Source organism: Paramisgurnus dabryanus, chromosome 22 (assembly GCF_030506205.2).
Source record: "Paramisgurnus dabryanus chromosome 22, PD_genome_1.1, whole genome shotgun sequence".
In the NCBI taxonomy this organism is placed as follows: domain Eukaryota; kingdom Metazoa; phylum Chordata; class Actinopteri; order Cypriniformes; family Cobitidae; genus Paramisgurnus; species Paramisgurnus dabryanus.
In genome coordinates this window covers 24479005-24989004 of record NC_133358.1, presented here as the reverse complement: position 1 = coordinate 24989004, position 510000 = coordinate 24479005, and the positions used below count along the sequence as shown (strand labels likewise).

At 37.8% G+C, this 510000-nt stretch overlaps 11 protein-coding genes and 2 long non-coding RNA genes across 20 annotated transcripts in view; 9 read left to right on the top strand and 4 right to left on the bottom strand.

Moving 5' to 3' along the window:
• col11a1a (collagen, type XI, alpha 1a) overlaps positions 1-18254 on the top strand; it is an 83101-nt gene extending 64847 nt beyond the window's left edge. The window contains exons 47-67 of the mRNA XM_065258485.1: positions 765-818; positions 1506-1559; positions 1658-1711; positions 2285-2338; positions 3306-3413; positions 3815-3868; positions 3987-4040; positions 5450-5503; positions 7843-7896; positions 9034-9141; positions 9911-9964; positions 10057-10110; positions 10541-10648; positions 12370-12423; positions 13678-13713; positions 13806-13859; positions 13953-14199; positions 14617-14729; positions 16763-16831; positions 17250-17483; positions 17561-18254. Of these exons, the coding sequence (XP_065114557.1) occupies positions 765-818; positions 1506-1559; positions 1658-1711; positions 2285-2338; positions 3306-3413; positions 3815-3868; positions 3987-4040; positions 5450-5503; positions 7843-7896; positions 9034-9141; positions 9911-9964; positions 10057-10110; positions 10541-10648; positions 12370-12423; positions 13678-13713; positions 13806-13859; positions 13953-14199; positions 14617-14729; positions 16763-16831; positions 17250-17483; positions 17561-17707 (1818 nt within the window). The 3' untranslated portion in view covers positions 17708-18254. The remainder of the gene's footprint in view (positions 1-764; positions 819-1505; positions 1560-1657; positions 1712-2284; positions 2339-3305; positions 3414-3814; positions 3869-3986; positions 4041-5449; positions 5504-7842; positions 7897-9033; positions 9142-9910; positions 9965-10056; positions 10111-10540; positions 10649-12369; positions 12424-13677; positions 13714-13805; positions 13860-13952; positions 14200-14616; positions 14730-16762; positions 16832-17249; positions 17484-17560) is intronic.
• Positions 18255-46651: 28397 nt separating this feature from the next.
• On the top strand, positions 46652-107082 carry olfm3a (olfactomedin 3a). The gene is made up of 6 exons (XM_065258484.1): positions 46652-47258; positions 56133-56276; positions 103019-103174; positions 103336-103555; positions 105694-105800; positions 105944-107082. The coding sequence occupies exons 1-6, from the start codon at positions 47190-47192 to the stop codon at positions 106619-106621; spliced, it is 1374 nt and encodes a 457-aa protein (XP_065114556.1). The 5' UTR covers positions 46652-47189; the 3' UTR covers positions 106622-107082.
• A 19669-nt stretch (positions 107083-126751) lies between these two features.
• On the top strand, positions 126752-135429 carry tecrl2a (trans-2,3-enoyl-CoA reductase-like 2a). The gene is made up of 13 exons (XM_065258482.2): positions 126752-126913; positions 129825-129875; positions 129969-130020; positions 130140-130184; positions 131634-131737; positions 132101-132216; positions 132482-132587; positions 133162-133234; positions 133313-133356; positions 133928-133985; positions 134451-134539; positions 134618-134663; positions 134901-135429. Exons 1-13 carry the CDS (start codon positions 126890-126892, stop codon positions 135026-135028), a joined length of 936 nt encoding a protein of 311 aa, XP_065114554.1. The 5' UTR covers positions 126752-126889; the 3' UTR covers positions 135029-135429.
• A 201-nt stretch (positions 135430-135630) lies between these two features.
• Positions 135631-168758, bottom strand: abca4a (ATP-binding cassette, sub-family A (ABC1), member 4a). The gene is made up of 49 exons (XM_073813129.1): positions 168693-168758; positions 168142-168235; positions 167901-168042; positions 167359-167498; positions 166429-166556; positions 163245-163442; positions 161065-161154; positions 159581-159821; positions 159355-159494; positions 158197-158313; positions 157875-158072; positions 155126-155331; positions 154870-155046; positions 153283-153505; positions 152308-152529; positions 151976-152180; positions 151816-151896; positions 151528-151740; positions 150064-150241; positions 149183-149314; positions 148945-149084; positions 148656-148793; positions 147140-147345; positions 146982-147087; positions 146378-146583; positions 146036-146090; positions 144012-144187; positions 142974-143098; positions 142609-142707; positions 142325-142514; positions 142156-142250; positions 142040-142072; positions 141800-141905; positions 141528-141602; positions 141279-141448; positions 141000-141177; positions 140606-140721; positions 140340-140487; positions 140120-140243; positions 139630-139759; positions 138930-139050; positions 138777-138839; positions 138580-138686; positions 137260-137401; positions 137035-137169; positions 136846-136949; positions 136661-136753; positions 136306-136555; positions 135631-136015 (listed from the first exon to the last, which is right to left on the bottom strand). The coding sequence occupies exons 1-49, from the start codon at positions 168756-168758 to the stop codon at positions 135899-135901; spliced, it is 6939 nt and encodes a 2312-aa protein (XP_073669230.1). The 3' UTR covers positions 135631-135898.
• A 2437-nt stretch (positions 168759-171195) lies between these two features.
• On the bottom strand, positions 171196-218637 carry arhgap29a (Rho GTPase activating protein 29a). 2 transcript variants are annotated; one of them, XM_065258479.1, is made up of 23 exons: positions 218485-218637; positions 216926-217298; positions 194231-194374; positions 188658-188754; positions 186335-186407; positions 185921-185981; positions 185380-185526; positions 184024-184088; positions 183745-183855; positions 183582-183662; positions 182266-182436; positions 180642-180779; positions 179976-180160; positions 178165-178337; positions 177645-177773; positions 176346-176444; positions 175956-176119; positions 175400-175588; positions 175178-175315; positions 174163-174386; positions 173507-173822; positions 173228-173339; positions 171196-173149 (listed from the first exon to the last, which is right to left on the bottom strand). In XM_065258479.1, exons 2-23 carry the CDS (start codon positions 217206-217208, stop codon positions 172218-172220), a joined length of 4032 nt encoding a protein of 1343 aa, XP_065114551.1. In that variant the 5' UTR covers positions 217209-217298; positions 218485-218637; the 3' UTR covers positions 171196-172217. The 2 variants fall into 2 exon arrangements, with proteins under 2 accessions (XP_065114551.1, XP_065114552.1); XM_065258480.2 differs by lacking the exons at positions 194231-194374; positions 216926-217298; positions 218485-218637 and adding an exon at positions 189773-190017.
• Positions 218638-220127: 1490 nt separating this feature from the next.
• fbxo45 (F-box protein 45) lies at positions 220128-224224 on the top strand. The gene is made up of 3 exons (XM_065258481.2): positions 220128-220674; positions 221351-221707; positions 223367-224224. The coding sequence occupies exons 1-3, from the start codon at positions 220336-220338 to the stop codon at positions 223550-223552; spliced, it is 882 nt and encodes a 293-aa protein (XP_065114553.1). The 5' UTR covers positions 220128-220335; the 3' UTR covers positions 223553-224224.
• A 2158-nt stretch (positions 224225-226382) lies between these two features.
• Positions 226383-233649, top strand: nrros (negative regulator of reactive oxygen species). Its single transcript, XM_065258478.2, has 3 exons — positions 226383-227264; positions 228961-229078; positions 231544-233649. The coding sequence occupies exons 2-3, from the start codon at positions 228974-228976 to the stop codon at positions 233494-233496; spliced, it is 2058 nt and encodes a 685-aa protein (XP_065114550.1). The 5' UTR covers positions 226383-227264; positions 228961-228973; the 3' UTR covers positions 233497-233649.
• Positions 233650-242104: 8455 nt separating this feature from the next.
• Positions 242105-251082, bottom strand: sh3glb1a (SH3-domain GRB2-like endophilin B1a). The gene is made up of 9 exons (XM_065258477.2): positions 250859-251082; positions 249522-249663; positions 248493-248621; positions 247137-247270; positions 246819-246911; positions 244114-244203; positions 243920-244020; positions 243467-243689; positions 242105-243349 (listed from the first exon to the last, which is right to left on the bottom strand). Exons 1-9 carry the CDS (start codon positions 250919-250921, stop codon positions 243242-243244), a joined length of 1083 nt encoding a protein of 360 aa, XP_065114549.1. The 5' UTR covers positions 250922-251082; the 3' UTR covers positions 242105-243241.
• Positions 251083-251776: 694 nt separating this feature from the next.
• prkag2a (protein kinase, AMP-activated, gamma 2 non-catalytic subunit a) lies at positions 251777-321864 on the top strand. 4 transcript variants are annotated; one of them, XM_065258473.2, is made up of 16 exons: positions 251777-252285; positions 259052-259123; positions 269092-269365; positions 290855-291051; positions 298759-298810; positions 302871-302980; positions 304704-304785; positions 311035-311093; positions 312462-312507; positions 312583-312637; positions 314096-314222; positions 314318-314483; positions 317651-317688; positions 317772-317918; positions 318127-318220; positions 320550-321864. In XM_065258473.2, the coding sequence occupies exons 1-16, from the start codon at positions 252202-252204 to the stop codon at positions 320585-320587; spliced, it is 1641 nt and encodes a 546-aa protein (XP_065114545.1). In that variant the 5' UTR covers positions 251777-252201; the 3' UTR covers positions 320588-321864. The 4 variants fall into 4 exon arrangements, 3 of the variants coding, with proteins under 3 accessions (XP_065114545.1, XP_065114548.1, XP_065114546.1); XR_010529163.2 differs by having other exon boundaries at positions 251779-252285; positions 318127-318296; XM_065258476.2 differs by lacking the exon at positions 251777-252285 and adding an exon at positions 254445-254590.
• On the top strand, positions 294426-296147 carry LOC135740269 (uncharacterized). Its single transcript, XR_010529164.2, has 3 exons — positions 294426-295088; positions 295215-295362; positions 296080-296147. It is a non-coding gene; the product is annotated as an uncharacterized lncRNA (long non-coding RNA).
• Positions 321865-324165: 2301 nt separating the features above from the next.
• cox4i1l (cytochrome c oxidase subunit 4I1, like) lies at positions 324166-332061 on the top strand. The gene is made up of 5 exons (XM_065258472.1): positions 324166-324316; positions 325434-325527; positions 325700-325861; positions 328416-328547; positions 331820-332061. Exons 2-5 carry the CDS (start codon positions 325434-325436, stop codon positions 331951-331953), a joined length of 522 nt encoding a protein of 173 aa, XP_065114544.1. The 5' UTR covers positions 324166-324316; the 3' UTR covers positions 331954-332061.
• A 2367-nt stretch (positions 332062-334428) lies between these two features.
• Positions 334429-388882, top strand: bcl2a (BCL2 apoptosis regulator a). The gene is made up of 2 exons (XM_065258471.2): positions 334429-335709; positions 386102-388882. Exons 1-2 carry the CDS (start codon positions 335158-335160, stop codon positions 386234-386236), a joined length of 687 nt encoding a protein of 228 aa, XP_065114543.1. The 5' UTR covers positions 334429-335157; the 3' UTR covers positions 386237-388882.
• Positions 388883-400460: 11578 nt separating this feature from the next.
• Positions 400461-402489, bottom strand: LOC135740573 (uncharacterized). 4 transcript variants are annotated; one of them, XR_012335758.1, is made up of 4 exons: positions 402437-402489; positions 401590-401629; positions 401312-401491; positions 400461-400771 (listed from the first exon to the last, which is right to left on the bottom strand). It is a non-coding gene; the product is annotated as an uncharacterized lncRNA (long non-coding RNA). The 4 variants fall into 4 exon arrangements; XR_010529210.2 differs by having other exon boundaries at positions 401334-401491; positions 402437-402488; XR_010529212.2 differs by having other exon boundaries at positions 401347-401491; positions 402437-402488.
• Positions 402490-510000: the final 107511 nt, after the last annotated feature.

The window sequence follows — 510000 nt, the reverse complement described above, 5'->3', positions numbered from 1 at the left end:
ATTGTTCACCTTATTTGTAAGTCGCTTTGGATTACAGCTTTTGCTAAATGTAAATCTTCAGTTGCAATCTTCAACTTGCATGTTTCTGGGATGAACCTGGAGTACACTGACATACAAACTCCATTCGAAGCTCGAACCAGGGATCTTCTTTCTGTGAGGTGCTACCCACTGTGCCACCGCTGAATTTTGTTTAAGATATTTTTTTTGGCTGTGTTTGCACTCTTAATTGATTTGCATAATTCTCCTCCAGCATTAGCGGATGTGATTTATTCTTAGTGAAGTCTTCTATTAATTGGCCATTAGTTAATCTGAAAAACGACATGCGTTTTTTTAATAGTTTCTTAGTGGAGAGCGAGTGTCGCACACCACTGGCCATCCTCAGGGGTTGTTTAAACCGAGAAAAATACATTGTGCATCAATTATAAGTTTCTGCGCTGAGTAAATAAGCTTTTATATCGTGCTTAGGGCTGAAACTACCCAACATGTGAAAAAATAACAAACAATAAACATTGAGCTAAAAATGAAACAGGATATTAGGTGCTCTCTTATATTTCAACATACAGACTCCACCTTTGTCTGCTCTATTTGCCAGTTTGGAAATGAAACATTATTGCTGTCCTCTGCCAACAGCATCTGAGACAGATTATTTCATATTTTCATCAAAATGTCCATTGTGTTGTCTTGAAGCAGCGATGCATCTTTGCCCATTAATGTAACGAGGAAAATAAAATAAGAATAAATAAAAATGTGCCTATTTTTAACAGGGTCTACCTGGACCATCGGGTGAGAAAGGAGAAAATGGAGACGTCGGTCCAATGGTAAGATGTTTTAAGAAAATATACTTTTAAATTTATAACAAAATTTTAGTATAGTAAAAAACTCTCCAATAATAATAATTGCTGCTTACAAAATGTTACCTGTCTCCAAATAATACCTGTTTGTGTCTATCCCTGCAAAAAATGACTTTCTTACTTAGTATTTTTGTCTTGTTTTCAGTAGAAATATCTAAAAATTCTTAAATTAAGATGCTTTTTCTTGATGAGCAAAATGACCTAAGTAAATAAGTCTAGTTTTAAGACAAATAATATACAATTTAAGTGAAATTGTCCTTAAAACAAGCAAAAATATCTGGCAATGGGGTGAGAAAAAAATTTGTGAAATAAGATATCTTTTTTCTTAAACACTTAATTCAAGTAAAATTTTCTCACCCCATTGGCAGATATTTTTGCTTGTTTTAAGCACAAATTCACTTAAATTGTATATTTTTTGTCTAAAAACTAGTATTATTTCTTTAGGTCATTTTGCTCATCAGGAAAATACATCTTGATTTAAGAATTATTAGATATTTCTACTGAAAACAAGACAAAAATACTAAGTAAGAATGTCATTTTTTGCAGCGAAAAAGTTGCACATTATATTTCGCTAAATTACCAAAAAGATAATCAGTTTGAATGAATCCGTAACTACTTGTGAAATCTCATTTGACTCTCTTATTTTTACCTCAGGGTCCCCCTGGCCCACCCGGTCCCAGAGGTCCTCAGGGTCCCTCTGGTGCTGATGTAAGATCATTTACTGTATCTCAGCTGATTTACACCACTTTGTTTAACTAAATAGCTTTACATTTCAAAGCCTAACATATTGATTTCTGTTATCGAAGGGTCCACAAGGTCCTCCTGGTGGAATAGGAGGGATGGGATCTGTCGGTGAAAAGGTGAGTATATTCCCAGCTTTATGTTTATTTCTGCTTTAAAAAAAATACAGCACTTGCTGTTATAGACTTCATTTAAAATTTGCCTAGATTAGTGCTAAAACACGATCAGTGCACAGTTCACTGGAGATCTGACAATATTTCAAAAACTTCACCACTATTTGGCAGACCCACCGGCCATTAATATTTAATGCTCTGGCTGCTGAGAGGAATCTAGAATATGTAACAGGTCACTGTTATGTTACGTCCATTAGGAGCTGGAAGTACTTTTATCCACTTCAGCTCTCTTAGATAAAAAATTTAATCTATCTTTATAACACGGCTCTCGGGAATACTTAATTCTGATCGATTCAATTACAACATTCGGATTTTTGTATTAAGAGCAGCCGATTCCCTGGCAACCAATTTTATACACAACTAGTTTCACGTCTTTTCAATATTTCATATTTATTTATATATTATGTAGCCAATAAATGGAACAATGTATTATGTTTGCTGACACGTAGCGATCATGAGTAATAGCATTTTACACTACTGTACCGTATTTCTGTGCTTAACCTGTATTATTCTTCACAGGGTGAGCAAGGAGAAGCTGGCAACCCCGGACCACCTGGAGAGCCTGGACCTGGGGTGAGTAAAGTTTTATTTGTTTAGCAAATCATTAAGCTTTTTTTATTGTTTTAAATTAAGTAGCCATACTGCAAATGTATTGCATACCTGTCATACAAACAACAGTTTAATATCAAGTTCAGAAGAAAATATAACTCTTTATTGTCAAGAACCTCAAGGTCAACCTGAAACACTTTTTAACAACCTAGGGCAGATTTCACTGGAAATCGATTCGATTATGAGAAATCTATATGCCAGGTAGTTGAAGAAGGGGTTAAAAGCATATCAACCATAAAGGAACGTTGTTTGAGAGATGGTTTCTTAGATTTTGATGAAAGATTACAAAGACAGATGGGTTTAACATGCGGCAATGAATCATGTGAACGGGGTGTGACATAAAAGTCACAGGGATCAGAAAAAATGGCATGTTAAACTGTACGGTTCATATAGAAGGAAATGGTCCTGACAAAACTTTGATAAGGTGACATTTGGGAATGAAAATAATCATGTTTTAAGCTTATTTTTCTTACATCACTGGCAGATGATGTTAAGGTATGTAAATAAAGTTACATATGATACATTTGTGTTACCAATAAATAATATTGTGAAAACATTACTCTTGCAAACCCCAGCCACCTAAAGAGTTCATATCTGTACCTTTTTAAAGGGTTCTGCCCTAGTGACCGCTAGGAACCATTTTTTAGCCATCAATGATGCTTTTCATGGTCATTCAGATGACTCCAAAAGTTTTTCAGATGTTAACTTTGCTATAATATATTGATGAATATTCTGCCATATCTGCAGTTGGGAATTCAGCCAATCGCAAGCCTAGCTTGTCAATACTGACATGAATAGCTGATGAAGTCTTTTGAATTTTCACATCAGAATGTTGAACATGTCTGCACTCATTGTTCTCCGGGTGCTTCAGTTCATAAAGTGCCTCGGGGCTCTGCATTCGACCCTTTCATCTTTGTGATATATGCTGCAGGGCCCGAAAGGTGAGAGAGGAGAGAAGGGAGAATCTGGTCCCTCTGGCGCTGCCGGACCCGCAGGACCCAAAGGACCCCCTGGAGATGATGGCCCCAAGGGTAACCCTGTAAGTGATATACTGTAAAACCGTTCTCTTGTTATTCATTTATCTATAAGATGTTTCAATACACCACAACAGTGAGGTGAGAAGAAAGGTCAAACAAATAAATACACTCTTTAATGATTTCCTAGAGCCAATGAGCCTTGCTGTAATAGGAAATGGTACTTTAGATTGATATTGCTAATAAAATATGAAATTTCCTCCACTAATTGAAAATAATTTTAGTTGTTTATGTGATCAAGATAAATAAGACAAGATCATTCGAATGAAATTATCCAACCGTGTGATGCTTACATTGCATTTTTCTTTTTTTAAGAAGTATTTATTAATTATTTATTATTGGAATTTAGGTTTTAAGTTATTGACATCCCTTCTGCTTAACTTGTGTTTTCAATTTGTTACTCTAGGGCCCTGTTGGTTTTCCTGGAGACCCCGGTCCACCTGGTGAGCCAGGTGTTGCTGTAAGTGCCAAAATCTATCAGTCAAACTATTTGATGTTGACATTTACAGTGTAAACGGATGACTTTGTCAGTCAATTACACCCTGTCTGTAATACTTCGTACTATTATTTTCTTTCAGGGAATAGATGGATCCTCAGGAGAAAAAGGAGAAGATGGAGAAGCCGGTCAACCTGTGAGTATATCTAATAAATTAAAGTGCAGTACATTTGTGCTGTATGTAAGGTTTATGTTGAAATGAGTCACTTACATCAGTAGCATTGATGTCCACGATTGTTTATAAATATTAAGGCTGTCAAAAGATTAATCACGATTAATCGCATACAAAATAAAAGTGTGTGTTTGCATAATATAGTTGTGTGTTTATTGGGTGTAATTATTATGTATATGCATAATTTTTTAACATTTATATATATAAATAAATATGTATATATACACATACATATTTATTTATATATATAATTTACATTTTTAATAATTTTTATTTTTTTAATAATTTTTAATTATTTATATATTTTATATGTATATATAAAAATGTTAAATAATTATGCATATACATAATAATTATATGTAAATATTATATATATATTATATATAAATTAAAAAAAATAATCGGGATCTTTTGACAGCCCTAATAAATTACAAATTATGCTTCCCTTATGATTTTCTGCCAATACAATAGTCAATACATGCAATGAAATAAATTGACATTTATTTAGGAGAACATTATTTTCTTGCACAAATGTATGTACAGTTCAGTCCAAACCATTTATTATTATATTAACTAAATTTGGATAATACACAAAAAGTCAATTTAGGGAAGTCACACGCCATGTTTGCGACGCCTCATGCATGACTAAAGTCCTATCTACTTGAATAGGGAGAGACGGATACCTCTAAAATCCAAAATTAAACAACATATTTCTGATCAACAAATAAACCTGACATCAACCATAATTTCGTTTCTTAGGCTTAAATTGTCGTTTAAAAAAAATCGTCAGTCTTTATTGATTAATGATTGGTTCTTTAAACTGGAAGGTGGGACTTCCATCGCCAAAGTGGCCATATTGTGCGTTGCATTATCCCCTATTTATAGTAATACGAGTACTCAATCTTGTTATATCCAATATCTTTGGTAGAGCCCATACAGGCAGCCCATAAATTTGAGTTTTTATTAACAATTTGGGTTTGCCAGTGCAAGAAAATGAGTCATTTACTGTTCAATTTAATATATTAAGATCTTTGCTCTAGATATTTGAAAGTTTAGCGTAAGACTTACAGAAATACATACAGCTTCCTTATTTCCGTTAAAAGATCATCATTTTAGAAATCAATCCATCACAGAGCTGAATAATTGTGCAATTTTTTATCCACCTTATGCTTGTGTGTTTATGAAACTCAAGAGTTTCTCTTAATTGCATTCAATTAATTACCCTAAAATTGCCTAAGCAAGGCAAAGAAAAAGTTTGTTTATGAAAACATTTTTAATAAATTAAAGTTATTTATTTCCCATCTGCTGGTTTAGATAAGTTCCCCCTCTGTTAATCTAAGCTGTTCATATTCATTTTATTTCACATTGTTTAGGGACCCCCTGGTCCATCTGGAGAAGCGGGACCACCAGGACCTCCTGGCAAGCGCGTAAGTAAATTCTTCATCATTAATATGAATTTTTTTAAAGCTGTAACTGCATATTTATTCCACATGCTTTTATGAGATCAGTATTTTTGGGTTTCAAGGTACTACTACAATCACTATTGATTTATTTGGCCATTTATAAAGATTCAGACCTGTGATAAATAAGTCACCTTTTTAGTTTAGATATGCATCCTAATCAGCACAGATGATTGGTTGTTTCTGGCCCTGCTTAACAGCAAAATAAAAAAACAAAGACCTTCCCGGGATGATGAATAGCGCATAATAAATCATCGCCCCGAAATCGAAAAACACAGCTTAAATGGCGTCGGAGCCAGAACTCATTTCCTCCTCTGAGGTCCTACATCTCTCTCAGGATGAGAGAAGAAAATCAGTTCAGACACTGTATTGATCTCGGCCACTTTGATTGACAGCGATGAGGGGACAGCGGCGGGAAGGATTTTACAGAGGAAGAGGAAATATAACTGTCACGTTTGTGATGGGAACCCAAGCTCCTTCTCACGCCGCCACATCAAAAGAAATTTGTTCTGCAATGTGACAACTCACCGCCTCGCGGAAATAGCGTTGTTTCATCAGTCAGCAAAATAGTGCATCATTTTTAACACAGAAAAGTAAACTTTTTCAATTTATATAGTTTTGAGATGCATTCAGGCCTGGAATATAATTTATTTATTTGCTTTTGACTTTAAACACTATTTTTCTCTACTTTTTACAGTTTATGTACAGCTGTCTCTGCGTTTTGTGCCGCCTGCATCTGTATAGCTGTTATTAACTTTTGCCATTCAATTGACTTTTAGATTTGTGCACTATGCACAATAGAAACGGGGCAAGGCCGTTGCAATACAAAAAAAAAAATAGTTTGCTTCTCTCAAATCAATGGAGAAAACAGCAATGTCGACATGTCTTCAGTTGTAAGATCCCCTGTTTTTATTTTTATCCTGGGATTCCTTAGGTTCGGTTTGGGTTTAAACACATCTGTGAAAAGCAGGGTAAAGTCTTATTTAGAGCGTCAAAGTTTAATTTCAATCATTGATTTTAGTCTTTGATATGACCTTACTCAGTCAACATTAAATAAATCAAGGTTATATATGTTATTTACATTATGTAGGATGATTTTATGTAGAAAACAAAAATGACTTCAACTGGGTTTTCACAGACTGGGTCACATATATCAAGATGAAATATTATAGGTGCATTTATACTAGATGTGCACCATACAGTTTTACAAGCCCTGTTTGGGTTTCATGTCATTTTTCGACAAAGCAAACAGTTCTGCTTGAAATTTAATAGGCGGTTCAGGCAAAACTCTCCTATTCCATCATTCCTCCATAAAGCTTTATGGCAATCCTATCTGCATACGAATGCATTATTCATGCAAAACGTACAGAAAACACAACTTGCTTTTCCAGTTTACTTGGTGGCAATCTCCCTGGAAAAATTATACATCCTATCAGCATACTTTATGCGCACAGCAGGGGCTCACGGGCTTCGAATTGAGAATCGCCAATGGTGCTTTAATCCTAGACGGAAAAGACGGTCGGGGGGAAAACTGATCTTGGCCAGTCTCGTAATATTAACTTTCCTGCATCAATAATTTCGTGCTAGAGCTTGTTTTGCATGAAACACAGAGATGTTTTGCTGTCTCAGCATTTTAGCAGGTGCGTTTGAAATGAATATGGAAATCGCTCCACTATTTTCGTACTTATTCTTTTATTCTTGTCAGGCGGTCCCTAGACTATTAGCTCTCTTGAAGTATTGAAAAATATATAATTTCCTTAACTGTCAATAGTAGTGTACACCGAGGCAGGTTGTCACAAATGTCAAAATGTGTCACATTTTCATTGGGGCAACTTGTCACAATTTTAAATTAGTATAAACGTATACTACCTTTTCCTATTTCCATTAATGTAGCAACATGCCGCTATTGGGGTTTTCTGTTAGGAAAGGTCAACGTGTATTTAATAAGCTGTAACTTTTCTCCTAGGCAATAACTGAAAATGTTCAATAGCTTTTTGGTGAGGAGACTTTGAAATATGTTTCTATGCAAAAATTGACTTTCAAGAATAAACCTACCATGAGAAATATTCACTAAAGAGTCAAAAACTCGCCCCCTATTCAAGAACATTACCCCAGCGCAAAGAAAGAAAAATGTGTACGCCCATACAAGAGAGATTACACTTTGTGAATCCATTCGCCCATAAATACCCATCACCCAAAATCCCCCAAGTGCCACTGTGATGTCTCCCCATGACCTTTTTACCATTTGTTTTATAGCCCAGCACAGACAAATGCTCAAATACACCGTCCTTTTCTTCTGTCCTCAGGGAGGCCCGGGGGCTGCTGGAGCTGAAGGCAGACAAGGAGAGAAGGGCGCCAAGGTAACGCATCATCCAAATCAATTCAGCCCGGGCACATACTGCAGTCTCCCCTGCCATAATTAAAGCACAGGCAGCCAAGAGAGTTGTGACCGAGTGACTCACTGTTAATGTGTGTGGAAAGTCCTGTCGTTTTGGAAGCAATGGGTTCGAGATAGACGTGTGTAGGTTGTGTCCTATTTTGCTTATGTTAGAAAAGGGATTCCCAGTATTTTTCTCAGTCTTTTTCTTAAAATTTTTCCTGTTACTTCTCAATAGGTTCAAAGCTTCAATTCATAACTTTTTTTGGTTAAAAATTAATACATCTGTTTATTGAGGCAATAGGTAAACAATTTGTGTCTCTGTACCATCCCTTGATACCCAACGGTAAGCTTATAATAATGATTTATAAGTTGAGCTGTGAGGTCGATTTTGCAGGAAATGTCAGTTGTTTTTAAACGTAAAAATAAGTATATAAGGTAAACTGCAGTTTTATGTTTTAAACAGAGATGGCGATAGAGAGGCATAGGATTGCAGCTTTAAATGGGACATTTTACAAGACTTTTTTTAGATGTCAAATAAATCTTTGGTGTCCCCAGAGTACGTATGTTAAGTTTTAGCTCAAAATACCATATAGATAATTTAATAAAACATGTTAAAATTGGCACTGTGTAGGTGTAAGCAAAATGTGCCGTTTTTGGGTGTGTCCTTTTAAATGCAAATGAGCTGATAAAAATGCGAACCATGATGGTTGTTTGTTGATTTTAAAAGTCAGTCGTGCTGTCAATTATTTTCTCTCTCTCTCTCTCTCTCTCTCTCTCTCTCTGCACTAAATGGCAGTGCCATGGTTGAATAATGCAGATTAAGGGACGGTATTATTATAATAAGATCCCCTTTTGACATCACAAAGGGGCAAAATTTCAATTACCTATTTTTTCACATGCTTGCAGAGATTGGTTTACCAAAACTAAGTTACTGGGTTGTCCTTTTTACATTTTCTAGGTAAATAAAAGCACTGGGGACCCAATTATGCACTTAAAAATGTAAAAAGTCAGATTCGCATAAATAGTAGTTTATTTAATTCTATATTTAAGATCAGGAAAAACTTAATTTTTTTATTTGTTTTATTAACATTATAAAATAATTTTCTTGTTTCCTTAGGGTGAGGCAGGACCCGAGGGTCCACCGGGTAAAACTGGACCAGTTGGCCCTCAGGGGCCTGCTGGAAAGCCTGGTCCTGAAGGACTTAGAGGAATTCCTGGCCCTGTGGTGAGTCCCCATTTTACTCTTTACCTCAACAATAGATAATATATCACATCTATTAGACATCAGCTTAGCTCATAATCAATAACTGTGTGACATTCTTCCAGAGGTTTTAATGCCAAAAAAATGTTTCTTAATTTTTTAATCAATCAATCAATTGATCACAAAACACATTAAAATCAACAGTTGTTGACCAAAGTGCTGTACAATGAATAAAAGTTATAAATTAAGAGATAATAAATGAAATAAATACAAATCATGCAGATATATTGACATTAAAGGAACAGTTTACTCAAGATGGAAAATTCTGTCATTGTTCACTCGCCATTAAGTTTTTCCAAGCCTGCATTACTTAGATTTTTGTAATTGACTTCTATAGTGGGAAAAATACTATCACGTCAATGGTGCTCCAAAACTGTTTGGTTACAACTGTGCTCAATTTGTGATCAGCAGAACAAAGACATTTATACAGGTTGGATAAACTTGTGACAGAATTTTGCATTTTGGGTGAACTATCCCTTTAAGTGTCCAAATGCTTTTTAGGGCCACTACTTTAGTATATACTGAAAAAAATGCCATAACCAGACAGAAAACCTCAATGAAAATAAATCGCCTCTCTTTGCTTTTACAGTCTGTATCTTTTTCTTGTTTATTTGAACACACTTTTTGTAGTTTCTGGCCCATTAATCATTGTCCCGCTCGCAGTAAATCAATGGCAGACGGTAAGCAAAGCAGGTTGCAGTAATGGTTGTTGTAATTGGATGGATTTTCACAGGGTGAACAAGGGCTTCCTGGTGCTCCTGGACAAGATGGCCCACCTGGACCGATGGTGAGAGAATTTTCCTTTTTTTCCGCCCGTCTCGCTTTTTCTGTGTGTATACGAGCAAATTGAATTCTCACTCTTGGTTCTTTGTTATTTAGGGACCTCCTGGCCTCCCTGGCCTGAAAGGAGACCCTGGCTCTAAGGGTGAAAAGGTCAGTGACATAAAATTCGGTCATTTTTATGAATTTGCTGTCTTACATTTGAAAAGGCTCAAGGTTAAAGCTAAAGACTGTGACTCCTCACATAGTGTCATTCGATGGAAGCCAGGGCAAACTTTAGAAGTTACACAATTGTTTTGAACACAAACTATATATTTTTCAATATTTTTTATTTCTATATCTATCTATTCTTCTGTATCTATCTATCTATCAATCTAAACATACAGAAAATCTATAGTCTAAATGCACTGCTTTGAATGACATGTAAATTTAGTACATATACATTATTACATCTTTGGCTCATTGGCTTTGGGCTTTTTACGCATAGGCAAATGCAAATTGCATACTGTATATGTAGTATGTAAATGACCCATCATCATGCCCGATCTGTCGATCAGTGACATCTGTTGTGTTTTTTCTTCAGGGTCACCCCGGTTTAATTGGTCTCATCGGACCTCCAGGTGAACAGGGAGAGAAGGGAGATCGGGGTTTGCCTGGTCCTCAGGGTCTTCCTGGCAGCAAGGGTGATGGTGTAAGTTGCTTACGATTTATTTGTCCTTTCCATCTTACCAATCGTATCCCGTACGCCCGATCAACAGAAATTACAAGGACTCTGACCGTAAATGGCGTTTGCAAACGAAAGGACGAACACCTGAAACAATAATGTCTGCACTTATTGCATCTGCGTACATCATCATAATCTTGTTATGGATGAAGCCGCCGTGAAAGGCGGATATCAGTAAGCAGGCTGTAATTACACAAGACGTTTACATCACGTTTTCAAAGAAGCGGTTTGTTTCACTTTAAAGCTGTAATGTATGTTTCTGTCTAACCCTATAGCTGAAGCAGCATGTAACATATATATCTAATGCAATGAAAAGCAAATAGCGACATAAACACTTCACATTACTTTCTAATCCTATAGAAAACACAAAATTATGAATGACTTTTATTGTTTCTATCAGACAGCACTGAGAATTGGGAATACTTTAATCTAATGCCATATGAAATACTAAAGACAAAAATTATTAGAATAAAAATATCTTAAAATATTTAGACCTTGCATCCACTGTATTAGACATCCAGCCTGATCTCATGAGAATTCGTACATATTTTATGAATAGGCTAATTCGTATAGTTAATCGTGCAAAAGCATACATTTATCATAAAAAAACAATAACGAACCCCAACCCCAACATCACAGGGGTCAAGGAAAATCATACAAAAATGTACGAATGTGGTGCCAATTAACTCTTTCCTCGCCATTGATGAGTTAAGAGAAAACACTTCCCTGCCAATGATGAGTATTTCCGGCTCTCCGCAACACCGCCATTATCCAGGTGGCGCTCTTCCACAACTTGTAAAACCCGGAAGTATCGCCCTAGGGCAAACATTAAACTTTGTGAAAATCCTGAAAAATGATGCCGCTGGCTGGCAACTTTTAAAGAATACGCTGGCAAGGAAAGAGTTAATACGAATTAGCCACCTTGTAAAATACGTACAAATTGCGATGAGATAGCATTGGGACATCACATTTTTGGTGGTTAAAACCAATAAAAATGCGTGTTTTTATAATATTGATAATGTTTGGTCACTGGTTTCTGATTAATCAATTAAAATGAAGACGACCCTTCACGAGAAAACTTGATTTTTCATGTTAGAATGCAATCATATTAACTTCAGATGAAGAAACACAGTTAAGTGTTATTACTGTTAACTTTAAATAAAATTGAGCAAATAGATGGTTAGAAATTACTACAGCCCTCTATGGACACGCTCAGTTATTTAAAGCAATGCAACTTAAAGCGTATTCAGATTAGGCTTAATGAAATTGTATTATCCCCTTCTGTGAGTTTGAGAAAAAAAGATAAAACCATCTCATCTGACTAACATTTCCCATTAGACAGATGTGCGGTCTGTTGCTGCATTAGTAACAGAGTCTGAATTTCTCCCCATAGAACGACTTAAAAAGTCCTTGACTTTTAATGAATTGGGATGATCAGTGCGTAATACACACCAGAGGATTATACAATTAGCAAGAGTCATTTTCATTTCTGTGAACAAAGCATTGTCGTTTTTTTGGCAGAGTACTCTTGGAGAGCTTATCCAAGCTTATATTGACACTTATTCACACAGCTGTTTGAATTGCAATGGATCATTCAACCAACTTTAGATTTTTTGATATCTACAGGTCAATTCACAAATAAGATGCAAAAACTGCTTTCTAATCACCATTTGCTCTCAAATTTTTAGGGTGTTGGTGGAGCTTCTGGTCCGATTGGGCCACCTGGTCCTCCTGGATTGCCTGTGAGTATTTTTTCATTATGTTCTGTTATTGATCAACTAAACATGACATCTATGAAAAGGGTATACTCTAAAAAAAGTTGTAATTTAACATATACTGTGTTGTTTTAAAGCATTTTTGAGTTAAATATAAACATTTTATAGGTGGATTTACCCCTATGGTGGGGTTTGTCCCTTTTTTACCCAAAAAATAACCCAGCATTTTTTGTAGTGTATAAATAGGTATCCTATTCATTTTAAAATAATATCAAAATTAGAAATTCAAAAATCTTTTAAAAATTGTTTTAAAAGCATGCATCAGGTTTATATCAGTGCACATCATTTATTTATGTTGATTTTATGCAATAAAAAATTGCATTTGCACAATTTTTGTGAAAGTTAAGACTGAATGGACCTGAAAATTTGCGCCAAAGAATGAGAAATATTAAATATCATTTTATTAGTTATTTCTAAACGTACATTTTAATGCATTTGTGTAATATTTGTCATGACATATGATAAAAACAGCTCTGTTTTCTAAATTATATTTGACAAATGATATAAAAATGTATGTAAAAAAAAATCATATTACACACAACTAGATGATTATATTTTATTTCCCTTTTTTTACTATATTTTTTATTAAAAAAATACTAGTTACAACAATTGACAGACCGGTTACACAACATTGACATTTTTGCAGTTATCCCCCAAATATTTTTTTCAAAGTGAAATAAACCCAGAAATTTTAGACTTGGTCCTAAAAAAAAAGAACGTATGCATGTAATCTGCTAATTTATTTTGAAATGTTAACCCTTTTACATTAAATTAAACCATACGGAAAAAAATAAGTTCATGTCATTGACCCATATAACAAAAATAAAAATCACAAAATATGGAGATACAAGATTTTGGAAGGACAGCAATGCCATTTTAGCCTTTACCGTCCAGAAGACTTGATATTTTTGGCTGTATCCAACAATTAAAATCATGTGTCCAGTTTAATTTGAAAAATAATTGTGATTATTAAGTGGTTTGAAAATGATCAAACACCATGATTTACCCTAAAAATAGGACATTTCCATAAAATAATTACATCTAGAAAAGATATCATAATTTCTTCATCATGGCATGACAAGTAATTATTCTCAATTTAATTTTATAAAAATGCATTAAAGTTGCATTTTAAAGAATTTTATGACCTATTTTCTTGAAATGTGCATTGAACACTGAAGACATGAAGACACTGAATTTGATACATAATTTCCTTTTTCTTAGGGTCCACAAGGACCAAAGGGATCCAAGGGTTCGACTGTAAGTTTAACTTTTATCTCTGTTCAATTTGCGAAAAAATTTACACCGAGATTAATATTTTAGCTCATGGTTTTTAAATTGCCATCCTACAGGGTTCCGCAGGTCAGAAGGGAGACACCGGCACGGTTGGACCTCCAGGTCCCCCTGTAAGTAAAACTTCTGTTTCGAGATCTGCGTGAACTTCATTATAAAACATTCAGGACATTCTCGGGCTATACACTCTTTCTCTTATTCTTTAGGGTCCACCCGGTGAGATAATCCAGCCTCTGCCCATACGAGATCCCAAGAGGTCCCGCCGTTCAGTTGACATGCAGGCTGATGAGGCAGGCACCGTACTGGACTACGGAGAGGGCATGGAGGACATCTTCAGCTCTTTGAATAATCTCAAACAGGACATTGAACGTATGAAGTACCCTATGGGCACACAGGGCAACCCGGCGAGAAGCTGCAAAGATCTCCAGCTCGCTCATCCAGAATTCCAAGATGGTAAGTAAAAAGGGATGCGGATAAATAGAACATGCCACGTTTGCTGGTTTTTAAAGTACTACTTTGTGAGCTGTGGTTAAAGAAATATGTATGATGTAAATAAGATTGGAAGGTAAAAGCATGATTGTGAAAATGTTTTGCATTCGGCAGACTTGGGCGTCAGCTGACCTCTCTTCCAAATCATGGCTCACAAAATGCCAGCTCTTAGACTGACCTTTCAGAGCTGCTTTTACTATGCTCACATTAGCCCGTTTTTCTATTTACACGAGCCAACGACTGTGGTATTTTTTAGCCTCTGTAAAGAGTCGGGGGAATAACTTTTCATGTGATCATAATGAAAGTAGCTCTGCCTGTTTTGAATGTCATATCTGTGAATGTTCTCGACTCAGAGCGTACGTGTATGATTGTCCTTCACAGGTGAATACTACATTGATCCCAACCAGGGATGCTCAGGGGACTCTTTTAAAGTGTACTGCAACTTTACAGCGGGAGGAGAGACCTGCATCTTCCCTGATAAAAAGTCAAACGGAGTAAGTGACATTCTGAAATCCCCCTTAAGAACCAGGCAATAACAGTCAGATAGGACTGGGGCATCTTATCTGTCACTGTATACAAAGGACTTTTCCTATTCAACGACTATGAAAAGAAAAACGACTTTTGGTTACTGCAAGTATAATCCATATTTTCCACTAAAGTCAAGAAAAAATATTTTCAACCCAGCTTTGGGTCAAACGGGGACGAACCGAGCCGCTGGGTAAATTAACCCAGAAAATGTTTATAGACGGTTTCAGCAGTAACAACATAAACAAGCGGCTTTCGTGGAAAACACGTAACTTTTGGTAAACTTCGCTAAAAATAAATAACAACAAAGTCCTTTTAAAGTAGTTTATATAACAACCCAGCAGGAATATGACTGACCTTCAACGTTGAAATAAGGTCAGTTGTTTATTCAAGGTTGAAACAACGTTGAGACAACGGTGAATGGTAAACGGTTGCAAACGGTTAATAAAGTGCTTAAAAATCAACATTGAAATTTGATTGAAATAATGTCAGTTGTTGTTAACGTTGAATAAATTTGCAAAATTAAAATGTAATTCAACGTTGATTCAACCTTGTCTTTGATTCAACAAAAAGCCTGCTGGGAAGCAAATAAACAACACATAGATTACCTAGGAAACCAAAACATTTGTTATTTTTAACGAGGTATTTGTTCAGGAGTTCAGTTTAGCAACTAGTAAACAAACAGAAACCGGAAGTAAAGTTCCGACCAGATGCGTATATATATATACATACATATGTATATGTACATATATATAAATATATATACATATACACATATATATATATATATATATATATATATATATATATATATATATATATATATATATATATGTGTGTGTGTATATATATATATATATATATATATATATATATATATATATATATATATATATATATATATATATATATATATATATATATATATATATATATATATATATATATATATATATATATATATATATATATATATATATATATACACACACACACATATATATATATATATATATATATATATATATATATATATATATATATATACATAAATATATATATATATATACATACATATATATATATATATATATATATATATATATATATATATATATATATATATATATATATATATATATATATATATACATATATACATGTAGTTAAATTACAACCTAACAAGTTGGGTTTGTCCCTTTTTGACCCAACACTGGGTTGTAAATAACAAGCTTACTTTAATGTCTACTTTTATCAATATTTTGGTATATAACTCTTTCTCAATTCTTATTACTTTGAATATTTTAAAAGGTTGTTTGTAATTCTTATAATGCTCGATGATGATTCACATTACTGTTAAACTGTTAGTACTGTAAATGATTTCCAAATTAAGCATATATTAAATGCAGTACAACAAATACTATCACAATGTAAACATATTTAAATTGATTATATTTCGCCCTCCGTGTTTAAAACAGCTGAACCATTTTGTCTATTTTAAATTAGAAATGTTTAAGATAAATTTGCACCCAAACATAAACATAAATTTTTTCATCAACATGTTGTTCGTAACCTGTATGAATTTCTTTTTCTGAAGAAGATATTTTGAAAAACACAGCTGTAACCATTGACTTCCATAGTAGAAAAAAATATGATGGAATAAAATGGGTACCATCAACTATGTGTTTACCATCATCTATAAAAAATATGATGGAATAAAATGGGTACCATCAACTATGTGTTTACCATCATCTATAAAAATATTTTCTTCATCATTTATCACAATACTTCCATAATATTTGTTTTCCTACTATGGAAGTCAATGCGTACGGCAGCTGTGTGCTTACCATTATTTATCAAAATATCTTCTTTTGTGTTCATCAAAATAAAAAACTCATGAGGGTGACATAATTTTCATTTTTGGGTGAACTGTCCGTTCACGTTGTATTGAATAAACTTGCTGTTTGTGCAAATCTTTAAACATACTTTCTTCTTTTTGCAGGTGAGGATATCTTCATGGCCCAAAGAGGTTCCAGGCTCTTGGTTTAGTGAATTTAAGCGTGGTAAAATAGTAAGTGCACTCTCTCATACTGCTTTCATCTTCTCTCTTTATGAAAAACATCATCTTGTCCTTCTCCAAGCTAAAAGGATCGGAGTGGTCTGCATCCTCTTTATACTTTACCCAACCATTGGACACGCACCAATAAAAGCTCGGCTTTTTAAAGATGCCGTCAGTGTAGCCTTGGATCCATCAACAAGCTGAGCACACCCACGATCATTCATACAGAACGCACACACACGCACACACATCACATTTATATTTAATGGAGTATAGAGGCGACACTGCACCTCTGAGAAACAGGACATACCTGTGTCTATTCTAGCTGTTTTTCACTTTGTTAAAAACATAACAGTTTTGCTTTTATTGATGGTTCCATTATAATGTTTACATGTGCGAAAACCATTCTGTGTTTGTTTATACTCTAAAGTTTTCATACGTGGACGCAGAGGGCAACCCAATAGATATGGTCCAAATGACATTCCTCAAACTACTGACTGCCTCTGCCAGGCAAAACCTGACCTACAGCTGCCACCAATCAGTAGCCTGGCACGACGCCACCACAGACAACTACGACAAGGCACTCCGCTTCCTGGGCTCCAATGATGAAGAGATGTCCTACGACAACAATCCCTTTATCAAGGCCGTGTCAGACAGTTGTGCCGTAAGTTCGCTCTTTACAAAGTATACAATGACGTAAATATGCAAACACGCCCTAATCATATTTTTCCCATCCTACAGACGAGGAAAGGCTACGGAAAGACTGTTCTGGAGATTAACACTCTCAAAATCGATCAGGTTCCGATTGTCGATGTGATGTTCACTGACTTTGGGGATCCCAACCAGAAGTTTGGATTCGAAGTCGGTCCGGTGTGCTTCCTTGGCTAAACAACAGATGACGAAAATACATAACAATAACTTGACAGGGTAGGACGGGGTCGGCACACGAGTCAAGAGAAAACAACGAGTCCCGTACCTGCCACATGCAAGTTTTGAAAAAATGGGGTAGCGAACACGTCTTGCCATGTATGTATGTATTACCCAGGAAAATACTTGTTGCCCTTGTAGGGCAAGGATCACATGACATGAAACCTGTTATGGAACGAAAGGTGAAGGACAACGTCGAGCCAAGGCAAACCGTGAGGGGTCCACAAGTTGGAGAAAGAACGGAAGGACCTCTTTTACGGTGCAGCCCAAAAAAAAACAAAAAAAAAAAAAAAAAAATCACACGACAACAATGGTGCTTGTTCAAAATACAAAAATGAGGTGCTATAAGAAAGAGGATGTATTTTAATAAAACTGTAATTATTATTTTGTACATTATTGTTATTTCTGGATCCACTTTCAAAACTTGCATGTGCATCACAATTGCATCTGGCTCTTAAATTGAACGTTTATAAGTTATAGAACTGAATAAATAAAGAATTAAATGATATTTTGTGGATGAATACTGTGTACTTATTAAGCAAATAAAAGACAGCATTCAAACAGTTCCCTTTTATTAATTGTAATGTAAGTCCTTTGTATATAATGACCATCCGGAAGTTAATGCGGTTCGGCCATGGGCGTCGGAAGCAAATGAAAAGTGGGTGGGTCCCCGCATAACCCCCCCCCCCCCGAAAAATACATTTACTGCAATAGATGACATTTTCATGTTTCCTTTTAATTAGCCTGAACATTTGCGTTTATTAAATTAAAGACAGTAGCCTATTACGGTCGAAATTCTGGTAATAGCCCTTTAAATATTTTGCAAATAATGACAGATGTCATGTTTCATTTATCTTTCTCTGTGTCATTTTTTTTTCTCTACTCTGCTGACAGTAGGCTACAATGTTTATTTTTTATTTTGAGGAATTAAAAGGTAAGAAAAACGATACAACTTTTGTATACCTTTTTTATTTGTTATACCCATTCTCTCATTCTCTCTCTTAGAGAAATATAAATGTGAGATTCTGGAAAAGAGATCACTTTATTTTATGGTATCAGTCGGGAAACTATGCTGTCATAAGAGTTTGAGCATGTGTACTTCTTAAACACAATCGATTAAACAGAGGTATGACTATGAATTATCTGCAAATGTACCTCGCAAATAATAACAACACGTGAAGACGTTCAACGCTGTGATATCGCAAATAAAAAGTAATTGGCTTCCGTAAAAAAACTTGAAAATTATCCAGCGATCGTGCCATAATCAAAATAAACTATTTTACAGCAGTAATAATATTTTAACAAGTAGACTATACTTTTAACGTTTGAAAGGAACCACATTTAGTGCTGTGTTAATTATCATTAAAAGCAAAACGGGAGTCTCTGTGCCTCCGCGACAGACGCAATTCTTCTGGCATCTCTCCTCATCATCTCCTCCTTTTTTTCTTCTGTGTCTTGAACTTGGGGCTCGAGTCCGACCTAAGGTTTGAGCTGCCTTTAAGAACACCAAGCTAAGTTCGTTTACCGTTAATTATTAAGACTAAATGGGCAGGCAAACTCGTGAAACAATGAAAGTAAAATAATCCGCTATAATATGGTTTTACACGTCTAAAGAAAATATACTATAAATAAAGCAGTTATTAATTTCCCTAATGCATGGTTGTTTGACATTGACTTCTGTTTAAAACGTTAGGCCTATACATTTGGCAAATGAGGTTTTTCAGCACTATATTCGAACAGCAACTCAGCGTCCACTCACCCCCGCGAATTATGTTTAAAAGCTGAAACGGGTCCTCGGTGTAAAAAAAAGCAAAGGTTAGGGATCCCTGCTCTAGTGGAATGGATTTGGACTAACAGCGCTTTGATAAGTGAACAGACAAATGCGCTAAATTAGAGAAAAAGTGGGTGGGTCCATTATCATTGGTCTTAAAAAGTGGGTGGGTCCTGTCCCACCCACGTATAATGGTTCCGACGCCCATGGGTTCGGCCCACCGGACTCCACGCAAGCAACGTTTCACTAACGTTGTGCTTTATTTCAACAATCGTGCCATTCATTCACTTTAATTTAAGTTGTTTTTGTTTGTTATTTGTCTGTTTTACGTTTTTATTTTTCAGCTGTAGTTCAGTCGTATACCTCAATCTATCTTGAAAACCATACCGATGCAAGAACGGTGTGCCCTGTATATACCTTGGTTATACAGTTAAGTTTATATATTTTGGGTTGGGTTTTATTTTTTAATGGGAGAAATACATATCTGTAAGGCCTCTTTTGTTCAAAACGTCTGTGAATGCAATAAGGCCTTTTCGGTGCCCATTTTTGTAACTAAAAGGAGAAATTGTTTTAATGTGCTTTCTATGGTTCATTTCATTATTAAAAACTGGATTCCAACCAACCATGAAACTGAGGTGTGGGTTGTTTGTTTGTCATCACACATTATTTTACATTTACGCATTTGGCAGACGCTTTTATCCAAAGCAACTTGCAGTGCATCGTTTTTTAATCACCCTATGTTCAAACCCATGACCTTTTGTGCTGCTAACCAACAGATTATCAGCACATTATCATGCCTTAGGTTTTTAATAAGATGTTTATTTTATTTGCTTAATGGATGTCAAAAGCACCAAATTCTTTTTTTTTAAGAATTCCAGAAAGTGAGCTGTAATATCTTAAAATGAGGCACTGTTTAAAATAAATGCTTGCTAAGTCATGCATAGCACGTTGGTAAATTAATTACTTCCTCGTATCATTTATCATGCATTACAGCTTATTAGCAGGTGTCTAGTTTGTCTGAGCAAGATGAGGACAACATGTTGCTTTTGAAAAACTTCAATGCGTCTATCATTGGTCTCTCTGGTATGCTTCTAATAGCGCACTGGAAGCCAAAGATTTTGGATTTGCTCATGCGTACCTGTGGCGTCTCATTAGACACATCTTCAATATAGTTGGAATAAGACCTCTTTTATTCTGCTATTGATTTATCCTCAACTGATTTATGATCACTACTGAATTCTCTGAATTATTGGATCTCTTTATTCAGGCTATCAAACGAATGTCAATTTGATATTTTTCTTAAGGCAAAGACTTTGAGTCTGCCATTTCACCATGCCTTTGTGACAGGCGTTCATCCGCTTAGCATTTAAAAAGACTTTCAAGGGATCGGACTCACTGTGGATAGAGTCCATTGTTTTGACATTTCGATCTCTCCAACATGAAAGTGTTTTTAACTATTGCTTGTTTATATATTACAAAAAATAAGGTGTTGGTGACTATAACAGAAAAATGTAAGGATATACAGAAAGAACAAGTTGCTGGGAAGCTGCTTAAAGCCAAAATAAAAGCAATTTTTTTGCTGCACGTTTTGTGAAATTCAAAATCCCAAAGCTGATGAAACAGTTGCTTTGGCTAACTTCCTTTCATTGTTCCAACTTATTCATTTACTTACTTATTCATTCAGCTGACGCTTTTATCCAAAGCGACTTACAATTGCTGTATATCTCAGAGGTCGCACGCCTCTGGAGCAACTAGGGGTTAAGTGTCTTGCTCAGGGACACAATGGTGTGTCACAGTGGATTCGAACCCGGGTCTCTCACACCAAAGGCGAGTGTCTTATCCACTGCGCCATCACCTTCCTACTGCTCTCTCTAAAAAAATGCTAGGTAATTTTAAGCGATTGTGGGGTAAAATATGAACAAACTCAACCGTTGGGTTAAACTTATCTAAATAAAGTCCAAATCTGACCCAAATATATCTAAAAACAACCCAGCATTGGGTTATACTTTGAACCCAATATTTTGAACCCAATTGTTTGGTTTCTGTGTATATTTATAGTTATAGGGTAAAGCACACACAAATTTTGACTATGTCATCTTAAAAAAAAACTTATTTCAAAACATATTTTCAAAACATATAAACACTATTTAAGTCAGCATTTATCAACTTTTCATTTTAAAAAGTCATGACAATTGTTGTTTTTGCTGCTCGGCTTGTAACATTTTGGTAACGTTCGGTATGATATGTTAGGACAAAATTTAATATGTTACGTTAGGGTAATGTTTGGTATGTTACATTAGGACAATGTTTGGAATGTTACTTTAAGATAATGTTTGGTATGATACATTACAGCAATGTTTGGTATGTTACGTTTGGTATGTTACGTTAGGGTAACATTTGGTATGACACAATATGCCGACGCTTGGCATGACACGTTAGGGCAACGTATGGTATTGGTTTGGCTAGTGTAGGGTGACCGTAAATGCCATTTTTCCAGGACGCGTCCAGGCCAGGATTTCAGGGTGCATCTTCCGTAACTAAAGAAATAATTACTCAAGTAGAAGTTTAAGTCACACACACACATTCACACACACATTGACCTTTAATTATGTTTCAACATATACATACTTTACATACAAAGAACAACAACCTTAAATGCTGACTTATGCGTGTTGTCCCCAGATCAGAAAAAATCTATCAAACTGATACTACACATTCTCTGCTTTTCATGTGTGAACAATTAATGCATCAGGACACAGCTCCTCCCACCTACCCACCACTGGTCAAAACCCAACGTTGATCCGATGTCAGGATCCAACGTTGATCCGATGTCAATATCCAACGTTGATCCGACAACAGAAGCCAATGTTGATCAGACGTCAGGATTCGACGTTGAGACAACGTCAAAATTTGATGTTGATACGACATCAAAATCCGAAGTTGATACAACGTCAAAATCCGACGTTGATCTGACGTCAGAATCCGACTTTGATCCAACGTTAGAATTCGACTTTGATGCAACGTTAGAATTCGACTTTGATGCAACGTTAGAATCCTACATTTATCCGACGTCAAAATCCAGTGTCAGTATTTGACGTTGATCTGACATCAAAATCTGACGTTGATACGACATCAAAATCCGACGTTGATCCGGAGTCAAAATCCGACGTTGATCCGATTTCAGAATCTGATGTCACGATCCAACGTTGATCTGAGATCAGGATCCGACGTTGATCCAACGTCAGAATCCGACGTTAATCCAACGTCACAATCCGACGCTGATCCGACATCATGATCCAACGCTGATCTGATGTGAAGACCCAATATTATGGTCTGAAGTCAAGACCCATTACATTATAGCAACATTTGGTATGTTACATTAGGCTACAGTTTGGTATGTTACGTTACATTACGTTACATTACGTTACGTTACGTTGTTTTGTTTTTTGTTATATGTTATGTTATGTTATGTTATGTTATGTAATGTTATGTTATGTTATGTTATGAATTTAAAGAATTTAAAGATCTGTAGCTTAAAAAACTTAAGTAAAAAAAAAAACTTTGGACTGTGGTTGGTTACTTTATGTGTCAGTCAGACAGTCAGTTTATTTCTAAGTAGGCAGTTCTTGGTAGCTGTAATGCAGACCAGACTTCATGTCATTAATCACAAGTCCGTCTATCTGAGAATCGTCCGACACTGATGGATTACTTGACGGTTTGAAACGCTCTCCTGAGTTCTGACTGAACTCTGTCTGATTGACAAATCTGTCTTCCAATCACATGAGGATGTGTCTCAAGTCTCACCACCTCATCACCCCATTGCTCAGTTGGGTGGAAAGTTGAAAGATGCCGGTTGTTTCATTTGTTCCAAAACATAAACCATAACAAAGGTGTTTGTCTTTGTTTTTCTCCTCACTCCAGCGTTAATTACCTGAGAAGTCCAGCACTGAAAAAGTTCAATGAATTCTCTCCTTTCCACCATCTATTGCAGTGTCACAGCAAAAAAGCGAAAAACACCCACACATCGCCTTTCTTCAGGAGCCGTTCGGGACCGTCCTCTCTCTTTTTGATCTCCACAAAGGCAGATGAACCTAGATCAAACAGAACCTGGCCAATGGCATTAACTTTGAATATTTTAAGCAGCATCGGTACAGAGCGATGCTACGTAACTGCCTGGCAGTCCATAATTCCCTCAAAAGGAACGTTAAGCCGCAAATCATAAAACAGCCAAGCATTTTATGAGAAATAAAAGCTGGACTTTCTTTGGTTGTCAAGGCAAACCTCAAAGAGACAAGTCAAAGAAAGAGTGTTAGATCTTCTGAATTGCGAAACTAAAAAGGTGGCGTACACTAAAGCTAAGCTTACTTGAGGTTGAATTCAGCATAACTGGAATGTTTTATGTTTTTGGCTGTAAAGCTCTGTGCAGGTAATTAAAGTGGCTATTAGAAAAATGAAAAAGGGGACAGGTATTGTAAGGAACACTGATTATGATGGGAAGAACAGCAGGTGGTGTATGGATTTGCTATCATTTACAGAAATGAGCATTTAACGCCTGGTGGGCAGTTATAATTATACACCTACTGTAACCTTCAGACATTTATGGGCAATAATTCTCTTCCACATAAAAGACAACAACTCAGTCTGTCTAATGTGATTTGGATTCAAGTACTGACACCTTTAGATATTATTTAACACTGGATAAAAATTAGTTTGGATTTATAATGTGTTTAGATTTCACAGGCAATTTACAAATCCGAATCCAGATCAGATTGATTATCAGAACTTCAATGAAAGTGTTCGTTTGGCAACATAGACTGCAAAAAATGACTTTTTTTATTTAGTGTTGTTGTCTTGTTATCAGTAAAAATACCAAAACAATTCTTAAAGGGGACATTTAATAAGACTTTTTTAAGATGTCAAATAAATCTTTGGTGTCCCCAGAGCACATATGTGAAGTTTTAGGTAAAAATACGATATAAATAATTTATAACATGTTAAAATTGCCACTTTGTAGGTGTGTGCAAAAATCTGCCGTTTTGGGTGTGTCCTTAAAAATGCAAATGAGCGGATGAAGTGCAAACACTGATCACAATGATGGTGGTTTGTTGAAATTGAAACTCGGTTGTGCTGTCAATTATTTTTTCTCTCTCTCTCTTTCTCTCTGCACTAAATGGCAGTGCTGTGGTTGGATAGCGCAGATTAAGGGGTGGTATTATTATAATAAGAGCTCCTTATGACATCATAAGGAGAGCTAAATTTCAATGAACTATTTTTTCACGTGCTTGTAGAGAATGCATTACCAAAACTAAGTTACTGGGTTTATCTTTTATACATTTTCTAGGTTGATAGAAGCACTGGGGACCCAATAGCGCTTAAACATGGAAAAAGTCAGATTTTCATGCCATGGCCACTTTAAATTAAGATGTATTTTCTTGATGAGCAAAATGACCTAGAAAAATAAGTCTAGTTTTAAGACAAAAAAAATATAAACTTTAAGTAAATTAGTGCTTTAAACAAGCAAAAAAAATATTTTTTGCCAATGGAAAAAAAGTTTTCTTGAAATAAGTTTAATTTTTCATAGACACTTAATTCAAGGAAATGTATTTTTTAAGATTTTTTTTTAAGATTTTTTTTTTTTGCTTGTTTTAAGCACAAATTTGCTTAAATTGTATTTTTTTCCTAGGTCTTTTTGCTCATCAAGAAAATGCATATTAATTTAAGAATTTTTAGATATTTGTACTGAAAACAAGACAAAAACACTAAGTAAGAAAGTAATTTTTATGCAGTGTAGTCTTCGGTTTACATTTATGCATTTAGCAAATGCTTTTATCCAAAGCAACCTGGACTGAAGTTATACATGCTCTATCGTATATTATTAAAACAATTATATCCAAAATGTACTTTCCTTTAAAATAATTTTGTGCACATACTGCAAAAAATTACTTTCTTACTTAGCATCTTTGTATTGATTTAAGTAATAATATCCAAAAAAAAAAAATCCTTAAATTAAGATGTATTTTCTTGATGAGCAAAATGACCTAGAAAAATAAAAAATATCAAATTTAACAATTCTTGAATTAAGTGTTTATGAAAAATGTAAACTTTTTTCAAGAATTTTTTTTATTCTATTTTTGCTTGTTTTAACACTAATTTACTTAAAGTTTATATATTTTGTCTAAAAACTAGACTTATTTTCAAGAAAATACAACATAAAAAAAGTAAGAAAGTCAAATTTTTTTGCAGTGCATTGCCTCCACTTCACTGCAAAAAATGATTTTCAAGATAAAAAATCTGTTGTTGACAAGGATTTTTGTCTTGTTTTCAATAAAAATATCTGAAAATTCTTAAATTAAGATGCTTTTACTTGATGAACAAAATGACCCAAGAAAATAAGTCTAGTTTTTAAACCAAAAATAAGAAAAAAATTAAGTGATTTTGTGCATAAAACAAGCAAAAAAAATCTACCAATGGGGTAAGCCAAAAAATCTTGAACATTTTTCTTAAACACTAAATTCAAGAAAAATTCAAGAAAACTTTGCTTACCCCATTGGCAGATTTTTTTCTTGTTTTATGTACAAAATCACTTAAATTTGATATTTTAGGTCTTAAAACTAAACTTATTTTCTTGGGTTGTTTTGCTCATCAAGAAAAAAAATCTTAATTTAAGAATTTTTAGATATTTTTACTGAAAAAAAGACAAAAATACTAAGAATTTTTTTCTTGAAAATCATTTTTTGCCGTGTTGGATCTCAAAGTCTCTCAACTACCTGTACCAGTTTTAAACAAAGTACGAAAGACGCTGCCACTCCAATGTGAAACCCCCAGAAAATGATCCCACATCACACGTTTGTCTTGCGGAGCGCACAGGGGGACTTCAAGGGCGAAGCCGAGATACGAGGAGAAGTGATCAGAGTAAAAGTAAAGTGATGTTGAACAGGGCCTGAGGCGCTCTGCAAGGTCTCCCTCTCTCACAGACCTGAGAGACTGTCAACACGAAACCCCGCTGGGCTGCCCGACAAAGCTTTCCATCTACCCTCTTCAAAGACACCCCGGCATTTAAATAAGTTCAATCAGGTCCTGCTGCCATGGACCGTAACGTGATGCAGCAGAGTGTCATAGAAAATTTCGCTCAACCCCCTCGGCTCATCCACCTTAGTGATAGTGGCTCTCAGAAGATGCCGGTCAGCGGTGGGATCGTAAGAGGACGAGCTCTGGTCTTGCGCAGGACAGGCGAACTGATTGCAAGAAAAGGTGTGCTAGTTAGACAGAAAATCAAAAGGGAGATTTTAAAACATACACTGCAAAAAAATTACTTTATTGTTCATAGTAAAAATATCTAAAAATTCTTAAATTGAGATATATTTTTCTTGCTTATCAATTTTTTTAATTTTTTTAAGACAAAAAATATAAACGTTATGTTAAATAGTGCTTAAAACAAACAAACAAACAAACAAAATCTGCCAATGGAAAAAGAAATATTTTCTTGAAATAAGTTTACTTTTTTCATAAACACTTAATTCAAGAATTTTTTTCTTATTCCATTGGCAGATTTTTTTGCTTGTTTTAAGCACAAATTCACTTAAATTTTATATTTTTTGTCTACAATCTAGACTTATTTTCCTATGTCATTTTGCTCATCAAGAAAATACATCTTAATTTAAGAATTTTTTGATATTTTTACTAATAAACAAGACAAATATAGACGGTTTCATCGGATGCACGTGCGCTGACGCGATACACGTCTGGATCTGAACTTTACTTCGGTTTAGTTTTTTAAATGGTCTGACTAGTTGCTAAACTGATCTCTTGAACAAATGCCTCGTCGAAAATAACAAATGTTTTGGTTTCCTAGATAATCCATGTGTTGTTTTTTTGCTTGTTATATAAATAAACTAAGAACTTTGTTGTTATTTATTCTTAGCGAAGTTTACCAGAAGTTACGTGCGGACCACGACAGCCGCTTGTTTATGTTGTTGTTGCTGCTGAAACCGTCTATACTAAGTACACTGCAAAAAATGATTTTCAAGAAAAAAAATCTTTGTATTCTTTTCTTGTTTTCAGTAAAAATATCTAACAATTCTTAAATTAAGATGCTTTTTTAAAGAGTAAAATCACCCAAGAAAATAAGTCTAGTTTTTAGAAGAAAAATATTAAATTTAAGTGATTTTGTGCATTAAACAAGCAAAAAAATCTACCAATGGGGTAAGCAAAAAAATCTTGAACATTTTTTTCAAAACACTAAATTCAAGAAAAATCAAGAAAAATTTATTTTCCCCATTGGCAGATTTTTTTGCTTGTTTTATGCACAAAAACACTTAAATTTGATATGTTTGGTCTAAAAACTTATTTTCTTGGGTCGTTTTGCTCATCAAGAAAAAGCATCTTAATTTAAACATTTTTAGATACAGTATTTTTACTAGAAAAACAAGACAAAAATATTTTTCTGTAAAAAAATTTTTTTGCAGTGTAAAATTATGTTTTATAAAGGATGTCTTGTGGTGACTTTTATTTTATCAATTTTTTACATACAATATCTATTTTTTTATGTTTCAGGAACCTTATTATAGTTTGGATCCTATTTCAATATACAGTAACTCCAAAGCACAATGTGGTTGAAAACCAGTAGATGAAAATTGGCTTCTGGGCTTCAGCCAGTAGTCGATACATAACTTATTAAAGTTGCATTATACTCATATAAATGGTCTACCGATAAATCCATGGCTAGTTTTGAATTGTCTGACTGATTAAGTTAAATTACATTTTAAAACAAAAGCACGTTGGGACGCAATGTGACGTGATGTAGTGAAGCTACTGCACTGTCATAAAAATCTTGATGTTATTCGACTCCGGGAGCTGTGCTCCTGACATCCATCTAAATCTTGTGCCAAACCCTGCTGCTGTCCAAGTGCTGCGGGAATTGATTGCTTGCATTATTGATGACCGTGAAATGCTGTGTTTAGATGGCTTAGTAATTACTGCTATCTATATTAAGAATTAAACATGTCTCCGCTCATACAGTTGGGCATAATTGTTCTTTAGAAGTCGGATACTTCAGAGTAAGCAATGAAGTGCTATTTAAAGTATGATAAACATGATGTATTCTGGCATTTGAAATTCATTTTACTTTCATATTTTGGGATTTTCCAAATGCAACTCATCCACAATAAGACCTGGAACACAAATTTAGAGTTAATCTCATGAAAAAGACAAAACCAGACCTCACATTAAATTTACCCTGAATATGTGAAAAGTATTATGCACAGAATGCCAAGAACTGCGTATGCATATTTATGTAAATGCACACGTGTACATGAAAGATGCTAACCGTAGCACCCACATAAGGACTCGGTGGGGACCTGTTGTTTTCAGCTTTAAACACATCGCTCATCTGTTACCCTGTTGTGAAGCAGATTAGATACTGAAGGTATGATGAAAACATCCTGAACCCCAGACAGTATGGAGACAAACAACATATGAAAAAATCAATGGGCTGCATGTTTGAGTTGATTCACGTCTGGAATATTTTATGAGGTTTGAATGGCTCACGCAGGCTCAAACATAACATGGCAGCGAGCGAGCACTTCTAATATAATCAACAAAGCTGTCTATGTCATATGCTTGCTGTGTAGACAGCTTTGTTGATTATAATAGGACAGATACTGTATACTGTATAGCCCGTGTCCCATCTCGCACACATATACAGTGCACTAAAATGTATAAATACTTACAGGTAATAGGCACATACTGTACTTATATGGCAAGAATGGATTGGGCGTTCCCAAGGATTCGGACATACAGTGCACATTTCAAGTCAAGTATTGTCATTTCATATAGCATAATAAAATTAGACACTGTTTCTCCTGGATCTCGTGACCAGTTTTGGACTTGAGAAAGGAACGCAAAACTTTTGCAAATATTCCAGAGGGCCAAAAACTCAAAGATTCATATCATATAGTGAGTGCTGCTGACAATGATGGTTACAGGCTAATTGCCTCAGACTTCAAACCATTTACACAATCTTTCTTCACTGAGGAACGCAGAAGTCCTCATCACTGCCATCATCAATTAAACGCTGAATCAAATGGAGAGTCGATCTACAAATGGCATCCCGGAAGCCAAAACCCAACACAACAACTGTTCAATAAATTGAAAGGCAGTCAGCAGGCTTCTGTCTCTCATTAAACTTGCAACCATGCGGAGCTCCTTTTTCACAAAACAAATGACAATTAAATATCATCTGTGGAAAATCTCTCACACCTGCACGTACACAATCCGCGTATGACTGATACGGCCTAAAACATTTTGTACATTTTAATGTAGCATTCATCTCGAAGGAGATAAACAGAATAAATAATTCATTTACATCCATGCATTTGGCAGGTGCTTAATCCAAAGTGCATTAAGTCCATATATGTTCTATCATTATGTGTGTTCTCTGGGGATCGAACCCATGATCAGTTGATCTACCATGCACAGAATAAAAGTAAGAATTTTTGTGATGTATTAGTGGTGCAAAATTCTCTACCATATTGCATGTTGTAGTTGGTTACTAGGGCATTGCTATGCAATTGGTAGGGATGCGGTTGCTATGGTATTCTTGGGATTTGCTATTGCGTTGCATAAAGTATATAAAGTATATTCTTTAAAATATTCTGGTGCCTGGATACTAACTCAGAAAACACCATTAATAAATGTTAACCTATTTTTTCAGATCAGCTGATGCAATTGAAATCTGTATTAAAAACGGCCAATATGCCATTGATACACACCAAAACATATTTTGCATCATATATTCAAATATTGTTTCATTGATTTATCATAGACATCCATTGTTTTCATATAGTAGGCTACACCTGATGACATTAGAATATTTGATGTAAACCATAATTTTTTTTTTCAAGTTACGTTTTGGGTAGTTTGTATGGACAAAACCAACCGTTGAGTTTAAATTAACCTATGCTGGGTTGTTTCAATCAATTATTAGGTCATATATGGACATTTACCACGTATTTAAAGGGGGGGGGGGGGGGGTAAATGTTTTCATGCATTCTGACTTATTAACAAAGTTTGCGTGAGCCTCATGCTAAACATAAGCAAAGTGTCAAAAAAGCAGTTGGACGTGTTACAGAGTAATTCTGTGCCGAATGGACTTCGCCAGGGTTCTTTCAAGTTTCGAAAAGTTTTTTTTTTTAATACAGATCCAGCTGACGTATCGAGGGTAAGACATACATCATTTCTTTTTATGGGCATTTCTCCGGAAAAACACGGCCGCACGTCAATCAGCGGGAGAGAGAGAACGGAGGACGCTAAGTCACAGGCATCACTTCACGCGAAAGCTTTGTTTTATATCAAGACTCAACACTGGCACGAAATAAGAAGTGTGTTTTTGGGTGTAAGGAAAAGAAAGCCAGTATTATGGAAACAATGGATATAGTTTGTTTATTCGAGTTTTGCATGTGTGTTTGTTAAACGCTGGATTTCGGTGAAAAGTCCCAACCGGGTCATGAGTTGCATGCGGTAAGTAAGACTTCTGTGTTATGTTTCAATCATATAGTAAATCATAAGTTATCCAGTGTTGAATACAGTGTTGCATGACTCGTGACTCGCTCCTCCCGCAGCTCGTAACTCCTTCCGAATGTTTTTGTCGCTAGAGCTGATCTGTTTTTTATAAATCTGATAAAACTAAAGACTCTTCAGAGATATGAAGGATGTAGTCCTACTCTATAGGTATTCAAGATTAACATCAGATATGCAAAAACAGCGTGTGTTATGGGAGCTTTAACCCAGCAGGTGGGTTTGTCCAAATTTCATCCAATTATAAAGGTTAAAACAACCCAGCATTTTTAAGAGTGATACTCAATAAAACATATAGGCAGAGATGGGACCAAGTCACACATGTGCAAGTCTCAAGTAAGTCTCAAGTCTGAACCTTCAAGTCTCAAGTAACTCCCAAGTATTTTTTTTCTTGGGCAAGTCAAGTCAAGTCGAGTCACAGGCTATGTCAAGTCAAGTTAAGTCAAGTCCAAGTCAAGTCACCTTATTATTGTAATTTTACCTGCAGAATCTGATCTTAATAAAGTGACAAGATACAGTAAGTAACTATCAGTAAATTACAATAATTTGGATTTGCATTGTAAATACTCATGTTCAATAAAATACATAATGGAATCAAACAAAATTGTAACTTCATAAATTATTTATTTTTCACTTCTGCCAACCGTGTTTGAAATTTTCCACATTGAGTCCATACTGTAAAACAAATAACAGCTTAACATCCAACAGACCCCTCTCTGAACACCTCCCTTTCTCTCAAACACAGTTTACGTACAACATTAAACTTTGTTACATTTCTCTCTCTCTCTCTCTCTCTCTCTCTCCCTCTCTCTCTCCCTCTCTCTCTCTCTCTCTCTCTCTCTCTCTCTCAAACATGCGCCCAGAAAAAACGAGCGCGTCGCACCTCTTTCGTTCGCGTGCCTAAATTTGAAATAACGAACTTGAGCGCGCCAAAGACGCGACATGTGAACCGCCCCTAACATTGTAGAATCAAGTAATTTTTCTCTGTATGTGTGTTCAGGTGGCAAACTTGAAAAAGAAGTATTAAAAAATAAAAATAAGTATTTTAAAAAATAAATCAAAATTATTTTGCCCACATTTGTCCCCCACACGGTATGATGAGGGCTACATTAGCTATTATTACATTAGCGAACTACCAACTAACCAGATATTAACAAATTGACAAGCACTTACTGGGCATAATGGCTCTTTAAATGACGAACGAAATTAGTGGTTGTCGTCTGGCTGCCCGTAATTTTAATGTTGCATGTCTTGCAACGCACTGTTCGTCTGTGTGTTTGTTAAACGCTGGATTTCGGTGAAAAGTCCCAGCCGGGTCATGAGTTGCATGCGGTAAGTAAGACTTCTGTGTTTTGTTTAAATCATATAGTAAATCATAAGTTATCCAGTGTTGAATACAGTGTTGCATGACTCGTGACTCGCCCCTCCCGCAGCTCGTGACTCCTTCCGAATGTTTTTGTCGCTAGAGCTGATCTGTTTTTTATAAATCTGATAAAACTAAAGACTCTTCAGAGATATGAAGGATGTATTCCTACTCTATAGGTATTCAAGATTAACATCAGATATGCAGAAACAGCGTGTGTTATGGGAGCTTTAACCCAGCAGGTGGGTTTGTCCAAATTTCATCCAATTATAAAGGTTAAAACAACCCAGCATTTTTAAGAGTGATACTCAATAAAACATATAGGGCCGGTTTCTCAGACAGGGCTTAACTGTAGTCCCTGACTAAAATGATTGCTTGAGCTGTCTTAACCGAACTCTTTGTTTTGTCTCAAAATGCACATTACTTTTTGTAAGCTATGTTTATAAAAACTACTTAAATTTGATTAATCTACAGTAAGCCATGTCTGGGAAACTTCCCCATAGTGTAATAGCTTTTATATTTTAAAACATAACCCACAGCTCCAAAAAAATCTTCCCTTTAGGTATAATGGCTAATAAAATATACATGAATGACTACCCTGTGAAAAATAAGTAGAAGGAATCTTGTTTTTCATCTTCATCTATGCCTTATGTTCATCCGCTGGGCAGAATCCTGTCAGGTTCGACCGCAACAGCAGGACACAACAGTGGTGTTGACTTGTGTTAGCAGCAGTACATCAATGACAGCTCCTGTGGTTTTAAGACTCATGTGCATATTGCAAGTCAATTAAACCTTGCTATTTCCTCTTGTGTGGAAAGTATTTTCAAACTTTGACAGGTTCTGACAACTTGGAAGGTATTGGGATTACTGTACTATATATGAACTCCATAACTCCCCTGCACTGAGCATAACTCATTAAATGTTTCATGCTAAAATCACCTCAGGTCTTGCATGTCGAACCAAAGATGTAGCACAAAGAACTCACATTTGTGAATTCATGCAAAATGATTTAATGTGTATCATTAGATTGCAAAATGGTCCTTTTGGAGAGTTATAGTATGCCTTCATTTTATTTTCAAAATCTTTTTCAAAAGATGAAGGATAACTGTTTTTCATTATATGAGACACCCCTTCATCTCTCTCTCTGTCTTTCTTTTATTATGGCTCATATCCAGTTTAAAATATGTGCGACAGCAGTCTAGCTTAAATCCCAATTAATTCTACTTAACTAAGCTTCCTTAAAGATGTCTATTACACGGTCCGAACTGCCATTCCCATCACTTTGGGCCCTATCTTGCACCCAGCGCAATTGACTTTGTCAGTGACGCATTTTCCCTCCACAGACGCACGTCGGAAAACTAGGGAATGAACTTGCGCTCCCTGGGCGGTTCAGCGCAAAAAAGGAGGCGTGTTGCGGCGCAAACCATCCCTGATGCTATTTTGCAGTTTCAAAAAACAACTGCGCCACTGACCAAAAAAAACTAGTCTAAAGTCAGTGGCGCGTTGCGCGTGGTTCATTATGCTATTTTAAGAGCGCATGCTTGACCATAATGTATAGCGTGCGCAACGCGCACACACTTTGCATCTACAATAATCTACACAGATGCAACAGTTATTTTTGCAAATCATAAATTGTTACAATAAAAAATATTAACACATGAGATAAGGGAAATCATTGTGGTGAGGATTGTGGTGATAGTTTTTATTTATTGTGTGGCTGCGTTAAAAAATTCTCATGCAAATAACGATTAAAATATACATATATAAAGTTTGTTGTGTGGCTGTATTACGTTTATTTTATGTAAATAATAATTAAAATGTTTTCATAAGAAACCTTAATGTATATGAACTTGATTTGTAAGAGTACTTTGGGGTTGGACCTTGCTTGCGTTTCTTGGGTCCGATTTCAAAGCCCCCAAACTCTTTCAGCGGTGAGGGTGGACGCAGCGATGTCTTCTGCTGGCGTCAGGTTCTGTGTAGAGGCAGATCCCCCTTCCCGTTACACGGCGTGCCCGATTTATGCTGGCAAGCTTGGGATTCCCCCAGCTCCTGACATCATTGTAGCGTTTGGCGCAACGATAGGGATGCCAGCTGATGAGACAATTGTGGCTATTTCCTCTCACGCCTGTTTAACCTACGCTGATTTGGGCGGGTTTCTCCAATCCCCATACAAAACAACTTCTCTGTCTTTGACTGCTCTTACAAGAACGTCGGTCTCCTCGGCTGTGAACCGCTCCTGGCGTGCGCCTGGTAAATCCGCCATAATAATAGCAACCCGCCAACTTGCGCCCTTGCGTTTAAAGGGAATGTTGGATAGCGTTCTGATTGGTTTATTTGACGTTACGCCCAAACCACACCTATGAATAATGAACCTACTTCAGACCAACCCCTTATTGATTTGCGCCTGGCGCAAGAGTTATTTCTCCCGCCGGGAAAATAGCAACAGCGCCCAAGATCCGCCCACAAAGTCACTTGCGCTTCGCACTTGCGTTTCAGATCGTTAAAATAGGGCCCTTTGAGTGTCAGATCAAAAGTATTATCCAGCTGTATTCATACAGTCACACATTTACAATCTTAACCCAACCCAAATCTTTTATGATAGCCTCCTGCCCAGAATTGGACTTTCTGTAGGGAAGCCTTGACCGGTGAAAGTTAAGACGGGAGGGGGTTGGAGCAAAAAAGAAAATTTAAGAAGTCTAAAAAACTTCCTTTACTTCCATTTCTTATTGCACCATGCCTTACGTAACATCAAAGTGACCTTTTTCACTTACAACAGAGTCAGACTTGGGCCCAGAGGGTCAGCAAATGAAAGATAAAGCAAGACTTTTTTTAAAAAGTTTGAGAAGATTCTTCCGTCTCAACTTGATTCCACTTGGGGTGAAAGAGAAGAGGGAACAGACAGAACAAAAGGAAAGAAATCTGGAACAAGGGGATTCGCAGAATCCCAAAGCATCCGTGATCCAGCACCTTGGCAATAAAAAGGATGCCTTGGTCTGATGGGTCGTGAGACAGATCCTTTCTTTGTGCAGGGAGCTGTGAACAGACACAAAAGTTTCTTGCATTCAACACAGGGCGTGAGGTGGCTCAACCATATCTTCTGTCTGTGTTCCCACAGGCAGACAGACAGTTATGTAAAGAAGCATTTGGATGCATCGTGCCACACAGGGGTTTAAATGAAAGAACCCCAGAGAGCCGCTTTTCTCGCAGACACTTTGTCTAAACTAATCAGTGCGGGGTAATGACAGGAATGATTGAGATGTGCATCATGGGACGAAGTGACCGAAAGCCGATGTGGAATAAGCTGTCATTTTCTGCAGAGGTGAGAGGGTGCAAGAGAGAGAGAGAGAGAGAATAATTTTAAAACCTCGCTGGCTGCTGGCTGCATTACAATTTGTACGCGTTTACCATGCTTAAAAAGAATAAAGGATCCATTGTTGGCAATAGGGGTAATTGCTGCAATTTAACTCAACAGGTCATTTTCCAGGGTAGGAGTATTTTTAAAGGCATGTTTTGTATTGACACATGCAGTAGGCTGCAAAAAACTAGTGAACACATTGTAAAACGCAGCTTATTAAACTCTATTGCGACAACATGCCCCGCTATTGTGATGTGAAGTACTCATAATGGTAACCTGCCCTTAAGCAGCAACAGCCTTTATAGACTTTATAGATAGAGATATTTAACCAGTGAAACAATTTTGAAACACAGAACTATTTTATGAAACTGCAAATATAAGCTAAACTATAAAATGATGTTAAAGGGGACAGAGAATGAAAAACCATTTTTACCTTGTCTTTGTTGAATAATGGTAGTCTACCCGCATTCACAAACATACAAAAAGTGCTAGACATGCTAAACATCTCAGTCTCATAGAAATTCCTCTTTTAGAAATATCAGCCAGAAAACGGCCCAATCTGAAAAACTGATGCTTATGACATCACAGGCATCTCACTGCCCCTCCACTTTAAAATAATTGGCTACATTTTTTGAGCGGCAGCAAAGTCAGCCAATCAGTAATGAGATTGCAAGTTAAGCCAGTAGGGGGAGCCAAATAGGTGCAAAACCACTTGTTTAAAATCCCCACCCTAATAGAGCTAACTGAGAGAGGTTTTTAGGAAGCTTCTAAGGCATTACAGACCCAAACAAAAAAAAAATTGTCTACATGTCACATCACAGAACAAGGATAAATACTACGTTCAATCACTCTATGTCACCTTTAAATATGATCCAAAAATGGTCACTGCCCACTGGACGACATGAACATGCAGACCATGTCTATAGAGACTGTCCTCCAAAATATAACGACCTCATAAGTCGTTTGTGCGAGCACCTTATTACGACATAAAGTGACGTATTAAGGGATTAGTGTCCTCTAGCGGCAGTAGCTTATAAATACAACCTGTTGTCACGTTTTAATTTTTTTTATACATTAGGTTAGCCATTTAATTTTGTGAATTTGTAAATGTAGAAATGGTTTCATAAACATTTATGGTTTTGATTATGTTGGAGCATCTAACCGCACCCTCACCCTTACCATAAACCCAACCACTTCTCAACCATATAAAACACAACACGTAAGTAAAAGTACAGTCAGGTATTTATTGCATAAAACTGTATAAAAGTATTACAAACTATTCGCGTTGCAAACCTTGCGAACCAAAGCCATATGATTACTTTATATGAAGAACTCTGTGATCTCATTTAAACATAAACCAGCATGACGTAGTCGGTCACAAGAGCCAATAGCGCTTCACATTCTTAGATGACGTAATGATGCAATCGGTCACGACAAGACACACGAAAGCCAATGCCCTTTTCACAGCAACGCTTCTTCTGGCGGCAGTTTTTAAATCAGTCTTCACCGGATCTGATATTTTCAGCGGATTATCATCACTTTTGCATCTTTTCTTCAAATAAATCGATCGTTTGACCTCGGTATACTTGGTATATTTTAAGTACATTTTTGAAAACTTGTGAATTTTTTGTATGCTGTGTTTATATCATATAATTAATAAATGGGTATGTCATTTGCCCTAAATGCCTGAATATTGTAATGTGTAATAAAATGCAATTAATCATGGCGATTTAAATTAAAAATGTTATCCCTGTACATTTCATCATAGCAAAATGATACCCCAAAATATCATTTTATACCCTAATATATATTAAGTTTTACCTGCTGCCGGTAGAGGTGCTAATTTAGTAAATGCATCTATTGGTCGTATTTGGTGAAATGGACAAACTACCAAAGCAATCCTATGGGTTGGAGGATATGTTGGTATATTGTGTCTGTAAGTCCAAGACCAAATCTGAATGTCTACACAATGTGCAAGCTAGGTCCACTATTTGGACGTCTAACCATGACCCCAGTTAGATGTCAATATGCAGTTCAACATTTGAACGCCTGAGGTAACTTTTTTTGACGTCTTAGAAATGTCAACATTAAATGCTGTAATGGACAACTGGTGACTACTCGCATCCAGGGTTCTAAATTAACTTTTTTGACCACCAGCCAAAGTGGCTGGTAACTTTTTAAAGTTACCAGCCAATCAGTATTTCCACTAGCCAAATTTTTTGAGATTTACACATGGGCACAAAATATTTACACCGGAACACATGCCCCACCCACCCCTGTGTCTCTGTCTATCCTCCCTGCTCTGCCCGTTCGTTCTCCTTCATCCTTTAGTTTTCTGGTGGACGCGGTCAGTTCGTTTCCATGGTTTCTCGCGCTGGTTTCGCTGCAAACTGCGCACAGGCAATTGGCGTATTAAACATCATCACGTAGCATTACGGCACAGTGTTCATGTAGGAAGTACTGCCAGAGGGTAAATGACCGAGAACAGAGCTTTATGTATCATGCATGCAATGCCTCATGCATCACCGGCCAAACTGGCTAGTAAGTTTTTATTAACACCCGCCAAAATGAATTTTAACCCGCATTTGGCTAATTGTTAATTTAGAACCCTGCTCGCATCCCTTACGAAAATTAACCAAGGTTTTATTTTGGTAAAAGTGTATGTTTTCTTTTTTTGGTGTATTGATTACTATCAACAAAACTATGGTTTTACTACACTAACCATGGTTTTAACTATGGTTTTTGAAAATGGGTTAAACATTATTTGTTATTTAAAGGAACAGTATGTAAGAAATTTATATCAATGAATCATAAAATGGCCCTGATATATCACTAGACATTAAGAAATCATTTTCATTTCAAATACTTATATCACTGACAACAGATGTCTGGCCAGGATATTGTCATTTAAAAAGTGGAGTTGCAGCCCTCAACTGATGTTTATGTTGTCATTTTTTGTATTGGCCACCAGTTGTGTGATTGCAGTACCAGTTTTAGCCACAAGTTTTGTGATTGCAATACCAGTTTTGGCCACAATCCTACATACTGTTCCTTTAATTATTTATGTATTTTTACATTTTCCTATTTTTCCTCTTACTGCTTCATTTTAAGTATCTCTGCTTCTCTGTCTCGATTTTGTTTAATGTGGTACATGTTATCAATGCAAATCCATCCATTCAAGCATTTCATCTGCTGTTGTTACAAAGAAAGCTATAGGAAAATGTACTTGAACAATATGCCACCTTCTGAAATATAAAAGTAGTATAAAAACGTCGAAATGTCTAAAATTTGTTTAAATTTGATATAGAAAAGAAATCCACAACAACCACATTTGGACTACAATATGCTAAAGAGGTCCTATAGTATACGCTGGAATAAAGACCTTTTTTCAACGTCAATTTGTGAAGTGGGAGATCAAATTTGATATAGAAAAGACATCCACAACAATAACATTTGGACTACAATTAGCCCCTATACAGAGGTCCAATGAATGTCAATACTGGATGTTCAGTAGACGTTGGAAAAAAAGACGTTGTCTGGTGTCACAGTCTGCACCTGCAGGGGACCAAAATTGGATGTGCAAAAAAGACATCCAAAAGACGCTGTTTCGACATCGTATTGCTCAGTGGGTGGGGAAGCCCCCTATAAAAAAGGTCATAATATGTACCATTTAGCTACTGACATGTATACATTAGGTATTAATATGTATCTATGAGATAATAATATGAACTCTTTAGGTATAAAGGTGTACTGTTGTAGAGCCCCAGTGAAAGCTGGGGCCATATTTGGACATTTTTTCAAACAGTGAATAAAATGACGGCTCTGTAGTCAAAGATACTTTTATAAAGAAATTTGTATCATACATTTTCCAAAATTTATGAACTTAATACACAGAGTCTTTTATTTATATACAGTATACAGTACTCTTACTGTATGTTACGCTCTTCTCTCAGATTGAATACATCGCTCATGTTCAGTTTCTATCTGTGGATCTCTCTCACTATAGCTTTCTCTGATACTGTTTTTCTGTTTCTCATTCCTGTTCTCCAGACAAACCAGACAGTTGTGATAACAGCAGAAATTGATCATTATAGAACATCGACTGTATCTGAAGTCCCCTGTTGTTTCAAGCGTATGTAATATGGAGCTGCTATTTGTTTGACTGTGATAGAAAATAGGTTTTCAGTGATTTATGTACGTGCTTTCATTTTCAGTTTTTTGTGGTTTGTATCATTGTTTTGATCAGCGTGCAACTACGCTCAAAAAATGCTGGTTTTTTTTCAACCCAGCGTTTGGTCAAAAAGGGACGAGCCCAGCAGCTGGGTTGAAATTAACCCAGAAAATTTTTATAATTGACCCAACACAGCAGTTTGGGTTAAAACAGCCTAGCATGGGTTAAATTACAACTCACACTGCAAAAAATGATTTTCAAGAAAAAAGTTTTAGTATTTTTTTCTTGTTTTCAGTAAAAATATCAAAAAATTCTTAAATTAAGATGCCTTTTTTTGATGAGCAAAACGACCAAGGAAAAAAAGTCTAGTTTTAAGACCAAAAATACCAGTGATTTTTTGCATAAAACAAGCAAATCTGCCAATGGGGTAAGCATTTTTTTCCTGAAATTTTCTTGAATTTAGTTTTTAAGAAAAAATTTCAATATTTTTTGCTTACCCCATTGGCTTTTTTCTTGTTTTATGCACAAAATCACTTAAAGTTGATATTTTTGGTCTAAAAACTAGACTTGTTTTCTAATAAGTCGTTTTGCTCCTCAAGAAAAATCATCTTAATTTAAGAATTTTTATATATATTTACACTGAAAACAAGATTTTTTTTTCTTGAAAATCATTTTTTGCAGTGCAGCGACCAGGGATCGTCCCTTTTTGACAAAAGGTTTGAAAAATCCAGCATTTTTTGGAATGTAGAGATAATGGTAAATTCAAAAGATTTCATCTAAACCAGTAATCTCTCAATCTTGTTCAGGACAACACACCAAAAATGTACTGTATAATTCACCAACAAAAACATATTATGGGCAGTACAAACCAAGTTTGTTACGTAGTTGGGTAATTCTCACGAAGTCCAGATTTAGAAGGAATTTAGAAGAAGCCACATTCTTTTGAACATATAAGATTAAGGTCTGAACTTACTGCAACCATTATTTTTAGAGAATTAAAAAATATTTCCTATAGAATTATTTAAATTTTTTAGATTATCATTATCAAAAATGATCATTACCGCAACATGATATACATTAAATATATGCATTTACAAACTCATGTTTCGGTAATGAGAACTAAAAAGTTGTCTAGGTACTATGACAAACAAAATTTCAACTTTTATCTGGAGAGAAAAAATAAGAACTGCTTACCTGGTAGTCATCTTGTGTGTCACAGTCAATTATGTCCCTTCCAATAATTTTTTTTTCAAATGTTAGTTCCTTGAGGGCTTAAACAATGATTGAAAATTGTTGCGGAGGATGAGAAAATTGGTCTTGGACACATTTATATTCATTATTATTGTCTCTACATTACCAATGATCACCAAATACCACATGTTTCTTTACTGTTAATGTTTTTATTAAAAAATAAATTACATATATTAGACTTTTTAATTAGAAATATTTCCATGTCAAAGAACCCAAATCCAGTCATGGACACGTTGCGGTAATGACAATGTTCCCCTTAATTGTGGAAAAAACTACAAAATTGGTTTGTATGATGTCATTTGAAATCATGTGCAAAATAGTACATGAAGAGATGTTTGTAACTGTATGCTTCTTATTTTGATACTCTTACATTGCATTTACTTTTTTAACAAAATGTTTGATGATACCTCATAAGTCTAATTTCGCGAGAATCACCCAGTTGCATTCAATGTCATACTTACATTAATCCACAAAGTGCCTTTCTTATTAAATGTTGGTACAGTCTCTGAAAAAAGTAAAAAATCTGTTACTGGGGTAATACCCTATCAAAAAGTACACCTTTTGTACCTTAAAGGTACATCTGTACCTAAATGGTACGTAATAGGACTTTTTAAGAGGTACCATTCCAGTGCCAGCTTTTGTACCATTTTATTCTAACAGTGTATATCGCTATATGCCATATTTGCATTTTATTATTTGCATTTAGCACTGTTTTTACCTTTCTTCACTATCCACGATACAGACCCACAGCACTTTTAAGTTACAAAACACTAGAGATTCAAAAGAAGTGCCATTTAAATATAAAAAACATGCGGCTTTGTGTACACACTCACACACTGAGAGCTCCTTAAGTATCTCCACTATTCAAACCAGCAGTGCCATTTCTCCATCACACATTTTTTACAGATATTTAGCCGTATAAATGCTTGCACAAAAACACACAGTTTTGCGGTACTGTAAAAAATCAATGTAAAGACAAGCACAAGCTCGCATTTAAAATCCATAATAATTTTGGAAGTGCCGGTCTGAATAACAGTGTGTTAGTAAGTCACTTACGGCTGGACAAACTGCTCTCCTGTGACGTGTAACTGGACTATGACTCAGCCCCGAAAACTGATACTCTTGCTTAATGCAGCATTACAATCCTCCTGCGACTAACTGAAACTGCTGTAATTAGTGTTGTGTTTACCACAGTTATTACAGTCCTGCAACTTGTTTTGCATTTTTAAAATGCCACCCCTCAAGCATTGCACTGTTTTTTCCAATTTTCAGCTTTGGCTAAAAATGCACTCACGTTTATTAATTTGGCAGATGCTTTTATTCAAAGGGTGACCAAAAGTGATGTCCAACTCTGAATTGACATGTTTGCTCTTTGATTTAAATATTTTTGCATATGCATTAATTTAAGTGCATGTTGCATTTGGTGTATTTGTAGTTTAAACTGAAGCTTAAGGAGGTTTGGGAAAAAAATACACATGCGCAGGGCAATGACTACAAAATATTAAAACAAAAGAGGATCAGCAAATATAACAGATACAACTTTGGTCAATGTATGCTTTATTACCTGATCATTTTTGTATATTGTAATGAAACCCAGATTCCCTAATATGCTATGGTCTGCCTTTTGCCAAATTATTTTGTCTAATAAATACCTTACGTTTAGTGTTTTATCCATACCCTACATCTCATATTTTAATGGTTTATTCTAACCTGGGGGGCATTAGAAGCAAATATTGTACAAATGTACCTTCACATACATATCACTTTTGGCCATTACTTTATATTTCATCAGTATGTGTGTTCCCATAACATTTTGTGCTGCTAACAGAATTGGCCCAATTAAGCTACAGGAACACTGCAAGTTTTGTGGTGTTGCCAAGCTATGAATAGATAAAATGCAAGAATAATTCATGTGCATTGAAAAAATATCAATTTTGTGTGTATATGGGGGGCGGGGCGCTGGGTTGGATGTAACATGTCCCAACAGCCACGAATATCATGATGTCTTGCTTAATTCAGCTGGATGGTGCATTAGGTTTCTCCTGAAACCTGCAGTAATTAAACATCAAAGTCACCATGAGGGCCGAGAGTTTGTGAGGGTGCACTTTAATGGATGGCACACATAGCAAACTCTGACATTGGGAGAACAATAATGGATTGTCATAATGAACCAAGAGCGAGTAGCAATACTGTGCATTTTACAAAAGCGAGCTTTTCAGTAAAACAAAATGTCCAAACGCACAAAGTGCTCAGGCTAAGTTTTGGAACCAATGAAAATCATCACCAGGTGTTGCTGAGCAACAAGAGAAACATAATAATGAATGAGAAAGATGGAGCCAAGTGTGATGGCGAGAGGGCGAGAGAGAGAGAGAGAGAGAGAGAGAGAGAGAGAGAGAGAGAGAGAGAGAGAGAGAGAGAGAGAGAAAGAGAGAGATATCAATGTGATTTTGTGGTGCTGTATGAAGCTCAGGGATTTTCCGAACATTCACAGCATTTCGGCAGCTCACAATCTGCTCATTAACGCTGGACCAGACTACACACACATCTGCATTCTTTAAGAGTTCCCAAACCCTGCAGACAAACAACTAAAACTCTTGTCAATCCTCACTTGTGTGCTTGTCTGTGTTAGAAAGTTTGCATAATGGACAGGTGCAGCAGAAGAATCTGTAAGCAACAATACCGTCTGTTGGTCATTAGCGAAAGTAAACAGTTTTATAGACCCCTCTGAAAGCCTCATGAATTATGCAAGTGAAATCTGAAAGGGCAAATTACAATAAGTTTAACATAAACATGCAGAGATTCAACAAAAGCTCATTTTCAAACACTTGACTTTGTTTTCTCGCAGAAGGCAGTGTGTGCTAATAAATCTGAAATGAGAATTTCTTCAATTTGCCATCCTCAAACAAGAAGCCCTGCGAGCTATGAACTCAAATTGTTTGCTGAGCATAATTTGCCTGTGATGAGGATTTACTGCGTGTGAAGGAAATCTTCCAACATTCGTTAATGTTTATGAAGAAGTTTGATAACTTTGTAGGATTCAGCTGAGAATAAAAACCTGAAAGCAAACAAAGTTTCTTCACGCAGAACTTCTGTCAGCTCTGTGTAAGGGTTAATTATACTGGTGCTTGTGTGATTTACTGATGGGTCTAATTTGCAAAAAGTGACTGAAATGGAGATGATCTTAAAAAAAAAACTTGATATGGCCAGATCTTTAGAGAATTGCCACTGGAGAGTTTCACTGCAATATTATCTGGCCAGAAGGTTGCTGTGGTGAGCTTCCAACCTTTTGGATCAAGCAAAACTTTATCGGGTGTTGACGAAAGGTAAAATGTATTTTGTTTGTATAAATCATTGACACTTAAAAATACTTTATGTCAATATGTCCGATTTCAATGAAAGGTATGTACTGTAATATAGCTAAAAATATGTATTATATCTATTTTCAGTGTTTTCAGTTTTCATTTAGTCAGTGTTGATTCTGTTACCAACAAACTCTGTTACCAAGGTGCCAACAGTATGTAAAATAGCTGGCAGTTATACAGTTATCTCTCTCTCTCTCTCTCTCTCTCTCTCTCTCTCTCTCTCTCTCTCTCTCTCTCTCTCTCTCTCTCTCTCTTTCTCTCTCAATTTCAATTTCAATTTCAATTCAATTTCAATTTAAAGAACTTTATTGGCATGATTGTGTCACTTACAATATTGCCAAAGCATTATACATAAAACGAGAAACATACAATAACACAATATTAACAAACATTAAGGTGCAATTAAGCTAAGGTGCTGGGTGATGGATGAAGTACTACTGCAAAATAAAATAAAATAGAATCAGAGGATATTTACAATATAAAGTTGACTTTGAAATATAAACATATGAAGTATACAAATGTACATTTATGGAGGCACATGAGAGGTAAAATAAAAGTACTGTACAAGATCAGGGCTGTGGATTATTTCTGATGGTGTGTAACTGATAAATGAATTTAGCAGCAACTGATGGGTGTCTGTCTTCCCCCAGTAACATCTTCATTTGATCTGAATCTGAAGAGCTATGAAACTCTGGTATGAGCTTTGAGATTTTGTCAAAGTGTTTTTCTCTAAGCTCTTTATATTTACCACAGTAAAGGAGAAAGTGTGTCTCTGTCTCGATCTCGCCACTGTCACAATGGACACAGATTCGCTCATCTTTTGGGAGCCATGTTTGTCTATGTCGGCCTTTCTCTATTGCCAGACTGTGATCACTGAGTCTGTATTTAGTGAGGATTCGTCTCTGCTTTACATCTCTAACTGTGGAGAGATATTCTGACAGACTGTATTTTCTGTTTAGTGCCCGATAACATTCTAGTTTGCTTTGGTTTTTACTTTCATTATCCCAATGATCCAAATATAAAGTTTGACTTTCTTTAATGATTTGGTTTATTGTGGTTTGTTTGCGTTCATTAGTGCTGGTCTGGAGTTTTAGAGCCAGTTGACAGATGGGACTGGTTTTAGGTCTCTTCTCTTGGGTTTTAAGGGCTTCATATTGAAGTGTGTTCGGGGGACTTGAGTTTAAGTGTGACCAGAATTTAAGGGAGCGTTTTTGGATGTGTATTATTAGGGGATATCTGCCTAATTCAGCCCTGCATGCATTAGTAGGTGTTCTTCTCTGAACTCTTAAAATATTTCTACAGAATTCAGCATGCAGGGATTCCATTGGATGTTTGTCCCATTTGGAGTAATCTGTTAGGCATTGTGGACCCCAAACCTCACAACCATACAGAGCTATGGGCATTATTACACTATCAAATATTTTACACCAAACTGTAGCAAGAATGTCTGTTTGTTTAAATTTGCCTTTGATTGCATAGAATGCTCGTCTAGCTTTCTCTTTAAGTGCGTTTACCGCGAGACCAAAACCGCCTGATGCGCTGATTTTTAACCCGAGATAGTCGTAGTGTAAGGTGTGTTCTAGTGCAGTGTTTCCCAGAGTAAATGTGTATCTGTTATCCTGTAATCTTGCTTTTTTCTGGAAAATCATAATTTTAGTTTTTTTCAGATTGACCGTCAGGGCCCAGTTTTGACAGTATTTCTCCAGCAGGTGCAGGTGTTGCTGTAAACCTTGTGCAGTGTCTGACAATAGCACCAGATCATCTGCATACAGAAGAGCTTTAATCTCTGAGTTGTTTAGGATGAGACCGGGTGTGCTGGATTGTTCAATTAACACTGCTAACTCATTAATATATAAGTTAAATAGAGTTGGACTCAAGTTACAGCCCTGTCTCACCCCACGCCGTTGACTGAAAAATTCTGTTCTTTTGTCACCGATTTTAACTCCGCACTTTAACTCTCTCTCTCTCTCTCTCTCTCTCTCACACACACACACGCACGCACGCACGCACGCACGCGCGCGCGCGCACGCACACAAACACATGCATGCATGACTCTGAGAGTTTGACAGTAACAGACCTTACTCTGCTGACTAATTTGGACAACTAATTTGTGATTTTCAGCTATATAAGATACTTTGACATATTTAAATGACTATAATTAAATTTTCCATATTCATGCCGCTTTTTAACATCGTATATATTTGTTATAACATCTGGATGTTTACATTTTCAGTGTAGGTGGTGGAACTTTCTGCATCATTAGTGTTGCGTTGTAGACATTTGGGCGCGTATCGCGCAAACGTTCAACAAGTTATCCAAATCTTTTTTGGCACCATATCATTCAATGATGTCACATCCGTTCTGAAAGACTCGATCTCACGTCGGTTTGTCAGTATCAGCTGGATGCTGAATCCTCACGCGCGTGCGGTCGTAACTTTGGGTAGCGCGCGCTCGATATTGGCTGCACGCGGGAGCTGGCGCAGCGGAGTATCAGGGTAATGATTGTGGATCTATCCGCCCTGTTCGGTTCGGGCACCACCTCCCACACCGAGAACGTGATATTAAGGGCAGAAAAGTGCAACGGAAACGGGACAGAATGCATTCTCTTTTCGGTCTACTGAATCCTCTGCTTTTCCTAATTCTCTCCGGACTGTATCCGTCAATGGTAAGTTGTGCTTATGAGCTGCAACCATTAAGATGTAGCCTAAAGATTGTGATTTTCTATGCGATGTATACCATAAAACATGAATTTCATTTGATAGGGGTGCGCAAGCTGGTGCTTTTGAATATAATATATATATATATATATATATATATATATATATATATATATATATATATATATATATATATATATATATATATTTTGTTTTGAGAGAGACTAAATTATAAATATTTAACATTGCAAACGTGTTGCAGAGAAATAAAACGAGTGCACTTGAGGTTCCGTTAATAAACTTAAAAACTTGACAAACCACTTTTTCAGCAAATCAATGTTTAGATGTGTAGATTCATGACGCAGTATTTATGTTATTAATTTATCATGCAGTCGTTATAAAAATTATGTATTGCTGTAATTCCACATCCGTTTATAGTAAATGGGCAAAACATTGCAGTTATTATTTATTATTATTGTTCTGTTCTGAAAGCTCCGTAATTTTATTTTCGAGCACTCGAAATAGAGCTAAAATATGTCACTACTTGTCATTTCAGTAAGCACAAATTTTAAGCATATAATGATATTCTAGAGAATTGTGTGCTTTTAATTTTATAGCAACAGTTTGCAGCGCACCTTTTTTAATCCAAAATGACAATGCACCTTTGTACAAAGCAAGGTTTAAAAAAATGTATTGATTCAGTCTGGTGTGGAAGTACTTGACTGGTCTGCATAAAGCCCCCAGACCTAAACCGAGCTGAACACCTATGACTTGCAGGCTCTGAGCCAAACACTCATCACCCAAACCCATCAATGATTTGTACAAAGTCATTTCAGCAAAGAAAAGTATTTTCCAAAAGTGTTGGAACAAAGATTAATATTCTTTGAAATGGAATTGTGTGGAATAACATTAATATTTGTTTTGATGGAATAACTGGAATATATAAATATGATTATTTATGCTTAACACCATTTCAGCATCTATATAGCATGGCTGTATTCGTGGTTATTTGCCATGTTAAAAATGCAGGTTAGGTGAATTGCAGATATCCCTCAGTGTGTGTATAGTTCAACATGTGTATAGTTTTTGGACCGTAAAAGAAAATATAATGTAGTAACCACAGTAAATCAATGCGGACACACAGAAGGACCTCCCGACCCATGGAGGGCTTAAACCAGGGACCTTCTTGCTGTGAGACAACAGTGTTTTGTTTGGGGTGGACACTATGCCGCCCCAAAATCTTTATTAGAGGTGCATTAGTATACACTTTTGTCTATAAAGTGTAAGTACAGTAGCTTATCATATTGAGAGAGGAGCTGTCCACACGATCGTGGTGCTGAAGTGAACTGATTACAGAGAAGTCGATTATGCATGTTGTTGTTTGTGTGAACTAGATGTCATTATGCCGTTGAAAAACATAGAGAGTACTTGTATGCAATGCACATTTTGGCTTTCCAGACCACTTGAAGTTTTTAACTGATTTTGTGTATTGTTTCTGTGATCCTTTAATTCGCAGTGCCATTTTAGGCACATTAAATTAGCACAGATAAAATTATATAGGTTATGATATACATTACAGTACACTAATCCTATACCACAGGAAGCATAGTGACTATATAAAAAAACTATACCATAATAGGTAATAATGACTATACAATTCTTAGAGATGTATGGATTGTTGTTTTTCTGCTGTCTGAATGAATGCCAGCATGATGGGCTTCTAATTGTTCGTGGGATGAGTGATTCATGAAGATTAATTTGACATGCTGAAATGCGCTTTTTATAGTGACAAATTGCATTACACACCTAGGGGACCCTGCTTTCGAAAGTCAGTGGAGAGAATCTAATTCCAGCCACCGTATAAACCAACAACACATTCAGCATTCGGTAATTAGTTTTCCCTCAATAAACATAGTTTTCGGTGTACGTAGAAGGCAGGGTAGTGCTGATATTGGTCCTAATAGTGTTAAAATATCTAGACAGTCTAGCTTACTTGTTTAAACCTTATTAAAACTTATTTTGCTGACTATCTGACTTTCTAGCCCAAACATTTTAAACTATGATAATGAAAAATGTAGTTTAGTTTTTCAATATCTGCCTAATTTGTTGCTGCGTTTACAAAGCCAATAGCAGCAATCAGGTATTTAAAACTCAATGCACATCAATTTTGCCCAACTCAATGCACAAAATATATCATTAAAATAAATAATACACCGTCCAGGAAATTTTTATTTTGTCCTTGTGCAATATTCGTGCTGATTATAGGGGTATGCATGCACATTGTGGTTACAATTCATATCATGCTTACACAACATAACCAATTTCAAAACCTACCAAGCTGATTACTCTACAGATTTATTTCAAAGACAAATTGCCGGCAGCTATAAAGTAGTCTTATTCTCTCTTGCCGTCTTTCAGAAGTGCACTCACATATGGAGATATGGTCTAGAGGTCAGAATACTGATTAAATGTGGGACTGCAACCAGTTTCTGTCTAATAAACCTGAAAGAGCCCAATTCTGATATCTCTACTTCTACCTGTTCAACTACACAATGCCTAGATTACAGATATATATAATTTGGTGTGGTAAGATATTTGTATTAGCAACATATGTACTGTCAACCCAATCTCAAGGCAAGTTATGTTATAGTGACAAAATATTTGATTCATTTATTTGTGTTCATGGACACGATTTTCAGGTTTTTTTGTGTGTTTTCCTATTTTTTTACCATTGTCGCTTAGGGTTGGGGTTAGACTGACTTTCTGTTACATTTCAGACATCCTAAGCCCAACCCCAAGCGAAAATTGTTTTAAAATCGGAAGAAAAACATGTAGAAACCAATACATAAAAATACATCCTAATCCAAACCCTAAATCGACAATGATTTAAAAATATGAAAAAACAACGAGAAAACAAAATATAAAATGACACGAAAAAGAAAGTCGTGCCACAGACACGAAAAAAATATTTATAGAAATTGACTCAAAAAAGACAAAAAGCGGAAAATCGTGTCCATGAACACGCATAAATTATTCAAATATTTTGTAACACGACTTGCCTTGAGATTGTGTTGGTACTGTAAGGCTCCACTCTTTACTAGGGCTGGGTATCGATTCAGATGTTCCAGATCGTTTCGATTTCGATTCACAAGCTATCAAATCGATTCGATCTCGATTCAACTTTCGATTCCGATTCGTGGTCGCTTTTTATACTCGATTCTCGATTCAACTTAATGAATATTAATAATAGATTTAATACAAATACTATATTTATAAAAAAGAACAGTAAACAGAAGTTTACAAGTGGGTTATTAATAAAAAGAAATTAAAAGCCACAACACTATCATCGTCGTCTTGCTTGCGAAATCTAAAATGCTTCCATACCTCAGACTTTTTATATGAAGGTGGCATCAAGTCGACAAAGCACCTGAAACCACCATTTTAAGCACTGAATGAATGAATGACAGGCTCGCCTCTCGATCCTTGGTAACATCATGCATGGCAAAAAAAAAAGGGAAACATCCAGTGGAGAAGACTAGTAATTAGGTTAACGTTAATCTTATGTTCAATGTTTGCGTAAATAAATATGAAGAAAAAAAATCGATTCGTGGCCTTTGAGAATCGATTTTGAATCGACCACGTAAAAAAACCGATTATTCGAAAAATGGATTTTATTGCCCAGGCCTACTCTTTACCCTTATTAGAACGCTCGAGGCTGAAAACGTAAAAATATTTTATCGGTTGTGTCTTTCGTTCACACGTCGACAGCGTTTTTGGGGCTTAAAAACGCAAAAAAGTGAAACCACCCTCCAGAGTGGAAATCTTAAAAACACTCTACCATCGCATTACCGTCTAAAGGGTAAAAACGCAAAAGTCTGCTCACGGTGACTCTCGTCGCATACGCGTTTACGTCACAGGCATGCGCCAGTTCAGGAAAATAATAACAAACATGTCAGATTATTTCCATATGTCGGACCTTTAAGTTGCCATAGCAGCTCTGATAAATATACAAGAGTCTTTCCAGCAGTTGTACGAAATATTCACAGCTATTATTACTGATCAGAGTTGGCACATTAAAGGCGCTCTACACGAATCTGTGAGACGTCACTTTTTGTAGATGTTTGAACTGTTTTCAAACAAACGGAGCGTAGCTAACTCCTCCCCCTCCCTTCGGTGCTTTCATGAACACGCCCAACCTACAGTACACCCCCAAATCCTGCTTGTCGTTTATTGGTTGGAACTCTTTGTTTTGTTTTCGTGGTGCTAGGTTTGGCCACTGTGTTTTAATTGAAGTTTGTAGAGCCTGGGCTGTCTACAGATATCGCGTTTTTTTACAGTTTGATCAGCGGACAGGCAGCAAGCAGATAGTGAGGAGATGTTTGCTATATGTAACAAAAAATGTTTTATGGTCTAAAACGCGTGAATTCACTTAGAGCACCTTTAATTACCTCTATCAAATTGTTGATGCGCCAATTCATTGGAGGCAAACCAGGCGGCTTTGGACGAGACCTGGGAGAACAAGGAAGAAGGTTGTACGCAAGCGCGTGGACTTGGTGTTGTTGTGTGTCAGTGCTTCACATTGCCACCTAGCTGCCTGGAGTGCATACTATATAGAATATCACACACTTTTGCGTCACCATATGCACGCAGATTTCCCCCTTGAAACGCTTGTATAAACGCCAAATAAAAAGTGAATACGCAACGCCCCTTTTGCGTTTTCTTTTCAGATCGTTTCCATGTAAACGTAGCCTTAGTTTGTTAATCTTGATTGGTGTATTTACCATGCATCTGTCTACAGACAGACAGACAGAAATATGCAAATGACTTTGCAAGTCTTTTCTTCTCTTGCATCAATGCATTTCACAACCCTCAGTGCCACCACATAAATAGCCAACTTACTGGTATAATAAATAACACACGCAGCATGCAAAGGCTTTAAAATCCTAAACAGGTGTTGTTTATTTCAGCGTTTAACTGCACCAAATACTGGTGGTGAGAGCAGAAGATTGGGGACCGTGTTGTTTCAATCACAGTACAACTATCACATAAGAGCCCCTGCATTTAGTATTGTGTGAGCACACCCACTAACAACCAGATGCGTGCAACTGCTTGTCCAAACATAAGTGGTTTAAAATGTTTCAGTTTAGTCATCACAGACAATGCCATTTCCTTCCATCAAGAACAAAATGTGATTCTGTTTAAAAAAACATAATTATCAGTACCTGTACGTCATGTTTTATTTTCAGACCTCTGGCTTGATGATTTGTTTTCGTACAAAATATACATAATGGGGTCTGAGACCACTGGAGAACGTCATTCTGATTTACATTTTTCTAATTTGTGGTCCTGCCTGTGAAAACCCAGATAAAGTCATTTAAATGTGATTTACATAAAATGGACATAATAAAAAGAACATTATGTGAAAATATAACCTTGATATATTCGACATCGAATGAGAAAGGCCATGGCAAAGATTGAAATCATCAAACTTAAATCTTAAGTCTTTAGTTTTGCGCCAAATGATCCATCATGATATCCCAGAATGATTTGGGAATGTTACAAAGAGGAACATCTTGTGTGCCTCCAAATAAATAAATGTACACATACTTTAACACATGTATACACTTCATGTAAAGAGCATGGCAGAAATGTTAAAAAAGCGAGATAAAGTGTGAATGTGTGAAAGCAGTCGAAAGAAGGCAGTCATGGATGATGTCAGTAAATTCAGTTTGTGCGTCTATCCACGTATGACATGGAACGCCTCTATCCCCAGCTGAAAAGCTTATCAGTTTGTCCTCTCACGTGAATCCTCTGAAACATCCTTCTCTATCCTTTCAATCCCTACCCCGAACCTTCCTTCTTTTATGTTTTGGTTTGTTTGTTTTAAGTCTTATTTGTTTGTCGTTTCTTGCTCATCGTGCATACCAGCTCAAAGACTCGACTGTACAAATTATACGTTGAAGCCTTGGAATTGGATCAGTTTCAGCACAAGTGGACAAGAACCAGGAAACATCAGCATTATGCTGACTGGCATTGACATGCCCACCTTTATGATGTCACTGGGTACTCAAGTCTACCAGCAGACAGATTTCCAATAGATAAAAGTGGTTGTACAGTGTGGCCCTTTTGACTTTCAGTCAACCTAAGCGATTTACTTCATTCATCTTACAAGAAACTGCTGTCTGGGGTGTAATAGCAGTCTGTTATTGCCTGTAGAAGCATGCCTTTAAATGATAGGAAGGCCCAGCACATCCTTCATACAAAAAAGTAACATTGAATTTTTGGTTAATGGTGTTCCCAAGGCTGCATATGAGAAAGGATTTATATTTTTCCCTTAGTGGATAAAGCATATGCATCATATTCCTTAACACAGCATACAGTCAGCTAAGTAAAAGGGGGGCTTAGATATCAATTTGTATGGGGTACAGTATGCAAGAATATTTTTACACCTTTTTTATTTACATACTACTGTATGAATATACCAACAGTGATTATATGGACGGTTAAGAATAAATTTTGCTTTCATATTACTGGAGCTCCAACTAAAACATAAGGAGGCGGTTTCTCTGACATGGTTGGATTAATACAGGACTAGGACTAGTTATTTAATGACATTTTAGTAGTTTTTACAAACAAATCTTACACAAAAAAACAATACAGGTGTGCATCTTGAGACAAAACAATTGCACTGATATATGTTGAGATATATCAGGTGTTTTTCATTAAGCTCAAACATGCATTTTAGTCTGAGACTAGGACAGGCCCGGCTCCAGATATGAGATGAAATGTGGGCCAAGTGATATTTCAGGTGGGCCGTTCAGATTGGGGGGATTTCTTTAATGCTTTAATCTCGCATGTCTATAGTTTTAATATCATATATTTAAGACAATTGTTAGAGTTGTTTGTTATTGTTGTGTTTTCTTCATTTTTTATTTTTTTTACATATTTTGGAACTATTTAGTAACTTAAAATAAATGTAAATGGTTAACATGTTTATTTTTACATTCTTTCTTTTTGCCTTTATAATATTTTTTTAACCCCTTAACAGATCTTGTATCCATTAAAGGTGCAGTGTGTAAATTTTAGTGGCATCTAGTGGTAAGGTTGCGAATTGCAACCAACGGCTCAGTCCACTGCTCACCCCTTGCTTTTGAAATGCATAGAGAAGCTACGGTAGCTGCCACCGGAAAAACATGTCATCGTCGGAGACAACTTAGTAAAAAACGTTTGTCCGTTAAGGGTTTCTGTAGAAATATGGTGGCACAAAATTGCGACTTCCACGTAAGGGGACCCTCAGTGTATGTAGATAAAAACGTCTCATTCTCAGGTAATAAAAACACAACGGTTCATTATAAAAAAGTCTTTATACACCCCTGAAAATATAGTTTTGTATATCATTTTGCATTTCTGTCAAGAGATCCTTCTAAATATTACACACTGCACCTTTAAGTAACTTTAGATTTGATAAAAGGGGCAGTTCTTTTAAAATAACTATTTACATCAACTAAAACAAATCTGTTACTTAAGTGAAGCATGAACTGTAAGAATTGGGTTTATTCTTGTAATGTTTTGTTAAAAATGAAAAGGGGCAGTTCTTTTAAAATAACTATTTACATCAACTAAAACAAAGTTGTTACAAACTTAAAATTTTAATTTTATCTGACATGCTGTTTTTCTTAAGAATTATTCTCATGTTTATTAATATAGTATAACATTACACATTTTTGGCCAAAAGATTGGCTGTTATTTGGTGTGGGGCCAGGGTGGGCCAAGCCTCTGATTGGGTGGGCCAGGCCCACTCTGCACCCCCCTCCCCCCGTGGGGCCAGGCCTAGACTAGGATAAGTTCATGTTTTATTAGTTTAAAATGACAATTTAAAAACTCTTCCCTTCCCATTTCTAGTAATTTGATGCAATGTATTGATAGTTATTTTGTATTTCCAGTTGCTTTAAGTGTTGCGAATGCACTCAAGAAGCCATAATGTTCATACAATATTAACAAATGTATTTGCTAAAGTTACAATGTATGACTTTTTTTCATACAGTACTAAAGCCATTTAGCAATAACCACTAATGTCCAAGATAGCACACACATTTTAAGCACAGATGTTCTCTCAACAGAGTTACGATGAGTTATTGTGTTTTGTAAATATAAGGAAACTTCACGCACAGAACAATGCAACAGCATGTACATCAGTTCCCACGGTGTTTCAGCACACACAAAACACTTTTAGATAAATGTATATAAAGGCATTAAAAATTAACATAAACATTTACATTTAGGCATTTAGCAGATGCTTTTATGCAAAGCGACTTACAAAAGTGAGGATAACAACAAAGTGCTTTGTCTTAGGCAGCCAATTACATGAGAAGTGCTATACAAATTTACTTTAAGCTTACAAAGAGAGATACAACCTGTTTAGAGAGAGAGAGAAAAAAGGGAAAAATTTAAAGTTGTATATATATGTATTCAACAAGTTCCTCTCAGATATGGAAAATAAGTTTATGGCGCGGTTTCCCGGACAGGGAGTAGTCCTAGACTTAAATAAATGTAAGAGCTGTCCAAACTGAAAACAACTTGCACTGACATATCTTAATATACATCACTGCCCTTTGTTTTGCCTCAAAATGCACACAAGTAATGTTTTTAGTAAGGCATGTTTGTTAAAACTAGTTATGTTTCTTAATTAAACTAAGGTCTAGTCCTGTCTTAAGATAATCCCTGTCTCAGAAACCACCCCATAAGCAACATTTGCTGTCTATTATTATTATTATAATTGTTTAAAAACACACTTTTGTCATTTGTGGCCTTTAAAATGTTTTCAAAGACCATTTATTTATTTTTGCACCCCTGCAGATATTAAAGTGTTTGTGTCTCTGCAGACGATCGGTCCAAAGGAGGGATGGCAGGTGTACAGTTCAGCACAGGATGCAGACGGGCGCTGCATCTGCACTGTGGTTGCACCCGAACAAAACCTCTGCTCCAGGGACGCCAAGAGCAGACAGCTTCGACAGCTACTGGAGAAGGTGTCCTGCATAAACACACATACACCCTCTCTCTCTCTCCCCCTTTGTCTGTCTCTCTATTAGGGGTGTGCGATATTGTAAAAAAAATATATATATGGATAACACCTATGATTTTTTTCCGCTAATAATAACAGATCATATTTTGGATCTTTCAAAAATACGTTTGTGAAAATCTTTTGTTCTAGCTACTTCCTAAAACATATTAATATGATTAAGGTTAATGTTGGTGTTATTAATCAAACAGAAATGTCTTTATGATAAGCATTCAAGCAAACAGTACTAAACAAAAATAACATATAGAGTAAGTCAGAAAATGAAACTTCTTTTTACATGTCACTGCTGCTTTCTGTGCGTGTGTGTGTTCACACGCATCCCCGCTCGTGACAGACATGAGAAAAAAGCACGGCTGGCCCATGCACGTCCTCCGGTCGTGACAGAAATTGCAAAGAGCGCAATCGCTAAAGTATTAAAAATTAATATGAAGTTGATTTTTATAAGCAATTCACACGCCGCAATCAAATGTGCTGCTGCATCACGCACTATAAAAACACATGCAAATTGAATTTGTGGGCACTGAGGCTGGTTTTTGAAAAGCAAGATACATTCGATAATATCATTTTGCACATCGTTAAAGCAATAACAACAATATTATCGCAAACAATATATCATGCACTTTCTTAATTTCAATATTCTGCAGCAATATTTCTTTACAAAAAGACAATTTTCCACTACAAAGAATATTTTGTGAAACCAGTTCAGATATTAAAATCCTTATGAAACTGCCAATACTAATTTTGTAAAGGAATATTGCAGTGTTCATAATAATAAAATATCCTTCTGGATCATAATATTTTTATTTTTGTGCCCTTATTAACTTGAATCATAACCTGAAAATGTACTTCCCTTTTGTGGCGATCCTTTTCTGATGACATTGGCTTGGGTGGAGCATCCATTAAAGGAATATTCCATTTTCTTAAAAGAAAAATCCAGATAATTTACTCACCACCATGTCATCCAAAATGTTGATGTCTTTCTTTGATCAGTCGAGAAGAAATAATGTTTTTTGAGGAAAACATTGCAGGATTTTTCTCATTTAAATGGACTTTAATGGACACCACCACTTAACACTTAACTCAACACTTAACATTTTTTTTCAACGGAGTTTCAAAGGACTCTAAACGATCCCAAACGAGCAGGGGCGAAAATTTCATCTAAATGTTGGGGGGGACAATAAACATAAAATTTTTCAAGAACAATTTTTGAAGGGGACACCAATAATACGGGCAAAGGAAATGTGTACAGATAGAAAACGTTTCTCTTTCTCTATGAACGGATGCAAATTTAATTTTAATACACATGAATGCAGAGGTGAAAAGAGTAATAAAATATTCTACTTAAGTAAAAGTAAAGTTACTTTAATAATATTTTACTTAAGTAAAAGTAAAGTTACTGGTCTAAAAATCTACTCAAGTAAAAAGTAAGTCATTTTAAAGCTACTTTTTTACAGCGGGGAGAGGTTTCTAGTATAGTTCAAAAAGGAAGGATATATACATCTCAAACTATGTTTTTAATTGTTAACATCTTTACAATTAAAGTGCAATAACAAAAAGTTAATAAAATAAAAAGCTTTTTTATAACTAAGAAACATTTATGGAATTATTTAACGATTTTTACAGGTGAGTTATGCACTTTTGAAGCAAAAATAATATGAGGTCAGCAGCTAGTAAATACAATCATTATAGTAAGGTTGTAATTGATGTATTGCTGGTAACATACATTAAGTTATTAAACTATATACATAAATGAACATATAATGAGATGAGTGCCATGGCTATACACTATACATCCTTTATACGTTTATTTTATTCTAGTTTCCCAGACCTGTGTACCTGATGTCTTTCAATCTCTCTCTCTCGCTCTCTCTCTCTCTCTCTCTCTGCAATGTCTAATGACATGCGCATTCTCGAGGACGTTCTTAAGTTGTTTGACTTGACGCGAAGCTGCTAGACCTCGGAAGATAATGCGCATGTATTAAAAACGCGTCGTGCAAATTAGCGGTTAAAACCCGGTCGGCAATTCTCAAACTCCGTACTCAAGAGCATGAACCCTACCTGAATGAAACAATCGCTTTGCGTCAATGGCCAGGGGTTTCTTTCATAAGAATTGAATTGAGGGTCTGCATTAGCCCGCGCCTGTCTCGTCCCTCTCCATGGTTCTTTTTGCGCGTTCCCCCGCCCATCAATCAATCATCCGTGGCGCGTCTTTATCACCTTACTTTTTTATTTATTTTTACTCAGTAACGGATATGATTTAACATGTTGCGAAGTAGTCTTCAATACTTTAAACATACTTAAGTAAAAGTAAAGTACAGATTTTAAAAACTACTCAAAGTAAAAGTACACAAAAAAACCTCAGTTACACCAAGGTGAGTAAATGTAATTTGTTACTTTCACCTCTGCATGAATACATAAAATGTTTTCTTGATCGTTTATCTGTTTCTGTTCTCAGAAAACGAAATGTGTTCATGTTTATATGTCAAAATAGTCCAGTTTTAAAACATATGAGGATAAACTGATAAGTGATGGGAAACGTTGTATTCGCGTCGGCTCCGTACACTTCTCTACCACCGGACTGTGTGTCGGTGGTGAGGTAAAAGGGGCGCGGGCAGTGGACCAAACCACTGTGAGGCAAGGGAGGGGGAATCAAAATGTTTAAAACGTTTTTTTGTTGTTGCTCCGTTTGCATTTGTATTGTTTCACTTCGTACACAACTATTTTAAGTGTTATAAATCATTAAATTATTTTCAATACACATATTTTAATGATATTTTAGGGGGGACAACCCTTAGATAGGGGGGGTCCTGTCCCCCCCGACCCCCCCGGGATTTCCGCCCATGCAAACGAAGCATAAGGGTCTTATCTAGCAAAACGATTTTCATTTTTGACAATAAAAATAACAAATATCCACTTTTAAAGCACAACTTCTCGTTTAAATCCGGTCGTCATGCACAAGCGTGACCCGACGCAATACGTCATGACGTCAAGAGGTCACAGAGGACGAACGCGAAACTCCGCCCCAGTGTTTACAAATGTAGTGAAAGAGGACCGTTCCTACGTTGTTGTATGTCAACTGATACTAATTAATGTCTTTGTGTCAGTTTATTGTTTAAAATAGTCAGCAAACGTGAGTTTTATATTTGTAACACGTGACCTCCCTACGTCACTACGCATTTACGTTAGGTCGCGCTGGACCGGACCTAAACGAAAAGTTGTGCTTTAAAAGTGTATATTTGTTATTTTTCTTGTCAAAAATGACAATCGTTTTGCTAGATAAGACCCTTTTGCCTCGTTTGGGATCGTTTTTAGTCCTTTGAAACTCCGTTGAAAAAAAATGTTAAGTGTTGAATTAAGTGTTAATTGTTGGTGTCTATTAAAGTCCATTAAAATGAGAAAAATCCTGCAATGTTTTCCTCAAAAAACATAATTTCATCTCGACTGAACAAAGAAAGACATCAACATTTTGGATGACATTGTGGTGAGTAAATTATCTGGATTTTTCTTTTAAGAAAATGGAATATTCCTTTAACCCCAACCCCTCAACTGTCAGTCTGCTGCAAGCTTTATTTTCAAATCCCTACTGTTCTATATCCAATTAATTCACAGTGGAAACCACAAGCCACACCCACTATTTTCCTCATGTGATATTTCGTTTTACTCAAAAATACGTCACAATACAGACATAAGCGGAGTTTCGCATTTGTGCTTGGGTGGCACCTATCGGTAAACAAGGGTACTTCAATACTTTGAGATAGTGAGAGAGTGTGACTTCATGGTTTTTAAATATGGTTTACATTTATTAAAACTATTTTAGCCTTACCGTGGGTTCACACCAGCCGTGTTTGAGGCGGCAAATTCGCGTGTACCGCGTCTAGTGTGCCGCTTGAACATTTTGGGCCCTATTTTAACGATCTGAAACGCAAGTGCGAAGCGCAACGCGCAAGTAAGTTTGTGAGCGGATCTTGGGCGCTGTTGCTATTTTCCCGGCGGGAGAAATAACTCTTGCGCCGGGCGTAAATCAATAAGGGGTTGGTCTGAAGTAGGTTCATTATTCATAGGTGTGGTTTGGGCGTAACGTCAAATAAACCAATCAGAACGTCATCCAACATTCCCTTTAAACGCAAGGGCGCAAGTTCCATGGCGGGTTGCTATTATTATGACAGATTTACCAGGCGCACGCCAGGAGCGGTTCACAGCCGAGGAGACCGACGTTCTTGTAAGAGCAGTCAAAGACAGAGAAGTTGTTTTGTATGGGGATAGGAGAAACCCGCCCAAATCAGTGTAGGTTAAACAGGCGTGAGAGGAAATAGCCACAGTCTCATCAGCTGGCATCCCCGTCATTGCGCCAAGCGCTACAATGATGTCAGGAGACGGGGGAATCCCAAGCTTGCCAGCATAAATCGGGCACACCGTGTAACGGGAGGTGGATCTGCCTACACATGACCTGACGCCAGCAGAGGACATCGGTGCGTCCACCCTCACCGCTGAAAGGGTTTGGGGGCTTTGAAATCGGACCCAAGAAACGCAAGCAAGGTCCAACCCCAAAGTACTCTTACAAATCAAGTTCATATACATTAAGGTTTCTTATGAAAACATTTAAATTATTATTTACATAAAATAAACTTAATACAGCCACACAACAAACTTTATATATGTATATTTTAATCGTTATTTAAATATTTTTTAACGAATTTTTTAACGCAGCCACACAATAAATAAAAACTATCACCACAATGCTCACCACTATGATTCCCCTTATCTCGTGTTTTAATATTTTTAAGTGTAACAATTTATGATTTGCAACAATAACTGTTGCATCTGTGTAGATTAGATGCAAAGTGTATGCGCGTTGTGCACGCTATACATTATGGTCAAGCATGCGCCCTTAAAATAGCATAATGAACAACGCGCAACGCGCCACTGACTTTAAACGTTTTTTTTTCTGGTCAGTGGCGCAATTGTTTTTTGAAACTGCAAAATATCATCAGGGATGGTTCGCGCTGCCACACGCCTTCTTTTTTGCGCTGAACCGCCCAGGGAGCGCAAGTTCATTCCCTAGTTGGCCGACGTGCGTCTGTGGAGGGAAAAACCCGCTGTGCGCCGGTGCAAAATACAAATGATACATGCGTCACTGACAAAGTGATACGAAAATACGAATCATACGAAAGTAAAGTTGATTGACTTTCTGTTTACCAAGAAGTTTTTTATGAAACCATACAGCCATAAACAGTTATTTTATGGCAGTGTGTAGCACATTTATTTATTTTTTAAGTTAAAACAGTAGAATTCCAGTGAAAATAATGAATTGCACTGGTTGTACAGTACACATGGGCAATTGTACACATGGGCTTTCTTTAAATTTTAATTTTAAAGAGACTCCATTAAAACATCTCTGTCTTTATGCTCTTATACTCATGAGTGAGAAGGAGAGGATGAGTAACTAGCCTCCTGAGATGGTATTTAGGAAACTTAATGGGCAAATAAAAAGCACATTAAAATCATTACAATCTTCACAGAGTTGCTTAATAGTACATTGCCAGAAAAAGCAAGAGTGAATATAGCTGCAAGCAGCAATGGCGGGCCCTCGCACGTTTTTTTTACCGCTACACGGTGCGTCCGAGAAAACGATGCACGGTGGGCAAGGGCATCAAGTGGGTTAATATCAGTGGGCTATTTAATGTTGTTACTGAGCCATTTGGGGACTGTAGCTAAAAGAAACCCCAGACTTTAGACAAAAGGGGGCGCTAGTGAGCCACCTAAGAGACACGCCTATGTCTGACCTTTTTGTGCACACTTAACAGCCGAAAACTCTGATGTGTGTGTCAACTTTAATGTTAATCTAAACGAGTCAAGAGCCTTAAATATGCCTGAAATAAAAGTGAAGTTTGCAGCATTGCCATTGGAACGGCGTTTGAGATATCAAAAATCCCTTCGCAATTTATCATCTACAATGTCTCGGCATCATGTTGACCACTTCTCGTCTCAATCGCATGAAAATCCTAGAAGGAGTATTTAAAAGAACATCGCATGGAACTGACAAAAAAATTCACCTTTGTGACCTACACACTTCCTGGCGCCTGGTGGTGGCGCTATTCCCGGGAGTCACAATAGGCACATCGCTGCGATCGGAATCTTCAGATGAACAAACAACCCGCGTGTCATCACAATAAGACATTTTTTGCCTTAGATATTAGACACTTCCTGTTTCTCTGAATTCGCCATAAATTTGTCGCCTCACCATGGCAGAACCGTTCGAGATATCAAAAATCCCTTCGCAATTTATCATCTACAAGGTCTCGGCATCATGTTCACCACGTTAGGTGTCATTCGCATGAATCCTCTATGAGGAGTATTTAAAAGTTCACCGCATGCATTTTTGAAACAATCCAAAATAGCTGACTTCCTGTTGGGCGGAGCTAAAATGTTTGAGGGTGAAAGTTGTTTGGGTCGATGCGATCTATATGCGTACCAACTCTCGTACATGTGCGTACATGTTTGCTTGATCTGTGCCCCAATGTTTGTTTTTGCATTACAGGGGGCGCTACAGAGCTCCCTTGCCACGCCCATATTCCAGCCTTTGCATGAGCCTAGTGGCACGTGACTTTGACATCTGTGCCAAATGTCCGTTGTTTTCGAGCATGTTAAGGCACCCAAAGTGCACGCCAAGAGCTTAAATATGCCTGAAAATGAAAGTAAAGTTTGACGTGTTGCCATGGGAACAGCGTTCAAGATATCAAAAATCCCTTCACAATTTATCATCTACAATGTCTCAGCATCATGTTGACCACTTTTGGTGTCAATCGCAAGAAAATCCTAGGAGGAGTATTTAAAAGTTCACCACATGCAACTGTCAAGAAATCCACCTTTTGTGACTGCCACACTTCCTGGTGCCTGTTGGTGGCGTTATACTCGAGACTCAAAATAGGCACATCGATGCGATCGGAATCTTTGGCCGAACATACACACTGCGTTTCATCCCAATAAGACATTTTTTGCTTTAGATATTAAACACTTCCTGTTAATCTGAATTCGCCTTAGATTTGTCGCCTCGCCATGGCAACATCGTTCGAGATATCAAAAATCCCTTCGCAATTTAGCAAGTCCAATGTCTCAGCATCATGTTCACCACGTTTGGTGTCAATCGTATGAATTCCCTAGGAGAAGTATTTAAAAGTTCATGACTGACACACTTCCTGGCGCCTGGTGGTGGCGCTATACCCGGGAGTCACAATAGGCACATTGATGCGATCGGAATCTTCAGACGAACAAACGCCCCGCATGGCATTACAATAAGACATTTTTTACCTTAGATATTAGACACTTCCTGTTTCTCTGATTTCGCCACAACTTTGTCGCTTCACCATGGCAGAACCGTTCGAGATATCAAAAATCCCTTCGCAATTTAGCAAGTACAATGTCTCGACATCATGATCACCACGTTTGGTGTCAATCCCATGAATCCACTAGGAGGAGTATTTAAAAGTTCAACGAATGCATTTTTTAAACAATCCAAAATAGCCGACTTCCTGTTGGGCGGAGCTTAAATGTTAGAGGGCGAAAGTTGTTCGGGTCGATGAGATCTATATGCGTACCAACTCTCGTACATGTGCGTAAATTTTTGCCCGATCTGTGCATCAATGTTTTTTTTTGCATTACAGGGGGCGCTATAGAGCCCCCGTGCCACGCCCGTGTTCCAGCCTTTGGATTTCTGCGATGACGGACGACTCTGACATCTGTGCCAAATTTCAAGAGTTTTCGAGTATGTTAAGGCCCCCAAAAAGTCCAAAAGTGTTAAAAAAAAAAAAAAAAAAAAAAAAAAAAAAAAAAATATAGCTGCAAGCAGCAATGGCGGGCCCTCGCACGTTTTTTTACCGCTACACGGTGCGTCCGAGAAAACGATGCACGGTGGGCAAGGGCATCGAGTGGGTAAATATCAGTGTGCCATTTAATGTTGTTACTGAGACATTTGGGGACTGTAGGTAAAAGAAACCCCACACTTTAGACAAACGGGGGCGCTAGTGAGCCACTTAAGAGACACGCCTATGTGTGACCTGTTTGTGCACACTTAACAGCCGACAACTCTGATGTGAGTGCCAACTTTTAGGTTAATCTAAGCACGCCAAGAGTCCTAAATATGCCTGAAATAAATGTACGTTTGGGGCGTTGCCATGGGAACAGCGTTCGAGATATCAAAAATCCCTTCGCAATTTATCATCTACTATGTCTCGGCATCATGTTGACCACTTCTGGTGTCAATCTCATGAATATTCTAGAAGGAGTATTTAAAAGAACATCGGCGTCAACTTAAAGGCTTAAATAAGCCTTTAAAATGAAAGTAAAGTTTGACGCGTTGCCATGGGAACAGCGTTTGAGATATCAAAAATCCCTTCGCAATTTATCATCTACAATGTCTCGGCATCATGTTGACCACTTCTGGTGTCAATCTCATGAATATTCTAGAAGGAGTATTTAAAAGAACATTGGCGTCAACTGAAAGGCTTAAATATGCCTTTAAAATGAAAGTAAAGTTTGACGCGTTGCCATGGGAACAGCGTTCGAGATATCAAAAATCCCTTCGCAATTTATCATCTACAATGTCTTGGCATCATGTTGACCACTTCTGGTGTCAATCTCATGAAAATCCTAGAAGGAGTATTTAAAAGTTTCCTGCATGCAACAGAAAGGCTTAAATATGCCTTTAAAATGAAAGTAAAGTTTGACGCGTTGCCATGGGAACAGCGTTAGAGATATCAAAAATCCCTTCGCAATTTATCATCTACAATGTCTCGGCATCATGTTGACCACTTCTGGTGTCAATCTCATGAAAATCCTAGAAGGAGTATTTAAAAGAACATTGCATGGAACTGTCAAAAAAATCCAGCTTTGTGACTAACACACTTCCTGGCGCCTGGTGGTGGCGCTATACCCGGGAGTCACAATAGGCACATCGATGCGATCAGAATCTTCAGACGAACAAACACCCCGCATGGCATCACAATAAGACATTTTTTGCCCTAGATATTAGACACTTCCTGTTTCTCTGATTTCGCCACAACTTTGTCGCCTCGCCATGGCAGAACCGTTCGAGATATCAAAAATCCCTTCGCAATTTAGCAAGTCCAATGTCTCGACATCATGTTCACCACGTTTGGTGTCAATCGCATGAATCCCCTGGGAGGAGTATATAAAAGTTCAACGCATGCATTTTTTTAAACAATCCAAAATAGCCGACTTCCTGTTGGGCGGAGCTTAAATGTTAGAGGGCAAAAGTTGTTCGGGTCCATGAGGTCTATAAGCGTACCAAGTCTCGTACATGTGCGTACATTTTTGCCCGATCTGTGCATCAATGTTTTTTTTTGCATTACAGGGGGCGCTACAGAGCCCCTGTGCCACGCCCGTGTTCCAGCCTTTGGATTTCTGCGATGACGGACGACTCTGACGTCTGTGCCAATTTTCAAGAGTTTTCGAGTATGTTAAGGCCCCCAAAAAGTCCAAAAGTGTTAAAAAAAAAAAAAAAAAAAAAAAAAAAAAATAATAAATATAGCTGCAAGCAGCAATGGCGGGCCCTCGCACGTTTTTTTACCGCTACACGATGCGTCCGAGAAAACGATGCCCGGTGGGCAAGGGCATCAAGTGGGTAAACATCAGTGGGCTATTTAATGTTGTTACTGAGCCATTTGGGGACTGTAGGTAAAAGAAAAACGCCACATTTTAGACAAATGGGGGCGCTAGTGAGCCACTAAAGAGACACGCCTTTGCCTGACCTATTTGTCCACTCTGAACAGCCGACAACTCTGATGTGTGTGCCAACGTTTAGGTTAATCTAAGCACGCCAAGAGTCCTAAATATGCCTGAAATAAAAGTAAAGTTTGTGGCGTTGCCATGGGAACAGCGTTCAAGATATCAAAAATCCGTTCACAATTTATCATCTACAATGTCTCGGCATCATGTTGACCACTTTTGGTGTCAATTGCATGATTATTCTAGAAGGAGTATTTAAAAGAAAATCGGCGTCAACTTAAAGGCTTAAATAAGCCTTTAAAATGAAAGTAAAGTTTGACGCGTTGCCATGGGAACAGCGTTCGAGATATCAAAAATCCCTTCACAATTTATCATCTACAATGTCTTGGCATCATGTTGACCACTTCTGGTGTCAATCGCATGAATATTCTAGAAGGAGTATTTAAAAGAACATCGGCGTGAACTTAAAGGCTTAATTAAACCTTTAAAATGAAAGTAAAATTTGACGCGTTGTCATGGGAACAGCGTTCGAGATATCAAAAATCCCTTCGCAATTTATCATCTACAATGTCTCGACATCATGTTGACCACTTCTGGTGTCAATCTCATGAATATTCTAGAAGGAGTATTTAAAAGAACATCGGCGTCAACTTAAAGGCTTAAATAAGCCTTTAAAATGAAAGTAAAGTTTGACGCGTTGCCATGGGAACAGCGTTTGAGATATCAAAAATCCCTTTGCAATTTATCATCTACTATGTCTCCGCATCATGTTGACCACTTCTGGTGTCAATCGCATGAATATTCTAGAAGGAGTATTTAAAAGAACATCGGCGTGAATTTAAAGGCTTAAATAAGCCTTTAAAATGAAAGTAAAGTTTGATGCGTTGCCATGTGAACAGCGTTTGAGATATCAAAAATCCCTTCACAATTTATCATCTACAATGTCTCAGCATTATGTTGACCACTTCTGGAGTCAATCACATTATTTCCCCAGGAGGAGTATTTAAAAGTTTACCACATGCAGCTGTAAGGTTTAAATATGCCTTAAAAATGAAAGTAAAGTTTGACAGGTTGCCATGGGAACAGCGTTCGAGATATCAAAAATCCCTTCGCAATTTATCATCTACAATGTCTTGGCATCATGTTGACCACTTTTGGTGTCAATCGCATAAACATTGTAGGAGGAGTATTTAAAAGAACATCGCATGGAACTGTCAAAAAAATCCACCTTTGTGACTGACACACTTCCTGGCGCCTGGTGGTGGCGCTATACCCGGGAGTCACAATAGGCACATCGATGCGATCGGAATCTTCAGACGAACAAACACACCGCGTGTCATCACAATAAGACATTTTTTGCCTTTGATATTAGACACTTCCTGTTTCTCTGATGTCGCCATAAATTTGTCGCCTCGCCATGGCAACACCGTTCGAGATATCAAAAATCCCTTCGCAATTTAGCAAGTCCAATGTCTCGACATCATGTTCACCACGTTTGGTGTCAATCGCATGCATCCTCTAGGAGGAGTATTTAAAAGTTCAACGCTTGCATTTTTTAAACAATCCAAAATAGCCGACTTCCTGTTGGGCGGAGCTTAAATGTTAGAGGGCGAAAGTTGTTCGGGTCGATGAGATCTATATGCGTACCAACTCTCGTACATGTGCGTACATGTTTGCCCGATCTGCGCAACAATGTTTGTTTTTGCATTACAGGGGGCGCTACAGAGCCCCCGTGCCACGCCCGTGTTCCAGCCTTTGCCAGGTCGCAATGACGGACGACTTTGACGTGTGTGCCAAATTGCAAGAGTTTTCGAGTATGTTTAGGCACCCAAAAGGGCCAAAAGTGTTAAAAAAAAAAAAAAAAAAAAAAAAAATTATCAAATATCCCTTCGCAATTTATCATCTACAATGTCTCAGCATCATGTTGACAACTTCTGGAGTCAATCGCATGAAAATCCTAGAAGGAGTATATAAAAGAGCATCGCATGGAACTGTAAGGCTTAAATATGCCTTTAAAATGAAAGTAAAGTTTGACAGGTTGCCATGGAAACAGCGTTCGAGATATCAAAAATCCCTTCGCAATTTATCATCTACAATGTCTTGGCATCATGTTGACCACTTCTTGTGTCAATCGCATGAAAATCCTAGAAGGAGTATTTAAAAGAACATCGCATGGAACTGTCAAAAAAATCCAGCTTTGTGACTGACACACTTCCTGGCGCCTGGTGGTGGCGCTATACCCGGGAGTCACAATAGGCACATCGATGCGATCGGAATCTTCAGAGGAACAAACACCCCGCATGGCATCACAATAAGATATTTTTTGCCTTAGATATTAGACACTTCCTGTTTCTCTGATGTCGCCATAAATTTGTCGGCTCGCCATGGCAGAACCGTTCGAGATATCAAAAATCCCTTCGCAATTTAGCAAGTCCAATGTCTCGACATCATGTTCACCACGTTTGGTGTCAATCCCATGAATCCACTAGGAGGAGTATTTAAAAGTTCAACGCATTCATTTTTTAAACAATCCAAAATAGCCGACTTCCTGTTGGGCGGAGCTTAAATCTTAAAGTGCGAAAGTTGTTCGGGTCGATGAGATCTATATGCGTACCAACTCCCGTACATGTGCGTACATTTTTGCCCGATCTGTGCATCAATGTTATTTTTTTGCATTACAGGGGGCGCTACAGAGCTCCCTTGCCACGCCCATATTCCAGCCTTTGCATGAGCCTAGTGGCACGTGACTTTGACATCTGTGCCAAATTTCCGTTGTTTTCGAGCATGTTAAGGCACCCAAAGTGCACGCCAAGAGCTTAAATATGCCTGAAAATTAAAGTAAAGTTTGACGTGTTGCCATGGGAACAGCGTTCGAGATATCAAAAATCCCTTCGCAATTTATCATCTACAATGTCTCTGCATCGTGTTGACCGCTTTTGGTGTCAATCGCATGAAAATCCTAGGAGGAGTATTTAAAAGTTCACCATATGCAACTGTCAAGAAATCCACCTTTTGTGACTGCCACACTTCCTGGTGCCTGTTGGTGGCGCTATACCCGAGACTCAAAATAGGCACATCGATGCGATCGGAATCCTTGGCCGAACATACACACTGCGTTTCATCCCAATAAGACATTTTTTGCTTTAGATATTAGACACTTCCTGTTTCATTGAATTCGCCATAAATTTGTCGCCTCGTCATGGCAACACCGTTTGAGATATCAAAAATCCCTTCGCAATTTAGCAAGTCCAATGTCTCAGCATCATGTTCACCACGTTTGGTGTCAATCGTATGAATTCCCTAGGAGAAGTATTTAAAAGTTCATGACTTACACACTTCCTGGCGCCTGGTGGTGGCGCTATACCCGGGAGTCACAATAGGCACATCGATGCGATCGGAATCTTCAGACGAACAAACACCCCTCATGGCATCACAATAAGACATTTTTTACCTTAGATATTAAACACTTCCTGTTTCTCTGATTTTGCCACAACTTTGTCGCCTCGCCATGGCAGAACCGTTCGAGATATCAAAAATCCCTTCGCAATTTAGCAAGTACAATGTCTCGACATCATGATCACCACATTTGGTGTCATTCGCATGAATCCCCTAGGAGGAGTATTTAAAAGTTCAACACATGCATTTTTTAAACAGTCCAAAATAGCCGACTTCCTGTTGGGCGGAGCTTAAATGTTAGAGGGCGAAAGTTGTTCGAGTCGATGAGATCTATAAGCGTACCAATTCTCGTACATGTGCGTACATTTTTGCCCGATCTGTGCATCAATGTTTTTTTTTGCATTACAGGGGGCGCTACAGAGCCCCCGTGCCACGCCCGTGTTCCAGCCTTTGGATTTCTGCGATGACGGACGACTCTGACGTCTGTGCCAAATTTCAAGAGTTTTCGAGTATGTTAAGGCCCCCAAAAAGTCCAAAAGTGTTAAAAAAAATAAAAATAAAAAAAATAAAAACAAAAAAAAAAAAAATATAGCTGCAAGCAGCAATGGCGGGCCCTCGCACGTTTTTTTTACCGCTACACGGTGCGTCCGAGAAAACGATGCACGGTGGGCAAGGGCATCAAGTGGGTAAATATCAGTGGGCTATTTAATGTTGTTACTGAGCCATTTGGGGACTGTAGCTAAAAGAAACCCCAGACTTTAGACAAAAGGGGGGCGCTAGTGAGCCACTTAAGAGACACGCCTATGTCTGACCTTTTTGTGCACACTTAACAGCCGAAAACTCTGATGTGTGTGTCAACATTAATGTTAATCTAAACGAGTCAAGAGCCTTAAATATGCCTGAAATAAAAGTGAAGTTTGCAGCATTGCCATTGGAACGGCGTTTGAGATATCAAAAATCCCTTCGCAATTTATCATCTACAATGTCTCGGCATCATGTTGACCACTTCTCGTCTCAATCGCATGAAAATCCTAGAAGGAGTATTTAAAAGAACATCGCATGGAACTGACAAAAAAATTCACCTTTGTGACCTACACACTTCCTGGCGCCTGGTGGTGGCGCTATTCCCGGGAGTCACAATAGGCACATCGCTGCGATCGGAATCTTCAGATGAACAAACACCCCGCGTGTCATCACAATAAGACATTTTTTGCCTTAGATATTAGACACTTCCTGTTTCTCTGAATTCGCCATAAATTTGTCGCCTCACCATGGCAGATCCGTTCGAGATATCAAAAATCCCTTCGCAATTTATCATCTACAAGGTCTCGGCATCATGTTCACCACGTTAGGTGTCATTCGCATGAATCCTCTATGAGGAGTATTTAAAAGTTCACCGCATGCATTTTTGAAACAATCCAAAATAGCCGACTTCCTGTTGGGCGGAGCTAAAATGTTTGAGTGCAAAAGTTGTTTGGGTCGATGAGATCTATATGCATACCAACTCTCGTACATGTGCGTACATGTTTGCTCGATCTGTGCCCCAATGTTTGTTTTTGCATTACAGGAGGCGCTACAGAGCTCCCTTGCCACGCCCATATTCCAGCCTTTGCATGAGCCTAGTGGCACGTGACTTTTACATCTGTGCCAAATTCCCGGTGTTTTCGAGCATGTTAAGGCACCCAAAGTGCACGCCAAGAGCTTAAATATGCCTGAAAATGAAAGTAAAGTTTGACGTGTTGCCATGGGAACAGCGTTAGAGATATCAAAAATCCCTTCGCAATTTATCATCTACAATGTCTCAGCATCATGTTGACCACTTTTGGTGTCAATCGCATGAAAATCCTAGGAGGAGTATTTAAAAGTTCACCACATGCAACTGTCAAGAAATCCACCTTTTGTGACTGCCACACTTCCTGGTGCCTGTTGGTGGCGCTATACCCGAGACTCAAAATAGGCAGATCGATGGGATCGGAATCCTTGGCCGAACATACACACTGCGTTTCATCCCAATAAGACATTTTTTGCTTTAGATATTAGACACTTCCTGTTTCATTGAATTCGCCATAAATTTGTCGCCTCGCCATGGCAACACCGTTTGAGATATCAAAAATCCCTTCGCAATTTAGCAAGTCCAATGTCTCAGCATCATGTTCACCACGTTTGGTGTCAATCGTATGAATTCCCTAGGAGAAGTATTTAAAAGTTCATGACTTACACACTTCCTGGCGCCTGGTGGTGGCGCTATACCCGGGAGTCACAATAGGCACATCGATGCGATCGGAATCTTCAGACGAACAAACACCCCTCATGGCATCACAATAAGACATTTTTTACCTTAGATATTAAACACTTCCTGTTTCTCTGATTTTGCCACAACTTTGTCGCCTCGCCATGGCAGAACCGTTCGAGATATCAAAAATCCCTTCGCAATTTAGCAAGTACAATGTCTCGACATCATGATCACCACATTTGGTGTCATTCGCATGAATCCCCTAGGAGGAGTATTTAAAAGTTCAACACATGCATTTTTTAAACAGTCCAAAATAGCCGACTTCCTGTTGGGCGGAGCTTAAATGTTAGAGGGCGAAAGTTGTTCGAGTCGATGAGATCTATAAGCGTACCAATTCTCGTACATTTGCGTACATTTTTGCCCGATCTGTGCATCAATGTTTTTTTTTGCATTACAGGGGGCGCTACAGAGCCCCCGTGCCACGCCCGTGTTCCAGCCTTTGGATTTCTGCGATGACGGACGACTCTGACGTCTGTGCCAAATTTCAAGAGTTTTCGAGTATGTTAAGGCCCCCAAAAAGTCCAAAAGTGTTAAAAAAAATAAAAATAAAAAAAATAAAAACAAAAAAAAAAAAAAATATAGCTGCAAGCAGCAATGGCGGGCCCTCGCACGTTTTTTTACCGCTACACGGTGCCTCCGAGAAAACGATGCACGGTGGGCAAGGGCATCAAGTGGGTAAATATGAGTGGACTATTTCATGTTGCTACTGACCCATTTAGGTACAGTAGGTAAAAGAAACACCATATTTTAGACAAACGGGGGCGCTAGTCAGCCACTAAATAGACACGCCTTTATCTGACGTTTTTGTCAACACTTAACAGCCGAAAACTCTGATGTGTGTGCCAAATTTAAAGTTCAACTAAGCACGCCAAGAGCCTTAAACATGCCTGAAATTAAAGTAACATTTGACGCGTTGCCATGGGAACAGCGTTCGAGATGTCAAAAATTCCTTCACAATTTATCATCTACAATGTCTCAGCATCATGTTGACCACTTCTGGTGTCAATCGCATGAATCCCATACGAGGAGTATTTAAAGGTTCACAGCATGTAACTGTCAGCCTTAAATATGCTGGAAAATGAAAGCAAAGTTTGATGCGTTGCCATGGGAACAGCGTTTGAGATATAAAAAATCCCTTCGCAATTTTTCATCTACAATGTCTCGGCATCATGTACACCACTTCTGGAGTCAATCGCATGAATATTCTAGAAGGAGTATTTAAAGGAATATCGGCGTCAACTGAAAGGCTTAAATATGCCTTTAAAATGAAAGTAAATTTGACGCGTTGCCATGGGAACAGCGTTTGAGATATCAAAAATCCCTTCGCAATTTATCATCTACAATATCTCGGCTTCATGTTGAACACTTTTGGTGTCAATTGCATGATTATTCTAGAAGGAGTATATAAAAGTTCACTGCATGCAACTGTAAGGCTTAAATATGCCTTTAAAATGAACGTAAAGTTTGACACGTTGCCATGGGAACAGCGTTTGAGATATCAAAAATCCCTTCACAATTTATCATCTACTATGCCTCAGCATCATGTTGACCACTTCTGGTGTTAATCGCATGAATATTCTAGAAGGAGTATTTAAAAGAACATTGGCGTCAACTGAAAGGCTTAAATATGCCTTTAAAATGAAAGTAAAATCTGACGCGTTGCCATGGGAACAGCGTTCGAGATATCAAAAATCCCTTCGCAATTTATCATCTACAATGTCTCAGCATTATGTTGACCACTTCTGGAGTCAATCACATTATTTCTCCAGGAGGAGTATTTAAAAGTTTACCGCATGCAGCTGTAAGGTTTAAATATTCCTTAAAAATGAAAGTAAAGTTTGACAGGTTGCCATGGGAACAGCGTTCGAGATATCAAAAATCCCTTCGCAATTTATCATCTACAATGTCTTGGCATCATGTTGACCACTTTTGGTGTCAATCGCATAAACATTGTAGGAGGAGTATTTAAAAGAACATCGCATGGAACTGTCAAAAAAAATCCACCTTTGTGACTGACACACTTCCTGGCGCCTGGTGGTGGCGCTATACCCGGGAGTCACAATAGGCACATCGATGCGATCGGAATCTTCAGACGAACAAACACACCGCGTGTCATCACAATAAGACATTTTTTGCCTTTGATATTAGACACTTCCTGTTTCTCTGATGTCGCCATAAATTTGTCGCCTCGCCATGGCAACACCGTTCAAGATATCAAAAATCCCTTCGCAATTTAGCAAGTCCAATGTCTCGACATCATGTTCACCACGTTTGGTGTCAATCGCATGCATCCTCTAGGAGGAGTATTTAAAAGTTCAACGCATGCATTTTTTAAACAATCCAAAATAGCCGACTTCCTGTTGGGCGGAGCTTAAATGTTAGAGGGCGAAAGTTGTTCGGGTCGATGAGATCTATATGCGTACCAACTCTCGTACATGTGCGTACATGTTTGCCCGAACTGCGCAACAATGTTTGTTTTTGCATTACAGGGGGCGCTACAGAGCCCCCGTGCCACGCCCGTGTTCCAGCCTTTGCCCGGTCGCAATGACGGACGACTTTTACGTGTGTGCCAAATTGCAAGAGTTTTCGAGTATGTTTAGGCACCCAAAATGGCCAAAAGTGTTAAAAAAAATAAAAATAAAAATAAAAAAAAAAAAAAAAAAAATAATAATCCGAGCAAAAACAATAGGGCTTCGCACCATTCGGTGCAGGCCATTCTGGCCTGCTCCTCGGTGCTCGGGCCCTAATAATAAATTCTAACAAAACCAATAGGGCTTCGCACCTTTCGGTGCAGGCCATTCTGGCCTGCTCCTCGGTGCTCGAGCCCTAATAATAAATTCTAACAAAACCAATAGGGCTTCGCACCTTTCGGTGCAGGCCATTCTGGCCTGCTCCTCGGTGCTCGAGCCCTAATAAATATAGCTGCAAGCAGCAATGGCGGGCCCTCGCACGTTTTTTTACCGCTACACGGTGCGTCCGAGAAAACGATGCACGGTGGGCAAGGGCATCAAGTGGGTAAATATCAGTGGGCTATTTAATGTTGTTACTGACCCATTTGGGGACTGTAGGTAAAAGAAACCCCACATTTTAGACAAACAGGGGCACTAGTGAGCCACTTAAGAGACACGCCTATGTCTGACCTTTTTGTGCACACTTAACAGCCGACAACTCTGATGTGTGTGCCAACTTTAAGGTTAATCTAAGCACGTCAAGAGCCTTAAATATGCCTGAAATAAAAGTAAAGTTTGCGGCGTTGCCATGGGAACAGCGTTCGAGATATCAAAAATCCCTTTGCAATTTATCATCTACTATGCCTCAGCATCATGGTGACCACTTTTGGTGTCAATTGCATGATTATTCTAGAAGGAGTATTTAAAGGAACATTGATGCAACTGAAAGGCTTAAATATGCCTTTAAAATGAAAGTAAAGTTTGACACGTTGCCATGGGAACAGCATTCGAGATATCAAAAATCCCTTTGCAATTTATCATCTACAATGTCTCAGCATTATGTTGACCACTTCTGGAGTCAATCACATTATTTCCCCAGGAGGAGTATTTAAAAGTTTACCGCATGCAGCTGTAAGGTTTAAATATGCCTTAAAAATGAAAGTAAAGTTTGACAGGTTGCCATGGGAACAGCGTTCGAGATATCAAAAATCCCTTCGCAATTTATCATCTACAATGTCTTGGCATCATGTTGACCACTTTTAGTGTCAATCGCATGTATATCCTAGAAGGAGTATTTAAAGGAACATTGGCGTCAACTGAAAGGCTTAAATATGCCTTTAAAATGAAAGTATAATTTGACGCGTTGCCATGGGAACAGCGTTTGAGATATCAAAAATCCCTTTGCAATTTATCATCTACTATGCCTCAGCATCATGTTGACCACTTTTGGTGTCAATCGCATGAATATCCTAGATGGAGTATTTAAAGGAACATCGGCGTCAACTGAAAGGCTTAAATATGCCTTTAAAATGAAAGTAAAATTTGACGCGTTGCCATGGGAACAGCGTTTGAGATATCAAAAATCCCTTCGCAATTTATCATCTACAATCTCTCGGCTTCATGTTGACCACTTTTGGTGTCAATTGCATGATTTTTCTAGAAGGAGTATTTAAAAGAACATAACATGGAACTGTCAAAAAAAATCCAGCTTTGTGACTGACGCACTTCCTGGCGCCTGGTGGTGGCGCTATACCCGGGAGTCACAATAGGCACATCAATGCGATCGGAATCTTCAGATGAACAAAAACCCCGCATGGCATCACAATAAGATATTTTTTGCCTTAGATATTAGACACTTCCTGTTTCTCTGAATTCGCCATAAATTCCTCGCCTCGCCATGACAGAACCGTTCGAGATATCAAAAATCCCTTCGCAATTTAAACAGTACAATGTCCCGGCATCATGATCACCACATTTGGTGTCAATCCCATGAATCCACTAGGAGGAGTATTTAAAAGTTCAACGCATGCATTGTTTAAACAATCCAAAATAGCCGACTTCCTGTTGGGCGGAGCTTAAATGTTAGAGGGCGAAAGTTGTTCGGGTCGATGAGATCTATATGCGTACCAATTCTCGTACATGTGCGCTCATTTTTGTCCGATCTGTGCATCAAAGTTTTTTTTTGCATTACAGGGGGCGCTATAGAGCCCCCGTGCCACGCCCGTGTTCCAGCCTTTGGATTTCTGCGATGACGGACGACTCTGACGTCTGTGCCAATTTTCAAGAGTTTTCGAGTATGTTAAGGCCCCCAAAAAGTCCAAAAGTGTTAAAAAAAATAAAAAAAATAAAAAATAAAAAAAAAATAATAATAATAAATATAGCTGCAAGCAGCAATGGCGGGCCCTCGCACGTTTTTTTACCGCTACACGGTGCGTCCGAGAAAACGATGCACGGTGGGCAAGGGCATCAAGTGGGTAAATATCAGTGGACTATTTAATGTTGTTACTGAGCCATTTGGGGACTGTAGTTAAAAGAAACCCCACATTTTAGACAAACAGGGGCACAAGTGAGCCACTTTAGAGACATGCCTATGTCTGACCTTTTTGTGCACACTTAACAGCAGACAACTTTGATGTGTGTGCCAACTTTGTGTGCACGTCAAGAGCCTTAAATATGCCAGAAATAAAAGTAAAGTTTGCGGCGTTGCCATGGGAACAGCGTTCGGGATATCAAAAATCCCTTCGCAATTTATCATCTACTATGTCTCCGCATCATGTTGACCACTTCTGGTGTCAATCTCATGAATATTCTAGAAGGAGTATTTAAAAGAACATCGGCGTGAACTTAAAGGCTTAAATAAGCCTTTAAAATGAAAGTAAAGTTTGACGCGTTGCCATGGGAACAGCGTTCGAGATATCAAAAATCCCTTCGCAATTTATCATCTACAATGTCTCGGCATCATGTAGACCACTTCTGGAGTCAATCGCATGAATATTCTAGAAGGAGTATTTAAAAGAACATCGACGTCAACTGAAAGGCTTAAAAATGCCTTTAAAATGAAAGTAAACTCTGAAGCGTTGCCATGGGAACAGCGTTTGAGATATCAAAAATCCCTTCGCAATTTATCATCTACAATGTCTCAGCATCCTGTTGACCACTTTTGGTGTGAACCGCATGAATATCCTAGAAGGAGTATTTAAAAGAACATCGGATGGAACTGTCAAAAAAATCCACCTTTGTGACTGACAAACTTCCTGGCGCCTCGTGGTGGCGCTATACCCGAGACGCACAATAGGCACATCGATGCGATCGGAATCTTCAGGCGAACAAACACCCCGCTTGGCATCGCAATAAGATATTTTTTGCCTTAGATATTAGACACTTCCTGTTTCTCTGATTTCGCCATAAATTTGTCGCTTCGCCATGGCAGAACCGTTCGAGATATCAAAAATCCCTTCGCAATTTAGCAAGTGCAATGTCTCGACATCATGTTCACCACGTTTGGTGTCAATCCCATGAATCCACTAGGAGGAGTATTTAAAAGTTCAACGCATTCATTTTTTAAACGATCCAAAATAGCCGACTTCCTGTTGGGCGGAGCTTAAATCTTAGAGTGCGAAAGTTGTTCGGGTCGATGAGATCTATATGCGTACCAACTCCCGTACATGTGCGTACATTTTTGCCCGATCTGTGCATCAATGTTATTTTTTTGCATTACAGGGGGCGCTACAGAGCTCCCTTGCCACGCCCATATTCCAGCCTTTGCATGAGCCTAGTGGCACGTGACTTTGACATCTGTGCCAAATTTCCGTTGTTTTGCGAGCATGTTAAGGCACCCAAAGTGCACGCCAAGAGCTTAAATATGCCTGAAAATGAAAGTAAAGTTTGACGTGTTGCCATGGAAACAGCGTTCGAGATATCAAAAATCCCTTCGCAATTTATCATCTACAATGTCTCAGCATCGTGTTGACCGCTTTTGGTGTCAATCGCATGAAAATCCTAGGAGGAGTATTTAAAAGTTCACCATATGCAACTGTCAAGAAATTCACCTTTTGTGACTGCCACACTTCCTGGTGCCTGTTGGTGGCGCTATACCCGAGACTCAAAATAGGCACATCGATGCGATCGGAATCCTTGGCCGAACATACACACTGCGTTTCATCCCAATAAGACATTTTTTGCTTTAGATATTAGACACTTCCTGTTTTATTGAATTCGCCATAAATTTGTCGCCTCGTCATGGCAACACCGTTTGAGATATCAAAAATCCCTTCGCAATTTAGCAAGTCCAATGTCTCAGCATCATGTTCACCACGTTTGGTGTCAATCGTATGAATTCCCTAGGAGAAGTATTTAAAAGTTCATGACTGACACACTTCCTGGCGCCTGGTGGTGGCGCTATACCCGGGAGTCACAATAGGCATATCGATGCAATCGGAATCTTCAGACGAACAAACACCCCGCATGGCATCACAATAAGACATTTTTTACCTTACATATTAAACACTTCCTGTTTCTCTGATTTCACCACAACTTTGTCGCCTCGCCATGGCAGAACCGTTCGAGATATCAAAAATCCCTTCGCAATTTAGCAAGTACAATGTCTCGACATCATGATCACCACGTTTGGTGTCAATCCCATGAATCCACTAGGAGGAGTATTTAAAAGTTCAACGAATGCATTTTTTAAACAATCCAAAATAGCCGACTTCCTGTTGGGCGGAGCTTAAATGTTAGAGGGCGAAAGTTGTTCGGGTCGATGAGATCTATATGCGTACCAACTCTCGTACATGTGCGTAAATTTTTGCTCGATCTGTGCATCAATGTTTTTTTTTGCATTACAGGGGGCGCTATAGAGCCCCCGTGCCACGCCCGTGTTCCAGCCTTTGGATTTCTGCGATGACGGACGACTCTGACATCTGTGCCAAATTTCAAGAGTTTTCGAGTATGTTAAGGCCCCCAAAAAGTCCAAAAGTGTTAAAAAAAATAAAAAAAAATAAAAAAATAAAAATAATAATCCGAGCAAAAACAATAGGGCTTCGCACCTACGGTGCAGGCCATTCTGGCCTGCTCCTCGGTGCTCGGGCCCTAAAAAATATAGCTGCAAGCAGCAATGGCGGGCCCTCGCACGTTTTTTTACCGCTACATGATGCGTCCGAGAAAACGATGCACGGTGGGCAAGGGCATCAAGTGGGTAAACATCAGTGGGCTATTTAATGTTGTTACTGAGCCATTTGGGGACTGTAGGTAAAAGAAACCCCACATTTTAGACAAACGGGGGCGCTAGTGAGCCACTTAAGAGACACGCTTTTGTCTGACCTATTTGTCCACTCTGAACAGCCGACAACTCTGATGTGTGTGCCAACGTTTAGGTTAATCTAAGCACGCCAAGAGTCCTAAATATGCCTGAAATAAAAGTAAAGTTTGGGGCGTTGCCATGGGAACAGCGTTCGAGATATAAAAAATCCCTTCGCAATGTATCATCTACAATGTCTCGGCATCATGTTGACCACTTCTGGTGTCAATCGCATGAATATTCTAGAAGGAGTATTTAAAAGAACATTGGCGTCAACTGAAAGGCTTAAATATGCCTTTAAAATGAAAGTAAAGTTTGACGCGTTGCCATGGGAACAGCGTTTGAGATATCAAAAATCCCTTTGCAATTTATCATCTACAATATCTCGGCTTCATGTTGAACACTTTTGGTGTCAATTGCATGATTATTCTAGAAGGAGTATATAAAAGTTCACTGCATGCAACTGTAAGGCTTAAATATGCCTTTAAAATGAAAGTAAAGTTTGACACGTTGCCATGGGAACAGCGTTTGAGATATCAAAAATCCCTTCACAATTTATCATCTACTATGCCTCAGCATCATGTTGACCACTTTGTTGTTAATCGCATGAATATTCTAGAAGGAGTATTTAAAAGAACATCGGCGTCAACTGAAAGGCTTAAATATGCCTTTAAAATGAAAGTAAAGTTTGACGCGTTGCCATGGGAACAGCGTTCAACATATCAAAAATCCCTTCGCAATTTATCATCTACAATGTCTCCGCATCATGTTGACCACTTTTGGTGTCAATCGCATGAAAATCCTAGAAGGAGTATTTAAAAGAACATCGCATGGAACTGTAAGGCTTAAATATGCCTTTAAAATGAAAGTAAAGTTTGACAGGTTGCCATGGGAACAGCGTTCGAGATATCAAAAATCCCTTCGCAATTTATCATCTACAATGTCTCGGCATCATGTTGACCACTTCTTGTGTCAATCGCATGAAAATCCTAGAAGGAGTATTTAAAAGAACATCGCATGGAACTGTCAAAAAAATCCAGCTTTGTGACTGACACACTTCCTGGCGCCTGGTGGTGGCGCTATACCCGGGAGTCACAATAGGCACATCGATGCGATCGGAATCTTCAGACGAACAAACACCCTGCATGGCATCACAATAAGATATTTTTTGCCTTAGATATTAGACACTTCCTGTTTCTCTGAATTCGCCATAAATTCGTTGCCTCGCCATGGCAGAACCGTTCGAGATATCAAAAATCCCTTCGCAATTTAGCAAGTACAATGTCTCGACATCAAGTTTACCACGTTTGGTGTCAATCGCATGCATCCTCTAGGAGGAGTATTTAAAAGTTCAAGGCATGCATTTTTTAAACAATCCAAAATAGCCGACTTCCTGTTGGGCGGAGCTTAAATGTTAGAGGGTGAAAGTTGTTCGGGTCGATGAGATCTATATGCGTACCAACTCTCGTACATGTGTGTAAATTTTTGCCCGATCTGTGCCCCAATGTTTGTTTTTGCATTACAGGGGGCGCTACAGAGCTCCCTTACCACGCCCGAATTCCAGCCTTTGCCGGGTCCTAATGGCCGACGACTCTGACATCTCTGCCAATTTTCAAGAGTTTTTGAGTATGTTAAGGCCCCCAAATTGCCCTGAAACGTAAAAAAAAAATAAAAAAAAAAAAAAAAAAAATAATAAATCCGAGCAAAAACAATAGGGCTTCGCACCATTCGGTGCAGGCCATTCTGGCCTGCTCCTCGGTGCTCGGGCCCTAATAAAAAATATAGCTGCAAGCAGCAATGGCGGGCCCTCGCACGTTTTTTTACCGCTACACGGTGCGTCCGAGAAAACGATGCACGGTGGGCAAGGGCATCAAGTGGGTAAATATCAGTGGGCTATTTAATGTTGTTACTGAGCCATTTGGGGACTGTAGCTAAAAGAAACCCCACATTTTAGACAAACAGGGGCACTAGTGAGCCACTTAAGAGACACGCCTATATCTGACCTTTTTGTGCACACTTAACAGCCGACAACTCTGATGTGTGTGCCAACTTTTAGGTTAATCTAATCACGCCAAGAGCCTTAAATATGCCTGAAATAAAAGTAAAGTTTGCTGCGTTGCCATGGGAACAGCGTTCAAGATATCAAAAATCCCTTCGCAATTTATCATCTACAATGTCTCAGCATCATGTACATCACTTCTGGAGTCAATCGCATAAATATTCTAGAAGGAGTATTTAAAAGAACATCGGCGACAACTAAAAGGCTTAAATATGCCTTTAAAATGAAAATAAAGTTTGACAGGTTGCCATGGGAACAGCGTTTGAGATATCAAAAATCCCTTCGCAATTTATCATCTACAATGTATTGGCATCATGTTGACCACTTCTCGTGTCAATCGCATGAAAATCCTAGGAGGAGTATTTAAAAGAACATCGCATGATACTGTCAAAAAAATCCACCTTTATGACTGACACACTTCCTGGCGCCTGGTGGTGGCGCTATACACGAGACTCACAATAGGCACATCGATGCGATCGGAATCTTCAGACGAACAAACACCCCGCGTGTCATCACAATAAGACATTTTTTGCCTTAGATATTAGACACTTCCTGTTTCTCTGAATTCGCCATAAATTTGTCGCCTCGCCATGGCAGAACCGTTCGAGATATCAAAAATCCCTTCGCAATTTAGCAAGTCCAATGTCTTGACATCATGTTCACCACGTTTGGTGTCAATCCCATGAATCCACTAGGAGGAGTATTTAAAAGTTCAATGCATGCATTTTTTAAACAAACCAAAATAGCCGACTTCCTGTTGGGCGGAGCTTAAATGTTAGAGGGCGAAAGTTGTTCGGGTCGATGAGATCTATATGCGTACCAACTCTCGTACATGTGCGCACATTTTTGCCCGATCTGTGCATCAATGTTTTTTTTTGCAATACAGGGGGCGCTATAGAGCCCCCGTGCCACGCCCGTGTTCCAGCCTTTGGATTTCTGCGATGACGGACGACTCTGACGTCTGTGCCAAATTACAAGAGTTTTCGAGTATGTTAAGGCACCCAAAAAGTCCAAAAGTGTTAAAAAAAAAAAAAAAAAAAATAATAATAATAAAATATAGCTGCAAGCAGCAATGGCGGGCCCTCGCACGTTTTTTTTACCGCTACACGGTGCGTCCGAGAAAACGATGCACGGTGGGCAAGGGCATCAAGTGGGTAAATATCAGTGGGCTATTTAAAGTTGTCACTGAGCCATTTGGGGACTGCAGCTAAAAGAAACCCCAGACTTTAGACAAAAGGGGGCGCTAGTGAGCCACTTAAGAGACACGCCTATGTCTGACCTTTTTGTGCACACTTAACAGCCGAAAACTCTGATGTGTGTGTCAACATTAATGTTAATCTAAACGAGTCAAGAGCCTTAAATATGCCTGAAATAAAAGTGAAGTTTGCAGCATTGCCATTGGAACGGCGTTTGAGATATCAAAAATCCCTTCGCAATTTATCATCTACAATGTCTCGGCATCATGTTGACCACTTCTCGTCTCAATCGCATGAAAATCCTAGAAGGAGTATTTAAAAGAACATCGCATGGAACTGACAAAAAAATTCACCTTTGTGACCTACACACTTCCTGGCGCCTGGTGGTGGCGCTATTCCCGGGAGTCACAATAGGCACATCGCTGCGATCGGAATCTTCAGATGAACAAACACCCCGCGTGTCATCACAATAAGACATTTTTTGCCTTAGATATTAGACACTTCCTGTTTCTCTGAATTCGCCATAAATTTGTCGCCTCACCATGGCAGAACCGTTCGAGATATCAAAAATCCCTTCGCAATTTATCATCTACAAGGTCTCGGCATCATGTTCACCACGTTAGGTGTCATTCGCATGAATCCTCTATGAGGAGTATTTAAAAGTTCACCGCATGCATTTTTGAAACAATCCAAAATAGCCGACTTCCTGTTGGGCGGAGCTAAAATGTTTGAGTGCAAAAGTTGTTTGGGTCGATGAGATCTATATGCATACCAACTCTCGTACATGTGCGTACATGTTTGCTCGATCTGTGCCCCAATGTTTGTTTTTGCATTACAGGAGGCGCTACAGAGCTCCCTTGCCACGCCCATATTCCAGCCTTTGCATGAGCCTAGTGGCACGTGACTTTTACATCTGTGCCAAATTCCCGGTGTTTTCGAGCATGTTAAGGCACCCAAAGTGCACGCCAAGAGCTTAAATATGCCTGAAAATGAAAGTAAAGTTTGACGTGTTGCCATGGGAACAGCGTTAGAGATATCAAAAATCCCTTCGCAATTTATCATCTACAATGTCTCGGCATCATGTTGACCACTTTTGGTGTCAATCGCATGAAAATCCTAGGAGGAGTATTTAAAAGTTCACCACATGCAACTGTCAAGAAATCCACCTTTTGTGACTGCCACACTTCCTGGTGCCTGTTGGTGGCGCTATACCCGAGACTCAAAATAGGCACATCGATGGGATCGGAATCCTTGGCCGAACATACACACTGCGTTTCATCCCAATAAGACATTTTTTGCTTTAGATATTAGACACTTCCTGTTTCATTGAATTCGCCATAAATTTGTCGCCTCGCCATGGCAACACCGTTTGAGATATCAAAAATCCCTTCGCAATTTAGCAAGTCCAATGTCTCAGCATCATGTTCACCACGTTTGGTGTCAATCGTATGAATTCCCTAGGAGAAGTATTTAAAAGTTCATGACTGACATACTTCCTGGCGCCTGGTGGTGGCGCTATACCCGGGAGTCACAATAGGCACATCGATGCGATCGGAATCTTCAGACGAACAAACTACCCGTATGGCATTACAATAAGATATTTTTTGCCTTAGATATTAGACACTTCCTGTTTCTCTGATTTCGCCATGAATTTGTCGCCTCGCCATGGCAGAATCGTTCGAGATATCAAAAATCCCTTCGCAATTTAGCAAGTACAATGTCTCGGCATCATGATCACCACGTTTGGTGTCATTTGCATGTATCCCCTAGGAGGAGTATTTAAAAGTTCACCGCATGCATTGTTGAAACAATACAAAATAGCCGACTTCCTGTTGGGCGGAGCTTAAATGTTAGAGGGCGAAAGTTGTTCGGGTCGATGAGATCTATAAGCGTACAAAGTCCCGTACATGTGCGTACATTTTTGCCCGATCTGTGCATCAATGTTTTTTTTTGCATTACAGGGGGCGCTACAGAGCCCCTGTGCCACGCCCGTGTTCCAGCCTTTGGATTTCTGCGATGACGGACGACTCTGACGTCTGTGCCAAATTTCAAGAGTTTTCGAGTATGTTAAGGCCCCCAAAAAGTCCAAAAGTGTTAAAAAAAATAAAAATAAAAAAAAAAAAAAAAAAAAAAAAAAAAATAATAAATTCGAGCAAAAACAATAGGGCTTCGCACCTTTCGGTGCAGGCCATTCTGGCCTGCTCCTCGGTGCTCGGGCCCTAAATATAGCTGCAAGCAGCAATGGCGGGCCCTCGCACGTTTTTTTTACCGCTACACGGTGCGTCCGAGAAAACGATGCACGGTGGGCAAGGCATCAAGTGGGTAAATATCAGTGGGCTATTTAATGTTATCACTGAGCCATTTGGGCACTGTAGCCAAAAGAAACCCCACATTTTAGACAAACGGGGGCACTAGTGAGCCACTTAAGAGACAAGCCTATGTCTGCCATTTTTGTGCACACTTAACAGCCGACAACTCTGATGTGTGTGCCTACTTTAAGGTTAATCTAAGAACGTCAAGAGCCTTAAATATGCTTGAAATAAAAGTAAAGTTTGCAGCGTTGCCATGGGAACAGCGTTCGAGATATAAAAAATCCCTTCGCAATTTATCATCTACAATGTCTTGGCATCATGTTGACCACTTTTGGTGTCAATCGCTTGAAAATCCTAGGAGGAGTATTTAAAAGAACATCGCATGGAACTGTCAAAAAAATCCAGCTTTGTGACTGACACACTTCCTGGCGCCTGGAGGTGGTGCTATACCCGGGAGTCACAATAGGCACATCAATGCGATCGGAATCTTCAGACGAACAAACACCCCTCGTGTCATCACAAGAAGACATTTTTTGCCTTAGATATAAGACACTTCCTGTTTTTCTGATTTCGCCACAATTTTGTCGCCATGCCATGGCAGAACCGTTCGAGATATCAAAAATCCCTTCGCAATTTATCATCTACAAGGTCTCTGCATCATGTTCACCACGTTAGGTGTCATTCGCACGAAACCCCTAGGAGGAGTATTTAAAAGTTCACCGCATGCATTTTTTAAACAATCCAAAATAGCCGACTTCCTGTTTGGCGGAGCTAAAATGTTTGAGTGTGAAAGTTGTTTGGGTCGATGCGATCTATATGCGTACCAACTATCGTACATGTGCATACATGTTTGCTTGATCTGTGCCCCAATGTTTGTTTTTGCATTACAGGGGGCGCTACAGAGCTCCCTTGCCACGCCCATATTCCAGCCTTTGCATGAGCCTAGTGGCACGTGACTTTGACATCTGTGCCAAATGTCTGTTGTTTTCGAGCATGTTAAGGCACCCAAAGTGCACGCCAAGAGCTTAAATATGCCTGAAAATGAAAGTAAAGTTTGACGTGTTGCCATGGGAACAGCGTTCGAGATATCAAAAATCCCTTCGCAATTTATCATCTACAATGTCTCAGCATCATGTTGACCACTTTTGGTGTCAATCGCATGAAAATCCTAGGAGGAGTATTTAAAAGTTCACCACATGCAACTGTCAAGAAATCCACCTTTTGTGACTGCCACACTTCCTGGAGCCTGTTGGTGGCGTTATACTCGAGACTCAAAATAGGCACATCGATGCGATCGGAATCTTTGGCCGAACATACACACTGCGTTTCATCCCAATAAGACATTTTTTGCTTTAGATATTAAACACTTCCTGTTAATCTGAATTCGCCTTAGATTTGTCGCCTCGCCATGGCAACATCGTTCGAGATATCAAAAATCCCTTCGCAATTTAGCAAGTCCAATGTCTCAGCATCATGTTCACCACGTTTGGTGTCAATCGTATGAATTCCCTAGGAGAAGTATTTAAAAGTTCATGACTGACACACTTCCTGGCGCCTGGTGGTGGCGCTATACCCGGGAGTCACAATAGGCACATTGATGGGATCGGAATCTTCAGACGAACAAACGCCCCGCATGGCATTACAATAAGACATTTTTTACCTTAGATATTAGACACTTCCTGATTCTCTGATTTCGCCACAACTTTGTCGCTTCACCATGTCAGAACCGTTCGAGATATCAAAAATCCCTTCGCAATTTAGCAAGTACAATGTCTCGACATCATGATCACCACGTTTGGTGTCAATCCCATGAATCCACTAGGAGGAGTATTTAAAAGTTCAACGAATGCATTTTTTAAACAATCCAAAATAGCCGACTTCCTGTTGGGCGGAGCTTAAATGTTAGAGGGCGAAAGTTGTTCGGGTCGATGAGATCTATATGCGTACCAACTCTCGTACATGTGCGTAAATTTTTGCCCGATCTGTGCATCAATGTTTTTTTTTGCATTACAGGGGGCGCTATAGAGCCCCCGTGCCACGCCCGTGTTCCAGCCTTTGGATTTCTGCGATGACGGACGACTCTGACATCTGTGCCAAATTTCAAGAGTTTTCGAGTATGTTAAGGCCCCCAAAAAGTCCAAAAGTGTTAAAAAAAATAAAAAAAAAAAAAAAAATAAAAATAAATATAGCTGCAAGCAGCAATGGCGGGCCCTCGCACGTTTTTTTACCGCTACACGGTGCCTCCGAGAAAACGATGCACGGTGGGCAAGGGCATCAAGTGGGTAAATATGAGTGGACTATTTCATGTTGCTACTGACCCATTTAGGTACAGTAGGTAAAAGAAACACCATATTTTAGACAAACGGGGGCGCTAGTCAGCCACTAAATAGACACGCCTTTATCTGACGTTTTTGTCAACACTTAACAGCCGAAAACTCTGATGTGTGTGCCAAATTTAAAGTTCAACTAAGCACGCCAAGAGCCTTAAACATGCCTGAAATTAAAGTAACATTTGACGCGTTGCCATGGGAACAGCGTTCGAGATGTCAAAAATTCCTTCACAATTTATCATCTACAATGTCTCAGCATCATGTTGACCACTTCTGGTGTCAATCGCATGAATCCCATACGAGGAGTATTTAAAGGTTCACAGCATGTAACTGTCAGCCTTAAATATGGTGGAAAATGAAAGCAAAGTTTGATGCGTTGCCATGGGAACAGCGTTTGAGATATAAAAAATCCCTTCGCAATTTATCATCTACAATGTCTCGGCATCATGTACACCACTTCTGGAGTCAATCGCATGAATATTCTAGAAGGAGTATTTAAAAGAACATCGGCGTCAACTGAAAGGCTTAAATATGCCTTTAAATTGAAAGTAAAGTCTGACGCATTGCCATGGGAACAGCGTTTGAGATATCAAAAATTCCTTCACAATTTAGCGTCTACAATGTCTCAGCATCATGTACACCACTTCTGGAGTCAATCGCATGAATCCCATACAAGGAGTATTTAAAGGTTCACAGCATGTAACTGTCAGCCTTAAATATGGTGGAAAATGAAAGCAAAGTTTGATGCGTTGCCATGGGAACAGCGTTTGAGATATAAAAAATCCCTTCGCAATTTATCATCTACAATGTCTCGGCATCATGTACACCACTTCTGGAGTCAATCGCATGAATATTCTAGAAGGAGTATTTAAAAGAACATCGGCGTCAACTGAAAGGCTTAAATATGCCTTTAAATTGAAAGTAAAGTCTGACGCATTGCCATGGGAACAGCGTTTGAGATATCAAAAATTCCTTCACAATTTATCATCTACAATGTCTCAGCATCATGTTGACAACTTCTGGTGTGAATCGCATTATTTCCCTAGAAGGAGTATTTAAAAGAACATGCATGCAACTGTCAGGATTAAATAAGCCTTTAAAATTAAAGTAAAAAGTTTGACGCATTGCCATAGGAACAACGTTCGAGATATCAAAAATCCCTTCGCAATTTATCATCTACAATGTCTCAGCATCATGTTGACCACTTTTGGTGTCAATCGCATGAATATCCTAGAAGGAGTATTTAAAAGAACATCGGATGGAACTGTCAAAAAAATCCACCTTTGTGACTGACAAACTTCCTGGCGCCTCGTGGTGGCGCTATACCCGAGACTCACAATAGGCACATCGATGCGATCGGAATCTTCAGGCGAACAAACACCCTGCTTGGCATAGCAATAAGAAATTTTTGGCCTTAGATATTAGACACTTCCTGTTTCTCTGATTTCGCCATAAATTTGTTGCCTCGCCATGGCAGAACCGTTCGAGATATCAAAAATCCCTTCGCAATTTAGCAAGTCCAATGTCTCGACATCATGTTCACCACGTTTGGTGTCAATCCCATGAATCCACTAGGAGGAGTATTTAAAAGTTCAACGCATTCGTTTTTTAAACAATCCAAAATAGCCGACTTCCTGTTGGGCGGAGCTTAAATCTTAGAGTGTGAAAGTTGTTCGGGTCGATGAGATCTATATGCGTACCAACTCTCGTACATGTGCGTACATTTTTGCCCGATCTGTGCATCAATGTTATTTTTTTGCATTACAGGGGGCGCTACAGAGCTCCCTTGCCACGCCCATATTCCAGCCTTTGCATGAGCCTAGTGGCACGTGACTTTGACATCTGTGCCAAATTTCCGTTGTTTTCGAGCATGTTAAGGCACCCAAAGTGCACGCCAAGAGCTTAAATATGCCTGAAAATGAAAGTAAAGTTTGACGTGTTGCCATGGGAACAGCGTTCGAGATATCAAAAATCCCTTCGCAATTTATCATCTACAATGTCTCAGCATCGTGTTGACCGCTTTTGGTGTCAATCGCATGAAAATCCTAGGAGGAGTATTTAAAAGTTCACCATATGCAACTGTCAAGAAATCCACCTTTTGTGACTGCCACACTTCCTGGTGCCTGTTGGTGGCGCTATACCCGAGACTCAAAATAGGCACATCGATGCGATCGGAATCCTTGGCCGAACATACACACTGCGTTTCATCCCAATAAGACATTTTTTGCTTTAGATATTAGACACTTCCTGTTTCATTGAATTCGCCATAAATTTGTCGCCTCGTCATGGCAACACCGTTTGAGATATCAAAAATCCCTTCGCAATTTAGCAAGTCCAATGTCTCAGCATCATGTTCACCACGTTTGGTGTCAATCGTATGAATTCCCTAGGAGAAGTATTTAAAAGTTCATGACTGACACACTTCCTGGCGCCTGGTGGTGGCGCTATACCCGGGAGTCACAATAGGCACATCGATGCGATCGGAATCTTCAGACGAACAAACACCCCGCATGGCATCACAATAAGACATTTTTTACCTTAGATATTAAACACTTCCTGTTTCTCTGATATCGCCACAACTTTGTCGCCTCGCCATGGCAGAACCGTTCGAGATATCAAAAATCCCTTCGCAATTTAGCAAGTACAATGTCTCGGCATCATGATCACCACGTTTGGTGTCATTTGCATGTATCCTCTAGGAGGAGTATTTAAAAGTTCACCGCATGCATTTTTGAAACAATACAAAATAGCCGACTTCCTGTTGGGCGGAGCTTAAATGTTAGAGGGCGAAAGTTGTTCGGGTCGATGAGATCTATAAGCGTACCAAGTCTCGTACATGTGCGTACATTTTTGCCCGATCTGTGCATCAATGTTTTTTTTTGCATTACAGGGGGCGCTACAGAGCCCCTGTGCCACGCCCGTGTTCCAGCCTTTGGATTTCTGCGATGACGGACGACTCTGACGTCTGTGCCAATTTTCAAGAGTTTTCGAGTATGTTAAGGCCCCCAAAAAGTCCAAAAGTGTTAAAAAAAATAAAAATAAAAAAAATAAAAAAAAAAAAAAAAATAATAATAAATTCGAGCAAAAACAATAGGGCTTCGCACCTTTCGGTGCAGGCCATTCTGGCCTGCTCCTCGGTGCTCGGGCCCTAATAATCCGAGCAAAAACAATAGGGCTTCGCACCTACGGTGCAGGCCATTCTGGCCTGCTCCTCGGTGCTCGGGCCCTAAAAATATAGCTGCAAGCAGCAATGGCGGGCCCTCGCACGTTTTTTACCGCTACACGGTGCGTCCGAGAAAACGATGCACGGTGGGCAAGGGCATCAAGTGGGTAAATATCAGTGGGCTATTTAATGTTGTTACTGAGCCATTTGGGGACTGTAGGTAAAAGAAACCCCACATTTTAGACAAACAGGGGCACTAGTGAACCACTTAAGAGACACGCCTATGTGTGACCTGTTTGTGCACACTTAACAGCCGACAACTCTGATGTGTGTGCCAACTTTAAGGTTAATCTAAGCACGTCAAGAGCCTTAAAAATGTCTGAAATAAAAGTAAAGTTTGACGCGTTGCCATGGGAACAGCGTTCGAGATGTCAAAAATCCCTTCGCAATTTATCATCTACAATGTCTCGGCATCATGTTGACCACTTCTCTTCTCAATCGCATGAAAATCCTAGAAGGAGTATTTAAAAGAACATCGCATGGAACTGACAAAAAAATTCACCTTTGTGACCTACACACTTCCTGGCGCCTGGTGGTGGCGCTATTCCCGGGAGTCACAATAGGCACATCGCTGCGATCGGAATCTTCAGATGAACAAACACCCCGCGTGTCATCACAATAAGACATTTTTTGCCTTAGATATTAGACACTTCCTGTTTCTCTGAATTCGCCATAAATTTGTCGCCTCACCATGGCAGAACCGTTCGAGATATCAAAAATCCCTTCGCAATTTATCATCTACAAGGTCTCGGCATCATGTTCACCACGTTAGGTGTCATTCGCATGAATCCTCTAGGAGGAGTATTTAAAAGTTCACCGCATGCATTTTTGAAACAATCCAAAATAGCCGACTTCCTGTTGGGCAGAGCTAAAATGTTTGAGTGCGAAAGTTGTTTGGGTCGATGAGATCTATATGCATACCAACTCTCGTACATGTGCGTACATGTTTGCTCGATCTGTGCCCCAATGTTTGTTTTTGCATTACAGGGGGCGCTACAGAGCTCCCTTGCCACGCCCATATTCCAGCCTTTGCATGAGCCTAGTGGCACGTGACTTTGACATTTGTGCCAAATTTCCGTTGTTTTCGAGCATGTTAAGGCACCCAAAGTGCACGCCAAGAGCTTAAATATGCCTGAAAATGAAAGTAAAGTTTGACGTGTTGCCATGGGAACAGCGTTAGAGATATCAAAAATCCCTTCGCAATTTATCATCTACAATGTCTCAGCATCATGTTGACCACTTTTGGTGTCAATTGCATGAAAATCCTAGGAGGAGTATTTAAAAGTTCACCACATGCAACTGTCAAGAAATCCACCTTTTGTGACTGCCACACTTCCTGGTGCCTGTTGGTGGCGCTATACCCGAGACTCAAAATAGGCACATCAATGCGATCGGAATCCTTGGCCGAACATACACACTGCTTTTCATCCCAATAAGACATTTTTTGCTTTAGATATTAGACACTTCCTGTTTCATTGAATTCGCCATTAATTTGTCGCCTCGCCATGGCAACACCGTTTGAGATATCAAAAATCCCTTCGCAATTTAGCAAGTCCAATGTCTCAGCATCATGTTCACCACGTTTGGTGTCAATCGTATGAATTCCCTAGGAGAAGTATTTAAAAGTTCATGACTGACATACTTTCTGGCGCCTGGTGGTGGCGCTATACCCGGGAGTCACAATAGGCACATCGATGCGATCAGAATCTTCAGACGAACAAACTACCCGCATGGCATCACAATAAGATATTTTTTGCCTTAGATATTAAACACTTCCTGTTTCTCTGATTTTGCCACAACTTTGTCGCCTCGCCATGGCAGAACCGTTCGAGATATCAAAAATCCCTTCGCAATTTAGCAAGTACAATGTCTCGACATCATGATCACCACGTTTGGTGTCATTCGCACGAATCCCCTAGGAGGAGTATTTAAAAGTTCAATGCATGCATTTTTTAAACAGTCCAAAATAGCCGACTTCCTGTTGGGCGGAGCTTAAATGTTAGAGGGCGAAAGTTGTTCGGGTCGATGAGATCTATATGCGTACCAACTCTCGTACATGTGCGTACATTTTTGCCCGATCTGTGCATCAATGTTTTTTCTTGCATTACAGGGGGCGCTATAGAGCCCCCGTGCCACGCCCGTGTTCCAGCCTTTGGATTTCTGCGATGACGAGCGACTCTGACGTCTGTGCCAAATTTCAAGAGTTTTCGAGTATGTTAAGGCTCCCAAAAAGTCCAAAAGTGTTAAAAAAAATAAAAATAAAAAAAATAAAAACAAAAAACAAAAAAAAATATAGCTGCAAGCAGCAATGGCGGGCCCTCGCACGTTTTTTTACCGCTACACGGTGCGTCCGAGAAAACGATGCACGGTGGGCAAGCGCATCAAGTGGGTAAATATCAGTGGGCTATTTAATGTTGTTACAGAGCCATTTGGGGACTGTAGGTAAAAGAAACACCACATTTTAGACAAACAGGGGCGCTAGTGAGCCACTTAAGAGACACGCCTATATCTGACCTTTTTGTGCACACTTAACAGCTGACAACTTTGATGTGTGTGCCAACTTTAAGGTTAATCTACTCACGCCAAGAGCCTTAAATATGCCTGAAATAAAAGGAAAGTTTGTGGCGTTGCCATGGGAACAACGTTCGTGATATCAAAAATCCCTTCGCATTTTATCATCTACAATGTCTCAGCATCATGTTGACCACTTCTGGTGTTAATCGCATGAATATCCTAGAAGGAGTATTTAAAGGGACATCGGCGTCAACTGAAAGGCTTAAATATGCCTTTAAAATGAAAGTAAAGTTTGACAGGTTGCCATGGGAACAGCGTTCGAGATATCAAAAATCCCTTCGCAATTTATCATCTACAATGTCTCGGCATCATGTTGACTACTTCTTGGGTCAAACGCATGAAAATCCTAGAAGGAGTATTTAAAAGAACATCGCATGGAACTGTCAAAAAAATCCAGCTTTGTGACTGACACACTTCCTGGCGCCTGGTGGTGGCGCTATACCCGGGAGTCACAATAGGCACATCGATGCGATCGGAATCTATAGGCGAACAAACACCCCGCTTGGCATCGCAATAAGAAATTTTTTGCCTTAGATATTAGACACTTCCTGTTTCTCTGATTTCGCCATAAATTTGTCGCCTTGCCATGGCAGAACCGTTCGAGATATCAAAAATCCCTTCGCAATTTAGCAAGTCCAATGTCTCGACATCATGTTCACCACGTTTGGTGTCAATCCCATGAATCCACTAGGAGGAGTATTTAAAAGTTCAACAAATGCATTTTTTAAACAATCCAAAATAGCGGACTTCCTGTTGGGCGGAGCTAAAATGTTTGACTGCGAAAGTTGTTTGGGTCGATGAGATCTATATGCATACCAACTCTCGTACATGTGCGTACATGTTTTCTCGATCTGTGCCCCAATGTTTGTGTTTGCATTACAGGGGGCGCTACAGAACTCCCTTGCCACGCCCATATTCCAGCCTTTGCATGAGCCTAGTGGCACGTGACTTTGACATCTGTGCCAAATTTCCGTTGTTTTCGAGCATGTTAAGGCACCCAAAGTGCACGCCAAGAGCTTAAATATGCCTGAAAATGAAAGTAAAGTTTGACGTGTTGCCATGGGAACAGCGTTCGAGATATCAAAAATCCCTTCGCAATTTATCATCTACAATGTCTCAGCATCGTGTTGACTGCTTTTGGTGTCAATCGCATGAAAATCCTAGGAGGAGTATTTAAAAGTTCACCATATGCAACTGTCAAGAAATCCACCTTTTGTGACTGCCACACTTCCTGGTGCCTGTTGGTGGCGCTATACCCGAGACTCAAAATAGGCACATCGATGCGATCGGAATCCTTGGCCGAACATACACACTGCGTTTCATCCCAATAAGACATTTTTTGCTTTAGATATTAGACACTTCCTGTTTCATTGAATTCGCCATAAATTTGTCGCCTCGTCATGGCAACACCGTTTGAGATATCAAAAATCCCTTCGCAATTTAGCAAGTCCAATGTCTCAGCATCATGTTCACCACGTTTGGTGTCAATCGTATGAATTCCCTAGGAGAAGTATTTAAAAGTTCATGACTGACACACTTCCTGGCGCCTGGTGGTGGCGCTATACCCGGGAGTCACAATAGGCACATCGATGCGATCGGAATCTTCAGACGAACAAACACCCCGCATGGCATCACAATAAGACATTTTTTACCTTAGATATTAAACACTTCCTGTTTCTCTGATTTCGCCACAACTTTGTCGCCTCGCCATGGCAGAACCGTTCGAGATATCAAAAATCCCTTCGCAATTTAGCAAGTACAATGTCTCGACATCATGATCACCACATTTGGTGTCATTCGCACGAATCCCCTAGGAGGAGTATTTAAAAGTTCAACGCATGCATTTTTTAAACAGTCCAAAATAGCCGACTTCCTGTTGGGCGGAGCTTAAATGTTAGAGGGCGAAAGTTGTTCGGGTCGATGAGATCTATAAGCGTACCAAGTCTCGTACATGTGCGTACATTTTTGCCCGATCTGTGCATCAATGTTTTTTTTTGCATTACAGGGGGCGCTACAGAGCCCCTGTGCCACGCCCGTGTTCCAGCCTTTGGATTTCTGCGATGACGGACGACTCTGACGTCTGTGCCAATTTTCAAGAGTTTTCGAGTATGTTAAGGCCCCCAAAAAGTCCAAAAGTGTTAAAAAAAATAAAAATAAAAAAAATAAAAAAAAAAAAAAAAATAATAAATATAGCTGCAAGCAGCTATGGCGGGCCCTCGCACGTTTTTTTTACCGCTACACGATGCGTCCGAGAAAACGATGCCCGGTGGGCAAGGGCATCAAGTGGGTAAACATCAGTGGGCTATTTTTTATGTTTTTACTGAGCCATTTGGGGACTGTAGGTAAAACAAAAACCCCACATTTTAGACAAACATGGGCGCTAGTGAGCCACTTAAGAGACACGCCTATATCTGACCTTTTTGTGCACACTTAACAGCTGACAACTCTGATGTGTGTGCCAACTTTAAGGTTAATCTAATCACGCCAAGAGCCTTAAATATGCCTGAAATAAAAGTAGTTTGCGGCGTTGCCTTGGGAACAGCGTTCGAGATATCAAAAATCCCTTCGCAATTTATCATCTACAATGTCTCGGCATCATGTTGACCACTTCTGGTGTTAATCGCATGAATATCCTAGAAGGAGTATTTAAAGGAACATCGGCATCAACTGAAAGGCTTAAAAATGCCTTTAAAATGAAAGTAAAGTTTGACGCGTTGCCATGGGAACAGCGTTTGAGATATCAAAAATCCCTTCGCAATTTATCATCTACTATGCCTCAGCATCATGTTGACCACTTTTGGTGTTAATCGCATGAATATCCTAGAAGGAGTATTTAAAGGAACATCGGCATCAACTGAAAGGCTTAAAAATGCCTTTAAAATGAAAGTAAAGTTTGACGCGTTGCCATGGGAACAGCGTTTGAGATATCAAAAATCCCTTCGCAATTTATCATCTACAATGTCTTGGCATCATAATCGCCACGTTTGGTGTCAATCGCTTGAATATCCTAGAAGGAGTATTTAAAGGAACATCGGCATCAACTGAAAGGCTTAAATATGGCTTCAAAATGAAAGTAAAAAGTTTGACACGTTGCCATGGGAACAGCGTTTGAGATATCAAAAATCCCTTTGCAATTTATCATCTACAATGTCTCGGCACCATGTTGACCACTTCTGGTGTCAATCTCATGAATATTCTAGAAGGAGTATTTAAAAGAACATCGGCATCAACTTAAAGGCTTAAATAAGCCTTTAAAATGAAAGTAAAGTTTGACGCGTTGCCATGAGAACAGCGTTTGAGATATCAAAAATCCCTTCGCAATTTATCATCTACAATGTCTCGGCATCATGTTGACCACTTCTGGCGTCAATCGCATGAATATTCTAGAAGGAGTATTTAAAAGAACATTGGCGTCAACTGAAAGGCTTAAATATGCCTTTAAAATGAAAGTAAAATCTGACGCGTTGCCATGGGAACAGCGTTCGAGATATCAAAAATCCCTTCGCAATTTATCATCTACAATGTCTCAGCATTATGTTGACCACTTCTGGAGTCAATCACATTATTTCTCCAGGAGGAGTATTTAAAAGTTTACCGCATGCAGCTGTAAGGTTTAAATATTCCTTAAAAATGAAAGTAAAGTTTGACAGGTTGCCATGGGAACAGCGTTCGAGATATCAAAAATCCCTTCGCAATTTATCATCTACAATGTCTTGGCATCATGTTGACCACTTTTGGTGTCAATCGCATAAACATTGTAGGAGGAGTATTTAAAAGAACATCGCATGGAACTGTCAAAAAAAATCCACCTTTGTGACTGACACACTTCCTGGCGCCTGGTGGTGGCGCTATACCCGGGAGTCACAATGGACACATCGATGCGATCGGAATCTTCAGACGAACAAACACCCTGCATGGCATCACAATAAGATATTTTTTGCCTTAGATATTAGACACTTCCTGTTTCTCTGAATTCGCCATAAATTCGTCGCCTCGCCATGGCAGAACCGTTCGAGATATCAAAAATCCCTTCGCAATTTAGCAAGTACAATGTCTCAGCATCATGTTTACCACGTTTGGTGTCAATCGCATGCATCCTCTAGGAGGAGTATTTAAAAGTTCAATGCATGCATTTTTTAAACAATCCAAAATAGCCGACTTCCTGTTGGGCGGAGCTTAAATGTTAGAGGGTGAAAGTTGTTCGGGTCGATGAGATCTATATGCGTACCAAGTCTCGTACATGTGCGTAAATTTTTGCCCGATCTGTGCCTCAATGTTTGTTTTTGCATTACAGGGGGCGCTACAGAGCTCCCTTACCACGCCCGAATTCCAGCCTTTGCCGGGTCCTAATGGCCGACGACTCTGACATCTCTGCCAATTTTCAAGAGTTTTTGAGTATGTTAAGGCCCCCAAATTGCCCTGAAACGTAAAAAAAAAATAAAAAAAAAAAAAAAAAAAAAAAAAAAAAATAATAAATCCGAGCAAAAACAATAGGGCTTCGCACCTTTCGGTGCAGGCCATTCTGGCCTGCTCCTCGGTGCTCGAGCCCTAAATATAGCTGCAAGCAGCAATGGCGGGCCCTCGCACGTTTTTTTACCGCTACACGGTGCGTCCGAGAAAACGATGCACGGTGGACAAGGGCATAAAGTGGGTAAATATCAGTGGGCTATTTAATGTTGTTACTGAGCCATTTGGGGACTGTAGGTAACAGAAACCCCAAATTTTAAACAAACGGGGGCGCTAGTGAGCCACTTAAGAGACACGCCTATTTGTGACCTGTTTGTGCACACTAAACAGCCGAAAACTCTGATGTTTGTGCTGACTTTTAGGTTAATCTAAGCACGGCAAGAGTCCTAAATATGCCTGAAATAAATGTAAAGTTTGGGACGTTGCCATGGGAACAGCGTTCGAGATATCAAAAATCCCTTCGGAATTTATCATCTACTATGTCTCGGCATCATGTTGACCACTTTTGGTGTCAATCTCATTAATATTCTAGAAGGAGAATTTAAAAGAACATCGGTGTCAACTGAAAGGCTTAAATAAGCTTTTAAAATGAAAGTAAAGTTTGGCACGTTGCCATGGGAACAGCGTTCGAGATATCAAAAATCCCTTCGCAATTTATCATCTACAATGTCTCAGCATTATGTTGACCACTTCTGGTGTTAACCGCATGAATATCCTAGAAGGAGTATTTAAAGGAACATCGGCCTCAACTGAAAGGCTTAAATAAGCCTTTAAAATGAAAGTAAAGTTTGGTGCGTTGCCATGGGAACAGCGTTCGAGATATCAAAAATCCCTTCGCAATTTATCATCTACAATGTCTCAGCATTATGTTGACCACTTCTGGTGTTAACCTCATGAATATCCTAGAAGGAGTATTTAAAGGAACATCGGCGTCAACTTAAAGGCTTAAATAAGCCTTTAAAATGAAACTAAAGTTTGGTGCGTTGCCATGGGAACAGCGTTCGAGATATCAAAAATCCCTTCACAATTTATCATCTACAATGTCTCAGCATTATGTTGACCACTTCTGGTGTTAACCGCATGAATATCCTAGAAGGAGTATTTAAAGGAACATCGGCCTCAACTGAAAGGCTTAAATAAGCCTTTAATATGAAAGTAAAGTTTGACGCTTTGCCATGGGAACAGCGTTTGAGATATCAAAAATCCCTTCGCAATTTATCATCTACAATGTCTCGGCATCATGTTGACCACTTCTGGCGTCAATCGCATGAATATTCTAGAAGGAGTATTTAAAAGAACATTGGCGTCAACTGAAAGGCTTAAATATGCCTTTAAAATGAAAGTAAAATCTGACGCGTTGCCATGGAAACAGCGTTTGAGATATCAAAAATCCCTTCATAATTTATCATCTACAATGTCTCAGCATTATGTTGACCACTTCTGGAGTCAATCACATTATTTCCCCAGGAGGAGTATTTAAAAGTTTACCGCATGCAGCTGTAAGGTTTAAACATGCCTTAAAAGTGAAAGTAAAGTTTGACAGGTTGCCATGGGAACAGCGTTCGAGATATCAAAAATCCCTTCGCAATTTATCATCTACAATGTCTTGGCATCATGTTGACCACTTTTGGTGTCAATCGCATAAACATTGTAGGAGGAGTATTTAAAAGAACATCGCATGGAACTGTCAAAAAAAATCCACCTTTGTGACTGACACACTTCCTGGCGCCTGGTGGTGGCGCTATACCCGGGAGTCACAATAGGCACATCGATGCGATCGGAATCTTCAGACGAACAAACACACCACGTGTCATCACAATAAGACATTTTTTGCCTTTGATATTAGACACTTCCTGTTTCTCTGATGTCGCCATAAATTTGTCGCCTCGCCATGGCAACACCGTTCGAGATATCAAAAATCCCTTCGCAATTTAGCAAGTCCAATGTCTCGACATCATGATCACCACGTTTGGTGTCAATCGCATGCATCCTCTAGGAGGAGTATTTAAAAGTTCAACGCATGCATTTTTTAAACAATCCAAAATAGCCGACTTCCTGTTGGGCGGAGCTTAAATGTTAGAGGGCGAAAGTTGTTCGGGTCGATGAGATCTATAAGCGTACCAAGTCTCGTACATGTGCGTACATGTTTGCCCGATCTGCGCAACAATGTTTGTTTTTGCATTACAGGGGGCGCTACAGAGCCCCCGTGCCACGCCCGTGTTCCAGCCTTTGCCCGGTCGCAATGACGGACGACTTTGACGTGTGTGCCAAATTGCAAGAGTTTTCGAGTATGTTTAGGCACCCAAAATGGCCAAAAGTGTTAAAAAAAATAAAAATAAAAATAAAAAAAAAAAAAAAATAAATAAATATAGCTGCAAGCAGCGATGGCGGGCCCTCGCACGTTTATTTACCGCTACCCGGTGCCTCCGAGAAAACGATGCACGGTGGGCATGTGCATCAAGTGGGTATATATCAGTGTACTATTTCATGTTACTACTGACCCATTCAGGTACAGTAGGTTAAAGAAACCCCATATTTTAGACAAACGGGGGCGCTAGTGAGCCACTAAAGAGACACGCCTTTGTCTGACCTATTTGTCCACTCTGAACAGCCGACAACTCTGATGTTTGTGCCGACTTTTAGGTTAATCTAAGCACGCCAAGAGTCCTAAATATGCCTGAAATAAATGTACGTTTGGGGCGTTGCCATGGGAACAGCGTTCGAGATATCAAAAATCCCTTCGCAATTTATCATCTACAATGTCTCGACATCATGTTGACCACTTCTGGTGTCAATCTCATGAATATTCTAGAAGGAGTATTTAAAAGAACATCGGCGTCAACTTAAAGGCTTAAATAAGCCTTTAAAATGAAAGTAAAGTTTGACGCGTTGCCATGGGAACAGCGTTTGAGATATCAAAAATCCCTTCGCAATTTATCATCTACAATGTCTTGGCATCATGTTGACCACTTCTGGTGTCAATCTCATGAATATTCTAGAAGAAGTATTTAAAAGAACATTGGCGTCAACTGAAAGGCTTAAATATGCCTTTAAAATGAAAGTAAAGTTTGACGCGTTGCCATGGGAACAGCGTTCGAGATATCAAAAATCCCTTCGCAATTTATCATCTACAATGTCTTGGCATCATGTTGACCACTTCTGGTGTCAATCTCATGAAAATCCTAGAAGGAGTATTTAAAAGTTTCCTGCATGCAACAGAAAGGCTTAAATATGCCTTTAAAATGAAAGTAAAGTTTGACGCGTTGCCATGGGAACAGCGTTCGAGATATCAAAAATCCCTTCGCAATTTATCATCTACAATGTCTCGGCATCATGTTGACCACTTCTGGTGTCAATCTCATGAAAATCCTAGAAGGAGTATTTCAAAGAACATTGCATGGAACTGTCAAAAAAATCCAGCTTTGTGACTGACACACTTCCTGGCGCCTGGTGGTGGCGCTATACCCGGGAGTCACAATAGGCACATCGATGCGATCGGAATCTTCAGACGAACAAACACCCCGCATGTCATCACAATAAGACATTTTTTGCCCTAGATATTAGACACTTCCTGTTTCTCTGATTTCGCCACAACTTTGTCGCCTCGCCATGGCAGAACCGTTCGAGATATCAAAAATCCCTTCGCAATTTAGCAAGTCCAATGTCTCGACATCATGTTCACCACGTTTGGTGTCAATCGCATGAATCTCCTGGGAGGAGTATATAAAAGTTCAACGCATGCATTTTTTAAACAATCCAAAATAGCCGACTTCCTGTTGGGCGGAGCTTAAATGTTAGAGGGCGAAAGTTGTTCGGGTCGATGAGATCTATAAGCGTACCAAGTCTCGTACATGTGCGTACATTTTTGCCCGATCTGTGCATCAATGTTTTTTTTTGCATTACAGGGGGCGCTACAGAGCCCCTGTGCCACGCCCGTGTTCCAGCCTTTGGATTTCTGCGATGACGGACGACTCTGACGTCTGTGCCAATTTTCAAGAGTTTTCGAGTATGTTAAGGCCCCCAAAAAGTCCAAAAGTGTTAAAAAAAATAAAAAAAAAAAAAAAAAAAAATAAAAATAATAATCCGAGCAAAAACAATAGGGCTTCGCACCTACGGTGCAGGCCATTCTGGCCTGCTCCTCGGTGCTCGAGCCCTAATAAATTCTAACAAAACCAATAGGGCTTCGCACCATTCGGTGCAGGCCATTCTGGCCTGCTCCTCGGTGCTCGAGCCCTAATAATAAATTCGAGCAAAAACAATAGGGCTTCGCACCTTTCGGTGCAGGCCATTCTGGCCTGCTCCTCGGTGCTCGAGCCCTAATAATAATCCGAGCAAAAACAATAGGGCTTCGCACCTTTCGGTGCAGGCCATTCTGGCCTGCTCCTCGGTGCTCGAGCCCTAATAAAAATAATAAATCCGAGCAAAAACAATAGGGCTTCGCACCTACGGTGCAGGCCATTCTGGCCTGCTCCTCGGTGCTCGAGCCCTAATAATAATCCGAGCAAAAACAATAGGGCTTCGCACCTACGGTGCAGGCCATTCTGGCCTGCTCCTCGGTGCTCGGGCCCTAAATATATTATGATATTATAAATATGCAATATATCAGCAGTCCCCGCTGTACACTGACAGATATAACTCTCTCTCTCTCTCTCTCTCTCTCTCTCTCTTTATTCTGTGTGTCACACACACACATAAACCCACCATTTGGTGTACATATATTGTGTTCAACTAATGTACTGTTTTACCTGAGGGCAACTGGAGCCCAACACTAATACAGTATCTCTCTCTATCTCCTCTTTTATCACTATCATTCTTATTTAGGAATAAAAAAACGCTGATGGTGCCTCCACTATGTTAGGGAGAGGTTGATTTTATGCAGGGTCATTAATACCTGATTTTATGATAAATGATACATGCCTGAATTCAGCAGAAGCCTGACTGCCATTAATATTGATATGTACATTGATTAACGCCTCTTTTTTTTCTAAGCCTTGGAAAGGCCGGGCCCACAGAGAATAAATCTCATTTATGATTTATAGATGCTTTCTTGACTGTCAAGGTAGCTAATCGGACCATTTGACAGCAATAAACATTCCGAGATTAACGCAACCATTTTTTATCAACCCCTTTTTAAAAATTAATTAACTGGAGTCAATATATTTATACGGGTCAGTGATGTGATTTCAGAAATAGTGTACCTCATACCATGACATGTTATGGTTAAAGCAGTTGTTTACAATTAATACTTCACTCATTGACATCATCTAACACATTTTTTTCACAATGGTACATAAGCAGTCCATGCAATTTGTGCACAATAAATGCTTCGAATGTCGTTGTGTGACACAGGTGCAGAACATGTCGCAATCTATTGAAGTTCTGAATCTCCGGACACAGCGAGATTTCCAGTATGTCATGAAAATGGAAAATCAGATGAAAGGGTTACGGACCAAATTCCGGCAAATCGAAGAGGACAGGAAAACCATAATGGCTAGAAACTTTAAGGTAGGATTTTATTCTGTAATGCGAGGTTGTGTGGATCTGCTGATGGAAATGCAAATGTGAAAAACATCAAAGGTTAAATATACGATTTCACAATAGCTGCATAATGGAATGTGTATTACAAATCGCACTGCGCATCAGTATGTGTGTGCGTGTGACTACAGGAGCTGAAGGACCACATGGATGAACTCCAGCCATTGATTCCAGTGCTAGAGCAGTACAAAACAGACGCCAAACTGATCTTGCAGTTCAAAGAGGAAATCAGAAATCTGTCTGTGGTGCTAACAGGCATCCAGGAGGAGTTGGGTGCCTACGACTATGAGCAGCTCTACCAGAGAGTCATCAGTCTGGACAGCCGCCTGCGAAATTGCATGAGCAAACTCAGTAAGAACAACAAGCAATGATTTCTTTTGATCACTTTGAAAGCATCAAAAACTATTATTCATTTTTTTTTATAAATTATATACAAGTGATAATTAAAACACAACAGTAGGTGGATAAACCTAAATGAAAGCTGTCATTTGTGGTTTAAATTATGCTAATTATCATGCAAATTGACTAAATGTCTCAGTTTTAGAAAAATATATACCATTTATAGTTTTTTACAGATGCTAGGACACGTTTCTCAATACTTAGGTCACTTTTGCAAAACTCTTCACACAGTTTTCCTAACAAACTTTCAACTTGGCAAAGTAGTTCATTTCACATTCAAAATGCACTACAATACCAAAACACTTTATTCAGGTCTCAAATCAACTCATTCTTCCAGAACACTAGCAAAGGTTGACAGCCGACAAACACACTTTGTCACCCAAAAAACAATGACATAAAAAACACTAACAACATGTAGCATTATACAATATTTCTCTGTTTATAATTCCCTGAAATATATGTTACTGGAATGAATGAGACATGATGCAGAATTCTTCAAAATTTTATGTAGTTTATTTTTATATATATATATATATATATATATATATATATAAAGTTTTTTTTTTTTTTTTTTTTTTTGCAGTAATAGAATAGAGTAATTCCAAAATACAAGAATTTTTATACACACCATCCACTGATACAGATACAATAGGAATGCTAATCTACTCGGTCTTCTCCATTTGGCCAATTGTTTTTATCGCATTTATTTTTAAGATTTAAAATATATTTCATTAAAATATTACTGTAGAAATGTAGCAAATTGCTGTCTTATTCAGTTTTGTATTATGTTATTGTTTTGAACATAAGTTAAACAGTTTTGAAAACAGTATGTAAGCATGTGCAAATTGGCTTGTATGTATACAGAGTTTTGGCAGTTGTTGTGTCGGAGCAAGAAAAGAAGTCATGAAATTTGATAGATGTTGTTATTGAATGCATTTTGTGCCAAAGCAATGATAATTGATCCTCAGTTTAGCCCACATAGACTTGTAGAGTTTTGCAAAAGTGACATAAGTATTGAGAAATGTGTCTTAGCATCTGTAAAAAACTGTAAATAAAATATTCATTCTAGTAACATATATTGCAGTGAATTATAACAGAGATGTGTTCTTGTTTTACACAAGAAAACATTAGCTGTTTCTCAATGTCAAGGAAGGATCCTCAGAAGCCCGAAGGACTGTTCCAATGTCGAGGGTCCACGGAATTGCAACCAAGGACTGAGTCCTTCATTCTAAAAAAATCCCATATACAGGAAAGGATGCATATGTGTATCCTTCGCGCTCTTTGCGCTCTCAAATCACCCACAATCCTATGTGCACAGCGCCGAAAGCACACCTTTTTACTGACGCAATGACGTGAACTTGCTAGCCTGTTCCAATGACGTGTTCTCCAAAATATTCTAAAGAGGAGCCTTGCCTCTGAAGGAAGTGACTTGGAAAGACGAGTCCTGCCAAGGAAGTATCCTTAACATTGAGAAACAGCCTTTGTATGATGCTACATGTTGTTAATGTTTTTATGTCATTGTTTTGTGGGTGACAAAGTGTGTTTGTCGGCTGTCAACCTTTGCTTGTGTTTGAAAGAATGAGTTTAGTTGAGACCTAAATAAAGTGTTTGGTAGTTGTAGTGCATTTTGAATGTGAAATGTGAATGTTACTGCGCGCCAAGGTTGAAGTGCTGCAAACTAGGTGCTCTTCCCCCATACAATATAGTACTCATTTTTATCTGCTCGTGTAACTACTCCTGTAACTACTCCTGTAACAGTCTTTAAATAGGGAAAATATGGAAGTGTTTGGTGGCTTCTAAATTCATCCTTGTTTGGATCCTAAGGAATGAATGGGGCTAGGCTAAATGCTAACACATTCACGACGCTCTGTAAAAAGATTAAGTGCACGCATTGAAAAAATATAGGTATGTATTATTTGTCTAAGTTGAGGTAAGAACATAGTAAAATATTGAAAAACTGAGGTGTTTTCCTTTTAAGAGTCAACTCTTTTCAGTAAGCAATAGAATTGCTTTTTATGACTGTTTTAGATGCAAAGGATGACCATTATGATGCCAAATAATACAATTATTCATTGCTTGTTTATTTCCAGCATGTGGAAAATTAATGAAAATCACCGGCCCTGTAACCATCAAGACATCCGGCACCCGATTTGGCGCATGGATGACTGACCCACTTGCTTCATCGCGAAACAACAGGGTGAGTTTTATAGGGGGTGGACTTCATCTACATCTGACTAATGAATGTATCTGAATTGATTTCTTCATTTTAAGAGGTCATTTGCATCCAGTGTAAAACAATTCAGGTTGTTTAGTTTAATCTCTATTTGTAATTCTATGCAGGTTTGGTACATGGACACCTACACAAACAGCAAAGTGGTCAGGGAGTACAAAAACAGTGATGATTTTGTCTCCGGGTTGGAGTCGCGAACCTATTACCTTCCCTTCAAATGGGCTGGAACCAACCACGTGGTGTACAACGGTTCCTTATATTACAACAAAGAACAGAGCAACATCATCGTCAAGTACAGCTTCGAGACCGGACGGGTTCTCGCTCAACGCGCCCTGGAATACGCCGGCTTCCATAACGTCTACCCCTACACCTGGGGCGGCTTCTCGGACATCGATCTGATGGCCGACGAGCTGGGTTTGTGGGCCGTGTACGCCACTAATCAGAATGCGGGGAATATTGTCATTTCTCAGCTGGAACCCGAAACGCTCGAGGTTCTCCAGACGTGGAACACGGAATACTCCAAAAGGAACGCCGGTGAGTCCTTCATGATCTGCGGAACGCTTTACATCACCAACTCCCACCTGACTGGAGCCAAGGTGTATTATTCTTACAATACAAAGACCTCCACGTATGAGTACATAGACATACCGTTTCACAATCAGTACTTTCACATCTCCATGCTTGATTACAACGCTCGAGAGCGAGCACTGTACGCTTGGAACAATGGACACCAAGTCATATTCAACGTTACGCTTTTTCACGTCATCAAAACCGAAGATGATTCATAATGGACTGTTTAAATTTATGCTATTTTGTACTCATTAATGGATCTTCTCTAAAAGCAATTGAAACATGGATTTTACTAATCGTAACTTTGTCACAGACATGAGCATCACTCGGCGACTTGATGATGAATTTTCATCACAATTCGAACAATTGTGAACGTTCTCATAACTGCTCTTACTAGGCCTTACTTGCAATATTTCACTACATCAGCCACAGACCGATTGCTCTTCTGCATGAATGTCTGTTTGTTATAAAGTTACAATATGTGGTCTTTGTTCCTTTTGGTTTTATTGGTTTAGTGACGTAAAGAATTTAGATTTTCCAGCCCCGTCTGATAATCTCGCACTTTGTCATGTTTAGTTGTACGAACCGTAGAGATCTGAATATGAATCTGTGTAAACAACTGTAACCTTCATTGTCACTGTGAGAAGATATGTTTTATATTAAATCTAGAACAAAACAATCCATCAACGAACATGCGTAGATGTTAATAATACGAGGGAAAAGCCATGTGCGACACCGAGGAATTTCAGCGGGATTCGGCATCAAATCACAGAGGTTATAATGAGGTCTGATGATTGTGACAAAGCCGAGCACGGTTGCGTTCTCATTCACTTACGGGTTGCCCTTGATGACTCTGAATGCTGTCCTCTGGCACTTTCAATCAAGATCAAGGGCATGAGAGCGAAGGGAGGGGGAAGCACGATTCCAAATCCTCTGCAATTTCCTCTCCCTTCATGTCCGCGTCAGGTCTCCCTGTCTAGGGCACGGGGAATTTAAATGCACCACCGCTGTTTGCTCCTATCTTGATCTATATAAATAGTTGCCTTGCAACATACAGTACTGTACGGTATCTTACTTCCAGAATTTCTTTTCCGACCGATACATTTACAATTAAATTAGTCATTTTAAAATAATAGTGCGACAGAAAATTACATTTCGATAATTGTTTACATTGGTTACTCGCAATGTCTTGCGAAACCTGTATGGCTTTCTTTTGTGAAACACGAAGGGAGTTATTTCTAACAGAATGTCAATGTTTTTCTTTCATGAAATGAAAGTGAGTGATGACCGCAGCTGGCAAGCAAGATTTATTATAAGTAATGACCTAAATATCAGTGAAATATAGGGAAGGGTATGGTCTAGATATTTTACTAAACATATTCTTTGATGTTAAATGGGCAGAAGGACGTCAAATGGGATTGAAATGACAAACAGATGAGTACATTTCCATTTTGGGTAAAGTTTCCCTTTGCACTTGATATTTTTTGCCTTTTATTTGCCTCAATATTAAGCATTTTTACCTTGTCTTTGTTGAATAATGGTAGTCTGCCCACATTCACAAACACAAAAAGTGTTAAACATGCTAAACATCTCAGTCTCATAGAAATTCCTCTTTTAGAAATGTCAGCCAGAAAACGGCCCAATCTGAAAAACTGATGCTTATGACATCACAGGCATCCCACTGCCCCTCCACTTTAAAATAATTGGCTAAATTTTTTGAGTGGCAGCAAAGTCAGCCAATCAGTAATGAGATTGCAAGTTAAGCCAGTAGGGGGAGCCAAATAGGTGCAAAACCACTTGTTTAAAATCCCCCACCCTAATAGAGCTATCTGAGAGAGGTTTTTAGGAAGCTTATAAGGCATTACAGACCCAAACAAAAAATCTTTGTCTACATGTCACATCACAGAACAAGGATAAATACCCCGTTCAATCATTCTATGTCACCTTTAAATATTTACTCATGTGTGAAGAAGCCAAAGAACTGTCTGTAAAACTCTATTTTTTATTATTCATTTATTTTTGTGCACCAAAGTGGCAACATTGCAACATGATCTCACGGAAAGTTGTGTTATAGTCACGCAAAATTTGATTGATTTATTTGTGTCCGTGGCACGAAATTCAGCTTTTTTTGTGCCTTGAGCATGAATGTCTTTTTCGTGAGACCTGCACACATTTCTATCAATAGTTTTTCGTGTCGGTAGCACGACTTTCTTTTTCTTGTCATTTTATGTAGTTTTCTAATTTTTTACTTTTTTTAATCATTGTCGCTTGGGGTTAGATTTGGGGTTTGTGTTAGAATGTACATTTATGTATTGGTTTCAACATGTTTTTCTTCCGCTTTTAAAACTATAGAGAGAAACTGGAGCTGGCGTTAGAGTTGGGGTTTGGGTTAGGATGTCTAAAAATGTAACAGAAAGTGTTTTTCTGACCTCAACCCCAAGCGACAATGGTAAGAAAATAGAAACAATGAGAAAACAATACATAAAATGTAACGAAAAAGAAAGTCGTGCAATGGACACGAAAAACTATTTATAAAAATTTGTGCGAGTGACACGAAAAAGACATTCATGCTCAAGGCATAAAAAAGCTGAATTTCGTGCCATGGACACGAATAAATGAATCAAATTTTGCGTGAGTATAACACGACTTTCCATGAGATCAGTCTGCAACATTAATATAAACGTACATTTCCAATGTAAATGCATTATTATACACATCGCAACTCATTTTAAATTCAAGATGGATACAAAAAGCTTGCTATAGTATTTCTGTTCTCCATGCCTTACAGCTTTATAGACCTATTTTTACTTTTCTGTAACTTACTAAGAAAAAATTGCCAGTGGAGGACATAAATTTCATAAATGACATGAAACATGGGGGCTCTACTTTAGCAGATTTATGTTCATGACCAATACTTTAAAATATAATAAAATATATATTAGACCCTGCGGTTCACTATTTTCAGGCCTTATATTTATCAGGCTTAGTACCTCAACAAATTGTGAAACTTATTCTGATCCTACAAAAGTAATTCAGTACAAAATTAAACTTTCAGTATCAATAAAAATCAACAGCGCAGGATTCCCTTTGGATGAAATGCAATCATAGGCCTACCACTCTTTTCTCCAACCATGTTATTTGGTGGAGCTGCCTCACCACTGCCGGTCCAAAAACTGAACGAAGAAATGTCATCAGGGAGGTACAATAACCTAATAAGGAAAATGACTTTTCACATCTCAAAGCATTGTAGAAACTTGATTTAGATTTTGTAGTTTTCTCAGCTAGACACTCAAGAGTCAAAAATAACAGGAAACAACGCAAATCTGACTTTCAGACATCTGGTTTAACAATTGAGCTGTCAGCATCTGTTCATAATGCTGAATTAAAGCAAGATCATTACTTATGCAAATTAAGATAATGAAGTACCCTGAATTAAATTGAATAATTAATAAAATTAGCAATAATTAGCCATAATAACACATAATGGGGTGCACGATACTTATACACTCACCTAAAGGATTTTTAGGAACACCATACTACTACCCCCTTTCGCCTTCATGTGTTGGCCCATATTGATACTGTAGGATAGCATCTTGCAGTTGATGGAGATTTGTGGGATACACATCCAGGGCACGAAGTTCCCATTCCACCACATCCCAAAGATGCTCTATTGGGTTGACATCTGGTTACTATGGGGGCCATTTTAGTACAGGGAACTCATTGTCATGTTCAATAAACCAATTTGAAATGATTCGAGCTTTGTGACATGGTGCATTATCCTATAGCCATCAGAGGATGGGTTCATGGTGGTCATAAAGGGATGGACATGGTCAGAAACAATGCTCAGGTAGGCAGTGGCATTTAAACGATGCCCAATTGGCACTAAGGGGCCTAAAGTGTGCCAAGAAAACACCCCCCACACAATTACACCATTGCATTAATGAGAAATTGAACATGTGTTCCTAATAATCCTTTAGGTGAGTGTATTCGTTGACTTTGAAAAACATATAAATATAAACCGATAGATAGCGATAGTTTTGCCTTTTACTTCTTGTTTCAAAGTTTTATGTCCATTGAAATCCATTGGCCGACGTCCGACAGTGGGGATTTTTTTTTTACAATTATAGTAATATAGTCTATACTTGTTTGCTTTTATGTCAAGCTTCTTAAAGCTTAACAGAGAATTCAATATCCAAACAAGAAATTGATAAACATCCTTCAAATGTAATGCCAACTCAATTTGACCTACAAGATTAAAGCCAAGCCTCAGTATTTCACAGCATTACGAATGCAAAGCAGCATTTACTGAACAACCGTTGATTATTTCCTCTCACAGCCGTAATATTCAGACCTCAACAGATTCAAAAGCCGTTTCATTTCACACAAAAAAAAAAACGTTAAAAACACAACTGATTTCAATATCAATCATGTTAACCTGTTATTAATCTGTTCATGTACCTGTGCATATAGTGTATGTGGTTTCAAATGTTTCCCCTGGGGCGGTTTTATTGGTATGCTTTATATGATACCTTTATTGTCAGCGTGCCATGTCTGGAAATGTAAAATGTTGTGGTTTTCCCCCCTGACAAAGGCGCATCAAATCTTTGTGAAGAATCTTTGAAATGGAGAGAGGTAAGCACCTGGGGGAAAGGTTTTCCACCTTCATGAATTTCAATAAAGATGGGAAAACGCTGTGAAATCAGCAATTCAACATGTCCATTTCTGGCTAATCAGGTCGAGTCGCATTAAGATTAATTGTGCCAGATTAATATTCTGTCCCTCGATGTTCAATTACTGCATATTTTATAAAATATTACAATTATAATTCTTATCATTGCAGTCTCTTATCTGTCACTACACAGCGTTTTTCACCCTTGAGGTTGAGATAACTTTCTCAGACCTTAAAAAATAAGATGATTGACATCGTTGAGGGCCGTGAAATAGACGTGAATCAAGATGTTGGATGGCATATGGATCATTTGTGGTCATTCGTGGGTGAAAAGCCAAGCGTAAAATCAATTTGGCCACCTCAAGTGTACTGTGTGCATACAAAGGCAGTTTCATAAGTGAAAAGAACCATAAACAAAAGCTAAGAAAATCAATTTCTCGATCGATAGTTATATAATACAATCAACACGATGAACCCAGTCCTGAAGGGGATGAAATTGATGGAAGTCATTTTGAAGGTTCCCTTTGACATTATGATGTCTCGGGTATATTTTTATGCTTGCAAAGTGAATTAACCAAAACAAGGGCTGTATACATTTTGGGGTGAACTGTCCTTTTAAAAGGAGACATAAGTTAGTATAATCCAAGTATTCTTAGCATTATGTAAGTAAGGAATCGCAAAGTTTAGTGCCACCTCAGGTGTGCATTAATTTCAAATAATTAACTCATTCCTCGCCATTTTTTTAAAAGTTGCCCCCCAGCATTTTTTCTGATTTTCACAAAAGTTTCACAAAAGGCCTTTTCCAGGAAAATTTTCTTCTAACAATATATAAACATACAAATATATCAAATGAAAGAACAGACCCTCTGCTTTCAAACAAACCAACAAAAACTGGAAAAAACCTTTCATTCTTTTTACACTCACCTAAAGGATTATTAGGAACACCTGTTCAATTTCTCATTAGGGATGCACCGATACTGGTATCGGGTATCGGCCTCGATACCACATTTTCTAAAGTACTCGTTAAAAGTCCCCCGATACCTGGAATCGATACCACGGTCTGAGAAATGTCTATGTTTCAGCTGCGTGTAAGGGGTTAATGCCTCTTGTGTTGTCCAAAGAGGCAGAGTTTACAACAAACTGGAAAACTAGTCCTTTGTTTTTTTTTGTAAAATTATATGACTAAAGCTGTAACCTATAAATTTAAATCATGTTTTTTATTAAGTACTCCGTATCGGTATCGGCAAGTACTGAAATGCAAGTACTCATACTCATACTCGTATTCCAAAAAAGTGGTATCGGTGCATCCCTATTTCTCATTAATGCAATTATCTAATCAACCAATCACATGGCAGTTGCTTTAATGCATTTAGGGGTGTGGTCTCCTGAACTCCAAACTGAATGTCAGAATGGGAAAGAAAGGTGATTTAAGCAAATTTTGGCATGACATGGTTGTTGGTGCCAGACGGGCCGGTCTGAGTATTTCACAATCTGCTCAGTTACTGGGATTTTCATGCACAACCATTTCTAGGGTTTACAAAGAAAGATGTGAAAAGGGAAAAACATCCAGTATGCGGGTGAAAATGCCTTGTTGATGCTAGAGGTCAGAGAAGAAAGGACCGACTGATTCAAGCTTATAGAAGAGCCACTTTGACTGAAATAACCACTCGTTACAACCGAGGTATGCAGCAAAGCATTTGTGAAGCCACAACACGCACAACCTCAAGGCGGATGGACTACAACAGCAGAAGACCCCCCCCCCCCCCCCCCCGGGTACCACTAATCTCCACTACAAATAGGAAAAAGAGTTCAAATTTGTTTCTTGAACATGACAATGAGTTCACTCTACTAAAATGGCCCCCACAGTCACCAGATCTCAACCCAATAGAGCGTCTTTGGGATGTGGTGGAACGGGAGCTTCGTGCCCTGGATGTGCATCCCACAAATCTCCATCATCTGCAAGATGCTATCCTATCAATATGAGCCAACATTTCTAAAGAATGCTTTCAGCCCCAATTGTACTGAATGAGGGCATTTTTTAAAAAGTTCTTATCTCTGTGATATGCAGTATCTATAGATGAAGTTGTTAATGGGCTTTGTTTCTATTGATTTCTCATCTCTGGGGCATTGGAGGGTGTTTAGGGGGTTTCTGGATACATTTTTATCCTGCCTAAATGATTGGTCAGCTAAAAGCGATACTAGATGCTGAACATGTTAGTATGCCCGGACTGAGAAACACTTTAAATGCAAATGTAGGGAACAATGTAAATATCATCACATTTGCATCAATAGAGCTCTGCACTTAATTGGAAATTTAATAGATTCCACATGATCAGCTTCAATGAAAGAGACACAATTGCATCAAGTGTTCATTCAAAGGATGCCCGTTGTTTCTGCCATGAAAATCTGCTTGCATAGATCAAAAGTTAACTGGCCACTGGCCGAGAGTGTGCTAAGTTATGCAGTTACTGTATGCAGACCCCTTAAATGCTTTGTGTTTTGTTCACAATTCTTCATCTTAATACTGAAAAGATTAAAAATAAGATTCAATTATCCAACACCCATTTGACTTTAGCACATAGTAAAGGCAACAAGGGAAAAGTCTCTTGGTTTGTGCAGAATTGTCTCTACATATACAGTACTGGTGCTGGATGGACAGTATGAGATCCGGGATCTAGCAGAGTCTCATAAAACCAGCAGTTGAACCTTGTTGGCTGACTGCACACTATTCCCTGATCATCTCTTTGGCACTGACTTAAAATGGCAGACAGCTATAAAGGGATGCCTTTAAATGTCATTCAAAATAATGAGAGCCAAGCTTCTGTCTCTGCCATCCAGGTCTACAGCCAATAAGTGTGTATCTCTCCAGATTCACCTCTCCCATATTGATAGCTATACTGGTTGCATAAGACTCACTTGACTCAAAGCTGAATGTGCCATCGTTTGAGACCTCAACAAGGTCCCAGTGGGAAAAAACTGAATGCTTGAAGAAAGAGACTCAATAATTGTTGCAGCTTCAGCCAAGCCAGTTAATCTGATCATGCACTTGCAGATATGCAGTATATTATCTGATCCGTGTGCATTTGCAATGCATGGGCTCTTCTGTTACTCTGTGATTATACCCAGAGGTGAGGAAATTGTTTGATCCCAGATAGATGCAGGGGAGTCCAAAGCAACAGGAAATTGAAAAGTTTTATTTGCTTGCCTGCTAAAGTCAAATTAAATGACAACGGTGTTCTCCAATAAGATCATCCGTGTTTGTCCTGACCCTTTATCTTGTGCCAACATAAAGAGAATAAACGTGAATGTTTGTGTGTGTGTGCATAAAGATTATCTCTTTACGTTCGTGTTAACGTACAAGTGGTATCCAAGGTCACATTTGCACATGGCATTTTGGAAATGCTCATCAGTCTGAGCCATGTGAGGGATTGTGAACCCCTAGTGGTTTGCAGGTGAATTGCAGGGGGTTCATGAGTTGAAGAAAAAATATAATCAATAATTTAATCATAAAATGTTAATAAATAATTTAAGAATAAATCTAAATAAAACAACATACCTTTTTGTCGCTGGGGTGGTACCCCAAGGTACCGTTTTGTACCTTTACAGGTATATAAACATATGTACATTACTGTTCCTTATCTATTTTGTACCTTTAAATGTACAGTTAACTGTTTTGTACCCCTTAAATTTAACTGGTACAAAATTGTTCCATAAGGTACACAATAGGTCCTTAGGGTATAATATTGTACCCCATAAGGTACAACATTTCAATGTGTTTTATACCCATTAAGGTACAAATGGGGTACCCTATGGACAGAGAAAGGAACAACTTTGTCGCTTTATACTACTGTTAAAAACTGATGAAAAATAAATTTTTAATTAAAGTTAAACATGAAAATGTGCTATTAAACTATTGATTTACTTACAATCTCACAGGTACTTCAAGTAAATAATTTAGGTCAAGGGGGTTCGGCTGACAAAAAGCTTTGAAAACTCCTGGCCTAGGAGATAGAAAACACATCAGACAGATAAAAGGATTGATACTTTAAAAGATAGTCTGGCCAAATATTAATATTACTCATGATTTACTCACCCTCAAGCCATCCAAGATGCATATGTCTATTATTTTTCAAATGATCACATGCAGTTGTTTTTTTTTTTAGAAAATGTCCTAGCTCTTCCAATTTTTATAATGTATGAATGCACCTCCTTCAAGCCCAAAGATTGTGCATCCATCCTTCACAAAAGTAATTCAAAGTGCTCCAGGGGGATAAACAAAGGCCTTCTAATGGTAATTCGTCCTTTTTTGTCATAAAAATATCCATATTTAAAACTTTACAAACGAAAATAACTAGCTTCCGGTAAAGCAGCCATCTAAAACGCCTCTGCATTCAAGTGTATACACTTTTCTTAGTGGGTGTGCACACCAAAGCTTTAAAACGCGGCCAAAAACGCCCGGCGGACGCCGACTGCCAGCTTTCTTCAGCTGAGCACTTTGGTTGCTGTGATATTTCTGCTTTGTTTATCAGTCATTTTACAATGCGCCGATTGGTTGTTGTGATATTTTTCCCGCCCCGCATCCACTGTGATTGGACAGCTGTGTGAAAACTGATATTGACAAGCTGAGCTTTTCACCCAAAGTTGAATATTGTTCAACTCTCTGCATTCGCGTAAAACCTTTGGTGTGAATGCTACTTTAGTGACGTATGACAAATGGGAAAGGGCGGAGCATCAGCAAAGAAACCTCCGCAAAGTGCATACACTCTCATCAGAATACCCCATAAAAAATTTGAAATGTGATCTTCAGAAAAATTATGGACATATGCTTCTCGGATGAGTAAATCGTAGGTTTATTATCATTTTTGGCCGAACTACCCTTCTGTAGTGCAAATGTTTATTCCCAACAAATAAAAATGGCACCTTATCTGAAAAAGTTTCACTTCTTGTGTTCTCTCTAAACTGTTAAAGGGGTGGTTCAATGGTATTTCAAGCATTCTGACTGATTAACACAGTTATAGAGTTGTTTCCTCATGCTAAACGTAGGAAAAGTGTCAAAAAAGCAGTTGGGGGTGTTACAGAGTATTTCTGTGCCGAATGCACTTCGCCAGGGTTCGTACAAGTTCGAAATGTTTTCTTCGATTACAGGTCCAGCTGACGTTTCAGGGGTTTCTATACATTTCACTTCTTTTTATGGGCACTTCCCTCGGAAAACCCCGCCCACCCGTCAATCAGCGGGAGACGCTAGAACTTACAAACATCACATCGCGCAACAGCTTTGTTTAATTTCAAAACTCAACAATGGCACGAAAGAAGAAGTGTGTTTTTGGATGTAAGGAGAAGAAAGCGAGCCTTATGGAAACAATGGATATAACTTCTTATCCTGGGTAGCAGCAGAGTTTTGCGTGTGTTTGATGTGCTGGATTTCATTGAAAAGTTCCAAGCGGGTCATGAGTTGCATGCGGTAAGTAAGACTTCTGTGTTATGTTGGAAATAGGCGTGTGCATCTTATATAAATGACACGAACATGTAGTAAATCATAAGTTAGACAGTGTTGTATAAAGTGTTGCACGACTCGTACTCGCTCCTCCCGCAGTAGTAACTCCTCCTTCTTCATTTTTTTGTATGTTATCGGAAAGAATCGGTAAAGCTAATCTTTCTTTTATAAATCTGATTAACTCTTTCACCGCCATTGACGAGATATCTCGTCAATTATGAGAAAACGCTTCCCCGCCAATGACGAGATTTTCCGTCTTTCCGCAATACCACTATTATCCACCATCCGCAACTTTTTAAACCCGGAAGCATTGCCCTATGGCAAGCTGCTGCATGTCCGTGTCTGTTTTAAAGATCGCTCTGAATGGGATCTCTATGAAAAGTCCGTCACAAAAATGGAATTATCTCTGCTTTTTGCTCAAATTGTGGTGTTTTTGCAGAAACCTACCCATATTCAAAAGCTGATTACAAAAGAACCACTGAAGGTAGAATGAAACAGGTTTTTTTTTTGAAAGCAGAGGGTCTGTTCTTTCATTTGGTATGTATGTTTATATATTTAAAGAAGAACATTTTCTGGAAGGCATTAAACTTTGGTGAAAATCATGAAAAACGCTGGCGTTGGCTGGCAACTTTTTTTAAAAACGCTGGCGGTGAAAGAGTTAAAGACTCTTTGGAGATATAAAGGATGTAATACTACTCTATAGGTACTCCAGATTAACATCAGAAATGCAGAAACGGCCTGTGTTATGTGAGCTTTAAAAGGTTCCCAAAACATTTTTGTTGGGGCTTTATGTTCCCTAAAAAACATTTAACATCCACAGAACCTTTCTGCAAGGGTTCTTCACAGTGATGCCATAGGAGAACAGTTTTTGGTTCCCTAAATCATTTTTTCTCGATGAAGTCAATGGAATGCTAAGAAAGAAATTGTTCTTTTAAGAGAAGGTTTTTGTGGAACCAAAATTGTTTTTGTCTATGGCATTGCTTTAAAAAAAACTTTAAACCCTTTAATTTTAAAAAATGGTCAAAAGTATGAAAGTAGAAAGCATTGTTGCTCTCAGTCAGTCCTACATAACTTTTGTCTAAAGCTAAATGACAAAAAAATAAATAAAACAAAGACTGCTGGCAGCACACCGAGTTCAGACTGAAAAGGTCTGGCGAAAACACATTTTTATGTATTTAAATTTGCATAGTAAATAATAGAAAGAATAGAAAGTGCTGTGAATAAAAAAACAGCATGACACAAGCACTTATCAACTCTCACATTAAAACAACACCCTTTATATATAGGCCTATTTAGGCCTAATTTAAAACTGAAACCAGCTAGACTTTACAAGCAATAAAAACTATTTTAAGTGAAAAAACAACAACATAAAAAGAAGTCAATTAAACTTGGAAACCAGGACGTTTTGCACACGGACGGACTTTAAATCACTAATCTAAACGTGTTAATTCAGTCTTGAAAATTAATTACCTGCCTGTTTTTTTTCACTCTGTATGGCACGAAAATGTTTTTCACCTCGGTAATTAGTTTCCCACTATGCGTAGACTTTAAACGAATTAAGTTTTTGTTCAATGGTGAAAAACAACATGCAAATGTGTCACCAGCCGTATGGTTCAGCGCTCACCTTTCTTTGTAAATAACATCATGCAATCATGTTCCCGACCGAGAGAAACGTGTAGCATGAAAGATGAAGCTCGGTGATGAAAGATTTTTAATCATATAAGGTGCTTTTAACACCTGAAACACTAAATTGCATTTCATGGACCAGATGCTCATTCTGTGTAAAGATGAATAAACCTCATCTGAGGTCTATTCAGCTAAAGCAAAATGAATCCGGATGCAGGAGCCCGGTTGTTTGGTCTTCTTTGTTTTTATCATTTTACCTCTCATCAGATGCTCCTGTGGGATTATGGCGTACAGAGAAAGGGTCTTTGGGTCTGGACTGACCTAACGCAGTAGCACCATGGTAACCGCCGGCTGGTGTGTGATGAAGGGCTTGCCGAAAGCTACAGGCAGGTTTTTCTTGAAAGAAAACACACAGTGCATCAGTGCAAATCAAGCTGTTAAGCCGTCCTCCGTCCCCTTAATGTAGCCTCCTGTTTTTACTGGCTTACTCTCACACTGTGAGCTGTGCTATAATGCGTCCATACACCTTTTGGGGCCACTTATTACAAACACTTTCTGAGGTACCTTACTAATGTTTAGCTGCAGTATAATGCTTTTTTCAATGTACAATGCCGACTTATATGCAGTTGTGTTTAATTTCCCCACATAAAAAATACCATAGTAAACTTTAGTATATAATATAAACAGTTTTGTAAAATTCCCGTACAACAGTGTTTTGAACACTACAGTAGTAAATATTAAAGTAAACTACAGAAATTATAAAAGGTTTATCAATTGACTAGATAATACTACTGAATACTACACACAAGTGTATACAGTAGGTGTGCACCGATAAATACCTACACACTATTAATTCGTGGCCCTTAACTATTCTGTATCACACAGCCGATATTATTAAAGGGATAGTTCACTTTAAAATGAAAATTCTGCCATCATTTACTCATTATATTTTCTTAGTCATTTATCACAATACTTCCAAAATATTTTATTCCTACTATGGAAGTCAATAGTCACTTACTGCTGTGTGTTTACCATCATTTATCAAAAAATATTTTTTTTATGTTCATCAGAAAAACAATTCATACCGGTTTAGAACAACATGAGGATGAGTAAATGATGACAGAATTTTCATTTTAAAGTGAACTATCCCTTTACCAGCTATTGATGGGCAATTTCGAAGCACGCTTAATGAGGCTTCGAAACATTTACGAATCATTTGTTTCAAACTGGCCAAAGTCACGTGATTTTAGCAAACGAGGCTTCATTGCGTCATAACTGTTTCGAAAAGTTTAGAAAATCCAACGATTCACCATTAGGGGGAGTTGATCACAAATGACCAGTGTAGGTACAGAGTTTACCTACCGGTGTAGGTAAACTCGGGTCAGTTTTATTATAAAAGTTCATAAAACATTCATCCTTCTGACTAATAACACTACCATTTTGTCTACTTTTTGTTTATAGACAGATTTAATGACAAAAATTTGCATAATTAAAAAGGGAGTTCGTACTTCGAAAAGCTTCATTTCTCCCATCACTACGTCAAACATAATCATTATACATATTCTTTATTATCATGAAAATACCTTAAAAGGTTTGAAGAACAGCAATAAAAATATATCCTTAAGACATTTCCTGGAGCTGCGTGTCATCATAGCTGCGTGTGTATAGTTCTTCGTCTGAAGCGCATATTGAGTTTCTGCACGAGAGCGCCCTCTGGCTTTTGGATGTAACGGCATTTCACCGTAATTCATTGAGAAGCATAGCAAGCATTATCAGCAGATATATCGGCGCACCCCTACAGAATATTTTTATTTGGGTAACTTTGCTTTCATCTGCCAACCTAAATTAGAACACTTAAGTAATTACTATAGTAAACTGAGTAAAATTCAAATGAGTACAATTCAGAGATACATGTACTATAATGTTTTGAACTTTTATAACAATATCTACAGTATTTACTATAGTTGATCAATTCACTAGATTATACTGCATATTACAGTATACATTAAGTATATAGCCTACAGTATACATACTAAAGTTTATTTTGAAGTATACTACAATATTTTGGATAATCTTGCTTTCCTCTGCCAACCCACATAAAAAATAATGTAGAATAATTACTATGGTAAACTAGAGTAAAATTCATAGATATAAAAATTGTTTTGAATGTTACCATAAAGATATACTACAGTATTTACTACAGTTTATCAATTCAGTAATTAATACCATCGAAAACTATAGTATTCACAAAGTGTAGTAATTATACAATCTACTAGAGTTTACTATAAAGTACAGTATTTTTTCATTTGGGTAACCTTGTTTTTATTAGACCTATGCTACATTTGCATAACATACTGACTTTAATATTATTTACTGCATACTGTAACATTTACTGGAGTAAGTTCAAAAACATAGCATCTAAGAATTTTACTATAGTAAACAAAGTATCAAGTGTACTACAGTAATTTGTCATGTGAAAAGGGAAGTGGCATATGTTTTTATGAGGTTGTTTGCTTTTATCTCTCTCTCAGAGTTCTGGTTCTTCACATCCACAGAGCTGTGAGACTGGAGCTCATCCAGACTTTCAATATGCCAAGAGCAATGATGTACTGAGACAATGCAGGTGTAGAGGAGCTACGAGAATCTTGCATTGGAGGAGAGGAATCCTGCTGGTAATAGGAGCCCGACTGCCATGCTTGACCAGGCTGGAACAAGCAATGATTTCATAAAAGAAAAAGAAAATAGGCCAGAAGAAAACAGAATATGATGCATTCAGTCCTCGCTATAAAAAGCTATAAATGAAAGCAGAAACAGTAAACATCAGTGGGAATAATAAGCATGCACTCGTTTTAAGGGCATATATATCACATGGCTTCCTTATTCAATAAGATAACCTAGGGAAACATTCTGGTTTAGATAAATGTTCAATAAAAGCTACAAAAGACTATTCAGTTTTGAAGAGTAACTAACTCAATACAATTAACAATGTTATTTACTTAAAGGAATACTCCACTTTCATAAAAAACTCTTGATAATTTACTCACCCCCATGTCATCCAAGATCTTTATGGCTTTGTTTGTTCAGTTGAAAAGAAATTAAGTTTTTTGAGGATTTTTCTCAATTTAAAGACTTTATTGGACCTCAACAGTTCACAGTTTCAATAGTTTAAAATTGCCGTTTCAACGCTGCTTTAAAGGGCTCTAAACAATCCCTACCAAGGGATAAGGGTCTTATCTAGCGAAACGATTTTCATTTTCGGCAAGAAAAATAAACTTTAGTTAAACCACTTCTCGTTTGACGCGCCAGCGTGACCTTACATATTGCGTAATAACGTTGATGTGATATTACATACATTATATAAAGTAGTTATGTAGTGTGACAAAAAAATGTGTTATATCTTTCAAAGGTGCTTTGTTTAGATTTAAGAAGCTTCTAGCAGTGAATTGCAACCATATGAAAAGCATAGAGAAGCTTCGGTAGCTGCCACAGGACAATTCAAAATTCAACAATTCAAAAGTTTGTTCATGTGATTTATACATATTATACATGTTGTAAAATTAATGAATCCATAATAATTGTACAATCTTTATTATTTCTCAGATTATAATTGTTGCATTAGTTACAAAACACAAAATGGTGACATCCATGTGAGACCCTCAAAGTATAGATAAAAACGGCTCATTTTAAGGTAATAAAAACAATGCAGTTCATTATGTAAGGTCTTTATGCAACACTTATAACATATATATTATATTGAATATCTGTGAAAAGATCTTTCAGCACCTTTTAAAATGTAGACCCCAATAAATAAGTCGTTTTATAGTCACGAAAAACTTGATTATTCTTGTCAATGCATGAAATTCAGCTTTTTTCGTGCCTCAAGGACAAATGTCTTTTTCATGTCACAAATTTCTATTATAGTTTTTTGTGTCCGTGGCACGACTTTCTTTTTCGTGTCATTTTATGTATTGTTTTCTCTTTTTTTATCCTATTTATAAATCATTGTCGCTTGGGGTTAGATGTGGGGTTTGGGTTAGGATGTACTTTTATGTATTGGTTTCTACATGTTTTTTTCTGCTTTTAAAACTATTCTCATCTGGAGTTGAGGTTTGGGTGCAAAAATATTATTATCAAGAAAAAAAATTCTGAGTCTTGTTTTCAGTAAAAATATCTAAAACAAATTAAATTAAGATGCTTTTTCTTGATGAGCAAAACGACCCAAGAAAAAAAGTCTAGTTTTTAGACCAAAAATATCAAATTTAAGTGATTTTGTGCATAAAAATCTGTCAATGGGGTAGGTAAAAAAATCTTTTTTAAACACTAAATTCAAGAAAAAATTGCTTACCCCATTGGCAGATTTTTTTGCTTGTTTTATGCACAAAATCACTTAAATTTGATATTTTTGGTCTAAAAACTAGATTTATTTTCTTGGGTCATTTTGCTCATCAAGACAAAGCATCTTAATTTAAGAATTTTTAGATATTTTTATTGAAAACAAGACAAAAATACTAATAATTTTTTTCTTGAAAATCATTTTTTGCAGTGTAGGATGTCTAAAAATTTAACATAAAGTGTTTCTAACCCCAACTCTAAGCGACAATGGTAAGAAAATAGGAAAAAACGATAAGAACACAATACATAAAATGACACAAAAAACAAAGTCGTGCCACCAACACAAAAAACTATTTATAGAAATTTGTGCAAGTGACACAAAAAAGACATTCGTACTCGAGGCACGAAAAAGCTTAATTTTGTGCCATGGACACAAATAAATTAATAAAAAATTTTGTGACTATAACATGACTTTCTGTGAGCTCAGTCTGCTATATATAGCAGCAAGATTAAGTCAGTAAAAGCTCACTTGGATGTCATGGGTTTAAGCTAAATTTTCGTGCATGACTTTCACAGTAGATCAATAATGTTTAGTCATTGCTTTAATTCTGAATTTCCACAGGTTTTTCCATGCATTAACCCATTTATCACTAGCAAGGTCAATGTATTCTCAGCAGTTCTGATGATCGAAGGCTTGAAGTTGCTAAATATTTGCTGTAGGCAGAAGTCCTATTGCCCTACTGACAAGGCATCTTACTGAATCAGCTGTGTGAAATATGATGTCTCTTTTAACCAGAGATGTACATCACAAAATCTCTTTTGCTTCGAGACACATTCTGAATAAAAAACTGGAGTATTTCTAAGTTTCGTTGCCATTTTGTACCCTTGTCATGGGGGCTGTATGCCTGAAATGTAAATGCTAATGGCCATTGGCCACACAGTGCCCTCAGCTGTCACCCACCCCTGCTGTATCGTACGGTGATTCAAATGCCTCCGGTCATGAATCTGAGCGCCACCAAAACACCAGCAGCGCTCTACACATCTCACAGCGCTGGATGTCGTGAGCAGTCGCGCTTTGCATGCAAATGCAGGTGCACAAAAGCAGGTGGGGCGTCCGAGTTTTCCATTGCTCAGCGTGCACACAATGGACCACCATGTAGCAGAAACTCCTAAGAGCAATCGTGCGAGGATATAATGGAATGATGGGAAAGATTCAGGGGTTTAAACTCAAGGTGTGAAGTCAGAGTAATTAGGTAATAAATCACTTCATATCTGGCTGATGCAAGTTACTGAAATGTTAACAGTGCTGTTGACAACACCGAGTTGAGTAGAAGTGCCAAAATGAATTGTAAAGTTGTCAAATCGATTTTATTTGACTGTTCTGTCAAACATCCAGAAATGAAAAGGAGGCCAAGTTGGAGGTGCTGAAACTGAGGTGTGACATTATTTCCCAATAAAAAAAAAATCATGCATTAGCACAAAAAAATGAAATATTCAAATAGCAGCAGTAGCCGTGAACCTCATGCATACATTCAGATCCCAGGTGCACAACGTGTGCCACAAACCACCACAAAATGCACCCAATAAAAGCCCCTAAAAACAGTAAGACTGGAGAGTTACCGCACGGCTTACTACGCGGCCCGCTAACGTTCATTTACAAATTAAATTAAATCTCCTGTAATGATGAAGGAAACCAACAGGAGCCTCACTGATTCCTTTAAGTGCCGTATCAGCTCTTTCTATTCACGTTGGTCCTGGTGACATTAAGATGAGACAGCAATTAGCTCTCCTCAGCTCCTGTATGAAAATTTAATTTAGTGCTCCATCCGCTCGAGCCAAAACGCACTTTTCAGGAACACTTGCCTGCAGGTCTATGGATTCTCTCAAACAACCCATCTTATACAACACAAAGGAAAACCAGACAAATGGGACAAACGAGTGAACAGGTGTTGGATACTCATATAAATACTGGAGGGATATGAAAGATTTACTTCACAAACTTTTTGATTCAAAACCAGGAAAGCCATCAGTCCTATTAAGTGGGATTTCATTTAAAGCAACACAAACGCTTATTGGATAAGTTACAAAGGCAGTCAAAAACAATTAAATGACCCCAGAGCAGAACTTGAAAAATAGCTTTTTTTAATTGATGTCCAGCCTTGAATGCAGAACATTACAGATGGCCCTTTTCAAATATTTTGCTTTGTTTTTGAGGTTACATGGCAAATCCAGTAGAAAATAAAAACCTGCAGTTGAATTGATCACAAGATTGTAACTTCATGGCCTGTGTTTCACGTTTAAAAAACATTTTAACAGTAAGATTACAGCACCCCCTTGTGGCAAACTCCAATAAACACCCCAACCATTTTATCAAGTTAGAGGTTGTGATCATTTCTCTGCTTTCCTCTCTCGTGTATTGTACCCTAATCACTAATACCTTTATACTTGCTATACATGTATGTCTGTAAGCCACACTTTTTTCACAGTCCCATTACAATCAAAGGCTGATTGGCTGATTGATTACTGTGTGCTTGTTTTGCCCTTGGAAGTATAAGAGAAACTCCCCGTGAGCCCTCATCCTTTCCGCTGTCCCTGAAGTGGCCCAGGTGCCGTCGGCAATTCAGAGAGTCTCTTCATCTGAATTTCACATCTCTATGGCAGCTGGGTCAGGGATTCTGTGGGGGAGGCTGAACTATGACAGACGTGATGGAGATGAGAAATAGAGGATGATTTCGTCTTGATAGGGGAGCCAATAAACCTTAGTGTGACCTTGAGGGGGATCTTAGAGCTGTCACCAGAACATCTGAGGAATGAAAATGAATCATGGTGCTTCTGAGACAGGAGACGTCCATGGCAAGGTCGGTATATTTATTTGTCTCTCTATCTATCTGTTTGTTTGTCTCTCTATCTAACTGTTTGTTTGTCCATCTGTCTGTCTACTCTCTCTGTTCACTCTGTCTTTCTGTCTGCCTGTCTACTCTGTCAATCAACTCTCTCTTCCTGTCTGTCTACTCTATCTGTCTGACTGTCTGTCTACTCTGTCTGTCCACTCTGTCTGTCTGTCTGTCTAGTCGGTCTGTCTGCTCTGTCGTGTCTGTCTGTCTGTCTGTCTTTGTATGTATGTCTACTCTGTCTGTCTGTCTGTCTATCTAGTCTGTCCACTCTGTTTTTTGTCTGTCTACTCTGTCTGTCTGTCTGTCTGCCTGTCTACTCTGTCTGTCCACGCTGTCTTTTTCTCTGTTTGTCTGACTGTATGTCTACACTGTCTGTCTGTCTACTCTATCTGTCTGTCTGTCTGTCTGTCTGTTTATCTGTCTGTCTGTCTGTCTGTCTACTCTATCTGTCTGTCTGCCTGTCTGTCTACTCTGTCTTTACACTCTTTTTTTCTGTGTGTCTACTCTGTCTGTACGTCTGTCTACTCTATCTGTCTGTCTATCTGCCTGCCTGTCTACTCTGTCGTTCTGTGTGTCTACTCTGTCTGTCTGTCTATCTAGTCTGTGTCTGTGTGTCAACTCTGACTTTCTGTCTGTCTACTCCGTCTGTCTGTCTACTCTGTCTACTCTGTCTGTCTGTCTGCCTCTCTCTCTCTCTCTCTCTCTCTCTCTCTCTCTACTCCTTCTTTCTGTCTGTCTGTCTGTCTCTGTATGTTTGCCTCTCTCTCTCTCTGTCTGTCTGTCTGTCTGTCTGTCTGTCTGTCTGTCTGTCTATCTAGTCTGTCCGCTCTGTCTTTTTGTCTGTCTACTTTGTCTGTCTAGTCTGTGTCTGTCTGTCTGTTTAGTTGGACTGTCTGCTCTGTCGTGTCTGTCTGTCTGTCTTTGTCTGTATGTCTACTCTGACTGTCTGTGTCTGTCTAGATGGTCAGATTGTTTATGTTAAAAAGTATCAATATGAGATGCTTAAATAGTACTTAAAACCCAAACTGATATGGTGTAGGACAGCAGTACTGTACATATTCTATTGTGTGGTACATTTTAGAGATGAAAACAGATCATAAAAGAGCATTAGGAGCAGGAGAAATTTAAAGACCAGATGGTCTTAAGGAGATGCCTCTCTGTTACATTTTAGTCAAGAAGCCGAAAGCACATTCATGACCATAACTCAGAGGTTATTTTCTATTTTTACCCTCATCAGACAGTGGAGGGCTTTCCTGATGACTCCCCACACAGTAACATTGGCTATAAGATAGCAAACCAGAGTGTCAGGTTTCAAGAACACCCTTATTGGAAGGGAGAGAGAGAGCGAGAGAAAGAGAGAGAGAGATAGGAATGGAGAATTCTCACTGGCAGTGATACATGAAGGTGCAGTGCAGCCTGTAAGAGTCCAGTTCAGGGGACTCTTATATTACGTCAGACAAAAAAACACAAAATGAGCAGAACAACATTTTTTGAGGTAAGACATTAAGTTCAATTTCAAGAGTTTGCACTTTTTGTAACACCTTTAACTTTGGAACTTGAGGGTTGTGAATGCTTGTTTACTTCAGTAAGTCTTAAAGGAGAGGTTTGCTTTTTACATATTGTTCTTTCGTAAATGTCGTCTTATTCTGTATCCCTGCCTTATTATCTTTAATAAAACCTAAAACTGCATAATATGATGTTTTATAAACAATGTATCAGAATAATTCTAGTATTAGAATTGTCTTTTTCAAGTGATGATTACAAATACTGTGGGAAAAAAACCATCGCTTGAATTTATATATTTTTACATTTTTAAAAGGATGTCACTCGCCAGCTAAATGTATTGCTTGTATGCTTGTATTATGTCGTGGATGGTTGCCAGGGAGTTGCTATGCGAATGCTTAGGTGTTCTGAGTGTTGTTAGGACGTTGCTATGCAGTAAATAGAGTACTGTGGGTGGTTGCTAGGATGTTAGTCCAACCTTAAGCTTCTAGTGTTTTAAGATTCAGATTTTTTCATAAGCTTAAAGTAGTTTTAGAAAAATTTAGTGATGAAAACAGTCTGTAGTTAAACTGAGGGGTTTAGAGGATTGTTCAAATTCTTAACCTTAAAGGTATTACGGAGGCTTTTCTTTTTCCGGGTGGATCATCAAGACAATTGGTCCTCCTAGTTGTCAATCAGGAGTGTTGCGCAATTGCATTTTTTAAAAAAGTGGAGAAGGCGGTTCTTTTCTAAAATTCGAGAAAATCCTTCGCTACACCTTTAAGTATGATGAAGTAATAATGATCTTTGTCTTTAGCAAGCAGTGTTTAAATATGAGTATAACCCTCAGATGTTCTGTTAAGCTCATTCTGAACAGCACAGCATTTTTTACACGGTCAGAAAAAAATGGTCCTGTCACTGGGACAGTACACTTTTTTAAAAGGTCCCATTGGCGGCTGGTGACTGCTCATCCGAGGGGCGCAAATTCAAAATATGTGTTCGGAGTGTCACTTGTGTTTCTTGTGTATTCATAATATGTGTTGGTTGCGTCATGTAAACCATGTGCATCACGTGTTTTGTCAAAATAAGTTCCTGCTGCACACGCGCCAAAACCATTTATGATAAAAGAGACGCTCACGTTCACAAAATACACATAAGACACTCCCTTAACAGTAAACTCTGATTGCATGAGATTATGCGAGTATCTGGCAAACGCGAGCGTCTCTTTTATCATAAACCCTTTAGACGCGTCTGCATTAGGAACTTATTTTGAAAAGACACGTGATGCACACAGGATCACTCGACGCACAGAACACACATTTTGAAATAACGAACCACACACACGACGGGCTACATACATTTTGTGATGAACTTCGCATCGAGCGCCCTCAAAAAAAGAAGTCACCGGCCGCCACTAAAAAAGGTCCTAATATGTACCATCTCTTAAAGCAACACTATGTAGTTTTTTTTACCTTTAAATAATGTCTCTAAAATAATTTCTGTGATAGAACAACTTTTAACTAGACAAATTGTACTGTTGCTGCAACCTGATCAGCCTCCTAGCTGCTACAAGCACACTCTGAAAGTGGCGGTGGAGGGTAGGAAACACAGCCCCGCCCCTCCCCCTGCCTGCAGAAGAGTGTCTGATACCAGGCACTGTTGCGCTTTTCAACCACATGGGGGAGCTGTAAGTCATTTTTACATAAAAACTACATAGTGTTGCTTTAAGGTGTACTTTTGGATACTTTTCTGTATGCGTGTTTCCTTCCATTACAATTCAGTATTGACAAACAAGCCTGTCTCCTAAAGAGAATTAATAACCCTCTCTAGTATTTCAACCACAATTGATCTGTCCACTCTCTCTTTTATTACCTTAATAAGCCATTACAGTAAATGTACAGAAGTCATACAATAACGTAACAATTTTTTGTCAACAGGAAGAAAATAGATTGAACAAATAAAGTCACTTAAAGAAAAACAAGAGTGTATAGTGGATACAGAATTATTTAAACGATTTTAATCATTTTAATTATATTTACTCTTATGTCAATAGTCAAATCCACAGAGTGCTTTTATTGACCATTTTGTCTGATTGACAGGACAGGTTTATATTGCTGCGAGGGTGTCCATTTTGTGTATGTATGTATGTTTTGTGTATGTATGTACACTTGAAGGTCACATTCCAGACATCCAATACAATATATGACTTCAAAAGGAAGCCCATTTAAGACTTAACTCCCTGCGGAATATCAAGACAGGTGGATCAACATCCGGTTTTAACTTGAACCACTTCGCGGGGACACTTGCTTTAAGTTGAGTGTCAGGCAACTCCTTTGTGTCCATTAGAAGATTATTACGCCATCCAATAAAAGAGCAATTTCAGCGTGGCAAGTCTGCTGAGCTCCACAGTACAGTAGTGCTTTCAATGCAAATTGAGCAGCCTCTGGGCTCACTAAACGCTCTGTAGATCAACGCTGACACCTTTTAATTAATATTAAAAACATCCCAACACTGCACCAGATGCATCCCAGGAATGCCGAGCTCAGATCGGAGATGGAGTTTATATTTTAGGATGATTTATGCATGTAAGGAATACACTGAGCTAAACTGGGAGACATGAAAAATGAAGTTCAGATTAATTGCTTAACCAGTCCCTAAAGTGTGTGCCTATGTGACTATGTGGGGCAATAGCAGCATGCGATTTCATATTATAAGGCAAAGATGTTAAAAAAGTACTTGGAAAGTTGTGTGTGTTATCTTGAAAAAGAGAATTCTGTGATAAAAAGAGATATACGGCTTTTGGCCGGGCTTAAAATGAACCACTAAATGAACTCGATTTATGTTGATTGAATTAAAAAGCTAGTTTGTTCTGCAGTGTCTGTGCTATGCAGATATTGACGGGATTGAAATTATGACTCTTTCAGGTCGAAATCCTGGACTGGAAAACAAAAGAACAGCTCTGTTTTCTGGACAAGGTAAGCACATAATAATAACATTAGATGACTATGACCATTGCACATTTAATGAAAAATTAAAGATTGTTTATCTTGTCTGTGTATTTAATTCAGGTGGAACCTCACTCGAGCATTGCTGAAATTAAGAGTTTGTTTCATAAGTCATGTAAGTTTTATTTTAAAGTGGATTTGTGTCATTGTAAAAACTGTGCATAGGTTTCCTTGATGAACTTTTTTATAACCTTTTAATTTAAGTACTTCATGATTTTTCTTGCTCGCTTTTAGATCCTAAATGGCATCCTGCTAGACAGTCCCTGAGATTAGAGCCCAGTGAGTATGAAAATGTTTTTAAAAATATTTTATAGATACACTGTAACTGATTTGTGTAATTTCAACAGTATTTTACTGTAAAAAGTACCGTAAACAACTGTAAAACATGTATACAGTATTATACTGTAAATAGCAAAGGATTATTATGATTAAAAATTATGGTCAGTACTGTAATCACTCTCTACTGTTATTGAACTGACAGTACTGTCATTAATTGTTGTAAATTGAACAGTATTTTACTTTAAAAAGTACAGTATACAACTGTAAAACATGTTTACAGTATTAAACTGTAATTAGCAAAGGATTATGGGAAAATTTATGTTCAGTACTGTAATCACTTTCTACTGTCATTTAACTTACAGTACTTTCATTGATTGTTGTAAATTGAACAGTATTTTACTGCAAAAAGTACAGTATACAACTGCGAAACATGTTTACAGTATTAAACTGTAATTAGCAAAGGATTATGGAAAAATTTATGTTCAGTACTGTAATCACTTTCTACTGTCATTTAAGTTACAGTACTTTCATTGATTGTTGTAAATTGAACAGTATTTTACTGTAAAAAGTACAGTATACAACTGCGAAACATGTTTACAGTATTAAACTGTAATTAGCAAAGGATTATGAGAAAATTTATGTTCAGTACTGTAATCACTTTCTACTGTCATTTAACTTACAGTACTTTCATTGTTGTAAATTGAACAGTATTTTACTGTAAAAAGTACAGTATACAACTGTAAAACATGTATACAGTATTATACTGGGTAAATAGCAAATGGGAAAGCTTATGCTCTGTACTGTAATCACTCTCTACCGTTATTTAACGTACAGTATTGAACAGTATTTCACTGTAAAAGCACAGTAACCATTGTAAAACATGCAAACAGTGTCATACTGTACATAGCAAAGAATTATGGAAATATTTGTGCTCATTACTGTCAAAGAATGTATACTGACAAGAAGCGAAACTCAATAGAACGTTCAACTTCAACAGCAGCAACCAGCAGCAAACCTATGCTTCCGCCATTTTGAGGCGATTCGGCAGTCCAGTACCACTAGATAACGCTAGTTTTGTTTTTCCTATTTTTTTATTATAAATTAATCATATGCCGTTTTTAAACAATCAGCCAATGACCAATAGTGGGGAAAAAAGTTTTTATCTGACGATACCAATTATAGGTCGATATATCGATGCATCCCTATTTTATAGCAATTTCATAATATTTATTACCTATACATTATAAATCACTGTATGATTTGTATTGCATCCATGACTGTAACATCAAAGAAAATAAAAATGTTATTCTTATTACTTTAAATATTTTAAAATAAATACAATTTTCCAACCTTTGTAAATCAGGTTAACCAGTGTCAAGTCATGACAGAAGCTGCATTTTCAATAGAGCTATATACATCAATGTATATTTCATTTTTCGGTATTTTCAGAGGGAAAAGCACTGAATGATGATGACATACTACAGAATCTGCCTGTCGGGACCACAGCAAGCTTATATTTTAAAGATCTTGGCCCACAGCTTGGCTGGACAATGGTAAGTGGATTTTGCAGGATGCATTGCCAAACTTCTGCCTTAATTTTAAACAAACAATCTTTAATAATCATAAACCTTCAGGACTTTAATAACAGTCCTATAGTCTTAAGTGGCATGCAGCCATATGTTTGCAGAATGACCCCACACACTGTCAGAAAAAAATGAAAAACGGTCACTGGGGCGCTACCCTTTAAAAACATAGATATGTTAGTACCTTAGAGGTACCTGTCGGTGCCAAAAAGTGCATATTAGTACTTCAAATGTATATTTGAACCATACATATACAGTACTGTATGTACCTACATGGTACACATTTTTTTAAAGGGTACTGCCCCTGTGACATACAAATCTTTGTTTCTTCAGGTTTTTCTGGTGGAGTACATGGGTCCTCTATTGATTTATCTTCTCTTTTACCTTCGGGTCCCCTACATCTACAGCAAGAAATACACTTTCACCTCCAGCACTCATCATGTGGTCAGGTATTGCAATAGTTTAGCCAAACACCACCTCCATCAAAAAGTAGTAATAATATTACACGAATGCTTTGTTCATCAAATACCTTTGCTTCAAATCTGCTTAATCCTGGCCTCAGGCCATTCAGAAATACTGGTGTGTTGGCAGAATCTATTAAGAGTCAGATTAAACATGCATATTTATAAGAAAGCATGTCTGACACAGCTCTTCAATTATTATAAGACAATACATGTTAATGTCACCATGTATCTTTCTGTTGTTTCTCTTTAGCTTGGCTTGTGTTTGTCACTCATTCCATTACATCAAAAGACTTATCGAAACTATTTTTGTGCACCGGTTTTCTCATGGCACGATGCCTCTCAGAACTACTGTAAAGGTGAGTGTCAGACTGGTTTGAATACAAATAGCAACTCCAGAAAGACTTAAAGTTAAACGATCAAAATAAAAACCTAACAATTAGGCTGTATGTTAACATTGGATCTATACCTGTACAGCATTTATTGGTCTTGGTTCATTTCTACATGTCATTTTCGAAATGTCATTGAACACTCTTAAAAATAAAGGTGCTTCACGATGACATAGAAGAACCTTTTCTGTCTAAATGATTCTTTAAAGCTAACATCTATAAAACCTTTCTGTTTCACAAAAGATGAAAAAAGGATGAAAATTGTTATTTGAGGAACCAAAAAGGTTCTTCTATGGCATTGCTGTGAAGAACCTATCTAGCACCTTTATTTTTAAAAGTGAATGCTAAATGAAATAATTAAAATAAACTAACAATGATCATTAGAAAATATAATTTAAAATGAATTGTGATTAAAAATTGTCGATTAATGATACTTATTGCTATTTTACTAACACATACAGAACATTTTTGCAAATGTTACCCAATTATATTACAATTTGTTTCTTTCACAAATGTTAAATGCTGTTTGCTGTTCTCTTTACAGAACTGTGCATATTACTGGGGTTTCGCGGCATGGTTAGCATATTACATCAACCATCCTCTCTACACACCACCATGTGAGTACCGAACCTACACAGAATCATATTTCGAATGTGTTAAATGTGTTAGATTAAACTTGTTATAATGTTTTACAGCTTATGGACAGAAACAGATCAACTATGCACTAATTATCTTTGTGGTACGTAGGATTCCTGGTTTATTAAACAATGGTGTCCAACCATCTGGACCAGTGGTTCTCAAACTTTTTCAGTGTGGAGCCCCCCGTGTACGATGCATCCCTTTGTGGCCACCCAAAGATCATTTATGACATAAAAGATTCCAAAACTTAAAATTTGAATTCAACAAAATATATTAAACTAGTGATGTTGGTTGGTAGCCTTATTTTTCTGAATTTTAATTACACAGAATTTATGATAAATTAATGTTTTTTATGAAATGTCATTAAATGGGGCCATTTCAGGGGCCCAAGGGGGCCAATTTTAAGATTTTCACATTGTAACAGTGAAACAACAAATCATCAAATTTTGTATTAATTTGTTAATCCAAGTCAAGCCTGACGCATGATGACATTTGAACAAGTCATGCTAATTTTTCATTTAAAGTTTTTGGTCAATTAGTTTAGCTTATGAAAAGATTTTCTAACGAAAAATCTAATTATATTAGAAATACTGAATTTTTCTACTGAATTTAGACTTTTATACCTTACTGTACATAAGAGATAAGTTACCAGCATGATGTTTTTCTTTCAGTTATGCGAGGCTGGCAATTTTTCTATCCATTGGTCACTGAACAGTTTAAAATGTGAAGGTAGGTGCACTGTATTTAATGTCTGTGTGAGAATGGCTCAGAGTCAGTGTTGCCAGGTCCAGTTATTATAAGCAACTTTGGTTATGTTTTTCCACCTACAGTACACGCAAAAAAATGCTGGGTTATTTTCAACCCAGCGTTGGGTCAAAAAGGGTCAAGCACAGCTGTTGGGCTAAACACTGTAATGTTTATATTTGACCTAAACAACCCAGCATAGGTTTAATTACAAACCAAACGGCTAGATTCATCCCTGTTTAAAAATAATCCAGCATAAAAAGTGTAATGAGACACTTTAGAAAGTTTATGAAGGGGGAAGGTAGTGGTCATGGTTATTGATATATTTGTTTATTTTAAAAAAGACAGGACTTTATTTTTTTTAGTTTTGATATTTGTAACAACATCTGGCAACATTGCTCAGAGTACGCCTGTGATTCACAGCTCTTTTAAATGTTTTCATGTTAAAAGGTTCCAAATGTCGGAGGTTTCCACGCCCATCTAAAAACCCATTCACGTGGCTATTTTTCTTTGTATCCTGTCCGAACTACACATATGAGGTAACCGAAACATAATTACACCGAGTCTGAATAACACACAATCCTGTGACTGACCCATTCTCCTCTTTGCTTTATCAGGTAGGAGCTTGGGTGGGCCTGTCGATCATGACCCAGTGTGTTCCAGGTAATCTACTGCCATTAAATGAGCATTTTAACAGGATGAGTTTGATATTTAATACATGTCTACAGTATAATGTCTTTCATAATTATACAGTGTGCTTGTAGCTCAATTGGTGAAGCAGTGCAAACTGAAAAATATATGGATTAAACTAAACCCTGTCCAGGAAACCGTCGCATTGTGTGTCAAAAACATGAAATGTTATTTTGTACATTAATAGAAATCACATGGTTTGTTTTGCAGTGGCTCTCTTCACTCTGGTGGGCTTCGCACAAATGACGATCTGGGCCAGAGGAAAACACAAAGCATACATCAGAGAGTTCAAAGACTATCCAAACCTCCGCATGCCCATCTTACCTTTAATCCTCTGAGCAAGTTTAGATGTTTCTGATCTGAGATCAAAATATCCAGAGATATGATGATCCTGAATAACAGTGACAGAGGTGAACAGCTGCATTTAAATGTGAATTAGATTAGTGGGAATGTTCCAGATTACATACAGTATTTGTGTTGGTTAACTCGTTACAATAACCACCTAATATGCAATTTTGATATCTACCTCTGTGCAATGACAAATGTGATGAATTACTTCAGCAATAAAGAAAGAAAGTTTTTCATTAACAGATGAAGACACTAAAACACATTTATATTAAAATATTGATCTTTAACATTTTAAACGAGAATCGCAACTAATATTTATTCCAAACAAAAAGAGGGATTATTATGATTAAAAAAAGTGCCATTAATAGTACTACTGTAAAGCATTTTTATACAAAAATATTAAATAACTTAATGCAAAATTTTGTGTCAATATTGTGATGTGGACTTTTATTTTTCAAACATTTTTAGTAAACAAATTATATAACTGGATATTCAATGTCAATTATTCAGTTTGATTGCAGTTTAACACATTATTATCATTATTATTAATATTAATTATTAAGTTGACATGCAATATGAATAAAAACAGCAATAAGTCCATGCAATAAATTCTATTGCAACATTAAATTTGTTTTTATAATAATACAAATTTTGTAAAAAAATATATACAGATATAATAAAGTGCTAAAGTTTTCATAATCCTACTTCAGTCTAGTTTTGTTTGTATTTTATGTAGATTTCTAAACAAGGCCAGGCAAAGAAGGTGTGCAAAGCAGATTTGTGTCTTACCGCAAGACTGAATTTTTAAATATCTTCCTTATTTTTCTTCAGCACTGTAACAGTTCGACATCTCCATATTTTTATGCTTTCGTTTTTGCAGGAGAGACTCTCACGTCTCGTCGGGCACCGGCTGCCCTCGGGTGCAACACAATAGTCTCATCCTCTCCGGACTGCTGTTTGGCAAAATTCACAAATACCTTGAGAGGAAAGAAACCAAGACATCAAGACTGTCAGAAGCCGAACAGAAGTAAATTTGTCACATGCAGTCTTTGAAACTATAATAGCAGTTTCTGAGTCTAAACTGGACTGTTGTATTCTGCATTCGTCTGGTTCGGGACACCCATACACCTTCTGTATTATGAATTGCTCTGTCTTGGACTATATTAAGGGCATCACATATTTCTCAGGCTTATAGCACACCAAGAACACAAAATAAGAGTAGACTGTCTTTTAATTAAAATACTAAGAACTAGATCATTAAAAATACCTGATCCAGGGTCGTCTGGGAAACCGAGTAATCTTCGATATTCAGCCTTTCCTTATTGGCCAAGACTAGCTGGAAGATTTTGGCCAAAGATGAGGAAGAGATCTCATATTGTAAAATATTAAAGTGCTTTTCTCGCTGAATGCAGCCTGGAAATGTGCTCTCCATAAACGCTTCAGCCGGATTCAGATCTGGTACCAGGCCTGCTTTGGCTGCCCTGATTTTCATAGTGACCACATATCCATCACCAAATCTGAGTAGTTTACAAAAAGAAAATTCAAGCAACATATCAAGATGACAACAAAGAAAATCCAGGTATGATACACACTAATAATTTTGGTAGAAGGTGGATTCGTACTTGTATTTTAAGTGCTGGATGGAGCCGAGACACTTAAAGGTTCCATTCACCATGATGGCCAGTCGTGTACATAGAGCTTCACATTCCTCCATGCTGTTGGTAAAAACACAATTAATGGAATTTATTTTTTTTGTTTACATAGAATTTAGTGTTATTTATTACATATTTGTTATATTTATTCTTGCCTGTGTGAGGTAAGGACTACAGCCCTCCCATCCTGAATAACGCTCATGATGGAGTTCCAGAGGAACCTGCGAGACTGGGGATCCATTCCTGTGGTTGGTTCATCCTGTTACAGGAGGAGAACACATCTGTTCAGCCAATAAAAATCTGCTTATCATGTTTTGAGAGAAACATCACAGAAAGTCACTTACCAGTAGCAGAAGAGCAGGACAACCAATCATTGCAATAGCTGTGGAGAGTTTACGCTTGTTTCCTCCGCTGTAAGTGCCTGCACTAGAGCCAGCATACTCACATAAACCCAACTTCTGGATTCCCCATTCAGCCACCTGCATCCAAAAGAAATCAAGATATTTAGCAAGAATCCACACACACACACAGAGAGAGAGAGAGAAATAATGGATTAGAGAAAGTCTGACTCTGTTGATCTCTGATTCTGGGACTCCTCTGAGCCGTGCATACAGATGTAGATGTTCCCTGCCTGTCAAAAGGTCATCTATAGCATCATACTGAGGACAGTAGCCCATGTTCTGGTGCACATCCAGGATGTTGGTCAGAATGCTGAAAAATCGCAAAAACAATGAAAATAATGAATGAAGACGAAGCAAACAGGACTATAATAACATTGGGTCTCATTCATTAATAATTGCATATGTTTTTCATATTTATACGCCCACTTAAACTTCTCACAAAAACTTTACGCCTAATTCACAACACGTGCGTATGAATTTGTTCTTATATTTGTTCTTACGTTAGTGAATTTGGAGTGTTTAACATGAGCGGTCGCGTGCTCGAGGTTGGTAATTTGCATAAAGGAGTGTAACTACTGTCGCATGTAAATAATGCACATAATACTCATTGCGGCCGTGTGGTGCGTGTGCCCGCTCGCGCTGTGAAGCATGTCCGCACTATTCTCTGAGATGCACTTGATGGCCTTTGTGCAGTGAATTTTTATTTATTTTTTTGACTACCTAGTTAAGGCGGTATGGTTACACAGCTTAGGTGGGCCACTTGAACTGCAAAGTGCTGCAGGAAACCCTGAGGTATTTTGCGGACAAACTGATAGTTTTGCTACAAACTCTTCACTGATCACTGTTCAAACAAAAAGTTCACTCTCAGAAATAAAAAAAGATACAAAAGCTGTCAGAGGGGTGGCACCCTTTCAAAAAGTACACCTTAGTTCCTGAAGGGGGCATACAGGTAACTCAAAGTAGAGGTCTTCTTGGGTCTAAAGAAATGTAACCAACCCGAAATTACTGAATCACTTTATACCTAAACCTGACATGCATAAATATTTTTTTTTAAAGAAAGACCCAACCCAAGACAAACCTGAGAAAATTATACCCCAGTCCGACTCGACTCAGTGACAGTTTTGTTTTAAAGTGACTGGACCCCCACGTAAACAGCACCAATGTGTCTGCAGCCCCCCATGCACGAGTCAGACAGAAGAAACCCCGCTGTTCTCACAACCAATTTGGCCCACTGCTCTATTTCTTTTCATTTGTTATCTGACACCAAGGTAACTGCTGAAATGTGCATTCAAAATTGATTGACAGGTCTGGCTGAACGAAAATTAATTTACCGTCAGCCACACAATGTCACAAGCGCTCTTGACAAACAAAGGGGGGTTAAAACCTTTTATAAAGGGTACCATCCCAGTTATAGCCCTATATGTACCTTTTGTTTCTGACAGTGCTGAAATACCATACAAGACCAATACAAGAGCAATGTTTTCATACCTGTAACCAGTTACAGCAGCTTCCCCTGAAGTAACATCTATATCCCCTGTCAGCATTTTAAACGTGGTAGTTTTTCCAGCACCATTTACACCCAAAAGTCCAAAGCACTGTGGGAGAAATTAAGCTTATGCAATGCGTGTAGACTGTGCTTATATCTAATGTATTCATTTTTAATGCATTGCACCTTCATTGGTTACCTCTCCTGGAGACACTCCCACACATATCCGATCCACTGCTGGTCTCAAAGTTCCAGAATACATCTGCAATTTGAGAAAACACATTCAAGATTTGTGCTGAAATTGTGTGAAAGCATTACCCACAATGCATCAGTGTGAAGTGGGTAGACATGCCTTTGATAGGTCTTTAATCTGAAGGATGTCACTGGAAGTCTTGCCTTTATAAATCCTCTCTCTCTCCTTGGCCACATCCACATCTTCATCAGTTATGGGCGGCTTTATATAATCTGACATCCTGTTAGAAAGAAGCACACCACGATAGTGTTTCAGTAGCTCAATTGTTAGAGGTTATGGGTTTGATTCCCAGGGAACACATATACTGATAAAATGTATACTTTGAATTCGCTGTCACTTTGCATAAATGTAAATATTTTACTGTGTACATTGATGTATGGTTTGTTAGGATAGGACAATATTTGGCCGAGATATTTAAAATCTGAGGGTGCAAAAAAATCTAAATATTGAGAAAATTGCCTTTAAAGTTGTCCAAACACATATTACTAAAGATAAATACATTTTTCATATATTTTAGTAAGAAAATTAAAAATATATATTCATGGAACGTGATCTACTTAATATCCTAATGATTTTTTCCATAAATTTTTTTACCAATACAATGTATTTTTGACTATTGCTACAAATATACACGTGCAATGTTTGACTGGTTTTGTGGTCCAGGGTCATTGTAGCACTTATATATATATATATATATATATATATATATATATAGCACCATAATAGAAATAAAAATGCAATATGCAGTAAAATCCTAAAAAAAATCCTTAATGAACAATGTGAATGGATTTCGTCTCACCAGTGCTCCAGGAAGAATCTGTGCTGTATTATGATGTTTAGGGTGAAATACACAAACCCCTCTATTGCCATAAAGGTCACATTTTTCCCCACAAAGTCCCAGCTGAATGGATCCAAGCTGAAGTCCTCACCTGAGACAAACAGGTGTTTAAATAAAGCTTAATAAGTAAGGATTTAAGAAATCGGTTTACCAAACCCATCCATCATTCATTCTTCTAAATAACATAAAAGATGTTAGGCAGATAGTAAAGTCTGTGTCACTGTTTATTTAAAATGATCATGATCCTTGAATTGGCTTTATCTGCAATGTGAATCTCTCCTTTAGAGACGGTCATCAAATGTGTGGTGTTATATTTCAATCACGTTGACAGAGAGAATAAAGCACCAGTGGTCACTGGGGCCAAACCTGGCCAAGGGCCGGGCTTGGGTTGCTTGCGGCAGCTTTTGAACAAGCACCTGAAATGCGAGGTGAGTAAAGGAGTTGGACTCACCAAAGCGCGCATACACGTCCGTCACGGCCTGGTTTATTGCCATGTCAATGAGCCCACGGCCCAAACAGAAATGAGGAAAGACGAGGAGGGCTTTCTTTAAAACTTGGTTACACATATACAGAGCCTGTGAAATAAAGTACATAAGATTTTTTGAGTATTTGTAAGTCAATTTTAGATAATATTATGATCAATAGTCATGGTGATGCTTGTAATTGTTTACCTCTGTATTATCAAACAAGTCCAGGATGAATGTGATGGCACTGCTGTTGATGCCGATGAAGAGGTTGATGCAGGACAGAGATACATAAGCTGTGCTAGGCACATTAAACACATATGACATTGGATACATCAGGGGTGTCACGGACCAACTGCATCATGGAGAAAGAAAAAAACGGATCAGGGCAAATCTGTCTGTATTTTAACACCTGATAGGACAGATTTTAATATGCTTTTGCCATTAGAATGTACATAGTCACATTTTATTACCCATAAAGCATCAACAGAGCTATCAAAGCTTGTAGGTTCTCCGGCGAGGTGTAGCATTTCTTGTCAAATGCAATAAAAATCCCCACGACCATCGCCACGCTGACAGCATAGTTTACCTAAGGTGAGAGAACAAGAGCACATACGCATAAAAGGGGAAATAGTGTCAATGGGTACAGCATTGTGCTAGCAGTGCAAGGGTCATGGGTTCGATACCCAGAAAACACACATACTGATAAAATGTATATCATGAGTAAATTAGTAGTATGGAGGCTATAGTAGTACTTTTCCTAATGACGTTATATCCATAATACTTACAACATGTTTATTGTTGTATATCTGTGTGTGTATATGAGGAGGGTTTTGGATAGAGTAGATAAATATGGTGCCAACTCACCATATCCCAGAAGAAGTTAGCAGTCCAGTAGACCAGAGGACCGACGCCACTCACAAACTGCAAGTGTTTGGCTTGCGTCACTCTCTCTTGGATCAAATAGAGCACAAAACTGGCCGGTACGAAGGACATGGCAAAGATCACGCAGATGGCAACTACGGCATCCACTGAGGTGGTCAGTCTGACAGAACAAAAAAGTGAAAAATATACTGTGCAGGATAGTCTTTAAACATTTACACTTTAAAATATATTTTCTGAATACTTTTGGGGTTTAACACTCACACTGTCACCTCTGACAGCTGTTCCTTGGTTAGGTTCAGTGGATGATTGATGGCTGTAATGCCAAACTCATTTAAGTTGGCACCGGGAGGCAGGTTGGCACGAAGGATGGCGTTATTTGCTACGTTCATGAAAGCCACCATGGCATGCCAGCCCTTGTTGTTGAACCACACCTGTGAAGGTAGCAGATGGGTTATTTATCTATTCAACAAGCCGAGTTTACCATACTGTGACGTGAATTAAAGTTCTCACCTTGACATTGTTTTCAGTCTCCATATACTTTAAGAAAGTACCAAACTCCTTTAGAGAAAGTCTTGAGTATCTACCCTGTGTAAACAATACATAGAAACACTGTATAACTGGAACATAACCCATCTTTAACTTTTCCTATTTTGCTTTGCTTCTGTCTCATTAATATGTAAAACAAAGCTTGAATTTACAATAAAACATGATAAAAATAAACAATTACACCTAATGCATGCATGAATTGTGCGTGTATTGGGTGCGCTCACACCACAACTGACCCCTGTGACATTAAGCAAACGTCCTAACTGAGACGCAACATTGTGGATGGTTTTAGGATCCAAATCCAGAACAGGAAGTCTTCCCCCAACTGAGATGCCTCCATATCTGAAAGAAATAATCCATAGAGTCAAGATTTTACATTTGCAGGGCACTTATGTACACATGTATGTTCAACAAGACACCACAAGAGGGAGCACTTGTATTTTCTACTTCAAAATGTAAAATTTGGGCACCAATACCTTTGTTCATTTACCCAGTACTTGCTTTTCAAGCTGTAAAACAACAACACAAATAAGGTTCATGTTAAAGTACATGTAAAACAGAACTGTGGTAGTTGATAATATGAGCACAATACCTTGTCCTTATTAAGCTTGGGTAAGTCTTTACCAAATAATCAGAAATATTTCTGCCAGTCAGGTCCAGCAAAACATCCCCAGTGGATTGAATTCTCTGAAATCCAGATACATGTTTTATTATACACATCAGCACATTATAAAAGTTTGATCTATAGCTGAGAGGCAGACCTGAGGAGGTGGAAGACCCCCGGCACCCTCCGGGCACACAGGTAACATGGTGAGTTTGCCGCGCATGCTGCACTGGCAGCTGGGTGATGGATTGACGTAAGTCCACTTTGGGTCGGCCAACATGTCTATGAGGGCGGGGTTTACCAGGGGCATCTCCCACTCTGTGGTTATGTTATTACATGGATAGTCTCTGTGAGGAAGAACAGACAGTGTTAGTAGGTAAATGGGACACCTTAGTTTTATCTATGGATTATTAATTGTAATTATAACGTATAGATGCATACTCTAAAGGTTCATCCGCCATACAGCGAGTTCCAAATCCAGGTCTGTTTAGAAGCACCTCACCAAAATACCTCATTTCTGGGCTTTGCATCTGTTCGTTACTAAAAGTAATGTGAAAATTAGGGCTGTCATTTGATTAAAATGTTTAACTGAAGTAATGATATGATATACTGATTCATTAGTCTAAAAATGTAGATATCAGTGACAATTAGGCAAAACATCAAACACGTTTTATATGAACAGCTCAATAGATTAACCATGCGCGCTTTTGTAAGTAAGCTTATTATAAAATGTCCATACATATCAGTTCCTATCACAATTTATTAACATAAACACAACTAAATCCTGATTCGTCTCAGTGAAATACCTGAAGAATGTGAACTGTCTGCCGTACATCCAAGGGCTCAAGGTCAGGCTGGGATATTCTCCAAACGGAGGAACAATAAGAGTGAACATTAAAGAAACCAGGACAAAACTAGCCGGCAACACAATCTGAGGAAGAAGAGTGAATTAGGTTAAAGGAATATTCCATTTTCTTAAAAGAAAAATCCAGATAATTTTCTCACCACCATGTCATCCAAAATGTTGATGTCTTTCTTTGTTCAGTCGAGAAGAAATTATGTTTTTTGAGAAAAACATTGCAGGATTTTTCTCATTTTAATGGACTTTAATAGAGCCCAACATTTAATACTTAACTCAACACTTAACAGTTTTTTTCAACCGAGTTTCAAAGGACTCTAAACGATCCCAAACGAGGCATAAGGGTCTTATCTAGCAAAACGATTGTCATTTTTGACAATAAAAATAACAAATATACACTTTTAAGGCACAACTTCTCGTCTAGATCCGGTTGTGATGCGCCAGCGTGACCCCACGCAATACGTCATGACGTCAAGAGGTCACAGAGGACGAACGCGAAACTCCGCCCCAGTGTTTACAAGTGTGTGGAGAAAGAGGACCGTTCCTACGTTGTTGTATGTCAACTGATACTAATTAATGTCTTTGTGTCAGTTTATTGTTTACAATGGTCCACAAATGTGCGTTTTATATATGTAACACGTGACCTCCCTACGTCACTACGCATTTACGTTAGGTCGCGCTGGACCGGACCTAGACGAAAAGTTGTGGTTTAAAAGAGCATATTTTTTATTTTTCTTGTCAAAAAAATGTCCACTAAAGTCCATTAAAATGAGAAAAATCCTGCAATGTTTTCCTCAAAAAACATAATTTCTTCTCGACTGAACAAAGAAAGACATCAACATTTTGGATGACATGGTGGTGAGTAAATTATCTGAATTTTCCTTTTAAAAAAATGGAATATTCCTTTAATAAACACAGTCTATAAACCAAAACCCCCAGACCTCATAATTGCATTTTTAATTAAGCTACAAGTTGTTATTCTGACCTGGGCTAGAAAGTCTTTTCCAGACCGTGTGCTGTGATGAAATCTCTTGATGAGCAAAGCAAAAAGCTGTTTGAGGACCAAAAAGAATCCTTTCACCTGTCTGGATCCTCTGCCCTCTTTGCTGAATGAACTTCCAGGGTTCGACTGACCGTTAGTGTACACAGACCCGTCTCCATCTGCACACAAGACCAAATACAGTAAGGAGGAAGTATATAACTAAATTACATTAAACATTTAGGTTTCCCAGACAGGGCTTGAGTCTAGTCCAATAATTAAATGCTTGTCTGAGTTGTCTTAACTGAAAAGATTCATACGTAACAATATAGGGATGCATAACGATTAATCATGATTAATCTATAGCAGAATAAAAGTTTTGTTTACATCATATATGTGTGTGAACTGTGTATAATAACTTACTATAGATAAATGCACAAACATGCATGTATATATTAAATTTTTTTTTATATGTGTATAGACCGTTTCAGCAGTAACAATATAAACAAGCGGACGTCACGTTCCGCACGTAACTTCCGGTAAACTCCGCTAAGAATAAATAACAACAAAGTTCTTTAAACGTAGTTTATTTATATAACAAGCAAAAAAAACAACACATAGATTACCTAGGAAACCAAAACATTTGTTATTTTTGACGAGGCATTCGTTCAAGAGATCAGTTTAGTAACTAGTCAGACCATTAAAAAAACGAAACCGGAAGTAAGGTTCGGATCCAGACGTGTATCACGTGCGTCCAATGAAACCGTCTATATACATTTGTATATTTATGTCTAATTTATATTATATATAAATGCTTAATATATAAATACTTTTTTTTCTTAAAATTATACATGCATGCATGTGTGCATATTTATATATAAATAATTATTTTACATAAATCTTTAAGCATCCCCAATCTTGCTTTATTTTTTTATGTGCAATTTCAGTGCAGGAAGTACAGTGGAAGTCCTTATATGGGCACTTTAACCGGAATAGCGCACACACACACACCAAGCAAGAGCTGACACGAAATCAACATCACCAAAGAAGTTTGCTGTTTTTGTGAGAGAAGTTTAAGTTTGTTCACCTTCCCAAAGAACCCAGCATTATGGGAACCAATGGATGTAGTTGTTTATCTGGGATAGCGACGGAGTTGTGCGTGTGTTTGTTTAACGTTGTGTTTTGTTGGCAATCGGCGCGTAAGTGCATGTAATGTAAACAACACAAACATCTAGTGAATCATAAGTTATCCAGAGATTGTGGGATAATGTTTTGTGTGTGTTGACTCGCTCCTCCAAGTTACGGCTCCAGGAGGTCGGATTTACACTGCAAAAAATTTATTTCTTACTTAGTATTTTTGTCTTGTTTTTAGTAAAATATCTAAAAATTCTTAAATTAAGTTGTATTTTCTTGATAATCAAAATTACCCAGCGCATAAGTATTGTTTTTAGGCAAAAAATATAAAATTCAAGCAAATTTGTGCCTAAAACAAGCTAAAAAATGTGCCAATGAATTAAGAAAAATTTTCTTGAATTAAGTGTTTATGAAAAAAGTATATATACACGGCAAAATATTATTTTCACGAAAAAAAAATCTTAGTATTAAGATGTTTTTTCTTGATGAGCAAAACGACCCAAGAAAATAAGTCTAGTTTTTAGACCAAAAATATCAAATTTAAGTGATTTTGTGCATAAAACAAACAAAAGAATCTGCCAATGGGGTAAGCACATTTTTCTTGAATTTTTCTTGAATTTAGTGTTTTTTTGCTTACCCCATTGGCAATTTTTTTTGCCTGTTTAATGCACAAAATCACTTAAATTTAATGTTTTTGGTCTATTAACTAGACTTATTTTCTTGGGTCATTTTGCTCATTAAGAAAAAGCATCTTAATTTAAGATTTTTTTGATATTTTTACTGAAAACAAGACCAAAATACTAATAATTTTTTTCTTGAAAATTATTTTTTGCAGTGCATACACATATACAGACACACATAGGTTGATTGACTGACTGATCAACAGGTAATCTTACCTGATACAGCACTGCTGTCAGAAGTCTCTCCATCAGATGTGACTTTCAGAAAGACCTGTAGATAAATGGCATTGACACCAAGGGGATGATGCTTTTTAAACATTTTTTGGTTTTGAATATAATATTAAGAAGTTTTGCATTTCTTAAAAGGCAGCCAAAAGGTGCTAAAAGGAGATTTTCAAACTTTAACCTTGAAGTTTAAACACAAAAAATAAACAAGGCACCTAAAACTGAATTTTTTTGTACGTCATGCAATTTAAGCTCACATTATTGTACAAAACTGAGTAGGAGGAATATTGCTGCCAACAATGATGGAGAATAAGCCTGTGCGTGTGATCACACCTCCTCCAGAGATGAGTCTGAAACTCCAAAACTGCTTAACCCGATGTCCGTAAGTGTCTCCTCTAGTTCTCTGAACAGACTGGCGTAAGAGCGATGTCTAAAGCCTCTGCTGGGCAGCAAGAAGGTCAGTTCTTGACCTATGACTTCAATCAGCCTGGCGTCTGGAGCATGATGGTGCACGAGGTCCGTGATGCTCTTAATGTCCCCTAGGACAGATAATCAGAAAACAAATAAACAAGTGTGATGCATTCTCAGTTAATCAGTGCAGGTTATTAAACAAAAATTAAAAATAGGCACAATCCTGTTTTCCTGTTGCTCAACTGGTTTGATTTCAAGGGAAGACACAGATGAAATGTATACCTTCAATGTGCTATGTGTCGTTTTACTAAACATTATTTTTGTCAATCTATAAAATATTTTCAAATTAAACATCTTAAAGGTTAGTATGCAAGATGTCAGGTTGAATATATCATGGTGGCTGAGGCTGAATTAATTGTAAAAAAAATCAAGTATGCAGAAGAAGAATAAAGATTTAAAATACGTCAGCCACCTTGTCATTTCTGCTGAGTGAATATTATTTCGATATCTTAATGACACACTTTACCTTCCATCTGTCTTCCTGTCATTTTAGGCAGCTTTTTGCTCTTCTCTTTAAACTTGGTACAAAGTGAACACGTACAAGTGCAGTCCTCTGAACAGTCACACTGACCCTATGAAAAAGCACATAAATATAACCGGTTTGTAAACTCTCTATTTGAACACCGTCAAATGTCTCACCTCTCTCCTATCACAGGGTGATTCCTCTTTAATGCGCCGCACCAGAGTGAGGTAGAACCCAGCACCCAGACAGTTCTTCAGGAAGAGAGGAGACCCACAACAGTGCAGTCGACCCCGAGAGATGACGGCCACGCGGTCGCTCAGCAGGTCCGCTTCATCCATGTGGTGTGTGGACAGGATCACTGTACGACCTGTGCAATACACGCACAGAAACAATAAACCAACATTTCACACCTGTACTCAAAGTATAAAGATATAATACAATGTGTAAGGTGATGGTGGAGGTTATAAGATATACAAACAGACAGAAATAGAGAGACAGACGATTGAAAAACGATATATAGATAGATAAACAGACAGAAATAGAAAGACAGACAGAAATAAATAGAAATAGAATAAGGGAGAAATAGACAGAAATTGAGAGACAGACAAACAGACAGACAGACAAAAATAGACAGACAGAAATAGAGAGAGAGAGAGAGACAGACAGACAGACAGACAGACAGATAGATAGACAGATAGAAATAGAGAGACAGACGACTGACAAACGATATATAGACAGACAGAAATATAGAGAAATAGAAAGAAATAGAGAGACAGACGATAGACAAATAATAACAGAAATATAGAGAAATAGAAAGAATTAGAAAGACAAACGATAGATAAATAGACAGACAAACAGACAGAAAAAGAGAGAAACAGACAGAAATAGAGAGACAGTTTATAGACAGACAGATAGACAAACAGAAACAGACAAACAGACAGAAATAGAGAAACAGAAGATAAACAGATAGACAAATAGAGAGACAGACGATAGATAGACAAACAGACAGACAGACAGACAGACAGATAGACAGACAGACAGATAGAAATAAAGAGACAGATGATAGATAGGTAGATAAATTCATAGATAGAGACAGACAGACAGAAAGATAAATAAATAGAGACAGACAGACAGACAGAAATAGACAAACAGACAAAAAAGATAAAAATAGACAGAAATAGAGAGACAGATGATAGACAGACAGATAGAAATAAACAGACAGATGATAGGTAGGTAGATAGACAGACAGACAGATAGACAGACAGACGGAAAGAAATAGAGAGAAATAGACAGAAAAAAGAAACCGACAATAGACAGACAGATAGACAAATAGAGACAGACAGACAGACAGAAATAGACAGAAATAAAAAGACAGATGATAAACAGATAGAGAGACAGAGAGAGAGACAGACAGACAGACAAATAGAGAGATAGATAGACAGACAGACAGAAAAAGATAGAAATAGACAGAAAAAAATAAACAGACGATAGACAGACAGATAGGGAGATAGAGAGACAGACAGACAGATAGATATAAATAGAGAGAAATAAAGAGACAGACGACAGACAGACAGACAAAACGATAGATAGAATGATAGATAGACAGACAGAAAGTATGATATGGATGGATGTATAGACAAAGACTTTTTGATATGTCCAGGAATATTTCCCAGGTACCAGCACGGAATTTCAGTAGCAAGTCCCAGATGGATCGTCTGGAATATGGATCCACTCCTGATGTGGGTTCATCCAGAAACACCACTTTTGCACCACCAACAAAAGCCATGGCAACAGAAAGCTTTCTCTGCATACCACCTACAGAAAGAAAGAATACCAAGTCAGTAAATCAGTATCTATATACAGTTCAAAGAGTTTGAGACTTTGTTTCACACATTTGCTGTTTTGGAGCTTTGTAAAACATTGAGAAAACATGTTTTGGATTGTAAAAAGAGATTTGTGAGCTAACCTGACAGATTTTGTACTTGCTCGTTTCTCTTGTGAGGAAGACCAAGATCTTCCAGCATGTTTTCCACTTCCAGCTGGGCTTCGGGAAATGGTTTACCCTTCAGCAGAGAGTAAAACAGTATGTGCTCTGCTACTGTCATACTGCATGACAGAAAGAAAGAGAAAGATTGATTTAAAATGTCATTCTTGGAGGTGTACCAACATCCTTCAAACTGAAACCACATTATGGGTGTACAAACTGGTGAAAGATGATGTTATGTTGGGGACACGTTCCTAGCGATTTGCGGATGGCGTCCATTTCTGTCCGGATGTCTTTCCCATAAATAAAGGCCTTACCAGAGGTAGGGGGAAACATGCCTGTGAGAATTGACCTGTGAGAGAGATAAACAAACTTTCAGTGTTCAGGGTTCCCACAACTTAGTTAAATTCAAATTCAAGGACCTTTCAAGAATATTCCAGGTCCAATACCCTCAAATTCAAGGACTAAATGTGGGGACACATTTCAAGTGAGAGCAAGGTTACATTGTGTTTTCCTTTAAAGATACATTGTAACAGTACCAAGGGTAAGTGCGTGTGTGTATATCAAATTCAACCAATGGTGAGGCTTGTTGGCAAACCTCAGGGTGACGCAGGAGCCAGGAAGTATATCGCTATCTGAAATATTGCCAAAGACGGCGTTACAGGGACACAGGAAGTATGGCAAGGGAGACGCAGCGCCTCGTTCCCTTCTGAGGGAACAACAGTTACATACGTAACCCGAGACGTTTTCATGTGTCCAACACAACTATGCATAAAAGCATTTTGGTATGAATTAACATTCGCATACAGAAGATATAAGCATTTAAAGCAAACAGTTTAGCACGTGTGCTTATAAAGTCTAGAATTTTATGATATTATCCTACACTACACAGGGAATAATATGAAACTTCTTGCATAAAATAAATTCAAGCACTTTCAATGACCTGTATCTACGCATGTATATTTTCAAAAACTTTCCAGGGCCTTGAATTTCCCCCCAGATTCACAAACTTTCAAGGATTTCAAGGACCTGTGGGAACCCTGAGTGTTTGGCATGTGGTATATAAAGATCAGTTACAGTATTTTGGGTTTAGATACATACATGGTAGTGGTTTTCCCCGCACCGTTGTGGCCCAGGAAGGCTGTGATCTGACCCTCATAGAAAGTGATGCTCAACCCATCTACAGCAGGTCTGAAGCTGCCACCGAAAACCTTATACAGGTTCTCCACACACACTCCCGCCACCAGACCAACCGGGTCAGGCTCGAAAAACTGCCTTTCTGATTATAACAAACATAGATATCAATCAAAGTTATGAGATATTACAGAAACATTTGAGAGTTAATGACACGTAGAGGTAATGTGATTACATCTGGGCTATGATATTTATTAAAGGGCCCCTATTATGCAAAATCCACTTTAAATTTTTTTGGACAAATGTGCATTGGCAGTGTGTGAACACAACCACCTTACAATAAAAAAAAACTTTTTTAATCCACATTAAACCAAAGCATTCATAATAGACATGTTGTTTTGATTCTCTTGTTAATGTGATGTCACACTGACAAATCCCCACCCACAGCAACTTAGTGACAGTCCTGCATAACCATAGTTTCCGCCCTCAGCGATTTGTACATTGTCCGCCATGTTTTAGTCGTGAGATACCGTTGTGTTCACAGGAATCAAATTTATTTTAACTAAAAGCGCTTACTGTCTAACGTGGCAAGGGAGTGAAGAGCAGTAGCTCATTTGCATTTAAAGATACAGACACAGCAACTTTTGCTTCCACCCAAAAAGGGGCATTTTGGACATGCCGTAATAAATGACCTGTGGTGTATTTTGAGTTGAAACTATTTGGGCAAACCTGAGACTGATATTATATCTTCTAAAAATGGTAAAAGGTGCCCTTTAAACTTTGAAGTGATGAAAATGTTCTTGATTTGCATCCTGATTTTGTAATGCCAATTATTGCGAAAATCAATTATGCTGTGGTCGAAACCATGGTCCAATAGTCAATTTGTTTAATTTACGAAAGCACTGGTGATATCAGAAGAAAGGAATGTCATTGTCGCAGTGTTTTAACATACACTAACTAGCAATGACTGAAACCAACATTCCAACCAGGCAAGCAAACAGATACAAGGCCACAGCATCTCACACTGACCATTCACAGAGGTGTGTTTGTGTGTTATGTGTCATACTAGAGCATACATGCATGCTTCTGCATAAGCCAGTAGGCACAAGTGCCACATTATACCTGGCGCCACATTTGCAGCGTACTTGAACCTATGACAAGGCTCTGGCAAGTGCTGATGTATAAAGCCAGTGAACCCAAAACCGAAGTAATTACTCCCATAGGGCTCTATCAGTTCAAAGCCAAGGAACCTGCTGGATGCCTGCGGTGTACTCAAGCAGATAAGCCTGGCTGGACCTTTGGATAGATCTGATGGGATCTTTTCCAAGAGTAATATGAGAAACATCTTCCTGTTTGCTGTAATAATAAGTTACTACACGGATTTCCCCTGATAGCAAATAAAGGCCGCATAAAATAGTTATGTTTACACACCTGATAAACCCATGCTCACATGCTCATTGGTTGTCTCTTCCACACCAAGCCTCTTTTCTGTCTCGATTTGGTCTCGTTTGTCTCCATGTTTGCAGGATCCAGACTGCTCTGTTTGTTTCTTCTGTTTCTCTGCTGTACGGTCCTTGTCGAGGTCTTCAGTACGGTTGACTGCTTTATCAGATGTAGGCTTCTTCGTCACTGGCTTTGCAGGGACTGTGAACAAAATAAAATACTAAAATAAAAGCAGAACACACACACCTTCATACTTTAGGAAAAAATAACACACACCTGGTTTAAGGGGCTCAGGTCGGTTCAACCAGTATGAAGGCTGAATTGGAAAATAAAAATGTCGTCCGATACCATACTGCCCTGATAATAAACACCAAAGTTGTTTACTCTACTTTCAATACTTTTAACATATCGAAATAAACTTGACTATATTGTGTACCTGGGAAAACACTGTCGAGGTACCACGCAAGAACGGCATAAAGAACTGTGTCCACTGCCAACATGATGATGGAGGTGAGAAACGAAAACTCGTCTCCTTCCAGAAGGCTGGTCTGGATGTTGTCCCATTGGAGCCCAAGTCCCTGCTCCTCATAACGGGACAGATACTCCGTCCCGAAACCAAATGCAACTTGGGACATCAGGCTCTGATACACGGATGTAAAACAACATTACATTTTGTTTAGTTGAATTGTAGTTTACATTTTATAGCTCCTATACAGATTAGACTGATAAGAAAGCACTTTTTTGAAATATGTTTAAGATGGGACGTACCGCCATGATTTTTATGTCGGTGGTAATGCGGTCCTGCCAGGCGAAACACACTATGTGTGGCAGATACAGAGTGAAGTATATGATGCCGCTGCAGGCCGCTGCCAGGTTAGCTTTGTTGAAAAACACACTCATGAGGAAGCACTGCATGATGGTTGCCATGGTGAATGTGAGCAGGAAGAGGAAGAGGATGATGGGATTGCTGTAGTTCAACACCTTTCCTCCCTGTGTGAAAATAAAGAGTTTTATATTGTTTATGAGAGCATATATCTGCAACAACCTAGTCATTCATTACAGTGACCACAAGAGGTCGGTACAGCACAAAATTTGAATCAAAGGAAAAGATTACGAAAAAAGAAAACACTTTCATTAATTACTCACGCTGATATTGCTTCTTTTGTGGGGGTATAGCAAAGCTCCAAAACACCATAAAAGTCAATAAAAGTAATCCAAATAACTCTTCTGAAGTAAAACGATATGTTTATGTGAGAAAACGATTATATCTATGAGCTTCTTTAAATATTGAACCGTCACGTATCCATGGCAACAAATAGATTAGCGCGGTAAATATGGCGGCTTGATAACGTTGTCTGCAGGAAGCCTTAGGCTATGATGGTAAGAAATACTATTCCTTTAAAAGCTTTAAAATTCTAGTATTTTACAGTTGTAGTAAAATATAATATATAATATTATAGCCTATAAATATGAGTATATTATAAAATAGTTCCTGTACACACAAACGTCCTAAATTATCATGTAGCTCATTTAGAAGATCATTGATTGAGTTAGCGGTTGCAAAGGTATCAGTGAGCACACTGATATATGTAACTTTTTCATAGCTTGAATGCCTTGTAAGCCAGTTTGAAATGTAAATAAAGTTTATGAATCTTCATAGACCATTTAAAAACCAGTAGAGAAAAGGTCTGCTGAAATAACTTATTTACATAAAAAGTTAATGTTTAATCTTAAATTTCTCACCATGATAATCAAAGTGAGCAGGGCTGTGCTAGATGCCATCATGACGAAAGTGTCGATAAACCATGTGCACCACAACACACTGTTGGTAACGCCCATGGCCTTCAGAGTTTCCTTCAACTTCATCTCCTTCTCCAACACAATACTTTTAACCGTCATAGAGACAGAGTAGACCCAGGCCAGCACCATGAAGATCGGAAAGCAGCGATTCAAAGTTAGCATGAAGCTGTTGAGTCGTCGATGAGAATATGGAGAAAGATCATTGGTGGAGAACATAAATTAAACATGACAGCATATGTTTAACAAATGTAAATAAAAACACTTGAGGTTTCCACAAAATGTGCATTTTTTTTACAGTCTATGGATCTCTCTTATTATTTTTTGTAAGTCTTCCGTATAAATTACTTTAAGTCTTAAAGTTCTGCATAATTAAGGGCGTGGCTACTTGAGTGATGGGTGAACTGCCAATGATCATGTCACTACCGTCGAGCTAGGTAGGCGTGGTTTCAGTAACCAGCCACCTCAGCTTCATCCACTTCCTGCCTCTTTAACATTTTCGGTTTTCTGCGAGTGATGCGCAGTGACGTGTGGCCAAGATGGCGACAGCAGCCCCCCGCCAACTTTTGGCCTTTTAAAAAGCTCTTTACAAACCCATGGGTGACACCACTTAAAAAGCTAACCTCATATGTGCTATAAACGACTTTGGAAAAAAAGTGTCTGCTAATCCATTTGAGTTGTGATTTGCTATAAATGCTAAGAAATCCTCTCAATTTAAAGCTCACGTAACACACGCTGTTTCTGCATTTCTGATATTAATCTGGAGTACCTATGGAGTTGTATGACATCCTTTATATCTCTGAAGAGTCTTTAGTTTAATCAGATTTATAAAAGAAAGATTAGCTTTACCGAATCTTTCCGATAACGTACGAAAAAATGAAGAAGGAGGAGTTATAACACGGGAGGAGCGAGTACGAGTCATGCAACACTATACAACACTGTTTTAACTTATGATTCACTACATGTTCGTGTCATTTATATAATATACACGCGCCTATTTCCAACATAATACAGAAGTCTTACTTACCGCGTGTAACTCGTCATGAAAATCCACCGCATCAAACACACACACGCAAAACTCCGCTGCTAATCCGGATAATAAACTATATCCATTGTTTCCATAAGGCTGGATGTCTTCTCCTTACATCCAAAAACACACTTCTTGTTGTGCCATTGTTGACTTTTGAAATTAAACAAAGCTGAGTGGCGTGATAAGCTGTTAGCAAGCTCTAGCGTCTCCCGCTGACTGACGGCTGGGCGGGGTTTTCCGGGGGAAGTTTTCCGGCGGAAGCCCATATAAAGAAGTGATACGTATCGAAAACCCCTGAAACGTCAGTTAGAACCGTAATCGAAAAAAATTAGCCGAAACTTGTACGAACCCTGGCGAAGTGCATTCGGCACAGAAATACTCTGAAACACGCCCAACTGCATTTTTGACACTTTGCCTACGTTTAGCATGAGGAAACAACTCTATAACTGTGTTAATAAGTCAGAATGCTTGAAATACCATTAAACCCCCCCTTTAACACTTACAGGTCATCCACATAACAAGGGTATGGCATCTGCTGTACGTAGACACCTAAGGGTCGTTCCTTCCCTGTGTGCGTCTTTATAATTCCATGCTCTATCATGTCTTGCAGGTAGGCAAATCCTCCCCATACATACCGCAGGTCATCCATGGGGTCAGCTCTTGGCCCTGGGTCCCAGTATCTGATCACAGAAAAGGTAAAGTTAAAAAACAAAAAAATCTAAATTTAAATCTAAAGTTTCACAAACATTATAGACAGACCTGTCTTTGATCTTGTTAGTGCGCTCCACGATGTCAATGTCCATGCGGATCTTAAATTTGACGTGAGATGGCACCTTCACGGTCCAGGAGTATATGTCCACAAAAACCAAACCAGCCCAGAACTTACTTTTTTCTAGAAGGTCTAGTGCTCGATGTGTCAACTTGTCTTCATCAGAGATGCCGGTGAACTTATCCAGTACTAGACACTATTGATACAGGGGGAAAAGTAGTCTATAAACTTCCGCAATGCTATAAACCATATCTTATCAAGCAATTCCACAGACAATAAGTTTAGTTTAATTAAACTGTCTGCCGTTCATTTGTTTTAACCTAGCATAAGATGCTGAGAGCCTGAATTTAAATCCTGGACGCATTGTTTGGCCATGTGGCCGGTGTGCAGTGCTAAAAACCAGACTGAGCTTTCTCTTTGTGTAGGGTGAGTAGACTGACAGCTGTATCTAATTGGACTTATTCGCTGGGTTTGTCTGTCACCCCTCTCCTATACTTGCTGGAATGGGGCACATGGTTTAGATACCAGAGGTCCTGCTTTCACTGGCACAAGGTGTCTGTAGCTCACCCTGATTAGCATTGAAGGTATTCAGAATGCAGATGTATTATTAAAAAGCTCTCCCAGACATTGGCGAAGTCTCAGTGAGAAATCAAGAAGATTTCTTTGTTCGTCTTGACATCAGTGAGGCAAGATTGACTGTTTGGTCTGCACAGTTGTGTTTCTGAGCTACTCTTTGTATTTACTGGAGGTCTAGAAGAGCTGTGAGAGTCAAATGGGAATTTGGAAATGGAAACTTTCAGCCAACCAATACACTTTGTTTCAATATCATCGCTGTTGGGTGAAAACCTTGTATCACCATTTCGTGATTTTTGAAAAATCATAGCAGTTGGTCTCTCTTTACGTCTGTGCGGGGGTTTTCGCAAATATTTAACCAGTGAAAAGTATTAAAAAGAGCTTGCTGCTAAACCTCATACAGTAACTTGATTGTTTTTAGTTTATTCATTAAACCAGAAATGCAAGGTCATGTTGACACATTGGATTGTGGGAAGAGCATTTCCTACAGTGTGTTCTATTGTGTGCACATTCTGGCAAATCTATAGGACATCTAGCTATTCTGTGCATACCTAAAGTGTGATCAAGAGACCAGATTGTCCAAGACTAGAGCCATTAAGACTGAGACTAAACTACACCTGTCAAGCTCCAGACCATGACACAGAGTTACAAAACCTGGGGGTTATTCCAGAAAGCTGGTTATGTGACATACCCGGGTATGTTTGAAATAAAAAATGGCTGTTTCTCAATTCCAAGAACCCAAAGAACGGACTTGCATTCTCTTGTCTTGCCAGGCAACCTTGGAAGAACAATCTCAGAAGGTCGTGAGAACACATAACACACTTGTGAGAATTGAGATGTGTGCGATCTTCCAGTTGGTCCGCCATTGTTTTGCCGCAATGACTTCTGGGGCGTAAAGCTATTTCAGCGTGCAAGTCTGCACTCTATGCATCCTCGATATCAAGAACACATCCAGGTTTTTTAATGCATCCTCTGTACTTGCGTTCTTAAGAATTGGAATTGAACCTCGACGGCTAATGATGACGTAGAAGCGAGAAGACAAGGACGAAAGATCGCTGAAGAACGCATATTGGGAAACAGCCAATGTCTTTATGTATTCCACATCTGCGCGCAACTTAAGGTTTCCAGTAGGAGGTTGATTGAACTAACTCTTATCAGGTGCCCCCAGAACCAACATGATCAGGGTAAGCAGGTTTTAAGTTAATCAACCAAATGTTCAGGGTTTTCATGATGGTAAGTAAACCCCCCACTTTCTGGAATACCCCCCCAGGTTCAAAACAAGAGCACATATATGACATCGAGACAAATGAAGTCCAAAATTTTCAACATAATAAAATAAATATGACCTTACGTTGCATCAATAATGTTTACACACTGCCATCGAAACTTTCGTCTGTTCTAACAAAACAGTGTTCTGCATTTTTTGCATCCACAGCAAGCTTTTTAATGGGTATCTTGAAAATTCAGGGCCACCGTACAAGCGAATGCCAAAACCAGAATAGCGTTTGACAAGCTGAACCACTTCATCTTGCAGCACAAAGAACTTTATAACAAACAAAGTGTGGAAAAAAAGATATATGTATAAAATATATATATAAAAGCAATATGAAGACATAATATAAAGTCTCCTGTATAGCTCGTTGGTAGAGCATTGCGTTAGCAGCGCAAAGGGTAACGGGTTTGAACCCAGGGAACACACAAACTGATAAAAATGTATACCTTGTAATGCACTGTAAGTCGCTTTGGATAAAAAGTGTCTGCCAAATGTATAAATGTCAAGTTAAAACAATTAGCTTGTTGCTATTGTCATTCATCCATTCGTGTTGAATAGTGCTAATGTAGACTCGGTTTGTATTGTTTTGCTAATTTTTTGGCAACTGAAAAATAATTTTGCAGTTATTTTGCATCGGACTCTGTGTGCAAGGTTTCTGTGCGTGACAAAGTTTTAGGATGACGAATACGTAAAAAAACGCATACAAAAAAACTTGAGTGCAAGTACCGTATGACCACAACATCAAGACTTCATTCGCATCCTGTGCACAATGTACATACTGTAGTGTATATTGCAAAAATCATTTGATTAGTATGAACATATATGCTTTTTCAAACACATCATCTGAGTATGTGAGGATAGTTATTAGAAAGAATTAATAAGAAGTTTGATACCTCCCCATATCGGTTTATCAGACGAACAACTTGGTCAGTGAAGTTGAAGATGTTCCGCCAGTCAAAGCTCGGCAAGTCCGGGGCTCTATCTTCTTCAGGGCCATTGTACAGGAAGTTTAGGACATGCTCGCCTGTAAACACAGTTTCCTCTAGGCCTTTGTTAATGTAATCCATGACTGTGGGGTTTCTAATGGAATCCTGCAATATAACGCACAACAGTATGAAACGAAAACATTGTAATTCATTCTGTAATAGATAGAAAATGCATAAAACATCAGATGAATAAACTGGCTTTAAATATTTAAATTGTCTTTATTCTTACCCTAAGCATGTTCATCTGTACACTTTCCTGAAAGAACGTCCACACCTGTGGACCCACCTCCTCCCATGCCCGACCTAGGTTTATTAGTCTTTCTAATTCCTCAAAGGTGGTGTTTGCCTGGACAAACACACACACACACACACACACACACACAACAATGTTTAGGTGCATTATAGTAAAACTAGACAGGAACAATCGTTTTGTTAAACATTCAATAGTACAGTCACAGAGCAGAACAATGTGCAGGTGGCGGCAACCAGTCACTACAATTGAGCTGGACCACAGAAGGACTAAATTCCCACAAGGAGCAGTTTACACAGTTGCAATGAAAGGTCTGCTGCATAAACAGAGAAACTAAAACCTTCTGGATCTGATGGGACTATAGCCATGGCCCATTGCCCAGGGTAAACATCCACACCTCAGTCTGCACAAGAGGGGTTCTCTCCCAGGAGCAGGAGTCTTACTGTACCTCCCTACCTACGTCTCACTTTCGCTTTATGTCTTTTGTCTTTGTAAGAGGCGTAAAGAGTTACAAATAAAGTTTTTTTTGCAGCAATGATGGCTTAGTGGTAAAAAGACCAGGAGTGGATGTAGGTTTGAACCCTAGTATCATTCTGCAAAAACTTAATTAGCCTGTTAGTCCTGCATCATTTCCCCTCTGGTCAAACTGACAAACTGTCAGTTATTTATCATCGTAAAAATATATCTGACATCCCCCAAGGAAGATTAGCTGTTGCATTATGGAAATGCCATGCAAAACAGTTTTGTGCCATTGAAGGGTTCTGCCGGAATGGGACACTAGCCTACTTGAAGAATGACTAAAGCAATCTTTGTATGTACCAAACATAAAAAGATAGATTAACCTGATTAAGTTAACAGCCATAAGCATTAATATTGCAGCTATGTTTAACAAGGAATGTTGCCTATCAAGTTTGCATTCCAGTTGTAAATAAAGTAGCTGTGATGTTCATCTTCCTGTAGAGTATTTAAACGGTCACGTACATGTCATTAAAGCCCTACACCCTTCAGGGTGAGTGGTACATAGCATTGCTTTTCCCATAATCTCATAATTTCACCTGGTACAGGTACATGTGTGAGTGTGCATGAGGTCAAGGAGGTGTAGTAACAAATGGAGACGGGTGGGGAGTCTTCTCTTACATTTTTAATGATCTGCCTGACGGCAGGGGAGTCGGGTGCATACAGGATTTTGCCCATCAAGAAAGGCTTGATGGAGCTCCACACAATCCTTGTGACTGGATTGGATTCCAAATCCTTCATGAGGTCATTACAAAACGGAGCTATAAGAGATATGATCGTGATGAAGAGGAAACGTTTGTTTTGCTATCTATTTGAATTTGAAAAACATATACAGTACAGTACTCACTGGCCGCCTGATCGTAGTTATACTTTCCCTGTCCAAGGGTGCTGTTAATGCCCAAAAAGGCTTTGTAGTTATTATCCTCATACCAGTTGAAGGAGGTGACCCTAGAGAAAGCCCCCTCTGAGTAGCCGCAGAACAAACTAGAGGTGGTGGCCATTATCTGGCTGAAAGATGGAGTCTCCTGAGACTGAAGCAGGGGTGAGATGACCTGCAGCAAGTCTTTAGAACTGTTTCTGTCATACAGCTGTTGGTAGAAATAGATTGTGTGGGACAAAATTATAAAGCATTTGAATTAAAACAGGAAGCCTAATATACTCTTAAAAAGTAATGTGTACCAAGGGTTCTTAGCAGCATGGTTGCCAAGTCTGTGGTTTTCCTGAGGAATTGGTCTACTTTAATATTTTAAGTGCAGGCTTGTGGGTTGAAGCGACCCCAATAATGTGCTATTTAGGCTGGGAATGCAAATTGTAGATTTTACCCCCGGAACGGGATTATTACTGAACCCCCCCCCAAAATGTGATTTTTGAGTAGCAATGGTTTAACTGTGAAAACCTGGCAACCCTGCTTAGCAGTGATGCCTTAGAATAATTTTTATTTCACAAAAAGTTTTTATAATTTCTTTCTTTCCTTTTTATACTCTGTGGATCCTTTACAACTACAAAAAACTGTTATGCAACAGTAAGGTTTTGTGGATATTAAAAGTTCTTTATGGAACCATACAGCTTGACAAAGAACCTTTAGGGGAACCTTTACTTTTAAAAGTGTAGTTAAGTTTACTGAAATACAAGCACTGTAATAGGAGCTCCTAGTTTTTGGGTGCTTATGGTACAAAATAAAAAAATGGATTCATATTGCAATATATAACATTTTAAAGATAAATGGCATAAGTACACTTGTTAAGCAAAACATATCAAGTTGTAAGAGTTAACATCTAAAACCAACTGATATACTGTGAAAAATTATTTGGAATTGGACACCTGTTGTAATTTCAAAAATTCAAAATAGCCTACATATTTGCTTTCGCAGAAGTACATGAACCTGTAAATTTTTGGCAACAAGAGCTGAACTCTGGAGGTGGAGTTTTTTTAACCGTATATCTGGCCTGCAGCGTGGAGAACGTGATGATAAAGGAATTCGGAAAATGACTAGCTGGCATAATAGTTCCTGTCAGTCAGGCCACAGACAAAAGAACTCCACCAATGGGAAGTCATAGTTCTCACTGCAGGGCTGCAGGCACATTGACGTCATATCAGCAAGGTTCAAACTTCAAAATGCCCTCACCTGGGGCTTTACAATATGAGCAGCACTGAATAATCAAGGCTATCAAATCCAACGGAGCGGTTACTGAAATTAGCTTTCCGCAGACACACAAATGATATCTCCATTTCCGAGTGCTTGCGTAAAAAGCCAGTTGGAGGAAAAGTGATTTCCTGGTCACTAAAAATACTGTTTAACTTTTAATGGGTACTAAAGCGAAGCACACTCACCACTCCCAGTTTCTCAGAGACAGCAGGCAGGAGTCGGGCCCAGAAGTGCAAGTCGAGACCATTGGAGTGGTTATCAAGAACTAGAGGAAGCTGGATACAGTAGAGAAAAAATAAAACACACTGTTTTGAGAAAAGATGCAAGTCACTCTAGCTGTTTGATCTTTTTAGGCCATTAATATTTCCAGTTGAAATTAAAATATCAAATCAGTATTGGGGTTGTGGGCCATTAAAATGTTATTAAGAAATGTTAAGTGTAAAATCTACCGAGCCCCTCATGTGCTCACGTGAAATTTTCATGTGTTCACGCGAAACCTTCATGTGCAGATTTTTTTTAAATGTTTAGTTTTGCGTGCTCACGTGAAACTTTCGCGTGCTCACGTGAAACCTTCACGTGCTCACGTGAAACCCTAGTGTGCTCACGTGAAACTTTTGCGTGCTCACGTGAAACTTTCCCGTGCTCACGTGAAACTTTCCCGTGCTCACGTGAAAGCAAGTTTTACGTGCGCACGCGAAAGTTTAGGTGCACACGCGAAACTAAACTTTATTAAATTTTTGCTTCATGTCCCCTTAGGGGCTACGTAAAAATCAATTCTAATTTAGAACGATTTCCCTGAAAAAAAGTATAATTTTCTTCAAATTAAACTAAAAAATATGTATAACTACTAAATGCGTAACATTATAAAATTATAAGTGCTGGGCAAAGATTAATCTAGATTAATCGCAAACAGAATAAAAGTGATTATTTTGCATAATATACAAGTGTGTGCTGTGCGTAATTATTATGTATATATAAATACACACACATTCGTTCATTTATTTAAGAAACATTTACAGATGTATAAATATATTTATTTATATTTTTATATATTCTTTATTATAAATAAATTAATAAAAAAATGTATAAATAAAAAATTGAAATGTTTATATGTATGTGTGTGTTTTTAAATATACATAATAATTACACACAACACACACACATATATCTTACGCAAAAAAATCACTTTTTTTTAGTATTAATTGACCATAAACATAAACTTATACAATATTTTAGAAATTTTCATGAACATTATATTATATTAATAAATACATTCTAATTTAAATTCAGCATCCTGTGGGGTGTGGCCAATTAATTTCAAATATATGCCAGACAAGTGAAAAAGAACAAATCATAAAGTATTAACATGCCCAACTCCTGACCTGTACTGTATATATTTTAAAGGTCAAAAACAGTGAAAGAAAAAAGTGTAACGCTTCTTTGATAAAGGTAAAATCGTAACAGGGATCAAATACATTTAGCTGAGGTTGCAGAGAAGAACTTTGGGAAATGTGTATGGCTCATATCCTGTCTTCCCAGATGCAACACTTTCAAAAACAATCTTTCTTCCAGGGACTGCCCCAGAAATGGTAGCCAGGCTACTTTACAATGGGTCGGGAGATTTCAGGAAATGCTGTGTGTGTCACAGAAACAACCTCAAAAATAAGACATCCTTCCTATCAGTCTTCCTATCTATTTACAACAAAGCAATCAAGAATTTCCATTTGACGGTCTTTCGGATAAGAGTACATTTACGTTGTTCCTTCTTCAAGGGATGTATTAGAATATAAATTTATCTCGACGTAGAATCCACCTTTAATGCCTTTCTTAATGTAAGTGAAGGCACCACAAATCAATTCACCTCTAAGATGAATACATTTGATGTTGATGTGTGTATGTTGAACATACACAATGTTTACCATGTGTTGAATAGAGGTTAGTGTAGTCTTTAGTACCGTGTCTCTGTGTTTTTTTAAAGCCATCAGAGATATATTGATCATAATCTCATTACTGAAATGGGTCAGCCCCGTTCACTAACACTGATTTGGTGACTCAGACCCCATGAGCCCTACAGCAAAGAATGATACTACAAACTAACAGGGACTACCAGGAAGGAGGTGTGCTATTTTGTTAGTAATCTTACAAATATTCAGGAGATATCATCAGTTTATGCTATATTTCATCGCTCTGTGAACAAGGGAAGGGGAAGATAAGTGAAATATGCCAAACAAGTTTACTCAGCTGACGCAGAATACTTGCCTCCACCTAAAACCTCCCAGAGTTCACATAACCATCTGTAACTGCGCTTCCTTTATATCTAAACCCATCTCAATACAGAGGTCATTTAGTATATGAGCACACTGACCAGACGGAAAAGCTTAAAGAAGTCGATGTTGGAGTAAAATTTGTCCTCGATGATTTGAAGATGATGTGAGGTGAGAGGACACATGGCATTGCGAACAGCGTAAAGGCCTCTGCGGCTTGGGAAAATGAGAAAGCGCTCAAGAAGAGTCTGACTGCAGGCAATGTCCTTCAGGTGGACATCAGGGACTCCATATGCAAACTGAGAGAAAGAGAGAGAGATGAGCAATTTGAAGTAGTTTAGCTTTTTTCCTGTTTTTAGTTTTTGTCAGCACAAGTGCAAGTATGTGGATTTATATACATTTTTGGGATGCATTTCTATTGACAAAGTTCAAATGCACAGAAGGTAGCCCTTTAGATATGTGGTATTGGTAAATATTACCTTGTTGAGTAAAGCATATGTAAATATAGGAAGGTAAAGAGTCATGACTAAACCAATTTGTCATGCATCAATCTCTATTGACAGTAAGCAAACTAAAACCATTTTTAGCATCATGGATTTGTTGTTGTTACAGTATTTTAGGGTCACATGACTGAAGTGTGCTACCATTATCTCCATCGGCATGCCAAAGCCATATACACCACAAATTTAATGGTTAAGCTATTAAATATGTATAAAACATGAACATGCCATATTATATTTACTACACTGACCAAAAGAGTCATAAATGGTCCCAAGCTGTCACTGGGGCAGCACCCTTTAAAAAAGTCCTAATAATATTTACTAATATGAACTGTTTTAGTGCAAAGGTGTAGTGTAGTTGACAGCTGGGGACCATATTTTGACAATATTTCTGATGTGCATCCTTCAATTGAAGTCTCTAGCTGTGTTTCCATATTTGTGCAAAACTTTTTAAAATATTTTCTTTATGTCGATATAAAAACTTTTGTGAAATGATGGCGTTTTCACAATTCTACACTGTAAAAATTTTTTTCAAGAAAACATTTTCTTGATGAGCAAAGCAACCCAAGAAAATAAGTCAATAGACCAAAAATATCAAATTTAAGTGATTTTGTGCATAAAACAAGCAAAAAAATCTCCCAATGGGGTAAGCAAAAAATCTTTTTTTTTTCTCAAACACTAAATTCAAGAAAATTTCCAGAAAAATTTGCTTACCCCATTGGCAGAATTGTTTTGCTTGTTTTATGCACAAAAGCAGTTAAATTTGATATTTTTGGTCTAAAAACTAGACGTATTTTCTTGGGTCGTTTTGCTCATCAAGAAAATACATCTTAATTTAAGAATTTTTTGATATTTTACTGAAAACAAGACAAAAATACTAAGACATTTACATTGCAAAAAAATGACTTTCAAGAAAAATTTTACTTAGTATTTTTGTCTTGTTTTCAGTAAAATATAAAAAAATTCTTAGATTAAGATGTATTTTCTTGATGAGCAAAACGACCCAAGAAAATACGTCTAGTTTTTAGACCAAAAATATCACATTTAAGTGATTTTCTGCATAAAAAAAGAAAAAAAATCTGCCAATGGGGTAAGCTAATTTTTCTTGATTTTTTCTTGAATTTAGTGTTTAAGTGTTTAGTGTTTGATATTTTAACTGAAAACAAGACAAAAATACTAAGTAAAAAATTTTTTGAAAGTCATTTTTTTGCAATGTAAATGTCTTAGTATTTTTGTCTTGTTTTCAGTAAAAATATCTAAAAATTCTTAAATTAAGATGCTTTTTCTTGATGAGCAAAACGACCCAAGAAAATAAGTCTAGTTTTTAGACCAAAAATATCAAATTTAACGGATTTTGGGCATAAAACAAGCAAAACAAATTAATTTTTCTTGAATTTACTGTTTAAGAAAAATGTTCAAGATTTTTTTGCTTACCCCATTGGCAGATTATTTTTCTTTTTTTAAATGCAGAAAATCACTTAAATTTGATATTTTTGGTCTAAAAACTAGACTTAGTTTCTTGGGTCATTTTGCTCATCAAGAAAAAGCATCTTAATTTAAGAATTTTTAGATATTTTTAATGAAAACTAAGATTTTTTTTCTTGAAAATCATTGTGCAGTGAAGAATGCAGTGTGCAGTGGACTTATTTTCTTGGATCATTTTGCTAACCAAGAAAATGCATCTTGATTTCAGATTTTTTTTATATTTGTAAACAAGACAAAAATACTACATGTAAGTAAGAAAGTCTTTTTGCAGTATTGGAGGGCCCAAGACACCAAGCTTTGGCGCCAAATTAGTGTGCAAAAACCCTTCTGGAAAATGTCCTACCGCTTACCTCCTCTCTTTCTAGCCTTTTCTCCCTCTCTGTCCCCCTTTCTCTCTAAAAGACTTATCCAACCAGCACATTCCATCTTCCTCAGTACGCCCCTGCTGTCTGACTGGCAGCAGCTCTGAGAAAGCCTTCAAAATGCTCCACATTCCTCTTCCCTACATTTCCATATGAAAGTGTCCGACACGCATACTTGAGGGTGGTGGAGGCTCTGCTGGTGTGTGAAGACCATTGGTGTGTCCGCACGGTGCCACTTCCTCTACACTAGCTCTCTTCTTTGACCAAAGTACCACCCACAAGATCAAAGGAGACCTTGTGAAATCACCAAAATAATAACCCACAAAGAATCGCGGGGCAGCTTTCGCATCAGGTAAGAGAGGTGTACGACTTTGGCTCGAAGTCTGGTGACTCGCGGGGATCTGTGATGACAAATATATACATCACAAAGGGCCTGTACAGAGAGCTGAGGAACCCAAACATCCAATGTGATGTTGAACAAACGGGCACTTGAGAGACGTCCAAGTTTCTCTCAGTCTCAAACAGAGACATTCAAGTCCATTTTAATGCAGTGAACGCTGATGAATGTTGGTCGGGGTGGTGAAGTCAATCTGCATATCATTCATGACTCAATTAGATGATCACAAAAGAGACGCTTACGGTCAATGACTTCACCGAGATTTTAAGAACTCAAGGCATGGGTCTTCAATGGAGGTCCGGGGACCCTTGGGGGTCCATGGTGGTATTACCAGGAATCCATCAAATATTGAATGTTTATTCAAAAAATAATGAAATTAGGAGAATAAATTAAAGAGCATAAGGTTCCCACAATTACACCTATTCATTTGAATTAAAATGTTATGTGCCAAAAAAAAAATATTTTAAAGTTTTTGTAACATAATTACCATAAAAAGCTTGGAAGGTATAAATGTGGGAAACAATTTTGTAGCACTGTTTACCTGTTCAGGTCTGATCTGGGCATTGACCAGTTGATATACCACAGAGTCTGTCAGAGGAACATCTCTAAGCAGGTATGAAGTGAGGGTTTCGTCATCCTTCAAAATGTTCTCCACCTTCACACCTCGACCTGTACGTGAACCAAACAAAATGCGTGAACAGGATGCCAGAATGGCTAAAAGAATGTGACACTTCCACACTCAAGAGACATTTAGCTCTCAAAAGTGTTCATGAACATTATCATTCTGATGAGAAGAACAGATAAAGAGCTCTGGTATGCTTGGCATCTGTAGCCTGCTGAAAAATCGACCCTGGATCTCGTTCTGTTCTTGGAAAGAATTCCAGTTTTCGTGAGGAACGAGAAGATGGGAAAAAGCTTCTGGTGTGAACGAGTGCCAGGAGCTCAAGAGAGGTTGTGACCCTTTCACGCAACACAAAAAACAAGTTTTGGGCCCTTTTATCCTCAAGGGTCACTTAAGTAGCCGGAGCTATTTACTTGACATGCAACTGGCTGCACGTAGAACTGCGCTCGAGACAGGTTTTTCAACGGGAATCAAAAGTTTATTCATTTTTGCTTCTGTATTCCTTGGACAGCCCTACTTGTGCAGTCAATCGCTAGAGTACCATCAATCACATTTCACCGACTGCGAACGGCGGTGGTTTGTTTTCAGATGCGGAAAGTCCCATTACATCTGTCAGCACAGGAATGTTAAGACTCGACACCAGACAAGCTCTGTTTGTGTGTTCTGCCGTCAGGGTAAACAAATGGAACTGCTTTCTCTAATTATAATTGCATAGAGAGCGCTTAAGCTGCTTAGCAATCCTTATGAAAAGACCTCTTCAAGACAGATTGAGCATGTGATGTAATCTGGGAAAGTGGTAAACAGTAGAAAAAAAGGTTAGAAGAGAGACGCGACGTGAAGTTTGCCGACCTGAGATCAGTTCGGGATTGGTCCGGAGGGTGTCCATGAAGTTGCTCATGGCTGTGAGTTCTCTCCACAACCTTCCCAACTGCAGGAACTCAGGATCTTCGAACAGGAGTTCTTGGGCATCTGCCCAGAACCGGGCCAGTCTGAACAGAAAGAAGAGAAGATGTTAGCTGATTGAAACAGTTATTAGCTTGTCCAGGTGTACTTAGATGGTCTAGATGGTTTGTGGACATGGTGATTGGTTACCAGTCAGCCATAGACCAGCTAATAACAATACAAGTGGCCATGTGCATGGGTTATCTGCAGGATGAAAACTATGAAAAAAAAATGTGTTAAATTTGGACATTTCTAGGTTGGGTTTGTCCATATTCTACCCAAAAATGGGCTGAAACAACCCAACATTTAAAAAAGAAATCTTAACAAATAACATTTCTTGGGGGTCTATTTCACTTTTGTCCTTGAGCAAGAATGAAAGCATTCTTCTTCCGCTTACACATTAACCACAAAGAGTGTTATTGTAGAAGATGCCCCTGGAGGCAACTCACATTGAGTTGTTGTAGTTAGACACAGGACCTGGAGACTCTCCACGGGTAGGATGCTGAAAACACGGGTTGTTGGCATTGCAGAAGATTCCTTGGATCCAAGGGAGGATGCCAGCGGAGGGCATTGCTTTGTTTGGAAAATGACCTGAGGAAGGAGCAAGCTGGCCATTATTTTTAACAAAGGACTGTATACATTAAAAATGAGACTTGTAGTTAATGCATGCGACAAAAATCTCATACATACATTCATGTTGGCGGTAGAGAGGGTTTGCTTTTCTCAACCAAACCAGTCCAATGAATAACACCACAGGCCACATGATCTCCACAAATAGCCGAGCCTGGTGCCATAATAAAGTACATTAATTAAAAGCACAATGACACAAAAATAATGACACAAATAAAAAACACACATCTAAAGGGATAGTTAACATAATTAAAATTTAATGAAATTTAGTCACCCCCAAGTTGTTCCAAACCGTATAAATTACAAATAAGAGATATTCTGAAGATATTATTAAAGCAGACAAGGAGCACCACAGACTTACATAGTAGGAAAAAAAGAATACTGTGAAAGTGAATGGTGCCACTGATCTGTTTGGTTACAAATACTCTTCAAAATATCTTACTTTGTGTTAATCAGAACAAAGTAATTTATAAAGGTTTGGAGTAAATGATGCCTCTACCTTCTCTACATTTAAACTAACATTCCTGATTTCCCCCCAATTTTCAGCCCTGCTCATAATTGTACCTAAACCCAAGTAAAGCTTTGATGTTTGATCAGGTGTCATAGGTCACCTTTTGTCTCTTGCGGACAGTCCAGTTTTTCCAAAGGAGCAGTCGCACCTGACGGCCGGTCCCCATGACTGCTGCTCTTCACCCCTACAGAGGTTCACATACAGGTGACCTTCATGGGCAAAATAACTATGAACCTACAGATTTAACTCCAAGCATCATTCCTGTATTTACAAGATGCTTTACTCTTTACTTTTCCATAATCTGAATTTGTGTCTTATGTAAGATCTCATAGCACGCTTCAATCATAGTCAGTTGTGTTTTTTTAGATAATTACAGATTTGTTTTCTGTCCATGCTCTTTAGCATTTAGCTTTTAGCCAATGGGTTTATCATGAGAAATAATGAGAGTGAACAGTGTGGGCTGTCCATACAGTTAAGCAAATCTGATACAAACAAACTTATGTAACAATCTTTTGTGTAGGCTAATACCCAATCACCAAACATAGTGAAATGACACACAATGAAAGAAAAATAATGTAACTTACCTCAGAAGAAGAACTCTGTTTTACACTTACATCAGTTAAATCTCATGGTTGTGCAACAGTCGACTGACTGTAGCTTTACTGCAAATTCAGAGCTTGTTTGTAATCTGATTGATTTAAGCTCCTTTTACCACTGCACTGGACCTGTGACCTAACAACCCGCCTATTGGTGAAGTGAATATTAACCATATCAACCAATGCTAATTTGGGGGTTATTATTTTATTTGTTGATATAAAGGTTTACTATGATGCTAGCATAATAGTGTTATTTTTATTCTAATGCCACATTACATAGCCCACTTATGAAAATGATTAAACCGTACTAGCGAGTGTAGTAATAAGGTTAAGTATAGAAGAGAGTTCTAAGTTAAGCCAATGTCAGTTGATCCCCTAGAAGTTGAAAAAACCCTGATTTAAGAGGAAGAAAAAGTCCCATTAAAAAAAAAACCCTTGAGAGAGCCATACATATTGAATTCAATAGAGGATATTCTATATACTAGATACTATTAGATAATCTGTTATATTAGAAAATGGTGGGTTTTGCTAGGATGTGAGGCGATGTAAAGCTGGGTATCATCTCCATAGCAGTGAAACTTTGTGTTATGTTTCCTGATGTCTCCTAGAGGCAAAATGTATAACGAGAACAGGATAGGACCTAGAACTGATCCCTGCGGTATGCCATATTTAACCAGAGAGTTACATGATTTTTCCTCAAAGTGATAGCGGTTGGTTAAATAGGATCTAAACCAGGCTAACGCCTGGCCACTGATGCCAACATAGTTTTCTAGTCTATTGAGTAAGATTGTGTGATCTGTCTAAAGTCTGCACTAAGGTCTAGTAATATACGAATTGAGATTTCACCATGATCAGATGTTAAAAGGAGGTAATTTGTAACTCTAAGCAGTGCTATGCTGGGGCTTGAATCCTGAAATATGTTACAAGGTGTTTTTAAGATAAGGCAGCTCAAACATGCATTATAAGCCCTGTCCGGGAAGACACCCATTGTTGGTTAATGTCTGAAGTGGACTATCATAATAAAGTGTTACCAAATAATGTGATCAATAAATCAATTAAAATAAATAAATTAAAATAGCAAGTTAAAATGACTTAAGGCAACCAATTTGATTATAGTTTAAAATTTAAGGCAGCAACAACTTTTAGTGTTGGCCACAATTACACTGTAATTAAGTCTGGTTTACTACAAATTCTTGTGACACCCATCTGAGGTCAAGATAGTAGGAGTGACACAAAAATTCACTCCAGCAAATAAATGCGGTTGTATGTGGGTGAAATATTTTCAGAATTTTAATTACAGACATTCTCAAAATTAACTACATTTAAAGGGATAGTTCACCAAAAAATAAAATTACCGTCACCATTTAGTTACCTTCATGTTGTTGTAAATTTATGAGTTTCTTTGTTTTTTTTTTAACACAAAAGAAGATTTGCTTTGCACACAGTTGACAGTACAGACTGACTTTTTATAGTAGTAAAAAAAATACTATTTATTGGGTACCATCAACTGTGTGCTTAAAGGGATAGTTCACAAAAAATGGAAAATTATGTCATTATTTACTCACCTTAATGTTGTTCTGGATGCGTATTAGTTTTTTTATTCGGTTGAATACAAAGATAATATTTTAATAAATGATGGTAAGCACACAGTAGACTTTATAGTACCCATTGACTAAAACAAATACTATGGTAGCCAATAGGTACCGTCAACTGTGTAGTTACCATTATTTATCAAAATATGTATTCAACAGAATAAAGAAACGTATACTGATTCAGAACAACATAAGGGTGAGTAAATAATGACATCATTTTTGGGGGGTGAACAATCCCTTTAAAATTAAAGGCTTGCCCATTGTGTAAGAAAAATGTGCAACATGCAATTATAACAGTGATGGCAATGATATTTAACATTTTGTATGTAACTACAATCATAATCCCATTCAAATATGTTGTTCAACTTAGGACATGCATGTCTTTCAGAACAATTTAAGGACATAAACCATGATATTCATGTGTGACAACATCAGTTTTAATAAGTTACAAGTGTGTATTCTCACATGTACCTGTTTATACACTTGAGGGAGGTTAAGACATCTTGAAAATGCTGTTTTGAAAGTATCAATGATATCACAAATGTCAAACAGATATATCATTTACAAGATAATGATTAGGTCTAGACAGCAATGACAGTATATCACAACTAGATATGCTGTTCAGTTCATAGGTAATGTATGATGGATACCAGGCAGTGAGCGCTCATAAATAAAGGCACTTACTTTGGCTAGATTTGCTTGTTTTGGGTATACGGACATTTCAGGGTTTTTATGAAATGCAAGCTTATGTACAAAAAAAAAAAACACTTTGGACAAACTCTGTTAACAATGATTCCCAAGAATAACATTTCTATGTAAAAAATGAGGCAAACGATAAAAAAGCACATTTGGAGACTTTTACAAAACACTTTTTAACAAGTATATTTATCACAGCTGGTGTTTGGGTTTATTATATATACACAGACAGACCAAATGACATCTATCTGTTGTTCTTGAATAACATTAACACTGCATGTAGTTCGACATTTCAGTAGCAAACGTGTGGTTCTAATAAATCTAATAAGTGCATCTTTTATGATTATAATAAAGTGACAATACTTAACAGTAACAGCTTCGTCAGTTTAGTTTTGGTGTAAAACAAAAACATATACAGAATACATTAAACAACGATTTAATGAAAACTACATACAACGTAAATGAAACCGCGCAGTGACTGTGACTTTCTGCAAAAATGTCTTTGTTGCATTTGTGGATAAGCATTTTAAGTGCATATTATGTCCATTGTTGTCCAAGGTTTTGTTATTGATTATCTACAAATGGTAGATGCAGAATATATTAAAATATATATATATTCTAATTTAACACTTCCTTGGATCGCTTCACAGTAATGGAAACATTTCCACATACACAGTCACAGGTCCAGAAGCAAATTTAATGGGTTTGCCCCCCTTCTCAGCGTCCAAAACTTTAAATAGATCAGACAAAGTGAGCCTCCCTGTGTTCAAGATCCTGCATACAGCGGGACCGTAGTCTCTGGTAAACAGGTTTGGTCTCATTTTGGCCAAGTTCCTCGAGGCTGGAGGTGGGGGATCTGGGAATTGTATTCTGGGAATCTTGCTCTGTGGAAGGTTCTGTGTCCAGATCGGGGTCATCAACTGAGACTTCCACAGTGAACGCTTCTTCTTCCTCATCATCGTCATCATCATCATCTTCCTCTTCCTCCTCGGTGCTGTTTGCTGTTGCTCTGGTTGTCTTCAGCTCAACCTTTGCTAAGGTTTTGTAACCTGGAGGTTTGTAGAAGGTTCCAGGTGGAGGTTGCAGAGTTCTTGGCGGCCTGAAGGTCGTAGGAACGGGGCTGTACTCGCTGACGTTCCCTTCTCTACGTAAAGTCCGCACGGGTCTCACGATGGTCGTGCGGGGTCTGAGAGCATTAATGGTGCTTGCCGTTTTGGAGTGTTCTGAGAAAGATGTCGACGTAAGAGAAGACGACAAATCGTTGGAGGTGTCAACCTCTGAGTCGGCCTTAAATGTTTTAGGGCTGATTTCGTGATGCTTATACTGCTTGTCCCAAGTCCTGCGCAACGTTTGTGTATCAATGTAAGACTTTCTGTAATGGTTGCTCGCTTTGGACTTGGATTTGTCCGGCATGGATTCGGACACCTCCTCGATGACGGGATCGCGAGGGCAGTCCTCTTTCTGCTCCGTTGTGTTCTTAGCGTTACATTCGTCCACTTTGGACAGATTCAGGAAACGCTCTGCGGGCATGCTTAGCGGTCGGGAGCCCATTTTTGGTCTCGGAGGCCGCAGCTGAACTCTGGACACGTGGTTGCGGCGGGTCAAGCCGGGAGAGTTGCGCATTTCAGGGACGCTTGTGGACAGGAGTTTGTTGAGATCCTCCACATCTCCAACTGTTTGAAAATATGATGAGTTATAGGTAAAGGTTTTAGACACATATAGGTTAGTTAGCTCATGAAAACAATACTGACCTGCTGCAAACTCTGTGTCAGACCTGATCTTCCCCTCCTTTACTTCGTCCATCAAGTGCATGGATGGTATTACTGAGGAATATCGTTTATACGACTTAACCTTTGGTTGTTGCTGTTTTGAGACATTGTAGAAGAAAAAATATTTTGTTTAGATTTTAAATTCAGACTTACATTCATTTTCATTTGGTGCAAGTCTACCTCAACTACCAGTTTAAACCAGCTAATAACCATAAATGATCAACTTGGACCAGTGTGAAACCACCAACGTTTCCTGCTCACCTCTTTAATGTCCACCATCGACTTTGAATGTCGGCTTAGCTGTTGGTTTTTCTCTCGAGAGGTTAAACGTGATTTAATGGGAAGCGGTGAGCTCTCTCCTACAGGGGAGGAAGGTGGAAGAGGACTCAAGGGTGTATCAAAGATCATCTCGTAATGCCGGACCAGAAGCTCCACGATTAGGGCCTGGTAGGGGTAGTCCACCAGAGACGAGAGAGAAACCTCCGCTTCAGTCTGACGGGGTTTGATCAGCGTGGGGCCGAATATGATGCCCAGATTGCTGGCGGTCATCTTGTTTTCATCTGATCTTTCTGAGACCCTGTTATGAAGAAAAAATTTGATTACAAATCACTAAAAGAAACATATGGGGATGTTTACTGTACAGGGTTTAGATTATTCTAGCACTAGGCCTTAGTTATATTAGAACATATTATTTATTCATTTAGCTGACGCTTTTATCCATAGTGACTTACAATTGCTATATATGTCAGGGGTCGCACACCTCTGGAGCAACTAGGGGTTAAGTGTCTTGCTCAGGGAAAATGTATATAAAATGTATGCCAATTTGCACTTTTTGTGTAGACAATATCATATCGATTTTGGATACATAACATGACAGACATCAAGAAATTTTTTTTTTATCTATATGAGATTAACACCTGTTTAAGTGCTGTATGAGAAACTGCAGGGTTTTGTAGTGGGCTGGAGGCAGCTGACGCAGCAGATCTTTAATCTTGAAGAGGACCCGTTTGAGCTCCACACTGATTTCGGAGGCGGGGCTTCCTCTTGATGCCTCTACTTCATCGACAATGATGCTCTGACTTTCTTTGGCCAATCCGATGAAGTCGTTATAGTAACGGAACAGAATAAGAGGCTCTGGGAGCTAAAGGGTATAAAAAAATGTACATTATTATTAGAAAATAAATAAATAGCTGCCCTAGCATGCTAACAACCACATTTAGAAAACTTCTGGGTAAATAGAACCATTTAGTCCTTGGGCGGGGCTTTATCAGTGTGATGTCACATTAACAAGTGAATCAAAACAGCATGTCTAATGAGACTGATTTGGTTTAATAGGGATTAACAAAAAGAGTGCCTTTTTTATTTATGGCCAAAAGTGGATTTGCATAATATGTGCCTTTTAAAATTATCAAGGTTATATTTTCACAGAAAGAAAAACGTTGATTATAATAAATGAAAATGATGTATTCAGAATTTAAAGGAGACATATCATAAAAATCAGATTTTTTTTCCATGTTTAAGTGCTATAATTGTGTCCCTAGTGCTTGTATCAATCTAGAAAATGTGAAAAGAAAACCCAGTAACTTAATTTTGTTAAACCTCTGCTAGCATGTGAAAAATAGGTCATTGAAATTTGTCTCCCCTTGTGATGTCAGAAGGGGATAATACCGCCCCATAATCTGCACTATCCAACCAAGGCACTGCCATTTAGTGCAGAGATCAGCTCATTTGCATTTTAAAGGACACACCCAAAACGGCACATTTTAACATGTTATAATAAATTATCTGTATGATATTTTGAGCTAGAACTTCACATCTGTACTCTGGGGACACCAAAGATTTATTTTACATCTAAAAAAGTCTTGCATGAATGCATTTAAGAAATTAATAAATATCAGCAAACCGATTAGTACAGATAAGTTTAATAGACACCTGGCGAAGATAGAGCTTGAGGACGTTGCTGATGTCATGAGGGTAAAGCTCTGAGAGCTCCACTAAATCCTTGCCGTTCTCAAAGGCTTGACAAAGCTTCTCCACCCGTGACTTGGCTCCATTAACACGGTATATGCCCTTTAGAAAAAAAGCTCAATTCAGTCTTGCTCAGCATAATTATTTTATACATTTCAGGAATGACCCAAGACAAAAAGTGCTCACCTTGATATTCAAAGCTCTGTTTTCGATCTCCGATGTGCATTTTTTGATAATGAAAGGAATTCCATCGGGACTGTTTTTGGCTGCCTGAGCAAAGTCGATAGCAAATAGATGCAGTTTTCCTTGGAGCTTCTTATGTCCACACTGGATGGCGAGAGTCTCCAAACACTTCTTATGACAAGCAAGGGAACACTGAACACAACAGAGCTATTAAGTACATTGCACTGCCAAAAAATATTAATTTCCTTTTGAAATAAAACAACAAAAGATGTACAATCAAATAAAGTGGTTTTAATAATACAATGAATCATAAATGTTGAAAACGTCGTGTAAACAGCCCCTAAATTAAATTTTGCTTTAAAGTGGGTTTCACCAGAATCTGTTGAACAGCTTGAAGTCACATAAACTTTTATTAAGTTAGCCTCTATTACAAAATGTTACCCATAATTCCCATAAATATTTTTTGTTAAGTAATCTGTACCTTTAATCTGAATAAGCAGTGTGTGTGTACCCGACGTTTATAGATAGCCAAGTAAACATGTATATACATGAACCTCACCTCCTCGCATTCAGCGCCATGAAATACCACAAGACTGTCGCATTCCCTGCATTTCGACGGAGCGCGGAGCTTTCGTAGTTTGTGCGTCTGAGCGGCTTTGGACATCTGCGTGTTCCGGAATGGTCCGGGTGAGCTGGTAGCCTCCGTTATCATTTCGTTCAGACCTGTCAGAGGCGACAGGGTTACAGGTTTTATTTTAGGTTGGTACATTTAGACCTTCCTGAAACACTTTGAAATATGTGTCCGACAACAATTATAGCGGAAACTGAACCTGTCCGGACAACATTCCATCGATAGCCTCCGCGTTACAGTAAAATACAGTACGTGCTATGTCAGATTGTCAGAGAACAGAACATATTATAAGATTATTATGTAATGTACAAAGCTCACAATTTTCTGATGGGGATGGGGGTTCTCTATCATCCAGGTCATCCGCTGAGGACATGGTGCCTGTGGAGGGAGTTCTGGGAAGTCTCCTCTTGAAATCACCTGGATCAAAGCAGTACAGTATTATTATTATAATGCTGAGAGGTCTTTGAGGACCAAATTCTCTAGCACTTTTGAATTTATGAAATCGTAAAGCTGATAACAGTTTGTGTTATTGCAAATATTTATATGCTTAAGTTTAACACCTTTAATAAGTTTAATAAGAGCATGGGTTTGTTTAGTTCCTATTTATTAATGTGTGGTTCCTATTTATTATAATGCTTAAAGGGACACTCCACTTTTTTTTGAAAATGGGCTCATTTTCCAGCTCCCCTAGAGTTAAACATTTGATTTTTACTGTTTTGGAATCCATTCAGCTGATCTCTGGGTCTGGCGGTACCACTTTTAGCATAGCTTAGCATAATTCATTGAATCTGATTAGACCATTAGCATCACGCTAAAACATAACCAAAGAGTTTCGATATTTTTCCTATTTAAAACTTGACTCTTCTGTAGTTACATCGTGTACTAAGACAGAAAACTAAAAGTTGTGATTTTCTTGGCAGATATGGCGTCATTCTGGCATAATAATCAATAACTTTGCTGCCGTAACATGGCTGCAGCAGGAGCAAAGATATTACGCAGCACCTGAAAATAGTTCCCTGCTATTGAAAGTAACCAAGGGAACTATTTTCAGGCACTACGTAATATCACTACGCCTGCTGCAGCCATGTTACAGCAGCAAAGTCTTTGATTATTACGCCAGAATGAGAGTATAGTTTCTAGCCATATCAGCCTGGAAAATCGCAAGTTTTAATTTTCTGACGATCTTAGTTCACGATGTAACTACAGAAGAGTCAAATTTTAAATAGAAAAAATATTGAAACACTTTGGTTATTTTTGAGCGCGATGCTAATGGTCTAATCAGATTCAATGAATTATGCTAAGCTATGCTAAAAGTAGTACCACCAGACCCGGAGATCAGCTGAATGGATTCCAAAACGGTATAAATCAAATGTTTAACTCAAGGGGAGCTGGAAAATGAGCATATTTTCAAAAAAAGTGGAGTGTCCCTTAATGGTTCAGCACTGGGAAGAACCCTTTGCATCGCCTTTATTTTTAAGAGTGCATGCCACTCACGCTCGTGACACAAGACCTGTACATCATGCATGTTATTTTTTGCCTCAAGGGACAAGAGATTTACAGAAGTAAAAGTGGCTGTATTGTTTGTTATGTTTTTCAGCATGCATGTTGTAGTTGTACCTGGGCTTGCCGTAGGTGAATCCATAGAGCGAGATTCACTGCTACCTCCAGCGCTCTCTGAATCACTGCACATTCCTCCGCCTTGACTGCTCGATCTCCAGACACGGAACGGACCATGGTTCTTCAGCGCTGTCAAATCCAGAGACACAACCAAACGTATAATTGATCTCTCTTAAAAACAGATCTGACATGCATATCTTAGACTGGAGATTTGATCTGCCATTAGTTTGAAAGAATCTTGTTAATGAAAGATAAAGGAGGGCACATCCGATGTGTTTCGGCATTTCAAGGAACTCAGACAAACTCTGCCTAATAAATACTTACACAGGAAATAACATGCAACATAATATTTTCCAGGTTGGCCTTAAAGTGGATTATGTAAAGAAAATTCTGTGAAGAACATAACCTTGATATCTGTCAAAGATTGGAATCAGTCACTAAAATCAAACTTCGATGGTCTTAATCTCATAATTAGATTAGGAGACTTTTGGATTTCACGGAAAAAGTAACATATAGTTACCTTGAATATCCGTGCTACTGTTTGAGCGTCTGTCCGTCATCTTTCCTGTACGTGCTTGGACGTGACTTTCAACCTCGTCTGCGCTCAGGAAGTCTCCAGGTGCAAAAGACACCTGTGACAGGTGAACCTGAGATGAATGAGTGCCGCTGATCACTCGCTTCAAGGAAGGCAACCTGCGGGGACATCAAAGGAATGTCATGGTAGGCTAGGGTCTTTGTATCTATATTAACTGTGGCCACTGAACTCAATGTATAGAAATGTCAGCAAACTTAAAGATTGTTTTCATAATGTAACCTGTGTTAACATACTGAATACTGAATTAACAAAAATAAGTGGGATTACATTTGAAAATCTGTTCAGAAATGTGTGCATTTTGTCTGGACTGGTACATTTGTGATCCTGGACCAAGTTGCACGGCGTATAGTTGTAGCAATAGCCAAAAATGTATTGTATAAAATTATTAAATTTTTTATGCACGCATCAGGTTTTAAAAGCACGCATCAGGTTTATTTTAATGCACATAGTGTATTTATGTTAATTTTATTCAACAAAAAATTACATTTGCACAATTTTTATGAAAGTTAAGACTAAATGGACCTGAAAATGTCAAATGGTGTAACCGCCAATTGCGCCAAAGAATGAGAAATAATAAATATTTTTTCCACCTTGATGGCATGTAAGTGTTATCATCAAAAAAAAAAATCATTTTAAAATATAATTTTATTAGTTATTTCTAAAAATTTTAATGCATTTTTGTAATATTTGTCCTGACATATGCTGAAACAGCTCTATTTTCTAAATAATCTTTGACAAATGATGTAAAATGTATGTAAAAAAAATCATATTACACACAACCAACATTTTTATGAATATATTTATATTTTCATTAAAAAAAAGTTACACCAATTGACACAGGCCGGTCACACCACATTGACATTTTTGCAATTTTCCCCAAAATATTGTTTCAAAATTAAATAAAACCCGAAATTTTAGACCTGGTCCTCAAAAGGGTTAAAATTTCAAAATAAATTTGCAGATAACCAATCGACACAGACCAGTTACACCACATTGACATTTTGCAATTATCCCCAAAATATTGTCTCAAAATGAAATAAAACCAGTAATTTTAGACTTGGTCCTCAAAAAAAGAAAAAAAAAGTAATCTGCAAATTTATTTTGAATTTTTTGACACCTTTACACTTAATTGAACCATACAGACACAAAATGATTAACATCACGTAAAATATGCATTGCTAAGGACTTCATTCGGACAACTTTAAAGGCGATTTTCTAAATATTTAGATCTTTTGCACCCTCAGAGATTTTAGATTTTCAAACAGTTGTATCTCACCCAAATATTGTTCTATCCCAACAAATGTATTATTTATTAAAAATTACCACTATGACTGGTTTTGTGGACCAGGGTCCCATTTTTAAAGTGGATGCTCTTAAATACAGTATGCAAAACATCAACAACCCCGATTCATGTACCAAAATTAATGTGCGAGGTAAAAACATTGCTCCTCTCATTTTACTGCCTCTCTGCCCGCTCTGCAGCTATTTCCTCAGGAAGACCCGAGGGCGACTACACAATTGTGTGACATTTTTACTAACACAATTCTTGCTCCATCACTTGCTGGCTTAAAAGTCAAAGTGCTGGAAAAAACCAAACAATCGATGCCAGTTTCGAGGGAACAAAAAGCATAGTCATTCCTAAACAGAGATTTTCCTGGATATTCATGTCGCTGGGAATCATTAATTCCAAAGTGTTCAAAGAAAGTTTTGGAATATAGTTTAAAGCGCGGACATACCCTGAGTTTTGTGTGGCAGGTATGTTGTTAAATGAGAAGGATTCCCCTCTGGAAGGCAAACTTTTCACAAACTCGGTGTAACACAGACCGGGTTCATAAAGTTTAGCATTCTCACACAGCGACTGATAGTTGACAGGCAAAGAAACCACTTGAGCTTGTTGCAACTGGAACCAGTTCACGGTCACCTACACACAAAAAATATAAACAAAACAGTATAAATCGGGCTATTGACTAACTAGTGTTTCTAGCATCAAATACAATTACGTTAATGCATTTGGAAGACGCTTTGCATTAAAGCAACTTGCTAATTAAAATGTCTGAATATTTATAATACAGCTACATACAGGATATTGGACCAATGATATTTCAGAGTGGGAGGGGCTACACAGATGGACTTCACATCAACAAAGCATTCACCAGGAAAACTCTCATCATGCGTCACAGCTGAGTCACAACCAGGTAATAAAGACAAACTCTGATGAGCATGAAAGAAATGTGGTTTATCTCTTGATGTACCCATCACACCTGGTTAGTTTAATCTGTAGCCTGGGGTCACTTTGTTAAAAAGATGAGAAATAATTACGCCTCAAGGAGACCAGGTGTGCCTGTTTTGTCCGAATGATCAGAAATAATGAGAGTTTGTGCATGTGCGCAGAATATACTCACTGCTTTCAGGGTCAGGTCACATTGAAACACAAGCTCTCGTATCTGAGTGAGGATCTCGCTTTTAGTGTTGGCCAGGTCGACTCGCTTCACCCCGACATCTGTGATGCACTGTTTGTGATATTCCTTGGCTTCCTCTGCCTGAAATCAACCACATAGATATGCAATTTTTAAAAATATATATTGTCTTTACAATGAATCATTCAAATGAAAAACAATATTTTAATATTTTACTATGTTCTTACATCAACTTAGACAATTAATACATCTACCATTTATCTTTTTTCAATACGTGCACTTAATCTTTGTACAGCGCATCGTGATTGTGTTAGCATTGAGCCTAGCCCCATTCATTCCTTAGGATCCAAAAGGGATGAATTTAGAAGTCACCAAACACTTCCATGTTTTCCCTATTTAAAGAATTAGTAGTTACATGAGTAGGTATGGTGGCACAAAAAGTGGCGATATTTAAGCGGATAAAAATTGTGAACTGTATTGTATGGTGGAAGAGCACTTAGTTTGCAGCACTTCGATCTCAGGCGCAGTAATATTGACGGACGTTTGAGCGAAAGGGCGAGTAGTCAGGAGTGATGATGTTACTGCGCGCTGAGGTACAAAAGATTTAGTGTACACATAAAAAAAAATAAGTATGTATTAATTCGTCTTATGTGAGACAAAACCAGCAAGGTACAATAAGGTTACGTGTTATCATTGTCAATGCATTAGCTAATATAAACTAACAAGGAAAGATTACCTCAACTTTACTGACAAATTAATACATACCTACCCTACTGTATCTTAATTTACTTGTTTTTTACTCGAAGTGCCGCAAACTAAGTGCTCTTCCACCATACAATATAGTCCTTAAAAAATTACCATGTTTTAGTTTGTGCCACCATACTTACTCGTGTAACTACTCATGTAACAGTCTTTAAATAGGGAAAACATGGAAGTGTTTGGTGGCTTCTAAATTCATCCCTGTTTGGATCCTAAGGAATGAATGGGGCTAGGCTAAATGCTAACAAATTCACAACACGATTTACAAAGATTAAGTGCACGCATTGAAAAAAGATAGGTATATATTCATTCGTCTAACTTGAGGTAAGAACATAGTAAAATATTGAAAAACGGTGGTGTTTTCCTTTAATAAAGGCTGAAAAACTATATTATTCATTGTTGGTTTATGTTAGAATATTACATTTAGGGATGGTTTCCCGGAGAGGGATTAGCTTAAACCAGGACTAGGCTTTAGTTTAATTAGGAAATATAACTAGTTCAAACCAACATGCCTTACTAAAAACATTACTTTTGTGCATTCTGAGGCAAAACAAATGGCACTGATGTATTTTAAGATATGTCAGTTGTTTTCGGTTTGGACAGCTCTTACATTTATTTTAGTCTAGGACTAGTCTAATTCCTGTCCGGGAAACCGCCCCATTAAATGTAGTTAAGCTGGTATCATGTCTAGTTAGTTCCACCCCAAAACGTAAATGCATACAAATAAAAACACACAATACAGTAAAAAAACGTTTGTCAAGCACTTATGACAAAGACAGTTGTGTAATGGATAAATGATTAAATGTTTTTCTTCAGGGAGTGTACAATAAGTGTTGCATTAGTGTCAAACCTTTTGCAGAGCCTCCTCCTCAAGTTTGCGTCTCTTCTCCAGCTGTTTTCCGCCCGCCGTTCCGATCAGTTCCTCCTCCACTCGACTGGTGGAGTATTTGGCCTTTTCATACTCCTCCTGTCTCTGTGCCTGAAGCAGCCGAGCCTTTTTCAGCGCACTATCTGCTTCGTTCTGTTAATATGTACAAGACAAAATAATAAACAATTAGCCAATGATAGAGGTCAGTTACATTTAGGAATCTTAAAGAGACATTTGTGTTATCCTGTATGACAAGGGTCAAGTGGAAACCAGTCTTGTAAAATTAACTTTAAATGTGATTCACAACCCAATTTTACTTCGGTAATGTTTCCTTTCTTTAAAGTAACCAGGGTTCCCACACCTTAGTTGACTTCAAATTCAAGGACTTTTCAAGGACTTTCCAGGTCCAATACCCTCAAATTCAAGGACTAAATGTGGGGACAATTTCAAGTGAGAGCAAGGTTACATCGTGTTACCTTTTAAGATACATTGTTACAGTTCCCTTTCGAGGGAACTCACGCTGCGTCACTGCTGTGACACTTTGGGGACGCCTCCAAGGGTAAGTGCGTCTGAATGTGTATATCAAATTTAACCAATGGTGAGGCTTAACAACAAAGACAGGGTGACATGGGAGCCAGGAAGTATTTCACTATCTGAAATATTGCCAAAGACGGCGTTACAGGGTACAGGAAGTATGGCAAGGGAGACGCGGCGTCTCGTTCCCTTCTCAGGGAACAACAGTTACATACGTAACCAAGACGTTTTCATTTGTCAAACACAACTATGCAAAAAAGCATTTTGGTATGAATCAACATTCGCATACAGAAGATATAAGCATTTAAAGCGAACCGTTTAGAACGTGTGCTTAAAATAAATTTTATATTATCCTACACCACATAGGGAATAAAATTGATTTTTCTTGCATAAAATAGATTCAAGCACTACAGATACTTCACACAAAACCTGTCTGAGAACCATTAGAATGAGCAACGCAATTCAATCTCATGTAATATTATATCAGCAAAGGAATTTGAATAACAGCCCAAGTGTTCATGATGAGGAGCTTTTCGGTGAACCAACACTGTCAGAAAAAGGTACTGAAACGGTGCCCTATAAAATTGTACCCTTTAACATGTATTTTTTAGGTACAGACATGTACCTTTGAGGTATCAATATGTATCTTTAATGTATAAATATGCATTCATTAGGTACCTAGTGACAGCTTTTGTACCTTTTATCTGAGAGTGTAGTATTTCTCAAACACCTCTTTTGGCATGTTTGCATAAAAAAACACCCACCATTTTCTTCAGCTCTCTCTGCCACTGTTCTTTCACTTCCTTCCTCAATTTGTCGAGCTCATTTTTTCGAGCTTGCAAAGGCTGGATTGGATAAAAACAAACACCCTTTAATCCTGTATCAGTTACCGGATGAGAGAATCTTTAATGAAATCGACAATCATACCTGCATGAATTTATTAGCCTGGAGCACGGCAGTGGTTTGCATTATAAGCTGGCTGTACTCGATGTCGTTCTTGAAGGCAGATACGTAAATATCCCGGAATGGCATGTGCTCCTGAAATAAATCGTATGGGATTGAATAAACAGATAAAGAGCTTTGATAACGCCCTTGTTTATTAAGTGAAGATTTTTCATAGTCTCGGAAAGGAAGCGTGTTGCTCATTGTGCTTTGTGAAAACACACAGCTGTAAGTGCGTAACGTAGTACAGTTTGAAATATTGACCTGCTGAGACGCCAGCGCCTTTGCAGATTCGGCCATCTTGGCGTAGCTCTTTGCACACTCAATGTCTGTGAATAGAAATGTAGGTAGTGCTTAAAAGATGAAGTCTTGGTTTGATAGTTTAAATGTTAAATAAACCAAATAGCTAAAATATCCTAAATATAAAAAACACACAGCTATCTAAATGAGGACATTTCATAGACTTCTATTACTTTTATAGACCCCTTTCAGCCTTTATACAATAAAAAAACTTTTTAATTATATTTTAATAGGTTTTATACAAATGAGGACGTCCCAGAGGGTTTGTCAGGGTTTTCTCACTTTTAATATATTTAAGTATGTAAACACACAAATGGTATATTATCATAGGTCACTTCCTGAATATTGAAAGATCTAGAATCTTGTATTGTATCAGTCTGTATAACAAAAATTTTTATCACGTACAATTCTGCATATAATATGACAAAATAATTATTTTGGAGAGCAAAAATTCCAGATATACAGTGCAGATATCCCATAGGGAAATCTGATATATTTCCAAATATAAATTGTGTTTTTTAAATATATAAGCTATATGAGTCAGTGACAAAAATGGTTTGGAAAGATGAGAAATTTTTTAAAACTTGTTTTAAACGCATGCATCAGGTTTATTTTAATGCACAGTATATTTATGTTAATTTTATGCAGTAAAAAAATTAAATTTGCCCCATTTTTATGAAAGTTAAGACTGAATGGACCTGAAAATGTCAAATGGTGTAATCGCCAATTGTGCCAAAGAATGAGAAATATTAAATATTTTATCCACCTTGCTGACATGTAAGAGTAATCATAAAAAAAAATTAAAATGTCATTTTATTGGTTATTTCTAAATGCAAATTTTAATGTGTTTTTGTAATATTTGTCCTGACATATGCTGAAAAACAGCTCTGTCTTCTAAATAATCTTTGACAAATTATGTAAAAATTTATGTAAAAAAATCATATTACATTAAACTAGATGATTATATTTTATTCCACATTTTATATATATAATGTTAATTTAAAAAAATATTAGTTACACCAATTGACACAGACCGGTTACACCACATTGACATTTTTGCAATTATCCCCAAAATATTCTTTCAAAATAAAATAAAACCAAAAATTTTAGACTTGGTCCCCAAAAAAGAGAATGTATGCAAGTAATTTGCTATTTTTTTTTTAAATTTGAACCCTTTAACATTTAATTTATCCATACGGACACAAAATAATTAACGTCAGTTTACTGACCCATATATCTAAATATGTGTATTTTTTATATATATTAAATATAAATAAATCATATTTCTGTATAGGACATACATCAACCAGAAATACTCACCCATAATAATGCGTTTCTCCACCCAGGCCAGAAGCTCCTTGGTGTATTTTGACCAAGCTTTGGCATAGAGCAAGGCCGACTCCACGCCGCTGTCACTCCGGAGCAAAGTCCCATCCATCTCCTCCAGCCGCCCGGGCGGAGAGGGACCTGCGAAGAGGTAGGACACACAACCAGACACATTGGTGACGGTTAGCAGCAAGGGCTGGCACACGGTGTCCAAACCCACCTCAGACATGAGCGTTGGAGTCAGAGGCAGGGTGTTTATGTGTAAACGACAGGTGAAATCTGTTTGCTGACCTTGAGATTGTATTAGAGTGGATTGGCACTAAGAAGCCCTGCCAGTATTTAAATAGACGGCGAGGGTGGCGAGTTCATTCACTGAGAATTAAATCTGATCTGAGAACAGGTAGTTGTTTGATGTATGTGTGACATTAACGTTTCTGGAGTACATGAACATCCTGAGGCATTTAGAGTAAAGGTGCAAAATCCTTGTTTGAGGATTGTTATAAAGGTCACAGGTTGATCTCTAGTTGGCACTCACCTGGAGGATCATCGTTTTCAGTTCCACATCCGCCAGACTCCACCGTCAGGTTCTCAAAAGACTGAAATAAAAAAACCAAGACACACGCAACAATGAAACAGTCTGCAGTGATAACAAACAAAACCCTAAAATAAACGGAAAAGGAAACAGATATCTGCCATATCTGATTATCTTAAATACACAGTAGCAAGGCCAAAGCTTCAAGTTTTTTTCCATGAGATACATCACATCGGTTTCCAAACAGGAAAAGCCTTCTTCTCTAAAAACAGACCTTGTTTCTATTTTTCTCGATTGAGGTTCACACCCTTTGACCTCCAGAGGCCACACCCCTCAGCCTGTGACGCATTACAGGACCACCTGTCGGTCGGACCGCTCTAAAGAGCATAACAACGGGAGAAAAGTGGGAAAACTCACCCTGCTCCTGCGGGTCTGAGGAAGCCCCGAGGCCGAACCGTTCTCTACATCTCCCATAAGGAAGTCAGACACTCTGAGAAGACAATACGGAAGACCAAAAGGGTCATAATTATAAAAACTAAACAAATATAAAAGTATAAAAACAAAGGCTGTTTCGAAATGTAAGGCAGGATGTCATTTGTTGGTTTATCAAATATCTTGATTAGTTTTCCTGTACCTAAAATGATAAAGCATTGTCTTAGCAGCACTTACACTGCATTCAAGGTATTCATTTACACTGCAAAAAAATGATTTTCAAGAAAAAAAAAATCTTAGTATTTTTGTCTTGTTTTCAGTAAAAATATCAAAAAATTCTTAAATGAAAATGCTTTTTCTTGATGAGCAAAACGACCCAAGAAAATAAGTCTAGTTTCTAGGCCAAAAATATAAAATGTAAGTGATTTTGTCAATAAAACAAGCAAAAAATCTGCCAATGGGGTAAGCAAATTATTCTTGAATTTTTCTTGAATTTAGTGTTTAAAAAAATGTTCAAGATTTTTTTGCTTACGCCATTGGCAGATTTTTTTATTGGCATATTGTTTTATTGACAAAATCACTTAAATTTGATATTCTTGGTCTAAAAACTAGTCTTATTTTCTTGGGTCATTTTGCTTATCAAGAAAAAGCATCTTAATTTAAGAATTTTTAGATATTTTTACTGAAAACAAGACAAAAACAAGACATTTTTTCTTGAAAATAATTTTTTGTAGCGTATACACTGCAAAAAAATTACTTTCTTACTCAGTATTTTTGTCTTGTTTTCAGTATAAATATATAAAAATTCTTAAATCAAGATGTATTTTATTGATGAGTAAAATGACCAAAGACAATAAGTTAAGTTTTTAAACAAAAAATATCACATTTAATTAATGTGTGCTTAAAACAAGCAAAAATATCTGCCAATGGGGTGAGAATTTTTTTCTTGAATTAAGCGTTTAAGAAAAACGTAAACTTATTTTTAGATTTTGTTTCTTACCCCATTGGCAGATATGTTAACTTGTTGTTTAAAGGGATAGTTCATCCAAAAATGATATTAAACCCATGATTTGCTCACCCCCAAGCTGTCCGAGTTGCATATGTCCATCATTTTTCAGACTAACACATTTTCAGTTATTTTAGAAAATGTCTTTGATCTTTCAGTTTATCAAATGTAAAGTTACAGGGTCCACGTCCTTCAAGTCCAAAAAATGTGCATATATCTTACCCGAAAGTTCCAGGATGATAAACAAAGGCCTTCTGAGGGTAATCGCACGGTGGTGTTTAAGAAATATACAAATTTTAAACTTTATAAAATAAAATAACTAGCTTCCACTAACGCCGCCATCTTAGTCGCGTCCGCATTCAAGATGAGAGCGTACGCAGTTTATGGAGGGTTCTCTGGTGCTGCTCTGTGCCCCCGCCCTCCGAATTGGTCAAATGTCACTAAGAAAGTGCGTACACTATGCTGATACTCTATCCTGAATACAGAGGAGTCTAAGATGGCGGCGTTGCCGGAAGCTAGTTATTTTCGTTTAGAAAGTTTTAAATTTGGATATTTCTACAACAACACCGCGCGGATTACCCTCAGAAGACCTTCGTTTATAATCGTGGAGCCGTTTGGATTTATTTTGTGAAGGATCAATGCAAATTTTTTTGGACTTGAAGGACGTGGACCCTGTAACTTTACATTTGATTAACTGAAAGATCTAAAACATTTTCTAAAATAACTGAAAATGTGTTCGTCTGAAAAATGATGGACATATGCATCTCGAACAGCTTGGGGGTTGGTAAATCATAGGTTTAATATCATTTTTGGCTGAATTACCCCTTTAATGTTTAAATCCCTTAAAATCTGCACAGAAAATTGTGGGGGGGAAAATCACAATATTGTTTATATTGTAATTATAGAATTACTATTTATAATCAACTTTTGCCTTGTCTCACATATTAGATACACAAGATGTTTCATTAAAATTATGTCACAGTTGCCTACTTTGTAAAAACCTTTGATGCCTTAAAATGTTGCCTTTTTAGCGAGCTCGCTAGGTTTAGAAACAGAGCCCATAACTTACACACAATATCACACACACACTCCTGATGTTAAAGACAACAAGCCCACTAAGACCACAGAGAGCTGGTGTTATCTTATAAAACAGACATTAGCTGAACACACAATCAGCTGTCTCAGAGGGCTCACTATCCATTGCAGATGTTTTCAGCCCTGTGGCTATTTTTTCAAATGACAAAAACGTAAAACAGTGAATTCATGGTAATGTATCATAATACAAAAGTGTGGTGTACTTACACATTGCCAAACGTGAAGGCCAATGTATCTATGGAAGTGTAGATCTCAGAAAATAGAGTCTGTTTATTGTCCTCATTCACTTCCTTGAAGTTCACACCTGTTTGATGGAAGAGAAGTAGTAATGAATGGAAGATATCAGGGGCCTTTAGTTACAACAGTTAGGATTTGTAATGCATAATCCAAAATCTGTCTACAAAGACTAAAGACTGGATTGCAATCGAAATCTTGTTAACAAACTATTAATAATTGCTAGTTGTTGTAAAAAGATTCAATGAGATGATTCTTCAGAACTGTTATTCAAAAATATTAAAATTGTATAGCTAAAATGTACAGTATGTTGACATAATTTGGCCTAACAATTGGATAATAAATATTTAAGTTAATACTAAATTGTCTCAAGTTTATTTGCAAACTGTATATATTTTTATATAAATATTGGCAAATCTGAGCCAGTTGGGAAAGAGTTAAAATATAATTTGAAACTCAGAGATTACTGTGGTAATTCCCAAAAGATAACATTTTAAACCCTAATTTATATATTTAAATAAATAAATATTTGTATCTATTTCTTTTTAAATATTAACTCATTTATTTTTTAATAAAAAAACACTTTCTAAGTATTCTACTTGTTTGAAAGTTGGGGAGTGATACTAGGACTTAGTTTCCTCAATCTAAACACTAGACTGGTAAATATGGGAAGGAACTAAACAGCAATGTAAATAATCTGCAATCAGCTCCAATAATAAACTCTAAGAAAATAAACAAGCCAAACACCAATGACGCCATTCCTATTTCAACACCCCCCCTCGACTCTTTATCCACCCCACAACCAATCCACCCATCCCCAAGGACGGTCAACAAAGATTTGGAAATAGAAAGAAGCCAAAAGATGTCCAGACACCCATTCGGGCCGATTTCACCTGTTGTATACTTGGATTCACTTTGCATCTCTTGAACTTTACATGTTTACATTCACTCCAATCTAACCAGCTCACTTTAGCTTACTGGTGCCGTTCAACTGAAACTGGAACTTCAGAATACCGAGAATGTAAGAACAATTGACAGGTTTCCTGTATCAAATGCACCCAATGCAATTTTTCAATGCGGCCACTTACCGACTACTACACTTCCCATCCAGTTAGCACGCACCAAATATCCAGGAAAACTGAGATGCGTAGAGATGTAAAGAAAAGTAAATCTGACGATCTTTCCTCAAAATTTCCCCGAAAACTCTTTCCTAGAAGACAATCCTGTGAAAAGCCAAGCCAGACCGGTTGGTCTTCTAAGATCTTTTGAGATCATTGAAGAACAGCTTCAACTTGACGTGGACCTGAACCACCGTCCACCACTGCTTACGAAGTTCTGTCTGGTCATCACGTCCTCTCATCCCCTCCGTACACCCCTCCCCAACAGGACATCCTGAAGCTCACAAGAACACAATGGCAGCCCTCACCGTCCACATGCAACCAAACGTGGAAGTTACATCATCATGCAAAAATGGCATTGTTTTTTTCGCGTTTTCCCCCTCCTCCCTGGGAAATCTGGCACCAGTCAGGCATGCTAATCAATTTCACCTTCAAATCTATGGGGAAGAGCTGATAAAACATTAACGAGACCAAACATCGAGTCCACAGGGACTGAGTTGAGATCTTTCCCACAGAAGATACCAGACTTATCTGTTTAGATACAGATGACACTCGCACGTCCTCACTTTGGAGGTGGTTAAAATGAAGTCGTAAGTGCAGAAGGAGACCAAGAAGAGATGGGCAGCCTCTTAGTAAAAAAAATCCTGGGTCAATCAGATGAGAGGGGAAGCTTTTGAAGGCTGTAGGTGACGAAAGGTAAAGAGTCGCTGGACCGATGGGAACAGTCGAGAACAAACAACCCCACTTTTTGCTGGGAGCTTATGATAGATATAATACCACAGAGAAACTTCAAATTACTTTCGAAATCTAATACGCTGCATGTGAAAGATCTTGTGTAATAGCAAAAAGATGATGAAGAAACATCTACTCGTGGCTCTCGTTCAAGTAAACACAAGCAGTGTTTTTATTGCCTCAGAATGAAACGGAATGCTGAGCATTAAAATCATCAAGGACAGGACAGCGTGAGGTTTCTTCAACATCAGCAAATACCTTCCCATTGGGATCCAGATTTTGGAGAGGTGAGGAGTTTGCGTTACGATATTCACATAACGTTCCGGACCCTGCCCTCCCTAGAGCCTCTGTGGAGGTTTGCCTAAACTCCTGCTGGTCCCTATCTCATCTTGAGGCCCAGCCAACGGGGTCAGTGTCACATTTCTGCGGTGGACACATGTGCCGGGCTGAACATGAGAGAATCGGGACTGTTCAAACTCAACAGAGGAGTTCTTATCATGCTTGGAGCTCCCCGATCCGGATATTCAACTTTCTCATATTCTAATCTCTGTGCCACAGAGCAAGAATACTGATTGTTTAAGGGTCGCATTACAAAGGTTTTGCTGTGTGTGTGTGTGTGTCTGAGAAGAAGAGATGGAGAGCGAGAGAGAGCGAGCGAGAGAAAGAGAGAGAGAGAGAGATTGTAAATAGAGGGCATGTGAATGAAAAATACCAGCCTCTAGTGGAGGCAGTTGGTATTGCACTTTCCCTCAAGAAAATGATTGTCCTCTAGTTATCAAAACTAATAAAGTTAAACCATATTTAAGTTAAATAAATGACTATTTCTGCTTTGTATGTGCACATAAAATGCTACAAAAAGATTATCTAACTATTTAGAAAGCAAAGGCCAATAGGTTCGTTGATGTGTTTATACAAAAACATCACATGACCCGCTATGAGCGCAACTGTCAAAACAGAGCAGGGCATTTAGTCTCTGTTCCCAAAAACACTGCAAGTGCAAGTGACTTCATAACAAACCACGTCCTGTCATTATTCAAGACCTGCTTTTGTTTGTGTTAACCAGTGAATGACAACCCACAGACTTTTAAACACTGAAAATATTGACATCTCTGGGATAAGTGCATAAACAATGAGAGTTAAAAGGTTCTTTATGTTTAAAATGATTTCTCATACACGCATATAACAGCCCATGTAAGTATTCGAACGCTTAATAGTTCACCAAAATGTTTATTTTTGCTACAAGTTGACCAGTATTTAACTGCTTAACAAAGCTAGGAAGAAACAGAATAGTATTTAACAGAACTATGATTGCGTAAAACGACGAATGAAAGTTTTAAACATCTTGGAAGGCATGAGGGTGAGTAAATTATGAGAGAAATTTCCAATTTTGGTGAACTATTCCTTCAAGTCTAACTTAAAGGAATAGTTCACCCAAAAATGAAAATAATGTCATTAATGACTCATCCTCATGTCGTTCCAAACTTGTAAGACATCCGTTCATCTTCAGAAAACCGTTTAAGATGTTTTATGTTTAGTCAGAGCTTGTTGACCCTATATTGAAAATCTACGTACGGTATACTGTCCATGCCCAGAAAGGTAATAAAAACATCATCAAAGTAGTCCATGTGACATCAGTGGGTCAGTTAGAATGTGTTGAAGCATCGAAAATACATTTTGGTCCAAAAATAACAAAAATTACAACTTTTTTCAACATCGTCTTCTCTTCCGCAGATGACTGCAGTGACACGGATAACGTGTTATCCATGATTGCAAAGTTTTTTTTTTTCAAATTTACAATGTGTATCTCCCTCGACTGTAAACGAAGCCCGGGCGCACAAAAAACAACAACAACTGGGGCGCACCAGATAACACGTCAGCCGTGTCGTACGTCGCGGATAAGACGACAATGCTGAATAAAGTCGTAATTTTTGTTCTTTTTGGACCAAAATGTATTTTCGATGCTTCAACACATTCTAACTGACCCACTGATGTCACATGGACTACTTTGATGATGTTTTAATGGACAATGGACATGGACAGTATACCGTACATAGATTTTCAATGAAGGGTCAACAAGCTCTCGAACTATATCTAAAACATCTTAAACTGTGTTCAGAAGATGATTGGAGGTCTTACGAGTTTGGAACGACATAAGGGTGAGTCATTAATGACATTATTTTCATTTTTGGGTGAACTATCCCTTTAAGTCTGTTATCTTTTGCCTCTCTATCGCCACCTCTGTTTAAAGCAGAAGAATGCAGGTTACTTTACACATATTTGCGAAACATTGTAATGCTATGTACACACCAGAAGCGAATTGAATTATTGCACGAGTAGATTAGACAAAGTCAATGCAAAAATGTAAATAGACACAAATTCGTGATGCGAAACGCAAATTGGGTGGCGAGTTTGGTGCGAACACGAGTTATTCGCCCTCAAATGCGTTTTTCACGCAAGTTGAAAATATTGAACTCAAGCAGATAATTTGCATGCCGCGAAGTTAAATCCCGCAGGTAATCTAGAGCGAGGAATGCGATGTGTACGCAGCATTAGGAAACAATTTTCGAAAAACTGATTTTTTTGTATTTGCTTGCTCAATTTAATTTTTTACAGAATTAAAACAGTTTGTACTAGATAAAAAATCAAATCAATTGGCGTTTAAGAAAAAAATAGCATCGTAAACATTTAATTTTAAATAGCGTTTGCTAGGTCTTACGAAACAATAGACATATTGTGCGCACTACGTGTGTGAACTTGCTTTCATCCAGGCACTGAAAATGTCCCTGTGATCACTAAATAATTCCAAGAAAAGGCTTATAAAAAAAACTATTTCTAAGAAAAAGGTCTAAAAACATTTTTTTTTAAATCCCACATGGTTTTATGTTTTGCAAATAATTACACTCCAACATTTGTAAGTGTCCAAACCCATTTTGGGTCTACCTCCCCACAGGTCAGAATGCTATTCTTCCCCCACTGTGTTTCATCATAACCTCCCATGTATGTGTGTTTTAAACCTCGGATGATGATGTGGACAATATGCAGATACTCCTGACATTCTTGTCCGCAAGCCAGCTGAAGAACCTCCACGCATGGAGATGCTAATCTTTCCCTGAAGAGTCCGGGGGAAAAGAAATTCCTCAACTCCAACAAGGACATTGTACTCCAAGTCAGTGTTTACCCCCACACACACGTGCACATGCACGAACACATTTGCAGAAGTGTACCGTTCTGCTTTTCAACCCGCATTGCCATGTGTGGGAACTGTTTATTATGATAAACAAAGAAGTCTCTCTTTGAGGGATTCGGCTGTCTTGTGCATTTCGTGGCTCTTTGTACACACGTACAGGACCAGTCGGTAATCCTCCGAGAAAATCGTCTCCGGCAATTTCACGTGTATCATTATCAGCTCAGACACGAGAGTTTAGGGAAACATGGTAGGGTAACATTACACAGCTTTAGCTCCAAATTTTGCCTCGGTTCCCAGTTGGGAAAGTCGAGGCTAGTTGTCACAAGATTTATTTTAGAGAAAATCTTGCACCACTACTCATTCTGCACAACAGAAATACCAGCCAATAGAAATCAAGCACAATTATGTATTGCAACCCAAACTTGTGATGTGATAAGAAGTTTGATGATGTTTGTCCCTCTCTTATTCTTCTGCATTGTCATATTAAAGTAAGAGAGAGCGTAGCTCACCTTTGACCTTCGCAATGAGGATTCCCGTAGCACTGAGGATCTCCACTGAATTCAAGGAGTGATGTTTGGAAATCAAGGCTTTCAATACACGCAACAGCTCTCCGAGACGCTCATGAACCACTTGGTGTAGACAATCCTGGTGTTCTGAAACACACACACACATAAATGCATTATACAGGCGTGTTCGAAAATATTACACAATCATTGCCGTGCTGCATTGCAAAACTTGATACTTGTGCATTTTCTGGGTGGTTGCTTGCATGTCAAAAGAGACGGGTCTTAAATCTCTAGATGCAGTTCAGGTACCACCTTTCGACGTAGGTACTAATGCTCAGCTTGGAACCATTAACACACCCTTAAATACGAGATATGCACATACCAACTTTAGTCTGCGTAATAAAACAACTGTTTGCATGTGATAATTTGACAGCACACAACCCTAAAACCAAACACTTAACATTGATGGATGAAGTGTTTATGAATAAAACATTTGTTTACATGAAGTACAGCGCAATGGTATGAACAAGTCTGATCACTACATCTCTAAGTAGTATCATTTCTTTCCACTAAGATTCAAAGATAGATTTCAGACGCAAAAACCTTCATTGCTGTATATCGCATCTAGCCACAACAAAACTAAACATGATACACAAACACACATTCACAGGCACCATGATCAGTCAAACCCTCTTCTGGCTATCAAAGTCACATTTGTGCTGACAGCGGCCTCTGGATTACCCGCAGCATGGAAAAGGGGATCAGAGAGATTTTACCCCCTTTTTGCAATCCGTCTCTTTTCCCATAGAGCAACAAAAGGTGGAACTGATGCTGTTGTGGATGGTGACTGCCATGGAAATGCAAGCCAGGATGAACACTGTCTGACTACATTATAATGATGCACAGAATGAGACTACAAAGACATTGCTAAACAATTCTTTTTTGTTCCCATTTTCCAACTTCCATGTTTAGAGATCCAGAATTTGCACTTTGCTTGCACACATACCTTAAGGGGAAAATATCGATTCGATTTGTGATCTAATTTTAAAAAGTTGAAAATGCGTTGAATGTGTTGTGTCATTTCTTTCAAGTGAAATTCGCAAACCAGTTAGATAGAAGTTTAATTTGTTTAAGGGGTGATGACATGTTTTTATTTTTATTTTACTAACTTCTCTGAGGTGTACATATAACAATATAAAAAAATTGCCGAAAAACATACACATTTAAGTAATATATTTACTGTTATTCATCCTTTTATTAAAACAGTCTGATTTGTATGTTTCCCCTTTAACTATTTCCCCGCCATTGAAGAGTTATTCGTCAAGTAAAGGGGACATTTCACAAAACTTTTTTAAGACTTCAAATAAATCTTTGGTGTCTCCAGATCATTTATTAGAAGTTTTCTAGGTTGATAGAAGCACGAGGGACCAAATTATAGCACTTAAACATGGACAATGTCAGATTTTCATGATATGTCCCCTTTAAGAGAAAAACAGTGCTTCCAGAAAAAAATTTTGTGATTGTTGCTGGCAAAAATGCTTGATCTTGCAGCACGTTTTCTTAAAAAATGCGAAGGAATATGCAGGATATTTATGCAATTTTATGCGATGAAATTGCGGGAACTTGGCAAAATTGCAAAAACTGTGTGAACTTGCGAAAACTGTTTGCAGCTTTTGCAGCTTTTCATTGATGTTCACATCGCGTAATTACTTCATTTCATAACATTCCCATGACAACAGGGGACATAGCTGTGCATGTGTGAAGTAAATGCAACATTTTTGAAATCATGCAAACCCCGCATATTTTGCAAGCAGAAATCTGCAATTTATGCAGCGAAAGTGCGGCGTATTTAAAAAATGCGACCCCCGCATAAATATGCAGACTTTGGCTAATTATGCATTGAATCATGCGATCGCATAATCGCGTTTTTCTGGAGAGACTGGAAAACGCTTCCCTGCCAATGACAAGTTTTTAGGGCAATCCGTATTACGCTATTACCCACTAGGTGGTGCTCTTACCCAACTTATAAAACACTAACTTTTCTGAAAATCATAAAAAATGCTGGTGCTGGCTGGCAACTTGAAAAAAATGCTGGCGGGTAAAGAGTTAAGAGCATTCGGCTTGGCTCTGTGTCTCACCCAGTTCTTTGATTTAAATGAATCGCCCTACATACCTTGCATACCTATTACATATACTTGCATAATTTCCACTGTTTACAATGTCGTTTATTGCCACAACAAATTGTCTTTATACATGACAAATAATCTTGATACTTGAACTCGTAAATTACCATAATTTGGTTTAAAGTTCAAACATCGCTAAATATACACACCATCTACAAGTTCCCTTAAAGTTCACCTGTTGTTATTATGAGGTTTGATACAATGGTTCTAGGCTGATAAACAAAAATTTTGGGTTTGTATCACTCGTTCTGCCCCCACCAGCAGCAGAGGGTTCTGCCAGCATCCACCATTTATCTTCATCAAGTGTCACGCATATCCACTCCCTGATGAGACAACCTGTAGTTGCCTTATGAGAACTGAACCAAGCATTTGTTTCAAGCTCCCCTCTTGTTCATGAAAAGCCAACCAAGCACTTCTAAACCGGAAACCCCTCACTATGAGCACTGTGTTACACATCAGATGAGGTCATCAGACCCTTTATAACTGAATAAAACTGAACTCGGTTGTGGGTGAAAGGTTTCTAAAAGGTGGATGCGATGTCTTGCGTCACTTGCTTTCCAGGTAAAATTAACTATGGAGTCAATGGGGCCTGCAATGAATCAAAGACAACTTTTCAATAACCACCTTCAGGGAAACATTACATTAGTAGCAAAGGAAATTTTTGGAGTTGTTTATTTAGTTCGGGGGCTAAAAGCAGGCATCTACATAATTCTAGGGGTGGTTTCACAGACATAGCTTATCCTAGTCCAAGACTAAAATGCATGTTTGAGCTTCCTTAATTTGAAAACACATTATATTGACATATCTTAAAGGGACACTCCACTTTTTTTGAAAATATGCTCATTTTCCAGCTCCCCTAGAGTAAAACTTTTGATTTTTAACGTTTTGAAATCCATTCAGCTGATTTCCGGGTCTGGCGCTAGCACTTTTAGCATAGCTTAGCATAATTCATTGAATCTGATTAGACCATTAGCATTGCGCTTAAAATATAACCAAAGAGTTTCGATATTTTTCCTATTTAAAACTGGAGTCTTCTGTAGTTACATCATGTACTAAGACCGACAGAAAATTATAAGTTGTGATTTTCTAGGCAGATATGGCTAGGACTATACTCTCATTACGGCGCAATAATCAAGGACTTGCTGCCGTAACATGGCTGCAGGAGGCGCAATGATATTACGCAGTGCCCGAAAATAGTCCCCGGTATTGGGGACTATATTTGGCTGCTGCGTAATATTCATTGTCTTTAAATTTACAGTTTTTCCCTTCTGAATAAATGAACTGAATATTTTAATGACTCATCATCCTGCACTACAAAGATTTGTCCAATCAGATGGAATTTTCTTAGGAATTATAAATACCATCCTCCTAAAAACCACACGCAATATGCTAGTAGCAAATCATGATTTCAAATGATGATATCACTAAAACCTATTGGCTATTTAAAAGAAACAATTCCTTTATAGTCCCTGGACAACTACATCAACGCAAAAAACAAGCACATTAATGGGGTCTTTAAGTACATGAACCATAACCATCTGACCAAGTATAATCCTCGTGTTAATCCTAAACCTAAGTTTAATCATTACAAAGCTTTAACTTCTATACTGTTTTGCTATACTGTCATATGAAGCGAGCACCATTGTACAAATGCGAAAAAATTTCTTTAGTTCAGCATTATTATCAGGATAAAGTGGTAAAAAGAGAATGAGAAAGAGCGAAAACACATACACAGAGGAAACGAAAGAGGATTTCACACCAACATGTGAAGACCCCGGGTATAATAAGCAGGTGGGTCAAAGGTGACCGCCAGCCAACCCGAGTCTAAATCTCTTAATTGGTGGGGGTCAAATTAAAAACCCTCTTTTGAAGACATTACATTTTGAATGACAATAACAAACACACAAAGCAAGACCCCATCCCCACACATCACTTCCATTCACATGCACACACAGCCACTGTCCCGGGTGGAGGGGCCGGTTCAGTTCTGCTCAGTGTGCCAGAACAGAGAGAATAGAGGCCACAAGACCCAGGGCCATCAAACACCCTAAACTGCTTCCCGCTTGTTTGGACCGATCTTAAAAAAACGACCAATTAGCACAACTGAGCCCTAAAACAGTAGGAAGGATATGAAGCGTAGAAGCTGATGATTTTAACCCTGCTGCCCCTTGTTTGGGATTCTGTTCTCATCGGTGCCAAACACGATCACTCACCAACATCGATTTAGCGGAGAAAGGACGTCTCGCTCGGCGATGACAGGAAACCTTGTTTAACCAAGAGTGAGCTTTCAACATGACAAGAAAAAGCGTTTCTGATTGGGGGAACCTTCCTTTTGTCTCCGGGGGCCATTTGCAAACAACGGGGCCGTATTCTTTGGAGTCCTGCAGCATGAGGCATTTATAGAACAATAAATCTGTGCGGCTTTCAAAACTGATGCGAGTGTGGGACACTACAGGGGCCCGAGAAGCTCAGGGGAAAGAACTGATGTAGAAAAATGACGAATCTAGATGCATGTACCTCGGTTGAGACCAGGGACACAAGGTTAAGAATAATGCCGTCCTGCAGGACCACTGGAGACCCTGCTGTTGTGTCCTGGGCTTGTACTGAGAACCATTGGCACATTTTTACCCTGCTAGCGTCATGGAAACCCAGCATTCCAGTATGGCAATGCCTCTTCAAGTGTAGGAGTGGGAAAAGGGGGCCACACATGTAAACACATGAACTCGCGTAATGTCATCCAAATAAGTACAGCGCCCAGGGCTCCTTTTATAGACAACTACACAAAACACTACACGTAAACGAATTAGCACTGATTTCATGCCTGCAAGTATGCATGTAAACAACGCATAGTATGAAGACATACAAAGTTGGCTATTGCTCAAGAACACTTAGCCCACATTTCAGAGTCTACGTGAGGTTTGACCCCACTCCTAAAAGGATTATTAACACCAGCTATTGAAGCATTAAATGCAATTTATAAGAGGATATCAGAGTCCAGCGCTTCCCAATATTGGTCCCCCAACAAGAATACCCACTACCTACTTAAAAAAGACAACAAAATTGACACATTATGGTTACTGGCTGTTTCATGTGATCAGAGGTCAACAGCTCTTGGTGATCGACGTCTTTATTTAAAAGCCTTTATGTATTTGAAACTCAAAAGACTTAGTAAAACTCGGACTACTACTTAGCCTTTAACATGCCCTTTTGACCGGAGCTGCCAAAGTGGACAGTCTAATACTTTTTTTTCTAATACCCAAAGTATTTTCTGTTAAGGTGGGTGGGCCCGGTCCACCCCTGTGACAGGGAATCTCCTGGGATCAGGATATTACATGGATCCACGGCAAAGGGGCCTTTACGTTTAGCATCTACCCCTTCCCCAAAGTACCCTGCTGATTCACCTTTCATCCACTCTTTCCCATAACTGCTCACAAAGGGCCGACATTTAAAAGAGACCCTTACATGAACACTTGACTTGCATGCATAGACTAGAAAATTGGTTTGGATTTAAAGCCTTGACTCAAACCTAGCTTGAAAGCTATTTATGCATTTTTTTTTAAATAGTACACCCACAAGCCTAACATAAATATATCCTAGATGTTTACATCACAGACCTGGAGATGGCAAGATACTCTTTGGTAACCTTGACTGATATGGCATGGTGACAGTAATTGTCAAGTACCATAAGTAATCATCAGGGAATGAATGTGATCTGATTGCTACGATGCCTTACAACACTCAACTTTGAGAATTAGTTACTTTAAGATGACCTCTAAACCCTTGAGATGATACTTCTGCTGATTGAAGGACAAGTGCATCTAAGTATTCACCATATTACATACTCCAATATCCCATTCTTTAATTTCCTTCTCCATATTAATCAGGCATCCTGCATGGAGACAGGAACATGCTTGTTTCTTTTTATGCGACCACACAGCTGTCCACCACTTATATAAACATTCTCTGTGTTAATTTAATCCAACGGCTGGGTTCGTCCCATTTTGACCCAATGCTGGGATAAAAATAAGCAGCATTTTTTAATGTGCAAGGAGAATTAAACTCAGAAGTTATTCAAATAAAATCAACTGAATGCCCTAAAAAAAAAATCGCTGGGTTTTCAACCCACACTCCAGAAAAAAAGGTACATGAAGGTACAACAGTTGGCACAGGGGTGGGACCTTTTCAAAAGTACACTTTTGTACCTTGAAATGTAACTAATAGGTAAATACTAGTATCTCAAAATGGTATATATTAGGACCTTTTTAAAAGGTACCGTCCCGTCTAAGCTGATGGTGTAATGGGCAGCACTCGGACATGTGGTGCTTCCACACTTTCAGCGACCAGAGTTCGATTCCCAGCTCGTGGTCATTTGCCGATCCCATACCCTTCCTCATCCCTGTACTTTCCTGTCCTCTCCTCTATCACAGTTTAAATAAAGGCAAAATTGGCCAAAAAAATTATTGTACCATCCCAGTGACTGAGAGTGCAGTTTTGGATCAAAAAGGGACAAACCCAGCCACTTGGTTAAAATAGCCAAGTTTTTTTTATAGTTGAACCAACAATAGGTTAAAACAACTTAGCATTTTTAAATTGAAACAAACCAGCAGGTTGGGTTCTTCCCTTTTTGACCCAAAAATAACCCAGCAATTTTAGAGTAAAATCTAAAAGCTCTTCCACATAGTGGTGAAATATCTTCAAATGAATTGAGAACGGAGTGTCAGGCATCCAGACATGACATCCACTGTCTGGTTTCAAAGTTTGAGATCACAACAAATGGGTTGGGTCTGTCCCAATGGATTGGGAAACTTCATGACAGTCCTGATTCCAATCTTTGAAAGACATCCTATTCCTCACACTAGAAAAAAAACATTCAAAACCATTTGGTTCGTCCTTTTAGCAGATCACACCACAGTTCATTTTTTAAAACTCACGCCATAATAATAAAAACAGAAAAGATTCATCAAGACTTTAAACTGCCAAATTTGACATCATACACCAAATCCATTGGAAAAATCGACCTAATGATGCTGATGCATATTGTTGCCTAAGCCACAGGCCATGATGTCAGTGAGAAAAACCAGAAAGCCGCTGGTTGGTGAAGGATAAGCCATGGACGGTGTTTCCCCTCTCAACATGAAGCTGTTTCTCTTTGATGGGCTTTCTGGGGGCTCAGGCTTCAGATGCAAAACAGGGCCAATTAATCTTCAACCGCTCTTGACTTGTACCAGGAACCAAGTGCTCAAAAACAGGATTTAAGTCAAATCGGGCGTATGTGGTCTTTCCGGGCTATGATAGGACCTCAATGTGTGTATTTATTCCTGACATTATTATGGAAGAAAAAAAAGATCTACTTTTTTCCAGACATTTTTAATCCTGCCTTGTGAATCGATGGTCAAGTTAAACTAAATTTGCCATCTTTGTTTCAAATCCCTAATCTGAAGCAGTGGGGGATTTGTATGTAGGTTAATCCGTTGCCTATATTTGCTACAGAGATAAAAGACAAAGCTTCCCACAGGTGTGGTTTCATATTGCCTTCGACCAGAATTCTTATAATCAGTTTTTGAAGACGACTGTTTAACATTCCTTTGTGTCCTGTGTTTAACTAGGTTACACCAAACCTCATTTACTGTTCTGTCTTCATTCACATTTGGCGTTTAAATGAAGATCTCGTGGCATTATTTAGACAGATCTGAACGAACGATTGAAGAATCTGTCAGCGGTTACTTCTCTCAGGAATTTCTGCTTCAAGCTAACAATGTACAGGCCCATTTACTACAAAAACACAACTTGTTGAAAGATGATATCTGAAGGAGACAATTCGTTGGCTTTTTTGGTGTAATTTCAGTTTATAGGATACAAGTCAACTACATAAAAAAATCACTGCGATATAAATCTAACATACAATATAAGATAATGCAATGCATTTTAGACTTCTGTTCATTTCTGTAAGTCAATTCATGTAACTATTTATCAAATTTCACCTACACTAATCGGACCTTTACTGCAAACCTGCAACGTTGGAAAGAAAGTGATAAGAAAAACATATAAATGAACCACAAAAACTATTTAGGACCAGAACAGAACCATTAAACTCCCCAAATCAGTAAAGACCAGCTAGTAGACAGCTGTCTGCAGCCCACACTTGTACACTGGTACAAGCAGCGCTGATAACTCACAGACACTGAATCCTTATCTATTATTCTCTGTGTCACCCTAACCCATGCTCAAGTCTCCTACACGCCGCTAATCTCTTCTCAATGCCTCCTAATGCGATACACTGTTGACTCTTAATGATTCATTTTCTTTTTTCATGAGAAAGAAAGTATGGGCAATATTTGGAAAACAATTGAAAAGCTCAGATGCAAAACCTTCTAAGTGCATCTGACATGTTTCTTGTAAATTAGCATTTTTTATCTTTTAATCAGGCTCTTATGTTTTAGTTGAATCATTTTACTTTAATGGCAATTACATTTTAGCTAATTTTTTACCAAAACACTTTTTATTGTTATTAAATTAAAAAAGTAATTCACTGCAAAAGTACATGTAAATCTCCACTTAGGCCTGTCGCGATAAACGATAAATCGATTAATCGCACGGTAAATAAAATGAACTCGATCATTTTTTTAGGCCGCGATAATTCACATTTGCATGCTTGTTTGTTTTTCTAGTCTCTCTCTCTCTCTACCAAAGAGACTGGATGACCGCTCCGTGCAACGAGTGACAAGGAGTGAACCCTCGTCAGTCATTTGTCAGTCGCATGATCTGTGTGGGGAGGGGGGACTCCTGGCGTAGCCTATCACAGTAGGAGTACTGAGGAGGATGAGCGCCGAGTGAGAAGTGTAGCAGGAGAAAACACTAGTTAAGACGAGAGTTGGAGAAAAAGATGGATTTACTAGAGGCTGTTTACACTTGTCATTAACATGCGTTTTTATCGATCGGATCACAATGTTTTACGTCTTCTCTGACACAAGGTGAACAGTGCTATTTTTAGCCTTTCATTGATAAACTAAAGCGGGTGATCTCCGCAGTTTCATTTTGCAAGCGTGTGAAAGTTGCGCGATCTTATTTCATCAATTTCGCTGAAAATTCAGAGAAAGCTCTAACATATACATGTAGAAAATACTGTGCAGCATGTATACTTGCTAAACAAGCAGTGGACATAATATTAGTTTGCGTCCATATAAACTCATAATTACTCCCGCTGGCGTTCAAATGACAGCGGAGAGACTCGCCCACCGTCTCGACAGACCACCCCTCACAGTATTCAGCACAGAAGCGGTCGAAAGTGGACAAAAGAGACGGATTTAAATACCAGGTGTAAATGTGATATGTCTCTCTCGTCCACTTGTGATCTGATCAAAAACACATCTTAATACCAAGTGTAAACAGCCAAGTTTCAAAACCAAACGCTACAGCTGCAGTGTGGGAGTACTTTGGATTTAAACCTAATGACCGAGGTGAACCACTGAACCTGAACGAGCCGTTATGTCGCATTTGTGGTAAAAACGTAGCACTTAAAAGTGGCAACACGACAAACATGCATATGCACCTAAAACGCAATCATCCTGTTATTTTGTTCATTTCTTGTGGATATTTAAAATGTCTTCCAGTTCCAGTATTACTTATTGTTTAGAAATAAAAGTTTATAGATCTTTGAAAAGGTGTATCTGCATTATTATAATGGTCCCGGAGCATCAATGTTATCGCCTATCGCGATAAATTCCGAGGCAATTAATCGCCTAGCAAAATTTGTTATCGTGACAGGCCTATCTCCACTTTGAACAAAAGTCTCCAGTCATTCTTTACTGTCCTTTGAGAATAAAGGTAAAAGATAAAAAAAAATTGTCAATATCCTAATTTATTTGGTAAACTTCATTTAACCGGGTAAGAAACTCTTGCATCGTCTGCACGTGCACTTAGAGGACTTTGCAAAAAAATATGGCGTTTAAAGAGTTCTTTTCTTCAGCTGAACACAAACAAATAATTTTATATTAAACATGGTGAAGCTCCAAAAATCACATACATCTAACTTCAAAAAGTGAAAAGTTAACTAAAAAACTACTAACACTTTAATTAAGTTTATTCAACCTAAAGTAAAAGTGTTATCAGTTGAAGTCATTTTTTTTTAAGTTGATCTAACTTTTTACTTTTTACAGTGAACATTAAAGTCACAATGAAATTGAAATGAAAATCTGTAATTTGTTTTGGAATATTGTGGGTTTTTTTTTTTTAAATGCATGCACTGCAAAAATTACTTTCTTACTTGGTATTTTTGTCTTGTTTTCAGTAGAAATATCTAAAAATTCTTAAATTAAGATGCAAAAAAATCTACCAATGGAATAAGAATTTTTTCTTAAGTTAACTTGATACAAGAAAAATTCAGCAAAAATATTTCTTATTTCATTGGCAGATTTTTTCCTTGTTTTAAGCACAAATTCGCTTAAATTTGATATGTTTTGTCTACAAACTAGACTTATTTTCTTAGGTCATTTGCTCATCAAGAAAATACATCTTGATTTAACAAGTTTTAGATATTTCTACAGAAAACAAGAAAAAAATACTATGTAAGAAAGTACTTTTTTTGCACTGTGTGCCCTTAATCTTTAATCAAAAATGCCAATCTCCTTCCCTCCTCAAAAAGATCCTCTTTCCTGGTCATATGGTATGGCAGGTGGGCGGAGTCCGGAAAAAGATCGCAGCGGTTATCAAATATCAACATTACCCAACTTCAAACAATCCAATCAGTTCTCGATGAAAGAAATCAAGTCATTTTTTTTTATTTCAGAAGCCGTTTCACTCGGATATATGTCACCATGAGGCAAAAAAGACAATTGCTACTTCCATTTCATGGCGACTTTTGAGTGATCCAAAAGTAATCCAAACTCCAGTGGGTAAATAAAAAAATGTATAAGTGAAACAATGTTTGTGAGATAAAACGATTAACATTTTAAGCTTATTTAGTGATTAAACCCTACTGAAAAACAGCTTAAAGGAACACGCCCGACGAAGCCCAAGTAGCAGTGCTTCGCCTTCTAAAAATATAGTTTCCAGTTTGTATAGGGTTAAAAGACGGCTGTGTCTCATATGACCTTGTTATTTGTACATGCTGTGACTATACAAATCACAATATATAAATAGGAAAATGTTGGCGTTATTTTGTCACTAATTGGGAGCAGTATGCTAGCTGGAGCCATTTACTTCCAGTCTTTGTGCTAAGCTAGGCTAGTGGTGGGTGCATTAGACAGAGTTACGGGACGCACAGAGATGAAAAGGGGATTTATGGAATTTTCTAACTCTAGGGGATATGGTGAATTTCCCAAAAAGTTGCGTTTTCCTTTAAAAAGTGACCAAAAAACAGCTGGGAGACCAGCTAAAACTATCATAAGCCAGTTTTTTTCCCGCATTTTCATGGCAACATATAAGCGTGTTAAATTCAAATATGACAGCAAATCAATAACTCTGAATCTCAGTTCTCATGACGAAACACTCATACAAACATGGATTTCACTGAAAAAAGAATGTCACATACATCTGGGATAGCATAAGGGTGATGAAACAAGAAAGTGTAATTGGATCTTCAAAGACATTCTTAATTGGACTAATTTAAAGAAAATCTTCAAAGCGACCATAAAATGAACTCTTTATTTAAGAACCAACCGCTGGCAACACTGAGCATCTCATATTAGAGGAGATCTGGAGTACAGCTGTATCTCAACTATATTAAAATGCCAAAACGAGTCACTGAAACGACACAGGACTGCTAAATATAGACTGGAATTCACAATAGATCATTTTAAACACAGCATATTGGTTTTCTCAAAGGGCCCCGTGCAAAAAAACATTTTCCCATAGAGCATCACAGCAGGACAAAAAATGAGTTCACATTGTCAAATATAACAACGTAAGAGAAATCAACATCATAAGAGTGCTGGCTAAGAGGATAGGTTGTTTTACATGGGAAAGAAAGACGAAAACTGTACCTAAAAATATTTCTGGCTTGACACAGTGAGTAATGTGATGGGAGTCTGACAAATGAGGATATTGTGAAACACCTGGTGAGATGTTCTCACCAGTTAATAAGTTAAATATTACCAGAAAACAGCTCGGGAATACTGTGAAAATGTATGACAACATTTTTCTCACCTTCTATTGCTCAGCCATGCAATTAAGTTCAGGTACAATGATTCATTGAGAGTGAAAGATTTATGCAACAAAAAACTATAAAAAAAAATGCAAACGTGACTCAGTTTAAACAGAAAACGCTCTCATGACTCATTTTTAGGAAACAAAGTCAGCTGTGCTAAAACTAATCTGCATCAGCTTCACACACATACTAACAATACAGAGAAATCTCAGGAACGTGGTGTGAAGCTACGCTTCCCCGAACTAATTGGACACATTTGAAATCTTCTCGGGATCAAGCGGGCCCTCGTGCGCTGTTTGAAGGTTGACGTTCACAGGGCAAATGCTGTGGGTCACCGGCCCCCAAAATCACCTTACAATGGGGGCCAGAAAATCACTTTTGGCCGATCAGAGGAAGCCCCCATGCAGGGCAGGTTGGAGCACAATGTGGTGCCGCTGGGGATGAAGAGGGTTCTAATCCCACTCACAGACCCTGTCTGCACCCCACCGCGAGGGCAACTTGGACCCTCCACAAACTCCACAGCCACAATATGAGACCCTTTCTGAGTGCTTGTTATCAAATTGGAAATGTATTTAGCTGCTCAATATAAACAATGCAAACAATGTAATTCCTGCAATCCAAACCATTGCGTTTACACTTATGATATGACAAACACTTCCAGTCAAAATGGACTACAGATTCACTGTACCAGGACAGTAGGATGGACAACGGTTTATCCGTGGTCTTTTTTGTCCAAAGTGTCCAACATCCAGCAACTGTTGATCCAAGGCACTAAAGTAACAAGTGAGCGTTTGTTCTGGAGGAATGCCGGGTATGTGGGGGGGATGGGAGAGGAGAGGAGCACTTTTCCCACCCCTATCAAAATGATGAGCACAGACTGTGGTAATGGTCGACCCAGAAAGGGTCAATATTGATTTAACAGTAAAAATACAACCTGGTCGATTCGCTCAAGGTTACACTGCTACAGGACTACAGGAAACTTCAATCAAACTGTACTGAGATCATGATATATAACAAATATTTTTTAACAAAAGTGAGGTTATTTATTTATTTAATTTTACATTTACATTAAAGAGAGTTATTTTGTGTATTTGGTATAATACAATGTGTTCGCGTGGTTTATGGTTAAAAAAGACATTATTTTCCACATGTACGTATATTTTTGTAGCTCCAGATTTCACTCTCTTCATGAAACGCACGGATTTGAAAAGCTCTGTGTCCCTGATTGGCCAGCTGATCTGTACGTTGTAATTTGTCTGAATATATCTGACGTCAGATGGAAATGTGACGCTTCTTACCATGTTTGAAAGATTCGCTCACAATGCAATGCTAACAGGAGTTAACTTGCAGGCTTTTAGTCTGAAGCGTAGGGTGGCCATTCGTGCCAGTTCCGCCGGACACGTCCTGAACATGTTTTCGGGTTCGTTCTCCGTAAGTCATGTTGGTTGACCGCATACGTCATCAAGGTTTAATATTTCGGGTTTAATTTCAGAAAAGCAACCGTTACATTTCAAGGTAAGAATGAAACTACAATGATTGTATGTCTTAAAAGAAATAAATCTTAATTTTCTAATGTATTTTAACTGAAATGTGAGGACCTCGATGACGTATGCATTCAAGCAACGCGACTTCCGGAGAACGCACCCGAAAACATGTTCGGGACGTGTCCGGCGGAACTGGCACGAATGGCCACCCTACTGAAGCGGGAGGAATTATGATAATGTCGGTCTTGTCTACATCACCAATCCCAGGAAGTAAACTGTTTCCTACAATCTGTGTGTTTGTTGTAGTCAAAAAAAAAAAGATTTACGTTTGAGATGATAACTTCCATCATTGTTTACTTTGGGGTTTGTACCTTTTGCATATCGTTAACATGTACTAATACACACTTACACACCAAAGGAAATGTAAAATCTTGAAACGGACAATAGGTGCTCTTTAATGCACTTGGCAGATGCTTTAATCTAAAGCGACTTGCAAGACATTTAAGTTAGGACTGCACGATTAAAGAAAAACGCGATAAGTTGCTAAATAGTGCAACATGCATTACAATAATGCATTAAGTTAAAGCAAAAAATTTGTTTAAAATAAAATGTAAATAATAATAAATACACAGACTTCACATTCTTTCTAGGAAAACAAAGCATTATCTCGCCAGTCTCCATCTTACATTTGTTTAAACCAATTTTTTTGTGTAAATGTTTAAATTTCTAAGGAGAAAGCTACAATTTCGTTGTACAGCCGTGCAATGACAATAAAGGATATTTTATTCTGTATCTGCATTGAACTAAAATGTTTTATATATCTTTCGGCCCTAAATTAAAGTCACTGTAAAACCGAAGTTGCTGTTGTCTTCCCTATCGTGACGTAAGATGAGGAAAAATGAAGGGCGGGACTTATTTTTATCATAGGCGGAGTTTGGGGGCAGGGTTCACTTTCCCCCAGACGGCGTGGATGAGGCGTTTGAAGCGGTAGGTAGACCCAACTCCGCCTGCGAATGGCGCAATTTGAGCGTATGGCGTGGTACTCGTGAAGGGTGCTTTTTGCGTTTTACGCGAATTTGTGGCTGAAGCCCGAGTTGAAAAATGTGAACTTTGGCGGATTTTTGGGCTGCATTAACCAATCAGGAGCCAGCTTGCTGATGTGGCGGCAGCCCCGCCCGGAGTCACTCATTCAGCATGAACGCTTGTTATTGTCCATGAGCAGTCACCCGCAGCTATACGACACAAGTTCTTATTTCTATAGAGACAGGAATAAAAAGGACCACGCTTGGAAGAGTTTCAGTGAGGACATTAGGCAACCTGGTAAGTTGTAAATACACATTTTACTTTTGAGTCACATGACGTTTATCGACCCGCGCCGTTTATTTTCCCCCTATAGTAAGGTGACTAAATTCAAACCGGTAACTCTTTCGATAAATCAACATCAGCCATCCTGCAAACAGACAACCGCAAAGCACCCTCCCACAAGAAGCGGATTTTGCCTCTGACGCACGTCAAATGCGTGCTTTTTCCGAGCGTCTACTACGCTCTAGACGTGCAAATGCATTCAAACTGTTTAAGCGACAAACTAGGCGCAGTAGATGTGATTTTGACGCCTGAAACGTGGTTGGTGCAAACGCAGCATTACAATACCTTTGTTTGCCATTAGACAAGAAAACTGTTTGGTTCTTTGGACATTGGGGCATGTTGCTTATTGCAAATCACTGTTATGTTTTCCCCAGGAAGAAGTCTTTGATAGCCCGCACACATGCCATTCCTCGTGACAGGAAGTAAAGAAAGGTCGCTTCAAGGGGGGGAATAGAGTGGCGCACAATACACCACAATATTCCATAAAAATTATGTGTTTAATTTTAAGTTCATGGTGGCTTAAAAGTATACATTTTGTACGTGTATGTCTGTGTGTTCCCTGGGAATTGAACTCACCTTGCATTGCAACTCATCAAACCTTTGCATTGTTAACTCAAAGCTTTACCAGCTGAACGAACACTAATAAGTTAAATGTACATTTTCTTATTGTATGTACACATGTACAAATGTTACTTTATCAGATAGGAATTGTTAAAGTATGTGACCATTTTTATTCTGCAAGACTTTAAAGCCATTATATGAGGGACACGACCACCCAAAAGAATTTCAAATATGAGGGATATTATATAAATGAGGATCTGATTATTTACCCATCCTGCACTCGGGGAGAACAGAAACAGTTTACTGTCCCGCAGGACTTGCTAATAAACAAACCTCCACTCGGCGAAACCCAGAGTTCACACAGACTTTCGGGCGACCATTGCAGTTAGCGAATTGATAAACACGAACTCTTTAGTAAACTTCATAACACGGCAATAGGTTTTGTCCATCAACCAATAGCAGCTGGTTCTGGTTTACGTGAGGGTGCTTATGTCAATTTCTCAGTACGCCTGACAGTTGTGTATAATTTCAACAAAGGGGATGTGTGCCTAAAACCGACGAGTGTCTAGTATGAATAGAGAGTCTCAAAAACATCATAAAGAGAGCAGTGAAGCTTACACACTTTATTTTCCTCAGTGAATAGGGCCAGTATTCATTACAGCCAATCTTGTTTTTCATTTTCCAAATAGCTGACACATGCCAACCATCCTGCTGCTTCAATGAGTCGCCCATGGGACTAACACCTGACCGGCTTGACAAATCTAAGACAACGTCCGTGAGGTTTGTATGCCTGAAACCTTACAGAAAAAAAATGTATATTCTTTTCTTTAAACATTAAAGGGGCCATATCACAAGATGTAAAATAAATGAGGACATATGTGAAGTTTTAGCTCAAAATGCCATATAAATAATTTATTATAACATGTTAAAATTGCCACTTTGTAGGTGTGTACAAAAATGTGCCGTGTTGGGTGTGTCCTTTAACATGCAAATGAGATGAAGTGCAAACACTGATTACAATGATGGTGGTTTGTTGAAATTGAAACTTAATTGTGCTGTGAATTATTTTCTCTCTGCACTAAATGGAAGTAATGTGGTTGGATAGTGCAGATTAAGGGGTGGTATTAATATAATAAGAGCTCCTTATGACATCATAAAGAGGGCCAAATTTCAACGACGTATTTTTTCATGTACTTGTAAAGAATGATTTACCAAAACTAAGTTACTGGGTTGATCTTTTTCACATTTTCTAGGTTGATGGAAGCACTGGGGACCCAATCATGGCACTTAAACGTCAGATTTTCATGCCATGGCCCCTTTAATAGTTCCTGAAATAGTTCTCAATTGATAAAGCATTGCATTATGCACAAGTCATGGGTAAGATTCCCAAAGATCATACATACTGATAATCGTCTGCTAAATACATAAATGTAAATGCAATGTAAAATAAATTAAGAAAAGTTATGCAAAATGATCACAAAAGCAAATCAGCTGACCTTCTTCAAGACCAGATTTAAATTACTTTTACTCAAATTCTGATAATATACTGTCATAAAGTTTAAATTAAATAAGAAAAATGCAAAGCAATGTTTTTCACTCATGGTCTCAGACTTTGTGACCCCATTGTAAGTCAAGAAACCATCATCAATCAAACCATCATCAACATCGTCTCTAATGTCACCTGTCACGTTCATGGCAGAAATACAGAACACTAAACATAACACCCCACAATTACATACAACAAGTCAGAAAAACTCGAACCTCCATACAATAAATGCCAGTCATTTTAAAGCCCCTTCCAATTAGTATCTACCCTACCAACAGTAAACATAAACTTCACAGTCCATCTCTCTTTGTTTTGAAACAAGGTAAAGAATATGTATCTCTCAATCCCCCACACCGAACTAAATACTGACCTCCGAGTCCCAAACTGGCGGTTATATCCCAAGCCCAAAATAATCCAATCCAATTACCGACATGTCCATCATGTGCAGCCCCTGGGCACGGTCGTGACCTTTAAAGATATTTAGAAATCCCTCTCATTGTGCAGACATCTTTATGGAAGCCGTCTTAACCGCCTAACTGGGAACGGAGTCAAGAGACCAAAATAGAGGTCTTTATCTTTAATCGCATCCATAAAAGAGCTTTAAAACCGATCATGAAATACAGCGATCCACGTCAACCTCTCCACCGGTCTGCCTATGAGAGCTGCTGTCTAATAATTGCCATTTAAGGTGTCATGCTTGACTTCTAGAAAAAAGAAAACATCAAATTCCTACTATAGCAGCCCACTGTTCCCTACGGACAAGTCTCAAGGTTCCTGCTATTCTTGCATGGGAAAGTCAACTTATTGCCAGAAGCTGGCAGTTTGCTCGAGGAACAAATCTAGGGAGACGAGACAAAAACGTCACTATCGCATCAATGCATGTGAATGAACCAGCTGTTTTTAAGCAAGCAAACTGCAGCTGTAAAACACAGCCCGAGGATTCCCTTCATCTGGAGGGGTCGCTTACAGCAGAGACGACACGGCCATAAACCAAAAGGATTTCAATCACAGCAGGGCCACCGAATCCCTAACAACCTCTTTTACGCTTGGGTTCAGCCACACCCAGTTCACTACTAACAATTTGGACTTTGAAGATGTGCGCTGATCCAAAATGTAATCAGCTGCAAGATGTTCATTTCCTACACACACTAAAGTAAACAGGGTACATGAGCCACTTGCGAATGGAAACTAAAGAGCTTATCTCTGTTTATTTCTGATAATAAGTGAAAAATAAAGTCAATTATTTTATCATATCTAACACGTATCGACTACTACACTGAGCTAACGTTACTGTGTAAAATTAACTTCTCCGCACAACGGTGATCCAAGCTTGCCATCTCCCCTTGTCTTTACCAAATCGAAACATTTTATTCAATAAGGTATTTTTTTCAGAGATTAGTTTAGCCACTAGCCAGACCGATAAAAAATCCTAAAAATGTACTCACCCTTATGTCATGTTTCTTTGTTTAGTCGAGAAGAAATTGTGTTTTTTTGAAGAAAACATTCCAATATTTTTCTTCATTTAATAGACTTTATTGGACCTTAACAGTTTACAGTTTCAATCCAGTTTAAAATTGCAGTTTCAATGCAGCTTTAAACGTTCCCAACCAAGGCATTAGCGTCTTATCTAGCGAAACGATCGTCATTTTTGTCAAGAAATATTAAAAATATGTACTTTTAAACCACAACTTCTCGTCTTGCACTAGCCGTGTGAAGCGCCAGCGCGACCTTACGTATTACGTATTCATGTCGAAAGACACTTTCGGACCATTTTACACAATAAACTGAGTAGGCATGGGCAGGTTACTGGTTTCAAGGTATACCGTGGTTTTAAACAGTCGAGGTTTCAAAACCACTCACATTTTCTGTAATACAGTTGCAAGGTATGAGATTTACTCAAAAAAAATGAGTTAATGTTGTTAATAAAATAAATGCCGAATAGCAAAAACCACCTTTGAAGGTTGTCATGCTGTCTTATTATATTTGTTTTAGCTTAATTTGTGCCTCTCTTATTATGTTGGTCAGTTGAATATTAATTAGATCCAATCCATGTTCAGTAAAAATAATTTGATGCAGAAATAAACTAGCTAATAGAACAACTGTATAGTATTGTATGTAAGTGTTTAATATCGGCATATAGAAGTTGTCCGTTTAAATCACTATCGGTATCAGCCCAAAAAAATCCTATCGGTGCATCCCTAGTTTTTAATATTTTTTTAAAGAAAATTATAATTATAATTTAAAGGCTTTATTTTCACCCAGCACATGTTTATGTCTAGTTAAAAATTGTATTGTTGCAACCGCGAAACCGCTGTATTTCTGCTTAAGGTTATCATACCGCCAAAATCTCATACCGGCCCATGCCTAAAACTGAGGAGTTGTGGTTTAAAAGTACATCTTTTTTTATTTTTCTTGGCACAAATGACGATAGATAAAATTGAAAAAAATCCTGGAATGTATTCCTTAAAAAAAAAAAACTTAATTTCTTCTTGACCGAACAAAGAAAGACATAAACATCTTGGATGACATGGGGGTAAGTTAAAGGAACAGTATGTAGGATTGTGGTCAAAACTGGTACTGCAATCACAAATCTTGTGGCTTAAACTGGTACTGCAATCTTACTGGTGGCCAATACACAACATGACAACATAAACATCAGTTGACGGCTGCAACTGTGATTTAAGTATTTGAAATGAAAATGATTTTTTTAATGTCTAGTGACATATCAGGGCCATTTTATGATTAATTGATATAATTTTCTTACATACTATTCCTTTAATTGTCAGGATTTTTTTATGAAAGTGAAATATTCCTTTAACTGCGGCAACGCACGTGCGTCCAATTGAACCGTCTATATGCATGCAAGTGCTCCAGTAGGTGAACTGGTAGAGCATTGCATAAACAAAACAAAGGTCATGGGTTCAATCCCAGGGAAAACACAAACTGATGAAATGTGATCAGCAAATCATATTTAAATCTTTCCCTAGACACAGTGACAAAGATATCTGAGTTTTCCCAAATTCAGTTTCCTCCAGGCCAATTACGCTGCGTTTCCAAATTCCCCCTTTCCTGCATTTAGCTACAATTCAGCAGATTACAGCAAACTCCTCACTCTGACTCACGTGTTAGCGTGTTACGGTCTTTTTACATAATGACTGCTAATATGGGCCACCAAGACAGACACAAAAAGGGATCTTTTAACCGTTAACCTTTCCTCTTTAAAAGTGCAACTCTTTTGGCATCCTCCAGATACTTTATAAGGTCACTCTGCGGAAGCATACCAGATCTGTAAAGCAGCACATTTTCTGAATGATGACAACAACGCGAGGCTGAAATAATGTTTGAATGTTTTTAGCGACACCGCGTCAGCTCCGGCATTCCCGTCGCTCACGGTCCGTAGCTGCGTGTGGAGAAGAGCTGGAGGCCAAAACCAGCGGTCACACGCTGCTGGCTCTCAGAGTTACTCTACTACCCAGCTGGGGTCAAGGACCCTCCATCACCCCGACAAACAAAAGGGGATTCCTACAGACCATGGACGACACGGCACAGACACAATAGGAGGCTGGAAACACCCCGCACCACATACCCCCCCCCCCCAAATCCTTATTAAAGAATACTCGAGCAAAGCAAAGATTAGTGAGCTGGATCTGATCCAAACGGCACTGCCATGAGAACGCAGTAATGGTGCATGCAAGAGCAATCATCCTGTTAATCTACATTCACTTCTTTATTATGAAAACATTTCTTAATGTTTGAAATACACTCCAGTTAAGATTACAGAGTGGCTGTTTTATTATGGAGTTTATCCTTAAAACAAATAGTAACTATGATTAAAGATTTTACATAAAAGTCTGTGTAAAGTCATTTCAGAGAGTTGTCTCTATACACATTGTAATGTATTACTGAAACATGTTACAAAAACGGTGAACTATGTAGTACTAGGGATGCACAACTAATCCAAAAGACTAATCGAGATTACAAATACGAGTAAAACAATTACATACTTGTCAAAAGCTGTCCATTTCTGTTAAACTGTTAAACAGTTTTTCTAAATTTCTGAGTTTAGGGGCGGAGCTAAAACAGTGGCTTGATGATGCACTGGAGCCCCCGAGCATGGCCCCACCCCTAACACAATCGCAAGCATCCATTTAGGTTGTAGCGCTATTTGAAAGTTGAGAGACACGGCAGCTTTTTCATGAGTGGCAGGTTTTGGCACCGATAGTGGACATGCCCCCAGTTAATTGTGCTTATTTTTGTGAACTTATTTTATTTTTTTGGCAATTTTTAATAATTCACAATTGGTTGGACAGTTAATATCACATTTATCTGTGGTGTTGTGACAAACTAGAAAGTCTGGATATTACTTAATATACACTCACCTAAAGGATTATTAGGAACACCATACTAATACTGTGTTTGACCCCCTTTCGCCTTCAGAACTGCCTTGTGGCATTGATTTAACAAGGTGCTGAAAGCATTCTTAAGAAATGTTGGCCCATATTGATAGGATAGCATCTTGCAGTTGATGGAGATTTGTGGGATGCACATCCAGGGCACGAAGCTCCCATTCCACAACATCCCAAAAATGCTCTATTGGGTTGAGATCTGGTGACTGTGGGGGCCATTTTAGTACAGTGAACTCATTGTCATGTTCAAGACACCAATTTGAAATGATTCGAGCTTTGTGACATGGTGCATTATCCTGCTGGAAGTAGCCATCAGAGGATCAGAGGACGTGGTGGTCATAAAGGGATGGACATGGTCAGAAACAATGCTCAGGTAGGCCGTGGCATTTAAATGATGCCCAATTGGCACTAAGGGGCCTAAAGTGTGCCAAGAAAATATCCCCCACACCATTACACCATTACATTAATGAGAAATTTAACATGTGTTCCTAATAATCCTTTAGGTGAGTGTAACTCTAAATGTGTTTAAAGAAAGAAAGGAAGTCATAAATACCTAGGATAGCATAATGGAGAGTAAATAATGGGATATTTTTCAATTCTAAGTAAATTATTCCTTCAAGGCCATCATACAAAAAATGTTCTCCTATCTAAGCCATAAGCCATAAACAGTGACACTGTTGCACTTTTACACACTGATCAGCTGGTACTCAGTCAGCAACACTGACTTAACCCATGGCTTGGGTTTACAAACCAATACTCCAAACGTTATCTTTCAAATGGTTAAAAATACAGACAAATAAACTAGTGACGAACTAACTTCTGGTGTTATCTTTGTTTAACATTTCTGGCATTGTTGAATGAACTCACAGTGTCAATGTCAAATAAAACTTTCCCTTGATGGTAACCAAACAGATAAGACACAGAAAGGTCATCGACCGTGCAACCAAGGCCTGCAAATTTACACCCGGACTGCAAATAAAATCCCAGTATGTTACTTATCTTACTGTACCTTTGGTATTAATAGCTTCCTTTAGGTGAAGCAGCACTTCTGCAAATCTCCGCACATCGTTGACCAGCTGCATTATGTATTCGGGATCGGCACCTGCCGTGTCCACGCTGTCCGACCCAGAGCTGATGGAGCTGAGGGATCCGCTCTTCACCTTTCGGCCCAAACCCGAGGACCCTGGGCCGGAGGAGAGGGGAAAAAAGTTGGAGTTGGACAAGCGTGCAATTCCCAGCGAGCGCTTGTTCGATCCTCCACTGCTTTGCTGCAGCATCCCGGCAGCGAGCATCCCAGCTGCATCCAGTTTGAAAGGAACCTTGTGCAAATTCCCCTGGAGATTCTCAAATTCCCAAAGCTTCCTCAACACAGACAGCAGGGCCTGTGTGCACAATGGAGTAAACGTATATTTAAACATCTAATGTTTAAAGACAAGACCACTTTCACCTGATTATGCCGAAAACGCTTCTATTCACTGGATTTTATTCACCTACACAGGGGAGAAATCCAAGCCGTGCACTAATAGTAATGTCTTGTGCACTAAATTCTGATTTATACAACTAAACAAAAAGCGTTACTAACATATTAAATAAGGAAACCAAACAGATACATTGATATGGCTTTTGAGGAATGCTATATTAGTAACAAAGAGACCAGGAATTTTAAAGTTTGATCTTGTCTGTAGGACATAATAAACATTATTAGAAAATAAATTTATTAGGAAAATAAATAAGAATGTGGAAATAAATACTGTCATTACTATTATAATATATGCGAACTGTACTGTACTTCAAACTTTAAATTGCATAATAAATAATGACAACAACAAAACATTGTTACCGCAGTTCCCTCCTAAATAAAAATACAATAGAAACCATCAAGGACATTTTAGTGGATTTAATGGTTATAATGGGAATTGTATAGTTTTAATGGAAACTATAATGGGCTCTACTCGTGTGTTGGGTTCAGTTGGTGTGATTTGATCTGAACCAAAATTAAATCACACTGGAATAAGACCCAAAACACACATAAAGGTATTTTGTAATGGTTTAAATGGTAAACAGCTGATGGTTCATAATTATATAATGGCCTATTTGCCATTTTGTGTTATAAAAATATATATATATTATATATAGATATTATATATTGATATATATATAACAAAACTATGTTAAAACTAGTGTAGTAGAATGAAGCAAAATGAGAAAACAATCACATCAAATACATAAATACTAACATTATTTACAATACATACTATTATCCAAAACCATACACGACTTTAAATATTAAATAGTCGAAAAACCAAAACAAGATAGTGCACATAGTAACTTAACTCAGATTTACATATATCATGAGAAAAGTAAACTAAATGTAAGTTTCAAATAAAATATTGCTGTCATCGTACATCGAGACGAGTTTCAGCCAGTCTTGAAGTTGAAATATAAAATATATGAAATATTGTATGACACGGCGCCCATTACGGTTAACGTTAGTTAGCCTAGTTAAGTTTTATTTAGGCTCTGTATTCGGTATCACATTAATTATTAAATTACAAAAAGCACACTTACTTAAGAAGCATGTCTGGATCACTGCACAGAGATGGGTGGACATCAGAAACTAAAACTTAATATCCAAAATAGCATTAAATCCCCGTCCGTGCACCGTAACTGTCTCGTCAACCAAAGTAATGCGTGAGAGTTGCTTCTTACGTTCCTCTTGCTATAGCCCCGCCCTCTAATGGAAATCTCACTCCTGATTGGTTATGTGAGTGATAAGGCGGGTCCTTAGTCTCCACCCTGTAGCAACAGGTGCCTATGCCCTCTCTTAAAGCGCTTTGGTCAAAATATTTACCGTACACTTGTTCTTTGTTTTTGAGAAGAAAATGTAATCTATTACTTTATTAATAATTATTATCTTACATACATTTACTGACTTTTGGTTTACTATAAGCGTGAAGGAGGTTTTTTAAAGTAATTAGATTGGCTCATAGATTAGTTGTTTTTATAATGATTGGGTCTGAGGACTAAATGTGAGATATTTTGGTCGCTAATGTTTACAAGGGATCTAAATAAAACTGTGCCCAGTCAGTGGTCCATCTAGTGGTTGAATTTGTTATTTTGCCAAACAGGATTTTTAAAATCTAAAATGTATTACACTTTTAAAAAATAGTAGTATTTCAGACGCTGAACCTTAATTAAAGTAGCAAAGTCATTTTTTTACTAAAAGTACCAGATACCACAAATATGAATATAGCTTATGCTAAATTATTAGTTTAATAAATATAAATTATAACATACTACATGGTTTATTGCAATCTTTTGCAATGTTTGTAAACCAGATTAAATAATAGATAATGCATTAGATAATGCATCATTCCAGCCTAAAAGCTATATTCTTTTAATTATTTTCTTTGACTTGTGTGGGTGTAGTGTACTATATGTGTGCATGTAGAATGCTGTTGAAACATATACTGGTTCATATGCTTTCTCATGGGAAAATATATGCATTCACTGGCTGGCGCCGTTAGAGCTAATGATCAATCAGGTCTAGCTGCATTCATAAGCACCAAACAATGAATCACTTAGACATCAGTATAATATTTCCATAAACAAGGTGAAATAAACTGCATATTCTCATACAAAATATACATTTTGAGGAAAAACTTAAATTTGCGGTGACAAAATTTTGCATTTAGTCAATATCAACATTCTGTAATCATGAAGGTTCAGGAATAAGGTTAATTATTAATAACAGAGCACTTAGGCTTTCTATTTCTATTTTTAAGTGAGCTATATAAATAGACAGAAGGCAAAACGTAGCCTATGTACACACATATTATTATGAATATTATTTATTAGTATTAAAATAGATAATTCACGAGTTTATGCTTTATATGTACATTATTGTAAAATATTGTGAATTTATGCTACTACGGTATTTAATCTATGTTTATATAATAGTAATTTATAATTATTTTACCTTTGTTGCCCTCTAGTGGTCCTACATATAACACCCCTTCCCCCGCTTTGCATACGTAATTACGTCAACTGCTAGGTCCTACAAGAAGCGTATAACATAAAACTGAAACTGTACCGAGTTTACCTCTATTCAACGTCTTGTGCACTATCGGTGCACACTTATGATTTTTATATGTAATAATATAAACATACGATAGTTTCAAATCCGTGCTATTTCTTACGAATGTTAGACTCGTATTTGTTTTACACACTCCGGCCAGGATCCTTACAATAGTCACACAGATTTGATCCATTTGGCCGCAACTGCAATAACACGGCAAAATGTGTCAACCGTACACCCTCAACTGGATCGCGACGGGGTTCTGACCCGATCCGCTTTCAATGCTGTTGAATCCGGCTGTGAGTTTTTAATTACGGTTGGTTTCAGCGGAGGAGTTTGACATGTCTGTCGCGGCCGGTGGAGGGACGCAGTGCGCGGGGCTGGGCGCTGCCGCCGCCCCGGGCTGCTGCTCCTCCTCGTCGTCGTCGGGATCCGGATCTGTCGCGTTATTAGGCGGAGGATCGGGAATCGCGGGCCGGTTACCCAGCCGAGTACTCGAGCAAGTCTTCTCCTATCTGGATCTGTCGGATCTGAGTAACTGCTCGTTGGTGTGCTGGCACTGGTACAACTGTCTGGCGGATGAAAACAGTGAGGTGTGGCGGAGTCTGTGCGCCCGGGTGCTCAGTGATGAAGCGATGCGCTCTGATATCCTCTGCAACATCACCACTTATAAAGATAAAGTAAGATGTAAATGAATGTCATAATATGACTCTCATGCATTGAATATGCAAAAAAGGTAGCGTTATTTGTAACCATATTTGTCACCATCGATGCAACGACGAAAGAAATCTAATAAATATACGCAGTTTACCATTAAAACCATTACAACAGTTCTTTATGTAGTGTGCTTTGTCCCTTATTCTAATAGGATTTAATAGTGTATTATAGGTTTTATTCAGCTAGATAACATCCCATATAACTTGGCATATTACCAGAGCAGAGACCCACAGGGACCCCTCTAGTTTCCATTAAACGTCGTACAATACCCATTATAACCATTAAATATTCTGTTATGTATTTATTGTGGTTTTTCATAAAAATTTTGTGTATGTGTTCTGGATTTTATACTGTCCATCTTTGAATTCAGCCAGATGAGTAGGTAAACAAGATGGTCTTTAATGGATGACGTCATTTGTAAATATTAGACATAAGTGCAGTCGCTCATAGGTTGCACTTGTGTCCAATGTCTTATGTCGCTCATAAATCGAAGTATTTAATTTTGTGTTGTTTATTGTTTTAGATAGCCTAAACTGTGGTTTTCTCTTCTCAAACACCATGGTACATAAAAGTGGCAAATAAGATTGCAGTGACTTGGAAATGTCAATGATTAAAATGACCCTTCTTCCCTGTCCTCAGCTAAAGTCCTTCCAGCACGCCCTGAGCTCTCACGACTGCTCCAGGAACGTATACATCAAGAAAAATGGGTTCACGTTGCATCGCAACCCTATCGCCCAAAGCACCGACGGTGCCCGCGGAAAGATCGGCTTCTCGGAGGGTCGGCATGCTTGGGAGATCTGGTGGGAGGGACCTCTTGGTACGGTGGCGGTGATCGGCCTCGCGACCAAGAGGGCTCCCATGCAGTGCCAGGGTTATGTGGCACTTCTAGGCAGCGATGACCAGAGCTGGGGATGGAATTTAGTAGACAATAATCTGCTTCATAACGGAGAGGTCAATGGGAACTTCCCCCAGTGTAACAACGCACCAAAGTACCAGGTAACATAGTTTGTGACGTTATAACATTAAATCTTCACATTTTAGCTGTGGGCATAAAGTCTTAGTTTGCAGCACATATTATGCCCATTTTTACAATATGTATAAGTCTCAGGTGTGTCCGAAATTTTTCTATGAAGTTCCAGCTCACAATACAGCACAGATCGTTTATGATAGCATGTCCAAAGTGTCCCTATTTGGGTGGGAGCAAAAACACTGTTTCTTGTGTGTGTGTTCCTTTAAATGCAAATGAGCTATTGCTCTTCGCTCCCTTATCAAAAGAGATGCTTTGGTTAAAATCGTGCAAAGAAGCACAGAAGAAATAGCAGACAGCTTTCAACTGAAGGCAGAAATGATGGTTATACAAGACTGTCAGTCAGCAGCAATGGGCGGGGCTTTAGCAGTGTGACATCACATTGCTAAGAGAATCAAAACAGCAAGTCTAATGAGACTTTTTTTATTTTAGGGTGCTTTTGTTCACACACTACCAACACACATTTATGTCCAAACACCTTGTAAAAGTGGATTTTGTATAATAGGTGCCCTTTAAGAACCATCCAGATAAAATAGAAAGTTGACATAAACTGTGGCCAAGCACTTTTTTTTTATATGTTGTTAGAGGTTAGTTTATCAGACCTCATGACAAAACAAAAACAGATCGATATTATCCAGACTGACTTTTGACCGTGCATCTTACTGAGAATTTGAGTTGTTTATCTTATCAGTCCATGCATTTCTTAAGAATTGTTCACACAGTTATTTTGGTAAAAATTACCATGAAATTAACTTGAATGACTTTACCAGTAAATACATAAATGTGCTATTCACACTTGCACCAAGCGTGCATATTTTTACCAATAAGATATCACTCACACATCAGTGCCAAAATAGCGGTAAACTCTGTCAGGCCACAGCGGGCTGAGGTCGGTGTTGCGCCGTAAACAATGGTGCAATGGTGGGTGATGACTTTATATTAGTGCCATGTTTGTTGTTTCTTCAACTGTGGCGAACACTGTTGTGCATTATATGTAATCTTTAAACATGAGGCTTCGCAGTAAGTGTGCAAAGAACGTGGGCAATTCAGCAATTAATAAACTGTTATAAACAACACTGCTAAAGAGATTTAGCCAAGTTAGCATTTTCCATGTGTTCAAGCACCGTGTAAAAAGAAACGTCCGTAAACAGTGAGGGAGGTTAACACGTCATCATTGTCAGAAAGCTACAGTATTATTGGCGCACAGCACAAAGTGCGTTATACCGGTAATCCTATTCTCTGTTTATACATAGCATTGTACCTGTAAATTACTGGTAATCTTATAACTTCTCTTACTGGTAAATTGGCAAACATATTTACTGGTATTTTAAAAATAACTGCAATTTTCCAGTAAAGACTTTACCAGTGTGCTACAGGAACAAAGACTGTGCAGGGCTTAACGCAAATAATTTTTATACTGGCCCCATCAGGCCAGTGGCCCCACCAAAACTGGCTGGTCCGATCGGGCAAGTGACAATACTGTTTACTGGCCCGAGCATCTCGTATGCTGGCACCGGGGCACCGGGCAGTCCTTAATGTTGAGCCCTGTGTGTATTTAATCAGTGACATCATCACACACTTCTGTATTTTATTTACATGCCATATCTCATACATTTTTATTTCGACAGATCGGGGAGAGAATCCGTGTGATCCTAGACATGGATGATAAGACACTAGCCTTCGAGCGAGGTTTTGAGTTCCTTGGCGTGGCATTCAGAGGCCTGCCCAAAACCTGCCTCTTTCCTGCTGTCTCAGCCGTGTACGGAAACACTGAAGTGACAATGGTATACCTAGGACGACCTCTGGATGGATAAGGTGGATCTTGGTGCCACTAGGGGAACGCTGCTTGGCACAGTTTCACATTTGGACTTAGAAACAGGCCGTCCTGGGAGAATCAGTTGTTGTTGTTGGATAGGGCCTGTTGAAGGTGAGGATGTCCGACATACATCTGCGAAACTCAGTTAAATGTCTATTTACTTTTAGTCCTTTTGGTGACCTGGGACACTTTTTTTAACCTGATTTAAATGAAATTTAAGAACTGCACAGGGGCAGCTGTTCGCTTTTATTAAATAGGTTAAAAGCCAAATTATAGATCAGACATGTGGCAACATTTTATAATAACTTGAAATTTTACACGCATGGAGTGACTGTGAAGAGGACTGTGTTATCTGAAGACCACGATGGGTCAGACTTCCAAACAAATATACAAACGTACATGTAGGTAAATGTCATGAAGACCACACGCCAAAATGACGTACCGATATCTTACTGTTTTATTCCCCAGAGCAGTTATCTGCATGCAGTATATGCGTCTCTTCCTCTGATTTTTATTTTTTAAGGACAGGCAAAGGTAGTTTGTTGTTATTCTATTTGTTACTGTACATTTTAACTGTGATGTAGAAGTGTATAGTATTTATTTATTAAGGTCTATCTTTGCTATAACTGAGGGTATGGAGACTACAAATAAACTCTAAATTGTGCCAGTCTGTGAATGTATCTCAGTGTGTTCTGTTAGGTATTATTCATTTGTCTATAAAAGGTTAATATTGTTTGATTCAAGAAATCCGTAAAAGTGTAATGTGGGTTTTTAATGGCATCTAGTGATAAGATTATTAATTGCAAATAACCTCAATTTCGAAATGCAGTGAGAAGCTACGGTAGCTGCCACAGGACAAACATTTCATAGTGACGAAATGCGCTGTGTAGGACAGTTTGTCTGTTTAGTGCTACTGTACATACATTTTGCAGATTAACATGTAAGTGTATGTAGATAACGTTACGAAAATTAACCATGATTTTTTTGTGGTAAAAGTGTAGTAACCATGTTTTTTTTTTTGGTATTGATTACTATCAGCAAAACCATGGTTTTACTACACTAACCATGTTTTTTTTAACTGTAGTAAAACCATGGTTAATAGGCTTTATGCCCAGCTGCACTACTTCCTGAACTTCAGCCAGCTCCTTGTTTCCTGGCTGCCATTATTGGACAAACTGATTAATCCAGGTGTGCCTGACCACAGTAGTCACAACAACAACAATCAGACACACCTGGATTAATCAGTTTGTCCAATAATGGCAGACAGGAAACAAGGAGCTGGCTGAAGTTCAGGAAGTAGTGCACTGTAAGTGTAAAAACGGCTCAGTCTTTGGTAATTAAAAAAAATATATAGTTTATGTATAGTTATGTATATTATATTGCATTTCTGTTAAGAGTTCCTTCTAAAAGTTACACAATGCACCTTTAAAGGTGCAGTTGGTGATTTGGAAAATGCTAACTTTAGCCTCATAGCATTAAAGGCATTCAATCCCATCCTCTCTGCAAATGAGGAGACTTTCAACCAGCATAACAAAAATGTTTTAATGGACCTATTACACCTTTAAAGGGCACTTCAACTATAAAGACTTGTATGGTTTAATACTTTCCGTCTACTGCTAAAATCCATTGATAGAAACACATTAAATATTTATAGCTGTGTAATAGCTATGGCGCCCACCAATATGCTTCAAGCATATTGCATTCTGGGTCAATGATTTGTAATGGTTGTTGCATTCCCATCTTCTTATCTAAGATAGTCTTTATTTTGATAATCATTCATTTGTCCTGTGTTGGTCATCATTTATGTCAACATAAATGTTGGCCTCAAAGTGAAAAGTTTACTAAAACTATGACATTTGTATTGCTTCTAATTACACATTCATACAACCAATCCCAGTGTTAATCTATTAAGCCATATATGTGTATCAAGGTACCCTTTAAATGTGACATTTCACAAGACTTTTTAAGATGTCAAATAAATCTTTGGTGTCCCCAGAGTAAATATATGAAGATTTAACTCAAAATACCATATAGAGAATTTATTATAACTTAATATAAAAATTTACAAAAAAATTACTACTTTGTAGGTGTGAGCAAAAATGTGCCGTTTTGTCCTTTTAAATGCAAATTTAGTTGATCTCTGCACTAAATGGCAGTGTTGGATACTGCAGATTAAGAGATTAAGAGGCGGTATTATTATAATAAGATCCCCTTCGTACATCAAAAGGGGAGCCACATTTCAATGATGAATGGTTTACCAAAACTAAGTTACTGGGTTGTTCATTTTTACATTTTGTGATTGATAGAAGCACTGGGGACCCAATTATAGCACTTAAACATGGAAAAAGTGTGCTATTCATGACATGTACCCCTTAAATAAAATTGTCTGTTCCCCTCAACCACAAGGTGGCGTCCATTATCAGCTTGAGTTCCTCTACAACAGTTCTTTCTCGACCGGGGGCTCAAGATGAATAAAATATGCAACAAAACAAGCTAAGCAATTAATTATCTATTTATAGTAGTGTCATTTACTATAAGTCGTGTTATTTATCAAATATACATCTTTTCAGCTACCCAAAGCTCTGGGTAGAAGGAGGGGGCTTCATGTTTTTGTGGACATATGAGGGCCTAGAAGTTTAAAGGCTGAGATCCATCGCTCTACAAGAACCACATATTCATATTTGGCTTTTTCCAAGAAATTATTTTTAAATTTGTTATTTCAGGGAATGAGAGTTTATTAACCATTTATGGTTGTTTATGCAGAATGCATCTGTAATCTAAAAATAATCTGTTTTTTAGATCCTTCCTTTGTAGGGGATTCCCATCGTGTTTTAACGGACAGGATCAAGTCATGGTTATTTTGATGTCATGAAAGTTGTATATTTTTGTAAAGCATTAATGCCTATTTGATAGAAGTGCAAATTGTGGTGCTTTTACAGTCTTTTTTTTACAAAATATGCAATATGACCATTTCACCTCACGCAGCTTTCCTATTCGCTTCACATTTGACTAAAAAGAAACCCATACGGCCATATATAACCATCGTGAACATTACGATTATCTCCAAATGAGTTTTGAAATATGTCACGCGTGAAAGTTTTCACAACCGTTTTCACAACTCGTGACATCTGATCTAAGAACAGTTGAAACGAGCAGAAACGATGGAGCAGCATCTTTGTGACAGGAAGGGTGTGAGCTCTTGGTGGTTTCCTCTTCAGTAGTATCTGATGGGTGAAACCAGCAGTGGGTGCGTTGGGCGTGTTCTGTTGGTAGAGTTTGTGGTCTACTGAACAAGACCGAATTACAGTTAAAATGTTTGTGCAACAACTCTTTTATTTTGCACATACGTTTTCAAATGTGCTTCCCACGGTTATACATCGATATCGTATGTCAGTTATTGATATCTTCATCATAGGCTTGATTCTGAAACTGAAATGCGTTTGCTGTTGTGGGATGTGGTCAGTTTTTTTTCTTCAAATTTAACATGCATATTTCTGACCCCGCAGTGGGTGTGTGAAAAATACGATCTCTGGCTTCATGTGACATGCGTTTCCGTTGCATGCTTGCTTCCGCAATTACTAAAGACAAGAGCGGAGATGCAGATGTCAGGCACTTTGCATCTCCAAGCCAGCAGAACCTCCCCACAAACCGATGTAATGGTCTACTGTGAACTTCACAGTGGAGCGGAGGGCACGATCCTGGCCGCTAGGGTAAGGGTGCACATTATACCCACGTGTGTGTGTGTTTGTTTGTTTGTGTGTAGTGTAGTGTAAAACAGAAAAGATCTCATTAAATGGGAAATGCATATTTGGTTGAATCTTTCATGTAGTGTAACTCTCACAGTATACGCTTACGGTTAGAGGTCAAGCGTCCTACTTACGGACGCACTGGTGATAGTTTATGTGTCATTTTGGGATCGAAACTACAACTGCTTAGATTTATATCAATGCATTTTAAATGATTGTTGTATTTGAAATGATGCTGGTGCAGGTGTGTGTGATCTGATTTAGATACACAGCAGCTTATAAAGTATTTGGAGACTTAGTGCTTAAAGTGTAAAAATCACACTGAATAAGATAATAAAATTCAAACCGACTAGCATTTGCTAAACAAATGATGACCTTTCAGATTTTTTTCCGAACTGTGTCAGCAATTTTAGTTATTCATTTTATTTTCTGGATTTTAAGTGGAAGTCAGTGCTCTTAGATTCACTCAAATAACCACAGGGTGTTTTCCTTTTGAAGACTAGAAAATACTCAGATATTAAAATTTTGTATTGTATATTTGTGGTTTGGTCCTTAAATTCCAGCATTTTTATATACTCCTTAAAATAAATGTGCTTCACGATGCCATAGAGGAACCATGTTTTGCTTCATGGTTCCATAAAAAAAACATTTTAGTTTAAAAAAGGTTATTTGTAGTACAAACGTTTTTATTATTATTATTATTATTATTAAATGGTACGAAAGAAATGATTCATATAAGTTCCTTTGACCGAATGGTTCTTTGAGGAACCAAAAATGGTTCTTCTATGGCATCGCTGTAAAGAAAGTTTTAAGCACCTTTATTTGTATAAGTTGGGTTCAAATTTGTCATTTTAAAAATGTGACTTAAATTTCTTATAGTGTAGTGTTTGGGGTCATGGATATATTCGTCTATGACCGTGAAGCATCTAACCCAGTGGTTCTCAAACTGGGGGACATTTAATTAAATATATTAATATTATTATATGATTATATGATAAATTATGTAATTAAACAGGACTACATTGTATAATTTTGTTTAATTCAAATTTTAAGTTTTATTTTTTATGTCATAAATTTTCCTTTATGGGACCACACTCTTAAAACGGATGTGTTAAAAACAACAGAATAGTGTTGATTCTGGAACAACACACTAAATGCGTTGTCCTGGAATCCACACATCTCTGTATGTGATTATTATTATTGAAACAACACATTTAAAGTTACTTTAAACACAAAATCAACACATAATGTGTTCAAATTACACATAATGTATTAAAAGCTTAATGCACAAAGATGTGTAAATCCTTTCTAAGAGTGCATGAACTGTTGCACCGTACAAAAGATGGGCCGCATTGCGAAAAAGTTTGAGAACCACTGGTGTAACCAATCTATGTTTAACCTCGGTCTGATCTAATATCAAAAACATCACCTCTGGCTTGATGTTGGCTAAAGCCACAATTTGACACTGCTTATGTCACATAATAGACCGCTATAGGTGTGAAAGTTTTTCCTCATGAGGTATATTTATTTAATGCGGAAAAAAGCTGTTAAAGCAGTTTCACATTGAATAACCTTTCGGATAGAGAACGCTTTGGAAACTTTTATTTTTGAGAGTGTTGGTATCACAGTGCTCTAATGCTCTGTCCTACTATCATCACAGCGATCATGTTAAGATGCCGGTTTTTGATCGTCCGTCCATTCTGGTCCATCATGCCGTGGTATCGATACTGGTCCTGTTTTCGGCTTCTGGACATCCACAGGCCCTCCCCTGCAGACTGGTATGTGAAAAATTATGAGCAATTCCATGCATGTCAACCTTATGTTTTTTTTTTAAAGGCTTAATGATATATCAGATGTCAATATTTGGTCACCTAATACAAATGCAAGTTTTCTGTTTAACTTTTTTTCAAATAATTGCCCATACATTATTGGGCCAGTATTTACCCAGTGGTTTAAAAATAACCAAGTATTTTTTAGAGTTTAGGTAGGCAAGTGCAGCTTTCAGAAATGTCACATCTATAACAGAAAATGTCACATCTATAATATTGTTTCTTTCTCAAATGCATACACAAAAATGAAAATGAAATATATTATTTGTTTCTTGAGGAGCAGCGTAGCTTATCCATTTGTTGGGTATTATTGCTTTTGGTTTGGGCATTTTAATTCACAGAATTCCTACAAAGTATGTATGTGTAACATATGCATGTGTACTTTATTTAAAATAGAAAAAAAAGTATAGACTGGTGTTTTTTGGATGTCTGGACCCTGTCATCAGAGGTTTCAGAAAATATAAATATACACAGATGGTTTAATATAGTGGTAATAAAAACATTCTCTAAGAAATTATATTTTAATATTTGTCTGAAAATGTCACATCCATAACACTGGAATTGCTCTGGTGCTGTTTTTATATTTTTTACTAAAACAGGAAAGACTTAATATGTACTCCTCATTGAATTCTCCTATATTAACCAACACATCTCATTTATGAGAAAACTGTGATATTAGTAGAAATGAATGTGCAGCCAGATGAAAATGTTATTGCTTAGATTGTTGTATTATTTTTTTCTCAGTTGTTTCTGCCAAAATGTCTTGGGTAAAATAAAATAAAAATTGTTAACATACAGTTAGAATATACTGCACTATTAAGAAAAATATATTTAAGTTCATATTGAAATTTTTGATATTTTGGTAAATTCAATTAAAAGATAACTTGGCCTTTCAAAAAATCACATAAAGTCTATTTAATAAAAACAGCTGGATTCACATTTTTTTGTGGTAAGTGGTCACCATGAGGTGTTTTTTCTACCTTACACAACTATTAGGAATTAAATGGATGGTTCACCGAAAAAAATTAAGATTTTGTCTTTATTTAATCTCCCTTATCATCTGAAACCCCAATGTCTTTCTTTTTTCTTCAGAACCCAAATGCTGATTTTTTTTAAGTGTTGCCTCTCTTTCAGTCCACATTCTCTGTTTCTAAACTAATGTGTAACTGAAACAACAGTGATATCCACAGCAAGAAAGTAGAAAAGTTATTGTCTTTAGGACACTTAAGTGGAGTTATTTATTTATCTCCACCGAGGTGGTCACCATCCACTCCTATATTAACCAGAAAATCCCCCCAAAAACTGCAGTAAGTTCACAAGAACAACAAAAGACAATGAGAGTTCAGACGATGTGAGGGTGAGTAAGTAATGATAAAAGTTGGGTGAACTATCCCTTTAATGCCTTTATCGGTTTATTCATGTAAAACATTACTCTTTTTAAATAATAATAAATTAACCAAGGAAATCTAGATTATGCACAGTTCTTAGATAACCCACCTGAACATTTTTGTATTTTTAGTTAGTTATAGTTAATTTGTATATTAAAGGGATAGTTCAACCAAAAATGAAAATTCTGTCATCATTCACTCACTGTCATGTTGTTACAAACACATATAAATTTCTTTGTTCTGATGAACACGAAGGAAAGTATTTTGTGAAATGTTATTAACCAAACTGTTCGTGGACCCCATTGACTTCCATAGTAGGAATAAAGAATACTAATGAAGTAAATGGGGTCCACGAACAGTTTGGTTACAAGCATTTCTCAAAATATCTTCCTTTGTGTTCATCAGAACAAAGAAATTTATACAGGTTTGTAACAACATGAGAAAGTAAATGATGAACTATTCCTTTAACTCCCTACTGAAAAGACTAGCTAAAACCAGCCTAAACTAGTCCTGCCTGGACACTTTTTTAGCTGGTCGAGCTTCATCAGAATGGAGGACCAGCTTTACCAGGCTTGAAAGGCAGCTTAAACGCTACTTTCATCTTCCAAACTTCCAGCATGACCAGCTAAGAACAGATAACCATTTTAAAACCAGCCTGCTTAACCAGCTAAAACCAGGCTGTGGTTTAAAGTTTAAAATGAAACGTCTGAACTGAGTACTGATTCTAAAAGCGGGTTTTCGTAGCAATACCATTTTTCCTAATATTTTGATAGTTTTTCCACTACAACAACAACATTTATTTAAAAAAATTTAGGCTACTATGAACTTTAAAGGTTCTTCATGTAATACAACCCGACATAGACCATTTTAGAAATCTTTATTATTAAAAGTGTGGTGGAAGTTATACACAGTCACACATCACCACACAACTATTTAAAACTTCTGTTCCATAATGTGTAAAAATACTGTCAACAGTCACAGTCTTGTCTTGAATATCCTCTTTTCTCTCTCTCTCTGTCTTTTTAGATTCAAAACACTGCTGTGTGCAACAACTTTCAGCTTTCCACAGTACCAACCCATTTATCACAACAAACCGAAGAGATTTTTCTCGACAACAACCTTCTTGTAAATTTACAGGACGGTTGCCTCTCGAGGTACCCTAACCTTCGAACCTTCAGCTGTGCAAACAATCACCTGAGGACAGTAGAGAAAAATGTATTCTCCAAATCTCCTCTACAAAACCTTAACTTTGCCGAAAACGAGCTTTGTTACGGACACGAGCAAGTCGCCCAGGCATTAAGCTATCTGACTCAATTAAAGACTCTTGATCTTTCAGGTAATGGCCTCACAGAGGACATGGTGGCTTTATTGTTACAAAACCTGTCCTCTATTGAGACGCTGTACTTGTCCAGGAACGCCATGTTGAGGTTGGACAGGTCAACGTTTAGAGGTCTTGATCAGCTTAAGGAGCTGAACGTCGAGAGGAACTTGTTGTTTGAGATTGATGGTGCGTTTGACCACATGAAGAAACTCAAGAGGTTGAACTTGGCCTTCAACTGCTTGCCATGTTTGGTCGGTTTTGAGATGACCCAGTTAGTGGTTTTAAACGCCAGCCATAATTCAATCGAATGGTTTATAACCAATCAGGATTTACAAGAGACATTTCAACTAGAGACGCTGGATTTGTCCGATAACCAGTTGATTTTCTTTCCGTTCCTCCCGACTCGAAACCGTATAAAGACTTTGTTTTTGTCCAATAATTTGATAGACTTTTACCAACACTTGGCAAATAACGCATCTTCAAACTGGACCACCAGTGTTGAATACTACAACCTAGGGAAGAACGTGAGCAATGTGACTATGAATCTCTGGAATGAGAGTCTCCACGGCGATCTTTCCCACGTGGAGCTACTGGACTTGAGCGGGAACCAGGTGAACTACTTCCCAGAAGGATTTATTCAACAGATGCCACGTCTGTACTGGCTAAAGCTGAGAAGGAACTGTTTGCAGTCCTTCAGTTTGACGCCTGAAGATCTACCCGTAACCCTGTACGAACTGGATGTTAGCAAAAACAGACTAATCGAGCTGAAAACAAGCCAACGGTCCATCAGCGAACTAAATAATCTCACATATCTGAATCTGAGCTCCAATGGCCTGCTGAAGTTCCCACCTGGAATATTCACCAGTCTACCGAGTATCACCACAATAGACCTCAGTCATAACCCGGTAGACGTATGTGATTCCGAAGAGTCGGACTACATGAGCTTCTCTGCGTGTTTTGTTTGGTCCAACATTGTTACACTGAAACATCTCTATCTTGCGGACTGTAGCATTCAAAACATCCCGTCTTCAGCATTCCAGGGCTCGCCCCTAACACACCTTGAACTGTCCAATAATCCTGATCTACAGATAAACCAAGAATCTTTGATAGGTCTCACTGACACTTTGCAGCACCTGGGACTTGGCAACACAGGGTTTCAAAACTTTGACTTTTCTCCGTACACCCGTTTGAAGTCTTTAAACCTATCGAAAAACTTTATATCGGAGCTTCCTGCATCTCTGATGTCATTAAACCTAAATCTTCTGGACCTTAGGGATAACATGTTGACAACCATCCCGTTGGATCACGCCGCCACACTGGCTCAGAGACTTCAGGCCGTTTATATGAACGGAAATGCGTTTAACTGCTGCCAATTAGATTGGTTTAGGACGTTCAAGGAATATAACAGCATCAAAGTTGTCGATCAATCAGAAATTACTTGTTTGGACTCAAACTACAGGTGGCATAAAGTCGTGCTCTTCAATGCAGTTCGCTGTGGTCACACCAACAATGGAGAATCAATTGTCTGGTACATTCTCCTCTTCGCAACAGTCAGCCTTTCCATCGTGGGCATCTCTATCATTTACCTCCTCACTTTCAAGCCAAAAATGTTGCCTCGCGCTATTAAGAAGAGGTGCTGGAGGCCCACTTCCTATTGAAAGCATGCAATTGTAAAACAGAACATGAATAAGATATTCTCTTTATATTTAGACCACATTGGTCTGTAAGCATGTGGATGTATATACTTTTATAGTCATTAAAGTTTGTGAGATGTTTCAAATTTGGCTGCTGAAAAGATTTTTCATGATATGTCTTTAAGTTGCACTCAGAAGAACCATTTCTGGTTCACCAGAGAACCTTTTAGTCAAAGGTTTTTAGAGGAACCATTTCTTTCTTAACCTTTTATAGTCTAAATAACCTTCCCCTATATATTCTGTGAAGAGTAATGGCCGTTTCACACGGTACGCGGTAAGCGGCAAAATTGTCACGCGGCTTCAGCTTTTCTCTTGTATTGGAAGCGTTTTGTGCAGCATTTAGTGCAAATATGTTTATCTTCAACGGCGCCTGTTATGAAGTACCATGTCCGGAGAAGGAATAGGATTTTGCCGCGTACCGTGTGAAACGGCCTTAATGCTCCAAAAATGGTCCCAAGCTTTCATTGGGAAAGTACCAGTTAAAAAGATATGTACCTTTTAGGTACAGATATGCATACATTTGGTACTAATATGTACCTTTGAGGTACTAATATGCATTATTTGGTACCAGCATATACCTTTAAACCTGTTAACTGGCGCTGTCCCGTAAGCGGGACACCTACATTTACTTCAATATTTTTCATGTAAATGTTAATATATCTCGACAAACTATATATTGTTGGAAATGTCTAAGAATGTAGTTTTCATATTTCAAATTCTTTTAGCAGTAATAATAATGCAGTAACTGTAATTTATTATTCATAACAAGAGCATGCAGCAAACCTTACAGCGAAACCAACACAAACCTCAGATTTTTGATAATTTTATGTATTAAAAATAATACTATATTGAATTTTTATTTGTTTATTACAAATAAATGTAAACTGCTATAAAAAATATTTTCATCTACCGATAGTTCCATAAAAAACTTGTCTTCTTTAAAACAAGACCAAAAATAAGGCTTCTAGACAAAAAAATAAATAAAATGCCAGAGTTATATTAATTTGAAGCTGTACCTTTTCACCACCCCCCACTCAAAAAGGGCTGCGCCAGTTAAAGGGTTAATGTACTAATATGATTTTTTTTGTACCAATATGTACCTCTGAGGTACTTATATGAACTATTTAGGTGCACGGTTGTACTTTTTGAAAGGGTACCACCACAGTGACAGCGAGGGACAATGTTTTTGAAAATTCATTCAGACTGTGCCGAACCATTTGTGAAACAGAAATCTTTTATGGATGTTAAAGGTTTTTATGGAACAATACAGCATGACAATTAAAGGGATAGTTCACCTTAAAATCATGTTGTTCTAATCCTGTATGAATTTCTTTTTTTCTGATGAACACAAAATAAGATATTTTGAGAAATGATGTTAAACACACAGCAGATAGTGACCATTGACTTCCATAGTAGGAATAAAAAAATATGATGGAATTTAATGGGTACCGTCAACTGTGTGCCCACCACCATTTATCAAAATATTTTCTTTATCATTTATCACAATACTTTCAAAATATTTTTATTCCTACTATGGAAGTCAATGGTCACTTACTGCTGTGTGTTTACCATCATTTCTCAAAATATCTTCTTTTGTGTTCATCAGAAAAAAGAAATTCATACAGGTTTAAAACAACATGAGGATGAGTAAATGATGACAGAATTTTCATTTTAAAGTGAACTATCAATTTAAGAGCCTTTATTATTATACATTTGTAATCAGCATTATGGCATGTACATGACATCAGTTAAGGGATAATGTATAGGCAGCCGGTTGTTATCGCAGAAATAAGCCCAGATTGTGTGATCAGGATTCAACGTGAAGCGGAAAGGGCTTATTTCACGAAAACCAGACAAGGAAAACCTGATTACTTTCGGTTTTAAGATAAGAAAAGACCTTCAAATGTCACGAACACACTATTTGGTTTAATCGTTTGTAAAAATAATATTAAAAGGCATATTCATATTTCATTTTTGTGTAATATTCAACTGTACCTGTTACCGTGTGTTACTAGTTTCGAGTAGTTGTTATCTGGGAATAACAAACCTGCAAATGTTGCGATTGGCCAATCAGAATCAAGCATTCCAATGAGCCGTGGTATAATTCACACTTTCTGACATTGTGTTTACAGCAAATAGCAGACACGATGCTTGAAGTATGCATGAATCCTAATCTCCCGTTTCTAAATTGGGATCACAGGATTTAAAGGGATCTCAACGTTTGCGATAATGCATTTCGCAGGTTCGCTAAAGCTGTGCGTTACGAGCAGACGCTAACAGAGGAAACACGAAATTTCCTGTTTTGTTGAGACCTGTGGAAACTGGCCAGCTCTCGGTCTCAGAGAGGGTGGTGTGGTTTTGCTCCATGCTGAGGTCGCGGAGGCAGTTGGGGCAGGGCGTAAGGGATCTCATTGCTCAATCTACGCATACTCATTTAATACAAGCTTTTTTTACAAGATCGCTAAAAGCGATAAGGTCACTCTAGTGCAACTGATACAGCTGATAAAAATGAGTGTTTTTGTCAAATAAATAAAAGCACTAAATGGTCCCCAGTGCAATGCTTTCAAAAAGTACTCCTAGAGAGTTCATATTAGTACCTTAATGGTACCAATTCATATGCATCTGACAAATTGGGACAGTGTAGTGTGTCCAACAAATGTGTGAACAAAAACCTCGGATCTGTGAAGCAATACTGTACTGTATAATGTCCCAATTGTGTGACACACCAGACAAATAATGTGGCCACAGTGTGTATCCACATTGACCAAAGCTAGAATTTATTGACATAGGGAGCATCATAGTTGGACCGCTAAACCATGCATCAGATCAACCCGTCAGTCTACACGGGACCTCCGCATGATTTTGTGTGTCAAGCTATAAAAAAACACAAAAATGATGGTAAAGGTCAGTGAGCCAGTCAGCATGGGAACGTGGTGGAGTGTGTCGATATGTATAAGCGTGTTTGGTACGCCGAGAGCCATGTGTGCATACCAGAGTGTAACCAGAATACCGCTGTGGTGATTTAGGTCATGGCGGTTTGAACAGAGAAAAGAGAAACTAGGGAGCGTTTCACAGATGCTGGCTTACAGCTGATGCCCTGCTTTGGATTAAAGCAAATATTATGGGTGAGCTTCAGATATCTTTTAGTATTTAACCTGAATTATTAGGGATCTTATCTGAGATCTTATTAGAAATTATTTAGTCAACATGCTGAAACCCTGCATGCAACACCTTTGATGTTATCAGACTTATATTTAGAACGAAACAGGAAGCTCAGTTAGTATAGGATAGGATTTTATTTATCAAGAATTTACTGGATTTTAAAAAGTGGCCATTGCATTGCATTGCAAAGGATTTATTAAGTTGTTTAAGATAAGGAGCGAGTTACTAGATTCTAGGTAAAAGATTGCATGCTTTTTACTATGTAATGATTAATTGCTAACAATAATTCCAGGAATAGCATTAAGAAATAGTCACTTTTGTAAGAATTTCGTTTATAACTTTATGAGGCAAACGATGTTGCCACAAACATAAAAAAAAAAGAGGAATTGTGCTTTGAGCAACTTGACACTTTTGCTGTTAATGCAAAAATGTTAATGCTCATTTATTGACTGTGCATGTGAATTTCATTTGAAGGATAGAATTTATCAGAATTTTTTTTTTTTACCCCTGAAGTCCGAGTCCAGATCAAGGCCGAAAACTCGAGACACAGCTTTATCTGGACTCGGTCTTGATTTTCACTCGACTGTATTTGGTCTTGGTCTGAACTTGAATGAGCTGCACTTGACTACAACTTCCCCTTGATAAAAAAACTCAATGCACTCTCAGAAAAATGTACAAAAGCTGTCACTATGCAGGCTGGTACCTTTACCAAAAGTACCCTGTGCCTCAGAGGTACTAATAGGACCTTTTTAAAGCGTACTGTCGTTTATGTTTTTGCCTAATCCAAGTTTGGCATGAGAGAAGAGTTCTGGCAAACATGAGCCGAAATACTGTATATGGAAGGTTGTAGTAAGTCTATATGTTTTCATGTTTCACTATGTAGTTATAAATCACGGTGTGATGATGTTGTGGTATCTATTAAGTTAGGTGCAAACTATAAGCTAAAATAGTTTCGCTTACTTTTTCTGTTTGGATTCACCAACAACATGGTACTGGAGCATTCACACCTAAACCAAAATTTCACATGATCACACGTGTCTTTACACATGTGAATTTCACGCGGGCACATTTTCACGGGTAAATAGCAAATGAAATTTGTGTGGTTTTTCTGTAAGTGGTGGTTCAGTGATGGTACCAGATGATTTAATACACTGCATGTATGTGTACAATGTATGTTGTTGTAACCCAGCGATAAATTAAATGAGAAAAATCCAAAAAGTCAACAAATTCTACTGTTTACAAATACTATTATAAACCATCACCTGCTTACCATTAAAACCATAACACACTTCCTTTATAGAGTCAACCATGCAGATATCATCCCACCAATATAGCCCAACACATTACCAATAGAGACCCACAGGGACCATTAGAATTTACATTAAAAACAAGGGCCCTCTGCCAATCTTGCTCATGAATTTATGCAGAAGCAGAAAAATGCATTTCTCACAGTTGTATTTTCGGGAAGGAACTGATCGTGCCCTCTCGGGATGTGAGGCTGCGTAACGGGTGGCAACATGATGACCTGCAGAGAATTAGCACAGGAAGTCAACAGCACCACTTCCTCTTAACCCTTAAGCCACTGCTCATCACTTTACGTATACATAGATTTGGTGGACACTTTTGTCCAAGTGACTTACATTACAAGATATGTTTTGAATCATATACATATGACTTTTCAGTTCCCTGCATATTAAACCCATGACCTTTGGATTGCGAACACAAATGCTCTACCAGTTGAGCAACACAACATTTATTTACACAAGAGTTACAACAACAATATTAATAACCCACAAGCCTCAGGAAATTAACAATGACGTAGGCCTGTATGAGCTGTAGCCTAAATTTATAAATAAATAAATAAATCAACTAGGAAAAATATGCTCAAGCAATACTTTAACAGATGTACATTTAAGGATATTAAATATTATTATATGCTTCGTTGGAATGCTTGATTCTGATTGGTCGGTCACGACTGAGGAAATTTTATTTCAATTATTAATTAATCACATAAAACATGAAGAAAAAAATTTAACGGAGCGCTATGAATAAAAACATAACCACTGGTTTCTGTCAAAAAATAAATAAATAAAAATACATACTGGTATATGTTTGACGTATCATGCCGCTGTCTCTTTGTTCATGCCAGATTTGAATTGGTTGCAAATACGCTATATTTTGTGTATTATTACTCATGTGGCAATAAACAGGATAATGTGTACACCCAGCCGGTTGTTATCACAACATAAACATGCTCATCACCCTGAATAAACAGTATTCCTCACTTATAACCATAAATGTTATGTTTGCCAAGACCTAAAAAATTTAACGAAACAATTATTGAGTGACAAGCCTGACCTCTATTGGCCGTTGTGAGAATCGTTATCTATACTTGAGTAGTTTACTGCATACTGTACATGGGTCATTCTTTATTTGTGGTGGCAAGTGGTGTGCCTCTACTAAATTTTAAATACCAATAAATTATCAAATGTTTCCATGTTTGTATTCTGTAGGATAAACACAATTCTTGCACTATTAATTAAATATTTTGTTTTAAAATACATATTTAATTGAGTTTATATATATATATATATATATATATATATATAGATATATATATATTAGGACTGCCATTAGATTAAAATATTTAATCTAGATTAATCACATGATTTCATGAGTTAACTCGCGATTAATCGCAAATTAATCTTACATTTTTATCTGTTCTAAATTTACCTCAATTTAACAATTTTCAGTTTTTTAATACTCTAATCAACATGGGTGTGGACAAATATAGATGCTTTATGCAAATTTATGTTACACCAGCCTGTTTACATTTTCAACAGAACCATCACCCATTGTTTTGTATATGAATTTTCCTTTCAAAAGACCCTTTTCTTTCTCCATTTCTGTTTGCTGCTGCATCATTTGTGAGCTTTGGTGACAAATTAAGTCGGAATGAGCAAATTTTATGAAATGGGTGTTTTATATTTTGACATTCTCTATTAAAAAACTTCAAAACAACGCATGCCTTGTTTGAATCTTAAACCTGTTTGAAGTTGACAGAGTCAGCAAAGGTTATTTTGAGAAAAATCACAAATTACCAAAATGACCACATCCATACCTTAAAATAATAGATTTAATAAATAGATTTAGCACACACAAAGTCAAAAACAATATCCATATATTTTAAACGTTTTTCTTTTTTGTTTGATTGACATTGAGACAGACAACTTTAAGATCTACTATAATGCAAGGATCTTTAATATTAACACATCCAGTGCCGCTGCTAGCCATTTTGTGCCCTTAGCATAATTCCTTTATGATGCCCACACCCGTGACCCGAGAAAAAAAGTTGGATTTTGCCAGTTTAACTTTTTACTAAACATCTAACTCAATACCAATTACACAATAGCATCACAGTAGCCTATAAAACTTAAGATCAGTAAAAAGAGAAAGTAAAATCTTCACAGCTTTGCTGACTTTGTAAACATATGTAATGTGCAAACTTTTCTTAAGTAAATAGAAAAATAAAATAATATATAAATATAAAATGTCATTATGAATGATATAAAGCAAACATTACTGTTGAATTTTGTACATAATTGCACCTCATTTTATTATGCTTTTATATTAGATTAGATTACATTAGATTTTTTGATGTTTTAGCTGTTCTAAATAGCCTACTGTGTTTACAAAGTAAGTAAATGTGTGACCTTTGTTTTATTTAAAAAAAATATTTTTGCTATTCTTGTTTGTTATTATTGATGATTATTAATTTATTCAAAGTGACATTTCATTTGGGAAAAACATGTCTGGATTATTTTGATATTATATTAAACAGGAATTGTTAGCCTGCACTGACTGCTAACGTTAACAGTTACTGAGAAAGTATTAACCACCGTCACGTCAATATAAACCATAAACTACTGCTTGATATTTAAAGAAAGAGGGTAAATCTCAATTTAGCTTAAAGTTATAACAACATAGTTTATTAACATTAACGTCAGCAAGTTTGAGGCGCATTATTGCGCATTACAATTAGCAGCAAAAACAAAAGCAGAACTTTTACAAGGAATACCAAGCGCAGAAAGCATCAATGGGGTGGGTGTAGCATTGGATTTTTTGTCAGAATCTGACGTTGAACTTTGGTCGGAATCTGAGGTTGGATTAAAGTGTGATTTTGGTCGGAATCTGTCGTTGGATTAGCATTGGATTTTGGTCGGAATCTGACGTTGGAATAACATTGGGTTTTAGTCGGAATCTGACGTTGGATTAACGTTGGATTTTGGTCGGAATCAGACCTTGGATTTTGGTCGGAATCTGACGTTGGAATCACTTTGGATTTTGGTCGGAATCTGACATCGGATTTTGGTAAGAATCTGACGTTGGATTAACGTTGGATTTTGGTCAAATTTTGGTAGGAAATGTGGATTTTGGTCGGAATCTGATGTTGGAACCACTTTGGATTTTGGTTGGAATCTGACGTTGGATTTTGGTCGAAATTTGGTCGGAATCTGACGTCGGATTTTGGTCAGAATCTTACGTTGGATTAAAGTTGGATTTTGGTTGGAATCTGACGTTGGATTTTGGTCGGAATCTGATGTTGGAATAACCTTGGATTTTGGTCGGAATCTGACGTTGGATTAAAGATGGATTTTGGTCGGAATCTGACGTTGGATTAACGTTGGATTTTGGTCGGAATCTGACGTTGGAATAACGTTGGATTTTGGTCAGAATCTGACATTGGAATAACGTTGGATTTTGATCGGAATCTGACGTTGGATTAACGTTGGATTTTGGTCGGAATCTGAAGTTGGATTAACGTTAGATTTTGGTCGAAATCTGATGTTGGATTTTGGTCGGAATCTGTGCTAAGATTGGGACGCCAGTGCTTCTATCAACCTAGAACATGTGAAAAAGATCAACCCAGTTACTTAGTTTTGGTATACCATTCTCTACAAGCACATGGAAAAAATAGGTCGTTGAAATGTGGCTCTCCTTATGATGTATGACATATTACAAACGGCACAGGTTGCACACACCTACAAAGTGTCAATTTTAACATGTTAAAATAAATTATTTATATGGTATTTTGTGCTAAAACTTCACATATGTACTCTGGGGACACCAAAGATTTATTTGACATCTTAAAAAAGTCTTGTGCCATGGCCCCTTTGAGAACCACACTGTTAGTTTCCATCCAATTTTGTATTAAGATGTCTGATAGCACTCCAATTAGATACGTATGTGAGGTCGAACTGTATTGTCAGATACAGTATTGCTCATTTTGGGATATACATAAATCTGCAGAAATAATAAACTGCAGTATAAACTAGTGGCACACTATACCATACAAAGCCAATGAATTATACAGTTTAAGAATTTAGTAAGTGATAAAATACAAAGAATATAAAGTCAACACCTTTTCTTTATTATACAGTATAGTGAAAACATTGCTTATAAATCTATGGTAGTATTTCAAGAGACATTAAGCAGTTAAAATAGATTACCTGTACTTTGTCCATTATAAACCGGGTAAAATATAAAGTTGTGCTTATTTCATATAAATGATGGAACTGGCATTGTGTAAAAAGAGCACTCGCCTTAACCATTAAAAATGAATTAACCTCAACATGACTCTAAGGCACATAAAGGATACAAAATGTACAGTTAACACATTTAGACTTTATATAGAAACAAATACAAAGCTTCATTTGATCTCTAAAACAACTTCATCATCTATTCTTAACCATATAGAAAATATCATTGTGTGTGACAATGTGTCATATCACTTTCTGAATGTTTTAATCAATACAAAAGTACGGTTTAATAATGTTTAACAGGAAAGGCTGTCGGCGTGCAAATAAAGCATTTTATCTTTGTGTGCTCAAAACACAATTAAGAGAAATGTAAACTGCAAATAGTAAAAAAAATTGATCAGGTACATTTCAGCTACACTAGGTCTATATAACCCTGAAATAAATTATGGCAAATTCAGTTTCAATTTCAAGTCTAAAGTAATTCCACTTAAAACTTAAAACCACTTCAAAATTCATAAAATTGTGCTAATACTTATTTTGTTGTAAACACACTTTTGTTGTAAATACTCTCACTCTTGCAGTTTTTGCATAATAAGAAGGCAAGTTGGCAGTTATTACACCACATACAAAATGTTGCAATAATTCATCTGTAAACAGGTTTCTGGTTAAAACCTCAAAGTCAGATCCAATGAAATACTGTTGCGAGCAGCAAGTCATATATTAATATACAAGATTCTTCACAGCGATGCCATATAAGAACTATTTTTGGTTCCTCAAAGATTGGTTCTTATAAGAACCATTTCTTTCATACATTTTAATAATGAAAAAAACTTCTGATGTTAAAAGTTTCTTAATGGAACCATTTAGCCAAAAATGGTTCTTCTATGACATCTTGAAGCACCTTTATTTGTGTATGGAGTGTATGTCATATCTTAAATATATACACAGCACAGCTGGATTATACTTTTGTACATATTTAGTTTTGGATCCAATGCCACTCATTTCTCCTAATTTAGTAGCTCCAGGTAGGTTATAGGCACTTTTCCTTTTTGAGTCCCACGCTCTCCCATCAGCCAATCAGAGTCCATTCCTGGAATGCTGCTAACTGTGATTACCTAAAAAAAAAATAAAAGGCACACATATACACTTAATACAATGTAAGCCAATACTAGGAAAGCAAACACGTCTCAATATTGTACAGAATTAGAGTGACTAGAAAACCGTGTGCCCACCTCGTCGGCCAATAAGGAGAGTTCGTTGCTGCTCGCTGCATCGTAATCATAAAGCACCCGTGCCTTACGACTCCCGCTGAAGTTCTGGAGCTCGGTGAATCCTGAAGATGTGTTTCCTGCACTGGACGAAAGAGGTGCTGACAAAGGCAGTATGGGGACTGAGACACTTGCCCCACCGGTGGCTGCTGATTGGTTGTTGTTGGAAGAGAAAGCTGATGGGAAGCTGGTCGGGGTAAAAAATGAAATAATTAAAAACTTTACATACAGTCCAAAGTGACTTTCTTTCTTTTTTATCAGCATGTGTGTTCTCTTTGATCGAACCCACAACCTTACGTATTTACTGATTTGGAATTGGCCAATTCAAAACCAATTCATGAACAAACTGTTCCAGTTTGGAATCAATACAATAACGAAATGTATGAAAGAGAAGCGTATTGACAAAAATTGTCTTACTTTCCCAGCTGCTTCTGGAGATCTACCATGTACTGGTAACACTGGGCGTAATAGGTCATCTGCGCCTCCACAAAGTCGTTCAGACAGCGAAGATGATGGGCCTGTGACAGACACAACATCAGGAGAGATTACATGGTTTGTGCTTGTAGAGTAAAACTAAAGTGAGGTTGGCAGGTGGTCCAGCGGGTGCTCACATGTGTGCTGCTGACCCCATCCAGAAGTAGTCTGGTGATCTCGGCCTGTCTGTCAAACTCGCTCTGTGTCATCTTCAGATCTTGCTCTGCCTGAAAGAGAGAAGTGTTGATAAATGGCCTCACATTTTTACATTTATATTTATGCATTTGTCAGAGCCTTATATCCACAATGACTTACAGTGCTTTCAATCTATACATCTATCACTGGGATCAAACCTGTGAACTTTGTGTTGCTAATGCAATGCTCAACCCATTTTTACTTTTGCTCTTGTAAAAATGACTAAACCAAATCACAGACAAATGGTGTCTTCTTATTCGGCTTATTCTAGCTATACACAGTTCTTCATAAACAAATGACAGATTGTAGATTTCACACTTTGCTCAAAATACTAAATGTACTTCTTACCGTTGGCACTTCCTCTACGCTCATCTGCACAGCATTTAAAAATAGCGAGAGCATGTTTAAAGAGAGCGAACTGTGTTCACACAAATACAAAGATATAGACAACACAATCAATTTTTCGATTTTGAAAATCGGCTCATTTTCTAGCTCCCTTAGAGTTAAACATTTGATTTTTACCGCTTTGAAATCCATTCAGCCGATCTCCGGGTCTGTCGCTAGCACTTTTAGCATAGCTTAGCATAATCCATTTAATCTGATTAGACCATTAGCATCGCGCTAAAAAATAACCAAAGAGTTTCAATATTTTCCTATTTAAAACTTGACTCTTTTGTAGTTACATCATGTACTAAGACAGACCGAAAATTAAAAGTTTTTATAAGCGATATGGCTAGGAACTATATTCTCCTAGGCGTAATAATCAAGGACTTTGCTGCCATAACATGGCTGCAGGAGGCGGGATGATATCACGCAGATTCCGAAAATAGTCCCCTGCTTTTGAAAGTTACCAAGGGGACTATTTTAAGGAACTGCGTAATATCATTGCACCTCCTGCAGCCATGTTACGGCAGCAAAGTCTTTGATTATTACGCCAGAATGAGAGTAGTTCCTAGCCATATCTGCCTAGAAAATCACAACTTTTAATTTTCTCTCAGTCTTAGTATACGATATAACTACAGAAGAGTTAAGTTTTAAATAGGAAAAAATATTAAAACTCTTTTTTTGTTATTTTTACGCGCAATGCTAATGGTCTAATCAGATTCAATTGATTATGCTAAGCTATGCTAAAAGTGGTACCGCCAGAACCCGAGATCAGCTGAATGGATTCCAAAACAGTAAGAATCAAATGTTTAACTCTAGGGGAGCAGGAAAATGAGCATATTTAAAAAAAAGTGGAGTGTCCCTTTAACATACCTAATAATTCATGCTAACCACAATTTTTGCCAAGGTATATGTTTGTTAGGTATGCTTTACCTGGGGATCGAATTTATAATGTTGGCTCATCTAATGTGTTGTCCTTAACTTAAAAAATCTCTGTGTTATTTTTGAAACAACACACTTTGTGTTGTTTTGACACATCTTGTGTTGTCCCTTTTATATATTTGAACTCAAAATCAACACGAAATGACACTTGATGTGTTAAAATAGGATAACACAAAACAATGTGTTAAAATTAACACATCCTTTCTTAGAGTGTATATATTCATAAGTATTTGTGTACCCTGAGAACCAACTGAGTCACAGGAACCTTAACCTTAATCTTAACAGAGGATGTAAAATGAATCTCCGCTGCTTCCAAAAACACTATTTGAAACAATTCACTCGAGAATTGCTTGCTTCATTCACTTGGAAACGAAGCAAAAGCGAGCACTTCCCATTTTGGGGTAGGCAGCTTTTTTGTGTGGGTATTATTGGGTATTTGGACGTATGCGTAGGTTTAGCTCTGGTCATGAGGAGATCATCTTTGAGCACTGCTCTACTTCTCTTGTGAAACTGGGCGCGAGGACAGCGAGCAGTTTTGAAATGCCATCACGATGTTGAGCAAACATTGAGATCCTCTTTACAAGCTCTATACGTACAACAAAGAAGGAACATAGGAACACACACACTGCTAATATCCGTGACAAAAAGCTTAATCAACAGCTTAAAGAGGAACTAACGAATCTTAAAGTGGCTCGTCCAAAGCAGAAGAGTTGGTACTTTCCACAAATAGAGTACACTCATATGTTGCAAGACTTATTCGTAATAAAAATGATTACTACGAAAGGCACTAAATTACATTTACATACATTTTGCATTTGGCAGATGCTTTTATCCAAAATGACTTACACTGTATTCAAGCATGATAAACATTTTATCAGCATGTGCGTTCCCTGGGAAACAAACCTATAACCTTTGTGCTGCTAATGCACATTTAAGTTACAAAAACATAGGAAAGTGGACTCGAAATTCACAACAGGGGGACTTTAAGCGTTTTGGGTCCAACTTTGTGTCTATAAAGCGCAAGTGGACCAAAAAGGCACAACTAACCCTTAACCACTTCACATGAAGAAAGTTAAACATATAAGAGAAATTAGCAACATAGCCAGTGTCCCCTGGTGGAGGGTCGGTTCTGAGCGGCTACCATGTGCCAACATAAGAACAGAGAAAGTGCAATGATTGCAGCTTTAAGAAAGACACAATTATTTGCACATATTGATGACTTTTTGTTAAAGTTGTTTAAGATATAACAATTAATTAGTTCCTGATAATAATATTTTAACTAAATGAAAACACCATAAAAACCATTCTAACAATAACTCACCAGAGCTCTGGCATCGGTCATTCTGGCTTTCTTTAGTTTAGTCTTTGCAGCATCGAGATCCAATCGTTTGTTTTGAAGAAGCTTGCGTTCCTTCTGTGGATGTGTTACATCATATAGGTATCATACCAAAAAGAAACAACAAATTATCAGAAGAGTTTGAAAAAACACCAGACTTGGTCAAAAAATTTTATGTATTGCTGTTGTTGACAAATAGCCAGTTTCATAACTGGCCATCCATGCTACTTGTGTTTTTTTACATTTCTGAAAGTAATGTGGTTTGGTTGTGGCAGTGGTTTGGTTAGGGTTGCCTGAGCTCACCAATATAGTTTTAAAGTCGCCCTCTAGAAAGTTGCGGAAAGGCGTAAGGAAATTGATGGCTGAGCTCTGTATAAACTCTCGTTCCGCTCCTCCGATCTGCATCTCTGTTTCACCACACTTTGTCAGAGCATTTCCTGTGGAGAGAAAACAACCAGGGAGAACAATTAACTTGGGAAAAAAATTATATAAATAAAAAATACATTATTATGCTGGTGCATTGATCTAAAATAATTTTACTTCGCTACATTCTGTGGCTTTACTACGCTACTGTCAAATGGTAATAATTAATGAATATATACATTTAAAAAAAGTTTATATGCTTTGTTTGAAAATTTCGCGAGACGTTGGAGAGGCTGTGTGCGATGCGAGAGGTGGCTACGCATCACCTTTAGTGCGCATAGATGAAAGGAGCAGAGAAAGGCGTGTGCGTTGTGCGAGCAAAAGTCAATCTCGCCTAGGGCAACCAAAGGGCTAGAGCCGGCCCTGGTTAAATTCCTTATCTATATTTATATGCTCATTTCTATTTAATCAACTGTACTAGAGCACCGTCTTTTTGTAACGGACTTTGTTCTTTGTCTGTACTACATGAAACAAAATAATAAAGTGTTTTTCATACTGTACTTTAACCAGTTTTTTTTTTAATCATCAGAGAGTGATAGTTTCTGTGTATTGCTAATAAATATCAATGGTGTCATCTCATGTACACGATATAATAGCAGGGTTAATTCCAAACAGCGTGCCCAACACTTTGGGAAGGGGGATGCGTGTAAACAGACGCTCCAGATAAAGACAAAAAAATGTTTTCATTGCTCTATACGCCAAGTGCATTTTAATCGGCCAAGCTATGAGACACAATCTCGCAACTCCCTCAAAAAACACACTGATTCACAACCTACACTCTTAATACAAATGTGTTAAAATAACACATCTCTGTGTTATTTTTGGAATAACACACTTTGTGTTGTTTTAACACATTTTGTGTTGTCCCTTTTATTTATATGACACAAAATGACACATAATGACACATAATAAACACATCCTAAATGTGTTAATTTTAACACATTGTTTTGTGTTAAACTATTTAACACATATGTCTTGTCCTTAACTAGACACAAGATGTGTTATTTTAACACATTCGTTTTAAGAGTGTAGGGAACTGATTGAGACACGGAAAGTCTTTAAAAACAGTGTTTGTGTAACAAAATGTGTGAGTGTGTGACCATCCGCTCAATGACGATACTAGTGGAATATTTTACGGCTATCAGCAAATCAGATTCGAGAACCAGAAAGAACTTTTGTATACTATCATGATATGGAAAAACAGGAACCACTCATTGGTTTTTGTTTGGTGCTTACCATATGCTGTCCCAGGTCCAAATTCATTCCCAGAGTCGATCATGCATTGACCCAAAAGTTCATGGTTGTTCATTCGTGTTGGGGCTTTCTTTTCCAGTTTTTCATAGAAAAACTCTTCTATTCTGACATCTGAAAAATGCAAGCAATACATTAAATCACAGTATGTTCAAACTTGGGTCTCAATACAGTGGGTTACATAAAACCACACAAAAAATATTTCATTATTTATTTTCATTTTTAATCTTTTAAAAAAAAACTTAATCTGTGTGTTTAAAACAACTGTTCATTCCCTCCTGTTGTGTAAGTTGTATTAGTATTCTGCAGATGATCTATGCAGTGTTACCATAGACTGAAAAAAAGATGATCTCTCTCTCTCTTCACAGACAAAATATTTTAAAAATGGCTGTTGACATTTTGCAGCAATGTCGTTTGGAGGCAAGGTCTGCGCAGTAGTGATCATGAGGTGGAGCCGTGGCATCAAGGCCTCTCCCAATTTCCCGTTTAACTCACAAGCACATAAATCAAACCATCACTCCACTTAATAGCATCTATAAATAACAAACTTAAACCACACTTTTAGAAACTAAACACTTAAAAGTAGATCAACATGATAAGAAATAATTAAAATAATAGAAACCATTGTTGGGGGAAAATTTTCAATTGTATTTTGATTTTTAAGGTCGGCTCACGCCCCATTTGTTTACATGGGTTTATGACCTATACTGCAGCCAGCCACCAGGGGCTGAACAGCTGTGCTGACAACTACATAGACTCCTTGACATCTCTGTGATACTTTAACACTATAAAGTAAGAATAAACATGAATGGTTTTAAAAGATGTGGACCCTATTCAAATAAATATACTAATTTAATTTTAATGGATGATCTTAAGGTCCTGGCTCATCCTAAGAAGGGCTAAAAACGGCATCTTTCAATGGGCTTAAAAAGTAATCACAAGTACTCCACACCATTGTCAGTAAATATCTAAAATCTCTTTCAAAAACATACTGAAATGGATGCCTGCTCATACTTGGATTTGGTTGCAGTAATACTTCTGTCTGCTTTAAAATCTTCTCTGTCCAGTGTTTGGTGCATTCGGCTCTGGTGAGGAGAGTCTCCAAATGTGCATCTAACTCCGTCTTCTCAGCCTGGCCAAATTTTTCTTCTGTAAACTGTGGAACGAAAGATAAGTTGTTTTAATAATATTAACAGCAAATATCTTCAATATTTTGTTGTAGCTGCATTGTAGTTATACAATCATCATGGGAAAATAAGTGTTATAAAGTTTTTAAAACAAATTCTTATACACGTTTCTAAAATTACAAACCTAAAACTTTCAAAATACATTACAATACGTGCATTTTGTAATATCTTACGTAGTACGCTCTTCTAATGCAATATATCTACACATGGACAGACATGGCTTTCATATCAAATACCATTATGAACCATTAGCTGTTTACTATTAAAACCAATGCAATTTTTGTGTTTTGTCTCTTATTTCAGTAGGATTTAATGGTGTTTTTTTCCCATTCACCAGATAACATACCACCAGTAAGGTTATGGCTAGAAGGTATACAGATACGGCCAAAATCTCGTGAGATTTAGCTGTATGCGCGCTGTTTTCATCCTTATCCTACCCAAACATCTCGACCCAACGGTTTTTACGTAATTAATGGCTTAGCTGTATCCTATATATCCAGAACCGCTATTTTTCATGACAATCATACAAACCTAAACCTAACCCTAAACCCAACATCTCGCGAGATTTTGCCGTAGCTGTATCCCCTCTAGTCAGAACCAAGACCGTCAAAGTTTAAATCACAACCAATACAAATTCCATTATAACTTTGAAACCATTACAATTTATGTTGGTGTTTTTCAGCAATGAGGGAATTTTCAATTCAGCAGCGTTTTGGTCCTAAATAATCATGTAAGCACCCCTAATGTTATTAGACCGCTCACTCACTAGTTATGAGACACAGCCCGTGTGTACGGATGCGCTGAGTTCTGCTGATTTAGCACGTTAGCTTTAGCATTGCAAGCGCAATCTGGTCAAAAAGTGGAAAGGTCTACGTTTATATTGGTGGACGAATAAGTGAATACATTTAATCGATATGAACAAGCATTTAAATGAGTAAAATAAGGAAATGAAACATTTAATCCGAAATTATAATGAAGTCGAAGGACAACAAATCTTTACAGGCCCTGATCGGAAAGTAGAAAATATACACGAAGACAGAGTGATACTCCTCAGAAATACCCTGAGGTGTTTATTTTTTATAAACCTTGCTAAACGATCACATTTTTTATATAAAGTTTAAAGGAAACACTTTTTACATCTTTACAGTCTAAACGTTAACTTACTTGCACCGCCCGGCTGAATAAAGTTCCAGCATCCGCTGCGAATCTCTTCACGTTAAAATCCATGTTTAAGTTTACTAACGTTATATATAACTAATTTTTAAAAGTGAGACGGGAAAGATGTTGATGGCATAAATATATCCTTTATTACAGTAAAACGGTCGTGGCTTTTGTGAAAGTATGACTGAAGCAACAGTCTGCGATGTAGAGGAAGATCCACCCACAGATCTGATTACTGAGAGCTCCGAACGGGACTGTACCTCAACCCCGGTACTGTATCGGCACCACATGGTCCCAATTGTTTACGTTACTATCATAGGCAAAAAGTAACTTTAACTTAAGCAGTTTCAGCTGTATAAGCCCATAATGCTGAAATTAAACAACTGAAACTGTAATGGATGTATAATGGGATTTATACAAGCACAGCTCGAGCCACTAATAGGTGAAGTTAAGCTACCTGTGTGATTTGTATCTCAATCTCCGCTATCTACAGAAACCTTTAAATATTTTCATTTCAGCATACAAATAATCACTAGATGGCAGCATACAACAATGAACCTCCATAAATTCAAAAAGGTGGATGATTTCTGCACCCCTGGCTGTTATCAGGGAAGTTTAAAATATAGCAAATTAAATATGCAAAATATTTTTTTAATATGTAACCCAGCATTTATTATTTAAAAGGCGTTTATAAAAAAATTACGAAAATAAATCAAATACAAATCATGATACTAATACATATAGTTTAATCATAGTTTTATGATAATTAATACGCCATAAAACATGGTGCACTATAATAAAACAATGGATAATTTTTGTAAGGGCATTAGTCGACCTTATTCTGGTAACATTCTGGTCAAACACCCCCCTTATTATCTCTAATTCGATGTGATCAAAAAAAGTATGTTAATAACTTGAGGGATGCTCCGCATTGCTCGCTGCAGCATCTAGGCTTGTAACCATAGTGATAAAATACGCATTCTAACCACGCCTTCCGCAGTCTCCGTAATTTGATTGACAGGCGGATGCGGCGCGGTTTTTATAACTATTATGCATGATGTACACACAGAGCGAACCCGATCGTCTTTACCCATAATTGCTCCTGAAGCGCGCGTTCACGTTTTTACCACCGGGCGCAAGTGTTTTGCTGTTCAGTGCACGAGCGCATGTCGCATGAGATGTTGATATATTGAAATAATGTTTGTTTTTATAATTAACTATAGTTAATAGTTATTATTCTCACTGATATTTTGTTGCTCACAGGGGCGATGGGTTTTGTTTTTGCTGCCAGCATTAAATAAACCTTTGCCAGAAACAACGATAGCCTATAGATTTTATTTTGGGAGATGGGCAGCACAGCAATGGATTCTAAGAAGAAAGATGAGAAGAAATTTTCAAGAAAGAAGAAAAGCCTAAGGATAAATATGCCGGTAAGCTTATATTTTCTTCTGACCCTGATTTAAATCTTTCACAGATTTATGGCCGTAAGTTGTACACATGCAATAGCTACATGATTAAAAAACGTAACATGTTTACATAACAGTTAATATTTTACCTGTTTATTAAATGCTATATCACAGAAATTAAAATTGTTATTATTAATAAAACAAGAAATCAGGAAGTCATCTTAATGTTGATCACTTTACCAGGTGAGAACCATAGTACAATTGGTCACACCTGACTGTGAGAAACATGGATTCATCATCTGTTTCTCACAGCTTACTCTGTTCAGTTAATGTGTGGTTGACCTAAGCACTTCCCTCTAATGTTTATATGATACAAAGAGAGGCTTTTATGCCTTTTAACATGCCTCTGCTAAAACAAATCAGCACATTTCCTGTTCAGAAAGAGACTGATAAGGGGTAAGAATATCTTATTATTACTGCAGAATTAAAAGACATTGCAGGAAAATAATCATTGTTTTGGTGTAGTCAGCTCAGGCTGTATTGAAATCTTGAGTCTCTGTTTCTTCCTGTGTCACTGTGTTATCAGCTGCTAATCAGTTGTTTATCGTCATTATGAGATCAGTGTTATTACTGAGTAATCCTGTGCGGACACATAAACAATACTTGTCTGTGGGAGCACAGATCGTGTCATTGCTGAAATGGACATGCAGGTGTAATTTGTTGCGTGAGGCATTTCTGACAGCCTCCTGACGTTGTAACGTGTACATGTGAAATAGGCAGCGTTTTAAAGAGATCTCAGTGTTTTCCTGTGCAGTGGGCTTTTATATTAACTGTATGACTGCCTGATGTAGACTTTGAAATGTATTATTTATTTATAATCTGTATTTGCAGCTGTAATTGCAGAACTGATTTGTTCTGCTAAATACAAAGGAAGATATTTTGAAGAATATCCAAGCCGATCTGGGGCACCAGACTTACATTGTAAGAAAAAATAATACTATGGAAGTGAATGGTGCCCCAGATCTGTATAGTTATTATCATTTTCAAAATATTTTCATCTCTGTTTAGCAAAACAGAACTTGCAGGTGTGTATATGATGACAGAAATAATCTTTTAAATAATTTTTGAGCACTAATCTGCTGTGCTTTTGTGCACAGGCTGAGTGATTCCCCTGCACTGTTGAATGAAGGAAAAAATACATAAACACATATCACGTTTACAGTGAAAAATATCAGGTGTCTGTTGAAGAGGGGTATGGTGTTACTTTTCTTAGCTTTTACATGCTTATAAATTCCCATCTGGCAGACAAATAAAACGGGTAAAAGATCCTTTGCAACTACATCACAATGTGATGAAGATCACTCAAAACTCTAGCAACTCCCGGCGACCACCTGGGGCATCACAGCAGTCACATTTCTTAAAGGAACACGCCCACATTTTGGGAATTTAGCTTATTCATCGTATTCACCAAAACATATAAATAGGAAAATGTTGCCGTTATTTTGTCACTTATAGGGAGCAGTACGGTAGCTGGAGCCATTTACTTCCAGTCTTTGTGCTAAGCTAAGCTAAGCTAGTGGTGGGTGCGTCAGACAGGGTTACGGCATGCATGGAGATTAAAAAGGTATGTATGGACTTATCTAACTCTGGGGGATACAATGAATAAGCTACATTCCCAAAATGTGGGTGTGTTCCTTTAAAGCAACACATATAGTCTAATTTCATATCTCTTTGTTCGATTTTGAACTTTTGCAGGACCTCTTTGCTGATCTTAAATTTAAAAGTGAAACAATTTAAAATGAAAATGTTTGAAATAAAAGTAAGCATTTAAAGTAAAAAGTTGGAACAGGTTCATGTGCTTTGTGTCTATGACAATTTCTAGATTCATATATTTAGCAATTTGTGATTTATGTCTGATAAAACAGAAGTTTAAACACACAGTGTGCTTTAAAGTCATTCTCATGTTTTAAAATGAGTTTGAAACCCCCACCAGGCTGATGTTTTTCCCCTGTCAATACCTGGTCTGTACTTTGTTTTGCCATACACAAACAAAGTTGCAAAACAGCATTGTTACCTTCCTCAATTAAAGTTTATTTAGGTATAAACACACATTTGCAGACACACTGACTTTCATGTTCCCGAGGGGAGGTGCCACATTGTTTGTGAGTTATGACTGTCATTGCTCCTTGGAGTAACCCTTGGGTTCTTCAAATGGGATTTCCGAGTGCTTGTAGCAGTTAAATTGGCTCTAAATGCAAGAGTGCTTCAGCTTCTCCATGACTTGACTCCGAGTGGGTGTTTGAATAGTGGCCAGTCCTTAACTTTAGAGGTAATATTTTGTTCCTGTTAGTCAGGATTTGTAAGTTTTTGCTCCAAATATATGGAGGCGGGGTTCCCTGAGCTCCCCGTCTACCGAACAGATGGCTTTGCTACGTTGGCTGAGGTCCTTCTTTCTAGATAAAAAACAGAATGGCTTGGATTAATGTTTCATTGTTGATCAGTCTGTATATTGGGAGATAAGCTAAACTGTTTAACAGTGCAATGGCACATGGCAATAGATAATACATACTGTTTACTTTATCAAATCTTGCTGTTGGACCATGAGATGGCATAGATATTATGTTTAAATTTTAGTCAGTTATTGGCTTGTGTTTTAATCAAGAAAGGATCCAGATATGCATATGTTATAAAGTCATGAATTTGGTTTTCTTGGGTTTTACTCGAATCCTGTTACCATGGTTATTATGCCTGACCTGTTGTGAGACAAGGGAAGATTTGCATGTTGAGAGGCAAACATGAGTCAGTCGTAATGGACTGCTTTATAATGAAGGAACCAAGAGAGGGATGTTAACAGTGATTTCCCAGAGTGTTTTTTAGCTTGGCAATGTGGAGAAAAATTGACCAAATAAAATGTAGTAATAGGGCTGCATGGTATTGAAGAAAAATTGAATATGCAATAACTTGCTAAACAATGCTATTTGAAATACTGTATACTTTGTTTTTGTACAATATATTTGAACTTTATTATATTTAAAAAAAAATCTGGAATCCAAAATAATCCAAATATTGAGAAAATTGCCTTTAAGTTGCACAAATTATGTCCTTAGCTAGCAACTGCATCTTTTGATATATTTATGGTAGGAAATTTACAAAATATCTTAACTTAATATCCTAATGATTTTTTGGATAAAAGAAAAATCAATAATATTGACCCATACAATGTATTTTTGGATTTTGCTACAAGTATACCCATGCTACTTAAAGGGGACATGTCATGGAAAAAGTCAGATTTTCATGACATGTCCCATGTTAGCTCTTTCACCGCCAGCGTTTTAAAAAAAAGTTGCCAGCCAGCGCCAGCGTTTTTCATGATTTTCACCAAAGTTTAGTGCCTTCCAGAAAATGTTCTTCTTTAAATATATAAACATACAATATACCAAATGAAAGAACAGACCCTCTGCTTTAAAAAAAAAAAAAAACGTTTCATCCTACCTTTAGTGGTTCTTTTGCAATCAGCTTTTGAATATGGGTAGGTTTTTGCAAAAACACCATATTTTGAGCAAAAAGAAGAGATAATTCCATTTTTGTGACGGACTTTTCATAGAGATCCGATTTAGAGCGATCTTTAACAGACACGGACATGCAGCAGCTTGCCATAGGGCAATACAAAAAGTTGCAGAAGGGCGCCACCTGGTGGATAATAGCTGTATTGCGGAAAGACGGAAAATCTCGTCATTGGCGGGGAAGCGTTTTCTCTTAATTGACGAGATATCTCGTCAATGGCGGGGAAAGAGTTAGAGTGTTATAATTGGGTACCCAGTGCTAGAAATTCAACCTAGAAATTATGAAATAGATTAACCCAGTAACGTAGTTTTGGTAAACAATTCTTTGCAAGCATGTGAAAAAATAGTTCATTAAAATTTGGCTCCCCTTGTGATGTCAGAAGGGGATAATACTGCTCCTTAATCTGCACTATCCAACCACGACACTGCCATTAAGTGCAGAGATCAGCTCATTTGCATTTAAAAGGACACACCCAAAATGGCACATTTTTGCTAACACCTACAAAGTAGCAATTTTAACATGTAATAATAAATTATCAATATGATATTTTGAGCTAAAACTTCACATACGTAATCTGGAGACAGCAAAGATTTATTTTACTTCTTTAAAAAGTCTTGTGAAATGTCCCCTTTTGTGGTCCAGGGTCACATACATTATTTCTGTGCCATTTTCTTTGTTAAAGCGTAACTAAACCCCTGGTCAGAGCCTGACTCCACCCACTGGCAATATTTGAAAAATGCAAGAAAAGTGGGCAGATCCCAACGGAGATAGAGGGGACGAACTAGTGCAGTGGTTTTCAAACTGGGGGCTGGGGCCACGAGATGGTGCCAGGGGGGCCCCATTTTTATGACATTTTAAGAAATACAGGTACATTATTTTATCATGAATTCTGTGTAGTTAAACCTAAAAATATAAGGCAACTAACCAAAATAACTACTTTTTTGTATAATTTAAATTTTTTTTTCAAATGTTGAGTTTTAGAACAGTTTTTTGTCACAAATTTTATTTGGGGGCCGCGAAGGAATGCACCGTACACAAGGGGGGCTGCACGCTGAAAAAGTTTGGGAACCACTGAACTAGTGTGTGGTGAGATCGTAGCAAGGGCTTGAATCTGCTTACATCAAGAGTTATTTTTTGGACCCAACATCCAATAGGAAAATTCAACTGCAGTAGCCACCGTTCAACCTGAAGAGGGCAGCACTCAGACGTTTTTACACCATATATTGTAGTATTAAAACACTTACCAAATGTCAAAAAACTTACTAAAATCAATGAACAGCACTAATAAAGCATCATTCTTACAGATCATTAACTAAAAAAAGTTGGTTTAGGGGTTAAGATACTCTTTAAAATGCTGACTATACACAACATGAGGTAATTAAGTCATTCATTTATTGCAAACTATTGCAATATGTATACTGTACATGCACATTTGTAATATTTCGATATGTTGTTCTGCACTATGTTATAGGAAATGCAAATTAAGTGGTGCTTTATCAATTTAATCGTCTTTTAGGCAGGACTCAAAACATTGTGTGCTTGCTTTAGCAAACTATGTATTTGATTTGAGCATGTTTCAAGTTATATATTATTACCATAAACAGAGTTTGGCGTTTGTGCTGTAGTGGTGGGCACCTGATTATTACCCAGGCCGATGATATTTGGTGTTTTAAAATGTTTGGCCATTTTCTATACACTTTGAGCTATAAATGAACAAATGCATAAGAAATGGGCATAATGAATTTTAAGCTACTTGGATCAGATAATGTTAAGCATGTACAGTATGAAGTGCCTCGTGAAAAATAGCTTATTCTGTGTAAGAACAATAGAGCATTGTGCCATGAGATAAAATTAATGCACCCTAAAGCTGTGGTTTATGTAAGTGTGGGCCTCAGCGGTTTAGTTGCTGCGTCACATTTACAGATTTTGAGCATATTAATACAGTTTAGGTTACTGCTACTGTAGCTGATGTATCCGCAAGTCCCTGTTTGGAAGTATAGGAGCAGAATGGATGAGGAATTGAAAATCGTATATGTTTCAGACTTAAGTTTCTTAAGCTGCTGCTTCTTGCACTGCGCACTGAAAAAAATGATTCATTGAATTTAAATTACATTTTTAAAGGTAAGTGGTTGCAATCAATTTATTTACGCTACATTTAAACAAAAGTTTTATATTTTACTTTACTTTACTAATCTTTTTTGTGTAAATGTAGTTTAAATAAGTTGATTGCAACCACTTACCTTAAAAAAATGTATTAAATTCAATGAATAATTTTTTTCAATGTAATGTAAATTTTGATATTGATGTAGAGATAGAAACTGCAATTGTTTTATTCGTACTAGTGCAATTAATCGTCTTTGATGTTCAATTTCAATTTAAACAATTACAAAACAAGATAATCAATGTAAAACAATTATTGTGCGATTAAAATATAAATTGTGTGCTGCTAGACCATTGCACATGTAGCCTATTGCAACACTTTCTTAATAAAAATGGTAAATAAAAGCATGTTTCGAAGTCACAGAGTAATTATGGTAAATAATCGTGATTTATGATTTAGCAGCCCTAATTCATACCCTCAGGCAGACGCTTGTTTTCAAACACAAACTGGTTCTTATAGCTATGACGTTACATTGAACAAAAAACATGTTGACTCATTGGAGTTTCTAGGAAATCGTTTTGTGCATTCTTAGTTCTCTCCACCTGCCCGCAGGAGTACATGATAGGGGCTGACAGAAGATATTAGCACATTACAGGTTACAATATAAATTCCTGGAAAATTTTTAGGGTGGTCTCATGGGATCTTGTTTCCATAAAAACGGTTGAAGTGACAGAGGTAAAGTAGATATTTTACGTTGTTTTCATCATTGCATGGTGGTGTTGAAGTCTTTGCAATGCTACAGGAATATGTTTTAAAGTTGCACATGGGTCTTCAGCTTTTTCCCTCATTGCTGGGTGAGCATCTCACACCCACAAAGTGTCCATCTGTCAGATCTGATGTGTTTCTGGTAAACTTTTAGTTTTGGTTGTTTGTGTTTTTTGCAGCACAGTATTTATGCAGTTTTTTGAAATATTGGTTCTTTACATCTCTGGGTTTGTGGATTCTCCACAGTTTCAGCTCAAATGGAGCTGTAGTTCTAGCGTTCGTGTTTTGGTGCAAATGAAAGATGCCACATGAGCGTGCTTCATAATGAGCCATATCATTATGTGGTTTTTTGCTCCACAGGATTTGAGCTCCTTTGCAATGCCATTTCTGGAAGGAGATGCTGAACCTTCGAACAAGGACAGCATACGCAAGGTAACACAAACCAAATACACATAATCCAAACTTGAAAAAAAAAGGCACAAAAGGTACAAAAGTTGTCACTGGGGCGTTACCTTTTCAAGTACACTTTTGTACCTAAAAGGTGTATATTGGTAATACTGTTTTAAAGGTTTACATTTTTTAAAGGTACCGTCCCAGTGACAACTTTTGTGAGACTGAAGTGTGTGTTTATGACACACTACCTAATGTCAAATGACGTCAATCTAATATTTCGCACAAAATCATACCCGACAGCTCAAATTGTGGATCATTATTATGCATCGATATATAAAAGCATTTTTTCACACTATTGGCGATCGACCGATAGTAATGGCCGATATATCCTGTCAATAAAAAGAACAACAGGAAAATATAATGAGTTTGAGCTCTGTGTATAGAAAATTTAAAGAAACATCACTAGTTTAATGTTTTAAAGTACACTGTAAAAAAAATCCGTAGAAATTTCAATGTTATTGCAGCTGGGTTGCCGGTAATTTACCGTAGATTTACATTTATGTTATTTACTGGCAAGAGTTTGTTTAAAGTTAAATACATTTTAAATATGAACAAGTCTTTATCTTTACAGAATAAAACTACACAATAACAGCCTCATGCAAAGCATTCTGGGAATCAGAAATCATCATCAACCTTTTTCTGTTTTTTGCTTCAGATTTTGTTTCCCAGAATGTTTGGCTTGATGCTGTTTTTTTAGTTTTTCTCTGTAAAGACAAAGACTTGTAAATGTTTAATGTTCATTTAACTTTGAACAAACTCTTGCCAGTAAATAACATTAATGTAAATCTACGGTAAATTACCGGCAACCCAGCTGCGATTTCTACGGAATTTTTTTACAGTGTAACACTGTGTAGTTTCCATGTAAAAATGACTTACAGCTCCCCCATGTGGTTGAAAAGCGCAACAGTGCCTGTTATCAGACACTCTTCTGCAGGCAGGGGGAGGGGCGGGGCTGTGTTTCCTACCCTCCACCGCCACTTTCAGAGTGTGCTTGTAGCAGCTATGAGGTTGCTCAGGTTGCAGCAACAGTACAATTTGTCCAGTTAAAAGTTGTTCTATCACTTTTTTTAGAGTCATTATTTTAGAGTCATTATTTAAAGGTAAGAAACTACATAGTGTTGCTTTAATATGGTCATTATGTGAGTGAATAACATTGAGAAAATTGAATCGTCAGAATTTAGTTAAAGCAACACTATGTAGTTTTTTTACCTTTAAATAATGTCTCTAAAATTATTTCAGTGATAGAACAACTTTAAACTGGACAAATTGTACTGTTGCTGCAACCTGAGCAGCCTCCTAGCTGCTACAAGCACACTCTGAAAGTGGCGGTGGAGGGTAGGAAACACAGCTCCGCCCCTCCCCCTGCCTGCAGAAGAGTGTCTGATACCAGGCACTGTTGCGCTTTTCAACCACATGGGGGAGCTGTAAGTCATTTTTACATGGAAACTACATAGTGTTGCTTTAAGGCAAGTTAATATGATAAATTATTATAAGTTTACCATTTTGAATCGGAGGAAGGCACTGGTTCTCAAACTTTTCGCCATATGTTGTGTGCATCCTTTTGCGACCTCCCCAAAGAAAAGTAATAAAATGTTTGCAGTTTCAATGATGTTTAGCTCTTTATATCTCTTAAAGATGCCAAAGAATGCATTGAAATAATATAATATATACATAGAAGTTATGCGGCTTTATTAAATGCTAAAATAATCCAGAGATGGTTTTACATGTCCATTTACAACCCTAGGATTTGCGTTCAGAATGAAATGATCTTGAGCTCTACTCTGATTGGCTGTTTCTCAGAGCAGTTCAGTTCAGTAGCTCTCTGTGTGTGTAAACAGACCTTATGTTTAAGCCTGTATCAGATGAAGAACCAATACTTAAAGTGACATCCTAACGCAAACACCAAATCTAACCCTAAACCGAAGCAAAAATGGTTTGAAAATAGGAAAAAGCAGTTGAGTAACCAATACGTGACAATGACACATAAACAGAAATTTGTGATACAATCACAAAAAACCACGGAAATTCGTGACAGTAGAACGAAAAAGAATAAAAAAATACGTGACTGTAGGTAATTTCGTGAGACTGGGTATAATCAATTATTCGGAGATTAGAAATTGATGTTTCTGAGTGGTTAGTTTGTGGGGGGGGGTTCAGTATGGACTTGCAAAACATAACTACGACAATAGTAGAACTTTAGGCTAAATGCTAGCATATAGCATTAACTAGCATATAGGGCTAACAACTTTGTCTTCAACATTGTAACAACATTGTAATTCATTTAAAATGTAATTTAATGTTGGGGCGTACATCACAACTTTAACGTCACAGTCTGTGTTATGTTGAGATTGGCCTGTTTTCAAGCTGTCTTGTGCATGCACGATGTTTACATAAGAAGGATTATTATTAGTATTATTCATCTACGCCTAGGTAAATACAGTTTTCCATTCTACACATTTGTTTGATTTACCATAGTCATTGTGTTGACATCACAGGTAGCTCCATGATTTGTAGTGTACAGCTGTGTGTGTGGTCTGGTCATTCAAGCCAGTGGAAGAGTTGTCGAAATTTGAATAGTCATGACATGTAAAATGAAGAGAGTGCAGAATCATTCCATTTGTGACTATATGAAGTTATGCGATAGCGTCTGCGTCCTCAATCTCTGCTTTTACTCCGATGGGATGTCAATCTGCTCCAGTAACCTGAATTGTAATTACCTGTATGGCTTTTTCTTGCAGCTTTTTGGTATGGTGACACTTTTACTTGCACTGTTCTCTCATTTGATACACAATTAAATGATACTGTAAGTTGACAATGCGAATATCTATCTGGAAATTATGCTAGGTTTCTTAGCACTCATTTCTTAGGTGTTTTTCTATTGTTTTAGCCTGTTGGTGTCAATGTGACGTATTGTATAGGCCTATACGTATATGTATAGGATATATGGAATAACTTTCACAGGTGTCCTGGTAGAGCCAACCACAGTTAGTTCACATTAACTATGGATGTTTCACAAAGTTTGACAACCAGAGAGTCAAAATTTCTTAATTGTAACCATTTAGCCATTTTAAAGGTGCATTGCGTAATTTTAAAAGGATCTCTTGAGAAAAATGCAATGTGATATACATAACTGTTTTATCAGTGGTTTATAAAAACCTTTTAAAATGAATTATATATAGATTAATTATATATATATAACATGGTGGCACGAATTGGCGTTTTCTATATATATATATATATATATATATATATAAAACGCCAATTCGTGCCACCATGTTTCTACAGAAGCCTTAAATGGACCTTTAACTCTTTCACTGCCAGCGTTGTTTTTTTTTAAGTTGCCAGCCAGCGCCAGCGTTTTTCATGATTTTCACCAAAGTTTAATGCCTTCCAGAATATGTTCTTCTTTAAATATATAAACATACAATATACCAAATGAAAGAACAGACCCTCTGCTTTCAAACAAAAAAACCCGTTTCATCCTACCCTCAGTGGTTCTTTTGTAATCAGCTTTTGAATATGGGTAGGTTTCTGCATTTTGAGCAAAAGCAGAGATAATTTCATTTTTGTGATGGACTTTTCATAGAGATCCCATTCAGAGCGATCTTTAAAACAGACACGGACATGCAGCCGCTTGCCATAGGGCAATACTTCCAGGTTTAAAAAGTTGCGGAACATGAGAAGTTGACGTCAGCAAAGATTTCGTTGCATCAGCTCTTCAGTACAGAAACAATACAGCTTTCCATAGGTTGCCATGACAACCGAGGGCCTCAAAAAAGATATACTAACTTTTTGCTAAATCTTTAGGTTTATACTATGCAGACATTGTTTTAGTCGGATGTTATTGTTTTGCCATAGGGCAATACTTCCGGGTTTAAAAAGTTGCGGAAGTTGTCTGGTGGATAATAGCGGTATTGCGGAAAGACGGAAAACTCGTCATTGCCGGGGGAAGCGTTTTCTCTTAATTGACGAGATATCTCGTCAATGGCGGTGAAAGAGTTAATACTAAAAAACCTTTTGTGAAAAGTTTTGTTTTACCTGAAAATTGTTTTTAGGCTATTTAAGCTTGTTTATAATTTCTTGTATTTTCTTTTATGTTTATCATGTTATGGTTTGAAGGATGAACCCAAATGCAGACAGAGATGAAGAACACTTAAGACTTTATTTGTACAATAAACAGAAAACAAAACCCACGAGGGGGCAAAACAACAAACAAGATACTAAATGAACACTAAACTAGACAAGACTGGACTGTGACATTAAACACTAAACGTGACAAAACACTATATAACTCACACTTGACTATGACTAGATTAACTGAGACAGCGTACTCACAGGTATCTGGAAACACAGAAACAATGCACAAGCACAGGACAACAAACACAAGGATCTTAAAAAGAGGACAACTAATGAGGGCAACAGGTGACAGGAATCAAACAATTAGGAGGATGACAAGGGAGCGGGGTAAAAGAGACAAGACACTGGGAACACGTGGTCTAGTAAATCAATACTAAGACCACGTGAACCCACACAAAACATGGGTCTGTCATGATTCTGCCACAAGACTAGATTAAACAAAGGACAAGATGGCAGAACCATGACAGAATCCCCCCCTAAAGGAGCGGCTTCCAGACGCTCCCCAGGGGAACACTAGACACGGGACAAGACAGACTGACAGACAGACAGACAGACACCAAGAAAACATGACAAATAACATCAATGGGAGACAAGAATACAATACAAGAGGGTTGGGGTGACATAATAAAAACAACAAACAAGGGAGGGGGGGCGGAGGCAAAACAGTGTTCACAAAAGGAAGTCCAGGTAGGGTGGAGCTGGGTGGGCAAGGGGTCTTGGGTTCAGGGGTAGTGGAGGGCTTGGGACGAGGAGTCCGGGCAGGCTTGGTGGAGATCTTGGAGGGAACAGGCTTGGATGGGGATGCAGGCTGGGAAAGGGGAACAAAAGGAGGCAAGGCAGGGTTCCAGGGCGTTGTAGGGGCAGACAAGGGAGCAGATGGGGGCGAGCCAGGACTCACAGGGTAGGAGAGAGAGTCAAGGGAGGACATGGAGACAGTTGCAGGGGACCAGGCAGACGAACAGGATGACAGTGCTGGGGAGGAAGCAACAGAAGGAGCTGGAGACACAGGGGGCGCTGCGTCCGGCAGCGGAGACGAGACAGGAACAGAGACAGGGGGCGCTGCGTCCGGCAGCGGAGACGAGACAGGAACAGAGACAGGGGGCGCTGCGTCCGGCAGCGGAGACGAGACAGGGGGCGCTGCGTCCGGCAGCGGAGACGAGACAGGAACAGAGACAGGGGGCGCTGCGTCCGGCAGCGGAGACGAGACAGGGGGCGCTGCGTCCGGCAGCGGAGACGAGACAGGGACCGTGACAGGGGGCGCTGCTTCCGGCAGCGGAGACGAGACAGGGACCGTGGAAGGGGGCTGCGCAGACGGCAGGGGCTGCAGCGACTGTGAGGACAACCCCCTTCTCCTCCTCTTCTTTCTCGGGCGTGGTGCAGAAGCTGTGGCAGGTGAGGTGAGGACAGTGGTGGGAGCAGCAGGCTCCGAAGAGGACCCCTCGGACGGCGACTCCCACGAAACCCTCCTCTCACGCTTACCACAAAGGTCAGGGGGCTGGACAGAGCTGGCAGGAACTGGAGTGGTGATCGCTGGGTCCTCCAGCGCCAGAACTCCCACGGTGAGACCCTCCGGGATGGCAGACAAAGGGATGGGACCAGCGGTTCTGGCTGGCTCCCTCCTAGAATTGATCCCGGGTCCAAACAGGAGAGGATCGTACCAGGTGGGACCCGGTTCAAGTACCACAGAAAAGCTGCGTCCTCTCCTCGCACAGCGCCGGTACGTCCAGTCTGCTGGGTTCTTAACTGGCTTGTGCATTCTGTTATGGTTTGAAGGATGAACCCAAATGCAGACCGAGATGAAGAACACTTAAGACTTTATTTGTACAATAAACAGAAAACAAAACCCATGAGGGGGCAAAACAACATAAACAAGATACTAAATGAACACTAAACTAGACAAGACTGGACTGTGACATTAAACACTAAACTTGACAAAACACTATATAACTCACACTTGACTATGACTAGATTAACTGAGACAGCGTACTCACAGGTATCTGGAAACACAGAAACAATGCACAAGCACAGGACAACAAACACAAGGATCTTAAATAGAGGACAACTAATGAGGGCAACAGGTGACAGGAATCAAACAATAATGAGGAGGATGACAAGGGAGCGGGGTAAAAGAGACAAGACACTGGGAACACGTGGTCTAGTAAATCAATACTAAGACCACGTGAACCCACACAAAACATGGGTCTGTCATGATTCTGCCACAAGACTAGATTAAACAAAGGACAAGATGGCAGAACCATGACATATCATATTATATCATCCATTGTAGACTGTGGATTTTTAAATTATCTGCATTGGCACCTTTAAATTGGTGTTAAGACTGAACAGTACATGAATGACGTACTGTACAGTCATTTTCTGGGCAATTATATTTATAAACTTGAAGTTCAAAGGGATTCTGGGAATTCATCATATCTACCAATCAATCAGCTATTGAGTCCCAGCGAGTCAAGGCCAGAAATGAAATAAATCAGCCGATATGTCAGGGTTGTGTTTTGTGCACCCTTATTTCTTCCTCTTCTGGTTGTTGAAGGTAAAATGGCGTTACTGAATTTGAAGGACATTTCTTGATGCTCTGGGTGGGTGCGTATAATAGGTTTGAATTATATTAATGTTACGATCAGATATAATTCTCTCCACTTTACTGCTGCGCCAATAATCTTTACCATTGAGTTAAACAATCAAAAATTAGCTAATATTTCTCTTTGTTAAACAGATGTTTGATTAACCCACGGCAAGGTCAACACAGAATCGCTGGTGCGTATGAACATTTGTGTGCAAATTAAATGCATTAGCGTTGCTTAAATGTTTAGCAGTGGAGTGATTGGATCAGAGCCAAAATAAGGGCAGCGTAGCTAAAACAATGCAGCATCAGTGTCTTTCTGTCTTATCTTGTGACCAAAAGTTTAGGAACATGAGAAGTTGACGTCAGCAAAGATTTCGTTGCATCAGCTCTTCAATACAGAAACAATACAGCTTTCCATAGGTTGCCATGACAGCCGAGGGCCTCAAAAAAGATATACTAACTTTTTGCTAAATCTTTAGGTTTATACTATGCAGACATTGTTTTAGTCGGATGTTATTGTTTTGTGTGTGTGTGAAGTCCTTTTCACACAGGGATTACGGAAAATCTACAGAAAATGTGTCCGGGATTTCTTTGGGATCGTTTGATGTGTGTTTTCACACACATACCGTAAAAATCCAGTTAAGACGTGACATATTTAAAGTCCTGCACTTGGTAGTTTTTTTTCCACAGCGTCGTAAAGTTTGCTAATTATCCGTGATTTTTCTCTCGAGATACCATGCATGTGCATTTTTGTTTATAACAAGATCATAAGGAGCGCGTGATGGACTTTTCTGTCATGCTGGTGAATGATCTCCGCTTCAGCGTGGATAGTGATGAGCTCCCTGATCTCTGCTTCAGTCCAGTCCAGACATTTCTCGTGGTGAATGTTGATCTGCATTTAAATCCCTGTGTCAAAGAGCTGAACTTGACACGCAATGACACGTGCATCCTCACTACGGCATGCCCCTTATGGCATTATTTCTGCGTCCTGTTCACACACAATGCTTTCCATGTATGTTATGGCAATGTCACTACGTCCTGTTTCCGGGAGCGATCCCAGAACATTTACAGGACATGTTTGCGTTCACACAGAATCCTGTCTGCCAATTTTACAGAATTTTTTTTGGACCAAAGTGCTGTGTGAATGAGGTTAGAGAGAGAGTTGTTTTGGTCTGTTAAGGTGTACGGTACAATTGGGTATTTATGTCACTCTGTAAGCCTCTCAGATTTAACAAAAGACTCCTGACAAAACAAGGACATCTATTTTTTTTTGCTGTCTCAACAGTTTTAAGGGGCTTTGTCTGTTCGCTGTGTGACATTCCCATGTGAATAAACTTTAGAAACAACAAAGTCTGTTAGGACGGTATCTGAATGTTATGACGTCTCTTCATTCAGTATCTTAGCGTTTGTCCTTCACAGGCACACCATTATAACATAAAACATAAAAAAAACATGGAATGCATTTCACAAAAAAAAAAATGCAAATGTGCTGTCATGATATCTTACATTTTCTAGAACCCCAAGGGTCAGTGTTGTTATTATGAACAGTAAATAGATTTTTTTCATATATGTGATCGTACCTTTAAAAAAGCAGCCTTTTTGAATTAAGAGACTTTAGTCTGGATTTCACAGACAGGGTCATAAATATAAGAGCTCAGATGCAAAAGCTGCTAAACGCCACAGATGAGATCATAATACTGACCAATTGCTCTTGGTACCTATGATACGTTTAGGGCAGGGCAAAATAATCTATTTTGCGATTAATCTTTTTTTTTTACCTGGTAGATTCAAAATCGATTTTCAAAGAGCACAATTTTTTTTCGTATTTATTTCAGCAAACATTGAACATAAGATTAACTTTAATGGGGCGACAGTGCCTCAGTGGTTCATGTAGGTTGTCTACAAACCGGAAGGTTGGTGGTTCAATCCCCGGCTCCACCGGACCAAGTGTCGAAGTGTCCTTGAGCAAGACACCTGACCCCAGCTGCTCCCGACGAGCTGGCTGGCGCCTTGCATGGCTGACACCGCCGTCGGTGTATGAATGTGCGCGTGAATGGGTGAATGTGAGGCTAATTGTAAAGCGCTTTGGATGGCCATAGGTCTGTTAAAAAGCGCTATATAAATGCAGTCCATTTAGCATTTAACCATTTTAATTACTAGTCTTCTTCACTAGATTTTTACTCTTTTTTTTGAGGCGAGCATGTCATTCATTCATTCAGTGCTAAAAATGGGGATTTCAGGTGCTTTATCGACATTGATGCCATCTTCACATAAAAGTCAGAGGTATGGAAGCATTTTAGATTTTTGCAAGCAAGATAACGACGATAGTGTTGTGGCTTTAATTTCGTTCCCACTTGTAAACTTCTGACTGTTCTTTTTTATAAATATAGTATTTGTATTAAATCTATATTCATTGATTTGAATCCAGAATCGAGTATAAAAATCATTCCCGAGAACCGAAATCGAACCGAAAATCGAATCGATCCGATAGCTTGTGAATCGAAATCAAATCGATCTGGAACATCTGAATCGATACCCAGTCCTAGATACGTTCATCAAATACTTTAGCTTCAGCTCAGGCCAATCTGAAATAACGCTTTGTTAACAGAATCCATTAAATGGCCAACGGTCCTCAAAAGAGCATGCAAAAAGAATTAGATGAATAACGGTGCGCATACGTCAAGGAGTTTTTTTACCCGGTTAAAGGAAGTTTACTGAGTATAATAAGATGTTTATCGAACTTTTATGCATTTTACCTTTTTTCAGAAAGGACAAAGTTTTGCATGTACTTAGAGGATTTTGCAGTGAAATACATTTTTTTTTTTAATACCAATGAAATGACTAAAGTGAAATTAGAAAAAATAAGGCATTTCAATTACTTACTAATAACATTTCTATTGCCATAAAAATGAAATTACTGAACCTAAACATAACAGCCTGATAAAAATGAGTGTTACAAGAAAATATGTCAGAGGACTTTATGTATATGTATAGATTTGTCAGATATTAAAATATGTATTGTACAGTACACATATACAATTTTTTTTTAAGTTCACATATATGCAACACATAATGTTTACATTTCTGTAAATAATTATGGATGATATCATATGTACATTTATTCATACTTATTTATTCAAACATAGTATAAAGTAAAATTGTAGTTTGATCTGCTTTTGTTATAATGCTATGTGAAACTAATTTTATATTTATGTGTACTCTTCAGGGGGAGCACAGCTGTCGATCAGCCAGCCCGACCAAAAGCTTCTTTAGCCGGGTGCCGTTTAGCCGACCATCTAGCCCCATGTCTGCCCCGCCCCGGACCAGAAACAGCCCTGGATCCCCTAAATCCATCTTCCCCTACCCTTCCAACCACGATGCCTCTCCAAAATGTTCACGTCGCTACAGTTTCACCGGAATGTTCCGTTCCTCTCCCAAGGACTCCACGAATCCCTCAACCTCTCCTGTCAGCATCAAACTCTTCTCTCGCTCCAGGAAAGGTAAGACACCTTGGGTGTATCATCCCCATATACAGTACACTTATAACTTTTAACAGTAATGTTACTGTATCTGCAAAAATGTCCGATGTCACATCTCTTAAAATTTGCATATCAACTCCGCCTTTGCTTAAAAAATAGAAATAGTAAAGAATTAAATGGGATATTCAGAATATACTGTCAATCTATGTATACTGTATAAATATGATAAAAGTATAAGTCAACAGAATGTGCTTTTCACTTTTGTGGGTTGAATCTGCGGCTTTACATAATTTTCACAATGGCATCTGATTTTTATACATTTCAGTGTTAATTGGTTTGGGAACTGTGACAATGTTGTGAAAACTTCGCTGAAATAGAGAAAAAACAAGAAATAGAAAAAATGCAGCCTGTTTATATAAAATGGCCAGGAACTGGGTGAAAAAAATGTCATTAAAAAATATAAGAATGTAAATATATTAAATAAAAAAAGTAAAATATATAAATAAGCACTCTCTAAAAAATACTGGACTATTTTTTAAAAAGGGACAAGCCCAGTCACCGGGTTAAATTAGTCCAGAAAATGTTTATATTTGACACCACAACCCTGCATTTTCGGTTGCAACAGTGCAACATGGGTAATATTGCATTCGTCACTTTTTGACCTAACGTTGGTTGAAAATAACCCAGCATTTTTTAGAGTGCATAGTTTAAAGTTAATTATTAAAAGTAGTTTGTTTTATTATAGGAACAAATCTTATTTCAATGTTTTATGGCTATGGAGTAACTAGTGTTCCTGTAGTTAGTAAACCTCTATGTTAGTAGCGCAAAGGTCATGAGTTTGATTCTCAGATAAGACAAATAATGATCAAATATATAGTTTGAATACACTGTAAGATGCTTTGGTCTGAACTACATTAAAAAACATTATGAAAAAGAAAACTAAAACATTATTTATGTAATCCATAAGCAATAACATTATCCAAATAACAGCATATCCACTTGAACACAATACATCATAAAAATCAAGCTTCAAAATATTTATTGGCATTTTGTGAATTGCTCTGAATGCCATTATCACATTAGATCAGAGTGAGTCAGTGAAACCTTTGACAGGTTTTTTGGATTGGGTTCTGCGTTTATTCATTTGGATAATTGTGCTGTGTGCTGATTTAATGGCGGTGTAGGCGTTACTTAATGCATAAGACCCTGCTAATTAATTCGTCTGTCACATATGTAATCCAAGTGAATCTCATTTAATGTTTAAAAGCTGATGGTGCGAGAACAGCTATAAGGATGTTTTCTAGTTTATGAAAAATACATATGATGAGTTATCAACCCACTAACCCAATGCCTCTAGTTCAGTGGTTCTCAAACTTTTTCAACGTGCGGCCCCCCTTGTGTACGGTGCATTCTTTGGCGGCCCCCGCCAAAGAAAATGTATGACAAATGTGTTTGTAAAATGCAACATTTTAATTAAACAAAACATATTAAATTATACAAAGTATTGCTGTTGGTTAGTATCCTTATTTTTTTGTTTAATTACACAGAATTCATGATAAATGAATGTATTTCATAAAATGTCATAAAACTGGGGCCCCCCTGACACCATCTTGCGGCCCCCCTGGGGGCCCCGGATGCCAGTTTGAGAACCACTGCTCTAGTTAGTGACTCTTGTATTCAAAACTCAATAAATTGAGTGTACTGTACTTAAATATTTTATGAAAGCACTTACATTGAGCCATCCAAATTTGTTTTGACACTTAATCATCATCTCATATGGATTTCTATTTATCAGGGTAGCAGATTTAATGCTGATATATTGTTTACAGTATATAATATGATTTAGTGTTACCAAAGTGCATACAATATCAGATATCCTATGGCAAAATCCTATGTATTATTCCCTTGATATCTGTCATTGTTTTTTGGAACGGACACAGCGGAAACGAACAATCTGCCATTGCAAACACAATTATCTGGCATTTAAATCTTCTGGTTAATAGTTTTGTTTAGTTAGAAAATATATGGAGTGTTATGGAGAAGTAGGGCTGGGTGATACTGACATAAATTCATATCTCTGTAATTTTGTAATAGACTGTGAAATATGGTAAAATATCTTGATATTTTTTACAGAGTTGGTATTTTCTTCAAAGTCAAAGCCTTGTTGTGATCACCTTTAATAAAACAGCCTATAAATACAGATATATTACTAAATTTCAACATACCGTCCAACCCTATGGAGAAGTATGCACTGTAAAAAATGTTGTAGAAATTACAGTATTACTGGGTATTACTGGCAACTAGCTGCCAGTAACTTACTGTAGATTTTACATTTGTGTTATTTACTGCCAACAGTTTGTTCAAAGTTAAATGAACATGAAACATTTTCAGTCTTTATCTTCTACAGTAAGTTATTGGGAACCAGCTGCATAATTACAGCACATTTTTTACAGTTTGTGTTTAAGTGATGTATTTAATCAGTTTACCACCATATTGTTGACAGAAGAGCCGCACAACATACCGAAAAGTATTGTTATCGTGATAACAGTATATATGATATCCGTATCGCAGAGAGTTGCAATAACATTTATTTTACGTGTCTATCATTTGTGTGTTGCATGTTTAGATTTTCTAAATTAGACTAATCAGATAGGGGCCTTAAGTAACTCTTTTGCCGCCAGCGTTTAAAAAAAAAGTTGCCAGCCAGCGCCAGCATTTTTCATGATTGTCACAAATGTTTAATGCCTTCCTGAAAATTTTTTTCTTTAAAAATATATAAATATACAATATATCAAATGGAAGAACAGACTCTCTGCTTCCAAAAAAAAATCATTGTTTCTTTCTACCTTCATTAATTCTCATTTTATCACCTCTCAAATATGGGATATGGGTAGGGAAAACACAAAATTTTGACTTTTGTTAGAGATAAGATACAGAGCGATCCTCAAAACATACACGAACATGCAGCTGCTCGCTCTAGGGCAGGGGTCGGCAACCCAAAATGTTGAAAGAGTCATATTGGACCAAAAAAACAACAAACAATTCTGTCTGGAGCTGCAAAAAATTAAAAGCTTTGTGCTTTAAGTTTAACTTCCATTATAATTTTAATGTATTATGTTTCATTGCATTGATGAAATTATAGAAATACAATAAAGAAATCAGACTTTTGATGTCACTTTTATTTTAGGATTCGAAAAAACAACAAAATGTGCAACGTACACTGCTGTAATTTCAGACCTCCCCATGGAAAGAAAATGCAGTCCTCTTCAATTCCCAATAATACACTACAATACAATCCTCTTCTCTTTCCCCTTATCTGGGCAACAGACAAAGTGCAATAAAACAGCAGCCTTTTGAAAAGTCTTTAAAACATGCATTTAACATGTATTAAAACACCTAAAAACATAAAAGAAGCCTAGTTATGCCCGTGACAAAAATAATACAGTTTAGGTTCGATTTCTGTGCATTGTCCTCTTCTCTTTAGTTTTCTGCAAATGCCAAGTAAGTCTGTGCAAAGGTAAAATGCAGCAACATCATCCTCTTCTCTTTTGACACGCACAATACAATGTTTTTCCTCTTACAGAAATTATATATTATAACAAAAAATATATTTTTCCATTTTCATATTTTTGAAAAAGCTCCAGGGAGCCCCCCCAGGGCGATACTTCTGGGTTTTATAAGTTGCGGAAGAGCGGTATTGTGGAAAGCTGTAAATACTCGTCATTGGCAGGGAAGCGTTTTCTCTTAATTGAGGAGATAACTTGTCAATGGCGGCAAAAGTGTTAATACCCGCCAAGTAGGTCTTATACTGTTATACTGTTGACTAGACCGCGGGCGCTAACGTGAACCTAGCGGCTCAAAGCAGACAGCGGAAAAAATATGGCAGGAGTACACTGTAAAAAAAATCCGTAGAAATTTCAATGTTATTGCAGCTGGGTTGCCGGTAATTTACCGTAGATTTACATTTATGTTATTTACTGGCAAGAGCTTTTTCAAAGTTAAATAAATTTTAAATATTAACAAGTCTTTATCTTTACAGAATAAAACTATACAATAACAGCCTCATGCAAAGCATTCTGGGAATCAGAAATCATCATCAACCTTTTTCTGTTTTTTGCTTCAGATTTTGTTTCCCAGAATGTTTGGCTTGATGCTGTTTTTTTAGTTTTACTCTGTAAAGACAAAGACTTGTAAATGTTTAATGTTCATTTAACTTTGAACAAACTCTTGCCAGTAAATAACATAAATGTAAATCTACGGTAAATTACCGGCAACCCAGCTGCAATTTCTACGGATTTTTTTTACAGTGTAGAGACGAGCGAGGAAAACTACAGTGACAAACTTGTGCCTAAAAAGAACGTACGTCTGAAATAGTTTTTGCCTGAATTTGATTTAATTACATCAGAAGAATATGTATTACTTGTTTATTGTAGCATGATAATTATTTTATATAATATATTATTTTTTTAGAAGTAGCTAATAACATTTTCTCTAGGGAAACAATATATGGCAAGAAATATCGTAAGCGCAACATGCAACAGTAGAATCGCATATTGCATGTTTTCTCAATACCGTGCAGCCCTAGTTGTCTTGCCAGGGTATAAAATAAATATCAGAGTCAAAGCAGTCAAAATATTTGAATGCGAATGCAGTCCAGGACACACATTTACACAAATGCATGCACATTTCCTTGTGAAAATTGACTTTGTTGTGACTCCTCAGGCTTTGGGAGACACAGATGTTGATGCTTTGTGAAGTTAATCAAAAAGCAAGGGATTATTTAAATCTGTTCTTTAAATCATCGAGACAGGAGGTAACATTTTAAATGACTGTAATTGACAGTAAAAGCAGATCAAAAATGTTTTGCTGTTATCTTTGTTTAGTCTCCCTAACAAAAATGTCCTTTGTTTCCACTCAGTGAAAGCATAATCAATAATTATAAAATGAAAGACCTGTCTTGGAAATGTAAGAGATTGAAGTGGCCTGTAATGAGATTTGAGTGTTTGGTTACATTTAGGAGGAGTGTTTAGGTGGAAGTCTGGGCTGTTGGCTGTCTCTGTGTGGTATCTCTGTAAAGTGGTAGGTAGCAGATAGGAGGTTATGGATCTGTGCCATCAGTGATGTCCCAGACAGATCTGTTGCATTTAAAACTTTACATTCACTACATAGAGCCAGCTTCTGAAACGTGAATGTAAAAAGTATGCTACTGGAGTTACAATGTATATTTGAATACAAACAGGTATAGGAAATGATGCAAGAAGGCAGAAAGATATTGGAGCATGGGTCAGTTAAAGAAAAAACAGAATACAACACTTTTTAATGAATTTTATAAATGGAATATACATTATGATATATAACTTGTTTTTTTATTTAGATATACGTGACCTTGCTTTTGAAAACCCAAATCAAGTTTTCTGCATAAAATCATAAGGAACATTCTGTAAAAATATAACCTTGATATCTTTAACATTGACAGAGTAAGGACATCAAATCATTGGCTATGTTTACATGCACAAAATGTTATCAATCCGACTGAATTTAATCCGATTGAAGGTTTACGACAATACAGTTTAGATGCACCCTAAACATTGCAATCTGATTAAATGTTGGTTTACATGTACATTCCATATAATCCGAACTGAATGTCTGCGCAAGCGCACAGCCAGGGTTGCCAGATTACCATAAACCATCCAAATGGACATTCAAAACTAGCTCAAAAGCATCCCAATGACTATTTACAGCCCAAATACCAATAACTATTTAACGAAATCCCTTCATCTTTAACCTGCAGAAAAAAACAACTGATACTTTAAACAATAACCCAAATCTAATCTCGAAAAAAGTAAAGGACTTGGCAACAGCACACTGCGCACAGCATCTCTCATCGAGTTCACACTCTATCTCTGGATAAAAGTCAAAGCTGAGTTGGAGAAAGTTGTTTTTAAGAAGTTTTCAGATAAAGTTTATGAAAACACAATTTTTGAAAGGCGCAATTCTATTTTAGTGCTTTATGTATAGCCTAATGTTTTGAAAGTATGCATGAACGCTGCAGAACATAGCGCGTGACCCCATTACCTTAATGCATGTTTCTGTGACGTGAATGATGTGATATTGTAAATATAAGACGTGAACTTGAGTGCAAATATTCTGCGTATGTGCACAATGTATGTTTGCACCTGATTGAAAAAACACTACAATTCATGCGTTAACATGCGTACACCACCCCTTCAATACGATCCAAATTAGCATCCAATCGACCTCAATCATATTGATTAAGGTGTTTACATGAAGGCTTTTCAATACGATTGAGCCATCAATACGATTACAAACGGATTATTTGGTTACATGTAAACGTACCTAATGTGAAATCAATGATTGAAATCCAACTTTGATGCTCCAAATCTCATCATTAGATTATGAAACTTTAGCCTGGATTTCATAGTCCCGGGCAAAGATTAATCGCGATTAATCGCATACAAAATAAAAGTGCATTTTGCCTACTGTATATATATCCATTTTTATTGTTAATATAGAATATATAAAAATATACACACATGTAAATGTTTTTTTTAAATACATAGATGAATCTGTGTGTATTTATATATACATAATAATTACACACAGAACACACCTTGATGTTATGCAAAAATCACTTTTATTTTGTATGCGATTAATTATAAAACCAGTCTGATGTCTCATAATTTAATTTTAAGATTAGGAGCATCAAAGTAGTCATATGGTCTATATTAATTATATTTAATATATCAGTAATAAAGATATCAAGGATATATTTTTACAAAATGTTCTATTATGTAAATAATTTGATGTAGAAAAAAAATAAAAAATAAAAATAAAATGAATTTGGCTGGGATTTCACAGACTGCGTCACATGTATGCATTATTATTAAATGACCACTAATGATCTTTGGCCAAGTGATCTCAGACTAACAAAAGTTAATTTATGAATGTAAAAAAATGAATGTGTACATAGTATTTATGAAAAGTGTATCTTTTCAATTTGTGGGGGCGAGTAGGTGAACCACAGCTTCAATTTAGACAGTGAGAAAAATTCTTTATACACACACTTACATAACTACAATGCTTCACCAATAAGCCATTAGTTTCTCTAGCTGGCAGACTCTCAGTCATCTGAAAACCACAATATTGATTTATCATTCAGTACGGAGGTGGATTAAAGCTGCATGTCCCTGTGATCTGTGATCTCAAGAAAACAGCCAGGGAGACTTAAAAGGGACAGTTCACTCAATAATGTCACCATTTCTTTATTTAGCTGAACCCAAAAGAAGACATTTTGCTAAGTGATGGTAAGCACAGATGGTACCCACTGACCTCCATATGTTTTAATATAGAAGTCAATTATCATCAGTTGCCACCCAGCCCTACCTGTTATGTAGTTCTCTCTCTCTCTCTCTCTCTCTCTCTCTCTCTCTCTCTCTCTCTCTCTCTCTCTCTCTCTCTCTCTCTCTCTCTCTCTCTCTCTCTCTCTCTCTCTCTCTCTCTCTCTGCATTTTGGTGACCGTTTTCATTTGATTACACTTGTGGATTGGCTGGAATTTTGTTTTGATGGATTTAGCAATGACCCGGTCGTGGTTCGTTTACCTCATGTTAGAGGAACAATTGCACAACAACCATTTCCAAAATGAATAAAACAACTGTAGAACCTGTCACAAAATAATACCAGATGTAAAGATGTTTGTGGTGTTAGTGTTTTTAAAGCTGTGTAGATTTAGTCTGGACATTTGTTTTTCTCTCTGAATGTCGAATCCCATAATCAGATCATGGTTGCTTTCATATGAATTATATTAACTGAAGTTAGACTTGCTCAGAAGGATCAGGGGGTTTTAAAAGCCCTATATCTCGTATATAGCAATGATTCAATGCTTTTACTGGTTATGATTCGGGTTTTATATATTGATTCGGGCTTTTGTTGCTGTGTCATTGCTTGTGCCATAATTCAATTGTTGGGTTGCAGTGCCACCTATTGGTCAGAATTCAGATGTGCTCTTGATTTGTCTGTTGTTTACATGAAGGCCTTAATGTAAACACCTTAATCAATACGATTGAAGTCTATCGGATGCAAATTTGGATTGTATTGAAGGGGGTGGTGTACTTCGATCTGTGATTTGATCAGCGGAGAAAAGTATGCATGTAAACGTGTGAATCGTAGTATTTTCTCATTGTACTGTCTAGTTTGAATACATTTGCATAATTGAAAATTCATATTTAAAAAAAAATCACATGAATCCCCCCTGCAATATTGCTGTGGCCCACCAGGGGGCTGTGGCCCACCGTTTGGGTAGCACTGTGGTTCAGTTACTTATCATTAGGCTTTTATGAAACTGAAGTGAATAGGGTAGCAAAGTGTGAAAATCCTGTAGCAAATGTGTTGATGCCTTATTGGTATTATATATACCATTAGTGACTTACCATTATTGATTCAAGGTTCCTTTGCAATGCACTGCTTAAAATTTTTATTTTATTGTAAAGACAACATGGCTCCATGTGCCATAATAATAAAAATGTAATAAAATTAAGATTTCATTTTTTATATGTCCAGCAGAGGGATACAAATGCCTTAATAGCAAATCAATAGCAAATGCCTTTACCTGTCCAGTACAATAGTTAATGTACAGGAGGTAAATCATACCAGCAGGGGCTGACTTGAGATAATACCATGTTAACCAGTCAAACCACAGCTCTCTCTTAGATATCAGACCAGCTGTCTCTCCAGATTGCACTTGACCCTTAAGCCTTTGAAACTAACTTTGTAAACTGCACCCTCTCACCATCTGTGCCAAGGGTAACCTGTGTCAGGTGGCCATATGTGTGTGAGAAAAAGTAATGCCAGTCGGTGAGCTCTGGAGCTCTGACCTCCTGATGCTCTTATGCACAATGGCCCTGGATCACCAGGCAACAGCAAAATAAACAACACATACAGAAGGTGACTGGGAAGAAACACAGTTTGCTGTTAGGGCTGGGTTTCGATTCAAATTTCAAGAATCGATTCGATTCCGATTCTCAAGGTCTTGAATCGATTATCATTGTTCGATTCGATCCGATCCGATCCGATCTTCGAGATTTAGATAAGTGTTTTTGAAAAAAGCCCAAAATGGTGCCAGATAGGGGTGGGCGGAATGACCAAAAATCTATTCCACAGAATGAGTCATTTTATTTCACAGTAACTGTATATTTCATGTATACATGTTTTTCAGTTTATATTGTTTTTGGATTATAAAAATGTGCAGTTATTTGCCACTCACTATAGCTTTTAACTGCTCACCACAGTTTTAAAATATGGACAATTTAAAGTAAATAATGTTAAAGTGAAAATGCCCAGAGGATAACAGCAAGTCTTGATAGACAGAATTTTGTTTTTAATTGAGTTATTAATTTTATAGACTATTGAAGCTATAGTATGCATTGTATTTTGTATTTATGCATACATTACATTAAAAATAAAGGTAAAATGAACAGGTATAAATATATGCACAAACCTACTGACAGGATAAATACCTGTATATGAGAGACGGAGCTCTAGATATAGATATTATGACGGGTGCTATATGATGAGTTTTGTCTTAGCTTGCTTAAAGTTCAGAAAACGTTACAACTATTAGCATTATGTGCAAGAAGAACTCTTCATTTGGCGACCCGTTGCGCGCGCCTCAAGAAACCTCTGCCCGTCAGAGACCGGCTGCATGAGCACAGAGGGAGGGAGAGAGAGCGAGAGAAAGAGAGAGAGAGAGAGAGTTTTGCTGGAGACCTGCGGTGGATTCACTGGCGCTTATTATAAAAATAACACGAATAACTCGTTCATTTGTTATGAGTGGATTATTTTACATATAGATCGCAGCTTTGAGCGTTTCTAGAGTTTTCAAAACAACCGCTTGCTTAACGTTACTGACCGCTATGTTCGTTGTTTTAATGTCCTTCCACCTCGCGCGCATGCGTGAATTCAATGACGCGGCAAGTTTAAGTTATTAATTATTAAATCGATTCTCTGAGTTAAGGATCGATCTTTAGTAATTAACATGAAAATCGATTCAGAATCGGTGAATCGATTTTTTCAACACAGCCCTATTTGCTGTCTACAGCCATCACAGTCTTATCTCAGCAGGATGGCTGTCACACACTTTTCATCTTCGTGACATGATCTCCTCTATATAGTGACCAAATAAGGGTAATAATGGTATTCACCTACCTTGCATGTTTTTATCCTGTGGAAGGAAACCGGAGTACCCTGTGTAAACCCATGCTGATACAGGGAGAACATGCAAACTCCATACAGGAAGGCCACCTGACCTAGCCGGGTCTCAAACCGGAGACCTTCTTGCTGTAAGGGAACACTGCTACCCACTGAGCATTTGAGGAGCTCAGATGCAAAAGCCGTTAAACGCACCTCGGTTAAGACTGAATGCTGTCGGCACGTATTATACGTTCATCAAATAACTTCAAATTCGCCTAATCCTGGCCTCAGGCCATTCAGAAATTGCGCTTTTTTGGCAGAATCCATTAAAGGTGACATAGAATGATTGAACGGGGTATTTATCCTTGTTCTGTGACAAAAAAAATTTTGTTTGGGTCTGTAATGCCTAAAACCTCTCTCAGATAGCTCTATTAGGGTGGGGGATTTTAAACAAGTGGTTTTGCACTTATTTGGCTCCCCCTACTGGCTTAACTTGCAATCTCATTACTGATTGGCTGACTTTGCTGCCACTTAAAAAATGTAGCCAATTATTTTAAAGTTGAGGGGCAGTGAGATGCCTGTGATGTCATAAGCATCAGTTTTTCAGATTGGGCCATTTTCTGGCTGACATTTCTAAAAGAGGAATTACTATGAGACTGAGATGTTTAGCATGTCTAGCACTTTTTGTATGTTTGTGAATGCGGGTAGACTACCATTATTCAACAAAGACAAGGTAAAAATGGTTTTTCATTCTCTGTTCCCTTTAAGCATCTGATAAAAATGCTTACTTACTGTGGGTTCACACCAGCTGCGTTTTAGGCGTCAAATTCGCATCTACTACGTCTAGTTTGCCGCTTGAACATTTTGAGTTTACTCGCTTCATTTGCGCGTGAAATTCTAGTCATCGAGACATTCACGCGGAAATTCGCGTCATGGGAGGGGCTTCTGCGACTCCGCTCGCTTCCAGTAATCACATCACTACTAGAGAAAGCTCCTGATTGGTTAACGCAGCCCGTTTTTCCGCCAAAGTTTTAATTTTTCAACCTGAGCGTTTCCCGCTGCAACGCTCAATTCGAGCCATTTGCGCGAACTAAACGCGTCTACTGCTAAATGCCTCTTTCGCGACGGTAGACCTCCAGATGCACGTTAACACGTCTTCACATTGACTTAGAGCCGATTCACACCGGATGCATGGTGTGAGCGTCTCAGCTGTGTGGCGTGTCCGTTTTTATTTAGGCTTCCATGTTAGCAGGTTTGACCGTGCACACCGCCTGCATGACACGCACGAAAACGCGTGCATCCTAGGAATAGGACCGACGCCTATTTTTCACGCCACACGCAAGCGTCTTGGAAGGGTCAGGTCAGTTTATCAATAGGAAACATACATAGGCTAGCAGCAGCAGCGCTGTGTCAGAAACGCTTCTGGTAAGCAAGGGCATAGAAAACGCCACGCAGCTGACATGCGAAAGACACGCAACAGACACGCCACGCAGCCGGTGTGAATCGGCCCTTAACATTGAAATCACTCGCGCTTGACGCCTCTACCGCGGCTGATGTGAACACAGCATTAGAAGAAAACATGTCAGATGCTAGTATGTTTTCATTGTACTGTTTTTAGTCTTCTTATGTTTAACCAAACATCTTGGTAATGTCTAGATAATATCTGTCATCATGCCAGTGCATTCCTTACTCTCATTGAGACCTTATCTGGGAATACCGATCCTCACAGCTTTATAAAGCCCCGCAGTATGTACAGCAAACAGTCTGTTTACACATTACTTTCTGTAAAAAGACATAGCATGGGCATATCCTTATTAGGGAAGAGTCCGGTTGTGTCTTTTTGATCTGGCACTCTTTTCCATCTTTTACTAAGAGCCATCCAAAAGAATAGCTCAACTATGAATGGTTTCATGATTTACACATCTTTACATTGTTCCAAAATTATCTTTTTTCACAAGTTAACACACTTGGCAAACACTTGGGATGTCACACCTGCTGTAATTGAATATGCATATGTGTAAATGAGTCACAATAACAGTCCCTGAAACACATTTTCATGCACACAAAAGTGCAACGGATAACTTTATTTTTTGCGTTTACCGACCCTGGTTCTATAAAGACGTCAGGAAGCAAAATGGATTTTAGATGGATTAGCTGCTCCCCACACACTAGGACTCAAAATGAGTATGTTTAGGAAATTTTAGCATGACCCTTGCAAGGGGCAACAGGGTTTGAAAAATGAGATGTGATTAATCAAAGCTCATCTAAATCCACTTACGTAAGTTTCTCTTGTGTTGGCGGCGAGCCTGGGTGATGTGACTTTCCCCACTATTACTGTAGATGATTAAATTGCTGTCCTGGGTGTATTGAGAGGAAAAGATTTGTTTATGATGGCACAGGAAGCACAGGGTGATCAGATGGTAATGGCAATTATCAGCCGGGACATGGATTCATTAGCCAAAGTGATCGTCGCTGGGATTGTTTTACCTCCTTGAATGGAACAAACGATAATATCAGATTTCGTGAGGCTTAAAAGGACAATGACGTATTTGGAGGCTTGCAGATTTTCTTTGTTACGGCGCAAGATTAGGTAAGATACCGTACTTAGTAAAAGTCAGTTTACTTTGCACTACGGGATCATATGGTACAACACAAGTAGTGCCGGTTAATAATGCAGAAATGGTATTAAAGTTTAATGACGCTTCATTCCTACAAGTGTTTGACAACGTAGAGCCTCATATCCGTGTCAGGTGAACTGATAGTTCATGTCTAAAAAATATAAGTGGTTCTTCGTATTGCTAGCGTGTTGTGGTTGCTTAATATTTTGGGTGATTGCATAATACGTTTAGAAGTATATGGGGTTTCGGTCTACCATATGTACTGTATGAGCAATATTAATAGTGAAGCTTGCCTTAGTAAGCGCCACAGAGAAGTGAATAATATACGATTAGATTGAATAGGAATGTTCTCCCATTATGCCAAATTCATTTTGGTTTGGCAAGACTTAAAAAAAAGTTAAATCCAATTTTATGGTGCACTGATTATTTTTGGCCTTGGGTTAATCATTCATCAACAACTCCAGATGAAGTCTGGCATGAAATTAAAATCGCATTTTCATTTAAAAAATGTGTTTGATTCAAGTTGCCAATACTAAGATTTCAGCAATGTATGATGATATCCCTTCAGCTTAGTTTGCTATGTAAAATGACAGATTTTTTTTTTATTTTGTATTACGGAACATTTCTGTAATTTATTGTGCTGGTTATTTTACGGTATTTTTCCTGCACCCCAGCTTCTAGAATTTTACAGTTTTTTACGTTTTTTTACAGTGTTAATGTAAAATTACAGAAAAAAAATTTGTATTATGGAAAATTTCTGTAATTTATTGTGCCTGTTATTTTACGGCATCCCAGATGCCGGAATTTTACTGTTTTTTACAGATTTTTTTACAGTGTTGGTGTAAAATTACAGAAAAAAAAAATGTTTGTATTAGGAGAATTTCTGTAATTTTTTGTGCCAGTTATTTTACTGTATTTTTCCTGCACCCCACCTTCTAGAATTTTACAGTTTTGTACGTTTTTTTTACAGTGTTAATGTAAAATTACAGAAAAATATTTTTGTATTATGGAAATTTCTGTAATTTATTGTGCCTGTTATTTATCGGCATCCCAGCTGCCGGAATTTTACTGTTTTTTACAGATTTTTTTTACAGTGTTAATGTAAAATTACAGAAAAAATATTTTTGTATTAGGAGAATTTCTGTAATTTATTGTGCCAGTTATTTTACGGTATTTTTCCTGCACCCCAGCTTCTAGAATTTGACATTTTTTTACGTATTTTTTACAGTGTTAATGTAAAATTACAAAAAAATATTTTTGTATTATGGAAAATTTCTGTAGTTTATTGTGCCTGTAATTTTACAGTATTTTTCCTGCACCCCACCTGCGGGAATTTTACAGGTTTTTTTTTCAGATTTTTTTTTACAATGTAAATGTAAAATTACAGGAAAAATTATTTTTGTATTAAGGAAAATTTCTGTAATTTATTGTGCCCATTATTTTACTGTATTTTTCCAGCATCCCAGCTGCGGGAATTTTACTGGGTTTTTTATCAGATTTTTTTTACAGTGTTAATGTAAAATTACAGAGAAAAAATATTTTTGTATTTAGGAAAATTTCTGTAATTTATTGTGCACAACATTATTTTACGATATTTTTCCGCACCCCAGATGTGGGAATTTTACTGTTTTTTTACAGTGTTAATGTAAAATTACAGAGAGAAAATATTTTTGTTTTAAGGAAAATACAAAAATTTTCTGGCACCCTAGCTGTAACAGTGTTATTAATTAAACATGAAGCTAGCACACTGACACGGATGCACTTGACTTTAATGTATGTAAAAAGACATAAAGTATGCATAAGTGGGCGGGGTTTGCTTCTGCTTAGCCAATCATTAGTAATGCCTCACCAGGCATGGGTCAGTTTCTTTATCACATGGGCTGTTTTGAAGGCTCACACACTCCCATGCAGCTGCACCTGACATTTTGAGGACGAGTGGCCACTCGAGCTATGAAACGATTCAAGAGAAGGACTTAGAAAGATGAAGAAAAAGAAGTTGAGAAAACTTTAAAAGGAAGATGTGCGCACAACCGCTCTTGTTGAACTGCTGTGCTTTACTTCTCCATTGGAAATAAATTCCAATTCTGACTCACAAGGAAGTATTTCGGGTTTAGGAGAGATCTTACTCAAGTCTATCCAGACCTGACTATGGGAGCAGCATAACCTACCACAGTGTCCACAGCGTCTCTGCATTCCCTCACCACCATGAAACGGTTTAGTAGCCTGAGAGGCTTCAAAAAGCACAAGGACCAGGAGGGGAGAACAGGGAGGCGTCGGTCAGAGCCCCACGGCCTTCTGGGAAACAGTAAGATTGCAGTTAAAACCTATTTTTCGGCATTGTTTTCACTTGGCAACATGTAACTTTAAAGGATACAGAAAGGCTAGAGACTCTTAAGATACACTTGAAATTATATGAACCTTATTGTAGTCTCCTTGTATCTGAACTGTATTAGACATAAAAACACATTTTTGAAGAATAGCAAAATCACACACTTCATTCCTTTACATATATTATTATAAACAATATATTGTTCAAAAATGAATATAAGGAGTATTTGGGAACCATAGTGGAACTCCATATTGTGAAGAAATACACCTACTAGGAATACCTGTGTGAACTTGACTTCACACATTCATTAAAAATGACCAGATGGTTTAAAAGAATCGTGTAAATGGCTAAGAGGTGAAATTAGTTAGGTCTAGCATCAGTTGCATGCAGATGGCACTTGTATATAATTTGTATGCTTGTGTGGCTCAATTGCTCGAAATTAACCCAAAGTCAGTGCCAAATCTCTTTTAATGTCGTCTTCAATCGCTTTTATACATTTCTTGAGCTTTCAATCTTGCATTTTTATTTAACCAAGAAAGGCAGATGCATTCAGAATCCAATTAATAACTAAACGGCTTTGTCTGCTTAATCAAAGTCCTTAAAGAATCTAATGTCCTTTGAAAAGATGTAAATCTTTATGAGCCGAGGCTTCTCGTCTCAATAGCCTCTTAGCCTAAAGCCCATTTCTTGGTTCACAGTGGAAATGACACCACTGCAAGACGATTACAGGAAACCTGACGACCAAATAGGTAGATGAGAGTTTCCCGTCTGAAGATATCTTTAAACCACCCAAAAATCTTTCACTTTTTCCAAACTTGGTGGAAAAATTTATGGATGGAATCTGCCTGATTATGAAAATTAAGCAATGTGGATCAATGAAGCGTGTGTGTTGTCTAAATGTGATGTTTTGTTTGCTTTTAATGTTCAGTTTTAAGATTGTGAAAGGCTAATCCTGTGATACTAATAATGGGAATGTTATTTGTAGAGTCAGTTTCAGTGGGACTCATTAAAATATAAAAAATAATCTGTAGTGCTGGCAGGGCATAACAAAAGTGCTAACAAGGGTTTGTTACTGCAAACTGGGTCTTGCACACAAGACATCCACAGCCATGCAATATATATATTGCAAAAAATGACTTTCTTACTTAGGATTTATGTCAAATATCTAAAAATAAATGAAGATGAATTGTCTTGATGAGCAAAATGACCTAAGGAAATAAGTCTAGCTTTGAGGCAAAAATACCGTATCACATTTAAGTGATAAAACAAGCAAAATAATCTGCCAATGGGATAAGTTAACTTTTTTCTTAAAAACACTAAATTCAAGAAAAAAATTCTTACCTCATTGGCAAAATTATATATATTTTCTTCACTTAAATTTGATATTTTTGGTCTAAAAATTAGACTTATTTTTTAAGCAATTTTTCTCATCAAGAAAATACATCTTGATTTAAGAATGTTTGTACCGAAAACAAGACAAAAATACAAAGTAAGGTTCTTTGCTGTTGAGAACTTTGCACTTGTATTTTTAAGAGTGCACATCACAATGTGCTAAAAGTTTTTTTATTATTTCTTTTTTAACTTGCACTTGTTTTTGTTACAATTGCATTAATGCAGTTGGCACATGCCTTTATCAAAGGCAACAGTGCATTCAAGGTATAAATTTTGTTTATTGGTCCTTGGGAATCATACCCAGAATTTTTTTAACACATTGATCTGAGCCAGAGGTACTCTATGAGAGATCACTATGAGATATGATAAAAGAATCTTGAATAGCCTTTGAAATTCAATCCTATTGGTTGGTCTAATGGATTTTGACAGGCGTCACCATGGCATTCAAGCATGCAGTTTGTAAACTGGCACATGGTTTGTGTGTCACCAGACAGAAACACTATTTAAAGGAACAGTTATACTGTCGAGGTTTATTCAGCATTTTTACTTCCAGAATGCACTCGAAAACACATCAGCTGTGTTCTGAATGTAATACTAGTGCACTTCATACTCTGCAGTATACACTGCCTACTGGATATAAAATATTTAGTGAAAAGTATGTAATATGCAACGATAAACATGTTAAACAGAAGAATGCTACTTTTTTATTAAATTGAAAGTATAATGCAGCGGGTACAATCCAGTAATCATCTGTAAAGTTTTCTTTTCTGCTTTTATTGGTCTGAAATATTGATCAAATAATTACATTTGATATTGTTTGTACTGTAGTACATGTTCCTCAAAAACTCTAAAATAAAGTGTACTGTGCACAGCATTATGGGATACAGTGCTCTGTGGTGTACTACAGTACACAGTTTGCCAAATCTAGGTCATCTCTATATCTATGCATATATAAATGTATTCTGCTCTTTTTTGAAAAGTCATCCCAACAAAAGAAGGCATGGTGGCAGCATTTCTTTCTTCTTAAAATCAAATTAACATAGTAAACAATTTACTTTCCCTTTATACGTCCTACGTCATTCTTTACATTCAAAAAAGAATGTACATTTTGCACATAAAACCAAATCCTGTTTTTTGGAGAATGATGAGTGAGCTTGAGTCAATTTAGCTGAGCTCAACAGCAGTCAGAGATTTATGCAACCTTGTCTCCCATTTCCCAAAATGAATATCGAAGTTTTCAATTCGATTCACACTCCCCGCAGTTTATGAAAAACCCACATCAGCATAATAGGACAATGAAGAATGCCACGAGCAATCACAGTGAAGGAAAATCACTCTGGTATTCACCTGGCCAAAAATATGTTTGAATTATACACAGCAAGGTTTTGGTTACCTTGCATTATATGGATGTGATGAGTCTGTGGGAGCAGGTCTGTGTTGTGATTATATTCTAAAATTTGATTAAAATGATTAGCAATATGGCTTCATAAATGTCGCACTTGTATTTCTTATGAGTACAGTTTAATTTGATAAACCTTTTTGTGTGGCCTGTGGGGGTGTCCTGTTCAGATTGAACAGAAACCTTTATTTAGAGCTCACTTGTGTAACATCTGCGTACATGTAGCTCTTGACACCCATTGTTCACATTTATCTTCTGCTGAGGATGCTATGAGAAATGTGTTTAATACAGTGAGGATGACAATGCTTACAATATCAAACGGCTCTGGTGTTATTACAGTACACTGTGAGACAAAATTCAGCATTTTTTTTTAAGTTGCCAACATTTTTATTATTTTACAAAAGTTTAATGCCTTGCAGAAAATGTTCTTCTCTAAATATAAACATACAATATATCAAATATATATTGAACAGACCCAAATATCAAATATAAAGAACAGACCCTCTGCCTTAAAACAAAAACCTGTTTCATCCTACCCTCATTTGTTCTCGTTTGATCACTTCTCACATATGGGTAGGTTTCTTCAAAAATAGCTCATTTTGAGATAAGATGGCAGAGATAATTGCATTTTTGTAAAGGACTTTTGTTAGAGATCAGATTCAGAGCGATGATCAAAACATACACGTAGTTTTTACTGTTTTTGAATTCATGGATGCTTAGAGTTTTATAAGTTGTGTAAGAGCGCCACCTAGTCAGTCCTTCCAGAAAAACGCATGTGTTGTTTTTTTGTAATTGTTGCGGGCAAAATTCCTTGATCATGCGACACGTTTTCTTAAAAAATGCGATGAAATTTGCGGGATACTTATGCGATGAAATTGAAGGAACTTGCAAAAATTGCGGTAACTTGCAAAAACTGCTTAAACTTTGCAGCTTTATATTGATGTTCACGTCGAGAAATTACGTCACTTCCTAACATTCCCATGACAACAGGGGACATATGCCTGCGCATGTGTGAAGTAAATGCAACATTTTGCAACTTTCTGCTAAAATATATATGACTTTTTGCTACGAAAATGCGGGGATTATGATATCATGCAAGCCCCGCATATTTTGCGATCAGAAATCTGCAGTTTATGCAGCGTTTTTAAAAATGCGATCCCCCATAAATATGCGGACTTTGGCTGATTATGCATTGAATCATGCGATCGCATAATCGCGTTTTTCTGGAGGGACTGCCTAGTGGACAATAATGGAAATATGGATTGCCGTAAAAACTCGTCATTGGCAAGGAAGCATTTTCTCTTAATTGACAACTTGTCAATGGTGGGGATAGAGATAATGAAAAGCATTTCACTTTATGTATAAAAATTGTAAGAAACCAAATACATTCATTTTTGGGGCGGCTTAGTGGGTAGCACTGTTGCCTCACAGGTCCCCGGTTAGTTTGAGCCCTGCTTGGGTTTGGAGGTCTTTCTGTGCGCTCTCAGAAAAAAGGTACAAAAGCTGTCACTGGCGTGGTAAGATTTTACAAAGTACACCTTTGCATTTTTTCTATAGGGTACAAATTAGTACCTCAACGGTACATACTGGTACCCCAGTCTACCTAAATGCAATATAACCTTTCTTAAGGATACTGTCCCAGTGACAGCTGTTGTACCTTTTTCTTGACAATGTGTTTGCATTCTCCATGTGTCAGGGTGGGTTTACATCGGGGACTCCGGTTTCCCTTCTACAGTACAAAGATTTGTAGGATAGAGGAATAGGAGATGCTAAATTATCTTCCTCCCAAACGTGTGTATAGATCAACTTGTGTTGATTACCTTATAGATTTTACGTCTATTACGTCATCCTTTTAAAGATCAGACTCTGTATCATTCAAAGGGATAAAAGCATTCGGCAGGCATCATCTCATTTGAATAAAGAGAATTCACAACGAAAACCACAACCCTTACATCCTGTTTGCTACATCGGTCACGGGGTCTGTGGTCCTGATGATGCATGATCTCTGTGGATGTGTGAGGGAGATGAGAATTAAGACTCCCTGTGGATGCGGGGAGATGGAGAGTGAAAGAGCGCTGCTATCTCGATGACGAAGATTCAGCTCTTTATGTTCCTTCTTTTTACGCTATTTCTTTTATGTTCTGTGTTTACCAGGCTGATGCCTGACTGCAATAAAACCTGCTTTTTTGGCTGGGAGAAGATAATGCTTTGTGCAGCGTATATGTAATCGATATAGGCTTATGATTCTTTTAATAAGTAGACGAATGTTTATCATAGCATGTGTTTGTGCATCCTCAATAGAAGCTAGTTTATGGATGGAATAGATAGACGGACAGACAATGAGTGTGATCTTGGCTGTTCACTTGCAGGTCATGCATACCTCATTGGCTTGCTGATGGTATTGTGGATGGTATCTGCAGGCACGGCTATATTTCACTCTCCCCTTATCGACTCGTCAAAGCAGAAACTCAATAAGTTTCCTCCACATGGCACTCTGTGAGAACAGGCTTCCTGCCCAAAGACGTGCAACCGAATCCAGCAAGTAGAGAGGACGGTACACAAAACTGGGTCATGATCAGACAGCAGGGAGATGAGGCAATTACAAAAATGTAGTTAGAAGTACTACAAAGAGATTGATTTTATCATTTAACGGCCAGTGAACGAGCAGAATTTATCCAAAACGGACACGCCAATTACTCAGGCGATGTCCATGAATGGCACTTCAGGGAAATTAGACAAAAGTGTCATTTTTGTGACTTTGCCACGTATTCGAACAGCCACGTAGCCTAAGCAGATACTGTAGACACGCTATTGTGGCATTATACCGCTGCAGTGTTATACGCCAGTCTATTCTTTTGAAGCATTTTCTGTGATCTGACTGCAGAGGGCAAAGCCTGCAGGAAACACAGCATGAAATCTGCTGCCTGCAATAGTAGATGAAGTGTGAAATGAGGTGATAAAACTCTACTCTCCACACTGCCTGCGGTTCAGGCCTTATGGCCCCTTCTATTTCTGCAGTCGGGGATCGGAGATTACGGCAGGTGCAGTCAACACTTTTCATGACAATTGGATTAAATCATCCTTTGAGAACAAGATACAGAGGAATTTTAGCAGTGTAAAGAGAAAATAACAACATAGTTTCCCACTCCGCCCCCCCTGGCAAATGCATAAACAGGATATTTATGAAATAATCTATTCATCAAAAACTTTGTGACAAATGGGCACTACATACAAGAATGGAGTCAGGCTGTAGTGGAGAGCTTTCAAAAATTAAATTACTGCACTAAATGGCAGTACCGTGGTTAGATAGTAAACATTAAGGGGCGCTATTATTATAATAAGATCCCCTTCTGACATCACAAGGGGGGCCACATTTCATTGACCTAATTTTCCACATGCTTGCAGAGAATGGTTTACTAAAACAAAGTTATTTAAAAGATATGTCCCATTTAAACAAAAATGCTGAGTTTCAACTACTTCACATTGCACCTTTAAACTGCAATTAAAGAAACACTGTGAGATTGTGAAGTATCTGATTGGTCTAATGTTCTGTTTGTTTGTGCAGCCTCTGGGATCTCCTCATCACCCACCACTCCAACGCAACTGACCAAGCAGACTCCATCATTTCATGTGGAAGTCAGTCAAAATGACACAGTTCCCCGTTCCTTATCGTCGCCCCTGGATACCAGACGGCATCAGAGCCCACCTGTTACAAAGCCACCACCTAGTCCCTGCTCAGCACCTATCTCTACCTCACGTGCGGTGAGTCTGGTCCTCAGAGATATGCACATTCTTATTCTTCATCATTTAAAGTGATTGACAATGAGCACACATATGTTGTATTTAGCAAATAAATACAATAATGTTGCTAATAAATAAATCCAGGCAGAGCTTAAGTTTTAGGCCTTAAAGGGATAGCTAACCCCACAAAAAGGAAAATTCTGTCATCGTTTACTCACCCTCAAGTTTTTCTTGTATAAATGTATTTTTTTCTGCTGAATACAAAGGATGTATATTTTTAAGAATGTTTGGAACCAAGCAGATCTGGGGCACCATTGACTTTCATAGTAGAAAAAATACTATGGGAGTGAATGGTTCCCCTGATCTGTTTGGTTATTAACATTTTTCAAGATATCTTAACTTGTGTGTAGCAGAAGCAGAATAAAGAAATTTATATAGGTTTGGATCAACTTGAGAGTGTGTAAATAGACCCTTTTCCAAATAGCCTGCGCTATTTTTTAATTTAATTACTTTTTTAAAATATCTATACGATTTCTTAAAGGGCACCTATTGTCCAATTCACGTTTTTTCATTTCTTTTGGTGTTTAAGTGTGTATTATTACTACATGTTAACAATATGCAAAAGGTACATACCCCAAAGTAAATGGTGACACGAGTTATTGTCTCCAAAGTTAATCTCTTTTCTTTGACTACAACAAACACATGGATTGTAGGCAACAGTTTGGGGATCGGTGATGTAGACCAGTGGTTCCCAAACTTTTTCAGTGTGCAGCCCCCCTTGTGTACAGTGCATTTTTACGCGGCCCCCCGAAAGTTTTTTTATTACAAATGTAATAAAATGTAATATTTTAATTAAACAAAACATATAAAATAATACCTAGTAGTGCTGTTGGTTAGTTGGCTTATTATTTTTTAGGTTTAATAACACAGAATTCATGATAAATTAATGTATTTTATAAAATGTCATAAAACTGGGGCCCCCCTGGCACCATCTCGCGGCCCCCAGTTTGAAAACCACTGATGTAGACAAGACCGACATTATTATAATTCTTCCCGCTTCGGACTCATCCTTTAAGCATTGCATTGTGAGCGAATCTTTCAAACATGGTAAGGAGCGTCACATTTCCGGCTGACATCAGAGGTATTCAGGCCAATCACAACGTACAGATTCGCTGGCCAATCAAGGACACAGCGCTTTTCATATCAATGAGTTTTGTACAAAATCAGTGCGTTTTAGGAAGAGAGTGAAATCTGGAGCTACAAAAATGTACGGTATGTGGAAAATAATGTGTTTTTTTAACCATAAACCACGCAAACACATTGTATTATACCAAATACACAAAATAACGTTGTTTTTTTAGCATTGAAATAGGTGCTCTTTAAAACAGCTGCATGCAACATTGACAATCTTCTCTCTGTTGATAGATCTGATTTTGCAGCACAACCCACTGACAGTTTATCACATTCATATGCCAAAAAATCAATACAGCAGTCCCCATCTGCAATGCTGCTGTCCATAAATCTAAGCACAGGTCCAAGGCTCCATTTAGCATTTTTTTTGTTTTAGTTTTTTATGATAAACCATCAAATACCACTGAGATCATTGACCCAAACATACAAGTATAAACATATCCTTTAAAATCAGAGTATTGTAACAAGGTGAGGTCACATTGCCTTATGGTGATGTATGTATTCCAATCTTCTCAGATAAAAGGTGGATAAAAAAAAAGATTAAGAGTGCAGTGCAGTCATTTCTGTTTATCTTTAACAACCTGTGAAAACCTCTCACCTCTCAGTGATACTCATCTCATGTACCATTGATCCGTTACTGAACGAGTCTCGTGTTCAATACGGATGAACAGAGTTACTGCTGGTCAGACACCTTTATCGTTCACACTTCTGTTTGATAAACTTCACATAACTTTCCTCAGTTTGAACTTTTTAAAATTATCATATTGCTTGGATGTAAATGTCCAAATTTGAATTTTATTCTGTCTGCCAACCGTTATGCGTTTGTTTACTTCTGATGTACGTCAGGGCAGATCGTTCTTCTCACGAGTGCGCTTGTTTTAACGGCCACGCCCAGTGATTCAACAGGCAGGAATTTGAACAGTTCTTACTAATTACACTCCACACCAGATGCTGCCCTGAAAGGGCCAAATGAATTTGTAAAAGTCAAGGGTCATAACATTTATTTTAAAGCATTCATTTACATTCATGCATTTGGCCAACAATTTTATCCAAATCAACTTACAGTGCACCCACAGTACATATTTTTTATTAGTATGTGTGGGAATCAAATCCACACCCTTTGCATTGACATTGCAAGAGTTTAGGAACATGTTCAATCCATCACGGTTCAAAGAAGGCGGATTTGGGGGTCAGAGAGACAGAGATGCACTAAACTAGCACACATACATTCTGCAACATTTTTTTCCAGATAATCAGTGTTTACATGCTGAAGATGTTTGTAGACAAATGAACAAGTGCAAAGACCTCTAAAACATAAAAAGGTAAAATAAGTAAAAGAACGAGATACAGGGTTCCCACAGGTCCTTAAAATCCTTGAAAGTTTGTGAATCTGGGGGAAAAAAATTCAAGGTCCTGGGAAGTTTTTGAAAATATACATACAAAGATACAGGTCATTGAAAGTGCTTGAATCTATTTTATGCAAAAAGTTTCTGGAAACATCTATATTATTCCGTGTGTAGTGTAGGATAATATCATAAAATTATACACCTTTTAAGCACACATGCAAAAATGTTCGACAAATGAAAACGTTTCGGGTTACGTATGTAACTATTGTTCCCTGAGAAGGGAACGAGGCGCTGCGTCTCCCTTGCCATACTTCCTGCATCCTTGTAACGCCGTCTATGGCAATATTTCAGATAGCGATATACACTGAAAAAAATGGACTTGGTGGGTCTTTGAATTTAAATAAAATAAACATGTATATGCAACACAAAATATTTATATTCCTTGTGTAAACATAATTTAATTGATTAGGATGAAAATGTTTTGTTTGAATGTAAAATGAACACATTATTCTCACATTGATTAAAATTGATTGAATTGAATACTTAAAGCAATAAAATTGAGTTTGCACACAAAATGGCACCTCCTGAGCAGAAGGTGGCAGTAACGCTCAATAATAAGGACGTCAATCGCCATAAAAGAAGAATAAACATCGTTTGTTTTGGGCGCCAAAATGAAGACTCAGCAGCAGTCAGTCAGAAGAACTCTCTCAGACGGACACCACGTTATTAAAGTAAGTTCTATTATTTATTTATGTTCACTTTATACGTGATACATCTTCACTAGATAGACAGTTTTTTTTACAATATGTAGCCATTGCAATGACTTGTAGTAAAAATGAGTGTGGAGGATGTTGGTGGAGTAAGTTAACGTTACAGTCAGTCAGTCAGTCAGTAAGTGTAAGGCTCATAAAGAAAAACAGCGTTTTAAAAATGTCAGCTGTATAACGTTATTTCACGTTTGGTAGTTTTATCCGAGTTGAAAACTGTCAGATTTGAGTTGACTTTTGAGGCACTTTTTACTCAGTTGTTCTATGGAAACGGTTCAGGACAAATAAATTGCTAACCAAACGTTATTCTGTCCAGACTAACGTTATCCATGTAAGTAATTTACCAGATGATATCAATTGACTACATTAATAATGACATTGCGTATGAAACAAACTGTCTGCTTAATCAGATTATCAGACCCGCGTCAGTTATTCGTGACTTCACTACGCCACGAGCAACACTTGATTCTATTAGAAAAAGCTTTTTTTAAATGCCTCGCGTGACGTCTGGTATATTAACTGAAAAAATTGCTTTGAAGTGCCACACCTTAAAGCTGACGTTTTCAGAAGAGCACCTTGTTTTAAGATCTCATTTTGTCCAAAATTGCGTCCTGTGACAGATATAATACTTATTTCATTATTGCTCTGTGTATGTGTGACCTTAATCATTTGAGGTTGTGTGTTGATTTCACCTCTGAATATTTCCTCTTATAGGTCCATCATCCTTGCATGCGCTACACACTCAAAAGCATTGGTAAGTAATTCCTATCACTGTTTTACTGCTGTTAGGAGCTAAATCTTATTTTTGTAACTAATATACATGTATTATTCTTTGACTCGCAGTACTCAACTATACAATGGTTGGTTAATTTGTTTTCAGATAAATGCTGAATTTAAAAGAATCACTACTGTCTTATGTTCCTGCGTGTCACCTGGACCTCCAATCCAAAAACCTGACGAAACTCTTCTATCATAAAGGAGGACAGCTAGCAAAAAGACTTCAAACAATGAATGATCAAATGACAGAAGTAAGTAATATAGATTCATAGACATAAAAATGTGTAAACATTGTTGGAAGTACAGAAAATGTAGTATGTTTTAGTTACATCTTTTGGCACACGGGTCATTAAAACACCTGGGAAGATTTAAAGGGGTAGTTCACCCAAAAATAAAAATTCTCATCACTTACTCCCTATCATGTTGTAACAAACCTTTATAAATGTCTTTGTTCTGATGAACACTAAGGAAGATATTTTGAGGAATGTTTGTTCCCAAACCAATCATAAGCCCCATTCACTTCCATAGTGGGGAAATATAATACTATGGAAGTGAATGGGGCTCATGAACAGTTTGGTTGCAAACATTCCTCAAAATAAATGTCTTCCTTCGTGTTCATCAGAACAAAGACATTTATACAGGTTTATAACAACATGACAGTGAGAAAATGAGATAATTCACTTTTGCTGTGATTGTCAGGTATGGTAGCACACACTCGAAATGTGGCCTCTTTATTTAACTCATTCCAGTCTAGTAAACGCGCACACACACCTGGAGCAGTGGACAGTGCAGCTGCCTTGCTTCGTAACCCATATATTTGTAACCAATTGTAATATGCTGTGGCAATGCACATGGGTCTGTATACTTACATTTATATTTGTTTGCATTGTACTAATTTCCAATGACACTTTTATTGTAACAGTAACTTTTTTTCTGTTTCTTTAACTAAATTTGTCTGTTTTGTACAGGGCATGAATGAAGTCAGCATCAGTGTGGTCATTTGAAGACACCACTGTTGGGATTTGTGCTCTCAAACAACATGCACCTTCTGATGAAGAAGAGGATCTTTGTATAGTCCTGGAAGGCATGAAGGTGTTGCAACATCGTGCCATGTTGTTTGAGCTGATGTATGCCTTAAACCTGAGCTATCCTGATCTGCGCTTTATTTTTGAAGAAATCCAAAAGATTTTAATGGAACTGCATTGAGCGTAACTTTAACAAACAGTTTCTTTCAGTGAAAGGATCAGAAAGACTGTGCTGCTAATTTATGTTCTTTTTATTTATCTGTTTTAAGTGTTTTTTCTTATTAAAACATTAACCGTTTGCTGCTCAGAGTTGATTTTGGAAATGGTTGTTGTATTTTGTTTTTGTTGAATCTTTGATTAACAGTTTATACAAATGCTGTAGCTCTGACTTTCTGAAGGATTGATATTTTCCAGTTTGTAAATCCATTTAAAAAATAATAGTACTTACTGTTTTGCATGTCTCTTTGGAATGCAGTGTTTGTGCTTTAGCACTTCTAAATCTACTGTCAGTTTTACAGATGGGGCTTTTTCTAGTCCCAGACTTTTGCAATGCCTTAATTTGAAAACATATTGCACTGACATATCTTGACATATATCAGTGCCATTGTTTTGTCTCAAGATGTACTCCAGTGTTGTTTTTGTAAGGTAGGTTTGTTTGTGAACTTTTTTTTGTAAAAAATATCCTAATATAACTAGGGCCTAGTCATGGCTTAATCTACAACCGGTTTGGGAAATTGCCCCTTTGTATGTACTGCATGTGCTGATTGTTGTAATAGTTATTGACTGTTGTTGAATTAATGTGTAGTGATTTAAATGAATTGATGATCTGAAAGCAGTGGTTTGCCTCAATATCACTAAACTTTTGTTTAAAACTCTTTGCTTTTTATGCCAATGCAAATGTATTTTGTATTTAAAAAAGAAATAAATAACATTTGGATAATTATGGATGATTATTCTGGTGCCAGAAACATAATGAAATTGCTTTAGAGTTACATAATCCCATAATATAAGCATTAAAAAAGCATGTTGGAATTACAGATGAAAATCTAGTCCCCTTACATAATAAAATTACTTAAACATTACAAAATAAATGTGTTATAGTAAAGAGAAATAGCACTTTGAGTCAACATATTTATATTAGACTACTTGAAACAATTAAAATGTTTTGGTCTGACACATAAAAATTAAATGAGTAAAATTATGTTGGTTTAATACAATCGGATTATGTGGGACCGATGTACACATTAAAATTACATAAATTGAAAGGATTTTTTTTTTCAGTGTACTTCCTGGCTCCCGCATCCCCCTGTCTTTGTCGTTAAGCCTCACCGTTGGTTGAATTGTAACAATGTATCTTTAAAGGTAACACAATGTAACCTTGCTCTCACTTGAAATGTGTCTCCACATTTAGTCCTTGAATTTGAGGGTATTGATGCTGGAAAGTCCTTAAAATGTCCTTAAAATTGAAGTTAAGTAACTAAGGTGTGGGAACCCTGGAGATAAGACAGGGTTTTTTATATATATAAGACCATGAAAGCCATTCACACGGATAAGAACAAAAATATTCGGCCTTGCAAGGCCGCGAATATAACAAATGTGAACTATTTTGATAAATCATCTTTTATATTAAAAACAACAGCATATAAAAATACACATAACACCTTTTATGTCATGTTTGTCTATAATATTACAGTAATACATGATTTTGCCTTGGTTATAAACTCTGAGTGACTTCATGCCTATGGTGAAGAATAATTAGAAAGGGCATTTCCAAATATGGTCAACTGACACACTTCCTTGTAGTAGTGAAGGAAGGCGGGAACACTACTGTAAAGTACTTCCGAAAATGTAAATATATTTGACTTGACTAAAATGTTTCTTGAAAATAATATAATTTCCCCACCGTTTGACGGCTGTATACAGTAGTGTATTTTGACAGATTAATCGATGCCGGGCTCTATACCTGCCATTTGTAATATTAAAGTACTGACAGAATTCCTGCAGGTTTAAACACCCTGACTCCACGCGCTCCTATAATCGCATGTTGTCTACTATGTGAGTAAGCGAAATATTTGATTTAAATACTCAGTGGGAACGGTGACAGCTCGCGACTGCAGCAAACTGGAACAGTCCATTTGTAAAGGAGAGAAGGGGGTGGGTCTCCCATGACTGACATTACATTGGATGTACGGGTACATAATCGGTGCGCGCCTGCGAACAGTCGCTCGCTGGTTATGTCCACAAGGGTCGATGTCTCGGATGAAATCGCGTGCAGTTGAAATTCGCCTGAAAACAAGCCTTCTCGATTGACTTCCTATATCGCGTAGTACAGAGACTGATAAACCGGTGACTGGGGGTAAAAATTCTTCAACCGCGCCGTGACATACTAACAGTTTTATTTAGTTTCGCGGGTCACTTTAATTTTCGTGTTTGATATGTTGCAACTTATTGTCTGCTGTACCTTTTATTAAACTCTGACACGCGCCCGGCGCGCAGCCAACTTGCGATCTCACCGGTCTCCTCGCTGTCTGCCTTCTCTGCCAGTGTGTGTGGACGACTCGAGGGGAGGGCAGCTTGAGATCGGCTCCATTCTTGACTCTGTCCCCTGCTATTGGTTCACAGGTCCACGGTTTATCTGAAGACATGCTGGAGAAGCTCGATCTCGAGGATGAAGGTAAGCTTTTGAATCTACACGGACGTGATGATGAAATACCCGCGAAAATGCTTTCATTTTCTGAACCTCCCATTGACACCGATTCACCTGATAGTGCTAAAACTGAGGAAATGATTACGTATATTGTCTTTAAATCCCATTCGTAATCTGGGTCTGGTTTAATCACGACGAGGATTTTGTTATGCTGGTTATTTCTTGTTATTTTGAGACAATGTATTTACTAGCGTTAAATCATTAAAACGCACAGCGGGATTCCTAATATGATGTTTTGGGATCCCTAGTCGTCATTTCTAACCTGTTGGGTGTAGATGCGTCAGATGATGCTGCTATTGGCTGCAGACGTCTCACCCACGTCAAGGAGTCCCTCAGTGGTGAGGGTAATGCCCAACTACTTGTGCAGTTGAATCTATTATTAATCCCTTTCGAAGGAAACAAGTAAATTCCAATATTTAGTTGGCCGTATAGACACATTTCTTGATTATTTTTATTTAGGATTATTAAAAAAGCATTATAGTTAAAGCCATCTATCTTCTGTATTGTTCATCTTTTGCTAGCTTAGCTACAACTTCCACTTGTAAAGACTGTGGTGTAGTTCACTTGTAGCCTAAAGCTTGGGACACACCTCATGATTTTCGCACAGATTATGAAGTAATTTGTTCATAATGACTGATCATGCCAAGACTTTTCCAGTTGTGCTCAGTCTTCGTTTACAATCAGGTAAAAAGGCGTGTCCCAAGCATAAGGTTAACTTTTATTTCTATTAAACGTCAAAACTCATAATCCATCTGTAAGGATTATCTTGTTGGACAAACTTTCCAAAAGTTCTTGGGAAAATAAACAGGCTTTTTGGCGAGGCAACTAGTGTCCCGCTAACTTCCGGGTTGGCCTACAAAAATACATAATTCCTGCGGCACTCTATTGTTTGCAATTCCATTTTGTGGCGTAAACTTTGCATGCAGCGGCTTTAAATAACTGTTGCAATATTTGTATATTTTTTATATTTGGCAGTATGTCTGAGTCGAAGTTTGTAACATAATACCAGATAAACCAAACAAAGAAATTGGAGGAATGCAGCAAGACGGGGTGCTGCAAAACAGGGCAGATATTTTCCTTGGGTATGATGCCAGCCTGCCATACTGCTATCTGGCACTGTACATCTAAAGGCTTTGTGAAGACGTACCTTTTGTAGTTTTTAAGGAAATCCGAGCGGAAAGTTTCCAGTGCTCGGCAGAGAGCAGGTTCCTGCAGAACGACACTTTCACACTGACGATAGGGTTTTCCCCAAAGCAGCACCTATGGCAGTACAGTCCCTAAAACTCTCCCACGCTGCTTGTTAACACACAACCAATCATATACCAGCATGCCTCTTGTCTGCAGTTTGGAGGTTATGCTGATGGTGGCTAGTTTGGAAGAAGAACCTGAAATGCTTATTAATTATTTACCTATATACTAAGATCTAAGGCACCGACTTGATGTCCAAACTTGAAAGCTTTTTACTGCGGGCTAACATTAGCTATCTGAGAATTTGCAGGCAAACTAAGGTCAGGTACAGAGCAGTGTGCTTTTTAAATTATTAATAGCATGTGCTAGTTTTCGGAGCGCTCGGGATGTATGGATGCATTGGTTGGGAATATGCCGTCATGGAGAATTCCAGGATAGCATGGCACGTCGCTCTAAAGCATGTGAAGTCTTTTCTTCAACAAAAGATTCATTCTGCAGTAATTCAGTTCTTTGAATAGCCACAGTGGACATGTGCCAAAAGCTTCATGCCGATGTTTGTGGTAAATTTAAATGTGCAGGCTTTCTAAATAGCTTTCTTTTGTGGTTGTTTGGGATGATTTTTTCAAATAATAATAATTAGCTTTAGCCCCAAAAAATCCAAATCCCCCTCTGTAAAGTTTCTACCGATGAACTGTTTGTGTGTCCTGTCCTTATAAGCTAATGTTGACGTACAGCACTTAGAACGAGCTGAGCTAAAATATGGTGAAAGCTTTAAACACCAAGGTTTTATTCACCTTGCAACACTAAGTAAGTCAAGAGGCTTATGGCCTGGCTGGCACAGCGGAAGAAGTGTTTCAGGTCAGGAAGATACATAGTAGGTGGGCAGAGCTGTGAGTCAGATGTAAACTTTGTCCAAAAGCAGAGGCTAAAAAAAGAAAGCTAGCTTCTCATTGGACCCGAAGTGGGTGGGAGCTGTCAGTCATGATGCATTGAGCGCAAACACAACAGTTGACAGTACTGTCGGTGAAAGCGGCTTTCTCCACTTGGCTACAAGATTGATGTCAGTTGAAGCGAGCTGGCAGGTGTACTGTATAGACTGTGGAGAAAGATGCATCGTGTCGGCTACTAAACTGCAACTCTAAAGGAGGGCAACAGAAGATTTCACTATTGTCTTTTGTCTAGACAGCTTCTGAGGAAGCCGTTTGGTGTCTAATAATACTACCGTAGGAATTGCCATGGCAACTGCGGACAGGGTGCTGCTGAAAGGCACGGTGCGAGTGATTAACAGTTCATTGGGTTAAGGTCATCCATTTGTTTCATGCCTGTAAGATCACTATTTCAATTGCTAATGCTCATGGTTGGGGATTTAAAGAAATTATGATATTGCGAGAAGGGACATTTCACAAGACTTTTTTAAGATGTCCAATAAAAATTTGGTGTCTCAAGAGTATGTATGTAAAGTTCTAGCTCTATAATTAATTTTAACTTGTTAAAATTCACACTTTGTAGGTGTGAGCAAAAATGTGCCGTTTTGGGTGTGCTCTGTTAAATGCAAATTAGCTGATCTCTGCACTAAATGGTAGTGCTGTGGTTGGATAGTGCAGATTAAAGGGCAATATTATCCCCTTCTGACGTCACAATAGGAGCCAGATTTCAATGACCTATTTTTTACATGTTTGCAAAGAATGATTTACCAAAACTAAGTTACTAGGTTAATCTTTTTCACAGTTTCTAGGTTGATACAAACACTGGGTACCCAAATATAGCACTTAAACATGGAATTTCATGATTTGTTCCATTTAAATGTTTAATCTGAGCTGTATCTGGCAACCAGCATATAAAAAACGTAGGGTGTTCATACTTGGCAGATTTGTTTTGGGTAAAGCCACAATGAAATTGAAATTAAAAACTACTTTTTTATTGTAGTATTTTTTTTTTTTTAGAAATTCATGTGCCCTTATAATCTTTATTGAAAAATTCTAATCTCCTCCCCTCTTCAAAATGGCGGGGCTCGGGTAAAGATTAGCAAATAGCAACATGATCCAACTTCCGACAATCCAGTCAACTCTCAATGGAAAAATTTAATTTTAGAAGCCGTTTCACTCGGATATAACGGGGAAAATAAGACAAATGCTACTTCCATTTCATTGTGACTTTAAAGGTAAGATATCATGAAAATCTGACTTTTCCATGTTTTAGTGCTATAATTGGGTCCCCAGTGCTTTTATCAACCTAGAAAATGTAAAAAAGAACAACCCAGTAACTTAGTTTTGGTAAGCCATTCTTCGTAACCATGTGAAAAAATAGGTCATTGAAATTTGGCTCCCCTTGTGATGTCAGAAGGGGATAATACCGTCCTTTTAATCTGCAATATCAAACCACAGCACTGCCATGTAATGCAGAGATCAGCTCATTTGCATTTAAAAGGACACACCCAAAGCGTCACATTTTTGCTACAAATTGGCAATTTTAACATGTTATAATAAATTATCTATATGATATTTTGAGCTAAAACTTTACGTACGCACTCAAGATTTATTTGACATCTTAAAAATGTCTTGTGAAATGTCCCCATTAAAATTTATGAATAAATAAATAAATAATAATTAATAATAATAATAAGTTAAATATGCAAATGTGCAATTAAATTATTAGAATAATTAATAAAAATCTCACATAAAAATGTCATACCCCCCTAAAAGGACCGAAAAGCGAACCGTAATCAAACCAGGTCTGAAGGTTTAACAGTCTGTTAGTGCTTGCACACAACTCACATTTAGCGAAGTCCTTACCTTGCTTTCAAATTGACTTGTGTTGTTCTTTATCTGTGTCTTTACAGCTGTTGAACAATCCGAGAGTGACATTTACATGCGATTCATGAAGTCACATAAGTGCTATGACATCGTCCCTACCAGCTCCAAGCTAGTGGTCTTTGACACAACACTGCAGGTAAGAGCACTGGATGTGCTTATGTCACACATGTTAAGGGGATCGCACACCGGCCGCGCAGCGCCACGCCGTTCTATAAAAATCGAACACATTGTTTTCTATGAGTATACGCACACCGGCGCCGCCAGGTGGCGCCTGTCCGCACCGCCCAGCTGTGACTCAGGAAGTTGCTCAAATCCCTGTCGCGCCACACAGCGCCACTCACATAGTTTAACATTAAATAACATCATATTTGTCCCAAATCATTAACGATTAACATTGGCTGCTAACGTATATTTTGCATTTTGAAGTAGACGCCATTTGACGAAGCTCGCGGTATTTAATGTGCACTTCCGGTTTACAATACCTCCGAGTTGTCCTCGACGCGACGCTGAGCTGCGCGGCTGGTGTGTGATCCCCTTTAGATATGTATAGCCTCTAAAATCTCATCTTCGAAATTGGTTGGATTTTTAAGAAACTGATAATGCTAAAAAATATTATTGCCACTTGTTATGCAGCTTATCACTATTATTTCTACAAATCTTATTACGACCACCTTTATGAAACATGTACAGGCATCTGTTGTGCTACAGACATGAATGATACTTGAAACCATGTAGCTTGTTGTGTGATCACTGGAGCCTATCAAAATAGTTAAAGTATTCCCAGTTTTCCATTCATGATCCTGCTTCCTTCCATACTGTTTGTATTTGTCTGTGTCACTCTCTCTATCTCTTTTTTTGTCATATGTCACAACTCGATGTTTTAGTACAGTTCACACAGCGTTTTGCACGTATCACATAGCGTATGATCAGTACATCAGTAGAGTCTCATGCGCTATTGCGCTTGTTGTCAATGTTTTACATGCACCAATGCACGACCATTGATACCTGTTAATATTTGATCAAACCAATGAATGGCCTCTGTAGCAGTTGAATTGTTTTGGACAGAAGATGGCCAGCGCCTCTGTTTTTGATCACCGACTCATAGCAGTGATATACTAGCCAACCGTCAGACCCGTCACTTGATCCAAAACCGTTTCCATACATCAGAAGAACCTGCCCTGGAGACCATTTCATTACGTGCCCTATTAATGTTTAATAATCTCAGATTAAGCTATATCATCACCCAAGCAGGGAAAAAGAAGCTCCCATGATTTATTTAAGAATGCCTTTGAGATACAATGATTCATGCTTTGTTTAGCTCCAGTGGTATCACCAGCATTTCAATGGATCAGCCCTCCGAATTGTTATTGGTGGGATGCTTTCCAAGATGAGGAACATTTTAAAGTCCCCTTTAGCTATTGGTTTCACAGCATATAGTTTTGGTAATGTTGAAATGCTGGCTAACGTGCAGAACAATGTTTTTCTTAATGTTGGGAATGAAATGTTTGCTCTGCAGGTCTGTACAGGTCTAGCTGTCTATGTAGGTTATGTACGAAACTTGAATGATTTGTCTCTTCATGCACTGTTTTGCACTAACATAGGCTCAGTTATGTTTAAGACAAGAGGAATTAGTACAACAAATTATGTCATTTATAAAAAATAGCATTTATTTGGATGAAAGACAGTGTGTCTTTGAGGGTGGTCTTGAATCAGCATCCATCATTTTTTTGTTTGTAAAGAAACCCCCAACTTCAGTAAGTGCTTGGAGTAAGCAGCGCCCCCTGTCTGTTACTGTACACTGGTACAAAAACAGTGTAATGATAAAATCAATCAAATGTTTTTTTCACTGTTGCTTTCAGGTTAAAAAGGCGTTTTTTGCCCTGGTGGCCAATGGGGTACGAGCCGCCCCCCTGTGGGAAACCAAGAAACAAAGTTTTGTGGGTAAGTATGTTGAGAAAATCCTATGTTAAATTATATTAAGTGGCAAAGGGTATTTTGAAGGAAGGAAGATCTGATGTGATAAATCTTGAGGATGGAGTCCATATGCTGTCTTTAATTCTCTGTACCCATTGGCTACTTTCATCGTATCAGTTTGCGAGTTTTCCTTATCTGCAGCTTTTTAAACCGATGGTTGTAAGTGGAGCTGGTCCCTGGCATTCTCTCTACGGGGGTGTAACATATACATCCGGATCTCTGTGGCCTAGAAGAGATTCAGACTGGGGATGATCCTCCCTGTCACTTTCTACAGCACTTGGCTATCCACTGATACAGAGTCTTATCTGTTACCATGACAAAAGCTGCCCAAAATAGCTGTGTTTGCCGGGCAGAGTTGTAGGCTCTGATCTGTCTGTGTGAAGCCGAATCAGCAGTCGGGTAGAAATGTTCAGAGCTTTAAATGGAAGAATTTGGTAAAAATTGCACATTCATTTAAAGACGGCATGAAACGGCACACAACTTCATAATGAGGCATTTCTGATTGTAAACAGATTCAGTAGGAAATCTTGTAGGCTTGGACTTGATGTTATGCATCTGGATTTGTGTGGATTGTGACACTTAGATGATGATATTATTAGGTAATATTTTTTCATTGTCCACACATTGTTACTTGCAGAATGGAATATTATTAATATATAAGTGGAGAAAGTTATTACATTTATTGAAGTTTATAGGATTTTGTTTAGAATAATGTGCACTGTTGCCAGGTTTTCACAGCAAAATCCACCCAACTGCTACTCAAAACTGACCCAATCGCGTTTCGAAGGGGGTTCTTAAGTGAAAATCTGCATTTTTGCAGGGTTAATCTGCTAAAATGTGCATTCTCGAGGCTAAATATCACATAATTGGGGTTGTTCCAATGTGGAAAAACAACCCGGGGCACAGTATTAAAGGTTACATATCATAAAAATCCATGTTTTTGTGCAATAATTGGGTCCCCTGTGCTTTTATCAACCTAGAAAATTTGATAAAGATCAACCCAGTAACTTAGTTTTGGTAAACCATTCTCTGCAAGCGTGTGAAAAATAGGTCATTGAAATTTGGCTGCCCCTGTGATGTCAGAAGGAGATCTTATTATAATAATACCGCCCCTTAATCTGCACCCTTTATCCAACCACGACACTAACATTTAGTTCAGAGATCAACTAATTTGCATTTTAAAGGACACACCCAAAACGGCCCATTTTTGCTCACACCTACAAAGTGGCAATTTTATCATGCCATAATAAATTATCTATATTGTATTTTTCGCTAAAACTTCACATACATACTCAGAAGACACCAAAGATTTATTTTACATCTTAAAAAAGTCTTGTGAAATGTCTCCTTTAAAGTTGCCCCATTTGGCAACCCTGCACTGTTGAATCACAAAAAATTAAGTTTGTTTAAAGCGCAAAATATATATATATATTTTATGTTATTATAGTAGTGTGCAAAAAATATTTAACGAAAACCCTCACAATCCAGGATCTTAATTGCGATCTTCCTTATTCTGAGATGTGCTATTGAGAATATGCAGAATATGGAGCGCATGACTGGACTTATCTATTTGCACATTTTACATGGTCATTAAAATCTTCATTAAACTTTATTTTAAATAAGTAGTAATCAGCAGCAAATAGATAATGCACTATAAAATAGCGTTTATGCTACTAAAATAGCTAAGTCACTTGAGGCTTAAGTATATTTAAAATTTTTACTTGTATGCATGGGTCAGCGTACAGAGCGTGTAGCGCAAATTTTGTCATCAGATCAGAAAAGTACACACGTTCTGTATGCACACCGCCAAATTTTTGTAACCATGTGTACTATGTCAGTGTTTCTCAAACTGGGGGGCCGCGAGATGGTGCCAGGGGGGCCCCAGTTTTATGACATTTTATAAAATACATTAATTTATCATGAATTCTGTGTAATTAAACCTAAAAAAGGCTACTTACCAACAGCACTACTTTGTATAATTTAATCTGTTTTGTTTAATTAAAATTTTAAGTTTTATAACTGGTTTTTGTCATACATTTTATTTGGGGGGGCCGCAAAGCAATGTGCCTTACACAAAGGGGGCCGCACGCTGAAAAAGTTTGAGAACCAGTGTACTATGTAATACGCGCAAAGAAGTGTGAAGTATGTAAGCCTAGAGACATTTTGCATTTTGTGTTTGCATGAGGAGAAATTTTTCGTTCTTTACTTTTTGTTCACAATCTCTTCGTTTTGCTTGAAAAATATATTATGGATATCTTCAATTTCGATCGCAAATCGTCAGATCTCCCACCCCTTGTTATTGCTTTTTCCAAATTATATTAGAATTAAAAAAAAATATTAAAAGCCATCAATATGTCGGAGCCGATAGTGTAGTGGGCTTTTTCACTTTCGGCGACCCGCGTTTGATTCCCAGCTCGTGGTCATTTGCCGATCCCATTCCCCTCTCTCCTCCCTGTACTTTCTTGTCCTCTCCTTATTTACTGTAAAAAAATAAAGGCAAAATGGCCAAAAATAAACCTAAAAAAGCAACCAATATTTTTATTTTTGTATTTATTTTTCAATTTTTCAACCTTGAAAAGGTTGTTGAAGAAAAAGTTATTGAAGTTGTAATTCAATTTCTCTCCTCCATTGACCTTAAATCTCCTTTGGCACGAGAAAATAAATAATGGCACAATTTCCCAGATGACATCATTATGAGTAAACCATTTAGTCCTGATTTCCAAATCCCTGTAACCCAATTTTTGATTTCATCTATTAATACTCGTCCTTGCATTATTAAAAAGTCATGTGCTGCGAGACGCTTTCAACACCAACCGCATGGATCGAATGAGTCATCGCAGACGAAACGCATGAATGTCACACCCACCTGCTGCCAAAGCGAGCGTCTCTTTCCATTAAATATCAAATATCTAACTGTAAATAGACATCCAGGGAAAGTAGCTGTCCTCTCCGGAGAGACAATAGAGTCATAACAGAGAAACTACAGGATACGGTTCTCAAGAACACAGCACGCTATCAACAAATATCTTTTAAAGATAATGCACTTCGAAATCTAATATCAGCCTCATAAAGAAACATATTTCCTGTGTTGTGTAGCTAGCTGTGTTACATTTGCTGTTTAAATGGACTGTTTTGCTGTTTGTTTGTTTTCCCGAGGCTTTCCTGAGGTCTGTCCAGGCCATTTAAGTGCTCTTAAAGTGCTGACTCACTTGCCGATCCATGCCTGAATATAACCTGGGTTCCTGTTTATGAATACATGAGTATGAGTACGTGTACAGTATGGTAGAGAGATGGAGAGTTTGCAGGTGGAGGCGTTGGTGGTGCTGTTAATTAACAGGTTTTGAAAACTCGTCCTTTGAGATCTCCTCTCAGGGGTCTTTGTCTGTTTAACTCAACCACCACACCACTGATGGGTCCAACACCTGCTTATAAGCACCTGTGATGCAAACAGATGCTGATCAAGGGAATAAGGCGATGCTGCTGTAACTCTCATTTTGAAAGTTGATAAAATATTGTTGTCTGGTTTAGGACTGTATAACGATTAATCGCAACTAATCGTTTGCAGAATAAAAGTTTTTGTTTACATAATATGTGTGTGTACAGTGTATAATAATTTGTATAAATAAATACAAACACATGTATATATTTAAGAAGTATTTACATGTGTATACATTTTTTGATTTATATATTGATATTATATATAAATATTTAATCTATAAATATATTTTTTTCTTATAATTATACATACATGCGTGTGTATTTATATATACATAATTATTATACACAGTACACACACATATATGGTGTATATAAAAACTTTTATTATGCAAACGATTAGTCGCGATTAATGGTTATGCAGCCCTAGTCTGATTTATGATAGAGCCTAACAGATTGATTAAGTCTTTGTTTTTTAGTAATTTGGCCTTTCCTGATCAATACCCACGCAGAAAGAATCAGAGTTTTTTAGCAAGCAATTTTTTTGCTACCATTGAATCTCTGGAAAAACACTCGCTCTCCTCATTTCTCTTGTCGGCAGATTGAAGCTCATGTGGGTCATCTCAACATTAACAGATATAAATAAACCTGCACATTTCATCTCCTTTTAATCAAGAGTGATTGTATGAGTGGCTCTCTTCTTACTTGCAGAACTGATTTAAACACAGTGCCCACCAGTCAGAAGATAAAACTGGTTGCTAACTGGTTTGTTATGTTATAATACCACTTGATTTGCAGCTACCATTCACATGTGAATAATGTTTTAGTGCAGAATCATGCTTATTTTTGGGAAAGGTCTGTGCACTTTGGGTATGATACTGTATACAATATGACAGTGCTTGGTTGACGTTTTTGTGCAATAGTTTTGTAGTAGCTGATCACATTAATGGGTAGAGTGTGACGATAGCAACTCATGGGTTTGATTCTCATGGGCACTAGTTCCTTCTGGGTTAAGATGCAAAGGTATGAATATCACATATTGTTCCGGTATACACTTCAAATTTGCAGTCGTAATATTTTTATATGCATCATAAATTGTTTTATGAGTGTAACGGAGCAAAAACGGAAGCTTTCTAAGTGCCCACGGGATCTGCTTAAAGGGATAGTTCACCAAAAAATAAACATTTGGTCATCATTTACTCATCCACAAGTTGTTTCAAACCTGTATAGATTTCTTTGTTCTGCTGAATACAAAGGAAGATATTTGAAGAATGTTTGTAACCAAACAGATCTGGGGTACCATTGACTTCCATAGTAGGAAAAACTAACACTATTAATGTGAATGGTGGAACTGTTTGATTATTAAAGGTGCCGTAGAATGGAGCACTGTATTTACCTAGGCATAAGAGTTTTGTACATGTTAATGACATTCCGTGAGCCTCAAAAGTGATTGTTTTCCTCCTCCTTATGTAAACCATGCAAAAGACTGTTGGAAAACAGGCCAATCTCAACATAACACCAACTGTGACGTTACAGTCAAGATGTACGCCCCCAACATGAAATTACACATTAAATTAAGTACAATGTTGTTACAAAGTCGTGACTGCTTAGTTAGCGCTAAATGCTAGTATAATGCTGCATGCTAGCATTTAGGCTGAAGTTCTACTATTGACGTTACGGTTACGTTTTGCAGGTCCACACACAAACCACTCAGAAGTGTCCATTAACAATCTCCAAACAATTGATTATTCCTTAAAATCAGTCTGATACAGGCTCGAACATAAGGTCTGTTTACACACACAGAGCTACTCAAAAGAGCAGCTCTAAGAAACAGCCAATCAGAGCAGAGCTCAACATTATTATTCATGACCCTTCCAAATAAGGTAAAAATAGATTTTTTTTTTATTTTAATTTTAAAGTCAAACGCTTCCCCGCCAATGACGAGATTTACCGCAACTTTTTAAAACCGGAAGTATTGCCCTATGGCAAGCGGCTGCATGTCCGTGTCTGTTTTAAAGATCGCTCTGAATGGGATCTCTATGAAAAGTCCGTCACAAAAATGGAATTATTTTTGCTTTTTGCTCAAAATATGGTGTTTTTGCAAAAACCTACCCATATTCAAAAGCTGATTGCAAAACAACCACTAAAGGTAGGATGAAACGTTTTTTTTTCTTTCATTTGGTATATTGTATGTTTATTTATTTAAAGAAGAACATTTTCTGGAAGGCATTAAACTTTGGTGAAAATCATGAAAAACGCTGGCGCTGGCTGGCAACTTTTTTTAAAAAACGCTGGCGGTGAAAGAGTTAATAAAGCCACATACCTTCTAGGTAGAATTTTTTCCAATGCGTTTTTTGGCACCTTTAACATTTTGCAAAATAACTTTAATTTTGTTCAGTTGAACAAATAATTGTATTTAGGTTTGGAACTATTTAAGGGGAAGTAAATGATACATTTCATTTTTTGGTGAACTATCACTTTAAGTACCATTTTGGGTGTGTGTACCTCTTGTTGAGAATCACTGCTGTATGTCCCAATCTTAGGATTCTGGGATTTTCAGTACCCTCCATACTTTGTTTTAGATGGCTGGCACAGCTCTACTCCCCATAGAGATCTATTTCAAGCTTATAAAGCTGCACTGTACTCAAAGGCAGGATTTAAACTGAGACTTCAAGGTCTCTTTTCCTCCTCTTTATTTACTGTGTACAAATAGCATCTCATATTTACGGATGGTTTAAATAAATTCGAGTCTTAACATTTTCTTTTCTGTTTTCTCTGCAGGCATGCTAACCATCACAGACTTCATCAACATACTTCACAGATACTACAAATCACCCATGGTACGTCAAGCCCCCTTTTAAGTATTGTTTATCCCAGAATATATGCAAGTACAGTTTACAAACAAAAAAGTGTTACTGTAGCTCAGCTGGTAGAGTATTAATTCATAAGGAACACACAGAGACTGGCACAAATGTACCTTTGGATTAGCGTCTGCCAAATGCATAAATGTGAAATGCTTCTTGCTGCACAAGTTCACCAAGCAGCATTTGCATAGTTAAGTTACAGCATGATTTTTAACTCTCACCAGTGCCTTTGCAAGGGAGGGGCTTAAGCCTCTTATGTTTTGTCAAAAGCCAAATTGAACTGATTTTATTATTGTTACTTCTAATGTGTTTACTTCTACTTATAGTTTGTGTATTAACTTTAAGACCCATTTGTAGACACTTATACACATTTGGGAAACTTTTTAATTCCAAGCACTCCCAATGTTTGCTACCTGGAACTCAAACTTGGATCTTGATTCTTGCCACAATTGAAAGATTCCAAGTTTTCCAAAGATTCTTCCCCCATCAGCATTAACCCAGTTTCTTCTCCCATTGGTCATTTTCACGCCCTGTTCATGCATTGTAAGCTCTCATGTGCACACACTCACACCTTTAGGTAACACATGGAACCAGAGGAGCGTGTGTACTCTGTTCATGCTTCTGTCAAAGATTAGTCATTTGGGTTCAGACATTACCCTGCATCAGCAGTATGGTGTCTGCTTTTAATTGGAGCTCTGGTGGGACACCTGCTGCTGTCTCATTTTCACTTCATCAGCATTCTCACTTTTATGGGTCATCATGGCTACGCTTCTATTTAACCAATAAGCCAGGAGAGGTTGTGCATTATGGTGATTTTACCGGATCGTTGATCGTTATGATTAGAACACACCATTATATGTGGACCGAAGGGTTTATAACAGTACTGTTTAAAGGTGCATTGTGTAACTTTTAGAAGGATCTCTTGACAGAAATGCAATATAATATACATAACTATATTATCAGTGGCGTACAAAGACCTTAGATAATAAACTTTATTGTTTTTATTACCTTAGAATGAGTGGGTCCCCTTACATAGAAGTCACCATTTCTGTCTACAGTAGCCCTAAATGGACAAATGTTTCAGACGATGAAATGTTTGTCCTGTGACTGCTACCGTAGCTTTTCTATGCATTTCCAAAAGGTGTGGTGACCTATAGACTGAGCCGTTGGTTGCCTTTCACAATCTCACCTCTAGATGCTGCTGAAAATCTACACAGTGGACCTTTAAAATATTTCAATGTTCGACAAAAAGTCTTAATTTATTTCTGTGATTTTTTTTTTTTAACAATTCTTATAAAAAGTTTTAACCTGTTGTTCTAAACAGACTCTTTCATTTTGGTTTAGGTACAAATCTATGAGCTTGAAGAACATAAGATTGAAACATGGAGAGGTGAGAAATCCACCCAAATGATTCTTTCCCGTTTTGTTTTTTGAAACTGATTCACTTTTTAATTTCTTGCAACAGAGCTTTATCTACAAGAAACATTTAAACCTTTAGTTAACATATCTCCGGATGCAAGGTAAGCAAGTTTCTTCTCATTGCTTTATTAAAGTTGCAATACATAACTTTTCCCTCTCTATCGCCATCATTTTTTGAAACGTACAATTGCAGGTTAATTATTTTTTTATTGCCAGGCGGTCACATTATAAGCAAAACTAAACAATTATCACTTACATATCAAAATATGGTTTTACTTTACATACTACCTTTTCGTATTACTTTACATAGTTATCTTTTCATGGTCAAGTCAGAAACCGACATTTGCCACAAAATTTTACCCAACAACTAGTAATTTCAGTAAGCATACAGTTGTAAATTGGGGTAAGATAAGGTTACGCTTTTGAATAATGTGGTTCATTTTTAACCAAAAAGTTATGGATTGCAGCTTTAAAGTTCCAATGAAATCAGAACTGACAATTTTCTTTTTTTTATATAATATTGCAGTGTTTATTATAAACAATTAATCCATGTAAATCTTTTTTTATGTGCTCTCATAAACTTAAATCAAAATCTGAAAATGGACTTTCGCCCTCTTGTTGCGAACCTTCTCTGATGATGTCAGTTAGACAACTTGGGCGGGAACATCCATTAACCCCGCCCCCTCCAGCTGTCAATCTGCTGCCAGTTCCATTTCTGAATAAAACGCCTATTTTTTATATCCAATCAAAGCACAGTGGAAAACACAAGCCACATGATTTTTTGGTTTCACACGGAAATACGCCTAAAACACGGAAGTCGATCACGAATTCCGGTTTACAGGGCCTTAAAGGAAAACACCACCATTTTTCAATATTTTACTATGTTCTTACCTCAGCTTAGACTAATTAATACATACCTATCTTTTTTCAATGCGTGCACTTAATCTTTGTTCAGCGCGTCGTGAATGTGTTAGCATTTAGCCTAGCCCCATTCATTCCTTAGGATCCAAACGGGGATGAATTTAGAAGCCACCAAACACTTCCATGTTTTCCCTATTTAAAGACTATTAAATCAGTAGTTCAATGAGTAAGTAAGGTGGCACAAAATAAAACGTGGCGATTTTTTAAGCAGATAAAAAAGAGAACTATATTGTATGGCGGAAGAGCACTTAGTTTGGAGCATTTGGCGTGCAGTACCATCATCTCTCCTTACTACTCCCCCTCGCTCAAACTACCGTCTATATTACTGCGCCCGAGGTCGAAGTGCTGCAAACTAAATGCTCTTTCGCCATACAATATAGTTTGCGTTTTTATCTTCCTAAAAAATCGTCACATTTAGTTTTGTGCCACCATACAAAACAATTCCTATGCATTTATCTATTGTGCCCATTTTATGTCAACGTTAAAGTGTTTTTAGTGGACTAAATAATTCAGAGAACATCCTCTTGAAACTCTTAAAAGGGTAATGCACAGCAGGATCGCACCAGTCACCTTTTTGTTTCTCGGGTCACTGCAGTAATATTGACTTGCACTGGGTTTGTTCATCTTGTGTGTTGTAGCATATTTGATGCCGTGTATTCACTGATCAAAAACAAGATTCACCGGCTGCCCGTCGTCGACCCCGTTAGTGGGAATGCACTTTACATTTTGACGCACAAGAGGATCCTTAAATTCCTACAGCTGTTTGTAAGTACAGTTTCAAAGGTCGAATTTCAATGTTTATTTGTCATTTGCTCAACTGGGTTGGTTGTGACTCAGATGTTTTTCCTTGTTTGTTTCAGGTGTGTGAGATGCCAAAGCCTGCCTTTATGAAGCAGACGCTGGAAGAGCTAAGCATCGGGACCTACAGCGACATCGCCTTTATTCACCCCGACACGCCAATCATCAAAGCGCTCAACATCTTTGTGGAGAGGAGAGTGTCCGCTCTGCCTGTGGTAGATGAGTCGGGTAAGATTCAGGGCATTTGAGATTATTTTGGAGTACACTAGAGCAGTGTTTCTCAACCCTGGTCCTCGAGGACTTCCTCCCAGAAAGTTTTAGATGTCTCCTTATTTAAAACACCTGAACCAACTCATCAGCCTCCTTCCAGAATGTCTCCCTAACAAAGTAATGTGTTAAATCAGGAGTGTTAATTAGGGCTGTGACGGTTAGGATATTTTCTCACCGCGGTGAAGCATAAAAAAAATCATGCGGTTATGCGGTTAACCGCACAACAGTAACCCCCAAAGCCCAAAAGCACAACCCCCCACCCCCGCAAAGCATCGGAAACGTCTTCTTATTTATTATTAAAACATCAAATTATATTAGCAATAACAACATAAAATAATATTTATTTCCATAGGTATAATATATATATATAGCAATACATATATATATTTTTATATATAATATATATAATAATTATATAATTTTTTGTCATCGTTTATAACCCATTTTGTACAATACATTTCATACAATAGCAACCTGAAAAAAACTAGAAAGAACATGCAGAGCTTAACATTGTTTCTTGTAAGCAAAACCTTGATTCCAATTTCTTTAGACATTTTTAGATTGTTTTTCGGGTAACACTCCGTGGATATAACGCACTCCTCCAAACGCAACGGGTTGAACGTTAAATAATTTATTGCACAATAAAATGGGTTACAAACAATGACAAAAACTGTTCCATAATTCATATTAAACTCAAAAGAAACGAAAATAAATACTATTTCATGTTACTATAGTTAATATGTTTAATTATAATTTTTCAAAGCAGATACGAAACGAAATAACGTATTGCATCATCCCGTAAATAACTGCGCAAAACTTATGGATACTCCAATCAATGCTTTAAATTACTGCTGTCCATTTACATAATCAAGAAGATAATAAAACTTTTTTGATCCCGAGCTGGAGAAATTAGTTTACAGCATTAACGGGTCACGCGGTCAGTAAGTCCTCACCTGCCTGACTGATGTCACTATGGTACTTTGCTCCTCTCGCAAAAGTCTTGGAGATTTCCAACTGTCGTTGATGGGCTGAAGTTTTATGCTTTACTAAAGGTATGTTTGGTGCTCCTAAGTCCGACAAACGCCACATGATAGTTAATCATCACAAGATGTGATTTTAGATAGTGGCATTTCCTCGCTACGATAGTCAGACATATAGGTCTACAGCCGACCGCGCTAGCCTTCATAACTGTAGTTGGCATGTTTGACCATTTTAGTTTTAAATAATTATGCTATTATTATCAGTACCAACGCGCATTTCGTGCTGCCCGATGACCTTCTTGCACCTGAATAATGTAATGCGCGTGGCTGTGAGATTTCCTTGCACTTGAGATTTTGTTATTCGCGCAGTGAGTGAGTTGGTACAGTTCCATGGCATGCAATAAATATCAGAGCACCTGGGCATGACGCGCTTAAATTAATGGCTTCATGTTTAAGAAGATTGCGCCCGTGACAGTAGGCTATTGTGTGTATTTAAGTACTGAAACTAAGTAATTAAATAACAATTATAAGACATGCGCACATAATAAACCCCTATATATGTTTAATGCACCGTCCCTCCCCCTTGTGCGGAAAGCAGTTTTTTCTCTAGAACCCTTGAACATAGGATGGAAGACAGTAAATTATGATTAACAATGACTTTTGTGTATAGTTCATATCATACACCATATGACTTCTGTAACTTTCACCAGCAAAATAAAGAAAATATAAAAAAGTGCGGTGATGACGATGATGAACTCAGCACTGCGGTTGGCATCTCATTACTGCGGTGATGCGGTGACGCGGTTATCGTCACAGCCCTAGTGTTAATTAAGGAGACATTTAAAACATTCTGGAAGGGGGTCCTCGAGGACCAGGATTGAGAAACACTGTACTTGAGGGCTAAAGATCCTGTGGATCAAATTAATATGCATATCTGGGAAACACTGTTAAAGCGGCAATCCGTTACTTTTGCCTTTCTATCACCATCTCTGTTTGAAATATAAAATGGCACATTACTTGTCCTTATATGTGACCCTGTCCCACAAAACCAGTCTTAAGTCACACGGGTACATTTGTAGCAATAGCCAACAATACATCAAAATTATCGATTTTTCTTTTATGTCAAAAATCATTAGGATATTATGTAACGATCATGTTCGATGAAGATATTGTCAATTTCCTACAGTAAATATATCACAATATTATTTTTGTAAGTGGATGCAGTTGCTAAGGACTTCATTTGGACAACTTTAAAGGTGATTTTCTCTCTCTATATATATTTTTTGTACCCTCAGATTCCAGATTTTCAAATAGTTGTAGCTTGGCCACATATTGTCCTATCCTAACAAACCATACATCTATAGAAAGCTTATTTTTTTTACTTTCCGATGTTGTATAAATCTCAGTTTTAAAAAGTGTACCTTTATGACTGCTTTTGTGGTCCAGGGTCACATATTTATTTGTATTTCCCGTACAAAACCTGACAGATCAATTTAATAATCTTCATTACAGTCCTTCCAGAAAAAAAGTTGAGTTTTTTGTGATTGTTGAGGGCAAAAATCCTTGATCTTGCGGCACGTTTTCTCAAAAAAATGCGATGGAATATGCGGGATATTTATGCAGTTTTATGCAAGAAAATTGCGGGAACTTGCAAAAATTGCGGGGAACTTGCAAAAAAAGTTTGCAGCTTTTCAATGATGTTCACATAATCCTGTCACTTCATAACGTTCCCATGGCAACAGGGGACATGGCTGCGCTTGTGTGAAGTAAATGCAACATTTTTCAACTTTCTGCTAAGATATATGTGATTTTTTCTACGAAAATGTGAGGATTATGAAATCATGCAAGCCCTGCATATTTTGCACACGGAAATCTGCAATTTATGCGGCGAAAGTGCGGCGTATTCGAAAAATGCGGTCCCCGCATAAATATGCAGACTTTGGCTGATTATGCGTTAAATCACGTGATCGCATAATCACGTTTTCTGGAAGGAATGTAATCATATTGTTTATGCACTTGCCCAATAACTAATTTTTATTTTTTTCTAACCGAAAAAATTGCGGATTGTAGCTTTATGTTTGTATAATGCCTCACTTAGACAATGCAACTTTTTCTCAATAGAAAAACTTTGCTCTTTTTTTCCAGGAAAAGTTGTAGATATTTATTCCAAGTTTGATGTCATTGTAAGTATATCACACATTTATTTTGTTTTACTGTCGACTACATTAAATAAATTCTTGATTTTGACCATTGTGTGTGCTTTTAGAATCTTGCTGCTGAGAAGACGTACAATAACCTGGACATCAGCGTGACCCAGGCGCTCATGCACAGGTCTCAGTACTTCGAAGGGGTCATGAAGTGCAACAGATTGGAGACGTTGGAGACGATAGTAGATAGGATAGTTAAGGCTGAGGTGAGTGGATTTGTGAGGAACAAATACATACAAAACATGGATACAAAACACACCAACATCTCCATCTATTTTCCATATATTCTAACAAATTATTCCAGACATAACCTATAAAGATGCTTTTCCAGATCTGTTTATTGCAATATAGATTTTTCCCCGATCTTAATATTCTCCTAACAAAAGAGATGTTAACACTGCTGTCTTCCATCAGGTGCACAGACTGGTTGTGGTGGATGAGAACGGCAGCATTGTGGGCATCGTCTCTCTGTCGGATATCCTCCAGGCACTCGTTCTCAACCCCGCAGGTATAAACGCCCAGCATTCCTAAAGCTCATTTCCTGCAGGACACTTCACCTTCCATCCCTCCCGCCCATACCACAGGTATTGCACTGCATGCCACAGCATCCTTGCTGGAAACCGGGAGACAGCGCATGATCGCTAATGGCTGCTGCTGTGCAAATGAATGTATATGAGCCGGAAGCTGCTAATACTTACCGCCAGATGCCTGACACAAATAACTGGATTGTTTTGATTTAAAATGAATACAATGGATATATAAACATGGCCTGTTTGTATTTGCGTGCACGCCAACGTTTCACCGCCTGTGATTTTGATAAATGAGACAGACAACCACAGCCCCTCCCAATGCAGAGCTCTGTCTGCTGATGCATCGTGTCCTTCAACTACACACACCGTGTCCTCTCAATAAACGCACACACACGGATAAATACGCAGACACAAGCATATCTCAGAGGAGTTCTGCTTTACAGTTCATTATAAAGTAAGATGACATTTATGCATTTGGCAGATGCTTTTATCCAAAGCGACTTAAAGTGCATTCAGTCTTTACTGTTTATCAGTACATGTTTTACTGTAGCTGGAAATCGAATCCAGGACCAAAGCACTAACCATTTGCGGCCTTTGACATGATATTTATGCACATATAAGTAGGGTACCAAAGTCAGGTTATTGGATATTATAACTTTCTCATCTTTTGCACTTCTGAGAGGTCACTGTGTGCTGTCAGTCTGTCCACCTGTGAATCTATAACACTGAATATTAATCGCTTCTGTGATACTGTGCCATGAATCTTAAGTAGCAGATGGGATGGTGCTAATATTGCAAATAGTATGCATGAATCAAAAGACATTTTGCCCTGTGTTGGTACTCCTGGATATCTACCTTCATGCTGAATTAATGCTGGCTTTATAGGAAGTTTTTTAGTTTTGGAAATTGTAACTACAATGTTAAGTTTTTTTATATATATCAATACAATAAATAAAAAATGTGATCTGCAACGAGAAAGGTGCATTTCCAGAATGGTGCACCACTTGTCTAGTTTTACCAAAAAATGAAATGTATCATTTACTTACCATCAAGTTGTTTGAAACCTGTATAAATTTTTTTTTGTTCTGCTGAACCCAAATGAAGCAATATTGAAAAAAAAACTTTTTGTAACCAAGCAGATTTGGGGCACTATTGACTTCCATACTTTTCCTATTAATAAAGTCAATAGTGCCCCACATCTGTTTGGTAACAAAAAAAAATTTTAAACTGCTTCATTTATGTTGAGCAAATAAATACAGGTTTGGAACAAATTGAGTGTAAGTAAATGAATTAAAATTTTTGGTTGAACTATCCCTTTAAAGGATTAGTCAATTTTCTTAAAAAAAATCCAGATAATTTACTCACCACCATGTCATCCAAAATGTTGATGTCTTTCTTTGTTCAGTCAAAAAGAAATTGTTTTTTGAGGAAAACATTCCATGATTTTTCTCATTTTAATGGACCCCAATACTTAACAGTTTTAATGCAGTTTAAAATTGCAGTTTCAAAGGAACTCTAAATGATCCCAAACGAGGCATAAGGGTCTTATCTAGCGAAACGATTGTCATTTTTGACAAGAAAAATAAAAAATATGCACTTTTAAACCACAACTTCTCTTCTTCCTCCGGCTGTGTGACGCGCCAGCGCGACCTCACGTAATTGCGTAATGATGCCGAAAGGTCACGTGTTACATATATAAAACGCACATTTGCGGACAATTTTAAACAATGAACGGACAGAAAGACATTAATTTGTATCATTCCACATACAAAAACGTCGTAACGGTCCTCCTTCTCCACACTTGTAAACACTGGGGTGTAGTTTCAATAAGTCATCCGTGACCTCTTGATGTGGTGACATATTACGTGAGGTCGCGCTGGCACGTCACAGGACTGGAGGAAGATGAGAAGTTATGGTTTAAAAGTGCATATTTTTTATTTTTCTTGCCAAAAATGACAATTTTTTCGCTAGATGAGACCCTTATGCCTTGTTTGGGTCGTTTAGAGTCCTTTGAAAATGCTATTTTAAACCGCATTAAACCTGTTAAGTATTGGGGTCCATTAAAGTCCATTAAAATGTGAAAAATCCTGGAATGTTTTCCTCAAAAAACATAATTTCTTCTCGACTGAACAAAGAAAGACATCAACATTTTGGATAACATGGTGGTGAGTAAATGATCTGGATTTTTTTTTTAAGAAAATTGACTAATCCTTTAAGTTAACATTCGCCTACTAGTGGTTATAAGAAGTATTGCAACTAAAAAAATAGATCTACTTAACACAAAGTCTTTTCTTTGCATATTTGCAGGTATGAAAAGGAAGGACAGTGAAGCAGAAACAGAGTGACGTTTGCTGGGATGGCCGGGTCATGTGACATCGCTTACTGAGACGGGTGTAGGAGTTAGCGGAGGCACACTGGAGGTCTTTAAAGATGTGTTGGCCGCAGGAATGGATCCAAGAAACTGGGGCTTGACCTTAATGTGTGCTAATGGAGGGCAAGAGAAGGTTTAATAGATAGTTAGAGATTGGTTAAGAGACAGGATGGATGTATAGAGCGATAAGGTGGATCATCTTCTCATTCAGAAGAGTACTGTGAGTTTTGCCTCTTGTATCACACTAAGCTTCTGCACGTACTCTATGATAAAGTATCATTTTAGTTAGATCTAAAACTACGCCACCTGGTGTCAAAACAGTGCAGTGGCCTGCACACGGACCGTAATGGGCTCTTTGGGCAGTGGGGGGTGTTTGGGAGGTGCAGGTCATTCAGTAATAATCTCAGTATTCAATGCATGTTATGACGTTTATTCCTCATGTATATATGATTTTCATCTTGTGGATTATGAGCTCAGCTCTTCTGTATTTGTATGTTCGATTATTCCTGCTTTTAGGAATACCACACCCTCACAATCCCTTTATATATGATATTTCTCTAAATGCAGACAGAAATGCTTAATGCTTTCATATCTGTCTATGGTGCCTTCTGTCTCCAAGTTATACTCGCCCACTACTGGTTGCCAATAGAACAAAATGAATAATTGAATGTTTGAAAATGTAAAAGTGAATGAATGTTAGACTTGATAAAAAACAAATGCCCCTCCTACCTTTGGCTGTTTTGGTGGGTGTCACATATGTTATTTATTGCATAGCTCTAAAGGTTTGGGTGTTCATAAATATCATGATGTTTTAGAAATGATGCTGTAAATGATCATTGAAATGTTTATTTATTTATATTTAACACGTGATTTTAAAAGTAATATTTAAGGTTGAACTATTAAGCCCCTATGCAGTAAAACAAGTAAAAATGCAATTAAAATTTTAAAGCCCACATTTGTTTTGTATGGTAGGGAACAGACCTTATGTTTATTATATCGATTGTACTGTACATGCAAGGTAAAATTGTTTTGAAAAACTACAAGTGCCAGAGAAAGGTCTATTTTTCAATGTTGTTTGGAATATGTCAGATTTTGTTTGGGTCATTCATGTTGTTGACTCTATCATAATCATCAATAGGTAAATGCACATCATTGGCATAAGAAAAATATGCTGTAGGATAATCATGTCATAAAGATTCATTTTTTATTTTACAGTTGAATAAAAAAAATAATGAGTCTCCAAAACTTTCCTTGTATTTTAAAACTTGGAAAAAAAATCTGAGATAAAGATAGATGCCGCTAATGTTTACCTACACTTTCTCTATTAAAGTTACGGTTGTTAAACCATTCGGGTTTATGGTTGAATGATAGCAATATAAATCATAGTTTGCCAATCTGCTGTTGTAAAATGTTGGATAGATGTTGCAGAAATCAACAGTTGCTGTCCGTTGGAGGCGTGGCGGGTCACGTGACTTGACAGTTGTGCCGCACACCTGTCAGGGAACAACACTCCCTCGATGCAAAGCTGTTGTACCAGAAGAACTGAATTGTGTACGTGTTTCAGTTTATTAGCCTGTGTGTAGTTTAAATTCTGTGTAGTGTCTAAAAAAATTTGTCTCAGTCAGGACAGTGTGGCTTGATTTCTTAGTTTTCTTACAGTATTGTTGAATTCCTTAATTTAGTAGTCAAGGCGGCACTGATCAGAGAGTCGGACATTTTAAGGGGCTCCATCAGTCCAATCCCACAATGCACCGCAAAAACGGCATTGGAAAACCATATACAGAAATTGTATGAAGCCATCTAAATCTCACTAGCCAACTTGATACACATTATGACACAGGATATGTTTTAAAAGGGTACATTTTTTATTATATTTTAACAGACACATTGCAAGACAGGTGGGGAAAATCAGCTACAGTAGTTAATATGTAAGGGATAAAGTTTACTCAGCCTGTTGTTATGTAAGGAGGAATAATTAACAGCGGGCAATTAAATTTTTCTGAAAAAAAAATACACACCCAAAGTGTAAGGACTTATTGACGACAGGCCATTAAATTATTCAAAAATAATGCACACACTGGTAATGCGGTATGATGCAAAGCGAATTATTTTTTAAATAATTCAAGGACCAGAGTCAATTTCACAAGACTTTAAAAAAATATTAAAATAAATCTTTGATGTCCCTACGCATGTGAAATTCTAGGGCAAAATACCAGATAACTTATTATAACATGTTAAAATTGCCACTTTGTAGGTGTGAGCAAATATGTGCCATTTTGGGTGTCCTTTAAAATGCAAATGAGCTGATGAAATGCAAATATAGTGGTTTGTTGAAATTGAAATTTAATTGTGTTTATAATTATTTTCTCTCTCTCTGCACTAAATGGCAGTGCCGTGGTTGGATAGTGCAGATTAAGGGGCGGTACTATCCCCTTCTGACATCACAAGGGGAGCCAAATTTCAATGACCTATTTTTTCACATGCTTGCAGAGAATAATTTACCAAAACGAAGTTACTGGGTTGTTGTTCTTTTTTTGCACATTTTCTAGGTTGATTAAAGCACTGGGGATGCAATTATAGCACTTAAACATGGAAAAAAGTCAGATTTTCATGATATGTCCCCTTTAAGACATGTCATAGGTAATGTGTGTTTAAGAGGAAAATAATCTAAGTGAAAAATGTCTCTACCAATCAGAAAAGCATTCAACAGCCCCTTGGTAAAATGCGAAAAATAATGGAACATATTAACCAATGAGAATAAAGCACTCATAAACTGGTTTCACAGGTAAGTTACATAATAGAAAAAAACTAAATATTAAGCTATGTACATTATAAAATATGGGTTTAGAAAGATAAATAGGTCCTGTCTATCCATGTACTGATAAACACATAGATGAAAAGAAGAAAAAATACTTTTTGTAGGACCTTGGTAAATCAAAATGTAAGCAGACGGCACACTGACAAAGTAATAGCCAAACAAAATAACCAAAATATTTTTCTACATGCACTTTACACAGAAAAGTATGCTGCTGTCAAAAAGATAAGTTCCGTATATAAAAAGGAAAGATTTTTAAGGTCCTTGGTGAACTGTAAAAACTGTAAAAAAAAATTCCCCTAAACACGACACAAGGCAACATAAAACAGAAGTAACATTTGGCTGTCTAAAGCAGGAAGGAAATGTGAGACTGTAAAAACTTGACCTAAATTTACGAGTGTCATTTTTTTTTTTTTTTTTTTTGCTTTAACAATGCTGCCATGATAGCTACTGCATGAATTTAATCTGCAGTATATTTAATAAAGTAAACTGTAGTATACTGAACTGTATATAATACTATACTTTGTAGACGTATTCTATAGTATTCTACACAGCATAATGACAAAAGTCTTAACGCAAGCTCAGATAATAATAGGTTAAGGGAAAGGGTATTTTATATATATAGCCTAGTAGAAGGCTACAAAAACAGCATCACCTCACTGAGGATCAAAACGGCTGCTAAAAATGAATGAGGTACTCAACTGATGGCGCGCGCTCTGTGCGCTTTGGTGAGGTTGGTTCCTGGTACGCGCTCATTGGTTCATTCGGTTGATGGGGATGGACACCTGACTCAAAATCTACTCGCTACTGATAACCGATCCATGAAACCATATAGACAGTGCACGTAGGCAAGTTTCTGTCGATACGTTCAGACCTTCAAACATTAAGGTAAATTCAAGTGCTTTTATAGTATTTGAAATCTAGGGACATGAGATATGTGATGTTTTATCGTAACTATTTTGCTTTTCATCTGGATGTGACTCATCCTGATTAACTCTGCACTTAAAGTTAAAGACTTTTGAATGAGGAAATACAATTTTATTGTGAATTGCATACTGATACGCACTGATTAAATCGCTTTTGATAAAATCAGCTTTGAAATGAATGCATAAGACTTTATTTGAAAAATGTGCAACAGTTTTGATAAATTGAAAATACTCTTTAACGATCTTCTGCGCGGTCATGTTAGCCTTTTTGTGCCAAAAATACCTTAAAAAGCATTCCTTCATCTTTAGAGTATTTAACCTACATGGTAATATTACATTTTAAAACTAATTTAATCGTTTTAAATGTGCATCCTATAAGCGAATGCATTAAAAAAATGTGTGATGCGCGCGTGATGACTTTATTATTAGAAGTGTATTGTTTCACTTTTGTTATTGTTTCTTTCTGTGCATGATATCACGCCCCCCTCGAAGCCATTTTAGTGCCTGTAGAATATTCCACTACAGTACGTGACAGAGAGCACATCCACGCGAACACTTGCTGCTTTTCCTTATGTTAAAAATAATGCTCTTGTGATGGAGCATTGGTCATCATGGGTTCGATCCCAGAGAACCTTAAATGCTGTGGCTAAGGATAATTAAGTTGCTTTGGATAAAAGCTTCTACCAAATGAATTAATGTAAATGTTTAAAATAATATATGGCACTTGCATGCATATGAAACATGATCGCATAGATCATATTTCAACAATCACAAGTACATGTCGGTGTATGTCATTGGTTCCCTCATAACTTCATTCCTGTACGTCGGACTCTTTGACTTCGGGCACATGACATTTTCCACTTACATTGATTAACCTCTCGCAAACGCGTTCTCAGAAAAGCAACATACAGCACAACTGAGCTGCTTATCTGGTTGACAGCAAGCATATGGACAAGTACGCGCTCTCAACGCGCATGCTCCATATAGTCTAAGAGTCTCCAATAATGTATTTTTCTCCAATAATAATAACTGTTTTGCTTTTTGGTAACTAGTGGTTGTCCATTACATTTCTGCATTAGATGCTGACTTCTCGTGCACTTGTGCGAGGGCTGCAGTGTGGATTGTGGCGGAGGCTGTCTACCTCATCTGGGGCATGGGCTGCACACACACATGGTAACAGGCTCACTCTTAAGAAGATTAAGAGCATTTAGCTGTCATTAGCAGCTTTATCCATTCATCAATATTTATTGTATTTGTTTATGCATTTACTATGCATTAGAATGTCACAGTATTTAGCTTTTCTAAGTGCTTCGTTCATTGCTGATTATGTGCTTTTGATTATTAGCTGTCGATGTGATTGACTGCACCATCCCTCAGTACAACAACCGTCTGGATACTCCACTGCCTGATGTGCCGTTTGTCGGAAGCCTTAATGCCGAACAGAAAAAGCTTAAGGAGAAAGAGAAGGGATCGTGGACCCAACTCACCAAGGAGGAGAAACTAGCCAGTAAATCTGCTTGGCTAAGCCTTATTGACCATGTTTTATTTGTTACAGTAGTTGTAAATCAGCTTCATATAATCTGTCAGGTATAACAGAATGTAAAATCACCTTACTATATTGCAGACCAGGGGTTCTTAACTATTTGCAACTTATGGCCCACCAATGATTGTTTAAAAACATTCAGATGGCCACCTTTACAAATAGAGTAGGCTACACCAGTGGTTCTCAAACTTTTTCAGCGTGCAGCCCCCTTTGTGTACGGTGTATTCCTTCGCGGCCCCCCCAAAGAAAATTTATGACAAATAACATTTCTAAAACTTCACATTTTAATTAAACAAAACATTAAATTATACAAAGTAGTGCTTTTTAGGTTTAATTTCACAGAATTCATGATAAATTAATGTATTTTATAAAAATGTCTTAAAACTGGGGCCCCCCTGGCACCATCTCGTGGCCCCCCTGGGGGCCCCGGACCCCAGTTTGAGAACCACTGGGCCACACATAATAACAGAATTAAAAATATTCAAAGGCGTGAAAAAACTAAAAAGTATGCATTTCGCGTGACTAGTCTACTGAAAAATCCAGCTAAGACCAGTATAAGCTGGTGAGCTGGTTTTAGCTTGTCTCCCAGCTTGGTTTTAGCTGGTGTAGCAAGCTGGTCTAGCTGTGTTTTGGTCACTTTTTAAGCTGGTCTAGCTGGACTTAGCTGGTCATGCTGGAAGACCAGCTGCCCCACCAGCTTTGCCAGGCTGGGAGGACCAGCTTAGACCAGCTACTGCCACCTTAAACCAGCTACCAGCTTATGCTGGTCTTTGCTGGATTTTTTTTAGGTCTGCCATTGCTTCCAATAGCCTATACCACGGACGATCATTTCCAGCTGTAAAAGAGCTTTTATTTAAAATGTAACTTATTATTTAACTTAATTTTAAAATGCAACTTAATTTAGATATTTAAAGTAAATATTTTACAAAATAATTATTGTAGGCTACACATGCAAACGCGTCTTTGTAAATGACACTGCACGTCAACAATGATGCTGAACAGGGAAACCCTGAGTGTCAATATTTAAATGGATTGCACGTCAAAAAAGTGAGATACTATATGCGTTAAAACGTGACCCCTATAGGTACCGTAGCGGCTTTATAGTGACGTGCGGCTTGTTTAAAGAGGACTTTCTCCCAGTCAGATTAGATTTTCTATTCAGAAAATAATCAATTTACAGTGACGTAATGTTACTGCATCTGAATGAACAAACGTTCTGTCTGACCTTGTGACGCAATTAATGATGCGTTATTCAAACATAAATAGGCTCATTTTGACTGAGCATTTTTTATTCAGATAAATTCATATTAACAATTTAATGCGAAAATAACAAGATTTGTAAATTTAAAATATAAATAAAAATTATTTGGGCAGTAGATTAACACTGTCCACGCGGCCCACCAGATGGCGCCCTGAGGCCCACCGGTTGAGAATCACAGTGTGAATCACGGACTTTGACCGTGGGTGTGGAGGAAACAGATGCCAAAGGAATTATTATGTTTACACACCCATTGTTCCTGAAAAACATTTCTTCTTTTGATACATATTAACCTGTAGCTATAGTAATGAGTACTGTCATTTATAAGTTAGGAAAACTGATTTTTTTTCATCTTATTTTAAAATTAAATTACCACTTCCCCCAAAAAACATAAAAATACTTGACGCAGTGCTGATATTTCAACCAGGCAATGTAAATGAATGCGATCCATTAATGGGTTGAAATGGCTGGTTAATTGCTTTGCAGAGCCCTTGTTCGTTTTTATGAGTAGCTGTTAATGTTGTTTTATATGGTGAAATTAGTATTAATAAATCATTAGGTATTATTGCCCTCTTTCTGGGCACCAGTATAGTGATTCTTTTTATTGTTGTTGATTTTCCTTAATATTTTCTTGCAAACAAAACCTTAGCTCCAGTTTTCAAAATATATTCCTATTTTACCTGTAGGCCAGTGGCCACTTTTTTCACTTCAAGGACCCCTAGTTACCCACAATAATATTTGAAGGCCCCCCCACTTACTCATTTTTCCCAAATAAAATTAACTAGAGCTTGGACTGACTAGACAGATGTATATTCGCTACTAAAATGGCCAAAAAAAGAAATCTTTTTTATTTTAAGACTAATAATTTTAAGTCATTTTGGGCCCCTTTGGAAATCTGCTGAGGTCCCCCTGTGGGCCCCGGCCCCCGGTTGGGAAACACTGAAGTAGGCTATTATTATTACAGTGTAGACTAAATGAGAAACGTGGTCACAGGTTTGATTCCTAGAGAATACAGAAATGAAACAAATGTATAAAATCACTTTAGATAAAAGCTAAATCAGTAATATAGTAAATGGGTCATGAGTCTCGGGAATTATAACGATAATGGAAGCTATAATAATGACACCATGCAAAAAAAGGCCCAGGTAATGAATTTCTTTTCCACCAGATGGCACTGTGGTTTAATTTGTCCAAAATGTGCCTATGTGCCTTTTTCAATGCAAGCCCCTAAATCATCATATAATTGATCTGTCTTTACAGTATACAGACTCACACATGAGTTGTCATATCCAGAGATGAGAAGAGGCTCCAAAGAGTGGATGACAGTCGTTGGGGGCATTTTCTTCTTCCTGGGATTCACAGGGCTGTTGGTGTGGTGGCAACGTGGTTATGGTGGGTTTATTTTTGTGTATAAATTCATATAGGCATACGCATAGACATATATGGAGGCTCATTGATCTCTTGGGCCTGTTGCTGCGATGCATAAACGAGTTATTGGGAAAAGCACCAAAATGTTTGCTTTTTTTTTTTTACTGATTTCAATGGTTATGACCATGTGGAATACAAAATTGTTATTTTTTTTTAAGAAAACTATTTATTGTCATAAGTAACTGAAAAGTCAAGCATTAAAAACGCGGTTCCGAAAAAAAAACCGTTATTTTGCTATTTATCTAAAACACTGCAGCCCAAATTTTCAATTTCGTGCATACGATTTAGCCCACGTATGTTTACAGGCATACGTCTCCATGTGTGACATCCTGAAAAATCCAACTTACAAACATTAGCAGATTATAACTAGACATTTATAAGTGATCGAACTTCAAACGTTTCATCATTTCTAGCACTCCGTTCACACCCATTCGCTTTGATGTGAGATCCGGTTGGATTTAATCATGCTGATGATTTATTCATTAACCCAATCTAAAATAAGTGACATTTATTGAATCTTAAATCAATACCGCCTGACATAACATCGATTTAGCTTCCGCTAAATTAAGGCTTGAAATATTGCTTTCCACTACTATAATGTTTTCTTGCCTATATCCTTCATAATGTGCCCAGCCCCAACAGACCATCTCGGAGTAGAGATCTCTCTGATACCATCTGTCAGGTGAAGGAATCTGCTGGGCTCTTTAACCTGCAGCACACGCTCCCCCATCTGAAATAATTGGACTGGGTCGTGTTTTCCAGTCAGCGGTGAAAAGAGAAGGAACGGTGAAAAGATTTACGTGTTTGAGCCCCGGATTCGGTTGTTAAATCCCTTTAGACCCAGCTGAACTTCTTCACTTGCAAAATGATAAAAAGCTTTTCAAGGCTCTCCTGCCTGTGTGCATGCTTAAAACAGACGGAAAGGGGCTGACACGTCTGAAACGAATGAGTGTGCATTGCGTAGCTGTTTGGATAAGCGTGTGAGAAAGTCTCCATCTTTGTCTCAAAGGCCCTGACTCTTTGAGGAAGGAAGTCAGTGCTACACCTCAGGAGAGGAAATTAACGCAAAAAAATAACAGATAAAAATGGGAGAACAAAAGTTTGGTGAGGATCCTTTGGTGGGGACGGGGTGTAACCACGTCAAAGTGAGAAAGGTACAGTAGTCCAAAAGTCAGTTGTCGGTTAAGTAATGGGTATTTCCCACACCGTCTGGGTCGTGTCGCAACTTGAAAACCTCTGAACGCTGCTCTGGGGCGCTCATTAGGGTTGGGTATTAAGACTAGTCTAAGGTTGACTTAAGCGAAGATGGAGATAAATAGGTGGGTTTTTTTTTGGAAACTGAGTCACGTGGGATGCAGTCACGCCCAAGGCTTTGACTCTGGTGCTTGCAGGCACACCGATATCCTCATGAACAGATTTTTACACATACCTCGGGGCAGGTGCACTGGATCCACCTGGCAAATGAATATCTTTTTGCATGATTTCTTTGATGAATATGTGGGAAATTCTGCCTGAAGGGGTTTCAATTTGGAAGAGGCTCTAGAAAAAAATGACAAAAAAAATTTAAACCGAATACTGGTTATATACCAAGATTTGAATGCATCATTCTTCTAAATTTTGTTAGACCTGACATTGCAACCATAATTTGCCCTCCTTTTTCCACCGAGTGCATTTTTGTACAATTATTAGCTTGCTTTTTACATGAACCAGGTCTGTAATATTCTCGCTAGTGCATGGTGTGCAGACACAATCACTCTTTTTAATTTGTTTATTTTTTCTTGTTCCTTGCCTGGAGGATAAAACTCCAGCAGAAAACTGTCAGATGCTGCCCTCTGTTAGGACACTTAATTGCTTGCTTTTCTGTGTCCACAGCAGCACATGAGGGGATTTTGCACAGTTAACTGTCTCTTTCACACCTCTTAATTTCTGTGACATGTTTTATTTAATGGTATAGCAGGGTTGTCCCTTAAGACCTTCGGGCACTTGCTACAGTCGTGTTTGGTTAATAAATCTTGTGTTTCAAACACCTCACCACCAATTTTAGTAAATGTTTAATTGTTGCAGAATTGTTTAATGAGCTCACATTGATCCAAAGTCAAATCATGTGCTTATTGTTAAAAAAAACATTCCAATAGATGTGTTCAATAATGATACCTCGCCATTTTTAATCCAATGCACAGGGGCAAAAGCAAATCGTGCAAAAATGTACAAATTTGATTTTACGAATTAATACGATTAAGTTTCCTCTGCGTAAAATATGTACGAATTGCTACAATTGTAGGTGTGTTTGACTTTTGCAAGACTCAAAATGCAGATGACATCAAAGACCCGGAAAGCAATATGATTTCTCTAATCGCTTTCGTGGGACTTTTATGTCGGTTCTTGCGGTGCCGCATGAATTCGAACACATCAATAATCATAGCAAACGTACATATTTTATGCAGAAGTTATACGTATAAATTCGTATAACCAATTTTGTATGTTTTTATTTGCTTTCGCCCCCTTGTGATGTTGGGTTAAAGGCTGGGTGCATGATCTCTGAAAGCCAATGTTGACATTTGAAATCACCTAAACAAACACGCCCCTACCCCAATAGAACCTAGACCTTCTTTTGATAGACCCGCCCCACACATACGCATCCCAGGCAACGATGTCGATTAGTAGACACGCCCCTTACTGCTGATGGGCTACAAGTTTTTTTAGTACTCGGCCTGGCTCCCTTTTCCAAAGCGTTTTTCAAAAATCATGCACACCGCCTTTAAAGGGCGAGGTTGGGGTGGAGTATCAATATTATTTTTTTCTAATAATTGTATGTTTTGTCCAATAGGCTTTATGCCCATCTGCACTACTTCCTGAACTTCCTTGTTTCCTGTCTTCCATTATTGGACAAACTGATTAATCCAGGTGTGTCTGATTATTGTTGTTGTGACTACTGAGGTCAGGCACACCTGGATTAATCAGTTTGGCCAATAATGGCAGACAGGAAACAAGGAGCTGGCTGAAGTTCAGGAAGTAATCCAGCTGGGCATAAAGCCTATTCACTTTGTATTCCCGTGGGATCAGGTTGAACATTCTGGGCTAATTATAAGTTTAACTTTACCTACTGCATCTATAGGATGGAGAGAAACATTTTTGACCCATACCCCAGTTTACTATACAAACTGTGTTCTTGTATTCCATCTGGTATCATTTCTATAATAGGTTTTTTTGTCATGTCGTGTCTTTTTTCCTCACAGTGTACGGTGATGTTCCACACACTTTATCTCCTGAGTGGATCGAGAAGCAGACACAGAGGATGATAGACATGAGGGTGAACCCCGTCCATGGGTTTACTAATAAGTGGGACTATGAAAAGAAACAGTGGAAATGAATCAGTTGTGTTTGGTGACAATGAATGTATCAACTTTACCAAAATATCCAAACTCAGTAATGCTGTACAACCTGCAGCCTTAATACTTCAATAAATGCACTGAATTAACAGAACTATTTGAGTATTTTGTCTTTGTACTGTTTGTACTAAGAAGAAAGCACATGTTTGTTACATTGTTACTTTGAAAATGTAATATGTGCTAACATGATTGGCTGGCTGGTTGTGTTAGAGAGTAAGTGATTGGCTGAGATGTTTTAGGAATTAAGGAATTACAATTTGTATGTGCAAAATAGAGAGTCAGAGTAGCTTTATTGTCCTTTCAACCAAATACAGGTTGTACAAGGTTAAATAAAAAAACAATTCTTCATAAGTTGCCATTACACACCCCAATGGTCAAAAATGGTACCTTGCTGTAACTAAGGCAGTACCTTTGCAAAAAGTATGCTTTTGCACCGAAATAGTTCATTTTAAGACCTCAGAGGTACATAGTTTTTGTTCCAGAGAGTGTATATTAGTAACTAAAAGGTATACACATGTACTGTAGGCCTACCTGAATGTTACATATTTGGACTATTATAAACAGTGTTGGGTTAACGCATTACAAGTAACGTGCATTGCTACCCAGTCTCACAAAATAATGTTCCTATAGTAATTTTTTTATTCATTTTCCTGATACTGTCACGAATTTCCGCGGTTTTTCGTGATCGTATCACGAATTTCTGTTTATGTGTCATTGTCACGTATTGGTTACTCAACTGTTTTTTATTTTTAAACTATTTTCACTTTGGTTTAGGGTTAGATTTGGTGTTTGCATTAGGATGTCACTTTAAGTATTGGTTTATACTATTTTTTCTGATTTATTTTTTATATTTTCTAAATTTTTAAACATTTTCGCCTGGCGTTAGGGTTAATGGTGAGAAAATAGGACAAAACAGTTGAGAAACCAATACGTGACAATGACACATAAACAGAAATTCGTGATACGATCACGAAAAGACGCGGAAATTCATGACAGTATCACGAAAAAGGATAAAAAAATTACGTGACTATAGGTATGTAATTTACGTAATAATATTACTTTTCTGAAGTAATGAGTAAAGTAAGACAAATGTAGACACATTTTTTTTTGTTTGGGTCTGTAATGCCTTAGAAGCTTCCTAAAAACCTCTCTCAGATAGCTCTATTAGGGTGGGGGGTTTTAAACAAGTGGTTTTGCACCTATTTGGCTCCCCCTACTGGCTGAACTTGTAATCTCATTACTGATTGGCTGACTTTGCTGCCACTCAAAAAATTTAGCCAATTATTTTAAAGTGGAGGGGCAGTTAGATGCCTGTGATGTCATAAGCATCAGTTTTTCAGATTGGGCCATTTTCTGGCTGACGTTTCTAAAAGAGGAATTTCTGTGAGACTGAGATGTTTATCATGTCTAGAACTTTTTGTATGTTTGTGAATGCGGGTAGACTACCATTATTCAACAAAGACAAGGTAAAAATGGTTTTTCATTCTCTGTTCCCTTTAATAAATATGCTACATTTATATGCATTTATATTTATACTAATCACTGGTAGTACATATAACATCAATAACTATTAATGTAGAACTACTGGGGTTTTAATGCTTTTTTCATTTGTACACTGCAAAAAAAGATTTTAGAGTAAAACATTTTTAGTATTTTTGTCTTGTTTTCAGTAGAAATATCTAAAAATTCTTAAATTAAGATCCTTTTTCTTGATAAGCAAAATGACCTACGAAAATAAGTATCAAAAATATTAAATTATTAAATATTATAAAAAATATTAAAAAGTGATTTTGTGCATAAAACAAGCAAAAAAATCTTTCAATGGGGTAAGCAAATTTTTCTTGAATTTAGTGTTTAAGAAAAATGTTCAGGATTTTTTTGCTTACCCCATTAGCAGATTTGTTTGCTTGTTTTATGCACAAAATCACTTAAATGTGATATTTTTGGTCTAAAAACTATCATTTTTTCTTGGGTCGTTTTGCTCATCAAGAAAAAGCACCTTAATTTAAGAATTTTTAGATATTTTTACTGAAAACAAGACAAAATACTAAGATTTATTTTTTATTGAAAATCATTTTTGCAGTGTAATATTTAGTAGGTTACCATTACAAGACACACACTGAAAGAGCAAAAATGAACAGCATTGTCTTCTGTTAATGCATTAGAAGTAAATTAAGATGTAAATAGATAAAGCTGTAGGGAACTCATAAATTATGAAAATGATGACGGTTGAAACTACCTACAAGTTTTACCGAATAACATAGTTGAGACTGAGGTCCTAAGGGAGGAATAAGGTTTGCCAAAGATAAAAAGAATGTAAAGAGGTCTGACAAAGTGCACTTTAACCACACCGTAAAATGCATGTGGAGTGTCCTTGCGCTAGGCAAAAAAATGAATGGGTGACGTAGCCTAGAGGAAGTGCCGCCCCCATTGAGCTCGTACCTTCAAACAGTCACTCACTTTCAACAGTTCAACAGAGCGCCGCTTCAATGAAAGCGCCAGCCTCCATACATGTGACGGAGCACGCTTAAACCCTGCAGGACTGCACCACGATCCGTACCGTAGCAACACGTAAGAAAACCCGAAACGAGGATACACACGCGTGCATTTACCACTGAGAAAAACGCGCGTTGACTTGGTTGCTATTTTTCTCTTCCGTCTTTTCTGGGACCTCGAATGTCAGTGGAATATTACTCTGTTTTGCCTTGGAAAATGTAAAGCGTTTGTTTAAACTGCTTTAATTTTGTGTCGTAACGTAAAAGACGTTTTGCAACGGGCTGGATGTTCACTGTCTGGGGCGTACTGGAACACAAGCACGAGTTTCAGGAGTGAACGCGTCCCAATGAGCGGACATTCCTCGTGCCAAGCTCGAGACGCTATCGGATCTCCTTTGAAGTTCGTGCGCGCGCTGCAGTAGCAAGCTGTTCGTCTTTTGTGGCTATAAAGTTAAATATATCGTTTATATGCTTTGTTTTCAATGAATGTAATACTCCATTATATTGTTTTATTCAAAAAATTGCGTTATGGTGAAAGAAACCACGTTTATATTCGCTGGACGATGCGAATATGAGAGATTTCTGAGCTTTTCCTTGTGAGCGACCGTTAATTTCTGTCAGTCAGAATGTACTTTGAATAAACGACTATTTTTCCCAACTTAAACACGTTTTTAATTGTGTTTAATAACGATGGCCAACGAAATTCGTTACGACAGTCGTCATATCGTGGAGAAATACATTAACCATAAACTTTTAAAGAAAGGGTACGTGTGGAAATGTCAACCTTCAACAGAGGAAGATGACGCGCATAACGGAACCGAGGACTCCTCTCCGAACTCTGACAGGAGAAGGCTTCAGGCTCCCTCAGCCGGCGGGGGTAACCATGAATGCCTGCTAGACCACCGGGTCACTCGCACCGACCCCCATTTGAGACTCTACCGGGCGTTACGCGAGGCTGGAGATGAAATAGAAAGGATGTACCATCGGGAATTTGAGGAGATGTCCAGTCAGATGATAATCACTCCTAATGCAGCCCAGCGAAGTTTTATAGCCGTGGCTGAGGAGCTCTTCAGGGATGGAGTGAACTGGGGTCGAATTGTGGCTTTCTTTGAGTTTGGTGGGACCATGTGCGTGGAGAGCGTTAACCGGGAGATGGCGTCCCAGGTAGATAATATTGCACACTGGATGACGGACTACCTGAACGGGCCTCTGGAAAACTGGATACAGGAAAATGGTGGTTGGGTAGGTTTATGATCATACAATCGTGACCTTTGGTCAATGCATTAATGATCTTCTTAACAGTTAAAAGAAACCATGCAGTTTTATTGAAATTGTGTCCCTTGTCAACGTCATTATCAAGTAATAATAATAATAATTACCATTGCATAATGCAAACTGAGTTTAAAGTTGAGTTCAACAACACACTGTAGTATATATGCAATAGAAATTATAACAAGCCACCAATAAATCAGCCCAACGCATACAGTTGGTTATTTAAGAGAGTTGGTCAGAGTTTAGTCCCCATTCTTTTATTTTGACAGTTCAATCAAAGGTAAAGATTGACGGTTCAATTAAGGTTAACCCCGCCTCCACTTTTCATTAGTTCATTTTAGAGTTACCAACACTTGCTCAGTTTTAAGGATGTGGTCAGTCTTTGCTTTAGTTAGACATGCGGGGTTATTATTAATTCTTAATGATTGTTGTAAATAATTCCAGCAAAGATTTTTCTCTTATAGTCTAAAGAGAAAAGGCAGCGTATAGAGAATCTGTATCTGTCCTAGCTTTTGCTCAAGGTCGAGCTGATGATATGAGCTCTTGCTGTGATTTGTCAGCATGATAGTTTAAAGGACATACTCTTATTTGAACTTTCTAGACAAAAACTGAAGGCACCCGGTGCGTTGTCTCTGAATGAATGCTGGTTCTGGAGTTAAAAGCTTTTGCATTCAACTCCCTTTTCAAAACAAGCAAGCATCTTTTATTCTTTTTTCCCCCTTTTCCTCCGAATTTTAACACTACCCTTTCACTTTTACTGCAGTGCTTCTGTGCTGAATTATTTACGGTTGACTATAAATTGGAGCAGCACATCATGGTTGCATTGCTCCTGTATTGTTGGACTCCACCCTATTCATGCATGCACAAGAGAACCTCCTCACTACCCTGGTCTAAAAAGACGAGGTGATTTGTTTCATTAAAACTAATTTGTAATTGTGCATTTTATAACACGAGAAGATGTGGTTGGCAAATCTAGTCATTTTTTGTGAGATGGTGCAGTCTTCATACTGCAGACTGGATGCTAGCCTAGTTTCTTACGGTCTAGTACAGCTGTGCAGGTGGCCCAGCAGAGCCATTATTCCTGTCTGAACGAAAGGTGTGCTGGGACTGAATTAATGATGGTCATTACTCACCACATCTGCTGCAGGTTGGACGGGTTCAAATGGCCTCTGATAAAGTGTGGTGTAGAGAGAGCCAGCAAAAATAGCCATACGCAAACACTCTCCAGACACATAATTTTATTTTTAGTCTGTATAGAGCAATTAATTTAAGTCAGTTATAATTTTAATTACAAATGGATGTCTGACTGGATTATTATGGCTGCCTAAATCGGTGTGTCTTTGTGTACATGATCTGTATATCAGCTCAAGTCATTCCTTCAGGTAAAACAAAGCAGAGCAATTAGGACACAATTAGCAGAGAAGCATTTTAATAAGCTTTTACACATGCCTGCATTATTCACCACCTCAGCACTTTTATCCAAAGGCAATAAATGATTTATTTATTTCATTTTGTCATGAAAGCACATCTACAGATTGCATTTAAGACTGTTATTGCTGGGAGAATTGGCTTGCTCATAAGAGTTATATTTTACTAGTCTGTCATTAACAGCTTTTTTAAATGTTGGAGTACTGAGATTTTTTGATGTTGATATAATATATACTCTCACAAGGATGTTTTCTAATAGATTTCCTTTGTAGCTGGTGGAAGTTTGGCCCCATTCGCTTGCGTCTTATACAAAAACTGCATTTAGAAGCTTTATTTGTGCAAATTTGTAGGGACTTTTATCTTCACAGAAAAAGCATCAGTGGAGGGTCAGTAAAATTGTGCACCAAATTGGGATCGTTTAGGAAGAAAATGCGTATGATTTGACACTTATGGGTTATATGCAGTACTTAAAAGTAATTGTGGTCGATTCATCTGTACAAAGTAGAAATAATTCATATATTAGAAAAACAATTCTGTTTTTACTAAGTCTACCACTTGACAATTAATGGATAAAGCCTGTCTCTGGAGAATGCATGATTCAGCTGTAACTGTTTCTCATTACTGTTTTTCCTACCTCCCTCACATAGGTATACTGATTACCCAGCATGCCTTTCAGATCTTCATCTTACTTCAGGTCATCTCAACAAATAAATGTGCTTTAAAGTTCTTAAGAATTTTATAGACCGGTTCTGTTCATGCTGATAGCCCTCTTATTGTACACTGACACAATTATAGACCATTTGAGACATTAAAAAGAAACAAGAGATGCAATTAACTTGGTTAGATGAAGGCATGATAATGTAATTCTTTTTAACTCCTTTCCAGCAGCTGCATTTATTTATTTACTTTACAAAAGTTTAATGCTTTTCAGAAAGAAAGGCTATCTTCTTTAAATATATAAACATACAATATATCAAATGAAAGAACAGACTTTCTGCTCTGTTTTATCCTATCTTCATTAGTTTTTTTTATCATCTCTCAAATATGGGTAGGATTCTTTAAAAATACCAAACTTTGAAAAGAAAGCTGAGATGATGATGATCAGATCAGATTAGATTCAAAACGAGGATCAAAACAGACACAGAGTTTTTACTGTTTTTGGATCCGTAAATGCTAAGTTGTGTAAGAGCGCCATCTATTGGACAATAGCGAAAATATGTATTGCTGTAAAAACTCATCTTTGGAAGGGATGTGTTTTCTCTTTATTGACGAGATAACAAGTTAATATAAGCAGCTAAACATACAGCCATGTGGCTGGGAGAAGCCTGCTATACATGATGTAAAATAATAGTTATTGCAGCTGTATGTAAATGCCCACATGTGACTGGTGTTTACACTATTAACATAATCTTGTGCTGTAGTTTGCAAGCTTTGTCTTTTAAGTGACACTTCATCTAAAATAGCCACCTGGCACCTGTAGCCTTGTTAACCATGGCTGCGGCCAAAAACTAAAGAGTTGTGCACACCAAAACTTTTAAATGCGGCTAAAAAAAGCCTGGACAATGCCGAATGCCAGGTTTTTTTAGCTGAGTGCCAGCTTTTTTCAGCTGAGCGCTTTGGGAGCTGTGATACCTTAGCTGTGAGCTGGTTGGTTGCTGTGGTAATGTCCCGCCCCTCCTTCACTGTGATTGGACAGCTGGTGAGAACTGACATTGACAAGCGGAGCTTTTCACCCAAAGTTGAATATTTTTCCACTCTCTGTGCCCAGCGCTGAGCTCGGAAAAACCCCAGAGACTGGTTTTCAGCGCGGAAGAAAACCGCTAGCTGCTGGCCTATTTGAAAAACGCTTCCATTGGAAACAAATTGAAAACATGCGCCAGCTGCGGGCGTTAAACTTTGGTGTGCAAGCCCCCTAAGGCAGTTGACGTATTGCCTCGCTGTCTAATATAATAGATAATACATATCTGCTTTTTTCCTATACACCCTTTCTGAAAGATGCTTTTGATATTTGAAGTTTTGGGGAACTACAATATGAGAAAGTTTTTTATAATCTGTTTTAGACTTTCAGTTAAATATAGGATCTATTCAATTTTTTTTTTTTCAATTCAATTTTATTTATATAGCGGTTTTCACAAGTGTTAATTGTTGCAAAGCAGCTTTACATGAGTAGATGTAGAGGAGAACACAGAAAATCAATATATAGTATAAGAAGTAGAATATAGCGGCTAAGAATAAACCGTACAAGTGAGTGTATTAATAATGTAACGTATACAGTACAGTGCTAAGTTAAAGGATAATTCCGGTATTTAACACTTTGGGTCTCATTTCTGGTTTGTTTTGGATGAACTACAGTGATGGACACAGAAATTTTGACAAAGGGTCGTGTCTTGAGTTTTTGACTTGTTTAGAAGCGTCTCTTGACTGCTTCAGAATGGAAGTCAATGACCATGCACAAACATGTCATTAAAACAACACTTAACGTTCATTTTCAAAACTGTACTACTCACCGAGTGGTGCGTGGTGTTCGTTGATGTTTAAAAACAAGTTGTGAAGCGAAATACAGTTTCTGTCGTGTTTTATTTGGCATTTTGTAAAATTCCATTGATCTCTCTTGTAAGACTCATTGCTCGCTGATATATCACTCCGCCACTGGGAAACAGAAAAGGGTCGTTTACATGTGGTTGTAGTTTTTTCGCTCGGTTTCTCTCAGAAGAATTTTTTCCCATATTTGTAGGGCTGGACCAGAATATTTGAATATTTGTTCCGTGGATTGACATTCGATTTTCAGTTTTGAGATTCGAATATATATATATTAATATTTCACAGCGTTAATGCAGAGCTTTTGCCAAGCAGGAAGTGCGCTTCACGCTCCCGCTCTATAGGTGGCGCAGAGAGACCAACAGCCACCAAACGCCACCAGTGGAAGAGATCGCCTCAAACGGAAAGCGCGCTTCCTGCTTTGGCATTCACGCTAATAGTGTTGTAAATAACGTTCAGTTTCTTGCAAAAACTGATTGATGTGCTTCACAAGACGTCAATATGTCACACGGAGTTATGGGGGATTACTGTTGTATTGGATATATATGCTTTAGCTCTTAAAGTGTGCGGATCGGTTGACTTGCATGACAGAGCACTGGGGTTTCTGCAAATATCTTCTTTATTGTTCTGCTGATGAAAAAACATATTGGATGGTGTAAGTGTTATAAATAAACATAATTTGGAAAGTATGCTACCGTTTTATTAGTTTGTTGAACTTCGTTCATTTATTTTCGTTGTTTTATTTAAATAGCCTAACAGTTACCCTTTACGTTGTCAGTAATTACTGTGCTGTTAATTTCTGATACGGGAGTGTTTGTTTGTTAGAAAAATGTAAGGCTACCTTATTAAAAGTGCTCTTGTGTTTTGTTTCACTAATGCTGTTCTCGCAGGACGCGTGACAGGCATGCCGAGTGTGCTAATGCTTCAGACTCAAATATAGAGCGGAAGTATATACGCGGTTGTGAGGTATCTGAAAAAATAGTTCCACTATAGCAAATAACACGGATTGAAATCATACATTGCGCCAATATATTTGTTTTTAATCATCAACGAACACCACAAACTACTCGGTGAGTAGTACAGTTTTGAAAATGAACGTTAAGTGTTGTTTTAATGACATGTTTGTGCATGGTCATTGACTTCCATTCTGAAGCAGTCAAGAGACACTTCTAAACGAGTCAAAAACTCAAGACACGACCCATTGTCAAAATTTCTGTGTCCATCACTGTAGTTCATCCAAAACAAACCAGAAATGAGACTCAAAGTGTTAAATACCGGAATTATCCTTTAAGCCAAAGTTGGCTGACTCTCCCTGGGACTAAAAAACCCCCTAGGAGAAAACCCGGTGGGAAAAACTCCTAGAAGGACAAAAACCCTAGGTAGAAATTAATATATATTTATATATATATATATATAGACACGGTAGGGATAGGTAGATATATATATATATCCTAAATATATATATAGTCATCGTAGTTTTAACCATTATACTGGTGTTAAATTTTCAGAGCATTGATTTTAGAGAGGAATAACCAATACAAAGCATACACACTCTTAATGTTTTAATGCAGTGGTTCTCAAACCTTTCTGTGTGCTGCTCCCCTTGTGTGCAGTCAGTGCATCCCTTCGTGCCCCCCCAAAAAATATTATGACATAAAACATTCTAAAACTTAACATTGGAATTAAACAAAACATATTAAATTATAAAATGTAGTGCTGTTGCTTAGTAGTCCTAGTTTTTGGAGGTTTAATTACACAGAATTTATGATAGATTCATGTATTTTATAAAATGTCATAAAACTGGGACCCTCCTGGCACAATCTTGTGGTCCCCCAAGGGTCCATGGCCCCCAGTTTGAGAACCACTGTTTTAATGACTATATGCCTACTTTTGTCATGTAGTCTGGCTAAGAAAAGTAATATCTCTCGCATGAAACGCTTTTTAAATTGCGTTATATTGTATTGCTGTTTAATGACCAAAGCTATCAGAGTGTAGTGGGTCTATTGCCTCCTTTCAAAATTTGACAGCACTGCACATGGTAAACTGGAGCAGATGCTCAGACATTTAGGACTTCTGGTTTTCAAAATGCTTAATGAGCTTTCTCATTACTGTGGTAACCGCTTTGAGCCAGCTCATTTAGCATACTTTTTTCCTTGCCTCAACAAATTGACATTTGCTGTTTTCATAATTGCTAAACTGTTGAGGTATGTAACGATGGATTTTTGTTGGTTTAGCGAATTGAGATGCTTTTGTAGGTGATTACACAGCCATGAGGATTTGCTTATGGACATGTTAGTTGCCTCCTTATGCACAACATCTGTTTAATTATCTTCTGTTAACTACACAAGAAATTGAATGTTACTCATAAACCATTCAAAGACATTAATTTAGTCAGCTGTTTATCTTGAGTTAAGTGTAAACCCTTCATGAGGTGGCTTAGTGTATAGTGTGTTCATTGTGTGTCGTGTTCAAATCCGGCCCCCACTGATAATGAAATCAGTCCACCTGTATTAAAGTTTGTTTAGGCAGGCTACAATTGGGCAGGTGATCACCCACACACTAAATACAGAGCGTTTATTACAGGTTTTTGACTGTGTACATGTACACTGGTGATTCTGGCGCCTTAGAGGTATACTTTTTACCCCACCTGGGTCTTTTGTTGGTGGGTGTTGCTTTTTTGGTGTTTACAGTTAAAAGTCAAAGAGCTTCTAAAGCAGCTATTCAGTTTTATTGAGCATGTGCCTCATACAAACCTTTCAAAGTGACATTGTTTACAAAAGCGTTATAGAGACGAAAGGCAAGTCAGGGAAAAGATTGTCTATTGTGAGTGACATTCTAGTGATAATGGCTTCAGACAAACCTGTCATGCTTTTACAAACCTTGAATCAAGTAGGAAAGTTTGCAGAAGACAACTGTGATTAAAAGAAAGAGGAAATGGAGGGGGCGGACGAAGACAATTAAAGAAAGCAGGAGATATAAAGAATTGTAAAATAGTTTGCAGTGGCAGGTGTAAAGTAAGTGACAAGGTAAAGAGTATGTTTTATTATTGCACCTTCCTGCCCCAGCTGCTGACAGGTGGGTAAAGTTGGCATTTGAAATTTTACTATGTGGCTAATTCGTACTACCACATTCGTACATTTTTGTACGATTTGCGTTTGCCCCTGTGACATACGAATTTTCAGCCTGCTCATTGGGGGCAAATTGGAACTCATTCTGGTTGGCTGTCAGAGTGTTACGTAGTGCCTCTGACCTTAAAGGGACAGTAAGTAGGGTTTTAAGTGTTTTATTAATCAAAATCAATTTTTTTATTCATAAATATGTCCTCGTTGGTGTCAAATGACTTCTGCCAATGATCTGACTTTTCTTTGTAAGCTTAGAATTTTCTTCTCTTTACTTACATTGAACGGGTAAGTCCAAAGAGGTTTCAATGTCGTTTCGCCGTATTGATAAACTATAATAGCAGAGAGGGACAAAAAGCACTAGCCTACCAACACGTTTCCACAACGCGTTTTCATTCAGAACACGTGAACTAGCAGAAACGCACAAGGAGATCAGTGAGTACATAACGGCTACCGTAGTTGCAACACGCATTTGGAAAGGCGAGGCGCTAGAGAGCACTGTTCGTTTGAATGCAAAATGACATTTTACCACTAGATGGGGTAAATCCTACTTAAAGTCCCTTTAAGTGAAACCCCCTGCTGGCATACATAAGTTAAAGGGATAGTTAAAAAAAACATGAGAATGAGTAAATAATGACCGAATTTTCATTTTTGGGTGAACTTTAAGGGATGGTAGGTATGGGAAAACAATGTCTCCTTCCTGATGAAGCTGGTTCGAGAACAGTTAAGCATAATAACTTAGTTATTAATCTTGTTAAAAATGTGCTTGATGAGAAGAAATATGATGTGAAAGGGCAGAACAAAATGGGTAAACACCTAGAGGAATTTTCTAAAAAAAAAACAAGGGCAAAACATTATATGCTATCGCTCATCAATCTCATTTTTATTCTCTGAAACTCACAGTGAGTCATTGGGAGAAAACCTTAAAACCGATATGTCTCAGTCGTGTAAGGTTTTTAGTCATTTGGTTCCCTGAAGAGGTGCTAGACTTGCAGAGAAAGTTATAGGGACAAACCCTCTCTTCTCCACTGGTTCACTCTATACACACACAGTGTTCATCTATTTAATATATAGCAATTTGCGTATCACTGTTTATCTAAAATATTTAACATATTTAGAGTTATACCTTGGTATTAATAGGTAATTGATTATCATGTCAGCTCAACTTACTGTGGATGCTCTCTGCCATTGAGTGTTTTTGTTTGTGAATGCTTAGTAGTTTAAATAAGTTGACTTGTGATTGATCAAAGTGATTGTGCTTGCTGATCATTCGGGCTTTGTATTGCTTTTGACTGCCTTTGATGCCGCAGTTTCGATTTTGACATTCCTCACCCTTTGATATGCACCTTGTGATCTGCCCCTTCTTTCTTCCGATCCTTTATTCTTCGCTCCGATCACTGAGAAATATCGATGATGAGTTTGAGGATATTTCTGGCATGGTAGATTTAATAGGAGAGTGCCCCTCACCCCCTGAACATTAAATTAATGACAGATAAAGTCATATAAAAAAAATACGGGGCACGCTGTAAGATGGCATATATTGCTTGCGTATATTGACAAATACACTGCTGCCGTCTGTACTTAGCCAGCTTATCGATTACTTAAGATGATGATGTGAAGCCACTTTCAGTATCTTATACCACTACCAGAACCTTCTCTTACTATGAGATTGAGGAGAAACATTGTCAAAAGCTGCTTTTTCTTTTCTGTAAATGTGTTGCAAATCTGATTTATTTTTAGGAAAAAAAAACACTTCGAGCACCCACACAAAAGTTGTCAGCCATGACAGTTCAGTGTATCTGTGCCCTGAAAGAGACACACAGGCATGTGACATACACAAATAAAAACACAAGAACAAATAACAAATAAATCCCTCTTGTTGTGACTTGGATGATACAGTGAAAACACAGATGGAAGTTTAGGGAAATAGATATAAAGGCACACTCATTTACTACAAGGCTAAGCCTAGCTGTCTTTGCTGCTGGGGTCTTATGCGTTTGTGTGGGCAGCTTTGGGTTTTGTTAATGGAATTAGAGTGAGGGTACGGAAAGGATTTCTGTATTTCGTTTTGTCATGCTCTGCTGGCACAGTTAGCGTGTCTCTGATGTGCATTCCTTAATCAGGTTCCATAATTATTATTTTTTGGGTTGTCTTTAGGGGCACCCCTCAACATTTAATGTTTAAAACCAAAGCTTCTTTTTCATATGAATTTAGCTTTATTTATCCTCTCCTTGCTGCTATCAGATATTAAGTATTGCAGAAACATCATGCTTTATTTTTTACAGTAGCTTGAGGACTCTGCATTGGACTGAAGACTTTGTTGGTGTTCTCTTTTGTATCCTAGTACTTGTTTGGCATAAGCGTGGCTCAGCATGTCCAACAATGCACTTCTCTGGTCTTCCCTTTTGTCTGGAGGGTAACACGATTCTTGTTGGCTTTTAAGCACTGCAGGGATCATGCCAAGTATTTTCCCCCTTAGTTCCTCAGGGTCAGCCCCGTTTGTCGCCTGCCATCTGCTACTCGGTTTGCTCCAGGCACTACAAGTCCTGTCGATCTGCTCCTTTCCCCCTGTAAACTTTCCTACCAAGCATCTAGCACAAGCCAACTTAAGTTCCCAGGAACATGCCCCTCGTATACATGCCCTCGCTAAGCAGCTCTCTAAGGGCATTGAACTGCTAAAATTGCAGCTAGCAGCTTGTCCTCTCACCTACATGGTTTCTATGTTTAGTCTCAAGTGTCATGCTTGTTTTTCTCAAATGTGTGACATCCCAGTCTGATCCTTCATTGCCCTCTGGTTTATAGAAGATTGTGTCATTCGCCCAATTCATCTCCTAGGAACCTCTGCTGAATGCTAATAGGATGTTATTTCAAGATAGCACAAAGTTTAAGCAGTGCCGGGTCCAGATATGGCAGAATCAAAGCTAAGATAAGTCAAACACTAATTATGTATTTTAGGTTCATCCAATGTGGCTTGAATTATTCATGAAAGCGGGGAAAGAGGCGGTCTCTGCCTGTTAACGTTATACATGATCTGTTTTTTAGTTTAAGAGTCATTAGGGAGCGTTGGGCTGGATCCAGCTTGTTAAATGCACAGAATTCTCTTTCCAGGCAGAGTTGTATTCCCTAACTTCTTGTGCATCGGATCATTTCGGGATTTATTTGGAAAAAATTAAGAACCAAGATAAACAATGGAACCTCATTTTTAACCTAACATGCTTTGGAACGCCTTCTTATTGGACAGAATGGAAGTCTGCGTACAGTGCAGGGCTTCTCGTGTTATTGCTTGAACATGTGACTCAGAAAAGCATTAGCACTCCCAACTTGAGAACTTGGGCTCATTCATATTTGATAAGGAAGGTAACCTCAACAATAAATGTTCTTCCCTCACAACAAGCCCTAACAGATTAATTATCTTCCGAAAAGATGGGAAAAATAGAATAGGTATGTTGGGAAATAGATATACATGTACACATGTTCACACCAACTCCCTAAATGTTGTTCTGCCGGCCTGTTGACATTATCTAGCTCCTTATCAAAACAGAGAACATTTCATAGTCTTGTGCTTTTGAAGTTATTTTTATTTCCCATTGGCAAACATTGGAGATACACCGGTAAATATAACCAGCTTGATTCTTTCCCTGGCATGAAAATTATACTCACAGCAGTCAGTAGTAGGTAATTTAATATGGTGTATTGAAGAATGGCACCTCCTATCTCCTCCTTTGCTTTCACACTCTTTTTTTTCTGTTCCAGTGACTTTGATAATCCGAGACCGCGCCGCTGGTCAGCCTGTTGCTGAGGGGGATTTCCTTCCCGACAGCATGGCAATGGCTTCTGCGCTAACTGGGATTAGAGGCAAAGCCAATACAAAGATCATCAGTTTATCTTGCACACACAACATAGCTTTAGTCCAGCTATTCTAAAATTACCACATGACCGAGGCACAACAGGAAGTTTGGGACACCATGGATGGGTGGTGTGGTTAGGGGTAGCCAAAAACACATTCCCAGCAGGCCAAGCACAGCTGGGGGACACCGATTGCCTGAACAGCAGGGCTCTATGTGCCAGCCGGCCGAAAGGGCACATGTTGTTATTTGTGGCTTGTACTTTTTCTGCACATTGAGTAGTGAATGACATTACTGAAAAGATTACTGGAGTTTGTTTGGTCCAAACTGTTCATTGTGTTATTTTTAGCAATGGTGCACAAATGAATCTACAGTACATGAATAGAGCAGCTGTTCTCTGGTCAGATTAGGGAAGAAACCCCTATAGGTCATACTGGAACAAGTTGCAACTTCTAAATCTGACTAGGAGAGTTGTGAGATGAGAGCGTCTATTTTACTCTGATTCAAACCATTCTTAAGTACACTCAGAAATAAGGTACATGACGTCACTGGGGCTGTACCTTTTTTAAAAAATACACTTTTGTACCCCAGAGGTGAATACTGGTACCTCAAAGGATCTGTACCAAAATGGTACATATTACAGGATTACACGGGTCCTTGAAAGTTTTTGAAAATATATAGTTTTCTGGAAAAAAATCCATATTATTCCCTGAGTAGTGTAGGATAATATCATAAAAATTCTAGACTTTTAAGCACACGTGCTAAACTGTTCACTTTAAATGCTTATATCTTCTGTATGCGAATGTTGATTCATACCAAAATGCTTTTTTGCATAGTTGTGTTTGACACATGAAAACATCTTGGGTTACGTATGTAACTTTTGTTTCCTGAGAAGGGAACGAGACGCTGCGTCTCCCTTGCCATACTTCCTGCGTCCCCGTAACGCTGTCTTTGGCAATATTTTAGATAGCGATGTACTTCCTGGCTCCCGCGTCACCCTGTCTTTGTCGTTAAGCCTTACCATTGGTTGAATTTGATATACACATTCAGACGCACTTACCCCTGGAGGCGTCCCTAAAGTGTTACCGCAGTGATGCAGCGAGAGTTCCCTCAAAAGGGAACTGTAACAATGTAACTTAAAAGGTAACCTTGCTCATACTTAAAATCTGTCCCCACATTTAGTCTTTGAATTTAAGGGTTTTGGACCTGGAAAGTCCTTGAAGGTCCTTGAATTTGAAGTTAACTAAGGTGTGGGAACCCTGATATTAAAGGACCTTTTTAAAAGGTACCATTCCAACTGTGACAACTTTTGTACATTTTTACTTTTCTAAGAGTGTAGAAGAAGAAAAGCTGTCAGAGTATGTTGCAGTTAAAGTAAGCATAAGTTTAAGATAAGCAGCTACATTTGTATGCAATAGATGCCACTGATGATGTTAGTGGCAGAGAAAGCTTTAGTATTAGGGGAGAGGCTGATTTTTAACTTCCCTCGTGGGTTGGCTGATCCCTTTGATGATGGCAGGTGGGGACTGAAGTGTGCCGAAGGGAGGCTCACCTTTATAATGGGGTAGATGAAAGCAAGGCGCTCTGTCACTTTCCAATGTCGTGGGAAGTAAGTTATGTGAAAAACTCTCACATATAGCTTGTACTCTCATGCTGTTTTCACACTTACCTGTCCAAATGAGAATATGTGCACACGTTTCTCAAGCTTTTTTACACAGAAATGACAGAAAATACATGCATCAGGACTTGATGCTTACTTTTTCCCCAAGGATCACCTTACGATGAAATTGTACCAAATAATGTGTTTTTCCGTAATTAAGAAATAATAATACAAAGAGACTTTTACAACAAATAAAAATGGAATTTACTGTACCTTAAAGATTAAAATATTTAAATATGTAGTGCACATTTTGTATTCTTTTAATTGCTGTAATAATACATATTTTTAAACCGTAAGCACACCTCCATAATAACAAATACGTCTTTGTGTAAAAATAAAACAAAACAAAAAAACATAACAAAAGCTCTATTTGTTTAGACACAAAGCATATTACTGGTCCAGCAGCTTTGGTAAACAGGTCGTCTTGCTAGCTTAGAGCTTTCCTGTAAAGACGTGATGTGGTGCGTAACTCTAATCATGCATTTGATAGATTTTTTTACGCAGCGTCTTAAGTTTGCTTATTATCCACAAATTCCCTATTGAGAAACCATTCATGTGCATTTTATTTTCTGCTTTAATCATAAACTAGCGTGTTGTGTACTGTTTCATTAGGCTGGGGGACAATTTCAGCTTTACACAAATCGATACACACGTCCTCACTGCGACACAACCCTTACGGCATTGTTCCTGTCTTTTATTCACAAAGGAGTCAGGACACGTTCAGTGAATATTAAGGCAATGTTACTAAGTCCCCATTCCGGGAGCAATCCCAGGATCAATTTCAGGATGTGTTTGTGTTCACACTGAGGACAATCTTATGGCAATTTTCTGGGATCAATACATCTTTGTTATAGAAATATAGAAATGTCATATAATGCTTGATTTTGTATAAATTCCAGGTGGAGTATTGCATTATGTGCATAATCAATTACAAATCATTAACAATGTTTTAGATATTTAAATAATTTATTTTTACTCCAATGCAATATTTTCAGCATTTTAAAGGAACTGGTACATTAAAAGGGACATATCATGAAAATCTGACTTTTTCCTTTTTTAAGTCCTATAGCTGGGTTTCCAGTGCTTCTATCAACCAAGAAAATGTGAAAAAGATAGACCCAATAACTAGGTTTTGGTAAACCATTCTCTGCAAACATGTGAAAAAAGTAATTGAAATTTGGCTCCCTTTGTGATGTCAGAAGGGGATAATACTGCCCCTTAATGTGCACTATCCAACCACACCATTGCCATTTAGTGTAGAGATCAGCTCTTATAATACATTTTCTATATGGTATTTTGAGCTAAAACTTCACATGCATACTCTGGGGACACCAAAGATTTTATTACATCTTTAAAAAGTCTTGTGAAATGTCCCCTTTAAATGACAAAGGTCTTTGGAAATATGTGTTACAATGAAGGTTAGATGAAATAAACAGACAATTAATTTGTTATTTGTGACCATAAGTCGTAAGTTGCATGAGTATATTTTTAGCAATAGCCAACCACAGTGTATGGTTCAAAATTATAGATTTTTTAATGCTAAAAATTATTAGGATATAAATAAAATATATATAAAATTTTTTTGTCATTAGTAATGTTGCTAAGGACTTCATTTGGACAACTTTCAAGGTGATTTTCCCAATATTTTTATTTTTTGCACCCTCAGATTCCATATTTTCATATAGTTTTATCTCAGAGAAATATTGTCCTATCCTAACAAGCTATAGACGGTTTCAGCAGTAACAACATAAACAAGCAGCTTTCGTGGTCAACACGTAACTTTCGGTAAACTCCGCTACACTCTAAAAATGGCTGGGTTATTTTTGACCCATATTGGGTAAATATTGGACAGAACACGTGCTGGGTTAAAAATTACAATGTGCTGGGTTAAAAATGACCCAATATTGGGTTGTTGTTATGCAACCATGGGTTATAATAACCCAGCAGTTGGGTTCAAAATAACCCAGCATTATTTCAATTTTTAACCCAGCACGTGTTCTGTCCAATATTTACACATTATGCGTCAAAAATAACCCAGCCATTTTTAGAGTGTAAGAATTATTAACAACAAAGTACTTTAAATGTAGTTTATTTATATAACAAGCAAAATAAACAACACATAGATTACTTTTGTTAGGTATTTGTTCAACAGTTTAGTTAAGCAGTTATGGCCGATTCACATGGTACGCGGCAACCGCGAGTGTTTAGTTCTTTTTCAATAGGAGACTTGCGGAAAGCGGCAAAACGGGGGCGGTTACAGAGGTGAAGCGGAGTTGGTCCACACGCCTTGCTCGTGCACCTAAAATCCTATTCCTTCTCCGAACATGGTACTTCATGAAAGGCGCCTTTGAAGATAAACATATTTGCACTAAATGCTGCACAAAACGCTTCCAATACAAGAGAAAAGCTGAAGCCGCGCGGCGATTTTGCCGCTTACCGCGTACCATGTGAAAAGGCCATTAGTCAGACCATTAAAAAAAACTGAAGCCGGAAGTAAAGTTCGAACTAGACGTGTATCGCGTCACCGCATGTGTGTCCGATGAAACCGTCCGTACATCAATGGAAAGCTTATTTATTCAAACTCATTCACTCATTTATTAAAAAAGACCCTTATGACTGGTTTTGTGGTACAGGGTTGTAATTGGAATTCTTTGTATCACAATTATTCAGTACCAACATTTCAGTTATGACAGGCCTATAAACTACAGTTTTATGTAAGTTTTCTTAACATGTAACTCCAAAATCACCCCACGTTACATTTCTCAACAACATCAAGCCCTTACATGGAACAACCTCCTGCAACTTAGATCCGCTTGTGCAGTTTTCAACTTGATGCAGGATCAAGCATTCCAGGTCTGTGTGAGAACTCAACTCAGATTTATTAGTAACAGTGTGCTAAAAAGTGTCAGCACACAGCCAACGCTCAGGCAATTTCCCGCATTTTCTCACTGATGGGAGAAATTAGATGTCTAGACATGGTTCATGCCTGCAATAATCCACTTGCGCAAACAGTGCAGAAAAAACTCCAACCAGCGACGGCCTCTAACCCTCTGCTGAAACGGAACGGTTCTCATTCTTGAGCAATTTCTGAAATTTTTAGGGGGTTATTAAAAAATGTACATGAACAAGAAGAAGAAAAGACCATGCTGCTGTTCGGTTGCTAGGTAACATACCAGCATTGACTACAACGTGAATGTTTTTTATTTAAAGTGGTTGCGCAGACTTGAGCAACTGAGCACGTTTCATAATCCACTGTACTCTGATGATTTCACTGCGTTGATGGTTGGTTAGTGCAAGCATATGATTGTAACCACCTTATTGTAAAATGCAAAAACAAGCAATAATATGTCCTCCGCTCCATATATAGTTTACTAAGGATCCGGTACATAGGAGGGGCAGGGCGTCACTCCAGAGTAGAACCAGAGCCATTGATGTGGCTAGAGGTTGGGTGAACCCATATGCCCAAGAGCTTACTAAGCTAAGATAGGCAGAAATGTAGACTGCATGGTGGAGCATGATTTTAAAGAGACCACGCAAACAGACAATCAAGTCAATCACACACAAACAGTTCTCAAGTTGAAGAATGGGGGTGGGCCCCAGGGACAGTGGTGGCAGATGGGTGATTTAGAATGCAGGCAGCCTGCAGGGGGACTTTCAGTCTCTCCCCTCATTCAACCCTCTATCCCCAGCCTGCATGCCGAGCAGGAGGAGGGCCAAGAATTGGGTACAGTGGGAAAGATAAAGACGCATAGCAACACACTCGAGCTCGGCTGCCCCATGTGCTTTTGCCTCAGTATGAATGTTTGTCTGCTAGATCTGTCTCTCTCTTCTGTCACTCTTCTTGGATGCTTGAACTGTTGTTTGCTTTCTCACACAGCTGTTTGATATTTAGGGTTGAGACCCTGCCGGGCTGATTTGCCGCAGTGCTCTGCATAACTGCAGAATGCTATTCATTCTCTTGCGTTTTTTTAGCCAAGTTGCCTAATTTGAGTCTTTCTTCTTTTAATAGTTTATGTGGTTTATATGCCTGAGTGCTATGACTAATGAACTTGTGCCCTGACCAGTGATGTACTGCAGGCTGACTAGACAAAAGAATGAGGCTCGCTTACTAACTGGGTATCCATGACGAGACACGAGACTTCTCGAGTGTGCGCTTGTTACTCTGTGATGCGGAAACCACAGAGTTCAAGCTTTGCCATGGAATCTTGACCTCCGTCATGTGGTTTCCATTTTAAGGATTCCGACTTCTAACCGGTTTATGCTGTATTTCTTTCCATTCATCTGTATAGTGGGATCATTTGTCTTGACGGTGGGATTTGGAGTTTGGTCTCCATCACGTTTTTTAGCACAATGCCCCGAGACCCACCTCGGGTTTAATATGATGTAACGCTCATCAGGGATGATCTATATGTGGGTCATGGTGGGAAGGGAAATAAATTCAACTGATGTAATAATTAATCGCATTCAGTTTTAAAGTGACCGGTTTGTTAATGTTAACGTGAACGGAATGCTTTTCCATTTGATGATTAACCACGAAAACTTGTTGTGAACATAGTTTTATCGTTTTTTTTCCATTCTAAATCATTGTGGTGCTTATCACTCATTATGAAAACGAAGGCGAACTCCCACGGCGTCTGTTCGCCAATTTCGATGCACATTTCAGAAGTTTCAAAACTAGATTGAAAAAGGACCAAAATGCTGTTTTGACGCGAATGCAAATGAATGCAAAGGTAAAAATCCCCCTTTCTGTAGAGCTCTATCTCTGTTCTGTTTACCAACTAGCTGAACATAGAGATTTGAAAGTCCCCTTTTGGTATTCCCCTGCAAAAGGAGAACAAAATCAGATATCCAAACTAACTGTAAGGGTCTCAGTAAGAGCACACAATGATTGCTCATTTTAATATAATAACAGTAAATGAATAAATTAAGTAATTTTTAGTCGATCTACAACTTTGTGTGACGGGAAGAAAGTGATCATGTATTTGGAAGTAAATAAGATTAATCGCCTTGTGATAAAAACAAATGTATGCTTTATGCTTTTTACAAAGTTTATGTCTTTTTAAACGATCTAATAAATGTCGAACTAACAACGCCGAGTTCCCAAAACCAGCAGTAGGACCATGCCTGATAGATATGGCTGTTATTGAATAGTTTGAAAGTGTGATAAAAGACCAAGCTTGTTAGGGACAAATGTTTGTTCCATACTTTTTTCTTTTGATGTGGTCAACAGCGATATCATGCCTCCTTGTGTTGACGTAAAAACGTCTTTATCAAGGATCGCAGATCGGCTTTATAAACACAAAACCTGAAGTTTGGTAAAACACTAAGTAAACAACTCCTTATTCAGCGACCTTACTTGCTAATTAGCCTTTCTGGCACCTGGATATATAAAGATAACATTTAGATAATAAAGCAATGGCTTGTTGACACCGTTTTGTCAGTGTTTTGGTATAATCCACAAGTTGTTTGGTTACCCAAACCTTGGTGTCCTTGTTATGCTAATTGTCAGGGTCAGATCTGTGTCACTCTAGTGACCTTAAAGTGAACTTTTAAAAGAGTGAATTTTGTTGAATTTTTTTACAGTTGTGTGCATATGCAGTCAAACGTTTCGCAGTCAGAGAGGCTCTTTTGCATAAGGCTTTTTAAACCCTAAAATGTTCCCCTTTCGCGATTCCCATAATAACAAAGCCAGATTGTCTTTACACCCACATCAATGCATTCTTCTCATTCTTCTCTTTAAAAGGCTAAGATCAGCTGATACACGGAGAGAGACGGAAAGTGAGGGAGGGAAAAAGCAAGGTCGTTGAACCTTTCCAACAGAGGATGAGGGGAAAAAGAACAGGGTGGGAGGCGTGTGTGTGGGTGGCAGATCTGTTTTGGAGGGGGCGTGGGTGTCGAGGGAAGCGGGTGGCGGAGGAAGAGAGAGCTGATTAGAGAGCAGTTGGGGTAGAAGAAAGGGGGGAGATGGAAAAGCACTTCCAGAAGGCATCCAGCCCATGAGCTAATGCTGCAGAAATGTTTTCTTCTAGTTTTTGTGGAGACTTTGTGGGTGATGGCCATAGGAGGTTCAGATACACGGTCTATGTGGGCTGAGGTTTGGTTTCATGTCCTCTCATTTTACAGACTCTTTCTATCACAAATGAAAATGTTATTGTTTAAAGGTTGCGCTCTCTCATAGCTAAAGAGCTCTTAATATGGATCTTGTTTAAGCATAGGAGATGGGAGATGTTATTTTGTCGTCTACCCTGATATTTGATTACTGATTTGATGCCATACAAAGACAGAGCGCAGTAACTACGCATTTAGTCAAAATTGAGTTAAGGCTTGAAATGGGCTTTGTGACATCTGTCTTGTGACAAATTCTCCTGGTTCAAATTTGTCTCTTTTTAGAGTAACAAGAGTGTCAAAATCGCAATAACATGTTTGACTGGCTGGTGTATAAGCTTTTTAAAGTCATTTTTCTTCACGTTCAGTGTTTACATTTATGCGTTTGTAGGGTAGTATAATAAGCATCTCAAACCAAAACATAAGGCATCATGTTTTTTCATTATGTGAATATGAAGGGGATCTTTTTGAGACATTTGTGAATAAAAACCCAAGTCAGACAAAAAAATCATGATCTATCATTGTTTTGATAAGCAATCCTTGCTGTGCATATCCCTTGTGTCAACAGTTTCAGATGGTTGTCATATATCCAGACACAGCAGAGACAGTTAGTCTGCATTTACTCTGTCACAAAAGAATCAGATTTAGTGCTCACATCTGACACAGATCGGATATTGCTGCATGTGTGTAAACACATAAAAACTTCAGGGTTTGAAGCAGAAAAATTGTTAGTTAAGGTGGTAGGGTTGGGCGGGTGGGTGTGGCCGCGGGGCGTGGCAATCAAAGGGTGGGGGGCGTATGCGTCATGATGAAAATATTTTTATTTAAAACACTCAAATAAAACTAAATTTTGAAGAAACTATGACAGACAATGAACACATACTAGATTATTAATGAATTAAATGTTTTTATCAGATACCTCTAACGGCAATAGCTGCATGGTGAAGTGAAACTAATGGGTTAATAAACACAAACTGAAGCAGATTTGTAGAACATCTGGCTAATGATGATAGATAGCGCGAAGATTGTAAAAACGGATTATTTCCCACTATTACTTACATTATTTTAAAGGAGTGTAACTACTGTAGCATGTCAATAATTCACATAAATAACGTGAGCAAGAGCGCTTAACAATTATATTGAATTGACGGACCATTTCATCCGTGTGGTGCGCGTGTCCGCTCGCGGTGTGCAGTGCGTCCGCTCTATTCTCCGAGATGTTTTATCAACTGGCTACTAGTTATCTAATTTGGCTGTGTGACGCGCGTGCCCGCTCACGGTATGATGCGCGTCCGTGCTATTCTTCGAGATGCACTTGACGGCCTTTTGTGCAGCAAATTTATTTATTTTTTGGACGAACTAGTTAAGGTGGTAGGGTTTCACAGCTTAGGCGGGCCGCCCGAACTGCAAAGTGCTGCAAGAAACTGGATTTTTTCTATCTGATCTAAGCCACTTCCAAATGTGGATTTTTATTGGATACATATCCGATATCCAGACATCCGAACTGCGTCTAAACACACATATCCAATTCAGCTTGATTATTACGTCAGTGTTACACGACGGATTGCGCTGACTGTCATCATTTCGCACCTGAAGTAAAGGCGGCGTTACACGCAGCTGCACCTGACTGCAATGCCAGCGCAAAATAAATAGCATAAAAGCCAAGTATTAGGAAGTTAAGTATCACAACAACCGCAGTATTCAGGACAGAACGACTTGCCCATTTTATGAGCAACTGGAGCAGGTTTTTCACAGGAAAACGTATGACAGAGAGACAGTGTGGATGATGATGCCAAGGTAATCATTAACAATGGCCACCATGATGATATTAATGTTAGATAGCTAACACTATACCCAGTTATGCTAGCATTCTGTCTGGGCGGGAGTTTAATGTAAACACGGACATCGGATATGAGGCGTATCTAAAGCATGTGAAAAAATCGGATATGGTCAAAAGATCTGATCTGTGCCTTATGATTTGAAGTGTATGCCTTATAGACATACAGTAAGTGTGTAGAGCTACTGTAATCTTACGTTTGGTTGCAGACTTTGCATTTGTTGGCAGATCTGAGCACGGTTTATATTATTGTTTGTTACGGTCTTATCCAAAACTCTAGAGAAGATACGGGAGATTACAAGGAAATATTTTCTTAATAGAAAAGTGTTAGAACCAGGAGGCTTAAGTCCCCAATTACTCATTTACCCTGAGTTACTATAATAAGGACATTTCTTTTTTCAGTTTTCTTATAAGGTGTTTTTGTATCCCTTCTCTTTAGACTACGCATCTGTATTTTGCCTTTTTTGGGTGATTATATCCATGGAACAGTCTGGGGGCCTTCCTTTCTTCCTGTGCGTTCCTCTCTGGAAGTGCAGTGGTGAGCTCAGATGAAAGAATGTAACCCTGTCGGAGCTGGTGGTGGGGGGGTTGGATTCAGTAGAGGCCTGCACTCTCTCTGAACTTTATCCTGATTTTCCTGTCGCGGCTACAGCCATTGGTTTTTGTGACAGCGGGCATCGGTTTTATCCTCGTGCCTACAGTTTTAGCTCACCTTCATTTCCCCCGGTTTCTTTTCAAACAATGATTACCGTCGCTGTTGCTGAGCAGAATTCATATTAAGCCTGCACACTTAATGTACCAACCAGATGCTAAGCAGGTTTGCTAGTTAGACCAAAGCGAAATGGCCTCAGCTTACAGGCTCTGCTCATCTGTCCATCTGCTCTTCAGATCATATCAAGCCCATTTGTGTAATCGGCTTTTTTCCGACAGCAAGAGGTTGAATTGCATTGGTGAACAAGAGAGCATGGAGGTCATTGCACTTATATTCATCTTTAGAAAATGAAAATGCACCCTCCCCAAAACATATTAAGCTGTCTAGGACACTAGCGTTATGTAATGCATGTGTAAAGACGCATGCACGGATGCTTAGTTTGTCAGTTGCAGCATGCTGAGTGCAGAAAAGTTTTTTTTTTCAAAGAGAGGCTTATGATGCATTGTTACATCACTGCCTGTGGATGACATAATCAACAGGGATTTCGGAGAACAAAGACATGCGTAACTGGAACGGAAGGGGTTAACTTTTTTTAAACACATGATGATTCATTTGTGCTACAAAAATAAACACAAGCCTTTCAAATAAGGTGTTTCTTTTCTGTAAGGCGGCCACGAAAGGGACGTTTCCATCAGTTGCACGGGCTGACTCACACAGATGTTGGGGGCCTTACCAAGGGCCTTTTTTGATGCTATGTTTTAACAGAGGCAGAAAAACAGATGTTTTGCTTTTAGTAGGAGGCTATGTTTTGTTTTGTGCGGTGGTATGGTGCACTTTGAGGTATCCGAATTACTCACTGCAGTCAGCTGCATTGTGATATACCTATAGCTTACCATGTTGTGGTCTGTGCCTACACGCTGATGTTGGAAGAATCGGTTTCCCTTCACTGCGTGTTACTTGCGCATTTAAATATGACGCATGCATACAGAGGCGGTTCTGATGATATCAAAAGCAGAAGTGCAGACGGTGTATGGCTTTTGGAAATGCAGATGCTGCAGAAATTTTAAGAATTTGATGTCATCACATTGTGATGGTTAACAGGAGGTGATGAGCCTAGTGCTCATGGTCACTCGGATCACATTTTTTTGGTTACGTAATTGGCCATTTTGTCATTGTTGGATGTTGTTTTATTTATTTAAGGAGAAAATTGGAAGTGTTTTATTTGGGGATTGCACCGGGCAGTGCATACCCCAAAATAAATATCTAGTAGTCCATGTCCATAATGCAAGTTTAACAAACCTTTTTATCAAAATTTAATTAAAATGACCAATAAAATAATTTGTCATTGTTACTTTAGAGTTCTTAAAAGGAAACATAAACTACAAATTTTACAATACTTTTTTATATTGATATGTTACTGTTGGCGTTATACTTCTGACAGATTGTTTGTGTGCCATATGCATCTTCTGTAGAGTTTAAGAAGAGATCTCAATGTCACAGATTTTGCCCAGCATTGCCAAAAACCTGATATCAAACTCTTCTATTTCTCACCAAATCTTTATAGAATAAATGTGACACTGCCTGTAAAAACCATGGCTAAAGTCTCATAATGTAATTGAAACAATGAGCATCGCATTTTGATTTCATTAATTTAACTAAAAATGTTTACTTTTACATTTCACTTTCAATCTTTGACATAATCTGACTGTTAATGAAAGATATCAAGCTTATATTTTCACCGAATGTTCGGTAACACTTTACAATAAGGTTCATTAGTTAACTACATTAGTTAACATGAACTAATAATGAACTGCACAGCAATTATAAATCTGTTAATGTTAATTTCAACAATTACTAATACTTTATTAAAATCTTGTCAACATTAGTTAATGCACTGTGAAGCTTTATTTCTATTAACTACCATTAACAAAGATTGATAAATACTGTAACTAAATAAATAAATGTATTGCTCATGGTTTGTTCATGTTAGTTAATACATTAACTATTTTTAACTAATGAACCTTTTACATTATGTAGGATGATTTCATGTAGAAAAGAGTAATCACAAAAATTTCTTTAAATGGCAGGGTCACAAATTTCCTGCCACCAGCATGCATTGTTATCTTTCAGTATATTTAAATAAAAAAAATAAATTAAAATGTGTGTATATTTAAATTACTGTCGATACATTTTAAGAGAAATGATACTTAAAATACAAATAGAAAAAAATGTATTTAATTATATTGTAAGACATTGTGTAGCACAATTACATATCATAAAATGTAGCAATAATGACGTATATCTGTATATACATCCACTACTCTTTAGAGATATTTATGTCAGGCAAAGTTTTACTTTCATTCTTTTTTGGGTTTAGTGGTTCAGCATCCCTTTTATCTGGCATTTAATTAGAACTGCAGACTGCTACGTAGAAAAGCCTTTCCAAGTACTAGCTGAGGTCGGCTTCCTGCTCGAGTCAGCTGATTCAAGAAGCGTCTCTTTAAACCTTGGTCAATTTTCTTACCAAGCCAAAGAGAAGCAGTTCTTTAGAAACTTAAATATAAACATTTGTTGTTGAACAGGAAATCATTACCTCAGATGTGCAGTTCAGTTTTCATCTTTGACCAAAACCAGTGATGTTATTGTTGTTATATACCAGGTTGTTTGAATGAAATGACTTTCCATTGATGAATGCAAAGAATGCAGAAGAAAGTATCTATGCATCAGCTAATTGAAGATATTTTGGACATATAGGGAAGTTGGGGGTGGTGGTGTGCATAAGGGGGTGTACAGACACTGGCATCATGCACGGATTAAAAATGGAACTTGAAAGAATGAGGTTTAACAGAGATGAGTAATGATTTAAAATTTGTATTTGTCTGTTCTGTTTTTAATGTGTGTGTTTGGCCAGGCACGTGTAAGCGCTTGCACCCATGTGATAATGTCTTTCAATGTTACAGTGTCAAACCAAACCCCAAAGACTCATCGGAGTTTCTTTAGAAATGATTACACTACACCACCAAGTTCTCACATGGCATGTGTATTAAAGAGCAACGCCATTTCTTTTGTCAAAAGTTGAAAGCATTTGTTAAAACACTTTATTTAAAAATTAGACAATTTAAGCACCCATTTTTTAGAGCAGTTTGGGGTGGGGGGGAATTAGGAAATGTATCTGTTTGGTAATTGTCACTTTCCATTTAGATCAGAAATTAGATGTGGCAATGTTTAAAATTGCATTGTAGTTCTTAAAATAAACTTTTTACAGATTTTTAGCTTATAACTTCTCAAATGTACAGAGTTTGCACACTATTATAGTGGAAAGGTGTTAAGGCCATGTGACAGTGTGATAATGTAATTTTGCACTGTCGTTTTAAGAGAGTATATTTTATACAACCCTGACATGGGCCTTTGACTCTAAGAATACCGGTTGTGGTGAGACACATTCTAAGAACTAGGCTGAGGTTTCAGTACATTTCAGTTGATTAAAAAGAAATCAAAAGCAGGCGCAGAGAGCATGTATTCGTAGTGGAGCCAAAGAGGAGCCTGCTTAACAATTAACCCTAGAAGCTTGGAAAGAACTAGAGCCGGAACGACTTTCGATTGCTTGTATTCATTTGAGATTGTTTTTGCAGACCCGTCAATGCATTTGTCAATGTAGCTGAGGAAAAGGGCAAGTAGAAAGCTGAGGTTGAATTTTCCCCTCAGGTTTGGTTATACTCTCAGGCGTGTAGTGTGGTGGGGAGACATACACCATCTAAATTTGGGGCAACACCGCCAGTCTGAGAATGGGTACCTGTCACCATGTTTGACCTTGTTAGCTCTATCTGCTTAGAATTACGCAAATGGCTACAGTGTTGAAATGATTATGTCGCAATTGGCGGTTCACAGGGGAATAGATGCTAATGCCTTTAGTTGGCAGCTTGCAGATCTCTTTAAAGTAGTAAGCATATGATGTGTTCATATGAGGAGAGCCAGTGGCGGCCGGCACACGATGTGAAGCTCGTCACAACATGTATGTAGCATGTCATGTGTGTTGTTCGTCATTTCAAAATATTTTATGTGCATCACGTTTAATGTCAAAGTGCCTACTGCAGACACTTCGAACGGGTTTATGATTTAAAGACGCTTATGTTTGCCAAAAACTCTTACCCCGGATTTCCACCGACTGCGGAGCGGCTGCAGATCAGCTCCGCTGCGTTACGTCTCCGCACTCTGCCGTCCGCCAATACCCACCAGTTCCGTTTTTGTTGCAGAGCGGCTGCGTGCTGAAGTGACGAGGTCTCGCAAATTCACGTGATGATCGCGCGATACCTAGTTCTGTCTCTGCCCATTATGCCGTTGAATTATGACGTTTTTACAAACCAGCCCAGATCACAACACGAGATCTCGCGTAGACAGAGCAGTACATCAAATCCATCCAAAATTCAAAAAATAAGAAGGCTGCTAAAACATTTATATATGCTTTATCTGTAATGTATTTATTTGAAACTCCCCTGGCTCTGTTCCTGTCTATTATTTGTTGTTTTTGTATTAATGACTTTATTTGTGTGTGTTTGTAATGTTTGTATTGCAAAGATTTAATAAAAAAACACGAGTTCTCGTGAATTCAGGTATAATCACGCGATAAAGTCATGGCTCCGCCCTGCGGAGCTGTCCGGCATCCGTCAAAAGTAGAAGCTCTGCGTATTTGTGACGGAGGGCTGCGGATGGCCGGAGCTGTGACGGATTCGGAGCGCAGTCAGTGGAAATACACACATTGACTTGAATGGAAACCGATTGACTCCGCCGCCGTTCCGCAGTCGGTGGAAATCCGGGGTTATGTGTAATCACAGTTTAGTGTTAAAGGAACAGTATGTAGGATTGTGGCCAAAACTGGTATTGCAATCACAAAACTTGTGGCTAAAACTAGTACTGCAATCACAAAACTTGTGGCTAAAACTGGTACTGCAATCACTCAGCTGGTGGCCAATACACAAAATGACAACATAAACATCAGTTGAGGGCTGCAACTCCACTTTTTAAATCGTAATATCCTGGCCAGACCTGTGTTGTCAGTGATATAAGTATTTGAAAGGAAAATTATTTCTTAATGTCTAGTGACATATCAGGGCCATTTTATGATTAATTTATATACATTTCTTACATACTGTTCCTTTAAGTTAGTGTCTTGAGAGTATTTTTTGTGAACATGAGCATTTTTTTTCATATACCCTTTTGACGCATGGGCAGCTGGCAGAAATTTTGACAAGACGGATGATGCACATGGTTTACATGACGCAACAAACACATATTTTGACATGACGAGCAACACACGACACTCTGAACACATATTTTGAATTCACACCCCTGGGACGCCACTGAGGAAAACATAGGCTGATTTTCACATCAATATCTCACAAACAAATATTGGCACAAAATTTGTAAGCATTGGTGCTTGAATAACAACGCACACTTATTTTTCCATTGGCTTGTTTTTCCATGTTTTCCATCGACTATGTTTCAGTTAGTCTGTGGACGTAAACATGGGGAAGCACCTAGAAATGTACCGACGATTCTGCAATAACCACGGTGTTATAGAAACTTTCCAGCGTTTTCTTTCTTTCAGCAATACCGAAAACACAACAGAAACCTAGAGCAACTCATTTGTAGCATTTATAGAGATTAAAGCATGCATCGACATTCGTGGTGCTGAGAGGAAACTGTCTGTCTGTTTAACTGTATTTATACGGCTTTTCTGGTGAACTTTTCGCCCACTGAGAGGAAACTGCTTTTACTGTAGATGTTTGCTATTGCGTTAAGACTCATTATTCTGATTCCTTAGAATAGACTTTAGAAAAATGTGATATTGCACTCTGGATCAACAACAGTCAGCCGTTTATATCACTAAGGTACATCACCGACCGGCAAACTTATGCTAGTGCTAACTAGTACACAAACCGCTGACCCAAACAGCAAGTGGCTGGACGCTAACGAGCTCTTTCTGAAGAAACGGCTCTGATGAAAATGTTTGATCTATGCCTGTGTGTGGGTCAGTACCTTGTTCTACCCATGAGATCTTTAATGTGGAACAGAAAGGAATGGTACATAAGATCAGCGTGCAGGCCATTAGCCATGCAGTCATTAGCCAGCTCAACTCATGCCATAGGCACTTTGATTTTGACGTTTTTGATAGAAACAGAATCGTATATATAGTTAATAGCTAAAGATGTGCGGGGAGAAGCTTGGGGAAGCAGTCCTAGACTTGTCAAATCAAAGCTTCTAGTGAACTTTCCAAAAATTAAATCGGAAAGCAGAGGTCAGATCCCCACCCAATCCCAACATGGCCACAAGCTCTATTTGCTATTTCTACAGCTGCAGGAGCATCTTAACAAAGAGGCCCAGGAAGGGATGGCAACCAGGCCTACACTTGCATTGAAAAGGAGCCTAACCGATTCCCGTCAGCGAAGCCCGAAAAGTCGTTCTGAAGGAACACCAAAAGCACTTTGTAAAACATTCAGTTGTTCTTCGGTTCTCCCCACCACAGAATATCCTTGAGGCCTATGATACTTGGCAATTTGTTCACCCGCAACAGCAATTCGCAACCGTGATGCAATGGCTCACTTGGCTTTAGAAATTTGCAGTTCTTTCTCACGCTGCATTTCATTGGATTTGGTATCACTTGCCATCCTCTTGCATGGAGATATGAGTGTGGTCACTGGCTGCACTTCTGAGACAGGCAGCTAGCATTGTTTTTTTTTATCGGAGACACTCCTGCACCACGATTTCTAGCCGAAGAGTACACTGAAGTTTCGTAAACAAAAAATGCACTCAGGCATAGTGACTCATCCCTGATCCTGTTGTGGGGACGTATGTGTTTGACAGGATGTGTAGTGTGTCGTGGGAAGCAAGCTGTTTGATGTCTAAATGTAAGATCTGTATTGGGGCCAATCCTATTCTCCGTCCCAGCACCACCTCAGCCAAGCTCGCCCCCTCTCGCTTCCTGGAGCTGTCTTAACATCACATTCTCTCCCTTTACACACCAACCGCACACCCCTGTCCAAAAACACACGCCGTGAATGCCATTCTTGAGGTGTCCCAATGTTATCCACAACCCCAGGAATGGAGCCACAGCACACCAACGCTGTAAATACTTTACTGTTATTGTGTTGCTGGATTCCTTTTGATGGCATGTCTTAATTCAACAGAGGCAGATTGTTGGATTATATGCCCTGTTGAACGGCAGATGTGTCACATGAAACATAAGAAGAGGATAAGACAGTGAAATCGACAGAGCAGCCAACATCAATCATTAGATGAATTTCAATATTCTAGGAGAAGTGTCAACTACTGAAAAGCACTGTGTGAGATTTGACCATGGATTGCATTGCACAATCATGAAGTGGGAAAACAACTTGAAATATACCCACATTACAACATTTTCCTGAAAAACAGCATCAGGTCTGCTGGTCTGTTCAAGGGTTGTGTGTCATATGCACCAGCTGCTGCTGTTTTTCTTTGTGTGTCCCTGTGTGTCAAGTGTGTGATGAGAAAGGGAAAGAGAGAGACAGGTCAGTCATGGGCAATAGGCCGATGTAAAGTGATCAACATGTGTGTGTTTTCCAGTAAAGCACACTCAAATCCCCCACCCACTCCCAATTTCTGGGCAGTCTGCAAAATGATCACACTGAATCATCGGCGTGGACACTGAATGCATATTACTGTAATCTGCAAATGATGAAGTATGTAATAAATATGCTTTTGGCAGGGAGGATTTTCAGAAAAGTTGCAGACAAACAACCTAAGAAATCACTTTCTTCCTTAAGCAAATTTTAAACAGGCTTATAATTGATCCCAAATGTAAACATATTCATTAACCAAATGATGGAGTAATGATGAAAAAGCCAAACCAGCAATGATAGCTAGCTAATTTAGATATGTCTGATCAAATACAGGCTAACTCTGTTAAATAGTACATGACAGTATTAAGAGGAATTGCTGAGGTGAGGACTTTAAATGTGACTTATGTCTAACCTTTGAATCCAAGTCAGTGTCAGACCAGGAAGAAGGATGATGTTTGTCAGCAGTCGTCCAATGTAATTTTGTATTATAGATTTTGTATTAACATTTTTAAGGTTATGGACACTTACAGAATCTCTTGGATCCACTTGATGCTTACGTCCTACTTATACCGTACAGCTGACGTCTGATGTAATTCTAATGTAATTTTCTATTTCTATGTTAATAGATTTTAAGTGCTGCCTTTCTTGGCCAGGGATCATTTGAAAAAGAGACTATAAGTCTCAATATGATTTCTCCTGGTTAAATAAAGTTAGCAAATTTGCTTTGAGCACATTGGTCCAGCAGAGTCTTTAGTGCCATTGACTTTCTAAGCTAGTAACAGATGACTTCTCAGGACTTTCCCTGCATCTGAAATCGCATACTGTGACAGTAGGTCCTAATTTATATGAAATACATACTAATTGACAGTTAAAACAGTAGGTACTAAATAGTAAATATGGATTCGGATGTACTACATTTACGCTATCTTGATACTGTACATCACACATCATCATGTCAACAAGTTAGTCATAACTGGAATGACGTTAATCAAGTGCAATTTAACTACAAGGGACAGCTGTGTAATATATGTATTTGCATTTGAATAGAGCCGTGTTACCTCTTTTGGACGTTTTGTTCTGTCCTTCTTCCTCGAATAACTGCTCTCCCAGGGACTCATGGGAAAGTAAAGTGTCCATTGAATGAAGACTTCGAGATCTTGCCCAAAGTAGTAGGTCATCCATGTACTTTTTGGTTTTGGATGCAGCATTTGTCTTAAAGTGCCCATCTTATGACTGCTTTTCCACAAGTTAAATAGGTGTATGAGTTCCATAAAACATGTTTCAAAAGTTGTTTGCTCGAAATGGCTTGTAGGAAAGGATTGTTACCCATCTCTAGTAGCCTCTGTTTCAGTGCATTTCAGATTGTGCCGTTTTGATGTGGTCATTACATATTTATGAGCTTCTGCTCCTTTGGCCACGCCCCACTACTAACGTCATGTGTGGATGCGCAATGGTATCGTGAGCAGTACAGACTGTATTATTATATTTATATATCATATATTGTTATTAACAATTATGTATTGCCAACAAACAAATCAAGCATAAAAGTATCACAAATAAGTACACTCCAGGAGAAGAAACTCATGACACATAATGATTCCTGAGTAAATTGTGATGTAGCAGTCTCAACAATACACTCGTTTTGCCCTGGACAATGCTAACATATTCCCGTTATAAAACATTTTCAAACGCATTGTTTTCGCAAATTACAGAAATTAAGACCCGGCGGGGGATGTATACTGCTTGTGGACAGCATGCTAATTGCTAGAAGCTAGCGGGAGGTCCGCCATATCTTGGGAAAGTGATATAGACGTGGGGGTGCGTTAGGCTCATCGGAAAAGATGGGTCGGTAAGGCCCAGTCTTGGTTAGTTTGGCAAAACACTATTACTTAGTAAGTTCATGTAGAATTGTAAAATAAAGCAGTTAAATGTTTTTTTTAACTTTCGAAAAGTACGGTAGCATCGTCGTTCTCAATGGCAAATGACTGCTAAAACACACACACGTTCACCCACTCGACGTGCACAAATTCGTGGGCAGGATGATGTCAGTTTTTAACGCTGCTAACAATATCTATATAGCCTACTGTCTACAAACATTAATAATATTAACATTACTATACATCATTTAAAAGGTCCATGGGTTTTGCATCAGTGTATGGTCTCTGTTTTGAGATACAGATGCTCTAGCATCCTAAATGTAGTATTTTGTGACAGATGACAACATGCAGAATATAAACGTGACTTCTTACCTTTGTGTTGATATAACGATCGCGAATCGAATCCAGTCTGTTTCAGATGTGTGAATAATCCATTAAAGTCCAATAAAATACATCCAATGACCATTTTTGTCCACAAATGCGTATAATCCGTGACATATAGATATATAGTCTGTTGTTTTTATCAGATTTTACATGAACGTCTTGTAATAGAATATAATATCGCCTACAATCTGAGGACTATTTATGTTGTAACACACTGTATATGAGATTAAACTTTAGGTTCCAGTAAACACATAATTTTGTTTATAAAAATAGGCGGGAGTATAATCCATAATATCCAAATAGCGCTGTTATTTCCGTGAGACATGATAACAGTATAGAGCAGTGGTTCCCAACCTTTTTAGCCCTAAGTACCCCCACAGCCCTATCAGTAAGGCTCAAGTACCCCTTCATCGAAACTAAACCAAAGTTGTGTTTTAAAGACAAATAATTAGTCATTTTTATTAATTAATTAATTTTAAACATTAAAGTAAAAAGCACTGACTGATGAAGCATGTTTATTTCAACAAACCACTACCATTGCGATCAGTGTTTGCATTTTATCAGCTCATTTGCATTTTAAAAGACACACCCAAAAACGGCACATTTTGCTCAGGCCTACAAAATGGCAATTTTGACATGCTATAATTAATTATCCATAGGGTGTTTTGAGATAAAACTTCACAAATGGACTCTGGGAACGCCCAAGACTTATTTTACAAATTAAAAAAAATTCATCATATGACCCCTTTAAGGGCCAGATTTACTAACAGCTTGCGCAAACCATCATTTTGGGGTTAAATAATGACTGAACTTACTAAAGACACGCAATAGATATTTAGCTCTGAAAAGGTGTTATTTTTTGCGACTTTATTGCATATGCATTTGTGGAAGTTTTCCTACATTAACATTAATGCGAGGAGAGGAGGAACATACTTTAAAATAAATATAGTTTGCCAAGCCATGCTATGTTTAATTTGCTGGAGAAAAGAGGAGGAGAAGTCACGAGGAGAAGTAAAATCAGGCATTTCAAAACTTATTTTACCCTTCATCTTTCGTCCTCCGGTTCATAGTGTAATTTTACTTAGCTGGAATTTCACACTCCGCAGTCCGCATTTTCATTGCGATGTCCTGCCGAGGTCTCTTATTTGCGACCCTGTACTAATTTGCGCTGCTCTTAGTAGATTGCAGTGGTCATTAGAGAAATGTGCTTATGTCATTATTGTGCCTGTGTATTTTATTTGCGCCTTTGTAGTAAATCACACGCAAATGTTTAACTCCGGCGCTTATTTGGAATTGAGCTCTCACGTCCTTTTTAGTAAATGACCTAAATTTACTAAAATCTCAATTTAAGTTACTGATAATTAAAGTGTGTTCAAATATAAAGAAAAACAAAATGTGTTAAGGCATTCTCTATAAATACAAAAGACATCATACGGGACAAAATATGTTTGCCAAAAACAATGCAAAAGGTTTTTTTGCATAATTTGAAAATGAAACGGCAGCGGGAATGAATATTATAACATTATTTAAACTTTAATTATAGTTAATTATCTTTGTGTCTTTAGAAACTATTCAGGTTCATTAAAAATAGTCAGATCGTTCTTGAGATGGACATCGCTATTGCGTTTTGGATCATGCAGCGCATTTACTCTTGACGCTAATTATATTAATGATAAGATTAAAATTACAAAGTTGTCCTTTTTACAATGCTTTCCTCACAAAAATCAATCGTAGGTCAATGACTGGACAAACGAAAGACATTTTTATTAAAAGTAAATGAGATCAAAGCAAAATGTAAATCTTTTCGCGTACCCCCTGGAAACTCTTCACGTACCCCCTGGGGTACGCGTACCCCCGGTTGGGAATCACTGGTATAGAGGATATCAACGAAGTTACTGCTCCCTTGCATACCTGGTGGGTGGAGACCTGCGAGTGGGGTGGTGGGCGGGAAAATTCAAATGGAATGTGCAACAAGGCTAGTACGTCACAACGGAATTGATTTTAAAATCCGTGCAATCTGAGACTCAAGGCAGAGGACATTCCGAAACCTGTATCTCACACAAAACAGCATGGATGGATTTTTTTCCAAGTTTATATGCGTGTGGAAGCACCAGAGACACAAAAGAACACCCCAAAACCCAGAAAAAGTTAGTTTTTCATAATATGGGCACTTTAAAAATCTCATCCTCTCTGAGATATAAAGCGAACGAACCACATACTCAGGCAAGCCATGAACAGGGCTGTGTTAGATGAGTTTGAGATGACCATGCAAATCATGTCAACTGCCAAGTGAGTTTTATATTTTATGGCAATGAGCCAAGTTTTAATGTCTTCTCATGTTCTGAGGGATTCAGGAAGTATATACTCTGTTTACAGGAAGCTTGGCCCCTGAGGTGGACAACATAGACACATTTGATATATTGTATGTAACACCATCTTAATCCCTTGCTAGATAAATATTTAATGTACTGGTATTAGAAATAACCGAGGATGTATTTATAACAGTCATCAAGCTATTAAATAATGCATGTTTGGCGCTGATAAACATCAGTTTTTGTTTCATCAATAGGCCATCGTTTCATTTCATACTATTAAAACCGTGAAATTTCAAGTGGGTTAGGAAAAACATCAGATATGTTAAGTCAATTTAGCATTAAAATCAAGCATAATTTCTGAGCATCCAATCTGCTCTTGAAATGCAGATGGTCAATAAAATGGTGTAGTTAAAGATCCCTTCGAATATTAGCCTGAAATCTGTCTCATGAGTTTAGCTTTTACGGTTTCTTATTAAAGCCTGTTTTTGGTTGTGCAACTGCTCTCTCGACTGGTAGTTTATGAGCCTTGTTGGTAAGGGTAACAAGATAATGGAAACTAGAAAAAAGGAGAATCAATAAATGGCACAAAGCAGGATATTGAATAATTGAATCGTTCAATCATGCTATAAAAGGCCTCAATACAAAAGACTGAATAGGTATTTGATTTCAAAGGGTCCATTATGGCTGTGTAAGGAAGTGAGCACTGGTGATCCCTCACCTATTCATACAACGTAAAACCAAATGAGCTTAAACAAAAGTAACCAATGATTCTCAGTTGGTCCAGACAGGGATGGCATGTGAAATTATTTCTTGATTATTTATGCAGATTTGTTGAGAGTACTCAACTTAGTCATAAAAGCAATGTTTCTCAACCTCTCAGTTTCTCTCCTTGCGTTTAGGTTTATGGAACCCAAGTTTGGCTCCACTGCTGCTGGGAATGAAACCAGTGAGGCGTAGGCTCAAGAAACTCAAAAATTCCCCTTCTGACTTTACAGTGACGTTCAGCCTCAGCTATTTGACCAGCCATTGTGCGTCTGCTGTCTGATAGCATACTGAAGATATTTCTATCCTGTTCAGTTTCTTTACCCTTTCTTTCCAACTCTTTCTGCCTTGGGGGAGGGATTTAGTTGCCAACCTCTTGGGCTGGAACCTGAGAGGTGCTGGTAATTCTGAGCTGGTGTAAAGCCAAGGCCCAGAATCTCTGGTTCAGACTTCAAATAAGACACTGCACTATTGTGTCCGTACCTTACTTTTAACCAGCCAGCCTTCCCCTTGGTCTTCCTGTTGCACCAGGAGATGACACCAAATACGCGTCTTTTCATCTGCCAGTTGCATGCATGCAACCAACGTTGAATGCAGGAAAAGAACAACAGGAATGATGAAGAGTAGCTATGATTCATTGCATGAATGCATGGCATCAGCTCCAAAAAAAAGAAAGACAAAGGGTGGGGCTTGTTTGAAAGATACGGGCATACAAGTTGTTAGGGGATTTTTAATAAGTAAAATTCGAAAAATGATTCATGCATCTGACGATTTTTTGTCTCTGTCAGCCACTCTTGACAGAGATGGCCAAGCATTGGCTGGGTTCATTAGGACGAGCAGACGGTTCAGAAACGCACTTCGGCTGTCAGCGTTTAACACCTCGCCCAGATGAGCACCGCCTGTCCGTCTGCTCTCTTGCAGGGTGCTGTTGGAACGCAGCGCTTCGGTACGGAGTTGTCTGCGAACATTCTCCCTCTCTCCACGCTGCGGCTGCATCTGTCAGCATATCGCTGCCTGCTCAGGGATTTCACCTCATGCAAATGAAGGGCCCGTCCACGGCATGACTCAGAATCTCCATTTCAAACCCCAACAGACACACACACATACACAAATAAACCTCTACAGAAAGCCCTGAATCGCACACTTCAAACCACCGACTTGGTGCTTATGTAAACTCGAGTCCCGGTTGTACATGCTTTGCTGGTTACAGATAAACTAGTCTTCACATGACTGGTTAAAACACGTGAAAGTGATTTTTACCCTTTTAGATTTTACATATAAATCATTCCGGTGCTGGTTTATGAGTAATTGCTGTGATGTTGGTTTTAGCTACTAACATTATCGCACCTTACCTGTTGTATGTAGAAAAAAACCATGGCCTACATGATGTCAGTTTTTCCATTGCTATTAATGCAGAACTGGATCAGGGATGAAATGCCATTCTGGGTTTTATGCTGGGTCTGGGCAGAACAAAAAAAAAATCTGTTTAGCCTTTGTTGCAATTAATGTTATAATATTTGATTTATCATTACGCTAACTTTCTTAAAATGATGTAACTTCACAATAACATCTAGGTTTCAGCCATTTTTAACATGTTGTTTAAATGACCCAAACTTAGCAGCACCTCTACGTGACCAACAAGAATTTTATGTTAATATTTTTTATTGAGGTTAGGCATGGGACTAGGAATGAGATATGGCTATACTCTAAAAACAAACGGTGCTAAATAGCACTAAAAGTTGTTCTTGGCTCGTAATCATACACAGATATGTACACTAGATGTCGCCTTGGCTACGGCAATTTATTGCAACCATTGTGTCAAATACAGATGCCATCTTGAAACAGGGGAGCCCTGCATCAGCATCATTGTAGGCAATGGTGTAACAGAAATAAAATCACTATAAATCATCATGAATGCGATTTTCTAGGTTTTCTTTTGGTTTGTTGCAACAGTCAGACATGTATTTAGCATTGAATCCAGAAAAAAAATAAAGTTCTTTTGATATTATGAAAATCTACTTTTTCTTACTATAATGCATAGTGCTAGTAGGCCTTACATCCATACGCAGCGCAAAAGTCTGGCATCGTCCATGAATTTGAAGTACAGGCAGAAATATCAGCGTTACCTACTTCCTATGACAAGACCCCTGTTCCAAGATGGCGGCGGTTTTGACGCATGCTTAGAACCCCAAGGGGACATCTAGTGTATATATCTAATATGGTAATCATAGAGGAACCATTTTAAGTGCCATATAGCACCGATGACGTACCTGTGTAGTACCATTGGTGTAGAACCATATGTGGTGCTATACAGTAATGGTGCTATATGACCCCCGTATGGTTCTTCATAGGTGCTTCATAGGTGCTATATAGCACCAAAAATGGTTCCTCTATGATTACGAGTCCAAACCCACTTTTAGTGCTATTTAGCACCGTTTGTTTTAAGAGTGTATGATTGTTTGACAGGAATGTTGTTCCAGGACCAAGGATGTAGATTAAGTAACACGTCTTGGATTTTCTATGTTGTTGTATTCAAGCCATCAAACGTGCAAATGCAGCCATTGCTAATGTTTAACAAGTGCCTGCTTTAGCTTTATTAGTTTATAATGAGTCAATAATTTAATTAATCCAAGTGGATTTACCAAATGAGATGGGATTAAGTTAATTTGCATGTGATGCCAATTACATCATCAGAGCGGGAAAGAGAATTCATCAGGAGAATTTCCTCCAAGTCTTGCGTCAGCACAATAACTTAGAACCCTAGACCAGATGTCTATATAAACATACCCCTGTTCTTCTCCATCTGTCTTATTTCACCCTTTTATATCATTCTGTTCTGTTTGTCATTGTACTCTTTTATCCATTACTCTTCTGTAGTCATATAATTTCCCTGTTGGAATCTGTATAGTTTTTTCCCCCTGGTGATTTATTTCTTCCATCAAAAAGCCAGATCTTTATCATGACCTAACCAGCACCCACATGTCTGTTTTTGTACCTGTTTTTTTGTTTACAAAACACTTGGAATTATCCCTCCATAACGGCTGGGTCAGAGTGTTTTTACAGTGGTGAGGGCAACAGTTTTAATTGTAAACTAATCGTGTTTGGCATTTAGCGTTTACACATTTGATGCATCATAACCGGATTAGCCGAGCCTTCACAATTACATCACCTGCTGATTTTTCTAACTGAAATTCTGATCTAACTGATGATCCAGTCCAGTGCAGTCTATAATACAGAGAAAAGAATGTAGTTGTATACCTATGTGGATAAAACCAGAAATGTCTTGCAATAAGTTGCTTTCTTCAAACCATGTGTAGAGCATGTTCAGTGCAGATGACATGAACTGCCCAATTGTGTTGTGATTGAGAACTGGCAACCATTAAAAACAGAATGTTAGAGAAGGAAATGACCCACTCTTGAGTTTAGGTGGGTGTAGGAGGAAGCAGTATAGAGTGGGCGAGAATGGAGGCACACCTGTCACATGTTGGCGACGGCGTGTGGTGCTAATCCTAATCTGTGGTTCGCCCCCACTTCCCTACCTACTGTATGCTTTGCCACCACCCTGCATTTCTTTCAACTAAACATGGAAACACAATAGTTGTTAGTTTCCAAGAAGGTGAAAAATACTAAGATTTTAGATTTTTTTCTGTGGTGGTCAAAAGGTTGCCCTTGAGCAAGGCCCCTGTCCTCCAATTCTTCCTATGTGCTGCAGTGATAGCGGCCCACTGCTCTGGATGTGTGTGCGTTCACAACTTGCTGTGTGTGTGTTCACAACTCTTATTGGCTAAATGCAGAGGTCACCTTCCAAGTATGGTCTTTATGTCATGTTTACTAGGGGGTCTTGGGTAAAAAAGGGTCCTAAATTTACTAAGGCTTATCTAACCCTTATTTGTGAAACTGGGCCTTAATGTGTCATCATATGTGTCCTTTTTTCCTTTAGTAAAAGCTTCCCACCAAAAACATATGCATAACATACTACAGATCTTCTTCAGACCTACGCTTGTCCATTAGACATTAAAGGATTAGTCAATTTTCTTTAAAAAAAATCCAGATAATTTACTCACCACCATGTGATCCAAAATGTTGATGTCTTTCTTTGTTCAGTCGAGAAGAAATTATGTTTTTTGAAGAAAACATTCCAGGACTTTTCATATTTTAATGAACTTTAATGAACCCCAACACTTAACAGTTTTAATGCAGTTTAAAATTGCAGTTTCATAAGACTCTAAACGATCCCAAACAAGGCATAAGGGTGTTATGTAGCGAATTTTTGGCAAGAAAAAAAAATGCACTTTTAAATGCGTAATCACATAGGAAGGTCATGTGTTACATATATGACAAATATCCATTTTAAAGACATTAATTATTCTCATTCGAATAACAACAGCTTCCGAACGGACTTCTTTCTCCACACTTGTAAACACTGGGGCAAAGTTTCGCATACGTCATCCGTGACCTCTTGACGTAATGACATATTACGTGAGGTCGCGCTGGCGCATCACGGGACCGGAAAAAGACGAGAAGTTGTGGTTTAAAAGTGCATATTTTTTATTTTCCTTGCCAAAAATGACAAACATTTCGCTAGATAAGACCCTTATGCCTCGTTTGGGATCGTTTCCAGTCTTTTGAAACTGTAATTTTAAACTGCATTAAAACTGTTAAGTGTTGGTGTCCATTAAAATGAGAAAAATCCAGGAATGTTTTCCTCAAAAAACATAATTTCTTCTCGACTGAACAAAGAAAGACATCAACATTTTGGATGACATGGTGGTGAGTAAATTATCTGAATTTTTTTATAAGAAAATTGACAAATCTTTTCCTGGATGGGGCTTACTGTAAGTCTAGTCCAAGATGATTGGGCTGTCTTAATTTAAACAGTTTGCACTGCAATATCTTTAAAAATATCAGTGCCATTGTCCCAAGATCAACATGTTTTTGTAAGGTTTATTTGTAAAAACTACCTAAATGTTCTAATATAACTAAGGCCTAGTCCTGACTTCTGAGAAATCGCTAAATGTACTTGCAAATATTAGAGGTCTGTTTGTCTTTTAAATCTTGTCGGCCTATGCTTCTTCAGGTGGCACAGTTACCACGATGCAACCTCAGGTATTGCTTTTTAAAAGTCATGAAAGACTCAATTTTTCTCATGAAGCATGAGATGATGAATTAGCAAGCTTTTAGATATAAAAACGGCCTGGGAAAATGAAGATCACTCAGTTCACACAGGGAGATGGGAAAACTGCTGTTTGTGATAGTGGAGTGCCAGAACACACCACATGGCTAAATAAGGAAAGTAAAACGAGATGTTTTGAGGGATCACATATGCTAGCTGAAAAATTTCTGATTTATTTGATGCTATAAGACCCTACAATATAGGAAACTTTGACTAAACCAAGTGTCGCTCTTGGAATCACTTGGATATTATATGTCAGATTATCTTCTTATCTATTAATTAATTGTTTAAACATTTAATAGTATTTGCAACCATTTTAAGAATGAACAATTGGCATCATCACAACTCAAGTTGGTTTGCCCATTCGTGACTGCAGGCAGGGTCCCCTGTGGTCCTATTCAGTGGTGGAGTCCTCAAGGTACCACATCACACAGGCATAATCAGACAGAGATTTAAGGAACGCAGAACCACTAGCCTACATGTGTGTAAACCAGAGGCTTCGCTTTGATGTAGTAGCCATGGGGCCTGCATTTTGAATCCCAGTGTACCTCACTCTTCATAAACCCCTCCGGTTCTGTCGCTGTATTGGAAAGGAAGGAAATGTTTTGTCCTGAATAAACCGGATAAAGCTTGTTCATGTAGGTTTTTTAGCAACATGTGGAAAGCATCTTTTCTCAGAGCAGTCAGCAACTACGTTTATCCTTACAGATGCAAAATAGCACATGCTTATTGAGAATCAATAAAGGCAGCACTTTTACCACTCAGAGCAGATGTTATTATTGGATATAAGCATTTACTGTAAAGTAAATAAACAATTGTGCGGGTGTTGTGATAGACTTACTTGAAAGAGACTCCTTTATCAACATTTTACAGCCCACCTGTCAAATATATAATCTGCATCTCTAGAGTTCCCTCTAGAGACAGTTTATGCATATTCATACTCATATCTTATACATACTGTATTGTCTATCCTTATTATACTTTATGCATATGATGTAGCTTGTTAATTGTCTTATAAATATGACGATTAATTGCCTGTTTTAGGACTTTGACGATTATGATGATTAATTGTTTGTTTTATTTTTTTGACATTTGATTCTCATACATTTTTTTTTTTTTTTTTGATTGTTTGTTGTTGAGAAAATCTTTTACCTTATTTGAATGCTTATATTGTCTTGTTTTGAATAATTTAAAGTCATCTTGAGGCCTTTTTGAAAATCTGTTGAGGCTCCTTGGTTGAGAAACACTGCACTGTAGTGTACTGTAGTTTATTTTTACATTTGTTACTTTTATTTATTGGGTATTTTAATCATATTTTATCATTATACATCTTATCAAATATTATTTCAGGGGTTGTTTTACCCCACTCCCATCTGACTGTGCCATTGTTCTACAAAAAAATAAAACAAAAAAAATCAATATTTTCTATTTGGTTTCAGTAGATTTAACCAGATAAAATTTAGAAAGTGAATGATGAAACTTGCTTTAGGCAGTGTGTATGAAATAATTTGATGGCGAATGACTGCTAGAGAGAAAATATGTAGACGAGAGAAAGGGTGAAAGGCAGAAAAGAAAATGCATGAAAGGGGGGCATGAATAATGCTGTTAAATACAGGACTCCCAGAGCCTGAAGATGTTGGCTTGCGTCTTCCAATCTAATGTCAAGAGTTTAATGGAGAGTTGTTACCTTTATTTTCAAATGCATCAGATTACAAGGTTATGGCGCAATCTTCCTTTCCCGCTCTACGCTTCTCTTACTGCCCATATCTTAGACATGATGGCTTTGACCCGGTGAGTCCTAGAGATTGGCCACACAGTGGGATCTGGGATTTGGATACCTCAGAGGAATATTTTATTGCTCAGAGGTTACACTTTCAATGCTCGAGAGGCTTTAAGTTGTCTGTTTGATTTAAGATATCAACTATGTCTAAGATGTTTGTCCTAAAATTCCTATTGATGACAGGTTCTTACAGGCAATAAGTGCTGAGATGAAACCATAGATGAGACACATGTGAGATTACTGAGGTATGTTTCTCAGGCAGACAACTTCCATCTAATCCAATTATTGTGTAGGACAAACAATTACGACTAAAGAAGAGATCTCATTATATCTGCTTTGGGACAGGAAATGGGGTCTGGAAAGGGTCAAATGCCATTTCAACACAGATCTCCCTGAAGGATTTGGCCTTGGCACAGAGCCACAACCGTGCCCAATCTGTCTCTCCATTAGGTTTTGAGGCAGTTGGCTTTTTCTTCCTTTTATTGCTAAGCTCTGCGATTTTTGTTGCTCATGGGGTTTTGATCCTGTTATACTGTTGAACATAAAACAGCCACAGTCTGGTACGGATGAGATACTCTTTGGGCGACGTTGTTGCTCATAGCTATAGTCTTAATTTTAATGAATATAAAGATGCGTGAATCTGTTCACCATCTGTGGCAGACAGCAGGTTCATCCCTCTAGTTACAGAGCCGTGAAGGATTTGTTTTCTAGTCTGATGATTTATTAAGTCTGAACTGGTGTGATTGAAAAGTCTCACAAACATGGCTGATTCATATTCACGGGTCAGTTGCTGTTTGCGTGTTTAATATGCATTTAAATTAAAAAATGACTCGTGTTGCATGCACTGTGTGTTTGAGTGACAGAGAAACTTGCTTCTTTATTCCTTGACTCTGTTGGTAAAACAATAACAGATGACCTTGACAAATACTTGGTAAAGGGAAAAACACTTCAATCCACACTTTTCTTAATAGTGCATTAATAATTTAAGTTTAGTGTCTTGTTTTCCACTCATTTACAAGAAAACATGTCAGACGCACTAGAGGGTTTTGCATCGGAGCTCTTCATATATTTTTACATTTACTGACATCAAATATTGGTATAGTTTTCATAAAAATCCAACAAAATTTTGTGTGATTTATGCCTAAAACAAGATTGTTTGAGGAAAAAATAATCCCTTTTTATTTTCGTACCCCATTGGCAATTGTTTTGTTCAAGCAAAAACTTGAATTTTGTTACATTTCAAAACAAGACCTGATTTCTTACATCAAATATCTTCGAGACAAAATATACATTTTTAAAATATTATTTGCATTATGTACTCTTGAGGATGTGTGCTCTTGATCTCGTCAATCATACTGTCTGAAAAGTAGCTGCAGGTATCACTTTCATGGTCTTCAGTTGTCCTGTGTTTTTTGGCTTTTCCACAATGACAGACACAAACACTTGTCTCACTGAATGATGTATGAGGAAGGAAGCATGGGTGCTTTCCTGAGTGAAGAGGTTCCTATCGAAAATTCATGAGATCAGATGTTTTTTTGTGATCACAGAAGTTGTAGGGAACTTGTTCCTCAGCAACACTGGAGAGAAGATAGCCGGCAAAATGACTCCTTTTGTGCTTACTTGATATCTTCAAAAGAGAAGTATGACTAATTCCTTCTCCAAAATCATTTAGGTCAGCTGGCTCTGCATTAGATCATCTTCTGGGCTCATGCTCAATTCTAAGAATGTTATGACAGTATCAGACTTGACACGAAACGTAGGCTGAACACCTGTTTTTTGCCTTACAAGGCTTTAAAAGCTGTCTGTCTGCAATTCTACAAGGTCTCTTAGATCCCTGTTTGAGAGTTCTGTCCATATTTTGCATCTTTGCTCAAATTTACTGTCCTTTCAATTGTGACTGTACCCATCCTAAACTTGCAACACTCTACTCCAAACACCCTTTTCCACAGGAAGTCTTGTAGGGTTCGGTTAGACCATTGTGCCCTGAACTGACAACCACCAACATTGCTTCATCTGTTAGTACTGTTGTGTCTGGCATATTGGACCGATGCTCCACAGGAAGGACAGAAATAGAGGCGAAGGAAGCGGTGGGCTCATGTAGTTGTGAGCGAGTACTGCATATCACAGGCCTGTTGGGTTGTTGAACGTTTGAAGCTGTTAGCCGTTGGACATGTTAGCCGTTGGCTCGTGAGCGCTCCACAGTAACTGACTCTGTCAGAAATCACAAAGAAACTGTTGTTCACATTCTCTTGAATGTTTTCAAAGAGAAAGTTTCCAGTAGCGCTTTATTCAAACTGCTTAGCAACTACCTTTTACAAAAAAATATTACTGTCAATAATATTACTGTGTTTCTGTATTTTGACCAACCCTATTGAATTAAGCTCAGATGCAAAAGCTGCTAAATGTCACACTCATCAAAAATGAGTTAATTATATGTACCAAATGCTCTTAGCGCGTTTCGCCGTATTTCACTGCAAAAAATAATTTTCAAGAAAAAAAAATCTTAGTATTTTTGTCTTGTTTTCTGTAAAAATGTCTAAAAATTCTTAAATTAAGATGCTTTTCTTGTTGAACCAAACGATTCAAGAAAACAAGTCTAGTTTTTAGACCAAAAATATCAAATTTAAGTGATTTTGTGCATAAAACAAGCAAAGAAATCTGCCAATGTGGTAAGCAAATTTTTCTTGAATTTAGTGTTTAGGAAAAAATTTCAAGATTTTTTTGCTTACCCTATTGGCAGATTTTTTTGCTTGTTTTATGCACAAAATCGCTTAAATTTGATATGTTTGGTCTAAAAACTAGACTTATTTTCTTGGGTTGTTTTGCTCATCAAGACAAAGCATCTTAATTTAAGAATTTTTAGATATTTTTACTGAAAACAAGACAAAAATATTAAGTAAGAAAGTAATTTTTTGCAGTGTATTTATGTAATTCAATTGATTAAGTGATGCAGAATGACTTCAGTACCTTTTTGAACTTGATTTGGCTTGTCATGTTAATTTAGCCTATTCAACCTCCCAGGTATGTTCTGTATGCTATTGTGTATCGTGTAAATAACTGTTTATGTTACTTTAACATGTACGGACATCTATTCAGCCTGCTGTTCTGTGCTATTGTTTAGTTGAATAATTTGCCTTTCGACTTGGATTTTGTGAAATCAATTTCTAAATAAATGCGACGTATAGTCCAATGCGACGTATATACGGTATACGTTCATCAGATGCATTCAGTTTAAATCTGCTTAATCCCAGCCAAAACCATTAAGAAATACTTGTTTGTTGGCAGGATCCGTTAAACACCACAGTGATCTTTCAGCAAAGTCCTCTATGTGCACAGATGATGAATTGGATTTCAAATCTTGAGCAGCAAGTATTTGTACTTGTTTAAAGGAGGTTTAACTAATATATTAGGACATTGACAGATTTTTTTACCCTTTTACCTTTACAGTGACTGGAAATGTTTTTTAGAGGTGGCGGTGTTTGCCAAAAAAGTTTGCATGCACTTGCACGATGGTTTTGCATTGGAAGACGGTCAAGTTGTTCCATACCAATCAAATGTGTAAAATACAGTTCATTTACTGACTAATAATCTTTTTATTGCCATTAAGGTGAAATTACTAAGAGTACAACAAACAAAAATGCTTATTTACAAAAAAAACATGTCAGATGCACTAAGGCTGGATTTACACTGTAAATCTTAATACCCAATTCCTGTATCTGATTTTTTTGATGACCCGCTTACATCATCTTTTACAAGTGACTCGTATCCAATATCAACATTTACACTTAACACTTGGCAAAACAATTCAAGGTAGACAAACTGACCCAAAACAGCTTAAATCATTGAGGAAGTTAAACGTTGCGATATGCAATGGACACACACAAAATGATTATACAATGTTTACATACAAGAAAATCAAACTTGCTTTATTTCTGTAACAACACATGAAACTTCAGCATTAGCGGAGCCGTCTTCCTCTAATGCGCTTCTAAGAAGAGTCATGCGATCATGTGGTCCACCTGAGTTGATGTCATTGACCAACTTCGCTTTATCAATGATGTACGACACATCTTGAGATGGGAATATCCGATCCGTGCGCTTACATCGCAAACGCGAATGCATGTATCCAATTCATATCTGATTTATTCCCACATATGAATGAGGCCTGTAAAAGATCTGAGAATATCAGAAACTAGTGCGTCACAGCGATCTGTGGCACATGAGAGAAAAAAATCGTGCAATGTAAATATTTTCATATCTGTGGACCGTGCATCTCCACAAAAACACCCCACTATGCTGAGCTTTTTCCCAGTATGTTTGTTCATTTGTTGCTTTCTGATCGCATGATTACCGAGTTACATACAATGCAATCACAGCGATAATCAGTGAACATCTGCTTGTTTTTTTCTACCTGTCTACCAGTACCTGTGTGTAAGCTCTGTAAGCGGCACATGACTGTTTTTGGAAGCCATTAACAGAGGCCCTGGGCAAACACACAGAGAGTCTGTTCAAACACAGGGCGGAAGCTGGCCTAATGAGGATGTTTACCAATGCAGAAAAAACCCAGAGCAAACAGGGATGTGGACATGTGGCCGTCAACACCTCCCTGCTCGGTCCTGTCACCTCCGCAGCTGATGGGGCAGCCGGGGCTCTCGTTTATGCCCTCATTTCCCCAGCAGAAGTCAGACGGGCCCGTGAAGACACCCTGTCCCTAGCAGGCTGCCTGGGTTTGACATTTCCACTGGCATTAATTTGTGTAGCTCTTATTAGAATATATTGTGAGCTCATTTCCAGCTATTGTTACAGTCCTCTTTTTGTCATTGTCTGTCAAATCCAACCCTCTATGCCACCCACCTCTGCCACATGGCTCAATGCCAGGTGTGCTTATAACCTGCATAGACAGACAGACAGCCTAGAGAAAGAGAGAGGGAGATGGTGAATAGATAAATATGGAGAGAACAGCGGAAAAGTCTGATAGTAAGAGATAGTAAGGAGCTTTTTTTGATAATAAGTTTGGCAGCCATTGTTAGTGGGGCAAACAAATGGTGCACCTGGGTGTTGTGTAATGGTTGAATATTTTTAGCTTGTAAGTGGAATAAACCATGACCTCAGTGTGGCGGAGGATGATACTTTGTATTGTGCCAGATGAAGGCACTCACTTCCACCCAATCTAACACCCAGTTGTATAATATTCGGCTTTACAGAATTCTTAAGACCCTAGTAATCTCATATCAACATGAAGTTTCAAAAGACATCATTTCAAACATGACTCATTCCAAGACTTCTTATTTACACACTGCACAACATTTGTTTACAATGTCTATATATTCAATAGATGTGCTGTAGTGTATACTGTAAAGTCTACTAACATCCTCTAAGCAATGCATTTTTTATTTTGGGAAAGTGTTATGAAATCATAACAGACGGACATCATGTATGAAGTATTTGTTATTTACTTGCATAATAACAAATACTTGTTATTATGCAAGTAATGTTTGACATTGTGTTTTTTCATTGTGTTTGACACATGACAACGTCTCTGTTATGTAAGTAACTGTTGTTCCCTGAGAAGGGAACGAGACGCTGCGTCTCCCTTTCCATACGTCCTGCGTCCCTGTAACACTGTCTTTGTCAATATTTCAGATAGCGATATGCTTCCTGGCTCTCGCGTCACCCTGTCGTTAAGCTTCACCATTGGTTGAATTTGATATACACATTCAGACGCACTTAACCCTGGAGGCGTCCCCAAAGTGTCACCGCAGTGATGCAGCGCAAGTTTCCTCGAAAGGGAACTTTAACAATGTATCTTAAAAGGAAACACGATGTAACCTTGCTCTCACTTAAAATGTGTACCCACATTTAGTCCTTGAATTTGAGGTTATTGGACCTGGAAAGTCCTTGAAAGGTCCTTGAATTTGAAGTTAAATAAGGTGTGGGAACCATGTTCTTCTCTTTTCCCTTGTCCTCCACAATATCTCATATGAATGCCTTTTTACACACTATTAGCTGCTTTGATTTTAACACTAAGCCTAAGTCTCTACCCAAAAACCTGTCAGTTATCTGATGTTTCTGTATTCAGATCCCTAGCGTCCTGGCACGTGCCACAAATCTACCGCACTGCTTTCTCTCTCTCTCTGTATATTCAACAGAGGTTCTCATGCTTGTGAAACACAGAATAATGTAATTCAAACAGTTGGGCGTAGTGCGGCCCCCTCGCTGGGCCAGCACGGGCCCAGGCAGCGCCTGCAGGATGATCATCCTCCGCTGTCAGCCATGATAAAACCAAGGCTTTTACTTATTGAGCAGGGAACCGCATGCTACACTGGAGATCAAGGGCTGGTGAGAGAGACACGCTCGTGTTTTAGCACACATTTCTGAAACTGGAATGGATGCTGCGACGCACACACACACCCAAGTGCACATAAATGCAAACACACATTCACACATCACTGCTCACAAACACCTACTTGTTTACACAGGGGGGCGATATCTCACGCAGCTTTGCCAACAGCCCGTAGATCGCGGAAAGCTCCAGATCGATTGTACCGTATCACCGGGTTGCATCAGAAATATTTTGTCGCGAACGTGACCCAGGGCAGTGAATTCTTCTGGAAGTGTTTCGAAAAGGGGCTGTCCCTTATTGTATCTGCGCACTATTAATTTACACCGACTGCTCTAGGGGAAAGAACCTAATTATTTCCTTATAAATGGACCCGTAAACAAAGTGCTTTCTGGTGCCAGATGCAGATAAGTAGTCAAATTCGAGGCTGCACAGACGCGTGTAAGATGCTTAGGTCGGTCGGATGCGTGTCTGGCTGCGTTTTACAGACACAGCTGGAGAAAGAGACGACAGACTTGGTTGAGCGTAGGAGTGGATGCCCTGGCACAGAGGCAGTTTCTTTCACTATTTCCTCCCTCTGTATCCCATGAGTGGGCTCACAGGGAATGGGGCTCGGTGTTGTGGATCTAAGCTGTCGTCTTTTGTTTGCGTCTGCTCTCTCTTTTTCGGTCTCTCGGTGTGTCTCTGGGCTGGACGATGCCCCGGAGGAATTTGGCTGCACAGATGTGCAGTGTCTGTGCTGGAGAGGAGGGATGTGCTTGTCTCCTACCCCATGAGAAAATGCATTGCTTCCTAACGTACATAGCAATTAGACACACTGACATTATAGGCCTGCTGTCATACACCAAACAGGGTGTGACTAGTATACTGTGCGTGTGCTTTAGATCTTAAGCCACTTATTGGCCAGATTTTGGGGGGATGCAACTTTGGAAATCCGAACAAATTAATAGTAATTTAATAATCTTACCCTTAGTAAACAATTATATACCATTATAGTCTCTTAAAGGGATAGTTCACCCAAAAATGAAAATTATCTCAGTATTTACTCACCTTCAGGTTGTTTCAGTCCTGTATTAATTTCTGTTCTGTTGAACACAAATGAAGATATTTTGAGCTATGTTTGTTTTGGGGCACTATTGACTTCAATAGTATTTTTCTTTTCTGCTATGTAAGTCAATGGTGCTCCTGCTTCCAGCATGATTACAAATATCTTCCTTTGTATTCAGCAGAGTATTGTATACAGGTTTGAAACAACCTGAGGGTGACAGTGAAGGACAGTATTTTCATTTTTGGATGAACTATCACTTTAAATGCGGGGTGCATGATTTTTGAAAAAAAAAACACTTTGGAAAAGGGAGTCGGTCTGAGTACCAAAACTCTCCGGTCACATAAAAGTCATGTGAGACCTGCTCGGAACTAAGTGCTTAGCGTCAAATTTCTTCATTTTTTCGCTGACGAAAGCAGAGTCGTGGAGAGCCGCTTCGCCATGGTTTCAGTGTTTTGGAGGGGGTCTGAAACGACGGGAGGGGGCGTGTCGCCCAGATTTACTTCCCCTGGTCTGCATTTCCCCAGACATACGTTCGTCTCCCACACTAACACAGTCTCACCCCATTTCGTCAATATTTGACGACACTTGACCATTCGTCATATGTTGACGTGAAGGGTATACCTTTCGCGTCATTTTTTGACGAACTGGGGACTTCAATACTATTACGTCCGTTGCATTCTCTTTCCTATTTTATTACCATTTGCGCATCGGTTTAGGGTTAGATTACGCAAAATTAAACAGTGTACGCGAAATTAAACAGTGTACGCGAAATTAAACAGTTGTCACCTGGCGTTGGGGTTAGAAACAGTTGTCACCTGGCGTTGGGGTTAGAGTTAGGTTTGGGTAGGGATGTCATTATGTAAATCTAACCCTAAACCGACGCGCAAATGGTAATAAAATAGGAAAGAGAATGCAACGGACGTAATAGTATTGAAGTCCCCAGTTCGTCAAAAAATGACGCGAAAGGTATACCCTTCACGTCAACATATGACGAATGGTCAAGTGTCGTCAAATATTGACGAAATGGGGTGAGACTGGGTTGCCCACACAGAAACATAATTTATTCAAAATATGTAAAATTCCGCGAAATTCCGCGTTAATACTAAATTCCGTGTTAATTAGCCAATTCTGCGATTCCGTCCGCGATTCCTTGATCGCGGAAATTATAGGGTCCTAGGTAGGGGCGTGTTTGTTTAGGTGATTACAAATATCAACATTATCTTTCAGAGATCATGCACCCCGCCTTTAAGTTTTATGAGTTTGTAAATGTGCATTTTTGAGTATGAAAAGCGCAAAACGGAACCTTTCTAACTTTATTGCTTTTTCTACTTCTGTTGGTCTAAATAAAATTATGCAGGCTTTTATCGGTGTAGGGTTTGCTTATGAACCTTATCTTATATTGCTTATCATTATATGCTGGTATCTGATTTATACTGATGTAGAACTACACCACAAAATGATATGAGAAACATGAAACGTTTGCTGATATGTTGGAAGTCCTACATCAATAGTCAATCATAAAGTAGTCACAGTTGTCACAATTGACCAATCAGAATGAAGTATTCCAAAACTGTATACATTTCTTTGTTCTGATGAACACAAGACAAGATATTATAAGGAATGTTTGTACCCAAACCAATCATGAGCCTCATTCATTTTCATAGTATTCTTTATTCCTACTATGGAAGTCAATGGGGCCCTGATCAGTTTGGTTAGAAACATTCCTCAAAATATCTTCCTCCGTGTTCATCAGAACAAACAAATTTATACAGGTTTGTAACAACATGAAAGTGAGTAAATGATGACAGAATTTTCATTTTTGAGTGAATTATTAGTCATTTTCCCCCAAATGCAATATGTCTAACGTTTATCTCTATTTTTCTCTTTTTTCTTTGTCATAGGATGCTTTTGTGGAGTTGTACACCCAACCGAGAGACCCCACGTTCCACCCCTTTTCTTATCTAACGAAAGTGCTTGGACTGGCAGCGCTGGGTCTGGCAGGCTTGACCATCGGAGGATACTTCACCCAGAAGTGATGTCTCTCCCTGGCTCTGCGGATCTCTTTCCGCCTATTTATCTCTTTCTCTGTCCATCTCTCTTCAGCTTATCAAAGCATCTAGGTTCTTCTTAGCCCGGCAACAGTGCTTTCAAAGCTCTAACGCTGATATGATGCTCCTCAAGTCAGAGGTGCTTGCACATAGATGACAATGCGAAGAGTAAAGACCGATGACACCACGCTTTGATTCTAACGCTTGTCACTGCCATGTACAGTTGCACTCAAACACAGAGACGGCCACAGAAAACGCACGCACACGTAAAGAGATGCACACGCATATTTCGTAAGGACTGAAGAATATTTGTACAAATTTTTTTTAAACTTAAGATTGTGCTTTTTTGACTTTTTTATATAGATTTTTTGCCATTTTGTAGCATGAATCAAAAAAGGAGCGGATAAAAGTTTGCGGGGTGAATGTAAATAATTTCTCGCTATCTGCATGTGTGGAGAAAAAACCTTGAGTAATTCTGCATGAAGTCGTTTTGTATTAGGCCGCCTCTCATTTTCTGTCGAATCAGGGTGTTTTTTTTCTTTCCATTGGATGATGGACCTCCCGAGATGTCCTGCCAGATGGACAGATGCTGAGCATTCCTTATTAAAAAGTTCCTGTTTGATTTGCCGTTTGACGAGAACAAACATGACGAGAACTGAACGACAAAATCAAGACATTATGATGTAATCTCACCCACGCACGGGACACGCTGTTGTCCGACCCCTGCTGAATGTAAAGACTGTAAAAAAACTGTAAAGTTTTGGAAGTTTGACTTCACAGAAGCAATTTTTATTTGTATTTCGCTTTTGTTTATTTTGTCGTGAGTATGTGTATATATAGGTTTCAGTTCAGTTGTTCCATTTGTGTTTCATTAATCAAGAATATGTTAAAGGAATAGTTCACCCTAAAAACACGGTGCCATTATCTACTCAACCTCACGGCTGTCCCTTTAAACACTTTGTAGCTCCATTTCATGCAACTTCATGGTGACCAATTTTTTCTTTTTTTTATTCTCTGTGCATTGGGTCAATAATGACACATTCTTCATTTTTGGGAGAAATATTCCTTTACAAAAACAGGTTACCTTTCCAAATAATGGTAACAAGAGGGTATTGAGTACACGTAAGGTGTGCGAACGTCTGTAAATAGGTTGTGTTGAGAGAGCTGGGCTAGGCTGTGTTCTGGTAGAGATAAAGACAGCAACGTCCAGCCAGGTGCGTTTGCGTATCTGCAGATGAAATGGCCAGGTGGTGGAGTGATTGGAGCTGGGAACAGAAGTTCATTCAGCTTGGCATGATAGGCACGCAGCTTTGAAAAAACTTTCAGACCCAGGTGTCTTTCCCTTCTCCACATGATCTGGCTGGCATGGTAGATCACAGCCAAGATGATGCTGGTTTGTGCTGCAGGTTTTTGGATGTCCCCTTTAATTACAGAAATCTGATCTGTCTGTAACTTCTGTCCCAGAGAGAGTTTCATCTGCTCTCTCTACCATACCCATCTCTTCCATCTCTCAGTGCATTCCACTGGGAGGGTTGATTTCTTATTCACAGAAACATATGGAGACATTGGGATGTCCTAATGACTTTAGTGTTGGACATCAGACATCTGCACTCTACAGTATGTTAAAATCTTTTATGTTCAGGAAATCTATAATCTTCTTTGAATCTTGCTCAAATTGAATCATCTATAGATGTCAGAGCAGACGACATACATTATGTAATACACAAACAGAGATGCCCTTTTAGTTATGATTAGTTTTGTCCCATACAACCTTGTTTTTGTATTACAAATTATTTATATGACGTCTACTGAAATTAATGTCAAGATCATTGATCTCAAAAACCAAAAGAGCAACTTTGTATGTCGTGCGATGGCTTCATCTGACCTAACACAGCTCTCTCAAGTGTTTAGCGGTACAGATAGCGGTAACATTGCGTATGTAATAGTGTACTATATTGCTGCACCCTTTATTGGGTGGTGGAGAAGTGTATCAGAATATCTAAAAAGAGTTGACTTACACTGTAAGCTCGTTTTACTTAGCTGCTAAAGATCTAGCAATGTAAGACCACGGGGGTTGAAACTGCGCTTCTCCCAATTGCTGCACCATTTGAAGCTGCTCATAGATGAACCAGCATATAACTGCCACTGCTGGACCGCAACTATAGTCCATCTACTCCTCAAGTCTCGCTTTCACTCGGGTTAGCTGAGAAGTCACAATCAGTGCACACTTGAGTCATTTTAGATTTAATTTTATAGAGTAAATCCATCATTTTAAATAATTTACGCATTAAATGACTACCCATTCTCACAAAATGATGTAACTATAGTCACGTAATTTTTTTATTCTTTGATACTGTCACGAATTTCCACGGTTTTTCGTTATGGTATCACGAATTTCTGTTTATGTGTCATTGTCACGTATTGGTTACTCATTTCGCTTCGGTTTAGGGTTAGTTTTGGTGTTTGCAATAGGATGTCGCTTTTAGTATTGGTTTATATTTTTTTCATTTTATGTAAATCTAACCCTAAACCGAAGCGACAATGGTAAGAAAATGAGACAAAACCATTGAGTAACCAATACGTGACATTGACACACAAACAGAAATTAGTGATACGATCACGAAAAAACGTGGAAATTCGTGACAGTATCACGAAAAATAATCAAAAAAATTACATGACTATAGGTAGGTAATTTCGTGTGACTGGGCTGTAAATGATCTGTTTAAAAACAATGGCATTGTGCTCTTCAGTGCAATGATTGTCTAGGAATTTAGTTTGCTTTGAAAAAGCACTCGGTTTAATGTTGGTAACCTGCAGGAAATACTTTGAGGTGGATATGTGTATGAATTTTGCTTTTTATTACTATGAATTCATCCCATTGTGGCACCATGCCCTAACTACAGCGGTAACTCTGTACTTATTGGTCCTAAATGTTTAATTTTTATAGATGTATATTCAAGCTGAAGTGTTCAATTTTAGGTGTTGCCAAACAAAGTAAAAATCTGTAAAAAAGTGGTAATTCTGCTATTGGATGCCCAAACAGACAGTCCCGTCCCAAAATGATGATGTTGCGTTGTCATGCTCTACAAAAAGACCAATGTCTTGGTAGTGTTGAAGAGCCAGTGTTTACACCTTTGGGAGGAAACTTATCCACATTTATGCTTTTGGCAGACACTTTTATCCAAAGATACTTAAAGTGCATTTAAGTTATACATTTGATACACTGTTAAAAGTGAAAGTTGGATAAACTTAAAAGATAACTTTAGGGGGTAACACATAAAAATATTTTTTTTTCACAATTTTCTAGGTAAAACTGTAACAATTTTGTGTTAGCAATTTATGTAATTTTATTTTAAAAATGACTCACTTTTAGTGAAAATTTTAAGTTGACAACCTAATTTTTAGTGTTACCAATTGAAGTAATTTATTAAATCCAACTGTATGTGTATTCCCTGGGAATCAAACCCATGACCATTACTTTGCCAGCACAATGCTCTACCAATTGACCTACACCAATAATGGCTCACTTTTAGTTGTGTCTGCATTTTAAGCTGAAATATGTTCAAAATTAACATTGAAAACTCACTTTAAACTTAAAAAAAAGTTCAAATATGTGACCCTGGACCTCAAAACCAGTCATAAGTAGTAGCACTGGTATATTTGTAGCGAAATTATTAATTATTGATGCAAAAATCACTAGGATATTAAATAAATATCATGTTCCATGAAGATGTTTTGTAAATATCTAAATAAATCCAAAATGTATTTATCATTAGTAATATGTGTTGATCTGGACAACTTTAAAGGCATTTTTCTCAATATTTAGATTTTTTTTCACCCTTAGATTCCAGATTTTCAAATAGTTGTATCCAAATATTGTCCTATCCTAACAAACCATGCATCAAATATTTATTCAGCTTTCATGTGTTGTATCAATCTTAATTTTAAAGGATTAGTCCATTTTCTTAAAAAAATCCAGATAATTTACTCACCACCATGTCATCCAAAATGTTGATGTCTTTCTCTGTTCTGTCGAGAACTGTTTTTTTTTTTTTAGGAAAACATTCCAGGATTTTTCTCATTGTAATGGACTTCAATGGACCCCAACACTTAACAGTTTTAATGCAGTTTAAAATTGCATTTTCAAAGGACTCTAAATTATCCCAACGAGGCATAAGGGTCTTATCTAGCGAAACGATTGTCATTTTTGGCAAGAAAAATAAAAAAATATGCACTTTTAATCCACAACTTGTCTTATTCCTCCGGCTGTGTGACAGGCCAGCGCAATCCAGGAAGACAAAAAGTGTGCTTTTATTTTCTTGCCAAAAATGACAATCGTTTCGTTAGATAAGACCCTTATGCCTCGTTTGGGATCGTTTAGAGTCCTTTGAAACTGCAATTTTAAACTGAATTAAAACTGTTAAGTATTGGGGTCCATTAAAGTTCGTTAAAATGAGAAAAATCCTGGAATGTTTTCCTCAAAAAACATAATTCCTTCAACATTTTGGATGACATGCTCGTGAGTAAATTATCTGGATTTTTTTTTAAGAAAAATGAACTAATCCTTTAAGGAATTTATCACTGGTTTTGTGGTCCAGGGTCACATATATAGAAACACCTGGTTGGGATACAGTGTTTGAGAAAACAGAGAAATTAATGATAAACTCCAGCTTAAATATTAAATTTTATTTGAGCTTTTTTTATTAAAATTGTTCCTTTATCCTTTTACAAAAGTTCTGAATATACAAAATTGTTACAGTTGCCCAGCGACGTGCACAAAATAGCCACGTGTTTTCATTCTTCATTCAATTTAACATTTGAATGGAAAGAGGATGTGCACGTGGTTCACCTCACATTTTGTCCGATAAATATGGAAGTGATATTTAAACTGCAGGACGAAGGGGTTTTCCATCCGGACGTTCGTGTTTTGTTTCGAGTGAAATTGCAGTTACTGTCTCTATGGTAGCACTGGTTTGGTGTTTAACCCCGTGTTATTTACATTCTGCATGAGTGCATTCTCCAACCATACAGCTTCATTCTTCTTGTGTTTCAGAACAATTCACATGTTGTATTTAATATACATGCCTCATTTTGATATCTATTCTGACCTATCCATCACATCATCAAATAGAAAAGATTATCACCCCACAATATGTTTTATCCTTTGGCAGCTATTTTAACGCATCCATTTCAGAATACCACTTTCAGAGAGCAATCGATTTTCTGACCTGATTTCTTTGCTGTTTAATGACTTTGCTGCCATACCTTCCCCTCATATATCACATAACCATTAAAATGTAGCAAAATATCCAGGGGGATTTTAATATAGAGACTGGATATCAGAGTTTATATTTGATTTCCAAATTCTCATTTTTCCACTATTATCCTGTTTGTCTTTCTGTCTCGTATGCCCTCAGCATGTAGCGCTCATAAGCGAATGTTCACGATTGCCGTATTTGTGACCCTTTCTGTTTAATTTATCCTCATAGCACTTGTGGGTTTTAAATGTATCGATATTGTTTTGTACGTACCCATGTCATAAGCTAACAATTATGTGTCCTAATTAAATAAACCTTGCCTTATCATCTGAAAAGAACTGTCACGGTCTGCATCATTGAGTCAGGAACTCCGATATTCCTCTACGCGCGCGGTCTGTCACGTTCTACTGTACACCAAATTGAATGCAGCGAGGGAATAATTTTAACAGGCCGGCTGTATAATAAGGAGCCTTTAAGGCAAAAATCAAAGAAGGCTGGCAACGGTGTCTCATGGGAGACGTGGTTTTAACCAATCAACGTAGGCCTTCCGTTTAACCTGGAGGTCTTCTTGAGACGGTGCTGTTTTAGATATGTTAGCAAATTCTACCATACCTTGCATGCATAAAGTACTATAAAAATGTTAACATACTGTACAGTGTATGTACCACAGCTTTTACTGGTGCAGTACCCTTTAAAAAGTACTATATGGGTGATTCTCACAAAATCCAGACTTAAAAGGTGTCCAGAATCATATTTTTTTTAAAAGCCATTGAAGCCAATTTTTTTTTAAATATAAGATTAAGGACTGAACTTACTATAACCATTATTTTTAGAGGATTTAAAAATATATCCAATAGAATTATTTACATTTTTTAAATCATCTTATAAAAAATTATCATTACCGCAACATGATATTACATTAAATATGCATTTACAAACTCATGTTTCAGTAATGAGAAACTAAAACGTTGTCTATGACAAACAAAATTTCAACTTTTATCTGGAGAGAAAAAATAAGAACTGCTTACCTGGTAGCCATCTTGAGTGTCACAGTCAATTATGTCCCCTCCAACTATTGTTTTTGAAAATGTTAGTTCCTTAAGGCCTTAAACAATGATTGAAAATTGTTGCGAAATTTGAGAAAATTTTTCTTGGACACATTTATATTCCTTACTATTGTCTCTACATTTACCAATGATCACCAAATACCACATGTGTCTTTACTGTAAATGTTAATAGTATAACATCCACTGAAGCTTTTTATTTTTATATTTTTTAATTATAAATATTTCCATTTCAAAGAACCCAAATCCAGTCATGGACACGTTGCGGTAATGAACATTTCCCCCTTAAATTTGGGAAAAAACAACAAAGTTGGTTTGTATGATGTCATTTGAAATCATGTGCAAAATAGTACATGAAGAGATGTTTGTAACTGTATGCTTCTTATTTTAATACTCTTACTTTGCATTTACTTATTTTATTAAAATGTTTCATGACACATCATAATTCTAATTTTGCGAAAATCACATATATGTACACATTTGGTACCTTTATGAAACTAATATGATCTCTTTAGGTCCAAAGCTGTACTTTTTGAAAGAGTGCCGCCCCATGTCACAGCTGGGGTACATATTTTGACCATCTGACAGTGTAGTCTAATAGTAAAAAATTAATAGAAGACAAACTACAAAATGCTGGCTTTTTTTCAGCCTATGGATTAGATATGGACATTTAAAACATTTTAGTATTATATTTAATTCCAAAGTTTTAATCCTGACCTGTTTTTCAAAGCAGGTGATCATTCAAATTGTAAGGAATAATTGACGACAGGCCATTAAATTGTTCAAAAACCCTAGGCGTGCATTATTTTCTTATAATTTAATGGACTGTAGTCAATTATTCCGCTTATACCACAGTTACCACAAACATTGCTAAGACATTGCTCTGGTGGTAATTTTAAGACATATGACAGGTCAGGTGCACGTTTATCGAAAAATAATGCACACCAGTGGAACATTTCTCAACCAAGCCCTGTGGTATAAAGAGATACTGATCGTGCTGTTGTTTTGTGGAGGCACAATGGTACAATAATGGTATACCATGTACAGTATGAGTGTACCATAGTATTTACATGCTAATCCAAGTAAGCTTCATGTGCTTTGAATAGTCAGACAGCACTAAAATCTCAGACACAAGGACACACGTGCAGACACTTTAAAATAGCAGCAACCCCACTTTATGATTCTCAAGGGTTTTCAGTTACCCTGAAAAAAAAACTATCGAAGAGAGATCATGCACACACACGAAAGAGAAGGATAAGGAAATCTGTATGGATCTGTTGGTTTTTAAACCGCAAGAGGCCGCCACTGATGTGTAGTTCAAACGGCAACCTCTACTACTGTACTGCTAGTCAGAGGGATCTTACTGATGAAGAAAACCTTGATGACAATGATGATACATTTGATAAATGTTCAGATTATACAGCTGATAAAATAAAGAGCTGAAAATCTGAAGCTTTTGGGTATTTTGCTGCCTCGGGGTGTAAACATAACACTGTTTCCCTTTGAGATTTCACTCGTCTGATATTAGATTAACCTCCTACAGCATCTCATGCCCCATAGTCACATCACCGTTTCCTCCACCCTCACAAAACTGCAAGACAAGAAGGGAGAAAAAGAAGCAAATCTCCGAGGGCTGCGCCCGGGGGAACGGGAAGGTTAAATTAACTTGAGCCCAGAGTTCTTTGTGCAGAAACTTCATGAAATATTCCAGATGCACGGAAGAAGGAGAATTTTAAATGATATCGGTTTTAGTGCAGTGGGGATTTTTATTAACCAGCCGTGCCGGAGCTGGAACTCGTTCAGGGTTTGAGTAATTGTCTGCGAAGGTGGAACTTCTGCAGGATATGAACTTGATGATGGTGGCAAAATTTAACCAGCTTGATATTTTTCTAATACGCATGCATGATACTTTCAAGATCAAAGCAGGCACTTTCTGTCCAAGGGGACACTTATTAACATCTAAGGGATAAAATAATGGCCAGTTAAATCTTTGATATCTGATGAAATCATGTACGTTTAAAACAGTGGTTGCTTTTGTGTGTTTTTAACAAAAGATGGCAACACACAAGTTTCATCAAAAGGTGTAAGGGTAATTTTATAAACACTCTTTAAAAATAAAGGATGTCATTGAAGAACCATTTTTAGCTGAAGAAACCTTTCACATTAAAAGATCTCTTTTGTTCTTTGTAGTGAATAAAGTATTTTAGATTATAAAAGATATGAACGAAAATGTTCTTCTAAGAACCTTTGACTGAATGGTTCTTTGAGGAACCAAAAAGGGTTTTACTATGGCATTGCTGTAAAACATCCTAACTTTTTTCCTTAAGGAGATTTGCAAAGTATACAGAACTGTGGAAAAGTCTTAGGCCATGCCAGAATTAGATTTGTTGTTTTTGCAATGTTATAGTGATCATATATAATTGTTTTTCAGTCTCTTTAATATAATACATCCAGAAAATACAGGAAATGTGTATATTAAAAACTGTATAAAAATGTAAACCGATGTGTCAAGTTTTTAGGGTAAACTCCCCTTCCACTTGCACTGCAAAAAAAAAATTCAAGAAAAAAAATTCTTAGTTTTTTTTGTCTTGGTTTCAGTAAAAATATCTAAAAATTCTTAAATTAGGATGCTTTTTCTAGATGAGCAAAATGACCAAAGAAAATAAGTCTATAAGTAATATTAAATTTAAGTGAGTTTGTGCATAAAACAAGCAAAAAAAACCTGCCAATGGGGTAATTGTTTTATGCACATAATCACTTATATTTGATATTTTTGGTCTAAAAACTAGGCTTATTTTCTTGGGTCGGTTTGCTCATCAAGAAAAGGCATCTTAATTTAAGAATTGTTTTATATTTTTACTGAAAACAAGACAAAAATACTAAGAATTTTTTTTTTGAAAATAAATATATTTTTTGCAATGTGAGCAATAGCAGGAAACTGCAGGATCTCTTAAACCTAAATAAAATTAAATCTAACTTCTAATTTTAAAGAAATTAATCTATTTACTTCATTTTCTTCAAAAACGCTCAAGATGTGTTTAGTGCCAAGAGAGGTCACATTAAACACTGACGATGCCTAAAGAAAACATTCAGTCCTGAAAATGTCTTTTTTTATACACATTTCCTGAATTTTCTGTTTGTATCTTAATAAAATAGATTGAAAAATAAATATGGATAGACATTAAAACTTTTAAAACAACAAGTCTGGTGGTGGTGGCCTAAGACTTTTGCACAGTAGGCTACTGTATATTTAACAAAATTTCAACGTTCTTTCAGGCAAGCATTGTGTTTTGGTGTCTAAATTGCATTTCTGCAATATCATTCTGCAATTTTCTAAATAAATCTAAAGAAATTTCGGAACTGAAAGAAAATGCTGGAAATTGGAAATTATATGAATTAAAATGCATATGTATTTCTGTTCTTGTGTTGACATAATTGCTTCTATTGTTTACCTCACTTGTAAGTCGCTTTGGACAAAAGCGTCTGCTAAATTACAAAATGTAAATGTAAAATATGCATGTTTGTTCACACAGCAAAGAAACAGTCAAGCAAAAAAAAAATTTAATTAAATATGTAAGAAAAATAACTTTAAAAAATCATCAACATAGTAAAAATTATAGAATTACCCACAGGTCATATTTACTGCCTCACTTAATGGAATTATCCAAAAATGAATGTTCAAAACCATTTTTGTGGGGGGGGGGGGGGGGGGGTTGTATAAGGTTTAAATTAAAGAACTCCCATCCTCTGCATTGGACCTTTGGGCTGGTCTAGATTCTCTTATTTTTAAGATCCCTGACACACATCACTCACTCTCTGTCCTCCGCTGGGTCTGTCTTTCTGCGCTTTGGACTGAAACTCCTGACATGAAAGTCTTGCATCTCAAACAGAATTTTTATACACTGCAACATGCATCTCATAGACGGCTTTGTGCTCTTATTTGGGACTATAATGATTATTGAAACTTTTTAGGCTTATTAGAAATGATTTGTATTTATAAATCAGATCACTTTTGAATCAGAATTTAAGTGTGTTTTGTGCAAATCCCACTGGTGTGTGTGTGTGGTTGCCAGGCAGTACAGTATGCATGGGTGGTAGCTGAAAAGTCCTATTTTTATGTTACTTCAACTTATAAAAACAAGTTAAAACAGTTGAACTTAATTTTTTAAGTTATGTCAACTTATAGCAAACCAAGTTGTTTAAACGTCATTCTGCAATTTTTACAGTGCAGGTGGTTGCTGGAGTGATTGACAGGTCTGAATTATTAAGATCCTCCTCCCAAATTTCATTATGAACATTCTTTACCACACATTGTTTCATTTTTGCTGACACAAGCATGACTATTAAGCTAAGATATGTCAACTTATCACAAAAAAGGTTGAAATGACTTGCATAATTAAGTTGCTTAAACTTCATGCTGCATTTTTTTTTTTTACAGTGTACGCCCTCTTTGGTACCAATATGTACCTACTGTATGATGCACTTTTATAACCTCAAACATAGGTGTACTATTAGAAAGGGTATTGCCCCAGTGACAGCTAGGGACCATTTTTTTAACTTGTGAAGTAAGATATTTATGTCACAATTAGTGTTCCTGTTGCTCAATTGAGAATGCATTGCATTGTTTGATACCACGTGTTTGATCCCGAACACAAATGTGTGCTCTGAAATGAAATATAAGTCTGTTTTGTATATAGGCATAAAATTAAGCTTACACTTTACCTGCAGGTTTGTATCTTGTATCTCCCAATAAACTGTGGTTTTCCTGCACAAATTTATGACATTTCCATGCCCACAAGCTCATAATTTAGGCTTTGTTGGGAAAGGGTGTCAACCAATGGTGTTGGAGGGGGGTTGTGAAACAGTAAAGGGGATATTTGCCAGTCTCTGAAGACAAAGACGAACATTCTTGGTGTACAATGAGCTCTGACGAGTGTTAGTGTGAGTGTGTACAGAACAGCAGTAGCTGTGGGCCTCTTTTTGCCACGCTGACACAATGAGCACAAGCTGGCCGGCTGTTAGTTTTACTAGGTCACCAACAGTCACATTTATCCTTGAAGTGAGCGCAGTGCTCCAGAGAGGCAAAAAAAAAAAACAATGCATGTGCTTTGAATGCCTTGCTGAGGCCTGGAAAATTGTGGCGGGACTTGGGAATCTTTAGGGATACGGCTCACAAAATGTTTACAAAGGCCGTGGATGCACTTTCACAACCTGCTGTTGCAGCACACAGGACTCTGGCTTAAAGATTTGCTGATGTTTGATTTTCGAGTGGGACTATTTGGTCGATACACTGCTTTGAATAGATTTGTGGAGTCCATGGAGATTTCATCAGGTTTGCAGGAGGAAATAGCCAACATTTAGATCTTTAGTTGTGGTCACGGCCATAAAATTGATTATTAGCTTTTTGTTCACCATAACAAAAAAAGATGACATGCTAAATTGAAAATTGAGCACCAGTTGTCATGCAGCTGGCTGAGATAAGACTGAAAGGTCGGATGTGAGCCTAAAAATAACCATGAAATGAAAGAAGTGAGATGCAAAGACAACTATAAAATCTAAATTAAAGATGACAATAATGAATCTTCACAAAAATGTTAAGTATCATTTCAAATAGAAGATTATTTTAATATTTTAATATTTGTTTGACTAATATTGCTTTATGCATAGGTTTGTATACATAAAGCAGAATAAATTGCACTGCAATTACATATTCTTATAATTTGACGTCAGCCTACTGCCCTCTAGTGGTCAGTTATTGATGCATCATATAGAAATTTTGTGCAGAACAGAAAAACAAATACATTTTAACAATCATTTATATGTACATTTGAGCAAAATCTATATTTTACTGGTTTGTGAAACTATATTTATATCACACAACATAATATCACCCAAACACACACCAATCCATACAATTAGACTTCCATTCCTTTGTCTGGGAAGAACTGCTGTCAACAGCAAAACAAAGAAACAGATGGCTTTATGTTATCTGTTCGTTTATTGATTTTTATTTCTAATACCTTTTTTATTTCTAATAAATAACAATGAATAGTATTGATAGAAGATAACAGGTTTGTGTGTGTGTTAATAAAAAAATAGGCAACACAAAATGCCAGAGACTCACAGAAACCTGTTAGATGTACATGCATTGTAACATTTATGTTAGGACTGACATAGAGATGTGACAGCACACCAGACCGGTTTCATCCATCATGATATATGACATTCAGTCTACAGAGAAACAAGTCTCCTATGAAAAAAAACAGGTAAAGCTGATTAAAATGCAGTACCTTTGCATATTTAGTGTATCAGCACTAAAAGACAAGCTATGACCCTTTCAAGGACACGTGTTTCTCTCTGTGAATTGTTTAGTCTCAAAGTCAAGCTTGCCTTGAAATTTTTTTTTTCTAGTCACGACTTGTTTATCAATTAATAAAATACATGCTTTAAACAATATAAAACTATTTTGAACTATATACACTTAATATAATGCAATAATAGTAAAATCTACAACAAGCAATATATTTTGTCTTCTCCGTTTTTTTAAGCATGGACTTTTATTATATGTATGGTATTGAACATGTCTGCAGGCCTGAACGATTCTGCATGAATCTGAAATCTGTTCTTGATATCAAACAGAGTTCACAAAAACATTTGAATGTGAATACCTTTGAACAATACATCTCCATGACCTAGAGATAAACACAAACTGAGTTCAGTACTGTCCTAATGTATTTATTGACTTAAAGCATGTGTGTACCGCTCGTTGACGTAGAGTGGAGATATACATCAAATACCGCGAGAGCGATTCAAAGGCATAGCTTTGGAATCGATCTCGCGGTATTTGATGTCATACACCGAACGGTGTGCGCAGTGTCGCGCCAAACAGACCTACAGCATTTATTTGGGTGATTTTTATTGTACAACATACATGGTCGATGGTCGTATTCGACGTTGCGAATGCTCAGCTCTGTAAACCCTTCAACGGAAAATTGCTACTAAAACCTGTGTTTGGAAACTGTGACGGAGAAATGAACAACTTTTACAGTTGTGTCGATAACTGAACCCGCAGGTAAGACACAAAGTTTCCGTCTAACTGATTATTTATTTTGTTCATTAAAATATAAGAATACACAATAAGAAGCATTGATAAAGTGACAAACTGAAAAGATTTACACGTGCTCTTAGTCTTAGGAAGACAATAAAAGGAAAACTTGTACTTCAAGCAGTTTTTTACTTGCAGATGTGATATATGCTAATAAGATGAAGCAGGGTGACTGAAATAATTCAGGAGTATAAAAGACATGTCTGACTGCAAGTACACCGGACTGCAGCTTGCAGATCGGGGCGTGTATGACCCTAGGGAGGACCTGAACAGGCAGCCCCTCCCATAACGCGTATCATTGGTTAGTACCACAGTAATGACGTCGACGCCACGGTAAACAGGAAATGCGGTTGAAAACTGTGCGATCTTTAAAATGTGCGTTACATCGCGCTGACGTTATGAAATAATACTTTAATAAAACGATTTATTATTAAAGAAAAGTATAAAGTAATAATTGAGTAGAGCATATAGTTTCAATTATGCCTGATCTAATGTGAACTTTTAAGGAATTTCAGAGTATTGTGTAATATCTGTGTAGATTTTAAACGTTTTTCACATTATGTTGCACTTAATTGTGTAATTACAAAATTACCGTAAACATTAATGGCACCTTATATATTTCGTATTTTAATCACTCCTCTAATAGTTCTTGTTTATTTTTGTGCTTAATATAGGCTATTACTAAACATTTATGCCTATAAAGTAGTATGAAGTTAAACTACATACAGTACATTGTCAATCTCTGTATCCCATAGTATGCATGCCACTCAAAAACACCAAACCCATACCAGTGATAACTTTTATTTCAAAACAAAAATAATTGTTTAAAAGACATAATACACACATACAGATAATCACGTACATTAACCGTACAGACACAATCTACACAGCCTGAAGTTCCCCTCCATCATTGAAAAAACAATCAAATGATTAATAGCCCTGAACCTCCTTGTCGGAATAAAACCCATTCAGGACTCCCCTTCTGCCATCACCTACATATCCAGGTGGGCAGTCCTTGTATATTTCAAAGTCAACGAGTAAGGCACCCGGAGCTCTTGCCCATATTGTCTGGAAAATGCACTCCAGTTCACAACACCTAATTTAGATAAAATACAGAACAAACAATATTGAATCATTTTGAAGAAATTGACAAATTGGAAATAGGCATAAACATAGTAAAGAGTCATGCAAGGAATTTTTTTTATGTATATGTTACAATACAGGAAAATGTTAGACAAAATATACTTGAGTGTTATTGGCTTTGTCTTTAAAGTACCTAAGAGACTCACTTTTTGTTTATGAACAACATAAACCAGTTAAAAAAGTTTGTTAACACAAGCAACACAAGCTTAAATTTGACTTGAGAAAGCCTATCCTAAAAGTTTGAAATAGAAGTTTGAAGAATTTCAGTTTGCAGCAAAGTAGTTTTCAAGCTGAAAGTTTTGAAGGCAATACAGTCTATCAGACACAGACAAACAGACAGATGGACAGATAGACATGACAGATAGGTAGAGATAGTTAGACAGACAGATGTATAGGAAGAACAGACAGATAGATAGATTGCACAAACAAACAAACAGAAATAGATGGACAGACAGACAGACAGACTTTCTCAAGTATCTTTTAAAGTACTCACAATTTAGATTTAAAAAAATTACTGTTTGGACATACAAAGGGGACCTTTTCTCTGAACTTGGGCTTGCTGAAAATGTCTCTGAAAACCTTGCATGTCAGTGAAAGTCACCATAAAGCCATATTGTCCTCTTTGTAACGACTCCCATCAGGATCTGCCAGAGGATGTAAGGTCAGGTGGCATCTGTTTAAAGTAGCAAACAGTCAGTCCAAAATGTAACTTTACATACAACTTATTAAAAGTGTAACTGAAAAATTGACAGGAGTTTATAATGCACTTACCTTGGTCAAATAATCCACAGGCCGGGGGATTTCATCACCTCTAAATTGGAGAGTAAGAACAAGAGTAGCATCATTTTCAAACCCGTTATTTAGGTTCAAGATTTGAAATGGGAACCTACACCTGCTCTCTACGCTCCTCTTTACTGGAGTTGCTCTTTCAGCATCTCTGACCTTCAAAAGTTTAAAATATAAAGTCTCATAAAAACAGTTTGTTCTTATTGACATCCCTTAGGACCATAATTGAAATCCACTTGTTTAGATTGATACATGAAATGAATTTATCTATAGTTAAAAACATTTATTTTAAAATGCTAAATGTAAGCATTTGGTAATTGAAGCTTCAATGAACAGTATGTATAAAAAAAAGAAGAAAACAAACAAACATCAAAGGGGGAATTCTCCAAAAGCAGCAGACACTGATGTATGACAGGCTAAGTTAAAAATTAATACTGAGTTAGTTTACTTTTAATTATATGGGGGGTTTCTATTGTATAGGCTATTTCACTAACCTCTGTAAAATCAAAGGTCCCTGCTGTCAGAAAGCTCAGTGAATACTGAATTGGTTTCCTGATCAATAAATAAATGTATACTTATCAATAACATATCAAAATAGTTTACATTTAAAAATGTATTCATAGAAAAAAGTCCTAGAATATAACTTTGTTGTTGTTACTATTAACTCTTAAATCCTATATTTCTTCTTTTGGTTCAGTTTTGCTTTGTTTTAATCATAATCTCACGAAACCGCACACACGCGCGGTCCTAGTTATTTTAACATCACACTAAACGCCACTTCAAAATTAAAAATTGTAAATAAAATATAACAAAAACAGGAGTTTGTACTCACCATGCAGCGATAACCATCGGAAATGAAAACTTGCTATAATCGACGTCATGACTTCACGCCACTAACCAATGAGAAGCAGTGTGGGCGGGCCTGCACGTGCAGCACCGTCCCAGGTGCATACCCGCCCGAATCTGCAGGCTGCAGACAGGGGCTTCTCTCTGACTGAGGTAGCTATCTTCTTATATTAAAGTGTAATTTCAATGTTTTCTCACTAGGTGACACTGTTGCTTCTCTTACTGGTACATCCGTCGTAAAGGGCTTAATTTTGACACTTATTTTATTACGTTTATAATCACGTTGTGTTAATTATTTAAAGCATTAAACAACAGACTGACAAATACTGATTTAGGCTTCTGTGAGAAATGTTTGAAATATTTAACAGAGTCTAGATTCACATACGTCATCAAGCCTGGTTTGCTTAAATTAACTGAGCATTACATTCGCTAGTCATCAGCATATTACAACAATTAACGATTAACTAAGAACAATGGTCTACATTATAATGGTTAATATTCCGAAATAATTCAGTCTCTTGATGACGTATGCAACCTGCAAATGCGACCTCCGAAGGCTGCAGTCATGCGCACAGGCTCAAGCATGCGCTTTTTTGCTGGGACGTCAAATCGACTTGCGATATCTATACTGAACAAAAATACAGTAGGCTACAGCGCACATATTTATTTTACTGTTTTTTTTTCTGGTGGCTTATGTTAATAACTGAACAAACTAAGTAATATGTTTTTATAGTATTTTTATTATAAAATATTGTAAATATGCTTTCTGAGGGCATTGATTTCCAGCATATACTAAATTCCAGCTGTGCTAGTTTCTTGTGTCTCGTATTACCCAATGGTTTCCTTTCAACAAAACAATTTGAACTCAAATAAATAATTCATGTCAATATTTTCATTTAATTTATTTGATCCGGTCTGGATTTGATCATTTAGTCTGTAATTTAAACACTGGTTGCATACTATGTATGTTTCTGACTAATAGAAATATGGGGTAGTCTAATGTATTTGTCATAGAGATAGAAAAGCTGGTTATTTGTTTAATAAAGCTGTCTTTAGTATCAGAGGTAGTATTTTATGCGCTTTCATTTGTTTAATAAAATTCATAGCACATATCAGTTATGCAGAGCATGCCGTGCCTTAATGAACAGATTCACACACAGCCAAGCAGATCTCAGTACTCAGAGGGCTTATATTATTAACACTATTGTTTACCAAACATTTTTCATCAAAAACCATTTGAGTCATTAAAATAAATGGGAAAAAAATGCACCCAGGCATGTTTTATTACCAATTAAACCAGTCATGACGTCATTGTTAAACCAGTCATAATAGCTTTCCGAGAAGCGAGTATCATGAAATTATCCAGAGCTCTGTGCCTTTTAATTTCAGCGGTGGCCTTGCATCTTTTTCAAAGTTCACTCAATCATATGAAGTTGTCTAGATCTCCAGCTGTGGCATGTTAATAGGTGCTCCGTTGTGTCTAAAGACGGGTAGGTCAGAAATGTGATGGGACTGCTGTAAAATTAAGAAAAAAAATCAGGATGTAGGCCTGGTCCTTTCCAGAATGGATCAGTTGTGATCATCCTTTGTTTGGGTGGGCCTGCAGAGAAGATTTGGAAATAGCATCTAGTTTTAAAGCATAAGAACTTTTCAAACTTTTATAAGCATATTTTACTTTCTTGCCCACAGAAAAAAGAAATAAACAGACATGTGCACTGATACTGCATATAAGCTGTTGTACAGTTATTAAAAGTGGACTTTGTGTTTTAATCATTGTGTATTTTAATCCTTTTACAGAATCTGAAGCTGTTTTGCATGGATACCAGATTTTTAATCAGAAATTTTGTCTTGGATGTGGCATACATCATATGTCAAAAAAAAAAAAGTTTTCCAAGTTCAGATGTAGCAGGATTGGCCGATATTGTACTATGGCAGTTTTTTACTGGGGTAATCTAAATCCCTCAGGAATCTCTCAGGAACATTGGTTTGATGCTCTTTTGATAGTGTTCGGAAAGCAATAAAAATGTCACACCAAAAATATCTAAAGGTAACTGATGACCCCGCAACCATTTTGGCTTTTTTGATTTTGCCCGAAGTGCAAAGGGAGTTAAAAAATGACAAATCAATAAAGGCACCTATATCTTTTCAACTAGAAAGTTAATGTGTTTCACTGTCTCTGGCCTAGATAGAAAAACCACACAAATCTTAAACTACATTTAAAGCAATAGGCCTGTATAGTGGAACAGTTTATCAAATGCATGGTTTAAAGAACTTTAAGTTACTTTTAAAAGTAATGCATTACAATATTAAGTTACTCCCGAAAAATAACTAATTGCGTACTTATGAATAATTTTCATGAAAAATGTTAAAACATTCAGAATTATAGCCACGTTAATAACGTTTGTAAGAAATCAAACCATTTGAAAATCGTAGAAAATTGATCAAGTTGGATATGCACCATTAAAGGACAAGTTCGGTATTTTACATCTAAAGCCCTGTTTTCAGATTGTTTATGATGAAATAGAACGGTTTTGACTGAAATTTCGATATATGTGGCTGGCCCGAGAATTTTCGGGTGTTCACCTCTCACCTCTACAATGGCTGCATAGGTGCACTGGAACAAACCTTCATAAAATGCATTAAGCTTTCGTTAACAAAGATGTGAAACTCACCGAGTGGACATAAAAATTGCTGCAAAAGATGCTTTCCAACAGGTGTTTTAGCATTCGTTGTAAACTTGTGGACCTATTTTTCCAAACGCCTCACACCCGTACATTCTTCCGCTTAGAGCTTGAATAATAGACACTCCAGCCCAGTTGGTGGCGATAATCCGCCTTTGCCAATTGCAAGAATAGAAACAAAGTTCCCGTCGCGGAGTAATACCGTACCTCACAGCACATCTAATACAAGTCAATGGAGTTGGAAAAACGACGATAAAACCTGTTGGAAAGCATCTTTTGCAGCGATTTTTGTGTGAGCATATCAGTGAACACCCCTGAGTTTCACGTCTTTGTAAACAAAAGTTTAATGCATTTTAGGAAGGATTGTCCCAGTGCACCTATGCAGCCATTGTAGAGGTGGGAGGTGATACAAGAAACACCCGAAAATTCTCGGGCCAGCATCATATGTCGAAATTTCAGTCAAAACCGTTCTGTTTCATCATAAACAATCTGAAAACAGGGCTTTAAGTGTAAAATACCGAACTTGTCATTTAAACACAATGCTATGAGTGAGCGAGCTGTCTGAGGTAAGATGGCCGCCAGGTGATGACATTACAGACTCCTCCTAGCCTTTATTATACATATCTATCCGCAGCTCCAAGAAAAGCCTACAAGCATATTTATATTGGTCTTCTTCAAATCTTTTCAGGTATTTTCATGATAATAAAGAATCACGATTGATTGTTAAAACCCTATGATGAGCAAACCTCAGAGAAAGCATATGTCACAAGCCAGGGGCTGGCCGCTAATGGTTAAGCCACGCCCCTTCAACCTTCCACCTCGAGGAGGTCCCCAAAACCAACCCAATGACCAGACAACAACGAGTACAGGTAAGTATAAAAAAATAGTTTTTATTTATTTAAATATTTAAAATATAGGGGGACTTGGGAAAAGGGGAATTAAAACTAAGGTCAGGGTCTGTCCTCCAGAAGGGGGGGGGGGATTTTACGTCGGGGAACGGGCTCCCGCCTCTGGTTCCCTCTGCCCGTGGCGCGCTCCTCTTCCTTCCTGGAGGCAGAATAAAATCACAATGAATATGGGCATGTACTGTTTCCTATCCGTGTACCTGCGTGTAGTTCGCGGCACTCCGCCGTCTTCCCACGCAGCTCCTTGGTTGTCGACTCACTCTCCTTTCCTGTTCCTCTTTCTCTCCACAGGCTACCGCTGGGACCCGAAGACACAGTGGATCGTTCTCACGAGAGTCTCCTCACCTCTCCACCGACTACAGCTGCTGGGTAAGTATGAATTTTCCTCCTCGACTCGTTACTTTGGTGCTCACACTTATACTCTCTCTTCTCCCACAGATGACAGCTGGGACACAAAGCACAGCGAATCAACTCCAATTTATTCTCTCACCTCGCCGCTGACTACAACTCCTGGTACGTATGGTTCTCTTGCACAACTGGTCTCCTTAGAGCTCACGCTTGTTCTCTCTCTTTTCCTCCACAGACGACAGCTGGGACACAAAGGCACAGTGAATCGTTCTCAGTTAGTCCTCTCACCTCGTCGCTGATTACAGCTTCTGGTACGTATGGTTCTCCTTCACAACGGGTCTCCTTAGAGCTCACGCGGGTTCTCTCTCTCTTCCTCCACAGACAACAGCTGGGACTCAAGGGCACAGTGAATCGTTCTCAGTTAGTTCTCTCACCTCTTCGCTGATTACAGCTTCTAGTACGTATGGTTCTCCTTCACAACGGGTCTCCTTGGAGCTCACACTGGTTCTCTCTCTCTTCCTCCACAGACAACAGCTGGGACACAAAGGCTCAGTGAATCGTTCTCAGTTAGTTCTCTCACCTCTTTGCTGGTTACAGCTTCTGGTACGTATGGTTCTCCTTCACAACGGGTCTCCTTAGAGCTCACGCGGGTTCTCTCTCTCTTCCTCCACAGACAACAGCTGGGACACAAAGGCACAGTGAATCGTTCTGGGTTAGTTCTCTCACCTCTTCGCTGATTACAGCTTCTGGTACGTATGGTTCTCCTTCACAACGGGTCTCCTTGGAGCTCACACTGGTTCTCTCTCTCTCCCTCCACAGACGACAGCTTTCTTCCCTATTGATGGACAGACTGAACAGGTTATGCTATACTCCTCGGGGTGGCGGACTTACGATAACGGCTAGGCGTACTGCATCGACCGGCAGTGGTTTCCAAGATAGCGCCGGGGACCAAACCCTCTCGGCTGACTCGTTGGTTCCCCAGAGGGGCGGGAGTGTCACGCCGTCACACCGGGTCGAGCGCTGCCCTTTCCTCGACGCCCGTTGGCAATCGAAAACCGGACCGGGGCGCCCCTTTGTAGAGACCTCGGGGCAGCGGATCTCCTTCGCCTCTGACTCTGTGATGATAAACGGCACACGGGTAAAGTAGCAATGAAACTGGTAATACTCACACCGCCTGTCGTACAGATCTTCACCGCCTCTCCTACCACAAGTCCGCCAAGCGTCTGGCTACGAAAGTACTTCAGGAACTACTCCGTGGTTTCTAAGGCTGAAACACACTCACAGCATAATCGTACACAGGGTTATTCTAGGATCCGTTTTCCTCTTCAGCGCCCCTAGCGAGTGACTGGAGGCGGGGTACGTCAGACACGACACAGCAATCTCACTGCAATATACACAGCACCACTTCAAAGTGAAATTTCTACATCCAAGACTCACCCACCACGCTCAGTGCACACAATAGACGCCCGTCTTCCTTCGCCTCGCTCTGGGCAAGAATGTGGAGATGGTAACACGGCCTAGCAGTTGTTTTCCGTCACTGTGGCTGTCTCACACAAAGATCCGGTGGCTCACCCACCACGCTGACTCAGGGGCAGGGCCACCCACTCTCGCTGGAAAGCGCTTAAAAGATATCCAGGTCAAGTATATACAAGGTACACTCAATGAATGAATTCGTTTACTCACAACTGTGGTGCTTCGGTTATCTCACGTTTCCTTAGGTTAACTTCTCCGTATGATAATTCCAGCTACACAGATAACGGTTTCTCCAGTCGTCAATACCACCACTACACCGATGGGTACTCACGATAGCACGTTCCTTCTTCTTTCACTTCATTCCTACAAGGTCAGTCTCCGTTTACTTTCCAACCCGTAAGGTCTTCAATATCTGCATCAGCCGAAATCCCACGATGCACAAAGAGAGAGAGAGCGAGTCCAACAATCCGACTGGCGTACCCGGTGAGTTTAACTCAGCGCTACAGCACACACCAACACTGGTCCTAACAACAACAACCAACAACTGTGGTATAAACTGCTCTTAAGTATTTGCCTGGGTGTTGCCTTCGTCCAATCACCCGGCGCTCTTGTTAATAACTCACAGCTGTCCGTAGTTTGGCTGATTACAGCGTTCGCGGCGCTACCGGATGTCCGGTGTTTTCTCTTACCGGTCCGGGCGGAAACATCCGGGCGGAACCAAAACTTTCCAAATTTTTGGTTCCGCCTAAAAGATCGTCACTCCTGTGACATCCTCCCCCGCCAATGCATTCTAGTCCCTGGAATGCCTCGGCGTTGTCCACTCACCGTACCGGGCAGGGGGGCGTCCTCGGTTCTCCCGTTGGGAGCGTCTCACGGGTGAATCGGGTTCAACGGGCTCGGGTGCTAACTCTGGTTGCCTCTGGGCAGCTGGAGGTTCAGCCGGTTCAGGCGCCAGCTCTGGCTGCATCTGGGCAGCTGGAGGTTCAGCCGGTTCGGGTGCCAGCGCTGGTTGCATCTGAGCCGCCGGGGGCAGCGCCACCACAGGTCGACCCGGTACCACAGCCCATCCCTCCGTCCAGGGGGCCGCCGGTACTGGTTCCATGGGCCCTTCCTTCGCAGCCTCGGGGTAGTTCGGACAGGGGCGAAGCATGTTTCGATGTACCACCCGTTCGGGGCCAGGTTTTCCCTCGGGCCGGATGGTATACACCGGTTGTCCCGGCCTCTGCTGCTTACAGACCACATACGGGATAGCCTCCCAGCGGTCGCTCAGCTTTCCTTTTCCCTGTCGCCGGTTATCCCTCGCCAGGACCCTCTCACCTGGTAACAGGGGGGCATCTCGAGCAGTCCGATCGTACAACCGTTTGTTCCTTTCTCCCGCTGTCTGTATCTTCTTTGACACTTGCTCATATGCAAAATGTAAACGCTGGTGGTGGCGCCCCACCCACTCCGTCACACTCACTTCTTCCCGGTCCGCGGCCACTCCCAGGACCAGGTCAGTGGGCATCCGGACGTGTCTGCCGAACATCAGGTAAGTAGGGGCATACCCCGTCGTGCTATGAACACTATTATTGTATGCTTGCAGAAGATTTGGTAAAGCACTCACCCAGTCGCTCTGCTGTCGTTGATCCAACGTCCCCAGTAGTCCCAATAGGGTCTGATTAAACCTCTCACAGCTTCCATTTCCCTGGGGATGATATGATGTCGTATGGGTTTTAGTGCATCCATACAACTGGCATAACTCACGGATTACTTTAGATTCGAAATTGGTCCCTTGGTCGGAGTGCAGAAACTCGGGACATCCAAATGTCTGGAACACATTTCGCCATAGAGCTGTGGCGGTGGTGTTGGCTGTCTGATCAAGCGTCGGGACCGCCCAGGCGTACTTAGTAAACAGGTCTGTGATCACCAGGATGTTCTGATAACGGTCCTGAGGACGGCCCAGCGTCAGGAAATCCATTGCCATTATGTGGAGGGGGGCCTTTGCATGGATGGGTACCATCGGCGCTCGGGCCTCTCGTCTAGATTTAAACAGTGTGCACCGGGGGCAGGCTTGAATTGAGTCATGCACAGACGCCTCCAGCCCAGGCCAGTAAAAGAATCTCCGTAGTAGGGATACGGTCCTCTCCTGTCCCTGGTGTCCCAACTGGTCATGATAGGCTGTGACTAATGCGTTTACCTGGTCGGCGGGTACCACGATCTGGCTCACTTCCTCACCCGACTTCGGGTCGCGGGTCTTCCTACAAAGCACCCCTTCCTGTAGCTCCAACTTCTCCCACTGCCCCAGTAATCTTCTCCCAGTCTCCGTCTGGGCCAATCTTTCCGCCGACGTTGGCCGTTTGCTCTGCTCTACCCACATTTTCACCTGGCACACGTCCCGGTCCTGGGCCTGCCTCTCTATCCAGCGGCGGGGGTCCCACCCCCAGTTTCCTGGCACGGCCTCCCGCTGGCCTCCTGGCGCCTCCACGGCCCCAATCATGTAGCCTTCCTCCTGGCTATCTTCCTTCCAATACCCCCGGCGTCTGGGGCTCTTTCCCTCCGGTAGTCTCGAGAGAACATCTGCGTTCGTATGTTCTCGCCCGGGCCGATACTGCAGTTGATAATCGAAGTTAGCCAGCTGAGCCACCCACCGCTGTTCCACGGCCCCCAGCTTCGCCGTCTGTAAATGCACCAGAGGGTTGTTATCTGTAATGACCGTTACCTTGGCTCCCCAAAGGTAGTCCTTGAACTTTTCGCTCAGGGCCCACTTCAGGGCCAGCAGTTCCAGCTTGAAGGAGCTGTAATTTGCGTCGTTCCTCTCTGCCGGATGGAGACTCCGGCTCGCATAAGCGATCACCCGCTCTGTTCCTTCTTGCCGTTGGGCCAATACTGCCCCCAATCCCAGGTTGCTCGCATCTGTATATAAGACAAAAGGTTCAGAAAAGTCAGCATACGCCAAGATGGGGGCCTGTAACAACTCCTGCTCCAGCCTCTGAAAAGCCATCTCACACTCATTGTCCCAGTTAATAGAGGGCGATCCATGGCCCCGGCTTCGTCCCGTGCCAACCAGCAACTGGTTAAGGGGCTTGGCAATCTTCGAGAAATCCTTAATAAAGCGCCTATAATATCCCACGAACCCCAGAAAGGATCGTACTTGCCTCACAGTCTTAGGCGCGTCCCAATCCTTAACTGCGGAGACTTTCTCGGGGTCCACGGCCACCCCCGCTGCGCTGACCACATGGCCCAGGAACTTCACTTCTCGCCGCAACAGGTGGCATTTGTCCGGCTGCAGCTTCAGCCCGTACCTTTCCATGGCTCGGAAGACTTCCTCTAGGTGCTGGAGGTGGGAATCGAAATCTGGGGAATACACAATCACATCATCCAAATATACCAGTACTGACTCCATCAACTGACCTCCAAGACAGCGTTGCATCAAGCGTTGGAAGGTGGCTGGAGCGTTGCAGAGCCCGAAGGGCATCCGATCCCATTCGAATAGTCCGAACGGGGTCGTGAAGGCGGTCTTCTCCCGGTCTGCCTCGGCTACTTGCACCTGCCAATATCCACTGGCCAGATCTAGAGTGGAGTACCAGGCTGACTGCGTGAGGCTAGCAAGGGAGTCTTCGATTCGTGGTAAGGGGAAGGCGTCTTTCTTGGTTACCAGGTTCAGCTTGCGATAGTCTACACAGAACCTCCAGGCTCCCGTCTTCTTTTGTACGAGCACGATGGGGGCCGCCCAGGGACTGCTACTCTCTCGGACAATCCCCCGGCCCAACATGCCCTGTAGGAGTGTACGTACTTCCGCATACAAGGTAGGTGGGATCGGTCGATATCTCTCCCTACTTGGCCCTGCATCCCCAGTGGGGATGTGGTGTTCCACCACCCTGGTGCACCCGTAGTCCTCATCGTGCCTCGCAAACACATGTTGCCACTTCCGAAGGAGTGCCTGCAGTTTCTGTGTCTGTACCTGTCCCAGGTCGTCCCCTTGCAGTGACTCACCCGCTAGGTGTTTTGGCACACCTTTCCCCTGCTTACTCGCCGGGGCATCCATTTGGGTCAGGGCCACCTCGATCACAGTGGGGCACACCTGACGAAAACTGACGTCCCTCTCTTCCCTCACCTGGTGGGGTGTGACCATCGTCAGCCGGGCCAGTCGTTGGTGCCGGTATAACTGTACTGCATAGGGGTGTTCATTTCGTACCCTTACCGGGATTCTCCCCCGGTGGACCGCCGCTAGTCCCCGTGCTACCTCCACTTGTGGGCAATCTGTATGTGGCTCTACCAACACCCACTCCTCTGGGCTTGCTTCCCGAAGGGGCACTCTTGCCCATACGATAGCTTCACTCCTAGGGGGAATAGACAAAGCAAAACGACACATTACTCTTCCCACTTCCTCCCGACCTCTACGCACCTGGTTCATTTGGACCCGACGGCAGTCGGCCACTACACGCTCCCACTTGGGTCTCTCGGTGGGTGAAATCCTTGGACCAGGCCTAGCCTGGAATATCTCCTCCCAGCATTCGGAGAGGACATTCATGCCCAATAGGGCTCGGTGGGCGCCCAAACACCTATCTTCGACGATGATCACCCCCTTTTGGGGGACGACTACCCCATGCACCTCAAGATCCGTCAGGCGATAGCCAATGTAGGGGATTTCTAGGCCGTTAGCGCCCTTCAACGTCAGCCAGGGGGCCTCCGTTCCTTGTACTCCTTCCCGTCCGAATATCTCCTTGGAGAGGCTTTCTGCAAACATCGTTACCTGTGAGCCCGTATCTACCAGGCACTGAATCCACTTGCCACACACTTTTACTCCTGCCACCGGGCTATGCCCGATCATCTGTTGCCTTGAACCGTTCCTTCTTCCCGGGTCTTCTTGAGGGGTCCCGGCCACACGACCCACTGTGGCCGGTCGTCCTAAAAACCCCCCTCAGACGCCCTGCGAGGCCCACACTGACGACTGTAATGCCCGGGCTCACCACAACGATTGCAAATTGGTCGTCCCTGGTCATCCCATTCAAAACGGGGTCGATTATAGCGGTTTGGGCGTCCCGGCGGCTCTCGGCTCCTCTCCGAGTATACTCGCTCTCGGGGTGCCGGCCTCGGCTCCTCCCGCGCCCTACCTTGGCGCAGCTCTCCCAGAAGAGTTTTGGATAATTCTGACATCTGTTCCCGGACATCCTTCAACAGTTCTACTTTTAGAGCCTGCTTCCAATCCGTGTGCTCTGGTGGTGGTGGCACGCTTTCGTTTACCGCTGCACACACTGGGGTCTCACTCACCTCGACCTCATCGCCCTCCAAGGCTAGCGCCTCCTTCCTTAGATCTTCAAATGTGAGGTCTGGGTCTCTGCGAAACTGGACCCTCAAACTCTGTCTCACGGGGCCCTCTTTCATCCCCAGAAGGAATTGGTCGCGCAGCAAAGTCTCTCCATCTCCCAATCCATGATCGCGGCGGGCCTGTAGCCGGGTAAACTGCTCTCGCAGTCTCAGGGCAAAAGCTCTAATGGGTTGTCGGGGGCCTTGTTTACTATTGCAGAATTGGGAACGGAGGACGGCTACGGGGGTGTGGTCACCATATTGCTCGGTAAGGAACTGAAATATAGTCTGGGCACTGGCTCGGACAGCTTCCGGGGCGGCCTGTACTTCTCGCCGCGCTTCTCCCTCCAGGGAGTTTAACACGAACTGGAGCCGCTGGGCTACACTAAGGCTTTGCAGGTCGGCTAGATACTCCAACTGGGCCTTCCATTCCGTTAGTCGTACTCCAGACTCTGTCCCTCCATACTTCTGGACCCAAGGGCTACCCATAAAGACAGGCACCGCACGGGGTTGGGCTGCGGGCCCCGCGTTGTCGGTCATTGGGCTAGTCTGGTTACTCAACTCGAGGTGGAGCCCTGCCGACTACGCCAAAATCTGTCACAAGCCAGGGGCTGGCCGCTAATGGTTAAGCCACGCCCCTTCAACCTTCCACCTCGAGGAGGTCCCCAAAACCAACCCAATGACCAGACAACAACGAGTACAGGTAAGTATAAAAAAATAGTTTTTATTTATTTAAATATTTAAAATATAGGGGGACTTGGGAAAAGGGGAATTAAAACTAAGGTCAGGGTCTGTCCTCCAGAAGGGGGGGGGGGATTTTACGTCGGGGAACGGGCTCCCGCCTCTGGTTCCCTCTGCCCGTGGCGCGCTCCTCTTCCTTCCTGGAGGCAGAATAAAATCACAATGAATATGGGCATGTACTGTTTCCTATCCGTGTACCTGCGTGTAGTTCGCGGCACTCCGCCGTCTTCCCACGCAGCTCCTTGGTTGTCGACTCACTCTCCTTTCCTGTTCCTCTTTCTCTCCACAGGCTACCGCTGGGACCCGAAGACACAGTGGATCGTTCTCACGAGAGTCTCCTCACCTCTCCACCGACTACAGCTGCTGGGTAAGTATGAATTTTCCTCCTCGACTCGTTACTTTGGTGCTCACACTTATACTCTCTCTTCTCCCACAGATGACAGCTGGGACACAAAGCACAGCGAATCAACTCCAATTTATTCTCTCACCTCGCCGCTGACTACAACTCCTGGTACGTATGGTTCTCTTGCACAACTGGTCTCCTTAGAGCTCACGCTTGTTCTCTCTCTTTTCCTCCACAGACGACAGCTGGGACACAAAGGCACAGTGAATCGTTCTCAGTTAGTCCTCTCACCTCGTCGCTGATTACAGCTTCTGGTACGTATGGTTCTCCTTCACAACGGGTCTCCTTAGAGCTCACGCGGGTTCTCTCTCTCTTCCTCCACAGACAACAGCTGGGACTCAAGGGCACAGTGAATCGTTCTCAGTTAGTTCTCTCACCTCTTCGCTGATTACAGCTTCTAGTACGTATGGTTCTCCTTCACAACGGGTCTCCTTGGAGCTCACACTGGTTCTCTCTCTCTTCCTCCACAGACAACAGCTGGGACACAAAGGCTCAGTGAATCGTTCTCAGTTAGTTCTCTCACCTCTTTGCTGGTTACAGCTTCTGGTACGTATGGTTCTCCTTCACAACGGGTCTCCTTAGAGCTCACGCGGGTTCTCTCTCTCTTCCTCCACAGACAACAGCTGGGACACAAAGGCACAGTGAATCGTTCTGGGTTAGTTCTCTCACCTCTTCGCTGATTACAGCTTCTGGTACGTATGGTTCTCCTTCACAACGGGTCTCCTTGGAGCTCACACTGGTTCTCTCTCTCTCCCTCCACAGACGACAGCTTCCTTCCCTATTGATGGACAGACTGAACAGGTTATGCTATACTCCTCGGGGTGGCGGACTTACGATAACGGCTAGGCGTACTGCATCGACCGGCAGTGGTTTCCAAGATAGCGCCGGGGACCAAACCCTCTCGGCTGACTCGTTGGTTCCCCAGAGGGGCGGGAGTGTCACGCCGTCACACCGGGTCGAGCGCTGCCCTTTCCTCGACGCCCGTTGGCAATCGAAAACCGGACCGGGGCGCCCCTTTGTAGAGACCTCGGGGCAGCGGATCTCCTTCGCCTCTGACTCTGTGATGATAAACGGCACACGGGTAAAGTAGCAATGAAACTGGTAATACTCACACCGCCTGTCGTACAGATCTTCACCGCCTCTCCTACCACAAGTCCGCCAAGCGTCTGGCTACGAAAGTACTTCAGGAACTACTCCGTGGTTTCTAAGGCTGAAACACACTCACAGCATAATCGTACACAGGGTTATTCTAGGATCCGTTTTCCTCTTCAGCGCCCCTAGCGAGTGACTGGAGGCGGGGTACGTCAGACACGACACAGCAATCTCACTGCAATATACACAGCACCACTTCAAAGTGAAATTTCTACATCCAAGACTCACCCACCACGCTCAGTGCACACAATAGACGCCCGTCTTCCTTCGCCTCGCTCTGGGCAAGAATGTGGAGATGGTAACACGGCCTAGCAGTTGTTTTCCGTCACTGTGGCTGTCTCACACAAAGATCCGGTGGCTCACCCACCACGCTGACTCAGGGGCAGGGCCACCCACTCTCGCTGGAAAGCGCTTAAAAGATATCCAGGTCAAGTATATACAAGGTACACTCAATGAATGAATTCGTTTACTCACAACTGTGGTGCTTCGGTTATCTCACGTTTCCTTAGGTTAACTTCTCCGTATGATAATTCCAGCTACACAGATAACGGTTTCTCCAGTCGTCAATACCACCACTACACCGATGGGTACTCACGATAGCACGTTCCTTCTTCTTTCACTTCATTCCTACAAGGTCAGTCTCCGTTTACTTTCCAACCCGTAAGGTCTTCAATATCTGCATCAGCCGAAATCCCACGATGCACAAAGAGAGAGAGAGCGAGTCCAACAATCCGACTGGCGTACCCGGTGAGTTTAACTCAGCGCTACAGCACACACCAACACTGGTCCTAACAACAACAACCAACAACTGTGGTATAAACTGCTCTTAAGTATTTGCCTGGGTGTTGCCTTCGTCCAATCACCCGGCGCTCTTGTTAATAACTCACAGCTGTCCGTAGTTTGGCTGATTACAGCGTTCGCGGCGCTACCGGATGTCCGGTGTTTTCTCTTACCGGTCCGGGCGGAAACATCCGGGCGGAACCAAAACTTTCCAAATTTTTGGTTCCGCCTAAAAGATCGTCACTCCTGTGACACATATAAAGAAAAGGATTCTTTGTTATTGTTCTTCTTGCAGTTTAAAATCTACCTCATTGACATTGAAAAAGAAGAAAGCAGACTTCTGGGATCAATGCTTTCTGCTTAGCTTGCATTACTGGCTTGAATTTGATGTGCTACATTAGACAATGGTATTGCAAAGCCCCCCCCCAGGGTTTGCTGTATTGACATGAAAAGAATTCTAAAGAGCTCAATTTTTTCTGTTTTTTTTCTTTAAGTCTGCTAGTCGTGTCTCAGACCTCTGGATCAAGCTTATAAACAAAAATTTGTTTGTAATTGTATTAATGACTCAATCAGATTGAAAAGCCTTCATGTAAAGATCTTAATCAATATGAGGTTGATCAGATGTAAATTTTGATGCTTTTTAAAGGGGTTGTGTAGTCCGTTCTGTGATCCTATCATCAGGAGAAAATAGCATGTAAACGCGTGAATCGTTGTTTTTTTCTAAATCAGATGCAAAAATACCTTGTGCACATGCGCAGAACATTGGTGGTTAAGTTCAGGTTTTATTTTTACCTCTTATTTACATGATTATTGTCACAGAAACATTCAATAGCAAGGCAATGGCAACACACATTAGGGTGATTCTCTCAAAATTAGACTTATGAGGGGTCATGAAACATTTTGATATAAAGTAAGAAGCATATATACAAACATCTCTTCATGTACTATTTTGCACATGATTTCCAATGACATCATACAAACCAATTTTGTTGTTTTTCCACATTTAAGGGGACAATTTTCATTACCGCAACGTGTCCATGACTGGATTTGGATTCTTTGACATGGAAATATTTATAATTTAAAAATCTAAAAAACAAAAAGCTTCAGTGCATGTTATACTATAAACATTTACAGTAAAGAAACATGTGGTATTTGGTGATCATTGGTAATGTAGAGACAATAATAAGGAATATAAATGTGTCCAAGACCAATTTTCTCATCCTCCGCAACAATTTCAATCATTGTTTAAGCCCTCAAGGAACTAACATTTTCAAAAAATATTAGTCTGAAGGGACATAATTGACTGTGACACTCAAGATGGCTACCAGGTAAGCAGTTTAAATTTTTTCTCTCCAGATAAAAGTAAAAATTTTGTTTGTCATAGTACATAGACAACTTTTTAGTTCTCATTACCGAAACATGAGTTTGTAAATGCATATATTTAATGTAATATCATGTTGCGGTAATGATAATTTTTGATAATGATAATCTAAAAAATTTAAATAATTCTATAGGAAATATTTTTTAAATCCTCTAAAAATAATGATTATAGTAAGTTCAGACCTTAATCTTACATGTGCAAAAAAATTGGCTTCAAGGGCTTTTTAAAAATTCTGATGGACACCTTCTAAATCTGGATTTCGTGAGAATCACCCATTATTAAGGTTAATGGGGTCATGCGCTGTACATTCTGCAGGGTTCATTTGTACTTTCATTAAGCAATAAAATAACGTTGTGCCTTTTGAAAATTGTGTTGCCATTGCCTATGAAATCTTCTTTCTCCAAGTCAACTTTAACTTTGTACATTTATCCAGAGATAAAGCGTAATCTTGAAAAGAAATGCTGTGCGCAGCGTAGCCAAGTCTTCTGCTTTTTGGCGGAGTTCAGATTTGGGCTACATTTAAACTTTTTTTCTGTGGTTTAAATATGAAAGATTTTTGTTCATTAATGATTTGTATTTGGGCTGTGAATAAGTCATTGGGATGCTTTTGGGCCAGTTTTGAATGTCCATTGGGCTGGTTTTAATACGCAAATTTGGCAACCATGGCCGTGCGCTTGCGCAAACGTTTGGTTCGGATTATATAGAATGTATGTAAACGATCATTTTATTCAGATGTACATGTAAACTGTACTGTCGTATCCTGCAGTTGGATTAAATTCGGATTAATACATTTGGTGCATGTAAACATAAACACTATGTCCTTTTCCATCATAATTTTCTGTCATTCCTCCACAATCCTACAGTATCTATAAAATGTCAAAGTCCATTTCCATTTAAATTCCATACAAAAGAGCTCCATGTAACAAGAAAGATAATAAATTATTGGCTTGTAAAAACGGACTATTGCGATAAACCTTTCCCAAAGTATCTTACAAGCCTGTGGGTGTGATTTCTGCCTCTGGTAATAAATTCGCTAAGTGAGGTGTTTGAATGTATTCATGTACAATACTTCATGAATTATTCAAGCAACCCTGTTTTGTCCATTAAGTGTGTTTGTCCCCTTCCAATACAGGCATGAATATTTAATGTGTCTGAGTGTACGTCTGTATACTCCTATTGATAAGGCCAGGCTGAGTAATGTTATGTCTAGATTTTGGGATGCAGTGGTTATTTATTTTAGAAAGGAAGTGACCGATTATATTCGTAACAAAAAGTTCGGCCCAAGAGAGCAGGATCATTGACTAAAGCCCAGATTTGGAGAGTTATTTGTGTTGATGTATGTTCGCTTTCATATGGGTAAGAAAAAACAACACTCCACACACGGGCACTGCCTCAGGTATATCAAGCACATATTAAATCTATTTCTCTTAAAAAGGAGCAGGGGTCTTCAGAGGCTCATTGAGCTTTTTGTGGCATCAACTCTCTTTTTGTTTTCTCAAAACACTTCTCAAGTTGACTTTCAGAACTGTGTTTGTTGGAGATTATGTCCAGCCAGACGTTCATTATTGACAGTGATGTGAATCAGAAGGGTCTTGTAACACCCTAAGGGTTTTTTTTTTAGCAATAATGACTGTCTGACTGCACATTATGTTGTGTTTAATGTGGCTACTTACCTAATCAATAAATATGTGGCCATGAAATTGAACTTATTGAAACTGAAATTATTTTATGATCCTACTTGTAGATTAGTTTTAAGGTTCTTCTAAAAATCCATCATGTTTTGAAATGAAATAAAATAAGGACTGCTCAAGAGGCCATCTGATATGACATCAGACATGTAAAGCAACCAATCACAGTTCGGTTTTGTTTCCATGTGGACGCAACACGCACGTCCTGTAGAATTCAACCAATCAGATGACGATTTCAGAAATCTTGAAGTTTTCCTTATTTGTGTCTTATGCATCTGAGGTGTAAGGCTGAATCTAGATATCTAACATTATGCACCACAAGATGACACTAATGAGCTGTTGGTAACAGAAAAAGACAGGATGGTCATATGAGATACATGAAAGAAGCATCGATATGTCAAAAACAGTCAGTGGTCAATTACAAAATTTAGTGGTCATTATATAAAAAAATAAATGGACTAATCACAGTCAAGCACAGTGTGGCATTTATGTAACTCAACTGATACAGAATCATTCTAACAACTTGAGTTTGATTCCCAGGTAAAGACGGAAAAGCCTGAACGCAAAAGTGTTTATCAATTGTAGAGGCTGCATGCATGCATGTGTATATTACATTTCATCAAACTGCACCATTAACTCCACATCACAAACTGGAGACAAATGCAAAGCATGAATAATGACCTGGATGTGATTGCATGTGTGAATTAAATCATAATTCAAGCATGCAAATGTCAATGTTTTGATGTAGCTGATTTTTGGAGGGCTTGAAAGAGACCGATGTTTTCCTTTTCTGCTACAAGTAGTTCAAATTTAGAGTGATTAATCACATGACATTTATGGCTAAAGCGATTGGCTGAAAAACCTGCTTCCAGTTCAGAACAGCTGTTTAGTCTTTTCTACTATCTTTAATTCATGCTGTTAGTCAGTCATATTGATCAGCTTTTAGCGAGGAAGCAGTAAATAACTCATTTTAACAATCACAGGGAGAGGTCAACTTTGAAAAGCCGACACTGATGATTAATTGTGACTGTTTGCTTTGGAAGATGTACATATAAAAGCTTGTGGAAAGAATGATGCTTATTTAGTGAGCCTCAACAAAAACTTTGTCTTCATAAGCAATTGTGTAATACATCTTAATTTTTTATTCGGGTTCAGCAGGAGAAAGACCATGAAGGGACACCAGCATGTGTATGACTGCCGTTATTTAGACAGATCCGAAAACCATAGGTCTGACCTGAGACCCACATGGGTTTGGGTCTTAAAGTTGAACGTGTGCCTTGGACACACGTCGGATATAATATTAGCGGCATCGGGTCTTTAATTTAAAATGAATGTGTTTTTGCCTAATGGACCCGAGAAGATCCCAACTATCTCGAATGTGGGCATCAAGTCCTTTTACAACCCCTCCTCTATGGTAAATATTTGCTGAGATTGACCTGTCAATCAATTTTAAACGCAAATTTTAGCGGTTACCTTGGTGTCATTGTCAGATAATTAAATGGAGTAGCGTGCCAAATTGGATTCTTTCTTCTTAAGGGCTCGCTATAGTTGTGCGTAGGTCCTACAGCGTAGCCGCGACGGCGTAGGTTCCGCGTCGGTTTTCAATTATACTTGTGCGCCGTTTTCCGTGTCGACGTGCAAACACACGCACAGTAGGCAGTATCCAGGCGTGTAAAGGGCGATTTATTGTCGTGCGTAGGTCCTACTACTCCTCTACGTGGACCACAAGCGCTGTGATTGGTCCACCAGAACCCCTTCCGTCAGGTAAAAAAACTGCGTCATACGTATTTCCGTTTGTGACGGTGAAAACAAAGATGAGCTAAGTTGAAGAGTGATTTAACTCAAACTGCATCAAAAGTCGCTGTTTATTTACTTCCATCACTGCTGGTCTTCTCAAATTTCACGTTTGTGCTGCTACTGTGGTTACACGCGTGGTTACTGCCTACCAGTGGTCTGGCCATGTGTTTGCACGTCGACGCGGACGACGACGCAAAAGTATAAATAAATGACGCGGAACGACAGTAGCAGCGCGACCGTCAGAGAAGAAGAAGCTTGGCAAGTTAACCCACAAACGAAGAAGAAATAGCAACTTGTTGTGTATAATTTGAGAAGACCAGCAATGATGGAAGTAAATAAACAGCGACTTATGTTGCAGTTTGAGTTAAATCACTCCTCAACTTGGCTCATCTTTGTTTTCACCGTCTCAAACGGAAATACCTATGACGCAGTTTTTTGGGTTCTAGTGGACCAATCACAGTGCTTGCGGTCTGCGTAGAGCCGACGTGCTGTTAGAAATTTTGTGAGGTGCGCGTCAGGCTACGCAGAGCTAGGCACAGGCCGTAGCTACGGCGTAGGACCTACGTTGGTGCCGTTTACAGTCGGGTTAAAATGTTTGGCCTCTGGGTCGGGTCGGACTCGGGGTCTAATTTTCATGAGTTTGTCGCAGGTCCAAGTTTTTATATATATATATATATATATATATATATATATATATATATATATATATTATATTCTATACATATGCTTGAAGATGTCCAGCCATGGCTCGCACCTACATTGAAAACTGAGAATGGCGTTAAATGGTTAGCCTATCACAACAGATCTGGTTGTGGTTTGTTTTAGTTTACCTCTACAGGACATTTGATTGCCATATTGTTAAAATAATCTAATAAAGGATATGTCACTTTCCATGTTTTACGCAAAATTAATCTACATAACCATTATGTTGTTTGTAGTGTGAAAAGGTTTTTGGAGACTGGAATAATTTTTTAACCATTTGCCCTGAGTGTATGCACGTCAAGACAAATTATTAAAGTCAAAGTAATTGGTAGAACTCAGGGAAATTGACATCAGTTGATAGCACTTTACCCCTGACTGGTATATTACTTTGTCTTTCCAATTCCTGACAGCAAAAACAGGCAGGTGTTAATCTGCATCATGCTTTAGTGCTGTTTAATAGTGCTTCCTACCAACCAAAAGAAATATAATATGAATCAGCCAGAACACATGTAGCAACCGTATAGCAACACACTAAAACGTTTTTGAGACACCTTAGAAATGTGATCTGGCATTGTGTCTTTACATTTTCAAATTTTTGCTTTGATGCAAAGCAACTTAAGAGTAAATGCATGTTAGTACATATAGGAAAGACAAAGTTGATTCAAGCCTGCAGGTTCTTTTTGTCCTGATTGTCTATTTGGTTATACCAAATTCTTTGACCCCGGTCTTTTCATCAGACTATTATTTGCTGGACAGCACAAGCAAAAGAAGAATTATTCAAACAGCCTCTTTCATGTATCCAGTATTCAGAATCCATTCATCATTATAAATCTGTCTGCATGATTTCAAAAGCTTGGTTTTGTATTCCCATCCAGATTCTGTATCGTATCGACCCTCACTGGACTGTTTGGGCTGACTGGATTCAGTTGCACCACGAAAGCCGCACACCTGCTAAACCTGATTCTCATCCCAAAAACATAACTCACTCCGCAACGTCCCGCTGCTTTTCCGCCCGTGTGATATATTAATCTGTCTCTGGTGAAAACTGTTGTTATCAGCAATGCTGCTAAACAGTAACACTCTCCAAGTCCCGGTGGCAGGATTTGCATAAGCTCCCAAGAGAATGCCTTTCCATTCCTGGCCCTGTTAAATTCCAAGCTGGTGAAAAATGGGAATGGATGGGGTCATTGGCTGTGCATCATAGAGCATTTGTTTTTCTCTGGCTGTGGTCAGAGGTGTCCTCATCTGTATATGGCAAACAATGGGATATGTTGAAGCCTCTGTGCTGAACTAAAGGTCTGTCAAGTCCGCTGATTTATCCCAGAGCTCAGGGTCACTCTGGGCAACGTATGATGGATGTGACCTCTATTTGGTGTGATCGTGTACAGTGAGAGGTGATCTGTAATGCTCGCTGGACCACAAAGCCAAGAGGGAGATGCAGGACAGATGAAAACTAATAAGTGCACAAGTGGGCAGATTGTAATGCATTCAAAGCCCTATAGGGGGCACTCTTAGACTTGTCATATCAGTGCATTGGATTTCTTGAAAAAAAGTGTAGAGTTTGTTCCTTGCAAACTTTATTGTTTATGTGAATGCAGGCAGGTGTATTATACAGTACTGTGCAAAAATCTTAGGCCACCATGCCATCATTAGATTTGGTGTTTTTGCAATGGTATAGTAACTATATATAACTAGTGCTTAGGCTTTAGCAGGCATAAATGAACTGTAATGATGCAGATGTGTGAACAATAAAAAATACAATGATGATAAAATGCAAAATCCATCCATTGTCCCCACCACAAACTCGCAGCTCTGTCTATGCCAGATAAGACAACTTTTTACTTCATTATCACTTCCTGATTGATATTGTATAATTGTTATGGACACGTTTTGTTAATGGCTAAACACCTGATTGGCTAATCAAAGACAGGACCAATTACAGAGCTGAGTCTGACTTTGAAATAATCAGAATTATTATATGATAAGGACTCATTCAACAGTTTTATTCGGCTTGTGTGCTTACTGAGAATGTGGGTCATGTGTTAGAGAATGGGATGTAATAAATTGCTCTGAAAAGTTAGGTGGCTTAAGTTCAGCAAAATGTATTTCCTTCCATTGTGAAAGAAATTAATGTCTGTGTCTTATTGTATCTCTGCTCCTGTAGCTCAATTGGTAGAGCATTTCATTAGCAGTGCAAGCCTCATGGGTTTGATCCTAGGAACACACATACAGTACTGGTAAAATGTATAGCTTGATAAAAGCGTCTGCCAAATGCACAATACTTAACATAATATTTCTTGTTAACTATTGTACAATAAATATATAATACAGCGAATCAGGGCTATTACATTTTTCTCCTGTGGTTGCAGTTTGAAATGTTTTGACAGTGCATTTTCTTTTACAAGTAACACACTGCATAATATGATGGAAATAATACATTACTCTCATCCAGAGGCTTGACATATTGATTGCTTACATTAAAATCTATTGCAGTATCTATACTGCACACTCTTAAAAATAATGGTACAAAATCTGTCATGGGTGTGGTGGTACCCTTACACCGTTGTACCTAAATGGTGCATACCATCCCCATTTGTACCTTTTTTGACAGTGTAGTATAATGCTATATCTGAGGTAGACATTCTGTAGGGTTCACTGGGTGCATTTATACACAATATGCTATTTATATAATAACCTATTCCCATTGGCTGTTTTGACACTTTAATCACAATATGTTATTAGTTGTATTAAAATCTGATTGCTTATGTGCAATTTTTTATGGGGGCCTGTAATGAAGGCCAGTTCTAATATAAAGGAGATTTCCATCAGCATCTCTTGTGTGCAAGTGAATAGGTGGTATAAATAGAGATTGTGTGTGTATTCCCCATGGGAGTGCATTACGGCAGGTAAGTATGTCTTTCTTTTAGACCCTGGTCTGCGGGCGGCCACCGGTGATGTACTCTCACCTGTCTGGAGTGTTATGCTTTATTCAGGCAGGCGGCGAAAATCCAATTTTCTGACTCGCATTTGTTTAGTTATCGGTAGTTTGAACAGAAGCAAACCAGGCGAAATTCAGTTTTTACTAACTTTGCTCAAACCACATTCAAGTGTTGAATCATTTCTTTACAAAAAGACATTCAATAAACTCACATTTAATTTATCAGACACTCATTTTTGTGTGTGGTACAGAAAACAGCCTAAATATACTGTATGCACCCTACATTTTCAGACAAAATTGGTCAAAGCATGTACCCCAGCTTTCACTGGGGCTGTACCCTTTCAAAAACTTCACCTTTGCACCAAAAGTGAGCATATTGGTACCTCATATTGGCACCAAAGAGAGCTTTTTAGTTCATCAATGATACACCTGCAAAAATGTAATATTTTTGTATTACCTATGCTGGGCTGTTTCAACTCAAAATGCTGGGTTGTTTTAACCCACTATATAAACACTTTCTGGGTTAATTTAACCCAGTGGCTGGGCTCGTCCCTTTTTGATTTAAGACTGGTTTAAGAATAACTCGGCATTTGTTAGAGATTAAAGGTATAGCGGAGGATTTTCTCGAATTTTAGAAAAGAACCGCCTTATCCACATTTTAAAAAAATGCAATTGCACAACACTCCTGATTGACAACTAGGAGGACCAATAGTGTTGATGATCCACCCGGAAATAGAAAATCCTCCGCAATACCTTTAAATAAATGAGTATCTCAAAGGTGCATATTGTTACCAAATGTATACCTTTCTGTACCTAGTGATTGTCGCTTTCGAACTGCTTCACGAGGCTTCGAAACTTTTAAAAATCTTTTGTTTCGAATCATTGATTCGGAGCGTGTTTCAAACTGTCCAAGTTTAGCAAACAAGGCTTCATTACGTCATAACTGTTTCGAAACGTTTTAAAAATCTGATGATTCACCACTAGGCGGAGTTGTAAAAAAGTGTAACATTTTTGGACAGAACTGCTTTTACACTATATTGATCAGCAGGTGTCGCCAGCATGTGTGGTGTTACGAATGCTTAAAAAAAAGCTGAATCAATTTTTGAAGCAATTGGTTCATTTGATTCAAAGCTTCGAAAAGCTTTGTTTCTCCCATCACTATCTACCTACAGTAAATGATACATATTAGGACCTTTTTCAAGTGTACTGCCACATTGAAAGCTGAGATACATATTTTTACACAAAAATATGATAAATTTAATAAACACAATTTTTTTAACAGTTTTAAAAATCTCACTGTTATTTTTTTTAAAGAAAACAATTGGATCGGTTTCAAAAACACACTCATTTTAAATACACTGGAAAAAAATGATTCATTGAATTTAATAAAAATTTTTAAGGTAAGTGGTTGCAATCATTTTATTTAAGCTACTTTAAACAAAAAAGATTAGTAAAGTAAAATAAAATATAAAACTTTTGTTTAAATGTAGCTTAAAAAATTTATTGCAACCACTTACCTTAAAAAATTTGATTAAATTCAATGAATCATTATTTTAGTGTAATAAAAATGGCTGGTCGTAATAATGTATGCTGTTCAAGATCTACTTTAACTCTTTCCCCGCCATTGACAAGGTACCGCCATTGACGAGGTATTGACGAGGTATCTCGTCAATTAAGAGAAAACATTTGCATGAAAAACGTGTTCCTGATGAGTTTTTATGGTTATCTGTAATACCGAGATTATCCAATAGATGGAGCACTTACCCAATTTATAAAAAAACTGAAGCAAAAAATTATTTATTTATTTTAAACTCCATGTATGTGTTGTTAATCGTTCTGAGTCTGATTTATAACAAAATACCTTCACAAAAATGCAATTATTTCAGCTTTTTGCTAAAAATTTGTATTTTTTGAAGAAAAATTACACATTATTTAAGTTTTAAGAGTTTATAAGCAGAGAAAAAATATAGATAGGATGAAATGGTTTGTTTGCTTGTTTTCTTGTTTGTTTGAAAGCAGAGGGTCTTTCATTTGATATATTTGTATGTTTATATATTTTTGTGAAACTTGTGAAAATCACAAAAAATACTGGCGAGCAACTTTTCAAAAAAGGCTGGCGGGGAATGAGTTAAAGTCTTTCAAGACATTAAGATCACTGTTTTCCTTTGACCAGAGGGATCATAAGCAAATGATGTTTTCTGGCAGTGTAATATTCACGGTTTGTGGCTGTTTGCTGTGGTTTTACAGTTTACCCGGTTTACCTTATCCCTGCCAATATCTCTGTATGCAGAAGTTACCCAGAATGTTACCCTGTTTGTTAGCTAAGCGCAATGAGAAAGAAGAGAAATGTGGACAAGTAATCTGAGTTTATTTGAATATAAATGGATGTTGAATTCAGTTAAACTATTGTGAAAATAAGCTCTAAGTCTCACTGTTTTGCTATTTTTAAGAAAACAATTGGACCGGCTTCAAAAACACACTCATTAAAAACATCTTAAAAGCTCTTGGGAGCTCTATAAAAGTAGAGCTTTGTAATCGCATCTGTTTTTGCTGAATTATATTTAGCCCTATGTTTTTATACTTAAGCATGCCTAATTGTACCCTTCGCAGGCTCACTAAAGCAGATGGGCATCAGTGCAGTAAATGTTCGCCCGGCTCGGATGCGGGCTGCTTTTGACAAGCTGTCTGTGAAAATCTGCCTCTACCGATTACCAAGACCGGCTGCCAGTCAAACTCAGACAAGCCCCAGATGTAATTTGAGGTGGAGCCTGTATCCTAAATATAAAAGATGACATCTGAAGCGAATATGTCATTGGCACATTGGCTTACACAGGTGAGCTCTTTTTAATGAGTTGCTGTAGGATCTTATCCCCGGGAGGAATCACTTGCTGTGTCTGAGTCATAAACACCTTCTCTTTATTTCTTATGGTTTTCTCTTAACTTAACAAAGAAATGGACATAGCTGACGTCCCAGACGGATGAGGGAATGGTCTAAAAAAGCTCAGATTATTTTTATATGAATGCATTTGGGAAGTAGGTAGATGGAGTATTGGACTAAATGACTTTATGAATGAAAATCATCTGCTGATTAGAAAAGCAACACTTTTTCCTTTTCAGCAAATGGAAATGCTTATTACTCTCACGCTGTTAGCCATAGTATTTTTGGTGACTTTAAAAATGTATTTTTTTCCAAGAAGAACAATAATTTCAAGAAAATGATGTCCCGCTGTGTGATGCATCAGCAGTTTTTCTTCTTTTGAAGCTGCTGTTCTGAGAACAGGTTGGGCAGATATAAACCCTTGGATCTTTCTCCACTATTGATTTCTGAATAATGAGGCGCTTAAAAATGGCCAGATGCTCAGCGTTTAGCAGATCCATTAAAATTTGCTGGCACAGAGATGGGGTGTGGGTGGGTGAAGGGGTTTTCTCATTGAAAACAATGCTGCATGTTTGACCCTTTCATTTTCTTGTCTCTTAACATTTATGAGTTTGGTAAAGTCCAGCTCAGATGGGTTATGATAAAAATGCATATAGCAGTCCAAACCAGGGCTTTGAATCAGATTTTTTCCCAATTGGTTCGTTCCGAACAGAAACAGTATTTTAACGTTTCTGGTTTTCGGTTCAACCCTAAAATTGACGTTCTTGAACCAGTAAGAACAAAAAAATAAAGTTCCCGAACCGGTTAATGACGTTCCATGTCAGCTGTGGGACCTGCAAATAAGTAGGGTGATCATTAGGACATTAAACTTAAATTATTAGTCTACATAATTTTCCTTAAGTCTCTATCTTGTCATCAAACATTAAAAAGGCTACATTATGTAAGGGGCATAATTGTAATTCTGACATGCCTACGTTTGTTTCAGCATTATAAAAGGACAATTTCTGCCATGTCGTTTACTGGCAAACAACTTAACGTTTTTATTAGAAAAAGGATACTGTGGTATTTTTAAAATCATTTTGTTTGTACGTGTCCTGTCAAGAACAGAAAGATTGTTTGCTTTCTTTTTGAAATGCGTCTCTCCGTGTATGCACTTTTGAGTGCACTTAAACACGCGCACACACACAGACGGAGGACAAATTCCAAATGGCGCTTCGGTAAGAAGATGCAGCATAAACAGTCGCTCCACATAAAGTGAAAATAATGTTATTTTTCAGTGCTTTATTCGCAAAATGTATTTTAAGGGACTTAAGTATAAGACACAGTAGCGCAACTTTCTCTCAAGTTTATACATTAAGAGTTCTGATCTTTGAAGGGCATAGGGATAATTACGTTTGATTGGAGTTGGACCGGACACATTCAACCGCATGTCCGTCTGTTCATACAGAAATTTCTCATTTTAGCGCCTTTTTGTGGTTAAATTGTTTTAAATCACTTAAGTGTTAACATTTGCAAGCCTTTGAAACACATGCAAATGATCAACTTTCAGACTATTTAAATTTGCATGAATCGCATGCGAGCCGAAACGTGGGACGTGATCTGTACAGATTACGGATGAAGTGCGATCCGTTACACCACTTATTAAAAAAAACAAACATCTTGAGATACTTGGTAGCCTACAATATTTACCTCTTATGATTGAGCATTAGATACTTGGGCTTGAGGCTACTTGCTGATGGCAAGCTTTTCATTTCTCAAATGAGACAACGACGACCGGAAGTGAACTTCACCGAGTCATATTGCACAGAAATCTTGTCTAAGAACGAAAAAAATAACCGTATTAACCGGTTACCATTATTGTAAATAAACGATTCTGTTCTGGAACATATATTTTTTAACATTTCTGGTTTTGTTTCTGTACCTTGCAAAACATCAAAAGTTTCTGGTTTTTGTTTTCGTTCCGTGAACCGGTTCAAAGCCTTGCTCCAAACTCAAAAGATGGAATACAAAGTCTATTTTACCTGAAAACTGAAAATTGACCATTACCTATTTTACATGATGGCTATTTTGTATGGATTAGTACTATGATGTGAATCATTATGATTAAAGCACTATTGAAACCCCCCCCCCAACGCCACTGAGACAAATGCAGATTGTCCTAAAACATGAATGAGATTTATATGAATCAGCTACTTCATAAAATAAGCATTGCCATGAGATTGTTTTGGTATAAATTGGTAATCTGGTTTAGTGTGTTGTACGTTTTTTGGGGGAGGTTGCAGCAGCTGGACACACTGATTTGTAAATTGTGAATGGAGTTTCATACAAATAATCCAAGAGGTCCATTGGGGTGTGATCTGTGTGGTGCAGGTTATCTGAAATTCAGTCCACAGCCGATCCTGTGCACAAATGAGATAAAACTGCAATCAGAAACAGAGCTTATGTCCTGACCATCACTGTGTTTGCATGCAAGAGAACATTACCTGGAGATTATGGTTTTGGGCTTGGCTGTAGGCTATCTAGAGTTTTTTTTTATGTCCTGCTTTGTACTTAATTAGATGGGACTCAGGGCAGATTAGGACAATCAGATTTGAACACATCGAAAGCATATTAAAGTAGCCCTAGAAGAGTGCAGTAAGAGAGTTTCTTTTGCTTAAGTAAGGAATAATGTGTACAGTAGGCAGTCGCTTCTTATTGCAGAAGCTGAGGGTCTTGTATCACACAGGGGGTTTATTTCACGATAACAACAGTCTGCTTATTACTGCTTATTATCCTGCTTATTACATGGCTATTTACCTCATAAGTATAAGGATCTTTAAATATTGATAAAAAATATTTTATTAGCTCATTTTTAGACCTTTGGTGAGGAAAAACAGTTTAAAGGATTACTCAATTTTCTTAAAAAAATCCTTATAATTATTCACCACCAGGTCATCCAAAATGAAAAACATTCCAGGATTTTTCTAAATTGAATAGACTTTATTGGACCCCAACAGTTTATAGTTTAAATGCAGTTAAAAATTGCAATTTCAACACAGATATAGGGCTCTATCTTACACTCGGGGCAATGCAGCGCAATGCGCGACGCAAGTGTATTTTGCTAGTTTCCACCCTGCGCAATTATCATTTTCACGTTTAGCACCACGTTGTTTAAATCTCAAATGCATTTGCATCCCCTTTTGCTCCCATGGGCGTTCTGGTCTGAAAACGAGGTGTGTTCAGTAGTCTATTTTAGTTGCCTCAAAATAGCAACGCGCCAACAATGCGCGTTGTTGCGTTGCTTTTTTTGAGGCAACTAAAATAGACTACGCCATTGACCAACAAAAACCTGGTCTAAAGTCTAAAGTTAATGCCGCAATATGTTTTTTTGTTATTTAAAGATCGCATAAGTAATATGCGCCTATAAACGGGACGACAACACGGGTTTGCTTATCACAAAAATAAATGCGCAGCAGCACAAAAACGCTTTTAAATATGAAAGATTAAAGGATTGAATGTAAAAGATTATTATTGAGCCTTGGACATAAATGAGGACCAATTATGAGAATACAACAAGGGCTGCTTCACCTGCAGCCTTGTAAGTAAATAAATGCTTTGCTTTAAACAAATGCATCTGTTTTTAAATGTATTTTTTCCACGGATTAATTGTATATGATGACTCTGTACCTGTGGATATGATGGGATGAGAAATATTTTTAAGTAACGCTGTCCAAGTGCTGAAACGTGCGGAGAGCCGTTTGTAAATTCTTTATCTACTGTTTGTTACAAATAAAGTATTTTTACAATACAAACCTTTTCTTACATACTTTTAAATAATTTTTTGATAATATTGGATAACCATACATTTAAAGCAATTAAAAGCCTGCTTTTTTACTTCCATGACTAAAAGAAAACGGGTTTTAAAGGTTTTAATAAAAAAAAACAATTTCAATACAAGTGAAAAACAATACAATTATTTAACATTAATCTTAAACTGGGGATCTTCTTCCTCCTCTTAGTTTTTCAGTTTACAAAGTCCGTCATCTAAATAGGGATTAGATATAGCCCCAGCGCAACTGGCTTTTAAAGGGGATGAGAGCTGAGACTCTCATTGGTTTATTGCACGTTACGCCCAAAACACACCCATTACTCATTAGGAAAATATGTACAACCCTTTTCGACCCTGCGCTCGGCACACAAACCACTTTTCCCGTTGTTAAATGAGCAAAAGTGGAATTGGACACGCCCATTTAGACCGTGCGTCATGCGCTTTAGACGATGCGCTTAGATCGTTAAAATAGGGTCCATAAAGTGCTCTATCCCAAATGAGGCATAAGGGTCTTATCTTGCAAAACGATTGTCATTTTCGACAATAAAAATAAAAAATATGTACTTTTAAAGCACAAGTTCTCGTCTTGCACCAGCCGTGTGACACGCTTATTATTTAACGCTTATTTATTGTTTAAAATGATCCGCAAATGTGGTCACGCTGGCCCGTCACACGGTTGGTGCAAGACGGGAAGTAAATTATCAGGATTTTTTTAAGAAAGTGAAGTAATCCTTTAAGATATAAGACAAGATGTTCAAATGACACTATATGGTTTAATATGGAGCTGTCGCGATTGGTCAATACAATCGACTGCGTTGACGCTAATACTTAGTTGACATAAATTTTTATAATCAATTCCATTATTTTTCCTTTTTAAATTTTGTTCTGCACGGTAAAATAACAACTGCTCCACACCACTGTGACATTTCATTGTGTGATGGCATAAATGACATAATGAATAACAATGCATTATAAATACAAATATACATGAAGAGTTTGATTCCAAAACTACATTTTACATTTTTTTGTCAGAACATGTTTATTATTATGTTACATGTTTTCATTGTGTTTTATTGTGCTACGTGTGCTATACAATATAAAAAGAGTATGTCACTTTAAAAGAACATTAGGATTTACGAATGTTTGATTGAATGTTTGTTAATTTTTGGAGGTAAATTAATCGTTTAGAATAATCGATTAATCAATAAATTAGTCAATAAATTAGTTGATATAAAAATAGTCGTTAGTGGCAAGCCTAGTTTGATCATTTGTAAATATAATGTCATATATTTATATTTAATATTTGTGTAATATTAAACGGTATCTGTCAAAATTATTTGCAGCATTTGGGTTACCGTGTGTAATTAGTTTTGAGCGGTTGTTATCTGTTAATAACAAACCTGCAAATATTGCGACCAATCAGAATCAAGCATTTCAACAAAATGTGTAATATATAAAATAAATAAGGTATTTTTTTTGCACTGTGACATTCCTTTTTTATTATCATTTTATCAAAAATTCATATATTTTCCATTATCATAGCGAGTGTATATAAGTGGCAGTCTCCGCGGCTTTCCACAATGTTTCCACACAGTACTGCCACCAAATGTATACATATCTGTACCTAAATGATACATATTAGGACCTTTTTAAAGGGTTTACTGACCTTCTTCTGCCATCCCCTTTTCTCCATATCTCCTATTTAATGCTCTTGTGATTTCTCTGTGCACTCCCATTATGTGTTTGTGTATGGGGAAGCTCTAGCTGAGACTCAGGTTCAAGACAGCCAGTCAGTCAGACTTACAGTATCAACACATTTGTAATTGATTTACTAATTCAAATACATTACATTTATGTAGCAAGCTTAATTGTCATGATAATAAACAATGCAACAGTGCTAACAAATCAAATTGTCCTGATATGCAAAACCAATGTTAAAATTTTCCCTCACTGAATTTTACTTTAAACCTTTCTTTGTGTCTTAAGAGAGGACACTACTGTATTTATTAGATTCCTTATTATCATCAGTGTTAAATGTTTTGTGAAGGTGACTTTCCCAGTCTTCAATTAAGCTCTTACCACCAAACGTCTGGTCTCAATGGTGCAGTTTCATCTCCGTCACGTGTCCATGCCAGAAACCTTCTGAAAAGTATTTCATGCTCTGCCTGGATGTGAAGTGTTAAAGGAGACAAAGTGTTATCTGTATCCTTTTGATTGCCTCCATGAGCAATAATCCTGGTCTTTTTTGTCTCATGTGAATCGTCTGATATATAATTCAGAGAAACATAGCAAGAGCACCTTGAATCTAAACGCTTTGTGTAACAGGATTCATGGTGCACAGGTTATTGATAGTTTTTTATTTTTGTTTAGTTCAAGATAGACTTGTGTGAAATGCTACATAAAAGCAGTGAACAGAACGGTCTTAGATGGTCTTGTTTAGGGTTAAGCTAAGCAGCGACCTCTGATTGGTTATTTTACATGCCAGCCAGACTCCTTCCTTCCTAACTGAGTGAGTTTTGTCCAGAAAACTCTGCATCGAGACCTTGACTGCGCCAGACTTGTTGCAGATGGTCTGGCTGCAGCACAATAACACACTGTCCCCATTGCAGCTCACATTTGTGCAGTTTAACAAGAATTTTAACAGGCGAAAGCGATTGCGAAATGTTTGTCGAAATGCCTTATTATATCGCTTGCCAATTATCGAGATATATTTCCGGTTCATAACAGCAGCAGCGTGTGTTTGTGTTGATGTGCCATCAGACAGGTGTCAGGTTTTTCATCAGGGAGACGCTCCGGAGACGAACAACAACCGACTGCGCTACGCGTAAGAAAAGAACAGGATAACAAGGTCCCTGAAGCCCTATTATTTGGGCTGATATTATAGAGGCATTTGTGTGTGTTTACATGCGTCTTTGTGCTCGTGTCTGCGGGTGAGTGTGCGCTGCATGTGAAATTTATGTTTGTCATTTCAGATGGGTTCAACAGATCAGTTCTGTTTTTATCTCGACGAGCACACAGTCTGGTTCCTGTAATTATCACCCGTCTCTCTATTGCTCAATTCACAGTGACAGCGATATGCTTTCGCTTTAGACCCCTTACAATCACATTTTAAAAGCGTATGATCATGCAAATTAAAAATCCTGACCCCTCATTTTTATACAGGATGCAACAATAAAAGCAAACGCATCATAACTGAGACTTTTTAGAAAAGTACATGGCTGCAATTGATGTTTTTGAGGAAGAACTACACTGTCAGAAAAACAGGTAACTGTACCTTTTTTGTCGCTGGGGTGGTACCCCAAGGTACCATTTTGTACCTTTACAGGTATAGAAACATAATACAATGTTGTACCTTTTGGGGTACATTACTGTTCCTTTAGGATCTGTTTTGTACCTTTAAAGGTACAGTTAACTAAAATTTAACTGGTACAAAACTGTTCCTTAAGGTACACAATTGGTCCCTAGAGTATAATATTGTACCCCATAAGGTACAACATTTCAATGTGTTTTATACCCATAAAGGTACAAAAAGCTTTGTTATGACTGTAAAATCAGTACTTTTGGGAGCGTGCTTTTATTGCTTTCTCACGGATCGAAGTCTGTCTGTGTTTTCCAGGCTCAATCTTTTCAGATCTCACCACACAACGTGCCTGAGAAACCTTGACAAGGAGCTTTCTGAATATAGTGAGTGATAAAGTAACGTGACTGCTCATCCAAGGGGTGCTAATTAAAAATAAGTGTTCGGAGTGTCGTGTGATTTGCCACTGACGACCATGTTATGCACGTGTGTAACATTGCGGTGTACATATCGTTGTGTTTGGTAAAATGTAGTTTAATTGGCTGCCCCTAAAGTTTAATGAATCCCCTAAAATATTTAAACGACTAAACCAATTTTAGAGTTCCTGGGCCCTATCTTGCACCCAGCGCGATTGACTTTGTCAGTGACGCATGTATCATTCGTATTTTGCACCGGCGCACAGCGTGTTTTTCCCTCCACAGACGCACGTCGGCAAATGAGGGAATGAACTTGCGCTCCCTGGGCGGTTCAGCGCAAAAAAGGAGGCGTGTTCCGGCGCAAACCATCCCTGATGATATTTTCCAGTTTCAAAAAACAATTGCGCCACTGACCAGAAAAAACTAGTCTAAAGTCAGTGGCGCGTTGTGTGTTGTTCATTATGCTATTTTAAGGGCGCATGCTTGACCATAATGTATAGCGTGCACAACGCGCACACACTTTGCTTATCTAATCTACACAGATGCAACATTATTTTTGCAAATCATAAATTGTTACAATAAAAAATATTAACACATGAGATAAGGGGAATCATTGTGGTGAGCATTGTGGTGATAGTTTTTATTTATTTTCTGTGGCTGCGTTAAAAAATTATCATGCAAATAACGATTAAAATATTTTCATAAGTTTGTTGTGTGGCTGTATTACGTTTATTGTATGTAAATAATAATTTAAATTTTTCATAAGAAACCTTAATGTATGTGAACTTGATTTGTAAGTGTACTTTGGGGTTGGACAGCTTGCGTTTCTTGGCTTTCAGCGGTGAGGGATGACGCAGCGATGTCCTCTGCTGGCGTCAGGTGCTGTGTAGAGGCAGATCCACCTCCTGTTACACAGCGTGCCCGATTTATGCTGACATCATTGTAGCGGTTGCGGCACAACGTCCTGGGGATGCCAACTGATGAGACAATTGTGGCTATTTCCTCCAACGCCTGTTTAACCTACGCTGATTTGGGCGGATTTCTCCCATCCCCATACAAAACAACTGTTCTGTCTTTGACTGCTCTTACAAGAACGTCGGTCTCCTCGGCTGTGAACCGCTCCTGGCGTGCGCCTGGTAAATCCATCATAATAATAGCAACCCGCCATGGAACTTGCGCACTTGCGTTTTAAGGGAATGTTGGATGACGTTCTGATTGGTTTATTTAACGTAACGCCCAAACCACACCTATGAATATTGAACCTACTTCAGACAAACCCTTAATGATTTGCGCCTGGCGCAAGAGTTATTTCTCCCGCCGGGAAAATAGAAACAGTGTCCAAGATCCGCCCACAAAGTCACTTGCGCTTTGTGCTTCGCACTTGCGTTTCAGATCGTTAAAATAGGGCCCCCTGTATTAAGGTACATGGATCTGTGTAGTGTACTGTATATAAGATAAGTCCTGTGTAATTTCTTTCAGTGTGAAGTTTTTAAACTTTCGTAGGAGTTATTCAATAAAGTGACTAATGTAACAAGCTTGGAAATGAAACCTCCTACTTGTTGTCTTTAGAAAAACCGTCTTACTTTTTCCTTGAATCAATACATATGAAAATAGTCCAACCACTCCGTGCATACAAACCACCTATTTGTCGTAGTGCATCTAGAGTGTATATATATTGAGAGAGAGAGAGAGAGAGAGAAAGAGAGAGAGAGAGAGAGAGAGAGAGAGAGAGAGAGAGAGAGAGAGAGAGAGAGAGAGAGAGAGAGAGAGAGAGAGAGAGAGAGAGAGAGAGAGAGAGTTTATATAACTCCCCCATAATAATGACAGTTCTTTGAAACTCAACATGATGTCAGAAAGGACCTTTGGCTGCCCCTCCACTGCAGCTACATGTCTTTCGAGTCTCGACATGCTTTTCCTGTTTGAACACAGATTCCTGATCCCAAGAGTAAGCAGAAAAAGGTCAACAGCTTACAAGCAACCTGTGTTCCCAGTATTCAGGTTGTGCCGGCACGGCCAAACTCTGAAGCTTTTGACCTTTCTGTTTGATGGAAGAAGTTTGATGTGTTTTCAACACCACACCCTCTGTCTCTTCCCTTCCAGTCTATCTGTCTATTCCTACATCATAATTTGTCTGCTTTTAATTTTAGAAGAGTGGTTTTATGTTCAGTAGAAAAACAAAAATGGTTTTGTATGCTTGTGTTTTCAATAAAGGCTCTCCAATAGTTCTTTGTATCAACATGTTCAGCAGATTTCTAAGAAATATGTTACTGTAGCTGTTGACTACATGCTTCACGGTGCCATAGAAGAACTATTGTTGGATGAACGTTTTTATGAACCTTTAGCTACCGAAGAACCTTTTTGATCTCTAAGGCAGGGGTTTTCAAATTATGCCAAGGACCCACAATATGATGTACCATTTGTGAGCGCCCTATTTATATAATAATTTATATATTTTTGTGTAAAGCAGATAATTGGCTACAATAAGAGTAATGTTGGATGTATAAAACCTGTAAGGTGGTGCCAAACCCTGACAAAAGGTATTTCAAAAGCCAGCAGCAAATGGCTGAATCCACAGGGAACTGCTTCCTAATTCCTGTTGAATTATCATCTGAAACCTCTCTCAAAGAGTTCACATCTACCCCCCAAGAACACTACCCCAAGTTGTGAGACTGAAACCTCTCTCAAAGAGAAGAGTCACACACCCTACCACACGTTCTCATCCCCCTCTCCTCATGTTCTCAAAGCAAACTGTATATGGAATGCTACATTCTGCAAACACATGTATCTGAAACTGGTCTTGTTTGGTGTTATATGAAGTGTTTTTAATGCAAGTGGTACATCTGGGTTTATTAATATGACAACAGGATTCAATGTTAATCTGTGACAATAAATAAGTAAATTTAACCTAATGTTGGGAGACAACTCCCACCTTAGACATGTTGATCAATCACCAACTGTATGTATATTAGGCAACACCCCTGGGCTTACAAGAACCAATCAGCATGTCATATCACAATGCTTTGTTCTCTGGCTATTTAAGGAGATGTGTAGAAGAATTAGGCGGGACTTTCGATATCTAGAAATGCACCCCCATGATGCTGTATCTTTGATACAGCATCATATTTCTTTTTATTTTATTTTGAGGAATCTGTAACCAGATCTTCATCTCTTTACCAGGTATGCAATGGTTTTTCGTTTGTTTCGTATTTGAATTGGAATGTAAATTGGCTTCTGAATTATGTGCTACCTACCTGGTTAATAAATTGTTACATTTGCATTCATTCTAATTTGCTCGGTATCATTGACTCTTCTAAGTTACTATAAAGTATTACGATATCCTTTGTTACCACAAATCTTTGATCGGGGTTAATTCATGTTAATTAGATTCTGCCTCTTAACTATGTTGGTGGGCAGTCGCATGGACTATCGGAGTGATAGTTCTATTATCCATTTTATAATTAAGTTGTTATATAGTTCTATGATTTAACTATATGCGTCTAGAAGGAGCTAGATTGAACCTCTGATTATGGTAAGTTGTGTAAGCGACTGTGGGGGCTATATGGATACTATTTAATGAGAGCACGTAAACATGAAGCGGTATCATTAAATTGCTTTAGCCATAACCTCTGGTTTTTGTATGGTCAGATTAATTATTTAACCTTAACTAAGTTGTTTTGTAATCGCATTTGGTAATTATAATTACCTTTTCATAATTAAGTTGTTATATAGTTCTATGATTTAACTATATGCGTCTAGAAGGAGCTAGATTGAACCTCTGATTATGGTAAGTTGTGTAAGCGACTGTGGGGGCTATATGGATACTATTTAATGAGAACACGTAAACATGAAGCGGTATCATTAAATTGCTTTAGCCATAACCTCTGGTTTTGTATGGTCAGATTAATTATTTAACCTTAACTAAGTTGTTTTGTAATCGCATTTGGTAATTATAATTACCTTTTCATAATTAAGTTGTTATATAGTTCTATGATTTAACTATATGCGTCTAGAAGGAGCTAGATTGAACCTCTGATTATGGTCTTATGTTTTATATTTAATTGGCGATTTTTGAGAGCTACATGGGGACCTTTTAACAAGAGATTGACTTTGTTAAATTGCTTTAGCTACAACCTCTAGTACGGTCGAGTCTGTGTTCAGTACCCACACAACGGCCGGTGTGGACTGATATGACATTGGTAATCGAATGAATGAGTTCAATGTCAACATGAGTGAATAGAATGATCAAACGTTTATCCAAATTCCACAATTACATTAAATTTGATTCATATTACGATACGTTTCATATCTTTGGAGTCAGATATTAAGTTGCGTAATGTTAAAACCGGAAGCACCGAAAAGACCGAATGCGCTATAAACCGGCCATGCCGTTTGGATTCCGTCGTTGGGCCAAGCGGATGGATGGGGTCATATTTTTCCCCCTTACAAAGTGGTGATCCCGACGTGATATTCAACCAGTGGAAATCTTATCAAAATGTACAAAGTACGACTGATTCGATCCCTGGAGAATAAGAGTCTTTTCATGGAGCTAAAGGTTTGAACTTCTTCTATTTCTTCAGCTGATGTGGTAAGTCAGTCTTTTCTTTGCCTTTTAAAAATGTTTGAGGGAATGTTTTGAACATCCCACATTTATGAAATAGGTTGTAAATATACCTAATGTTAGACTGGAGATTGAATCCGGTGGGGCTTAAAAATTAAATGAAACCACATTATTAGGAAAATGCTGTGCAATGCTAAATGAAGAATGAATTGCTTTGCTCTGTTAAGATCTTTTGTTTATGTGCCTACGGAAAACAAAAGATTGTCTTACATTGGAGTTAAATCATCCAAAAATTTATTCTGATTCTCAAACAAGGAAAAAAAATCTTGAATCTAAATTTAAATCACCAAATCCTACACACAATTGTTTCTGTTGTGACAGCAAATGCACAACATGGAAAGACAGCTAAAAACATTAACAATTGAAAAATGATGTTGGATGATTTAAACTACAATGCAATGAATGTGTTTGCATGTGAAGGGAGGACTTGGACAATTGAGACGTGAAAAGCACACAGATAGTAAGATTTTTAAATGCTGCAAACATCAGTGTACAATCTATATTTGATGAATTAAGGTAATATTGTAATCAAGTTGGAGAATGAAGGAAATGCATGAATGATTGAAGGCATGCGTTGTTGGATTTAAAAATCCCCAACGCATAGAGAAATGTAACTGAATGGTGGACATTAAGCAAGTAGGGAGAGGATTTAAAACTAGTAAAGATTGCTTGTTGTGAGTGAGTCTTCTAAAAGATCACTCTGGATTGAATGAGGATAGAATGGAATCAGTAAGTCATATTACAATTACAAACTTCTAATTCAATGTAGTATTTCTCCATTGATGATATACAATTAAGCAAAACCTAAAATTGTTGCAGGAAAATATAATGTTGTCCCAGGCCAACACAAATGGTCTTATCTCTCACTGTGAGACACCCAACTGAGATGAAAGGGCTTACCCCCCACTCAGATAACGGGCTATCCATTGTTCCCAAGAGAGAACATTGTTTTTAAGAGAGACATTTGTCTGTAACCATATTTTTCCTTCTGTAAATCAATCTAAGTGTTCTTTAAGAACTTGATAAACACCAGGACTGTTAAAAGTTCTTGGCTTAGTCTTTCCCTATGAGTCGGTGAAAATTGTTTAAAGACAGTTTTGTACAGCTTTATAGAGATGTGAAAGGCCACACAATTTTTAGTCTTGAAACTGTTGTAGAAATACATTAGCATGAATTAATGAAAAACTGTTCCTCACACCAGTCTGTCCAGGGCTGACACCTTTTCACATTCAAATACATTGATACAGTAACATCTTGCAAATTACAAACACCAGCCTGGTGTTCCTTAAAAGAGATCAGTAATGAAAGTATTTTTAATTTATACTATTTTAATGTAATATAATCTATATTGTGATCAAGTTGCAATATACATTATATTATAATGGCCAAACAGGCCTCAGATGGTAAAATGTGGTGCATTAAATGTACTATGGAATAACTTGCACAGGCCAAACCCACAGAATTGGTCCACTATGCAGTGTCAAAAGGGCGGAATGTGCTGTCACATGTTGCCATGTTTTAACACTTAAATATTACATGACACTTGTGATAGTAAACCAAACCCATTTAACTGGAAATCACTAACCCATTTTTAATCCAATACAGATTGGGCACATGCTTGTGTGGCTTAACAGCCAGTTAGCATGTGTTTAACATTCTCATTGCAGTGATCCGTTTACATTTTCTGATTTGTAATTGATCGTAAGGCATTGATATTTCTATAGAACACATTCTAGTTGTTTGTTTCGTATGTGTTTCTATGTTGAAGGATTTGTCTCCTATGTGGTAAACTCTGCTATTCCTTGTATAGCTGCAGTCAGACCCTAAAGAGGAGCACAAAAATGCCATGTGGCTACAATGTGTTAATTGCATTAATGAAAATGTTTTACCTCACAACAGGATCCAGTAGCACTTTTACCATGTTTCCTAACTAAAAACACTGGTGTTGGAAGACTTATTGAGCCAGATTACAACCTCATACCGATAATATCGAACTGGCTCCCTGTTTTAACAACAGGACTAAATTTGCATCACAATTTATCCTTCTCACCTTTGTTGCAGCATGGTATTCACACATAGCCTCAGTTAAATTAAATCACATAGTAAACACTCACTTACCGAGAATTAGTCATTATTTCAAACTGTCTGAATTTAAGCATCTGTTTTGGGTTTTCTTTTCAGAAGTTTGATCAGTTTAATGTCTACTGAAATCTTGATAAAGAGCAATTTTCTAAGTTTAATACTATTATCTTTGACATTTAATTTGCTCTGTATGTAAGACATTTAAAACTATCATGTTTATCACTACGCACCACACAACATATTCCAAACTGAACACTACACTTAAAACCAACATTCTCCTGTTACACCAACAGAGCCATCTAATCTAACACATATGCTAAAGTGATATCATTCACACCCATATTAGCAAAACTACAACACTCATAAGAAACTTACATGGCAAAGTCACACTTTGATGATTATGTTTTAAATTGCAATAACAAACTTACTGTCTTAATCTCAAATCAATAATCTGACTGTTGTTGTCATAAGTGGAGGAACAGTGGCGCCCTGATCCTCAACTTATCACTAAATAACAGCACAGACAATTGTCAAGAATCAATCAAACCATTTACTCAACTCCTAATATCAAATGTGACTTAGCCAACAGATCAGAGATCACACACACACCTATACAAATATTCACATAACTCTACACTCACACACCTACTTATACACGCTAACACATTGAAATCTGAGATTCTAAATCTTCAAGTGTATGGACTACACATACTCATTAACATATACACACATACACATACAGATACACATACACATAGGCACATACCTGCACACATAGAAATCTAACATGAGATTCTGAATCTTCAATTGTTCTCATGGACTCAACATGTTCTGAACAAATTCTTAGTTAATCTTAGGCCTAGAAGGTGCTTATATTAGAAAATTCAGAGTTCCCGCGAAACATTGATTGAAGATGTGTGTATGGAATGATTACAACATTATGTGCCTATTATTATTATTATTATTATTATTATTACTATTATAATTATATGGTCTACAATGCCATACATAAATCTATTATAGCAATATTTCACTATTATCAATACACCCTATAGTATGCATAACCAAATTTTACTTTAACATATTCCATTTTTTATTTTCACATGACCTAATATATGCATACCTGAATATTATTTTAACACTTTCTGGGTTTTTTTATTTTATTTTTACATTACCCAATATATCCATTCATGAAGGTTATTTTTACATTTTCTGGGTTTTATTTTTCATATAATCTATAATATGCATACTTGAAGGTTATTTTAATATTTTCTGGGTTTTATTTTTACAATCTATAATATGCATACATGAAGATAATTTTAACATTTTTCTGGGTTTTATTTTCATACAACCTATAATATGCATACCTGAACAATTTCAGTTTTTTTTTATTTTTCATATAACTTATAATATGCATACCTGAAAGTTATTTTAACATTTTCTGAGTTTTATTTTTTATAATAAGCATACCTCAATGTTATGTTTTTATTGTTTTAACCTGATCTTTGCATCCTCTCCTTCAATATCCAGAGATCAGGTACCTTTGAATTCCAAATACAACGGTGGGAAAGAATGATGGTAATTTTATAGATCAGATATATTTGACCCTATCGTACCACTTGCTTCTTTTCACATCAAGTTATCATGTGTAATGTTTTTATTTTATTTTATTTTATTTATGGTTTGCCCTAACTATCATGTTATAGTGTTACCAAGCCTATTGATATTGATCAGTGCTCAATCAATGAATGGTCATTTAAGATGTGCAGGTGTTTTACACAGTGATGTATTGTTAATGAAATGAACTTTATTCACCTAATGATGTCTGAATCCGAGGACGTCACCTTACAGAGGTGACAACTTTCTTCAAAGGATCAGAACGTCTAAGAGCAGGTGGTTTCGTAAATGAATGACCAAACAAAGCACACAGGCCTGATTGAGCTTGACTGGAACACTATAAACACTACAGAGACTGGACACCACCAAGAGCTAACACCTTATTGTATATTGATCTCATTGGGAATGTTTTGTTTATCCCACTTCATCAAAAGGGCGGATTTCTGTAAGGTGGTGCCAAACCCTGACAAAAGGTATTTCAAAAGCCAGCAGCAAATGGCTGAATCCACAGGGAACTGCTTCCTAATTCCTGTTGAATTATCATCTGAAACCTCTCTCAAAGAGTTCACATCTACCCCCCAAGAACACTACCCCAAGTTGTGAGACTGAAACCTCTCTCAAAGAGAAGAGTCACACACCCTACCACACGTTCTCATCCCCCTCTCCTCATGTTCTCAAAGCAAACTGTATATGGAATGCTACATTCTGCAAACACATGTATCTGAAACTGGTCTTGTTTGGTGTTATATGAAGTGTTTTTAATGCAAGTGGTACATCTGGGTTTATTAATATGACAACAGGATTCAATGTTAATCTGTGACAATAAATAAGTAAATTTAACCTAATGTTGGGAGACAACTCCCACCTTAGACATGTTGATCAATCACCAACTGTATGTATATTAGGCAACACCCCTGGGCTTGCAAGAACCAATCAGCATGTCATATCACAATGCTTTGTTCTCTGGCTATTTAAGGAGATGTGTAGAAGAATTAGGCGGGACTTTCGATATCTAGAAATGCACCCCCATGATGCTGTATCTTTGATACAGCATCATGTTTCTTTTTATTTTATTTTGAGGAATCTGTAACCAGATCTTCATCTCTTTACCAGGTATGCAATGGTTTTTCGTTTGTTTCGTATTTGAATTGGAATGTAAATTGGCTTCTGAATTATGTGCTACCTACCTGGTTAATAAATTGTTACATTTGCATTCATTCTAATTTGCTCGGTATCATTGACTCTTCTAAGTTACTATAAAGTATTACGATATCCTTTGTTACCACAAATCTTTGATCGGGGTTAATTCATGTTAATTAGATTCTGCCTCTTAACTATGTTGGTGGGCAGTCGCATGGACTATCGGAGTGATAGTTCTATTATCCATTTTATAATTAAGTTGTTATATAGTTCTATGATTTAACTATATGCGTCTAGAAGGAGCTAGATTGAACCTCTGATTATGGTAAGTTGTGTAAGCGACTGTGGGGGCTATATGGATACTATTTAATGAGAGCACGTAAACATGAAGCGGTATCATTAAATTGCTTTAGCCATAACCTCTGGTTTTTGTATGGTCAGATTAATTATTTAACCTTAACTAAGTTGTTTTGTAATCGCATTTGGTAATTATAATTACCTTTTCATAATTAAGTTGTTATATAGTTCTATGATTTAACTATATGCGTCTAGAAGGAGCTAGATTGAACCTCTGATTATGGTAAGTTGTGTAAGCGACTGTGGGGGCTATATGGATACTATTTAATGAGAACACGTAAACATGAAGCGGTATCATTAAATTGCTTTAGCCATAACCTCTGGTTTTGTATGGTCAGATTAATTATTTAACCTTAACTAAGTTGTTTTGTAATCGCATTTGGTAATTATAATTACCTTTTCATAATTAAGTTGTTATATAGTTCTATGATTTAACTATATGCGTCTAGAAGGAGCTAGATTGAACCTCTGATTATGGTCTTATGTTTTATATTTAATTGGCGATTTTTGAGAGCTACATGGGGACCTTTTAACAAGAGATTGACTTTGTTAAATTGCTTTAGCTACAACCTCTAGTACGGTCGAGTCTGTGTTCAGTACCCACACAACGGCCGGTGTGGACTGATATGACATTGGTAATCGAATGAATGAGTTCAATGTCAACATGAGTGAATAGAATGATCAAACGTTTATCCAAATTCCACAATTACATTAAATTTGATTCATATTACGATACGTTTCATATCTTTGGAGTCAGATATTAAGTTGCGTAATGTTAAAACCGGAAGCACCGAAAAGACCGAATGCGCTATAAACCGGCCATGCCGTTTGGATTCCGTCGTTGGGCCAAGCGGATGGATGGGGTCATATTTTTCCCCCTTACAAACCGGAGCGACACAATTTCAATTAAAATGTATTTGTACTGCAGCCCCGTTGTGAGATCTTCATATCGTCAGCCTGTAAGATCGGCGATACACGATAGCATTGGGGGCGGGGCAATAGTTTACTCATTTATTTATTTATTTGTAAGAAAGACAAGGCACTTGATTGGGGGACCAAAAAGCGAATGTACTCTAAGGGCTACACTGTAACGACCACAACTTTTTTTTAAACTGATGCCATTAATCCGCGTCATTAAAGCCCAGTGATGCTGCTAGCCATTTTGGTGCCCTAGGCATAATTCCTTTATGATGCCCCCCACCTGGACCGCAAGAAAAAAAGTTTGTTTTTGCCAGTTTAACTTTTTACTAAACATATAACTCAATACCAATAACACAATAGCAGCATCACAGTAGCCTATAAAACTTAAGAACAGTATAAAGAGAAAGTAAAATCTTCACAGCTTTGCTGACTTCGTAAACATATGTAAAATAGCCAACACACACATTTGAAAGTGCAAACTTTTCTTCAGTAAATAGAAATTTAAAGCAAATTTAAATGATCCTGGAATGTATGTAGAAAGTAATATGAGAAAAAAACACCTAATGAATACTTTTTTATTTTTTGTCTTTTCTTTGACATTTTCTGGGGACCTTCTGGAACCCCAGTTTAAAAATCTCTGCTTTACTGTAAGTAACTTGAACATTTATAGTGTTTGACATACAGTACAGTATGAAGAAAAACAATTTCATCTGTAGTACGATTGAATTTGAATCTACAAGTACCTGTAAATGTTTCTTTATAATCTTATATCATTTATCTAGTGGTTTAGACTTTATGCTTACAAAAGACCTTCAAACGTCTTAAAAACACTTTCTGACATTATGTAAGTTCTGGTAGCCGAAGGGAGCATAACAGGGGCCAGGGCCATTAAGCAATAAAGAGGATTAGATGGTGAAGAAAATGGATTAGGATTAGAAATATTTCAACCTATTTTGTTTTGAAAGGAATAAATGACAGCGATTATAAGCACGGTTTTCATTTAAATCCTCCCTCACGTAAGAAAGAAGAGGTGACCTTCGAATGCAGTTACTTTATTTGCTGAAACAAGTGGGAAGAAAGCTTTGTGATAAAAGCCAATGTGATAAAAGGGCGATGTCAGTGAGAATAACATATGCTCTGGAAACAACAAATAATCCACCAAGTCTATTAATACGTTTTTATCTCGACTGATTTTCTTTTCTCTTTGCCGTGGTTCAGACAATTTATCTTAAAATTATGATGTGGAAAATAAAGCTCTTGACATTTGTCATAAATCCTTTCATGTGATTTTAAACAGAAGACTTCTGTATTATTCGAGATTGGGTCTGAGAATCAACCTAAACCTCTGAATCATATGGTAGCCTGGGCTTTAAAAGGAAAACACCACCGTTTTCAATATTTTACTATGTTTTTACCTCAGATTAGATGAATGAATACATACCTATCTTTTTTCAATGCATGCACTTTTAATGTTTTTAAAGCGCTTCTTGAATGTGTTAGCATTTAACCCCATTCATTCCTATGGCTCCAAACAAAAGCTTTATTTTGTACCACCATTACTCTTGTAACTTCTCATGTAACAGTCTTTAAAGGGACACAAGGCAGCATTTTTATGTTAATAAAGACTCTCTCGCCCGCCCCTACCGTCTGTAGGAAGAATACCCCACTTGCAAGTTCGCTGTATCCGACCCGGTGTCCTTCAGTCTCGTATAGTCTTAGATATAGAACGCATTTACTCCCAGACACTAGGGGGAGCTAGTAGACAAATAATACTCAGACTTGCCTTGTGTGCCTTTAAATAGGGAAAACATGAAAGTGTTTGGTGGCTTTTAAATTCATCCCTGGTAGGAGCCATAGAAATGAATGGGGCTAGGCTAAATGCTAACACATTCATGAGGTCCTGTACAACGATTAAAAGTGCACGCATTGAAAAAAGTATTAATTTGTCTAGTTCAGGTAAGAACATAGTAAAATATAAAAAAACGGTGTTGTTTTCCTTTAAACATAAAGGTCTCGCTTGGCTTATGTGAAAATATTTCTGATTTTCTTTTATTTTCATTCCTTCACTTGTAGATTTACTTGAGGCCTGGTGTCACAGCAACATTATTTAATAATCTTCTTTGTTTCTCAGAGAACGTCCTATACTATAATGTAATGGTCGGTTTACTTGCAACAACTAAACATTTCCCAGATTAAAAGCTAGATGTGGGTTCTCCAGATTGTTCAAACAATTGATGTATTATAGAGATCTCATCTTACTGTAATCGTTTCAGTTCAATTTTTGCATCGACTACACAAACGTATTGAGACACAGCTTAAAATAAGGATTAAAACAAGCATATTTCCCAGAAAGAGTAGTATTAATTTTGTGTTTGGCAACGCAAGAAATAAAGGAGCTTTTGTTTGCATTTGTCAATAGATGCTTTCAGGCCTCAACTCAGTGCGTTTATAAAGTAAGATGATTTCTAGGTAAACAACAATCCTGAAATACATTAGAGAGATGACTAAATCACAGTCATTATCCCCATCAGAGAACGACCTCACAATCTCCATCAGCAAAAATGCAAGAGCTTTATCGCTGAAATCGGATTCTTCGGAGCCTGTAAGACCAAAAATGATAAATATGCCCCTTCTTGTCCTTTTTGTGACTTTGCTTTGCTGACTGTTAATAGTATTACTGCCCGTGTGTATGTGTGACTTCTGTTTCCCACTCCTTTGCTACTGGAAAATCGATGAGGCAAAAGCGATCTGACAGTGGCCAAGTGAGGACAGTTGCATACAATACCACATATTTATAAGTGTGATTTTGTGTCATTGCTGTGGTTCTGAAGGTTATTATCTTTGTGCGATTATAGGGGTTTGCTTGAATTTTGAACGCCCGTCCAACCCCATTCACTCTACACAGGCATAAAGGGAGCAAAAATGTAGTGCCATGAACCCTTATTTATTTATTCAAAATGCTTGGCTTTGTACAGGAGCGCTGCAGACTTTGTATTCCCTATATGTTTCAACCACTGGTTCTGTCTTTGAAGTGACTTTATGATTGCAAAGTTATTTCTTTGCAGATGGATTATTGCTTCCAGCCTTCACTGGATTTTTATTGTGTATGCATTTGTTTAGCCTGTCTAATAATGTTGTACATCGATGTGTTTCTAGCATTCAGGGCTATCTTGGATCTATCAGTTTAAGGCAGTTCAATGTTTCCCTTGGAGGAAACATTGGATAAATTACACATTGAAAATGGGTGATTCTCGCGTAATTACACTTATGAGGTGTCATGAAACATTTTAATAAAAAAAGTAAATGCTATCAAAATAAGAAGCAGTTATAAACATCTCTTCATGTACTATTTTGCACATGATTTCAAATGACATCATACAAACCAATTTTGTTGTTTTTCCACATTTAAGGGGAACATTTTCATTACCGCAACGTGTCCATGACTGGATTTGGGTTGTTTGACATGGAAATATTTATAATTAAAAAATCTAAAAAATAAAAAGCTTTAGTGCATGTTATACTATAAACATTTACAGTACAGAAACATGTGAAATTTTGTGATCATTGGTAAATGTAGAGACAATAATAATATAAATGTGTCCAAGAAAAATTTTCTCATCCTCCGCAACTATTTTCAATCATTGTTTAAGCCCTCAAGGAACTAACATTTTCAAAAAAAATTAAAAATTGTTGGAAGGGACAAAATTGACTGTGACACTCAAGATGGCTACCAGGTAAGCACTTCTTATTTTTCTCTCCAGATAAAAGTTAAAATTTTGTTTGTCATCGTACCTAGACAACTTTTTAGTTCTCATTACCGAAACATGAGTTTATAAATGCATATATTTAATGTAATATCATTTTGCGGTAATGCTAATTTTTGATAATGATAATCTAAAGAATTTAAATAATTCTATAGGAAATATTTTTTAAATCCTCTAAAAATAATGATTATAGTAAGTTCAGACCTTAATTTTATATGTGCAAAAAAATTGGCCTCAAGGGCTTTTTAAAACTTCTGATGCTGGACACCTTTCGAAGTCTGGATTTTGTGAGAATCACCCACATAGGTCCAGCGAGGTTCATCCACCAGCTCAAATCTCTTTGAAAAACAAAAACAACCAAAATCTCTTATTGTACGGTGTCCTGTGTTTTAATAGCAAATGCCAGTTGACCAGCAGAAAATACCTGGCTTAAGACATCACCCTCTTCTGCAGAGATCGAGAAAAGCGTGAAATCTGCCCATAGCCTGAAGAAAAAACTGAGATGGATCAAAGCAGATTGATTCCCAGTTACAGGTTTCCCAATGAAGACAAGAACATACAGCAGATGCTGTGGAGCATGTTTTGTTTGGCTGTGTTGAAGTACGCTGTCAATCTATCTGTCAGAAATGTGGATCTGTTTATACATTGTTGCGTGAAAGCTGTCTCCAGGCTTTGCTGTCTGTAGCCTTCAGGCGGTCATTCGTCTCGTCTTTCTTTCGGCCTGTCTGTCTTCCAGAGATGTGCAAAAAAAGTGCACAAGTCAAATTATTGGAAAGCACCAAAACAGACAGCTGGTGATATAATGCTTGCCAAACAATGCAAATAAATTGTAATACACTGAAATTGTAATGCACATCCAGAATGCTACTGCACTGTCGGAAAAAAAAGGTCCCTATGGGTCAGTACCCTTTAAAAAGGTCTGAATATTGCCATTTAGGTACAGATATACATTCAATATGTACCTCTTGAGGTACTATTATAAACTCTTTATGTACAAAGATGTACATTTATGACAGCTAGGGACCATTTTTTGGTTGTTAGACGATGCCTTAAATACAGTCAAGAGAAGTTACATATAAATGTGACTGCTCGTAAATGATAGCTGGGAGTAAGGGGGTGAGTCCAGGAATGCCAGTCATGCTTTCAATGAGCAATTCATATTTTAGTATCCACATATGTTTTGGACTAGGGCAGCTGGCAGATTTGTTGGATATGTTAAATCTGGAATAAACAGAAAAAAAATGTGCATTTTTAGCTCAAATCACACACACTAGTGTCTAGATGCCTTTATCAGAAATCCAATTGGCACTTTTAAATGTAAGGCGCCACAACAGCCATCATGTTTACCATATTTATCTTTAGCATATTATGTATCACTGTGCACCAAGAAAACAATTACTATCTTAATTAACCAAATCAGCATCATTTAGTGCGTCTGAATCATTTCAATTAGTCCAATGCATGCATACAATTAACCTGTGTAGCTCTGTGTGTGTATTTGTTCATAATTTTCAGCATTTGGCATTTGATTTAAAGAAATATTTATAGCTTTCTAACTGGAAAATCATCTGTGCAGTTTGGTGAGCAGCAGTACAACTCAATTAGAGAATTAACAAATGTGACTTAGTTATAAGTAGCATGGATATATTTGTAGCAATTGTATGGGGCAAAATTATCGATTTTATATGCCAAAAAAAATCATTGTTAAGCAAAAATCACTTTACATGAAGATATGTTGTAAATTTTCTACTGTAAATATATAAAAATGTATTTATCATTATTAATAGTGTTAAAGGACCTTTGGACAACTTTAAAGGCGATTTTCTCATTATTAAAATTTTTTGCATCCTTAGATTCCAGATTTTCAAATAGTTGTATCTTAGTCAAATATTGAACTATCATAACAAACCATACCTCACTGGCAGTGGCGGCTCGTGATTGCTCTTCCGAGGGGCGCAAATTCAAAATATGTCTTCGGAGTGTCGTGTGTTGCTTGTGTTTTCAAAATATATGTTTGTTACGTCGTGTGAACCATGTGCATCACGTGATTTGTCAAAATAAGTGTCTGCTACTCACGCATCAAAACCATTTATGATAAGAGAGACACTCACGTTCACAAAATACACGCAAAACACTCTCTTAACAATAAACTCTGAATACGCATGAGATTATGCGAGTATCTGGCAAACACGAGCGTCTCTTTTATCATAAACACTTTAGACGTGTCTGCAACAGTCACTTATTTTGACAAAACACGTGATGCACACAGGATCACTCGACGCGCCGAACACAAATTTTTAAATTACGAACCACACACATGACGGGCTACATACATGTTGTGACGAACTTCGCATCGAGCGCCCTCGAAAAAAGAAGTCACCGGCCGCCACTGATCACTGGAAACAAAGCTTATTTATCCAGCTTTCAGATGATGTCTCAATTTCATAAAAATTGACCATTATATTTATGTGGTCTAGGGTAACAAATGAAGTTTGATTATTTTGCTAATCCTCTCATGCCTTATTATCAGGTTGCTGTTTGAGTAACCTTGCCTAAAATAAATCTAATATCAGTGTAACTGTGTGCTGATAGCAAACATAGCCCATTCATGTCTTCAGTAATGCAACTGAATAAATTTACTATGTTTTTCATCAAGGTCGCTTAACAAAATCAATAGACAGAATCGATAAAATATCACATGGGCACAAAATACAAATGACAAAGAAAAAACAGGCATGAAACTTAGAAGTCCAAGAGTGAATTTCTTAGGTTGAGAGAATATTGCTTTTATTGTGTGCTTCATTAAAATGGGCACTTTTGTGTTGTTAACTAGTTTTAGTTTTATTTAATCAAACATTTCAACAGTTTTTTTGACATTCACATTAAAACTTCTTTTTATCATTCTTTTATATGTTATATATATATATATATATATAATAGTTTATATTATAGTTTTATCCCAACCCATACTTTAAAATTTCCTTCGTCATCATCATAAAGATTAATTATTACATTTTTAAAACTATAATAATGTAAAGAAAGTACTAAATCAACATATGCCATTTAAAACTTTGTATTAAATAATTGTTTGCAAATGATATATGTGCATGTTTGCACAGTTTTGCCACTTATACACACACACACACACACACACACACACACACACGCACATGCACACACACACATATATAAACATATGTATATCTTCAAAAGCTAGTACACGTGGTTGCCAAGGAGACGAAAATGTCTCAAAATGACAGAATTCTCCTGTGGCGCAAGCAAATCCACTGTTGCACATCATAAGTAAAACAAACATAAATAGACTTGTGAGTCTGAAGTATGCATTAAGGGAATTTAATTTCTAGAATGTCAAAGAGCCAAAAGTGTTCATATTTAAAGAAACACCCTATAGACCATTTAGCAATATGTAAACAACACTGGTCCAAAAGCACTTCATGTTTCATTGTTTTAAAACGACATAAACGTTGGGATATCATTTAAGATATATGTGAAATAAAGAAAACAGTTACAAACTGAAACAGGACCAGTATTGTTTACATCTTGCAAAATGGTCTATATGTGAAGTAGATCTTGAAGAAATTAATGTCTCTCTCTCTCTCTCTCTCTCTCTCTCTCTCTCTCTCTCTCTCTCTCTCGCACGCACGCACGCACGCACGCACACACACACACACACGCACACACACAACCTTGAAAAAGCTATTGTAACAACAATCGTAATGCAATTTTGGATCTCGTCCCTCTTATTGTATTGGCTGTTGCTGTCCGCTTTGTTAAAAAACATCATTTGTTTAGTTTATAAAGATGCAAATAGGCAGGCCACAATGTTGGGAAACATACAGCCAGGTAGTGATGCATAGGTGCATTTGTGTGTTCGGCTCTAGGATGGCGCGTAAAAAAACAAGGAGGGTATTGATGAGATGAATAAAGTTGTATTTACAATCTCTGGGCTCTATCTTACACCCGGCGCAATGCAGCGCAATGCGCGACGCAAGTGTCTTTCGCTAGTTTCCACCCTAATTTTCACGTTTAGCGCCGCGTTGTTTAAATAGCAAATGCATTTGCGCCCCCTTTTGCGCCCATGGGCGTTCTGGTCTGAAAATGAGGTGTGTTCAGGCGGATTGTTGGCGCGTTGCTATTTTGAGGCAACTAAAATAGCGCAATGTGTTTTATGTTATTTAAAGAGCGCATTAGTAAAATGCGCCTATACACGGGAGGGCAACGCGGGTTTGCTTATCACAAGGTACATGAATGCGCAGCAGCACAAAAATGCTTTTAAATATGAAAGATTAAAGGATTGAATGTAAAAGATTATTATTGAGTCTCTTGGACATAAATGAGGACTAATGATGAGACGTTAGAAGTTGTGAAGAGCTGCTTCACCTGCAGCCTGGTAAGTAAATAAATGCTTTGCTTTAAACAAATGCATCTGTTTTTAAATGTTTTTTTTTAATGCTCCTCACGGATTTATGGATGACTCTGTACCTGCGGATATGGTAAGATGAGAAACATTTTTAAGTAATGCTTAAAAAAACTCTTTGCTAAAAAAATGCTGTCCAGAGTGCTGAAACGTGAGGGGAGGGAGAGCCGTTTGTAAATTCTTTATCTCCTGTTTGTTACAAATAAAGTATTTTTAGAGTACAAACCTTATCTTACATACTTGTAAATTATTTTTTGATGATATTGGATAGCCATACATTTAAAGCAATTACAAGCCTACTTTTTACTTCCATGACTAAAAGAAAACGGGTTTTAAAGGTTTTAATTAAAAAATAACAATTTCAATACAAGTGAAAAACAACACAACTATTTAACATTAATCTTAAACTGGGGATCTTCTTCCTACGCTTAGTTTTTCAGTTTACAAAGTTCGTCATCTAAATAGGGATTAGACATAGCGCAAGAGCAACTTGCTTTTAAAGGGGATGAGAGCTGTGACTCTCATTGGTTTACTGCACGTTACGCCCAAAATACTCCCATTACAATAGGACCAACCCTTTTCAACCATGCGCTCGGCGCAAAAAACATTTTTGTCGTCGTTAAATTAGCAAAAGTGGATTCGGACACGCCCATTTAGACGTTGCGCTGTGCGCTTTAGACAATGCGCTTAGATCCTTAAAATAGGGCCCTTTATGTGCCGTTTGTTGCAGAAGATGGATCAAACACAATAGTTTTTTGTTTCTATCTATCTATCTATCTATCTATCTATCTATCTATCTATCTATCTATCTATCTATCTATCTATCTATCTATCTATCTATCTATCTATCTATCTATCTATCTATCTATCTATCTATCTACAAACAAAGCTCATTCAATTTGGTGGATTTGTACTCTAAAGCTTTTGGTGCAGATCTGAGATCAGATCGTATCAGGTGCGCATTGTGCAGTGTTGCTTTGACTATGTTTTGCTGGTAAATCCAAAAGGGCCAAAAGTTGCAGTACCAGATGCAGTGATGCATCAGTTGTTGTTTCCAACCGAAACTACAATGTAAAAAAAACACCCGGTCATTGGGGGGCTTACATGAACTCAGAATCGCATGTAGAAAAACACCCTTATATACCACATCCACTGAGTTCATATTGGCTGTAAAACCAAATGACCACAAAAATCATTGCTTTTGCTTTTATGTCTTTAGAAATAAACACTTTTTAAAACACTATGTTACAAAAACCACAGCACTTCACGCATACTTGTAGCGTTCTTCGTAAAATCAATTGTGGTTCAGACAACACAAGGTCAGTAGATGGAGGACAGCAGAACGCTAGCTCTTTTGTGATGATGCTTCTATTGATTTCAGTTCATTCTCCATTTGCAACCAGAGGATTTTGTTAAGTAAATCCAGACTGTGCATTGGATACATAGAGAGGTGAGGTCTCCAGGGACCCACTTAAACCAGTTTCTTAGTAAGAAAGAGAAAACAGTGGAGAGGCAGGTTGGTGGATGAGCAAATGTCCCAAAGGAGGTTGAGAAGGACCGCCCAATCTCCTGAATCCCAAAGCACACATGAAGACAAATGTAAATATGCAAATATTCCCAATGCTTGATCCTCAATGCTAATTGGTTAATGTAGCTCCAACCAAGGGTGTACCTATAATCATACCTGTACATGTAGGAATGGACAAATAGAAATTGTCATACTTTTAAAACATGTTGAAATTGATTGCTAGCTGTCGACAGTGTTTAGCATTAGCATTGATAGAGCATTGCATATGCAGCAGCGCAAAAGGTCATGGGTTCGATTCCCATAATGCAATGTTAGTCGCTTTGTATAAATGCATAAATGTAAATGACTTTTAAAGCTGATCATTAAGATTCTAGGCTCTTGATTGAGTCTGACAATCAATAGCACATTTAAAGGATCTTTAGCTGTTTAGGCGTTTGGCTGGGCAAGATCAGCTCAGACCTGTTTGTGCTAAAATGCACCTGGTTCAAAACCAGGCAAATGTTTTATTGAACTGTTTGAATCCATTATTCATCGAGTCATCAACAGCTTGGGAAAGCTCCCGTTGACCGGCATATCAATGAATCAGTGTATGTTTAGAAAAGCACCACTCGTGTTTCCTTCATCCTGCAACATCATGCCAATCTTATATTTCTTCTGGGTCTGGCTTACATCCTATCACTCTAGGCTTTCATGGATTTTGATAGTAAATTTTATGGCATCCTCAAGCAGAACAGACCGGTAGAGTGTTGATCAGATCTCTGCATGAAGTCCTGTCAGACATGGGGCGCACCTGTCAGTTCCTATTCTATTTCTGAACTTCATAAAGGCAGAGATAATGAGAATCCGTGGCCATTTTTTCAGGTGTAAGGTGACTGCAGAGCGCTACCAAAGATTGACTACGTTGATTTTCCTCTTAGGTCTGGTTGACAAAAGGGACCTTATCAGGGGAAAAGAATAACCAGAGAGGAGTCATAAGAGGGGTCTGAATGGCTTTTATTATGAGCAGTGAGTTGTACAACATCTGGTACCCGCTGATGGGAAAATGTTGCTTTTAGATTTGCAAACGGTGACGGCACAAGCAACGACGCAAACATTGCTGCTATTCGTCTGAATGTAAAGCACTCAGGGTTCCCATGGGTGCTTGAAATCCTTGAAAGTTTGTGAATCGGGGGGGCTTTAAATGCTTATATCTTCTGTATGCGTTTGTTGATTCATACCAAAATGCTTTTTTGCATAGTTGTGTTGGACACATGAAAACGTCTCGGGTTACGTATGTAACCGTTTTTCCCTGAGAAGGGAACGAGACGCTGCATCTCCCTTGCCATACTTCCTGCATCCCTGTAACGCCGTCTTTGGCAATATTTCTGATAGCGATATACTTCCTGGCTCCCGCGTCACCCTGTCTTTGTCGTTAAGCCTCACCATTGGTTGAATTTGATATACACATTCAGACGCACTTACCCTTGGAGGCGTCCCCAAAGTGTCACCGCAGTGACGCAGAGCGAGTTCCCTCAAAAAGAAACTGTAACAATGTATCTTAAAAGGTAAGACGATGTAACCTTGCTCTTACTTGAAATGCGTCCACACATTTAGTCCTTGAATTTGAGGGTATTGAGGGTATTAAATTTGAAGTTTACTAAGGTGTGGGAACCCTGAGCACTGGTTAGGGGAAAGTGGTTGCATAAATACATTTTGAGAGCACCTATAGGAACCTTTTATTGTCCTGATGTTGCTCTTTTGTACCTCAAAAAGTTGTTTTAGTTACAGGGTAGGTGTCAACTTTCAGATATTTTTCCAAAAATAATGGAAGCAGGCACAAATGAGATGGTTGATGATATTTGATGATCACCGTTTATCAACATAGCAAAGATAATTTGGCCTTTGAATAATAATATGACGAGTGCTCATATTGAACTTTACAATACAAGTTTGTATTTTTTAACATTAGTAAATGCATTAGCTAACATAAACTAGCAATGAGCAATTTCTTGCATCATTCATGTAATTTGCTATCGCAGAAACATTTTCCATAGTTAACAGCTTGCGAATGATAGGAATCAATGTATGTTTTTTGTTTTTATGAACTGTATATAAAAAGTTTAGACTCTTTGTGGACGATTTCTCTGTGCACACTTGAGGCGAACAATCAGATGACGTCAAACAGATTTTGCATTGAAAGTTCTAGTATAAAAATGCCCTCAATTTCAGGCAATCAATCCACATTGAACGCCGCACTTTAAATCCCTGTTTAGCAATTGAGAGCAATTTGGCTCTGCGTTATGAGGCGGTGGAGTGAGAGAATAAGATGAACTTTTATCGCTCGGCTCTAAGCCTTTCTTTCTTTTTCCTATTTGCTACAACTATTATGTGCAGGAGTGACAAAAAAAATTTGGCCGTGTCTGTGAGAGTTTTTATTGTGCAGCGTGATTACTGACCGTGCCTGCAGCTTGGCCAGATTTCCTAAAAGCTACAGGCTTTATGGCTCTTCCATCTAATGGTCATTCACACAGGCCAGGCTAAAACAAAACCCACAGCTATCCCTGGGTCTTTGTCAGAGCCATGGTTTCTGAATTATACACATCACCAAATCCAATTCCTGAGTTAAGGACTTTTTGGAGGCCAGAATTGGTTGTTGAGTCTCTCTCTCTAAAAATCAAAAGAGAAACCGACGATCCACTACAAAGAGCAATGTGATATATTATGGGAATTATGATAGATGAAGGATATGTAGAATTACAGATTGCCCAAAGAGAATTCACCCAAGTGGATTTAAAGGACGATGAAAGTTTCTTAGAAGTCTGCAAGTGAAAGAAACATTTTAAGGGATTGGTTCACTCAATAATGAAAATTCTTTCAAAGATTAATCACTTTTATGTTGTTTCAAACTTGTATGACTTTCTCCCTTCACTGGAACAAAAAGAGATTTTCCTCTTTTTAACATAATGAAAGAGAGAACTAAAGTTTTCAGTCTCCAAAATGCCAAGAATTGGCACAGAAGTATCATAAAATATTTTATATATATATATATATATATATATATATATATATATATATATATATATATATATATATATATATATATATATATGAAGAGTTTGGTTCCAAAACGCAATAAATCCATTTTGACAAATTTCGGTAAAAACGTGTTTTCTATACCAAGAAAGTGACAAGTTGAAAACCACTATTTTCTGTTACAAACTTTCACATAGCATCTTTAGGTTATAAAAACATAAAAAATTCAAATCCATAACTTGATTTTCAAAGATTTATTATAAAAACTGATTATTTTTTCCACAAAATGCAATAAATCCATGACAAGTTTTTATTCAAAATGCTATAAATCTATTGAATTAATAGCCTATATAAATGTGCATTCATCTTTGCCATGTTATATTCATTTAGTTGACTAGTGTTATACACTAATTAAAAATATAAACATTAAATGGCATTAATCAAAACACTTACTTTGTCATATTAAGAACACTGTCATTGCTGCGGTTATACTTGACGTCGTGGCTTAACGTTTTTCACAGCGATCAGCTGTAAAATGTTTTGGTCCTGCTCGATTTTCATTGACTTTGAGTAAAATTATGGAAAGTTTTTCATAAGATCCCCTGGGGTCAATGTGTTAGCATGACAGAAACTTGATGCTGTCGGCCCGGGCAAACAAGCACCCATTGCGTAAATTATTAGATGTTGATGGCTTACGTTTCTTTCCCGTCACAGAACACCATCACAGGTTTATCAATGCTATTAAAGTATTATTTTGTTTTTGTTTGTTTGCTGATCAGGAAGTACATAGTAGATGAGGAAAACTAGGATTCCGTGTACTCAGCGCGCCGCCATTGTTTGTTTACATTGCGTGAATGGTGCGCTGCAATCTGTGGAGTGGATTTATGGCATTCTGTAGAAAAGGGGGAGTGGCGTTTATTGCATTTTGGAAAAAAGGGAGAAAAGATGACAGAATAACATGGCGGATAATGGATTTTGCGTCAAATTAAGAATTTACTCTTTAATACTGACCTGATATATTACTGATTCTGGCAGTAACTCATTTTTTTCAAAAATGGCGTTTATTGCGTTTTGGAACCAAACTCTTCATATATATATATATATATATATATATATATATATATATATCTAAAGGCATATGATAGCTTGTGTGTGTGTATTTGGGTCAGTGACAAAAACAGTTTGGCAAGATGAGAAATTCAAAAATCTTTTTAAAAAACCTTGTTTTAAAAGCACACATCACACTGTAAAAAATGTCATGTTGCACTTACATTTTTAAGTTGAATTTTACAATTCATTTCGACTTTCTTGACTAGTGTATAGTTGCTATAAATTATAAAACTGAAGTTAATTTGTTAATTTATTGAAATAATTAAGTTATTTCAACTTAATTTTTGTAATTTATCACCAGTCAAGAAAGTTAAAATAAATTGTAAATTCAAGTTGATTAAACTTAAATTTTTTACATTGCAGGTTTATTTCAATGCACATAGTGTATTTATGTTAATTTTATGCAATAAAAATTACATTTGCACCATTTTTAAGAAAGTTAAGACTGAATGGACTTGAAAATGTCTTACGGTGTAACCGCCAATTTTCCAGAGAATGAGAAATATTAAATATTTTATCCACCTTGATGGCATGTAAGCGTAATCATCATCATCAAAAAAACAAAAACATTTTCAAATATAATTTTATAAGTTATTTTTAAATTAAATTTCTAAATTATTTCTAAATTAAAGTAAATTTTTATGCGTTTTCGTAATATTTGACCTGACATATGCTGAAAACAGCTCTGTTTTCTAAATAATCTTTGACAAATGATGTAAAAATGTATGTAAATAATCTAATTACACTAAACTAGATGATTATATTTTATTCCACATTTTTATGTATATATTAATATTTTTATTTATGAAAATACTAGTTACACAAATTGAAATTTTTGCGATTATCCCCCAAATATTCTTTCAAAATGAAATAAAACCAGAAATTTTAGACTTGGTTCTCAAAAAAGAGGATGTATGCAAGTAATCTGCAAATTTATTTTGAAATTTTAACCCTTTAACATTTAATTGAACCATCTGGAAACAAAATAATTAATGTCACATCATTGACCCACATACTGTGTGTCTACTTCTTTATATTTTGGGGACACATTTTTACCCCAAAATTTGCAAAACCTTTGTTTGGGGACATCCTCATTTGGATAAACACTACAAAATATAGTACATAAAGATTTGAACATGTAATAATGCAAAAAGTTTTTGGTCAGGGTTAGGGTTATTTATAGCAGTCGTTTACACATTTTAAACTGGTTAATTTTACACACAGAGACAGATTCTGCACGATTAATTAGTATTCGCCGTTCATGAAATTGTATTTATGTTTGCATGCCACTGTTTGCAGACTTGCTATGCTTTTGGCAGAATTCCAGCGCAAAATCCATGCCAAAAGTGTAAGCGCAGAAAAACTGAGGTCAGATGCATAGTTTTGCAAGTTTTTAGGTGTGAGCAAAAATGTGATGTTTTTTGGGTGTGCCTTTAAAATGCAAATGAACTGATCTCTGCACTAAATAGCAGTGCCATGGTTGGATAGTCCAGATTGGGGGGGGGGGGGGTAATAATCTCCTTCTGACATCACAAGGGAGCCAAATTTCAATGACCTTTTTTTCACATGCTTGCAGAGAATGGTTTACCAAAACAAATACTGGAATGTTGTTTTTCACATTTTCTAGGTTGATAGAAGCACTGGGGACCCAATTATAGCACTTAAACATGGAAAAAGTCAGATGTCCCCTTTAACTTATTTTGAATAATTTGATTGATTTGTTAAAGTGTAGTTAAAATTAAAAAATGTAAGTTGAAATTACTTGTAAAGCCAATTTGGTTAAACTTAAAATATACAAAATTTACAGTCTATTCACATACATGTATAGTAAGAAGGTCCATGACTCATTTGACATTGCTCTGCTTGTTTTTGCGGTGGAGAACTGCAATGTCCAACCACCTATTGTCATCCTGTAGCAGTCAGACCACACACAGAGCCCCAGTCTGCCAAGACGCCCCATCTGGCCCTGTTGAGTGAAAGTGACTCAGGAAGGCCAGGAAATCACAAGGCGGCAGGTGCCCACAGGTGCCACCTCTATTGTCTCAGCCGTCCATCTCTGTATTGCTCCCCTTCTGCCTTTGGCATGTGACATGACAGCCTGGGGTCAAAAGGCAGACAGGTGGGGCAAAGACTGACAGAGAGAAAGAACAACACAGCTTCTTTCTCTCAGCCCATGTGTCACCTTCACTCTTAAAGATATGCTGAAGGAGATTAAAGCAAAGTCTTCTGCTTGCTTTTGACAGAGTGAGAAGCCATGAATCTTAGAGGTGAACGAGAGAGAAAAGGATATGCCAATAGGTTTAAGGAGGAAATAAGAGTGAAATAAGACGTTGTCCCACATGGTTTGTGGGAATGCATTGCACTAGTGAGTGGACCAAGTTCTGAGACAGATTACGCAGCTAAATGAATATACTTTAAAGGTCACCTATGGTCCGTTTCACAATTTTACATTTCCTTTGGTGTGTAAGTGTGTACATTAACAATATGCAAAAGGTACAAACCCCAAAGTAAACAATGATGCGAGTTATCATTTTCAATAAAAATCTCTTTTCTTGGTCAACAAACACACGGATTGTAGGCAACAGTTTACTTCCTTGGATTGGTGATAGACAAGACCGACATTATCATATTTCCCCCCCGCTTCGAGCCTGTAAGTTAACTCCTGTTTGCATTGCATTGTGCGCAAATCTTTCAAACATGATAAGGAGCGTCACATTTCCGTCAGTTATTCAGGCCAATCCCAACGTACAGATTAGCTGGCCAATCAGGGACACAGCGCTTTTCAAATCGATGAGTTTTGTACAAAATCAGTGTGTTTTAGGAAGACGGGTATATCTGGAGCTACAAAAATTTGTATTTTAAATGGTTTTTTTTAACCATAAACCACCCAAACACATTGTATTATACCAAATACACAAAATAGCTTTGTTTTTAGCAATGAATTAGGTGCACTTTAAGGATGAATGTGTATTTTAAATTATCAAACTGATCTGTATAAGCCATAAACCCTTTTGACGTGTGTGGAGCAGGCACGTGTTTTGACATGACGCATGATACACATTGTTCACATGACGCAACGAACAAATATTTTGAATTTGCGCCCCTCAGAAGAGAAGTCACCGGCCTCTACTGCTTAAGATGCTATAAATGAATAATCTGTTTATTAAAAATGATTATTAGTAGATAATGCAAAAGACAGACATAACTGGTACGCCTTTTACTATACACTGTAAAAAAATCTTTGCTGCCTTAATTTTTTTGTTGAATCAACTTGAATCATTTTGATTTGCAACTCATGTCAACTTTTCATGTCAACTCATGTCACTATTATTTATCGTGACAAGAGATGAGTTGCTACAACTTATAAAATGAAGTTGACTAGTTATAACAACTCATCTCTAGTCAAGATAAATTATAGTAAGTTGAAATGATTTAAAGGGAGAGTTCACCCAAAAATGAAAATTCTGTCATCATTTACTCACTCTTATGTTGTTACGAACAGGTAACACTTTATTTCGATAGTCCACTTTAGACATTTTACTAATTATTAGTAACTTTGCAACTACTTATCAACTACCAATCTTTAAAGAATTAGTAGACTGTCTGCTTAATATCTACTAACACTTTATTGTGATGATATCTCAACAGACATTTAACTGTCTATAAGTATCTTTGCAGGTGCATGTCAACTTATTCCACTAACCCAAACCTCTTCCCTAACCCCAACCATTACAGTCTACTTATACACTAATGACAGTTAGTTGACGTATAGTTGCAAATTATTAAAAGTTAGTTGACATGTAGTTGCAAAGTTATTTATAGTTAGTAGAATGTCTAAAGTGGACTATCAAAATAAAGTGTAACCCAAACGTGTATAAATTTCTTTGTTCTGATGAACACAAAGGAAGATATTTAGAGAAATGTTTGTAACCAAACCGTTTTTGGACCCCATTTACTTCCATAGTATTATTTTTCCCTACTATGGAAGTCAATGGGGTCCACCAAAGGTTTGGTTACAAACATTCCTCAAAATATCTTCCTTCGTGTTAGTCAGAACAAAGAAATTTATATGGGTTTGTAACAACACAAGAGTGAGTAAATGATGACAGAATTAAAATTTTTGGGTGAACTATCCCTTTAAGGCAGCAAAAAAATTTTTTTGAGTGTGGTAGCACATAAAATCAGAAATGATAGTGGCTTAATGTGACTGCAGTGAAACCTGAGGGTGGTCATTTGTGGACGAATGGTTTGTGCATGACAGATTTTTTTGTTAAGTCGTTGTTACACGTTATTAAATATGTGTTATGAGTTTGTCACACCACAGAAAATGTGTTATTAACCACCCAGCCAAATGTGAAGGATAAAAACCGCCAAGTAAATAAAACGTGTTTTTAAAATCTTGGGTAAATAAGAAGGATTCTCTGCTCTCAGACTCTTGTTACTATATTTTGTTAGGGGTGGGGCCATGCTCGGTGGCTCTTGTGTGCCAACGATTTCAGACCTGAAAAAAATGGTGAACACAGAAATGGTGAACACATTTAATGGTCTAACTCCACAATTCAGTACTACTTAGTTCACATTATTTGTAATGTGTTTCAACAATACATAGCATTTATAGTGTATTTAGAAACAATTCTCTGAATTGATTTTAAATTTTATAATAAATTTTAATGAAAAACCTCTATCATACTTTAAGGGAAAAAAAATCATCCAAAAACTGTCACTGGGATGGTACTCTTTACAAAGATCCCAATACTGTACAGTATGTACCATGGTACCTTTGATGTACAAATGTGAACTTTTTAAAGTGTACCTTCCAAGGAAACAGCCATTGTACCTTTTTCTGAGAGTGTATGATGCTTTGCAAAGATTTTACCAAAATGCCATGATTTCTTTTTTTAATGATATTGTATCTCCACAACCCATGCTCAAAAAACCCATGAAAAGCCTACCCAGTCTCACGTAGATACGTATAAATAGCAGGAAGTGGGAAAATAGTGCAATACATATGCCAAATTCCAATTTGGCGTGCATTTGATATGCCAGTCCTTCCCATTCACTTAAACGGCGCATCTTTTTTTGTCGTTTTATTTACTCAATTTTTTCCTTTTTTTTTTAAACCATTTTTGCTTGGGTTTAGGGTTAGATTTGAGATTTGCTTAAGGAGGTTATTTAATATACAGGTTTCTCAATGTTTTTGTTTATATTTAGCCATGGTCGCTTGGAGTTAGAATTGGGGTTTGGATGTCATTTTTATATAACAAAAAGTAGTTTTAACCCTAAACCCATGCGAAAATGGCAAAAAATAGCAAAATATTGAGCAACCAATAAATAAAATGACAAAAAAATATTTTTAAGGGAATGGGAAGGACTGGCATATCATATGCAGCCAAATTGGAATTTGGCGTATGTATTGCACTATTTTCACACTTCGTGCTATTTATACGCAACTCTGTGAAACTGGGATCGAAAAGCCATGCTCTGAATTCTCATATCTTTTTTATTGATTGCCAATGAATAAAGATCACATTGTCATATATTTGGTTTCATTTTTTAAGTCAAATATCAATTGAATTTCCGCTCAGCTTTCAAAAAAGCCTTTTTGTTCTCGTCTAATGACACCCTGATGTTCACATATCCTCATGCTTCAAACTCCATCAGATCAACCTGTGTTCACCTCTCACTTCTTTTCTCACATGCAGACAATAAAGTGTTCAACAATGTCATTCATTTAGTCTGTGTTAATGACAAGCGGGCGTTTGTGATTTAATGCATCCCATTCACAATGTTTGACTAAAGAGATCAAACAGAGGTCTTTTTTATCAGAAACATGCAGGCAACTGCAAATGTGTTGTACTAAATTTACTTGAATGTTTTCACAATCTGTTTATGTTTATGTCTCATGTTTAAAGTAAAAGATCACAATGTGATTTCGTGGTTTAAATACATGGAATTTTTTACCAGTAATGTCTTTTCAAGTCGGTTTTTATATGTCTGGTTCCTGCTAGAACCACATCTCTGTGTTGCATTAACAGCTAAAGCGTAACTTTTTTATTTGGTTTCATGTTTTGTTTACAGCAAAGCAGAACACAAGCCATTGGATTCAGCCATTACTTCCTGCCAGGTTCTGTCTGCGGCTTTAAATCTGAGCCTCCCAACAAAACAATGCGACAGTGAGGAATGAGATGTGGGGAGAAGATCGGAAGTTAAGACGGACTAAAAGGTAATTGCTTTCACTGTGTGTGTTCCCCGTTGATGGTGTCTGGGACACACAAACTCAATGTGCTCACACTCTGATCTCTAACAAAAGGAGCGAACGGGCCAGAAATATGGGGAGGTGAGAGATCTAATTGAAAGAGCAGAAGGTCTTGCTTTTCAGAAGAACTCCTTTTGACTAGATCTAATGTCTCCATGAAAAAGTGTTGATCAAATAGATTGAAAACTTTGCAGAAAGTGTAAGACTGTAAGAATTTAAGAAATAAAAGACCAGAATAGTTCTTCAATATGGTTTAAAAAACATCTCATGGTGAAACCTCAACAAGCTGCTTTATAAAATGACTTTTTTTTTAAAATTGTACACAAAGGGTGTCTACTTTAAAGATGCTAGAATATAACAGAGATTTGATTTATTTAAAGGATTAGTCCATTTTCTTAAAAAAAATTTAGATGATTTACTCACCACCATATCATTCAAAATGTTGATGTCTTTCTTTGTTCAGTAGAGAAGAAATTATATTTTTTGAGGCAAACATTCCTTGATGTTTCTCATTTTAATTGACTTTAATGGACCCCAAAACTTAAAGGTGCTCTAAGCGAATTGACGCGTTTTAGACCATAAAACATTTTTTGTTACATACAGCAAACATCTCCTCACTATCTGCTTGCTGCCTGTCCGCTGATCAAACTGTAAAAAAACGCGATCTCTGTCAGCCCAGGCTTCACAAACGGCAATAACAACACAGTGGCCAAACCTACAAACAGAAACCATAACAAAGTGTTCCAGCCAATAAACGACAAGCAGGATTTGGGGGTGGGGGTTGGGCGCATTCATGAAAGCACGGAAGGGAGGGGGAGGGGGAGGAGTTAGCTATGCTCCATCTGTTTGAAAAGAATTCAAACGTCAACAAAAACTAACGTCTCGCAGATTCGCTTAGAACTCCTTTAATGGACCCCAACACTTAACAGTTTTAATGCAGTTTAAAATGTAAGTTTCAAAGGAACTCTAAACGATCTCAAACGAGGCATAAGGGTCTTATCTAGCAAAACGATTGTCATTTTTGGCAAGAAAAATAAACGAGCTGTGTGACGCGCCAGCGCGACCTCACGTAATACATCATCATGTTAAGAGGTCACGGATGACGTATGCGAAACTACACCACAGTGTTTACAAGTGTAAAGAGGACCGTTCCGACGTTGTTGTATGTCGAATTATACTAATTAATGTATTTGTGTCAGTTTATTGTTTAAAATGGTCCGCAAATGTGCGTTTCATATATGTAACACGTGACCTTTCCACTGCATTACGCAATTACGTGAGGTCGCACTGGCTCGTCACACAGCCCGAGGAAGACGAGAAGTTGTGGTTTAAAAGTGCATATTTTTTATTTTTCTTGCCAAACATGACAATCGTTTCGCTAGATTAGACACTTATGCCTCGTTTGAGATCATTTAGAGTCCTTTGAAACTTAATTTTAAACTGCATTAAAACTGTTAAGTGTTGGGGTCCATTAAAGTCCATTAAAATGAGAAAAATCCTGGAATGTTTTCCTTAAAAAACATATTTCTTCTCGACTGAATAAAGAAAGACATCAACATTTTGGATGACATGGCGGTGAATAAATTATCTGGATTTTTTTTTTTTAAGAAAATGGACTAATCCTTTAAGATAACTGAGTTACATTTGTGTTATTCCATAGTTTTAATGCGTTTGTGTGGTTGTTATAGAAACTATAACTAATAACACGTTGTGTTCCAGTCCTTGATTCTGATTGGTCCATAACTTTTTTATTTTTTATAAAACACAGCTGTGATCGCTAGGTCTGTCGCGGTGAAGGAATTTCCCTTGCGGTGCTTTTGCGTATATCTCACAGGTGCGGTATGGAGTTTTACTGGATATATACTTTTTTAGTTCACGTGGAGTTAATAAAGCAAACTATCTGTACCAATGTAGTCTACGTGCTGAAACAGACGAGTCGGCAGATTATCATCATGTTTAAATGTTTCATGTTGTTTATAAAAAAAAAAACTTGCATATCTAAATTCCCAGATAAAAGTAAAGTATTCAGTCAGTTAACAATAAAGCCATCGGCTTTACATTGGCTGCAACTCGCGCAACCGCAGTGTCAACGCTGTAGATACACAAATATAAAACCTTGAAAGGTTTTTATTTAAAGCGGTTTTGTTGTATAATGACACTTTGTATTTGTGTTAATCAGTTAGATTAAAGTCATTTTAATATTTAAAAACACATTTAGAGGCAGAAAACACATTTTTTATCTCAGTTTCACTTTGCATTCTCAAGACTTTTTCACACATTCACTTCATGATTTGACATTTTTAGTTGAAAAATGTACGAAAATTACTCAATTTACATTTTTTATGTATGATGTTTAAACAAGAAGGTCATAGCTTCATTAATTTAACAAGAAAATCGAGTTTGTTGCGGTTGCTTGTCATCCATGTGGTTGGCTTGTCAGTAGCGCAGTAATACGGGATTGCGGTTACCACGGCAGCCCTAGTGACCTCTGCACCCAACGATTCTGTGTATCACTGCGCAGCACACTTAGCAACCACCCTTAGCAACATAAACATGTGTGAAACATTTTGTTGCTGTTGGTCAGTTTTTAACTCTTTCCCCGCCATTGACGAGATATCTCGTCAATTAAGAGAAAACGCTTCCCCGCCAATGACGAGATTTTCCGTCTTTCCGCAATACCGCTATTATCCACCAGGTGGTTCCGCAACTTTTTAAACCCGGAAGTATTGCCCTATGGCAAGCGGCTGCATGTCCGTGTCTGTTTTAAAGATCGCTCTGAATGGGATCTCTATGAAAAGTCCGTCACAAAAATGGAATTATCTCTGCTTTTTGCTCAAAATGTGGTGTTTTTGCAGAAACCTACCCATATTCAAAAGCTGATTGCAAAAGAACCACTGAAGGTAGGATGAAACGGTTTTTTTGTTTGAAAGCAGAGGGTCTGTTCTTTCATTTGGTATATTGTGTGTTTATATATTTAAAGAAGAACATTTTCTGGAAGGCATTAAACTTTGGTGAAAATCATGAAAAACGCTGGCGCTGGCTGGCAACTTTTTTAAAAACATTGGCGGTGAAAGAGTTAACAGTGAAAGAAAGACTTTATTAAACTTTTTACTTTATTAAATTGCATAAATAATTATTTTTTGCTTTATTAATTGTATTGTGTGGTAACCGTTTTATAAAGAGGCTTATGCTGTATCGTGAATAATCAGTCTGATCTCATGAGAATTTGCGAGTTACCGTAAAAAACTAAAATCAAAATCATACAGAGACAAAATCAAATCATACAGAAATGTATGAAAGTGGTTGCACGAATTAATACAAATTAGTCTCCTCGTAAAATACGTACGAATTGACATGAAATAGCGTTGGAATAAGTCACATGGCTAAAGCGGTTGCATTGGCTTCATGTCAGGCCTAAAATCACCATTCAGACGTGATTTATTCCACAATTTTTGCTTAAACCTTTTCATATTAATATCATTCAAATGTAGTGTTTATAATTAAAGTTCTATTTATCAGTAACTATACGGTATAGTTAATGTTATTTTCCCCCACCTACATGGCCCTGTTTACGTCAGCAAAAGTTACTTCAAAGGTTGAGAAAGTTTAATGAAAGATTATAAAAACATACATTTATTTTCTTTAAAATAACCTGCTTGATGAATCATGCACCCTGAGACCAGGAACATTGTATTAAGAAAATAAATAGAGTCTATTTGGATTTCATGTTGTCTTTAATTTACAGGCGATTTACAGGCATAATTGTATTTTTTCTGCTTCACCGTCTCAGGGTCGGTGGCAGGGAGATAATAAGCTCTGCGCAAGGTGTTGAACTATAAATTTAAAACTTGATTAGTTCTGACAGCGGAGGTAGTGCTGTACTTTGTAATGTAATGATTTTTCCAAGGGCAATGAAGAACAGGCCAAGCAGAGGTACAGAGGCACGACCCGTGGGCTCTGACAAAACCCGCTGCCCCTTGAATGACTCCACAGCTCCGGCCATGCTGACAAAGCACATCACGGCTCTAAAAGCCGACAAAGTTGCTGAGGCAAGGCGAATAAGTGAACCAAGAAATACTTATTTTAAGGACAGATTTTTACAATTTGGGAGGTGCAAAGGTTTCCCCGTAACAGAATCTTGACAGATTTGGCCCTCGTTCTAATGCGGTAGTCGCAGTTATTGAGTGCATTTTAAATGCAGCAAAACTGCACCTGTTTGGCAAGCTAATGAACAGTCAGTAATGACTGCATGCTTGCACCGGCATATAAAACACAAACTGCGGAAAGCAAAGTCCTTTAATATTTCTGACCTTTGCCTCTATCACACCTCATTAGTGGACTTTAAATGAAAAATTACATCTTAGATGTTTTTAGTTTCTATTTATAATCCTTTAAAGTTGCACATAAAGTCATGTTGTGTTAATATAAAAATGCGTATTTGCAGAATAAATGTCAATTTACAAACGGTTACGAAAAATAAAAGCTGCATTGAAGCTGAACTTCAGCTACAGTAACTGTGCCAGGCTCAATCTAGCAAAAAACACTTGCGCTACTGTACATTGCGCCGGGTGTACGAGATGGCCTCTCTATCGCCATCTCTGGTTGGTACATAAAATTGCAGGTTTATTATATTTATATGTTTGTTAAAAGTAAAGTTTGTTTGCTCTTTTTGTACATGTACTTTAAATTTCCATATGGACAAAATTACTGAATGCACATTTAAAGTGCTATCGATTTTGGTACAATTTATGGTGTCTGTACCAGCGGTTCCTACAAAAGCGGAGTTTCACTCTCTCTCTAATTGTTTCTATAGATAAACGGGCTTTAGAAAAGTCCCCTGGTTCGTGACCCACTTCCCGTCCATTCGATCAGCTCAGTGGAGCACTTTTAGGGATTTTCTGTGCTGTTCCCAGACAAATTGGACGGTAAACTGTACAGGATTGCTGTGATGGACGACTGTAATTTTGTCCCTTTTTCTCATTGGTCTGTTGGAGATAAGTAAGCTCCTCTCACAGACAAAGCTTCGCCAAAGGCAAATGGTCAAACTGTGAAGCTACAATAGCGCACAACAGGATAAAGGCACAGGGCTCTACAACAAAAAAAAAAAAACATTGCGGTGAACAAAACAATACCTGTAGGTAACGTGACGGATCAAAATAAGATGCAATTGTAGGACAGCTGTGAATGGGAGGGGAGAATTGTCTTGTTAGATCAGGTAGGGTACTAAATACAGTAGTAGATCAACTTAAAATTGATACGTTGACGTATTGATAAGTTGACCTGTCCTTTAGCCATTCTTTTTGGATTTTTTACTAACAACATAACCCATAATAATAATATCCCATAATTATTTGTTATTTACATTATATTATTTAGTTTTGGATGTTTAGAATTAACCATGCAGCTGCTTCACAAAAAGATATAAAACATTCAAACTGTAATGTAAAATCTATAAGTTGACAATAATAATCGCAATTATAATATCAATGTGAATAATCGACAATTATGATTTTTGTCATGATCATGCATTCCTATTTGGAAATGATGCCCACTTTGTCTACACTATTGTTGAAACACTTGACTAAACTTTTTGGAAACATTTTACTTGATAAGACTGACATAACACCATAATCATGACATGTCACGTCTCATGAACATGAAGGAGATTTTATGCACGTTTATGACAACTTTCATTAAGTGACATTCACTCAATTATGTCATTTTTAATGCAAAGATGACATTGTTTGAGATTTCTTTGTTACGACAACTTGACACAAACCAATACATCATAACTTGTCATAAATCTGCCATAACAATGAAATAGAAGATTAATGATCAAACTTAAGACACAACCTAGCTTTATGGGTTAACATTACATTAAACTGTCATGAGGCCATTATATTTGTGTCATGAATATTTATCTGACAACATTTGCATGAAATAATGTGTTCCAGAAGAGTTTTTATGTTAATCTGTAATACCTCAATTATCCAATTATCCACTAAATGCACTTTACCCAATTTATAAAAAAAAAACTGAAGCAAAAATGATTTACTAGTTTTAAACTCTGTGTATGTTTTGATAATGAAAAATGATAATGATTTTTTTGGAAAAAAAAAAAAAAAAAAAAAAAAAAATATATATATATATATATATATATATATATATATATGGATAGATAGATTTGTTTGATTATTGTTTATTTGAAAGCAGAGGGTCTGTTTTTTAGTTGACATATTTGTATGTTTATATATTTTTAAAATAAAATTTTCCTGAAGGCATTTTGTGAAACTTTGTGAAAATCACAAAAAATGCTGTTCGGCAACTTTTCAAAAAAAAAAGGCTGGTGGGGGAATGAGTTAAAATGTCATTGTCAGATGTCAGTGTTAATACTCGGTCAAGTTATTTTATAACAGCGTCATGAATATTTTTCTTGACCTCAATTACAGTGGTCCATATTGAAGCTAAAGTTAGGTAGTTTCTTAAGTTGGATAATTAATATGCTATGTCATGTTTTTGACAGATTTATGACAAGTTATGTTGTCTTGGTAATGTCAAATTGTCATGACAAGTTATGATGTATTGGTTTGTGTCAAGTTGTCATAACAAAGGCATTTTAAACAATGTCATCTTTATCAGGACCCGTCTGAATCATGTGTTAATTTATATGTAGTCTTGTGAACGGGGTCCTGGCAGTACCATGTTCTATGTGGGAGATGCATGGTTTTAGTATTGGTTTATTCTGGCCACGCATTTCCTGGGTCTCGTCTCTTTTTCCCCGATCCCTTACTCGTAATGATTTCCAGCTGTATGTAATTTATTTTGTCCCTATTTATTGTCCTTGTGTTTGCTGTTCTGTGCTTGTGCGTCTTGTTGCTTCTTGTCGGTTCCTGTGTCAGTATCTGTGAGTATTTTACAGTCATTTAGTCTAGTTTGTTATATGTCATGTTAAGTTTAGTATTAGTCTAGTGTTGTGTTTGCCCCGTCTTGTTTTGCCCCCTCGTGGGTTTTGTTTTTCCCCTGTTTTTTCATTAAATCACTTATTTGTTCACATCTGCATTTGAGTTCATTTCTTGTCTACAAAGCTCTTACAATCTTTGCATTAAAAATGACGTAATTAAGCGTATTACATGACAGTTGTCATAAACGTGCATAAAATCTCTTTCTTGTTTATGACATGTGTCATGTCATAATTATAAAGGCAATTAAGTAAAGTGTTACCATGAAAGTGTAAATGTCAGAAATTAATTTTGTTAACAAAAATATAATTTTATAATAACATATTCATTTATTTCTTTAAAAAACTAAAACATATTGAAAAAGTATGGATGCCTCTGACCATTTTATGAATTGGCAAATTCGTATGAATTCGTAAACATGAAATGTACAAAATATGATTATTAGGAAAAAAGATATAATGATGCCTCACCTCTAACTCCGCCTATAAACACAGGAACACAGGCGCGTAAGCAATTCATACAAATTTAATCATATGAATTAGCCTCCTCGTAAAATATGTATGAATTGCACGATATTGTGTTTGAAAAAACTGCCAATAAGAGCCCATGAACTTCAATATTGTTTAAAATGCATCCCAGGGTGAGACCTCAAGAAGCTGCTTCATGAATCATGATGAATACATAAATCCTATAGTTTACATTTTTCTTATTCCATACAGTAGTTTTGATGAGTTTACTATTATTTTCAATTAAAAATAGAAATAATGAATAAGTGTTTCTTAACTTTTGAACAGTAGTATATAGAATTTATTATGATAAATTTCAGTATAACCTAAGTGTCACATTTTTACATGTATATGCATTTGGCAGACGTTTTTCCAAGGTAATTAAAGTGCATTATGCATTTTGTTTTATCAGTATGTGTGTTCCCTGGTTTTAAACCCATGACCTTAAAGTGAACTATGGTTGGTCATTGGTAATTCTCAGTCAGATGGCCTAATTGGGCAGCTATTGGACAGAACGAGCTGCAAAACAGCCCAGACTTTAAGTGGTAAACTGTGGTCTGATGTTAAAACCCGCTGGAGCACATGAGTACAGAAGACATCTGTTACCATGTTCATTATTAATCTTTCCGCATGTTCCCGGCACATTATAGCCCAATCGATATCAGGCTGCATTCTGATGAGAGGCACCAAAGGGAAGGGAATAAAAGAGGTGCGCAATCGCCCTCTTCCATTTGGCATCGGTCAGGATGTGGGGATTGCCTTTAAATGCCACAGTCAGTCATTCAGGCGGTATCGATCAGCCTTCAGAGCTCTCTGAATTAATTCAACAGAAATGATGAGAGCTTTTGAAAACCAACATCACGCTCGGTCCATCAGCCATCTCGCTCATTATAAACAACGGAGCGTATGCAGAGCGTAAGTGAGCATATTGTTTGGTTTTAATTAGGCGGAAACCAACACTCATGCTCTGGTGAGAAAATGTTTATGCTTTGAAAATCTGCAGGAGGAAAATGCAATTACAGCACGTAAACATAGGCTGCTCATTTTAAGGAATCGCACAATACAAGCATGTGTGCATCATTTTAACATTCATGAGATATTGACATGCAACACGAGCGTCGACGTGAAGCCTTCACATTCAATGAACGTTATTTTGCTTTACAGTCTTTCTTCAAAGGAGTCGGGAACAGAAGCGAATAAATATTTCACAGTAATTTTCCAAACACAAATCTGTTCGGGCCTTATCTGAGTACTCCATCTTGATTATCGATCAATAGGATTTCCCCAGCAGGCACAAGGACCTATGTTCAGTCAAAAGGTGCATTAACAAAATAAGCACATAAGTTATTTGTCATATTCTGAGCGCCCTCGATATGATAACTGTCAATCATTAAATGTACCGTGCGATATTGATCTCCAGTCAAACGCACTCACGGTGCAACAATTGCATTTTCGACCTGAAATCAACAGCTTGTTGTCTCAGGGTTTAGATTTATATTTTTCAGTTGTCCGGTTGATTTAGCTGTCAACTGTCAGATAGATATTCAGAAGCATTGAAATGTTTAGTCAGAGCAGGGGAAATCTTTTCATTTTTTAAGTCACATTTCATAAACATTATTCTAGCACTACTTGAAGGGGTATCATCTAAAAATAAGCAAGACATATTTCACAATAGCTTTTTTTGTGACATATTTCTGTAGCTTGGGAAATATATTGCTGTATATATTTTCATATACGTGAGCCATAAAGTCATTTTTGTGATTTTACTGTTTTCTACATAAAATCATCCTACGTAATGTAAAGAATATTACATTGATATGTTTAATATTGACTGAGTACGCTCATGTCAAAGACTGAAATTAAAGTGAAATCAATAACCGAAAATAAAACTTAACTAAACACATTTAGATGGTAAGACTTTACCCTGGATTTTGCAGAACCATTTTATGTGTGACACTGGACCACACAACCAGTCATAATGGTCAATTTCTAGAAATTGAAATTTATATATCATCTGAAAGCAGGAAAAATAAGATTTCCATTGATTTATGGTTTGTTAGGACAATATTTGAAATTTAATGTGCAAGAAATCTAAATCGCCTTTAAAGGTATTCAAATGTAGTCATTAGCAACTGCATCCACCCACAAAAACTAAGTTTTCATATATTTATGGTAAGACATTTACAAAATATCTTAATGAAAAATTATCTTTACTTAATATCCTAGTAAATTTTTTTGGCGTAAAACAAAAATTTATAATTTTGACCATAGACTTTAAAAAAATATGGACGCAGTGTCCGTGATGTCACCAATAGGTTTGTGAAGAGCAGTGGCGGCCGGTGACTTCTTTTTTCGTGGGCGTTCCATGCGAAGTTCGTCACAACATGTATGTAGCCCGTCAGGTTTGTGGTTCCTTATTTCAAATATGTGTTCTGCGTGTAGAGTAAACCTATGTGCATCACGTATCTTGTCAAAATAAGTGCCTGCTGCAGACGCATCTAAAGGGTTTATGATAAAAGAGACGCTCGCGTTTGCCAGATACTCGCATAATCTCATGCGTAATTACAGTTTACTTTTAAGGTGTGTATTGTGTGTATTTTGTGAACGTGAGCGTCTCTTTTATCATAAACAGTTTTGACGCGGGTGCAGCAGACATTTTTTTTTTGAAAACGCAAGCAACACACATTCGAACACTTTTGTTTTGAATTTGCGCCCCTCGGATGAGCAGTCACGAGCCGCCACTGGTGAAGAGCTATTTTGAAGCTTAAAGTAGGTGGTGCCTGTCGTCGCCATCTTGGCCGCACGTCATTGCGCATCATTTGTGGATAACCAAAAATTTGTAAAGAGGCAGGACGTGGGTGAAGTATAGGTTTACGAGGAATTGGGATGGAAAAGCTGCTAAATGTTACCTCCGTCAAAAATGAGTTCTTGGCACCTATTATATTTTATCAAATACCTTCGCTCAAATAGTCTGGTGGTACCACTTTTAGCATAGCTTAGCATAATCCATTGAATCTGATTAGACTATAAGCATCTCGCTAAAAAATAACCAAAGAGTTTCAATCTTTTTGAAAAGATATGACACAGTGCCTGAAAATAGTCCCCTGCTATTGAAAGTTTCCAAGGGGACTATTTTCAGAAAGTGCGTAATATCACTACGCCTGCTGCAGCAATGTTACGGCAGCAAAGTCCTTAATTATTACGCCAGAATGAGAGTATAGTTCCTATCCATATCTGCCTAGAAAACACAACTTTTAATTTTCAATTGGCCTTAGTACACGATGTAACTACAGAAGAGTTTTAAATAGGAAAAATATAAAAACTTTTTGATAATTTTTTAGCACGATGCTAATGGTCTAATCAGATTCAATATATTATGCTAAGCTATGCTTAAAGTGGTACCTACAGATGCGGAGATCAGCTAAATGGATTCCAAAATGCTAAAAATCAAATGTTTAACTCTAGAGGAGCTGGAAAATGAGCATATTTTATAAAGAGCTGAGTGTCCCTATAAACATACCGTTCTATTCTGTGATTTTTCTGTGATTTATAAGAAATTAAGTTTATCAGTATCTGCAAACCATTCAGTCCCACATTAGCTAAACTGTTTTCAACCCTGTTACCCTTTCAAGCTTTTTGCACTGTTACCCTATTTATGGAAAGTGCCATTCATCGCCTGCTGTCAACTCACCTTCAAGCAGGACTTCTCTTTTAATAGCAATTCATTACAGTTTTCGCAGTGGCATACCAAGGAAAAATAAGTCATGTCTTCCTGTGAGGAGATCTTAGACCTTTATAACAAGACTGAGAGGTTGTGCTGCTCCTACAAAGCTGTTTCAGCTAAAAGCCTTCCAGATTTAGCTCTGACATGACATGCTCCGAGGGCGGTTTTCAAATCGGCCTCCATGACCGAATTTAATTGTGGCCCTAAAAGTGTTATCGAATTAATGTGATTGTACATGGGCAATTGGTCATTTTATAAATCATTCCCCTGTGTAATTCGATTTGGGAATGTAATTGCTTAATTGCACGCTTGACATGCAGCCCAGATGTTTTTATTCTCCGATACTGCGTGGCGGTGCGGAGAAATATAAGATGTTAGTAATACAGAGATATAGGGGTAGTTTCTGACACAATAGTCCAACAGAGTGAAGTCGCCCTGTGGGAGGATTTGGCCTGGTTTAGGCTGAACATAGATTTTCTTACCTGACAAGAAACTTGGGCTGTTTCGTATTGCTGAGATAAGCAAAAAGACAAATGGAGATGTCTGGAGTAAACCTAGGAATGTTGTTGTGTTTGGTACTTAAATACTAAAAGTAATTTAAGTTTTAAAGATTTGTGTAAATGATTCCTTTAGTGATTTCTTTAATGACATCACTATCTGCTTGATTGGACAACTACATTACATTTTCACAAAATATGCCTTTTGTTCAATATGTGCTTGTTCTTCACTTGGCTATTTAATTGCATTTGTAAGGATAGCTGTTATGCCAAATGGTGGCAAAGATATCTAGATAACATGAACACAGTCTTTTTTGTCTGTCTAAAAATAATACTGCACTGTAAAAAATACTTTGCTGCCTTAAAAGTCATTTCAACTTACTGCTATTTATTTTGAGTTGTTATTACTACCGGTGAGTTGTTATAACTTATAAAATTAAGTTGACTTTTCTCAACTGTATTTTATAACTTGTGACAACTCATCTCTGTTGACATGACTTGTAAATCTGAGTTGATTTAACAAAAATTTTTAAGGCAGCAAATAGATTTTACAGTGTGTAGTTCATCCATATATCCCAATATATGATTTCATATCCCAGTATTTTAAGTTTCACCTTGCCGGTTCACTGTAAAAAAAAAAAAAATTGGTTCAACTTATAAAAGAAACTTACCTGGCTGAATAAAAAGTTAATTTGAGTTAATTAAACTTAAAAATATTAGTTAACCCCCAAAAATGTTGGAAGTAAAAAAAAATTGTGCCAAGTAATTTTTTTAAGTTAAATTAACTCAAAGTTTCAAAGCAACCAACTTACTTTTATTTTACAGGGTGGAGGCGCAAATTTAGTAAACGCAACTGAGGGTCATATTTATGGGTTTATGCACAAACAACCTAAACAGTTATATGAAAAAAATATATGTGACCCAGCTCAAGTCATTTTAATAATTTTGTTATTTACTTTTTACATATCAATATTTTTCATATTTTTACAGTGATTTTACATAGTGTAAAGAACATTATGTGAAAAATAACCTTGATATATTTAATTGAAATCAATGTGAAATCAATCAAATTTTGATTCTCATAATCTCAAAATTAGACTACCATCTGGATTTCACAGACAGGAGCACAATATATGTAAAAGGGAAAGTGAACCATTCTTTTATCCTCTATAGAAAATAACTGATTTAGCTTTGATTTTGATCTGAATGTAATAAAACATGATCTCATCCATTGCAGGTTTATTTTTCTTCATGAAGCACTGTAGGAGTTCAATGGGCCGAGACGGGAACATCATATGCATTATGAGTGCACAGCAATGTTAATGAGAAAGAGCCCAGTCACCGTGTGCCGAAGCCCTGGGGATGCAAAAAGTTCCCATGGGTGTACGGTCACGCTTACCACCCTTTCCATTCAAGGTCAGGTTACCCCTCATGTTTAATGAACACCTTCAGGTTACATTTGGTTTGTTGATTTCTGTGATAAATTTTGTTAGTTTGAGTCTATGTATATACCTAAACAAATTATTATCTAAAACAATTATTTAATTTTGTGATGGTCCTAAAATAACTTGATTGTGCATATTTTACAGAGAACTTAAAAAGTGTTCAGCTTCATGTGGCACTGATTGTTGTATGACAAACAATAAAGGTACACTCTTAATTCATGCTAGGTTATTTTTAACCCATTGCTGGGTAAATATTGAACAGAACACATGTTGGGTTATTAAATAAACCTATGCTGGGTTGTTTCAACACAATGCTGGTTGTTTCAACTCATGGTTGAATTAACAACAACCCTGTCCATTATTTACTCAGCATTGTGTAAAAAATAACCCAGCAGAATTTAATGTGTACCACAAGAGCAATATAATAAAAACATTTATAAGTTTATGTAAAAAATAACAAAAACACTAAATAGATTGCATCTGTGCGGTTTTTTAATATCTTAGACTGCTTAAAGGATAGGAAACATACAGGCGAGTGATTCAGAACCGATGTTCTGACCCCTGTCCTATTACAATTGATTATTTTGACCAACACAGCCAACCTCATATTTCATATTTCCCTTGAGGCACTTTCTGTTCAGGGTCTGTCTCCTTCACCAAGCCTCATCGCCTTTCCCCCTCTGACTCTGTAGATATTCAGGGTTTTAGTTGTTTATTTATAATAACAGATTTTCCAGACTTTTCTCCTTACAAAGTAGTAGTGCATCTTCTTGACAGCATTTTTAAATGCATTCAAGTGGCCTCAATGTTGTAAGCAACTTGTTTGTGGCTCGATCTAAATATAGTAGCGTGAATTAACAGCATACTTTTAATTATGAAAAGCTTGTAAGCTACACAAGCTGGTAATCTATAGCTTCAGTGACTTCCCTGAAATGAGCTCTTCTGCTTTTATGACGCTGTCTGTGAAATCTAGACTAGTCTGAATGTAATTATGCATCAAGTTCACTTTAATTTCAATCTTTGACATGATCTTACTCAGTCAGCATTAAAGATTTCAACGTTACAGAATGTTCTTTACATTATGTAGGATAATAAAATCATCGAAAACAGTACATTGTATCACAGGCAGTGTCACACCTGTAAGTTTCAGATCGGTCTGGATGTGTTCTGTAATTTCTCGAATTAATTCTTTCTGGTTATGTCTTTGTTGATAGTTTGAACATTAGGTCTGGCTGTACATCTATTAAATGAATTAACAATTAAATGCTTTTTTTCTGCATGCTTAAATTCATTTATACGAGAGTCTCTGCTAAAGCCAAATTACAACTCTTTATCAGAAAGACTTTATGATTCTGACACTGGAATAAAGCTCATCATTTCCTAATAATATCAGCAAAATACAAAATCATTCTATTGTTGTACTCTAGACATGAGACCAATCTCAAGACCATTCGTCTTACACTGTAAAAAGTTGGTTCAACTTAAAAAGTAACTTTAACTGGTAATGCTTAAAATGTACGTTATTCTATATTTTAAAGTAACATTTTAAGTTAAATAAACTTAAATTTTTAGGTGTTACCAATTTGTATTTTTAAGTTGATCCAACTTTTCACTTTTTACAGATTTGTAGATTTAGTGGTCTCAGGGTTTTATTTTAAGACCACAATTGCGGGAATTTCACAAAATTGCTGGTGCATTGTCCGATTTATGTGTTAAAATCATTAATGTGATTGGATGTATGTTGGCTTTCATTGAGTTATTTATTATCCTTATTTGATTTCTTTTGTACACACAAATGATAAAAATATCTAAAAAATTCTTAAATTAAGATGCTTTTTCTTGATGAGCAAAATGACCCAAGGAAAGAAATCTAGTTTTTAGATCAAAAATATCAAATGTAAGTAATTTTGTGCATAAAACAAGCAAAAATATCTGCCAATGGGGTAAGCAAAAAAAAAAAAAAAAAAAAAAAAACAAATTGAACATTTTTCTTCAACACTAAATTCAAGAAAAATTTGCTTACCCCATTGGCAGATTTTTTTGCTTGTTTTATGCACAATTTTAAAGATTTATTTTCTTGGGTCATTTTGCTCATCAAGAAAATATATCTTAGGAATTTTTAGATATTTTTACTGAAAACAAGACAAAAATACTAATATTTTTATTTCTTGAAAATCATTTTTTGCAGTGTGTTTATCTTACCCCATTGGCAGATATTTTTGCTTCTTTTAAGCACAAATTTATTTTATATTGTATATTTTTTGTCTAAAAACTAGATTTTTTTTTTAGTTTATTTTGTTCATTGGAAAAATAAACTTAATTTAAGAATTTTTAGATACGCTGTAAAAGATTTCTGTTGAAATTACATTACATTACTGGGTATTACTGGCAACTAGCTGCCAGTAACTTACTGTAGATTTTACATTTATGTTATTTACTGGCAACAGTTTCTTCAAAGTTAAATGAACATGAAACATTTTCAGTCTTTATCTTCTATAGTAAGTTACTGGCAACCAGCTGAATAATTACAGCACATTTTTTACAGTGAAAACAAGACAAAAATACTAAGAATTTTTTTGCAGTTTAACTGTCGTGCCTTTAAGAGATGAATGGGGGTTTGTCCTAAAACACCCCGACAGCTTTGATCCTCAACTTTGGTTTGATGTGATGTTACATTCAGTCTTCACGATATACAGGTCACCCAGTGATTTCTGACAGTGACAAGATCATTGCAGGTGTTGATGCATAATCTCTGCAGGTGATAGTATCTACATGTGTTTCCACTGAGCAAATAGCAATTTCTTAATGCCAGTGTCCTTTTATTATTAAAACTCAGGCTTGTATCTACTATATAAGCAGTGCAGAGAATATTTGTATAACCACACAAGACTGCAGTGATTGACTTAAAGTCATTCCCCTGAGAGGAGCTCTTGAGAGACAACTCAGGCTTTATAAGCCTGTGAGATTTTCTACTTAAATCAATATTTTCACACCGCATACAGTACTGCTTTGCTGAAAATGCTTAAAAATATGCACTGAATTCTTGATGTGCATTATGGGCGTTCAATATTTGGAGTTATTGTCCTGTATGCAAGATTACTTGAAATGACTGGCAGGTGTGTTTGACTACTGTAAGGTGTATAGGTTTAGATGCATTTATTTTGTGATCCCTCAAATAAGAGGATGACTTTAGAAACTAAACCATTTATTAATAGTACATGGAGTCGTGATATTATTATTGCGGTGTTGTTTAGCGTGGCTCTAGGGTGTACACTTTTCTTGCCAGATGCTCACAAGACACACGTTCACACTCTCTGTACACACACATTTATGAACCGTGTTTGATCGCATATTAAAAATAAGTTGAGCTTTCCTCTCTTCTGCTGTCCCATTACAAGCAAGGAAATGATGTAATCACTCAGAGACTGTCAGTGTCAGCGAGAAGCTGTAATAACATTTGATCCGCTGATCTATTCTCATTCCTGTTTTTATGGTTTAACGTGCATGGCGAGAGAGAAATGCGATTGTATATGTTTTATTCTACAGACATCTAGAATCAAGATGAGTTAGCCGAGTGTTTAAAGGAAAATTGTTAGCAAAGTGATGTTGTCCTTGGGTTTGTGGTTGCAAGAGAATGAAAACTTTCAAATGATGTCATATTGTAAAAATCATTCTGTGAAAATATAACATCAATGTCTTTAATATTGAAAGAGGAAGGATTGAAATCAAACTTTGATGCTCCAGATCATGAGACTTTAGCCTGGATTTCACAAATGTTGTCTAGATGTCTAGATCCAACCTGTGGTCACTGGGAATTCTTTCGGCCCATAGCTAGTTGGCCAAACATACGTGACCATAAACAGTAATGAAACTGATACTGTATATTTTCTACAGTACTGTCCCCCACGATAATGAAAGAAATTATGTTCACGCATAATTAACTGATGAATAAAACATTTTTATCATCAGCTCTAATTGAACCGAATGAAGAATCAAAATGGACCATTACATCAGCGATGAATAAATGAATAATTGACTCTGTAATTGGTTTTAAACACGATAATTGAATGATGACAGAGATGGAATTTATACGATGGCGCTTCCTGTTAATAATAGCTAGTGAAATGGCATCATCAGTCAGACGAAAATTGCATTGATGGTGAACATACAGTATATATTGCTTATGAAAACACAAATTCGGCTCTAAAATTCTTCAATCTGATTGGCTGAGATGCTACATGAATGTGATCTGAAAAATGCAATTATAGTAAATCTCTGTAATTTTGGCACCAAGTTGGAGACCATTTGACACGAAATTTCGTTATATGGTCACGTATTTTTTTGATTCTTTTTTCGTGCTATTATCACGAAATTTCGTGTTTTTTCGTGATCGTATAACGAATTCCTGTTTTCGTGTGATTATCACGTATTGGTTACTCAACTGTTTTGTCCTATTTTCTTACCATTGTCGCTTCGGTTTAGGGTTAGATTTACATAAAATGACATCCCTAACCAAACCCAACTCTAACCCCAACGCCAGGCGACATATAAAAAAATAAATCAGAAAAAATAGTATAAACCAATATATAAAGTGACATTCTAATGCAAGCACCAAATCTAACCCTAAACTGAAGCGACAATGGTTTAAAAATAGGAAAAAGCAGTTGAGTAACCAATACGTGATAATCACACGAAAACAGGAATTCGTTATACGAGCACGAAAAAACACGAAATTTCGTGATAATAGCACGAAAAAAAAATAAAAAAAATACGTGACTATATCACGAAACTTTGTGAGACTGGGTAGGACATTTACAATGAAATCCGACCTGACAGCTTTGATTAAAAATCATTATTATAAGCTTACTGTTGAGAATTGTAGTACGGTAAAGAGACACATTTTTTATGTATTTATATTTAATCAAATAAAGTACAGTTGAACTGCATGCTTGAAATGCATTGCTGTGCATCTGCGTGCTTGCATTTAGTATGTTTTTACCCTTGGAGTGATAAGGACACTCGGTGAAATGCTATCCAAACCTACAGTAGTGTGCCTGGTACCTCTCTGCAGAGCTTGTGAGTGTTTCATGCCTATGCCTCTGAAGGGGGGCATTTGGGTGATATTTGATTTTTAATGCACTGAATAATTCATTGTTGGTGCTGTTTAGTCGATTCACGGAGATGAGGGGAACGCGAGGGATGTTTTTTTGTCGCTGCGAAATTTGGATGATTAACCTTGCGGTGCATAGAGTGGTTGGAAATCGAGGTCTGGGAGTTTGTTCTCTAAAGCAGTGAGCAGGTGTATAGCTGCAGGTTAAACTCAGAAACATGCTGAGTGTTCATAGAAAGATGAGCCCTGGTGCTCCGCTTTCAAAGTTAGCCTGTAATCCACTGTGTGTGAGAAGTTTTGAGTTCAATCATACAACCGTAGCTCCAGGTAGATGATCTGGTGTAGTTCTGCCAAGACGGCTGGCCTGAAACTTTAGCCGATTGTTGAAACTTTTAAAAGTGATGTGCCATGTTCGATTCATTTTTTATAATTTGGATCATGTAATGCAGTGGTTCTCAAACTAGAATACACCAGATTGCACTAGGGGATGTAACCAACCCTGGCCCCCAGTTTGAGAACCACTGTCCTTGTGTATTCTGTGTAACCAACAGCACTACATTGTATCATTTAATTTGTCATGAATTTTCTTTGGGAGGGGGCGTGAAGAAATGCCCCCTACACAATGAGGGGGTACACGCTGAAAAGTTTGAGAACCACTGATTGGCAGAATAACATTTAAACATAATTTTAATATCAACAAGAATGCTTGTTCACATAACCAGTATTTTTTTTATCTTGATTTATCCCTCTTTTTCCCCTGTATACTGTAAACACAGCCTAGTCTCAGTGTTAAAGAGCACCTATTGTCCGATTCACGATTTTACATTTCCTTTGGTGTGTAAGTGTGTATTAGTACATGTTAACGATATGCAAAAGGTACAAACCCCAAAGTAAACGATGACGCGAGTTATCATCTCCAACGTTAATCTCTTTTCTTGGACTACAACAAACACACGGATCGTAGGCAACAGTTTACTTCCTGGGATTGGTCAAGTGGACAAGACCGACATTATCATAATTCCTCCCGCTTCGGACTCAGCCTGTAAGTTAACTCCTGTTAGCATTGCATTGTGACCAAATCCTTCAAACATGGTAACGAGCATCACATTTCCATCTGACGTCAAAGTTGTTCAGGCCAATCACAACGTACATAGCTGGCCAATCAGGGACACAAATCGATAAGCTTTGTACAAAATCAATGCATTAGATGAAATCTCGAGCTACAAAAATGTCAGCATGTGGAAAATAATGTGTTTTACCATAAACCACGCAAACACATTGCATTATACCAAATACACAAAATAACATAGTTTTTTAGCAATGAAATAGGTGCACTTTAATACTTAGTATAAATGCGTAACTTTCAAAAACACGAAATATATAAATGATTTTCAAGAAAAAAAATTCTTAGTAATTCTTAAATTAAGATGCTTTTTCTTGATGAGCAAAACGACCCAGGAAAATAAGTCTAGTTATTAGTCCAAAAATATCAAATTTAAGTGATTTTTGTGGATAAAACAAGCAAAAAATCTGCCAATGGGGTAAGCAAATTTTTCTTGAATTTAGTGTTTAAGAAAAATTTTCACGATTTTTTTGCTATTGGTGCATTTGCTTGTTTTATGCACAAAATCACTTAAATTTAATATTTTTTTGGTCCAAAACTAGAATTATTTTCTTGGGTCATTTTGCTCATCAAGAAAAAGCGTCTTAACTTAAGATAATTTAGATATTTTTACTAAAAACAAGACAAAAATACTAAGATTTTTTTCCCTTGAAAATTATTGTTCACTGAAAAAAAATAATTCATTGAATTTAATAAAAATTTTAAGGTAAGTGGTTGCAATCAATTTATTTAAGCTACATTTAAATAAAAAAGATTAGTAACGTAAAATAAAATATAAAACTTTTGTTTAACTGTAGCTTAAAGGTATAGCGGAAGATTTTCCCGAATTATTTAAAAGAACCGCCTCTCGATATTTTTTAAAAAATGCTCCCGAGAGGGAACGCCTGTTAAACGCGTGCACGAGACAGAGAGAGAGCATGCAGGAGCTCAGTTCTTCTCTTCGCTCTGTTTACAAGTTTCTGTCGGCATGTTTACCGTGTCTGTGCGGTTCGTGACTTGTGCCAGGGCTAGCATCGCAAATCATAGCTTACATCAACTTTTACTAGCAGTGATTTTAAATGGATTCTCCAAATAGCATGACAAAATGTATACCTTTCCAGTAGAAACTTCGCGTGGGAAGCCCAACCTGTCCTTTTAGCTCACGCCAGCGTGTGAAATAGTCTCCCATAAACATTCTGGTCGTGTTTCTTTATTTATAGTCCTTTCTCTTCTTGTCATACAATTCGTAGACACTTTTTCTCTTGCGACCCTCAGACATTTTGAAAAAAACACAGTGAGAACGCGACCTTCAATGAATGGTTGAAACCGTAGCACAACACACATACACGTGAAAGTGCGCATGTGCAGAAAGCGAACGTAGAGGCGAGCACGTACGACGGTTATACGTCAACATATAATCAGACTGATTGACATCTGGGATGACCAATAACAGTGGTGATCCACCCGGAAAACGAAAATCTTCCGCTATACCTTTAAATAAATTGATTGCAACCACTTACTTTAATATTTTTTTTTAAATTCAATTAATCATTTTATCAGTGTATACAAAATATAAACTAAATGAAATATACACGAAATATAACGATTTTTTTGTACTAATGCATTACAGCTGCAAAACGTTAAACTTTCATACCATAAAGATTGCTGTACAATTTCCCTTTAACCATTTTATCGATAATATGACCACCCTAACCATACCTTACCCTAAACCCAAACCCTTTTTATACCAAAAAATTTAAAATATAATGTCTTCTTTTTCTGCAAACTAATGGACAGAAATGTATAGGTTATTTTACGGTGTCTTTGTTACACATTCTACTTGTAATTATTATAGTAATAACAGTTAATTATGCATAATTACATGCAACTAACGCTAAACCAAACCCTAATCCTAAACCCAACCCTATAGTAAAAACATGTTGTTAATGATTATTACTTAATACTTAAATGTATAGTTACACTGTAACAGTGATGCCGTAAAATTAAGTGTGACCAAATTTTTGTAACACATATAGTATTTAAAAAAAAAATGTAAGCCGCTAATACAGTACTACCCTTAACCTACCCAAAACAGTTTATTAACATATAAGTTTCAGTGTGTATGAAAACGTAAGTACAGTAAACCACCCATTACGTACATCACACACATATTCTCATGAGATCTCATTCATATACATGTTGCCCACATGACATATCATTGTCTGTGTTGATTTATCATCCGTCACAGTGAAGTTCAGCGGGTGGCTGGACAGAAGTCAGCAGTGACAGTTTAATACATGTGACCCCCAGCCTTGCACTGCTGTACCAGCAGTTACTTTCATCGCTTCAATTAATCAGAAGACACAGCGTTTCCTGCTCTGGGGAATGAATGAAGGAAAATGACCCGATTCACTACTCTGTAATTTATCCACTTATTAAAACCGTATTAGCTCGACCGGCCTCCGGCCCTCAGTGAGCTTTAAGTGGCGATTTAAGAGAACATTTCATCCAAAATGAAAATCCTGTAATTCCTGACCTGTATCTTGTAACTGAAAGTTCTTCATCATATAGTAGTTATATATATAGAACAAATTCAACTTGCTATGCCTGGGTCAGACATTTGAAATTTGGTTTTGTGGAAGAAAATCATGGAGGTTTGTAATGACATGAGGGTAAACAGACTTTTTTATTGTAAACAATGTGTATTTAAAATATATTGATGTTTGTGTTCTGTTTGTATGCAGGGTTATATAACCTAATCCTTGCACATGTTTTAAAGGATTTACCAGAAAGCCTATGCTAACAATGGTTGGCTGATACTACGGAATTGTGGGAGAATTGGGAAGGGAATCACCTGTTCTGCTTTAAAACTGCCAGAAATACTACATGAGTCTGAGCCATCAGTCAGTGAGCATCTCATCTGTCCGAGTTGTTTTATGGCTCTCAGTAATAGCTGCAACGTAGCGTGCATTAGACATAGCCATGTGGTCTATTTAAAGGGACATTCCACTTTTTTTTGAAAATATGCTCATTTTCCAGCTCCCCTAGAGTTAAACATTTGATTTAAACTGTTTTGGAATCCATTCAGCTGATCTCCGGGTCTGGCGGTACCACTTTTAGCATAGCTTATAATCCATTGAATCTGATTAGACCATTAGCATCGCGCAAAAAAATAACAAAAGAGTTTCGATATTTTTCCTATTTAAAACTTGTCTCTTCTGTAGTTACATTGTGTACTGAGACCGATGGAAAATTTAAATTTGCGATTTTCTAGGCAGATATGGATAGGAACTATACTCTCATTCTGGCGTAATAATCAAGAACTTTGCTGTCGTAACATGGCTGCAGCAGGCGTAGTGATATTACGCACTGCCCGAAAATAGTCCCCTGCCATTGAAAGATACTTAGGGGACTATTTTCGACTGCTGCGTAATATCATTGCGCCTCCTGCAGCCATAGCAAAGTCCTTGATTATTACGCCAGAATGAAAGTATAGTCCTAGCCATCGACCTAGAAATTCAAAACTTTTAAATTTCCGTCAGTCTTCTTAATACACGATGTAACTACAGAAGAGTCAAGTTTTAAATAGGAAAAATATCGGCACTCTTTGGTTATTTTTTAGCGCGATGATAATGCTCTAATCAGATTTAATGGATTATGCTAAGCTATGCTAAAAGTGCTAGCGCCATACACTGATATCAGCTGAATGGATTCCAAAAAGGTAAAAATCAAATGTTTAACTCTAGGGGAGCTGGAAAATGAGCATATTTTCAAAAAAGTGGAGGTTCAATGGGGCTTCTGAATAGAAATTCTTGTGGGAACAAAAAATTGTTCTTCTATGGCATCACTGTAAACCTTTTATAGGAATGTAGATCATAATGCCATGGTGTGGGTAAACATGTGGGCTTGTAATGGAAATATCAGGGGTTTAAATCCCACAAGGAGTGGTCAGTAGCCATCAACATGTTCTCATTAGGTTGCATCTTGTTTTTTTTTAAAGTTCACTTGCATTCATAGTTTACATACAAAATACATTTAGCAAATCTGCTCACACACTTACAATGCCAGACATGACATGAACACACCTTTTTTTCCACACAGACTTTGTGTTTATCGTAGTGGAATTAAAGAATTAAAATGCAGTCTTTTTATAGCGTCTTTCAGGCGTGGTTCTGATGTCACAGGAATATCCCAGAGCCCCATCCCTGGTCCATTTGGAAACACTCGCTCCTGCAAAACACACAGCTGAACATTTTTCTAAGAACTGCTGGCACCAGAGGGGTTATGGAGAGTGCTGGCGTTCGCGAGAGAAACAAATGTGAAGGATCAAGTGTGTGTGCGGATAGCCTCCATGGGTTTAAACATGCATGTGTCTGCAAGCGTGAGAGAGAGAGACTAAGAGACAATCTGGGAAATTAATGTTAATTATTTCTTATTTTGTTATTAATGTTTAACCTCATACTGCTACAAAAAGTTATTCACAACGATGCAATAGACTTTCCATATTTGGTTCCCAATGAACCATTCAGTAAAGGGTTCTCATTCCTCGCCAACTTTTTTTTTTAGAAAAATTGCCCGCCAGCATTTTTTGTAATTTTCACAAAAGATTCACAAAATGCCTTACAGGAAAATGTCTCCCTAAAAATATATAAACATACAAATATATCAAATAAAAGAACAGACCCTCTGCTTTCAAACAAACAATAAATAAACAAACAAAACAGGAATTAAATGTTTCATCGTATATATACTTTTTTCTCTACTTATAAACCTTTAAGTATGGGTATTTTTCTTCAAACATTTTTTATTTTTGCAAAAAGCTGAAATACTTGCATTTTTGTGAAGTAATTTTGTTAGAGATCAGATTCAGGATGATTATCAAAACATACAAGGAGTGTAAAATTAATAAATAATTTTTGCTTCAGTTATTTTATAAATTGGGTAAAACTAATCAGGGATATGTTTTTTTATGCAAATGTTTTCTCTTAATTGACAAGATAACTCATCAATGGTGGAATAAATAGTTATTTAAGTCTAAAGAACCTTTTTCCACATGAAAGAGAAAGGTTCTTCCAGACTGTTCTCACAGGAATTTGTACGCTAATTCGTATAAATTGTACGAAGTAAATCGTATAATTATTACATATTAACTCTTTCACCGCCAGCGTTTTTTAAAAAGTTGCCAGCCAGCGCCAGCGTTTTTCATGATTTTCACAGAAAATGTTCTTCTTTAAATATATAAACATACAATATACCAAATGAAAGAACAGACCCTCTGCTTTCAAACAAAAAAAAAACATTTCATCCTACCTTCAGTGGTTCTTTTGTAATCAGCTTTTGAATATGGGTAGGTTTCTGCAAAAACACCACATTTTGAGCAAAAAGCACAGATAATTCCATTTTTGTGACGGACTTTTCATAGAGATCCCATTCAGAGCGATCTTTAAAACAGACACGGACATGCAGCAGCTTGCCATGGGGCAAAACTTCCGGGTTTAAAAAGTTGCGGAAGCCACCTGGTGGATAATAGCGGTATTGCGGAAAGACGGAAAATCTCGTCATTGGCGGGGAAGCGTTTTCTCTTAATTGACGAGATATCTCGTCAATGGCGGTGAAAGAGTTAAACAATAATGACACCCCCCAACCCCAATATTACAAATCGTACAAAAGCAAATTGTACAAAACATACTAATGTGGTCATACATATTCGCCACCTCATAAAAAAAAACTTATATTGCCATGTGATTGTGTTGGTTCTTGTGTTGAATGCTCAAGGTTTTTCATGGAACCAAAAAAGTTCTTCTTTGGCATTGTTTGGCATATTGGGTGCCTATATACAATTTTATTTGTAGTGTAATTTATTGTCTTTTGTTAAATTTGTTGATTGTTACTTTACAAATTTATTCTACACTGCTTATAGAAAAAACACACAGAAAGAAACAAAATGGTCAAATGAAATATCAAGATTGCAAAAGGTATAAAAGGGTGGAAGTGATTCTCTCCGGCAGTGGTTGTGGGTCTCGAGCGGGCATAAGGCAGAGAAAAAGTCACAGAGAATCAAAGGTGACGGATCTGAGAGGTTTGCACTGGTTCTGATCTAAGGTTGGGCTCTGCCCTTATCACAGGGACTCTGACATCCCCCTCTTACTCCATTGGAATTGCTAAACCTGACCTTCAAGAAGACATTTAAAAGTGACCCCAGATTGTTTTTTCTTTCCAAGCAATGCTTACCAAACCGCTCTGCCTCCATAGACAATGAGCGGGATACTGAAACTCCAGGAATAAACCGCAGGATATTGCATAGGTTGTGTTGTTGGTGAAACATTGCCTTTGATTTCAAACACTAGTCTATATCATTTACTTTCTAATACAGTTTTATGAATAACGTTTATTCAATAGAGAAAATATTTTTTCTAAATCTAATATGTTGTAGCATGATCCGTATAAAGAGGAAAAATCGGAGACGTGCGGATAAATTAATGTTTATTGTTTTTACTAAAATACTATGATGGAAGCTGACAATTAAATAGAGCTGCCTACAGTAAAATATGCATTTCACCTTAATCTACTACATTGAATTCTTCATGCATATCATTTTCAAGTATGCCACATTCTGTAATTTACTATTGTTCACGTTGCATTGCCTCATTGAAAGTGTTTGGCATCTTTTATGCAGAAAAGTATACAGGAAAGCAGACATTTTCATAAAATACTGTAAGGGATTGAATGCAAAAATCTGTAGACGCAATGTTAGATAAACCAGTGAGAGAATATTGCAGAAAAGCTGTATTTTTCTCTAAGTGTCTTTTGTTGTGATTTTTTTCTGGTACTGAAGCTTGTGACTTTCGACAAGAGCTAAAGCATTTGATCTTTTGTCATAATGGCAGTGCAGATTGCTTTAATGTTTCGTATTTAGCCTACGTTTAGTCTCGTTTCTTCTCAAAAGGGAAGGTAAGAGAACTAAAAGCATTGGTGGAAGTCAGGAACGGCCAGATAAGAAGCTTCTGTGTGGTTTATCTAAGCGTTTTTTATATCAGAGCTATAGCTTTGTGTGTTTAAGGTCTTTAGATTTATGCACTAAACACATGAACTGAAAATAAATGCCGCTGGTTTATTTTAATTCATTTGATCTTGCACAGGCAGGACTATACAAGTGTGTCCGGTGGAAAAGAGGGTTAAGAGATGAATCTTAAAATACGGTCTTAGTGTTTTGGTTCATACGATGGTGCCTGACCTTAACAAATGACATAAAATCTAAAGGCTGTATATCTTTGTGCATACTGTAAGTATGGTTATGTTAAGATAGACGCTACTGTTTTGGGGTCCCAAAGGCTAACCTGTAAAAATGTATTATAGTAAATATAGATATATAAATATAGTAACTTAATTCAAACCAAGCAGGCTTTATTTTCCAGTATTTTTCTGTAAGATTGTTTAGTAACACAGTTTGTGCTTCGGGTAAATTTGACCTTAAGAAATGCACGTAGTAAAAGTAGAAAATAGCATTTAATTTTAATTTCTGGTTGGTTAAAGTGGCTAAATTACTTTCAATTAATTCTCAAAAGATTATAAAAATGGCTTGAACCTTATACTCTAATTTCAAGTATATTTTTCTTGATACCACAATGACCTTGGAGTTTTTTGTAAAGCCAAAACACGAGAGTTTGTACATGTTGTGTAATGAACATAGAACCGCAATATAAAAAAGACTTTATTTCCAAATGTTCTACAGTTCCTCATTTCCAACACTACTGTTGCTCATCTATTTTTATTTTTCAACCACATATCCAATAAATATTTCACTGGAGTCTGCCATGAGAAAACAACCACTCAAAACAATATAATTTTTACAACAGTAAGTCAGTAAGGGCAAAATGAAATTGCGTTGACTTCAGTAAATCACATTTATTGACATTTCCACGGAAACGAAGTGTGATGGATGATAAGAACTGTCTTCTATTTAAAGCAACACTATGTAGTTTCCATGTAAAAATGACTTACAGCTCCCCCATGTGGTTGAAAAGCGCAACAGTGCCTGGTATCAGACACTCTTCTGCAGGCAGGGGGAGGGGCGGGGCTGTGTGCGCTACCCTCCACCGCCACTTTCAGAGTGTGCTTTTAGCAGCTAGGAGGTTGCTCAGGTTGCACCAACAGTACAATTTGTCCAGTTAAAAGTTGTTCTATCACTGAAATAATTTTAGAGACATTATTTAAAGGTAAAAAAACTACATAGTGTTGCTTTAAGGCTTAACAACGTATAATCAGTCTGCATAGCTCGGGAAGTATAGAGAGGCATCTTCACCAAATTAGCTGAGGGAGAGAATCAGAAGGCAGGGTTGTTGTGGGTCGCTGGCTAAACAACAATCACGCACGCCTCTGGTTGGTGTTATGGCCATTTTGGAGGTTGTCAGATTTAAATAGCGTTGTTCAGGTCTGTTTGCAAGAGGCAAACATGGAGACAGTTTGGCACATTATGTAAGCTTTATTTATTTTTTTACTTCTCTTTTTGAATTTCTTAGAATATGAAGCAATCTTTAAGCTTTAGTTGAATAAGTTATTCACAAAACACACACACATTTACACACACAAGAAGTAATCAGATTGTTAGAGTCCTCACACACTTTGTACAGTACACACAAACACACACACGCAAATATATGGCCATCCTCCTGCGTTAGACGTTTCATCGGACACACGTGCAGTGACACGATTACACGTCTGGTCGGAACTTTACTTCCCGTTTCAGTTTGTTAAATGGTCTGACTAGTTGCTAAACTGAACTCTTGAACAAATACCTCGTCGAAAATAACAAATGTTTTGGTTTCCTAAGTAATCTATGTGTTGTTTATTTTGTTGGTTATATAAATAAACTACTTTAAAAGGACTTTGTTGTTATTTATTCTTAGCGGAGTTTAACGGAAGTTACGCGTTGACCATGAAAGCCGCTTGTTTATGTTGTTACTGCTGAAACCGTCTATATATTTAATTCAACAGTTTTGTGATTAGTTGTAATAAAGCTCTCCTGTGAAAATACCCTGTAAGATAAACACATGCATGCACACCAGTTTGTAGATCTGTATATGTATTAACTCTTTCACCGCCAGCATTAAAAAAAAGTTGCAAGCCAGCACTAGCGTTTTTCATGATTTCCAGAAAATGTTCTTCTTAAAATATATAAACAAGCAATATATCAAATGAAAGAACAGACCCTCTGCTTTAAAAAAAAAAAAAAAAAAAACGCTTTATCCTACCTTCATTAGTTCTCTTTTTATCACCTCTCAAATATGGGTAGGTTTCTTCAAAAACACCCGATTTTGAGCAAAAAGCTGACATGCGTTAGTATGTCACTTTAAGTATTGGTTTATACTATTTTTTTTAATGTATTTTATATTTTCTAAACTTTAATCAATTGTCGCCTGGCGTTGGGGTTAGAGTCGGGTTTGGGTAGGGATGTCATTTTATGTAAATCTAACCCTAAACCGAAGCGACAATGGTAAGAAAATAGGACAAAACAGTTCAGTTACCAATCCGTGAGAATGCCACGGAAAAGAAAGTCCATGGCAGGGCCATTGAAAAATGAGGAGATCCGTGAGAATGCCACGGAAAAATTAGCAAAAAATTCTGTGACTATGTCACGGAAATTCGTGAGATCAGGTTGTTCGATTTGGTACAACATTTTATCAGATTGTGTGTTTTTCAGTTGAGCTACTGTACAGGAACTTCCACAGATGGTTTACTGTAAGTAGGCCCCTGTGAAACCAACAAACTAGACCAGACCGGAACATCAACTAAGACCAGAAACTCATCTTAAGATGGTTTAGGTTGTATCTTCTGCCGTAAAAGCCACATTTCTTTCAGAAAAATGCATAAAACAAGCTACACATGAACTTGTGTTTATAACCCAAAGAAAAAGCAATTTCACACATGAGAACATAAACTTGCGTTCTGTTGGTGTTTTGATTAATTTAGCTTCTTCAACACAAATAAAAGACTGACAGAAAGGGGAAATTAATTAACTGTGCACATATTCAAATATGTTAGCAAGCCTCAATGTCAAAAAGGCACCAACGGCACCATCCTACTGATTTATTTGTCATGGATTATGCCACACCACTGTCTCTGTTTTAAAACATCACTTTTAACAAGATTCTGTAGCTTCTGTATGACCATTCATTTGGAGTTCTGTGCATTGTAGATAATGTGATGTGTGGTGTCCCAGTGCCAGCTGTGCCAGACACTGCCCAGTTTGAAGCCCAGCTGGCCTGCCCTGGTCACACAGTTCTGCTCAGGAACAGCAATGTGTTCTGCAAATGTTACTGTCAAATTGCTTTATAATGTACTGGTATAATATCATTTAATGTGTAGTATGGTGCGGTGCGGTACAGTGCAGTATTGTATAGTAGTGGTAGTCTAGTATATTGTGTAGTATAGTATAGTCTGGTGTGCTATGCTATGCTGCGGATGGAAATTTAGTGTGGTACGGTATAGGGTAGTATTATATTCTATTGTGTTTTCTAGCATTGTACGGTATCATATTGTATATGGTATGGAATGGCATGGTATACTTTTTTTACTGTACACCAGTCAGTCAAACATGTTACAGCAATTTTGGCACACATGTTTCTCTGAAGTGGGACAAAATTGAACCAGGAGACTTTGTCACATGACACAACAGATCTCACAAAGCCCATTTCAACCCTTAACTCAATTTTGACCAAATACATAGTTACTGCGCTTTGGCTTTGTAGGGCAGTATAGTACACTGTAAAAAGTTAAAGCTTCTCTACGTAAAAAACTTTTTAGTATTTTATTGTATGGTATAACATGGTTTAGTACGGTACGGTACAGTATTTAACAGTATGGTGTGGCATGGTATATGGTATATTTTAGTAGTGTCGTATTGTGTAGTATGGTATAACATAGTATGGTATGATATTGAACGATAACGCTAAGGTATGGCATGACATAGTACGATATGGTATGGTATAGCATGGCATTATGTAGTATAGTATTGTATTGTCTAGTATGGTATAACGTAGTACGGTATGGGATGGTATGGTATAGCATGTTATTATTTAGTATAGTATTGTATTGTCTAGTATGGTATAACATAGTATGGTATGGCATTGTACAATACCACTATGGTATGACATGACATAGTATGGTATCATTTGTATTGTATTTTATGGTATAACATAGTATGGTATGGTATATGGTATATTATAGAATAATTAAGTATAGTATAGTATTGTGTAGTATGGTATAACATAGAATGGTACTTGTATGCTATGGAATGGTATTGTATGGTTACGTATTGCATTGCATTATTTTAAAGTATATATATAATACATCTTGAAAGTAGGGGTGCGCAGGGAAAAACTATAATACAGGGTTACTGTTTACATTGTTGCATAGGGTTGAGCAATTACATTTTTTTCGAATTGTTTTTACATTTACATTTAGCTGACGCTTTTATCCAAAGCGACTTACACTTGCTATGTCAGAGGTCGCACACCTCTGGAGCAACTAGGGGTTAAGTGTCTTGCTCGGGGACACATTGGTGTGTCACAGTGGATTCGAAACCCGGGTCTCTCACTGCGAGTGTCTTATCCACTGCGCCATCACCACCCCACCCCATTTTTATGCTGACGAAAAGACGATTTCCCGCAAATTTATGGAAATGTATAATGTTTATCCATAGAGTTATTGATGAAAGAGGGTTTTGTTGGCATGTAAGTACATTTTTTCATCATATGTTTTTTTTTTTTGGTTTCTGAGTTGGGTGTGTAAGATACCAAATTCAATGTTATGTCATATTAATCAGTGTCTTGTTGACTGAAACATAGCATCGTTTTGAAATATGTCGGCAGCTCTTAGGAACCTTTTTGGTAGGCTTGAAAATACAAGATGGCAGACTGCTTGTTACAACCCCACAGCTAACTAACTATATGAAAACGGCTTACTTTAGCATTATTCTTGCCGTTGTTTTAAATATAGGCTACACACGAATGATTGCTGGCTGCCAACAAAATAAATCTGCCTGTCTTAGCAAAAATCATGTGTCAAATTTATTTTTGTTCATATCTTTAATATTGATTGAATAAGGTCACGTCAAAGATTCAAATCATAATAAAATTAATGGCTAAAATCAGACTTTGGTTGTCATTATCTCAGAATTAGATTTTTAGACTTTATTTTATTTTTTACTGTCTGGGACACCTATAAAAATGTTTTTTTTTTCATAATTGTGCTGCTTTTCTCACATATTTAGACATTTGTATCCATTTATAATTGAACTATTGTTAGAAAATTGCTGGATGAATGAATACAGTGTGGATACCTGTCTATTATAGACAGATATATAAACAATCTCCACTTCAAGTGTACAGACAAAATAGTATTGAAATATTTGCCTGCAAACTTAATTTCTAGCAAGTGTTACAACTAACCCCCTGCCTGTTACAATGAACCCCACCTATGGGGTAAGTTGTAACGTTTGCACTTGTGTCACGTTTGGTGTAATTGTCCAAGAATGGTAAGTACTAGAAACAAACTTCAAATGTTCATTTGTAGCAGAGATGTGTGTGTTGCTTGCATAGGTGTCATTTACACTGGGGACACTGGGGACATGTCTCCACCACTTTTTGAAATGGCTGATTTTGTCCCCACCACTTTTTGAAAGTAAAATGTTCTGAAAAATCAAGCAATACCTGTGCGACTTTCACTATTTTGTCTTGCTTTCAGTAAAAAAAATCTAAAAATTCTTAAATTAAGAGGCTTTTTCTTGACGAGCAAAATGACCTAAGAAAATTAGCCTGTTTTTAGACAAAAAATATATAATTTAAGTGAATTTGTGATTAAAACAAGCAAAAATCTTTTTATAAGATTTCTTTTTTCTTAAACACTTAGGGCCCTATTTTAACGATCTAAGCGCATTGTCTAAAGCGCACAGCGCAACATCTAAATGGGCGTGTCCGAATCCACTTTTGCTAATTTAACGACGGGAAAAATGGATTTTGCGCCGAGCGCATGGTCGAAAAGGGTAGGTCCTATTGTAATGGGAGTATTTTGGGCGTAACGTGCAATAAACCAATGAGAGTCTCTGCTCTCATCCCCTTTAAAAGCTAGTTGCGCTGGCGTTATGTCTAATCCCTATTTAGATGACGGACTTTGTAAACTGAAAAAATAAGCGGAGGAAGAAGATCCCCAGTTTAAGATTAATGTTAAATAATTGTGTTGTTTTTCACTTGTATTGAAATTGTTATTTTTTTATCAAAACCTTTAAAACCCGTTTTCTTTTAGTCATGGAAGTAAAAAGCAGGCTTGTAATTGCTTTTAATGTATGGCTATCCAATATCATCAAAAAATTATTTACAAGCATGTAAGATAAGGTTTGTACTCTAAAAGTACTTTATTTGTAATAAACAGGAGATAAAGAATTTACAAACGGCTCTCCTCACGTTTCAGCACTTTGGACAGCGTTTTTTTTTTAGCAAAGAGTTTTTTTAAGCATTACTTAAAAATGTTTCTCATCTCACCATATCCACAGGTACAGAGTCATCATAGACAATAAATCCGTGAGGTAGCATTAAAAAAAAAACATTTAAAAACAGACGCATTTGTTTAAAGCAAAGCATTTATTTACTTAGCAGGCTGCAGGTGAAGCAGCTCTTTGCGCCTTCTAACGTCTCATAATCTGTCCTCATTTATGTCCAAGAGATTCAATAATAATCTTTTACATTCAATCCTTTAATCTTTCATATTTAAAAGCATTTTTGTGCTGCTGCGCATTATGTACCTTGTGATAAGCAAACCCGCGTTGTCCTCCCGTGTTTAGGCGCATTTTACTAATGCGCTCTTTAAATAACATAAAACACATTGCGCCATTGACTTTAGACTTTAGACCAGGTTTTTGTTGGTCAATGGCGTAGTCTATTTTAGTTGCCTCAAAATAGCAACGCGCCAACAATGCGCCTGAACACACCTCGTTTTCAGACCAGAACGCCCATGGGCGCAAAAGGGGGCGCAAATGCAATTGCTATTTAAACAACGCGGCGCTAAACGTGAAAATTAGGGTGGAAACTAGCGAAAGACACTTGCGTCGCGCATTGCGCTGCATTGCGCCGGGTGTAAGATAGAGCCCTGAATTTAAGCAAACATTTCTCACCCCATTGGCAGATGAATTTTGCTTGTTTTAACTAGACTTATTTTCTTACGTCATTTTGCTCATCAAGAAAAAGCATCTTAATTTAAGAATGTTTTAGATATTTTTACTGAAAACAAGACAAAAATAATTTGTACACTGCAAAAATGATTTTCAAGAAAAAAAATTCTTAGTACTTTTGTCTTGTTTTCAGTAAAATATCTAAAACATTCTTAAATTAAAATAAATTAATTCGTTTTTAGACCAAAAATATCAAATTTAAGTGATCTTGAGCATAAAACAAGCAAAAAAATCTGAAAATCTGAATTTTTCTTGAATTTAGTTTTCACGATTTTTTTGCTTACCCCATTGGAAGAATTTTTTTTTCTTGTTTTATGCACAAAATCACTTAAATTGGATATTTTTGGTCTAAAAACTAGACTTATTTTATTGGGTAATTTTGCTCATGAAGACAAAGCATTTTAATTTAAGATATTTTTTGATATTTCTACTGAAAACAAGACAAAAATACTAAGAAATGTAATGTTTTTTCATCTGATCTTTTGTCCCCACCACTTTTCAACACAAACTGACGCCCCTGGTTGCTTGTGTAAAAATATAATTAATCAAACTCAAATATTTTTTGAATGATTGAGCCAAAACCAAAAAGCCTTGTGCCTCCTCTCCCCTACTTAAATGAAACACAAATGCAGTACAGGTCTGTATAACTGGCAAAACCTAGCAGGATCCCTGGTGGACAGTTCTTTCCCTCTTTCCCAAGAAAGGACATTTATCACAGTTAATTCCCTCATCTTAATTATATGTGAAATGAGACAAAGAAAAGGCATCGAGCGTGAGCCGCAGTAATTAGTTGCAGTGCAATAATTGATATTGTTCTGCAATGATTGAAGTCATCCACTGATAGTCAGAGTCTCTTTCATTAAGTTATCAAAACAGCCACAGCCAGTACATGCTCAATTATAGAAGACTGTTGGATTCTCTCTGCTAATCTCTTGCATTGAGAAAAAGGTGATAAGTGAGAATAAGGATGAAATTGACTTGAGCTATTAGTAGAACAAATGATAAAGGTGTCTGTGTTTGCAATGAAAGCTGAACTCCACTTAAAGAAAGAAAGAAAGAAAGAAACGAAATCTCACACTCATTTTCAACGAATATGAGTTTTCCGACTCTTAAAACATTTAGAATTTGCTGTTACTCATGCTGTTTTAATAGGGATGTGATATCACAACACAAGCAGCGTATGGTTCATGTCTCACCCACAAAGCTATCTTAGATATTGAAGACTTGCTGAATAGCACAGAATAACCCTATATATTTTTATATATGCTACCATAATGGCGCTCTTCCATCCAGTCCCTATTTATTTTAATTGCATGCATATAATGAAACATCCTTTAAAATGCATGTTTTAATATGTTTACATTTCTGCTCAAAAATGGCAATGTTGCTTTTTGGACATACATGACAGAATTTTTTGGGCTTGCTTGCTCTGCATCCTCCCACGTATTGCTATCCAGACATCAGAGTCTGTTTCTGTAGCCAGTCCTAAGTCAGAAAAGTTTTTTCAGGCTTTTAAGTGCAGCACGCTGTGGGCCGTACAAACTCGCTTGTGTTCTCCGTACGCTAACTATGTTTCTCCCCCGCAGTGGAGGCAGCGGGCCGCTACTTTACTGTGGGCTGAGCTGTAACTTACTGTACTCCCTCCATCCGAGCGCTCCATGCGTAGAGACCGAGGAGTCCTGGGAGGGCACCTGACGTGCGGATGGTGCGCTGGGTGAAGAGCAAAGTGGGTTATGCAATCCAGTTACTGATGGAGAGTGACTCTTATTCACATCTGGAGAGGCTCTTGATGGCTCTGTAGGGAACACTGAAGGACCTTTGACTAAAGAGCAGGTGTAGAGGGGGATTTGAAGAAACCCAGGGTGGAGATGCTGATGGAGGTGTCCAACAGTGTTAAAAGGGATATTTGAAAAACCTAAAGTTGTAAAACTACTATTGTTAGCTCTAGTGACTGCTTATCCGAGGGGCGCTAATTCAAAATAAGTGTTCATGTGTGTTGCTTGCGTTTTAAAAATATGTGTTTGTTGCGTCATGTGAACCATTTGCATCACATGTTTTGTCAAAATAAGTGCCTGATGCATATGCGCCAAAACCGTTTATGATAGAAGAGACGCTCACGTTCACAAAATACATGCAAGATACTCCCTTTACAGTAAACTTTGATTATGTGAGTATCTGGCAAACGCGAGCGTCTCTTTTATCATAAACCCTTTAGACGCGTCTGCAGCAGGCACTTATTTTGAAAAGACACGTGATGAAAATAGGTTCACTCGACGCACAGAACACATATTTTAAAAAAAGGAACCACACACATGACGGACCACATACATGTTGTGACGAACTTCGCATCGAGCGCCCTCGAAAAAAGAGCTGGTAAATGGTTACCAGCCCAAAGCTTTTTTCACTACGCCATTCCATTGCCATCCGGTTAGATGTGTTAAATACAGATGGTGACCTACACAAAGATTCATCGCCAAGTGTCTTTGAGTAGGTCACCATCTGCCCTGTGTTTGTGTTGCTATGTGGTCTATCACCTGGGAGTTTATTTATATTGAGAGGCTAGAAGGTCATTAAAGGTCTCAATGCCAAAATGATAGATCCGAGAGGAGACAAATGCAGTCCAGACCATGATTCCTATTTTCATATAAAAGTCAGGGAGAAAAATACCCATCACCTCCAGAACATGATCTTGGGAAACTGAACATAATGTGAATGAAGGTTGACCCACTGCACCTTCTCCACGTTTGCCAAGCAGTCCACAGACATGAAAGTAAAGGAACCTGTGTTTCTGGGCCAGCATGTAAACATAAGAGCCATTTTAAAAGTAAGGATTTCACAGGAAAGACGAATGAGCTCTGAAGACGAGCTCTCTACGATGTGGTGCGGAGATAGTGCTCAGCGTGAGCCAGGGGAACCGCGCATCGCTATTAATCTTTGACGCCATATGCCGAGAGGAATTCCGTAATCCAGAGATTTTTGGGAAGGCGTCATTTTTCTTTCCCTGCTTCTCAATGCACGCCGGAAAGGGAAAATTAAAAATGGATTGCAGGGTGATTCATCATCACAGGTGCACCAGAAAAAAACGTCTCATTACGAAGCCTGAAACCAAAGAACGGCATTCAAACATTCTTGATCACAGTGGAGAAAGATGAAGCCACGTGATATGTCATTTACATACTGAATAGGTGACAAATTGGTTTATGGAAAATAGCATGGAAAGTTTGACATTCTCTGCTTGAAGATGTGTGAATATTTTTCCGGGAAGTTTAAGTGTAGTTTAAAGGGATACACATAAATTAAAATGCTGTCATAATTTACTCACCCTCATGTTGTTTTAAACCTGGATGAGTTTCTTTATTCTGACACAAAAGAAGATTTTTTGATAAATGATGGTAACCACATAGTTGACGGTACCCATGGACTTCCATAGTTAGAAAAAGTCAATGGGTACCATCAAAACTCTATGCTTACATCATTCATCAAAATTTCTTCTTTTGTGTTCATATAAAGAAACTCATACAACATGATAACAGAATTTTTTGGGAGGTGTACTATCCCTTTAAGTTGATCAGAAAGTCTAAATTATTGGTCAATAACATAGACTGTATAAAGATAGACGTAGTGTCCGTGACGTCACCCATAGGTTTCTGAAGATAGACATTGACGCTTAAAGTACACTCTCAGAAATAAAGGTCCAAAACTGTACCTTTTCTGTCACTGGGGCTGTACCCTTTCAAAAAGTACAGCTTTGCACCTAAGGATTTCATTTTAGTTCCTCAGAAGTACATACATATTAGTATCTCAAAGGTGCATATTGCTACTAAATGTTTACATATCTGTACCTAATGGTCCATACAATTACCTTTTTAAAGGGTGCTGCCCCACTGACAGCTAGGGTACATATTTTGACTTTTTCTAACAATGTAAGTCCTTAAAGGTGCAGTGTGTAAATTTTAGCGGCATCTAGTGGTGAGGTTACGAATTGCAACCAACGGCTTAGTCCACTGCTCACCCCTCGCTTTTAAAACACATATAAAAGCTTCGGCAGCCGCCACCGGACAAACATGTCATCGTCGGAGACAACTTGGTAAAAAAATTTGTCCATTAAGGGTAGAAAAATGGCGGCACAAAATGGCGACTTCCATGTGAGGGGATCCTTGGTGTATGTAAAAGGTCTCGTTCTAAGTTAATAAACACATAATGGTTCATTATGAAAGGTCTTTATACACCCCTGATAATATAGGTTTGTATATTATTTTGCATTTCTGTCAAGAGATCCTTCTATAAAATTACACACTGCACCTTTAAGGTACGGTAATCTACCCAAAATTGTATTCTGTTGTTTATTCATGTAAAGGTACCAAACGGAAACTTAGGGTACAGCCCCAGTGACAGAAAAGGTACAGTTTTGTACCTTTATTTCTGACAGTGTAGGCGGTGCTTGCCATTGCCATCTTGGCTCGCGGATATCCGAAAATGCGTAAAGAAGCGGGATGTGGGTGAAGCTGAGGTGGCTGGTTGCTGAGACCACGCCACCTTACCTCGACTCTAGTGACAGCAGTGGCTGTTCAACATCACTCAAGTGGCCACGCCCTTAATTATGCAAATTTTTAAGGATTAATATAATTTAAACGGACGAGTTACAAAAAATTCACCCACCTGACAGTTGTCATGAAGGCATAATTAGCTATACAGACCAAAAACAATTTTTGTACCAGGCTGTAAACATATTTTTTTTACTATAAAGTTGAGCATTTTAACATGGGAGTCTATGGGAATTGACTCCCTTTTGGAGCTTGCCTCTAGTGGCCAGTCGATGAATTGCATTTCAAGTCACTTCTGTATTGGCTTCATCAGAGAGATTCGAATGATGCCCCTCGGCCAATAATGGAATTTTTTTGTACATTTGTAGAGTTTCAGCTGTATAATTTCCCAGAAATGTTTGCCGTTTTATTTTTAAGAGCATAAAAACATTATCGCTTTAATTGATGTCATTAAACTAATACGCATTTAATGTTACTCAAACATCTGTTCAATAAGCTGTAAGTCAAATCGAGGCTGCACTTTGTTAATGTTCATAAAGTGTGTACTGGCTGATGGATGCTTCTCTCGGGGGGAGAGAAAAAAGGATTGTAGTCTGATCATTTAGGTTTATTTTTGTCCTTTATTGTATTTGCCCGCATGTCTTCATGTCTTCAGTGTTTATAGGCCTAATGACAAATGCTAATGTATTCTTCATCCCTGAGGCATGAAACGTGTTCTTGGAATATGCAATCGCTGACAGCATGCATATTCCCAGCTATTAATTCAAGACGTTGTGCTGATAGGTACTGTAAACCCACAAAACTTTTTTTTCAAGTCTTCGCATCAGTAAGTTTGGCCATTTACATTAACAGTTTTACCATTAGAAGATGCTTTTAAGAATTTTGCTTTTTTACATTTTGCGTATTTATTTATTAATCTTTGTTAACAGTTGGGTTTTATCAGAACAAATGGAGCCAGAAAACATAACTCCAGTAAAAAGACCTTGGCTTGGGTGACAGATTATAAGCACATTTTTCTGCTCGCCTCATTTCAGCTTCTGCAATTACTGGCTCAGAGGATCTTATTGTCCGTATCAACAACAGGATGCCCGGCAGTTGTCTCTTTACCGGTTTCCCATTTTATTGCCTGGAAAACCACAGTCTCAAGAGTCTCAAGATCTCCGAGGCCTATCACATTCAATTAGAGTCCGATCCATTATTTGCAACACAATAAGCTTTTCAAAATAAATGAGCATAAATCATTTGGTTAGTATGTAACCGTTATCTTTTTTTCATTTTTGTGCTCTTATATGAACCACTGGGATGGCTCTAAGTGGTTTCTGATTTCATTAGGTGGATGCCTCAGGAGATGTGCCTGATTTTTTTTCACTGTGGATGAAGTGAGAATCAGTCGGAGACACCACAGGTAATTTAACATTTTTACGAATTTCCTCTCATAACACACATACTGCTATAAATCTACCTGTCATCTGTATCTTAAAAGTGGATTTTTGCTGCTTGCATAATTTACTGTAATTGGGAATTCAACTATTTCTTAATAGCTTTATGTCATTGCATTGAAAATGGTCCAAAGCTGTCACTTGATTATTACGCCAGAATGAGAGTAAAGTTCCTAGCCATATCGGCCTAGAAAATCGCAACTTAATTTTTCGTCAGTCTTAGAGGCTGTTTACACTTGGCATTAACATGCGTTTTCGTCGATCGGATCACAAGTGGACGACGTTAATGCCAGGTGTAAACGGTGTTCAAAACGTTTTGAGCTCTTCCACTTTCGACCACTTTCAACCACATCCAGAGGTAGTCGAAACCACTTTGGATCGGATCGCTTTGGAGTTGCGGAACGCATATGTGGTTGAATGTGTTCGAACAGCCACACGCGACCGTCTTCTCTCCGCCCATTTATCTAATCTGAGGTATTAAACACAAGTTTTACGTCTTTTTTTGACTTCTGGCGTGAACACACGTGAAGAGCGCTATTTTTAGCCTTTCATTGATACATCTAAAGCGGCTGATCTCCGTAGTTTTGTTTTGAAAGCGTGTGAAAGTTGCGCGATCCTATTTCATCAATTGCTCTGAAAATTCAGAGAAAGCTCCAACATATACACTAACAAAACACTGTGCAGCATGTTACTTGCTAAACAAGCAGTGGGCTCCGACATAATATTAGTTCGCGTCCATATAAACTCATAATTACTCCCGCTCGCGTTTGAATGACAGCAGAGAGACTCGCCCACCGTCTCACAGACCACCCCCTCACAGTATTCAGGACAAAAGCGGTCGAAAGTGGACAAAAGAGACGGATTTAAATACCAGGTGTAAACGTAATGTGTCTCTCTCGTCCACTTGTGATCCGATCGATGAAAACACATCTTAATAGCAAGTGTAAACAGCCCCTTAGTACATGATGTAACTACAGAAGAGTCAAGTTTTAAATAGGAAAAATATTCAAACTCTTTGGTTATTTTTAGCGCAACGCTAATGGTCTAATCAGATTCAATGGATTATGCTAAGCTATGCTAAAAGTGCTATCGCCACACCCGGAGATCAGCTGAATGGACTCCAAAACTGTGAGAATCAAATGTTTAACTCTAGAGGAGCTGGAAAATAAGCATATTTTCAAAAAAAGTGGAATGTCCCTTTAACACGCAGCTCTTGACAGAGCTAAGAAATATCAAATTATTTCGTCATCGTTTTGCACGTCTAGGTCCAGAAATCTGTTTTCAACCACTATAAGAGTTAATATGGGAAAAATATGGGAAATATGGGAGACTTCCGGGAAAAACGGGAGTGTTGACAGGTATGCTTTTGACCCACCTTTGTATTACTTTTTTCCTACTAAAGTCGTTTTACATTTGTTCAAAATTTTACCCGTTATTGATAGACCACACTTGTGGTCACCGTCTAAAAAAGTATTTTTTAAAACTATGTTTTTCTAAAAAAGTTTACTTTTTCCCCTGCTTTTGTTGTGTAAATGTACCCTTAGTCATAAATGTTTATATTGTGTGTGGTAAAACAATGAAGAAAACTACTAAAAATTAAATGTCCATGCAAATAACATGCTTTTGCTTTACATTCACATTTATGATCTCAGCAAGCACTATGTATTAGTTTTCTTTGGGTGATTTTTATTTTTTATTAACAGTAAAGATACTTTGTAGATTCGTCTATAACAGAAGCGCAGGAAAAGAGAGTTACTTTATCTTCTTGAATTAGATTTGTGCTTTCCCCCGGAGCCATATTCCAAAAGCACGGCAAAGAAAACAAAGTTATGAAAGCACAAAAACAGTAAACAAGAGGAAACAAATGTGGTCTTTGGGGTGAGATTGATGAAAGGGTTGTTCAAGACTGCAGTGAAGGTTCGTGACAGAAGCGGCCACCTCCTCTCAGGTCTGTAAGCTTCACAGAAGTCTCACAGAAGTGAACAGTCACTCACAACTGGTTACAAACTTATATGTTTGTAGATTTTTTTGGAAACACATTAATCTCCCTTTGTCTTTCCACAGAGGACATTGTCAAAAAAGAAATGAAAAAAAAAAAAAAACTAATGAATGAGAGACGGTGAAAGCAAACAAACATATCATGGTGAAAGAACACAAAAGCGAAAATGACTGAAAGAGAAAGTGAACTAAAGAGAGAGTGAAGTCAAAAGCAAACAAAGCAAAAGTAAATGAAAGAGAAAGTAAAACAAACTGGATGGAGAAAGGAAGTTTTTTTAATACTCACTTTGATTTATTTAAAATTAAAATGCTGTTTAAATGATCCTGGAAGTAATAAAGATGCAAACAATAAAGAAAATTAATATCGGAGATATGAATGTTTAACAGGTTTTCAGAATGATTGAGGCATTTTCCTCCATCCTTCCTAAAAGAAGATTGGTTTCACCTCTTCATTAATTTGCCATTGATAGAGAAGAGAATAAAAACGGCACATCATCAGTCTGTGCTAATTCAATAATGGCAACTCATTTAAAACACGTTCACCAATTTCTGGTACACCATTTCCAGAGATAAGGTCAAAACACACACCAGCAGCGAATCCGGCCCTGTGTCTCAAGGGTTACTGAGTGTTTCCTCTATAAATAAAGCGAGAGCACAGGCAGTAAACAAGCCGTGTCTTGGCGTGTCAGAGCATCGAACTGAGCCCGCTGTAATGATTCAGAAGGGTCTCACGGGACCAGACTCCAAATGATAATTATCACCCCCTCTATAATAACCTCAGTTTTATCATCATCTCCCTTCCACAGATCCCTGCAGATTCCAAGGAGCGGCATAATCCAGAGCGGATTTCAGCGGCTTTACCAGTTATTCAGTGATTAAACATCATCAAGCTGTTCAAGGGTAAGATACCAGATGGAGAACAGGGTGGTTGTGCCTTGTTGGGTCGATCCATCCGGGACAAAACTATAAAACACAGTTGAATTCCAAATGCTTGGTTCACACAAAATCATGATTCTGTTATCGTTTTCTGAGCCCATGTTTTACTACACAATCAAAATGTGATAGATGTGGTGTCTGAGTTATGAGGTTCCCTGTTAATGCGCTGCATGCCACTGACGTGCATGTTGATCCCAGATGAATAGTTGAACAGCAAGACTCAAGTCAGACCTTTTCATATTGTTATGCTTTAATTCTGTGCTCTCAGGTGTGCAACACAGGCGCCTTCTCACTATTGTTTCGTTGTTTGGGCTTTGTTGAATGGTGTCCATCAATATCCATAACAATGAATAAATAAGTAAAATGGCATTGGGTGTCTAGGGCAATATCTCAGTAGGTGCTGAGGATGTTGAAAGGCATTGAAAGGTCAGAGGCACAGTATCTGAATGATACCCAAGCACACTGCCCAGAGGTTAACAACAGGAGTTTGTTGTAAGGGGTTGTGACAATGGTCTTCAAATCCGCATACCATATATTATGTAAGCAAGCTACTTACATCTATCTGACTCTCCATCCCTATCTTATCTATCTGTCTGTCTGTCCATCTATTCTCTATGTACCCATCAGTCTATCTGTCTATCTCTTCACCTGTCTGTTTGTCTGTATGTCTATCTGTTTCTATCTACTGTATCTATATGTCCATCTATCCCTTTGTCTGTCTGTCAATCTGTCTGTCTATCTACTGTATTTGTCTGACCTATCTGTCTGTCTGCCCGTCCATCCATCCATCATCTATTTGTCTATCTACCCACCCGTCTGTCTGCCTGCCTGCCTGCCTGTCTGTCTGTCTGTCTGTCTACTGTATTTGTCTAAACTGTCCATCCATCTGTCTGCCTGTATGTCTGTCTGCCCATCCATTCATCCATCTATTTGTCTATCTACCCACCTGTCTGTCTGCCTGCCTCCCTGCCTGCCTGCCTGCCTGTCTGTCTATCTACTCTATCTATCTATCTATCTGTCCGTCCATCACTCTGTCTGTTTGCCTGTCTGTCTGTCTGTCTGTCTGTCTATTTACTGTGTCAATCTAATTTATCTATCTGTCCATCCATCCCTCTGTCTGTCTGTCTATCTGCCTGCCTGCCTGTCTGTCTGTTTATCTACTGTGTCTATCTACTGTATCTATCTGTCCATCCATCCCTCTGTCTGTCTGTCTGTCTGCCCATCCATCCATCCATCCATCCATCCATTCATATATTTGTCTATCTACCCACCCATCCCTCTGCCTGCCTGTCTGTGTGTCTATCTACTGTGTCAATCTTTTGTTTCTATCTGTCCATCCATCCCTCTGTCTGTCTGTCTGTCTGCCTGCCTGTCTGTCTGTCTGTCTGTCCCTTTGTCTGTCTGTCTATCTACTGTATCTATCTGTCCATCCATCCCTCTGTCTGTCTGTCTGCCCATCCATCCATCCATTCATATATTTGTCTATTTCTATCTGACCATCCGTCCCTCTCTCTGTCTGTCTGCCCATCCATCCATCTATTTGTCTAT

Bases quoted from the DNA above. Each gene is read 5' to 3' on its own strand.
- olfm3a (XM_065258484.1), top strand. From the start codon at position 47,190: ATGCATTCTCTTTTCGGTCTACTGAATCCTCTGCTTTTCCTAATTCTC. The intron at 47,259-56,132 runs GTAAGTTGTGCT...GTGTCTCTGCAG, and splicing joins CCGGACTGTATCCGTCAATG to ACGATCGGTCCAAAGGAGGG. The intron at 103,175-103,335 runs GTAGGATTTTAT...GTGTGACTACAG, and splicing joins TAATGGCTAGAAACTTTAAG to GAGCTGAAGGACCACATGGA.
- tecrl2a (XM_065258482.2), top strand. From the start codon at position 126,890: ATGAGCAGAACAACATTTTTTGAG. The intron at 131,738-132,100 runs GTAAGTGGATTT...TTGTTTCTTCAG, and splicing joins CACAGCTTGGCTGGACAATG to GTTTTTCTGGTGGAGTACAT. The intron at 133,986-134,450 runs GTAGGTGCACTG...TCATGTTAAAAG, and splicing joins GAACAGTTTAAAATGTGAAG to GTTCCAAATGTCGGAGGTTT.
- abca4a (XM_073813129.1), bottom strand. From the start codon at position 168,758: ATGGGGACCGGCCGTCAGGTGCGACTGCTCCTTTGGAAAAACTGGACT. The intron at 166,557-167,358 runs GTCGGCAAACTT...GTTCACGTACAG, and splicing joins CAATCCCGAACTGATCTCAG to GTCGAGGTGTGAAGGTGGAG. The intron at 142,251-142,324 runs GTCTGCCTCTCA...TCTGGATTTCAG, and splicing joins GGGGTCTTCCACCTCCTCAG to AGAATTCAATCCACTGGGGA.
- arhgap29a (XM_065258479.1), bottom strand. From the start codon at position 217,208: ATGCTCGCTGCCGGGATGCTGCAGCAAAGCAGTGGAGGATCGAACAAG. The intron at 178,338-179,975 runs GTATGTCCGCGC...ATGTCCCCGCAG, and splicing joins CCTGCCACACAAAACTCAGG to GTTGCCTTCCTTGAAGCGAG. The intron at 173,823-174,162 runs GTGTTAATCTCA...TCTTCATAACAG, and splicing joins CTCATACAGCACTTAAACAG to GGTCTCAGAAAGATCAGATG.
- fbxo45 (XM_065258481.2), top strand. From the start codon at position 220,336: ATGTCTGTCGCGGCCGGTGGAGGGACGCAGTGCGCGGGGCTGGGCGCT. The intron at 220,675-221,350 runs GTAAGATGTAAA...CCCTGTCCTCAG, and splicing joins TCACCACTTATAAAGATAAA to CTAAAGTCCTTCCAGCACGC. The intron at 221,708-223,366 runs GTAACATAGTTT...TTATTTCGACAG, and splicing joins ACAACGCACCAAAGTACCAG to ATCGGGGAGAGAATCCGTGT.
- nrros (XM_065258478.2), top strand. From the start codon at position 228,974: ATGCCGGTTTTTGATCGTCCGTCCATTCTGGTCCATCATGCCGTGGTA. The intron at 229,079-231,543 runs GTATGTGAAAAA...CTGTCTTTTTAG, and splicing joins AGGCCCTCCCCTGCAGACTG to ATTCAAAACACTGCTGTGTG.
- sh3glb1a (XM_065258477.2), bottom strand. From the start codon at position 250,921: ATGGATTTTAACGTGAAGAGATTCGCAGCGGATGCTGGAACTTTATTC. The intron at 248,622-249,521 runs GTATGAGCAGGC...TGCATTTTTCAG, and splicing joins ATTACTGCAACCAAATCCAA to ATGTCAGAATAGAAGAGTTT. The intron at 243,690-243,919 runs GTAAGACAATTT...TACCCCGACCAG, and splicing joins CTCCAGAAGCAGCTGGGAAA to CTTCCCATCAGCTTTCTCTT.
- prkag2a (XM_065258473.2), top strand. From the start codon at position 252,202: ATGGGCAGCACAGCAATGGATTCTAAGAAGAAAGATGAGAAGAAATTT. The intron at 298,811-302,870 runs GTAAGCTTTTGA...GTGTCTTTACAG, and splicing joins GCTCGATCTCGAGGATGAAG to CTGTTGAACAATCCGAGAGT. The intron at 317,689-317,771 runs GTAAGTATATCA...GTGTGCTTTTAG, and splicing joins ATTCCAAGTTTGATGTCATT to AATCTTGCTGCTGAGAAGAC.
- cox4i1l (XM_065258472.1), top strand. From the start codon at position 325,434: ATGCTGACTTCTCGTGCACTTGTGCGAGGGCTGCAGTGTGGATTGTGG. The intron at 325,528-325,699 runs GTAACAGGCTCA...TTTGATTATTAG, and splicing joins ATGGGCTGCACACACACATG to CTGTCGATGTGATTGACTGC. The intron at 325,862-328,415 runs GTAAATCTGCTT...CTGTCTTTACAG, and splicing joins CAAGGAGGAGAAACTAGCCA to TATACAGACTCACACATGAG.
- bcl2a (XM_065258471.2), top strand. From the start codon at position 335,158: ATGGCCAACGAAATTCGTTACGACAGTCGTCATATCGTGGAGAAATAC. The intron at 335,710-386,101 runs GTAGGTTTATGA...TCTTTGTCATAG, and splicing joins TACAGGAAAATGGTGGTTGG to GATGCTTTTGTGGAGTTGTA.